This window comes from Mytilus galloprovincialis, chromosome 3 (genome assembly GCF_965363235.1).
Source record: "Mytilus galloprovincialis chromosome 3, xbMytGall1.hap1.1, whole genome shotgun sequence".
NCBI classification, from domain to species: Eukaryota; Metazoa; Mollusca; class Bivalvia; order Mytilida; family Mytilidae; genus Mytilus; species Mytilus galloprovincialis.
This window is the reverse complement of record NC_134840.1, coordinates 35253697-35734783: the sequence shown is the minus strand read 5'-3', so window position 1 is coordinate 35734783 and position 481087 is coordinate 35253697. Positions and strand designations below refer to the sequence as shown.

Below are 481087 nucleotides of genomic sequence, written 5' to 3'. Positions count from 1 at the left end.
AGACAGACACACAAATATAATTGACCAGATAGAAATTTTGTATGAGGATTACTTTACTTATTTCTGAAGAAATGAGAGTACCTCAACATCACAGTTATTACTGAACAACAGTTGTTGTTGAGACAAGACCAATACCTGGTCTAAAGTTGGTTGCTGCATGTAATAGCATAAAGTAGTGTGTACTACATTCAACTCAAAATTATCAAGCTGTAGACAGTGGGTCTCATTGGGGTCTAAGCGTGTCGGGGGATTGCAGATTTTTGTAAGCGTGACATGTGAAAGTCAAATTATTGTGCCGTGAAAACGGGAAATGAAGTCTAGCGGGACCGCGGAAATTATAAAAAAATGAAAATGCTTACGTAGATAGACTAGTGTAAGCGGGATATGGGAATCTGACAAATCGGTAAGCAGGATCCGGGATCATTACCCCAACTGAGACCCCCTAGACAAAATATGTGTCTTTGGTTTAAATATATTTCAAAGGAGCATAACTCATTTAAAAATAGCTGATTGAACTCTTCTGAGACATAGCTGTTATAAACCTTAGATAGAAGTTCCATAAAATCTGTTAAGAATTTTAGGGAATAGAGGGTATTCATATTTGATGGCTGGATGTCTGTAGCCTAGTATTTCTATGTCCAATGGACCACATTTCAGTACAGGATAATTTTATAATAATTCAGTGGTTTTCTGATATGAACAGAGAGGTGTTGCAAGGTGAGGGTAGAAATTGTGCCATATAAAATCATGCATATTCACATTGAAAGAAAATAATAATCAGGCAGATTGAAATGTTGATCATAATTTATGGTGTCATTTCTATTGTTGTTTGTGCCTGCTACATGTATGTTACGACACAAATGTATTTGGTACACAGTTTTAAGTAATATATATGGATAAATCCCATTTGACAAATGATTCAGTTTTGCAATACATGTACATATGAAAGGAATAAGTTCATAATTGTTAACTATCAATTAGAGCTTTAGAAATTTTCTGCTTTAGTTACATATATGATGATATATTTTAAATTATTGTAGTGTTTACATTTTCTTTCAATGGTACCCTTAAGGCTTTAAATCAAATACAAATCCTGAGTTTGCTTGAGGATGTGAGGTTATGTTGATCACCAAAGACACTCATGCACCAATAGTATTGTACAGAAACTAATGGCTCTGCTTGATTGAACTGATTTACATGTCTGCACTATATGTTTCATTCTTGTCAGTTTATGATAACAATGATAAGATTTTACAAGGGGTACTTTATTTATTCACAAAGCTATTTTAATAAAACATGTAGAGTCATTCTGTTCAAATACAAAATGTCAATGTAAAGTTATTTCATTTCTTTTATCCTGATTTATCATTTATTGGATTCTTCTAAGTAAGCATCAGTGTAGTATGTCACCCAACATATGGGACCACAAACAGCAACTGTTGTAAGGACTCCTGTTATCACTTTCTCCTGAAACAAAATAAAATACACTTTACTGAGCAGTCAAAAACCTGTAATTAATTAGGATATTTTGTTCCTATTCTCTTGCATTTTGTTTAAATTTTGCTGAGAAGAAAATAAACAAGATAAAGTTACAGAACTTTGCTTATTGTTTTGAGTGAATCATTATTATTTATCGTGTATTAATTTTCTTTTCCTCCATTTTGATATCCCTGAATAAGACTTATTATCAGAGGCAGATTTAGGAGGGGGCCACCCTTTTTGGCAAAAAAATTTGATTGCTTATATAGGGAATCATTGAAGTGTGACTGGAGCGGGCCCCATCTTAGGTCAGTCAGTGGGCCCCACTTATGTAAATTTCTGGATCCGCCACTGATTATATCTGATTTGTATTTCTATGAGCAACACAATGTGTACCACATGTGGAGCAGAAACTGTTTACCCTTCTGGAGCATGGTGACCTGGCTGACCCAACATCTCCACAAAGTTTTTCATGGGGTTCTTTGTGCTTTGTCTTTAGTTTTTGATGTAGTGTTTTATAGACTTTTCATTTTCAATTTATTTTTTGTCATGGCGCTGTCAGCTTTTCTTTGACTTGTGAGTTTACAATGCCTATCTACAATTTAATCACTATCTTATGCCTCTCTTTTACAGCTTATTATAGCATTAATTTAACAACTAAATAACAGAACATTTGTATCCACTAGATGTATAAAAGTTAAATGCATTTTGTGTTTCAGAAAGATCAGATGGGTCAATATCCAAAATTAGGAACTCAAAAGTTGTGTGTAATATAAACAATTTTAACAAGTGACTGAGCTTAACCATTTGTGGTGATTTTGAAAGAAGAGGAAAATTGAAAATGATTAAAATGTGTAACAAGAGGCTGTCACAACGACAGCAAACCGGATTTATTAATATTTATTTGTGTCCTGGCAATATCACAAGAACCATTACTGATGAATGGTGAAAGTGAAAATCGTTTTGAAAAGCTTAGATTGAATGGTTCATGAGTAAATGCAACAGCGTGAATGGAAACGCCATTTCACAATCTTTCAAGAACCATAACTCCTGAACGGTAAAAGTAAAAAATCGTCATTATTGAACTTGACCTCTAATTTGCCATCAGTAACAACATATAAAAATTTCAAAAGCTTTGGTTGAATGGTTCATGAGAAAATGCACGGACACGACTGGAAACACCATTTTTCAATCTTTCAAGAACCATAACTCCTGAACGGTAAAAGTCAAAATCCTCATTATTGAACTTGACCTCTATTTTGTCATCAGTAACAACATATTAACATTTTGGAAGCTTTGGTAGAACAGTTCATGCGTAAATGCACAGACACAACTGGAAACTCCATTTTTCAATCTTTCAAGAACCATAACTCCTGAACGGTAAAAGTCAAAATCGCCATTATTGAACTTGACCTTCATTTAGTTGTCAGTAACAACATATTAAAATTTTAAAAGCTTTGGTTGAACGTTTCATGAGTTAATGCACGGACAACATTTGATTGTTCCCGCCCGCCCGCCCGCCCGCCGTACATCCCCAAATCAATAACCGACATTTTTGTCACAAAAATCCGGTTAAAAAGTATATTCAAGAACCATAACTCCTGAACGGTAAAAGTCAAAATCGTCATTATTGAACTTGACCTCTATTTTGTCATCAGTAACAACATATTAACATTTGGGAAGCTTTGGTAGAACAGTTCATGCGTAAATGCACAGACACAACTGGAAACTCCATTTTTCAATCTTTCAAGAACCATAACTCCTGAACGGTAAAAGTCAAAATCGCCATTATTGAACTTGACCTTCATTTAGTTGTCAGTAACAACATATTAAAATTTTAAAAGCTTTGGTTGAACGTTTCATGAGTTAATGCACGGACAACATTTGATTGCCGCCCGCCCGCCCGCCCGACCGACCGCCCGCCGTACATCCCCAAATCAATAACCGACATTTTTGTCACAAAAATCCGGTTAATAAAACTGTTATCACAGAGATATGTCTCGCTTTTTTGTAATTTCGGTAATGAAAATGTTGAAATTAAAATAGCAACACTATATCATATAAGTTTTGCAAATATACAAAGTCAATGAACCATGACTGAAGGTAAAAAATGTAGATGACTAAACAATCTCCATGGAAATGAGATGTGTCAATGCTAATATAACTGCATACCAAATACATGTACCATTGACTTATCATAAGTAGTTCCCTTTAAACAAACATAAACACAAACTAATTCATGTAAAAAATTTCAAAGGCATTAAACCATAACTGAGGGTCAGGGTAAAATAAACTCCATGAATGAGATGTGCCAATGCTAATACATTTGTACAACTGCATACCAAATATCATTGACCTTCCACTAGTGGTTCCCCAATCAATCTTACCACAAACATGACAAACTGATACAAATATACATGAAAACTTAAGCAAAAGTTTCAAAGTCTATTGACCATGACTAGTGACCCATAAACTGACCTAATCACAAACTAATACATTTTAGCCACCGCCGCTGACAGAAACAGCATACCTATGTCTTGCGTTTTGAGTTCGACAAGGGAGACAAAAACTATGGAGTTCAAAGTACTAAGCAAGTTTCAAAGTCAATAAACCATAACTGAGGGTCTGGGTAAAATAATCTCCATGGAAATGAGATATGGCTGATATGCCAATGATTATACAACTGCATAGTGCATACCAAATATCACCAGTGGTTACCCATAAACTGACCTTATCACAAACTATTACATGAAAACTAAGCAAAGTTTCAAAGTCAATAGACCATAACTGAGGGGTGTGGGCAGAATTATCTCCATGGTAATGAGATGTGCCAATACTTATACAACTGCATACCAAATATCTTTGACTTTAATACCACTAGTGGTGCACCATAAACTAGACCTAATCACAAACTAATACATTTGAGACACCGCCGCTGACAGAAACAGCAGACTTATGTCTTGTGTTTTGAGTTCGACAAGGGAGACAAAAACTATGGAGCTATTAAAAATGTGTTCAAAGTATCCCCCCCTTTTTTAATGAGTAGACCTATTAACACTTGAATGCAAATTTGTCTGCCATAATGTAAAATAACACAGGTTCACGTAAACTTGACATCACAATTCAAAACATTTGAAATCAAAATTTTTAAGTGATTGTTGCTTGAAGTCAGAGCCAGAGGCTTATTGAGAAAAGATCTATGGTTATTTAGAGGCAAAATTCAGCGAAATGGCAAAATTGAAAATACGTAAAAACCCCATAACGGCATAGAAACGTTAAATCAAAAATTTTATAAAAAATGAAAGTGAGCACACGTCAACAGATATAAACAATCCACCCAAGTTTCATGCAAATTAGTTAAAGCGTTTTTGAGTAAATGTTCGACATGTTGACGACGGACAAGATTGATGGACAGACGGACAACGGTAAAAAGGAGGTATATCAGATAAAAGTCCCGTAAAAGCTTGTTTTGTCCTTTCGACCTTGTGCAGTTGTGGATAACTTATTTACTATTCAAAAACCCTGCTTACAGCGAAAGAAATTCTATATCTGGGAGGTGCTTCCAACATAGTTCTTTTCTGCAACATCAGCTGTTTTTGAATTGCTGAACTTCTTAATAAACTGCGACCAACGTTGCCTAACATTTTGAATTTTTCCTAAAGGCAAACGGAAGTCAAGAACTGAACCTGTCAGGTTCGCAGCAAATGAAACAAATGTTCTAATAGAAAGTACTGCTTTGCTGTTCACTCGTGACAACATCGGAATTGTAATTTTTCTTCGTAAGAATTATCTCCCCATAACACAATTTGAATATTTCAATCGTTATGGTAAAAGCCATTGTAGGGATGATACATTTATCTTTCTATAAAATTTATTTGTATGAGCTTTAGAAACAGGACGAAAAGCGAGGCTCTGTCAAGCTTTTCTCCTGTTTCGTAGCGAAACTGAACAGAAAATGAACAGTTCAGTTTCTTGTATGTTCCTCCATTAATATTGTGGAGCACTACCCAAAGGGTATAGTTTTGGCAACTATATACACCTTAAAAAATAAGAAAATATTTAATAATATACAGATGACTTAATTTGGTTATAATAATCACTACATAATAAATATCATAATTAATTCATAGGATTGTCATCATAAAGTTTTAAGAAATATATAATAATTCATGTGAGCTGCCGGGGGTGTAAGAAAACGTTAAGTAACAAAAGTAACAACTGTATATATTTACAAATAAGAATTAAAATGGTCTCAAATTAAACTTACTTATAATTGTTAGTTAAGAGTGCTATACATACATCGGGATCTATAATGAAAAGGTTATTTCATAAGGCTTATGTAAAAGGGTTGGGGTTTTGGGAAAAAAATAAGCTATATATATATACATAAATTTTCTTCACAGTTTAATTTACTATATGGAGATCTTGTCATTATTCTTTAAATTACAACTGATATCTTAAAACAAAACTGGTTAGGAAACAGAAATATGCATATAAGCGCTTGCTCAACGTGGAAGTAGGGCACAAGTACAAATAAAGCAAAAAATTATTTGTATACCTGTTATTTGTACAATAGTTGGCTAATTGCAGGATATTTTTTTTTTACCAACAGTTCTTGACGACAGACTTTCCAATTGCATCTTTGAATGATGCATGACTTCAAAATAAATACATTTTTTGTGTGTTATCTAGGGTTAGGTATCCGGTCGTTCCGGCCCCAAACCGATCCGACCCCAATGATAACTTTAACTTTGAATGTCATGGCGATTTTATTTTTTGTTAGTTCATACACAGAATATCTAAATAAATATTTACAGTCCACTGAAACCTATAAAATTTAACTCATCTTAATGACTTGATTAATCAAATCATTAGTCTATAATTGGATTGTTTATTCAACAATTATCAGATGATTGTGAACTAAGGTGATGCCACTTGTAATCACTTAATTAAATCAAATCCTGATTAATTAAAGTTACGTAATCAACAAGGTCTTTATAGATTGATCTTCTGGTTCAGGTTGGTGTATATAATAATAATTAATCAGGCGCGTAGCAACCCGTACGCAAAAACGCAGTTGCGTACACATCGAAAATTTCACAAAAATAAAAATATGGTAAATCTAGTAAGAATAAAACTTAAGTAATGAAGTTAATAAAAAAAATTATACAAATACTTCATTGATCACTTTGTAGCTATATTCCGTTCCGAAAACTAGTCTTCCCTTTACATTTTGAAACCAGCATCGTGATTCTGTTGCTGATGCAAACAATTTAAAATGGCTGAGTTCTCCGGGTGTCAAAACACAATTGTCACATCTTCTATGCCTCCTTACCCTGACATCTTTTCTGAAGATTCCAAAATAACTGATGAAATAAAATTTATACCCGGGAATCTTTCAGATATTTAATGTACTTGCATGTATGCCTGTCTCGACGGCAACGACAGAGCGGTCTTTTAGTACCATGAGAAGAGTGACGACCTACGTGAGAAATACAATGAAAACGAATCGTTTATCTGAACTCGGTCTTTTGAACATATACCGGGATTTTTTTTTTTAAAGCAGACACGGTTTGGGACATCTTTAGTAGTAAAAAAGAAAGGAAATTGGCATTCATTTTTCAGAATTAACTTTGAGAGAGAAAAAAAGCTGAAAACACTGCTTGTTCACTCATGAAATAAAACATAAAGATATGTGATTCGAATTTTTATTTATGTATTTTCTCAATAAAAAAAATACCATTTAAGTTGCACAGTGTTGGCTTAGAAATTAGTTTGTTTTCTAATGTAAAGTGGGTTCAGCATGATTAGGTAACAAATATAATGTACCTAATCAAGCTATTTTAACCCACTACACATAAGAAAAAAAAATGTTAAGCCAACAGTACAGGTTTCTTTGATTATTTATTTCCAAAGTTGACTTGTTTCTCCTGAAAGTGAGATTTCTGTGAGGTCATTTTAAGTCCTCGGAAATTGCGAGAATGCAGGATTTTGCACCGTTTACCCCAGAGCTTCTGGGGGCCTTGAGCGGCCTCCAGACCCCCTCCGGCATTGCGTACACATCAAAATTGCCTAGCTACGCCCCTGTTAATTGTATTTTTTTTTCAGGTTACATCACAGGCTTCTATGCAAAAGAACTGTCCAAAGCAGCGAGCCGTGCTTTGGGTGCTTTAATTACAAAAACTCAATCCATGGGAGGGATGACTTTTAAAGTGTACAATAAACTATATACGTCCGTTGTTGAACCAATTTTACTTTATGGTAGTGGTATCTGGGGCACAAAATCGTTCAGTGCCATATCAGCAGTACAAAACCGAGCATGTAAATTTTTCTTATCGGTGGGAAAGCGCACATCGAACGTAGCTTCACGCGGTGATATGGGATGGACTTCACCAATAACAAAACAACGAATAAATTATTGTAGACTTTTGTGCAAATTGATCCGTACTGACCAACAAAGAATTTCCTACAAAACTTTTAAATGGACGTCTAGAAGAAGAAAGGGTTGGTCATTTGAAGTGCATAAGATTGTTGATCGGATCAGACTAAAGGATCCGACGTATGACTTAACATTATCGACTAACTCAGTTATGCATATGATAAGTGAAAAACTATGTGAGCTGGACAACACAGAATGGTATGAAGAACTTGTTGATGACCGTCGTAATATAAAAAACGGAAACAAATTGCGCACTTACAGATGTTATAAACAATGTGTGAAAACAGAACCTTATGTGCTTTTAAACATTTCTAAACAGGAAAGGCGTGTTATGGCTCTGTTTCGCTCCGGGGCTCTACCGCTAGCGCACGAAACTGGCAGATACTCCAGGCCGCCTACACCCGTAGAAGATAGACTTTGTTTGTTTTGTGAAAGTTGCAGTGTAGAGACTGAAAAACATTTTCTGATGGAATACGCACTTTATGACGATATTCGGTACAACCTTTTTCATGAATGTTCAAAATTAATTCAAAATTTTCACAGCCTTGATATAGATAATAAATTTATTGAAATTATGAACTGTTATGATATACAATATTTCCTATGCAAATTTTTATATAAATTTTTCTGGCGAAGAAGGTTTTTTGTTGTTGTTGTTGTTGTTGTAATATCAACAAGGTCTTTATAGTTTGATATTTTGTTTGGTGTATATAATAATACCTCTTACATTATAATAAAAATCATAAACATTTATGAATTACATTAATATATATCTTTATTTTCATTCCTTATAAAAATATTTTTTATTGCGGCCGGATCGACTTAACATATGGGCCGGATCGACGTGGGACGGATCGATTTGGGCCGGATCGACGTGGGGCCGGATCGACCCGAAAGCTAGCGTTATTAGGCTAGACAATACTTTTAAGTTGACTGAATGCAGTACATTTTATAATATCTGATGCTCAATAGCTAGTAGATACATTCAAAGTATATATGTCTCTGATACATTTGTCTTATTTTTAACTAGACTTTTTAATACACTCTCAAGAATACACCTGGCATATACGTGACGATCATATTATGATCGTAATCATGCTATGTGGATGAATTTATCGGTTTCTCAGAGATGAACGATATTCATAATAAAGTTCAGGAAATGTGTCATTATACTTGAAAAATTAAAATTTATTAAATTGTAATCATGCAAAGGATATATTTCTTGGCACCATGAAGCCATTTAAGTGCCAAGCCACTTTGACATTTTGGTTTTTTTAACTATTTATATTTGACCATCATTGATATTTTTTTGATAAATTGTGTTTACAAAGTTTGTTTATATACAATAGTTCAAGAATAATACAAAATGTTTTTGCAAACATAAGCGTTTTCTTCTTCAAAGAAAATGAATTGTCACTTTTCGTCTGTGACTGTTCAAGTTGTTCTGTGACTTTCTGTTCTACATTCGTATTTATCGCTGCTGAATAACTCGGACTAAAACAAAATCGGCCTATAACAAAATCGGACTATAACAAACTCGGACTATAACAAACTCGGCCTACCATTATTTATATGCAGAAATATATTGAACAAACTCGGACTACGATTAGTAGATGTTTTTTTTTTTTTTTTTACTTTAAATGTTCAATAATAAATTATTTAATTAAATAAAAGATTCATTTTAAATTAAGAATTGAAACTTAATTTCCAATAACAACAACAACCAACATTATACTTATATTCTTCTAGTAGTCCGAGTTTGGTATAGTCCGAGTTTGTTATAGTCCGATTTTGTGAGGCCGAGTTTGTTATCGTCCGATTTTGCTATAGGCCGAGATATCATGTCTCTGATTTTACATATTTTCAATTTTTGTTTATAGTTCTGTGAATTTTTAATATTATTAAATCAAACTGTAGCCTAAATATATCATCTTCAATTGCCTACCCCACTTTTCTGGGGAAAAAAATTCTGGTTGCTTATATAGGGAATTACTGAAGCGTGACTGGAGCGGACACCCCCCCTTAGGCAGTCAGTGGGCCTGCACTTATGAAAATTTCTAGATCCGCCAGTGCTGATAGCCATGATAAACCAGATAATTTTACTCACCTAAATTACTGCATTTTGCTAAACCTGCTATTGTAAAACCCCTTACAGATATTGTTAATTTGTCATTATCATCATCGACCTTCCCTGACCGTCTTAAGGAAGCTCAAGTTGCACCTATTCACAAAAAGAATAGTGTTTTAGAAAAGGGAAATTATAGACCGGTAAGTGTATTACCGGCTATTTCTAAAATTTTTGAAAATGCCATAGAAGTACAATTAGTGCAGTACTTTGATAAAATCTTCAGTCCTTTTTTGGCAGCTTTTAGATCTGGTTTTGGATGTCAGTCAACTTTATTAAGAGTAATTGAAAATTGGAAATTAGCCTTAGATCAAAATAAATACCTTGCAGCTATCCTTATGGACTTGTCAAAAGCATTTGACTGTCTCCCCCATGACTTACTGCTACTGAAACTAAAAGCTTATGGTTATCCAAATTCTCACTTGATATGTTATATAGTTATTTAACAAAAAGAAAACAGTGTGTGAAAGTAAACCAAAATTTAAGTGGTATGCTTGACATATTTAAAGGGGTACCACAAGGTTCTATCCTTGGACCCATCCTATTTAATATTTTTATTAATGATTTGTTCTTTTTTGTAAAAAATTGTTCTTTATATAATTATGCTGATGACAATACTTTGTCAAAGTCTGGAAATTCCTTACAAGATGTAATTTCTGCTCTTGAGGAAGACAGCAATTTTTTAATACAGTGGTTTTCTTCCAATAAAATGCAGGCCAACCCAGAGAAATTTCAAGCTATCTCTCTTGGCAAAAAAACACATGATAAAAAGATTGTGTTTGATTTGAATGGTATTTCTATATCATGTGAGGATGAGGTTAAACTACTTGGAGTTACGATTGATTTTAAATTAAACTTTAATTTACACATTTCAAATATTTGTAAAAAGGCTGCAAGGCAATTAAATGTTTTGAAAAAAATTGGGAAACATCTAAACAAACTGAGTAAGCTTACAATTTACTACTCTTTTATTATGTCTAACTTTAGTTATTGCCCTTTGACTTGGCATTTCTGTGGGGAACAAAATACCAGGAAAATAGAAAAAATACAAGAAAGAGCGCTTCGATTTATTTATGAAGACCATCAGAGCTCATACGAAACACTCCTGCAGATTTCGAACCTTCCATCATTAAAAACTCGTAGAATGCGCTCAATTGCCTTGGAGACCTTTAAAATAATTAATAAAAAATGTCCTTTATTTATTCAAGATTTAGTTGTAATAAAAAACAGTTCATATAATTTCAGGTATGTAAACACTGCTGAGGTACCTAGACCTAGAACCTCCAGTTATGGTAAAAGATCCTTTAGATTTGAGGCAGCACAAGTATGGAACTCACTTCCTAATGAGGCTAGACTCATGACTTCTTTTGACCAGTTTAGGAATTATATAAATTCCTGGTGTGGGGGTAAAAAATGTTACTGCAGTTCATGTCGTTTCCACCCAGTGCTGTCTCAAAGCTGAAATTTCTTTCTTTCTTTTTATAATGGCCTTTTGTTCTGCTTTTTATGCATTTTTTTAAAATATATCTGCCATTAAATGCTAGTGCTTATATTTATTTATTTATTGTTTTTATGCTTTTAGTCTGTTATATTTTATGATCCCAAGTGATTTGTTGATTCCCCCGTTTCAATACACATAGAGGCACTTGCCACATGAACTTTGACTCTGGAGGCTCACAAATCAAATAGAGTTGCTTTCATTATATTGCATGTTTTTTCAGTTTTATTTGGTAGTATTTGCATGATGCTGCATGTTTTTTATGTGATAGTCGGTTAAAGAACTCACCAGAGCTCATGTTTTCTCTGTTATTATGTATATATATGCCGACTCTAAATAAAACTTTTACTAACTTACTTACTAAGATAACACTGCGATAAACGAATCGTAATCATAGACAATAGACAATATTTTATTGGCACAAACGCATTTACAATAAATGGTAATGACCGAATGGATAAACAATTTGCTATACATGGAAGTAAAATACAAACAATTATAAGTATAAGATCTATTTTATTTTTATCGCACAATGTGGATATACTTTTTCTTGTAATTTTGAACATTTTTAATATAAAAGTCTCTCTAATACTGGAGTAACCTATGCAGTGTAGCAGCATGTGCTGTTTATTTTCAATTTCGCCACTTTTACAGATTTCACAAATTCTTTGATCTCTGGGCACTTTTAAATATCTTCCTCTTTCAATGGCAAGGTTATGAGCACTAACTCTTAATTTACATAATGATGATCGATCTGATCTATTTTTTACATGTAAAGCATCAACATAACCTGCCCGTTCACTCATTTTGTAAACACTTTGGAAAAATGTTAATTTTGGAGATGCTGAAATATTTGCATGTTGTTTCTGAAAACCCTGGTCAATTAGTCTTTGTTTTATAAAACCAAACAGGGGTTTAATAGTAAGGTTATCATTTGACAAATAAGATAAACCTAAGTTTTGAATAATAATATTTAACCTTTTAACCCATGGGTTGCTTTTTTTTGTAGCATTATATATTTGGTGAACTAAACATAAAATGAACACTTTCATGTCATAAATAATAAAATATGTGGATTGAGAATTGTGGAGTTATCAAAACTTATTGACACAAATAATGTAAGTTTTATTTGATTTATTCCTTCTTATTATTTTTAAATGCATGTGAAAAAAGGCAATAAACAAAAATATATTTACTGCCGATTACTTACAGGTTCCAGGGTGAGGCAGTGTCAAGGTAAAATAAGTTTTGGTAGCCAACTGCTGTGATCATTACCAAGGTTATTTATTCATGAATATCTTGATAAATACGTTCTGTGTTAAGGATATTTGGATTATACCGACGACTGATAAACTGAAAGAGACGATTCTCAACATTTCAGATCAATACATGACAAAATAAAAAGGTAAACATTGTTGAAGGCGTCATCATGATATTAACTACAGGTATCATTTTCAAGATCTTTACATTGAAATACTTTGAGGCAGGTGTTGTATGAAACTTGCGTTCCTATTTAAACGGGTTTTTTTTTTTTTGTATTTGATTATTTTATTTGAATAAAAATTACAACTGGGCATAGTTCTGTAAAGACTAACGGTTTCTTGGCATCAGTTTAAACTTGAAGATAGCCTCTAAAATCCAGGTACACAAATGTACTAAGTAAGGGAACATGTGTAAATATAGTATAATACTAAATCTAATATGTTCGTCCTCGGGGTTGGTCTGTTCCCATAAAAATATATTAATGTTGATAGTATTCAGGTTTTCTACATACATGTACCTATGCCAAGATTTATTTACAAACATACATAGAGTGGAGTAGCACGGGGTCGGTGATATCGCCCATTACCTGATTTCATCACATCCGCAATGGAATACAAAAAGAATCGTTCTTGTAATTGTCCGAAAGGACAGAAAAAATGACAAGAGTTAATTAATACCAGCTGTTATAAGAGGGCAGTAATGCCCTTTACCGTCAGGAGTCAAACGGCCATTTTAGGCTTCCGTTAGTGTCAAATTGATTAAAATTTTACTGTGATTCGTCAAAATATCATTGTGATTCCTCAGAAGTCTCAAATAATTATCGTTACCGTTATTTTTTGAAAAAAAAATAATGTGATTCGTCAAAATCATTTGATTTTTTTATCGTCTAAAAGAAAGTGCATATTTTACCGTCATGCACCAAAAATTACCGTTAATGCCATTTTGCAAGAATTTTTACCGTTATTCGTCATGAACGTACCCCCATTACCACCCTCTTTTAACTGCAATCCAATGATTAACCATAATTTTGCCAATTTCCATTTAAAAAATCACATCATGAGAAGAAATTTGTCTCATTTAAATCAAATTTATAGTAGATTGAAATAAATTTTGCTCTGCATGCTTGACAGTGTGTCATGCACGAAATCAACAGACATTTGAAGAACTCTCAAAACTGGCCAGAGATTTGCCTAACTTTGGACACACATTACACAAAACCTTAACGATAAAACCATACATCATGTACAGAAGATATCATGAAATAAAAGTATGTTACAAATTTTTTCACACAACGAATATTGTCCAATTATTGGTTTTTACTTTTTGATAAAATGAAGTCATAAGTCTTAGCTACATGTAGGTTTGCAGTTACACTAAACTGCATTGCACCTGACATATATATCTAAAAAAAGATCAGAGATAATTTTGAATGCCAAATGTATGTTTTGTTATGTGTTTTGTCTACAAAAGACTCACCAGGGATGATCAATTTAAAAAGTAATCGAAAGACCAAATAATGTATGAAGTTGAAGAGATTACATTGAGCATTCATTAGATTAGATGTTTAAAATGATTGGTTTTGTTGTAACATTTGTATTTGTTTAGAATTAATTTTAAGTGCATATAATTACATTAGATGTATGTTTCAATATAAAACGTTATTCTGATTGGCTAACTGCACATCACATGTTATTCCGTAAGCATTTGCATTAGACAATAACATTTATCATTCATGATGACACGAGGTCCCACAATAAAGTGCACAGGTGAATTAAATAAAACTTGATAAAAATCGTGTTTTCAGGATCCTAGCTAAAAAATGTGATTATAAGTATTGAATGCTTCTTTTTGTAACTTTATAGGGTTGTAAAAGCGTTGACCGTGCGTACATTTTTAGAATGAAGCGCTTCCGCGCTTCATACAAAATGTACTTCGGTCAACGCTTTTACACCCCAATAAATTTACAAAAAGAAGCATTCAATTCTTAAATGACTATTGATTGTTATTCTTATTAGGTACAATTATGATTTTTATACGATTGCAAAAATTGAAAATGTTTTGGTCGTATATTGGTATGACGTTGGCGTTAGTCGTCATTACATTACATAGTCGTCATTCTAAGACATTTGGTTTTCGCACTATAATTTTAGTATAAGTAAATAGAAATCTATGAAATTTAAACACAAGGTTTATGACCATAAAAGGAAGGTTGGGATTGATTTAAGGAGTTTTGGTCCCAACCGTTTAGGAATTAGGGGCCAAAAAGGGCCCAAATAAGCATTTTTCTTGGTTTTCGCACAATAACTTTAGTATAAGTAAACAGAAACCTATGAAATTTTAACATAAGGTTAATGACCACAAAAGAAAGGTTGGGATTGATTATGGGAGTTTTGGTCCCAACAGTTTAGGAATTATGGGCCAAAAAAAATGGTCCCAAATAAGCATTTTTTTTGGTTTTTATACATCTACAAAAATGGAAAATTTTATGGTCGTATATTAGTGTGACGTTGTTGTCGTCGTCGTCATTTGAAGACATTTGGTTTTCACACTCTAACTTTAGTATAAGTAAATAGAAATCTATGTAATTTAAACAGAAGGTTTATGACCATAAAAGAAAGGTTGGGATTGATTTTGGGAGTTTAGGAATTAGGGGCCAAAAAAAGGTCCCAAATAAGCATTTTCTTGTTTTTTGCACAATAACTTTAGTATAAGTAAATAGAAATTAAATCTTTGAAACTTTAACACAAAGTTTATGACCACAAAATGAAGGTTGGGAGTTTTGGTCCCAACAGTTTAGGAATTAGGGGCCAAAAGGGTCTAAAATTAAACTTTGTTTGATTTCATCAAAAAATGAATTATTGGGGTTCATTGATATGCCAAATCTAACCGTGTATTTAGTAATTTTTCGTCCTGTTTTCAAATTGGTCTACATTAAAGGGGCACTAGCTGTCAAATTCATGATCACCGATTTGACTCAAATTCTCATATTTGATTTATAACAATGTAAAACATTACTCCAAACTATCAAAAGTCTAAAATAAACAGTTTACAGAGCATGGGGTAGATAATATATAGGTTTGTTTCGTGTGTATTTTAGTCCAGACACCATCTAATTAACTATCGATTTGACCTCAGATGACCATATAAGCGATGTCAACATAAATAAAGATATGAATACATGTAGATTAAACCAACACGTCACTTGCAATTGGAGTTAATAGGTCTGTTTGATTTTATTTTATAGATTAAAAATAGATGTTTCTCATTGTTTTTAACTGTATAAGAATGATTTTATGTGCATCGAATTAGTAATCAAATGATTTACCGTAGTTTCACTTTCATTGTTGTCATTCTTTTTCTTTAAATAACCAGTACACGTACAATGTATGCTGTCTATCTCTAGCTAGGGGTTAAATTGAAGTTCACATGAATACGGATTTAAAGAGGTTGACTCATTCACTTGCAAGTGAATAACTAATTATCAATGTTTCTTAGCGCAATTTGACAAAATTGAAGCTTTTTGGTTGCAAAAAGCGAATTGTTAATTCACTTTTTCACTTTCATTTATATTGATTGAACAAAAAAAAATCAAATATTAGCTTTTTTATATATTTCATAGGTAGTGCCCCTTTAAGGTCCAAGGGTCCAAAATTGAACTTAGTTTGATTTTAACAAAAATTGAATTCTTGGGGTTCTTTGATATGCTGAATATAAACATGTACTTAGATTTTTGATTATGGTCCCAGTTTTCAAGTTGGTCCAAATCGGGATCCAAAATTAAACTTTGTTTGATTTCAACAAAAATTGAATATATGGGGTTCTTCAATATGCTGAATCTAATATAAAAAAGAAGATGTGGTATGATTGCCAATGAGACAACTATCCACAAAAGACCAAAATGACACAGACATTAACAACTATAGGTCACCGTAGCCTTCAACAATGAGCAAAGCCCATACTGCATAGTCAGCTATAAAAGGCCCCGATAAGACAAAGCAAAACAATTCAAACGAGAAAAGAAACGGCCTTATTTATGTAAAAATAAATGAAAGAAGAAACCATGTATTTAGATTTTTAATATTTGGGCCTGGTTATCAAATTGGTCCACATTGAGGTCTAAAGGGTATAAAATTGAACATTATTTGATTTCATCAAAAATTGAATTCTTGGGGTTCTATGCTGATTCTAACCATGTATTTAGATTTTGGATATTGGACCATAATAGGTAAATGTCCAATTTAAATTTTTTAAGTTTTTAAGTTTAAGTTCTTAGATCCCATTCAATGGCCCCACTCCAGTATTGAAATTTAATACTTTAACTGGTTTAAAAAATATCATTTATGACCACAAGAATTAATGGTAAAACAGGAAACAGGTGTCCAATGAGTTGACTAGCTACAAAAAGTCGACAACCAACTACTGTGACACTTTTTGTTGGTACTAGATTTAAACATTGTGACAATTGCAACGACTCAAACATGAAATAGGTGGTTAGCCAGAACTGAACAACTAAAATTACTATGACGGTTTTTGCAATGTATGTTTCCCATTGCAACATAGATAGTATTATTCTTGTACATGTGCATGTGGATTGATTAAGTCTTCAGAAAAAACCCGGAAAAAGTCAAAATTGATAATTAGTGAAAACTTAAACAAAAATTGAGGGATGTATTTTGAGAGTCATTGCTCAACCCTATTTACTGAATTCTTATATATCTTTACACAGAATGGCAATGTGTGAAATTTAAGTCACATTTCTTTCAGGAACTACAAAGTAGGTCTTTTCTTAAATTTATGGTCCAGCTTGATGTGAGCACACTAGCCTATACTCTGTGATGCAATTTCATATCTATTGCTTATCAACTTTCTGTTAACCAACTCCTTAAAAAGGGGGGTTTAATTTGAAAGTGATAACTCAAGAGTTCAACTTGTTTTTTTTACATGTGCCAGAGGGAATACATTTAATTATATACTAATATTTATTAGTACTGTTGGCCTACACAAGTATTGTTTAAAGAAGTGAAAGATAACAATTTGTTTTATTGTAAACCTTGTGACAACATGCGTATGGATCATGTGTACACAATGTAGCAATAAAGCCATATACCTAAGATACATTTTTGACATGTATTACATTTGTACCAATCTGTGAACATCTCAGTTTCATGCATACACAACCAATCACTTTTGAATCTTGTTTAGATAAAATTTGAATGAAGTTTGATTACCATATGGTTTTAGTTATAAATATCATCAAAAATTAGCATAAGTATCATCCAGATTATGGCAGATCGCTACTGATGATTTGTCCAATTACCAACATTCAGCATTGATTGTACATGATTTAATTTTAGAGGATTTGCTTTTAATTTCAGACTGCTAGAGAGAGATGTTATAAAGACATTAAAAGGTTGGTATTATAATGTATAATATTTTGATAATCAGTTAACTTTTATTAAAAGTATTATTATTGAAGATTTATATTATATAGATCAATTTTAATTGTCTAGAATTCTAGAAATATACTAAGCTAGCCTACATGTAGTCAGCGGATTATTTTATTAGCTCAGTCAGGGGATAAAATTCATACGTCTTGTAGTATACAATGGTTTATATACAATCATGTACAAGTAATTCATATACAAAAAAAATATGTTAAATACTGTAGCTAGATGAATTGGTGAAGTAGCTTGGTCTTTCCTTTAGAGTCTGATAATCTCTTTGAACAGATTAATAATACTAAAGGAAATTCCGTCAAACAGTATGCATGCCAGAAGGTAAAACCGGACAAAAAGTCAATGACAACATTTAAAGAAATTTGCACATAAGTGAAAACTTCCATGCAGTAAATGATTTCTTTATAAATATTTAAGAATGTTTATCAAAGTTATCTGCTATCAAACATGGCCATTATAAAAAATTGAAATTTGAACAAAGAGTTTAATAAAAATTGCCCTGAACTTTTGATATATCTATATTGAGTTGATATTTGGTTTAAAATAAATTGAATAATGAGTATTTATAAATTACATTTTAATATGGTATTATTCCAGTTGAATCAATTTTGACCTGATTAATATGATTGAATTTAAAAGTTTCATGAAAATTAAATTTGTTTTGACATAGGCACATCTCACATTTAAGGATATCATTTGGTTCTATTTTGTAGTAAAAAAAAAATCAGGTTGTTCAGATTTACCTTTTTATATGACTGCAAAAATTTGTGTGGTCGTATATTGGTGTCACATCATTGTCGTCGTCCAAAGACAGATGGTTTCTGGATAATAACTTTAGTATAAGTAAATAGAAATCAATAAAATTTCAAGACAATGTTTATAACCACAAAAGAGACCTTGGGATTGATTTTGGGGGTTATGGTCCCTAAGGTTTAGGAATAAGGGGCCCAAAGGGGCCCAAAACAAGTATTTATCTAGTGTCAGGACAATAAGTTGTGTATAAGTATTTCAATTGTTCTCAAATTGTACCACAATGTTTAATACCATAAGTAGAAGTTTAGGATATATTTTAATGGTTATGGGGCAAACAGTCTAGGAATAAAGGGCCAAAAAGGGGTCAAAAACAAGCATTTATGTAGTTTCAAGACAATAAATTGGAGTTATCTTTCTTTGTCCACAATGGTTGTTGAATCATCCCAAAACCAATTCTTTATGAAATCTTCTTTGATAATTGGAGTTATCTTTCTTTGTCCAGAAAAGTAGTTGAATCAACTTAAATCAATGCTACGTTGTATATACAATATACAATGCAATATTCACTTTATTGATAGATTAAGCAATCTTTACCATTTAGTGATTACAAGCACTTTGATTACCATTCTAGGGTTATGCCCCTTTACAAGTGGAAAACTTGAATTTTTTAGTTTCTGTTCTCTTAACTTGAGTTTGTCTCAACTAAATTTAATGAAATGTGTATATAATGCTTATTACCTCTAAACTCCGTTTAAATTCAATTTTTGGCAGTTCACTTTTACAGTTCTTGAGTTATGTCCTTTTATAATGTTATACGCTAGCGGGGGCGTCATCTGCGGTCGTATAAAGCTGTGCCCTGCAGACCATCTGGTTACAAATGTAGGACTCTAAAGTGCGATGGGGACGCTAAAGTACGATGGTCACGCTAAAGTGCGATGGTCTACGCTAAAGTCCGATGGTCTGCGAAAGTATAGACTTATGAAACGTAGATGGATTATGATGTTAACAGTCGTTTATACAAACTAAAAATGAACACGCCGGAAGACATTGCGTAAATTATTAAATGTCGGCTGAAACGTTAGTTGTACATTGCAGGAAAATATGACATAGATGTATAGTCGCTACCAAACAAGGAGAAAATTAAGCTCGGCAAACATCGCTTTTCTTTCTCATTTAAATTAAACAAATAAATGTTACATATTCCGACATTATCGAATATTGTGTCTGTAATGTAAAAAGGACGATTGTAAGGGGTTGTGTTCATATTATTGATAGACTATATATATATATAGCTACAACGTGTGAACGTTAAGCTACACAAATTATCACAATATTTAATACGGCGGATTGTCAAAAATTCTTTTTCAAGACAATATAGTATTCTGTGACACCAAAATTACTTTTTATACGGCCGCAAAAATTGAAAATTTTTTGGTTGTATATTGGTATCACGTTGGCGTCAGCATCGTCGTCGTCGTCCGAATACTTTTGGTTTTCGCACTATAACTTTAGTTTAAGTAAATAGAAATCTATGAAATTTAAACACAAGGTTTATGACCACACAAAGGAAGGTCGGGATTGATTTTGAAAGTTTTGGTCCCAACAGTTTAGGAATTAGGGGCCAAAAAGGGCCCAAATATGCATTTTCTAGGTTTTTGCACTATAACTTCAGTTTAAGTAAATAGAAATCTATTAAACTTTGTTTGATTTCATCAAAAATTGAATAATTGGGGTTCTTTGATATGCCGAATCTAACTGTGTATGTAGATTCTTAATTTTTGGTCCCATTTTCAAATTGGTCTACATTAAGGTTCAAAGGGTCCAAAATTAAACTTAATTTAATTTTAACAAAAATTGTATCCTTGGGGTTTTTTGATATGCTGAATCTAAAAATGTACTTAGATTTTTTATTATTGGCCCAGTTTTCAAGTTGGTCCAAATCTGGGTCCAAAATTAAACTTTGCTTGATTTCATCAAAAATTGAATAATTGGGGTTCTTTGATATGTCAAATCTAACTGTATGTAGATTCTTAATTTTTCGTCCCATTTTCAAATTGGTCTACATTAAAGTCCAAAGGGTCCAAAATTAAACTAAGTTTGATTTTAACAAAAATTGAATTCTTGGGCTTCTTTGATATGCTGAATCTAAACATGTACTTAAGATTTTTGATTATGGGCCCAGTTTTCAAGTTATTCCAAATCGGGATCCAAAATTATTGAATTTTTCTCATTTCAGATTTCATAAATAAAAAGAAAATTTCTCCAAACATTTATTTGAGAGGATTAATATTCAACAGCATAGTTAATTGCTGAAAGACAAAAAACAAATTTTAAGTTTATTAGACCACATTCATTCTATGTCAAAAACCTATGCTGTGTCAACTATTTAATCACAATCCAAATTTAGAGCTGAATTCAGCTTAAATGTTGTGTCCATACTTGCCCCAACCGTTCAGGGTTTAACCTCTGCGGTTGTATAAAGCTGCGCCCTGCGGAGCATCTGGTTAGCTATTATTACGTGGTCGGTCTTTTAGAATCATTCACTTAAGACTACGGTTAAATTATAATGCCTTTCACATATGGTATACCTTATAATACTAAATTATACTGTTACAAAAGGACTATTTTTACATTAAGTGTTCTTTAACGCGTTTTATAAAGCCCTCGAACGTATTGGTCCATTGCACATTAGCATGATATGCCATCGTACTTTAGCAAACAAACAACCATCGCACTTTAGCATGAGACACCATCGTACATTAGGGTACACCATTGCATTTTAGCGTGACCATCACTCTTTACAGTACCATCGCACATAGAGCCCTACACATGCTTTTTAGACTAGAGGCCATCTATTATATATCTGCAAGACAAGATCTATTAATATATCAACATGGCCAAAACTGACAGATGACTCTCTATTGGAGTTATTGCCCTCAAATGATAGATGTTGAAAGAAACACTGAAATATAATTATTTCATTAGTGATTACAACAACAAATGGAAGTTTTTAACGACCTTGACTGGCTATACAGCCCTTGCATGGTCGGTAGTGATTACATCAATCATGGTTCTGTTTTGATCAGATTGATTTACCAATAGTAATAATCAGTATGCCAAGTAGTGCTACATTTGCATAGGTGCATTGTACTACTGTAAATTTATATGCAAATATTTCACAAGAAACACATAAATCAAGTGTTTATTTAATGTGTTCGTTCAGTGACTAAATGATTGTTAAAAACAATCTGAAGCATAGTACATGTAGTTGTAATCCCATGATGAGTTAATTCTTCAAGGAATGTCAGCCAACATGAACTGAGTCAGTATATTTTTAGGACAAAAAATGAATGTTTTTAAAATCAGTACATTGTCTCTTTCAAAAACATATGGAGTTGGATAAAATTGATATATTTTTTACCAAAATGTTTTTGATACATGACACAACTAAAGTATTCACATACTTTGGTATAGAAATAAGATGTGTTTTTATATGAAAAAGATATATGTATAGATAAAATTATACACTGGATTACAAATCTTGAAACAGTATAATTTTGGTTCATTCAAAAGTAAAAAGATGTTCTTCTGAAGTTTTAAATGTAATAGTATTATATTTCTAGTTTAATTGTATGATTTGTTCACAAGTCAGTATGAACTTGAGATGTGAAAGATAAATGCGAGGGTGTTCCATTACAACTGTAAAAAGTAAGATCCTGTTTCCTTTGATTAAAGTGTTTGACTTGTAAAGGGAGATAATCAGTGTATAAAGATAATAGATGGAGTATCTAGGCTGGAGATACCAGACAATTATACATGATATCTTTATTACCTCATGTCTTTATTAGCTTTCAACTACATAATTGTAGAAAACTAGGAATTTATTTTTTCAAAGTATTTAAGATTTTCCAACATTTGTCGAAATGAATACCAAGATAACCGCATTTATCATCTAAAAATATTTGTGTCAATGCATGCTAGCTAGTGTAAAACTAAAATGATGCATCCTTAAACTTTAAAGAAAATTATAAAGAATGTAAAGTTAATGCCAATAACAACTAATAAAAAAAATCATATATAAGACTTAAATATCAATCAGATAGATCTTCAAGTTATAACATTCAGGTCATTCAAATACATATTTCATGATTATCATGACTATCATGACTATTGCAAGAAACTGCAGACATTATTGTTCTAAATAAATAAAATTCCAATAAATTTGATATATATAGTACTAGAAAAAATTTCAGTAGAATTTTTTTATCAAAATTTTTTTTTTTCATATATATATATATATATGAAATAATAGGTGAATTTGTGATAGGTGAAACATTTATGACTTAAGACTGTAGTTGGAGGTCATGTATGTCTCTTTTACTGTCAGAAAAATGTCTGTCTAGTATGAAATATCACCTATATAAATCTACTTGACTTTTTAAAGATAAGTAAATAATATACTGAGTCTACTGCATGTTGAGTGATAATTGAGTAAGCTTAATTATTTATTTTAATTAACGTATATGGATTAATAAAAGGATATTGATTTTTCATTTAAACATGATTTTAATGTACACCCATTTCAGATAGACTGAATTATCTAATTGAATTACAGAATATATATATGTGTTTTTTTTTCTGTTTAATGATATCAGTGGGTGTTGTCAGATTTATTTTATTACATCATATACATTAGTGTATATTACATGCTTAATGGACATTCAATTAATGTAAAACCTTTTACAGTAATTAAGTTATCAACACTCATACTTGCCATGTACATGTATGAAGTTGTTATTAGTGACAAGATTTTCTCTCTAACTAATTTTCTCATTGCTTCACAAGTAGTCATCCGAGTAGGTTAGAGGTCATATAAGGTGTAAATGAGAAATGTATATCATAAAAATATGACATAAAACTACAGGAAGTAGCATAAAAAGGTTGGAGATTCATTGCTAAAAAAGTAGGTAAAGTAATTGAAGATGGGGGTACAGTTATTTTTAGAGTTCCTGAATTCTTTGAAACCTGCTTATTGGTTCTTTAATGTCTTTTTTTTTTCAGATTGAACAATGATGAATGATTATGAAATTTATTAACTTAAACTGCCTACAGATCATCAAATTGGTCATTATTGATTCTAAATCTAAATTATTTTGTCATAAAATCTGTCATGTGGTCAAATCTGATAAAAAGAATGCATTGTATGTTGTCTGATACCAAGTAATTAAGTCAATGTGAAACCATTGGTTTGTAACACTGTTGACTGGTAAATTGACCCATAGTTTTAAAAGAAAAAAACTTAATAAACATTCAAAAATAGAATTTTTATTAAAGTTAAATGTAATTTATTCTGAAAACCTTATAAAGAATTAGTTTTAAATAATTATAAATAAAATTTCCAGTGTGTTAAGCTTTATTTTTATGTATAACATTTTCCATGAATTTTAACATGAAGGAATTGGATAAGCTTAACTATATGGTCTGTCATTTTATTGTGAAAAGTAATAAAGTACATTGTATTGACTAAATAATTTCAAATGTGACATGTCTATCAGAAATCCAATCACATATGTTGTCAAACATTGTTTTTGTTGATTTGTTAAAGTGTCGATAAACAAGTATTATAGATATTGACTGTCAGTTGTTATATTTTAAACTTTTAGTAGCCTATAGAATAACAGTATGAAGAATAAGAATATTAAAATTTGACTTGTTCAAACTTCGATTGTGTATTAAATTTAAAAGAATATTTCCAATTATTTTTAACATGTTTAACATACTAGCTGTCTTGTGATCAATTATACTTCTTTCAACTAAACACTAATTCAGATCAAGTGTACTTCTTGTATTTCAATCGTAGATCTTTTCATTAGCTTGTTTTAAGAAGATAATGATATAAAGCTGATACTGTGAATTAAATGAAACATAGATGGCGACAAGAAGTTTGTCTCGCTCTCATGCAGTTAAGAATTAACAAAGGATGGATCTTTTTTTAGTGAAATTAACACTAATTAATCCTGTCTTCAAGTATGAGAGAAACAGACATCGTTTTCTGTGGTCGTTTTGGAATCAGATCTTCTCTATAACCAGGAGCAGCTTATCAAGATTAAATTTTTTGGCACAAATTTATCTTTTGAAATATGTTAACTTTCTTTCATCATAAATACACAATTTTTTTTCTCCCTCTGTATATCAGATCTCATTTATTTCATGGCCAACTAACTTCTGTTTGGTAAACATTATTTATTTTTCACATAATAAATTAATTGGAATTGAGCTAAGATCTCTTGTTTCTCTGGTCTGCTGTTTGGCAAGACTTCTTGTGGATATAAGTTTGTTTGGTAAACATCATATATTAGTTTTGGCACTGGAAAATTAATTGTCCTACATAATGATTGGTAAAACTTATTCTGTTTGTGTGGCTCTTTGATGAGGGTGGGAAACAAAAGGTTCTGTATTCTCGACTATATCAATAATATTGCTACCAATATTTAATTAGTATTGCTTGTAATTGAAATCTCTTGTACTTTTAACTTGTAACAATTTATGATTCTGATTTAAGTAGAATTGTTTTTATGTTAAAGAAAAATATAATTCTCATTTAGAATGGGAAGAGGTAGGGTCAGTTCCTACTGAATTAATTTCTCATATTAAAGTGCTTTAATCATGTGTTTACAGTGGCGAATCCAGAACTTTGCCTAAGGGGGGCCCGCTGACTGACCTAAGGGGGGGCCCGCTCCAGTCATGCTTCAGTGATTCCCAATATAATCAACCAAATTTTTCCAACGAAAGGGCCCCCCCCCCCCCTGGATCCGCCTATGGTTTACCACGTGAATAACTGGAGGTGCGTGGAATATATGTTTACATTTTTGTAACTTATTGTCTGCAAAAAACAATGTAAAGTGATTGATAACATAAGGATTTTATTGATATGTATATATTGACATTTATGTTGTGGAGAGACACACATTATTAAGACTTTTTAATATTCAAATACCAATAGTTTATATTGTTGTAGATGTTAGAAAAACACTTTCAGGGTGGGTTGGTCATTTCTATTTGTTATTGTTGGTTAAAAGTTTTGGGGAATACATGTAAATAAAGAAGACATTGTACTTCCTTATCCTTTCACCTCAGAGATTAGTCTTATGACAAATGATAATTGTCACTGAATGTATGATATTTTTGTCTCAATTTGACGTTTATTACACTAGTAAATAATACCACAGATATTTGCTGAGGTCATTGTCTAGGAAAGTAACCTCAATATGAATGATATTTCATATTAGGAAATATAATGTTTTCTGGATGTGGTTAAGAGGTTTTCACATAGCTATAGTGGTAACTTGAACGTGACTTTTATCAGGAAACTTATTATTGTGCTTTAGTACAAAAGGATTTGAAAGTAAGACAATTGTCATACTCTTTCTTCATTCATGATGTAAACTATTTAAATTACATTCCCAGAAAATAGGATTTTGAAATTGACAATTAGACACAAAAATTATCAATTACTGTAGATAGATATATTTTCATGGGTACCAATTTTTGTGGATAGAGGAAATCTTACATTTTCATGGATATTTGATTTTTTACTACAAATGTATTGCAAAAGTATGCTTCAAGATGATAGAACAAAAGTATGCTTCAAGTCGATAGAACAAAAGTATGCTTCAAGTCGATAGAAACAAAAGTATGCTTCAAGTCGATAGAACAAAAGTATGCTTCAAGTCGATAGAACAAAAATATGCTTCAAGTCAATAGAACAAAAGTATGCTTCAAGTCGATAGAAACAAAAGTATGCTTCAAGTCGATAGAACAAAAGTATGCTTCAAGTCGATAGAAACAAAAATATGCTTCAAGCCGATAGAACAAAAGTATGCTTCAAGTCGATAGAAACAAAAGTATGCTTCAAGCCGATAGAACAAAAGTATGCTTCAAGTTATAGAAACAAAAGTATGCTTCAAGCCGATAGAACAAAAGTATGCTTCAAGCCGATAGAACAAAAGTATGCTTCAAGTCGATAGAAACAAAAGTATGCTTCAAGTCGATAGAACAAAAGTATGCTTCAAGTCGATAGAAACAAAAGTATGCTTCAAGTCGATAGAAACAAAAGTATGCTTCAAGCCGATAGAACAAAAGTATGCTTCAAGTCGATAGAAACAAAAGTATGCTTCAAGCCGATAGAACAAAAGTATGCTTCAAGCTGATAGAACAAAAGTATGCTTCAAGTCGATAGAAACAAAAGTATGCTTCAAGCCGATAGAACAAAAGTATGCTTCAAGCTGATAGAACAAAAGTATGCTTCAAGTCGATAGAAACAAAAGTATGCTTCAAGCCGATAGAAACTTTGTATTTCATTGAACATTTGAAAGTACACAGAATCCATGAAAATTAGTATCCTTTCAATAACAATGAATTCACAGTATACAAACAGATAAACAATTTAGCAGGCTAAGCTAATTGATAAACCATTCCATAAAAAGGACACTCAAGATTTTGATGTTCCTTAAACAATTCTTTTGGGAGTAATTAATTTTTACAGGTTTTAACTTCAATCCTAGTCTGGCAATAGCCATACATACATTTTATATTATTGATGATTGCATCTATTAGCAGTTAAGTTTTTATTAATGGAAGATACATGTAGGATTTGATGCACTTTGATAATTTATGAATTCTGAATATTTAGGACTTTGTTCCTTGTAATGATGAAAATCAACAAATCAAGTGATATATGGCCATAACAATATGGGTGATTACTCTGAAATAAAATTCTTGAGATGGGGTATGATTCATATTGCCAATGAAACAATAATCTGTCATAATCCTTAAGCACAACAGGACAAAAATGTTGGCAATTTAAAAGAGTTTGCTTTCATGAAACCTTTAATAAGTATTGGGAGATTTTGAACTACTGAGAATTCATTTATGTTTGTGGGTACCAACATTTGTAGATTAAGGAGGAGTTGTACTTTCATGGATACTTGATTTTGTGGTTTTTTTTTGGAAGTCTGCATACAACAAGTCAATATAAGTCGGCATACAACAAGCCAATATAAGTCGGCATACAACAAGTCAATATAAGTCGGCATACAACAAGCCAATATAAGTCGGCATACAACAAGCCAATATAAGTCGGCGTACAACAAGCCAATATAAGTCGGCGTACAACAAGTCAATATAAGTCGGCGTACAACAAGTCAATATAAGTCGGCGTACAACAAGCCAATATAAGTCGGCATACAACAAGTCAATATAAGTCAACATACAACAAGCCAATATAAGTCGGCATACAACAAGCCAATATAAGTCGGCATACAACAAGCCAATATAAGTCGGCATACAACAAGCCAATATAAGTCGGCATACAACAAGCCAATATAAGTCGGCATACAACAAGCCAATATAAGTCGGCATACAACAAGCCAATATAAGTCGGCATACAACAAGTCAATATAAGTCAACATACAACAAGCCAATATAAGTCGGCATACAACAAGCCAATATAAGTCGGCATACAACAAGCCAATATAAGTCGGCATACAACAAGCCAATATAAGTCGGCATACAACAAGTCAATATAAGTCAACATACAACAAGCCAATATAAGTCGGCATACAACAAGCCAATATAAGTCGGCATACAACAAGTCAATATAAGTCGGCATACAACAAGCCAATATAAGTCGGCATACAACAAGCCAATATAAGTCGGCATACAACAATCTAATATAAGTCGGCATACAACAAGCCAATATAAGTCGGCATACAACAAGTCAATATAAGTCGGCATACAACAAGTCAATATAAGTCGGCATACAACAAGCCAATATAAGTCGGCATACAACAAGCCAATATAAATAAATTATACTTTGTTTAACATTTGAATTTGTGGCTAACCTATAGCGATGAAATCCATAAAACTTGGTATCCAAAGAATAATAATGTTTGCTTGACTGTGGTTCTTCTACAATAGTTATGGTTACAATTTCCTATCATTTAAACAGTATGATATAATGAAACAAATTGCAGTTTGGTCAGAACTTTGAATGAACTGCATTAAAAGTACAGCAACACTTACTACCAAGTAACAGTAATTAGAATTATTACGCCTACAGTTGTAATTATATTTGATATATAAAGTGATGTTCAATGAACCAAGGATTAATACAATATTACTACCTACATGACCTATATATGACCTTGTTTAAACTAAAGTTTAGGAATAGGAGATTTTACATTTGCGTATGATATTGTTATAAGTGTAAAATATTCAATTTAAGATTGGATATCTTTATAAAAAACTGCAATGTTGAAGATTTTAAAAGAGTAGTTGCAAATATAGTTGATATTATAATACTTGCTATTTGGGTTTTAATTATGATTACACATACAATATAATGTTAAAGGTGTCACATAAATTGTCAATGTACAAATATGTAATCATAGAAGAAGAAAACTCCACCCTAGTAAATGTGTAAAAATATCTGGTCCGAGACCACAATTGTCGTCCCTTGATTTTCGTTGTTCACGAATATAGTCCCTAGTGTTAACAGTGGGTTACTTGCCAATAATTTTTATACCCCTTCCAAATTTATTTCTCCATGTTCAATGCCTCAAATTGCAAGTAGGGGGATGAAATTACACTGTAAAAAAAATTGGGTCCAGAATTTTAAAGGAAAGTAGTGATTCGGTCCAGCTGAAAAAGGTTAAAAATTAGCACTTCGGAAGCTGTCAAAAGATTTCAAGACACCCTAAACACAAAATTGTCCATATTTTGAGTTTGAGGCGATGAAGTTTTCTATAATTTTGATATAATTTGTCCCAAAAGTAGTACAACACACTGTAAGAATTTCATTGAGAAAGCGCAGGTGGGATTTTTTTAATTTTCATTAATGTTCTAAAAGAAATGCACTACGAATTAATTGTGTTCTCGGACCTAAGAGGTGAAGTCTGTAAAAATAGAATCTGTAATTTGGCAACTTCCCTAAATGATTTGGTGGTGTCAATTTGTCAAATAGCATGAAACTAAAGGATTTAAACTTTTATTTTATAGAATTTCTGCAAAAATGACTAATTTTGGCATTTTATGGTCAAAATAGGCATTTTAAGGCTTTTTCAATATTGATGCATACATGGCATCCTGACTTTCTATCTGACATGTTTTCATGTGTCAATACTTGTGTTTCTAGGCCTTTATCTAGTTCTTTTACTTGTTTATGAACTCAGAATCTACAGAAAAGAAGATTATCTCAGAGAATATGTACAAAATGTGTTGTATAAATGACCCTTGTCTAACGCCCTGTTTGGATGAAGTCAAAAGTGGGGTTCTTGGTACATAAAATTTGAAGTCCACAATTAAGACCTCACTAAATTTGTATCCAAAGCTCTTTACAATATCTATTGTACCTGTTCCATCTCACATAATATCTTTTTTTTCTTCTGTAGGATAGCAAGGGGTTTAAATATAAGCCTGTTGAGACTAAAATTGCATTCAAGTATTTCATTAAAAAGGCAAAAATCTTTGTATCAGACCATACTCTCTGTAAGAAAAGTTAATTGCAAGAGCCTTTTTGTGCTCAGATTTGTTGTATCATGTCTCATGAGTATAGAAATGATAAAAAAGACACAATTTTTTATTTCTTATAGCCTCAATATGCATTTTTAAATGTAAATATGTGGCACGGCCTAAATTGACCCTTATTTTTTCCCAGTCTTACTTGGCTTAAGACCCTTTTAAACTAATATGATATGTTATTTTTGACTTTTCTTTCCATTTAAAGTACATTCAATACATATGCAAGGATTATTTATAACAAAAAAGCTTCACAAATTTAAAATTGCTGGAAAATATTACATCTTCATGTAAGGCCCCCTTTCATTGAAAAACCTCAATTTTTAGGTCCAGGCTGATATAAATTTCACTTTTGAATAATTATGCTAAGTCTGATAAATCAAATGAGTACTCTATTGCTTTAAGTACATAATAAATGATATATTAGGGCATTTAAAAAGTATTTTTTTGCAACATTTTAATTTTCAAAGCCCATAATGTTGATAGTTGAAATTATTCAATTTTAACGTCAAAATTTAACACGCAAAGATGAGTATTGAATTTAACATATTGTCTATAATATATATCCCATTGTTATGAAACTTTGCAAGCAGTGTTATAATTAATTAAGCTTTGGTCATACCAAGTTTTTTTAAGATTTGTCAACTCTTTCTATCCTATTAGGTCCGAGACCACAATTGTCGTCCCTTGATTTTCGTTGTTCACGAATATAGTCCCTAGTGTTAACAGTGGGTTACTTGCCAATAATTTTTATACCCCTTCCAAATTTATTTCTCCATGTTCAATGCCTCAAATTGCAAGTAGGGGGATGAAATTACACTGTAAAAAAAATTGGGTCCAGAATTTTAAAGGAAAGTAGTGATTCGGTCCAGCTGAAAAAGGTTAAAAATTAGCACTTCGGAAGCTGTCAAAAGATTTCAAGACACCCTAAACACAAAATTGTCCATATTTTGAGTTTGAGGCGATGAAGTTTTCTATAATTTTGATATAATTTGTCCCAAAAGTAGTACAACACACTGTAAGAATTTCATTGAGAAAGCGCAGGTGGGATTTTTTTAATTTTCATTAATGTTCTAAAAGAAATGCACTACGAATTAATTGTGTTCTCGGACCTCTTTATTAGGTCCGAGACCACAATTGTCGTCCCTTGATTTTCGTTGTTCACGAATATAGTCCCTAGTGTTAACAGTGGGTTACTTGCCAATAATTTTTATACCCCTTCCAAATTTATTTCTCCATGTTCAATGCCTCAAATTGCAAGTAGGGGGATGAAATTACACTGTAAAAAAAATTGGGTCCAGAATTTTAAAGGAAAGTAGTGATTCGGTCCAGCTGAAAAAGGTTAAAAATTAGCACTTCGGAAGCTGTCAAAAGATTTCAAGACACCCTAAACACAAAATTGTCCATATTTTGAGTTTGAGGCGATGAAGTTTTCTATAATTTTGATATAATTTGTCCCAAAAGTAGTACAACACACTGTAAGAATTTCATTGAGAAAGCGCAGGTGGGATTTTTTTAATTTTCATTAATGTTCTAAAAGAAATGCACTACGAATTAATTGTGTTCTCGGACCTAAGAGGTGAAGTCTGTAAAAATAGAATCTGTAATTTGGCAACTTCCCTAAATGATTTGGTGGTGTCAATTTGTCAAATAGCATGAAACTAAAGGATTTAAACTTTTATTTTATAGAATTTCTGCAAAAATGACTAATTTTGGCATTTTATGGTCAAAATAGGCATTTTAAGGCTTTTTCAATATTGATGCATACATGGCATCCTGACTTTCTATCTGACATGTTTTCATGTGTCAATACTTGTGTTTCTAGGCCTTTATCTAGTTCTTTTACTTGTTTATGAACTCAGAATCTACAGAAAAGAAGATTATCTCAGAGAATATGTACAAAATGTGTTGTATAAATGACCCTTGTCTAACGCCCTGTTTGGATGAAGTCAAAAGTGGGGTTCTTGGTACATAAAATTTGAAGTCCACAATTAAGACCTCACTAAATTTGTATCCAAAGCTCTTTACAATATCTATTGTACCTGTTCCATCTCACATAATATCTTTTTTTTCTTCTGTAGGATAGCAAGGGGTTTAAATATAAGCCTGTTGAGACTAAAATTGCATTCAAGTATTTCATTAAAAAGGCAAAAATCTTTGTATCAGACCATACTCTCTGTAAGAAAAGTTAATTGCAAGAGCCTTTTTGTGCTCAGATTTGTTGTATCATGTCTCATGAGTATAGAAATGATAAAAAAGACACAATTTTTTATTTCTTATAGCCTCAATATGCATTTTTAAATGTAAATATGTGGCACGGCCTAAATTGACCCTTATTTTTTCCCAGTCTTACTTGGCTTAAGACCCTTTTAAACTAATATGATATGTTATTTTTGACTTTTCTTTCCATTTAAAGTACATTCAATACATATGCAAGGATTATTTATAACAAAAAAGCTTCACAAATTTAAAATTGCTGGAAAATATTACATCTTCATGTAAGGCCCCCTTTCATTGAAAAACCTCAATTTTTAGGTCCAGGCTGATATAAATTTCACTTTTGAATAATTATGCTAAGTCTGATAAATCAAATGAGTACTCTATTGCTTTAAGTACATAATAAATGATATATTAGGGCATTTAAAAAGTATTTTTTTGCAACATTTTAATTTTCAAAGCCCATAATGTTGATAGTTGAAATTATTCAATTTTAACGTCAAAATTTAACACGCAAAGATGAGTATTGAATTTAACATATTGTCTATAATATATATCCCATTGTTATGAAACTTTGCAAGCAGTGTTATAATTAATTAAGCTTTGGTCATACCAAGTTTTTTTAAGATTTGTCAACTCTTTCTATCCTATTAGGTCCGAGACCACAATTGTCGTCCCTTGATTTTCGTTGTTCACGAATATAGTCCCTAGTGTTAACAGTGGGTTACTTGCCAATAATTTTTATACCCCTTCCAAATTTATTTCTCCATGTTCAATGCCTCAAATTGCAAGTAGGGGGATGAAATTACACTGTAAAAAAAATTGGGTCCAGAATTTTAAAGGAAAGTAGTGATTCGGTCCAGCTGAAAAAGGTTAAAAATTAGCACTTCGGAAGCTGTCAAAAGATTTCAAGACACCCTAAACACAAAATTGTCCATATTTTGAGTTTGAGGCGATGAAGTTTTCTATAATTTTGATATAATTTGTCCCAAAAGTAGTACAACACACTGTAAGAATTTCATTGAGAAAGCGCAGGTGGGATTTTTTTAATTTTCATTAATGTTCTAAAAGAAATGCACTACGAATTAATTGTGTTCTCGGACCTAAGAGGTGAAGTCTGTAAAAATAGAATCTGTAATTTGGCAACTTCCCTAAATGATTTGGTGGTGTCAATTTGTCAAATAGCATGAAACTAAAGGATTTAAACTTTTATTTTATAGAATTTCTGCAAAAATGACTAATTTTGGCATTTTATGGTCAAAATAGGCATTTTAAGGCTTTTTCAATATTGATGCATACATGGCATCCTGACTTTCTATCTGACATGTTTTCATATGTCAATACTTGTGTTTCTAGGCCTTTATCTAGTTCTTTTACTTGTTTATGAACTCAGAATCTACAGAAAAGAAGATTATCTCAGAGAATATGTACAAAATGTGTTGTATAAATGACCCTTGTCTAACGCCCTGTTTGGATGAAGTCAAAAGTGGGGTTCTTGGTACATAAAATTTGAAGTCCACAATTAAGACCTCACTAAATTTGTATCCAAAGCTCTTTACAATATCTATTGTACCTGTTCCATCTCACATAATATCTTTTTTTTCTTCTGTAGGATAGCAAGGGGTTTAAATATAAGCCTGTTGAGACTAAAATTGCATTCAAGTATTTCATTAAAAAGGCAAAAATCTTTGTATCAGACCATACTCTCTGTAAGAAAAGTTAATTGCAAGAGCCTTTTTGTGCTCAGATTTGTTGTATCATGTCTCATGAGTATAGAAATGATAAAAAAGACACATTTTTTTATTTCTTATAGCCTCAATATGCATTTTTAAATGTAAATATGTGGCACGGCCTAAATTGACCCTTATTTTTTCCCAGTCTTACTTGGCTTAAGACCCTTTTAAACTAATATGATATGTTATTTTTGACTTTTCTTTCCATTTAAAGTACATTCAATACATATGCAAGGATTATTTATAACAAAAAAGCTTCACAAATTTAAAATTGCTGGAAAATATTACATCTTCATGTAAGGCCCCCTTTCATTGAAAAACCTCAATTTTTAGGTCCAGGCTGATATAAATTTCACTTTTGAATAATTATGCTAAGTCTGATAAATCAAATGAGTACTCTATTGCTTTAAGTACATAATAAATGATATATTAGGGCATTTAAAAAGTATTTTTTTGCAACATTTTAATTTTCAAAGCCCATAATGTTGATAGTTGAAATTATTCAATTTTAACGTCAAAATTTAACACGCAAAGATGAGTATTGAATTTAACATATTGTCTATAATATATATCCCATTGTTATGAAACTTTGCAAGCAGTGTTATAATTAATTAAGCTTTGGTCATACCAAGTTTTTTTAAGATTTGTCAACTCTTTCTATCCTATTAGGTCCGAGACCACAATTGTCGTCCCTTGATTTTCGTTGTTCACGAATATAGTCCCTAGTGTTAACAGTGGGTTACTTGCCAATAATTTTTATACCCCTTCCAAATTTATTTCTCCATGTTCAATGCCTCAAATTGCAAGTAGGGGGATGAAATTACACTGTAAAAAAAATTGGGTCCAGAATTTTAAAGGAAAGTAGTGATTCGGTCCAGCTGAAAAAGGTTAAAAATTAGCACTTCGGAAGCTGTCAAAAGATTTCAAGACACCCTAAACACAAAATTGTCCATATTTTGAGTTTGAGGCGATGAAGTTTTCTATAATTTTGATATAATTTGTCCCAAAAGTAGTACAACACACTGTAAGAATTTCATTGAGAAAGCGCAGGTGGGATTTTTTTAATTTTCATTAATGTTCTAAAAGAAATGCACTACGAATTAATTGTGTTCTCGGACCTCTTTATTAGGTCCGAGACCACAATTGTCGTCCCTTGATTTTCGTTGTTCACGAATATAGTCCCTAGTGTTAACAGTGGGTTACTTGCCAATAATTTTTATACCCCTTCCAAATTTATTTCTCCATGTTCAATGCCTCAAATTGCAAGTAGGGGGATGAAATTACACTGTAAAAAAAATTGGGTCCAGAATTTTAAAGGAAAGTAGTGATTCGGTCCAGCTGAAAAAGGTTAAAAATTAGCACTTCGGAAGCTGTCAAAAGATTTCAAGACACCCTAAACACAAAATTGTCCATATTTTGAGTTTGAGGCGATGAAGTTTTCTATAATTTTGATATAATTTGTCCCAAAAGTAGTACAACACACTGTAAGAATTTCATTGAGAAAGCGCAGGTGGGATTTTTTTAATTTTCATTAATGTTCTAAAAGAAATGCACTACGAATTAATTGTGTTCTCGGACCTAAGAGGTGAAGTCTGTAAAAATAGAATCTGTAATTTGGCAACTTCCCTAAATGATTTGGTGGTGTCAATTTGTCAAATAGCATGAAACTAAAGGATTTAAACTTTTATTTTATAGAATTTCTGCAAAAATGACTAATTTTGGCATTTTATGGTCAAAATAGGCATTTTAAGGCTTTTTCAATATTGATGCATACATGGCATCCTGACTTTCTATCTGACATGTTTTCATGTGTCAATACTTGTGTTTCTAGGCCTTTATCTAGTTCTTTTACTTGTTTATGAACTCAGAATCTACAGAAAAGAAGATTATCTCAGAGAATATGTACAAAATGTGTTGTATAAATGACCCTTGTCTAACGCCCTGTTTGGATGAAGTCAAAAGTGGGGTTCTTGGTACATAAAATTTGAAGTCCACAATTAAGACCTCACTAAATTTGTATCCAAAGCTCTTTACAATATCTATTGTACCTGTTCCATCTCACATAATATCTTTTTTTTCTTCTGTAGGATAGCAAGGGGTTTAAATATAAGCCTGTTGAGACTAAAATTGCATTCAAGTATTTCATTAAAAAGGCAAAAATCTTTGTATCAGACCATACTCTCTGTAAGAAAAGTTAATTGCAAGAGCCTTTTTGTGCTCAGATTTGTTGTATCATGTCTCATGAGTATAGAAATGATAAAAAAGACACAATTTTTTATTTCTTATAGCCTCAATATGCATTTTTAAATGTAAATATGTGGCACGGCCTAAATTGACCCTTATTTTTTCCCAGTCTTACTTGGCTTAAGACCCTTTTAAACTAATATGATATGTTATTTTTGACTTTTCTTTCCATTTAAAGTACATTCAATACATATGCAAGGATTATTTATAACAAAAAAGCTTCACAAATTTAAAATTGCTGGAAAATATTACATCTTCATGTAAGGCCCCCTTTCATTGAAAAACCTCAATTTTTAGGTCCAGGCTGATATAAATTTCACTTTTGAATAATTATGCTAAGTCTGATAAATCAAATGAGTACTCTATTGCTTTAAGTACATAATAAATGATATATTAGGGCATTTAAAAAGTATTTTTTTGCAACATTTTAATTTTCAAAGCCCATAATGTTGATAGTTGAAATTATTCAATTTTAACGTCAAAATTTAACACGCAAAGATGAGTATTGAATTTAACATATTGTCTATAATATATATCCCATTGTTATGAAACTTTGCAAGCAGTGTTATAATTAATTAAGCTTTGGTCATACCAAGTTTTTTTAAGATTTGTCAACTCTTTCTATCCTATTAGGTCCGAGACCACAATTGTCGTCCCTTGATTTTCGTTGTTCACGAATATAGTCCCTAGTGTTAACAGTGGGTTACTTGCCAATAATTTTTATACCCCTTCCAAATTTATTTCTCCATGTTCAATGCCTCAAATTGCAAGTAGGGGGATGAAATTACACTGTAAAAAAAATTGGGTCCAGAATTTTAAAGGAAAGTAGTGATTCGGTCCAGCTGAAAAAGGTTAAAAATTAGCACTTCGGAAGCTGTCAAAAGATTTCAAGACACCCTAAACACAAAATTGTCCATATTTTGAGTTTGAGGCGATGAAGTTTTCTATAATTTTGATATAATTTGTCCCAAAAGTAGTACAACACACTGTAAGAATTTCATTGAGAAAGCGCAGGTGGGATTTTTTTAATTTTCATTAATGTTCTAAAAGAAATGCACTACGAATTAATTGTGTTCTCGGACCTAAGAGGTGAAGTCTGTAAAAATAGAATCTGTAATTTGGCAACTTCCCTAAATGATTTGGTGGTGTCAATTTGTCAAATAGCATGAAACTAAAGGATTTAAACTTTTATTTTATAGAATTTCTGCAAAAATGACTAATTTTGGCATTTTATGGTCAAAATAGGCATTTTAAGGCTTTTTCAATATTGATGCATACATGGCATCCTGACTTTCTATCTGACATGTTTTCATGTGTCAATACTTGTGTTTCTAGGCCTTTATCTAGTTCTTTTACTTGTTTATGAACTCAGAATCTACAGAAAAGAAGATTATCTCAGAGAATATGTACAAAATGTGTTGTATAAATGACCCTTGTCTAACGCCCTGTTTGGATGAAGTCAAAAGTGGGGTTCTTGGTACATAAAATTTGAAGTCCACAATTAAGACCTCACTAAATTTGTATCCAAAGCTCTTTACAATATCTATTGTACCTGTTCCATCTCACATAATATCTTTTTTTTCTTCTGTAGGATAGCAAGGGGTTTAAATATAAGCCTGTTGAGACTAAAATTGCATTCAAGTATTTCATTAAAAAGGCAAAAATCTTTGTATCAGACCATACTCTCTGTAAGAAAAGTTAATTGCAAGAGCCTTTTTGTGCTCAGATTTGTTGTATCATGTCTCATGAGTATAGAAATGATAAAAAAGACACAATTTTTTATTTCTTATAGCCTCAATATGCATTTTTAAATGTAAATATGTGGCACGGCCTAAATTGACCCTTATTTTTTCCCAGTCTTACTTGGCTTAAGACCCTTTTAAACTAATATGATATGTTATTTTTGACTTTTCTTTCCATTTAAAGTACATTCAATACATATGCAAGGATTATTTATAACAAAAAAGCTTCACAAATTTAAAATTGCTGGAAAATATTACATCTTCATGTAAGGCCCCCTTTCATTGAAAAACCTCAATTTTTAGGTCCAGGCTGATATAAATTTCACTTTTGAATAATTATGCTAAGTCTGATAAATCAAATGAGTACTCTATTGCTTTAAGTACATAATAAATGATATATTAGGGCATTTAAAAAGTATTTTTTTGCAACATTTTAATTTTCAAAGCCCATAATGTTGATAGTTGAAATTATTCAATTTTAACGTCAAAATTTAACACGCAAAGATGAGTATTGAATTTAACATATTGTCTATAATATATATCCCATTGTTATGAAACTTTGCAAGCAGTGTTATAATTAATTAAGCTTTGGTCATACCAAGTTTTTTTAAGATTTGTCAACTCTTTCTATCCTATTAGGTCCGAGACCACAATTGTCGTCCCTTGATTTTCGTTGTTCACGAATATAGTCCCTAGTGTTAACAGTGGGTTACTTGCCAATAATTTTTATACCCCTTCCAAATTTATTTCTCCATGTTCAATGCCTCAAATTGCAAGTAGGGGGATGAAATTACACTGTAAAAAAAATTGGGTCCAGAATTTTAAAGGAAAGTAGTGATTCGGTCCAGCTGAAAAAGGTTAAAAATTAGCACTTCGGAAGCTGTCAAAAGATTTCAAGACACCCTAAACACAAAATTGTCCATATTTTGAGTTTGAGGCGATGAAGTTTTCTATAATTTTGATATAATTTGTCCCAAAAGTAGTACAACACACTGTAAGAATTTCATTGAGAAAGCGCAGGTGGGATTTTTTTAATTTTCATTAATGTTCTAAAAGAAATGCACTACGAATTAATTGTGTTCTCGGACCTCTTTATTAGGTCCGAGACCACAATTGTCGTCCCTTGATTTTCGTTGTTCACGAATATAGTCCCTAGTGTTAACAGTGGGTTACTTGCCAATAATTTTTATACCCCTTCCAAATTTATTTCTCCATGTTCAATGCCTCAAATTGCAAGTAGGGGGATGAAATTACACTGTAAAAAAAATTGGGTCCAGAATTTTAAAGGAAAGTAGTGATTCGGTCCAGCTGAAAAAGGTTAAAAATTAGCACTTCGGAAGCTGTCAAAAGATTTCAAGACACCCTAAACACAAAATTGTCCATATTTTGAGTTTGAGGCGATGAAGTTTTCTATAATTTTGATATAATTTGTCCCAAAAGTAGTACAACACACTGTAAGAATTTCATTGAGAAAGCGCAGGTGGGATTTTTTTAATTTTCATTAATGTTCTAAAAGAAATGCACTACGAATTAATTGTGTTCTCGGACCTAAGAGGTGAAGTCTGTAAAAATAGAATCTGTAATTTGGCAACTTCCCTAAATGATTTGGTGGTGTCAATTTGTCAAATAGCATGAAACTAAAGGATTTAAACTTTTATTTTATAGAATTTCTGCAAAAATGACTAATTTTGGCATTTTATGGTCAAAATAGGCATTTTAAGGCTTTTTCAATATTGATGCATACATGGCATCCTGACTTTCTATCTGACATGTTTTCATGTGTCAATACTTGTGTTTCTAGGCCTTTATCTAGTTCTTTTACTTGTTTATGAACTCAGAATCTACAGAAAAGAAGATTATCTCAGAGAATATGTACAAAATGTGTTGTATAAATGACCCTTGTCTAACGCCCTGTTTGGATGAAGTCAAAAGTGGGGTTCTTGGTACATAAAATTTGAAGTCCACAATTAAGACCTCACTAAATTTGTATCCAAAGCTCTTTACAATATCTATTGTACCTGTTCCATCTCACATAATATCTTTTTTTTCTTCTGTAGGATAGCAAGGGGTTTAAATATAAGCCTGTTGAGACTAAAATTGCATTCAAGTATTTCATTAAAAAGGCAAAAATCTTTGTATCAGACCATACTCTCTGTAAGAAAAGTTAATTGCAAGAGCCTTTTTGTGCTCAGATTTGTTGTATCATGTCTCATGAGTATAGAAATGATAAAAAAGACACAATTTTTTATTTCTTATAGCCTCAATATGCATTTTTAAATGTAAATATGTGGCACGGCCTAAATTGACCCTTATTTTTTCCCAGTCTTACTTGGCTTAAGACCCTTTTAAACTAATATGATATGTTATTTTTGACTTTTCTTTCCATTTAAAGTACATTCAATACATATGCAAGGATTATTTATAACAAAAAAGCTTCACAAATTTAAAATTGCTGGAAAATATTACATCTTCATGTAAGGCCCCCTTTCATTGAAAAACCTCAATTTTTAGGTCCAGGCTGATATAAATTTCACTTTTGAATAATTATGCTAAGTCTGATAAATCAAATGAGTACTCTATTGCTTTAAGTACATAATAAATGATATATTAGGGCATTTAAAAAGTATTTTTTTGCAACATTTTAATTTTCAAAGCCCATAATGTTGATAGTTGAAATTATTCAATTTTAACGTCAAAATTTAACACGCAAAGATGAGTATTGAATTTAACATATTGTCTATAATATATATCCCATTGTTATGAAACTTTGCAAGCAGTGTTATAATTAATTAAGCTTTGGTCATACCAAGTTTTTTTAAGATTTGTCAACTCTTTCTATCCTATTAGGTCCGAGACCACAATTGTCGTCCCTTGATTTTCGTTGTTCACGAATATAGTCCCTAGTGTTAACAGTGGGTTACTTGCCAATAATTTTTATACCCCTTCCAAATTTATTTCTCCATGTTCAATGCCTCAAATTGCAAGTAGGGGGATGAAATTACACTGTAAAAAAAATTGGGTCCAGAATTTTAAAGGAAAGTAGTGATTCGGTCCAGCTGAAAAAGGTTAAAAATTAGCACTTCGGAAGCTGTCAAAAGATTTCAAGACACCCTAAACACAAAATTGTCCATATTTTGAGTTTGAGGCGATGAAGTTTTCTATAATTTTGATATAATTTGTCCCAAAAGTAGTACAACACACTGTAAGAATTTCATTGAGAAAGCGCAGGTGGGATTTTTTTAATTTTCATTAATGTTCTAAAAGAAATGCACTACGAATTAATTGTGTTCTCGGACCTAAGAGGTGAAGTCTGTAAAAATAGAATCTGTAATTTGGCAACTTCCCTAAATGATTTGGTGGTGTCAATTTGTCAAATAGCATGAAACTAAAGGATTTAAACTTTTATTTTATAGAATTTCTGCAAAAATGACTAATTTTGGCATTTTATGGTCAAAATAGGCATTTTAAGGCTTTTTCAATATTGATGCATACATGGCATCCTGACTTTCTATCTGACATGTTTTCATGTGTCAATACTTGTGTTTCTAGGCCTTTATCTAGTTCTTTTACTTGTTTATGAACTCAGAATCTACAGAAAAGAAGATTATCTCAGAGAATATGTACAAAATGTGTTGTATAAATGACCCTTGTCTAACGCCCTGTTTGGATGAAGTCAAAAGTGGGGTTCTTGGTACATAAAATTTGAAGTCCACAATTAAGACCTCACTAAATTTGTATCCAAAGCTCTTTACAATATCTATTGTACCTGTTCCATCTCACATAATATCTTTTTTTTCTTCTGTAGGATAGCAAGGGGTTTAAATATAAGCCTGTTGAGACTAAAATTGCATTCAAGTATTTCATTAAAAAGGCAAAAATCTTTGTATCAGACCATACTCTCTGTAAGAAAAGTTAATTGCAAGAGCCTTTTTGTGCTCAGATTTGTTGTATCATGTCTCATGAGTATAGAAATGATAAAAAAGACACAATTTTTTATTTCTTATAGCCTCAATATGCATTTTTAAATGTAAATATGTGGCACGGCCTAAATTGACCCTTATTTTTTCCCAGTCTTACTTGGCTTAAGACCCTTTTAAACTAATATGATATGTTATTTTTGACTTTTCTTTCCATTTAAAGTACATTCAATACATATGCAAGGATTATTTATAACAAAAAAGCTTCACAAATTTAAAATTGCTGGAAAATATTACATCTTCATGTAAGGCCCCCTTTCATTGAAAAACCTCAATTTTTAGGTCCAGGCTGATATAAATTTCACTTTTGAATAATTATGCTAAGTCTGATAAATCAAATGAGTACTCTATTGCTTTAAGTACATAATAAATGATATATTAGGGCATTTAAAAAGTATTTTTTTGCAACATTTTAATTTTCAAAGCCCATAATGTTGATAGTTGAAATTATTCAATTTTAACGTCAAAATTTAACACGCAAAGATGAGTATTGAATTTAACATATTGTCTATAATATATATCCCATTGTTATGAAACTTTGCAAGCAGTGTTATAATTAATTAAGCTTTGGTCATACCAAGTTTTTTTAAGATTTGTCAACTCTTTCTATCCTATTAGGTCCGAGACCACAATTGTCGTCCCTTGATTTTCGTTGTTCACGAATATAGTCCCTAGTGTTAACAGTGGGTTACTTGCCAATAATTTTTATACCCCTTCCAAATTTATTTCTCCATGTTCAATGCCTCAAATTGCAAGTAGGGGGATGAAATTACACTGTAAAAAAAATTGGGTCCAGAATTTTAAAGGAAAGTAGTGATTCGGTCCAGCTGAAAAAGGTTAAAAATTAGCACTTCGGAAGCTGTCAAAAGATTTCAAGACACCCTAAACACAAAATTGTCCATATTTTGAGTTTGAGGCGATGAAGTTTTCTATAATTTTGATATAATTTGTCCCAAAAGTAGTACAACACACTGTAAGAATTTCATTGAGAAAGCGCAGGTGGGATTTTTTTAATTTTCATTAATGTTCTAAAAGAAATGCACTACGAATTAATTGTGTTCTCGGACCTCTTTATTAGGTCCGAGACCACAATTGTCGTCCCTTGATTTTCGTTGTTCACGAATATAGTCCCTAGTGTTAACAGTGGGTTACTTGCCAATAATTTTTATACCCCTTCCAAATTTATTTCTCCATGTTCAATGCCTCAAATTGCAAGTAGGGGGATGAAATTACACTGTAAAAAAAATTGGGTCCAGAATTTTAAAGGAAAGTAGTGATTCGGTCCAGCTGAAAAAGGTTAAAAATTAGCACTTCGGAAGCTGTCAAAAGATTTCAAGACACCCTAAACACAAAATTGTCCATATTTTGAGTTTGAGGCGATGAAGTTTTCTATAATTTTGATATAATTTGTCCCAAAAGTAGTACAACACACTGTAAGAATTTCATTGAGAAAGCGCAGGTGGGATTTTTTTAATTTTCATTAATGTTCTAAAAGAAATGCACTACGAATTAATTGTGTTCTCGGACCTAAGAGGTGAAGTCTGTAAAAATAGAATCTGTAATTTGGCAACTTCCCTAAATGATTTGGTGGTGTCAATTTGTCAAATAGCATGAAACTAAAGGATTTAAACTTTTATTTTATAGAATTTCTGCAAAAATGACTAATTTTGGCATTTTATGGTCAAAATAGGCATTTTAAGGCTTTTTCAATATTGATGCATACATGGCATCCTGACTTTCTATCTGACATGTTTTCATGTGTCAATACTTGTGTTTCTAGGCCTTTATCTAGTTCTTTTACTTGTTTATGAACTCAGAATCTACAGAAAAGAAGATTATCTCAGAGAATATGTACAAAATGTGTTGTATAAATGACCCTTGTCTAACGCCCTGTTTGGATGAAGTCAAAAGTGGGGTTCTTGGTACATAAAATTTGAAGTCCACAATTAAGACCTCACTAAATTTGTATCCAAAGCTCTTTACAATATCTATTGTACCTGTTCCATCTCACATAATATCTTTTTTTTCTTCTGTAGGATAGCAAGGGGTTTAAATATAAGCCTGTTGAGACTAAAATTGCATTCAAGTATTTCATTAAAAAGGCAAAAATCTTTGTATCAGACCATACTCTCTGTAAGAAAAGTTAATTGCAAGAGCCTTTTTGTGCTCAGATTTGTTGTATCATGTCTCATGAGTATAGAAATGATAAAAAAGACACAATTTTTTATTTCTTATAGCCTCAATATGCATTTTTAAATGTAAATATGTGGCACGGCCTAAATTGACCCTTATTTTTTCCCAGTCTTACTTGGCTTAAGACCCTTTTAAACTAATATGATATGTTATTTTTGACTTTTCTTTCCATTTAAAGTACATTCAATACATATGCAAGGATTATTTATAACAAAAAAGCTTCACAAATTTAAAATTGCTGGAAAATATTACATCTTCATGTAAGGCCCCCTTTCATTGAAAAACCTCAATTTTTAGGTCCAGGCTGATATAAATTTCACTTTTGAATAATTATGCTAAGTCTGATAAATCAAATGAGTACTCTATTGCTTTAAGTACATAATAAATGATATATTAGGGCATTTAAAAAGTATTTTTTTGCAACATTTTAATTTTCAAAGCCCATAATGTTGATAGTTGAAATTATTCAATTTTAACGTCAAAATTTAACACGCAAAGATGAGTATTGAATTTAACATATTGTCTATAATATATATCCCATTGTTATGAAACTTTGCAAGCAGTGTTATAATTAATTAAGCTTTGGTCATACCAAGTTTTTTTAAGATTTGTCAACTCTTTCTATCCTATTAGGTCCGAGACCACAATTGTCGTCCCTTGATTTTCGTTGTTCACGAATATAGTCCCTAGTGTTAACAGTGGGTTACTTGCCAATAATTTTTATACCCCTTCCAAATTTATTTCTCCATGTTCAATGCCTCAAATTGCAAGTAGGGGGATGAAATTACACTGTAAAAAAAATTGGGTCCAGAATTTTAAAGGAAAGTAGTGATTCGGTCCAGCTGAAAAAGGTTAAAAATTAGCACTTCGGAAGCTGTCAAAAGATTTCAAGACACCCTAAACACAAAATTGTCCATATTTTGAGTTTGAGGCGATGAAGTTTTCTATAATTTTGATATAATTTGTCCCAAAAGTAGTACAACACACTGTAAGAATTTCATTGAGAAAGCGCAGGTGGGATTTTTTTAATTTTCATTAATGTTCTAAAAGAAATGCACTACGAATTAATTGTGTTCTCGGACCTAAGAGGTGAAGTCTGTAAAAATAGAATCTGTAATTTGGCAACTTCCCTAAATGATTTGGTGGTGTCAATTTGTCAAATAGCATGAAACTAAAGGATTTAAACTTTTATTTTATAGAATTTCTGCAAAAATGACTAATTTTGGCATTTTATGGTCAAAATAGGCATTTTAAGGCTTTTTCAATATTGATGCATACATGGCATCCTGACTTTCTATCTGACATGTTTTCATGTGTCAATACTTGTGTTTCTAGGCCTTTATCTAGTTCTTTTACTTGTTTATGAACTCAGAATCTACAGAAAAGAAGATTATCTCAGAGAATATGTACAAAATGTGTTGTATAAATGACCCTTGTCTAACGCCCTGTTTGGATGAAGTCAAAAGTGGGGTTCTTGGTACATAAAATTTGAAGTCCACAATTAAGACCTCACTAAATTTGTATCCAAAGCTCTTTACAATATCTATTGTACCTGTTCCATCTCACATAATATCTTTTTTTTCTTCTGTAGGATAGCAAGGGGTTTAAATATAAGCCTGTTGAGACTAAAATTGCATTCAAGTATTTCATTAAAAAGGCAAAAATCTTTGTATCAGACCATACTCTCTGTAAGAAAAGTTAATTGCAAGAGCCTTTTTGTGCTCAGATTTGTTGTATCATGTCTCATGAGTATAGAAATGATAAAAAAGACACAATTTTTTATTTCTTATAGCCTCAATATGCATTTTTAAATGTAAATATGTGGCACGGCCTAAATTGACCCTTATTTTTTCCCAGTCTTACTTGGCTTAAGACCCTTTTAAACTAATATGATATGTTATTTTTGACTTTTCTTTCCATTTAAAGTACATTCAATACATATGCAAGGATTATTTATAACAAAAAAGCTTCACAAATTTAAAATTGCTGGAAAATATTACATCTTCATGTAAGGCCCCCTTTCATTGAAAAACCTCAATTTTTAGGTCCAGGCTGATATAAATTTCACTTTTGAATAATTATGCTAAGTCTGATAAATCAAATGAGTACTCTATTGCTTTAAGTACATAATAAATGATATATTAGGGCATTTAAAAAGTATTTTTTTGCAACATTTTAATTTTCAAAGCCCATAATGTTGATAGTTGAAATTATTCAATTTTAACGTCAAAATTTAACACGCAAAGATGAGTATTGAATTTAACATATTGTCTATAATATATATCCCATTGTTATGAAACTTTGCAAGCAGTGTTATAATTAATTAAGCTTTGGTCATACCAAGTTTTTTTAAGATTTGTCAACTCTTTCTATCCTATTAGGTCCGAGACCACAATTGTCGTCCCTTGATTTTCGTTGTTCACGAATATAGTCCCTAGTGTTAACAGTGGGTTACTTGCCAATAATTTTTATACCCCTTCCAAATTTATTTCTCCATGTTCAATGCCTCAAATTGCAAGTAGGGGGATGAAATTACACTGTAAAAAAAATTGGGTCCAGAATTTTAAAGGAAAGTAGTGATTCGGTCCAGCTGAAAAAGGTTAAAAATTAGCACTTCGGAAGCTGTCAAAAGATTTCAAGACACCCTAAACACAAAATTGTCCATATTTTGAGTTTGAGGCGATGAAGTTTTCTATAATTTTGATATAATTTGTCCCAAAAGTAGTACAACACACTGTAAGAATTTCATTGAGAAAGCGCAGGTGGGATTTTTTTAATTTTCATTAATGTTCTAAAAGAAATGCACTACGAATTAATTGTGTTCTCGGACCATCTACTCAATAAGTGGTAACAGGATGACTTCTAATATCAAACACTTAAAGTTTGGCGCTAATATAATTGAATGATAAATAATTTTATAAAATAGATAGATTTAAAAGATATATATATACATGTACTTTGGTCTTAGCTATGATTTAAAAAAAATCTAAAGACGTTACATACAAATGATTTTTTTCTAGTACATGAGATGAGTTCATAATATTAGTCATAAAAAATAAATTTATGATTTAATTATTTTTTTAAAGTCTTTCATAATGTTGTACTGTTAGCGGTTATGCCTTTCATTATCTCCTTAAATCATACAGATATAGGACAGAGTTTATATTATATAAATGTCTTGCAAATCATGTGCATTAAGAATAGAAAATAGCAACTATCTGTACCAGAGAAAAAAATAAACACACAGTTAAGAAAAAAGTACATGTACATGGGTTAATAAAGCAAGAATAAAAAGAAATGAATTTCACAATGAATAAAATGGACAAAGCAAAATGATAAGTTACACTAAACACCTGATTACACAGGAACATGTTACAACAATAAGCAAACAAATCCAACATAACACTTCACCACCTGTACACAGGTATGATTTTACATCTTAAAATCTAGGTGCATCTTTTGTTATCTTTGTATATGTATGTATGCAAATTAAGTTATATGATGCAGTTTGCATTTTTTGTGTTTTTAGAAATAACTTTCAGTTACTGAGACCTATATACATTTGGTGGCTGATTGTTCATTCAACTATGGCATATAATAGTGAGCTCTTGAAATTTGACTAGATACGCTTTATGATATATATTTCTTTATTTTTAGATCAACAAAAAGTCGGAAATGTGACAACGGTATATAGCTAACCTCCAAGAATGGGGGCAAATTCTTCCTACATGGATTCAAGTGGGGCATCAGGGAAATCCCCACAGTTTCCAAGATTAGGCCATCAGTATACTGTTTCTGAAACTGATATAAGCGTGAAAGAGAAAAGGAAAAAAGCATCAAAGTTTGCAACATTAAGAAAGAAATTAATACGTTCTAGACGACATAGTCGTTCCTTGGATTATGGAAGAGCTCTTAGAGATATGATATCATCCTGGTCTTTCAGGGACGTGAACTGTTTAATACAGGAATATGAGGCACTTGCAGCTCTTAAAGAGTTAGCTCTAGCAGCAAATCTAGCTAGACCCCCTGCAAACTCCTTCCGACAAGATCTGTCACATTTGTTTGACAGCAAATTATGTACAGATGTTGATTTAGTTTACCGTGGAGCATGTTTCCCAGCTCATAGAGCACTGTTGTCAGCTCGTAGTCCATACTTTAGGAACTTATTACGCTACCATCCTTTTGGATCACAGGTTCCTGTCAAGTTAAAAACAGTAGGAGTTGATGTATCTTTGTTCGCAATTTTATTAAGATATTTATACACAGATTCAATTAATTTAGAAGAATTACGGAAGGACCATAGAGAAATTTTAAGAAAATTAGCTGAGGAATTTGGTTTACCAAATCAACTTGAATTTGATTTACGGACTTTATTGGAATCTGGAGATTACTGTGATGCTTTATTGGTTTTCTCATGTGACAGTGAGTGCTCAGATTCTTTATCACATGACCTACCACCAGAGGGGGTGTGTAAAGCTAAAAGTTTGGAATTACCTTGTCATAAATGTGTTTTAGCAGCTCGATCTCAATTTTTTCGTAATTTATTATTAAGGCGTGCTAGGTCAGGCGAGGAGTTGACAGAACGAACATTGCAGACAACTTCATTGATTGTTCTAGATGAAAGCGTGATTCCTCGTAAATATGCCCGTGTGTTATTAAATGCTATTTATCAAGACAGTGTAGATTTATCGTTAATATTACGTGGAAGTGCTAGTATGTGTAGTTTAAGTGAAGCTCAGGCAATTGTTGCGGGTAAAGGACAGATGACATTAGTTGATGAAGCAATGGAAGTTTACCAGATAGGGCAGTTTCTTGATTTCCCTATATTGTCCCAAGGTCAGTTTTACCAGGAATATACAACTTGTCTTTCATTTAAATCAAAATAGAAATTTCAATGTAAATAATTAAATATACGTCTTGTTTGTCTTCTATAATTTTAAACTGTAAAAGAAGCTAAGATCTATCAAAGAATTATATAAGAACCTGTATTCTGTAATTACATTGTAGATATAGGAAGATGTGGTATGAGTGCCAATAAGACAACTCTCCATCCAAATAACAATTTATAAAAGTAAACCATTATAGGTCAGGGTACAGGCTTCAATACGGAGCCTTAGCTCACACCGAACAGCAAGCTATAAAGGGCCCCAAAAATTAGTAATGTAAAACTATTCAAACGGGATTTACTTTATAATATTGTTGTAACAATATAACATTTATATTTAAAAAAAAATGTTACAGGTTTAGAAGTATGAAAAAAAGAAATGGTAGTATCTCTCATACATGTCATAGTTAATACAGTCATGATAGTAACTTGAAATAAAAATTGAAAATATCTGATGATGAAGGCATGTACCATGCAATCTATAAAGTCTATGAAGTCTAGCTAAATGTATTATATATTTATCCCCTGTTGATTGACAATGGTTTTGACTAAATAAACACTATGTGACTATGATGTATTATAGATTTCAATATTCATATTCTATAGAGGGATAATTTTTTTGTGCAGTAATGAAGTATAATTTATTTGTTCTTTGTATTTAGGTTGTGAAGATATTATTACAGAGCATATATCTGTAGACAATATACTCAGTATACTTAACTGGAGTTCAGAGCCACATGGGTCTGAATGGGTTCACAGACAGGCTATACAGTTCATGAGAGAAGAATTTTTACAGATAATACAATCACCAACATTTTATGAATTAACCAAAGAACAGTTGATAGATATAGTGTGTTCAGATTTCCTGCAGGTAAAATTTGAGATACATGTATATAAATAGTCTTTTTTATCTTGGCCATACTTTCTTTGTACAATACATGTACTGTTACGTTGTATTATAATCAATGGAAAATAATTTTGATCACCAAGACTGACCTGAGTTATTTAAACTAAATGTTTCCCAACCTTGTTAATATTTTTCTGCCCATCCCTACACTATGGGGGCATTAAGTGTTACCTATGTCTTTTGGTCTGGTCCCAAACATCCCCAAAAATTGGTTCTCTAATTTAACTTTAGTTTGCCTCAACCCAAATGTTATAAAACTTTATACACAATGCATATTACTATTAAACAGAATTAATAAACACAGATCAAGTTCGAAATTAGATGTCTTCACGTTTACTGTTTTTGAGTTATGCCCCTTTAAGAATTGAAAAATTGCTGAATTTGTTGTTTCTGTTCTCTTGACTTTAGTTTACGTCAACCAAATTTTATGAAACTTATACACAATGTTTATAATCAAAAACATTCCTAACTTCATGAATCTTGCATCTCTATGTGGTAGTTCACTCATGCATATCTACAAGTGATTTATTCTGTAAGTTGTATGAAATAAGCATTTACATGTATCAATCATCAGCTGCAGTTCATTGTTAATATTTGTACATATATATTTTCAGGCGGGAGAGCTGGACATTTTATCAGCAGTGTTAAAATGGGGTGAACATCACCTGGTTAAAAAGATTGAAGAGAGAGGTTTGTATTGTGGAATTAATCATGTTAATATAGCAAATCAATAAAAGAGATACAGTAATCATAAATAGGATGAAAAATTAAAAGTGATGAAAGAACCAAATAAAGGAATTTGATATTTTAGGTTCTTGTCTTAGAGTTTACTACTTTTAATGAGATAAAAATGATTTACAGAGGTAACACCAATTTTTGATAAAAAGCTTGTTTGGATCATACTTGGGAGTTATCATCTTTAATATGGGCTGACATATTTAAAAACTCACTTTGAGAGTTTTTATAAGAGTTAATAAAAAAACATGAATTGTGATTGCTAATATACCTTCTTCAAAAATTTTTAATGCTTTCAGATTTGTTGTTCTTGAATTTAGCACTTCAATGTTTGAAATACCCTAGGGATTGTTGTATCATGTCATAGTTATTAAATGACAATCTAATTATAAGGAATTCAATATATTAGGTTCTAAAATTTGCTGTTTAAAATTTGACATACACAGTGTATACATCGTTGACAATATGAATTTTATGCTATGATAGAAAGCTTAAGACATTTTGAATTTCAACATCTTGCAGCTTAAAATTAAAATAACGAAATGAAATTATTTCACAAACACTTGTTATTTCAAATAATTGACAATTATTATTTAATTTGATAACACTTTTAATTTCAGAGCCAAATATACTCAGCCACACAGCTCATAGTATCAGTAAGAAAGGAGTGAAGAAAAGAGATTTAAATGACAATGAATTACGAGACATTTTATGTGATATAATTTCATTGGTCAGAATAGATCATGTGATACCTTATAATAATGAAATTTTAAATAGTGCAATAAAAAGAGGACTTATAAGCTCTCCACCATTACATATGATGGGAGATGAAACTTGTCAAAGTTTACCTGTGTCAACATGGATACGCACTAAATGTCATGGAACGTTTACACGACCCAGACTATTTACTCCATATTTTGAAGAATCAAAGGTACATTATCAATGAAATCTCACCAGCAACAAAAAAAGTTGAAAAAAAATAAAGCCCAGAGTAAAAAGTTGAATTTCTGTCTAGGTTGAACAAAAATAAAAGATTAACACTCTTACTTTTGAAGTATAAAAAAAATCTGGAACAAACTGCAATTGATGTGTAAAATTTGAAATGTCTTTGATTGACTTTAAAAAACAACGAAATAAGTTCCAATAATTTCCAGGAATGTTGAAGAAACCATGAATATATAATATATTCAGAATATCATAATATTATATTCATGAGATAATAAAGGAGATATAATCAAATAGTTAATTATGTCAGATGAAATTTAGTAATAAAAAAATGTGTATGTTTTTTGAGGGAAATTGATTTAACACTATTTATTTTTATGGAGGGGGTGAAAGATAATTGTTAATTTTTTATGATTTTTTTCATTGCTAGGCTGTATTAGAAGAACAGATGTCACAGGATCAGGATCAAGACTCAGGTCGTGTACGGACGATACAAATGTCATCTATACCAGACACACTGTATATGGTGGAGGACAGACAGTCCTATATACCCTTCAGTTCAGGGAGTTCTACTGTTGATATTGTTGCTGGTACTATTCCTGGTAGGTCAACGTGATAACCCTAGAACACACTCTACAAGCTAGGATAAGAGTATTATCAGTTGTTAAATATACACTCTGAGAGAAGGAAATATACTGGTTTACCCATCTCAAACAATCATCCTGTCACTTTTTCTTCTGTATATTTCCTACAACTAAGCATCATCATGTTTTTTTTGGAAGAAATTATTAATATACTATGCATCAATTTGGTAGAATTTCTTTTTTTCCTCTGATGTGTCAGGCTTGGTTTCTTGTATCTTGTAATCTTAACTTCAGTCTAGAATATGAAGCAGATCGCTCAAATTAAATGGAACCTACATTAACATGACACATCAATGTTTCAAATTTCAAGAACAAAATAATTTGATAAAAGAAACACGCTTGAAATTTGAAATGCTACATCAACTATTCAAAATGGTTGAATTTATAATGTGCATCCAAATGCATTTACCTAATTTATAACATTTTAATGAATTTTTTTTAAAAATGAGATTGGCTTGTTTGTTGTCTTCACCTTGATGACTGATCATTGGGTACAAATAATGCATGTCATACACATTTTACCTTGGAAATTAAAGGAACGAAAGAGTATTGATTAAAATGAAAAACCATAAGAATTTAAATTAATCAATTAAAGTTATGGTACAGGATTCAGACTGAACAATACTAGATAACAGCTAAAAGAAATGCCTTATCTCCTAGGAGTTGTTTCATTTGCAAACAATTATATAATTTATTTTGAGTTGTTTATGAAACATTATTGTGCTGTTTTCTCAGCCATACTTTTATTAAATAATTAATTTTTCAATTTACTGGGTGCAGATAGATTGTGTTATCATGCTTTCTACGTTAACACTTTCACCGATAGCTGCCTTGACAGAAGCTTCTCTGAGAAGATGGCTGCCCTGACGATTGTGACAATAGTGGGAGGACCTTATATTAAATATCAATAAAAACTTTTCTGTAGTTATTTATGTCTTTATTTTATTAACACAGACACAGTTTTGTTTATGTTTAAATAAATTTTTGGTCAGAAAAAGAATCTAATTTGGTACATTTTGGCATTGAAATACAAGATTCGTGAAAATTCCTCTTTTAGGGATTTGAACAAGTTTGAACATTTTAACAAGGTTGAACAAATTCCCTTATTTCAAATTCCATATTAAATTAAAAACTGCATTTCAACCAGAACAAATAAAATACATTAAACAATATTTGTCACAATTATGTCTTTCAGTCTCACTATGAAATCAAACAAAAAGAAGTGCTAAATATTTTATCCATTTAAGTTGCAGTTTAAGCCTTAATCTGAATCTTTTGATTTTCTTTCACAGTGCCTGATCAGACAACAATGAAAATGATGATAAAAAGAGAAAAAGAATTCCAAGAGAGTAAATTGACTATAAGAGCATTATCTCTACCTTATTGTGACCGTCGTGTTGTGAATTATCAAATACAGTTACGTATAGTGAGAGAATTTGGACTACCTGATAGTACTATTGAAATATTACAAAATAGTCATTTTTACCATTCAAACAATGTCCGTCATCATCATCATCCTCAGCCACCGACACCTGTAAGAACCAATCCATTGTTACCAATAAAACGTAGACAGAGCCCACCACTCAGCAGGAGGAGTAGACATGGTAGTCCTACAAAACCTATACAGATGGTGTCACCTACAAGGTCCCTTAAACAGGTAATGACATAAAATTTATGTTTGTTTTATGTCATATAGCTTAGACCAAGGATAATTTCCTTTGTGTAGCTTCTGTACACCAATGTCAATATCTTATTTCTTTATTAAATTCTTATACACCATTTATTTTTCTGTGCACAATACTTTAATTTGCAGCTATAGTTTGCACTGTTATTTATTGATAGCAGAATATGCTATAAACTGTTGACAAAAATCAAACATGTGCAATATAGAAAACAGAAATATAATAGCAAAACTAAAGAAAAACAGTGAAGACAGAAAATAATCACTGTATGAAAGATACCTGGTAACCACACAATAAAAAGATGTTGGTGCAGAGATCATCACAAATATGATAATAAAAATGATTTTCTCAGAGAAAAAATAGTAAGATCACCTGACAAAGTAATAATATCAAGAAAGCCCAAATAACTCGAGTTGTAACTAAATGATACTGTATAGCGGGTTATTTTGGTGGGTGTGAAATTTCTCGATTTGTATTGAATAAGTTATACGAAATATTTTGGCGGATTCAAAACTTTTTTCAATACCTTTGCATGTGCACATTTAATTTGGTGAAATTTATTTTGGCGATTTTGTTCTATCCGCGAAAATAACCCGCTATACACTAATTCCTTAACCTTCAGTATAGTCTAAGGTAGGACATCATTGCAATAAATATTAAAAGTAATTATGAATTACTGTAATTGTACTTATTTTCAGGGTGTATTTATTTTCATGAATTTCGCAGATGGGTTATAGCAAAAATAAATACACGCGAATCTAAATCAAACCTTTAAACTAAAAGGCAATAATTATAAAATCGGGAAAATAAATACCCGCGAACGTGTTTGAAATACACAATTTGCGAAAAAAAGTACAACAAGTACAGTAGATTACCATCTGTTTTTTTTTATTTTCAGCCTGATATTAACCCATGTCATGAAAGTGTCTTAAGTGAAACTATGCCTGATATTGCTATGGCAACAGCATCTGTGAGTCAGGTTCACCTTCAGGATGAGTTTGAGTTGGACATTGGTGATGGAACTAGTCATCCAGGAACTATGTACATCTGACCTATATGTGTTCAATATTTCCTTCTTTCACTATACAAAACCAGGTTAAGATATCTATACCTTAGGGATACACATACAATATACAAATTGGATCTTTTTTAAATGAGTTATATTTTACATAATACATACAGTACAGATGTAAAATTTAGATACAGTAGTCCAGATTTTCATAGAAAATTATCAGCACCTATCAAGTGCATTATTAAATTCTCTTCATTAATAAAGTATATCAGGTTTTTATTCACGGGTGTAAAATTTCACAATTTTTATTAAATAAGGTATAGTAAATATTTTGGTGGATTCAAAACTTTTATCAATATCTTTGCATTTACACTTTTAATTTGGCAGATTTTATTTTGGCGATTTTGTTCTATTCACAGAAATAAATGAAAATTTACACCCCACGAAAGTAACTCGCTATAAGGTAATACAATGCCATATTAAGCAGACTATTTGAGGGTCATTATGAGTGGGGACTACTGTTACATAATTTCTAAACTGGTAAAGTAAAACAATTGTTTAAGGAATCTCAGGTTTAGCTGAATGTACTAAAATAGTTTTAAGAATTTCTTAATATAACATATTTATTTACAACTAGTAAATATTTGTATCATTTAACAATACAAAGTGTATTTTATGTTAGAGATATTTTTCTTGTATGATGAGAATTTTATTGTTTGTCTTATATTAAGAGTATATAAGAAATTATTGCAGTGTTCTCTTCAGACTTTAAATAGCATTGTGGTGAAACTTCCTACCTTTTGTTATCACCCTGACATGTTTGTGCTGTGTTGTACACATGAGTTCTGAAATCAAATTTTATAAGATACAGTCTCAAAGCTAGCTCCAAATAGAGGGGTCCCCTCTGTCTGTTCTGTGTTTAGTCATGCCTTATACATTTTTGATATCTAAAGGATGATAAATATTTTTCAATGCAAAGGAATCATTTTAACTGGAAATTCGTTTTATGATTTGACCGGCAAATAGTTTTGAATCCATCAATTTCTTGTTTTTCTATTAACATGATTTAGCAAGACAAAATTAGGAGAGGGACTTGTGAAAAGTCTATGCATCAGCTTTACGAGTAGCTCAATAAGGGTGGACTGAGCCACATTATTCAAAGGAATTATGTAACACTTACCAGTAAAGTCTACTTTCAATTCTGATAGAAGTTAGATGTACAATTTTTACATGGCTTATCATTGATGTTAAAGATTTCCAACTTAAAATTCAATTATTATAAGTAATGTAGGCTAGCCACTTCAGTGTATGCACTGTTGTGTTATACCTGAAGCCAGTGAATTAGGAATTTTATAACTGGGTTGTAGGGAAATATCTTATCTGACTCTCTAATGCTGTAGATGAACAAAAGACCATTGAGGCCATCTTTAAAGTAGAGTAGCACCACATTGCTTAAAGGGTCTGGCGAGAACACTGTAATTTTGGTATAATTGTTGTTAAAGAAAAAATAACCTATATCAGGTTATAAGTCTTCAAGTTAAAGGACAGTTATCACATATTTGATAAATTAAAATGAAATGTTTTTTTCAAAGTTATCAACATATAAGCTAAAATGAACAATCCATTGAAAGGTGTATTGATTATTTTTGAAAATTACCAGTTAAGTAAAGGGAGGTAGTTTTACTGGTACACACTGTATTAGTCAATTTTGAAGATTCACTGAAAAAGTTGTCCATTAACTTACATGTTTTCAATCTCATTTTAACTTACATTACTTGGCATTCTTGTGATAACTTATATGACAATCAGTTTTGAAATACACTTGTTCAGTAATTACTTTGTTCATAGTTAGATATGTTAAGTGATTCTTAATTATCTTTACATATATGTGCAGTTACTCTTAATGAGTTTTATATATGTGTAGTCAATCTTATAGATTGATGTTGGCAATATTAAACATGAAATATAAATGAATTTTCAAATCGGTAACTTTATTTTTACTCTTAGGTTGGGATAAAATTGATACCAGTGTTTTATTCTCTGCAAGTTTGATTTTCCTATCGGTCAATTCATCTCTGTACATTATCTATGTAGGTGTAATATTTATGAGACTAAAGCTACATGATGCATAATGTTTTCTTAATGGTTATTGAGGCTTAGCTTTTACATAAAATTTACTGATACTTTGGGGAAATTGATTATTTCAAAATATCTTTTTCTTCTCATCCTTTTTTCAAAACAGAATTTGAAGTTGTAAAATTGCTAGTGATCAATTCCTCCACAAGCTTATATTAATACATCAATTATATTTTAGTCCTATTATCGATATTTCACCTGAAATAATTCGTTTCATTAACTATTAAAATATTTGAAAAATAAGCTCTCTATTTCTGCTGATCACATAGTTAAAAAGTTTTTATTTGTCTAATAACATTAGACTTTAATTCATAGTAAGTTGTTTTATTTTTACGCATTTGAACAGCAACTCAGTAATTAAACATGTCAGAAAGCATTTTCTTATTTGCTCAATGTGAAATAACTGGAATGACGTATTGGATATATGTTATGATTTGTTGTTTTTCTACTGAACTAATCAAACTTTATTGTTAAATTTTGTATATAATTATTTTAGTTTATATATTACATGTCATATTACTAATAGTGCTGATAGATTTATTTTATGTAGATCTTTTATGTCTTAAATACCAATATGTGGAGAAAATTCTTTTGAAAACATGTTTCTTTTTTTTTTTAAACATTATATATATAATTTGAAGCATTGAAAAATGTACTATTTGGTCTATCAAAACCAAATCAACTTAAAAACAAGAAATGCTTGTGTCACATACTTTTAAATTCATGTATTGATAGAACTTTCCTTTTAAAATCTGTTTGACCAAGTCATTATTTTGGAAAAATTTATGAAAATATTGTTGCACTTTTTCATTGCAAAGAATAACAAAATTCAAAAACTGAATTATTTTCTACATATAAGTATGTTTTTCAGACTTAGCAGCAAGCTGTGATTATTTTTATGGATATAAATTTTATTTTCATTGAATGTAATTAGCTGAAAATGGGTTTTTACAAGGTAGTTTTTTATATTTCTCCTTATATAAGCCCTAGATATAACTGTAAACATTGTCCTTCATATTGACTGTATATCTGTTTTTGCATTGTGAACAGAAACATTTATGAGAGATGTTGCACCAAATTTGTAAAGTGATATTTTCATTTTCTAGCACTGCCTTTCTATCTCTGTGGGTAGAATCAGTCCAGTAATCATTACGTTGGTAATCTTGTGTTATTACAATGTATGCTGAATAATACTTAAACCATAAAATAATTAGCTTTTAGCTTTTCTTTCTATAAAATAAATACTGATTACCTGGTAAAAGATTTTTGTCCCCTAGCTTAAATTATGTTTACCATTGGTTAAACTTGGGTTGTTTTCTGCACTTTGGTTTGATTTCAGTCTCTTAGACATTTTCCCCATTTTTATTCTCAATTCTAAATCTGATCTTACCCCAGGTAATAAAATAAGAGTGTCTGTCATGCTGAATACAGTTGTTTTTTTTTTTGCAATTTGGTGTCGCTGGTCAAATTGTAATATTTATTTTTTGTCTTGCTTGTAGATCATTTTTACCATCAGAATAAATATAAACATACTGTTTGGGGGTAATTTATATATGCCTCGATAACAAAAGTGTTGGGGGGGTTGCTAATTTATATTCTCCTCAATAATTAAAGTGTAAGCATTCAGGTAGTAAGAAGTTGTATACTATTGATGCAAAACAGAAAATCTGTTACTGCTCCTGTTGTACTTTTATATTTCATAAACTCTTGCAAATTTGTTTAATTTAAATGGATTCATTCATGTAATATTTTATAAACAAATGTATTTGGGTGACAATTGTTCATTTTACAAACTTCATCTTGTGTTCTTGTATTGTTGAAATTTTTCATTCCTTGATTCATGACAGATTGTTATGTATTTTCATATTTTTTGTTGCAGTAACTGCTTTAATCTGTTTGAAACATAAAGAATAAATTATCACTGATATGTTTGTGTTAGTTTGATTTCTGGGATTTTGTTTATCTCGCCTCAACCAAATCAATTAGCATGACATAGGTGTGCTGTTTTCCACCTCATCAACAGTGTATTAGTTTGTGATTAGGTTTGTTTATTGGAAAGCACTTATACTAATTCAATAGTAAATAGTATTCCATTTTAATAACAACAGTTTCATTTTGCTATCAAAATTACATGCAGGTGAAACATATGTCTCTGGCAAGATGGTATTCTCTGGGCACTGCAACCTCCTCCACCAATAAATAATGCAATAGTGCTGAAGGTGGCGTTAAGCACCAATCAATCAGATGTATGTCTTGGATGTGGCTAATTGTAGAAGGTTGTAAAGTGAACTATTGTTGTTAACACCCTTGCTCTTTGTTTGATAGATGCTTACTGGCCACTATACAACATCTTTCTTTAAAAAAACGAATTTTCTCCATTCTACAACTTATTTAACAGAATTATTTGTTAGATATGAAGTAAGTTAGTATTCCATTAGATGAACAGAAAAACAATATTTTTTGCAGAGATTGAGAATATATTCATAACATGTCAACATATTTATTACAAATAGAAGGATATATTGGGTGTGTAGACAACAGCTAAATGACTTTCTAAAAAATAAAGAGGTCAATGATCATACATTAACATCAATACTATCAAAGTTTTAGAACCCTCCCTTTTCTAATCGGCACCAGCATTCTGTCAAAGATTAAATGATGCCTTTCTTTACTGTACCGGAAAGTCAACCCTTAGGGGACTTGTGACGATAACAATGGGAGAACAACTGCATCATGTTATCCAAACCTCACTTATGGGTAGGACTATAACTTACACATGCTACATACAAATTTCACAGAGTTTCCCTATCATAAGTCATAAAAACCTAGTACTAAGGGTTAGACGTAACTTTAGTACCTGCCCAGATAAGATCAAAATATTAGTAAGAGCATATTTTATAGTGTTGTACACCAAAACACCAAGATCATCTACAAAATATGAAATTGTGTAGGAAGGAGTTTTTATACGACCGCAAAAATTGAAAATTTTTTGGTCGTATATTGGTATCACGTTGGCAGCGTCATCGTCGTCGTCCGAATACTTTTAGTTTTCGCACTCTAACTTTAGTAAAAGTGAATAGAAATCTATGAAATTTTAACACAAAGTTTATGACCACAAAAGGAAGGTTGGGATTGATTTTGGGAGTTTTGGTCCCAACATTTTAGGAATTGGGGGCCAAAAAGGGCCCAAATAAGCATTTTCTTGGTTTTCGCACTATAACTTTAGTTTAAGTAAATAGAAATCTATGAAATTTTGACACAAGGTTTATGACCACAAAAAGAAGGTTGGGGTTGATTTTGGGAGTTTTGGTTCCAACAGTTTAGGAATTAGGGGCCAAAAAAAAGGGCCCAAATAAGCATTATTCTTGGTTTTTGCACAATAACTTTAGTTTAAGTAAACAGAAATCTATGAAATTTTGACACAAGGTTTATGACCACAAAAGGAAGGTTGGGATTGATTTTGGGAGTTTTGGTTCCAACTGTTTAGGAATTGGGGCCAAAAAGGGGCCCAAATAAGCATTTTTCTTGGTTTTCACACCATAACTTTAGTATAAGTTGTTATGATATTGTAATTATTGTATTTATTTATGTTGGCCTGATTTGTGTTGTGTGGCCTGATAGTTGTTTACAGAATAATCTTAGAACTGTGCAGTTTAGAAATCACTGGAACAATTACAGAATGATTGGAACTTTCCAGAATAATCCTAATAAAAGATGAGTTATATAAACTTCTACATTTTACTAGAAACTTCCGTTGTAACTTTCCAGGATGTTCCATTATAGACTGTTCTAGAATCTTCCATGACAAGTATATATATACAGACACTAAAGTTAAACTCTTACTCTTGGATTTGGACTTAGACATCGATAGACATTAATATTCATAGCATTTGGATTGACATTTTTATTCTACAAACAACATCATACTGGATTGTGACCGTAATATTCAGATTGGATTCCGAAAGATATCCGGATACAGATAAAGATAAAAGATTGGACTCATATTTTGACAGTTAAGTTGACAGTAATATTTGTGTAATACTTCTTGTAAACTTTTGTATAATAAATATTGTTAAATTTTATTATTGATTTGTGTCTTTTCGTTGGCTACAATTTAAAGGCGATTTCTGGCCGTAACAAAGTAAATAGAAATCTATGAAATTTAAACACAAGGTTTATGACCATAAAAGGAAGGTTGGGATTGATTTTGGGAGTTTTGGTCTTAACAGTTTAGGAATAAGGGGCCCAAAGGGTCCAAAATTAAACTTTGTTTGATTTCATCAAAAATTGAATAATTGGTGTTCTTTGTTATGCCAAATCTAACTGTGTATGTAGATTCTTAATTTTTGGTCCCGTTTTCCAATTGGTCAACATTAAGGTCCAAAGGGTCCAAAATTAAACTTAGTTTGATTTTAACAAAAATTGAATCCTAGGGGTTCTTTGATATGCTGAATCTAAAAAAGTACTTAGATTTTTGATTATTGGCCCAGTTTTCAAGTTGGTCAAATCGGGGTCCAAAATTAAACTTTGTTTGATTTCATCAAAAATTGAATAATTGGGGTTCTTTGATATGCCAAATCTAACTGTGTATGTAGCCCCCCCTATGTAGATTCTTAATTTTTGGTCCCATTTTCAAATTGGTCTACATTAAAGTCCAAAGGGTCCAAAATTAAGCTAAGTTTGATTTTAACAAAAATTGAATTCTTGGGCTTCTTTGATATGTTGAATCTAAACATGTACTTACATTTTTGATTATGTGCCCAGTTTTCAAGTTGGTCCAAATCAGGATCCTAAATTATTATATCAAGTATTGTGCAATAGCAAGAAATTTTCAATTGCACAGTATTCAGCAATAGCAAGAAATCTTCAATTGCACAGTATTGTGCAATAGCAAGAAATTTTCAATTGCACAGTATTCAGCAATAGCAAGAAATCTTCAATTGCACAGTATTGTGCAATAGCAAGAAATTTTCAATTGCACAGTATTGTGCAATAGCAAGTATTTTCAATTGCACAGTATTGCGCAATAGCAAGAAATATCTAATTGCACAATATTGCACAATAGCAAGAAATTTTCAATTGGAGTTATCTTTCTTTGTCCAGAATAGTAGTTGAATCAACTTAAATCATTGTTTTATACAATATACAATGTATATTCACTTTTACTACCAACTGATAAACTAAAACAATCTTAACCATTCAGTGATAACAAGCACTTTTTGTTACATTTTAATATTTTATGATGTATTTAAATGAGTAGTTATTGTTGCAAACTCCATTACAAATTTGAATTGAGATCAGTTTTGGAATAAGGGAAAGGGTGATGTGAAAAAAAAATTGGGGGGGGGGGGGGGTTCAATTTTTCTCATTTTATATTTCATAAATAAAAAGAAAATTTCTTCAAACATTTTTTTGAGAGGATTAATATTCAATAGCATAGTGAATTGCTCAAAGGCAAAAAAACAAATTTTAAGTTTATAAGACCACATTCAATCTGTGTCAGAAACCTATGCTGTGTCAACTATTAATCACAATCCAAGTTTAGAGCTGAATCCAGCTTGAATGTTGTGTCCATACTTGCCCCAACCGTTCAGGGTTCAACCTCTGTGGTCGTATAAAGCCGCGCCCTGGGGACCTCAACTTTGTCACTTTAAGCCCTCATGTTGTAAGCAGGAACATTCACAAGGAAACCATAAAAAGAAAACCCAAGCTCTAGAATAGTATCAACAAGGAGATATTCCATATGCAGGGACTGCTGGCATGTTGCTACATAGAAAAATGGAAACCTCACAATGAGAGTCAGTTGATAACAACACTTTTCAACAAAAAAGATGATTGATATCAGCTTTCCCAGTCTATAAGGCAAACTTGACTCTGCTGCATCCTTTATCCAAAGTTCGAGGCGAAATCATCTGTACCTAGTCAATAAACATTAAAGTACCATTTATATATAGTGAAAAGTGAAGGTAAAAGATAATGCTAGCTTCTTTTTCCATAAGAAGCTCGAGTATGAAGTCTGCATAAACTACAATAAGGAATCAAATTGACCAAAAGAGGAGCACAGTGGCTTTCCATGGGAATGTCGATTGATTGTTGAAAAACGCCCAAACGTAACACATGTGTTGTCCAACAATTAATCAAGCTTTGATAATGTCAATTTTCGACAATTCTTTCAGAAGTAGGATTTATCTCTTCTTTAAACAAGAAAGTATGCTGGCCATCTTATTTTAATCGGTTAGTTAGTTTGTAAGGTGAAAAATTAGTTTAAAGGGTAGAAAAGTTCAATGTTTTATTTATACTATTGCAAAAGGAAGAGATGTTCATGGTATGTACTTCAACGGATCTTAGGAATTATTTTTTTACAGAATCGACATCTGATGCCCAAGAGAGTAGGGATTTTACAGAAACTCTGCAGCCCGGTTTGCTATTAAAACTAATGTTAATAGCTTGGAAAGAGATTTCGTTGTAGTTACAACATAATACCGTTATTGAACAGGACAATTGTGAAAGGTGTGGCATCCAATACAGTGAAGAATTACCATAGATTGTTGAAATTCCAAAGTAAAATAAAATAGACCTTTCATTATCCAGGATTTCCTCTTGGATAAATTTCTGTAATGGTACATATTGAGTTTCCAAGTGAATTATCAATACGTGATATTTTTTCAGTTTATTTTGTCATTGTGATGTGATTTACACTAAAACTCTATAATGTTATGGACTTTTTCTAACGGGAAAATAAAATATGTGTCACTATACGTATACTTATACCTGTTGTTAATGGTAATGTGTATTGCAATTACCTCGCAGCCTTCATCCATATTGAAAGAGCATCTAGTATGTCTGTTCTGTAACCACTCATTGAAATGACAGCAGGCCAACGGAAATAGAGTGAAAGATATCATATATATTTTTTGTTATTATTAAGATTTATGACCCCTCTTGTAGCTATGTGTATTACGAAAATAACATTAAAACAGCAAAGATAAAGAATAATAGAAATATGACATTTATTACATATGCCAAAAGGAAACTCTGTTCAAAATTATTTTATGTATTATTTCATTTAGAGGGACACTAGCTACGAGATATTTAAAAAAAAATCAAAATAAGATTTAATGAAAGTGAAATAATATTTCTCTTTTAGCAGTCATAAGGTTCAATTTCGTCAAAATAAGCTTTGAAAAATCGATCACGAATTACATGTATCACTTACAAGGGAATAATTACCTCATTAAATCTGTATTCATGTGACCTTAAATTTTTTGAAACTCCTTAGCTAGAGAACCTAGAAAAATCAAATTGCACGATTTCCCTATCTATATTAATGACCAACGGAGATCTTCGAAGATCAGCTCGATAGTTAATTAGACTGCTTCTAGATTAAAATACACACGAAACGAAACTACATATTCTCGACCCAATGCCCTGTAAATTGTTTATTTTAGACTTTTTTTAATTTGAATAAATGTTTTACATTTTTATGAATAAATATGAGAATTTGAGTCAATTCTGTGAACATGAATTTGACAGCTAGTGCCCCTTTAAACAGACCTAGAAAAATCCGATTGCACAAGTTCGCTATCATTTATATCTATATTTATGTTCATATCGCTTATATGACCATCGGCAGTCTACGGAGGTAAACTTGATAATTAATAAGATGACGTCTTGGCTCAAATGCACACAAAACGATGATTCATATTATCGAGCCCATGCCTTGTAAATTGTTTTTTTAATACTTTTTTTATATTTTTGATATACTTTTTACTACGTTGTAAGTCAAATATGAGACTTTGAGTCAATTTGGTGAACCTGAATTTGACATCCATTGCCCCTATAATAGAAATTCGTTTTTTTTGGCAAATTAACTAAGGATTTTTGCAGAAATTCCACAGATTTTAATACATAGATTTTCGTTAGAAATTGAAAACATCAATTGCTCACTTGTTTGTCCATGATGTTTTAACGTTTCTTATTTTGTTTCTAAAGTCCTTACGACCTTTATCATTCCACAAAACCTGGTGCTGTGTCATAAAGTCAAGCGAACCCTAGAATGTGGTCCATATTTACATTTATATCTTCATTTATAAATATGTTTCAAGGAAATCATTGCTAGCACTGCATGCTATCCTTTCAATATCAAGTATAAAATTTTCAAATATTAGGGTACAAAGGGATAAAATCTCTACATGTTTAGCATTAAAAAATACAAAAGGGCACATAATCCTAAATCTGAAAGTGAAAAAAAAAAAATACACGACTTTTTTTTTCTTTTTCTTTATATCTTTGAGTTGGTTGTTTATGAAATCATGTTCATATGAGTACAAAATCCAGTCGACCATTAAATTGATTGGTTAGCTTTTGAGGCCCCTCTAGGGAGGGGGGGGGGGTCTGGGTAGTCACATAATCGCAAATTTTTGCCAATATAGTCACAAAATCATTAATTATTTTTTAAAACAAGATAATCAAATAATTATATAATAGTTCTTGAAAAACTGGTCATTATCGTTATATGCTGTGTCAGGTGACATGGGCTGGAAACCACCATGTGTTAAACAGTGGATAAATATTTTTAGACACTGGTCCAAATGTACTAAAATGGACAATAATAGAATTAATTATAAAGTTTTTAAATGGTCAGTGATGAAAGGTAGTTGTAAATTAAAAAAATTGGTGCTACAAAGTTATGGAGATGTTGAAATCATTTGATTTTGAAAGATATTGTAAAATAAATGAAAATTTTCTTGATAGTTATAGTATATCTCAGTTAGAAGAGAAAATGTTTGATAAATATAAAAAAGACTGGTGTACAAGAATTTTTTCATATAGTACCGGTTGACTTGTAAATTGAGAACATATAAACTTTTTAAACATACTTATAACACTGAGCAATATTTGCTACAGAAAATGCCACAGCGCCATCGTACTGCTTTTTCAAAGTTTAGATGTGGTGTAGCACCATTCAAAGTTGAAACTGGTCGATATGAAAGAAAAAATCTAGACGAAAGAGTCTGTTTTAACTGTAATCTTTTAGAGGATGAAAAACATGTACTTTTAAATTGTCCCTTGTATGAAGATCTAAGACATGCACTTTTTATTGATATATTGTGTCATAATGATATGTTTTTAAACTTGTCTGATGAAGAAAAATTTATATATATGTTTAAAAATACCAATATTTGTAATATTGTTGCCAAAACCTGCAATAACATTTTAACAAGGAGAAACAGTATTTTATATCATTAACTACTGTATTTGTAGTATTTTATTAAATGAATAAGTATTATTTGTATTTTAATAGTCTCTCATAATTCTTTTAAGAATGGCACATACATGTATTTAATTGTTTTAACTATGTTTACTGTATAATTAATTTTATAATTGTATCTTGTTTTAATCATGTTGTATGTGGTGAGACTTTAATAAACTATTGAATCTGAATCTGAATATATAAGGGCTGCCCACGGGACAGTGGTATTGACTTAGATAGTGCTAATGACTAAGCCGAAGGCGAGGTCGTTATCGCTGTCGCAGTAAATACCACTGTCCTACGGGCAGTCCATGTATCACGATAATGACCAGTTTTTCAAGAACTATTATGTTTATTTATCAACTAAATGGAAAAAAATTAAAACAAGTTCGGCTGTATTAGGGAGCTACCATTTGATTTTTATGGGGGGGGGGGGGGGGGGTCTAGGATGAAATTTGAAAAAAATAGGCAGGACAGGAGTTTTGAATAAAAAAAAGGCAGGATGAGACACTTGCAAAAAAAAAAGTCAGGACGACAATTTAGGTAAAAAAAAGTTAGGATAAACTAAAAAAAAAAGGCAGGACCGAAACAGAGTGAAAAATAAAAAGGCAGGACAGAGATTACAGCCCCCCCCCCCCCATAAAAATCAAATGGTAGCTCCCTTAAGTAAACAGTGTGTAAAAGCTGAGCAAGTTATGACACGTCATTTTGCATAATTCTAAGTTTCCTGTCATGATTTTCATTGAATTAAATAAATAATGTGCACATGTCTTGTTTTATTTCAAAATACATAGAGTCATGAGTCATTCTCTCTCACCAGTGGCTTTAAACAAAAAAGCCAGTATCCTGTCCTTTTTGGTTGCAAAGCAGTCAATAACTTTGTCAATATCAATGGGCGTCTCCTTGTACGTATGTAGTATACATAGCCCCGAAAGTCGATCTGTCGTCATTGTAGAACGCAGATATGTTTTTACACGACGCATTACACTAAAACTGCGTTCAGCGGTGGCAGTGGTCACTGGCATTGTCAAAAGTATGAGCAAACAAGTGTAAATGTTTGGATACAGGTCAACATTGCACAGATTCAAACTTTCCGCAAGTGTACCAGGGATTTGTCCCTCTGCTATAGACCATCTTGCTTTCCACCTTTCCACCTCGATGTTGAAGGTATCACGGTCTGATGGAAGGTCTTCAGTAAATGTATTAAAAAGGCGGTCAACAACTTGTAAAGAGCAATTCTCTAATTTTGACGGAATCAAATACTGTACTACAAACCGGTCTTCATTTTTTATTAACCTATCTCTTAGTTCTTGAAGAAGATGGTCAATGAACGGGATAAATAACTCTCTCTCTTTCTCTCTCTCCTCTCTCTCTCTCTCTCTCTCTCTCTCTCTCTCTCTCTCTTTTCTTTTTTTTTTTTTTTTTTTTTTTTTGGCAAAACGATGTTGAAGCCTTGGCTTCCGAGCTTCCGCCTAGCTACACCACTGTCATTGAGAAACTATGTTTTAAAAAAATTCTCATAAATTCAAAATGCCTAAAGCGAACTCGAGTAGTTAAACAGGAACATGTTTTATAAAAGATACATCTCTCTAGAGAAACCACGCCCCAACGGTCATTATCAGACGGAAACCACGCCCCACCGGTCATTATCATGTAAAAGTTCGTTAACGACCGGTTTTCTGGTCCGTTTTGTTCTGTTAATGACCGATGGAATTTATTACTGAAGAATAATGAATGTCATGTGACTTCTTTTTATCCAATAAGAGAATCTTATTCTCAACCGATATGAATAATCAAAAATACAGTCCGAGATTATCAAATAATCATGAAATATTTGATCTGATAATTAAATTATCACTATAAAAAGGCAAAGAAATCACAAAATAAAAAAAAAACACGAGGAGGCTCGTTTTTTAATACCGCTATAAGCACTAATGTGCTATTTCGTGCTTTATATAAGTTGAGTAAAGAAAGAGTGCCCTGAAACTTTCAAAGAACCATTGATCTTCGATAGGAAAACTGACAATCCGGGCTTTTTCGTCAGTTAGGACTGTGGATTCGGGCGCACCTGCCACGTGCGGGTCGACTAGTAGAAGTGCACAATGACTAGTTGATTGAAATATCAATCCACCGAATTTGTTTATAAAAAGGTTAAGAATTATGATGAGATAATCTAATGTATTTGTTGTTGATATCATTCGTGTAGTTCTTTGCACAGGAAGATTTTTCATTTTCCGAGACCAAGAAAATTGTAAGCCTGCCCTCCATACAAAGTTTCGTAATGAGTTCTTTCCCTTTGATGTAACTCTTTCATGTTACTAAGCATGGATGCTGAAAATGTGGAAGAGAAGGAAAAAGAAGAGGAAATACTAAACAAACAATCACCAGAGGAACTTCAAGCAGAAGCAGAAAAGCTGAAAAATGCGGCAAACGAGTTTTTCAAAAGTAAAACAATATTCACAGTTATCCTTACGTATTCTTTGTCAGTTATGTGTCCGCTGTTGGTGCAAAAGATCAGATCACGAGTCGAAAGAAAAATGAATCCCCAGTACTTTGCATTGGGATCTGTTATATCACGCTAGTCTTAACTATGCTAATGTAAAACTAAATTCCAGTAATGTAGCAGTATTTCTATATTTCGTATTATTGCTCTGGTATTATATAATGATCACCAGGTAGGTCAAGAGTGAAGAGACTAAATTAAGGAAGGTGACAAGTAATTTTGATTGTCTTGTAAGTCTTCATTTAATGATTATTAAAACGATGAATCTATTTATCAGACTTTTCTAATACTACGCACAAACTCTACAAGTCTACACATCTAACTTATGTAGGCTCAATTAGGTTTAAATTATTATCTCCCTTGGCAAATATTTCAGTGATTTTTTTATTTCTTGCTTATACATCATTTAGAAGCACAAGTTGAAACTTTGCAAACTTATCAAGGAAGAGATGCAGATATAACTATGCACCTTTTTTTCAATCTGTAAGTAGTTTGAAAAAAAAAATCCGATCTGATTCCCTGATCATGATTGCATCCAATTTTGGTAAAAAATGGGACCATTAATATTATATTAATGGACTTAAAATATGAGTATGTGCAAATATTTTTGCCCCACAAGAATAAACGTGAATGACTTTTTGTGGGATTTTCTCTGTTTAAACATTGGTCTACTGTATTTCTAACTCTTACATGTCTTAGTATTGCCACATGGTATTAATGAAAACATTGACCTTGAAGAGGAATGATTGCAGTATGAGTGGTAAAGGGGAAATTTACAATATCTTATTTTGATAGTTTCATTATCTAGTATTTCTGGTGTTCATATATTTAGAGAATTTTTATTGTACTTTTCTTTGCAAATTATTCAGTGCTTTTAATTATGTAAGGTGCATTTTACAGTTGTTGTTATAATTACTTTGGCTTTTAATTATGTAAGGTGTATTTTACGATTGTTGTTATAATTACTTTTAAATGGTCATGATGGTTGAAAAGTGGATATCTCATAGTGTAGCATACATGTAAAATTGAGAATGGAAATGGGGTATACTTTGTTTTTAATTTGTCTTATAAAAGCATTGAAAAATATGTGGTTTTTTGTAAATATTTTGGTTTATATTGACCTGTTCATAGAATGGAGGATTTTTCTTCATCTTAAGGACTTAAACACATCTTTTGTGTACCCAAATATACAAAGACATGTAACATACACTGGAACTGTTATATGAAAATTGATTAATTGTTGATTGCTTTACACTGCATCAGCACAATAAGGCTGTTTCACTGCTATAGATGAAACTGAAATAAACATAAATTAAAATGTTTTATTGCATTTTATGAGTTTGGACCAGGTAATAAACAAATTGTGCACATTGTCTCTTGTGATAATTGTGACCCAATTATTGATTAAATACATGTACATATCAATATTGCTCTGTCAGACTAGAATAGACCATCCTTCAAGTCTATTATTTGTACAGATTCTACAATCATCATAATACATCTTTTCTTTAAAAACAAAATCTAGTTCATGCATAGTAATTTATCTTTGAGACAAAATTTTCAGAATAACTGTATATAGTGTAGATCGAAAGTTACAAACAAATAAGTACATGTAGCTCCTGGCCAGTATGGTATAAGGTTTTAACCCATTTGTTGGTCAGTCTGTCATGTCTGTGCATCAGTCCTGTTCTTGTTATTAAAACTCAACTGAAATTTAAACCACAAAACAGAATTTCATGAAACTTAGCAGTTGAAAAGGACATATTATGTAGATGTGCATATGGACAGGAAATTATGATTCTATTTATTTCTCTAGGAGTTGTGCCTCTTTGAACTTAAAATTTTGGCCTTGATATTCTGATGCATCAATTTGTTGACCCTCTGAAACCACACAATAGAATTTCATGAAACTTTGTAGAAAATAAGAACATAATACATGTATGTCACAAGAAATTATTGTCAGTTGACTTAGTAAGAGTTATGAGTCTTTGAACTTGAGAATCTAGTGAGATTTTTTTTGTCACTGTTAATGAGAAGACGTGGGGTATGTGAGTGCTCACAAATATTCTTTTATTCATACATGTGTATGAATAAAAGAACACTAAATCTATTGAGAGGCATACTTAAATTGCGATAAAAGTTTTAAAAAATTTGCTCAGAAGTATCCAACTGTTTCTTTAATATGCCTGAGAAGTTTCAGACTGTTATATTCCACATATTAATGCAGAACTGAAATTTCTTGTGGGCATGTTAAAGTTTTTTTATTAACTCATTCAGTCTAGTACCATGGTTATATCCCTATCAAGCTATACAAGTAATATTATATAAAAACATGTATTGTGTTGATAATAGTTTATTCTATTATAGATGCAGACTATGTAAAGGCAATAGAACTGTACAGCCAAGCTATTGAAAAATGGCCTCGTTTAGCAGCATATTATGGGAACAGAAGCTTTGCTTACATCAAAACAGAAATGTTTGGTCTGGCTCTAACAGATGCTACGATGGCATTACAGTTGGACAGATCTTACATAAAGGTTGGTTGTTTTAATAGTGGATTATAAAAATTTCAATGTTATTTTTATCTTATACATTGGTAAGAACAGCCAATGAATCTTCATTTTCCTAAGTTTACAATGCTAACTTTCAGTGCTTTGATTACTTAAAATGAATATATGTCAAAACGGTGCATTACGTTTGCGCGCATTACCATTACATTTGCGCGCAAAAATCATTACGTTTGCGCGCAGCTTTTTATTACAATTGCGCACATTTTTTTGACAGGTAAACCCAGGTAAAATACAGGTAATAATACTTATTTAATTATAATTTGTTCAATTATTAACAAGTATAAGTTCTCATTCCGTTAGTGTTAGTCCCCAGCTGACCAACGATGAGGTTAAAGTGGGATTTCGAGAAAGATAAGTCCGTTTCATTATGCACAAGCACTTAATCCTAGAAATATATAAAGATAAAAATTCTAAAATGCTAAAACATACCTAATCTTAAAGGTTAATTCATTGACAAATTCATTACTTTACATGTCGGTATACATGCCGAAACTCCATGTTAGTGCCTTGGTGTAACTTTACAAACTAACTTAAATATAAGTTGCAAAACTTGTTTCCCAATCCACTATAAATAAATATGTTTAAATTAATTAACTTAAATTATTTACTTATTTTAAAAACGATCACTATTCGTTGAAACACTCTGAAATATTCGCAATGACGTTAGCTATACGAGTTTATAATGATCACTTTATAATTTGTTTTAGAATTTGTTTTAGAATTTAATATGCAAATATATAATTTGAATGAAGAAATATTTTCAACATTAATAATTGATAGTCATATTTATTATGAAAATAAAAAAAAAAAATGTAGTCAATTATAATTAATTTAATTTTTAACCGGATTTTTGTGACAAAAATGTCGGTTATTGATTTGGGGATGTACGGCGGGCGGGCGGGCGGTCGGGCGGGCGGCCAGCAATCAAATGTTGTCCGTGCATTAACTCATGAACCGTTCAACCAAAGCTTTTAAAATTTTAATATGTTATTACTGACAACTATACGAAGGTCAAGTTCAATAATGGCGATTTTGACTTTTACCGTTCATGAGTTATGGTTCTTGAAAGATTGAAAAATGAAGTTGTCCGTGCATTTACGCATGAACTGTTCTACCAAAGCTTCCCAAATTTTAATATGTTGTTACTAATGACAGAATGGAGGTCAAGTTCAATAATGACGAATTTGACTGTTACCGTTCAGGAGTTATGGTTCTTGAAAGATTGAAAAATGGAGTTTCCAGTCGTGTCCGTGCATTTATGCATGAACTGTTCTACCAAAGCTTCCGAAATTTTAATATGCTGTTACTGATGACAAAATGGAGGTCAAGTTCAATAATGACGATTTTGACTTTTACCGTTCAGGAGTTATGGTTCTTGAAAGATTGAAAAATGGTGTTTCCCGTCGTGTCCGTGCATTTTCTCATGAACCATTCAACCAAAGCTTTTGAAATTTTAATATGTTGTTACTGATGACAAAATAGAGGTCAAGTTCAATAATGACGATTTTGACTTTTACCGTTCAGGAGTTATGGTTCTTGAAAGATCGTAAAATGGTGTTTCCATTCACGTTGTTGCATTTACTCATGAACCATTCAATCTAAGCTTTTCAAATTTTAATATGTTGATACTGATGACAAAATGGAGGTCAAATTTGATATTGACGATTTTCACTTTCACCATTCATCAGTAATGGTTCTTGTGATATTGCCAGGACACAAATAAATGTTAATAAATCCAGTTTGCTGTCGTTGTGACAGCCTCTTGTTATTTATATTTTTACCTGAGTTTACCTGTAAAATGAATGCGCGCAAATGTAATCAAAAACTGCGCGCAAATGTAAAACATTTTAATCCCCAAATGCGCGCAAACGTAGTGGGCCCTGTCAAAACTAAGTATTGACTTGTTAAAAACTTTACATGACTTGTATCAAAAATGTCATAATTATGTATACATTTCTAAATTCTTAATTAGGGATTAAGACATACATACTTGTAAAATTATTTTGATCACCTTTCAAAATGTAAGCTTATAAGCCATTTCCTATTGTAGATAGATAAAGTGTTTTATATTCTTACATAATTGATTTTTTACCATAAAAGTGTTAATTAAAGAAAAGGTATCTAAGGGATCATAGTTTAGTTAGTGGAATTAAAAGATACCACCCCCAGTTATGTATTTTGATTGGTTAGATAAATTATAAAAGTCATAATACAAAAAGGGTGATTGTTTGAAAAGTGTAGTTTTTTGGGGTGTTTGAGAACAGAATGATTGCTCTGAAAAAGTGATATACTAAAAAGTTATATACAATGAACAAAGTTTTCTTAATTGAGGATACATGTAGTATCAAATCATGGTGACTTAGAGATGTTTAATTCAAAGATGACATGCAATGTAAATATGTACAATATATCTATTTGTGAATAATTAATTTATACAAACATTCAATTTTCAAGTTTCACAGGCCATTCATTAGGAGGCGGTACCCGGTACTTTTACCCTCCTATGCTATTGACAAGTACCGCCTAAATGTAGGAATTTTTATAAAAGATATTCATGGAATAAACTGAAAAGTACCACCTAGAAACATGGAAAGTACCAGTCAACATGAAAGATAATGAAACCCCTGGTTTCATTTACCATTAATTATAACAGTATTGCCGAAAAAGCTAACTATGCTCTACCAACATAACCTCTGTGTGAGTTCCCCTGCAAATAAAATGACCAGAGCTGGGCACCAGAATTATATCTTGTATTCTAGTACTCCCATTTATAGACCTGTTATATCTAGTATTCTAGTACCCCCATTTATAGACCTGTTATATCTAATATTCTAGTACCCCCATTTATAGACCTGTTATATCTAGTATTCTAGTACCCCCATTTATAGACCTGTTATATCTAGTATTCTAGTACCCCCATTTATAGACCTGTTATATCTAGTATTCCAGTACCCCCATTTATAGACCTGTTATATCTAGTATTCTAGTACCCCCATTTATAGACCTGTTATATCTTGTATTCTAGTACTCCCATTTATAGACCTGTTATATCTAGTATTCTAGTACCCCCATTTATAGACCTGTTATATCTAGTATTCTAGTACTCCCATTTATAGACCTGTTATATCTAGTATTCTAGTACCCCCATTTATAAACCTGTTATATCTAGTATTCTAGTACCCCAGTTTATAGACCTGTTATATCTTGTATTCTAGTACCCCCATTTATAGACCTGTTATATCTAGTATTCTAGTACTCCCATTTATAGACCTGTTATATCTAGTATTCTAGTACCCCCATTTATAAACCTGTTATATCTAGTATTCTAGTACCCCAGTTTATAGACCTGTTATATCTTGTATTCTAGTACCCCCATTTATAGACCTGTTATATCTAGTATTCTAGTACCCCCATTTATAGACCTGTTATATCTAGTATTCTAGTACCCCCATTTATAGACCTGTTATATCTAGTATTCAAGTACCCTCATTTATAGACCTGTTATATCTAGTATTCTAGTACCCCCATTTATAGACCTGTGGTGTCCAAGCATTATAATGATAAAACTTCTAAGACACATTTTACCAGAAATAACTTACTGGAAAACTGCTTAACATTTGCAGGTCAATAAACAGATTTTAAGCTCTCAAAAAAACATTATCTGTTAGCTTATAGGTCTAGAGTGAGCTATTGCTTTCATTTAGTTTCTGTTTGTAGGCCTCGATTATTTCAAAATTTTCTCCTCTAAAACTTAAGGGTCAGTAGGAAGTTAATCATTCATAGTCTGTTTCTAAATACATGTAATATCTAATAATGAATATAACTTAGGAGAATTGATTTGATGTGACAGTAGGACATGATACATCAATGGTTGAAAAATGATGATATGTTTTCAAATTCATCTATGTATTTTTTTCAGGCTTACTACAGAAGGGCATCAGCTAACATGGCGCTGGGGAAGTTTAAACTTGCATTGAAAGATTTTGAAGCTGTAAGCATTATAATTTAACTTTTAAAAACTTGATCTTCAATTAACATGATTAATATTACTATATCAAGTGAGTAAATGGTGCTTAACATTTGATAATACTATGATGTACTCTAGGAGGTAAACATGGCCTCTACTTTGGAAATATATCAGCATGGCAGCAGAAGGGGACATTCGGTTTATATTCCATGGTCAAATGTTGATTTTGCAAATTGACCTTCTTTTAAGCTAGTCATTACATGGGCCAAGGTACCAATGGTAGAATTAGGCGTTCTTTTTCTTTTAAAGAGTTATGCCTTTGGGAAATATTGAATTTATGGAAAATGGTTTTGGTTAGCGCTCACACAGGTACAATTCTTGCCAGATTTTTATAAAACTTATAGTGTACTATTGGTGAAGCCAATGTGTGTCTGTTTGAAATGTAATTCATTTCTTTAACAAGATAATCAAAGATCTATTTCAGCAGTCTATAAAATAGGTGCAACACAGGGGACAATGACATTCTTTTATTTTCTATACTTTAATGTCCTTTCCTTCTACTACTGTTTATAAATCAAAACACTTTTATGCATATTTTTTTTCAGGTTGTCAAAGTAAAGCCAAGTGATAAAGATGCAAGGGCAAAGTTTAATGAATGTGGCAAAATAGTAAAAAGAATAGCCTTTGAGAAAGCCATTGCAGTAGAGGAAAAGCCAGTGTCAGAAACTATTGACTTGGAATCATTGAGTATGTATAATGAAAGTTGTTTTTGGCATATCATGACCAAAACTTTCTGTGATTGATATTTTTTCTTCTTTGTCTTTCAATTTGTAGATTTTATTTATTTTCATATGTGAAAGACTATCAAAAGAATGCTTTTATTCTTGGATAACATATTTAAACGCATCGAATATTTTTAGAGAACTGTTAGAATGAACAGCATTGTCTTCCAATGTTTTAGGATCTTCTCCAACTTTATATTAACACCTGTATTTTTTTGATCTGTAGCAATTGAAGGAGACTACTCAGGACCAGTGTTAGAGGATGGAAAGGTTACACTTAAATTTGTACAAGATTTACTTGATACATTTAGAGACCAGAAGAAATTACACAGTAGATTTGCATTCCAGGTAAACTATGTATTTATTTAAAAAAAATCTATAAAAGATCCTCAAAGATCCCAATCATACATAGTTTACGATTTGAATTATAATATTCCACTTAACCAAATTATAGTAAATTGAATTACCCCTCTTATTCCATTTAGTTATTTTAGTTGATAATAGAATATTTCTTTAGTCTGTAACTTGATGTCTCTATTTACCTCCAAACTTTAAAAACTAGTAAAAATCCGGTAGAAAAGTGTTTCTTACAATATTTATCTCTGAAAATGCACTCAGGGTATTCCCCAAAACTATCATGTCTAGCAAGTTCAAGTACTGATGAGATTGGATCAAGATTTTTTTATTGTTATCTGTTAAAAAAATTCAAGGTACTGAATAGAATATGCATTTGCTTGATACTTTAGATGAAAATGAGGTTAAGGTAACAAAAATATTATGAAATACATCAAAACAATATAAAGAACTACATTTTAACCTTTACTTGTTGTCAGAGAGCTACTTTACATACAAGTGGTAATGCTTCAGAATTTACCTTTGATATAATTTACTTCAATTTATGAATGGTCTTTTACTATCTTGTTGTTATCAATGGTATATTTAGTTTTTGTTCATCATAAAATTCAGTTTTATTTCTAACATACAAATATCTCTTACCAGTATCGTGTAGTCATCTGTTCTCGATAGTAATCAATTCTCGATAGCAATGCACATAGTTTAAAATAAAAGTAGTTTGCGAAATCGCACATGTTTTCTATTTGTCTGTATTTTAAGGACAGAATAGAAACTTGCTTCAAGCAAGCATTAATTTCAACATTTCAAGTTTTCAGACATTTTACAACAGTAAAAATAATATTTTCCGATTTTAGCCTACTTTTCCTTATTCCCAAAATAACCCCAATTTCATGCCCTTGGTTCATAAAAAACACATTTTCAAATGTAAACAAAACTTAGCTTGAAAAAGAAGGTCAAGTCCACCTACGTTATACACAATTGTAAGATGTGGTGTGATGTTGCTTTGGAAAAAAATCTATGGAACGCAGTTTGGGTCATATCTTATCAACTATAAAAATTAACTCAATTCAATTATCGGAAAAATAATGCCTTTAAGTATTGTTACTGTGACAGAAAATATTAAAAACAGCTGTGACAACATCTTATAACATATAAGAATTGGTTCAATAATTTAAAATCATCTAAAATTAATATTCAATGCATATTTTTGTCCTTGAGTGATAATTCCTAGGATATCCGTTAAATATGCCTGTATTTTTTTGATCTTAATTGATCAATAAGGCTATAATGCATTAAAAAAAATGTTTTCTAGCGACAAATGATAGTTAATTGATGCTTTTCTTCAATTTGCGTAATTTTAAATCTTCTATTAATATCAAACATGCTTACCATACTATACTTTTCACAACTATCGAGAACTGATGACGTATTGCACACAATGTCAAAATTGAGCACAACAACAGATGTTTTGATTTTTCTTGATTTACGCAAGAGAAAATCGTTTGGATAATAGGAAATGAATAAAAGTATCTAATAAATTAACACAATCAGCTTTGACTACATTTATTTGAAGAACTGGCCCTACCGAGCAAACGTTTCTTACACTATCGAGAACCGATAACACAAGGATACACAAACCTTTTGCTGCAACATTTATACTCCCTGCATTAGCTGCATTTACTTTATTTATTTAAAGATAATATTGTCTGATTTACTTTCAGATATTATTGCAAATTAAAGACTTATTTAAAAATCAACCTTCACTGGTAGATATAGATGTGCCAAAGGTAAGGTCAACACAAGGCAATTTTTTACATCGTTAATTTCATCTTGTTGTTCTCAAAATAATTTGATGGTTGCAAACTATGAAAGAAAGTCAATTATTTCTACAATACATTTAAGATAGCCAATAAAAATAGAGAAATACAGAATTGGATTAAACATTGTTTGTATTGTAGTATCTGTGTTTTGACACTAAATTCATGGTCTACAATATTAATTAATAGTCTATATAAAATTCTATATTATAAACGCTCAATGTTGCCATACCACCTACTAAAAGATGCCCACAAAATTGCGGTACAAATTGACAAGTGTAGTAACATAGAGTTTTAAAATATAGCAGCAGTACCTCAACTGAGCATGCATGAAAGCATACAAGACAAGTATAGTTAATGGTTGGATATTTTCTCAAAAATTAGTGTTTTCTGTGGAAAAAAGATTTTTTTTTGTTTCAAAGACAAATTTAAGAAGTATAAAACACTACATTTATAAAATACATTCACAAATATTTCCGACTTTGTATAGTTTCAGAGGGGCTCGATGAAAATCAGTCTCTAGACAAAGACACAACTTAAAATAAACAATCAGCATATATAGATAGTTAACTCATATTCTAAAAACTTAAAAAAGGAAATATTTGAATGCAGTTCTCTAAAGAAGTCCACTTTGGGATCACAAATTAACATAATAGATATAAAGATAAAAAAAAAATCTGTATACCAGCTTTATGTGTGTCCATAATTGGTCTTAATAAAAATGATTTATGAATAAGGAAATGATTTCTATTTTCAGGGACAAAAGTTTACTATATGTGGTGATATACATGGGCAGTATTATGATCTACTTAATATATTTAAGTTAAATGGTTTACCGTCTGTAGATAATCCTTATGTATCCTTTACAACGTCAGCTTACACAAATCTACAATGATAAGTGGTATTATAGAGTTTGAATGAACTATACTAAACGTAAAAAAATCTACAACACTAAGTGGTACTTTAGAGTTTGAATGAAATTATAATAAATGTGAAAAAAGCTGTATGATGCTAAGTGGTATTATAGAGCTTGAACGAAATTATGATAAATGTAAAAAAAATCTGTTTAATCACAGGGACTGATCAAGGTTTTTTGAAAGGGGTTTAATTGAAGATAAAAGAATATATGATTTTTTTTTTACTATTTTATTCTAAAAAAGGATAAATTTTACATTAAAAGGGTCGTTAGAACCTGCACAACCGCTGAATCCATCACTGGATCATATTTAGCTGTTATCTGTTGTTAAGTTACTATCTCACTGCTATTTAAAATTGAGAATGGAAATGGGGAATGTGCCAAAGAGACAACAACCCGACCATAGAAAAAAACAACAGCAGAAGGTCATCAACAGGTCTTCAATGTAGCGAGAAATTCCCGCACCCGGAGGCGTCCTTCAACTGGCCCCTAAACAAATATATACTAGTTCAGTGATAATGAACGCCATACTAATTTCCAAATTGTACACAAGAAACTAAAATTAAAATGATAAAAGACTAACAAAGGCCAGAGGCTCCTGACTTGGGACAGGCGCAAAAATGTGGCGGGGTTAAACATGTTTGTGAGATCTCAACCCTCCCCCTATACCTCTAGCCAATGTAGAAAAGTAAACGCATAACAATACGCACATTAAAATATAGTTCAAGAGAAGTCCGAGTCTGATGTCAGAAGATGTAACCAAAGAAAATAAACAAAATGACAATAATACATAAATAACAACAGACTACTAGCAGTTAACTGACATGCCAGCTCCAGACTTCAATTAAACTGACTAAAAGATTATGATTTCATCATATGAACATCAGGCACAATCCTTCCTGTTAGGGGTTTAGTATCATACCATCATAACATATATGAGAAGAACATAACCTGTGTCATGCCAACAACTGGTTTTTGAATAAATGTGTTTAGTTCCGATGCAAAGACCCTATAAGTGAATCAATATTAACGCCAAAATATGCAATCTTTAATGACCTGACAACAGTATCGTAACTATATCCCTTCTTAATAAGTCTATTCAAAGGTAGTTTGTATCTAGATGTTAAAACATAATTTTAGAACCAACAATGAAGTGTGTAAGAAAATATAGCATTGAGAACTAAATTCATATTCTTGAAAATATATTACCTTTTTAAGGTAAAAGAGTCTTTTTACACATGTTATATGGGCTGTAAATTTAGTTAGTAAAATTTCCTTAACCTTTGACCAGTTATTTAATGGTGATTTTGTAGACCGAGGGTCATTCTCTGTAGAATGTATATTTGTTTTATTTAGTTTTAAGCTTTTGTATCCAGATAGTTTTTATATGGCCAGGGGTAAGTTTTTTGATAAAAATTTATAATTCAAATACATTTTACTTTTAGTTATTGATAGAAGTATTTGGAGAGGGTGAGGGATGTAGGATAGATGTATATGAAACAAGAAATCCTAGGAAATAACTTAATTTATCACAAGAACAATGTCAACTGATCGAAAACACAAAACATCTAATCAAAAAAAATATTGTCCAAAACATACAACACAAAAAAGAAAAATATACATGAGAATGTTGATGATGATTAATAGATGTTTGACATCCAGAGGCTGATATTACATGCATACCAGGACTAAAAAATGTAATTGTGGTGTGTACATGAATCCTACTTTATTCAAGTCTGAAACAATGAGCTGGATTTTTATGGTGCTAGTTCACAAGTTGATAGTTAGCAAGAAGACCAGAACACATTATTCTAATTCCAAGTGTACAGGACTGCTCTTAGTCAACAGTGAACATGCTTTGTTAAGAAGCAGCAATTAAAAAATTTCAAGACCTCGGTTTGACCCTGCATTTGACCTTCTAATCCTTTTTTGACAATTATTTAAAGCTTTTAATTGATGAGCTATTAAATTACCAACTTGGCTAATATTGTCCTTTGTGTTAATTTTTTGACTCTCATATTCACCCTTAAACCTGGCAGGATATTCTTTTCTGGAAATAGAGGCTAGTTTTTATACGATGGCAAATTTTTTAAAAATATTGGTATCACGTCGTCGTCGTCAGCATAGTTCGACGACGGATGGTTTCGGGATAATAACTTTAGTATAAGTAAATAGAAATCAATAAAATTTTAACACAATGTTTATAACCACAAAAGGAAGCTTGGGATTAATTTTGGAGGTTATGGTCCCTAAGGTTTCAAAATTAGGGGCACAAAGGGGCCAAAACAAGCATTTATCTAGTGTCAGGACAATAAATTGTGTATAAGTATTTCAATTGTTCTAAAACTGTACCACAATGTTAAATACCATAATTAGAAGGTTGGGATATATTTTTAAGGGTTATGGGACAAACAGTCTAGAAATAAAGGGCCAAAAAGGGGCAAAAAACAAGCATTTTTGTAGTTTCAAGAAAATAAATTGGAGTTATCTTTCTTTGTCCAGAATGGTTGTTGAATCACCTAAAGCCAATGCTTTATGAAATCTTTTTTGAAAATTGGAGTTATCTTTCTTTGTCCAGAATAGTAGTTGAATCAACTTAAATCAATGCTATATACAATATACAATGCAATATTCACTTTACTACCAACTGATAAATTAAAGCAAAAAGGGGGAGATGAAAAAAAAATTGGGTGTTCAATTTTTGTCATTTCAGATTACAGAAATTAAAAAGAAAATTTCTTCTTTCTTCTTTTAGGATTAATATTCAACAGCATAGTGAATTGCTCAAAAGCAAAAAAAGTATATGAAGTTCATTAGACCACATTCATTCTGTGTCAGAAACCTATGCTGTGTCAACTATTTAATCACAATCAAAATTCTGAGCTGTATCCAGCTTGAATGTTGTGTCCATACTTGCCCCAACCGTTCAGGGTTAGACCTCTGCGGTCGTATAAAGCTGCACCCTGCAGAGCATCTGGTTATTGATGGAAGAAGCTAGGGTACCTTGGGAGAATCATTGACCTTTGGAAATAAACCTGGCAATCCTTTTCAATTAAATTCAGTCTAACATACCTTGCCACTTAGGGGTTTGAAAACTTTATAGTTGAAAAGTTATAATGATCACTATAGATTAACTTCTTAGACCTCATATGCTGTTGACTGTGTCTTTTATTAAAGATATTACTAAGATATGCTCAGTAAATGTTGTTTTTATCTTTTGTACCGTAATATCTCCTGTTTTTTTAAAAAATGTGCAAATAAAGGAAATGTAGATACACTATTGTAATTAAAACTTCTATGGTTTTATTTTTATTTTTAGGGAATCATGAAAGTGCAACAATGAACCAGATGTATGGTTTTGAAGGAGAAGTGAAATCAAAATATCCTTTTCATTATTATACCCCCGCTTTAAAAAAGTGGGGGTATACTGTTTGACCTCTGTCTGTCTATCCATCTGTTAGTCAATCCGTCAGTCCGTCCATCCCATGATTATTTTCTTCACAGTTTTCTTAAGAACTACAATACAAGGATTTCTGAAATTTGGTTTCAGGGTTTATATAAGTCAGCTATACTGTGTGATGCGTTTTCAGGTTCATCACTCAACAACTTTCTGTTTACTGATGACTTGTATCATTTAACACATGATAGCCAAGTTGACAATTTTTGTCGCATTTTTTCTCAGTAACTACATTACATGTTATGTGAAATTTGGTCTCAGGGTTTATATAAGTCCGTTTGGTTTTCTGATTTATCACTCAACAACTCCCTGTTTACCAAAATATTTCGACAGGGATATCATCAGTGAGCAGTAGCTCACAGTTTTACTGGTTTTTAAACAGCTTTACTGTAGACTAAGTTATGTCCTCCCTGAGGTCAGCAGCAGGGCATTTAATATACATATATATGTCAATATACACCATGACTTTTAAGGAAAAATCACTTCACACAATATTATAAGATCAAAAAAGACAGTTGACCATCATTTCCTCATGATAATGACACTTTGCAATACTGGAATATTATTTAACACTATAAAATGAATGTATTTTGTAAAACAAATGATAAAATGTATGAATAAACAATACTATGAATTATATAATGTATATACCGGTAATAATTAATAATGATAAACCTTAACACATACCACATACAGCAGTAAAATGGCTGACCTGTTTACTGAGATATTCAATTTGCTGCCTTTATGTCACTGTATAAATAATAAAATTTTAGTAAGTAATTAAAAAAATTAACAAAAGATTGTTTATAGAAAACTTTACCATAAAAGGTCACCTTTCAAAATTTCCTTCAAAGGTGTCGATATTCTGCTAAACATTTCAAATATGTTAACAGGCAAGATTCATGAGGGAATTGCCATTCATTCTATCTATCATAAATATAAATAGTAGTGTGTGAATCCTATATCAAGGATTTGCTTTTGTCACATATACATGTATATGATTACTAAAATGAATAGGAATAAAAGAGGGTGTTGGGTTAACACCAAAGAGACAAATCTATGACTTAAAACAATCAAAATGGTGCTCTGTTCAATGGTATTACTTTAATCAAGAAGGCTTTCACACATAAGTGAGATTTAGAAATGTTTATGACAGAAGAATACTGAAAGTTAGACAGTTGATTTTGAATTTTGAATGACTCAAAGACTTTTAGAGGTTTGGATGTGGAATTAATTGTAAAGTAGCATTGTTCATTTGTATTTGCAACTCATTTCTTGGGAAATGTCTTTTATTGAAATACAGATTGATATGATCAAAATCATGGAGACATTGACAAAGTAACAATAAATAAATAAAAATGGAAACAAACATATTTTCTAAGGGCTGAGATTACTCATATCAGTCATAGTGGAGACTTCAAATCTTGAATGAGTTTATTATAAAAAGTAGAACCAGTTTAAATGGTTTTTTTATTTTGATGGTATGTGAGTTAACTCATTAAGTTTTCACATTATTGATGAGAACATATAGTAGGGCTAACAACCAATAAACATGAACATAGTAATCTATAATGTTTAATATTACAGTTAATGCATGGAGGATTGTTCAGGGATGAAAATGTAACATTAGATGATTTACGGAAAGTAGATCGTAACAGACAACCTCCAGAAAGTGGTAGGTGTTGCTGTTTTTAATATAGTTTAATGTTTATTATAAAGTTTGATTGAACTGTAACATGATATAAAGGTGTTTGTAATTCAATATGTAATAAATTAGTTTTATTAATTTGCTAAAACTGTAACAGTATGATACATTAGGCTAAAGTAAATATTGGTTAGCTAACTGATATAAGTTTTTAAGATTGTTAGAATGGGCATTGCAGTTATGTTGCCAGTAACTTTGTTAGAATTGAAATAGTTGAGAGCATTAACAGAAACAAAAAATTGAATGATCAGCTCTTTTAATTTGTGATTTTGTGGAAATTACTGAATCTTTTTATTGATTATACAGGACAGATATAATGTAAGATATAAAATGTCATTTTTGATAAATATTTACAGGAGCAATGTGTGAACTGTTATGGTCTGATCCCCAGATGATGTGTGGGACCAGTGACAGTAAACGAGGGGTAGGGACCATGTTTGGACCAGATGTAACAAAGAAATTTCTTCAGAAAAATAAATTGGACTATATTGTACGGAGTCATGAAGTGAAACAAGAAGGATACGAAGTGATACATGATGGCAAATGTATAACAGTGTTCTCAGCTCCTAATTACTGGTATGTCACCATTAATAATGTTTTAAAGCACCTGAAATTCTAAATCACAAGTTGATGTGCACAACATTATTATTCTTCAATGTTTTTGATGTAATATGTTCTTCATAAAAGGATATAACAATTTCTATTTTGACCAGAACAAAAGCCCAAGAGATAACAGTACAATAGCTCCCTGACAAATGACAATAGATTTCATTCTAGATCATTTTCCGTTGTTGTGCATATTAATTGAATTTGATAAAGAAAGCATTATGTATCTATAAATTTGTTGCTGTAATACATTTAAGTAATAAAGTTTAACATAGAAGCATATTACAGTTTCAATTTGCATAGTTGTGTGCACATTCACTTAAAACTTTAAAAATTTCAATTTCAGTGATCAGATGGGAAATAAAGGAGCCTTTATCAATATCACCGGTGATGACCTGACCCCCAAATTCACATCATTTGAAGCAGTGGTAAGTGTGATGGTCTGAAAATTGACCATCAATTAAAAATTCACTAAATATAGTTAGTTTTTGCCAGTTATTTATAAGATAGTCATTTATATTTACGTTAGGATAGTATTGGATTGATAGAGAGGACAGGAATTAATGAATGAACAGCAAACTATATATCAAATTGAACAGGAAAATGAATGGCATACTGTTCTTTAATTTGACCTCCATTTGAAAATCATGATACATAAATGATTCTTTTTAACAATTATTATTGTTTAATCCTATTCCTCTTCAAAAATGGTCATCCTGTCTTAAAAGAATACGAAATTCGATCATAGAAAAATATTTGATATTTTGAGAAATCATGAGCTCCACTTATGGCTTTGAAACTTTGAAGAGATACATTTATTATTCTATTGAGGTTAATAACACCAACCATCCCAAACAAAGACTCTCTTTTAAATTATCAAACACATTCTTAACAATAAAGATTAAATATTCAATAATGAAAATTTCATATTCTTTATGTTTACATGGAGTATTTTAAGTATCTTAAATGCTATATATTTTTATATTTGTATATTTCAGCCACATCCCAATGTGAAGCCAATGGCCTATGCAAACCCATTATTTGGATTATTTTGACAGATGGAAGACTGTAGTGATTCTCAGGAAACATGGACATTATTTTATCATATCTGTATCAAATACAGAGCAAAATATCACTGTCTCTCTGTTATTTTGTCTAAAGGCCCTTAAATAAATAAATATTCAGACTATTCCTGTAAGTCAATCAAAACACAGGTATTTTATACTAATTGCCAGGAGTTTCCAGACTTTTGAAGAAATGTATTTACATTTGTCCAAAAGTAGATGGGTAAGATTAGGTTTTAATTCTGCAAATATATTGATAGGTAGAGATTTACAAAGTGTATGGTTGAATTTCTCAAGAGGGGTGCACAAACTCTCTGAAGTGAGTTTATACAGATACCCCCTTTTAATAACTAGTTAAAGTTAGGGATACTAGTTCAGTCAATCTATTCTTCAGAAATGATAAGTGAATTTTCCAAAAATCTTCCATCGGATTGGATATGTTCCTTACGTTGTAACTACAATCCCCTTCCCTTTTATGAATGTGACCTACTGAATTAGACTATTTACCGGATTTGTTATAACATGAGCAACACAGCGGGTGCCATATGTGTAGCAGGATCTGCTTACCCTTCCAGAGCACCTGAGATCACCCATAGTTTTTGGTGGGGTTTGTGTTGCTTATTCTTTAGTTTTCTATGTTGTGACGTGTGTACTATTGTTTGTCTACTTGTCTTTTTCATTTTTAGCCATGGCATGTCAGTTCAGTTTCGATTTATGAGTTTGACTGTCCCTCTGGTATCTTTTGTCCCTCTTTTTACACACTTAGACTTATATTCAGAATAGTTTGGTAAAGTATGTATAAAATCTAACAAACTGAAATTGACTAAATACATTGCATTTTTCAATTTTGGACTGAATAAAGTCACATAACTTTGCAGTATCAAAAGATAAGGAGCCCAGTTTTCATTTGATTGATACTAATCATGTATACCTATTTGTTACTTTTGTTCAGCCATCCTTGTATCATCAGGTATTTTTGATGATTGACCATTTCACAGTGGTATTTCACCTTTGATGTCTCTTGTAAAGTACAGTAGGAGTCATATGATCCACACTTGATTGACTTTTCTGTGTCTAGATCCATTTTTCATGAATCAGCAGTTATGGTTCTGGTGATATAAAACACCAAAACTTTCAGTTTTTGTCAAGATTGCAACATTTTGATGTGAAACCAGTATGCAGTGTGTTAGTGACTATGTTGTCAACATTAAGATTTAGTCTATACGTTGTTAAGTATTTAGTCAAGCATCCACCAGCTAGAACATTCAGACTAAGATACATGAACCTTTATCAATAAAAAATCACCAATCTGGTTGAATGATGTACATCTGTCTATTTTTAAACACAGTATGTAAACCGTGAGATATATTTTGGTTATTTGTGTCATTTCATTTTTTTTCCTATTGAAAATGTATGTAGGATATATTGGAATGAAGTGGTGAATTATCTTAAAAAAAATAGGCTGATGTACATTATTAAGCCAGATTTTGGTTTAATTTTGGGGATAAGAAAAGATTTAAAATGCTCTTAAATTTCATATTTGATTTTGGTTTTTTTAAGACTGAGTGATTCAGTTGCCACTGTTGAGTCTTATAAAGAAGAAACACATGCCTGATACTAACTTATAAGCCTGGTAACTTTGAAAGGTTTTTACATACGATAAGTCCATCTCTAAATTGTCTAAAGTCTAGAAAAGTTGTGAAATAGAACTGTCAAGGACTGCCATCAAAGCCAAATCCTTAGAAAAAACCAACGAAAAACGTTAAAATATGACATAGAAAGACCATTTATAAGGATCTTGACTGGACAGTAACATTAGTATGTGGGAGGATAATCTATAAGTTTTTTTTAACATCTCACCCCTTGTATGATCTTGTATACTTTTACTCTGAATTACTGTTAAGATATAGTCAACATTATCCTATCTGTAGTTTATCTGGTTGCTCAGTTTTGGTTTTTTGAACTTATTTTTTACATTTACTAGGGAACAAGACATCATCCGCAAACCTAATATTTGAATAAAATACTTAAAAGGTGCAGCTTAAATGTGTTTTAGTTAATCATCTAACCTGGTCATTTATGCAATATAAGCCAAATATTGCCAGAAAGATTAATGATAAATGAGTAATATATGTATGTCGTCCAAGATAAGCAATAACATAAAACCAACCATAGTTAATGATCAGTTACAAATATTTTTATGTGTGTGATAGTATTGAATGGTTATTTATAAATTATAGTAAGACTAGATGTTAAAGTGCCACGTTTTTTGGTCTGTATCAGTCAATACATGAAAGGGGCCTTTATGGCGGATTTGTCTAAGTTGTCAAAATACTGTATCACTAGCCTGTCAACACCTTGGTTTAGTCCGAGACCCGCTCATGGCAGAGATTCCTGACCACATCTATCAATTGAATGAGTAAAGAGAAGCGATGATACCAAAAGGATATTCAAATTCATATGTCTAAAACAACTCGCAAATTCATTGCAAAAGACGAAAACAACGTTACGACACGACAACTGTACAGCATAGAAAACTAAAGAATGAGCAACACCAAACCCATTAAAAAATGATGTCGAAGGCTTCAGAGAAAAGCCTCATGGTAAATGAAAATCCATCCATATAAAATTAATCGTTTAAATTTTATTTGCTTAATGTACTACAATTTCAAGTACATCTTTTAAGATTCAATGAAATACTAGCAGCTTCAAAAAGGATAATGGACAATATCGAACCGATTTTGAAATCCAAGTTTTGCCGAAATGGTATACTACATTTACATATCGATGAGTGGATCAGGCTCTTATGATATCGATAATGCGATGTGGTTAACAAACGCAACAGTAGTATACCGCTGTTTAAAAGTCATACATCCATTGAGAAAAAAACAGCCTGGTTACAAACTAAAACCAAGGTAAACACGTTAACTATAAGAAGAAAACAATGGAACAACAGAAACACTGAAGTGCTTCAAAAACAAACGCTAACATATATAGAAACGAACTATTTGATAACAACTGCCACAGGACATTTAAAGAAAAAAAGAATGATTGGTTGAACCTTGTTTTTTTTTTTTGGAAGCCAAACCTCCCACTCATTATTTCCCGGTTTGTTTATTCCTGTTTTGTCTTGGTTTTTGTTCATATTAGTTTTTGTTTACCTTCAGCTATTGTGTCGCTTTTGACTGGTGATTATAAACATGCATTAAATACTAGTATTCAATTTTATTTTAGTTAAATACTTTTCAAATTGTATTCTGTGACATTTTTAAATGGACTAAAGCTTGTGAAGCACGTTTCAAACAGGACAAGCTCTGGAGGTTTAGCTAGCTATGAAACCAGGTTCAATCAACAATATCTACATAAAAAATGTCTGTACCGAGTCAGGAATGTGACAGTTGTTATCCATTCATTTGATGTGTTTTATCTTTTGATTTTGCCATTTGACTAGCGACTTTCAGTTTTGAATTTTCCTCTGAGTTCAGTTTTTTGGTGTTTTTACTTTTTTTAAAACAGATAACTACTTGGATTCATATATACGAGTCTTGTATTTGCATACTTGTGTGTGAATTAGTATGACAATCCCGGATCTTGCATGATATTATTAATCCCTTTGTAAGGTATAAATGGCTAAATTTCATAACTAAATCTCCGGATGTTTTAAATCTTACCACTCTATATTCAAAATATAGTGTTTGAGTAGTAAACATCTAGGACTATGTCTTTAGATCATGAAAAAAATAGCAATTATTTTGATTGACATTGAGTGAAGTTGGCAATGGAATTTGATAACACGACATCACGTCTGGAAGAACTAAACCATGCGCAAGCGCTACGAAACATTCCGATAGTCGTGTATCTTGGATTAGTTGGAATCGCGGGATGTATTGGAAATTCTTTAGTGTTTTACATCTATGCATCAATTTATACAAAATTGAATTCAAGAATTTTCTTACTTTTTCTTGCTGCAATAGACTGGAGCACTTGTGTCATAGATATTCCGTTGGAAATAATTATTGTACTTAACGAATACAACTTTCAAGATACATTGCTATGTAAATTTTCCAGAACAGGAAACGCATTAACAACCCTTTATGCTGGTGGAGTATTGCTTGCAATTGCAGTTGACAGATATTTGAAAATTTGTCGCCCAGTGGGATTTCAAATTTCAAACAGGACGGCCAAATTACTCTGTATTGCGTTGTTTTTTGTTACACTTCTTCTCATATGGCCTGAATTTGTTATGAATGGTTTGCAAACTGTTGTGATCAAGGGTGAAGGATTAAATGGAACGGACTGTTCTGTCGGGGATGATTATCAAAAAACAGCATATCCGACGGTCTTCAAGTTTTTCATTTTTATTCTATTCACTGCATCGTTGTCAATAATGATTGTCATGTATTGTCTGATCGGGAGAAAAGTGAGATTCTTTGCCTACAAAAATGAAAGGCGTGGAAGCCTGTCTAAGACTAATACGTTGGATAGCACCGAAAACTTAGACGATGTTTCTAATTTAAATGGGTTACATCGAACTGAGAATTCTAACACCGCTGCAATGAACGAGTATGTTCATGTGTCAATGAGTAAAAGTAAAGATAATGTAAACACGACTTATAACAGCAATGACAGTATTGATGACTTAAAATCTATGGATTCACAAACATCTGAGATCGGGACAATTGAGAGAAAGAAACCATTCAAAATCCAACTATCTACTACCCAGCTGGATCAGATAAAACGCAGAAGAACGTTGGCGCGAAACACAACATATCTTATGTTTATTGTAACGTCTTCATTTATCATTGCAGGCATGCCTTACATGATTCTTATAATTCTGAGCAATACCATCGACAACTTTGTGTTGAATTTGAATCCAAGTGGTAGGGTCGTATATGGTTTCTTCTTGCGATCATATTTTCTTGGTGCTGCTGTGAATCCTATAATATATAGTATATTTGATAGGCGATTTAGACACGCATGTAGAGGAGTGGCGAGGAAATTTAAATTAAAGGTCTGCCGAACAGGGTAGCTTGATGTCTAGTAAGCATATTTCATTAAACATTTGACGTTTATGATATGATATGTCTTGTGTTACTTTCTTTGTAATGCAATATTAGTGATACTAGCATAATTAAATTGGTAGGATTAATTAAAACTTTGAGAAAATAACAATATACACATTACATGAATATGACAGTGTTTTATTTTTGACTTAAATTTTAAATACATTGTGGATCTTCTTTACTCCTAATCTATAAAGACAAGATTTTGATAAATATCAACGATGAAACTAAATGAAACTAAATAAATTATATTAAAGTATCAATAAAGACGGAGTTGCACATGGGTATTAACATTTCTTTTTTTTTTGCATTTTAATTTTCCATTAATTTTTCCACGAACATTGCTTAATTTGTTTCTTACACTTTTTATAACATCTGTATGTAAAATCTACAATAACTGATAGATATAGAGTGTACGAAGGTCTGAATTCTCTTTCAAAATATGCAATACTTTGAGCATACCAGCAGTAACTTCGAACTTTCTTTAAAGCGGTTATTTCATACGGAACTTCTGTTACCCAACAGTGTTTTTTTTTCTTTCTTTAATGCCTTTATCTTTCAGCTCTGTATATTCTGTGTATTAACTTTGATATAATTGACGGACGTGCATTTTCTGGTTTTATGTTGTCTTTCAACCGTTTCAACTTTTCTTCCACATATTTTTATTGTATTAAAACATACCTTATTACAGTGAAAACATGGATATTAACGTATTTCTGTTGAATACATGGAGAACTGCGATTACGCATTGCGTGTAACGCATGTATTGCAGGACACGCTTATCCTGTTGACTAACCCGGTCTCAATCCATTTCTTGTTCATGCGATTCCCTCAGTTTTCCCTTGTTACCTTAGTAAGTCTTCTTAATCGATTTATAATTTGTCTTAATTTAACAACTGAACATTGTTAACTTCATTTAGGCGAAGTACATAAGCTTAAGAGTAGACACTTGGAGACATGAATGTAAAATAGAGCTGCTGTCCAGATAAGATGGCTATTTAGAATCAACTGTTTATACCCACAATTTTTTTTCTTAAAATGCCCTGTACCAAGTCAGGAAAATGGCCATTGTTATATTATAGTTTTTTTTCTGTGTGTGTTACATTTTAATGTTGTGTTTCTGTTGTGTCGTAGTTCTCTTATATTTGATATGTTTCCCTAAGTTTTAGTTTGTAACCCGGATTTGTTTTTTCTTTATCGATTTATGAATTTCGAACAGCGGTATACTACTGTTGCCTTTATTTAGTATACAACTTATAAACGTTGATATAAACTAAGAACTTCAATACAGCGGCTATTGTTTTAGTGTACCTTTTGGACAGAGTCACATATTGCTCGTAGCGTTTCTACGTATATATACCACACTTGTGAGTCTTATGTTGACAAAAACGCGTTTGGAGAAACGAATTATTAGCCTTGTATACTTGATGAGTCTCCGGGAAAAAAGGAAATAAGGAATGGGAGTTAGATTTAACAAAATAAGTTATCACTCTTTGTACTGGTTGTCTACTCTCCTTTACGTTTGTTGTTTATCATTAAGAATGTAAAAGAATATGCGATTTATATCTTTTGATATTGTATGAAATAAAGGCAACAGTAGATTACCACTGTTCAATAGTCAGAAATCGAAAAAGCGAGAAAAAAAAACATGGTCACACACCAAATCCGAGGTAAACACATCAACTATAAAAGGAAAACAAGGGAAAAACAGAAACACCGAACTGCCACAATAACAAACGCCATATAAACGGTCTATTTGAAAACAACTGCCATTTTCCTGACTTGGTATTGGACATTTTGAGAAAAAATGGTCGGGTAATTTTATGGTTAGCAAAACTTCACGCTGATATGGAAATGTTAAAACTACTTTTAAATTGACATTACATGACAGGAATACTAACGCAATAACCCTCAGAACAGAAAAATACATAAATACATAATTTAATAGTGCATTACAACAAACCATGGATAACATTGGACCCCACCTCTCATGAATTTACAACAGTACATCAGCATACCTCAATAGAATTATGAACTGTGTGCTACACGAATGTATCAACGCCACAAAAAATGAAGTAAAATAGAATTATACAATTGGAATTGAGGTTTTATTGATGAAATATTTGATTTGTAATGATTTATATGCTTTACATGCTCTAATTGGGTCCACTTTATGGTATGATGCAATTTCTTGCAAATTAATACACTATTCGAGCACTAATGTCAAAAACGATTGAAAGTTAATTTGCAATAATTGCAAAATTTATGCGAATGTAGAGTTTAAATTGAGGTAAGTGTAGTTTACTGATGTTCAATTATCATAAATCGATACAAATGAAGGTAATATTCGAAACCGACGAAATGCATGAGCACTAGTAGAGTCGTTCATCATCCGTCATGCTAATCCACACTCATTCAAAATGTCATCGACCAGGAATTGTTAAAAAAAACGGTAAAAATTACAGATCTTGCAAAAATTCATCATTCCAAGTTGATCAATTTTGAAAATAAAGCCCGAAAAAAGGAGCGTATCAAAATATTTGCTGTCATGATTATGAATTAGCTTGAATGAACGAGTTTGCATCTATACATTATGAAACAAGATTAATTTGAAAATATAAGAGTCACAAATGTGACCTACCGAATTAGACTATTTACCCCTATTTGTGACATTTTTACCTATTGTTTTTGTTGTTTTGTTCACACATGGAATTTGATGCGACTGTCATAGAAGTAAGAGGTTTAGCTAGCTTTAAAAACAGGTTCAATCCACCATTTTCTACATAAGAAAATGCCTGTACCAAGTCAGGAATATGACAGTTGTTATCCATTCGTTTGATGTGTTTGAACTTTTGATTTTGCCATTTGATTGGGGACTTTCCTTTTTGAATTTTCCTTGGAGTTCAGTATTTTTATGATTTTACTTTTTGTTTATAATGGGTAAGTGGTAATTTGGAAATCATTGAAATTAGTTATTGCAACACATTTTTCTGTGTCTGTTAATGCTTGAAATAATTTTTAATGGTTTTCCAAAATCAAAATGAAAAGCTACGGGTTCTTATAGCTTATAGAGAACACTCTTGCGTTGTAGTACTTTCGTGCATCATTTATTTCATGCTGATATTTTTTCGTTTACCATGTTTACTGGAGATATTCTATACCCAACACAAACTGTATTATGAATTATAGAATCGTTTATTTGTTTAGTTGCACCCCCTGATATTATCAAGAATATATTTAAAAGCATTTTAGCCGAGATCATGAATTTTAAAGTCGGGCCAGGATTGGCCGGTCAATTAGGAAAATCGAATTATTTTTTTCTCTTTAACTCTTATATTTTCAACATTGATCCCTGATCCTTCACAGAAAGATTGCACACATTTTGGTGCAGTTTACCTACTGTAAGGGAATTGTTTTAAAGGATTGTTTCTAATTTTCAAACTTTAAGAAATTGATATTTTTTAAGAAAAAATATTAAAGACGGTACCAATTTTATGTAATCAAATTTTCCTACATATTCATTAAAACTTTTACGTCAACTCTCTTGAATTTCTCCTTTTTTCTATACTTCGGAACTTTAATATTATTTCAAGCTAAAAGATAGTTTTAATCAACTTCTCTGGAGTCTTTAAATAACATTATTTAAACTTAATGTATTTGTATAAGTATTTGTACAATAACTGATTTCCAGCACTACCAAGAGCTCAGAATGTTATTTGCTAAAATACATAAATTTTCAAGTCTTATATGAAATGCATTAGACTTCCATATACCCATGTTTTGAATCACAGCTAAGCCTAATTGGACACTGCTGTTGAATTTTGAAACCATGGTTCTTTAACTGTGCAATCCGATCGTTTAATTTGTTTTGTTCTATTGAACATTGGTAATTTTAAGGTTCTTCAGAAACGTGTTTCTGTTGATATATATATATAAAAAAAAATCAACATGAGAATGACTTAACCAATATTTTTTTTAATGAAAAGGGATAACTTTAACTTTGAATAGTTTGGTGTTCAAATAGTGAAAAAGCACATTTCTACAATAACTATGAGAATATACAAGATTGCATTTATCTAATCTAAAAACTGTGACGAGGGCTTCTAAAAAAAACAGCGCGACTACATTGTATTTTTTGTTTGTTATATATTTTTTAAAGGAGATATTAGTTAAGTGTTTTAGGAAATCATTCCCAAGTCTAATTTATTGGTGGAAAAAACTTCCCTATCTCCCTTCACAACTTCCTCTGTGAATAGTCAGCATGACTGAACTAAACATTGGTCATCATTGCTTTCTGTTGCAAAACGAGTCGGACAGATTTACTACTGAATTATTGTTTCTCAAGCAACATGTGCCATCGTGTATCTTCCTTGCGATATGTTTTGTGATTGGTGTAACTGGGAATGCATTTGTACTCTATATATTCTACAAACAATTTAAGCAATCAAATTACAGAGTATATGTGCTATTCCTTTCTGGTATAGACATAGTTTTCTGTTTTACAGTGATACCGTTTTATGTTTTCAATATGATTTACTATTGGAACTTTAATATTGAGGAACTTTGGCGTAAGTCACTGAATATCGTCTGCAAGTTGGGATGCTTTATGACGATATTTTTGTCATTGGCATCGTTAATTATTTTGGTGATCATCGCTGTAGACAGATATATCGTTGTTCGGAAACCTTCGCAGAAAAAGATAGGAGAAGTTCACGCATTGAAAAGCTGCATTGTCGCTTTGCTACTTTCGGGGACATTATCTTGGTACAGCTTCTTAATATATGGAGTAAAGGAACGATGGGACAGCGATATTCAAATTGTAATACAAAATGTATCACAGTGTACATCTGTTCACAAACTATCATATATTAACAACTACATACTTTTAGCGTGCTCATTATTGCAAGCATCGTTTTTCTCTTTGGCATACGGTGGTATATGGTCAAAAATTAAAATCCATGCCCAGAGGTCGTCGATTGGTTTCAGCAAACGTCGAAGGACAATCATGATATATATAGCTATTACAGCAGTCTTCTCCATTTCTACTATAATCTCTTTGAGCCTACGTATCGTTACAGAGACAGTTAATAAATATCTGAATTGTCAAAGTGGATATATAGAAGAGTCTGCTTTTATGTTGTTTTCTCTTTCACACTGTATAAATCATGTCTGTAATCCTATAATATATTACTGGCGTGACATGAGATTCAGGAACGGAGTTAAAAGAACGTTATGTTGTTGGTCCGAAGTTTTAAAAATGTCATCGAGACGGTCGGACACTAATTCTATCAAAAGTATAACATCTAAAACAGTAGGCAATAATTCGATAAGAAGATGTGCTTATAGTGCTGATTCCATGACAAAGGCTAGCATCGGTGAAGAATCTTCGACGAAAAAGGAAACATTTCATGCTGAATTGTCGAATGAAGAAAATTTCACTGAATGATAAACATTGTAAATGCTTAGCTAGGACATTATTATTATCTTTATATATTTGTGACAATTTTTCTTTTTTTTTAATTCAAAAGAAAACTATTTGCTTTCCAGGTATTAACACTTATGTGACTACACCGTGTAAAAAAATTTTGGCATTGCACAAGGGCAACGTTTTATCAGTACATGTTTATTAATTCTTTAATTAAACTTGATGGAGGTGTACTGATTGATATTTGTTTATAGTTTGCAGTAACAAGTTTATTAGTTGAAATTAGGAATTGAAATAGCTTGGAATAACTGCAAACTCGAGTACTCTTAGAACAGTACTTTTTGTCTTTAGTTTTTGTGTTTATTGGAGATCTAATGAACTTACTCTATTTCATCTGACCTGTATAGTTCGTTGTTGTTGAGTGTTTTAGCACCACTGTCCCTTGCTAATCTCTCATAACCATATGAATCCCCGGCACATTCTTTGTTTGTCTTCTCAAAATCAGAAACTCGTCTAGCAGTATTTTCGTTGGTTGCAATATATTTTTGTCATTAGTGTAGTATAAATCAGACCGTTTGTTTCTCTCTTGAAATGTTTTACATTGTGCCATACTGGTGTTGTCATAAAAGTGTCTTTTTCAGAGGCAGAACAAATGACGAGAGAATAATGGAATAGTCAAGTTCATATGAAAAAGTCGACACAATCAATAGTAAATCAAAGCCGATGAGGATTATGATTATTTTTAAACAACACTTGTATACATTACAAAAATGTGTTAAATTGTGTCATTAGAAATATACATGTAAACACACGATTTGTATGTTCATTATCAAACAAGATGATTGCACAAGAAGCTTGTGAAAATGAAATTCAAAAATTTTGACCTTTGCTACAAATTGTTAACAAAGTTTGAAAACTATATACGTACAAAGGCTTAAGAACTTTCACGTCATAATTTGTTGAGAATACCACATAGTCCTAAGCATGTTACAATCTAATCATCTATTTTTCACATCAACGTTTACGAGTACACCATCCAGATCCTCTTGTCAAGTGGACTTTGAATGTAGAAATTTTTTCTTTTCGTGAATAAAACAATTCAAAGTTGTATCTTTTGCACATTTTCTTGTAGCCTTCTTGACATATTTGCATGCAATAGTCATATTACAACAATGTCCGTCTGAATTAGCTGAATAACTTTAAATATCGAAAGTTTTTATTTGCTGTAGATAAATCGAAAGTTTGGGTACTTTGTTCCTGCATGCATACATATACGGACAATTTGCATAGTCTAGAGAGGTATACAGCCAACAGTGAGTTGAAGTTGGTCCTCCAGAAATTTATTTGCAAAGCTTAATTTTAAACCAGTTTCACACACATCACCCATAGCTTACTACGAATCACCATGGCAACAAACCATGATAAAATATTTTGAAACTCTGCATCTTTATTTGCTTCCATGAAATGGTACATATCATGATGTTATTGTATCGTCATAACATCAACAATGTTATGTGATTTATTTATATTTCTCAGTGATGTTATTCATGCTCTTCGACTTTGTACTTGTTTGACTTTATAACTATTTTGATCTGAGCGTCGCTCATGAGTCTTATGTAGACGAAACGCACATCTGGCGTACTAAATTATAATCCTGGTACCCTTGATATCTATTTACACCACTAGGTCGATGTCACTGCTGGTAGACGTTTCGTCCCCCGAGGGTATCAATAGCCAAGCAGTCTGCACTTCAGTGTTGACATTAAAATCAATTTTATGGTCATTTTTATAAATTTCCTGTTTACAAAACTTTGAACTTACCGAAAAACTTAGGATTTTCTTATCCCAGGCATAGATTACCATCGCCGTATTTGGCACAACTTTCGGTATTTGTTTTTGTTCTCTATATATACTCTTCAATTTTGTACTTGTTTGGCTTTATAACTTTTTTGATCTGAGCGTCACTGATGAGTCTTATGTAGACAAAACGCGCGTCTTGCGTACTAAATTATAATCCTGGTACCTTTGATAACTAATTATGCATTTCCAAACATTATGTGCAAATTTGAAAAAGCTCTCAAAAACTTTGTTTTCTTTGATCAAAACTGGGCCTAAATGCCTTAAGTCCTTTAAAGGGGCACTAAAACAATAATTTGACTAAAATTCTCATATCCGATTTATAACCTACTAAAACGTATATTTGAATTGCAATAAGTCAGAAATAAACAGTTAGCACTGCATGTACTCGTTAATATTTATCAGTATTTCGTGTATATTTTAGTTGCTGCTTAGTTATATACAAAAATTTGGGGGGGGGGGAGTCAAATTTTACACTGAAGTAAGGAATGATTGCTTTATTTAGCAGAAAAAGTCAATCCCTTTTGGCATGATATCCTGGTAAAAAAAGTTAAATGTTGAAAACAATACTGATATTCTGGACCAGTCACTATAGCTAAACCCAAACATCCAAATGGATGGCAAGATAATTTTAAAGGTGACATATATTAAAAATTGTATAATTTTTATTAATGATCTTGTGTCAGATAATAATACATTATTCTCATTTTAAAAATAATAAAAAAAAAAGTATAATATCAATACTAATTTTATGGAGTATTATGGTATTTTAAGTGCTATTCCAAAATAGACGGAAGAGTATGATAGAAGGTAGATGTAAACTTGACTTAACTAAATAGATTAGTAGATAAAGTTAAAATAGAATCAAAATCTTGTAAATTTTTCTATGAATTATTTCTGGAGGATAACAAAGTATTATCCTTATCTTCCTGTTATAAATGGAAAATAGATTTAAATATGCAGATTGAAGATTGGAGTGTTATATATTCCATGCCCTTCATTATAACCAGAAAATTGTTTTTACAAAATTTTCAATTTAAGATTGTCCATAAGATTCTACCATGTAATTCTTTTTTATTGAAATGTAAACTAAAAGAAACTGAACTATGTTCATTTTGTTCAGAAATTAGAGAAAATATTTTTTTCATATTTTTTGGGAATGTAATGTAACACAAAACTTCTGGATATCCATTATAGATTGGATTAGAAATTATGACATCATCTTTTCTTTCAGTGCAAAGATGTTAATTTTAGGTGTGTCTAGGGATTTTGTCAGCTGTAAAATAGTTAATGATATCTTGTTGATATCTAAATACTATATATACAAATGTAGATGTAAGTGCATATTGCCCACAAAACATGGTGGGATTGAATATTCAAAATATTGGATTAATATAGAAAAATACTCTGTATGTTTCTTAACCCCTGCACAAACAATACAAATGGATCAGAAGCGGCAATTGATAGAAGCAGCATTTAATTAACAAAATCAATTGTAATATGTATATCTTATTATACCATTAGGGTGTGATCGATCTTACAAGTGTTACTTAACTCTTTACACTTTGTGTCTAATACTGTATTATGTTATTTCACATATTTCATCTTAAAAAATAAAACAATTACAAAAATTTTTTTCGAGATGACCACCGGAGACTGCCGATGGTTTAATATATGACCCGATATTAACATACACATAATGTAAGTACATAGCAACCTCGTTCAGTTGGATTTTTCTAGGTCTGTTTAATTTCATGTTATAGGTTGAATAAAAAGTTAACTATCGTTTATACCTGAATAAGACTGTTTGTTTGTGGATCGAATCAGTCAACGAAATTGTTCCCATTCGTTTCACTTCATTCTTTTCCTATTAATGACTGACCACGATTTATATATGTGTAAATAGTTATCAGAGGTACCAATCTTAAGATATTTGGTTAAACTGAAGGTCACTTGCATACGGATTCAATGAGGTAGATTTCTTTCCTTGCAAATTAATTCTTTGCTGATTTTGACAAAATTGAATCAAGTTGGTTGCTAAAGACGAATTATTTTTTCATCATTTCGTTTATTAGTGATTGAACTTAACGAAATCATATTCTTTTTTCTCTAAAATATTCAAAAACGACGTTTTTTTGTGACACCAATAGAACATTTTGAAAGAAGGTATTCACATGTAAACAACATTGAAGTGATATTGCACAATCGCTGCTTTGACCAGATGTGCTTCTGTTTTTTTAATATAAAAATGATGAAAGTATATACTAGTAGATATTCATGTTATTTCTGCTTTATCGTTTCGTCCCTGAGGGTATTACCAGCCTAGTAGTCAACACTTCGGTGTTGACATGAATATCAATAATATGGTCATTTTCATAAATTTCCTGTTTACAAAACTTTGAATTTAAAAAAAAACTAAGGATGTTCTTATCACAGGCATAGATTACCATCGCCGTATTTGGCACAACCTTTTGGAATTTTGGATCCTCAAATCTCTTCAACTTTGTACTTGTTTGGCTTTATAAAAATTTTGATATGAGCGTCACTGATGAGTCTTATGTAGACGAAACGCGCGTCTGCCGTACTAAATTATAATCCTGGTACCTTTGATAACTATTGAAATTTAATAATGGCATTATTATTTACCACTCAAAACATAATTATTTTTAGAGAACGTTTACACAAATTGAATAAATGTTTTATTATAACTAATGTATGTCAAGTTTATTTTTGGTTTCTTTATTGTTATTTTTTTGTAACATGCGTATCAATTCTGACTTGTAACCTTATTCTAGCTACTTTTCTTAATATATACGTACTGCTTCAAATACGCCCTTCTCATTGTGCAAATAGTTCCTTACTACAGTTCGGTAAAACTTGTTTTGAATAGTCTTAGCACTTGACGAGACACGTTTTATATATACTTGTAAGTATACTGGTTCAGGAATTGGACCCTTTAGACAGTCACTTCACCGGATCTGGTTTCATATATCAATAATCCATTTGTAAGTTATAAGTAGATACATTTCGTAAGTAAATTCCGGATATTACAAATATTAACACGTACATAATATTGTAATATATAATTTGTAAGTAGTCCGGAAGTACTGAGAAATGTCTTCAGGTTAAACGAAAGAAACAATTATCGTGATTTACAGCGCAAAAGGAGCAATGGAATTTGATAACACGTCATCACGTCTCGCCGAACTTAACCATGCCGATACGTTGCGACATATACCGATAGCCGTGTATCTTGGCTTAGTGGGAGTCACGGGATGTATTGGAAATTTAATAGTGTGTTATATCTATGGATCAGTCTATACCCAATCAAATTCCAGAATTTTCCTTCTTTGTCTAGCTGTAATAGACTTGTGCACATGCGTCATAGATATCCCATTGGAAATTATTACTGTACTTAACCAATATAATTTCCAAGAGTCGTTGCTATGCAAATTTTCAAGAACTGGAAATTCATTTACCACTCTTTATGGTAGTGGAGTATTGCTTGCAATTGGAGTCGACAGATATTTGAAAATATGTCGACCGACAGGATTTCAGATTTCGAACAGGACTGCCAAATTACTCTGTATTGTCTTGTTTTTTGGCACAGTTGTTCTAGTTTGGCCTGCATTTGTTATGTACGGTTTGAGAACCACCGTTATCCAGGGTGAAGGACTGAATGGAACGGAGTGTTCGATATCAGATTTCTATCAAAATTCCGTTTATCCAACAGTTTTTCAGTTTTTAATTTTTACTTTGTTCGCTGCGGCGTTATGCATTATGATTGTTATGTATACTCTTATAGGGAGAAAAGTAAGATTCTTTGCTTTTAAACATGAACGACGACGTAGTCAGTCTAATACATTGGATAGCGACGATAACTTAGACGATGTTCCTAATCTTAAGAGATTACAGCGAGTAGAGAATTCTAACGCTGCAGAAAAGAACGAGTATGTTAACATGTCACAAAGTAACGGTAAAGACACCGTGTTCAAAGACAGTTGTAGCAATGTTAACACGGATACTTTGAAATCCGTGGATTCACATACCACTGAAATCGGGACAATTGAGAGAAAGAAACGATTTGTACACCAACCATCTACTACCCAACTGGATCAGATAAAACGCAGAAGAAAGCTAGCGCGAAATACAACATATCTGATGTTCATTGTAACGTTTTCATTTATTATTGCAGGTCTGCCTCATTTAATTCTTATAATTCTGAACAGAATCATTGACAACTTCGTGTTAAATATGAATGCAGGTGGTAAGGTCGTTTATAGGTTTTTCTTGCGATCATATTTCCTCGGTGCAACTGCAAACCCAATTATATATAGTATATTTGATAGGAGATTTAGAAACGCGTGCAGAAGTGTAACTAGGAAATTGAAATCAAAAGTGTGCAGAAGAGAGGAGCATGATGTATAATGAACATATTTAATTTTCGAACTTCTCGTTGTTCATGATTTGCTCTTTATCTATTTGTACATTTAACATGCATTTAATACTAATGAAATAACTGGCCTATACATTGCTAAGATAAAAAAAAAATATCTATACCTTTTATGACGTTTCCTTGTGATATCTTTGTAAGTATGAAAAGATGATTCCAGAAAAAATTCTTTGAAGAGGTGTCAAATTTGATTGTCCTACTTTGTGTCTGTATGTGCATCAATGAAATCAACATTATTTAGAATAATAAACTCATCATTGATACCAGGCTCAAGATTATGTACGCCAGACGCACGTTTCATTAATAACACTCATTAATTACGCTCGAATAAGAAAAAAATCATTGATCATTCCGAAAGGTTTTGCCATATTTAGCTAATTTGAATGAGTTTACTTTTTGCCAATTTCAGAGGCCAAAAAATGGCGCGTATCAAGCCTACTCTTGGTTTGGTTGTATTCAAATAGGTACGACTTTATGAATATAAAAAATATCAGCAAAAATTGAAGTACCGTACTATTTCCAACAACCATTTTCGCAATTAGAATTCAATTCACAAATTTCGTGCTTCCGCACCGCTTTTCTGTATTTTCTTATAACCATATCATATGTACGCCATTGATATAAAAGGACGTCGAAACATAAGGAACTATATGACCGAAATAGACATGAAAAGAATAATAAAATGCATTTAAGGTCAACTTTGTCAAAATAATTTCTGAATATGAAAACGGGACATTTTAGAAATATATGTTTGAATCATGCAATTACGGAATACTGAGTTGATGATTCCCTTGAAAAGAGACTAACGGTCCACCAGCAACGATATCGACAATTTGCTAGTAAATGAAAATAACATTAAATAAACCAATGTGTCTGTCGCGCTTTTCTGGATTTACCTACACCAGGAACATTCAAATCTTAACATTTGAAAGTAAAAAATACGTTGATATGTGAAAAGCTATATGACCAAAAGTGACTTAAGAAAGAATGACCCATTGTTTCTTAAAGCGGCACTAGCTACGAGATATATAAAAAATCTTAAGTATGATTTTTTTTGTTCAATCATTAATGAAAGTGAAATAATATTTCGCTTTTAGCAGCCAGTATGGTTCAATTTTGTCAGAATAAGCTAAGAAGCATTGATGATGAATTATTCACTTGCAAGTGAATAATTCGACCTCATTGAATCCGAATTCATGTGAATTTCTTATTTAACCTCTTAGCTAGAGATGGATTATGCATGATTGGTGTGTGTTAGCTAGGCTATTAAAAGATTGAAAGAATGTCAACTTTGAAAGTAAAACAAAGGTAAATCATTTGATTGACTGGGTCGATCCCCAAAAAATCATTCTTATACAGGTTAACAGATTATTAACATATCTTTTTAATCTTTGAAATATGAAATTAAACAGACCTATAAAAATCCAATCGCACGAGTCTGATATGAATTTATCAACGGTGAATATTTGGTAGAAAATCATTAAAAAATATTTGTTGCACTCTTTTTCATTATACCAACTTAAATAAAGGCAACAGTAGTCATGATACCGCTGTTCAAAAGTCATAAATCTATTGAGGGACAACAAATCAGGGTAACAAACTAAAACCAAGGGAAACACATCAATTATAAGAAGCGAAGCAACAGAAACACTGCAGTGTACCAAAAAACAAACGACAATGCAACATACATAGAAACGATTTATTAGATAACAACTGCCATATTTCTGACTTGGTACAGGACATTTTAAGAAAAAATGGTGTTAAAATTGATTCACAATTTCAGTAAGGTTTAATTGCTTTGAGTTATAATTGGGCAAGTCATAAATTTTAAGTTGACATGGTTCTGGATATTATAGATTATATTTTGAATTTGAGTTCTTCTTTTTAACGATTTTTAATTGCAGTTATTGCTTGCGGACCTGATATGTTTGTTTTACAATTGTGAGAAATTTCTGGTCCTCCTTATCATTATTTTGTCTACATAAATCTCATTTCATAATCAAGTTTTGTTTTTTTATATTTTTGTTATACCTTTACTCTTAAAACAGTGATATTACAAATTGTGTTAAAAATTTTTGTTGCAGTTTATTATTTTTAGTGGTCTCAATTACAAAAATCGCGTTTTCTTCAGTAGTAGGTGCTTTAGTTAATTTGTATTTTGACAAATTGTTATTGTCATTGCTTCACTGATTACGCTTGACACAAATTTTCATATTAACTCTTTTGCAAAAAAATGATTATATTTTTGTTACACGTGTAGTGCTATCTCTCATTACTGAAATCAAGTTTATTGTTTAATGTCATGATATAATCAAATTATGATGAAGATTTTCCCTTATGATGGAAGAAAGACTGTATAACTCCATCTGATGGAATCTACAATCCTGAACAAATCCTTTAATATTCCAGTATGTTGGTTGGTCTTGGATTTATTAAGAGTTCCAACAACATCTTATAACAATATTTCACATAAAAGTTTATCATACTATTTCCCAATATTTTATTTTCAAATTCAAATTCCTAGCAGGTAAATCTGCTAGATAAAACCGATTTGTTAACCACTGCATTGAAAAAAATAAAGCCACATTTCATTCATTGATCTCTGATGAATAATTCTTAAAATTCCCCTTTCTCAAAATCCCATTAAAAGATTTTTGAGCACTTGAAGTTGTATCGTGTGATCTGTAAGACTTTGTCTAGTTCCATCTACTAATATACTAAATGTTATTAGATTTATCTCATGCTGGTTGATCGAGAAGATGGTGACAATGGAGGGGAATGTTCTGATCTGCCAATCTTTCTGGATTAGATTTTGTTCAAACATGGTCATTACATTTATTGGCAACATGTCTTATTTGTTTAATTTAACTTAATCAGATGATCAAGAATTAGATTTCCTGAACCTATCATATCCATAACTTCCTATTTTGACTCTTACTTTTTCACTTTTCTGATTGCACCCCAACTTATTTTATTAAGGTTTCTATACAGAGGCAATCTAGTTGGCAGATTCATTTGCATATTGGTCAATATATAGTTATCAAAGGTACCAGGATTATAATTTAGTACGCCAGACGCGGTTTCGTCTGCATAAGACTCATCAGTGACACTCATATCAAAATATTTATAAAGCCAAACAAGTACAAAGTTGAAGAGCATTGATGATCCAAAATTCCCAAAAATTGTGCCAAATACGGCTAAGGTAATCTATGCCTGGAACTGTTTACTTGAAAGGGTTTCATTGATGTAGATAATGTTTGGTGATTTGAAATGAGCGACTTGTGTGATGATCTCACAATTGTTTTTCTCAAGGAATCAATTCTGCAAGATATGTGTACACAGAAAGCGAAGTTTATAACTGCAAGCTATTGAATTCTAATAAAATGACAAACTGATAACTGTGCTGATCATATCCCCTTTCCTCCAAAACTGTTAACTGTGCTTTCCCTGTGGCATTCTGGCAAGATTCTTTATTCATCATTATAAAAATATGATTCAAAGTGACTTATTTAGGCTTTTATCTCATCTTAAATGAAATGAAATAGTTTTTGTTTTTTAATGAAAATAAGCAGTGTAATCTTTTGCCCAGGTTTTGGGTTTTTCTCTAATACTGCATATCAAAATTTATTTGATAATATAATATATATGCATAATATTTAACCAAACATAGCCCAGCCCAATCGATCTTAAATTCTTACTTAAAATATGTTGATAAATTGTTTTCTTTAGGTATACACCCTACTGCTCTCAACCATAATAAACTAAGTACTACTACTATATGAAAATAAATTTATTGACAAGATTGTTACATCACATTAGTAAAACATTGCACATTGTACACTATAAATGAAAGAGATTCAAAGCTTATAGAGATTACAATACAAAATGTTGACAAAGTATATGTAATACTTATAATTCATCATTTAGCACTTAAAATTGTGTATATGATTAATACTTCATAAAAAAGGTCATGGGGTTTTATTCATTTTACATTAACACTTCATTCAAGTATCATGAGTCTTTTGTGACAACTAAAAAATGTCTATTTAAAGAATTAAATTCTGAAAAAAATTAGTGATGATCTCTTTATAACCCTCAAAGCCTGCAATCGGTACCTAAATAAAGATTGAGAAGTTCATAGATTGCATCATTAACATCACCATAAAATTTATTTATTTTTTTAAGACATATCATATCAAGTCAAATCTATTATTATGCAAGATATAATTTTTGCTTCATTCTCCTTCCTCAAATCTAAATTGAGTATTGAGTCAACAATAGTAATATCATATTCATCATTCCTCTAACTGACAAGAGTCTGACCAAATATACACATATCTATGTTTATATGCTGAAATCCCCAATATTTGAATAAATAATTAATGTTAATATCTATCTGAATTCTTCTGATATGCAGACAAAAAAAAATCATTTAAAATAAAATCCCTAATTCAAAAACAAAGAAATTATTCTACAAAGTTAAAAAAAATTATGCAAGTGTAAAATTTGATAAATATGCATAAAAATTGCATAGGTTGTGTAATAAAATGAACACATTAATAAATAATTACATACATATTGGTAAATAACAATACAAATATAACAAAAACATATCTAACTGAAATTTGTCTAAAACATGAGTCATGAATCCGAAAAAGGCAACCAGAAAATAGAGTTATATTTAGGTTCATTAAATAAAAAAAAGTGAAATGTTTTAAAAAAAATATAACAATAAAGACGGAAACTATAATTTAATTGTTTCAAGGACTTCCTAATTGTTGATTGATCATTCCTCACTTCCTTGAACAATTTTGAACTGAAAAGAGTGAAAACAATTTTTGGTCAAATTAAAAGACAAAGTCCTTCATTGTAAAAAAAAAATCAGATGTTGTTTGAATGACAATGAGACCAATATCCAACAAAGATGTAAACAACTTATGGCCTTCAACAATGAGCAAAACCAATACTGTATAGTAGCTATAAAATACTTAAAAATAGGCTCTTGACTGACAAAATGTGAAACAATTTAAAGAGAAAATCAATGGCCTGATCTATACTTAAATCAGTGAACAAAAACAAACATGACTGACAGCTACCAATGACGACCATTGAATCACACTTCCCTACTTGGGGTCCTCTTTTGATATAAAGAAAAGAAAATCTCTATTATTTGTTTATTCATATCATTTCCAAGATAATTTTATTATTTTTTTAATGGAAAACTTTATATAATATGAAAAATCCCAATAAGCAATGGATTTAGATAATGTATTTTTTTTAAGGAAAAGATAGCTTTTTAACTGATGCCTGCTTAATCCACCAAAGTCCTACTATGCTTGTACAAATTCAATCTGCTGATTGATTTTGAGAGATTAGAGATCAAAATGTGTTTCCTTTACATAAATAAATACACTTAGCATTAGACTGATAGTCTATAACCAGTAAATTAATATATCACCAAATACGGAGGGATAACTAACTTGACAATAGATATAGAATAATTTAGTACAAAATAAATAGTTAACCTGTGTAGACTAGATAGTAAATCAAAATAAATATACAGGTATGAAATATATAGGTTTTTAAACTGTTCTAGTTGTTTTCTCACCTTTAAAGAGATAACAAGTTTTCCAGACATGTTACAAGTTTTCTTTTGCACATGTAGAAATTTGAATATAAAAACTAAACAATTTCTTGGTCATTTTACAAAATCAATTATTCAGTGACCAGTCACATTAAATGATGTCAACATCAAGGAAAGGGAAAAGATTTTGGTTGCAAGTGGAACAGATATGTGGTAATCTGTGACTATGATAATTCCATGACAAGACAGCTTCAATAAAACTTTTAAAGGGGGAGGGACTTAAACTTATCCAATTGGGTTCTTTTGTTAAGTAGCTTTCTTGTGAGCAGCAACCCATCTCAGGATATCATGATCGAAAACTGAAGCCCTGGAATATAGCTGGCAGATTTTATATCAACCCATAGGCACTGCTAAAATTTGGTCGAACAGAAATGGAATATTTACAATGGGAAAATTGAAATCATCTCTTTTGTAAGTTCTTAGTCGATCCCTCATTGTCATATTTAGATGTAAGTGAAGATACCAAGAAGACTTAACTTAATATGTGGATAAGAAATAAAATATTGTACCAAGAGGTGATGATGATTGTAATGAAAAATTGTGCTTTAGTCTTGTTTCATAAAATTATGATGTTTGAAACTTTAGCAATCTGTTGGGAAAAAAGGGAGGTGAAGAATGGAAAATCATCATTTCCTATTACAAAAAAATAAGGAATTCTGCCTATTGTTCAAAAAGAAGTATAAAGTATATAAAAACCTAATAATAATGTATACAAAAAAAGTAATATGACACTTTTTGGAAAAGGGAATATACCTGAATGATATCTACGAAAGCTTTAGTCAATTCTAAGCAAATACCCAGTAATTTATTAAATACTTTATATTATGAATTTTGAAGGCACTAAGAATTCTTTTCTTCAATATGCACAACAACTGAAAAATAAATTATTTCTTTTTGATTAAAATGAAATACCATATGCCTTCTTTTTTAGCAATAAAATCTAGAATGTTCCTTTCTTATTCTCTTATTTCAAATAAAGTATCTATTTAATATAATACCAACATGACAATAAATGACATCAAAATGTAACTTTAATTATTTCAATATATTTCAATCTTAGTTTAAACAGGTTTCACTGTACAAAAAAAAAAACAATAGTCATCACAAAATTTCATTAGAAATGACTTAGAAAGTAAAATATTGCACTTTGTTTATAGTCTAGAGTATTTCTTTTAAAAACAACTAGACAAATAGTTTAACATAATTTATACATTTGATCACTTAACTCACATAAATATCCTGGTATAAAACCATATTACTCCCTAATTATTTCAGTAAGGATCAATTGTTAGACTGATCAATTTATTAATATCAATATTTTTCTGTTATGATTTATTAGCAATTTTTGAAGAAACTATGCCCTTTAAAATCAAAGCTTGGAAGCCAAATTACACTTGATATTTGATTACAAAAGCTGATCTGCCATTTAGATTAAATACTGCTGCTTTTACTAATCTTATATATAAAGGTTGTATATATCTAAATAAAGTATTATACAAGTGTTTGTAAGGTTTCAAATGTATGATCATCAATGTAGACAGAAGACACACGATTACTTTGGTATAGACTTTCTGGTCGAGCCCGTGGTATAACACATCTAGCTTGTAATTCATCTATGTAGTCTTTGATTAGATGAGCTATCTCATAAGCCTAAAATTATATAAAAAAAAGAAGCTGAAATTCATCTATAGATCTCATAAGATAAAATAAATAAATGGGACACAGATGATTCCCCTGCTTGTATATCATATAAAGTTATAAAGGGACATAACTGAAGAACAGTAAAGTGACCAAAATTTGTAACTTATCAGAGTTTTATGGTAATAAGTATTGTGTATTATTTTCATTAAATTTGGTTGATGCAAACTTAGTTTAGAGAACAGAAACGAAAAATTCAACATTTTTTCCATTTGTAAAGGGGCATAACTCTAGAAAATTAAGTGACAACCTATCAATTCAAACTTGATCTGTATTTTGTGGTAATGAGCATTGTGTACATGTTTCATAGCATTTGGTTAAGGCAAAAAAAAGCTAGAAAATGGAAACAAAAAAATCAGCAATTTTTCCATTTGTGAAAGGGCCTAACTGTAGACTGGTTAAAAAGTAAAATCACAGAAATACTGAACTCCGAGGAAAATTCAAAATGGAAAGTCCTTAATCAGATGATAAAACACATCAAAGGAGTGGACAACAACTGTCATATTCCTGAATAGGTATAGGCATTTTTAAATGTAGAAAACGGTGGGGCCAAAAATAAAGTATTGTTTGTTTCCCCTCCCACCACCGACCCGGTAAAATTGCAGCGACTCGAAAATTTTTATTGGCCATGCTATGTTGGTTTTTGGTGATATCTTTCTGATGCTGTAGTAAAAGTGCGTGGGTTTTTTGTCATACCTTTCCGATGATGTAGTCAACAAGCGTTTTAAATCATGGTATTTTTGCATTGAAGCGTCTATATGATACGGAATCAAGGAAAACAAACATCACACGATTTGTGTTGTGTGCAAGGGTGATATTTGAAAATAAAAATCTGAAGAATCTTTCAACCCACTGAGTGCACCTTGATTGGCTTTGTCTTTTACCTCTGTTCCTGTTTAAGGGATAAAATCTTTGAGTAAAAATAGTCTGAATCATGCTTTGAAATCAATCTAATTTGTCTTCACTTCGAACAGGTTGGGCAAAAGTCAGAAAATGTTGGATACGTGAATTCCCTGCTTTCAGGGAACCTCCCTGATTTCTGGTGTAAACAAGACTAGTTTAAATGTGTTTTTATTTTTCAATTTATGGCATAAAATTTACAAAAGGGAACGTTTTACATTATAACTGCATCAGTTGAATTTGTAAATACTCAAAGTATTCTAGGAACAACAAAACATGAATAAGTGAAGCCTTGTTTTTTCTAGAACTCGAAAAAAACATACAGATCTTTTGTTTAGGAATTAATTGACCAAGCTGCATGATCCAGGTGTAACTGAACATAATTGAATTATGTTCACTTCTATTGTAAATTTTTATTCATTGAAATTTAATTCCCAAGTCATTAACATCTTTTTGTCATTTCATAATTGATGATCAAGGTATGAATTGGTAAACACAGGAATTGTTTTGTTGTGAGTTATGCATCAAATTAGACTTGAAATAAGCTTGATTTTTAACTAATTAAACACTTGCTTTCATTAAACATTGTTATCACATGAAGAATGTGTGCTTTTGTAGATTTCATACCATAAAATAAATATGAAAAAAAAGGAGCCCCTGAATACAGTTTTAACACCAGAAAACTGGGATGTACACTGAAATCAGAGAATATCCCACTTTTCTTGACTTATCTTACCTGTTGAATTTTGTAAAAATTCGATATAGAAAAAATTATATCAAGAAATAAAATAAAATAATTTGCCTACCTACCTACCCATACCCTGATAACCTCAGTCAGGGAGGGGAAACAAAGATATTTTTAATGTTGGCCTGGATTAAACCTGGTTTTATAGCGCTAAACCTCTCACTTGTACGACAGTCGCATCACTTTCCATTATATTGACAATGATGCGTGAACAAAATGTCACAAATAGGGGTACAAAAACAACACGGACCCCAAAAGTGACCCTCCAAATAATTCAAACTTGATCTGTATTTTGTGGTAAGGCCACACCAATTTAATTTATTGTTCTACGGATTTTTGGACTCCAAAATTTAGGGCGAGCGAGCGATTTGAAAATTTTAATAAAAAAATATTTAATTTGCAAATTTTTGAGGCGAAGCTTGAAAAGTAAAGGCGAGCGATTATAATTTTTTTTTGTAAACATAAAATAATAGGTTTTGACAATATTAAAACTTGATTTATCACTTGTACTTTGACATTTCTTTAATTTCTGAAGTATTTTTTCCCTGTTCACCAAGAAATAATTAAATCTGGTCTATGTATGTGTGACTGTCATCATCCAAGTCATAATCAGTTTGGGGGCAACCCCTTAATGTTATAAATATCCCTTTTACATGTTTTATGAGGGATCAATATAAGTTATAATATATTTGTTTGTACAAAAGGGCTCATATTTTCTCATAGAACTATATATCTATCTGGTATTAAATGGTCAAAACATGTCCAAGAATTTAGTAATATTCCGGGACTTTAACCATGTTAACACATTTACTTTAACAGTTTAATATTACATTGTATTCAAAATAAGTGGACCCCTCTCTTTAGAAAAATTTGTTTAAAATGTGTTCAAAGGTTTTGTATAGAAGAACTTTACAAATCCTTGGTAATTCTATTTTCTTTTCTACATCAGTAAAATGACCCCTTGTCTGAGGGAGGGTTGTTCTCAACCTGATAATAACAAACACAGGTCAAAGTACGGCATTTTACACAGGGCTTTGATACAGAACAAACAGCAAGCTATAAAGGACCCCAAAATTATTAGCGTACACAATTCGAACAGGAAAACCAACGATCTAATTTATATATCCAAACGGGAAAATACCAATTAACAACATCAACAAACGATAACTGCTGAACGACATGCTCCTGAATCAATCAGGACAGGTGCATAAACATGCAGCGGCTATGGATAGTTTTGTTTCGCCAGCATACAATATAATTGCAGTTGAAGGCAAATCCTTCAGAACTTCTTTGTACTTTATTCTAACAACGAATATTTTTTGATAGGGAATATAAGTAAGGGGGAAAGAAACCAATTTTTTGTTCTTCACGGAAATACCCGCTGCTATAACTTTTTATCGGAGCACTCCAGGTTTCATGCTGAAACAAATATTCTCACAGATATTTACACAGTGTGGTGGGGTGCTTCTATGTTTAAAATCGTTATATACAGGTTAGATAAACTGGACCCCTGCTGTTGTTTCAATCTTATCTACACAGACTGTCGCAAGTATCAATCAGCGGGTGGCCAGTTAACAGGTTAGACTGTGATTTAAAAACAAATGTTGATATCTTTTTATTATATTTACAAAAAAAAAAACGGTGCGGGAAATGGACATGATTACAATTCCGGATGCGGGAAGCGGGAATATAAAAAAAATAAAAAAAATCTGTTTTGAAAAAAAATAGGTGCGGGCGGGTCCGTCGAACAAGGGATCAAATTGGTGTGGCCTAATAAGCATTGTGTATAAGTTTCATCACTTATTGGTTGAGGCAAACTCAAGTTAGAGAACAGAAACTAAAAAATTCAGCAATTTTTTCATTTGTAAAGGGCACAACTCTAGAATAGTTAAAGTAACGCCCCAAACATTCATACTTGATCTTTTATCTGTATCTTTTGGTAAATAGCATTGTGTATAAGTTTAATAGCATTTGGTTGAGGCAAACTAAAGCTGGAGAACGGAAACGAAAAATCTGTAAATTTTTCGTTTGTAAAGTGGCATAACTCTAAAATTTAAAAGGACGCCACCATATTTCAAACTTGATCTGTGTTTTGTGGTAATAATCATTGTGTATAATTTCATAACATTTGGTTGAGGCAAAATTTAATTGTATGGTAATGGTATAAAGTCATTGTTTTCTTTAACGGTGAACATTACAATTACTTTAATTTTTTTTTATCAATGAGTTATTTCAGTACTCATAACTTCCTATTTCTGGACAAAAGCAACTATCTTCATTATTCTCATTTCTTCTTTTTAGGTTAACATGAGCAGCACCATTCATAATATTTTAGCAATTTAAATCATTGCTTTGATTAAACAAAAGCTTGTACACTTGTGTATCACACAGTACATCTTTTTTTTTTAAACTCCAGGTGGGGGGATCTCCTTCTTAGGAAATTTCTAAATTGTGGTTTGTTTTGTATACATATATTGTTTCATCATGTAATTTAACTCTGACAATTTTGGCTACTTTTTTTTATTCTAAAATTGTTGTCTTATAAACAATTGACATATCTTTTGTCTCAAATCCACAACAAATCATTAAATATATGTTTCTGTTTGGGCTTTTCCCCTTATATAAGTGTTTCAAGTAGAATCGCACTTCATTACTGTGTTACATAATTATTTTAACCCTTTTTTAATTTACGGAGAATGAAATGACAAATAAATATGTTTGGGTGTTTTTTTCATTTACATGATTACTTTGTGATTACTAACCTGATTTGAATTAAACATGTACTTTGATCCCGTTGCCATGTGACCTACTACAATCATAATACTTTTTATAGCTGGACTGGAATGGACCACTTCTGTGAAATCATGGGATTCTAAAATATCCTGAAAAGTCCAATTTTTTTTGTTAAACACTGTAGAAAATGTTTGTTTATTAAAGACTTATACTGTGAGAAAAAAACAGATTGTGAGAACTAGGTAATATTTTGATAAAAAGATGCATATTCTCATCACACTGTTTTAGTATTCAAAATTAAATTAAATTAATCATGTTCTTTCACTTGGATCATTTTCAAGTTTAAATCAGTTTTCTTTACAACTTGTTTATTATTTAATATGACTAATTAAAATAAAACATAAAATCATTTCATATAATTTTCCATTCAAACTTACGAATGTTTTCATCTCCAGTAATGAAACACCTTTCTGGTTTATAGCTAGGAACAGTAACTTGGGTAGTGATGTTGTATAAGATTGCTGGAAAAAAAAAGATGATAAATAATTCTAATGCAATTATTTTGTATCAATGGTTCTGATTGGATGACAGTAAGCGTAAAATTCTCTATCTCCTTGTCTGTAACTAAGGAAGCAGACATTTTGAATTGCTGAATGTATTGACATGTAATTTCTACAATAATAAGCCAAAACACTCACATGTTGCACCTAAAAATCTTCTTTTTATCTAATTTTATTACACTTTGAAGCGGCACATAAGCCAGAAAACACACGGTGTTTATGTTTGACACCAGAAGCATACCTATGACGTCACCTAGTGTAGGGACCAAAGGAAATAACATCTTTTCGCGGAATTTTCTTTAATGAAGATCTTACACTGAAATAATGATTGAAATTTAATTACGAACTTGTTTTGCTATGCGTCACCAGGTAAACTAAATTTGCGACAGTAAAACTACTGATGGACGTCCGCAAAGCTTCAAATACAATACAGTTATCTCTTAAACATACTGCAATATATTTATGGGTCCAAAATTTTGGCTGAATTTCATACATTTTATTCATATTTTAAAAGCTGTGTCGAAGGTACATCAATAATTAAAAAAAATCCATTAAAATAATAATGATGTTAAAATGTCTCTCTTAAAGAGTTTTGTGAACATGTGTAATTTGATGTTTCAAACTGCATTTTTGCTGGCAAACATCAAGTGTTTGCGCGTGTTGATACAGGATAATTTACAAATGCATCTTCAAATATGGACCTCACCTGCCTTACAAATATTTATATGGTTATTCCATGAAACTTATGTTTGCCACCACTAATTCTAATTTTATATTACAAGTTATCATAAGAATGACACTATCATGACATGGATGATGGTGATAGTTACTATATATCATACCACAATGTTGCATAAATATGTTCCACGTTTAGGGTATATTTTGAATGTTTCAATATGAACATTTTATGAGTATAAGATTAGAATAGTAATAACTGCACTGTATTTGGAGAGATGGCAGTAAACATACTTATCTAACAGTTGAATTACCAATTGACAGTGACAACTCTTCCACAGTACTGATGTTCTAGTGAAAACTTACAGTAAGGATATGTCAGAGTGATTGAAAAACTAACTAAAATAAACATAAGTTCCCTGTAAGGAAAGCAATCACATATAAGTGTATACTTACCTATATTAGCAGAAGGGAAGAAGATTGCAGACATAAATTATCAAATTAAAATCTAAGCAAGAACTTATTTCTGGACTAAAATACTCACCGAAACTTCGAATAATGTTGATCCAAACAATGGCCATGATTTGAGCATTTCTATAAAGGTGAGGATTGCCTGGTTTGGTGTCATATCTAAAAGATTTTGGTGAGCTGCAACTATATCCTCAACTTTTATATTGGCCCTCATACTACGTGGTAAAATTCTTACTACTGAACTGAAATAGAAATTTAAATTGTCCAGCATGGCAAATTTCACATATGAAAAGTAGGTTCATGGTATCAGAATGGCTACATAACTGTTTTCTTTTTTTTAATATTTCAAAAATTCCATTACACAGCCTCTACTACTACAGTTGATTTAAAAAAAAATCAGATTTTGTTTTGTAAGGTTTTGTAGATCTTTAAAACAACAAAATATATTGTAAAGGTTTCCACAGAACCCTGTGTCTAGCCTGTGCTTGCTGCTGTTAGTGCAGAAGTGTAATGTTATCTCTAAAACCTTATCAGTAAAATAATAGAAACCAGATGCTCCGCAGGGCGTAGCTTTATACGACCGCAGAGGTTGAATCCTGAACGGTTTGGGCAAGTATGGACACAACATTCAAGCTGGATTCAGCTCTAAATTTGGATTGTGATTAAATAGTTGACACAGCATAGGTTTCTGACACAGAATGAATGTGTTCTAATGAACTTAAAATTTTTGTTTTCTCTTAGAGCAATTCACTATGCTGTTGAATATTAATCCTCTCAAAAAAATGTTTGAAGAAATTTTCTTTTTTATTTATGAAATTTTAAATGAGAAAAATTGAACCCAATTTTTTTAATCACATCCCCCTTTCCCTTATTCCAAAACTAATCTCAATTAAAATTTCTAATGGAGTTTGCAACAATAACTACTCATTTAAATACATCATAAAATATTAAGATGTAAACTAGAGGCTCTAAAGAGCCTGTGTCGCTCACCTTGGTCTATGTGCATATTAAACAAAGGACACAAATGGATTCATGACAAAATTGTATTTTGGTGATGGTGATGTGTTTGAAGTTCTTACTTTACTGAACATTCTTGCTTCTTACAATTATATCTATAATGAACTTTGCCCATTAGTAACAGAGAAAAATATTTGGTAAAAATTTACATAAATTTACCAAATTAATGAAAATTGTTAAAAATTGACTATAAAGGGCAATAACTCCTTAAGGGGTCAATTGACCATTTAGGTCATGTGGACTTATTTGTAGATCTTACTTTGATGAACATTATCGCTGTCTACAGTTTATCGCTATCTATAATAGTATTCAAGATAATAACCAAAAACAGCAAAATTTCTTTAAAAATTACCAATTGGAGGGCAGCAACCCAACATCCGGTTGTCCAATTCATTTGAATATTTCAGGGCAGATATATAACTTGATTAACAATTTAACTCCTTGTCAGATTTCCTCTAAATGATTTGGGTTTCAGAGTTATAAGCAAAAAATTACATTTTACCCCTGTTCTATTTTTAGCCGTGGTGGCCATCATGGTTGGATGGCCAGGTCATCGGACACATTTTTTAAACAAGGTACCTTAAAGATGATTGTTGCCAAGTTTGAATTAATTTGGCCCAGTAGTTTCAGAGGAGAAGATTTTTGTAAAAGATAACTAAGATTTACGAAAAATGGTTAAAAATTGACTATAAAGGGCAATAACTCCTAAAGGGGTCAACTGACCATTTCGGTCATGTTGACTTATTTGTAAATCTTACTTTGATGAACATTATTGCTGTTTACAGTTTATCTCTATCTATAATAATATTCAAGATAATAACCAAAAACGGCAAAAATTTCCTCAAAATTACCAATTCAGGGGCAGCAACCCAACAACAGGTTGACCGATTCATCTGAAAATTTCAGGGCAGATAGATCTTGACCTGATAAACATTTTTACTCCATGTCAGATTTCCTCTAAAAGTTTTGGTTTTTGAGTTATAAGCCAAAAACTGCATTTTACCCCTATGTTCTATTTTTAGCCGTGGCGGCCATCTTGGTTGGTTGACTGTGTCACGCCACACATTTTTTAAACTAGATACCCCAAAGATGATTGTGGCCAAGTTTGGATTAATTTGGCCCAGTAGTTTCAGAGGAGAAGATTTTTGTAAAAGATTACTTATATTTATGAAAAATGGTTAAAAATTGACTATAAAGGGCAATAACTCCTAAAGGGGTCAACTGACCATTTCGGTCATGTTGACTTATTTGTAAATCTAACTTTGCCGAACATTATTGCTGTTTACAGTTTATCTCTATCTATAATAATATTCAAGATAATAACCAAAAACAGCAAAATTTCCTCAAAATGACCAATTCAGGGGCAGCAACCCAACAACGGGTTGACCGATTCATCTGAAAATTTCAGGGCAGATAGATCTTGACCTGATAAACATATTTACCCCTTGTCAGATTTCCTCTTAATGCTTTGGTTTTTGAGTTATAAGCCAAAAACTGCATTTTACCCCTATGTTCTATTTTTAGCCGTGGCGGCCATCTTGGTTGGTTGACCGGGTCACGCCACACATTTTGTAAACTAGATACCCGAATGATGATTGTGGCCAAGTTTGGTTCAATTTGGCCCAGAAGTTTCAGAGAAGAAGATTTTTGTAAAAGTTAACGACGACGGACGACGGACGACGGACGACAGACGACGGACGACGACGACGACGGACGCCGGACGCAAAGTGATGGGAAAAGCTCACTTGGCCCTTCGGGCCAGGTGAGCTAAAAAACTGCTTGTTATCACTGAATGGTAAAGATTATTTTAATTAATCAGTTGGTAGTAAAAAGTGAATATACATTGTATATTGTATATAAAAAAGATTTAAGTTGATTCTGGACAAAGAAAGATAACTCCAATTAAAAAAAAATCTTGCTATTGCACAATATTTTGCAATTAGATATTTCTTGCTTACTATTCTGGACAAAGAAAGATAACTCTAATTAAAAAAAAAATTGCTATTTCACAATATTGTGCAATTAGATATTTCTTGCCATTGCGCAATACTGTGCAATTGAAAAGACTTGCTATTGCACAATACTTAATATAATAATTTTAGATCCTGATTTGGACCAACTTGAAAACTGGGCCCATAATAAAAAATCTAAGTACATTTTTGGATTCAGCATATCAAAGAACCCCAAGATTTCAATTTTTGTTAAAATCAGACTAAGTTTAATTTTGGACCCTTTGGACTTTAGTGTAGACCAATTTGAAAACAGGACCAAAAATGAAGAATCTACATACACAGTTAGATTTGGTATATCAAAGAACCCCATTTATTCAATTTTTGATGAAATCAAACAAAGTTTAATTTTGGACCCCGATTTGGACCAACTTGAAAACTGGGCCAATAATCAAGAATCTAAGTACATTTTTAGATTCAGCATATCAAAGAACCTAACTGATTCATTTTTTGTCAAAATCAAACTAAGTTTAATTTTGGACCCTTTGGACCTTAATGTAGACCAATTTGAAAACGGGACCAAAAGTTAAGAATCTACATACACAGTCATGACAGTTAGATTCGGCATATCAAAGAACCCCAATTATTCAATTTTGATGAAATCAAACAAAGTTTAATTTTGGACCCTTTGGGCCCCTTATTATGTTGGGACCAAAACTCCCAAAATCAATACCAACCTTCCTTTTATGGTCATAAACCTTGTGTTTAAATTTCATAGATTTCTATTTACTTATACTAACGTTATGGTGCGAAAACCAAGAAAAATGCTTATTTGGGTCCCTTATTGGCCCCTAATTCCTAAACTGTTAGGACCTAAACTCCCAAAATCAATACCAACCTTCCTTTTGTAGTCATTAACATTGTGTTTAAATTTCATTGATTTCTATTTACTTAAACTAAAGTTATTGTGTGAAAACCAAGAATAATGCTTATTTGGGCCCTTTTTTGGCCCCTAATTCCTAAACTGTTGAAACCAAAACTCCCAAAATTAATCCCAACCGTTCTTTTGTGGTCATAAACCTTGTGTCAAAATTTCATAGATTTCTATTAACTTAAACTAAAGTTATAGTGCGAAAACCAAGAAAATGCTTATTTGGGCCCTTTTTGGCCCCTAATTCCTAAAATGTTGGGACCAAAACTCCCAAAATCCATACCAACCTTCCTTTTGTGGTCATAAACCTTGTGTTAAAATTTCATAGATTTCCATTCACTTTTACTAAAGTTAGAGTGCGAAAACAAAAAGTATTCGGACGACGACGACGACGCAGACGACGACGCCAACGTGATAGCAATATACGACGAAAAATTTTTCAAACTTTGCGGTCGTATAAAAATATAAACTTTTCTTCAGAAGGTATTTCTTGATTTGAAGGAGCTTATTTTTCAAAATTAATCAGATTCTGCAAATATGCAGTATTAAGTCTGCAGTAGTTGTGACAGATTGTTTAACCATTGATGGGATGCTTTCAATTGAACTATCTGGTATGTATATATTAGCTGTAGTCTATATCTGCAGTAAAGTATGACAAATTGTTTAACCATTGATGGGGTGCTTTTATAACTATGGTATACATATAATATATTACCTGTAGTCAATATCTGCCGTCTTCAGTTCATCCATCTCAGATTGAATCTTTAAGGCACAAAGATGAACCTAAATATAAAACAAGCAAAATGTCATGTAAGTATGCTTATAGCAAACAGCAAGAAGTTTGATGGAACTAAAACTTTGTCAAAAAGTATGAAGCTTATTGCAATATATAGATGTTGAGAAAAATGTGACAGAAATATGCTCTGGACAAACATTGGTAAATGAGTTAACTCGCCAGCCTTTCATATATTTGTATATTAATTGAACTGACTGTTATACACTATACAGACATAACTTACAGCATCTACAGTTAGTGGTACTCTCTGTTCAAACAGACAGAAATATGGTATGGACATGAGAACAGAGGTAAACAACTATAGCTCCCGTGCACCACTTTCAGATTTATAATAATAGAAGTTATACACTTTACAGACATAACTTACAGCATCCTCTACAGTTAGAGGTACTCTCTGTTCAAACATATCTTCTATAAGTTGATGGAAGACAAGATCACATTCCACTGGGTCTAGTGGATTAATGTAGGGAGAAATAAACAATCGTTTCTGAAAATATAAAAGTGAAACATTATAAAATATTGTAATATTACACTCTACTCAATATGGTGGCTTGAAAAAACGGGAAATATTCTTTTTTTAAGGAGAAATATGCTAAAACTTTATATTCTAATGGATAAAGTGGATTTTATATTTCAAAATTTCTCCTTGAATACATGACCTTATCTTTATCTCAGACAATACTGAATGTTGAATCTATTAACATTATGCCTAACATCATCACTGGAAATTCTTTACTATTACAATTTAAAAATGAACACTAATCTACAATCTCAGAAAATATCAACAATTTTCCTTTTTGTACCTTACCTTGAAAATTAATCTATTATCCCTAACAGCACCTCTGGAAAGTCTTTCCCATTTACTTAGGGTATCTGATAATTTCTCATCCAAATTCATACAGCGTTCTGAAATCAATTCAGCATTTAGATACAAATATCACATGAATAAAAATAATATCAATTTAAGTTGAATAAATAAAAGTCTGATATTCAAAATAATGTTAATATGGCATTCTTTTTTTTGTTTTTGTTTCCTTTATCAACAGAAACTCGAGATGAAACACTTGATCTTAACAGGCTTAAATCAATCAGTTATTTCCACTGTATCAATTCAGATGTTTGGAATTAAATTATCATTGGGTGCATAATATTATTATTCTTTTTTCATACATTCCTATATATAGAGTAAGATATATAAATATTGCAGACTATCCTGATTATAACTGAAATGCAGAAAGTTTAAAATTTGAACACACATTATATATTATGCATCAATTATTGAAACTGCGCACATGCTGTCCTAGAGTATGAAGAGTGTGGGTTTTATCCATTTACAGGGTAAAACTATAACATGAAAATTGGTATTTGCTGCTTCCCCGTTAAGATTGCACCATTTAGGAGTAAGACAATATCTGGACAGCCCAGAGTCAGAATAATAGTCTGGGCAGGGTCACATCTTACTGGGGACTTTTGAATTAGCATATCTAAAATTCCACCCAGTCTGTGTACCAGTCAGGGTTCATATTAATATCACATTTACATATTTTCATACTGAATATGAATATATCTTTCTACTGGATGTTCATAAGCATCTTTTTCTGAATGTGCTATGGATATTTGCTATACTTTCAACAGTTATATAACTAATCATGGGAAAAGGTTTGAAGTAACTTTCAAATGAATAACTGCCCCAAAGATACTTTTCTGAGCAAGAATAACTAGAGGCTCTAAAGAGCCTGTGTCGCTCACCTTGGTCTATGTGCATATTAAACAAAGGACACAAATGAATTCATGACAAAATTGTATTTTGGTGATGGTGATGTGTTTGAAGTTCTTACTTTACTGAACGATTTTGTTTCTTACAATTACATCTATAATGAACTTTGCCCATTAGTAACAGAGAACTATATTTGGTAAAAATTTACATAAATTTACCAAATTAATGAAAATTGTTAAAAATTGACTATAAAGGGCAATAACTCCTTAAGGGGTCAATTGACCATTTAGGTCATGTTGACTTATTTGTAGATCTTACTTTGCTGAACATTATTGCTGTTTACAGTTTATCGCTATCTATAATAGTATTCAAGATAACCAAAAACGGCAAAATTTCTTTAAAAATTACCAATTGGAGGGCAGCAACCCAACAACCAGTTGTCCAATTCATCTGAAAAATTCAGGGCAGATAGATATTGACTTGATTAACAATTTAACTTCTTGTCAGATTTGCTCTAGATGCTTTGGTTTCATAGTTATAAGCCAAAAACTGCATTTTACTCCTATGTTCTATTTTTAGCCGTGGCGGCCATCTTGGTTGAATAGCCAGGTCATCGGACACATTTTTCAAACTAGATACCCCAAAGATGATTGTGGCCTAGTAGTTTCAGTGGAGATTTTGTAAAAGATTACTTAGATTTATGAAAAATGGTTAAAGATTGACTATAAAGGGCAATAACTCCTAAAGGGGTCAACTGACCATTTTGGTCATGTTGACTTATTTGTAGATCTTACTTTGCTGAACATTATTGCTGTTTACAATTTATCTCTATCTATAATAATATTCAAGATAATAACCAAAAACAGCAAAATTTCCTCAAAATTACCAATTCAGGGGCAGCAACCCAACAACCGATTGACCGATTCATCTGAAAATTTCAGGGCAGATAGATCTTGACCTGATAAACATTTTATCCCATGTCAGATTTCCTCAAAATGCTTTGGTTTTTGAGTTATAAGCCAAAAACTGCATTTTACCCCTATGTTCTATTTTTAGCGGTGGCGGCCACCTTGGTTGGTTGACCAGGTCATGCCACACATTTTTTTAACTAGATACCCCAAAAATGATTGTGGCCAAGTTTGGATTAATTTTGCTCCGTAGTTTCAGAGGAGAAGATTTTTGTAAAAGATTAATTTACGAAAAATGGTTAAAAATTAACTATAAAGGGCAATAACTCCTAAACGGGTCATGTTGACTTATTTGTAGATCTTACTTTGCTGAACATTATTGCTGTTTACAGTTTATCTCTATCTATAATAATATTCAAGATAATAACCAAAAACAGCAAAATTTCCTCAAAATTACCAATTGAGGGGCAGCAACCCAACAACCGATTGACCGATTCATCTGAAAATTTCAGGGCAGATAGATCTTGACCTGATAAACATTTTTATTCCATGTCAGATTTCCTCAAAATGCTTTGGTTTTTGAGTTATAAGCCAAAAACTGCATTTTACCCCTTTGTTCTATTTTTAGCTGTGGCGGCCATCTTGGTTGGTTGACCAGGTCACGCCACACATTTTTTAAACAAGATACCTCAAAGATGATTGTGGCCAAGTTTGGATTAATTTGGCCCAGTAGTTTCAGAGGAGAAGATTTTTGTAAAAGACTACTTTAATTAACGAAAAATGGTTAAAAATTGACTATAAAGGGCAATAACTCCTAAACGGGTCAACTGACCATTTTGGTCATGTTGACTTATTTGTAGATCTTACTATGCTGAACATTATTGCTGTTTACAGTTTATCTCTATCTATAATAATATTCAAGATAATAACCAAAAACAGCAAAATTTCCTCAAAATTACCAATTCAGGGGCAGCAACCCAACAACGGATTGACCGATTCATCTGAAAATTTCAGGGCAGATAGATCTTGACCTGATAAACATTTTTATCCCATGTCAGATTTGCTCTAAATGCTTTGGTTTTTGAGTTATAAGCCAAAAACTGCATTTTACCCCTATGTTCTATTTTTAGCCGTGGCGGCCATCTTGGTTGGTTGACCGGGTCACGCCACACATTTTTTAAACTAGATACCCCAATGATGATTGTGGCCAAGTTTGGTTTGATTTGGCCCAGTAGTTTTAGAGGAGAAGATTTTTGTAAAAGTTAACGACGACGGACGACGACGACGGACCCCGGACGCAAAGTGATGGGAATAGCTCACTTGACCCTTCGGGCCAGGTGAGCTAAAAATAGTCAAGTTGTGTTCCTTATTTATACTATACATGCATATTTAAAACCTTTATTATAAATTAATACAATTTATCGTTGTTTTCTCAAATATTTCATTGATAATTTCAGTATCATTCTATTCAAGTATTTTCTGTTGAGAAGAAAAAGAATGTATGATATAATAAGCCTAGGAAAATAACGATAAAAAGAATATCAATGGTCTTTCAAACTTAAGGATCTTTCTAGTCTACATGACATCTATTGGTTGTCGCTTTTTGAAGAGAAAGTAGCATAGATATACACTCTAGTTTAAGGAGCCAATAATAATCTATAAATATGCATGGATGGGTATCCTCATACCTTTGATATCATACAAGTCTGTAAAACAAAAATGTTTGTGGTTTTATTTTTTCAGGGTTTTCTATAGGAATAGAATTTTGTAGAAACAGCAAATTCACCTGAAGAAATGTGATATAAACAATTCTAAATATCACATGCTTTTACCTGTATAATAATGGAAAAACTAGATATCATTGAGATGGGAGCCATCTCTGTGGGCCCCGCTGTGAATAATGTGCATTAAAAAATTGTATCTTTACCATAGGACATGGGTTTGTCAACTGAAATCAAAGTTTTTGACCTTGACCTTTGACCTAGGAAGTTGCACATAAATTATGACACACCCTTTGGTGTTGGTTTATAAACATGTCAAGTATAAACTTTGAAATGATAATGGTTCTCAAGATATAGAGCGGACACGATCTTTACCATAGGACATGGGGTTGTCAACTGAAACCAAAGTTTTTGACCTTGACCTTTGACCTAGGAAGTTGCACATAAATTATGACACACCCTTTGGTGTTGGTTTATATACATGTCAAGTATAAACTTTGAAATGATAACGGTTCTCAAGATATAGAGCGGACACGATCTTTACCATAGGACATGGGGTTGTCAACTGAAACCAAAGTTTTTGACCTTGACCTTTGACCTAGGAAGTTGTACATAAATTATGACATACCCTCTGATATTGGTTTATATACATTTCAGGTATCAACTTTAAAATGATAACGGTTCTCAAGATATAGAGCGGACACAATCTTTACCATAGGACATGGGGTTGTCAACTGAAACCAAAGTTTTTGACCTTGAACTTTGCCCTAGGCAGTCGTTCATAAATTATGACACACCCTCTGGTGTTGGTTCATATACATGTCAAGTATAAACTTTTAAATCGTAACGGTTCTCAAGATATAGAGCGGACACAATCTTCACCACAGGACACAGGGTTGTCAACTGAAACCAAAGTTTTTTTTATCTTGACCTTTGACCTAGGAAGTTGTACATACATCATGACACGCCCTCTGGTGGTGGTTAATAAACATGTAAAGTATAAAGTATGAAATCATAATGGTTCTCTAGATATGGAGCGGACACAAAGTTAAAGTGTTACGGACGGACAGACTGATCACTATAGGGCGACCCGCCTAAAGGCGTGGCCCTAATAATTGATGTACAATTGGTTTTGGTAAATAATTGCAATTTAATACTTCTTCATCACTTGGAATTTATTGAATAAAACAATTACATGTACTACCTATTGTTTTGATAAATATGTGGTTTAATTGACTTTTAAAAAAGTGATATTCACTTCTGCATTTATCTTACAAATAAACTCACCAGACCCACCAATCTGTTCATAAAGAGCAAAACAATCAGCATCCGACCTCATTCCAATCTTAGCTTTTACTGTTTTTATAACCTACAATTTAAAAAGAACAAAATTACACATTTATGATTCCTCAAGACATTAACATATCAAATGTTTTAGATCATATATTTTATAACAGAAAAATAAGAATAGGTTATTTTATTGCAATGTAAAATTATCCAGAATTATCTAGACCAACAGCATATTAGATTAACTGTGACCATTTTTTAGCTAATTAACCCTGCTCAAGACTTAATGTGACAAACATTTTCCATATGTTCATTTTGAAGATTAAGTTTTTTTGGCAAACAGGAAGAAAAGTATGAAAGGAGAAGAAAATGTGCCTCATATTATGACATCACCAAATGAAACATGGTGCCATACATCAATTAGAAATGACTTGTAGCTGTTGAAAAAATGTGACTGAAATATGTTACTGACAGAGTATGTGTATAATTAAGTTTACAAACTACATTTTTCATCTTTAAATCATAGATGTTAAGGAAGTTTTCCAAAAGCAAACATGAGGAAAGTCAATGTTTTTTTTTCCATTTATTCTATAAACTTATAGCTTTAGAGCACTCTTGTTATAGCATCCTCCTATAATTGATACCATTCAGTTTCAAGACTGTTTTCATTTCCACCTTTAAACACTTAAGACCTTATGACCTAATATAAAAGTAGTATCTTATTGCCCTCCTTTATTGTTTTATATTTTACCTCTTCACAAGTTGCTGCAGAATCGAATTCTATACTCCTGTTCTCACCATTCATAAAATATACTCTGTCATATATCTGTCGCCTGTAAATATAAAATATATATGGTCATTCTTGTCCCTGGTAAACATATAAAACCCTCTATCATATATCTATCTCATGTCTGTAAACCTACACTTAACTTAGTAATATATCCATTGTATAACAAATGTTGCTAATATTTTCCTTATCCATGAAATCTTTAAAATGTTTTAGTTTTGTATAACACATCTTCAATAAATATACAACCTTACTAGAAATTTTGAATGCTCTTTTGGTTTGTGTAATTTTAAAACAATAATTCTTAAAGGGAATCACACAGATGTAATTTCTGCAAAGTCGAATAGCAAGTGGACCCTTTTACAGATTTTCAGATAAGATTTGAAAAAATTATCTCCCCTCCCCCTCCATTTTTTTTTAAACAACTACATTCATGTTGTTAAGATGAATGTAGTTGTTCAGATGATTAAGTTTTTTTTATAACTTTGTCAGTATAAGTATAATATGAATAAAGTTTATGATTAGCAATGAAGGTTAATTTATGACAGGGTTTGCCTTCATTAGCCTTTTTACTATAGAAGAGACAGTCTTTGCAAGTTTATGAGGAACAATGAAAACAAGTGATAACCACATTGCATCTTCCTTATATGGCAGGTGAGCAAAAAACCTGATCTTTTTATGCAGTCATCAAACCATGCAATGAGACTCAGCATGACAGACATAAACTAGTAAAAACTATCTGATTATGAAGCAACAATATACAAATAAAAATAAATTTACAAACCTATCTATAAGACATTTAATTTCCTTCCTGGATGGTGGGAACTTTCTCTTCCTATGTTCCAATGTTCTGTTGAAGCACTGAAAATGTAACAAAATTTTGTATAGTAAGAATATTAAGTATTTAATATATATCCTCTTTCTCCCAAAGAAATAATTCCGAAAAGCATTTTCCCTATTCTTTGATCAAACTTGAGCCATTTAAAGTTTATTTCTGTTCTGACATGACATCTATGGTATATCAAAGAATATAAAAAAAGTTAAAAAACTTGTTATGTAAATGATTCTTGAATGAAGAATTAAGAACTAGCCAAACATTTTCCTGAAATGCAGAGTTCAATAATACACGTAAATTTATTTTGAAAATCCTGAGTTATTGTATGACAGAGATGTTCAAAGTTATTGAGGATTTCTATAACACTAAACCAGATGCTCCGCAGGGCGCAGCTTTATACGACCGCAGAGGTTGAACCCTGAACGGTTGGGGCAAGTATGGACACAACATTCAAGCTGGATACAGCTCTAAATTTGGATTGTGATTAAATAGTTGACACAGCATAGGTTTCGGACACAGAATGAATGTCGTCTAATGAACTTAAATTTTTTTTTTTGCCTTTGAGCAATTCACTATGCTGTTGAATATTAATCCTCTCAAAAAAATGTTTGAAGAAATTTTCTTTTTATCTATGAAATCTGAAATGAGAAAAATTTAACCCCCCCCCCTTTTTTTTTTCACATCACCCTTTCCCTTTTTCCAAAACTGATCTCAATTCAAATTTCTAATGGAGTTTGCAACAATAACTACTCATTTAAAACCATCATAAAATATTAAAATGTAACAAAAGGTGCTTGTTATCACTGAATGGTAAAGATTGTTTTAATTTATCAGTTGGTAGTAAAAGTGAATATACATTGTATATTGTATAAAACAATGATTTAAGTTGACTCAACTACTATTCTGGACAAAGAAAGATAACTCCAATGAATTGAAAATTTCTTGCTATTGCACAATATTGTGCAATTAGATATTTCTGGCTATTGCGCAATACTGTGCAATTGAAAATATTTGCTATTGCACAATACTGTGCAATTGAAGATTTCTTGCTATTGCGCAATACTGAGCAATTGAAAATTTCTTGCTATTGCACAATACTGTGCAATTGAAGATTTCTTGCTATTGCTGAATACTGTGCAATTGAAAATTTCTTGCTATTGCACAATACTTAATATAATAATTTTGGATCCTGATTTGAACCAACTTGAAAACTGGGCCCATAAACAACCAGGTGCTCCACAGGGCGCAGCTTTATACGACCGCAGAGGTCGAACCCTGAACAGTTGGGGCAAGTATAGACAAAACATTCAAGCGTGATACAGCTCTGAATTTGGATTGTGATCAAACTTTTGACATTACATGGTTTTTTTTTACACAAAACAAATGTCAAGATTTTACAAATCAATTAAAGATTTCTTCTTCAAACTTTTTAAATCTAAAATTAAATAGTTGACACAGCATAGGTTTCTGACACAGAATGAATGTGGTCTAATGAACTTAAAAGTTTTTTTTTGCCTTTGAGCAATTCACTATGCTGTTGAATATTAATCCTCTCAAAAAAATGTTTGAAGAAATTTTCTTTTTATTTATGAAATCTGAAATGAGAAAAATTTAACCCCCCCCCCCCTTTTTTTCACATCCCCGTGTCCCTTTTTCCAAAACTGATATCAATTCAAATTTCTAATGGAGTTTGCAACAATAACTACTCTTTTAAATACATCATAAAATATCAAAATGTAAAATAAAGTGCTTGTTATCACTGAATGGTAAAGATTGGTTGGTAGTAACAGTGAATATACATTGTTTATTGTATAAAACAATAAAAAAAACTTCATCAGCAACATTTTATATTGGCAAATTTCCAATGAAGTTATTTACATAAAGTTATTGGCAAATAAAAATAGAAAATGACATCATAGTCATGTCTGGCAAATGTCCAACATACATTATCTAAAAACATTTTAGATAAGATAAGGAAAAAAAGCTTCATCAGCAACATTTTATATTGGCAAATTTCCAATGAAGTTATTTACATAAAGTTATTGGCAAATAAAAATAGAAAATGACATCATATTCATGTCTGGCAAATTTCCAACATATATTATCAACTACTATTCTATACAAAGAAAGATAACTCCAATTGAAAATTAATTGTTATTGCACAATATTGTGCAATTAGATATTTCTTGCTATTGTGCAATTACTGTGCAATTGAAAATTTCTTGCTATTGCACAATACTTGATATGTAATCCTGATTTGGACCAACTTGAAAACTGGGCCCATAATCAAAAATCAAAGTACATATTTAGATAAAGCATATCAAATAAGCCCAAGAATTTAATTTTTGTTAAAATCAAACTTAGTTTAATTTTGGACCCTTTGGACCTTAATGTAGACCAATTTGAAAACTGGACCAAAAATTAAGAATCTACATACACAGTTAAATTTGGCATATCAAAGAACCCATTTATTCAATTTTTGATGAAATCAAACAAAGTTTAATCTTGGACCCCCATTTGGACCAACTTGAAAACTAGGCCAATAATTAAAAATCTAAGTACATTTTTAAATTCAGCATATCAAAGAACCCAAAGGATTCAATTTTTGTTAAAATCAAACTAAGTTTAATTTTGGACCCTTTATACCTTAATGTAGACCAATTTGAAAACGGGACCAAAAATTAAGAATCTACATACATAGTTAAATTCGGCATATCAAAGAACCCCAATTATTCAATTTTTGATGAAATCACACAAAGTTCAATTTTGGACCCTTTGGGCCCCTTATTCCTGAACTGTTAGGACCAAAACTCCCAAAATCAAACCCAACCTTCCTTTTATGGTCATAAACGTTGTGTTAAAATTTCATAGATTTCTATTTACTTATACTAAAGTTATGGTGCAAAAACCAAAAATAATGCTTATTTGGGCCCCTTTTTGGCCCCTAATTCATAAACTGTTGTGACCTCAACTCCAAAAATCAATCCCAACCTTCCTTTTGTGGTCATAAACCTTGTGTTAAAATTTCATAGATTTCTATTCACTTATACTAAAGTTATTGTGCGAAAACCAAGAATAATGCTTATTTGGGCCCTTTTTTGGCCCTTAATTCCTAAACTGTTGGAACCAAAACTCCCAAAATCAATCCCAACCTTCCTTTTGTGGTCATAAACCTTGTGTCAAAATTTCATAGATTTCTATTCACTTAAACTAAAGTTATAGTGCGAAAACCAAGAAAATGCTTATTTGGGCCCTTTTTGGCCCCTAATTCCTAAAATGTTGGGACCAAAACTCCCAAAATCAATCCCAACCTTCCTTTTGTGGTCATAAACCTTGTGTTAAAATTTCATTGATTTCTATTCACTTTTACTAAAGTTAGAGTGCGGAAACTAAAAGTATTTCGGACGACGACGCAGGACGACGACGCCAACGTGATAGCAATATACGACCAAAAAATTAAAATTTTTGCGGTCGTATAAAAATCTAAGTACATGTTTAGATTCAGCATATCAAAAAAGCCCAAGAATTCAATTTTTGTTAAAATCAAATTTAGTTTAATTTTAGACCCTTTGGACTTTAATGTAGACCAATTTGAAAACGGGACCAAAAATTAAGAATCTACATACGCAGTTAGATTTGGCATATCAAAGAACCCCAATTATTCAATTTTTGATGAAATCAAACAAAGTTTAATTTTGGACCCCGATTTGGACCAACTTGAAAACTGGGCCAATAATCAAAAATCTAAGTACATTTTTAGATTCAACATATTAAAGAACCCCAAGGATTTGATTTTTGTTAAAATCAAACTAAGTTTAATTTTGGACCCTTTGGACCTTAATGTAGACCAATTTGAAAACGGGACCAAAAATTAAGAATCTAAATACAGTTAGATTTAGCATATCAAAGAACCCCAATTATTCAATTTTTGATGAAATCAAACAAAGTTCAATTTTGGACCCTTTGGGCCCCTTATTCCTCAACAGTTGGGACCAAAACTCCCAAAATCAAACCCAACCTTCCTTTTATGGTCATAAACCTTGTGTTTAAATTTCATAGATTTCTATTTACTTATACTTAAGTTATGGTGCGAAAACCAAGAATAATGCTTATTTGGGCCCCTTTTCGGCCCCTAATTCCTAAACTGTTGGGACCTCAACTCCCAACCTTCCTTTAGTGGTCATAAACCTTGTAATTAAATTTCACTGATTTCTATTTACTTATACTAAAGTTATTGTGCGAAAACCAAGAATAATGCTTATTTGGCCCCTAATTCCTAAACTGTTGGAACCAAAACTCCCAAAATCAATCCCAACCTTCCTTTTGTGGTCATAAACCTTGTGTCAAAATTTCATAGATTTCTATTTACTTAAACTAAAGTTATAGTGCAAAAACCAAGAAAATGCTTATTTGGGCCCTTTTTGGCCCCTAATTCCTAAAATGTTGGGACCAAAACTCCCAAAATCAATCCCAACCTTGCTTTTGTGGTCATAAACCTTGTGTCAAAATTTCATCGATTTCTATTCACTTTAACTAAAGTTAGAGTGCGAAAACTAAAAGTATTCGGACGACGACGATGCCAACGTGATAGCAATATACGATGAAAAATTAAAATTTTTGCGGTCGTATAAAAATCTTCCAAATCAGAGAGATTCCTTTCCCATTCTAAACAGAGAGTATAAATATAGGAAAAAAATCATAAATGCAATATTCATAGAGTGCATTATATGATAACACCAATTACTCAAGCGCTTCCCCAAAATACCAAACAAAAACAAAAATCACTGTGTATTTTACCTTGTGACAAAACCTGGCATATCGTCCTTCCTCACTAGCAGCATCTAATGAACATTTCCTTAGATGACACTGTATATACTTCTGTACACGTGTATTGGATGGGAAGGTACAACTTGTGGTTACTGCCATTAACTGCCAGTTCCTCTTGTTTACTTGACTGTTAGGATCTGAACAATTAAATCATAGAAAATTTTCAGATTTTACTTTTGAAGCAAACAAATAAATATAGTTTATTGATAGTGAAAATGTGCATCAGCATAGTCCTGAAGTATATCGCAAAAAACATGACTCCATATAGATTCCAATGTACATGTTTGCCTGCATAAGTTATTTATGTTTCGGAAAAAGGTATATCATTGGCAGTTTCTGTTTCTTTGAAAGCCTTTGATTATCAAACTGGTGGTAAATTCATTCACTTATAACACTTCTTTTTAACTTCACAAAAAGAAATGTTCTTATATCAAATGGTACTTAATATTCACATTCATTTAAGAAGATTTAGGATGATGTTGACTTTTTGTATTTGTGCATGTGTTATATGTTGTGTGTGAGTGTGTGTGTGTGTGGTTGGATCACAAGGCACTTTAATTATAATTTGATTGGAGTTTGAGTTTGTTTTTACCAACAACTTTAAGAAGCACTTGAAACTAAATATAAAACCTTTTTCTTTGTGGCTAGGTTTATCAAAAAGTGCCTTCTGAAACACAGACCCCTCTCACCCTACAAACAAATAAACATAAATCACTCCTTATCTGAGATGCTTACCAGGATGATCTGTGGTCTGTTTGGCTAGTTGTAGATAGAATTCATTACACAGCTGATCATTGTCCAGACATGTATTCATCAAACTCTGTACTAAACTCATCAAGTCTGGCTTCTCATCACCTTTACCTAAATAATGTGTCAATAACTTTAACAACAATAATCAAAGATCTAACATAAAACTACCAAAGGACAAAACATTTACATAGTAAATATTACTAAAGTGAGATCCCTAACTTGTCACAAGGCAAATAAATATCAGCTGCATTTTAGACCCATTGGTGGTCATTGGTCGTTATCTGCTCTATGGTTGGGTTGTTGTCTCTTTGACACATTCCCCATTTCCATTTCCAATTTTATCAGTTAAAATATTTTTTTACTTTATTTTTTGCTGAATATTTCAAGTACTGTATAATTACAGAACATAAAATCATAGTAGATTTTTCTAGGGATATCTTTCTTGGCTTCTCTCTTTCATTTCTTAATATATCATCAAATTATTGAACATTTTTATAAATTTCTCCATAGATACCTTACTTGGCTTCATTATAGATCACTTTGATAGATTCCTCTGTATATAGACAACTTACTTGGCTTCAATATGGAGCATTCTAATATATTCCTCTATAGAAAAATTATTTGTCATCTCTTTCTCTCCCTAATATATCCTTACAGATACGAATATAATTTAATCAGTAGATTTTTTTTCAGTTCATAATACTGTAAACTAACTCAATTTTGTTTTGCTCTTTCTAATCCGGTTGATGTGACATTTTTTACGATTTTCAAATTTACCTGATGTAACAAGATAAGGAAAGATTCAAGTGTTAATTTTGTGTGGGCTATTCAATTTTTTCCACTGATGAAATTAGCAAAAATAAATTGCGAGAAAATTATTCAGTTTACAGTATATCATAATTGATTGGAGCATTATTCAAAAATTTTAATTGCATGACCTACCTGCCTCCTCTACCCCACAATACATTAGTATACAATGGAACATTCTGATAGCTTTCTCTTCCATCTGTGGATCAGTCAGAGAAACAGTCAGTGGATGTTTAATACAAGATTTACTGTAAGACCAGTAACTATCATCAAAGTTCCCACTCCCTCCTCCAATCGTTGATTTTCTCATTCTCTCCATCTTAGATTTGGTAAGTCTGAAAAAAAAGATAAATGCACACTTATTATTTAAACACAAACAAGTACTTTCCAAATGCTAATCTTTCGCATACAAGTACAAATACCGGTAGCATTCCACAAAAAAAGTGCACCTCATATAATTTCAGCGAGTACCAAGATACAAAATTACACTTCTACCTGGTTGTTTAAAGAACTATTGCTTCAATGTGTACTTAATGTTTGTCAAATACATTTTCTATCGGGAAATGTATTTTATTTATTGTACCTATAGTGACCGTTGATCTGCTTTGGCCATATTGGTCTCTTTTAGTTGACATTGTATATTTGCTGTCTATTTTTGTAATTTTATCACACATCACATTCACAAGTATTGACATAATGGTAGAAAAACTAGAAAGAGACTAAATGATATCGACTTAAGAAGATAACTGAGGCTGAAACTACCTAAAAAAGATATGTGTTTAAAGTGATTTAAAATTTAGACAAGACTCCCTGAAAACCAAACAAAACTATTTGAAGGGACCATATTGAGGGCAACATGTGTCTTTACTAACTTAGGGAAACCATAGACAATAGAAGAATACATATATCAACATCTAAACTTGGTGGAAAGGAGGGGGCTTAGGTTTGGTGTAAGACATTTGAATACTTCCTATAATTGTTCAAACAAAAATGATTTTGCTTGATATTTAGAAAACATTTCAGTAAGTATTTCTTTTTATTGAGATATATAATTCTTTTTTTCATTTATGTTCAAATTATTTTTTGTGTTTTTGTTTAAAAAGGGGTGATTTATACAAAAACTAAGAGCCTCTCAGTCTTTTAAGTGTTCATCTATAAAGGCATTTTGTTCAACCTATTAATGTGTCCTACATCACATCAAATTTAGATTCAACCACTTCAATTCATAGTTATGGGAAAACATAAAGTAAAATCACACCAAATAACTACCTCCACAGAGAAATAATTCCTTTTACTACAAGCAATCGTCATGTATCAGTTAATTTATAAATCCAATGCTAGCTTTAGATTTGATAAAAAGCAAATATATGTTTAGGTTTACAATTGATTTTTCTCTGTTTCATGGTTATATATAAGCAGATTTAACAAACTTTTATATGTAAGCTCTGTTGAAGTGTTAGTATAAAAACAATGACACACACCACTCATACCTAAATATACCAGCCATACAATTCAACCTGTTCCAAATAAAGTAATATCATGCATGTTAATCAATAGTGATTGGTATCACAGTATAAATGTGATGGGGAGGGACTCAATCATTAGACTAGTATAACTAAGCTGTAAGACATTCACAGTATTAATGTGATGTGGAGGGGCTCAATGAGTAATACAACTAAGCTGCAAGACCTCTTTTGATTCTGTTAAAATTCGCAAAAAAATGCATTTTTCCAAAATATTACTATTTGGAAACTTCTAAATGAGTGAACGGGTCATTCATTAATCTCAATATAATTCATGCACAAAATCAGTCCATTTGGCTCCTATAAATCTTTTTAAATTATTATTTATCCAAAATTCAATATTTTTCTATTGATTATACAAACTTGGACAATTATGTTTGGGAAAATAGCTCCAATAATTGGCCTATTAGGTCTCTATAGTAAAACAGATGTGTCTTCAGAGGGATTAAGTTATCAAACTGATTGAATACAAAAGAAGGATTAAAATCAAATATGTCGTTTTCAGTATACCATTGTAGTTTTTATAAAGATCATAAGTTAATATTAAAATGAAGAAGTATTCTGTGGGTTTTACATGCATTTAAAACAACAGAATTACAATTGTGACTATGCAGTTGGTAATTTCTAAACTATTAATCATTTTTAAAGATCTATAGGAGTCAAACTCTCGTCTTCAAATATATGCAATAATATACAGCTAAATTAAAATTTGTAAACATCTTTGTGTCTTCATTTTCTATACATTCAATATACATGATTGTATGAATCATACAGACAGGTTAGTAGGGACTTCCTGTATAACAAACATGTTAGTATGGTGTAGGGCCCTTTGCTACAGGTCATGCCTTGGTTTTACTACACTTACTTATCTTTAACAATACTGTAAAATATAAGGGTTACAACATTTCACAACATTTAACTGTGTTGAGCTATAAAAATAGGTTCAATTGTCTCTGTAACTGTTTAAGATTAACCGAAAGTAATCAGTAGTCCATCACAGCAGAAGATAGGATATTTAGGCCACTTTTTTTAAAAGCTTTTCTAATTTGAAAATCAAAATATATCAAACAACATTCTGTTCCAAATAAAGTAACAAGACAATAGTCAATCAAAAACATAAATTGTGGCTTATGCATCTGCTTCATGACTTAAAGGCTTTTCATGCAAAGCTGCAAAAAACTGACTAAATAAAGTCATATGTCATATTGAAATTTAGGCATTAATATTTAGATAATGGGTCAAAGTCTTCCTTATATCTATCTTTTTAAATATTGCCATAAAATGTCTTCAACAAAATCATTAGTGTAGGTGAAAAATCTTTTTGGGTAATGCCTCCCCTCTATCTGATTTTGTAAATGATTAAATTTACCCTTTTAAGGTGAACTATGCCAATTTTAAATTGTTGATAGTCTCAAACTGACTTCAAAAGTGAATCATTGTTCTTTAAATTGTCCATTTTTATATTTGCTGATTTGTTTATAAACAGAAGAACATAAGGTTTGAAGAATTTCACTATTTTCTTGCAATTTTCAAGGCCAGAAAATTGTTTTTATCTAAACTCAACCCCTTCCAATTATCAATTTACCAACGTGTAAGGATTAGTTCTACATATAAATACTTACAACCTCATATAATTATGTGTTTCATAGGAGAACTATTGCCCTCTTAGGTAAGGAGTAGTTCTACATATAAATACTTACAACCTCATATAATTATGTGTTTTTGAGGAGAACTATTACCCTCTTAGGTAAGGAGTAGCCATGACTGTAAATTTCTACCACATCGGATAAGGAGTAGTGATGGCAGGGGAATACCTATCACAACTAGTTAGACATGGTGGGTATATTGGCATGCTTATCAAATAGGAAAAGAAATATTACTGTACATAAGGTAAAGAACAGTTTTATAAGGGAACATTAATCACATAACAAAAGGTATGAAATAATTGTAAATAAGATGCTTATACCGCAGACGAAAAGTTTTATTTGATTGGTAAGCCATTTAAGTACAGAATGCTTGGTTTGTAACTATCATAAAGAGAGGAAGAGGATGACAATGTTTAACCCTTCCTATAATGAGTAGATGTGGATGGGATTCACTATGGTAATACTTTTCTTAACCCAAGTTCAGGTAAGAAGTATTGGAGATTGGAGATGTACAATATTCAAAACAATGAACTGTTATACCTGAATACTAAAAGTCTGCATAAAAATCAAATACATTAAAAAACAACTACCTTCTATTTCTTACTGAGATAAGTCACTAATATGCCAAATAGTTTCCCTTGCTAAACATAATATATGTCATTCAATACAAATGACTAACTAAATATAATTCCTAACTCAAAAACCTGTTCAATTTTTTATTAAAAGTTTCATAATTACTGCTTTAAACTTCACTTCATTTTCTATCACTAGCTAATTGAACATTTTATCTTGACAAGTGTGATATGTGGTAGTCAAAGTCAAGTTACTTTTGTTTAAACTAATAGTAAATACCCTCTTCTTGTTTTGTGGTTAAGGAAGCAGTATTCGTTCCACCTAGAGATAATTTGAGTGTTATCAAATTTCAGTACCAAAAATGTTATTTAAGGTAACATACCTGAATTTTTAACTTAATCTAAACTGAATTTTATAGTTTATATAATAATCTTGCCTGCATAGCAACGCTTTACAAATAAAAGTTATTCAGATTTTTACCATCTACTTTAATATTTCAACAGGGTATAGATTCACTCACTTTTTTCATTAGGCAAACAAAACTGGTATAAGATTTTATAAAAAATGTACAAACCTTCTAATAGACTGTCTAAGGAAGCCAGCGTTTCCATGACCAGTTGGTTTCTGTAGTAGGCGACTATCTGATAAAGCTCTTCTACATCGAACTATTTCCTCATATAATTTCAGTTTTTCTTCATCTGTCATCTTAGACTGAATGAACATAAAAAAGAAATATTCAGAATGCATTTTCTAAAAATTAATGAGTCTTATTTCCACTTGAATACTTAATATTATTTTGTATAAAAACAAATCTTTTGGAAAAAGGAAAGTGTGTGTCCCTGTTTTAGTTTACTTGTTTAATAAGTAACCAGATGCTCCGCAGGGCGCAGCTTTATACGACCGCAGAGGTTGAACCCTGAACGGATGGGGCAAGTATGGACACAACATTCAAGCTGGATACAGCTCTAAATTTGGATTGTGATTAAATAGTTGACACAGCATAGGTTTCTGACACAGAATGAATGTGGTCTAATGAACTTAAAAATTTTTTTTTGCCTTTGAGCAATTCACTATGCTGTTGAATATTAATCCTCTCAAAAAAATGTTAGAAGAAATTTTCTTTTTATTTATGAAATCTGAAATGAGAAAAATTTACCCCCCCCCCCCATTTTTTTTCACATCCCCCTTTCCCTTTTTCCAAAACTGATCTCAATTCAAATTTCTAATGGAGTTTGCAACAATAACTACTCATTTAAATACATCATAAAATATCAAAAGGTGCTTGTTATCACTAAATGGTAAAGATTGTTTTAATTTATCAGTTGGTAGTAAAAGTGAATATACATTGTATATTGTATAAAACAATGATTTAAGTTGACTCAACTACTATTCTGGACAAAGAAAGATAACTCCAATCAATTGAAAATTTCTTGCTATTGCACAATATTGTGCAATTAGATATTTCTGGCTATTGCGCAATACTGTGCAATTGAAAATTTTTGCTATTGCACAATACTGTGCAATTGAAGATTTCTTGCTATTGCGCAATACTGAGCAAATGAAAATTTCTTGCTATTGCACAATACTGTGCAATTGAAGATTTCTTGCTATTGCTGAATACTGTGCAATTGAAAATTTCTTGCTATTGCACAATACTTAATATAATAATTTTGGATCCTGATTTGAACCAACTTAAAAACTGGGCCCATAAACAAAAATCTAAGTACATGTTTAGATTCAGCATATCAAAAAAGCCCAAGAATTCAATTTTTGTTAAAATCAAATTTAGTTTAATTTTGGACCCTTTGGACTTTAATGTAGACCAATTTGAAAACGGGACCAAAAATTAAGAATCTACATACACAGTTAGATTTGGCATATCAAAGAACCCCAATTATTCAATTTTTGATGAAATCAAACAAAGTTTAATTTTGGACCCCGATTTGGACCAACTTGAAAACTGGGCCAATAATCAACAAGAATGCACACGCTGAAATGTCTCGCCTTCTATACTAATCATTGATATTATGTTGATAGTCCTTAGTATAAAGCTAAGCTTTATTACAACTGTCACATAATCTTAACATTAGGCAAGATAACTAAACAAAGACCAATGAACCTTGAAAATGAGGTCAAGGTCAGATGAACCATGCCAAGCATACATGTCCAGCTAACAATACTTCTTTACAACATATATAGTTGACCCATTACTTATAGTTTAAGAAAAATAGACCAAAACACAAAAACTTAACACTGTGCAATGAACCGTGAAAATGAGGTCACTGTCAAATAAAACTGCGCTACTGACAAAAAGATCATAAAATATTTCCATACACCAAATATAGTTGACCTATGGCATATAGTATAAGATAAAAAGACCAAAACTCAAAAACTCAACTTTGACTACTGAACCATGAAAATGAGGTCAAAGTCACATGACATCTGCCCGCTAGACATGTACACATTACAATCATTCCATACAACAAATATAGTAGACCTATTGCATTTAGTATGAGAAAAACAGACCAAAACACAAAAATTTAACTATAACCACTGAACCATGAAAATGAGGTCAAGGTCAGATGACACACCTGCCAGTTGAACATGTACACCTTACAGTCCTTCCATACACCGAATATTCTAGCCCTATTGCTTATAGTATCTGAGATATGGACTTGACCACCAAAACTTAACCTTGTTCACTGATCCATGAAATGAGGTCGAGGTCAAGTGAAAACTGTCTGACAGACATGAGGACCTTGCAAGGTACACACATATCAAATATAGTTATCCTATTACTTATAATAAGAGAGAATTCAACATTACAAAAAATTTCAACTTTTTTTTCAAGTAGTCACTGAACCATGAAAATGAGGTCAAGGACATTGGACATGTGACTGACGGAAACTTCGTAACATGAAGCATCTATATACAAAGTATGAAGCATCCAGGTCTTCCACCTTTTAAAATATAAAGCTTTTAAGAAGTGAGCTAACACCGCCGCCGCCGCCGGATCACTATCCCTATGTCGAGCTTTCTGCAACAAAAGTTGCAGGCTCGACAAAAATCTAAGTACATTTTTAGATTCAACATATTAAAGAACCCCAAGGATTCAATTTTTGTTAAAATCAAACTAAGTTTAATTTTGGACCCTTTGGACCTTAATGTAGACCAATTTGAAAACGGGACCAAAAATTAAGAATCTACATACACAGTTAGATTTAGCATATCAAAGAACCCCAATTATTCAATTTTTGATGAAATCAAACAAAGTTCAATTTTGGACCCTTTGGGCCCCTTATTCCTAAACTGTTGGGACCAAAACTCCCAAAATCAAACTCAACCTTCCTTTTATGGTCATAAACCTTGTGTTTAAATTTCATAGATTTCTATTTACTTATACTTAAGTTATGGTGCGAAAACCAAGAATAATGCTTATTTGGGCCCCTTTTTGGCCCCTAATTCCTAAACTGTTGGGACCTCAACTCCCAAAATCAATCCCAACCTTCCTTTTGTGGTCATAAACCTTGTGTTTAAATTTCACTATTTTTTTGTATTTACTAATACATTGTACTAAAGTTATTGTGCGAAAACCAAGAATAATGCTTATTTGGGCCCTTTTTTGGCCCCTAATTCCTAAACTGTTGGAACCAAAACTCCCAAAATCAATCCCAACCTTACTTTTGTGGTCATAAACCTTGTGTCAAAATTTCATAGATTCCTATTCCCTTAAACTGAAGTTATAGTGCGAAAACCAAGAAAATGCTTATTTGGGCCCTTTTTGGCCCCCAATTCCTAAAATGTTGGGACCAAAACTCCCAAAATCAATCCAAACCTTCCTTTTGTGGTCATAAACCTTGTGTCAAAATTTCATAGATTTCTATTCACTTTTGCTAAAGTAAGAGTGCGAAAACTAAAAATATTCGGACGACGACGACGACAACGACGCCAACGTGATAGCAATATACGACGAAAAATTAAAATTTTTGCGGTTGTATAAAAAGGAAACCAACAACAAAATTTATCATTAGATTTATCTCCCTTTAAATCTAGTCTTTTGAGACCAGGTGAGCCAAAAAACTAAAACCTTCATACCATTGTGTTTAGAGATTTCCAAATCTGGAATCACTACTAAAGTCAAACAATATATACAGTCAAACCTGTATTAAGCCTTCACTCATGAGAGCAATCAAAAGTGACCACTCAAGAAAAGTGACCTTTAAAATGAGGTTCTAAAAATCATAGACAAAACATTTTGGGGGTTTGAAAGAGTTTACTGACATGTATAACCCCACCACATTCTCTATGTATGTGCCTGTCCCAAATCAGGAGCCTGAATTCAGTGGTTGCTGTTTGTTTATGTGTTACATATTTGTTTTTCTTCATTTTTTGTACATAAATAAGGCTGTTGGTTTTCTCGTTTGAATTGTTTTACATTGTTATTTCAGGGCCTTTTATAGCGGACTATGCAGTATGGGCTTTGCTCATTGTTGAAGGCGATATGGTGACCTATAGTTGTTAATTTCTGTGTCTTCTCATTGGCAATCATACCACATCTTCTTTTTTATATTTAAGGCAGGTGACAGGTGAAGCGAGGTGACTGTAAAGGCAGGTTTAAGTGAACATACAAATTAAAAGCAAATACATTTTCTGAGAACCTACCTTCTTTTTCAGACTTTCATATTCTGGATTGAGCCATGATGCATGATTTGGAGAATAACTGGCTATGAGAGAACCTATATCTTCCTTACATTCTGTCTCAAACATAAAACATCTCTGTTGACAGTTTACATCAGCCGTGTTCTTCAATTCTAATGTCACATAATTATCATTAGGGTCAATTGTTATGGACTCTATTTCAGTATAATTAAACTGATTTATCACATTTTTGTCTCTAGCTTTGATAAATTTAATTCCATCCATATTGATAGCAATTAAAGCATCTCCTGTATGAGACCACAATCCTTTATGAACAATAGGGAACAAAGTACATCCGTACAATGGAAACTGTCTCACTGCTGTTAAATACCAAACTTGTGCTTCTAGTTCAGTCTTCCCTTTACCATAATGCTGCAAAATAAAATAGTAGGTTAGGTTTTTTCAGGATGTTCTGAATATATCACTTAATTGCATACACACATATTCTAGAAAGTTTGAAGTTCCCAGTATGGAATCTACTGGATTTTTTGCACAAGAAGGCTCTATAAAGAATGTAACCAATATTTGACAATGTTTCATTATCTGAAAAATGTGTGAGTCTTTAAAGATCATGACTAAGGTGAAAAAAAATGTCAGTTGCTTCATTTTTACACAATGTCGTAAATCTTGGTTAGTTGTGTCTAAGGGAGATAACCATGTTTTTTCACAACAACATTTTTACTGATTTTTGAAACTGACATTATGTTAAAACTTACACTATGGGAAGCAGCCACTTCTTCATTCCAGTCACGTCCAGGCATAGCTAATATCCTCTTACTTAAGAACTGCTCTGCTTCTTTGTATCTAAGGTAAAATATAAGTAGGGGATTATTTTCCAACAAGTCTATAAGAATTTTTGATATAATCCTATCTTGATAGAACAATAATCATACATTTGTACTTGGCTGTATACAAGAACCATTGATGTTGCTGTTATGATCTTGAAAATGAATTTATAGCATTCTCTAGTGTGTTAACATTTAGATTTTGCAGACTTTACATCAAATGCAATTATATCAAACATAAAGTCTTTTCTTCAGATACTTACCTAAAATCTTTTCCTTCCTCATACTGTCCAAAGGTAACCCTAGCTTGTAAACCAGCTAACTGTAATGCTACCTTATCTGATACTGGAAACTCATCCTGCAAAAGTCATCAGTTATCATTATAAAGGAAATGTTACAAATTCAATAAGTAGTTTAACAACTCCATTTTAGTTTTTTCAAAATTGAATTTGATATACTAAAACACATAATGCTCTTAATTTATAGAAGATCAGTTATTGAAAAATTCCCCATATTTTTTGTCTTACACAGTGAAAATAAAGTAATCAAAATTTTGAGAACAGCTGATATAAAATACTTTTGAAGCTATCAATGTCTGATAGTTACCCTAACAACTTTGGCCACACATTCAGCATACAGCAGCTGGTATTCAACTGGATCATTTGGAATGTCTTTAATATGTTTATACACACGCTTCCTGAATATAAGTCTGGCATCGGATCCTCCTAGAGCCATCTTTGGTCCCTTCTTAGATACAGTGTCATATTTAGATAATTGAGCAGATTTTCTTTCTTGTCTGAAATACAAGTGTAAAATTATTCTTTAATTTGAAAATACACATTATACATGTACTGAAAAACAAAAACAGGGATGAGTGATGTATTCTATACATATATAGTAAGCAAATACCTTACAATCAGCAAATACTGAAGTCTCATTTTATATGTAATTATGGAGGCCAACAATATTGGCCAGTGCATCATGCAAAACTTGTTTCTTGCTTTATTTAGAACTTAAATCTATGTGTTTTGACTGTTTGTCTAGTTGTGATGCTGTTTCATTCACATATATTCAAAATTTTCTTTTAAAAAGTTACATTATTATCTACAAATTAAGTATCAGACTTACAATTCCCATTGTGTTAAAACATCAGCGATATATTCATAACCTCTGATATATCTCTCATAGTCTGTTGTCATCTCAAACAGTGCCCATCCTTCTACAGATCGTAAACCTATCTTCCTTGCCACACTATCTAGTACCTCAGCTGCTGTATCTATTGGCATCATACTGATAGCCTTCGTCTTACCATCCATAAAGTATACTTTACATATCAATGGGCTTAGCATCTGCATACTCTGTAAATAAAGTGATAAAATGTAATATATAAAGAAATAAACATTGAAATTATAACCAAGTTACCCATAACCAGAGGTGAAAATATCAAACCTATCTTATGATTGTTTTTTGGAGTTGCAGTCTATTTTTATAACTGTCTAAATTCAAGAACAATTATTTTATCATAAAAGGAATCATCAAAATAACTATTTCAAATTTGAGGTGGCACTGAGATTTATTAATGGACTCACCTATACACAGTTATCTAAAGATTGAGTTAAATACTGCTAATCTGCAACTGACTTTAGGTGTCAGACCACCAATTAAATATCCCTATCTGTTCAACCAAATTTTGCAATTTTCACAGCTTTCTAAATATTTTACCTTAAGTTTAACTTCATAGAAACCTGGTATATCCTGAATTGTACATATATGAGCTTTCTGCATGCCAATTTTCAACATACATTTAAAGCCTTCTACGCAAAAAATGTCCTTCAAAAAGAGGTACTAAAAAAATAACCCCCAGTTTTCTGGAAATCTTAAATTAGTATACTGTGGAGAATCTTTAATTTTTAATGCAAACTCATAGACAAGTAAATTTTGGCTCAAAATGGTCTAAATATATTTCTCTTTCACCAAAAGTTTCATTTTTGCAAATCTGTTTGTTAGTTTAAGACAAGAGTGCACACACTGAAATGTCTCGCCTTCTTTACTAATCATTGATATTATGTTGATAGTCCTAAGTATAAAGCGTTATTACAACTGTCACATAAACTTAACATTAAACAAGATAGTTAAACAAAGACCAATGAACCATGAAAATGAGGTCAAGGTCAGATGAACCATGCCAGGCAGACATGTACAGCTAACAATGCTTCCATACAACAAGTGGACCTATTACTTATAGTTTAAGAAAAATAGACCAAAACACAAAAACTTAACACTGTCCAATGAACCGTGCAATCACCAAATATAGTTGACCTTTGGCATATAATATTAGATAAAAAGATCAAAACTTAAAAACTTAACTTTGACCACTGAACCATGAAAATGAGGTCAAGGTCAGATGACATCTGCCCGCTAGACATGTACACCTTACAATCATTCCATACAACAAATATAGTAGACCTATTGCATAAAGTATGAGAAAAACAGACCAAAACACAAAAACTTAACTATAACCACTGAACCATGAAAATGAGGTCAAGGTCAGATGACACCTGCCAGTTGGACATGTACACCTTCCAGTCCTTCCATACACCAAATATACTAGCCCTATTGCTTATAGTATCTGAGATATGGACTTGACCACCAAAACTTAACCTTGTTCACTGATCCATGAAATGAGGTCGAGGTCAAGTGAAAACTGTCTGACGGGCATGAGGACCTTGCAAGGTACGCACATACCAAATATAGCTATCCTATTACTTATAATAAGAGAGAATTCAACGTTACAAAAATTCTGAACTTTTTTTTCAAGTGGTCACTGAACCATGAAAATGAGGTCAAGGACATTGGACATGTGACTGACGCTAACTTCGTAACATGAGGCAACTATATACAAAATATGAAGCATCCAGGTCTTCCACCTTCTAAAATATATAGCTTTTAAGAAGTGAGCTAACACCGCCGCCGCCGCCGCCGCCGTAGCCGCCGCCGGATCACTATCCCTATGTCGAGCTTTCTGCAACAAAAGTTGCAGGCTCGACAAAAACAAGGTCATCAAAAGCACTATTTTGTGTCAGAGTAGGGCTACTTTTACATACGTTCTAAATTGGAGGGAGTAACTGGTGGTCTGCCACCTTTAATTAATGATAAACAGCTGTAACTTATAAAACACTTGGAAAAACTATTTTCTAAGAAGACTAACCATAATTTCAGCTGTAGATGGTGGCAGATTTCTGGCTTTAGCTCTGGGCATTGTTAGATGTTTATGACATTGTAGAGAGTATTTCCCTATCATACTATCACTACAATTCTTCTTCACAAATGACAGCAAATACTGAAAAATAAAAAATAACATGTAGTTTACACACACAAATGCATATACATGTAGATATATGTAATAATTTTAAAAGTACTATGAGATTCTTGTTAATCTTTTTCTTCGTTTGGAAAATAGTCTTAATATAATAATATATGGTTTAATCATTTTGTTCCTTACAATCAAATCCACTACCAACAGGTTCATAGAAAATAACATTTGATAGTTTTCCTATGATTTCTTACCTTGTGCAAATTTTTACTTGGCGAGAATGAGGCTGTAATCAAACACATCAATGACCAAGCTTGGACTTGATAACTTTGTTCAGGACAATCTGTACATTGTCTTATCATCTGACAGTAAATCTCATCTCGTAACTCTACATGCTGTATTCCAGCACCTACATAGTTTTGAACTACTTTCAAAACATCGTCTTTAGACTCATCCTTTATATACTTAGTTATATCCTGCAAAAATTATAACTATAATAAATTTTTAAATTACTTGACTAATGCAAATATCTTCACATATTCACAACATTTTTATTTCTTAGCAATATACTTTATAATAAATGAATGATATTTTTATTTCCAGTAATGAATACAACCAACCTTTTCAGTCCTAAAACAAGTACAAAATAAAAGTTTGATTTCAAATTTTGCAAAAAAATACCTTGTTAAATAATGTCTTCTGCAATCTTTTATTATAGAAAAAAACATGACACAATTTGAACAAGAATGTGTCCATAGTACACGGATCATACTCACACTATCATTTTCTATGTTCAGTTGACCGTGAAATTGGGGTTAAAATTCTAATTTGGCATGAAATTAGAACGATCATATCATAGGAAAGATGTGTACTAAGTTTCATGTTGATTGGACTTCAACTTCATCAAAAACTAGCCTGAAGTGGGACAGACCAACTAACGAACGGACGTACGGATACACAGACCAGTAAAAACATAATGCTCATAAATGGGGCATAAAAATAGTCACTACCTTACTAATCAAGGACTTCTGCAATCTTTTACTAAGGCAAAACATAGTGCAATTTGAAGAATAAAACTTTAGTAAGAAATCTGTTCTTAATTTGTACCTTAAATGAAGTACATGCTAAATGTACACTCTCTAAGTCATGGATATGTACATGTGATGTTGGTATATTTCCATTCTTACAAAACTTCAGCATTTCCTCCTTGGTTAAATAGCCTTTCTGTAATATAAATATATCTAAGTTTTATCCTATACAACAATATGTTTGTCTAAACATGCATGTATGCTTAATGTCAGTTATATTTTGATCAATGCCCAAGATCAAATGGACATTTTTGTTAGTGTTGCTTGCTAGGAAAAACAAGCAATCATTCTAAAAGTAAGTCTACATGTATCTGTTCATTTCTACATGATTTTTTGCTTTATCAAGTTGAACCTGTCTTATCGATAAGGAATGAACTACAGGAGTTCTGAATTTGTTGTATAACTCCACCAATTTGTAAGTAGTTTATTATTGTTGTATGTTCCTTCAATAACACCTATAGCCCTTATCAATGGATATCACTCAAGACTGCAGCAGTCAACAGCTGGTTTTTAGGGGTTGATTTTTTTTTTTTTAGCAAATGTCCTGATGATGAACAGTAATAAAAGCAAAATTCCTGTAAAACATTGCATTACATATGTGTGGTTTTTTTTTTTTTTTTCATTCAGTGTTTTGTCCATGAACATCCATCATATATCCATTGTTTCCTGTGAAACAATAACATTTAAATGTTTATGTGTGTTCATCAAAATATGTTACTGTGAAGAATTAACCTTTATTTTTTATATTTTCAAGTACACAAATGGATTGGTAATCAATAACATGTTTCTTTCTTAACGTTTTAGGTTCTGACGTAAACATTTTTTTATATCAAAGAAGTATTTTACAATACAATTTTTTTTTTATATTTAAGAAAGAATTCAACAATACAAACACCACAAACAATAAATCTATAATAATATGATCAATACCTCTCCAGATCCAGGCCTCTTTCTCAAGCTTTTCATGATGGTCCCACCCACTTCTTTAGGATGATCATTGTAATACTTCTCAGCATACTCCATCATATCATAATACACATGTTCATCTTCTCCCAAATCTTTAACTGGCACTGCATGACCATTCATCTCTGGCTGTGATTCCATGTCAAAGTTCATTAAATTGTGTAAGTTCTTCTCTATGGTTGGTGACAGAGATTCTATGGCTGTCGGTGTTGTTGGTTCTTGGTTGATATGATCTGGAAGGGGAGGAGCTGGGATGGTTGGTGGTGGTGGTAGTACTGGTGGAACAGCCACAGAAGTTGGTCTTGGTGGTAATGGGCGATTAATATTGGCAGCCCCTGGTGGTGGAGGAGGTGGTGGTACTCCCCCAGGACCTGGTGGTGGTGGAGGTGGTGGAGGTATTCCTGACCCTCCTGGTGGTGGCGGTGGTGGAGGTATTCCTGACCCACCAGGAGGGGGTGGTGGTGGGGGAACTCCTGATCCCATCAGTTCACCTGCTGTAGTCTCAAACTGTGACAAGAAATCCTCTATGCCTGCAATTTCTGCCATGTTTTCATCATAGGAGTCAGAGTTTGGAGGATGAGGTGGCTTCAGAGAGGCTGATGGTGGTCTTGGTGGTGAAGACTGGACTCCACTTCCTGGAGGAGGTGGAGGAGGCAATGGTATATTTTCATCCAAACCTTCACCAGATGCATTCATCATTGGAGGTGGAGGTAATGGGTCTTCTCCTTCCTCAATTGATCTGTCAAGGTCATTAAGTACATCTTCAGTTTCCTGAAAAAAGTACACAATAGAAACTCATCAATCAAAACAATATAAACTATAAATTAAAGCTGAAAAAGTCAGTGTTACAGGAAGCCCTGTGTCTGCAATTGCTGCTGCCAGTGTAAAAGTGTAATGTTGACTGTTACAAGTAAAGTGCAACCATCAGTAAAATAAAGTGGAACCAAATAAATTTTATTTTTCTTCAGATTAAATTTTTGGATCATGAAGAAGACTCAATAATTCATTAAAGTTTTACTAAGCTATTTTTGCCAAAAAAATACTTGAACTTCAAACTGCACTATCAAAACATTAAACCTAAGACTATGTAAATGTTAAGTGCACTAATACTAAGTCCATTTATCTGTGAATACAGAAAAATGATTTTTTTCCCTAAATATTGCTTTATTTATTCTATCCTATATGAACTGGGCTAAGAGTCTTGACACATAATTTAGTCTTTGGTAATGAGGAGTGAAGTATATATTGGATCTAAAATGTTTGTGTGGCTGTAATAAGATTTCTAAATAGTTACTGGATATAACTTGACTTTTCAGATATCATAATTGAAATAAGTCAAGACAAAAGCTTTCATATGATAATGAAATCAATTCCATAAAATATAACTAAGATTAAGCTAGCAGTAAATGAAATGTCCTGAACATAATTTTGTACATATATCATGTATATAGAATTCATAAAACTCATGCAAAGCTCTGATTCCTTTCACGGATTTGGCTATACTTTTTGGAACTTTATGATTATAGCTCTTCATCTTTTATATAAGCTTTGGATTTCACATATTTTGGCCACGAGCATCACTGAAGAGACATGTATTGTCGAAATGCGCATCTGGTGCAGAAAAAATGGTACCGTTATTTTAATTACTACCACTGGGTCGATGCCTCTGCTGGTGGACTGTTAGTCCCAGAGGGTATCACCAGCCCAGTAGCCAGTCCTCTGGTACAGGCATGAAAATACAGATTTTTTGTTTCATTAAAATTTGCTGTTACAAAATGTTACAAATTATTATAAATTAAGGAATATATCTCCCTCATGCAAAGCTCTGATTCCTTTCACGGATTTGGCTATACTTTTTGGAACTTTTGGATCATAGCTCTTCATCTTTTGTATAAGCTTTGGATTTCACATATTTTGGCCACGAGCATCACTGAAGAGACATGTATTGTCGAAATGCGCATCTGGTGCAGAAAAAATGGTACCGTTATTTTTATTACTACCACTGGGTCGATGCCTCTGCTGGTGGACTGTTAGTCCCAGAGGGTATCACCAGCCCAGTAGCCAGTCCTCTGGTAATGGCATGAAAATACGGATTTTTTGTTTCATTAAAATTTGCTGTTACAAAATGTTACAAATTATTATAAATTAAGGAATGTATCTCCCTCATGCAAAGCTCTGATTCCTTTCACGGATTTGGCTATACTTTTTGGAACTTTTGGATCAAAGCTCTTCATCTTTTATATAAGCTTTGGATTTCACATATTTTGGCCACGAGCATCACTGAAGAGACATGTATTGTCGAAATGCGCATCTGGTGCAGAAAAAATGGTACCGTTATTTTTATTACTACCACTGGGTCGATGCCTCTGCTGGTGGACTGTTAGTCCCAGAGGGTATCACCAGCCCAGTAGCCAGTCCTCTGGTAATGGCATGAAAATACGGATTTTTTGTTTCATTCAAATTTGCTGTTACAAAATGTTACAAATTATTATAAATTAAGGAATGTATCTCCCTCATGCAAAGCTCTGATTCCTTTCACGGATTTGGCTATACTTTTTGGAACTTTTGGATCAAAGCTCTTCATCTTTTATATAAGCTTTGGATTTCACATATTTTGGCCACGAGCATCACTGAAGAGACATGTATTGTCGAAATGCGCATCTGGTGCAGAAAAAATGGTACCGTTATTTTTATTACTACCACTGGGTCGATGCCTCTGCTGGTGGACTGTTAGTCCCAGAGGGTATCACCAGCCCAGTAGCCAGTCCTCTGGTAATGGCATGAAAATACGGATTTTTTGTTTCATTAAAATTTGCTGTTACAAAATGTTACAAATTATTATAAATTAAGGAATGTATCTCCCTCATGCAAAGCTCTGATTCCTTTCACGGATTTGGCTATACTTTTTGGAACTTTTGGATCAAAGCTCTTCATCTTTTATATAAGCTTTGGATTTCACATATTTTGGCCACGAGCATCACTGAAGAGACATGTATTGTCGAAATGCGCATCTGGTGCAGAAAAAATGGTACCGTTATTTTTATTACTACCACTGGGTCGATGCCTCTGCTGGTGGACTGTTAGTCCCAGAGGGTATCACCAGCCCAGTAGCCAGTCCTCTGGTAATGGCATGAAAATACGGATTTTTTGTTTCATTCAAATTTGCTGTTACAAAATGTTACAAATTATTATAAATTAAGGAATGTATCTCCCTCATGCAAAGCTCTGATTCCTTTCACGGATTTGGCTATACTTTTTGGAACTTTTGGATCAAAGCTCTTCATCTTTTATATAAGCTTTGGATTTCACATATTTTGGCCACGAGCATCACTGAAGAGACATGTATTGTCGAAATGCGCATCTGGTGCAGAAAAAATGGTACCGTTATTTTTATTACTACCACTGGGTCGATGCCTCTGCTGGTGGACTGTTAGTCCCAGAGGGTATCACCAGCCCAGTAGCCAGTCCTCTGGTAATGGCATGAAAATACGGATTTTTTGTTTCATTAAAATTTGCTGTTACAAAATGTTACAAATTATTATAAATTAAGGAATGTATCTCCCTCATGCAAAGCTCTGATTCCTTTCACTGATTTGGCTATACTTTTTGGAACTTTTGGATTATAGCTCTTCATCTTTTATATAAGCTTTGGATTTCACATATTTTGGCCACGAGCATCACTGAAGAGACATGTATTGTCGAAATGTGCATCTGGTGCAGAAAAAATGGTACCGTTATTGTTATTATAACTTTTTTCCAAGCAGACAGTATAAGAAAACAGTCCAAACAGTCTCATTAGTCATACCCTTTAAGATATGACCTAAGCTTACAAAGACTTCTATAAATGATGTTTTATAAGGAAATCTATGCTTCAATCATTTCTACTTGGAATAATTACTTTATCATACCTATGACTAACTGCATTTAACTTGCAAACCACTCCATTGGTTCAAAGTTATTGACAAAAATTAAAATAAAACATTGATTTTTCTATTCTTCAAACTAAATCATTATGATTTATTAAGGTTAAAAATATTAAGATCTATGACTTTTAAAACTTTACAAGGTTAAGGTCTATGACTTTTAAAACTTTACAAGGTTAAGGTCTATGTCTTTTAAAACTTTACAAGGTTAAGGTCTATGTCTTTTAAAACTTTACAAGGTTAAGGAAAATCAATGGTTCGCTATAATGTGTCTTCAGATATTGCAATAGTTTGGATATAAAAACTAGAAGAGTATCACAGATAAACAAAATAGTGACAAAACGAGAGGCAAACCTTGTATTTACGTGGTGTATGTTCCAAGTCACTAATTTTTTTTTCTTCTCATTTTCCCCTCTTTCTATTAATAGGGTCTTCTTAAAAGGAAGTATGTGCAAGGACGAAAAGGAAAATGATCATTTCATGATGAACTAAGAATAGGCTGTTCACACTCTTATTGACCACCAAATCTGCTCTTGTGATGTGCATCAGTAAGTTGCACACACCATGGGATAGTGAACTTTGTCAGAAAATTTCAACACCTGCACATTGTATCTACTTTTTAAAACATGGGAATATTTATTAATTATTACCATATCTTCCTCTAATTTGTCTCCTAAATCTTCAAACTGTTTGTAAATATCGTCTAGTACTTGATTGGATGATTTGGCTGAGTTCAAGTTGTTTTCTTCCTGGACAAGAAAACTAAACATATCATCTAGATCTAGGTTAGTGGGGGAGGCATGTGGCTTGTACTGTGTCCACATAGAACCTATAAGGTTTGTCAAGGAATCTAACTCTGCCTGAGATGATCTGAAAGTAAACAAATAGAATATTCATTATATTTTTGTTTCTACCCTGTCAAATTTGCAAAAAGTTTACAAAAATTATGGAGATGTCTAAAACAAAAAACAAATTAAAACAAATCCTTTGAACACAAATGAACGTTCCATAGCATATCCACTCATTCTAAAGTCTGTTTTATCCTCTTTTCATTTTACTTTCCATAAACCTAATTTGTTTAAACACGTTTGAAGGGTTGGCCACAGAATAGGTTATGGCTAACCAAGTTTTATTTTTTTTTGTCAAGAATGCAAATTCTTTTATTGCTCTATTCTCTGTCAAAAAAAAAATTGACTGATCTTACAGTACAAAAAGAACTCTGAATATAAAGAAAACCAAATTTTATAAAAAAAAAAAAAATCAATACATATATATATATATATATGGAATACAATGCATACATGCTGTGCATTTTTTTGAATTTAAACAAAATTTTCAATAATAAGATACTACAACAGTTACACTGTTTGGTTTTTTGGTTATTAGGTTAAAGTTTATATTGTATTTCTTACTTTATTGGTGTGCAGGAACTTCAGTGTAACAGTTCTTAAGTGACCTCCCCATCCCCCCAATTTTTTTTATAAATATTTTATGTAACAGATTAAAACAATTTAAGCTAAAAAAAAATATCAAATATTCATTTTATCAGTAAATTGTTAAAAATTTCAAAAAGAGTTTGAAATGGGATAACTTGTAAGTGGAAAATACAGGAGATACTGTTTAGTTTTTGAATGATTAGTTTCCAACAAGGAAGTATAAATGTCTGACAAGACAATAGGTACTGTCAAAGGTAATGGAAATAAATGTTAAGGACAGTTAAATCATCGTATACAATAGAAAATCAATGTTATCTTGTCAGGCTAATAGGTTTTGTTAGTTCAAAGGGTTGTCTTATATACATTAGTGAACTGCTCAGGCTCTTACTGTTATAATAATGTCCATCACATCATCAAAACATTAGTAAATTAAGGAACTTTCCTAACTTCGATTGAGCTTAACAGGCTAAGCTGAAAATTCTTTTTAACATTAATCTTTATTTTGGGAACTAAACGGGACACTTTCATATATATATATATATTTTTCCTTTTGGCAAAGCTAGTCCTATTTTTTTACAGAATGATAAAAATAAAAGATTTGTCAAGATAGAGATAAGCTTAGTGTGCTTGATGGTCTCTTTCATACAAATACAAATTTATATGTGCATTTTTTTTCACTCAAATAACTGAAGAGCAAGTATAACAGACAGACAGACCCTTTTACCACATATTATTCACTGTGTGTGTATGATACACTGTGGGTGAAAAACTCTAGGAAGCCTGACTATGAATAATTATGAAGTAAATTTTTGAAAGAAATATAAAAAGTATTACAAGTGATGCTGGAATCCAATTATGGTAAAGCTATATCATTTAATACCAAGCAGCACTCAACTTCAATTTCACCAACTGACAATTTACTATGATTGAATACCCATCTCTGACAAAGTAGTGTAAAGACAATATTCTGTAATTGCAATTTATTTCTCCGTCCTGTAATCTGAAATCAATTGTCATATTTAGAGAGAAAGAGATTTTTGATATACATTAAACCTAAAACCTTGCCGATAGTTGTACATGGCACTTTAATCTTGTTTTTATACAATATAGAACATGACTGGAATATAACTTCTGATAATCATCTGATAACCAATGTAAATTCAAATCATTCTCTCATAGAACACTATAATTAAGTTTTTTTTCTTCGATTCACTCCATAATATTGCTTTAAGCTGCAATTTTAACAAAGGATTTCTCTAAAGCTCACTAAATTCAAAACAAATAATAACAAATAAATATAAAGTATGCCTGAAACAAACAAAAACATAGAAAAACATTGCAAAAATATATCATGACAAAACTGAATACTTAGTAATCAAGTTTAGACAGCTACTATTCTTTTGCTGTATTGATTTTCAGTACAAAATAATTTGACATTAAACAAGTGTCAAATGACTTGAGCACAACTTTACCACTTGGGAATACTCGCTGAAAGGACAAACCATTGTCAACCAAATGGATTTTTTTATTTCATTCTGACGAAAGTGGACATTTTGTCTGTTTAGATTAAATACAATAAACACTCATGAACTATCCATTTTATATTCAAACATATATTGTGTCATATCATTATCCTTTTAAAAAATAATTTTGATTACTTGGTGCTGTCGCAGATTTTTGATGGTTTTTGTTTAATTATTTTATAACTTTTATAAACACAAGACGATTTAGAGATCGACATATTGCATTGATTGATTGACTGTTGTAAGCTTTCATCAAGTGGCATAACATATATTGTATTTCCATCCAGTGGCATAACATATATTGTATTTCCATCCAGTGGCATAACATATATTGTATTTCCATCAAGTGGCATAACATATATTGTATTTCCATCGGACTTTTGCTGAAGACTGTAGATGGCCCCACAGTTATTTTTCAATCATTTTTATGATAGGGTTCCTGTCTCATTAACTTACATGTATATCTCATGTCTCCATTTACTTACAAGGAAAGGTTCTGTAATCTAATAATTTTCCCACTTGAAACAAAGCAATTTACCATGCAAATTTTATTCTCAAACTTTGGCTACTTTAATATTGATGCTACAAACTCAGATAACTAAGATGTTATTGGTCTGATGAAATTTCTTGAGTGACAACCTATCAATGCCACTTATCCTGCTAATTCCACTAACATTTTAATTCATTAGAAATTAGATTGATTACACTCTATAATAACAAGAATTAGACAAGAAATCAGGCATCCAGACTCATCAGACTAAAACTCTTCTTAGTTATCTGTCTGAGAGATAACAAGAATTAGACAAGAAATCAGGCATCCAAAGACTCATCAGATTAAAACTCTTCTTAGTTATCTGTCTGAGAGATAACAAGAATTAGACAAGAAATCAGGCATCCAAAGACTCATCAGACTAAAACTCTTCTAAGTTATCTGTCTGAGAGTTAACAAGAATTAGACAAGAAATCAGGCATCCAAAGACTCATCAGACTAAAACTCTTCTAAGTTATCTGTCTGAGAGATAACAAGAATTAGACAAGAAATCAGGCATCCAAAGACTCATCAGATTAAAACTCTTCTTAGTTATCTGTCTGAGAGATAACAAGAATTAGACAAGAAATCAGGCATCCAAAGACTCATCAGACTAAAACTCTTCTAAGTTATCTGTCTGAGAGATAACAAGAATTAGACAAGAAATCAGGCATCCAAAGACTCATCAGATTAAAACTCTTCTTAGTTATCTGTCTGAGAGATAACAAGAATTAGACAAGAAATCAGGCATCCAAAGACTCATCAGATTAAAACTCTTCTTAGTTATCTGTCTGAGAGATAACAAGAATTAGACAAGAAATCAGGCATCCAAAGACTCATCAGACTAAAACTCTGGTTAGTTAACTGTCTCAAGAGTTTTGGTTCTTTCACTTTATTCATTGTTATTTTAAAACTAAAAAAAGTCCCCATATAACGACAATCCCTTTTAAAAATAGTGATAGTGTACTTAATTTACTGGCTTGTAAGTAGATCTTGCCTTGTATTTTTAAGGTTTAAAATGTATCTATTATAATTTTCATCATATAAAACTAAATGCAAAAAATAACCAGATGCTCCGCAGGGTGCAGCTTTATACGACCGCAGAGGTTGAACCCTGAACGGTTGGGGCAAGTATGGACACAACATTCAAGCTGGATTCAGCTCTAAATTTGGATTGTGATTAAATAGTTGACACATCATAGGTTTCTGACACAGAATGAATGTGGTCTAATGAACTTAAAATTTTTGTTTTGCCTTTGAGCAATTCACTATGCTGTTGAATATTAATCCTCTCAAAAAAATGTTTGAATAAATTTTCTTTTTATTTATGAAATCTGAAATGAAAAAAATTGACCCCCCAATTTTTTTTCACATCCCCCTTTCCCTTATTTCAAAACTGATCTCAATTCAAATTTCTAATGAAGTTTGCAACAATAACTACTCATTTAAATACATCATAAAATATTAAAATGTAAAAAAAGTGCTTGTTATTACTGAATGGTAAAGATTGTTTTAATCTATCAGTTGGTAGTAAAAGTGAATATACATTGTATATTGTATAAAACAATGATTTAAGTTGATTCAACTACTATTCTGGACAAAGAAAGATAACTCCAATTGAAATCCAATTGGAATTTCTTGCTATTGCACAATATTGTGCAATTAAGATATTTCTTGCTATTGTGCAATACTGTGCAATTGAAAATATTTGCTATTGCACAATACTGTGCAATTGAAGATTTCTTGCTATTGCTGAATACTGTGCAATTGAAAATTTCTTGCTATTGCACAATACTTAATATAATAATTTTGGATCCTGATATGGACCAACTTGAAAACTGGGCCCATAATCAAAAATCTAAGTACATGTTTAGATTCAGCATATCAAAGAGGCCCAAGAATTTAATTTTTGTTAAAATCAAACTTAGTTTAATTTTGGACCCTTTGGACTTTAATGTAGACCAATTTTAAAACGTGACCAAAAATTAAGAATCTACATACACAGTTAGATTTGGCATATCAAAGAACCCCAATTATTCAATTTTTGATGAAATCAAACAAAGTTTAATTTTGGACCCAGATTTGGACCAACTTGAAAACTGGGCCAATAATAAAAAATCTAAGTACATTTTTAGATTCAGCATATCAAAGAACCCCAAGGATTCAATTTTTGTTAAAATCAAACTAAGTTTAATTTTGGACCCTTTGGACCTTAATGTAGACCAATTTGAAAACGGGAGCAAAAATTAAGAATCTACATACACAGTTAGATTCAGCATATCAAAGAACCCCAATTATTCAATTTTTGATGAAATCAAACAAAGTTTAATTTTGGACCCTTTGGGCCCTTTATTCCTAAACTGTTGGGACCAAAACTCCCAAAATCAATACCAACCTTCCTTTTATGGTCATAAACCTTGTGTTTAAATTTTATAGATTTCTATTCACTTATACTAAAGTAATGGTGCGAAAACCAAGAAAAATGCTTATTTGGGTCCCTTTTTGGCCCCTAATTTCTTAACTGTTGGGACCTAAACTCCCAAAATCAATACCAACCTTCCTTTTGTGGTCATAAACATTGTGTTTAAATTTCATTGATTTCTATTCACTTAAACTAAAGTTATTGTGCGAAAACCAAGAATAATGCTTATTTGGGCCCTTTTTTGGCCCCTAATTCCTAAACTGTTGGAACCAAAACTCCCAAAATCAATCCCAACCTTTCTTTTGTGGTGATAAACCTTGTGTCAAAATTTCATAGATTTCTATTCACTTAAACTAAAGTTATAGTGCGAAAACCAAGAAAATGCTTATTTGGGCCCTTTTTGGCCCCTAATTCCTAAAATGTTGGGACCAAAACTCCCAAAATCAATCCCAACCTTTCTTTTGTGGTCATAAACCTTGTGTTAAAATTTCATAGATTTCTATTCACTTTTACTAAAGTTAGAGTGTGAAAACTAAAAGTATTCCGACGACGACGACGCCAACGTGATAGCAATATACGACGAAAAATTTTTCAAATTTTGCAGTCGTATAAAAATGGTAAAAATGTCATTAAAAGACAGTAACTTCAATAATGGAGCTGTCGAACAATTTCCACCGTAAATCTTAATTGTAGATCTTGTTTTGCTGATTATTTTAACTTATTTAGGTTTCCATCTATCTATTATTTTTTGAAGATACAAGATATAAAAGTGGTAAAAAACATCATCAAAGGGCAATGAATCTAATAAGGAGTCGATGCAACCTGGCAGACGTAGCTGTATAACATGCCTTGCTGATTAATTTTGTATTCAAGTTTCTTTTTATCTATTATTGTTTTCAAGATAATAGGCAAAAATGAAAAGAAAAAGGTAAAATTTGTCAATTAAGGACAATAACTCCCAAGAAGAAGTCGTCAGACAGTTTTGACCTATATGAACATTTTTTTGCTCATGTAAATATTTCTTTATTTATAAAATTTATGAAAGTAAAAAACATAAAACTTGCATTTTACCCCTATGACAAATTTTTCAATCTAGATATCCCAATGACGATTGTGGTCAAGTTTGGATAAATTTTGTCCTGTAGTTTCAAGGAAAAGATTTTTGTAAAAGTTAACAGATGACAACAACAGAAAGGAGCCAGGTAAACTAAAGAGTCTAGAACACTACAATTTTCAAGACATATTCTATGTAAAAGGGCTGTGTATTCTGTAAAAGAAAATCAGTTAACCAGAACCAAAAACAAACTTGATTTGATGGCCAGCATTATATAAGAGCTATAATTCTGCAAAGTAGACCAAACAGAAAAACTAGAGGCTCTAAAGAGCCTGTGTCGCTCACCTTGGTATATGTGAATATTAAACAAAGGAAGCAGATGGATTCATGACAAAATTGTGTTTAGGTGATGGTGATGTGTTTGTACATCTTACTTTACTGAACATTCTTGCTCCTTACAATTATCTCTATCTATAATGATCTTGGCCCAGTAGTTTCAGTGGAAAATGTTAGTAAAAATTTACAAATTTTATGAAAATTGTTAAAAATTGACTATAAAGGACAATAACTCCTTAGGGGGTCAACTGACCATTTTTGTCATGTTTGACTTATCTTTAGGTCTTACTTTGCTGTACATTATTGCTGTTTACAGTTTATCTCTATCTATAATAATATTCAAGATAATAACAAAAAACGTCAAAATTTTCTTAAAATTACCAATTATGGGGCAGCAACCCAACAACCGGTTGTCGGATCCATCTGAAAATTTCAGGGCAGATAGATCTTGACATGATAAACAATTTCACTCCGTCAGATTTGCTCTAAATGCTTTGATTTTTGAGTTATAAGCCAAAAACTGCATTTTACCCCTATGTTCTATATTTAGCCATGGCAGCCATCTTGGTTGGATGGCCGGGTCACCGGACACATTTTTTAAACTACATACCTCAAAGATGATTGTGGCCAAGTTTGGATTAATTTAGCCCAGTAGTTTCAGAGGAGAAGATTTTTGTAAAAGATCACTAAGATTTACGAAAAATGGTTAAAAATTGACTATAAAGGGCAATAACTCCTTAAGGGGTCAACTGACCATTTCGGTCATGTTGACTTATTTGTAAATCTAACTTTGCTGAACATTATTGCTGTTTACAGTTTATCTCTATCTATAATAATATTCAAGATAATAACCAAAAACAGCAAAATTTCCATAAAATTACCAATTCAGGGGCAGCAACCCATCAACGGGTTGTCCGATTCATCTGAAAATTTCTGGGCAGATAGATCTTGACCTGATAAACAAATTTACCCCATGTCAGATTTGCTCTAAATGCTTTGATTTTTGAGTTATAAGCCAAAAACTGCATTTTACCCCTATGTCCTATATTTAGCCGTGGCAGCCATCTTGGTTGGATGGCCGGGTCACCGGACACATTTTTTGAACTACATACCCCAAAGATGATTGTGGCCAAGTTTGGATTAATTTAGCCCAGTAGTTTCAGAGGAGAAGATTTTTGTAAAAGATTACTAAGATTTACGAAAAATGGTTAAAAATTGACTATAAAGGGCAATAACTCCTTAAGGGGTCAACTGACCATTTCGGTCATGTTGACTTATTTGTAAATCTTACTTTGCTGAACATTATTGCTGTTTACAGTTTATCTCTATCTATAATAATATTCAAGATAATAACCAAAAACAGCAAAATTTCCATAAAATTACCAATTCAGGGGCAGCAACCCATCAACGGGTTGTCCGATTCATCTGAAAATTTCTGGGCAGATAGATCTTGACCTGATAAACAATTTTACCCCTGTCAGATTTGCTCTAAATGCTTTGGTTTTTGAGTTATAAGCCAAAAACTGCATTTTACCCCTATGTTCTATTTTTAGCCATGGCGGCCATCTTGGTTGGTTGGGGGGGTCACCGGACACATTTTTTAAACTAGATACCCCAATGATGATTGTGGCCAAGTTTGATTAAATTTGGCTTAGTAGTTTCAGAGGAGAAGATTTTTGTAAAAGTTAACGACGACGGACGCCGGACGCAAAGTGATGGGAAAAGCTCACTTGGCCCTTCGGGCCAGGTGAGCTAAAAATGTAAACTTAATCTGTACCACAAGTATCATTACACACCAACGTACCAAAAATACTATCAATACCAGCACTTGCCTGCAGGCATAACAGAAAGTATGATTTCAAAATGACTAAAGATAGAAATGATTAAAAATTCAATATCAACATGAGTTCATAAAAAATCTGAGTTATTAAAAGTTATTCCATACTTACCATTTTACATTAGATTTCCTACCAATTTATAAAATTAATTTTCCTTGCAATCTTTAGAATTAAAACCAAGTTTTATTCACATCTAATATCCATAATAGAGTGTGATTCCTTAAAAGCCTGAAACCTCGTAAAATAGAATATGAACCTCACTGAATACTTTCTTTCAGAAGTATATATCCTAAATATGTCTGCAATGCCACTATCTTACTACTAATTGAAATCCCTGTGGAAAATCACGACTTATTTAATTTTACTGAAAAAATCTCCTTTATGACATTGAGCTCATTTTCTCTCTATCATTTAGATCATTCTATTAATTGTACCATCCTCTCAAAACATTTTTCTCATCAGCACTGTGAAAATGGAAACATTTTATCAATAAATTTAATTTGTTTTTCCAGAAGGGATCATGTATCTACTTTTTCAAATGATGCTTGAAAAAATATCCTTCTCAAAGATTTCAGCAAAACCTAATGAAGAATAGATTTAATAAATCCTACTTAAAGGTTCCAATAACAAATACGATACAAACAATTTCTACATGGGAAAAACTAATGGTCATATATACAACTTCTCAAACGGAATTTTTTATTCAATAATTATTTTGTTCAATAATTATAAGTAAATAAAGAAAATTTCAAACAGCTTTTTAACAATTATAAAATACGATTTTGGACCTATTTTCAGAATTATTGACAATTTTCAATATAAAAGAGAAAAACCTCTCAGAATATGGATTGAGAATTTTATCTATTATTTTAACCTATTGATTTTTCTAGGTTTGATATAAGTCTTTGAAGAATGCATCTTCCATTGTTTTCAAATCCGCTTTACGCTTTCCTTACTACGGCTTTGTAATACTACTGTATTCAATGTACTGTAACATGATACTTGAATAGAAACTAAGCATCAGTTTCACAACTATTTATGTAGGGTATTGTAGCATTTAAATTGCAGAACGAGAGACTCATTTCATACTATCATTAGGTTCATTAATAATAAATGATCACCATTTTAATGATTAGAAACAATCAACTGATAATCCTCATCTGGTAGAATAAGTACTATGAGGGTCAGATCACTGAGGACACCCTGTACCTGTTTTAGAGTAGAAGGAAATAAATATACCAAACAAGACAGTGTGTACATTAGTACATTTTTTTTTTGAAAGATAATTTAAAGTTGATGTGATCACAAATTTGTAATTACCTATCTAAAACTAAAACTTTAACATAATACAGCAGAGATGCACTGATCCTAGGGCATAATGACCATCTACAGTCATGAGGTAAAACTAAAGGCTCTAAAGAGCCTGTGTCACTCACCTTGGTCTATGTTCATATTAAACAAAGGACACAGATGGATTAATGACAAAATTGTGTTTTGGTGATAGTGATGTGTTTGTAGATCTAATTTTTACTGAACATTCTTGTTACTTACAATTTTTTCTATCTATATAGACTTGGCCCTTAAGATACAGAGGAAAATAATTTGTAAAAATTTACAAAATTTACCAAATTAATGAAAATTGTTTAAAATTGACTATAAAGGGCAATAACTCCTTAAGGGGTCAACTGACCATTGTGGTCATGTTGACTTATTATTAGATCTTACTTTGCTGAGGCCAAATAAAATAGTACATGTGGTTCCAGTTACATCTGAAAAAAAGTTAGGGTAGGTAGGTAGGGATTTTTTTTTATTTTAAATTTTGTTTTTACATTGAGTCTTTGGGAGCAACATTCTGACTTTAACAGTGCTTAATGAAAAATGACAATAAAATCTTTAGAGTAGGCTATTTTAAAGACGAAAAAGTAGGGAAGGTAGGGTTACTGGAACCACACATATATTTTAATTTGGCCTGAACATTATTGTTGTTTACAGTTTGTCTCTATCTATAATAGTATTCAATATAATAACCAAAAACTGAAAACTTCTTTAATTAAAGAACCTTAGTGAGCACGCTCACATACCCCACGTCCCCACATTGTCATTGGAGAAATTAAATAAGTATAAGAAAAAAAAATTGTATAAGAAAAAATATTGAATAATAATTTCCTGTCAATATACATAGTATGTCCTTATTATCTACAAAATTTCATGAAATTCTGTTGTGTGTTTTCAGAGGAGTTGAGATGACAAACTGTTGCAGAAGTACATTGAAGCAAATAAGTTCAAAAGGGCTTAACTCCTAGAAAAAAAATTGAACCGTAATTTCCTCTTGATATGCACATCTACATAGTATGTCCTTATTATCTACAAAGTTTCGTGAAATTCTGTTGTGTGGTTTGAGAGGAGTTGTGATGACAAACTGTTGCAGTAGTACATTAAAGTAAATAAGTTCAAAGGGGCGTAACTCCTAGAAAAAAAATTGAATCGCAATTTCCCGTCGATATGCACAACTACATAGTATGTCCTTATTATCTGAAAAGGTTTCGTGAAATTCTGTTGTGTGGTTTGAGAGGAGTTGCGATGACAAACTGTTGCAGTAGTACATTAAAGTAAATAAGTTCAAAGGGGCGTAACTCCTAGAAAAAAAATTGAATCACAATTTCCCGTCGATATGCACAACTACATAGTATGTCCTTATTATCTGAAAAGGTTTCGTGAAATTCTGTTGTGTGGTTTGAGAGGAGTTGCGATGACAAACTGTTGCAGTAGTACATTAAAGTAAATAAGTTCAAAGGGGCGTAACTCCTAGAAAAAAAATTGAATCGCAATTTCCCGTCGATATGCACAACTACATAGTATGTCCTTATTATCTGAAAAGGTTTCGTGAAATTCTGTTGTGTGGTTGGAGAGGAGTTGCGATGACAAGAAACAGGACTGACGGACGGACTGACGGACGGAGGGTCAAAAACATTATACCCTCCGCAACTTCGTTGCGTGGGGTATAAAAATTACCAATTGGAGGGCAGCAACCCAACAACCAGTTGTCCAATTCCAATTCTAATTTCAAAGCAGATAGATAATGACTTGATAAACAAATTAACCCAATCAGATTTGCTCTAAATGATTTGGTTTCAGAGTTATAAGCCAAAATCTACATTACACTACCCCTATGTTCTATTTTTAGCCATGGTTGCTATCTTGATTGGTTGGCTGGGTCATCACACACTTTTTTTAAACTAGATACTCTAGTAATGATTGTGGTAGTTTCAGAGGAGAAGATTTTGGTAAAAAATTACAAAAATTTATGAATTGGTAAAAAATGACTATTAAGGGCAATAACTTCTTAAGGGGTCAACTGACCATTTTGGTCATGTTGACTTACTTGTAGATCTTATTTTGCTGAACATTATTGCTGTTTACAGTTTATCTCTTTCTATAATAATATTCAAAATAATAACTAAAAACGGCAAAATTTCCTTAAAATTACAAATTTAGGGGCAGCAACCCAACAACCTGTTGTCCGATTCATCTGATAGATCTTAACCTAATAAACAATTTTACCCCATGTCAGATTTGATCTAAATGCTTTGGTTTCAGAGTTATAAGCCAAAATCTACATTTTACCCCTATGTTCTATTTTCAACCATAATGGCCATCTTGGTTGGGTGGCCGGGTCTCCGGACACATTTTTTAAACTAGATACCCCAATGATTATTGTGGCCAAGTCTGGTTAAATTTGGCACAGTAGTTTCAGAGGAGAAGATTTTTGCAAAAGTTAACAACGACGGACGACGGAGTGATGAGAAAAGCTCACTTGGCCCTTTGGGCCAGGTGAGCTAAAAAAAAGAATAGAGGTTTTAATTCAAATATGATAATGATTGGTTTTTTAAAACTAATTTCTCAATTTACAGTATTATTTCATTATTAGATGATTCACAAAACTCAAACTGTGATGGAAAATGAAAAGAAATATTCTTAATTTACAAAAAAAATTGTTGTTTAAAAAAAGATTTCTTATAAAATATTGAAGGACTGTACTATATTATACAGTATGATTAAATTTCCATGGCCCTTACTATTTTCTTGATGGATTGTGATTGTAATTGTTAGGATTTTGACCTAGCTGCGGAACAGTAGCTCTCAGGTCTTTTTTTTGTTAATCTGCAGATGTCTGCGTATCATAACAAAAATCAAAAGGACTTAAAACTATGGGTCTGCAGCTTATTTGGACCTAAACATAAAACTTTGCTTGAATAAACAAAAAAAACAAAAAAAAAACAAATCAAATATTAGCAACAACCTCATGGGATAGGGACAACAAATATCACAACAAAAAATTAGTTTTTTCTGTTACACAAGTCAATACTGCCAAGCTTAGGGTAACCAAATAAGATAAGATATGAGAGCTGTGATTCCAAAAACTTGTTAACATATAGTGCATAGATTTTATCCTTCTCACTGTAGCAAGTTAAATTGATATGATGGAATGAAATGTAATTATAGGGTACTTGATAGACAATCTATTTCCATTATCTGATCCAGGATAATCATTCTGTTGGAGGGACAGATCCATTACTTAATCAATGCCACAAATTACAGCGCAAAATTGGTTTAAAAAATAACACTCATCAGTCTATCAGTGGAATGTAGGAAAGCATTCAAATTTCATGAAGCGAAAATTCTACAATTCCCAAACTGATCAGCTTGGCACTTTATGAAAAAGGATCTTTAAGTTTGCTTCAAATTATTTATAATTTCATGCTTAGTGATCAGTTTACAGGGCTATTGACCTGAAATGTACGTTATTTAAACAAGGCAACAAAATCAAAGTTCTTCATAAATATCTAATGTCTAAATAATATGTCGTAACAACAAACCCTTTCCCTTTTTACGAATGTCAACTACCAAATTAGACTTATTACTAGGTATGTACTAACATGAGCAACATGACAGGTGCCATGTGGAGCAAGATCTGTTTACCCTTCTAGAGCACCTGAGATCACCTCCAGTTTATCGTGGAGTTCCTGTTGCATGTTGCGTTTTGTGTACTATTGTTTGTCTTTTTCTTTTTTAGCCATAACGATGTCAGTTTATTTTAGATTTATGAGTTGGAATGTCCTTCTAGTACTGTAAACTCAGAAATAATTGTGATGTTTTTATTATTGCGAAAATTGCGACAGGGTTAAAACGCAATATTTAAACTCGCATTTTGAAATTAAGTATATAACTTTAATATGATTTTTCTCAATATCACAAAAAATTTATATTGCATATTAGTCTATAATGAAAAATCGCAATAATAAATGCACACAATAATTTCTGAATTTACAGTATCTTCCGTACACCTTTTATCTGAATGCAGCCAAATTAAAAATGAGTGTAAAAGTAGATTTTTTAATAATCTACCGACTACCCTTTATTCTAGATGTTTAACCCTGTTAAAATTTAATCAAGTTGACCAACAATTAGAATAATTGATTCTTTAATATTACCTTAGGTTTCGAAATTTGGTGCAGAGAACATGACTAAATATGTGCCCTGTCCTTTCTAAATAATTAAAATTTCGATTCAATGACTTTTCCTTTTTTACATTTTCCATCCTTTCTTTCAATCATTCTAGAATTTTAAAATTAATAAGTAATTGCTCACCATGCCTTGTGAGAAAATACAACCCTTCAAATAAATAAAATGACCTGAGCCACAAAAGCAAATAAATATGTATAATTTAGATTTTCCCATAAATACAAGCCTTATCTTTCAATATTAAAATGTTAGCCTTAATGTCAAGGGGAAACTTACAATTTATACCTCATAAAGTGATTGTAGCATGCAAATTAACCTGTAAAACTTCTAGCAACAGCAATATCGAAATGTATTTTGGAATGAACAATATAACTAATCAATCAACTGGTTATGTTTAGCACACCCAAGACTATGTGCTTTTGATATATTTACCAGTAGAAACAGAAAAAAAAGTGAGCTGATTTTATAAATCTTCTACATTTTAAAAATCTTTTGTAATATACATAAACATTTTCAAAGAAGATATTTATTTAAATAGATGTTTCAGAAAGACAAAAGCAAAAAATCATTGAATTCCAACTTAACTAAGCGACAGACTCATAAAACATAGGAGAGACAGCAAAAGACAAAATATAAAAGTGCTAACTTAACACCACACAGAAATACAGATAATTATGCAACACAAAACCCATAAACACTTGGGTTGAATTGAAGTGTTCTCAAAAGGAAAGAAGTTCCCGTATCCTCTACTAGTGACACCTGGTGATCAGACATTTGTACAAATCATTCTCCAGTTACAGTATCAAGAGTACAAAAGCACTTTAGAGATTCAGTGTCAAGAGAACAAGTGAACTCTAGCCACAGTATCAAGAGTATAAAAGCACTTTAGAGATTCAGTGTCAAGAGAACAAGTGAACCTTAGCCACAGTATCAAGAGTATAAAAGAACTCTGCAGTCTTGAGTACATGTATCAAGAGTAAATTTGTTAAAGTGAATGAACAATTGAGGGTAAAATGTATAGCATAGGGAAGGTGCTTTTTTATGTTGAACCAAGAAATATCACATTTATAGTATGTTATATCAGGGTAAACTGATCAATGGAAAATTTTCCAATACATCATAAATGTTTTATCCACATAAATTTGTTCCTTGTGATGGCATTTATTAACAATTATGGATCTTTATCAAAATATGTCATCAAATAATTTATATATTAATTTGTATATAATCAATAAGACTAATTGTAAATACTCAGTAGAATTTTGTGAGTAAACAAATATTTCATTATATTAAATGTGACCATTATCCAGAATCAAACATTAAATCCCAATGTAATCATTGATGTAGAATGTTTGTAATGGAATATTATTAAATACATCATTCTAATATGGCATAAACTCCTTTTTTCAATATTCCTAGGAAATAAATAACTTGTAATTTTTTAACCAATCAAAATTGCCATTTAAAGAAATAAATGGGAAATGCCATGTAAGAATAATTTGATATCTGCCTGAAATATATCATGGCAATTAAAATACTCAGATGCATGAGTTAGTATGTACTGATGTACAGGAACACTAGTATTCAGAAAGTAACCAAAAATTTTGGACAACTGACCATTTTGAATCAATCAGTTTAAAGATACGAGTATAATGTCATCCATTTTCTTAGGTGAATGTATTGTGTGATTGATGGATTGATTGTTGGTGTTTTAAAGCCACTTTTAAGTGCCACTTTTGGGCTATTTAGTGGCAGTCAGTTTTTATGGATGGAGGAAATCTGAGAGCCTGGAGAAAACCACAACCTTTGATAGGAAAACTGACAATCCTAAGTCAATTAATTCATAGTGTGAAGACAGAAGGGTTATGTACATCTGACAGGCCTCATTTTCAAGAATTTTAGGTATCTAAATAATTTAATTACTGCAGCAGGTAAAACATGAAGTATGTTAGCTCTAAGTCTACAATCATGATATTGAAATTGAAAATCCACAGGTTTTATTAAAAATATCTGTTCATTCATTGCCTTATTTGAATCAGACAATATGACAGATATATACACCAGTGTGTAAAAGAAGTTTGACTGTAAGAGTACAGATTCAGTTTTACTTCAATTTCTCCATTGATTGAAAAATAAACTTTAATATTCAGAGAAAGTTTGATTCCAGAAACAATAGTTTGTATTTTGTTAATATCAGTGGTCCACAGCACTTCATCAAAATTTTCAATGTTAATTTCAAAAAGGTGTTCAACCTGTTTTCCAGAAACTACAAAATTGATATTTTCAACGATCAAGTGCAGTATTTCTGGAATGGTCGATGTGATTTATATAAAAACCGCATAAAATACAGCTTATCACAACGAAAAAAAAGTAAAACTGGAAATTTTCAAACAATCCAAACCACAACTCTCAGAAGGAAATTAAATTGAATCTGTGTTAAAAAAAATGTCCAGAAAAAATATCAATCATTTTCTCAAAAATGGTTCTCCATATTTTATCTAGACACCACAAAATTAGAAATTTACATAAAAATAACAATTCACATGTTGTAACACAAAGTTTACAAGCACTATAATATAAATATAAATCTGCCTTTTTTGTCCCTTCATTTTTTGCAGTAATTTCATTAATGAGAATTTTCCAATATAGTGTTTCTGAACTGAATTATTGATACATAATTTTGATGAACATTTGTTTAAGTCTAAAGAATGATTATTGATAAAACCAGTATTGACAGGAGGATGCAAAAGTCAAGTTATTAAAAAACTGCTCAGTGGAGAATAAAAAAAACGTGGGTATTATCTAAGTTTACAAAGTAATATTTTTGTTGTATACAATATATTCCTGTATGAACACATAATGAGGCTTGCAGTTCTATGTGTTCAAATATCAATCGAGAAGCTCCTGAAAAATCTGTAATCACTTATGAAATCATCAGCATAAAATCATTGTGTAAGTTTTTCCCCTGCTTTTTATCTAACTTATAATTATCTTCTTTATTAGAGAAAACAGCTTAAAACCAATGTATATCAACATTGGAATTGAGAAAATAATATTCAAATGATCAGTGATTACACCAAAATTTGGAATAGGTTCATTATTGAAATGTCATCTCTAAATTCTGCTCAAAGTAATATAAAATTTATTGATTCTTCAGTGTTTTTAATATATAATTTTTTTAAAATCAAATATACACTAAATGATTGCAATAAAAAATGTCTGATTGGTTGAAATCAATTCAATTGTAACTTGTGATTGTGTAAAACTATTATATATAAAGTACATAGATTATGAATCTAAATCATATTGTAAACTGTAGTCAGATTCTATATAAGTAAGATGTGTAAGCCCGTTTTAGCTTTGAACTCTGGCTTTCGCATATGCCATTTGAAAATCAGCCTAATAACCTCAGAAAAGACAGATATATTTAAAAACAAGAGTGCACACGCTGAAATGTCTCGCCTTCTATACTAATCATTGATATTATGTTGATAGTCCTAAGTATAAAGCTTAGTTTGATTGCAACTGTCTCATAAACTTAACATTAACCAAGATAACTAAACAAAGACCAATGAACATTGAAAATAAGGTCAAGGTCAGATGATCCATGCCAGGCAGACATGTACAGCTAACAATGCTTCTATACAACATATATAGTTGACCCATTACTTATAGTTAAAGAAAAATAGACCAAAACACAAAAACTTAACACTGTGCAATGAACCGTGAAAATGAGGTCACCGTCAAATAAAACCTGCGCGACTGACATAAAGATCATAAAATATTTCCATACACCAAATATAGTTGACCTATGGCATACAGTATTAGATAAAAAGACCAAAACTCAAAAACTTAACTTTGACCACTGAACCATGAAAATGAGGTCAAGGTCAGATGACATCTGCCCGCTAGACATGAACACCTTAATACCATCATTCCATACAACAAATATAGTAGACCTATTGCATATAGTATGAGAAAAACAGACCAAAACACAAAAATTTAACTATAACCACTGAACCATGAAAATGAGGTCAAGGTCAGATGACACCTGCCAGTTGGACATGTACACCTTACAGTCCTCCCATACACCGAATATACTAGCCCTATTGCTTATAGTATCTGAGATATGGACTTGACCACCAAAACTTAACCTTGATCACTGATCCATGAAATGAGGTCGAGGTCAAGTGAAAACTGTCTGACAGACATGAGGACCTTGCAAGGTACGCACATACCAAATATAGTTATCCTATTACTTAAAATAAGAGAGAATTCAACATTACAAAAAATTTGAACTTTTTTTTCAAGTGGTCACTGAACCATGAAAATGAGGTCAAGGACATTGGACATGTGACTGTCGGAAACTTCATAACATGAAGCATCTATATACAAAGTATGAAGCATCCAGGTCTTCCACCTTCTGAAATATAAAGCTTTTAAGAAGTGAGCTAACACGCCGCCGCCGTAGCCGCCGTAGCTGCCATAGCCGCCGCCGGATCACTATCCCTATGTCGAGCTTTCTGCAACAAAAGTTGCAGGCTCGACAAAAATATTACTACCTTCCATAGCCGTCTTTGGCCACAAACAATTTCATATAGTAGTGGCATTATTCTAATATATGTGCAATCGTTCATAAACTTAAGTGATCTGGGTTGTAAACTGAAGAAGTTAATTATACAAAATAGGGACACATCCAACAAAAAAGAATATCCACAGTAATGGCTGTCAATTATCAGGAACCTCATCAGTTTTGTCTAAATCATATCAGCGCTTTTGTACTTTCCAGAATCTAGTGTTAATGACTGATCTTGTGAAGTCTTGTGGAGGAGTGTTTGGAGGGGTGATTTAAGCTTGACATTTAAAAAAGACATTATTAATGGAGACTGAGGGTCATATAAGATGGTTTTAAGTTGTTGATTTGCTATCTTATTGATGTTATACCCACACATTTATTCATTTTCCTCTCAAATAATGGATTTTACCTTTCACCCTTAGATACAATATACGATAAATAAAATGCATAATCACTTTGATACTACTTTTAAATATGAAATTACATGTACATGAAAAGTTTACATAATCATTTATTCATATGAACATTTTCTTAATCATGATTATGATTATGTTAAAAGTGATATGATAGTGAAAGTGAGAGAAAGTGATAAGGAATAATGAAATTTGTAATGACTGTAAAATCTGTCACAGATATGAAATTTTAGAATAAAAAATAATCGTGCAAAGAATATCTATAAAATAAATGCATTTTTAAAATATCTGAACAAACCAAAATACCTGGGGTTCCTGAAAACAGATTCACATTGATTAATTATAATTTTTGGTACGATTCAGAATTGACCATGATTCTCATCTTGTTGAAGGGTCTACTGATAAGTATATAGAATTTGAAGATTACTTATGCAAAATAAGCCATCCACCTCAAATAAGCTTAACATACAGTAACCTAAAAATATACACAATCTTTTCCTAAAACAGGTTCCAATACATATGACAGGAAAATAAATGATGTTTCTTAATTATCAATTCTATTAATGTGAATGGATATGAAAGATGTAAATTATTCTCCATTTCTAAATGTATTTTGTCCTGTTTTAGTATTAATGTGTAAAGGGAGATAATCATAGTTTAAATTCATATTACTAAAACACAAAACATTACAACATAATAAAAAAGGAACTAAATACAATTATACATTTTACCCTACCACACAAACACCTCTTCAAGTGTTGGTTCACTTGATAGAATTACATGTATCAAAAAGGTCAAATTCTAAATTCAGCAATTTATTGTTTGTGTTGGGTAAAACCTGACTTCAGTACCAACAGAACATTTTTGTTCATTATGGAAAGGAAGCTTAATTTGAAAAGTTGTTGATAAATTAATGTCTTTAAAGCTTTACAACTTCAGGAATCTTCTGCCATTGAATGTAACAAAACTTTAGGGTCAGATTTTTTTACCAGGTATTTTACATGATGAGCAGGAATGAAAACAATTAGAAAAACAAAACAAAAAGAAAAAACACTTTAGTTAGACACACAACATCACACAAAAGCACAACACATTTTTAACATACTTTAGTTGTCTGATTAGTTCTGATCTGGTCATATTACTGAAACTACATAATGATTTACATCAAAATAAATTCTTTTAATTTTGTTGATATATATGTAACAATTTTGAAATCTATAAAATATAATAAGTTTCAGAAAAAAAAAATGGCTTCTATATCATTTGGATCAACACCTGACTACTGATTATAGAATGTAGTTGAATTTAAATTTAAATGAATACTTTAAATGTGAAAGGAATAAGCTGATAAAAGCATGTAATGATCTCAATGACAAATGAAATAAAAGATGATGCAATACTAACTTGATCATATTTTCAATAGCTTCATTATCTGCAGCTTCTTTCTCCCTGTCTCGTTTTTCTCTTTCCATTTCTTCTTTTCTTTTTCTTTCTTCTTCTTTTCTCTTTTGTTCTTTCAAACGAGTAGCCAACTTTCTTGCAAGGAATCCTCTAACATGACGCTGATGAAAAGAAATATGATATATGTATTCATTCATCTGCAAAAGGACTAAAAAGAATAATTGGAAAATCCCTTGATACGCTTAATAACCTGATCTAAGAAATCAAACATTCACATTCCCTCTAGAACTTACTATAAAACTCTTTAGAAACTAAAATCTTTCGAGATTTTGCCTTAAGGACATACCTGAATAACAACAGCAGATCTTCTCTGTCTCTTGAACAGTAACCTAGATCTGCAGGCTCTGAAGTAGGCTTGTAATATCATTACTGCTTCTCTCATCCTTAGGTATTCTGTAATTATTATCAGTCAAGAAAGTTAGTAATCAAATTGCATAAGACTTGGAGTAAATTAAATAAAATTAATTCAAAAATTAAACTTAGAAAGATAATCCTATATAAATCCATTTTGATTAAAAAGTTTGCTTTTAAACTAAAATTCACCTCTTGATGAACCAAATTTTTATGACTTACTATGTCTACATGCGAATCCCTTCCATGTCCTCTGAATAAGGATAGCTTTCTTTGTTATGAAAATGATTCTTCTCTCTTCCAGTGGTTCAAATACTGAATTCCTCATGAAAATCTGAAAATCATCATTTATGTAAGGATAGCACAAGCAGGTTTAATCATAAATAACGTTGTTTCTTGCAAACATCAGATTCCATTAAAAAATTGTCTCAATGGATGACAGAAAAATCAAAGTTTCCTTCTGATATTTTCATATTACAACTGACTGTCAGTATGTGATATAAAAAAATAAAACATTGGCTACTTAGACTTTGGCTTTATGTATTATGGTTTGATGTGTGCTAATAATAGATTTTCTGCATATCAAAGTCGCTTTGCTTTTAAGGTTTATTTTATTTTAGAATATTTAGCACTTCTGAATATTCTGTAGCATGGCTTTGTGACAAAGTTCTGCCCCTACCTTATCATGACATTTATTCTTTGTTTAATATTCTTTCAGAAACATCTTTTTGGAAGAAATATTGGGTCCTCTTTTTTGTCCATAGTTTTAAAATTCAATTTTGGCATGTTTTTTTTTTTGCAATTGAAACTTGATGATGGTTAATTTGCATTTTATTTCTGGGAGAATTAGAAGCCATGTATATCACAACTATTCACAATTAACAATGTCTGATACAAGAACAAAGACAAAACAAAAAATAAATTTGTATATCTTACTTTGTATATCTTAAAATTTTTTGGAGTTTTTTTTTGTAGCTTTGTGTTCCAATTAATTATTTGCAAACACTACATTTCTTGATCAGCAACTATCTTTAGATTTTTTACTTTTAAAACACATTCCTACTAGTTAAAGTGTATTTTTTATCTGTTTATGTCTAAAATAATACTTGTTTAGAAGGATGACACAACTATATAGATTTTGTATGTACAGTATTCTCACCTGATTTTTTCCAACTTGCCATTCTGTTTTTGGAAGATCTAATAAGTTTAATATTTTTGTTGAGAGAGTTTTTGGTTCATCTCCTGGACTTAAGTTTGGTGTTAAACACTTGTATTTCTCCAGGAAGTTTTCATGAGGCACATGGATAGGATATCCCTAAAATGAAAATGTACAATCCATACAAAATCAAAGTTAGGTAAGAGTCTGGTGAGATCACCTCTGACTTTTGGCTGGGTTAATGTTACTCAATCTTCAGTGTTCTGTTGTGTTAAGTAGACTGTTGTTGTTCTTTTTTACAATGGTAATGTTAATCGTTTTTGACTTTTGATTTGTATATCCCTTGGGTATCTTCCACCTCTCTTAAACAATGTACAAACATACAAGACTATTATTGTAATTTCAGGAAAAGCAGCAAAAATAATGCAATTTAAAATACAAGGTTTTTCTTGGCGACACCTATCTAGTTGGAATTTTAGCAATAATAAAATCACCACAAAAATTTCTGGATTTACAGTATTGAAGTGTATTTTGATCATGTTATATAACAAATATAATAATCTCTATATTGAATTGCAATACCGTTGAGTGGTGACAGATAATAGATGTTAAGCTCACAACAGATTTGTATTTGAAATAAAGTGAATATTAAAGTAGGTTTTTTTTGTACATAAATCAGGCCATAAGTTTTCTCGTTTGAATTGTTTCACATTTGTCATTTCAGAGCCTTTTATAGCTGACTATGCGGTATGGGCTTTGCTCATTGTTGAAGGCTGTATGGTGACCTATAGTTGTTAATTTCTATGTCATTTGGTTTCTTTTGGAGAATTGTCTCATTGGCAATCATACCACATCTCCTTTTTTTTTTAATTATATATATTTGTTGACTCTAATCAACTGGAAGTGTTTCAGTTATAGTATAAGTTACCTCTCTTTTGATTCTTATAATATCTAACATTCCAGAATAGCTGAGCTGAGTAAGCACCTCTTTGTCATTATATACATTGGCTTTTTTGTCTGTGTTAGATTTAAGGCACCTTACATACCTAATAAAACAAGATATATTGCTTTCATTTAAAATACTTAATTAATTTACAATTTCAATCTCAAATGAACAAATGTTGCATTTATAATAAAAATAACTGAAGTCAGTTTTGCTTAGTTTTCAGATTTTCTCAACTTTCATTTTCACAGTAAGAAGTTTAGAAAATGGATCACTGTCTTGTGGGTTGTATGCTTATTTGCATGATGTGTATGCTGTAAAATTTTTCTATTTAATCTACTTTTGCCTTCTCTGGATTTTACAATACTTGCATTATTGTTTCAATCAAAGATTGGCAGACAAAATATATAAAATTGAGAAAGGAAATGGGGAATGTGTCAAAGCTACAACAACTCGACCATAGAGCAGACAACAGCTGAAGGCCACCAATGGGTCTTCAATGTAGTAAGAAACTCCCACACCCGTAATTGTCCTTCAGCTGGCCCCTTAAAAAATATGTATACTAGTACAGTGATAATGGAAGTCATGCTAAACTCTGAATTATACACAAGAAACTAAAATCATACAAGATGAACAAAGGCCAGAGGCTGTTTTCAAAGTTGGTCTGTATGTTTTGAGCTGTTATTGGTTAAAAAACAGTTACTTAACCTAGGAAGGTACACTACAAATAAAGATAATTTTTCAGAAAGACAACTTGTACCTTTAACAATCCTACAGTCAAATTATTTATAAATTGGTCAAATGAAACCTCCAAGACGGACAAGTACACCTAAACAAAATATTCCATACACAAAACATAGTGGCTCAATTATTCTCAGTATCCGAGAAATAGACCAAACTACAAAAACTAAACATTATCCCATGAACCATAACCATGAAATTGAAGTCGAGGTCAGATGACACCTGCCTTTTGAACATGTACATCTTGCAATCATTACATACATCAAATACAGATCTATTGCTTATAGGATCTTAAATACAGATTTGACCCTGAAAAGTTAACCTTTATCACTGATCTGTCAACTGGGGTTGAGGTCAGGTAAACCCTGTGTGACAGACATGTAGACCTTACATGGAATCCATACACCAAACATAGATAATGTATTAATAACTCATAATCAAGCAGTCATTTAACCACAAAAAGGAGGTCAAAGACAATGAACATATGACAGATAAAACTTTGTAACATGAGGTATATGCATACAAGGAATGAAGCATCCAGGTCTTCTACCGCCCAATTGCAATCCCTGTCACGCATTTTGCTATTTTCTTCGCAGGTGAGATAAAAAATAAATAATTATGCAATTCAAAAGTCCAAAATTCGTAATTTTCATGTGTAATATCAATGTCCAAGTTTATACAGTCAATTGCATGCATGAAACTATAAGACCAAATACAAACCAAGGATTTGTAGTGGTCAGAATATCAACAAGAGCATTCAGCTGATGTTTAAATGTATCACCAACAGTTGGTTTTTTACTGGTTGTCCTAGAAATAGTTTGTCTTCCTCCCATATCTTCTAATTTTACTCCAAGTAAATCCTACAACAGAAGAACAAAAACACTCAACTCTCTGCATATCCATTTTGACAATCTTTAACTTTGATTTTAACTTATTTCAAATGTTCTATATTAGTAGTATATGCTTTGGTATGCTTAGGAAACTTGTGCAAGATGTAAATAGTAACTGTCTATATTTCAAAACAGACAAACAAAGACTTTTATGTCTTCTATATTATAATTTAAAAAAGCATAAACATAAAAATATTTCATTATTTCATGCCAAAAATTACTCGTAGGTCCCATTCTATTGTATTGTAGTGAACTTTTGTTTCTGTAAGATAAGAATAAATTGTACAAAGTTTGAAGTACAAAAAAATGTACTGGTTAGTCAGGTAAATAGATAACTTTGTTTCAGTTTGGTAATTATATTGCTTCACGGACAAATAATTGTATACAGGCGTTTTCATTTGGAGGTGACTTTACTTTAATCTTTCCATAGAGAATTTGCATGACAACACTATTTATAACTTAATTTAAAATGTATATAAAAAAAATCTCATACCTGAAATCTGGTTAAATCTTGAACAAAAACATTAACAGAATTATGCATCATTTCAAACAGCATGTCTTGTTGTGTGTCTTTGTTTTTATCTAGGAAGCCCTTGACTTTATATGTAACAGCACCAGCATAATGTTGTATACCAAACTCTATTTCCCACATCCGTCGGTCTCCTTTGATATAGCTAGGATGACTCTCAAAAGCTTCATGTTGCTTTGTTATATAAGATTTGTCAGTACCCTAAAAAGAAAATAAATTACAATATCTTTCATCTTTTTCCAAGAACATACTTAATTGCGCCTATCTAATGAGACAAGCCCTTTAAAACTGATTTTAGTTTACTCTTAAGTTGTGCAGTTGTATTGGATTAGGGAGGGATTCAGTGCCCACAAACATGTTTCATCCAGTTACATTCTTTAGTGCCTGTCCAAATAAAAAGCCATCAATCCAGTGGTTGTTGTTGGTCACCATCTACAATAGCTGCTTACTGAAAGGTATTGGTTTAACTGATTATTAAAGGTCTGCTGTACATGTAGTGCACTTCTTTGGGGTTTTTGGTATTGGAGGATAGCTGTCTCACTAGCAATCTTAAAATATATCTTTTGTTTGATATTGTACAATTTGCTATATAATTAATTTCAATAGTTTATTCTAACTTATTTTTAGAATGTTGAGCCTTTTGAAATATGTTAGTAAATCCAGTTTTCCACACAGCAACTGAAATAAATAACAAAACCTCGAAAATGATAAATACAAAAATGTATACCTTATTTTCAAAGTGAATAAAATCCAAAAACATTTTAGCTTACATTCTGGTGGGGTTATTGTTTCTTTGACACATTCCCTTTAATTTTATTTACAGAGCATTTAAGCAGCTCTTCCATTCAAGGAAAGGTAAGATCAGAAAAATAGTTCAATATATTAAATGACAAAAAAGTCATTTTCTTATGCAAATACCTCATGTATGCTCATTCAACCTCTTTGCGCAAATCATGGGGTTTCTGTGGTGTCCCATTTGCTCTCATTTAATGATTATGGCCAGTTACGTTTTAGACATTCAATGTTTGTTTCTTTCCCTAGATATTTTGATTAAAAATTCTATTTGTCTACATCTTATGATCTTACCTGAGGAAATCTACATTCTTCGTCTACACTTTTTAAGATACATCTTGGGGACTGAAAAATAAAAATAAAACCTTCTAATTTATTATATATCATGCATACATAAAATTTACACAATTCAGTGTAATCTTCATCCTTAAAACTAGTATTGTATTGTCCCACAGTGGTAGTAGTACTGGGAGGTTGATAATATTTTCACTGTTATTTGCCTGCAGCAGTATAGCTTTCAGGTTGAAAACACTTATCTGTTTTGATGTCATATTATATCCAGGTTTTTCAACAGGAATGTTATATCACCTTATCATACCAAGCATTATAGAAGATTGGCTGTAAAACTGAAAAAATCATTCAGATGCTATATCTTACATGAGATAGTTTCATATTAAGAAACCTTTCAAACCTATAAATTACGTACAGCGTATGTTTAGAAGTAATTCCAGGCTTATTTTTGGCTTTTAACTAGTCAGTAACTGCAAGTACTTTCAAATTGTACTTTCTTGTTAATTTGACCTGTTCATACAATTTTTTATGCTTTTTTGTTATTTAATGTTATTTTTCGATTTTTATTTTTAATACGTTTAATATATACCAACTTTGATAAGTGTTTGATACGACTACAAATTTTCACTTCTGTTCTCCTACTATGAACATAATATTTCCGTTCTCAATTTATACTGTATACCTTACAACAAAATTTTTCATTTAACCTGTGCACATTTTTCAATATGGAGGCATTTTGTTTAAGATTATGGTTGTTTTTTTTATTGGAAATTGATTAACATCTAATCCCTTATTTTATTGATTTTGTATTTACATTGTGTCACAGATCAAATTTATTCGTTCAGTGTATGTTCACCTGTGTTAATATGTCTTTTGATTGAGTTAAGGGAATACGATACAGTAGCAGGGGCAGATAATAACGTTTTCAAAACTGTTCATGTTGTTTTCGCGACGTTGGTAACCAGAACGTTGTAATTTCGCGATGTTTCTAATCAGAACGTTAACATTTCGCGACTTTGCTTGAAAAGAAGTCATATTTCGCGGAATATTCACTGACGTCATAAATTTCGATTGCGCGAATTTCAAAAAAGTACCTGCTAAAAAAGTTGTCATGTTGAAATCCGCCGAAAAGCAGTGAGATTAAAGGAAATACAATAAATCAAATACAATTTTGCATGACGAAATTGGAGAAATGGTGATAGACACAGAAGAGAGTACTGACAGTATAACATGGAAAGACGGATGAAGAATTGTGGAGCTTTTTAGTCTGGCACTGAATAACTGCCAAAACAGCACGGCCCAGCGGAATCTGCTTTACGTAGAGAAAGAAAAATTTCAAGGAATTGGGGTCTATCTTATTATTCGTTGCTTAAACTGTAACATGCTGAAAAACATTTTACCAATAACACTATTCGGAACAAAACGACCTGCAATATTTAATAATGAGTATTGGTAGCTGCTTAACATCCAGCGGCAAATATATAATTGCATATTTATGACATTCAAATGTTATTTTAATGAAACTTAAAGAATGAGAAAACTTAACGTATGAACCCGTGATTAATGAGAAAAATTTAACAAAATGTATGGCGCGTAGGGTGACCGAATCGGGTTTGTTGTTGAAATCCATACACAAAAGGCATAACTACGGCGTGTTGTACAGCTGTGCAATATTTTTCATGACGAGAACAGTTATTTTCAATTATTGATAATGAATTCGAAGTAAATAATACTATCTTGAATTGAAAAACATCAGAATCAATATAGTTAAGTTTGTGTCTTTTTTTTTTCTTTTCTTGTTTAGCATTTGGCAGCCTCCAAATTTTACGGAGAATTGTCATTGTAAGGCCAAATTTAACAGACTATCAATGAAATAACAAAACCGACTGCGTGTACTAGACCCTCATTGGTGGACAAGGTCGCATAATACCCCTATTCGTAAATAAAATAATAAATAAAGAGAGTGTCTCATCCTGTTCTAGACTTGAAATTGGTACATAAAGAAAAAACTGAATAGCCGATTTTAATTCGGATATTTTAAAAACATATAATATTGTATGTGTATGTAGAAAAACTGTCAATAAAAGTCCGTTAAAAAGATTTAAAAAAAATATATTTGTGTCGTTTTTGGTTTGAATTTAAGCAAAATATTACCAATAGATGCAGAATTGTCACACGTTAGTTTGTTTGTAATTAGTTGTATTCTTTTTGTATATGACACTGGATGTAAAAGACCAAAACAAGAAAACGCCCGTTCACATGCTGTTAAAAGGGCTTGTAATTAAATGGTGTCTTTTGGTATCATGTTCATCATATTTGTATTTTGTTCATTGTTTTGTACTTAAATCAGGTCGTAAGTTTCCCGTTTGAGTTGTTTTGCATGTCATGTAGGGGCCTTTCATAGCTTACTATGCAGTATGGGTTTTACTCATTGTTGAAGGCGGTCCGATGTACTATAGTCGTTTAGCCATTTGGTTTCTGATTGAGATTTGCCTCATTAGTAATCATACCACGTCTACTTATTTGTATAAGCATGTCCCTATTGTACTTCAATGTATTGAGAGATAAAAATTGAAGTATCGGCAAATGTATACTAATTGCAGACAGACAGATAAGAAAGTGTACACACGTTAAAACTCGTCGTATAGTTAGACGATCGGACAGACGAACAAAGTGTTTTCAATATAGCTCTACTTCTAGACAAACAAATACGCCAATATTCATACGTATACGCAGTAAAAAAGGTTATGTAACTTATCTATTGATAAAGACATCGTTCAATATTATTCTCTTATACCGGCTACTGTACTTCCTATGAAATAGTATATTACAACTTCATTTTCGGTCGATTGAAGCAATAATGGCATGATTTAAATTACACAAAACAGCTCTTATTATAAAACAAGAAGTACTGCTTATAATTCAAATTTGAAAGATGACTATCTTTGAATGTAAAAAAAAGAAAATCAAAGTACGTCGGAACCTTTTAAAGTTGACGATACGGTATCGGTTTTGTCATTGTTGAAGGTTGTACTGTTGTCAATTTATGGTATCGCCTCACTTAATGTATAGTTGGTTGACATTTTGTCATGTCAATAATGTTATCTATCCCCTTACAGTACATGAAGCAATTTAGAACTAATGTCGGACGGAGATGCACCTTTATACTTCTATCAGATTTTCTTTTTTGCCGTATATCTGATAAAGCAATTTGCTAGAATCATTTTTATAGTCTTTTTTTTATATTATGAAAAGGTTCCTGTCCAAATTTCGTTTCGTAAATGTTTAGCAAAAATATTTTTCAATTTTATGATTAACCATCTTATAAATGTTTGTATGAACGCTTTGAAAAACACCTGCATTGACAGCGAACTCGTGTACGGCGGGAATGATTACACGACGTTGTTGCAATTAAAACTTAATTTAACGTAATTTAGCGCCATATTGACAGACATTGTAAAAAATTAAGGTATATGGCTTTTATTGAAAAAACAAGCACATGGACCCCAATTTTTTTCTTTTGCAATCAATCAAGTACTGTTTCAAGAACACTCCGCCAAAATTTCAGGAAAAAATCAACGATCAAATTTTTTCTGCACTTCCGAAAAGACACAAAAATATGGTCAATTTCTTTATTTCGGATATAGCAATCAAAATCCGGAACATGATGATTTGATTTAACCTTATACTTGTTTCAGCATGTTGATGCCATAAATCAAGGGAATATTTTACAAAAAACCCGGTTAAGTTATGACTTTTCGTTCAAAAGTATTGTTACTTTCTTTAAAAGTCATTATTAATTAAATTTCAGGGATTTTCTTCCAAATATGCAAATTTCGAACCAAATTATCTCAAAAAGTAAGTCATGAAGGTACTTTTTTCTTTGCATATTTGAAAAGTACACATTGAAATTGACCTTCTATCAAAATTTTAAGAAAAAATCAACGAGGAATCTCTACTGTATCATATGCCCTTAAGCCATTTCAATTGATATTTTATTGGATTTTTTTTTAGTTGTGATGTTAAGGTGGTACACTACCAATAATTTACCCACACTTTTTTGGTACATTTCTACCCTCGTGCATATCAGTACTGTTAGGAAAGACTGAAAACTTATAATGTTATACTTTCAATGAAATCAGTACTGATTTTGTCAGTACTGTTTCTGTACTGATTTTGTCAGTACTGTTTCAGTACTGATTTTGTCAGTACTGTTTCAGTACTGATTTTGTCAGTACTATTTCAGTACTGATTTTGTCAGTACTGTTTCAGTACTGATTTTGTCAGTACTATTTCAGTACTGATTTTGTCAGTACTATTTCGGTATTGTTATTTTCAGTACTGTTTCAGTAGATTTGGTGTTAATCTTTTTTTTAACTTGAATGTGTATTGTTTCAAAAAATATTTGGAACTGAAAACTTTTAAACTAGGTAAGTATAGGATGCTATATAATAATTGTGGCATATTTTGTATCTTTTGTAGAGATCTCTGATTAAGTGTTTATCATTAGAGAAGTTTTTACAATGTGCATCTCAGTACAATTGGTATCCAAATATAGGTTTGATAATTCTGTGACAATATTATTATTATCCTTTTTTAGCTGGTTACGTTTTTCTCTTTGACTATATCACCCTGCTGCACAGATTTTTTTTTAGCGACGTGAACATGACCAAGGAAAATTATCAAGCTTACTCTCGTCTATCGAAAAACTATTGAAGCGAAGGAGAAAACAACAGAAATGAAGCAAGATAAGCAGTTTATCGGATTTTACCCATTAGGAGCACCTGAATTCACTCCCGGTTTTTAATGGAGTTCGTGTTGTTTTTTTATGTATTTTTCAAAGTGTTGTTGTAAATGCCCTTTTGTTTTGTGATTCTTTGCTTACTTCTTTATTTTGATTGTGACTGTCTTTCAGTGTTTATAAAAATAATACGCTCTAGGAACACCTGAATTCACTCCCTGTTTTTACTGGAGTTTGTGTTGTTTTTATATATGTATTTTTCAATGTGTTGTTGTAAATGCCCTTTCGTTTTGTGATTATTTGCTTACTTCTTGATTTTGATTGTGACTGTCTTTCAGTGTTTATAAAAATAATACGCACTCGACATCAGGGAGATTCACACTGTGGTTCGAGGCTGATATTTTACAGTATCAATGTGTATAATAGCGCATAATTTATATATATATCAAACAAGATTAGAATCTTCAATACTGTTCATTTTTTGGTATTTTGCTATTGCTTAAAATAAGTTGTAATTAATGCAGTCATATGTTACTATGTTAGGCAATGCATTATAATCAACACAAAACAATGTCTCGATTACCTTATTTTTAATCATAACTGGAATTTCTTTTATTTATCATAACCATTTTTTAATATATGATAAAACATTCAATGTCATACCAACATGTGAAGTTTGTGGCAAAAATCTCTGTCATTTTCATGCCCCTTGGTTATTTTATGACCCTTTAAAGCTCATAAATAAAACAATCAAAGAAAAAATTAATTTTGCATGTATCATGTTTCATTGCTCTCCCCCTATGCCATCTTTTCTTTGGAATGCTTTGTTAAATGTCAGTTTCCTGGCTCTTTTCCTCAATTCAGTCCCGGATATGATGTGTCTTTTTACATGTACAGTGGTAATTCAAGAGGACACTTTAGTTCTAATGTGAGCTCATTATAAGCATCCATCTTTAATGTTTTGGTACTTGTACGAAACTCAGGATTCAATGGTTCATGATTAAATGTTGGGTTTTTTTTTCTGATGAGTGCCATATTGTCTAGATACATCATTTTGTTTAATATAGGTCTTCAATTTTCACATCGAACATTCCCATGTCTGCTCCTGTCTCCATTGCTGTTAATCATTCTGAGGAAAGAAAATGTAATGAATTTATAAAGGCTACTGTAAATTTTCTTATGTTAAAACTTTCCTCATTTCTGTGTTATGTAAAAATAAAAAGAATGCACAATTATGGAAGGAAATGGTCTGACATCAAAATTTACTTATTACAGTTTATATACTACCAGAAGTCCAGTAATGGACTGAACTTCTGATACTACATGTATATATTATAATCAATCAAAGTTGAAATTTGTTTCTAAATAAAAAAAAAAGGAAAATATGATAATTTAATTCATCATCATCAAAGTATTGGTGTTTGCCAGTGGCAAGTATTTCATACACGTGTAGCTTTAACCATCGGTCTATTTATGTGCTCTTTATAATAAGATCCGTGAAACAACGACAAAAGACATTTAAATATATACTAACTACTTCATACAAAAGTACATTAATGTTTAATAGATTGAAGTGGAAATTCAATTTAATTGAAAATTTATCGTACATAGTCATATATGTAGCACCAGAGATGTTATACACACAGTAGCACACAGAAACGTGTCCGATTCCTCCAAAACGCGTCAATGTGACGTCAATGATTTGATAATGATGTCAAATTGCACTGGCGAAACCACTTCTGCGGGAAGCCGGTCGAGCAGTACCCTCATAGACATACATTTTGTAAAAAGACATTTAGGCATCACCGGATAATATTAAGACAATAGAATTTACTTACTATTAAACGATGATTTAAACTTTACAAAACTTATTAAATGCAATGTTAATGGTTTTTTTTTTAAATACGCATGACATATTTGCCACTGGACATTAAGTAGTCAATAGTTAATTATGTGTTGTAAACTTAGCCTGCAGTTATGCTTGTTATGAATTACCTATGCTGAACAAACTAATGCTTATCAATGACATACAGTAAACATGGTCAAGCACCGGGAAAAAAATACAATATAAAATGTACATGATGTATTAGTTTTCTAAATTGTGAAGAACCTCTGTCTGAACTTTATTATAATAATAATCATATTGATAAAGAAAATCATAAATTAAAGCGCTTCAAATAAAAATAACTTTTTATTGTGCAATTTTTTTTAAAACCAGACCTATAGTCTGTGTCTGCAAGCAGAAGAAAGCGTGCACAGTGTAGCATACCTTGAACATTTGTCTGTACGGATTACTAAACCTTTCCTCCAGATTTTTTTTTTTGGCACCTGCTTCGACTTTTTTTTCTAATCATTTATAATCCAACCGAACAATACGGGTTCTATCGTATCCCACACCATTAATATTGAATTGCGTTTTTACTTTACAGAGTATCATTGGGGGTGTATGAGTTTTGAAATATTCTGGCGTTTTTAACCGGACACATTCTTAAATTATCGGACACGTTTTTGAGATTGTAACAATACAAAAAAGGTTATTGTCCTAAGTCAGGAGTTTGGTATTCAGTAGTTGGTTTTCCCGTTTGAATGGTTTTACACTAGTAAATTTTATTGAGAGCCTTCAATGGTTGTCGTCTGTTTATGTGGTTTATAAGTGTTTCTCGTTTCTCGTTTTTGTATAGATTAGACCGTTGGTTTTGCCGTTTGAATAGTTTACCGTGGCACTAATAATTTTTGGAGCCCTTTACAGCTTGCTGTTAGGTGTGAGCCAAGGCTCCGTGTTGAATTGCCGTACCTTGACCATAACTGTTTACTTTTATATGGGTTAGGGTTGTCACTTGGATGGAGAGTTGTCTCATTGGCACTCATACCACATTTTCCTATATCTATAGACCATTGGTTTTCAAGTTTGAATGGTTTTACACTAGTCACTTTTGGGGCCCTTTATAGCTTGCTGTTCGGTGAGAGCCCATGAAGGCCCGTACTTTGACCTATAATGTTTTACTTCTACAAATTACGACTTATATGAACAGGAGACTTTTCTTACTGGCAGTTATACCACATCTTCTTATATATTAATACAACACTGAGCCACCCAACCCATCCACCCCAATTACTCGTTTGTGAGGGCTGCCTAGAGTCAGAGGTGGATTTAGGGGGGGCAGGGGACCCGCCCCCCACCTTTTTGGGAAAAAATTTGGTTGCTTATATAGGGGAATCATTGAAGCGTGACTGGAGCCGGCCCCCTCTTAGGTCAGTCAGTGGGCCCCACTTATGTAAATTTCTGGATCCGCCACTGAGAGTGGTTACACCGGGCCAAAAATGCATCGGACTGAAACAACATACTGGCTGTGTGTACACTGACAATCAAATTAAAATTAAAAAAATGTATAAAATATTGTAAAAAATAATTTTTCATTTGTCAATGAGTGCATTTACGTAACAATAACACAATGTAACCGTAGACATAAATATCATTGTTACACTCGTAAGTATTCATGCAGTTCCTTAGTCAACCCTAGGCCTGCATTCCGGCGATATAGCCTAAACTTCATTGTAACAATAACTTTTTTATAACTGTTACATTTCAATGTAACCATAGCCAGTACCAAAATAAAATAGAAACTTTTTATGATATGTGTGATCAATAGTTAATTTAACCCTAAAAAAGGACGAAAGTCCAATATGCGGATTTTCGGGTGTTTTTAGGTAAGAAAAACAGAATCCCCCCAGAAGAACATTTCAAACCAAAAAAAAGTTATGCTTTTTAAGACTCTTGTTATTTATGCTACTTTTTCCCTTAAAAATGAAATTGGTTTAGTGTGTCCTTATGACATAAAAAACAACTTTTTGAAGAAAAAAAATGTAACATCGATAAATTGTACCGATATAGCTTCTTAATAACTAACTTATATATAAGTATTGCCGTAGCTCCATCCGTAAAGCACAGACCTAATAATAACTGATGGTTTTGATAAAAGGGTTCGAATCTCGCTCAGATAAAATGCATTTTTTGTGTTTTTATATTAAATTTTAATGTCTCTATCATATTTTTTTGGATGTTTGCTTAATTCATAGAGTCATTCTGGTTCATTTGGCCTATATAGGTTACTAGTTTATCATTTTACATGTATCAAAGAAAAAATAATGTATCGCTTATTGCGTGCATTCTTATGACTGTCCATACTCTTGACGCACTTTCTACTCAAGACATATGTTTACATTTATTACATATATATTCAAGGAACAACTGCCGTTGAACTGAACATAACCAATAACACGAGAATTAATTATATAGCAATGAATTCTACATGTTGCGGGTGTAATATACACATAACTTCAAATAAGGCCATTGTATACGAGTTTCAAAACAACACGAACATTTTTCGAAACCTTTTAAGAAGATGGTATTATATATAACAAATGCAGTCAACAACAATTCACAATCTGTATAGATACTAGTACTGAAATTTTTACCACCGTCCCTACACCGGTACCCAAGGCATCAGAAAATAAAACAACAGAACAGAACAAATCAGTTACACTATAAATCGTGATTGTAGGAAAAAAACATCAAGAAGCTGTTGCATTTGTATCACAACGAAGGGCCGATTTGTTAAAATGACAGAAACGACAATGTAACATTGATCTATGACCAACTGATGTAAGATGTTCTCCGGTCAAAATATATACATGTATTATCCCATCTTATCTTATAGACGATAAAACATTAAAAGACCAGGACAAATACAGATATACATAAATGTATATTCAGAATGAGAAAATCACGATTTGAATTTGTTTGATATTATTTGGCTCCTTGACAAGTTACGTAGTATGCCACCTTGCTTTAAGGATGTTTATAATAAAATAAAATCAATATTAAAAAAACAATAGTCTTGGCCTTGTTTTTGTAGGAATACCTGTTCAAGATATGAAAATAAATAATGTGACGTATTTTCTTGTACTATAATTAGCATCTATCGGGCTATTTAAAACATGATTTACCTATCTTATTGAATGAAACAAATCTCCGGCAAATTGGCCCTCCCTCTTTAAATATTTCACAGACATCTTTCTTTACAATATAAAAATAGGAAGACTGTTGGATGATTTTTACCACATCAAATGCCCAATGAGCAAACCCATATATCGCATTGCCCAGATCGCATAGTATGCTAAAAAAATATTTAAAAAAAACCCGAAGTAACACAAATGTTGTTGTACAACCATTTCAAACGAGATCACTTATATATAAATATATATATATATATACTAGAACACACCCGTGACATCGCGGATTCGTGACTGAATTAAAGTAGATAACTATGCGCAAGCCTTATTTTAGTATTAGTATTGTCATCTGATAAAGTCATGCCGATTATAAGATACACAGTTTTCTCTGCTTTCAAATCTTTCTGTTTGAACCCGTCGAACTGGAACTTATCAATTATTGGTAATATTAATTATTTGGAAAACAAAAGGTCCTGGTATGGAGTATTTTTAAATCAACAGCATTGTCCTACATTAGTTATAAATAAAATTGAATTCTTTGATTCTACAATAGGTAACAATTTGACAATTTAGTAGTGTCAACCCTGTGATTATGACCCGTTTATATATACATGTAGCATATTAATCCTGAATACACAGTTTGGTGGTACGCCTGTCAGATGCGGAACGTACAGATAAGGTAATAGGTAACATGTGATTATATTATTGGTATCGGTATCGGACTCGACCCGGAACTTCTTAATTATTGGCAATATTAATTACGTGGAAAACAAAAGGGCCTGGAGTGGTGTAATTTTTAATCTACACCTTTGTACTATATTAGTTGTATATAAAGTTGAATCCTTTGATTCGTCGTTTTTACGTGATGACGGCTGACAAATTGGACTTCGTAATTTTAGTATTATAGATGTGCAGCAACAACTGAACAGCAACAAACACAGCAGTCAATGTGGCGAGATGAAATAATTTTGTAGGCACCTAGGACTTATATATTAAAATGTTTCCCAAATTAAATGAAGCATTGGTATAAAATAAAATCCTGTCAAAATAGGAAACACATTTTTAAAAGGGGGTTCCAAATCTGGAGATAGGGTTTCCAAATATATTTCCCTTTTCAAATTTATGCATTTATCGTTAAAAAGGGGTCCAACCTTCGGACCCTTCCCCCTTCTTACGCCGAGGGGTGTACCGCACCTCCCTTTATCCATTCATATGTTTAGAAAGTCAGGCTGATCATTTCTCAAATATCAATTTGACAAATATTAATACTATAATCTATTTAATAAGGTTTGGTAAAGAAGTAATAATATGTATATCCCAAACAACCCGCGATTTTATACCTATTTTGACATTTACAGAAAGTTCTGTAACCAGAGGCGGATCCACCCATTGTTTTAAAAGAGGGTTCCAAACACTCGGGATAAAAGGAAAAAGGGGGTTCCAACTATATGTCCCAACACAGTCGCTTAAATATTTCATAATTATAGCGAAAAAATGGGGGAAATAAAATATTTTAAGTAGTATTATATAGAATAATGCATTGAACGTCCAAAATAATTTGGTGTTCAACTTCAAACCCCCGGAACCCCAGGGGTCCGCCACTGTCAGTGTGTAACGCGTAGATCTATTCTCCTTCTTTAACTAACGTAATATGTTTTGAATTATAGCTATGCTACACTTTTCTCAGTTTTAAAATATTCAATGTACTACTATACCTTGATCTACCTTCAATCCCATTGTGGTATTCAATCCAGAAGAAGTTTGTACTGTTGAACTGTTGAAATGTCAGTGCGAGTGCAAAAATAACGTTTGTAAACAATGAATGACGTCATGTGTAAATCCAATCACATAAACGTTTTACAATAGGCAATTGTATGTTCCATATTGACGCGCTTTTGTGATTACGATAATAACATCAACGGCAAAATTTGAGACAACAGCAGATCAGCCGGGAAGGATAGGATACAGAAATACAGCAGAGAAAATATCGGTTTACCAGCCACTTGCAGAAAGTCTTAAAGTTGCAGAAAGAGACGATTGTTACGACAAGTCAGAGATGGCGGATCCTTTTCGAATCATCTACGGATTGCTATTGTTCATGTATGTTTTGCAAATGTATGTCTTCTTCCATCACAAGTTTTATTCCGTGAGCATCCTGTCAGATCATATATTTTGCCGGAATCAACATTCTGTATACTGTGTCAACAGAATACAGAATGTTGATTCTGTATTCTGTTGACACAACATTCTGTATTCTGTTGACATTTATACAAAAACAATGTCTTTCCCTTCAAGAATTTAGTTCAAATGTGGTTCATTAGGGAAAACAAAACATTCGATTTACATATATATATATATATATTTGTCTATAAAAAAAAGATGCCGTATTATTGCTAACGACACAACAACAACAGCAACAACATATATTTTATTTGTCAATCATGGCACCAAAAATGAGCGGAATAATCACAACTCTCCACAACAGATCAGATGACCAGAAATTAACAAATATAGGTCACCATATCGCATAGTCAGCTAACAAAGGCACCAAAATGACAAATGTCAACGAATTCAAACAAGAAAACTAACGTTCCTATTTATGTACAAAAATGAACAAACAATGAATATGTAACACACCAACAAACAACAACCACTGAGTTACAGGCTCCTGACTTCGGACAGGGACATATATACAGAATGTGGTGAGGTTAAACATGCTAGGGTCTTCCCCCCTAAACCTGGAACAGAGTTGTAACAGTACTACATAACAACAAACTATAAAATTCAGTTGAAAAAGGCTTATTTAACTTTAAATAACAGATGAATGCAAATAGAAATACATCTAAGTAACAAAAACATAATGGACGTTACCGTTACCCAACAAAAAAAGTCACTAAATACAGATCTGAGAGTACTTGCAGTTACTGACAGCTAGTTCAAAGCCACTAACAACTAATAACAAAAATCATGCATCTAACTTCAAAGACTTAGTTCATAGTTTTTTATACTTCTGTTGATTATATTTAATCTTAGTTTTTTTCCTTCTGTTAAAAAGAGATTAAATAACAGACGCAATGTTCAACATATTTGTTTTAAGATGGCAAATTTGTGTTAAATTCGTTTAATTTATAATAATACACACAAACTAAAGAGACAGAAAAACAAAAGTTTGCCTCCAACGACAAGCAAGAATAAACCAAGAAACAGAAAACAGACAATTATCCAATGTCCTATTTGGCTGGCTTTCATATTATTCCCATTGTTGTTATAAAATAGACAGAAGCAATAAAGAATCGATAATAGTGTGGTGCTTGAATATGAAGAAAAGAGAATAACAGGCAAAATTAATAATAAAAAGTGAAAAATGGTATAGAATATTACAGAATACAGAAATGAAGAAACCACTTCCAGACCAGACCCTTTTATAAGTTGCACATTTTTTTATTTTTTTTTTGCCTTTTAAATCTTTCTGTTCGGACACTATATTGGTCCAACACCCCAATAGCCTGACGCCCTATTAGTCCGACGACCCATCGGACCGACACACGAATACTAGTAATCCGACACATAATTATTGAGCAATACTTTGTATGAATAATATTTATATTTCAAGAGGATAATCCCAATAGTTTAAAATGATCCTACTGAGACCCCTCAAAATAATAACATATTAGAGTACATGTATTAAACATTTGCTTAATGTCCAGTGGCAAATATAACATGCATGTTCAAAACAATTGTTAAATAAGTACAATAGGTAAGTCCTGTAAAAGATGTCATCTGGGGTGAAAGGTCAATGAAACTTGGACTGCCACTGGACAACGAAAGCATATTGAAGGTGGACAGGAATTTGCCCTGCTGCATATTCAGACAAAAGGCCACCGACGGCCTCTCAAAGAGTTGTTGCAATAGTTATTAACCTGCAGAGATCATGGCACTCTCTTTCTATACATGCTATATGAGACATCCGATTAAAGGTGACCAATCTTACATTTGTTGAAAATTAAACATCCCGCTCAATTTTACTACCAATGTTTTTACTGTATCACATAAACATTATCCGTTGTGATGACAGACTTGCACTTCTGGTGGCATTTTCTTAGTGAGAATGTGTTAACATATGGAACAAATCTTGTCCTTATGTCCCACGTAAGTGTCATCAATTACTCCTGAACCACTTTACAGAATTTTGTAAATCATCGATACAATCTTTATCTCATGATGTATTTTTTCAAAGGACAATTTACAAAGTGTTACGTCCATAATTATTACCACAACAATGCATGTTGGGAAAAACAACTTTCTATAAATGCATGCAAAGTACTTGATGCAGTATGATCTATTGTTATAGGTATCTAAAAATGGATCCCACCAGAACACAAAGACTAAGTCTATGAGGAAAATGAAGTTTTAGATCAACGACTAAAAATTGTCATGAACAGATAAAATATGAGATAGAGATAGAACTGGTATGAAAGGTTACAGTAGAACATTGAAATAATTTGAAAGGTAGGTATATATATATATATATATATATATATATATACATATAGTTTTACACTCAATTATGATTTTTAGGCAGTTAAGCTGCCTTATAAATGCGAGCACCCTAGATTTGTGTTCTATCCAATAAATGCTGAAATATGTGCCATTGTTATTATCTAGCTGGATGTTATGTTATTTATAACTAATTGGACAGTTTTTTCATACTTTTAATTTTTGATTACAAAAAATATGATCAGAAAAACCTTAAATGATCGTCGATTTATCCAAAAGTTTTGAAGTTGCACATAGGAAGTAGGGCACATTATGAATCTTTACGTAGTGTTTTATCCCCCGAGATTTTGGCTAAGCTGTCAAAGAACAAATGTTTGAAATGTTTAATCGCCGAAAATCTCTAAAGACAAGTAGTTTAGATTTCCCAAATGGCAAAAGTCGTAGGAATATTGTTTGTCGTCAATACGTAGTCAACTACGTCAGTAGTCTTAAAATAAATTCCACTGTTCATGCTGTTGGCGGCAATTTTAAATTATAAGACGATATTTTTGTATCTTTTCAATTTGGAGGCATGGTTTCAAATTAGCGGTTGTCCGAGGTCTGCGACCTTCCACTTTTGCAGTAGGACTTTCGAATTGGTTACTAGCTACGCTCGACATGCCCGACTTAAGAGGAAATAAAAAAATTACTTTGCAAACCTTTTTACCAAAGTCTCCTAATAAACGATCTCAATACTTGTTTTTAGCATTATTATTCATGACAGCGATGATCATTTTGTTCAACCGCTAGCTTTATACAGAAAATCGCCGACAAATAATGTATAAATTCGAGTAAAAACAACATTGAAAACAAAATGACTGACATGAGAAGAAAATTACAATATCGGATCCGATTCCGGAAGCGGATATGGGTAATTCCGGGTTTTGACGATGTTTGAACTATTTAAAAAATCAGACAGATGCAAAATACATCTTTGCAGGGTAAATGAATATAAACATTAGAATCGAAAACCAAAAGATATATGTAAAAGAATGAAAAAAACAGAAAATATTTTGTACTGAAACTCAAAAGTACTCCAATACAATGTGAGTCTTTGTGACAGCTGGGAACAGTTTATCTAACAATATATATGGTCCTGGTGACAGTTTAAATTTTCTTTATCAGTAATAAATGTTGGTAAAGCAAGTTAGATGCTTTTAAAGTGTAAACATATTACTGCAATTTTGGGTATTTTTTTTCTCAATTTTGATGGGTCAGTTAAAATAGCTGGAAGTTTCTTATTTTACACATATAGTGCAACTAGATCAATGATACCTGAATGTAAGCAAATCATATGATACATGCATGTATGTGAAGTCCTTTGGAGCACTCTACCTGTTACTTTTAAACGGATGAGCTCCCCATCTCTCAACCATAAACATCCATGTATGGGACTATATAAATAATCAAATGAAATATAGGTGAAGTCCCTAGGGTCACCCACCACTCTTTAGAACTTGGTACAGTCGATATCCCCACCCCTCAACCATATTTATTCATGTATGGGACAATATAACCAGTCAAATGAAATACAGGGGTAATCCCTGGGGTCACCCCATCCCTCCTGTTTGGGAACTTTGAGACAGTCGAGATCCCCACCCCTAAACCATATATATTCATGTATGGGACAATATATCAAATCATATGAAATATAAGTGGAGTTCATAGGGCCACTCTACCCCTTCATGTTTGATAATTTGAAAACAGTTGAGATCCCCACCCATAAACCATATATATTCATGTATTGGACAATATAACAAATCAAATAAATTATAGGGGGAGTCACTGCGCCCTCCTGTTTGAGAACTTGGAAACAGTCGAGATCCTCACCCCCTTAACCATGTATACTCATGTATGGGACTAAATAACAAATCAAATAAAATATAGGGGGAGTCCCTGTGGTCACCCCACCCCTCCTGTTGTTTGAGAACTTGGAAACAGTCGAGATCCCCACCTTCAGATTAAACCATATATTTTCATGTATGGGACACAGGAACTAATCAAATAAAATATAAGGAGAGTCCTAAGGGACACCCATCTCAATCCTGTTTGAAAACTTGATAACGGTCGAGATCCCCACCCCTAAACCATATATATTCATGTATGGGACAATATAAAAAATCAAATGAAAAATAGGTTGTAGTCCCTAGGGTCACCCCACACCCGCTTGTGTGTGTTTTGAGAACTTGTAAAAGATTGAGATACCAACTCCTAAACCATATTCATTCCTATTTGTCATTTCAAAAAGATTGAATGACCTACAAGGTCAATCTCATAGGCGTCACATATGCATATCACTTTGCTAGACCTAAAACCTGTCATTTCATTCCAAATTTAGACATCATGGACTTGGGGTGAAGGTGGGAGTCATTTACATTTACTATAGACAGGTCAGTCAGACCTCACCATTGATCCCTGTTGTAGTAAACATTTGTCTGATTGTGTCTCATAAATTTTGTACTGTAGAACACAAAGTCAGTTTTCTTTCCTGAGAAGCAAGTCCATTCATACTTTTACAAGCTCGTACTAAAGTCAACTTGAACTACTAACAGTCAACTAATACGAACAATTACGATCAACTAGAAGAACTGCAATCATTGCGAATTTGTACCAATGCTGACTCAAGACTCCTGACCATGAAAAAATACATACTTGATATATACGTTGCTATTGAAAACCTTGATAAAATATGAATTATTTGCCTTAATGATTAATTCATTAAATGAACATAAATGTACAATTATATATGAATGTTTAATGTTTGTTCTTTTAAATCTTTAAAAAATAAATAATTGAAGCAACATCGCCACAGTTTTCATAATTATGTTTGCCTTGGTTTTTGGTTAACTGCCTACAGTGCTTACAGCGCTTTGATTTTAAAGTAAGAATTTGCAGTTATTCCTATAATTTTATTTCAATATCATGAAATGTTGTAGTGTGTTCATATGACAACAAACCAACAGTGAACAACGAGCAAGTTCAAAAGAATAAAGAGTAGAAATACAATTCTTCAACAATTGAAAGATATCATTAAAGTTAACAAAGAAGTCTACGGGAAGTACATATTCGTACACACAACTTCTCATTTAACTGTTTCACAGATTGCATTGATATTGTGCTAGAATAATCAGATTATATTAATACATATGTGTTTTGGTGCCGATCCAAAGATGTCAGAGTGTTACAGCAAGACATAGTTGAACTTAGGAACCTAAAGGAAATATAAACAAAGATCTCCTTCTCTGTAACCGAATAACAGATTTAAAAGATAGTAATATATTATAATGAGAATTTCCACTGGTACTACTAATGAAAAAATTCACAAAAAGAATACTTTTATTAATTTTTAAACTATTGCATAGTGTATAAAACAATAAAAAGTTGTAGGATTGTCACTGAGACAACTATCCACCAAATTTGAGACGATGTGAATGTGAACAATAATATACAACTGTGCAGACTTCAACAATGAGAAAACCCATACCGTATTGTCGGCTACAAAAGACAATGACATAAACAATATATGAAACAATTTAATTTAGAAAAATTAACGACCTAATTTATAACAAAACAAATTAAAAGTGTTAAAAGTGCAGCCCGTATTGAAAACATGGAAATTTGCCATGAAACCAGACTTGGAACGCTAAAATTCTTCTCCAAATCGTATAGGATCAGGCCCTGAAGTCATAAAAAAATTTCTCAGTGCCCGGAGAAAAAAATCGTGGTCGAAAATTGAAATCCAGCATTTTGATTGGTTGATTTGTTGATTTTGGAGTTTGAGTAAATAACTGACTCGAAAGTTTAATGACTTCAAGGCCAGTTTTCAAGTAGGTAAATCAAACATTGTTCCATTTTTTTCTTTCATTTTTCTCCCTGTATAATATAAACCTTGTATAATTAAACGTTATACCACCTTTAGCAATGCATGTACACTGATTCAGAATATGTCATGGTTGACCTATGTTTAATCTTATTATTGGACTTTAACAAAATGATAAATGTTATAATCCACTTTTTCCTTTCCAGAATCAAGTTGGCAAAGATATATATCACATGCATAGGAAGAGCAGTGGAAAATAACATTGAAGCAGACTTATGAAACAGTTATTTAAAAAAAAACATTAAATTGAGAGAGAGAAAAACACATTTTTTTACTTTTTAATGCTGTTCATTCTTAAGATTACTGTTTATTGTATTTGCAATGGAAGTTATTGCAGTTGATAAGAAGATAGAACTAAAAATTTGAGTTCTTCAGCTTGTTTTATTCAGTCAATAAAAATCCATTTTGAAAAGCAAACCATATATGTTCAAAAATCAAAAAGGTTAATTATGTACCAAATGACCTCCGTCAGACATTAAATCTTTCTTTAAATTTTTATGCTTATTTTACAAAATGTACCTCTGTTTGTATGTCTGTAAGATTCAAATCCATCAGAGATTTCTGAGGAACTACAAACCAAGAGTTTCTGAAAGTCATCAGTCCTCATGTGAACATGCTATACTGAGTAATGTAGTTCTCACCCTTTCAACTCCCCGTTAACGGGATGCCTAAATATTGTAACACCAAATTTCATATATTCTTTTCGTAAAATACGCTCTGCAGTTTTATAGGAAAGAGTACAAGAGTTATGCATACATGTATTTAAGTTACTTTTAACAATACACTCATTACAAGTGAATGAAATTGCAGCATGATTAATGTATACAAAAACTAGAGGCTCTAAAGAGCCTGTGTCGCTCACCTTGGTCCATGTGAATATTAAACAATGGACACAGATGGATTCATGACAAAATTGTGTTTTGGTGATGGTGATGTGTTTGTAGATCTTACTTTACTAAACATTCTTGCTGCTTACAATTATCTCTATCTATAACAGTACTTTCTGTGGAAAATGTTATTGAAAATCTTCAAATTTTAAGAAAATTGTTAAAAATTGACTATGAAGGGCAATAACTCCTTAGGGGGTCAATTGACTATTTTGGTCAGACTGACTTATTTTTAGTTCTTACTTTGCTGTACATTATTGCTGTTTACAGTTTATCTCTATCTATAATAATATTCAAGATAATAACAAAAAAAACAGCAAAATTTCCTCAAAATTACCAATTCAGGGGCAGCAACCTAACAACCGATTATCCGATTCATCTGAAAATTTCAGGGCAGATAGATCGTGACCTGATCAACAATTTTACTTCCTCTCAGATTTGCTCTTAATGCTTTGGTTTTTGAGTTATAAGCCAAAAACTGCATTTTACCCCCATGTTCTATTTTTAGCCAAGGTGGCCATTTTGGTTTGTTGGCCGAGTTACCGGACACATTTTTTTAACTAGATACCCAATGATGATTATGGCTAAGTTTGGTTAAATTTGGCACAGTAGTTTCAGAGGAGAAGATTTTTCTAAAAGATTACTAAGATTTACGAAAAATGGTTAAAAATTGACTATATAGGGGAATAACTCCTAAAGTGGTCAACTGACCATTTTGGTCATGTTTGTCGTATTTGTAGATCTTACTTTGCTGAACATTATTGCTGTTTACAGTTTATCTCTATCTATAATAATATTCAAGATAATAACCAAAAACAGCAAAATTTCCTTAAAATTACCATTTCAGGGGCAGCAACCCAACAACGGAATGTCCGATTCATCTGAAAATTTCAGGGCAGACAGATCTTAACCTAATGAACAATTTTATTCATGTCAGATTTGCTGTAAATGCTTTGGTTTTTGAGTTATAAGCCAAAAACTGCATTTTACCCCATTGTTCTATTTTTAGCCATGGCGGCCATCTTGGTTGGTTGGCCGGGTCACCGGACACATTTTTAAATCTAGATACCACAAGGATGATTATGGCCAAGTTTGGTTAAATTTGGCCCAGTAGTTTCAGAGGAGAAGATTTTTCTAAAAGATTACTAAGATTTACGAAAAATGGTTAAAAAATTGACTATAAAGGGCAATAACTCCTAAAGTGGTCAACTGACCATTTTGGTCATGTTGACTTATTTGTAGATCTTACTTTGCTGAACATTATTGCTGTGTACAGTTTATCTCTATCTATAATAATATTCAAGATATTAACCAAAAACATCAAAATTTCCTTAAAATTACCATTTCAGGGGCAGCAACCCAACAACGGAATGTCCGATTCATCTGAAAATTTCAGGGCAGATAGATCTTGACCTGATGAACAATTTTACTGTGTGTCAGATTTGCTCTAAATGCTTTGGTTTTTGAGTTATAAGCCAAAAACTGCATTTTACCCCTATGTTCTATTTTTAGCCATGGCGGCCATCTTGGTTGGTTGGGCGGGGCACCGGACACATTTTTTAAACTAGATACCCCAATGATGATTATGGCCAAGTTTGGTTAAATTTGACCCAGTAGTTTCAGAGGAGAAGATTTTTCTAAAAGATTACTAAGATTTACGAAAAATGGTTAAAAAATTGACTATAAAGGGCAATAACTCCTAAAGTGGTCAACTGACCATTTTGGTCATGTTGACTTATTTGTAGATCTTACTTTGCTGAACATTATTGCTGCGTACAGTTTATCTCTATCTATAATAATATTCAAGATATTAACCAAAAACAGCAAAATTTCCTTAAAATTACCATTTCAGGGGCAGCAACCCAACAACGGAATGTCCGATTCATCTGAAAATTTCAGGGCAGATAGATCTTGACCTGATGAACAATTTTATTGGTGTCAGATTTGCTCTAAATGCTTTGGTTTTTGAGTTATAAGCCAAAAACTGCATTTTACCCCTATGTTCTATTTTTAGCCATAGCGGCCATCTTGGTTGGTTGGGCGGGACACCGGACACATTTTTTAAACTAGATACCCCAATGATGATTATGGCCAAGTTTGGTTAAATTTGACCCAGTAGTTTCAGAGGAGAAGATTTTTCTAAAAGATTACTAAGATTTACGAAAAATGGTTAAAAAATTGACTATAAAGGGCAATAACTCCTAAAGTGGTCAACTGACCATTTTGGTCATGTTGACTTATTTGTAGATCTTACTTTGCTGAACATTATTGCTGTGTACAGTTTATCTCTATCTACAATAATATTCAAGATATTAACCAAAAACAGCAAAATTTCCTTAAAATTACCATTTCAGGGGCAGCAACCCAACAACGGAATGTCCGATTCATCTGAAAATTTCAGGGCAGATAGATCTTGACCTGATGAACAATTTTACTGTGTGTCAGATTTGCTCTAAATGCTTTGGTTTTTGAGTTATAAGCCAAAAACTGCATTTTACCCCTATGTTCTATTTTTAGCCATGGCGGCCATCTTGGTTGGTTGGGCGGGGCACTGGACACATTTTTTAAACTAGATACCCCAATGATGATTATGGCCAAGTTTGGTTAAATTTGACCCAGTAGTTTCAGAGGAGAAGATTTTTCTAAAAGATTACTAAGATTTACGAAAAATGGTTGAAAATTGACTATAAAGGGCAATAACTCCTAAAGTGGTCAACTGACCATTTTGATCATGTTGACTTATTTGTAGATCTTACTTTGCTGAACATTATTGCTGTTTACAGTTTATCTCTATCTATAATAATATTCAAGATAATAACCAAAAACAGCAAAATTTCCTTAAAATTACCATTTCAGGGGCAGCAACCCAACAACGAAACGTCCGATTCATCTGAAAATTTCAGGGCAGATAGATCTTGACCTTTTGAACAATATTACCCCATGTCAGATTTGCTCTAAATGCTTTGGTTTTTGAGTTATAAGCCAAAAACTGCATTTTACCCCTATGTTCTATTTTTAGCCATGGCGGCCATCTTGGTTGGTTGGCCGGGTCACCGGACACATTTTTTAAACTAGATACCCCAATGATGATTGTGGCCAAGTTTGGTTAAATTTGGCCCAGTAGTTTCAGAGGAGAAGATTTTTGTAAAAGTTAACGCAGGACGACGACGGACGACGACGACGACGACGACGGACGACGACGGACGCCGGACGCCAAGTGATGAGAAAAGCTCACTTGGCCCTTTGGGCCAGGTGAGCTAAAAAAGAAATCTGTCAATAAATGTATTTAATCATTAAAAATCTTACAATGAGCATATGATTGGAAATTTATTTATGAGAAGTTAGACTAAAAAAGTGGTCGTATTCTGAATATTCGCTCAGCTCACAGTAAAAGGAGAAAAACATACACTGTTCAGTCTGAAGGTACCTGTTCATGTAGGGGGACATGTCTTATAGCAGATTCTCTCCTTGTGGTGAACTAGCATGTTAAAAAGGAGCTCAGTGCATCATTGGTCTAGTTCTGTACAAAATATGTTAATTACATTGTATTTATATCTGAGTATCATGTTCTCTTCCTGCACTTAACTTGCCACTGGATCACATAACATCAATCCATCCACCCATCTTCTCAAAAGTAATATACCGAGTTCCAATGTTCAATATGTTCTGATTTGACTCAAGCAAGATATAAATACATGTAATATGGTATTGTCAAATAGAAGTATTAATATGTATTAAAAACATAAACCTTATAGACCAAACAAGATGCAATTCTGACAATAAATATGACATAAAGCCAGAATATTTAAAAAAAAAAGTGCTAAAGTAACTGTCGAAGAGCTGGATCTAAAGCAAAACCACTTCAGGACAACAAAAATCAGAGAAATAAAAAAAAAACATAACGAAAACATTAACATGTCACGATATAGAAAATGAATGGAAATGGGGTAAGTGTCAAAGAGAACAATTGACCCACCCCAAATATACAAAACAACTAGGCATCTCTATACAGATACAGTCTGATTTAAAAAGTGTTATAATGAAACAGTACTGAAGAAATTTGTAACGAAACACTACTTACGAAATCAGTACTGTCAACATCAGTACTGAAACAGTACTGTCAAAATCAGTACTAAAACAGTACTGTCAAAATCAGTACTGAAACAGTTCTGAAACAGTACTGTCAAAATCAGTACTAAAACAGTACTGTCAAAATCAGTACTGAAACAGTACTGTCAAAATCAGTACTGAAACAGTACTGTCAAAATCAGTACTAAAACAGTACTGTCAAAATCAGTACTAAAACAGTACTGACAAAATCAGTACAGAAACAGTACTGACAAAATCAGTACTGATTTCATTGAAAGTATAACATTATAAGTTTTCAGTCTTTCCTAACAGTACTGATATGCACGAGGGTAGAAATGTACCAAAAAAGTGTGGGTAAATTATTGGTAGTGTACCTAACACTACAGGGAGATAACTCTGTAAAATGAACTAAACATTTTAATTACGTTGCATTGTGAATGCAATATTAAGCTTCTCAATGATCAAAATTAGTGTTTGTCAAACTGCTATCTAACCAGTGTAATTTTTCTTATAAAACAGTTGGTTTAAATTTTTTGAAACTTTTATATTTTTGTCAAAGGGTCAAAATGAATACTTCGTCAAATTTTTTTAAAAATTAAACACGCCAAATTGATTTTAGTGAAGGTGTTGGGTACCACCTTAAATTCTATTCAATAAAAACCTACCTTTTCAATGAGCTCTAAACATGGTGAATTATCAGTGAATGTGATGTGTGCAAATTCTATTTCTTCTTCTTTATACTGAAAAGGAAATAGTAAACATGGTAAACATTGAAGAAAATAAAAAGGATGCTTAAATAAATGCTTTCAAAGAGCCTGTGTAACTCAACTGGATCTATGTGCATCTTAAGCAATAGTCATACTCTAATGTTGTAGACTAGAATGTAATTCATGAACTGTTGATTTTGTACATTTTTAAATAAAAATACACAAAAATTGGGTAAAAAACATAGATCAAGAGCAATATCTCATATTTCAGTTATTTGACTTATATGATCATCTGATTTTGCTGATCATTGTTACAGTTTCTGCATAAAATACAAAAATAAATGATAACAAGAATCTGTCCATAGTACATGGGTGCCCCAATCATTTTCTATGTTTAGTTGCCTGTGAAATTGGGGTAAAAGCTCTAATTTGGCAATAATATTGGAAAGATCATATCATAAGGAACATATTCCCTAAGTTACAAATTGATAGGTCTTCAACTTCATAAAAAACTACTGTGACCAAACACTTCTGAAGCAGGACAGACGGACGAATGAATGAACAAAAGGACTCTCAGAACAGAAAACATAATGCCGATAAATGGGACATAAAAATCAGAACTCCAATAAGCTATTTCTAGTTTTGACAGCCATGTAGGTTGGCATATACTAGGATCATCAGACTGATTTACAAGACACACCAACGATGATTGTGGCCAAGTTTGGTTTAATCATGCCAGGTTTCAGTACTCTATAATATAGATACTACAAGGGGTTTGAAAATTATAAATCTGAAACTATTTGTTAGGGATGGAAGCAGTTATGAGTATTCTGTTTTTTGTAAACATTTACTAATTTAGCTGCTTTGACTCAGATGACCTTGTATAAAAGAGAACAATTTTTTTTATCTATTTACTTTAGGATTTTTTTTTTACATCAACCAAGAAAATATTCTAAAATTTAAACATTTGAGAACATAATTAAAGAATCTGATTACTGAAAAGCTTCTTAAATCCAACAGTTATACAAAGGAGAAGGTAACATTTTAAGGCTTATTTGGTAACAAATTCTGCACTTTAACAAGATTGAGAAAAGTTATTGTTTTGTTTAAAGAAAATGAAAGTACATGTCATAAGGAAGAAATGACAGTTTTAGCAGAAAATTCACAATTTAATTATTTCCATCTCATTCCAAGACTATAAAGTTCATTTAAAAGGAAACTATTTTAAACAATCTTTCACTGTTTTATTAAGTACATTAGATTCAGTTTCATTCTGCAAATTAAAAAAAAAAATTTAAATAGGCCAATTTTCCACCCAATAAGCTGAGAGGTTGTATTCAAATAAAACAGAAGAATGAGGTGAGAGGTTGAATAAGAAAGAATTTGCTGTCATTATGAACCTCAGTAATGAACAAAGACAGTGACTTAGAAACAACGTGTATAATTCAAAGAGGAATAACTCTACTGTACCTAAGTTTTTGAACTTTTGACCTTTTCAATTAAACATCTTTAGGAATTTTTTGTCAAGAATATTTCATGCATTTATTTTCTTAATTATTCATAGTTTGTTACAAATATTTGAAAATAAAAAAAAAAAACAAACAATTTAGAGCTTAAATATTTCATAAGGAAACACCTTTTTGAATACAGGTGTGCCAAATAATATTGTTATTGATAATAAATTTTGTCTACTTTGACTTAAAGTATATTTGGTTATATTTATTTACATCATAAAACCACAGCCCTGTACAACCTGTGGTTTTTATTTGACAGTACATATTTTACATTTATCAGGAGATCAAAGTAACACCTTATCTCTTCACTTACTATTTCCTGTTCTATAGCAAACACATAATGATTGAAGAATCTGTGCAACTTTTCGTTGGTATAGTTGATGCAGAGCTGTTCAAAACTGTTTATCTGAAATGAGATAAAAGGTACACCTGCTTAATCACTGCTATATAAATATAAATATGCTAAAGTATTAGCCAGAACTTCACTCATGTTGGTAATTACCATATCAATAACCTATAAATTAAATTAATATTCAATATACAACTAATATTTATGAAAAATGTTTATTAAAAAAACAAACACAATGTGTTACTGTTTAACTGTATCTGAAATGGAGGTGATAATAAGTTCTTGGTAAAAAAGGTATAGCTTTGGACAGATTTTTTTTAATAAAATTTCAATAATCTTTAATGAAAATAATATATGACAATATACATGCAATTTATACATTAAAAACATCCTATGATAATTTAAAATTTGTAAAGTGATATATAGTACTATAATGTATAAGAAAACTTGACATATTTGGAATTTTTTGTCAAACAGTACATTTGACATGTGTATATACCATTTTGAGGGCCATATGAAAACAACGATGATCTTTGTCTTTAGAAGATTAATTTTGCCATAAAATATTCATTATAAATACTGTCATGACTGTAAATGGTTGAAATCAGCTGAAAAAATCTGTCCTGTGACTAAACTAAACTGCAAGTAAAATTTCAGATAGAACTGGAATGATTTTCTATGGCTTCATTCACTTAACCACAAATTATGTTATAGTTCTGTACATTTCATACCTAATACATGTATATTAACCATCTGCACAATGCTGTAAGAGAAGCCCATGAATTAAATAAGCCCCAGCTGTATAATGAGCATGGTATTCAATCATAGTAGGTAGACTGTATAGTTTGGCTCTAAATATATTTAACTCCACAAATAAAAACTGATTGTCAAGAAATAGCACAATACATGTAGTGGTGAAAGTGGCATTAAAAACCAATGAATCATTCAACTTTACGACATCAGTTACTTTATAATACCTGGTTTTACAAATTCTCAACCATTTGTCAACAAAAACAGCTTTTAAATCCTGAATCTGAACTTTTGACAGCAGTTGGTGCCTTTAAAAAGCAATCTTTAGTAGAGATGTGAAAATGAGGTCCATGTCCATCATAAGTTACTTTAATATTACTTTGTTTTTGGTTTATGTTTAAACTTGCAATTCTTGACTAATAATATATTTTATTATACTTCACGTTAAAATGCCATATTTTGATTGGCTAAGACGAGGGTGTCAATTTACTCTATCACATGGCTGAGCGGGTGACAATTTTTTTTTAATGTTACCCTCTCGTCTAGACCAATCAGAAATCGATAATTCAAAGAACAATGAATTAAATTTACATCAAGGAATTAAATACAATGCTTAAGTTCTACGTTTTGGCTCAGATTTTATTATCGACTGTTAAAATAAATAAAATAAATCATCTTGCTTGACTTTTGTTGTTTTTTTCTAATGCCCGTAACGTTGTTATGAACGTGACGTCATAGAAAATACCTTTAAAATAAAAGTAATCTGTAAAAGCCAATAATGATAGGACATTCAGTATAATAAATTAAATAACACATAGCTGAGAGGGTGATATAGCAGATTGGAACCCCTCGAAAAAGCATTGTCAACCTTGGCTTCGCCGCGGTTGACAATGTTTTCTCGGGGTACCAATCTGCTCTATTACCCTCTCAGCTATGTGTTATTTACATAGTGTTATATTTTGGTGTTTTAAGCATGACCCATATAGCTGTAACAACTACTATTGAAAGTCATGTAAAAATCTCAAGTTAATTATTCTTTTATATGTTTACCAGACCACAGATGGAATACAGACATTATTTATATGCTGATGTCTAATTACCTTTGTTTCTTAAAAAAAAAAATACAGAAAATTTAAGAAAAAAAGAAAATAACAAAAATGTCCATGTCTCCATTCATCCCCTCTAGATATGATTTACATCAACATTGGTAAACTTACAACTTACTAAAACTTAAACATTGTTTTAACTAATTTTTATTTTTATATTTCACATGTAATCTGTCAGTTACTTAATTATACAGGTAAGTTATATGATACCTGTAAACTGAAGTCAACTAATTAAATACAGAAACATACATGCTTTAGGGATAAAGTATGAGCTAAATATCTGATAGTAAAACCCTGGTGCAAATACTTTTCATTTTCAAGATTACTTCTGATGAGTGATAACTAAAACACATTTTCCAAAGAAGATCTGCTTACATAATTTTTGCAATTAGTAATTATTTAAATAAATAACGTATTAAAATAATTAAAAGTAAACAATTTCACAGTGATACCCCACAAACCACTTCCCAATTTCTTGTTGTGAATAAATATTTTGTTCAGATACCTATCGTGGATAAAAATGTTTCCTTGCAGGTTTATCAATCATCTGATAAAACTGATATAAATTTTAACTTATCAGACTAGAACATTCTATTGGTATCATGCTGTGATTCTTGTGCTGAGTTAAGTACATGAGAGTTCTGAATGAATCTCTATCTGTTCTTTCCTGTTACTACATCCTCTGATAATATTAAAACAATATCCAAAGGAAAGTGAAAGGCGGAAACCTGTGTTACAAAGTTAAGAAACGTTGGCATATTTAAAACAATAATCCATGTCCAAAGACTGAGATAGAGTGACTTGACAAGAGGCTTTAAGGGGTCTTCACTGCATTCTAGCCTTTTTGCACTGATCAAGTGTAAAGAAAGCATACATCAACCAATAAACCAAGGAGTTTAAACAGCTCACTTCACAACACTCAAATCATGTTTACATATAAATTTCATAGCAAAGATAGATGCCCAAATATTGTTGGTCAAAAAGAAGAAAGACCCCCCTCCTAAATTATCATGATTATGGCAAACTATCATTCTCCATTGCCAATAATATCTTGGTGTAAATAAGTTACAGTAACACCCCTTCAGCTTTATTCCCTCAATGTGTATATTATACTGTGAAAGTACTGTGACGTTTTTGACATATAGCACTGCCTAAATTTTTATTGATATTGTCTATATTTTGTTGAACTACTATTTAGTTAACCTTGTGAAAACTTTATGAATTATTGAGATTACATGTTTTAATTTAATTAGGTTGACATTGTTTGTCTATGTCTCTACCACGACTGTACTTTGTATTATTATATATAGCAAGGAGTGTGTGTATTTTATGTCATGATTACCTATGTATTGTATAAATGTTTTTATATCGTAAGTTCCAGAGTAACAGAAAGCATGGTTCTATGACCGGCAGCTTGTAATAATATGTACTGTTACTTTCACTTTTGCTTTAACCGGAAGTCACGTATTGTGGTAAATATAGTGACAATCTTGAGAAATCGTATGAATTGTATACTGTCTTAGATATGTTTTAGTTATATTTTTGTATGTTTTTCAATATAGAGATATATGTTAGAGCATTTTATGTAAGATTTATGTAGAATAGAGTTTTATTCTAAATATTGTAATAGCTTCTTACGAACTATTTTTGCACTGACGTTGCGCACCTTTTCACTGTAATCGGGCTGTTATGACGTCGTTTTCTAAGACGTTGAGTGCAAAGTTATTTACCTAATAAGGAAGATTCCTTATTTGGTCATGTCTTTTACCCATATTTGGAATTTCTCTCACGCGAAATAACAACACTAGCGTAAGATTGATAGTATTTTACGTCAGTTCCAGCTTGTCCCTAGTTCCGGATAGCAGTAAAATAAACTTGTCTCATAACTTTCAAGGTACAGTTTTTCTAAAGCAGCAGTTTAGTTCCTGTATATTGCACTTTATATGCAATATAACTATTTATGCAGTTCATATATAATCGTTCCAGTTTCCAGTTTTAAACGGAGGCAGAATTTTAATAGCGTTCTTGTTTTCTAAAGATTCTAAGTTTTGAGAATAAAGTTTAATAATGAATTTTAACTTTAAATAGGAAAGGTGCGTCAACTCGGCAAAAGTTGCCGTTTGTTTCGAATAGTAGGGTGGCTGTTTATATATCTTTTTATAGTATAAAAAGAGAGTTACGAAAATAGGGGTTTATTTATTTGTGTACTGTAGTATTTTACATGTATTTATATGGAGAGTTGCTGATATAATCTGTGTTTCCTGAATGTTGATTTTATGGTATTATCTTATGTTCGTTTAATCTATACGGACTATTGTTAATTGTTGATTGTTGTTTTAAGAGATTTATTGCTGTTAATCCATGTTCCAGTTGTTTTTAATATTATTGTCTGGTGAATAAAAGTTATATTACACTTGAAACTATTTTGTGTTTCCATTCAGAACATCAAACTAAAGTCTGAGCTGATACTTGATTACATTACATATAAAAATCTATCCGACTTACACACACACATAAAAAGGAGACTGGGCGTCGACCTAGAAACTATATTTTGGTGATATGCCGTTGTGGTAGCAGTACTATAGTAATTAATTTATCTTGAGCGTTTATATTTCCTGTGAAATTCTTTTGGTTCGTTGTTGGTGTCTGTCTGGTCTGGTGGTTAGTTTTGTCGGTTAGCTTGATAGGTTCTCACCGGTTTGCGAACACGTTACATTTGGCGTCGTCGACAGGATTCTATAGTTTCAAAGTAGAATTAAAAGATCCAGTATAAAAATATTGTTTTATTTTTATTTTTGTGGTTCAAACTGGTGAGAAAGATAAGTAATAGAGATGGCAGACAGAACGCCTCGGCGGGTCCAAAGTTATACCGGGGGTAGGGACGACCTGGAACTCACCCCCTTTAAAATTGTAGCCGGTACTCCCAGTGGAGAAGTTCAAATGAGGGTTCCGGTATCTGATTTGGGGGCTGGCCCTAAATCTCCTGAGATTAGAGGGAAAGCAGATAAGGGAAAAGGGGATATTCAATTAAGGGAGAAATATGCAGAATTATTGGAGCAGTTTGAGAAATTGAGCGAGGAGTTTAGGGTGACGCTAGATGGTTCGGACTCTGTGGATATTCTATATCCGCCTTCACATCCTAGGCAGGTGCAGGGGCGGAATAATCGCGAACTGGCGGCATCGGGCAACAAGGGGCTACACCAGATTAGTAGTACTGATCTTAAGAGCCCTACCATAGATCAGGGTTGTGCTAATGCTGCTGAGGGGTCCACAGAGGGGTTCCAATCAACCGGGAGTGTACCTGGGCCTGTGCATTCAAGGGATGAGACTTCGACCGCGCTTCTGCAGGAGCCGGCGGGGCTACGGGGCAGGTACCAGATTTCGTTAGCTGGTGGCAGTGAAAATCACATGCCGAATTGTGAACCTCCTCCTCAATTCAATGAAAATGTAACTACTATACCAAATACAAATAATTATGTTGTAAATCGCAGAATTAACGTACCTACTACAAACAAAAGTTCATATAAAAAGCCCCCCACTTATGATGGGACATCAAGCTGGCAGGACTACCTGGTTCAGTTTGAACTTTTGGGTAAAGGCAACCAATGGACACAAGAAGAAAAAGCTATGGAGTTAGCTACTAGTTTAAGGGGAGCTGCGGTAGCAATACTCAGCGATTTAGGGGTGCAGGATAGGGAAGATTATGATTGTTTAGTTTCCGCTCTAGCAGCAAGATTTGAACCCACAAATCAGTCAGAGATTTTTAGATCTCAAGTAAAAAGTAGGGTAAGGGAAAAGGGGGAATCTTTACCAGAGTTGGCTCAGGATGTGAAGCGGCTGGTTAGGTTTGCCTATCCAACAGCAGGGGTAGAGCTTAGGGACCAATTGGCCCTTGATTGCTTTATTGATTCATTAGGTGATGCAGAGTTGCAGTGGTCCGTCCATCAGAATGGACCAAAGTCGGTTGATCATGCCGTTTCGGCAGCTCTTAAATATGAAGCATTTCATGCTTCCCGCAAAAAGCAGGGTATGCCTAGACCAGTCCGTACTCAGAGTGAGGTTGCAGCTGAGCAGAATGAGATGGCAGATGCTGTGAGGAAGGTGGAGCAAACTCTGGAGAAACTAACCCAATTAGTAGGGGCGTCTAATAAAAATAAGGGGCAGGGTAACTATGACAGGTGTTATTGTTATTATTGTGGAATTGCTGGTCATTTAAGGAAAAATTGTAATAAGCGCAAGAAGGATTTAGAGGATACTGTACAACAGTGTCAGATAAATCAGGAAACAAACAGGAATGCAGAAAGTTATCACCTTTCGGGAAACGGGCCACGGCTGGGGTAAAGGGCCCTACTCCAGCGTCGCCTGATTTTGATGATGGGTCTAACAATTTGAAAATGAAATGTAGAAAATTTAATAATGCCTTGTATGTAAATGCTCGGGTGGACAGTATTCCTACTGCTTGTTTGATCGACACAGGATCTACCATAACTGTTTTAGACGCTAGGAAATTTCATCAGATTCCTGAGGCGGATAGACCTGTGTTGAGAGAAACAAGTCGGTTGAAAATGGCCGATGGTAGTATTGTACGCCCCCTGGGAAAAGCTGAATTTATTTTTGATATTGGTTCTAAAACTATAAAACATGAGATGACTGTGGCTGATATTGAGTCGCAAGTAATATTAGGTTTTGATTTTTTGTCCAAGCATAAATGCAGTCTAGACTTGGAAAAGGAAATTTTACGGGTGGGAAATAAGTCAATTAAATGTAATAGCGAAAATGCAGAACAATCAGTTTGCAGAATTCGAGTTGCAGACAAGGTTTTTGTTCCAGCGGAATCTGAAATTGTAATTAAATCTTTTGTAGAGGGTGATTCATTCAATGATTGTCTTGTTCTTATAGAACCGGTTAGTACCAGTATGAGTGAACAGGGTATCCTGGTGGCTCGAACTATAGCTAAATCAAAAAATGGTTTTGTTCCCCTGAGACTAATTAATATAAGTAAACAACCCCAAATTTTACAGAAAAACATGCAGGCAGCTGTGTGCGAACTTGTGGATTCAGTTTACTCTTCGGAAGCTGAATATGCAGAAATAAATAAAATTTGTGTTGAGAAAGTTCAAAATGTTGAACTACCAGAATATATGGAGCCTATTGTAAGGTCTTGTGACGGCTTGTCCGATGAACAAATGATAAGAGTTAAGCAACTTCTAGCTAAACATTTACAAGTATTTGCTAAATCCAAAACTGATCTCGGCAGAACAGACCTGATTACACATAAAATTAATACCGGTGATGCGAGACCGGTCAAACAAGCGCCGAGACGGATCCCATTAGCCAAGCGAGACGCAGCCGAGAAGGAGTTACAGCGCATGATCGAGTGTAAGGTCATTGAACCTTCGAAGAGTCCCTGGTCAGCAAATTGTGTTCTAGTAGAGAAGCGAGACAAGAGCCTTCGGTACGCGGTGGACTATCGTCTTTTGAACCAACTGTCAAAAAAAGATTCGTACCCAGTTCCGCGCATTGACGACGCGCTCGACGCGCTGGCTAGCGCAAAGATGCTGAGTACCGTCGATTTATTGAGTGGGTACTGGCAAGTCGCTATGGACCCAAAAGATAAGGAGAAAACGGCCTTCTCTACTTCGCACGGCCTATATCAATTTCGCGTCATGCCGTTTGGTGTATGTAATGGAGTGGCTACTTTTGAGCGCTTAATGGAGTTCGTTTTGGCAGGTTTAAATTGGCAGATTTGCCTAGTGTACCTAGACGACATAATCATCTTTTCGAAGGATTTTGACAGTCATTTATCGCGTCTGGATCAAGTACTCGATCGAATTGGCAAAGCTGGTTTAAAGATAGCACCGAAAAAGTGTCAGTTCTTTCAAGAAAAAGTAACCTTTTTAGGCCATGTTGTTTCAAAAGACGGTATTTCTACCGACCCAAGTAAAATTGATGCTGTTAAAGAATGGCCAGTCCCGCGTAATGTACATGATGTTAGGAGTTTTCTGGGAACTTGTTCCTACTATCGCAAGTTTATTCGTGGATTTGCAGACATCGCGAGACCGCTTCATCGACTCACGGAAAAACAGGCCCGATTCGAATGGACGCAAGAATGCCAAATCGCGTTTAACACATTAAGGGATCGTATGACAACTGCGCCTATCCTAAGTTACCCACAACAAGACTGTCATTTTATTTTAGACACGGATGCTAGTGGCTTCGGTATGGGAGCGGTGTTGTCGCAGTTACAAGATGGCGAAGAACGGGTATTGGTGTATTTTAGCAAGTCACTAAGTAAAGCAGAGAGAAATTATTGCGTGACCCGTAGGGAGTTGTTAGCAGTCGTTATGTCTATCAAGCAGTTCCATCATTACTTGTATGGTGTAAATTTCACCGTAAGGACAGACCATGGTGCCTTGACCTGGTTAATGAGATTTAAAAACCCTGAGGGACAAATAGCCAGATGGCTAGAGGTATTGTCTACCTATGATTTTGAAATTAAACATAGAGCGGGGAAACAACACGGAAATGCAGATGGTCTCTCTAGGAGACCTTGTTCGGAGTGTAACTATTGTTCCAGACAAGAGTCTAAGGACTCGCCCCTTTTAGGTTCCGAGCAAAGTGTATCTGCCTTACGGGCTGTTTCGAATGTTCCTGATAATGACGCTGAGCTTTTAACCTGGTTCCAGAGCAAATCCTTGTCGGAGATATCTGAGTCCCAAAACAAGGATTATGTACTTTCTGATATAATAAATTTAAAAGAAACTTTCCCCTCTAGGCCAAAATGGGAAAATATTTCAAATAAGTGTCCTGAAATAAAAGCATACTGGTCTCTTTGGGAAATGCTGGTTTTGAAAAATAAAATACTTTACTATAAATTTATTGAAACTGATAATAGCGTGAAATTGACGTTAGTACTTCCTCAAAATCTTAAGCCTGAAATTTTGACAATGTTACATAACGATTCCTGTTCTGGTCATTTAGGAATAAACCGCACTTTGGCTAGAATTAGATCGAAGTTTTTCTGGCCAAATTTAAAACAGGATGTGACTAGGTGGTGTGAAACATGTTCGGCCTGTCAAAGGAGAAAGGGACCCTATCGTAAAGCAAAAGCGGGAATGAAGCAGTACCTAGTTGGGGCGCCCTTAGAAAGGGTAGCGATTGACATTATGGGCCCTTTGCCTTTGACATGGCGCAAGAATAAGTACATCATGGTGGTTACTGATTATTTCACGAGGTGGGCTGAGAGTTACCCCATGCCCAATATAGAAGCGGAAACTGTTTGCCGTTTGCTTATAGAAAATTTTATAAGTAGATATGGGCTTCCTAAACAGATTCATACTGACCAGGGCAGACAATTTGAATCTGAGTTATTTCAAAACATGTGTAGAATCTTTAAAATAGACAAAACTCGCACCACCAGTTTCCATCCTCAAGGTGGAGGTTTGGTAGAGAGGTTCAACAGGATTTTGGAAGACATGTTGTCCAAAGTTATCTCCCGAGATCAAAAAGACTGGGACGAATGTCTTCCCCTGACTATGTTAGCCTATAGATCCTCTGTCCATGAAAGTACTAAACATACTCCAAATCTTATGATGCATGGACGAGAGGCGCAGCTCCCGATTGACTTACTATACGGTCCATCACCGGATGAAGCAGAACGAGTTGAGCCTCATGGTTACGTAGACAGAGTACAGCAAAGCCTTTGGAAGATTCACCAAAAGGCTAGAGACAAAATGGCTGTAGCTAGCACGAGGCAGAAAACGCAATATGATCTTCATATCTTTAAAAATAAATATACGGTGGGCACCCCAGTTTGGCTAAATGTCAAAATTAGAAAGAAAGGACTAAGTCCTAAGTTGCAAGACCGATGGGAGGGTCCTTATTTAATAATAGGGGTATTATCAGGTTTACTGTATACTGTACAGAAGGGGGCCGGAGCCAAAAATAAAGTTGTACATCACGACCGGTTAAAACCGTTCCAGGGTGAATTCACCAGCTGATTGTAGATACTTGTAGCCGTTAGTTGAAATTCATATGACTTTGGTCCCCGAGTCCTATGAAGGCTTATTATATAGGCCATAGCTTACTATTTGTTGTATGTATATATATAAACGGATAAGCTTAAGGGTTTCAATTTTTGTGTTGTTAAAATAGTTGGAATTGGTTTTGTAGTGTGTCTTGTCTTATTGTGTATGGCTGTGTTGGTGCTAGGCAGTAGCAGGAACTTCTAATAAATAAGAAAAAGGTGCAGCTCTCCATTATTTTTAGCTGTCCAATTCTTAATAGAATGTACTTTTTATTTATTGCAGATGAATATGCTTCGCACTAAGGTGCCTTTCACTGTCTACCAGTGCCCAAAGTGCCCGGTGGGTTTTCCAACCGCTGCCAGGTTACTAATGCATGAGGAGCAGGTCCATGGACCACAGGATGTATGCCCGTTTGCTGGATGTGGTGTGTCGTTCCCCAGACACAAGCCAGATCGTATGCACCGCCACATCCAGCGTGTACATCCTGTGTTGAGGAGAGGGTCACCAGCGGGGCAGTCGTCCGTCAATGGTAGAAGGAGGCGACCCCGTCCCACAGAATATCCTCCGGTGAGGGAATCCGAGGTGGTGGAGGAATTACCCAACATTAATTACTGGGCAGTACCTGGGCCAGAGGAGACCCTAACTGAGCAGGAGGAATCCTTGTTCAGTCCTCCCTCAAGGAAGGTGCTGATTACAGATGGGTTGCCGGAGAATGTGTCGGACTGGGAGGAGCCAGATGTGGAGCTGATGGAGATGCAGGGATCGCCCGGCAGGTCCTTGTTAGATGTTGTTCCTGTCACGTCTTCCGTTCCGTCTAGTTCCTCTTCCGTTCCTGTAGTGTCTGCCGTTCCGTCCTGTTCCGTTCCTGTCACGTCTTCCGTTCCGTCTAGTTCCTGTTCCGTTCCTGTAGTGTCCGTGGTTCCGTCCTGTTCCGTTCCTGTCATGTCCTTCGTATCGTCCAGTTCCTGTTCCGTTCCTGTCACGTCTTCCGTTCCGTCTAGTTCCTGTTCCGTTCCTGTAGTGTCTGCCGTTCCGTCCTGTTCCGTTCCTGTCACGTCTTCCGTTCCGTCTAGTGCATGTTCTGTTCCTGTAGTGTCTGCCGTTCCGTCATGTTCCGTTCCTGTCACGTCTTCCGTTCCGTCTAGTTCCTGTTCTGTTCCTGTAGTGTCCGTGGTTCCGTCCTGTTCCGTTCCTGTCATGTCCTTCGTATCGTCCAGTTCCTGTTCCGTTCCTGTCATGTCTACCGTACCGTCAAGTTCCTGTTCTGTTCCTGTAGTGTCTACTGTACCGTCCCTCATGTCTTCCTCTTCAGATTTCCTTGCCGCCCGGATTCCGGACTTTCCCAGGAGCCCCACAAGGGAGACAGAGGAGGACTTTGTTCCCGTTCAGATTATCCCGGCTGCAAGACCTGTCGAACATACTACATATGATTTCGAGATGCAGGACCCGAGGCTTTTCTTTGCGGGGGCACCGTCCTCTTACGTCAACTCCTGTCCTGCTCTCAGAGATATTAGGAACATGGCCAGAATTTCTTCAAACCGTACTCGTCGTTTTGTTCCGGTAGGGTTCGCATGTATGCAGAAGTTAGAGAGAGCCACCCTACCGGACGGAACTGTATACGAATTGACTTCGACATATGTTACTGATCCCAATTATAAGGAGATCCTTACCACTGATACCCAAACACCAACTACCCAAACCTGTAGTATTGGTGTTGGTTGTAGGCCCAGTCTATCGTTCGATTAAACATGCATGGGTAAGATATCTGAAATTTATATGCTATTATAAATTGTATTTTTAAGATTTAACAGTTTAAAATTTAAAATACTTAACTTGCAGTCAAATGTTGTTCTGTTAAGTATAGTTCCTTTCATGGAAATGTCATGGTTTTAGAATTAACTGTATAAAAATTTTAAAATGTGTAATAACAATATAAGTGCTTGTACTATTTGAATTGTATAATACTATTACGTTAGTAACAAGAACTTTACCACCAAGATTTCAACTACTATCCGGATGAAGAAGATACTTAGTGGACACTCTAGTAGTGATATGCTAATCACGAAATCACTAAGGATTTATTGTACAACATTTATATCTATTGTTCAAATTGCATAAATTAAGTTAAAACAAAGGGGGGATTCATAAAGAAAACTGTAGTTTAAATGTATATGGGTTATTGTATTATAGCAGTAAATGGGTGGATATAATTTATAGTGAAAACCATTACAACCTTAAAGTTCAAATAGTGTTTGTTTATTATTGATAGTCATAATGTTAGTTACTATGTGTATGTATGATATCTATGTGAAATCAGGTAGCGGTAGTTGTTACCAGTTACCGTATTTGGTTGTGTATAACCCGCGGTCGGGTCGACCACTTTTTGTAAGGAGGGGGTAATGTGACGTTTTTGACATATAGCACTGCCTAAATTTTTATTGATATTGTCTATATTTTGTTGAACTACTATTTAGTTAACCTTGTGAAAACTTTATGAATTATTGAGATTACATGTTTTAATTTAATTAGGTTGACATTGTTTGTCTATGTCTCTACCACGACTGTACTTTGTATTATTATATATAGCAAGGAGTGTGTGTATTTTATGTCATGATTACCTATGTATTGTATAAATGTTTTTATATCGTAAGTTCCAGAGTAACAGAAAGCATGGTTCTATGACCGGCAGCTTGTAATAATATGTACTGTTACTTTCACTTTTGCTTTAACCGGAAGTCACGTATTGTGGTAAATATAGTGACAATCTTGAGAAATCGTATGAATTGTATACTGTCTTAGATATGTTTTAGTTATATTTTTGTATGTTTTTCAATATAGAGATATATGTTAGAGCATTTTATGTAAGATTTATGTAGAATAGAGTTTTATTCTAAATATTGTAATAGCTTCTTACGAACTATTTTTGCACTGACGTTGCGCACCTTTTCACTGTAATCGGGCTGTTATGACGTCGTTTTCTAAGACGTTGAGTGCAAAGTTATTTACCTAATAAGGAAGATTCCTTATTTGGTCATGTCTTTTACCCATATTTGGAATTTCTCTCACGCGAAATAACAACACTAGCGTAAGATTGATAGTATTTTACGTCAGTTCCAGCTTGTCCCTAGTTCCGGATAGCAGTAAAATAAACTTGTCTCATAACTTTCAAGGTACAGTTTTTCTAAAGCAGCAGTTTAGTTCCTGTATATTGCACTTTATATGCAATATAACTATTTATGCAGTTCATATATAATCGTTCCAGTTTCCAGTTTTAAACGGAGGCAGAATTTTAATAGCGTTCTTGTTTTCTAAAGATTCTAAGTTTTGAGAATAAAGTTTAATAATGAATTTTAACTTTAAATAGGAAAGGTGCGTCAACTCGGCAAAAGTTGCCGTTTGTTTCGAATAGTAGGGTGGCTGTTTATATATCTTTTTATAGTATAAAAAGAGAGTTACGAAAATAGGGGTTTATTTATTTGTGTACTGTAGTATTTTACATGTATTTATATGGAGAGTTGCTGATATAATCTGTGTTTCCTGAATGTTGATTTTATGGTATTATCTTATGTTCGTTTAATCTATACGGACTATTGTTAATTGTTGATTGTTGTTTTAAGAGATTTATTGCTGTTAATCCATGTTCCAGTTGTTTTTAATATTATTGTCTGGTGAATAAAAGTTATATTACACTTGAAACTATTTTGTGTTTCCATTCAGAACATCAAACTAAAGTCTGAGCTGATACTTGATTACATTACATATAAAAATCTATCCGACTTACACACACACATAAAAAGGAGACTGGGCGTCGACCTAGAAACTATATTTTGGTGATATGCCGTTGTGGTAGCAGTACTATAGTAATTAATTTATCTTGAGCGTTTATATTTCCTGTGAAATTCTTTTGGTTCGTTGTTGGTGTCTGTCTGGTCTGGTGGTTAGTTTTGTCGGTTAGCTTGATAGGTTCTCACCGGTTTGCGAACACGTTACAGTACTTTAACTTATGGGGTACTCATTTTCTTTGTCAATGGTTTTACAAAAATAAACAAATGTTGTCCAATTTCAGACATGGAAAGATTCCACTGTAGGTTTGATTACATGGATAAGGTCATATATAAACCAACAAACTATGAACTAAATACATATTTTTTAGTCCAACTTCTGACCGGATTTTACACATTTAATCTTAAAAAAAATCTAAATTGTATGACCGTTAACCTTGTTAGGCAGCAACCATTTGATTTTCTGGGGGGGGCTATGGTTCTTTTTGGAAAAAAAAGTTTGTTTCCAGTTTTTGGAGAAAAAAATAATTTGTTTTTTGATTCTGAGAAAAAAAAATTGTTTGTTTCACCCTCAGCTGCCACTATATCTAATGCTAAAATTGAAAGAAAAAAATTGTTTTCGACATGTCGCGAAAAAAATAGATTGTTTTTCGCCGCAGGCGAAAAAAAAAGTTTGTACACAAAAAAAAACCATAGCCCCCCCCCAGAAAATCAAATGGTTGCTGCCTTATTCTCATCAAAATAAGTTTTGTTCCATGAAGGTCTGATTATGTGGTGATGATATGGGATATTAAATGAAGTGTCATTTTTTTCATAATTCTCATACGGAAAAAAAACCCATTATTATTTCAAATTGGGATATATGAAATAATTTAGCATAGCTGAATCAGGTTTCCAAAAAAATTTTATTTCATTAAAAATATTGTAATTTTTTTTTAGTAATAAATTATAATGACAAACAAATGAGTGAATGAACACCTTCTTTCACAATGAAGCACAAAAAAATATAAAACAATATATGTTTAATAATATATCACAAATATTTGTTTCAGAAGTCTTCAAATAGGTCCTTTTATTTTTTCATTCAGAAAACTAAAACCCTTTTGCTAAAACCATGAAAATTCCCTCAGATAAAAGTTCTTTCACAGTAAATGCAATTGAATCTAATTTCAAAAATGATAATGGCCAAGTTTGGTCCAATTTACCATTTGGTTTTTAAGTAATTTATTTTTTATTAAAATAAAGTGAGGCCAGAAGCTCACAACTGCAAATCACGCCATGTAAGCATATTATCATCAAGTATTTTTAAGGACACTTTCCTATTATGCTACACAACATACTTGAAATGTGTAACCTTAAAATAAAGATGTCATACTTGACAATTTATGACCTAATTAATAACCTCTGATTGATGTGTTCACAACAAATTATGCGTAACTTTACTACAATTATAATGTACCAGTTGCTACTCATTCTGTACTTAAAAAGTAGTAAGACTACTCCCAGTGTAATGCCTTATGATCAGTATCTTGTCATGCTAGGGTCTAAGGGAACAATACCCATACTTTTTGAAAATGAGTAATTTAACATGGTTATTTAACCCCTTTTGTGAGAAGTAGAACTTGACACAGATTTTGGATACTGAATAGCAAGGAAAATTTACTTTCAAACATAACAAAAGAAAAGATTAAATAATAACCTATAGTGTTCATGATTTTTATTCCCAGCCCTTTATAGCTTACTGTTCAGTGTGAGCCAAGGCTCCATATAGAAGACCGTACTTTGACCTATAAAGGTTTTTCTTTTACAAATTGTGACTTGGATGGAGAGTTGTCTCATTGGCACTCATATCACATTTTCTTATTCTAAGAAATGTTTATATCTATTACTAATTTCTATAAACTGTGAAAAAAGTTACAATAAATAAATATACCTCAAAGTTCTCAAATCCAAATATATCTAAAACTCCTAAAAATCTTGATTCATGTTGCCCTGGGTTCGTACATTTATTGATAGCATCTACAAGCCAGGCAAACGATCTCGAGTATAAGGCTTTGGCCATTGCATGACGATTTTCACTCGCCTAAAACAAAAATAGGACATTATTTAACAATGAATAACAAGTTTTTTTCCAGCATGGGATTCAATATCCATATGATTACATTGTTCCTGTGAGAAACGTAGAAACATATCACTTCATTTATATGTTTAAGTTTAGTGTGACGTCCATTTTCACTGAACTAGTGCACAATTATATTTAGGGGCCAACTGAGGACCACCTCTGGGTGCATGTTTCTCGCTGCCTTGAACACCCATTGGTGGCTTTCCGCTGTTGTCTGCTTTTTGGTAGGGTTGTTGTCTCTTTGACATATTCCCCATTTCTATTCTCAATTCTTATTAATTTAGCTTTTATGAAGTGATTCATTTACAAGAATCAGATTCATAAGTCTGAAGGCTCTGTTAAGGGAGAAAATAAAAAGGAATGCTAGATAACAGCCTGAATCCTCCTTTAAAAGGTAAATTAAAAAAAATAAGATTATAATAACTATTCTACTTTAATTTTTAGATAAAATAAATTAAAATAATCAAAATTCCACAAGAGTACACACACAGTTAAAATGAAATTATTTCAGGTTAACATGTGTGTCTACAGTTATCACTCAAAGGCTAAGCTCATTATCAATGATCACAAAGCTCATAATCACTGATCTCTGAAAATGAGGTCAAGGTTAGATGAAGTCTGCTAGATAAACATATATACACCTTACATTCTTTCTTTTTCAGATGTGGGGTTAGAATCACAACCTCAGTGCAGATGAACTACTTAGTTCACATGCTTTCTGAGAACACCTATTGAAATGAGGTCAAGGTTAGAAGAACTCTGTCAGACTGACATGTACACCTTACCATCATTTTATACACCATATATATATTTGATGTTTTACCTGGAATATCTGAGAAACTAATTACTTAATCATGAAATCATAATATTGACAAGTGAATCTTCAACCGTGAAAAGGATGTAAATGTCAGAAGAATCCTGTCATTAGGACATGTACACCTTAAAATCATTCTGTACACTTACATGTATCAAGTTGGAATAACAGAAAAGAAAAGATGATGTGTATTAATTATTGATACAAAATCACTAGACACACATGAATAAACAATAAAAAAACAAAGGAATAGTGCTGTTATTAATGCTGTTCTTCATCAAAGTCAGTGAAGCCTTCCTCTCAGAGCAAAACCTCTCACATCATATCAAGTTCAAGAATACTGTAGCACTGGTCTTGACCTATTTCCATACTTTATACATATATATCATAGAAATTGACCTTAACAAGGAAACTTAGCCATGACTAGTGAATCAAATTGAACAATGTACAGACATGTGATGTACACCTTAAATAGTTGAATTATTACCAACAATTTCTGAGAAACTGACCAAATCTCAAAGTATAGACACCAACTAAAGTATCATCAATTTCAGGTCAAGTTGATGGAAACCCTGTAGGACAGACATCACATTTTTAATATATAGATTAGGCTGTTGGTTATCTGTTTGAATGGTTCCGCACTAGTCATTTTTTGGGCCCTTTATAGCTTGCTGTTTGGTGTGAGCCAAGGCTCCCAGTTGAAGACAATACTTTGACCTATTATGGTTGACTTTTACAAATTGTGACTTGGATGGAAAGTTGTCTCATTGGCACTCCAACCACATCTTCTTATATGTATGTTCATTAGTCCAGTATTTTGAACACCAAATAAGTTAGTTTTAAGTGATATCAAGTAGTTTTATATATACCTCTTGCACTTTAAACGGAATGCTTGTGACTGTTCCCCGAACCTGAATTTGTCTATATAAAAGAGAATCTGTTAATGGTTCTGCTTCAAATCCTAATAACATACAAATCATGTCTAATATCTCCTTATCCTTAGATGTCAAATCACTTTTTTCTCCTTCTACATCTTCAAACGTTAAATTACCTAAATGCAATATTGCGGAAATCACAGAAAATATTCCATCCACCATCTGATCTGGAATTTTTAACACATTCATAGCTAAACGTAATCTATCAAACATTTTTGTATCATTAACGCCATTTAAGGTTGTACATCCACTCTGGCTTAAATAATAATAAGTATTTATTGGCTGAACAAAAAACTGTTCCCTGAATTCAGCACTTGCATCAGCACCAGCAATAAACTGATAAAAGACATGGTAGTTACGTTCATTTTTGGATTGGAATGTAATCCTGGACTGTTCCAGTAAGTAGTCTTGTACAATACATCCTTTAATTTGTTGAGAATCATCAAAACACACTTGCATAAATTTTCCAAAACGACTAGAGTTGTCATTTCTTACTGTTTTGGCATTACCTGCAAATGTAAAAAAAAAACCACATAACAAATAACTCTTAATTTTTAAATGTGACCCAGACAATGAAATAATTTGTTGCTGCTAATAGCCTCAAAACATGATCCTTGCAGCTGTTGTTCATTCAATTGCTTACTCTAGTATAGTAGTAAACCAAACATCAGAAAAGAAGATGTCAAAATAAAAACAGGAGTTAACCTTCAGTATCTGATCAACATTAATTGGAATTTTGAAATGTATAAAAAAAACAAGAATGTGTCCAAAGTCCATGGAGCCCCACTCGAACTATCATTTTCCATGTTCAGTGGACTGTGAAATTGAGGTCAAAAATATAATTCTGCATTAAAATTAGAAAGATCATATCATAGGGAACATGTGCTCTAAGTTTCAAGTTGATTTGACTTCAGCTTCATAAAAAACTACCTTGACCAAAAACTTTAACCTGAAGCGGGACATAAAAAGGTGCTAGATGTACATCAATGAGACAGTAAACCAACAACATAAATATCTTAAAGCCATATAGAGGTCAGCATACACTGTAACAGCAGAAAAGTGTAATTGCAATTCTTAGGTTATTTTGTAAGGTTGTAATGGAAGAGTTTTTGGTTTTAGATGTGTGTCCATCAATGAACATCATTTAAACTCCCTGTCTGTTTTCAGGAAGTGATATATCTACCTAGGACTTCTTTCAGCTTTTACCTAGGAGTAGAACATCTGATTGGATGTATAGGATTTATTACCCAAGGATAAATCTAGTGAGGACATCTGATTGGGTGTATAGAGTATAGACTATAGGATTCATTAACCCGAAGAAATATATACCGTATAGCGGGTTATAAATTTTCTCGGATAGAACAAATACGCCAAAATAAATTCTGCCAATTTAAAAGGGCATATGCAAAGGTATTGATAAAAGTTTTGAATCCGCCAAAATAAAAACCGCCAAAATTTTTCATATAACTTATTCAATGAAAATCGGAAATTTTACATCCGCAAAAATAACCCGCTGAACATAACCAAGGACTTGTATATGGCTTGATAACAAGTATTTATTGATCTAAGTACAAATTTACCAAATTATTTTGCTTTGGTTTATACAAGACATTTGTTTATCCTAAAAATTATAAAGGTAACTTGGGTGTATACACATGATACATATACATTATTTGTGTTTGTAACTATGTGTTGTTTATTATATTTGTAAAAGAATATTGTTTTGTAAATAATGACGACTTCAGTATGTATACTAAAGAAATTTATCCTGTAGAACTTACTTTAAATAAAGCTAATGATAACAATGACCACTGCCCTTTCCTCGATCTTGATATCTATATCATAAACGGGAAGCTTAATACAAAAATTTATGATAAAAGAGATGATTTTTCATTTCCTATTGTTAATTATCCTTTTTTAGATGGTGACGTTCCCTTGTCACCATCTTATGGTGTTTATATATCTCAACTTGTACGATTCGCTCGTGTATGTAACAATGTATTAGATTTTAGCGAGAGAAATTTATGTATTACTGAAAAATTATTACACCAGGGTTTTCGATATCACAAACTGGTCAAAACATTTACTAAATTTTATCACCGGTATAAGGAAATAATTCGTAAATATAACTCAACATGCAGACATCTTATACGTTCAGGTATTTCACATCCAAAATTTTATGGAAATATTCTTTATAAAGCACAAAAATGTCAGTATTCTCCTCAGAAACTAACAAAACCTTTAAATAGACTTATTAAAAGGGGATATAGTTACGATACTGTTGTCAGGTCATTAAAGATTGCATATTTTGGCTTTAACATTGATTCACTGATAGGGTCTTTGCATCGGAACTAACACATTTACTTCTAAAAAAACAGTTGTTGGCATGACACGGGTTATGTTCTTCTCATATATTTTATGATAGTATGATACTAAACCCCTAACGGGAGGGATTGTACCTGATATTCATATGATGAAGACATAATCTTTCAATCAGTTTAATTGAGGTCTGGAGCTGGCATGTCAGTTAACTGCTAGTAGTCTGTTGTTATTTATGTATTATTGTCATTTTATTTATTTTCTTTTGTTACATCTTTTGACATCAGACTCGGACTTCTCTTGAACTGAATTTTAATGTGCGTATTGTTATTCTTTTACTTTTCTACATTGGCTAGAGGTATAGGGGGAGGGTTGAGATCTCATAAACATGTTTAACCCCGCCGCAATTTTGCGCCTGTCCCAAGTCAGGAGCCTCTGGCCTTTGTTAGTCTTGTATGATTTTAAATTTTAGTTTCTTGTGTATAATTCGGAGTTTAGTATGACGTCCATTATCACTGTACTATTATGCATATTTTAGGGGCCAGCTGAAGGACACCTACGGGTGCGGGAATTCTCGCTACATTGAAGACCCATTGGTTGCCTTCGGCTGTTGTTTGCTCTATGGTCGGGTGGTTGTCGCTTTGACATATTCACCATTTCCTTTCTCAATTTTATATATTACAATGATATTATATTATGCTTCTTGTGAGCCCATTTTATGGAAATAAAGCATCTTCTTCTTCTTCTATACACAGATTTTTCCACCATATTCTTTAATCTTATTTACAAAGGTTTTTCAATTAGATATAATCAAGTTTTTCCTTACCAAATATTAAATCTTCCAATGGCCCTGAATTGGGTGATTACCAACATTTATCAAACCAAGGATATGCATCACCAATAATTTGTTTAGGAATTGAACAAGGAATTATCAATCAAAAGATATGTTTATCAAGGTAATTTAGTGAGTTATATTGAGACAAACAAAGTTCTTAACTAAAGTATAACTGTATTTTATACTGTCAGTGTGAGTCTTATATCAAATCTTTTCAAAATCAGTTCATACTTTATTGATTACCAATCTATCAATTTGTATTGTTAAACAGAATCTTTGTATGCTTGACCACTTGGGGAATGAGGCTGACTTAATTCTAAACCAATAAGGACATTTTAGAAGAGGAAATAAGGACATTTTAGGAGAGGAACTTGTATAAGTGACTTGTTTTCCAATTCATGTATTGTATTGATGTTTGTATTTATTTACTTGTTTCTAAATAAAACATTGTTTACACTTATAAGGACATTTCATTATATATAATACATAATCATCTCTCAAATAGCATGTAAGGGATGACATCAAAAGATCAATGTAAGATAAAAATCTTAATTCAAATAGTTTGGGGGTGGGGGGTTGAACGGCTGCAAGATTTGGTTATCCGACATTGATTTTTACATATATCCATATGGGTCAATCAATTTTTCCCAAATTAAGTTAAGAGGGGGGTGGGGGGGTCAGTGAAAAAACTATGTGAATTAAGTTTTTTATCCTTCATTGAACTTTTGATGTCGTCCCTAAACGGATGTAAAGCTGAACTCTCACAACACTTCAGAAAGACTTAAAGGATCTTTTTGACTAGAAATATCTCTTTTATATCAATATAAACTCAATATCCTTATAGATGGCAAGTTTTTGACTCTTGTTAAACCAAGTTCCTAGTTAATGAACTTGATCTAATTAATAATATCCTGATGCATATAAATATACAGGATGCTCTATTTTCAATAAATATCACATAATTCTTTCCTGTATGACAATGATATCATAGGAAAAGGAAATCATCTGATTTTTTATACTTCATGGAATCATAAATTCTTCTTAATCATAAATATTGGTGTTGAGTGTTAATCTATTTTCAGTAAAAGTGTGGTGCACTTTAGAAGTTAGCCTTTTTTGGTTTTTTCTTGACACACTAGTCTAAAGATAGCAAATTTCAACCCTTTTTTTACAAGAAAGAACAAATTTGCATATTTTCATACACATTTTGAAAATATTTAATGTATACATGTAAGTACCACCCAGATATTTACCTAAAAGTTGTAGTAAATAAAGACAAACAATGTGGTAACTTAATTAGTTTGTACTCTCATGCCTTCTTAGTATTTGTAGGTCCAAAACTATGCAAAAAAAATAGATCAAAGACACATGACAATATTGCACAGAATGTTTAAAAAAACAAACAATGGTGAATGCTCTATACTGACATTTAAATTTACGAAATATGAAATGTAAAAATTCCTCAAACATTTTCACAATAGCAGGTGCACAACTTCCAACTTTTTTGCAATCTTTCTATTTAAAGTGAAGTTTCAGGGATCTGTAATGAAACCAAAAGGAGTAGTTGATTACACCTATTAAAGTACCCACTTTTCCGTGCACACCCAAAACCCACCCATTTGCATGACATCCCCTTTGGGACTTGACAAATTCAAATTTCAGAAAAAATGATTGCACCCTGTTCTTCAAACAAGATTTCAAATGGTAATAAAACATGATCAATTGCTAACAATGAAAATCTGTTCTGCAGTTAATGAGTAAATGTGTTAAAGTGTGGACTTGTTAGTATTTCCGGGGAGAGAAACTTCCTTCTTCATGCCTACAAGTGTAACATCCGGTCAGACAATATACACATCAATTTTTAATAATGTCAACATTACTGGTGTTCACACCCAAACAACATGGGTCTACACTATGATCAGTTATTATTCCTCAATTAGCCTTTCAAAAAATAACCAAAATCAAAAGAATAGAAAATAAAGACAAATGTTGAGTATTAAATATATTTGTTTCAATTTCTATCTGTATTAAATTATAGTAAAGGATGAAGTACTCCCCAAACTTTTCACCTTGCCTATATTAGAGTACCTTTTAAAAGATGGGAACCTTCTCAGTTGTTGCCATTAAATCTCTTGTGTGTTTTTTTAATCATTTATTTTCAGAATTTGATTTTGATGTCTTGTATGGTTATCTCATTTGAAATCAGAGACAGCTTATCTGGACTTGGGGCTCATTTAGAAACGACATACATTGTAAGTATGAATTTTGTCAATCATTGAGGACCATTTGTTTGCCTCTAGATGACTGATGTCCTTTTTTCCCTACTAAACTGTGATGCATGATTTTTCTTTCCTATTTTCAATTCACCAATTTGGAATCATTTAATTTCACAAAACAAACATTTATTTTCATGGTCTCGACAAGGATTGTGGTTTAAAGGGTAATAAACCTTATGATCTTTTTGTTTGAAACTGTATGATTACTTCTCTTTATTCGCACAGACTTCAAGAAAATCAGTAAGATGTTCACAAGACATAAGTCAGAGTTCCAGTATATTTTTTTTAATTTTCCCCAGCAGTTTACTTTTTAGTTTCATACTTCTCTTGTTTAATCATAATGCCAGATTGCAAAAACTACCAAAATAGATTAATTTAGATACAGTATACATATATTTTGATACAAGATGTCTTTTTTTCAATTTTCGAAAGAAACTATTTTGAGGTCTAATATATATGTAAATTTCCACATATATATATATATATATATATATATATATATATATATATATATATATATATATATATATATATATATATATATATATATATATATGACAGCAAAGTGACAATAAAACTGACACAATTGTTCACTTAAGTGTCAAATTTTTGTTTTTTTCATCTATGAAAAGAATTTACATAAATCTAAAGGAATGAAATAATTAACTGTGTTTGCAATTAAAAGGGACCATATACCACAACCTTGTATTTTGGTTAACATTGAACTTTATCCTTCAGCAATGAAAACAACGAAAATCAGAACCCAATAAACAAAACTGATCTACAGTAAATTACTTGCAAGAAAGGAAGAAAAATATAGAAATTTATAGATAAGTAAAAGTAGACTTAAAAGAGGTTAAACAGTCTGAGGATGTTGTGGCGGAAATTGTTATTATGTAAACTTAAGTAGAATATTGTGTTATAACTAACTGATATCTACTTTAAAGACAACTTACTATGAAACAGTGTGTAACATGTAAACTTGTATTTAATTTCAAACAAAATGATAAGGCATAAAACGTTCAATCAATCTTTTAATATACTGCCTTATTCTGTTGATCAGTTGCTGTCTCACTGATTATACCCACAACCTCAAAAGCCCACAACCACCCCCTTTATTTATTTTGTCTTCTTGGAAGTGCTTAGTGGATAATCTCCCCCTATTCTTCCAACTTCTTTTTTTACAAGAAAACCCTTTTGGGTAGTTTTATATAAATTTACTTTTCAACATCATATAAACACAGCAAACATACATAAAATATATATAAATTTAGTAAAATTCAAAAAGCTTTAATTGCATTTAACAAAATGTAATTTTTTTTAGATGACTGATGTATTCAGTGTCAAATTTAGTACTTTATATATAAATGCACTTGTGAAATAAGTGCAAGTATAAGTAGCTTTTTTCACTTCCTTTCTGAACTCTTAGCTGAAAAACAATGTGTTTTTATTATTTGTATTGGACCAAACAGTGGCATGTTTTAACTAGGTCTAACTTCTTTTGTGACATCTATTAATGTGTATATGTCAATACACAAATCTGTCTATTTGCAACATCATAAAACCTTACAATTTACATGAATAGCCAGGCCCATTATCATTGCTAGTCATTATTAAAGAGTGTCACACTTCAGGGGTAAGGATCTTTATAGGAATATGGTATCCAAGTGTATTCCGGAGGTCCTATCCTGTAATGGACAACTAAGAACTGTTAAAAATAGTGTTATCTAAGTCAGTACCAAAGTGCAATTCCACCAAAACTTGAAAAACTCCATAAAGTTATAAATGATTGATCCATTTCAGATCATTTGCCCATTATTATTATTTTTAGTGTTTAAGGGTGGTTATTTTCTCTCTTTCTTTAAAATCAAGGTCAGAGATTGAATGTCAACCCCAGCTGATAGCATTACGACCAAAACTTATAGGCACCTGACCAGAGTAGGTCTCTTGCATTGAATTCTCATCAAAATAGTTTAAATGATTTCCAATGAGAATAAGTTGAATTCTATTCAATACAAAGTTGAAAGGTCAAAATCACTTAATAGCACTATAAAAAAATCTTAAAAAGTACTACATAATGTCTAGTCTTAAGTTTGAGCAAACTTTTTTTGTAAACAGAATAAACACATTTTTTTATAATAAGGTCATAGATCTATGTCATCTGATGTCAATGTTAAAAGAAATCATCCAAATTGTGTAGGACTAGGTGCCTGAGTGGTGTTAGTAGTCCATCTACAGCGATGACTAGCATGTCAACACAAGGTTGTGAGATAAAAACCTGCTCATGGAAGCAAATGCCATGCTTCATTTTTAATTGACTAGGATTCCAAGTTTTCGGCCTAAGGTGGGTGGTTCTCCCAGGGTAATTCAGCTTCAACCTCTACTAAAAGCTGACCATCATGATTTAACCTGGAGTGCAGAAAGTAGCGTAAAATACCAACAATCAATCAATCAATGTGAATATAGATTAAAATTTGACCATGATATAATTAGTGATGGGTGCAATCTAAATTTTGTGTTAACACTTATTTTCAAATATGGTTTAGTTTCATTGATTTTGATATTAACTTTCCATATTTTCTTACTTCTCAAATGTTACTTACAAACTGATGAATTAAACAAAAGAACATTCAGAACACAATTCAGATAAAAGTCAAAGCCATATAGAATCCTATCAATATGCAGAAGTCATTAGGACTCTAGACTGCTCTTCTCCATAGGGATTTATTAATACACAGGAATTCAACAATTTTATTGTGTTGCTAATCTAGTTGCATTCATCAACTATTGGAACCAAAAAAGCAATGGAGACATAAATTCTGAGAGTAAAAAATTTAATATAATAAAGCCCTAATTAGGACGGGTGATGAGTGACATTAAAAAGTTTACTGCTTAGTACTCATAGTAATAAAAATAATATTCTCATTTAAATTTATCTCCATTCACAATAATCATGGTCTTTGTTTACATCAACTTATACAATTCTGATTTTATAAACAGGATGTTTTAAGGATCACACTTACACTTGAGTTTGAATTTAATGTGTTTTTATGACCATGAACACAGAAAAGGTTGATTTCATATAAAAAACCAGGTGCTCCGCAGGGCGCAGCTTTATACGACCGCAGAGGTCGAACCCTGAACAGTTGGGGCAAGTATGGACAAAACATTCAAGCGTGATACAGCTCTGAATTTGGATTGTGATAAAATTTTTGACATTACATGGGTTTTTTTTAAACAAAACAAATGTCAAGATTTTACAAATCAATTAAAGATTTCTTCTTCAAACTTTTTAAATCTAAAATTAAATAGTTGACACAGCATAGGTTTCTGACACAGAATGAATGTGGTCTAATGAACTTAAAAGTTTTTTTTTGCCTTTGAGCAATTCACTATGCTGTTGAATATTAATCCTCTCAAAAAAATGTTTGAAGAAATTTTCTTTTTATTTATGAAATCTGAAATGAGAAAAATTTAAACCCCCCCCCCCCTTTTTTTTCACATCCCCGTTTCCCTTTCTCCAAAACTGATATCAATTCAAATTTCTAATGGAGTTTGCAACAATAACTACTCTTTTAAATACATCATAAAATATTAAAATGTAAAATAAAGTGCTTGTTATCACTGAATGGTAAAGATTGGTTGGTAGTAAAAGTGAATATACATTGTTTATTGTATAAAACAGCAACATTTTATATTGGCAAATTTCCAATGAAGTTATTTACATAAAGTTATTGGCAAATAAAAATAGAAAATGACATCATAGTCATGTCTGGCAAATGTCCAACATACATTATCTAAAAACATTTTAGATAAGATAAGGAAAAAAAGCTTCATCAGCAACATTTTATATTGGCAAATTTCCAATGAAGTTATTTACATAAAGTTATTGGCAAATAAAAATAGAAAATGACATCATAGTCATGTCTGGCAAATTTCCAACATATATTATCAACTACTATTCTATACAAAGAAAGATAACTCCAATTGAAAATTAATTGCTATTGCACAATATTGTGCAATTAGATATTTCTTGCTATTGTGCAATACTGTGCAATTGAAAATTTCTTGCTATTGCACAATACTTGATATGGAATCCTGATTTGGACCAACTTGAAAACTGGGCCCATAATCAAAAATCAAAGTACATATTTAGATAAAGCATATCAAATAAGCCCAAGAATTTAATTTTTGTTAAAATCAAACTTAGTTTAATTTTGGACCCTTTGGACCTTAATGTAGACCAATTTGAAAACTGGACCAAAAATTAAGAATCTACATACACAGTTAGATTTGGCATATCAAAGAACCCATTTATTCAATTTTTGATGAAATCAAACAAAGTTTAATTTTGGACCCCCATTTGGACCAACTTGAAAACTAGGCCAATAATTAAAAATCTAAGTACATTTTTAAATTCAGCATATCAAAGAACCCCAAGGATTCAATTTTTGTTAAAATCAAACTAAGTTTAATTTTGGACCCTTTGGACCTTAATGTAGACCAATTTGAAAACGGGATCAAAAATTAAGAAACTACATACATAGTTAAATTCGGCATATCAAAGAACCCCAATTATTCAATTTTTGATGAAATCACACAAAGTTCAATTTTGGACCCTTTGGGCCCCTTATTCCTAAACTGTTAGGACCAAAACTCCCAAAATCAAACCCAACCTTCCTTTTATGGTCATAAACCTTGTATTTAAATTTCATAGATTTCTATTTACTTATACTAAAGTTATGGTGCAAAAACCAAAAATAATGCTTATTTGGGCCCCTTTTTGGCCCCTAATTCATAAACTGTTGTGACCTCAACTCCAAAAATCAATCCCAACCTTCCTTTTGTGGTCATAAACCTTGTGTTAAAATTTCATTGATTTCTATTTACTTATACCAAAGTTATTGTGCGAAAACCAAGAATAATGCTTATTTGGGCCCTTTTTTGGCCCTTAATTCCTAAACTGTTGGAACCAAAACTCCCAAAATCAATCCCAACCTTCCTTTTGTGGTCATAAACCTTGTGTCAAAATTTCATAGATTTCTATTCACTTAAACTAAAGTTATAGTGCGAAAACCAAGAAAATGCATATTTGGGCCCTTTTTGGCCCCTAATTCCTAAAATGTTGGGACCAAAACTCCCAAAATCAATCCCAACCTTCCTTTTGTGGTCATAAACCTTGTGTTAAAATTTCATTGATTTCTATTCACTTTTACTAAAGTTAGAGTGCGAAAACTAAAAGTATTCGGACGACGACGACGACGCCGACGCCGACGTGATAGCAATATACGACGAAAAATTTTTCAAATTTTGCGGTCGTATAAAAACTAGACAAGTGTAAGCTCTCTTTCCAAATCTTTCAAAAATTCAACTTTCAACTAAATATTACCAAAAGCTTCAAGAACTGTATTGGCTTCCAGAATTTGCTGCTCCACCCAGAACGATGTATGGTTTGTCACAGAACATAGATACTGTAGTATAAACTTTGTGGTCTCTGTCTGCAAATAAATTAAAACTGTTAAAAAAAAACCAAATATTATTGCTAAGTATGTTGGCAGACAGCATATGCTAAAATACACATGTGTTCATAAACATCTAATAAATTATCCATAGCATGGCTCACTTTTTAAGAGTAATTTATCATAATCTTATTAAGTACATACTTAAGTTTAATAATTAGTTTCAAGTTCATGTTGTAAAAAAATTCATAAACATAGCATGACAGAGTTGTTTTGGGAATTTTCTTAATCTAAAAAACTGACACTAAACATTAATATTTTAACACTTTTTGCAAAAACATAAATTTAATTTACATGTCTAACATATGCATGACTTTCATACAACTTAAGTTTTTTTTTCAATTTTTAACTTTCCATCTTTTGCCTAATCTTAATATCTTGGCATAAAAACAACAAGAACTTCAACAAATCTTTAATGACTGATAAAATCACAGACTGAGAGGAATTTTATAGTTGCATAAGGAATTATAGAATATGATAATGATAAAAACAAATGGTCATGCATATTTGATAAGATAATGGTTCCCTGAAGGATGAATAACTCTGGACAAATTACTCCACAAGTATTGATCCTCTATATATAACCATCTGTCTAACTATTTTAATACATTACATTATTCTGGATATAAATATTGTTACACTTACTGCACAGGCTGGATAAATATTTGTATCGAATTCAATATTACCATATTGAAGTTGATAAATAATTCTTTAATAAATATTTCCTTATTGGAGATGTCACTTTTGTTTAGTTTAATGACTCTTTAGTGAACATACTTTTCCTTGTCTTTGATGATAATTTTCATTCATCCTTGTTTAGTCACAAAATTATGAATATCGTGTCCCGTATCAAATGATATCATACTACAAAAGGCAGAAAACCACTAAAGTTTTAAAAAAAAATCTAACATGCTTTGAAAATATCATGTTAAGGATAGAGCATGACATAATCATATTTGTAAAAATAAATTGAAAATGAAACATATGATTTAATTGATTTAAGCCTTTAGTCATTACTGATAAATTATTTAGAGGAATGACAACCTTCTAAATTGGGGCTATTTCATATTATATATATTTAACTGTTATAAAGTGTGATGCATATTTCACACCAAGACTGCAATCGTATACAGGATGTACTGTTTAAATTCAGATTTCCTTTAATTCTCACCAAGTTTATACTACCTTGGATTGAAATATATAATTACTTTCAAAGGAAATAATTAAGATATAATCAATTAAAAAAAATGCACATTAACAGAGATATGACTTCCTTAGCAAATTGTTGCAACCCATTTGAAGTGTAAAGTTTTATTTAGCACAGAAGTTTAATTTGAATTTATAGGTTAAGGTTGATGGCAAACTTCAATATAAACATTATGCAAACAATTAAAATATCAATTAACTTTTTAAATTCAGCTGTACATGTCTAATATGCACATGAAACTCACCAAATTTGTATAGTAAACTTATACATTTCCTTCAAATTGTATATCTAATATAGATCCTGTTTTCATCATTGTTGAATACAAATTCTTTATGTATCTTAGTCAGGATTTGTTGGTCAGATTTGACTGATACTGGGTTCACTTTTTGCATCCCATAACATTTTCAACAAACAATAAAGAGTTGTTGCTTGAATGTTGGTGAATATACACAAGCTCATGCATTATATATTCTACAAGAGATATTTGTGCAATAGAATTTTTATTGTAAAGCAAAGTTTGGCAGTCTTTTTGAAACTGTCTTTGTCACTGACAACATAACAGTATTAGTTTGAAGCTAGGCTTATATGATATATTGTTGCATATATAATAACAATTTCTGTTACGGTCTGCATAACTTTAAATAAGAGCAGCTTACTTTTCCAGCTCCACTTTCACCACTTATGATACATGACTGGTTCACACCCGAGTTCTTTAAGTTCTGGAAAGCTTCCTCACTAACAGCGAACACATGGGGTTCCACTTGGCTTATTTTCTTTCCACTATATTCTTCTATGTCTTTCTATAAAATGTTCATAAGATAAGATCGCATATTATGGATGGATGTAGTCTATTTTTTTTTTTTTTAATAAAGACCAGAGTAAAACTTATAGCATGAATATTGGTAAATATCATCCAGAATAGATTTCTATATTGCACAAGCTTGCAAATTCAATCTAAATTCTACCAGGGATGATATTCACTAATACTCATGCCATTACCCTTTTATTGTACAGTAAAGCTTCAAAAACTGTAACAAATATATATTTTTGTCACTGAAGATATCAATAATATGAAGTTTTTATTTGCACTACAATATTGCACACAAACTTTCAGTTACGTATATGGGAAATTTTACATTGAGAAATAAACTAACTCATTTTCACATTTAGCCTTTTTCAGTCGATATCATGAAGTTTTACTCTATTTGGTTAAGGCAAACTTAGGTGAGAGAACGGAAACCAAATTTTGGGATATTCGGGACTAACAGAGACAGGACTGACATAGGCAATACTTCATACAGCAGGGGCATAATGATAATTTACATTAATCTACTTTAACACATTATCGATATAGCCCACGTCCCCCAGTCCTATACAGTGAGGTATAAAAAATGCAACTTTGCAAAATACTCCTTACTTTGTATAAGCATAAAAAGAAAGGGATGTTAATGTTCTGTCCATGATATCATAGATGTACAAAGGTGCGATCAAAATAGTGGAAAATATGAAACTGGATATGTCATTCCATACAAATATCGTGTCAAGTACAGAATTTTATAATACTGAGGAATTCAGAATCCCTTTATTGTATTTTATGAACGTACTGACATTATGAATGAAATGTTATCTTTCTCCAATTTACTCTATAGTGCATTTCTCTATTACTGCGTTTGCAAATCAATTTCCCTACAGACAATCTACATCAATACCATAACAGCTAAATGTTTGCATACTTAATACTTAAAGATTCTGATAACAATTACATGTATTGAGCGATGTAATAGATGTGAAGCATAGAGTTTTCATTTCAAAAATTATCTGTGACACTTGTAAGAGAACATCAAATAGTACTGGACCCCTGGGGGTTATAAATTACCCTTGTCTTTTGCAGTGTCACAAGTAGATATAAGAAGATGTGGTGTAAGCCCCAAATTATGAGACAACTCTCTATCCAAGTAAAAATTTGTAAAAGAAAAACCATTACAGGTCAAAGTACAGCCTTCAACACGGAGCCTTGGCTCACATCGAACAGCAAGCTATTATTAAAGGGCCAAAAAAAATGACTAGTGTAAACCATTCAAACAGGAAACCCAATCAAGGTTCTTTTCATTAAGTAAAATTTGTCAGGAGTATTCAGTACACCATTAATTTTAATCATAAGATTTCTTACAAATAGAGTAGCTGTAGAGTTTGTACTTTATTGAGAATGCATGTTTTAGTATCAATTATTCATATATCCCACTCCATTCAGTATAATAAGAGAAATCTATCCATGCAAGAAATAGATAACAGGCCTCAACCATTAGGGAATAAATCGTAGTGAATTGTCTGAAAATCTGTACCTCAAAATACTTGCATGGGACATGCAGTTGATCGAGTACAATATATTAAGATACGAGAAAATGCACTATAGGAATATTCCCTATTTATACTTCAACATCTTACATTTGTCTTATGGTTTGTTTAAATGGTGATTGTTCCTTTAAAGGGTTTAAATAAAGCCCTTACTTGATTCCAAATTGTACAAAATAACACATCCTATAGCTATTCCAATAATGTTTACTATTGAATTGATCATTATTGCCTAAAACATACAATTTAAAATGGTATTCTGCAGATGAAAGACATCTGTCATTTATAATTCCTCTACTGATTTATAACATTAGCCTTGTCATATTTCATGTTAATCATTTGATCCTTAGTTTGATGACTGTTATCCTAGCTATAAAATCCTATGAAATCCTTTTATTTCTTGTCAGTTTCAGATGTCTTTTTCAGATTAGCTTGACAGAAACAAATGTCAAATTTTACATTCTATTCCATCAACCTGGATTAATTGGAACTGCATTATTTGCCTTATATGTAAATTACTTGGAACATAAGACTAGAAACAATGACTAACTTGCTTTCTAGCTCTGATATATTGCAAATTATATTATTCTTGCTTTGCAAGATGTAGCTACCATTGTACCAAATACATGTTTCAGTGGTGGTTGTCTGAGGTGGTTGTAAATCTATGTCTTTTGTAAATTGTTTAGCCAATACTTTTCTCAATAATATTGTTTCACATTTTTTATGTTGATGCCTTTTCCAGCAGATTATACTTTATGGGTATTCTCCAGTGGCAGATCCAGAACTTTTTGTAAAAGGGGGGGGGGGGTTCTCATTGTTGAAGGCTGTATGGTAGCCTGTAATTGCTAACATCCTCTTCATTTGAACTTTGATGGATAGTAGGATGTCTCATTGGCATATATACCACATCTTGTTTTCATATCTTATATTAATTGTGATCTTGCTGTTTGAACCAGCAAAAAACATTTCAGCAGAAACTATTCCTAGGTTAAAATTAGTAGGGGGTATTAGATCCCTTGACCTCTAAAGCATATTGTTGCCTCCAGGAGACTTTTGGGCTGATATTCTATTATAACTTTAAAGTCATATGAAACGAGTTACTAGTGAAAAATAATGTTTATCCAATTTTTAAACCAATGCATATATATATCATAAACTTAGTCTTTAGTGCACGATTTTATTATATTTTAAGCAAACATGTCTTTTAATCATCATTTTTTGTCTCTCTGTCTGTTATGATGTGAAAATATGGCAACTCATTACTTGTCGTGTTTTGAAGTTCACCGATTGTCACCTTATAGTAAACAATAAAGAAAGAAGCATGGATACTGAGCACGTGTTTAACATATACAATCAGATCATAGTTTATTTCAGTGACAGATCCATGTGTATTACGATCACAAGAGGGTCATGCTATGGTCACTTTGCATATGGACAATATGTCGCCAAAATACTTCCTGGAAGCAAGCAATTAAAAAAGAAAAAAAATTAAAGAATTTTCGTCAAAAAAAAGTATATATACATAAATTCAATAAAGAAAAATATCCATTTTGTTATAGAAAACATTTGCATCAATATATCTTTTTTTTTTTTTAGGTTTCATATGACTTTAAAGAAAATTTAATACTGTCAGGACCACATAAAATTAGTCTGACTGCTACATTGTAAATAAACACATATATCCTGGTACTTTTGATAACTATAATACATTGGTTTATATATCAGTTCCACTTTCTGTTTTTTTTTCAATAAATTTTGAATCGCATGCTATTAATTATAATATCAACAACTGTTGATAACATAATTATTAATTGCATCATCAATACTGGTACCCTGAAGTAATCAATGTGATACCAGACTAAGATAAGAAATCAATGTGAGGCATACCAGTGGAGACATGAAAACTCTTGTCCACACAGATGGAGACATGTGACAAATAAATAATACATCATTAATGTCATTAGTTCTAATTATATAACCAATAATTCAATACAAGAGAAATACAAATTAACAAAATCTATAATTGATTTGCAATCATTTTTCGAAAGTGTGTGCTTATTAATATTTTCATCTGAAAGACCATTCAGTTCATTATGATTAATATAATTTCCTTTTTAGTATTTTGATGCTAAAAGGACACCTTAATTTATTTCCTGTTTACACAATTTAATTTTGTAAGCTTACACTTGATAACAAATTATACAATTACAATTTCTATTAAAGTCCATAAGCACTTGTAGTATTTAGCGGAACAAAGCAAAACAAACCATTCAATCAGAGTATTTTTAATTTTGAAACTGGAGTAAAATCTGAATGAGAATAACACAAGTCTATATTTTATGTATACAGACAGGATATGTATATATTGTTACAAGTACCCTACTAACTTTTGTATACATGACCTATGTTTTAGATAAATGCACTTGATTTTATGTACCAGTATATTATTTTTTAACTAGACACTCCTGAAAGAACAATTTTTTAGTGAAACTTTATGTATGTACTTTCTAATATGTTGGACATTACAGCTACCCATGTTTGCACTCCTACAATATTTCTGCATCATAAAATCATCTGTGCAAAATATAGATGTAAAAAGCTACTGAGAAGGCTTAACTGTATTTCCTGTAAACTTTTTTTACTTATACCCTACCAGATCTTGATCTTGCAGCAAAATAGATCAATATTTGTATTCCAACCCTAAATAGTACACGTACAGTATAATCATGAATAGAAAAGGCTACTATTTCATTTGAGTTTAAAAAAAGACATAATAAAAATGATTATAACTTCTGATATGATAAAGGCCAAGTGTCTTGAAGTGAGGTAAACAAATATTTTCTATGGTACATTGCCATTACATGTTAAGATTTCATGATTCTAACCCCAAATCACTCAAAAAGTTTACAAAATACACTTTGAGGTGAATTAGACCAATTTAGGTTCTAAAGATTTGGGATGAGATGGCAGATGGCCATATACATTTGTATGGAATTGTTAAAACCCTGTCCATTTAATGGTTTATTACTAAATAAATGAGGTTCATACACCGTCTACTTCATTTGTATAAAGGACACAAAATACACAAGTTCTTGGTTCTCATATAAAATAACAAGACTTCTCAAATTGACATAAATATGACATATGTATGAAAATAATTCTTTATATGTCTCCTCACCTGTTCATATATTAACAACTGTTTATATGGGTTAACTGCTACCAATATAGACCCTGTAAAAGTCTTGTATTAGGTTAAGGAATATCTCAAAAGTACAAATAAACAAGTTTACAGTATAACAGTCTGTAATTGACAATAAAAAAATGCTAATTCATTGTTGATCATAATGTGTCAACATTTAATGTTCACTCACACAAAAACAACAATATGAATACTGATAAACATTTGGAGGAAATAGTAGGCAGATATGTCACCTTTTTTTTTTAAATTTAAATTTATATATTCAAGTTTAACAAATTAATCATTTTTTAATTCATCAATATAAATTTTTATTTTATCTCAATAAGACTTTCAGATTTCTAATAGATCGATCATTGATTTAAAGTGGCTACTGACTATAAGTATTAAAAAGTTACATTTTGTTCAAGAGCACAATTATTTATAATGCATTTTCCATAGGGTACCAGTGCACATGGTGTTCCTTGTTTTATTTCTTTAAGACTACACCAACTGGAAATGAATGGGTAGCAGTTTCTGTTACTAGAAATGTCAACGTTGAATAAGAGTAAAAAAAAGTATAAACGGTCATAGGGCGAAAGTTGACCCAAAAATGCATTTAAAAACAATGTATATTTTTTATCACTTAGTGAAAAGGGCAATTTTGCTACTACATACAGGAATTGAATATATTTTCTATACTTTGTAAATTATGAATTTGTTTCTCTGGGATCTTATTAACCAAAATGAACAAGCTTTCGACTAAAGTTTTCCACTTCTTATAATATCATTCAGAAGCTGGTCAAGATTATATCCTTAGTGTACCATCTTATGTAAAATGTAAACAAATAATTGGATGCACAAGAAGATTTCAATTATTTAGACCTTGAACTTCAGAAAACTGTGACAAAAACAGTACATGTAACATGCAGCATTGATGCAAATTACAATGCACCTTTTTGCATAATTTCAAATAGACTTAATACACTGAAAGGTCTTATATAATTTTGCATATTTAAATAGACTGCCAAATGGAATAATCCACTTACACAAATAAAGCTGCAAAATTTATCTGCCATCTGGTAACATGAAAAGACTGCTGAGTTGATTTACAAATAAAAGGACAGCATGAAAATAGCTATCAGCTTTATGACATTGATTTACCTGGTCAGGTAACAACACATGAGTCATAATGCCAATTTCCTGATAACCTAATTATTGATATTTTTGCAAAAGATTTGGTTTCTACCCTATAGAAAAAAGTTAAGTGACAAATAATTAAACTTCCACTTTGCAAGCGCTGTGATCAATTGTGTTCCAGATTTATGTCAAGGCTATAAACCATATTTATATGTTTTCTTTAAGCCTTGTAATAAAATGACTGACAGCAATAATTACCAAAAGGAAATACATGGACAAGAAAAGGCTGAACCTCAAGAGCAACAAACATCAGGAAATGAGCATTTCTATGACAAAACAAAATTATTCCATTTATATTCTTAGTCAATGGGCTCTAATGAAGCAAATGAAAATATTTAAGGAACAGTGTTACAATATAAATTCTAATGTCAATTTAAACATATTTATTTAATCCTTATGATAAACATAACCTTTGGGTCTAAAATGGTGATATCTAACTTTACTACACAGTCATATCAAAACATTATGTAGAAAGGAAAGCATCCTCTGTCATGTCTATTGTCATGAATAAATTCTGAATTTTATTTCAAATCATATTAAGAAGCACCTGAGCACTTATCAATCTTTATAAACAATTTGATATTGCATGTCCCTAAGTACTTGTGTTCATTGGCATAGCATTGACCATTACTATCTGTCCTGAATTTTAGCTCACCTAGGCTTTTCTAAATAAAACCCAAATAAGGGGTCCTAACAATGGTGTTTGCACAAAATGTTTTTGTAAATTGAAGCATTTGTCTAAATGATGTTTAAACATTATGCTTTTTTAAGAGAATAATTCTTGAGATTTTTTTTATAAACATCTCAACCTGTAGTACATACTTCAACTTCAACAATACACAGGGTGTTCCTATGATCAGATTTATCAATTTTATGTTGCACTTACAGTATTTGAGCTTGATAAATTTTATCAAAAATAGAAAGAAAGAAAAAAGGTGAATGTAAAATTGTGCATCTTTTCTAATTAACATTATATAGCCTTATATGTATTGCTTTATGCTGATTTATTTATTTAGATGCACCTGTTATTACATAGTAATTACTGTAATGTCATAATGTGACTCCTCCTTTACTTGTACTTGTGCTTTAATAATAAATACCAACAAGAAAAGAACAAAATTGTATGTATTAAGTATGAATGATGTTGAAATGGAGCTATTTGTTAGATTTATATCATTAATGTGTGCATATTTAAACATGTTGTCTCTCTGACAATTTTACCATATCTTTTAATCTTTATTGCAAATTATGTAATGGAACATTTATTTCAGAAGTCTTAAAGTAAACACTCTGCAGTAAGAGTAAGCTCAAAAATGGCACTATCTAAGTTGTAACAGGGGCCTTAGTTTCTAACTGGGTTAACTAATTTAAAGAAAAGATAGCATACTCCACCATAAGGAAAAAGTTCAGGTTTACAATTTACACATTATTTTACATCCTGATATTAATAAAAGTTTTACTGTAAAAGGATAATAAAAAAATGTTTATATCCTTAAACAGGTCATGAGATTAGAACTTTAGATTACCACAAATTTTAAAGCTTTATTCCTATACACTGTATATGTATATGTTTAACTTTTAAATAACATCAACAGTAGTTTTTCTTGACATATATTTTTTGATTTGAGAAAAAGAAAGACAGAGGGTATCATTAGAATCAAACATAACTTCCGAAATCCAGTCATTTATCTATATACAACATAGAAATGAAAGTTCAGCTAAATACAATGTAAATATATTGTGAAAAAAATAAACACTGTAAAAAACAGATGCATGTAGGTGTGATCAAGTTCATATATGTACAAAAAAAATAAGGCTAAGATTACTGTATAATAATGGACAAACCAAAATGTTTAGGACCCAAATTAAGTCATTGCAGCAAATAGTTCAAAACATTTTTTTTCAAAATAGAAACTTGTATCAAACTTGAATAGAATTTTGACTAGGAGTCTAGCCATAACAAAAGATTTGCTCCTGTTTCTGGTGATCTCTGACAACATAGTTTCACTGTCTGTACTACAGGAGTTATGAAATCTTGACAAATTTTAGTTCAGGATAAACAAAATAACTTTGATTTCAGGATTTTATTATTTTTATACACTTCATCTGTATCGCATGTAAAATCTGTATTAGGCATTGAAAAGATATAATCAGATTATCTATTTAAACAGTGATGTACATCATAGATTATGTAGAATTAAGTACAAAACATTGTGTTAAGTTACACTGGTTGACTTGTTACTAATTATATAAAGTCATACACTGGCAGTGTTAAAAAAGAGGGGAGTCTTGAAAAAAAAAAATTTCGAATTCACTAGTTTGAATTTGTGTACACTGAATGTATAGCTTCCTTCTTTTAAAAAAACCTAATTTTTAGTTGTACATTTGTAGCAATTCATTTCTACAAATATGTTATGAATTTTGGTGTTTCTGTTCTTTAAAAGTTAAGAAGGGACTTATAAGTAATAGAATTACTTTAGAATTATACTGTATTCCTTATAATAGTACATTTGTGTAACTTTAATTTCTTTATGTGTCTGTGTCATCCACAATAAATACTTTTAAAGAACAGAAACACACTGTAATTAACTAATTACTCATTTGAACACATCAGTCTGACATACAGACCTATATATGCTACATGTACATACTTATTAAGGTCAACAAATTCAACTTAACATATTTAAGGGTCTTATAACAATTTATTAACTCTCAATTACAAATTCTTACAACTAATTACAATGTGACTGTCAAATAATAACACAGGTATTTATTGTGGATGACACAGACACATTAAGAAATTAAAGTTACACAAATGTACTATTATAAGGAATACAGTATATTTCTAAAGTAATTCTATTACTTATAAGTCCCTTCTTAACTTTTAAATGGACAATTTATTGTGTATGAAATATATGTATATAAACAAGCCTAAATTGAAAACAACGTTCAAACCTATATATATATCTGTACACTACAGGATTTTTTTATGAATCAAGCAGGTGCTTTCCTGCTGACTTTATCAATCTTCATCAAGGAGGCCAACAGATGTTAAATTCTTTATGTTAGTGAACTTTACCATTGTAAACAACCTAGTAACATTTATATATACAAATGTTCATCTCCATTTATTCAATCAGGAATGTTATAAACAAATTAATACTTTGCAGATATAAAACCTTTACACAATTATTTTTAGAGAGGATCAGAATAATCTGATCACTATTAAAATAATTTAACCCAAGTTACATGTATGATTCCCCCCCCCCCCCCAAAATTCCGCCCCACTATTTGATAGGGTTTACAAGTAAGGAGATGGATATGGGTTACAAGTAGAGGAGAAAGCATCATCTGGAATGATGTAGGAAAATACCCTAAGATTTTTTTAAATGCATTAACAAAAATCAAGATATCTGATTCTTTAAAACTTTTCTACTTTACAAAGCCATCCATGAATTTTTTTAGACTTTACATAAAAAAGTAGGATGTGAGGTAAAATTAAAGAGACATGAACTTAAGTAGAGGTGGCCTTCTTTGTTGAAAAACTTAAGACCTAATTAGTTGTACAGACCTTGTTAGGTGTCAGTATATTTGATACATACATGTACATTGTGAACTCAAATTTAGACTAAGAATCTTAGTAAGATGTAACTTATTTTTATATCAAGATAATTATATAATTATGTTGAAGTGTGAAAGTCAGTCTGTTAATCCTATTGGACATGTTGGATGCAGATACATTAGACTTTCATCTTATGATATGCAATAATATATCAAACATCCAATATGAAACTACAAAAAGCTTAATTCATTAATCATACATGTATCTACATGGTTGTTGTTGCTCATGGCTAGAAAGGGTATCATACAAAAGTTCCTGTTTAATTTGCTGACATGTTTGAGATGAAACATTAAGATTTGAAAAGGATACATATATTTTATCTTCTTTGTATCTTGTCTTTAAATTGATATTAATCCCATTTTCATCAATATCACTAATAATAATCATATCACGCACACCATCCTCAGGCCTGGCCCCTGTAAGTAAAACAAGAAGTAACATGATGCATGGTTAAATCATAGATGTACACTGTAATTACATCTACATGTATGGTTAAATGATGGAAAACTTTGTGTAGTAAAAAAATATTTTGAGATCTTTAACCCACACTATGTTTGTTGCTTACTTTCAGAGTTTGTTTTGTTTAAAAAAATAGTCAAAAAGGGTAATGGTTCTAACACATCTAGATATACTTATAGAAAGCTATTTCATGTTATCTTTTCTTCTTAATTCTCTTTGTGCATACTTGACAAATTCTTGCATACAAATATACAATGTATGTACTTAGTTCTAACACGTAAATGTCCCTCAATCATTAAAGAAATAGCCTAAAAAACAATCAAATCAAGAAAAAATTCATTACATGAACCAAGAGATTAAATGATACAAAATGTACCAGTAAATCTGCCTTTAAAATATCTGCTGGTTTACATACATTACAAACATACTACCCACTTTAATAAATAAACCCCCAAATGAAGGTTAAATGGTATGGGCCACGATCATTGTTGAAGGCGGTATGGTGACCTATAGCTGTTAATTTCTGTGTCATTTGCTCTCTTGTGGAGATTTGTCTTATTGGCAATCATACAATATCTTCTTTTTAATATATACATGCAAGTCTCCCATTGGTTGCACCAGAGGTACTATAAAATAATAGTTTCAACAACCTGGCAACAATAAACCTCATATCACATCATCATAATGACATGATCTGGAGTGAGAGAGTAAGAAACTTTTTTTGTTTTTTCAGGATTTTTTTCTGACACTTGTAACTTAGCATAGGATTTCCTGTCAACTTGCATCTGGGAAGCATGATACAATTTCCTGCAAATTTATGTAACTCGTTACTGAAAAATATGATGATATTACATTTATTATAATTAGTATGAACATGCACCAACAACCTTCATAGGGTCATCAGGTAACACCTGTCTTTTATTACAATGTAGGTATGTCAAGCTCTATCTTTTATTGTTGGAAAATACAATTTGCTATTTACAGATATGTTGAGTGGGCAGGTGGGTACAATTGACTTTCAAGGGCAATAACACTTAGAAAGAGTAGACTCATAATTTTGGTAAATTTGACTTATCATGCTTATTTATGTGTATATATCTTATTTTGGTGATCGTTAATTAATGTATCTTTCTATCTCTAAAATTTCCACCAAAAAATTGTGAAAAAATCATCCTTCAATGACAGCAACCCCTAAAAGAGGTTGTCTGATGAAATTGGTAACTGGTCAAGTAAATTTTCTCAATTTGCTGATAACTTTTCACAGTTTCTCTTTCACTCTCTCTATCTTCAATAGTTTCCGCCAAAAAAAAAAGAGTCATCATTAGGGTATTCATACTGAGGAGTCGACTAATAATTTCTGGTGAATTTTTACTACTAAGTGACAGTCTTTCTTACCTGAGACTACTAGTAGTCTCAGTTCTTACCAAGACATATCTACTAATAAGGGATGAAACATTTGATTTATTTATGTCATTTTAAAATTAAATATGTCTTATTTTGGTCAACCCATATTATATTGTCATTATTGTAATATTGAAAAGAAAAAAAGACATGATAAAATCTATTCATAGAAAGCAAAAATCAAATTTTAATTGGAATGATAATATGTATGTATATAAGAACAACCAGAGACATATAATATATGTCTCTAACCAGAGACATATAATATGTCTCTGGAACAACCCAAACTCGGCAACACATGACATCTGCAGCAGTCTTTAAAAAAAATGGTTGTAATTCTTAATTAAATATTTTTAATTATTTTAAATTATAAATGGAATAAAAACGTCAACAATAATTGGCAATTCTTACCACGATGGGACATTCCAGGGCCACCCAAAGCCGAGGACATTGCTTGAATTTAATTAACAACGAGTGTATCTACTATCACTATTAACATCCTTTATTGAACAGCATCAATACACAACACTGACTCAGACAATGAGTCTACTGCTTTTAACTTCACCGCCACTCCCAGAAGGCCACATTTCTCTCGACCATTTGATGGTTGTTGTCAATCAAAAGATAGTTTTTATCATTGTTGATTACCTACTCATACCACAATGAAATGAAAAATAATGTAACCTGAAGATTCAATATAAATATTGCGAGAATATTCATTAAAATATATAATAACAATGAAATTTTACGACATTGCAGTTTACGATAAGCGCATGCGCTCTACAAAATTATAACGAAGTGCGAGTTACTTTCCATTTCAATCAAATTATTTTGTTGTAAAATGGTATTTATGGGGAAAGGTAGAGGTCGAGGAGGGAGTCAATTTAGCAGCAAAGGTGGAGGCATATCTGCTACAACTCGCAAAGAGAAAAGACAACCAGATGATTACGATCGAGATCGTTCCCGCTCCCCTGTAACGAAGAGGCCTGTTTTGGAACGTCTTGGACCCCAGGTTCATAATTATATAAACATGATATATGCCCATTTCAAAAGCCAATTTTCCATTCCACAGCTGAGTATTTAAGTTGACAACAAATTTGAGTTTTCCCTGAATCAGTTATACTATACTCGTTGAACAGCTTTCCTGGTTTGGGATGTTGGTTACACTACTATAGTTGCCGTCAGTTGAAATTCGTAGCGGTTATCGGTAAAAAGAATCTAAACTATCAATCGCGTTCACTCAAGGTATTGTTTTTCACATTCCATTCATAAATTGCAAAAAGAAAAACCACTACTGACCTACCTTTTAAGTGATCATACTGTAATAATCCTGACCTTCACATTTTCCAGAATGTTTTCCATTGTAATTCCGCCATCTTCGTTTCTATGAGGATCATTTGTTTACATATGACATTCGTCACTTACGCAGTTTCCTAAAATGTTCTTTTCATTGATGTGATAAGGTTTCCCGCGCTCTATGCAAATTTTATGAAATTGAACTCCACGGAAACACTTCCGGTAAAAACAAAGGTGGATTCCACCATTCATGATTGTCTTGGAAAATGTGAAGGTCAGGATTATCACAGTGCAATCACTTAAAAGGTAGGTTAGTAGTGGTTTTTCTTTTTGCGATTTATGAATGGAATGTGAAAAACTGTCATGAGTGAACGTGGTTGATAGTTTAGATTATTTTTACTGATAACTGCTACGAATTTCAGCTGACGGCGACTATAAGGCTTAGTATAAGGTATCGGGCCCGTTCACCCTAGGTCCGTTCACCCTGGGTTGTTCCCACTACTTTAAAAAAAAAATATCAATATAAAGGGCATTATATTTAATATCTTATTCAGATAATTCTATTGTACATGTATATATTCTTGGAATTTCTTAAAACACATTGAAAGCTTGTCAGACATAGTACTTCTCACTGATTGTTGAAATACTTGTCTTTGCAGGGCAGTAGCGTAATAGAGGCAAATGCCTCACTTTTGAAACGACGACCAAACTTAAGAAGTGTCATATTTTTTTTTCAATTATGTATTTTACATTATCAATATATGAGTTTCGAGTTTCAAATTATCTACCGGCACACTACATACAGCATTGGCGGATCCAGAGGGGGGGTTCCAGGGGTTGGAACCCCCTTTTGTTTGGCCGATCAATGCATTTGAATGGGGACATATAGTTGGAACCCCCCCCTTTGTCCTGGGTTGGGAACCCCCCTTTTTAAAATGGGTGGATCCGCCCCTGTACAGTGTGTCCAATCTGCAGCAGCGATTGCAGCCTTAACCATAGCGGCGACGGTAAAAAAATAAGTGTTCCAAAAAATCAAAATTAAAAAATTAAAACAAATCTTAATGTCTTTACAAAACTGGTCAAAGACAGGTTCTTTAAAGATAAAAAAAGATAAAAAAGGTAATTCATGAGTATAAACACCCCCTATAAATATGTTGGCTTATTACTTTCCTTGGTTTATTTTTGAATTGATAACGCTATAGTTACCAATGTTTACACTCAACTCACTGAACAACAAATGCTAATCGATAAAATAATTGATTGACCAAAAATATAATAATTATTTATAATTAATTTAAACAAAATCATGAAGCTCCTTTTCTATGGAATTTTTTAAGTTCTTTTTCTGATTATATATGATCAGCATTGTCTGTATGCTAGCATGTTCCATTGATTCTAGTGCGGTAGGTCGTGGGTTCGAACCTCAGTAGGTCAAACCAAAGACTTGAAAATTGGTAGAATAATGTGTCCAGGTAGGTTGACTTGTCTTCCAGCGGAATGTATACATGTAACTTGTGACATTAGCATGTCAAAAATCCAGTTAAGTAACAATGTTGGTCTAGTCTTCTCTGTACCTATTCATTTGAAAACCTGAGAATGGGCTACAATGGGTGGTGACAGGCTTTGTGGGTTTGCCATGCTCCATGTGCATAGGAATGATATAGTTGACAAAAAACGTGTGTTGAAGCTTCTTTTCGATAGTACAGGTCACAGAAGAATCGGAAAGTTTTGGTTGACCATCAGAGATAAGCTTTATACATAAAATAATATGTTCTTTTTTCTATATAGATCAAACTTCAAAAATTTAAACCATTCACAACGGAGATTTTCTGCGTTTCCAGTTTTCGACGTTTTTTCACTAAAAATCACTCATTTCACCTCAAAATTACTTCAATATGAATATTAATATTCTATTGAGATATAAGGTTTCCTGTCTTCCACAAGCTTTAGGTCTAAAAATGCAACAATAAATAATATTTTTTCTTCTTTTCCAGTTTTCAGCATTTTTCTCTAAAAACCACATATTTCACCATTTGTTCACCCAAAATTATTTTTTCCGCAAATTATATCAATGTATAGTTTTAGTATGTTGTTAGTACAAGTCTATATTATAATTTGCAGTAAAAAAAGCTTCTGGTCCGAGTACACAGTTATTTCGAAGTGCATTTCTTTTAGACAATAAATGGAAATAAAAAAAATCCCACCTGCGCTTTCTCCATAATATTCTTACACTTTTGGGACAAATTATATCTAAATTATAGAGAACTTCAAAATATGGAAAATTTTATTTGAAGGGGGTCTTGAAATCTTTTGACAGCTTCCGAAATGCTATTTTTTACCTATTTCAACTGGACCAAATCACTACTTTACATTATAATTCATGAATCAAATTTTTTTACAGTGTAGTTTTATCCCCCTTCTTGCTACTTGAGGCATAAAACATAAATTAATAAATATGGAAGGGGTATAAAAAAAAATGACAAGTAACACACTGTCCACACTAGGGACTATATTCGTGAACAACGAAAATCAAGGGACGATAACTGTGTACTCGGACCTTCTGTTGCAATTAGTTGGAGTTTGAGTGATTTTAGAGCTAAATTGACTAGACTATTAATATTGAAACTTGTTTTGTTACTTACTAGGCTAGCTTATAAAAAAATAAGGCTTTTCTGTTATATTTAAAAAAAATTTTTTTTTATTTTAAATACATTGACCTCTCCCATAGTAATGCTGAAATAAGCTTCTCCTGTTTCACAATGTTTCAGGCACCCGAACCCCCCCCCCCCTAAAAAAAAATCGGCTCGCTTTGTTCGGCAATGCGCTACAGCCTTGCTTTGATGGATTAATGATAAAAACAACATTTTGTATTGATAAACTAGTCAAATTGACATTCATAAAAACAAAGATGTACGGTCGGAATTGTAAATCATGAAAAGGATTTACAAGTTCATTTATTATTTTATTCTGAAACTACTTTAACACATGTGATTTAGCAGTCTCCCAATTAATGCTTAACTCGACTGAATAGACTGGTTTGGTAACAAATACCTTGAACAATTATACTATTAGTATAATAGTCCCAGCAAATAACCAATATCAAGATAAATTACACATTGTATTCCAGTATTTTACTATGTAAATCAAAAGGGAAACTTATAATTTTAACACATTCCTTTCAAATGGTAAACATTATGCAACTATACAATAATAAGAAAAAAATAAGAATCAGGGAGAATGGACCCTGGGCGAACATGGATCAGGACCAATGGACCCGGATTCCACTACTAACAGTAACACTAACAATGATGAATATCTTTCATGCCGTCTCTCAAATAAGCATCAAGAAGAAATAATTAGCGACAAGAAAGCAAATTTAGCATCTCTACATATAATCTAGTCATTCATACAATTGCATTTTTTTATACGACTTTTTTGCAGTCTTATATTGGTATGATGTTGGCTTCGTTGTCGTCCAAGACACATTGGTTTTTGCACTATAACTTAAGTTTAAGTTTATATAAAAATCTATGAAATTTAAACACAAGGTTTATGACCACCAAAGGAAGGTTGGGATTGATTTTGGGAGTTTTGGTCCCAATAGTTTAGGAATAAGGGGCCAAAAAAGGGCCAAGCATTTTGCTTGGTTTTCGCACAATAACTTTAGTACAAGTTAATAGAAATCTATGAAATTTAAACACAAGGTTTATGAACACAAAAGGAAGGTTGGGATTGATTTTGGGAGTTTTGGTCCCAACAGTTTAGGAATCAGGGGCCAAATAAGCATTTTTCTATGTTTTCGCACCATAACTTTAGTATAAGTAAATAAAGATCTATGAAATATTAACACAAGGTTTATGACCATAAAGAAAGGTTGGGATTGATTTTGGGAGTTTTGGTCCCAACGAATTAGGGGCCAAAAGGGTCCAAAATTAAACTTTGTTTGATTTCATCAAAAAATGAATTATTGGTGTTCTTTGATATGCCAAATCTAACTGTGTATTTAGATTCTTAATTTTTGGTCCCATTTTCAAATTGGTCTACATTAAGGTCCAAAGGGTCCAAAATTAAACTTCGTTTGATTTTAACTAAAATTGAATTCTTGGGGTTCTTTGATATGCTGAATCTAAACATGTACTTAGATTTTTGATTATGGGCCCAGTTTTCAATTTGGTCCAAATCGGGGTCCAAAATTATTATATTAATTAAGTATTGTGCAATAGCATGAAATTTGCAATTGCACAGTATTGTGCAATAGCAAGAAATTTTCAATTGCACGGTATTGCGCAATAGCAAGAAATCTTTAATTGCACAGTATTGTGAAATAGCAAGAAATTTTCAATTGCACAGTTTTAATGAAATATTCTTTGAAAATTGGAGTTATCTTTCTTTGTCCAGAATAGTAGTTGAATCAACTTAAATCATTGTTTTATACAAAATACAATGTATATTCACTTTTACTACCAACTAATAAATTAAAACAATCTTTACCATTCACTGATTAAAAGCACTTTTTTTACATTTTAATATTTTATGATGTATTTAAATGAGTAGTTATTGTTGCAAACTCCATTAGAAATTTGAATAGAGATCAGTTTTGGAATAAGGGAAAGGGGGATGTGAAAAAAAAATTGGGGGGGGGGGGGGGTCAATTTTTCTCATTTCAGATTTCGTAAATAAAAAGAAAATTTCTTCAAACATTTTTTTGAAAGGATTAATATTCAACAGCATAGTGAATTGCTTAAAGGCAAAGTTCATTAGACCACATTCATTCTGTGTCAGAAACCTATGCTGTGTCAACTATTTAATCACAATCCAAATTTAGAGCTGAATCCAGCTTGAATGTTGTGTCCATACTTGCCCCCAACCGTTCAGGGTTCAACCTCTGCAGTCGTATAAAGCTGCACCCTGCAGAGCATCTGGTTAAGTTTAAAAGCAAAAAACAATAGTACATTATGACTTGAGCATGATTATGAAATTTTTGTTTTGTTTTCAGCGAGATGAGATGTCACCTTCACATGAGTCTCTAAGGATCACAGTTGGTAATGAAATATACAAAGAAGGGAAATCCAAAAGTCCACTCTCAAGTAGGCTTGGACCACCACCCAAAAAACATGAAACATATGATGACATGAAGCAGCATTCAGATGAAAGATATGATGAGTTGTATGGTGGTGGATCTGGTGATGATCGTGACAAAAGACAAACTAGGAGAGATAGGTATGAAAGTCCCCGCTCACCTCATAGAGGTTCTCATGATCATGGTCAATCTGATTCTTTTGACCGTGATTGGAAGCCCAGTTCTTATGATCGTGACCGAGATAGGCGATCATCATCACGTGACCGAGATAGAAAAGATCGTGAACGTGGAAGACATGACTCACATGATCGCCACAGTGATAGACGAGAATATAGTAGCGAGAGAAGAGAATATAGTAGTGAAAGAGATCGGCGAGATCATGGAAGTAGAGATAAGGTGGATAGATATGAGGACCATTCACGAAGAAGTGATTCATATGATCATCAAAGACGTCATGAACATGAAAGAGACAAACCATCCTTTGTCAGAGAAGAATTTTCACAGGACCCACATTCTCAAAGTGAATCTATAAATAGATACAGAATTCCAGATTCTCATTCATCACATGCCTATTCAGGAGCTTACTCATCCCCAAATCCATACAGTACTTTGCAGTCGCAACAGACCGCACCAGGATCTGGTGATACTAAACCATTAAAATCTATTTTGAAGAAGAGTGCTCCTGATCAACCAGCATTCACGTCAGACAAAAATGCACCATTCCCATCAACTCCATATGGAGCACCTAAGCAAATACATTCAATAGGGCAAACAGCTAGTGGTAAAAAAGGATACCAAAAAACATCACCAAAATCGTTATCTAGTCTACCAGGAATGTCCTCATATATGGATATTGAAGATGAGGAGAGATTTCTCTATGGTGATGATGGTGAGGACAAAGCTAAAAAAGAAGCTAAACTTAAAAACTACTATGACAGAAGAGAACCTAATGAACATACTCATTATCCTAAGGATGAAAGACCCTCTGAACCAGGGTTTAGGTCAGATGATAGATACCCTCCACGATTTGATCAACACAAATCTGATTATCCCCCAGAAAGAGATTACAGGGGGCATGGTACGCAACAGCAGTTGCCTCCAAAAGAATCTGATCTCCTGAGTATGTTTACAAGTCAAAGAGGACAGACAAATCCCACAACTAGTGCATCTTTTTCAGGTCATCAGTCACAAAGCACATCCCCAGCAGAAAAGAAAGCCAAATATGATCCTACTATAGAAAACATACTGAAGTCTATTGGTTTTGATTTTGAAATGTCAAAGAGAATGCAGGAAAAGGCACATCCAACTCCAATGAAACCAAAAGAAGAAATTCATCAGTATGGTATTGATCAAGCATCAACATTTCTTGGAGGAGAACTGACTGATGATATTAAGAAAGAATTTTTCCCCATGAAAAATAAATTTGAAAAAGAATCAATGGTTGATGTTTTATTAAGAGAGGCAAAAATGACATCACCTACAAGTGACAAACTTAAATTAAGGATAGATACTGTGTCTTCTAGGGAAAGAAGGGACTCTGTACCTTCAGGTGACAGGGGTTATACAAGGGAGTCTTACAGTGATGATAGAAGTAGACATGCACCTGTAAGAGAGACGTATAGTGATGATAGAAGCAGACCTGCAGTTGTACCAGCCTCTCAGCAACCATCACCACCTTATGCAGTCCCAGCTAGCTCATATCCACCAGCGTCTACATATGCTGTGTCTACAGTGGCCAGTTCGTATCCAGCAACAAGTACTCCAGTCTCAACAACACCATATGCTGTATCTGGGTTTTCCTCTTTTGCTCCCCAACCTGCAGCTTACACAGGGCCACCACCATATGGGATGCCTCCCACTGGTCATCCTGGCATGTGGGGACCCCCACCTGGTCAACCAAACTATGGAACTAGATTTATTCCTCCTTATAGTGGACCACCTCCAGGTTATCCTCCAGGATACCCACCTGGATATTCCCCATACAGACCTCCCCCACCTACTTCAACATCATATAAGGATTCCTTCAAATCAGTAGAAACATCCAAAGGGAAAGACACTTTTACATCAACAACAAAATCACTACCCAAGAAACAGTCTAATTTGAAGACTGTAGAACTGAAGAATATGGATGACCCTCCTAGAAGAAGTGAAACAAAGACTGTAACAGTCATAAGGAAAGTTAAAAAAGGAGAAAAGGGAAAATCAAAAGAGAATATAGTCAGTTCTACAACCACAAGTTCAAATAGAACTGTACTGCCACCTAAAACAAAAACTCTAGTGAAAAAGACTATAACTGAGAAATCAAGTCCAAAGGCTAGTAGTGAAAAACAGAAAATAACTATCACTAAAGTAATCCTTACATCAAAAGAGAAAGACAAATTAATCAAAGACAAGGAACATGTTCAACAGAGATTGAAAATATTAGAACAGGAATTAGCTTCCTTACGTAAACAACAGAATGAACTAATGAGGAAGAGAAGAAGACAAAAGGATGGACATAAAGATCCAATCCTAATGCAAAACAGCATTCTACAGGATGAAATCGCTAAACAAATTACCAAACTGAAACAGGAAGTAGAAGAGAAAACAAAGCTTTTGAGTGAGGCTTCAGTTGAAGACACACCTTCAACCCCTAAAAGGTCTCGTGAATCATCAGCTTCTAGGCAATCACCATTGGCAACTGAATCATCTGCTAAAAAACCAAGAACAGACAAAAGATATAATGATCGCAGCAGAGAAAAACAGAAATTAGATACACCAAAAAGAAAAGATGACATTGGTTCAAGAGAAAAACTTAGACAAGATGATCGTCGATCTTCATCTGTAACTAAATCATCAACAGAAAAAAAAGAGAAACCAAAGGTAGAGGAACAAAAACCTAAGGCTGTAGCATCTGAATCAACACCAGAAAAGGTAAGTAGTAGTTTTATGAATATTCTTTATGAGTAGTACCAATTGTAAATTACAATGAATACATTTAAATTACTTAAATTATGATAATAAAAGGAGAGGTTGTATTGAAAGACAAGTATTTACACCATTAATATGATTTTAAAAAGCTGATCTTTTATTTAATTTCTAGAGTAAAGATTTTTTTAGTTGAGACCTGTGTTTTAAGAATAACTTGTACAAGATCATTGGTATAGAATTAATACATTGTTGCAATGATACTCATTTTCAAGTAGATTATTGAGCATAGAATTTACAGCTGACTGCATTGAGTGTGTAGGTAAAGGTTAAATAATTGTTTGCTTGCTTGCTAGCTGAACCGTAAAGTCATTATTAGGTTAGGTAAACTACCCTCCTTAACGACAGTGTGTGTAGATAAGTCTGACATATAACCAATCTATCTGTCTGTAGGACTAGACTACTAGGAAGGCGGCTAGTATACCTGTTAATAACTTCAGGATTCAGCTAGTTAGCAAGTTAAACAAAGATATTACCTTTACCTACCATGCCTACTGGCTACACACTCAAAGCAATCGGCTGTAAATATCTTCAGATGTTAGGTTTTCTGAATAAATAGTACTAGTAAATCTTTTCATAAACCAAATAAGTTATTTCAGTAGACCATTGTAGTGGATATTTTAGTATGATACATGATACTGCTCTGATATTTATAGGTGTTAGTATATTGGGGCTTACATTAAAGTAAAGGATATCAATATGTTAGTATATTGGAGCTTACATTAAAAGTAAAGGATATCAATCCACATATATACATTTTTGGAAGCTCGTGTGATATGCCTAAGATTTTGCTATATCATTTATTGTCGAGCCTTTTGACTTTAGTCGAAAAAGCGAGACTAAGCGATCCTACATTCCGTCGTCGTCGGCGTCGTCCACAAATATTCACTCTGTGGTTAAAGTTTTTGAAATTTTAATAACTTTCTTAAACCATACTGGATTTCTACCAAACTTGGACAGAAGCTTGTTTATGATCATAAGATAGTATCCAGAAGTAAATTTTGTGAAAATAAAATTCCATTTTTTCCGTATTTTACTTATAAATGGACTTAGTTTTTCTGTGGGAAAACATTACATACACTCTGTGGTTAAAGTTTTTAAAATTTAAATAACTTTCTTAAAATATCCTGGATTTCTACCAAACTTGGACAGAAGCTTATTTATGATCATAAGATAGTATCCAGAAGTAAATTTTGTGAAAATAAAATTCCATTTTTTCCGTATTTTACTTATAAATGCACTTAGTTTTTCTTCGGGAAAACATTACATCACTCTGTGGTTGTAGTTTTTAAAATTTTAATAACTTTCTTAAACTATCCTTGGTTTGTACCAAACTTGGACAGAAGCTTGTTTATGATCATAAGATAGTATCCAGAAGTAAATTTTGTAAAATGACACATCCATTTTTTTCCATATTTTAATACTTTAAATGGACTTTTTTCTGTCAGGAAACAACACATTCACTCTGTGGTTAAATTTTAAAAAATTTTGATAACTTTCTTATACTTTTTTTTATTTGTACCAAACTAAGACAGAAGCTTGTTTATGATCAAAAGCTAGTATCTAGAAGGAAATTTTGTTAATATTTTGTACCTGTGTATCTGTATTTTACTTATAAATGGACTTAGTTTTCCTTCCAGTTAACATTACATCCAGTCTGCAGTTAAAGTTTTTAAAACATTTATTAGATTCATAAATTATCCAGGATTTTTTACCAAACTTGGACAGAAGCTTCCTACAATCCAAACATGGTATCAAGCGAAATATTTTTATTGATTTTTTCCCTCATTTTTGTTGATCCAGCAATTTACAGCAAAAGTAGGCGAGACACTGGGTTCCGCGGAACCCTTACAAATTTTTACTTAACACAGTTATGCAGTTATGGTAAGGCCTCAATTAATATATTGTTTGTTTCCCCAATCCCTACCCTGCCAAGCCAGGTGTGGGTCGAAAGGTAGGGAAATCATTTTATTTTTTCCAAAAAGCTTGAAAAACATTGGACAATCCTGCAAGCCTGAAAATCAGAAATGAATAAAATAATATTTGACTTAAATTTGACAATAAAATTTTATGAATAGCACTGTTTTTGCAGGGTCGGTCGGGATTGGGGAAACAAACAATATTTTATTTTAGGCCTAAAATATTAACATTTTTCATCTTGTATCAATTTGTAACATGATCAGATTTGGAATATTAGATACAGAAGGATTAAATCCATATACATAAATGTATGATTTTTGTTAAAAGTCTTAACCAATATCATTTTAGGATACATACAAACCTATAAAACCAGTAAAGAAGATAAAGTATGAGTTCTTTGATCCAGGAAATCATTGGTGTCGTACCTGTAATGTGGTTTGCTCTAGTTTGACATCTTTAATGCAACATCTTCATGGAAAAAAACATCAAAATGTAAGTTACTCTTTTTTTCACAATATTATTTTTTATCCATTAAAAGTCGAAGATTTATGTAGATTTGTAATAGCATGTTAACATTTTGATAAAAAGAAAGCAGATATAATTTAAATGAATATGCAATTGTATTTTTCTTTTGCTATTATAAATAAATAATTATTTTTAATTTAAAATGATTGCTGATTTGTATTATTTTTTCCAGTTGGTAAACAAGTATGACAGGCCATGGCTGCCAGAAGAATTGAAGACCCAAAAACCAAACAATGAGAAAACAGACAACAAGGAAGATATCAAAGTAGAAGTTACTCCAATAAAAGGTCTCACAGAATCTCCATTGTACAACCTCTGTACTGTCACCTACATAGTCAATGGTTGTGTGGGTGTCAGTATAACTGGGTTACATAATTGTGTAAACATTTGTCCTTATCTTGTGAACAGCAAAGAGGGCACAGACAGACTGACACCATAGACTTCTCACATTTGACATGACACCAGAGACATTCTTACAACTAAATACTAATAAAATATACTGAATAATAGTAAATGCAATTATTAATTGTTTATGAAGAAGTAAGAAGATCGTAAGAAAGACATCAGACCTTAAATTTTAATCATATTTGACATTCAGTTAGACAGACTTAAAAACTGCACATGAAGGTGGTACAAAATGTACATGTTTATATGTGAAGTAAAGATATTGAGCTCTCCTTATGATTATTTGTGTTCTTCTCTTTTCTTCAAATATATTTATTTCATTAGCACATACCAGGGTCAGTTTGATCAAACATTGTTTTAGTGATAAACTAAAATTGGAGAAAATTCAAATGTTTAATTTTCAAGGAATTGGAAATTAATGCATAATTTGATTTTGACACATATTGACATACGTTGACCATATCACGATTTAAATGGACTGTGCAGGTTTGTGCCTTGACAAAATTGGTATCAGAATATTGTACATGTGAATTCAGAAATTATTGTGTGTATTAATCAATGCGATTTTTTGAAGATAAAAAAAAATGTGAGATTAATTATTGCAATTTCTGGGAATACTGCATACAGATATACGTTTTAAATATCAGATTGCTGGGAATACTGCATACAGATATATGTTTTAAATATCAGATTGCTGGGAATACTGCATACAGATATACGTTTTAAATATCAGATTGCGGGATCTTATTATTGCACTACTCACCCAGTTGCGTTATTCTTGTTAATAAAAAAACCTTGCAATAATTTCTGAATTTACAGTATATTTTTTTTAATGTTGAAACTTTGCTATTTGATAAAAAAAAGTACATGTTTATATAGTTGATCAATGTTTTATATTGGTAAATGAAAAACAGATTATTGCTTAAGGCTTCTTATTTTATTTTTGGATGAGTTTAAGTAGATTAAATCTCTTTAATTGGTTGCCAGATGGAAACACTCTCACTCAGATTTATACAACTTAAAAGAGAATTTAAATTAATTTATTGTAAATATATTTTTTTTTAAATGTTCAGAAAAAAAGGTCAATGAAATTTTCCCTCAAGATATTATTCATCAGTGCTTTATTTTTGTTTTCAATTATTGAAGGTTTTCATTTTGAACACTAACATTTAAATTAGTTAAAACTGCTATTCTGAGCTATTGTCAAATTTCCGATCACAAACAATGAGATGTGACTGTGTCAACAGGATGTTAACAGCTGGTTACATATTCATCAATATTTACATTTAATACTTCCCTTTAGTTGGTCTGAATGTTTTGTTAATCTAACGATGTCCAGTTTGCAGGGGGGGGATGTGTGAAGGCAAATGTGTTTGTCTGTAGGTCAAGTGTTATGGCATTATATGAATTTTCTACACTTTATTCCAACATTGGTGCTTAATATTTAGAGACAATTACTATTTGTGTTTGAAAAAGGAATAAGATGAGTTAAAAGGGAACCAAATTTATTTTAACCAAATATTTTTTTTTTGGAAAACTTCTACTAGAAACCGGTTCATATAGTAAGAACTAATGAAATAAATGTTTAATAGTTGTAATACATGAACATATATATGAATACAAATTCTTCAGATTATAGTCCATAAAGATATTCTTACTCAATTGATCTTAATGTAATACTTAAGAGTTACCCTAAGTATCACTTAGACCTATTTATCACCATTATTTACCTTTGAAAAAAATTATCATATAATGTTGCCAGTATCTGAATTGATATTATACAGCTGTCTTGATTTTTTATGTAACATTGATTTGATCTTAGTACATGTAGTTTTAGTATATAATAATGGCCTACTGATAAAGTTTGCATTTGTCCCATTGGATCCAAAATATGGCAGAATAATAGTCATTGAAAATTTTACTCATCCAGATTTTTTGGTAATTCCAGAAGATAAAATTTGAGGTTTATATGTGAAACATTAGTGTATAATGATGACTTGGGTGTCAAGTTTACACTTTGTTTTTGAGGTTTATATGTGAAACATTAGTGTATAATGATGACTTGGGTGTCAAGTTTACACTTTGTTTTTTGGCAGTAAAATTCCTAATCGATCTCAGTGATATTGTTTGCCTTAAATTACAGGAGTAGCACAATAAAGGCTTTTTTCCCCTGGAGAAGAATCCCAATTTGAAAAAAAAAACGGCTTCATATTATTCTCCAAAATTATTTTTTTTCCCAAACAGTGCAGTCTTAGTAGTAATTGTGCATGAATACAAACTGAAAAACACTCATTTAAACATTGTTCATGCCTACAATGACTATATGTGCAGATTGAAGGTCTATGTATGTATCATCACTGACAATAAGGTGTCTTATTTCAAATGAGGGTTTACCTCTTGAAAGGTGGTCTGCAAATTGAAGTTCCAGTCAAATTCATGGTTTATTTAAATTTTCCCAATTTGATAAAAATGACGCTTATTTCCCCAATAAAAAAGGGTAGAGGTAGTTTTGAAAAAAGCCAACAATATCACTGCAAGTATCAAAAGTTTAATCAGAGAGTTTAATATAAAGTATTTCATTTATTTGCCCAACTAGGACAGTCTAATTATGTTTTCTTCTCTGTGCATTTGTATGTTCATCCCCCCATCCAGTTGTTTCAGTAAAGTTTTTGTTCATGGGTGTTTACTATGGAACTTTCTTGTATGGTGTGAGCTTTTGAAATATATATTCCAAATAAGGGGGTTATACCCAGGTTGTTTTTTGAAGACAAACTGAAAAATGATATAGTTTGGTGTCATAGTGTGCCAGTTTCGTATATTAATTATATTTGAACTTGCAATGGTCAAAACACAGACTGTACATTTTGTTCTTGTTGAGTGTGTTATTCTAGTTTTAAACGGTTTCTTACATGTCAAAGGATTTTATTTGTGGATAGCTTAGACTCATCAGAGAAATTCTACAAGTTACATACTCATGTTGCATATTTACTTTGTTATCAATTCCCATGGTCTAAATGAATGTTTTGGATCTCAACAATAAATATAAATAATTATTGTATCATTATGTTAATTGAATAAGTATATAAAGACAGAATCTATCCAAATGGTCTTGCAGCTTCCTGAATCAATCAGAAGTCATTCAAAGGGTCTTATAGAGTAGCCTGATTAACCATGTCAATCATTCAAATAGTCCCTTATAAATATGAAGACCTGATTCAATCATTACAGTCATTCAAATGGTCCTTTAGAATACCTGACTCTAATCATAAGTCATCTAAATGGTCTCACAAAGTACAGACAGCAATTATGAATTTTATATTTCTGATTTCTATCTATTTTACATCATAGCATCCTATTTTCTTCATGGATATATATTGTATTAAAATTTAAATGAATGTGTTTTTAACTTCAGGACAAGAGTTCTTCATGGCTACCAAAGGTTATTATTGTACTTTGTGTAAAGAACATGCTGGAGATGATATCAGTGCTGAACATCACATCAAAACTGAAAACCATTATCTTAAGTATCAGGTAAGGCTGAACATACTTTAACTTCAGTTGCTTGATAACATGCTTATTACCCTGTAACTTTCATTATTAATTGCAATTGATGTTGCTAAACTCCAACGTTTGTGCTTAATATTTAGCTACAATAACCCCGATTGACTTTGATGTTACCTATGATGTTTGAGCAACTGAAGTTAAGTGTATGTACAGTTATCTATCAAAGGTAAGTTTAACATTTCAATCTCTATAATAATTCTACTAGTTATAATTTAAGAAGATAAGAAAACACATTTATGTCTTCTTTGAAGGCACAGGTATGATGAAAATATTTTACATCTGTCTTTCTAAAAAAAGTTAATCAGTGAGCGACATTTTTATACGACCGCAAAGTTTTTTTATCAACTGATCCACAGGTAAATGAAGCCATATAATATTAGTTACACAGTGTGCGATTGTCCTAATACGAGAATTTATCGGGTCAATGAAATTCATATGGGGTGAGTCGAAGCCAAACCCGATATGAATTTTATTGACACAATAAAATTCTGTATTAGGACAATTGAACACTGTGTAACAAATTTATCCTGATTTTGTTCTACTACATATTATAATATTAAAATTCAATAAAAGGACAAGATTAACAAAATAAGGTTTAGATAATTAAACAAAAACTTGTGACAAAAATGTCGGTTATTGATTTGGGGATGTACGGCGGGCGGCCGGGCGGCAATCAAATGTTGTCCGTGCATTAACTCATGAACCGTTCGACCAAAGCTTTTAGAATTTTAATATGTTGTTACTGACAACTAAATGAAGGTCAAGTTCAATAATGGCGATTTTGACTTTTACCTTTCAGGAGTTATGGTTCTTGAAAGATTGAAAAATGAAGTTTCCAGTCGTGTTTGTGCATTTACGCATGAACTGTTTTACCAAAACTTCCCAAATTTTAATATGTTGTTACTGATGACAAAATGGAGGTCAAGTTTAATAATGACGATTTTGACTTTTACCATTCAGGAGTTATGGTTCTTGAAAGATTGAAAAATGGAGTTTCCAGTCGTGTCCGTGCATTTACGCATGAACTGTTCTACCAAAGCTTCCCAAATTTTGATATGTTGTTACTGATGACAAAATGGAGGTCAAGTTTAATAATGACGATTTTGACTTTTACTGTTCAGGAGTTATGGTTCTTGAAAGATTGAAAAATGGAGTTTCCAGTCGTGTCCGTGCATTTACGCATGAACTGTTCTACCAAAGCTTCCCAAATTTTAATATGTTGTTACTGATGACAAAATAGAGGTCAAGTTCAATAATGACGATTTTGACTTTTACCGTTCAGGAGGTATGGTTCTTGAAAGATTGTAAAATGGCGTTTCCATTCACGTTGTTGCATTTACTCATGAACCATTCAATCTAAGCTTTTCAAATTTTAATATGTTGATACTGATGACAAAATGGAGGTCAAATTTGATATTGACGATTTTCACTTTCATCATTCATCAGTAATGGTTCTTGTGATATTGCCAGGACACAAATAAATATTAATAAATCCGGTTTGCTGTCGTTGTGACAGCCTCTTGTTTTTTATTAGGTCAGAGGTATAAGGGAGATAATTCCAATTGACAAACTAAATAAGGGAGATAATTCCAATTGACGTCATAATAAATTGTACTGAATTTATTAGGACAATATCAGCCAATCAAATTGTGAGAAATAACTCTAAATTAGGATAACTTTAAATATCTATATTCTATATGTAAGGTTAATGGTCAAATTCATAGATTTTGTTGGGAATATATAAGGTTGTCCATAGTCAGAAATGTCTGTGATTGTTCTGTTGTCTACTTGTGCAACTATACGATTTTAAGTAACAAAATGACGCAAGATTTTCTTCTATGTCACAATCTTTTTTATCAGTTAAGAATAAGAAGTGAGAACAAGAATCTTGGTCATCATGTTGCTTGTTTGCCTTTTTATTCCAACATTTTCATATATTATATTTAATTCAATATTTTGCACATTGTAAGAAATGAAAACTTGACAAAGAAGAAAACCAAAACTAATAAAATAATTATATCATCGATTAAATTTTTATCTGTGTTTCTATCTTTAGGATTACCTGAAAGAAAATCCATTTTATGAACAAAGATTTAATCTTGATAAGGCTGCTGGAATGTCACTAATGAAAGAAGAGGAGAAAAAAATACAAAAAAATTTACCAAAGAAAGAGGAAGTGAAAAAACAGGATGTACCTAAAAAAGTTGAAGAACCCAAGGAAAAGGATCCTGCTGCAGAAGCAAGAAAAGTAGAGCAAAAGAAAAAAATGCAAGCCATATGGGACAAACATATTAATAGTAAACAACAAGAGAAAACTACACAAAACGAAAAAGGAAAAAATGAAGAAGAAAAGGAGAGAGAGAAAGAGAAAGGAAAAATACAAATTAATATTCTTAATAAAACTGGATTCAAACCTAAACAAGCCACCCCTCCTCCAAAGAAAAATCCTGTTTTACCACCATGGAACCCTGTTTCAAAAGAACAAAAAAAGCAAGCAGCAAAAGTTGAACCCGTTAGAAAAGCTTCAGTAGAAATAATTGATGAACCGCCTTCCCTTGATGACTTTATTACTGTTGGTGAAAACCAAAAAATACCAGTTGTTTCAGAGAAAAGGAAAATGATTCTTGCACAAAGTTTGATTGATAAAGTGCAAGCGAAGAAACAAGAAACACTAGATCAGGTTGAAAAAGAGGCTGTGGAGAAAATAGAAAATGAGGCAGAGGAAAATAAAATTGTTGAAATAGATAAAAAGAAAGAAATAGAAAAAAAAGAAAAGAAAAACATTATAAGTGAGGAAAAGAAAGATTTAGACATGTTGGCTATTACAAGTGATGATTCCGCACCTATTGAAGAGATCAAACCTCCACCACCTCCTTCTCAAAATCTATCTTTACCTACGGAAAAGAATGAGAAAATGGCTACAATCACTTCAGAGGAAATGTGTACATTGTTTTTCTCAGATGATAAACAAATTATTGTAGCAACTGATGAAAAGCAGATTGTGAAAACTAAAGCTGATGACTTGGTTGAAATTGATGCACAAGCTAATGTCACATATATGTCTGATGAAGAAGATAGTAATAATAAGAGTATCATAAAGATAGAGGAGAAACAACCAGTTCCACTTGAACTGGCAAAGGATTCTGATGTTGTTGTCATTTCAATTGACTCACAGTCTGATGAGAGTTGTGATGAGGACACTACCAAGACAAGTGAAACGATAGAAAGTAAAACAGATGAAAACACAGAAATGTCTGAAACAAAGGTAGAAAAAGTTACTGGAGAGGGAGCTGATGAAGAGACTGAAATTAAAACTGATCCTATAGCTTTGAAAGAAAATGATGAATCAGCAGAAATACAACATTTATCTGTGGTAATAGATGGAAAATCAACAAATGATAAATTGGACTCAACTGGTGTTGATGCAGTTCAAGCATCTAAAATTGAAGTCTTATCTGTTAGTCAAAATGTTTCAAATAAAGGTCGCAGGAGACCTCAAAAAGCTGATGCAAAAAATATGACTGAAGTAACAATAATTGATGAAAACGAAGGAAACACAATTGAAGTAGTGTTAGGTGCAAAAGACACTACTGAGAAAAAACCTGAAAATGTAATAGAAGTAGTTCAGACACATAGAACATCTCAGATACCAGCACCAAAAGCAGCACCAAGAACAAGGGAGTTAAGTAATTTACATGATGTTAATCCAGAACAAATTGAGGAAATAAAAGATACATCCAAAATTGAGACTAAAAGTATCAAGAAAAAAGTAAAACCAGAAAAACGTACACTTAAAAAAACTAGATCAGTTAGAAAGAAGTCCATGGATAAAAAAAAGGCTGAAAGAACTAAGTATGTCCCTAAAAGACACTTACAAGTTGATATAGTCTCTATATCAGACGATGAAGAACGAAATGCAAAATATGAAAATGTAGACAGTGCATCAGATTTTTCTGATCCAGAATTAGAAAATATTTCAAGTTCTTCGGAGAAATTTGTATCAGACATTAATGAACATTTAGAAAATGTTTCAAGTGACTCTGAAATAGATAACAATGATGATGATTTAGAAAATATATCCAGTGATGAAATGGAAAGTAATTTAATGATGGTCGATGAAGTTGGTGAAGTTGATGATTTCGCTGATTTTGACTTTAATGATGATGCAAATGTTGTTGACCAAGTTGGTGATTCTGATGAGGAAATGGAAGTTAAAGTTAACCATGGGAATAGCACAATGCAGAAAATGGAACTAGAAATTATTTCTGATACTGAAGATGGGGATTTCAACAAAGATGATGATGATAAAAAAGATGAACAAGATATCACTGAAAAAACTAAGGAATGGGAAAAAAGCATTGACATACCAAAAGAAGATCAAGTTGATTTAAAACCTAGCTCAGAGAATGTTGAAAATGTGCCTACAGATAGTAAGTTGACAGGAGAGGAAGAACAAAGTAAGGAGATTGAAATCGAAGCAAAAATACATGAAACTGGTAATGAAACCAAGTCGACAGTTGAAGCAACTAAGGCTGGTGATAATTTGTCTGATAAAAATGATGAAGTTGTAGAAGAAATTCAGAAAGATTCTGAAACTCAATTAAAAGAAAATAAAGATACAACATCACAACATGAAATCCTATCTGAATCTGAAAACATTACAATTGATACATCACAAAAGGTTGAGATTGATGACACATCAGAAGAAATTTCTAAAACTGACATTTCATCATTGGATGATTCATTGCAAGAGGAGGACATTCCAGCTAAAACAACTAGAGGGCGTAAAAGGGGGAGAGGGCGTGGACGAGGTGGATCAAGGAGAGGTGCAAGGAGAGGAAGATCAGGTGCTAAAAAACAAAATGAAGTAGAGGAGAATATTAATACAGAGCAAATAGAACCTGAAGAAAGCCAGGAAGCTATGGATGTTTCAAGTAACATTCAAAATATGGAAGAATTAATTGACAATAAAGATCAGAATGAAACTGATGAAAAGACAGATGAAACAGATCCAGATACTTCAAAGAGAACACCAAGGAGAGGAAGGTCAGCTGCTAAAACACATACTGAAAGTAAAGAAGATGAGAAAAAAACAGAGTTATCTATTCCTACAAATGCTCCAGAAATTATGATAGATAATACTGTCATTTCACAAACTGAAAACCAAGAAAAACATTTAGAGGTGATGATTGATCTGAGTGAGGAATCAGGTCCTGAAAAACAAGCTGATAACATTGAGGAAGAAGAAGTAAGTAAAGTAGAGGAAGTGCTAAATGTGGAACAAATTAGAGAAGAAACAACTACTTCTACAATTCTGACAGAAAATGACACAAAATCACCAAACATGGATAAATCAAGTGTAATATTACAAACAGAAACATTGGCTAGTGAAAAAGTAAATGTTAAAACTATGGAAACAGAAATGAATTTGTCTGCAGAAAATACGAGTGGAATTGAGAGTGCTCAAAAAGAAATTGACATGTGTGATAAGAAAACAATTGAGCCTGAAATCATTGATTTAGATAGTGATAATGAGACTGAAAATGAAAATAATATCCTCATCGAGTCCTTGCATACAGATGAAATTGACAGCATTTCAGGTACAACGGGTAAGGCACAGGGTATAGAAGCTCCTGAACAAGAAAATAAACCTGAATTACTATTACTTGAAAGTCAGAAAACATCAGAAATTGTTGATACTGTGCATGTGGCTAATGCAAAAAAGGACCAGCTAATCTCAGGATTTGAAGTGTTACAAGAAGATGAAAATGACCAGAATACAATTATTGTCTCCGCAAACGAAGAGCAAACATCATCTGAAATAGCAATGGAAACTAGCACAGAATCTAATATTGATGATAGTGACATTATATCTTTAGAAATGGAGGAGCTAGTTCCTCTAGAAAGTTTAAGTGAATCAATAGAAGAAAATTCTAATGAAGTAGACAACAGCAAATCTTTGGACTTAGACAATGAAGAAGTGCAAGAAAATGTTAATATACAACTTGAAGTGAAGAAAATAGAAATAGAGAAAACCTCTGACATTAACCAACCTGATAAGAACATTGCTGATGGGCAGATGGTTTTATTATCTGATAACTCCGACGTGACAAGTGAAAACAATCAGTCAAAGACACCAGTTTGTCTTGAATTAAACATTGACAATTTAGAAACATTCAATTTAAATAAGAAATCTGAATTATCTGTATCAATTGACTCATTTGAAAGCAATAAAAATAGCAGTGTTTCTGATTTAGTTCATTTAGAATTAGGCAATATTGATCATTTACCAATCTTGCAAGAAGATCACACTAGAGACTCAGACAATGGAAGTTCTACTAGTGAAATCAAAATAGATGTTGTGCTTGAGGCAATTGACAGTTTGTGTAGATTTGAATCTCCTGAAAAAACTGTTGATTCCATGCAAAAAAAATGTGACGAAACTAAAACTAAACAGGATGATACAGAAATCTTCACTGAAGAAAAAGATGACATTGGTTCAAGCAGCCATGTAAATGTTGAAAGAGATGACCAATCAAACAGCCAGGAGATTGTTGAAAAAGGTGACATTGGAAAGGAGGTTGAAAAAGATGACCTTGGAAAGGATGTTGATATGAAGGATAGCAGTGAAAGTATTGAAATCAGTTTAACTGTACACACTAGTGAAAGTAGCTTAAATCAAGATTTAGCTGCAATGTCAACATTAGATGGAAATGAGACTGATAATGAAGAAATACATGATTTAGAACATGAGGGTGAGTATATTTATGTGAATGTATTTATTATTTAATTAATCTGACATTTGAAAAATGGTAGAATCCATCAATTACATGTGTTTGTGAAAATTCAAAATGGAAAAAAAGTAAATATATGTAGGTTTAATATATTTCTATTAAGAGAGACCTGTTCATTTAAATTATACCAAATTCATATTTCTCCATTGTTTTCATTTGAGTTGCTCAGTTTAAGGCCCTCACGTAACAAGGTTAATATTTTCATTAAGAGCTTTTCCTTTCATAAAGGTTTCATTTACAGTGTGAAAAACAAATGTTATTTGTAACTATGCTAAAAAAGAAATATGTTTGGTTCATAGAGCAGTATTTATTATGTTTTCAGAGGTTTTGTGCATTATTTTATAAATTGACAGACACTGTCATGTGCATACACAAAACTTTAGTTTATTGAAAAATGAAACTATTTTTACTCATTTTGTGAAAGTTTTGAAAGTGTCTTTTACATATTCAGAGATAAAAAGCAAGTACAATAAAGATGATATATGAAATAATTTGTTGCCTGTGATGGCCTGTTTAGATTCAAATGATTTTACTCATTTTCAAAAAATATTTCAGATGCTGCCAGTGTAGGAAGTGGTATAAGCATGGATATGGGAAGTGATTTTGAAGTGTTGGATGAATGTGAGTCAGATTGAAAATTCTGGAAATTAAGTGATTCATATAGAAAAGTGAATTTAGATTACATCCAAGTGGATTATAACTTCACAGCAACTAAAAAATGTTTAGTGTAAATAATTTTTGAAAAACTTCAGTTTTAAAATACAGTGCTATGTTCATTCTGATTAGGATAATAGACCTTACAGACTTATCTGGAAATTTTCTGCATGTTCCTGATTCTCTGTGCAAACCTATAGATCAATTATAGATAAGGACGGAAATAAGTTGACTATATATAGTATTTACTGTACATTAAAGTTTAAAGAATATCTTTAACAGGATACTAGAGAAAATTTTACTCTGTTGTACATATTGACTTGTAACCTTTGTTGAGATAAAATGCATGTTACAGTACTCATTGCTTTAAAAAAAAAAAAAAAAAAAAAACATTAATAGAGTTCCCATACCACTCTCAAAATACATTTTTTCTCACTATAATCAGCAAGTATTATACTTGATTATTTTTTTCAAGTGTGAATATTTACATCATTTTAGTTATATATTCTGGATATTTGATCATATTCACATAAGTTACAATGCAAAAGAATTTTTATTTTTCATACAATTGTAAATATTTCTTTCCTGAGAATTTCTGTTTTTGTGATGTGTTACGAGCAGATAAGTAAGTGAGAAATGTAATGTGCAGAAACATGGGCTAACAAATATAATTCTATTACTTATGTTAAGAATAATTCTTTAAAGCAATGGGTATATACAAGTTTACTTGAAATATGTTGTTAGTTGTTAAAGATGCTTGTTATTGTATGGAATTCCATGTAAAATGTAAACAAATTTGATCTACATTGTGTTCACATTAAAGTTTACAAGGTTTTTAAAAATATTGTTTGCCAAGTAAATTCATTCTTATTGTATACTTAATTGTGTTCTATGTGTTTATTTAAATCATTAACCCCTTGTTTAATATCTATTGCACATTTAAAAAGACTGAAATCCCCCCCCCCCCCCAAAAAAAAAATCATCTTTTTTTGGTTATTTCATGGATTTATATTATCCAATATAAAACCTCCACAAAATATTTTCTTTAAGAAACTTTTTTTACCTTTTGATTCGAAAAGTAATTTATATCCTGAAACCATATTAAGACACAAAACTATGATATTTTAACTCTACCAAAATAAAATTTCTTACAACAATACAACAGATATAGTGCATAGATATTCATGACATGAAAATCCCTACACCAATGGGAATAAGGCAAAGGAACATACCTTTTATTCATGGTATTCCTCAAGAAGTTCTGCGAGACATTGGATACATGACAAAAAAAGTTGAAACTCATAATGGCCTATTGCATGATAGGTTCTAGCACAAGTTCAAGCAAACATTCTTTGCTATAAATTTAGGGTGTTATATTTTTATCTTTTCAATGCCAGAAGCCCAATTTTATTAAACCAAACCATGAGATTAAATTTAAAGATATGCAGTTATCTGCCCCTATTGTAAAAGTGTATGCAATTTGCAGAAAATACACATTCAGGTTTGTTTAGTAGCTAGAAGAAGCTAGAAGTCAATTTTTCCTGGGTACTGAAAATATTTTGCTGCATACAGGGCTTTTTCTCACATTTACTTATGCATCTGTTATATTAAATGCAGCAACAAGTATGGTAAATCCTGCACATTATGTGTCAATGAATACTATATAAAATTAGTTTAGGATTTAACAAGGGTTGTTGGAAGTATAAGATGCATAGTAGAGTTAAAGGTAGTTCTTCATTATGAATGAATAGTCTACTTGAAAAAAAAACTTGTTTTTAGCTTCAGTGCAATTTATTGCAACATTAAGAGATAAATTCATGTCCTAGCTTTTCATTCATTTCATCCATCTTCCATCATCCGAAAGAATGTTAGTGTGAGTGACCTTTTACTCTCACTTGACTTCTGTAAGCAATTGTCTTAAGATTCTTTTCTTAAAACACAAGGTTTGGGGAAAAACTCTCGATGTTTTCTAGAAAAAAATCAACATGAGTTTTATGTGTGCAATTTAAGGTCCATTCAGTAATAAGCACAATGCCTTTGGTGAAATTTTAAATTTACATTAGTCAATATTATGCATTAAAAGTATGTGAATGTTAAAGGCTCTTTGATGACTCTAGAATAAAATAATTTTATGCCAGTAGAAAACATCCAATTCGAAATTCCTGCCTCAAAATCTTAAAAATTGAATGTTTTGTGTAGACAATTATCGTTCACCTCAAGACATTCAGTGCACGTATCATTGTTATACATGTTTACTTCTATTAAAAAATCATTCTGCACACTGAATTGTGGATTATTACACTCATACCATGATTGTTCATATCAAGAAATTTCATTAAAGTCTTATGGCAACAGGTGTTAACCTTAAGAAATAATACGGTGATGAATAATAACGATCGTGCACATTCTTGTGCATAAGTCAATGTTAAATATATCCATATATGTCACATTTATATAACTTCAATATTCTCGAGGGCTTCTATCAGAAATGATTAAAAACATATTATAAAAATGCCTTAAATCATATGCATGGAAAATCTCATTTAATCTTCACCCATGAAACTTCATACTGCGATTCAAGTGATGCATTTGAATGTTACGGAGTAATAGATGTTTAAAATATACCATACAGCTTACCTAGAGCAAGGCTAAGTATTGGCATTGCCTGTAATACAATTTATTTGGTTTATCAATAAAATGTTTTAAAATGAGAGTTTTGTTTTCTTATGTGGATAATTATCATGCATGTTTTAACATTCCTTTATAGCTACCTTTCGGTATTGGTGTATTTAAAGAATATGGTAGAGACATAGATTCTTGTATAGGTCCTTTTTTATGAAAGAAAGCGTCAAACATCTATCCATAAAAACAAGTTCACAACCCACTATTTTTGTCTAAAAATGTCCTGTAATAAGTTGGGAATATCGCAGTTGGTATCCAATAGTTCGGGCATTTGTTTTGTTGCAATTCAGTGTTCTTTTGTTTTCCTCTTTTAGTTGACGTGTTTCCCTCTTTTAGTTGATGTGTTTCCCTCTTTTAGTTGATGTGTTTCCCTCGCTTTCAGTTTGTTGCAGGAATTTGTTTTCTCTCGATAGATTTATGACTTTGAACAGCGGTATACTACTGTTGCCTTTATTCCCAGTGGCGTAGCCTGCATGTATGCTCAGAGGCTCAAGCATCCAGACCATTTTGACAAAAAAAAAGAAAAAAGAAAACGAAAATAAATAAATATAATTGCATGTGTTTGTAGCAGATACACGGAGGTATCCCGAATGTAACAATGGTGAGGATATGAGAATAGCGTCTAATCATTTCCGAAGTAGTATACGTGGTCTTTCCTTAAAGACCAGTCAGTTTATGTAGCCAAGATGGACAAATCTCAGAAAAGTTTCTAGACACTATCGTAAAAGTCAAGGTCCTAGCGCGTCTTCGGCTACGGAAAGCGAAGCCAGAGGATCATGATTATACGCAGACCTGCGGACATGTTTGGTCTGAAATTTAGCTAAGCGGAGCGATGACCTATTTATCCCCGGCTTAGTATATATCTAGGATTTTGATTGGTTAACGCACGTCGTTACAAAACCCATAGCCCCTGGGTGTTGCTAACCCATATCCCCGGACGTTGCTAACCATTATCCCGGGGAACTTCACGCAAGTTTTCCTTATTTCCATGTTTGCTCCTTGTGAAATATTGAATTCTGTAGATTATCCATGATGTTTGTAATTAAATATTTAATTCATTAACGATTTTGTCCTATTATGCCGATCATTTACACTCATTTCATTAAATGCATCACTTGACTGCCACATTTTCAAGGAATGGGACTACTGACCTAGCTATGCAAATTACCCACGTTAACGTCACACCATCTATGGCGTTACGCTCACAACATTGAGCGCCAAATTCGACTCAATCCAGTTTCTCTGTCTCCGTATTAAAAACGTCTTATATTTGACTACCTGTAGGGTTCTACCAAAGGTAGTACCCTACACCCCGTAAAAAATATGTAAAATTTCCAAATTTCAATAAAACTTTTTTAGATAATGAAAAAAACGTTGTTTTCGCGTTACACTTTGTATCCGAATTTCCATAAAACTCGCCCGATTCGGACTAAGACCGGGGATAAATTCGTTATCTACGTTCATATCCGTAGATATGGATATTTTAACACCCTTCAGTACCCTGTACACCCTTCGGCTACGCCTCATGGTGTACTGGGGTACTTCAGGGTGTTAAAATATCCATATCTACGGATACGAACGTAGATAACTTATAATAGCAACGTAAATTACTAGTTCAAAACTAAACTATCGTGTCCTGTATCGTTTTTCTGTAACATGAAAGACGACGTGATAAAAACTATACTAGTATTTATAATGGAGAGTGATTATTCCTGGGCTAAAGTTATAAATACGCTTTTCCATCTAGGTACAAATATTAACCTTATATTAAACAAAAGAATAGAGTTCCAATGGCGCCGCATTGTTCATATTTTATCTATTCAAGATATAGTGGCAATAACTAAAACAAAATAAAAGATAAAAGCTTGAGACCAAATGCAATGGGATTTCCATTATATTTTTTTTATTCAAGGGGCATAGTTGGTTAAATATATGTGATCAGACCTTTTTTTCGCAAGTGGATCAAAAGTCATTGCTGATGATATAAGTTTCACAAAAATCTGACAAGAATTTACACGTGGCAGCGCTAACAAGATCAGACGGACAGACACCCAGTAATTTCAAGTCCCCTGCAACGCGTGAAGACAAGTGATAAAAAAAACATAAAGAGGCTCAAATTCCAGGAAAGGGGGTCACTTCTGTTTATACATTCCGAAGTTCCATATACATAAGTGCAGCGCTGTAATGTGTCAATTTTTGAGATTTCAAATATAAGATTGGATATGAAATTTTGACATCAAATATTTCCTATTGAATGATGGTAGTTTCGACAAAAACTATAAAAATTCTGTTAGAAATATATATATTGGTGGGTATTTTGAAATTAAACAAAAATCTAGCCAGTGTCGGAATGTAGAGGAGACATATATTTCTGCATAAAATGGTCCCAAAATTTTTTCGCCTCGCTCTGCTCCGCGACGGTTACGCATCCACATCATTTGAATCCCCTTATTAGGATTACCTCGTGGTCATGTAATTTGCATTTACATGCCTTACGAATACATGCATTGCTAGTAGATATAAATAACCACAAGGATAGTCTTCTTCTAGAGAGGGGCCTCGGTGACCAAGTAGTTCTACTTTAATCACTATCCAGTCAACACTGATGTTAGTTTTAGCCCCGCACGTTGGGGTGTACTCGACTCCAATCTTAATTGACTAGGATTGCCAGTTTTCCTAGATCGAAAACCACCGTGCACTCCGGCTTCCAATACCAATAAAAACTGTTGTGGGTTCGAATCCGGCAAATAGATACTTAAGGACTTTTGGTTTTCCTACCGAAGGTCGGTGCATGGTTCTCTCTTGGCACTCCAGCCTGAAGTCTTCATCCACTTTTAAACAAGAGTGCACACACTGAAATGTCTCGCCTTCTTTACTTATCATTGATATTATATTGATAGTCCTAAATGTAAAGCTTTCTACAACTATTACATAAACTTAACGTGATCCAAGGAAATGAGGTCGTATAAACCAAAGAGAAATACATGTATACCTTTCAATCATTCAATACACTAAATGTAGTTGACCTATTGCTTATAGCTTCTGAGAAACGGACTTAACCAAGAAAACAAAACATTACAATGAACCATGAAAATGATGTCAATGTCAGAAGAACCATACATGGCAGACATGTACAGCTTACAACAAATACAGTAAGTATATACCATGAAAACTAGTTCATGGTCAAACAATATCTACGAGACAGACATGTGTATCCTAAAATATATCCGTAGCAGACCTATTGCATACCGTACAAGAAAACAAACAAAACACAAGAACTTTACTATAACCACTGAACCCTGAAAAATGAGGTCAAGGTCAGATGGCACCTGCCAGTTGGCCATGTACACTGCAATCCTTGACCTTCTATACACCAAATATACTAGACCTATTGCTTATAGTATCTGAGATATAACCTGACCACCAAAACTTAACCTTGTTCACTGATCCATGAAACGAGGTCGAGGTCATGTGAAAACTATGACGGGCATGAGGATCTTGCAAGGTACGCACGCATACACCAAATATAGTTGTCCTATTACTCTCATAATAAGAGAGAACTTATCATTACTTTTTAGTCGCTGAACTATGAAATGAGATCAATGACCATGGACATATGACAAGCCAGAAATTTCGTAACATATACGAAGTATGAATCATCCAGCTCTTCCACCTTCTAAAATATAAAGCTGACGCCGCGGGATCACTATTCCTATGACGAGCTTTTTCAGGCTTAACAAAACTGACCGCCAACAATTTGGCACAAAAGTGTTGAAAGTGGCATTAAACACCCACAATCAATCTTCTACCATTTAGTGACCGCCTTCAACAAATTGAAGATTGTGTCGCAGGATAACTTGCAAGACATGGATAATATAATATATATACAAAATTAAAAATAGAGGGAAAATGAAAATTATAGATGTGTTCTGGTCGATTATTGTTTTCAAAGGGAGAAAAAGATTCTTTTCAGTACTGTTTTGCGGGATGGAAATTGGAAACTTTGGATTTGAATGCCTTATTTGTCTTTTTTTGTTTTTAGAAATCATTTATTAATCATAGGCATTGCAAACTTTTCGCATTCTTTGTATAGAATTACTAATAGTGAATCTTTTGTTGTGCTTTTTTAAAAATTCTGCTGTTTGTTTATCCATTTGTAGTATAGTTGTTTAACTGTTGTGCAATGTGAGTAAGTAAACCTGTGCATACATTACTCACCTTTTTACCTGTTTTGCTATGCTTTGGCCTTTTTTTGGAAACTCTACCCTATATTGGAATTGCATAGAAAATTCATGGAAGTTATCGTATTGTTTTCTTGATCATGTTTTTCTATCCTAGCAGTAATTTTGTTGATTTCATCTTCGCTAGCCAAGGGTTACGATCCTCTCCCGCTGGATAGAGCGGTGTGGATCGTAACCCTTGGCTATCGAAGTTGTGTTGATTTTGTCAGGACGGTTTATTTGAAATCGTTCATGGACTGTCATGGAGAAACGCAACGCAAGCTTTGTAATTGTGTTTTGTTATTTCCCAAGAGTTTCATGGACCCTTATTTCTCGACTCGATCATCTTTTCCAGATTTTAACATGTGCTGCTGAAATGCAGTGAAACGTATCCCCATATATAGCATTGTCTTTTCGTAGTTATCAAAATTCCAAAAATCAAAAATTTGAAGTGTTTAAAAGTTTAAGCCGGGACTTGTGCGGACCTTTTTGCATTTTACACTTCCAAAACTAACTCCTATAATTTTCAAAATAACTGTTAAATATTTACCGATATTTCAGGGGCAATAACTGACATATTAAAAAAAAGAGTTACTAGGTTCTTCTATAATATTAAGAGTGGTTACGTCTTGTAATACTGATGATTCTTTTGGCAATTTACTATTTTTAGCAGAGGCAGATTTAGGGGGGGGGGGGGCCTTTTTGGGAAAAAATTTGGTTGCTTATATAGGGAATCATTGAAGCGTGACTGGAGCGGGTCCCCTCTTAGATCAGTCTGTGGGCCCCCACTTATGAAAATTTCTGGATCCGCCACTGATTTAGTTAGCTAATCTAGTTTTTTGAAACAATGGGAAGTCTTGCCCATCTTTTCCTCGTCTGTTTAAAATTTTCTATATATGCTTTAGTTAAATTTTAGCCAAAACTGTGGTTTGACCCCTAGGTTATATGTTGGACTCGGTGTCCATGTTTTGTCATCCTTTAATTGAAGGCATAAAAGGATCACTGTTAATTTCTAAACGGTCAGGTTTTTTCTCAAACTTCTAGCGATTCATAACAAACACAGTAGCACATAGCGTTTTCTATGACTATGAGCTTAGTCAAACAAGAAACATTGATTTCAGTTGGATTTATTGCCGCCTTTTTTAGTGATATTGCATATGAATAACGTGGAATGAATCAAAGAAGACGAGTCACTTACCAAAAGTAAAACTAAGGGGAGATTGAGAGACTTTCCAAAAGCGAGAAAGAATTTGCCACTTTATAATAATTGAACTACGAATCTTTTTTAATGTCAGTTTCTATGAGAAGAACGTATAATGCGGTTTCCAGACCTGAAAGTTATTCGATGTTTATTTTCCACCACTGAATGAAAAGTGAACATTTTATCACCTTTATTTGATTATCATATAACACGTACAGCATTAAAAGATATGTTCATTTTAAAAAATCAAAAGGTTATAAACTGCAAAAAAGCTTAACAAGTAAATATATCAGTAACAATAATATTTGCAGACATCTAAAAATTGGTACATGCTAGTATGCTAAAGCCACATTTGTAACAACAGCTATTTATGATTTAAAAAAAAAACATTGAACTATATTAGAAAAACATGCAATATGAAGTTGGACAGGTGCCCCTGTTCTTAAAAATTTTCTTCTGAGAAAAATCTGTTAAACTTTAACCTTCAATATATTTTTTAATTCACAACACTGAAATATTAAATACATCTCTGAAATATGAAAGAAATCAGTGTACTGTCCCCACAGCTCCATCATCTTTTTATTCATAACACATAATAGTTTGATTTCTCCAATTAACGACGACCGGCTTAAATGTTGAATTGCGATAGTTCGGATATAAAAATAAGAAATTTGCTATATGATCGATACGGGACTAGTCCATCATTCATTATGATCGATACGTGACTAGTCTATTATTCATTATGATCGATACGGGACTAGTCTATTATTCCTTGGTCCCATGCAGTTATGCAAGTGTATAATACATTGATACTACAAATGTAAGAAACTTGAGTTCTTTTTTAGAACATTGTGCATAACTCTTTATAAAACGGCATTTTTATCTAGCTCCACCCAAAGTAACCGATGTGAGCGCTTCTCATTATTTGCCATAATTGCCAACTCTCAAATTGGCAACAACTATCCCTACGTATAGTTTATATCAAATTTAAAACATTGTATTCAATGATGTCGCCAACTAACCATAATATAAATCACAGTATCTAGATTAACACAAAAATACTGATACAATGGTAGTAGTCGCCAAAGCTGTCTGAAAAAAACCGATAATTGGTCAATGGTGTATATAATAGTATAATTGTGTTCATTTTATCCTTAATGACATACTTTTGACCTACTAGCTGCCACTGGAATAAAAAGAGAATTAAATACTTTCATATTATAACCAATTCTGATCCCAAGCACACAGGTTCGTTTTTTTGGTCGTTTAATAGGTACTTATTTATTGTAAGATATACCAGACTTTGATATACAATATAAAACTGCTATCTTTTTGACGATTGAGCTTTTTGTAATTTGAGCAGTTTAAGGCTAATTACAGGCTTATGAAGTTGTTCATCCGATCTAGGGGAGCTTTTTATTTGCAAGTGTGTATAAGGTCTGACTATATATTCTTTTAAATGTTTGCTTATTTCTGTATAATACAATTGGAAGAACGCAAACCAAGTTCGTCCAGCTTATCACAGGAATGCTTTTATCCCTCCAATCTCAGAGGTTCAAACAAAGCTTTCACTTGTAGTTGGAAGTGCCATATACGGTAATACCAGATGAGCGGTACAATACAGCATCTTGGAACATAGAGTTAATGTATTCGAGTAACTTACTAGGATACACTTTGAGCAGTATGCGATAGACCGCTTCATGTCGAACATGTATTTCCCGAGTTGGGTTTTGTTTAGAAAAATCAATGCACGAGGGTCAGTCATCAAATTACATGTAACAACGAATTATTGCGATAACAACTATGCTAAGAAAGACCTTGAAAATGCACATTGTACAGTTGGATAAGCAAGCTGAAAACTTTTGAAAATCAAGTAAAGTAAAGTTTCTTTTTAAGTATAAAAAGTTGCATGTTTCATAAGTTTAAACATGCATACATACATACATGTATACTAACGCGTCTAAGAGAAGTGTTGACTAGTCAAGCTACTCGGTATCCAGTTCCCCAAATAGAATGAAAGTTTTGATTGATGTCGGTAGATTGAGCTTGTCTACTATTTTTGGAAGATTGGTCTGCCTTCCCATACAGCTTCGTATACGATTTCGGCAGTACTCTGTCAAAGGACGCGGAACTGCAGCAAGGTTTCTGGTATAGTCGACCATGTCCGGTTCTAACGCGGTCATTTTCTCTATGACAGGCAGATGATTTTTCAAAATATTTAAAGTTTCTTCACAGTAAGCAGCGACTAAATAACGAAGAACCTGCCTTTTCTTTTTGTGGACGGCATGTTCTATAGGATTACATGGTCCACAGTAGCTACTTAATGTTGAGTGTACATTGTACCTACAGTTTGCATTCAACAACAATTTAACAGATTCAATACTAAAGCCGTCAACAGCAAACCAAAGCGGCAATGTTCCGGCATCATCTTCAATGTCTGGATCAGCACCACGTTCAAGAAGCAAGGCAACAAGCTGTGGACAGTTGTAAAAAACAGCTTCATTGAGTGCCGTCATTCCATGTAAGCCTTTAAAGTTCGTATCTGAACCAGCATCAAGCAAAAATCGTGCCGCCTTTATCTGCTTGCCGTTCACGGCTGATATCAATGGCGTTATGCCATCTCGATTTTGAGCATTAACATCAAATCCAGAATCAATTAGTTCTTGGCAGCATTCCATGCTACCTCCTGAAGCTGCGAAATGAAGAAGAGAATTTCCGTTTTTCGGTCGGACAACCAAATCAGCACCATTTGATATGAAGAAGCGGACAATACTGGCCTGGCCTTTAATGGCGGCATTATAGATCGGTGTGCAGCCTAGTGAGTCTTGGGCATCTATGTTTGCCCCGGCCTTCAGTAATACTTTACAACACTGAAGGTTACCTCTTTCTGCTGCTAGATGGAGGGCTGTTCTTTTGTTGTAGGCAGCCATATTTACATTACATTTTCTATTAACCAAGAGATTTATTATTTCATCATGACCATTCAGGGATGCCATCATCAATGGTGTAAATTTACGTATATCTTGAGCATCTATTTCTGCTCCTCCATCTAGTAAAAGACTACAGACCTCAACGTCACCATGTTGTGCTGCAAAATGTAGGGCAGTGGCAGCACTATGACTCATTCGATTAACATCGCAATTGTGACGAAGAAGCAGTCTTAAAACTTCCACAAACCCCTTTTCAGCTGCACATATTAAAGGTGTGTTACCGAATGTATCTTCTTCCTCGAGATCAGCATTTGCATTTATAAGAAGACGGCAAACTTCTAAGTGACCATTTTCAGTTGCACAATGAAGTGCAGTTCTTTCATGATAACCTCTACGCCTAACAGACGCGTTTTTCTCGAGTAAGTACTCAACTATTCCCAAATGACCATTTGTTGAGCCTAAAATTAGCGGTGTATCTGCACGTGAGTTACACATGTTTATGTCACATTTTGAATCTATTAGAAGACGGCATATTTCCAAATAACCATCATTTGAAGCATAATGCAACGGACTATTTCCTATGGAACCACCTGCAAGATTGACATCAGCATTCCATCTAATTAGGAGATCGACAGTTGCACTGTGTCCTCCTCTGGATGCGAGAGTTAAAGGTGTATATTCCTCGTTGTTGTGGACATTTGGTGATATCCCAGTCTCTAAAATAGCAACAGCGCAGTCGATGTTACCACTACCACAAGCGAAAAATAAACCATCTTTTAAATCTGCTTGACTGTATTGATGTTCTAGAAGAATTGCTCTCAGTAACTGGACATTGTTTCCGGTAATGGCATCAAGGAGGCTAAAAAAGAAAACATCAAAATTAATCAAACATTCAAATGTAAAATTTCAACAAGTTATTTCTAAAAATCAATGAAGGATTGTTAATTGGGTGTTATGAATAAATATAAATAGGAAGTTTTGTTTTAAATTAACATACTTCTTTCACGCTAACTTGAACCCCTAATGAATCTAGTTATACGATCTCAATGTCACATGTATACCTCATTCTTGATTAAGCTATATTTAATCATTCGGGGAAGGGCATATAACCTCTTCTCTACCCAATTCTTTATTTCATAAGTTTTATATATGAAACAAATTCGTAAGGGTTCCGCGTAACCCAGTGTCTCGCCTACTTTTGCTGTTCATTACAGGCTCAACAAAAACTATACTATTAAACGAGAAGACCTCATTTTGTGTGTCGCTTCTCTTCCTTCCACAATAAATCAATCATCATGCCTCTGTGTCCTATAGGTAACATGCATAGTCGCATTTGTCATCCATTCTTATGATTATTCAGATTGAGTTATTTTTGGAGAAAAACGACATAAAAGGAGTCCGGATATGATTCGTCATCACACTGACTTTGAGTCATAGATAAGACTTCCGGTTTGAAACATGCACAAATACAACCAATCGTATGATAGATAACAAAAAATGAAAAATAAATAAGCCAATCAGAGCGTTCTCCATATCATGGTGTTTAGATAGCAAGAATCACAACTATTATACCTTCTTAGAGAGGACAATTATTTTTCGCGTTTCATATCATGGTGTTTAGATCGCAAGAACCACAACTATTAAACCTTCTTTGAGAGGACAATTATTTTTCGCGTTTATCTACATGTAAACTACGATTAAAATACTGTGATATATAGAGACTCTCTGTATTCTGTAAGGGACTTTCTATGTGAGAATAGAAAGTTCCTGATTCTGTATACTGTTTTCTTTGAAATGCTTACTATTTAAGGGGTCATACCAGTTGCATATATATATTAAAATAAGTAAAATATGGGACACATTTACAATCAATCGTATGATAAATAACAACAAGAATGTGTCCTAAGTACACGGATGCCCCATCTGCACTATCATTTTCTATGTTCAGTGGACCATGAAAAGGGGATAAAATATCGAATTTGGCATTAGAATTAGAAAGATCACATCATAGGGAACATGTTTACTAAGTTTCAAATTGATTGGACTTCAACTTCATCAAAAACTACCTCGACCAAAAATGTTAACCTGACCTCGACCAAAAACTTTAACCTGAAGCGGACAAACGGACGAACGAACGCACGGATGCACAGACTAGAAAACATATTGCTCATAAATGGGGCATAAAAATTTATTGTTAAAAGGGAAAATAGTGATTTGGCAAAAATAAAAGTAAGGTATGGATTAGAAGGAGACAGGACCTTTTTCGGGGCGTCGGGAATGGGTGTTTTTAAGCTCGGGATTTGGGGATTGGTCCTTACGGGATCCTTGAATATATTTTTCGATTTCAGGATTTCGGGATATTATATACTTAATTTCTTTAAATTCTGCACCTCGGGATTTCGGGATCAGGACTCATCCGACCACCCATCAAATTAGACATGCTTAGTCATTTATACAAGATGCATATCCTACCATTGGTGACCATTGGTATGTTAATACTCTCAAAAGAAAAGGCACTGATAGGATTGTCCTTAACGCCTATTTTATTAGACTTATAATGATCTATATACATATATAAGCAGTTACATTTATTTGATGTTTGAAACGGAGCAAATTTTTAATTTGATTTGCCTTTTTTGATTCGAGTGTCACTGATGAGTCTTTTGTAGACGAAACGCGCGTCTGGCGTAAGTGTAAAATTTTATTCCTGGTATATATGATGAGTTTATTTACCAAAACAAGCATAGAAGTAAAGGAGAAGAATAATTGTGGTCTGAGGCCAGAAACACGAAAATAATTGAATTTAACAGAAAGGAATCAAATATCGGATTTGGAAAAAGGGAGAGGGCTTTTGATAGCTTTTATGAAAATCTCCATACACAACATCTTTTACAAAAAATCATCCTACAACAGTTCACAAGCTGTATATGCCTGCGATTTCGCGGGTGTGTTCTAGTGAGGAATAAAATTAATTAAAATATTCCTCTCGATACTATCTTTTTATTGTAAGAAGCTTTCGTCCAAGTTTGGTAAAAATCCAGGATAATTTATGAATCTAATTAATGTGTAAAAAACTTTAAATGCATACTGTATGTAATGTTAACTGGAAGAAAAGTCCATTTATAAGTAAAATACGGCAAAAACAGGTAAAAAAAGTTTATAAAAATTCCTTCTAGATACTAGCTTTTGATCATAAACAAGCTTCTGTACAGGTTTGGTTCAAATCCAGGATAGTTTAAGAAAGTTATTAAAATTTAACTTACTGAAAAACTTAAACCACGAAGTGGATGTAATGTTTCTGGCAGTAAAACTAAGACCATTTATATTTATAAGTAAAAAAAAACAGAAAAAAAAATGTTTTTTTTTTTCTAAAGATACTTCTGGATACTCTTTTATGGTCATAAACAAGCTTCTTTCCAAGTTTGGTACAAATTCGGGATAGTTTAAGAAAGTTTTTATTATTTAAAAAACTTTAACCACAGACATGCAGAGTGAATGTAATGTTTTCTGGCAGAAAAACTAAGTCCATTTATAAGTAAAATACGGAAAAACAGGAATTTTTATTTTACAAAATTTACTTCTGAATACTATCTAATGATTATAAACAAGCTTCTGTCCAAGTTTGGTAGAAATCCAGGATAATTTAAGAAAGTTATTTGAATTTCAAAAACTTTAACTACAGAGTGAATTTTTGTGGACGCCGCCACCGACGATGGAATGTAGGATCGCTATGTCTCGCTTTTTCGACAAAAGTCGAAGGCTCGACAAAAAGTAATTGTGTCCAATCTTATTTTACATAATAGTGTATTACACGTATAGGCATGACAAAGATAAAATACATTCTTAATGTAATATATGTTGTGTGTAACTAGTGTTACATATCATTTGCTTTTTCAAATGCAACTCAAACCCGAATATTAATTCCACCAGAGACAAATATGTCTTTGATTCAATGTAGAACGTCGAATCGATGTTCAAAAAAAAGTGAAGTATAAGAATGAAATCTTTAAAATGTGTCAAAATTTCGTATCATGTCGAAGATTAAATTTGTACATGCATGTATGTCTGCAAGCAAATAATTCACTTTCCCGCAGACTTGTAATTTCGTCTTTTAAGTTAATCAGTATGAGAAATACGATATGGCAAGTGCAATGAGACAGCAAGCAAACATTACAATACAAGTAGAAAAGACACCTTTAACATGAAGATCGTATTCACTGCACAACCTACTAGAATTTATAAATAAATCATTAGAAAATGAAACGTGTCTTTTCTATGTGTTCACATGCATGTGATGTATTTGATCATTTTGGTAGGATGCCAAGTCTATTTTCAACAATATAGTATGTCTTACTCTATTTCCATGTTGTAACACATGTAATATAAACTTAAAACTACAATCTTAAGTATGATCAATTGTATATGTATTTATAATACAAACATGTCGAAAGTCGATAACCATCACATAACCATTATACTTGAGAGCAAGCAGAAGTTCCATCATTTAAAAACAGACAGGAACAAAGTTATTTTTTCGATAAAAAATGCTGACTAAGAGAATTTATAAGATTACAGAAACATTACATATATATACGTGTTTGCATTTTACTTTCACTTTCAATTTACTCCAGTTTTAACCAAAACAAATGAATCTTAGAAATATGACACCATAATAAACGTTGTATCGTGTTTACGATTAACAGAGTCAAATTATTAAAGGGGGCGGGGATGATCCGCCCCTTTTTTGTGGGAAAAATTTGGTGGATTATATACGGAATCACTGGTCTGACTGGAGCGAACCCCCTCTAAGCAAGGCCGTAACTACCCTTGAGGCAAGTGAGGCAATTGCCTCACTAAAATTTCGACACTGATTATTTTTTTTTCATACATATATATATAAATATAATAGTCATTTGTTGTTCTGTCTCAACCTTAATTTCTATAACTTGTCATCATTCTTTTTAAACTATTCTTCCTGGATATAACTCAGCATCTCAGCGGGTGATGTTTCGCGATTACACTAACCTAGTAACGATAATCATCATGGATATTTAGTTAAAAACAGGCTCTTGAAGAAAAAGGAAAAGCGACACTGAAGGTAAAGAAGGAATCATTCTAGTAAACTAGTTTTTTTGTGAACAGAGTCTGAGTATTGCATATAACTTCATTAGAACAATCAAAAAACGATAAGTAGACTGACAAATAAAGTACTGGTCTTCGGAAGGGGGCAGTCCTGTCTGCGTATTCATTTCTCCGTTTCACCAACTTTTGACAAATCAAGTACTGGGCATCGCAAGGGGGCAGTCCTGTCTGCGTATTCATTTCACGAACTTTAAACTTTCTCTTTACAGATAAATGAAATATAAATAATATGAAACATGAATGCATGGATTAGTTTTTATCCATGTTTCTTTAACCTTAAAAATTAAAAGAATATACCATATGTCAATTTGATATTATTGAGGAATGGTAGAACCTTAAATACAGGATTTTGTCTTTACTTAGAATCATATTCAAAACAGTGTAGCTGTGGCCATTGATTGACGACCTTAAGTTATCCCATTGACTGGGGCAGATTAGATGAACGTTTGTCTGTAACGACCGCTGCTCACTATGTACTTGTTAAAGACACTTAAACTGTGGGGTCACAAAAGGTTCTCAACACCTAAATAAAGTAATTAGAAAAACTAATCAGGAATAACACGATGTTTTGATTTGTATCAATAATATAAATCAAAACATAAAGTTATTCCTGAATAATTTTTCGAATTATTTTAATATTAAAGGCGTTAAGAACCTTTGGTGACCCACAGCTTAAATTCTATAATAAGTAAGTAGTGAGCAGTGGTCGATACAGACAAACGTTCACATAATCTTCCCCAGTCAATGGGATAATTTAAGGTTGTCAATCAATGGCCACAGCTACACTGTTTTGAATATGATTCTATTAGGGACTACGGAATTTCGTTTCTTTATAGTCGGGGTTTCGGAATCGGACACCCCCAAACCCCTAAATTTATAGATTCTGGAACTAAAATACCACCAACTATTTCCAGAAATAATTTGAAATTACGGAACTACATGTACAAACGTCAAAAACTCCATTCTAATTCCCCTGTACCCATATATACTTAAGTTACTCTATAGATAGAATCATATACATGTATCTTATCCCTAGTTTGTCTACTCTTTATCAGCATAAAAGCGAGTTTAATATTTTGTAACTGCGACTGTATGATGGTGCTTACAAGAAAGCTTAATTCCCTTTTGCAAACAAAACTGTTACTACCAATGCTGCTACCGAATTGCTGATGGAGAAGGAATTGGAAAAAGACATTGATCATTGTGTTGGTTAGAAACACAGACTGCCCTGAAACAACTGAAAACTTGAAAAAGAGCATGCATGAGTGGAGAGAGATTGTGCGGTCTTGCCATGCTCCGTGTTCACCGCGATAAGGATATCAGCAGACCAAATTATGATTCTGAAACGATTTGACTGAACCGGCCATAGAAAAATTTGGAAAACTCTACTGAATCGATGTTTGTTCTATGTTCTGGCAGCAGACTCAAACCAGTGATATTTGGATGATTATCTTACATATAAATTTAAATAAAGTTGTTAAAATTTTGATGTTAGTAAAAGTTTTAAAAAATGAAAAATTTATGTAAAAAGTGTCCAAATTCAAAACATTATCAAACTCTCTAAAAATGCCTAGAATGCAGGATTTTGCACCATTCATTTCATACCCTCCAAAAAAAAATTTCGCCTCGCTACGCTCGGCTCAATTATTTTGCCTCACTAAATTAAGATGCCTAGTTACGGCCTTGCTAAGGCAGTCAGTTGGTCCCCTCTAATACAAATTTCTGGATCCGCCACTGGCACTGGTTAATATTTAATACACTCGTGTTGTCATGGTTGTTTGGAAAATAAAAATAGTTCTGCTACTTAATCATCACTTGTAGTCAAAGGAATGTACAAAAGAGGATTTATGCCATATTTTTTCTAGGCCTTAAACAGTTTATAGATTAATAACTGCGATTATTAATACATACTCCTCTGACGGTAATGTTTATCGAGGTTCCTGATATTATAATGAGCTATGCTATTACCGTATTACAGAAGGAAACAATTTAGCGTATTCCTATTAACTTAAAATAAGCAAAATGCTTACCCGGACATTATCAGTCTGTGAACTGAAGCAAATACTCATTCTACAACACTGTCAAAGCATAAATCGTTGTTTATCTGTCACAAATTCAACCTGTTTACAACAGAACATATTTACTTCCGGTTGATAAGGGAAGTAACTGCTTTTCGCGCCAGAATGTATAAATTTTTCGTATCAATGATTGCAATACTGATACTGTATCACATCTACTATTGCCGCCTGCCGTGGGACTAAAGAAGTTGAGGAAACTTAATCGGCTGGAAAGCGGGGGCACTTTTATTAGATTTATATAAACTAATATAGCTAAACATATTGATTGTTCAAGGTATACTTGAATCACGTGTACACACCAACCAAGTAAACCGGAATTGTCACGGCCAGTCGCCACGGTACATTTTAAAGGATGAGCAAATTTATTGAATTCCATACTGTTTACAACAGGAAGTACACCACTAATTCATGGTCCCATTGCTTTCTATGTTAAATTCCTCCATTTCAAGCAGGTACACCTCTATGAGAGGCCGATCATGTCAAAAACCCGATAAAGTAACGCGTTAAAATTTAACGCGATAAAATCACATTTAACGCGATAAATATAGTTTTAACGCGTTAAAACAAGATTTTAACGCGAAAAGAAATCAATATATTTAACGCGTTAAACTTTGCAATTATCAAGTTTGGGATTTATCCCGTAGATGAAAATAGACGTTTATCGCGATAAAATATCCGTCGCACTGGCCACATGTGTCATAATAAATCACATTAACGCGTTAAATTCAACACAATAACGTTGCTACGATACATTATTTTAACGCGTTAAAACATCATTTAACGCGTTAAAATATCATTTAACATGTTAAAATATCATTTAACGCGTTAAAACTTAATTTAACGCGTTAAAACTTAATTTAACGCGTTAAAACATCGTTTAACGCGATACGATTAAACCATTCTCCTTAACAAACCAGATTTCAAAATAGGAAACACGGTTTGTTACCTGAAAACCATACATGTTCTAATGTCCTATTTGTAACAGGTATCTTGAACAACATACTATCAAAAACAAGTGCTGCAAACAAATGAAAACATACCACCACAAACACAAGAAGATGACACCAATGAAGACGATAACAATTTAGCACACTCAGTAATGAATTACAGCCTTCTCTGTATAGTCTTGGCTCACACTGAACAGCAAGGTACAAAGGGCCTTTAAAAGACTAGTGTAAAATCATTCAAACAGGAAAGCCAGCGGTCTAATCTATAAAAACAAATGGAAACACTTATGAAGCACATCAAAAAACGACAACTACGGTACCAGGTACCTGACTTAGGACAGGTGCAAACAAATGCAGTGAGTTTAAACGTTTAAATAGGCACTAACACCTATCCAACTTGAAACAATAGTGTAATATCACAACGTAGAAAGACACACTTTAAAATATCAACTGAAATGGTTTTACTCAATCAAATGACATATTAAAAAAACTAATGAAGATACACTGAACGAATAAATGTGATCTATGACTCAATGTAAATACAAAATAAAACAATGGGGTTAGAGTCAAACAATATCAGAAAGAAAATTATAACCTTGAACAAAATTCAGGACTGATAACGGACGGACAGAGGGACAGTGTCTTTCAGCTTTACAGGTAGGGCATTGATAATAGCGCCCATTTTAGGAGGGGGGGATAAATAATCTGTTCTCCGTACATGCCATATTACAAAACAACGCAGTATTTAGAGGTAAACATGTCGAAAATGAATGATTGCACGGCGAAATAGTTATCAAAAGTACCAGGAGAAAAAAAACCCGACTTAGTAAGTAGTAAAAATAAAGAATAACATCATTTGAACATCCTCCTTCCTCAGTGGATATCAAATGGTCATCCTTTTACTTTTGGCACAGATTCATTACATTATTGGGCATGTTTTACTAGATGCTCGATGCACGCTCTTAAGGGCCTCTTGTTTTAAATATGTTCACACACGATTGCTAGCTGATAAATTCATAATAGATACCAGGATTGAAATTTTGTATTTGAGCTAAACGAACGTTTCGTCTACATAAGACTCATCAATGACGCTCGAATGAAAAAATAAATAAAAAAGCCTCGGTTATCTGACTGATAACCGTGTAACAATATCCGATTGTAATGTATAACTGAGGCATGGTCGATAGATATAGTAAAGATATGTCATGTATTCACCATCTGCAGAAAAAAAAAACTTCACCTGTACAGACTTATGTAAGTATACGTCAAACTACCTATGGTAAACAATAATGTTAGATACAGACATTACATAATGCAAAAAGACGAAGTAAAGTATCTGAAAAACCTGGCATATAAACAAAATTTATTCAAGCGTAAAGACAGGTTGACAAATGTAAATCTAGATAGCCTTTTAATTAGCATGATCAGTCAATATATATATACATATGAAAAGTAAGCTTTAATTAAATCAAACGTTGCTTAAAACACGTAACAGTAGCTTTTAACGCTGTAAAATTGCAGTTTACGCGTTTAAGATGCATTTAACGCGTTAAAGTAGTGTTTAACGCACTAAAGTTGTGTTTAACGTGTTAAAATAACATTTAACGCGTTAAAATTGCATTTAACGCGTTAAAATTGCATTTAACGCGTTAAAATTGCATTTAACGCGTTAAAGTTGCATTTAACGCGTTAAAATTGCATTTAACGCGTTAAGATTGCATTTAACGCGTTAAAGTTGCATTTAACGCGTTACAGTTGCATTTAACGCGTTAAAGTTGCATTTAACGCGTTAAAATAACATTTAACGCGTTAAAATAACATTTAACGCGTTAAAGTTGCATTTAACGCGTTAAAGTTGCATTTAACGCGTTAAAATTGCATTTAACGCGTTAAAATAACATTTAACGCGTTAAAGTTGCATTTAACGCGTTAAAGTTGCATTTAACGCGTTAAGGTTGCATTTAACGCGTTAAAGTTGCATTTTACGCGTTAAAGTTGCATTTAACGCGTTACAGTTACATTTAACGCGTTAAAGTTGCATTTAACGCGTTAAAATAACATTTAACGCGTTAAAGTTGCATTTAACGCGTTAAAGTTGCATTTAACGCGTTAAAATAGCATTTAACGCGTTAAAGTTGCATTTAACGCGTTACAGTTATTATTATTATTATTATTATTATTATTATTATTATTATTATTATTATTATTATAGAAGCTTCATTAACGCGTTAAATGCAACTTTAACGCGTTAAAAGCAACTTTAAATGCAGCTCTAACGCGTTAAATGCAACTCTAACGCGTTAAATGCAACTTTAACGCGTTAAATGCAACTTTAACGCGTTAAATGCAACTTTAACGCGTTAAATGCAACTTTAACGCGTTAAATGCAATTTTAACGCGTTAAATGTTATTTAATGTTAATGTATAAATCAAAACACCAACTGGCACCAAAATATTTATCCAATCTTATTGTACCTACAATAAGTAAACAATCGTACAATACTCGACTTTCATCATCGGATAATTTTATTGTCCCTAAATCAAATACAGAATTATACAAATCAAGTTTTTCTTTTAGTGGTCCAAAAGTGTGGAATTCACTGTCCAGTGAAATTAAAAAATCAAAAAGTATATCTGCATTCAAAAACTCTTACAAGTCATTTTATTTTTAACAGTGTTGAATTTATAAGTTAAGCCACAATGTATACCATAGTTGTTTTTGTTGTTGTTCTTTATTACTTTATATACGCCTATTGTTTACATGTGTGTAATAGTAGATTAATTATTTTTTATTCATATTGTTAACATTGTATGCATGTAGAGAGCCTTATTGAAAATTGGTTTAATCCAAATGAGTTACTCTCTTTAAATATTATTATTATTATTATTATTATTATTATTATTATTATTATTATTATTACAGTTACATTTAAGGCGTTAAAGTTGCATTTAACGCGTTAAAATTGCATTTACGCGTTAAAGTTGCATTTAACGCGTTAAAGTTGCATTTAACGCGTTAAAATAACATTTAACGCGTTAAAATTGCATTTAACGCGTTAAAGTTGCATTTAACGCGCTAAAGTTGCATTTTACGTGTTAAAAGTGCATTTTACGCGTTAAAGTTGCATTTTACGCGTTAAAGTTGCAGTTAACGCGTTAAAGTTGCATTTAACGCGTTAAAGTTGCATTTAACGCGTTAGAGTTGCATTTAACGCGGTAAAGTTGCATTTTACGGTTTAAAAGTGCATTTAACGCGTTAAAAGTGCATTTAACGCGTTAAAGTTGCTTTTAACGCGTTAAAGTTGCTTTTAACGCGTTAAAGTTGCATTTAACGCGTTAATGAAGCTTCTACGTAATGTGCTGCTAATCTCAACATTATCGCGTTAATTGACGAAGATTTGACACATCCGGCCATTTCATTTATTAGGTTTCGAGTAAAATCTGACGTCTTAAAACTTAGTTAAGGCGAAAGTAGAAAGTTTTTCTGTCATTTTTTGTAGTGAATTGCTTAACGCGTTAAATTATCAATTAACGCGTTAAAACAATTTTTAACGCGTTTAAACTACATTTATCGCGTTAAATGTCATTTTATCGCGTTAAATGATAACGCGTTACTTTATCGGGTTTTTGACATGAACGGCCTTTCATACACCTCTTTCATTTAAAGTTCAAATAAAGTGGCAAGCATTGCATGTCCATGCGCGTAGCTACGTTTACGTCAAAACGCCCGGGCGTACACTTGAATTTTGAAAATAAAACAAATTATCCCCAGCTTAGTATATATCTAGGATTTTGATTGGTTAACGCACGTCGTTACAAAACCCATAGCCCCTGGGTGTTGCTAACCCATATCCCCGGACGTTGCTAACCATTATCCCGGGGAACTTCACGCAAGTTTTCCTTAGTTCCATAATTGCTCCTTGTGAAATATTGAATTCTGTAGATTATCACTGATGTTTGGGACTAAATATTTAATTCATTAACGATTTTGTCCTATTATGCCGATAATTTACACTCATTTCATTAAATACATCACTTGACTGCCACATTTTAAAGGAATGGGACTGCTGACCTTGCTATGCAAATGACACACGTTGACCATCTATGACGTAACTCTCACAACATTGAGCGCCAAATTTGACCCAATCCATTTTCTCTGTATCCGTATTAAAAACGTCTTATATTTGACTACCTGTAGAGTTCAGAGGCGGATTTAGAGGGGGCCCAGGGGGCCCGGGCCCCCCCCCCTTTTTAGGAAAAAAATTGGTTGCTTATATAGGGAATCACTGAAGCGTGACTCGAGCGGGCCCCCTCTTAGGTTAGTCAATGGGCCCCCACTTATGAAAAGTCCCTTCAGTACCCTTTGCACCCTTCGGCTACGCCTCATGGTGTACTGGGGTACTTCAGGGTGTTAAAATATCCATATCTACGGATATGAACGTAGATAACTGATATAATCGACATAGAATAAGAAAAACTGGTCAAAAGCACATCATCCTTGTGCTTCTTTTTTCAATGGATTGTAATTTTGATTAAAAAGGGACTAAATTTACTCAAATAGATCATTTAATATATTTGTTCGAATCTTTTGTAAAAGTCTGAATCTACTATGAATTCTACGTACTTTTCTTATATTTAAAGCAATTCACTATCTGCTCAGATTCGATATGCTGTTTGTATTTTTGACGAGCCTGTGATTTATGTCCTAAAAGCGAGACAAAGCGGCGTCAATATTTAGGTTCCGAATGTGGATAAAGTCTTTTGAATGGCTCTCCGTGAAATTTTACGAAAGTTGGACAGAAACTGTTTATGATCAAAAGAGTATTCAGAGCAATATAATAATGCAATTATATCTTTAATTTTCCCGCATTTTAAGGACAAAATGTATTTCTTTCTGCAATTAATAAGTGGTCGCAGTTTCGGCTTACATTTTGTTATTTCTCAATTACATTAACTACTTGTCGAACCTTCATCGAATTTTATGAAAATGCCGAAGAAGCTTTTTCTATGACTAATGTCTAAAGCTAAAATTTCGAAAGCATTTGTTTTCGTTCATTTTTCTGTTCTTTTCTGATAGACAGATAGCCGGGCTCTTCTTTACGCAATTAATTGTTTTACATGCTCAATTTATAAACCTTCATAGATTGTCGTGAAATATTCATGCAGATCAAGAAAAAAATATCAAAAGAAAATTTTAGATTTTAAAAAAATCCCTTTAAAGGAATGATAAATTGATTCACTTTTTGTTGGAAGAAATCCTAGGTGTTCCAGATTTTTTTTTATATTGCACCTCTTCGAAATATTTTTTTTTCGTGTTCATTAAAAGGTGCTTTTGTCGATTGTATGCTCACTGACGGCACCCTTTAAACTTATTTTAAAGTAATATTGGTTTGGACGTTTTCTCTAAAACCAATGACCAAGCTTCCAGTTTAACACGATGTATAAGTTAACATATTACACAATTTAACCAAAACAAACAAACCATTTAGATTCAAAAGTATGTTGCTATCAATGATTTTTTACTGACAGAAATCATTACGGTATCTCATTCTCGATAGCTTTCGGGGGCTTCGTCCCTTTCGAACCCACTACCAGCAGGTGCTTTAACATTGAGCGGTTGGCACCCCTCATATCCCCTCGCCAAGGTTCGGGCGTACACGTAAAAATGACCCAGCTACGTCACTGAGCTGCTATCAATATCTATGTAACTAACAACTGGTCAATAGCTACACGTTCAATAGTCAAAATCTACGTAGCACTACGTAGCCGCTACGATATTGAACGCAGCCCTGGTAATATAAGAAAATTAATTCATTCACAGTTTTCTGGTGCGTTTTATAAGAGAATCCCAGCTATTTCAGTTTTGTAATCAGGGTTATATGTGCGTTATTTATACATTAGAAGTCTGCAGGATCCAAAACTGTTATCCCACTTTCTTCAGAGAGAAAACGAACTTCATTTCAATGTGTTAAAGTTTGTCCTAATTCACTGCTTAAATGGACATTTTTATGTCAGCTTGTGATTTTCTAAATAAAAAAGAGCTTAAACATTGACCTAAAAAAACATTCATTGGTTTTTTAAATGAATTAAGTGGGGTGCTGGGTATATTTTCTTTTAAATATATACAATATTCTAAATCTATGAGAGCATTTGAATTTAGTGTTGTATTAGAACAGGATTAAAAGGATTACTCTGGATAAATATAATGAGATTAATTTGTCAAATACTACTACGTACCATACTTAATCGTGTTACAAATTCTTAATCAGATTTACAAAATGGCTGCAGTGTCAGATCACTGGACACAGTTTTAATAAACCAATACAAGATGGGAAATATTTAGTGGAACAATAAATGGTATTCAGCCTACAAGCATTAATATGAGGTATCTATAGCAGCAAAATATATAGGGTAGTTGACAAAACGTTAAAAAAAAATATTATTCAAATTATTTTAGTCTTTTTACTGTTTTTACTGTTTGTGCAACTTCACATTTTGTACAAATCTCTGAAAGAGTTGGCTGACAAACAGTTCATGTCAATTTTTCAAATGCTTACACTACAGACTATAAGCTAGTAAAAACATATATTCTGTGTTGTATTGTGAGTATATTGATTTGTCTATCATAATATTAACAAAGAGAGAGGCAAAAGATACAAGAGGGACATTCAAACTCATTAGTCGAAAAATAAACTGACAACGCCATGGCTAAAAGAAAAAGACACACAAAAATACACAATATAGAAAACGAAAGACTGAGCAACACGAATCCCATCAAAAACTGGTGGTGATCTCAGGTGACCGGAAGGGTACGCAAATCCTATCCGCATGCGGCACCCGTCGTGTTGTTCATGTTAGTACAAATCCTGTCAAAAGTCTAATTCGGTAGGTCACATTCGGGAAAAGGGGACAAGATTGTAGTAACGACATTTAGAACATATCCGCTATCATCTGTGAAGCAGATTATCCATAACGTGAAAGCAATCTCCATGCAAGTAGATGTACAGTTTTTAGTTTACGCTAGCTTGTGTGTGGTGTGTTACGCTAGCTTGTGAGTGGTGTGTTGGACCTACTAGGTTTATTTTGCATTTGAGAATAAAATCTTCAAACATTGATTTCCTTTGAAATATTCAACATTTAAACAAATAAATAACAGAAATAACCTAAAATAAATTAGACTTTAATGAAAACTAATGTGTATTCCTTTTATAGGTATTAGGTATAGACCTCATTTTCTTCTTTCTTTTATTTTTGTTTAGTTGACTAATTAGTATTTTCACTTATTTTGAGTGTTTTGTTCTTTTTCAAGTGATAGTACACTAACAGTTAGTTAACCTCGTTCTCCTCTTTTCATATAAGTTGAAAAATATTTACCAACAAAAATTGATACAAATAAAAATTAAAATTTGAAAAAAAGGATCTACTCCTTTAACGCTAGATGGCTAACAAAAATTTGAAAAATCATCTCTTTTATCATTATTTTTTCAATTACTATATTGTAGAGTTGTCTGTTGAAGATGAAGTATTAAAAAGTGCAAATAATGGGGGACACTCAAAATTTACCGACTCTTCAAGACAAGAGACTTACATATATGTCCAAGATCACTCGCAGAACAAGAAAACTTACTCAGATTGAAAATGATATGTTGTCCCGAAAGAACGATGTTTATTCCAAATGTCTTGGTAAGGAAAAACAAAATTTGAACTATAGGACTTGGCAACGAGCCAAACCATTTCGAGAATCACTTCTTCAGGCTCGTAGTATACAGAAATGTATGAAAAAACACAAAATATGTGACTGCTTCATAAATTCACCAGAATATAATTATGGGATGTATGGCGGACTCCGTCTGCGGTCTCTGAGACATGAAATAGAACAAACAATTAAAGAAGCACACCCAAAAATTCGGCGTCAGCGTAACGTGCAAAAATTACTTGCTGACGGAAAGGAAGACGGAAGACTGGTAGATTATGATAAAGTTCAGAAGACACTTGACAACATTATAAATAGACAATATCAAACAAATCTGTTTGGTTTGACGTGGAGCCCAACTGGATATGATTTTAAGGGAAACAACACCGGTCTTCGTTTACCACCATTGAAAATGTCAAGAGAAAAATCCAGAGAATTTCGTAGACCGAAGTCTGGAGGAGATCAAAATCGACATAAAACATTTATGATAGAACCATCAACTACAAGGTTTTAGTTACCTGTGATGGTGCAGGATAATTTTAGACATATAGCACCATAAACCATATTGTTTAAGTTATCTCTGTAGGAGCATCATACATTAAGAAACTAAAGATTCATAGTTGGAATACTTCTTACATCAAAATTCTTTATTTGTGAAGTGCAATTTATTAAACTTTTTTTATGAATTATGTAAAAAAATATTTACAGTCATTCCGACAATAACATGTAATAATTTACTGGTCTTTGTGTTATATAATGCATTCGTTGACGATTTTGACACTTATATTAGCTGAAGTAGTTAAGACATGTGTCCAAATTCAACTGATGTACATATATAAAGACAACACCAAATTTATTTTAAACATGACCATTGGCCATGAAGGACACAGGTTATGTTCATTAAAAGGGAGTAATGTTTTACGTGGACAAACATTTTGCGGATCCATTATTTTTGAGATGATATTTACAATATACGTATTTAAGGGACACTAGCGGTCAAATTCATGGTCACCGATTTGACTCAAATTCTCATATTAGATTTATAACAATGTAAAACATTTACTGGCATGGGCTCGATAATATATAGCTTCGTTTTGTTTGTATTTTAGTCAAGACGTTATCTAATTAACTATCGAGATAACACCTAAAACAACAGAGGGTCACATGACACGATATAAACATGCATATACATAGATATATGAATGGTTTTACACTAGTAATTTTTGGGGCCCTTTATAGCTTGCTGTTCAATGTGAGCAAAAGCTCCGTGTTGAATGCCGTACCTTGATCTGTAATGGTTTACTTTTATAAATTGTTACTTGGATGCGGAGTTTTCTCATTGGCACTCATACCACATCTTCCTATATCTATATATTGACCTTGTGCAAATGGATTTTTCTATGTCTGTTTGATTTCAATTCTAAGGTTAAACAATAAGTTAATTTTTGATTTTACCTACATAAGAACGATTTTTGTCGAGCCTTCGACTTATGTCGAAAAAGCGAGACTAAGCGATCCTACATTCTGTCGTCGTCGGCGGCGGCGGCGTCCACAAATATTCACTCTGTGGTTAAAGTTTTTGAAATTTTAATAATTTTCTTAAACTATACTGGATTTCTACCAAACTTGGACAGAAGCTTGTTTATGATCATAAGATAGTATCCAGAAGTAAAGTTCGAAAAAATAAAATTCTGTTTTTCTGTATTTTACTTATAAATGGACTTAGTTTTTGTGCGGGGAAACATTACATCCACTCTGTTGTTAAAGTTTTTAAAAATTTAATAAATTTCTCAAACTATCCTGGGTTTGCACCAAACTTGGACAGAAGCTTGTTTATGATCACCAGAAGTTAATTTTGTAATAAAATAAATCCATTTTTCCGTATTTTACTTTTAAATGGACTTAGATTTTCTGCCAGGAAACAACACATTCACTCTGCGGTTAAATTAAAAAAAAATAATAGCTTTCTTATACTATTTAAATTTGTACCAAACTTTGATAGAAGCTTGTTTAAGATCAAAAGCTAGTATCTAGAAGGAAATTTTGTTAATATTTTGTACCTGTGTATCTGTATTTTACTTCTAAATGGACTTAGTTTTTCTTTCGGTTAACATTACATACAGTCTGCAGTTAAAAGTTTTTAAAACATTTATTAGATTCATAAACTAATCTGGATTTTTACCAAACTTGGACATTCTTTTCATTTAACAGCCTAACATACATCAACCATGCATAATCCATCCCTAGCTAAGGGATTAAATTGAAGAACACATGAATACAGATTCAATGAGGTCGAATTATTAACTTGCAAATGAATAATTCATCCTCGATTTTTTTTTTCTTAGCTTATTTTGACAAAATTGAACCATAATGGCTGCTAATAGCGAATTATTATTTCACTATTTCAATTTCATTAATGATTTAACAAAAAAGAATCATAATTTAATTTTCTTATGTATTTTGTAGCTAGTGCCCCTTTTAAGGTAAGCTAAGGGACGCTTTTTGGTGTGTATCATTTTTGTATTTTCGTTTATTGTTTTGTACATAAATTAGTTCGTAAATTTTCTCGTTTGAATTGTTTTACATTTGTCAATACAAACACCTTTTAAAAAGCTTTCTATGCGGTATGGGTTTTGCTCAGGTATAGTTTAAGTTCGAACGATGACTTAGTTGCTAACTTCTTAGTCATTACTAATTTAGTACATTTGGCCTCTCTAGTTACCTGCATGATATGTGTCATTGGCAATCTTACCACATCTTCTGTTTTTTTTAAATCTGTATATACATATAATTAGAAAGAGGAAAAAGATTATGGTTTATACAGATTTGGTTTATGAAGATTTCAATTACAAAATATACCCAGGCTAGGCCTATCAGACATGTAAGTGAAGAGTAAGAGTTGCGAGTATTTTTTTAATTTGATTATTGAATTACTCGGCACACCAAAGATTTTCAATCAAATATTAAAACATTGTGAGTGGTCGACAGTGCTTCCATATTTCACGACATGCTATTTGGTTGGTTGCTTTGTTGGTTGAGAGATCATTGGTTGCGAAAACATCAGACGTCACATTCTTCATATGGCAATTGTCAATATTGTTAACATGTATCACACATATCTAATGTATACAAATAAATGAATGTGGAATGTATCGGTCAATTTAAATTTATATATGGGTTATAATTTTAATATCAGATTGTTATTATTGACACTAGTTAATCACAGGTACACAATACAACTAGATTCTCGACACATACAGTAAAGTATTTGTTACGGTAAGTGAGCCTCATCTAGGGTTTTTTTGATTATGTGATTACATGCCCGTTTTTTAGTGATTATTTGACTAGGCCAAATATTTCATGATGATTTAGTTATTTGATAATTTGATTATTTGATTTTATTAACCAAGTAAGTACATTATTGCCAAAAATGACTGGTTATTAAAAACAACATATTTTCTGTAATGGCCCTGTTTTTCTATACTGGCCCTGTTTTTTTCTGTAATGGCCCTGTTTTTCTGTAATGGCCCTGTTTTTTTTCTGTAATGGCCCTGTTTTTCTGTAATGGCCCTTTATCTTGTTTAAAAAAAATAATGATTGTGATTTGTCGGCAAAAAATTGTGATTATGTGATTACTTGGACACCCCATTAGAGGAATCGTACAACCTAGTCCGAGATTACTCTGACGTCCAACGGCTGTTTTGCCAGACAAGCTGGGGCCGTGGGACGTCAGAGCTCGTCCCATATCAAAAAGTGGATATTTGCCCACCCAAAATAGATGCGGTGCTTCGTTGCTTCTGGTGCCGACTGGCGACCTTGGAATTACATAAATCGGGCATCAATTGAAAAATACGAAAATTGTTAGCTCCCTTTGTTATGGAAGGATAGTTTTCTAGAGCTCTGAGAATAATGTGAATATATATTATAACAATTTGTGACAATTTCATAACTTCTAAGATACTTTTTGGGTCAACTCGTGCCGTGAGTTTATTTAATTCTTATATTATAAACAGAACAAAACTTTATACATATCAATACACGTGAAAAGTACTCACAACACTAAGAGTGAAATTACTCGACAGAACAACATCTGTTCATCAAGGTTGGACTTTGGACTCTACAGCATAGGCGGATTTAGGGGGGGCCAAGGGAAAAAAATTGGTTGCTTATATAGGGAATCACTGAAGCGTGACTGGAGCGGGCCCCCTCTTAGGTCAGTCAGTGGGCCCCCACTTATGAAAATTTCTGGATCCGCCACTGTACAGTACGGTCTAGGTGTAACGTAACGAAACTCGCGCTTCCTATATATTATATAAACAATCTACCGTATCATTCAAATACTACTAACACGCAAATTGAAACTGACGAAACATGTATTATCAATTATATAAATGATACTATTGTCTCGCTGCCTAGAGATACTTTTGTGTTGAATTTAGTAGACAAATGGAGGGAGCGTAATATTTATATTGAAACAATTCGATATGAGTTACTATATATTGCCAAGCGTCAACAATGTTTTCCATACAGGAAAACTAGTCGTAAAAAGCGACTTGTTTCAAGAAACCCATCTAGTGAACCCATTGAGAGTAAGTTCAGAAACGATTGCTATCTGTTACACTTGGCTTCGAGGGGTGAATTTAACAATGAAGTTAGTTTTGAATGTGAAACTCTCAGAATGTGTATTCAAGAAAACAATGTGTCGTGGAAGGTGAATCGCATTCAGATTGTTTTATTACTTCTCTTCAGGACTTAAAGACTTTGATATTCTAGAACGAGATGTCAACTCCTTAAAAAGAGATCATATCCAAGAACTTAAATACCTTAATAATACAGTATTCAAGCTGACAAAGGAAAACAAACAGTTACTTGATATTACTTCTAATGATCAGGAACGTTTCAAGAACTTTCAAAATCAAATTACCGCATTGTGGAACACGTGCAAAAACTATGATCATCAGCTTAGCAAGTTTAAGATTCAATTTACGGAACGGAATTTTCAATGTGCCTCGCATAATGAAGTTATCTCCAAATAAGAAAGGGCTTTGTCTAATCTTGACAAAAAGCTAAGTACTTTGCGAAGGATTGGGATCAGCTGAAATATGAATCTGGAAAACTCAAGAACGACATAGCGATCTATCAAAAAAAGTTAAGGACCTTCAAAACGATGTCAAAATTGAACCATCAAGAATCAACCCGGCAGATCAGTGATACATGTTTTCTCGGTTTTCAGAGTCTAAAAGCCAAAACTGACCTGCTTGATGACAAAATTAAGGAAATTAATGATTTATTAGCATCACCACAAGAAAAGAGTGCATCTTTTTCTCAGTCCATGACCGACATCCGCAAACGATTGAACAAAGCAGAAATAGAAGTAAACTGCCTCGACAAAACTAGCAAAAGTTATGCCAATATCCTGACAACAAAAGAGGACCACATGGAGAGTCTATCTACAGTGGATACATACTGCTCTAAGGAATTAGCACCGCCGGATTTGCATAGAATTATCAATAATACTAAAAATACATAATCTGAAGCTATACATTCTACTTGTTCAGAAAATCAAGAAACGAGACACAATGAGATCAACGTTAACGTCTCAAATGACAGTAACGACGTGATAATTAAAATGCCTGCCAAATGCAATATTAAAAAAACAAAGTCTTAAAAATAACTGTTCTTCGTCATATGTTGAATTCAAAATGTTGCAAGATGAAAGCGATCAAATGATTCTAGTACACTTCCAATGGTCTACATGCCGTCCAATTCAATCGGCAATTTTCAGTGGTTTTGTCAAAAACTCTTTTCGCAAAGTTAAAGGGTTTTATATTGGAGGGATCAATAGATCGTCTTCTGAAACCGGAATGAGGACGTATTTATTAGAAAATGGCATTTGAGTAACTCATCTATGTTATTAATTTTGATAAGCAAATGAGAAGGACTACTACAGCGGAAGTGAATATTGACGCCCAAGATGAATTTAAGATTCGTGATCCGTCTTTTTTATTGCAATAGCTGAACATTGGCTGCGGAAATCACAATTTCATTTTTTAAACACAGTTGATTCGAATTATCGAGCTTACGGGAAAAGTGTAGATGAGTATCATCCTGAATTGTACAACTGTAACTTTCGTGGTGGAGTTGCATTTTAGTGTCCATATTTGTGTCCGTTCATAGTAGAACTTGATAAATGCAAGTAATCGAATATATGGTATTGAAATACAGTTTCCAGGTCAACCTAGTGTTTTTTCTAATTACCGTATACGTATCTGCTACAACACAGCCGTTTTATTTGTTTGTGGATGAATTGGAATATCTAATGGATATCTAACGTGCCTATACAAACCTTGGAACTGTTTTTTTATAAGGCGATTTCAATTAAAAGGTAGAAGGACCGCGATATAACTTTGTGAATGACAGAACGAGTAACAGACTTAATACACACGACTTACGGGCGACTAGCAGTGTCTCACTTTACACACAAACTTTTGCCAGTGAGCCTATGCATACCTTTCAGTCTTACGATGGTGGTCCAAAAACTGGTATAGATCCCATGATAACTCAAAGAGAGAACGTTTGCTATACATCCGAAGCTTTTATTCCTGATGAAGATATATCCAACGTGTCGGACCATAAACTTATTATATGCACGATGGGAATTAAGGTCAGACAGGACGAATCAGAATCCACTTTTAACACAGTTAAGTGAAAAAGTTTCTTGGACGAAGGCGATTGAACATAATTTAATCACGGACTATTCTTTTGACGTATCTCAAAATCTTTGGACTGTCTGTGCACCATCCTCACCTGCAACCACAGGAACTATTGAGTTTTACTACAAGACTATTGTCGATGCAATAATGACCGTCGATCATGATACATTACCACATAAAAACTTTGTCAAACATCTCGAACACTGTAAAAAATAATCATGCGTATATGAGAAAGCGTCGTGCTAATTGGACCACAAACGGCAAAATACACAATAGAAACAACCCATTTCAGAGCATACATGGATGCTAAAAGAGATTTCCGCAAGGAATTAGAAATCGCATATAATAGTTATTTGAAGAACTGCACAAAAAAATCGAAGCATATATAGACTCAGACCAGGGTTGCGTTCAGTATCGTAGCGGCTACGTAGTGCTACGTAGATTTATGACTATTGAACGAGTAGCTAGCCTAGCTGCTATCAATATCTATGTAGCATCTAGGCTAGCTACACGTTCAATAGTCATAAATCTACGTAGCCATAAGAAGCCGCTTCGGCATTGAACGCAACCCTGAGATACGTATGGTCAGTTTTCAAAAGTCGAAGAAAACAAAAGGTTTTTTGTCGTGAACTTCGTGTGAATGGCCGTACATAGTATAGAACATAATGATGAATAATATATGTGAGGCTTGTGCCGACCACTTTGAATCAATATTCGAAACCGACAGAAACTTTGCTCAATCCTGAAAGAGAAGAGGTTATTATCAGACGTTCTTTACTTAACTTTATCACCGACTTGCTTATTGAATTGAACAAAACGAGATACGGTACAATTCTCTATGACTTAAAAGTCGCATGTTCTGTACAAGCGGAAGATAGCTCTGATGTGTCCTACAACCCAAGGAATGCAAACCCTTATAAACAGTTGCCAGTCGTTTAGTGAGCGTTGGGCTTTCAAGTTTTCACCCAAAAAGAGTCATGTATTACTATATGGAAAGTGCCAAAGCAACACTATTGATAGATTTTTTCTATGTGGTTCAGAAATACCAATCGTCAAATCAACTAAACATTTCGGTATTCTCTTAGAGAGTAGCTTTAATTATATGGAACAAACGATGAATGCGTGTCATATATTACGTGCAACTACTATTTCCATTATGAACTCTACTGTTCATCCTGCTATCTTGAATACATCTACATGTTCGAAAATTGTAAACCAATTAGCTTATACGAGAGCATTTTATGGTTGCGAACTGTGGAACAATCTTATCAAATTTTAAATTTTTATTGATGGAACGAGCCCACAGATTCGTATGTAAGGCAGTACAAGGACTACCTAAAGGTCCAGATCAGACAAGTGTACCAGCCTTCTTCGGTGGCTCTGCATTGAGAGTTATATTGAAAAATACAAACGTATATTTTTTGGCCGATTATGTAGACTAAAATCCGCTCAACTACCAAAGCAGATAATGATGGCCAGACTGCTAGACTGCTAGTGATTACAAAGATAGTGTTATCTTTATAGAACAGTGAAAAAGCCAAAAAGACAACTTCGAATTCCATTATCTGCTAAATTAATGGTTTAACAAACAAAATCAAACTATAAAATATTAATTTTAATATTCAGGTTCCTTGCCTTTATCAGAAGTCGGGTGCCTGAAACGGGTGAAGCTTATTTCAGCATTATTATGAGAGAGGTCAATTTATTTATAATAAAAAAACAAAACAAAAAATATAACAGAAATAGTTTTTTTATTAGCTAGCATAGTAAGTAACAAAACAAGTTTCAATATTAAAGTTAATCTCTGTTGGTCAACCAAAATTTTCGGAATCTCCTGTGACCTGTACTATCGAAAAGCTTCAACACACGTTCTTTGTCAACTGTATCATTCCTATGCACATGGAGACATGTCAACCTACCTGGACACATTATTCTACCAATTTTCAAGTCATTGGTTTGATCTACCGGGGTTCGAACCCACGACCTACCAGAATCAATGGAACACGCTAGAATACAACCAATGCTGATCATAATCAGAAAAAAAAAACGAAAAAATATTTTCAAACAATACCAAAAATATATTTCATACTTTTATTAAAGATAGATAAAAATCATGAATTGTTTTCTACATTAAAGACTTCCATGCTAGAAAGACGCTTCATGATTTTGTTTAAATTAATTATGAATAATTATTATATTTTTGGTCAATGAATTATTTTATCGATTAGCATTTGTTGTTCAGTGAGTTGATAGTGTAGACAATTGTTAACTATAGCGTTATCGATTTAAAAAATAAACCAAGGAATAAGCCAGCATACTTATAGGGGTGTTTATAATCACGAGTTACCTTTTTCATCTTTTTTTCTCTTTAATAAAGAACCTGTCTTCAACCAGTTTTGTAACAACGACATTAAGATTTGTTTCTTTTTTTTTTTTTTAATTTTGATTTGTATTCGGAACACTTTTTTAACCGTCACCACTATGGTAAAAGCAGCACTTGCTGCAGATTGGACACACTGTATGTAGTGTGACGGTAGATAATTTGAAACTCGAAACTCGCATATTGATAAAGTAAAATACATAATTAAAAAAAATGACACTTCTAAAGTTTGGTTGTCGTTTCAAAAGTGAGGCATTTGCCTTAGTTGCCTCCATTACGCTACAGCCCTGGAAGTCTAGTAATGGACTGGAATTCTGCTTATATATAAATGGTTCGTTGGTAATATAAATATGATTTTGTCGGTACTGAACCAGCTACAGAGTCTGAAAAAACTAAATGACGATAATCATTTTGAGTGGAACCAGATGGATAAATAATCATTTCTGTTTTAGAGTAGTCAATCACAGTTATGACAGAACACGTTTTACACGATTACATAGCTGGAGCAATAGGAGGTATGTACAAATATTGTCGTAAAGTTCCCTGGCCTTTGTTTGCTCACAGAATAAAAATACAAAACTACATGGTCTTTAATGACGATATTACCATTTTTCTGCGTTTTCCTTATATGATAAAAATTATAATAGATAAATAGATACCTCCATCAACATTGAAAGATCTGCAGTACTAACAACTCATATTTATCCGATATAGTTAGCGGATTATCTCTCTTTATAGGAGTTATTGCCCTTAAATGAGGAATTATTTTTAAACCTCTTTCACGGTGTTTTTAGCAACAACAAAAAAAAAAAAAAAAAAAAGAAAATAGAAAAAAGCTTACCAAAGTAAATGATCAGCAAAACAGATTTTTTTTGTCATTTATTCTATTCTAGTTTACAATTTTGGAGAGCGTCCTCTATTAAATATGCACATAGATCACGGTGATCGACACATTCTCTTTAGAACCTCTAGTTCAAAATTCCTGTTATTGCTTGCCTTAATCTTTGCAGTGATGACTATTTCCCGTTACCCGAGTTTTGCCACACAGTGTTATCAGAATCACTTATGACAAGTGTCGGGTATAATGTAAACTTATTTTCCAGGAGCTTCTGGACTTGTACTTGGACATCCATTTGACACAACAAAGGTATATTTAACTATACATTACTTATTGAAGTATCAATATACTTCAAATGCAACCATCTGTACTTCGGACCTACTTTTACTCATTATGATACATGTATAAAAAAAGGAGTTGGTCCGGTAAGGACCGATTTTGGCCACAAATTTCAGATTCATCTGACAAAAGATTTTGACAACTTATTAAACACTAAAGTGTCTATTTCATTTGATTCAATTAATTTATGTGAAAGATTTTAACTAATTTAGGCATTAAAAACGTTCCGATTCAAGCTTAAATATGACAAATCTACCAAATATGCCGAAAAATGTCACTTTTCAGATGGTTTTTGTCAAAAATGAAAGTGGCCGCATCCGTGTTCATCCCAAACCTTTATATATGTTTTGTATTATCATCAAATATAACTTACATTTCAATATTTAGGATGAACACGAATGCGGCCACTTTCGTTTTACACGGAAACCGTCTAAAATTGAACTAAAATGCTAGAATTATGAAGATTTCAGTAATTTAACATGACTTATTGGTACTAGTACCCGATATATGTGCATTGTATTGTCAAAAACAGCCCATATTTATGTAGCAGAAGAATTCTACTGTCCATTAAATAACTAAAAGTTTACATTTTAACAATTTTGTAAAACTGCTATATTTGGGGGCCAAAAGGAGTCTTACTGGACCTACTCCTTTGAATAAAGTAACATTTCTTTTCATTTAAAACAGTTTAAAAGCATGATTAAGTACCTGTCTTTGTAAGAATCATGCAGGTTCCTGTTGATGGAAGATTCATGACCCCTCTTCAACTGTCTTTATATTTTGTTTATGGAGAAGGTATGGTATGAAAATAAATTTCATATATTTATTTTTTTCTTTTGAACCTTGGTTGTCATGGAAACCATCCTTACAAAATATTGCCTAAATTCGTACAAAAGGAGCCTTTGCAAATTGAAAAATAAGGGATTTTAAGCTACCATTGAAATAAAGTTAATCAATACAAGCAATAAGTATTTTTACAGTGTTGACAAATAAATCCCCAAAATATTAATAAAACATTAATATTTTGAATTAACAAAATAATTTGTTTCCATAGCAACCGTTTAAAAATGTGTTAAAATTCGAAAATGAAAAATTTCAAAGATTTCTCAATTTTAAATCTGTTTATCTCCCAAGACCAACATTACCATGACATGTCATTGACAAATTTTGAAAGACAACATTCTATATATTCATAAAATAAAAAGAAATTTGTGTGTTTTTTTCTGTAAATAAATAATTTTAGTAAAAAATTGTCTATTTTTCACAAAAATCCAGATTGTCATACAGATGATCTTGAACAAAAATGTATCTGTGCAATTCTGACACAAATTTGATCATTTTTAACGAGAATATATGATTAATGAAGATATACACAATATCTGGGTTTGGTGCATCCCCCTTTTCTTTTTGTTATTTCTTGTAAACTAAGCATTTTAAGAATTTAATCACAATATTACATCTATAGATGAGGGCAGTATATGTATCCCACCCATTTGCATTAACCTTATATGAAAGATTTCTCAGCAGTTTGAAAAAAATCCCTAATTTTCAATTTTCAAAAGCGTCTTTTTCACCTATATTTAGGCAAAAATGTTGTTTTGACGGTTACCATGGCAATGCACATTATACAGGGAAAATAAAGACAGAATTTAACTTATATACCAAAGTTCTTATGATATAGGGCAAACAAAAATACTTCTATGACATGACTCTTCATGATTTTTACAAAGACAGGTACTTAATTTGCTAAATCACATCACTGTATTAGGTAACAGTTATTCAGCCTATTTTGAAATTGCTTTTTATTACACTGTTTTTTTTCTTAAAAGTTTACCTATGATTAACGATTTACTTTAGGTACAAATACAGACGCAACATCATGGCAGTAGATACAAAGGACTAGTGGATGCTGTAAAAAACTTAAGTCATCAAAGTTTGGTAGGTCTTAATCCGTATACATTGATTGCATTGGAAAAAAATATTTTTTACAATTTTTATGAAAATGAATTTTGTTCTGTCAAACTGAAGTTTATCTTTTTCTACATTGTTTCCATTTTATTTGAATCTTCTATTGAATATGTGTTAAAGTCATCTCTTCTTTTATGTGAAATACGATACCAAAAATCAGTTTGCATGGAGTCAAATGTATTAAAAAAATTACAACTTAGTTAAATGAACGCACGCATTTCAAGCCCCATAAGGTCAAATATACCATACAAATAGATAAAAAAAAACATGTTTCAGCGCATTCACCAGCTAACTTGACGAACAAGATTGAAGTTTAGGAAAATGATCAACCGAAGAGGTGCATAACAGCACTTTCCATTTAATCTCGTTGTTGATTATGGCTTAATTCATTTTAGGTGCGGTTTTGGGTGGAGTACATCCTGCTAACGTTCGGCAACATTCTACATAGATCTGCTAGATTAAATATAATTGTCATGTAAAGAGTATAAATTCCTGTTGTCACACAAATCTTAATGATAGTTTTAAAATGCATTTGGCGTGATGGAAACTGAGCAGATAAATCAAGATAATACGTGAATCAAATAATCTACTAATATATCTTTTGTATTATCATTTTAATAGCCTTTTAGAATGGTGCAGGAAAATTGGAACCGTTAATTTAATTAGATTGCGATATTGGCTGTCATTTAGCTTTAATTGTTTTACTTGTTTCTCTTTAGTATTAACTTTTAAGTGATAGTACTTTCAACCATTTGATATTGTTGTTAATATACTAGTACCTTTTTTTCAGAATAAAGGATTTTTTCGAGGAATGTCTTATCCCTTATTTTCTTATGGTGTTGTGAATTCCATATTTTTTGGTGTTTATGGTAATTCGTTAAAGTGGTTAGACAGACATGAATCTAACAAGAAATCGTCTTACCTCAACATATACCTGGCTGGTTGTATAGGTGGTGCAGCACAACTTGTAGCTCTTGTTCCTGTAGATTTAGTTAAAGTTGTACTGCAATCCCAGATTCCTCACGACACAACAGGTATGTAGAAAGGTGATATAATTATTACGAACATGTAGATAAGTCAGAGTATAAACAATAGTATATCATAATACTGTCCTCATTACTCATAGAAACAGGGACCACACAAAGTCCTCGCCCCTTCATTCTGGTCAACCTCTTTCTGTACTTCTTTCATATAAAATATTATGTTCTCTAGTTAAGAATTATATGATGAAGTGAAAAGGAAATAGTTAATAGCTCTAGAACATGAAGATCAAATATATTACACATATTTCTTGCTTGTTTATCCTTTTTTTTCGCCTTGTTAATCGAATTATAAGTAAAAGAAAATATCTAACTAAGCATTTACTTACAAATTTAAAATATCTTCAAAAGCTGATGTAAACGAGGGATAAGAAAAAAGATTGCTTCTCATACAATGGCAGCAATCAATTATTCAATGGATATAGTCCGTCAATTCTTGGTAGTTATTTTAGGTACTCCGACTTCTTTTACCAATTCCAACTGACCGCCGCCATATAGCCAAGAGGGATGTTCCAAAACATCAACAAGCAACTAATCAATAATTTCTTGGTTTTCAATATTCGACTTTTCTACTCATTTTTAAAATCAGCGTACTTTAAATCAATCAGATTTTTATGTTTTTTTCCAGGACTAACAGTAGACAACGCAAGATATTTTAAAGGACCAACGGAATGTGCAATACACATTTATAAAACCTCTGGTATCTTAGGCTTTTATAAAGGGTTTATACCTAATGCATGGAGAGATATACCAAGTTATGGAATATATTCTCTTACTTATGAGTCTTTACGTCAGACCATGATACAGTATGGATGGACAGATTCTAAGGGAATAATAGCGGAGTTAATTGCTGGTGGGTGTGCTGGAACATTGACATGGTTTTCTATCATGCCTTTTGATGTTATTAAAAGCAGATACCAGGCTGACTTAAAAAGAGAATACAAAGGGATATTGGACTGCGTCTACAAGAGTTACAGACAGGAGGGAATAACAGTATTTTATAGAGGATGTTTAGTCACATGTCTAAGGGCTTTTCCTGTAAATGCTGTAATTTTTCTTGTCTATTCTAAAACTTTAAGTTATTTGGAAACACATTTTTAGAATTAAATTGATTAGTATATTAATATACAGTATCTGAGAAATGAACATTATCACTAAATAAATCATGAAAATGAGGTCAATTAGGATTAACACTGCAAGACAGACATGTACACATAACAAGAACTCCATTCATCAAATATAGTTACTGTTAATGTTTAATCTGGTTTTGAGTGCTATTCATTTGGCATGGCTATGTACTTTTACATCTCGTCATTGTGTTATTGTTCTATGGTATTAATTTTTTTTTGTCTTTTATTTTTGATAATTGGCTTTGTCTACATGACTTGTCGGTGTCCTTTGTTATATATGACGTGGCTCTGTACTTATACATCATGTCATTATGTTATTTAGCTATGGTGATTTTTTGTATCCTTGTCTTTCATTTTTTTCTTATGTGCTTTGTATAAATGCCATTTTGTGTTTCTTTGTAACAGAATTGTTTGTTTTCATAGTGATTAATATTACAACACAATGTTTACATCTATACCCCTATTTAGGACATTTTTACCGTTATGTTTGTTTGTTTTGTTCACACATCGTAGTCAATACAATGGATATGTATGCGCCTGTCATACTAGTGAGAGGTTTAGTTATAGCCATAAAACAAGGTTTAATCATCCATTTTTTCTAAATAAGAAAATACCTGTACCAAGTCAGGAGTATGGCAGCTCTCCATGTTTGATGTGTTTGAGCTTTTGGTTTTGACTTTTGATTACAGACTTTCCATTTTGAATTTTCCTCGGCGTTTGGTATTTTTGTTATTTTACTTTTTTCGACACATCATGTCATACTCATTTTCGAGGTCATGCAATCTCCTCAAATGTTGTTTGTTTCCTTGATTTGTGTCGTATTAATTCATTTTTGAGATTTTGACACCGGAAAAGTACTGTTGCCTTATCGTCTACCGTCTAAACATTTTGTTGTATAAAAGTTGTATAAACTATATCATAAGCGACATAACAGACGCATGTTCAATATCATAGAACACAAACTGAAATGCTATATACTCAAAATTTAAAAGACAATAATGTAGGAAGCTAAGAAATGTTACATGCCCAGAGAATAACAGACAAAACATACTTCCAGATGAATGGATATACACATTTTGCTTTTTGATAGCAATACCAAAACTAACAGATATTTTTCAGATCTCATCATAACCAACCAATTCAGACTGTATTACAAGTATACTTATTATTCGTACACACAACTAGTTTGTGAGAAATTATTGAACACATACATGACGTCTTGGTCAAACATCACAACATAACACTTCTAAGAATTCAAAAATACTAGTGCTGCCACCTACACGCATGTGTGTCGGTTAGAAAACATTGCCCCCTTTCAATTAACATATTCATGAATCTTTTCTTTCAAAAAGTCAAATAATATGTCTAAATCTACTAGAGATTTTTTAGAACTTGTAAAAAATTAATATCTTGGCAGAATTAAAGAATTTGACAGAAGCTTATAAAACTAAATGCAAGAAGTGCTACATATTTAAACCTATTATCTAGATTACCTTAAAGCCATACAGGTAAAAGTAAACTTAGTGTCAATACCTTATGTTAAAAGGGTTATTAACTGTCAAGTTCATGTTCACCGAATTAACCCAAATATATTTGATTTCAGAGTATATCCATATTACAAAACGTCAAAAGGAAACATTATCAATGCATGTGCTCCCTATTAAGAATTAGCATTTAGTGCATAATGTAAACTGGAAAAAAAATCTAATGATCCACCGATATTACAACGGAAGACGGACGACGGTCATACAACTGGGATAAACATAATTGTTAATATGAAAAGACCGATAAGTACGTGCAATCTCACAATAATGGCTTTACTAGGCCTGTTATATTTCATGTTACAGTTAAACATATACTTGTAAACCACTGTTTTACCTTTTTAGAATGATTTTCTTTTGTGGGCGGATCAGTCAACAAAATTGTAATTCTTTGTCACTTTCCCCGTTTACTTTTCTTGTTGACATTCTTTTCTTTTTACTGAATAAACTGCTTCAACATACTGACCCTCATGCTGTCAGAACACACGCTCGACCAATGAGTTGATTTTTTTACTTAATTAATTGAGTTAATGATAATACAGCAGCGATGTGTTTTCTGATCTTATTTTGACGAAATTAAACAAAACTGACTTCTAGTAGTGAAATGATATTTTTTATTCCGCTTTTACTAATGGTATAGACAAGAAACTCCTATTCTATTTTTGTCTAATTCATAGTTAATTCCAATTTAAAGGCTCAACTGCATTTGTACAAAAGGGATACGTTAGTTCGTCAAAAGTGTTACATGATACAACTTTGATCCCATGCATCCTTTTATTTTGTGACAATCTAGATTTGTAAACAATTATTATGTCGTCTTTGATTTGAAAGTTTGCATCATTCTTCACATTACACTGAAATGATGTAATTTCAGAAATTATTGACTCTAGATCATAGTGACCGAAATGCTACGCTACACCCGATAAACATATCTGCATCAGTTAAAATAGTTATTGGTACGATTTAAAGAAGGCCAATAAAGCATGAACACGTAGCCACAGTCATATACTTTTACCCTGATTCTAATCTACTCCCAAGAATTTATCTCCGTTCAGGTTTAGATGATTCTCTTATTTCAAGTTGATAAGAGATTAACATAGACATATAACTCAAATTAAGTCAACGAAGCATGAAATGTAGGTCACAAGAAAAGATGCCATTACTTAATTTTGAAATAAAACTTAAAAATCACCTAGGGGGTAAAATTATTCACTGAACAAAGAAAAAATTGCAAAATAAAAGAGAATCAGATGTACCTACAAACAAGTCATAACATTTTTGGATCAATTGTTACTGAAACCTGGCTATTGACAAACATAGAAACTCAGAAGTGCACACACACACACACATGGTTTCACGTTTGAATCAATGGTTTTTCTTCAATAAAGATGTCCATTCAGGGTGTTTAATACTATGGACTTTCATAACTTTTATTCATTATCAAAAATTGCATAGTTATGTTAAACAATGTTATATTGTATACATTTACAATACATTGTTTACTTAATAGGATGATGTTTGTCTTTAAATATAATGTCAATGCAATGCACATTTTTGTTTATAGGCAATTCTTGACAGGACAGTGTGTTTTATTAGATTTGAATGAAATATACATTTAGTACAAAGTAACTTTTGTTATCTATATATCAAACTGCTTAAAACAGTAGAACTGTTGATTAAAATAAGTGTCATTCATGTATATAACATGACAGAAATATAAACATAACTATTACATCAACTGAGATACTTTACTTCTTTTTAACAGTTAAAAATCCATGAAAATAGTAACCCAAGAATGAAAGTATTTCCACATTATAATAACAAAATAACATACACATCCAATGTTTCCTATAGCTGTCAAAAAGGGCATTTTGTTTTACTGATATGGGACTGATTGACAGACAAACATTTTGAGCACAATAAAGTAGACGAAAAGTGGACGAAAGATACCAGAGAAACTGAAAAAAATGAATAATTGTACGATATCTAGAGTAATACTTATTATCTTTTGCACCTCTACAGTACTATCTTTTTTAAAATGTTTAAACTTTACGTATAAATCAGGCAAAAAATGTTTTTTGGAAATTTTCAAAATAAACGGAAGCAATAATTTCTCAACAAAGGTGTTTGTTGTTATGACAAGAAATTATTATTTCAAATGGACCACCTATAGTTTTCATTACAACCAGTAGTAATATATACATACTGACAGAAGGTTCTTCGTCTTCTTCTGGAAACATAATTTGAAAAATATAAATAATTTTTTTTTTTGTATTTTGAAAATGTAATAAGATTTGTAAGATTTTTCATGAAAGGTTGAGTTTGTTTTATTAAAAAAAAAATTGTGGATTTTTTTAACGACTACAATAAATTACATTAAAGTATACCAAAAGAATCATCATCGGACATTGATAAAAAAAAATGCTTGATCAGTTATAAAATGAAAATACAAAGTATCACGAAAAAAATCTGAATTGTACTTAAACGATACACTCATCAAGATAAGAGGTCAAAACTCAAATATCAAATAATTCAGATTATCGCTATTTTGTGAATTTTCCTTTGATCTTTTTTTTTGTGATAATTTTTCTTATTACATTGGTTGCAATGAATTACATTGATTTCCCAGTCAAATAAAAACCGATAATTTCACATGTGAAATAAACGTGGTTATTTCACTCTCTGACGTCATACAACAATAGGCGTTGTCAAGACGTCGATAACGTCAGATCAAAACATGCGTAGGAAAAACATATAGTTCCTAACATTTTCGATATTAATTTCAAAAAAAAGAGCCATTTGCCAATGTAATAAAAAGAATAACTAATCAAAGAATTCAAATATCGAAAAATATTCAACTCGTGACCGAACAACACTGATAATTAACTCATGCGCTACGCGCATTCGTGAATTAATGTGTTGTTCGGTCACTCGTTGAATATTTTTCTCTATTTGAATTCTTCGATTAGTTATTCTATAAATATCATTCTACTAGCCTGAGATAGAAAATTATCGTTAGAAACTAAGCAGTCACGTGGCGTTGCTAACGAAATTGACATGAAATCATACGTCGTCATAGGTAAAATAGCGATAAACAGATTATCATTGGTCATCTCAACTCGATTGCCTTTCTCGCTTTCGCCGTCCCGGCTCAAGCGAGAAAATCAATCTCGTTGAGATGATCAACGATAATCTATAAGTACAGACGGAGAGTAGTATATAATACATAGCATATAAGGAGAGATTAAATAATAAATATGCAAATATAATGGAAGTACTTTGAAATGGAAACTATGCATAACATTGACAATCAACGAACCATAACGAATTGTACACGGCTAACTAGATGGTCGTCGTAGTAGAAATGAGTTATGCCAATATAATAAAACTACTGCCACATAACATTCACTTGTTATAAATTTACCCGTTTAAAATGACATTAACACAAAAAGGTTAACTATGCAAAGGTTGCAAAGTCAATGAACCATGATAGAGGGGTATGCCATATTTTATAAAAGCCGATGTAGAGGAAAACAATTTAAATAATCTTAACAAACCTGCAATTGTTGACCACAAGTTTGCTAGAACTCTTAAAAAAGAACGTTATCCACATCCACTGTCTCTAATTGTTAGTTTGTTGGTATTCAGTTCTACATTAAACTTCAAATCTGAAAGAAACTACCAGGGATTTTTTTTACTTTGCAAGTTAAATATAAAAGATATTTTTAGCTTTATTCTCTAAAGCCATATGCAATTATCCTTTTTACCTGCTTTCATTGTATGTTCTTTTGTTTACTTTTGTTTACTTTTTATTAGTTATTCATTTCATTTCATCAAAATTATAAAAATGGAAATGAGAAAGATACCAGAGTACATTCAAAAGCATAAATCGAAAATAAACTGACAACAAAAGGGCCAAGAAAACCCATCAGACAAATAATAGTGCACAAACATAGCATAGAAAACTAAAGACTGAGCAACACGAACCCCACCAAAAACTGGGAGTGTTCTCATGTGCTTCAGGAGGGTAGGCATACCCTGCTCCACATGCTACACCCGTCATGTTGCTCATGTTAGTATATGGTATCGGACATGTTCCTTGCGTAGTAACTACAATCCCTTTCCCTTTCATGAATGTGACCTACTGAATTAGACTATTTACCGGATTTGTTATAACATAAGCAACACGACGGGTGCCACATGCGGAGCACCTGAGATCACCCCTAGTTTTTGGTGGGATTCGTGTTGCTTACTCTTTAGTTTTCTATGTTGTGTCATGTGTTCTATTGTTTATCTGTTTGTCTTCTTTCATTTTTAGCCAAGCGTTGTCAGTTTATTTTCGATTTATGAGTTTGACTGTCCCTCTTTTAGTACAAACACGATAATAAGTCTATTTCGGTAGATCACATCCTTGAAATGGAGTTTTGTTTAACCCCATTACACGTGCATGTGATAGAAACCTCGTCAGTTCTTATGTTGCATCAGGTGTTTTTTTCTGCTTAACAAACACAACTTGGAAAATGCAAGGAAGTCTTTTTGATGTACTGAAAATTACCGTAAACACTATCATTTAAATGAATATCACACTACATAGATACCATAAAAATATATAAACTAGGTCATATGAGTCTTTAAATCTACTTTTGTTTTTTTTTCTTAGGGGAAATAGATTCTGTTTATGGGTTTCCTTAATTATAAAGATCAGTTGGATCATTGACAAGAATAAGATGGTGATCATCTTGCCAATCGTCTATGGTTTCTCCTCTTTTAGTTGTTGTGTTGTATCCCCAACTATGTGATTGGCTGTTAAAATCTCCTACCATGCGAAAGGTACTGTCTGATATCTATATGGTATCTAGGTAGAGTTTCTTATCACTTGGACAGTAGAAGTTGGCAATGCTATAAGAGCTTTGCTAGATGGTGGCTTTAATTTCAAGATATTCTGCTTTCTCCATGTATGTTTTAATCTCCCTTGCATTTATGTTGTTTCTTACTATAGGGTAATAACAACTCCTTTCTTTCTTTCTTTTCTGTCACTTCTGAAAACTTGGTATCCTCTCACTTTGTAAAAGATTTTCCTTCATGCAAGTGTGTTTCCAGAATACAGTAGATGTTAACATCGTGTTCATGTAGAAAATGCTGCAGTTCATCTCTTTTGTTAGATACTCCTTCTGCATTCCAGTGTTGCTTAATCTTTAATTTTCTATGTTGTGTCTTTTGTATTATTATTTGTTTGTTTGTCTTTTTCTTTTTTAGTTATGGCGTTGTCAGTTTATTTTCGATCTATGAGTTTGACTGTCCCTTTTGTATCTTTTGCCCCTCCTTCAATCTTCTGACACAGTCTGATGTCAAGCAAGACAAAAACTAAAGGTGTCTAAAATACATTACAAATTGCATAACAAAATCATGTCTAAGATAATATAGGAGGCACACCAAACTATAAAATGTTTTATGCTTAGAAAAAAACAAACAAACAATGCTTATTGATGAAAGGATATAAAAATTCTTATTATTGATAGCCATACAGAAACACAGACAGGTTTTCAAAATTTTATTATTATTGACCAATTCACACTGTATCCCATTATAAATATTATTCATAGACAGTAAATCTATTTAAGCATTTATTGTAAACAGGTAGACATCTTGGTCAAACAAAAACTGACATCACAGCATGTACACTTTTGTTAATTAAGCAATAAATGCTGCCTTTTAAAAACATGTAAGTGTTTATAAATGAAGAAAACTATGCTTTTTTCAACAATATGCTTATTTACCTGTTTTTTTTCAAATACTAAAAGAATGTGTTCAAATCTATATGGCAATTTCCCGGTTTTTTTTAAATGAATATCTTAAAGAAAATCGATTGAAGCTTTTAAACCTAAGCAAGTATGTTTATATATTCAATCCTACTAAAAGTGTTACTAAGTAGGTGAAAATCTCAACTTGTGAACAATCATTTAGCATAAGTTATATTTGATTTCATAGTTTACCTCATTCTACATAATACTTTTTAATGATATTATGTCAGAAAGCATTGAGTATAGTTATAGTGACCTCAATGCTGGGATTTTACATAAGATAAAACTTTTCATCAGTTAAGATTATAATCTTACTTAAAGGTACTAAGATATGTCTTTACCAAGGTCAATAAATCATGACATTGAGGCTACAGTTATTGTGCCAAGAAACATTTGTCACATTATTCTTGCAGCATAAAAAAGCATCAGATGTACCTACAAAGAAATTCATAGGATTATAAGCCTACTTGTTACTTGGACTAGGTTGATTGCTGATGCAGAGACAAACTCAGAAATACAGTTATTCACACAAATGCATAGATACAAGCATACTTTAACAGTTTTTCCTCAACTTTGTTGAGGTCAAAGATATACAAATTAAAAAATAAATACATAATTAATAACCCTATAAAATCAATATCAAAATGCCCATCAAGAGTATTTAATACTATGTATGGACTTTCTTAAATTTTATCACCAATTACAATTAGCAAATTGTCATATTTTCTATATTTTCATACATTGTTTACTTTCAAAATCTGTTTCTCTTTGAATGACAGTACAGTGTTATATTTAGAAAAATTCAGTATTCCAATAATAAATGAAAATGTTGTATCTCCTTACCTTTTGCAAGAACTCTGAAAAAATGAGATCTCTTTTGGTAACTGTATCACAAATCATAAAGACAATAGGCACATCATTTACAACAATAACATACAATGCAAGGGTATAGAAACCTGAGGAATGTTCTTAATGCCATACAATCATTCATTCATATTATAAGCCAATTAACTAAAATTCGTATTGTTCATGTATATATAACAAAAGAAATATGACTTTTATCATTACCTTGAGAAGAAACCCATAACACTTGTAAATTTGTTACAATGGAAAAATAAGAATTAAAAAAAATCATAGTATAATCCAAGGACACAGTTATTTTCCTGATTTTAGTATAAATAGAGTCCTTGGATGGAGAGTTGTCATATTGGCACTCATATGGCCCGAGAACACAGTTATTTCGTAGTGCATTTCTTTTAGACAATAAATTCAAATTAAAAAAATCGCACCTGCTCTTTCTCAAAAAGATTTTTACAGTGTAGTGTACTGCCAGTGAGACAAATTATATCAAAATTATAGAAACTTCTACAAGCTCTAACTAAAAAAATTGACAATTCTGTGTTAAGGGGGTGTAAAATTCAGTTTGACAGCTTAAATTTGACATTTTTGAACTGGACCAAATCACTACTTAACATAAAGATTCAGCACTCAAATTTTTTTTTAACATGTAAATACATCCCCCTACTTAATATTTCATGCATTTGATATCAAGAAATAAATTGGGAAAGTGTATCAAATAAAACATGCAAGTTATACACTGTTTACACTAGGGACTATATTCGTAGACAACTGTGTCCTTGGACCATATCACATCTTCCTATATCTACTTGTTGAGGACAGTGTCTAACATGCATATTATTGTTTTGTCATACACTTTCCAATTTTAATTCTTTTTATTTTATGCATGAAATATTTAGTGGGGGTATAACGTTATATGTTTATTAAATTTGGGTGATGAATTTTTTATGATAAGTCATGATTTGGTCCATTTAAACAAAAGGTCAAACATAAGAATGTTTGAAGCTGTCAAACTGAATTATAGAATTGTCCATATTTGAGTTCCAACTGGTAGACTTTCCTATGATTTTATCATTATACATGTATGTCCCAAAAGTAGTAACTACACGGAACAAATCTTTTTTAATATAGAGCAGGTGCAATTTTTTTTAATTTGAGTTTATTGTCTAAAAGAAATGTACCATGAAATAACTGTTCTCAGGTCGTAAAGTAACAAAAGTTACATCAACATCTCTTAGTGTTTCCTGCAGAGGGGACTCAGATTAAATGCTGACACTTTTAAGACACCTTTATCATGGTGGACTACTATTTTGGAGCACAGTTAATTAAAAAAGATAAAAAAACAACTGTATAAATAAGGATTTCAACAGATAATTATTCATATATAAGGTTTGAATAAAATATAGATGTCAGTTTACTTATTTTATTTCAATTTGTACTAAAATAACATAGCTCATAGAATCCAGATAGTGTGACTGCATCATCTTGTTTATTGACTACTGATTTTAAGCCAGGATGTACATGAGGATTTGGGTGAACAAGGGTTGAAATCAAAACTATTTCTCAGCACTTCTATATTCTTTAATAAAATGAAAAAAATCAGAAAGAAAGCCATCGATAGATCCAACAAATCCCTTCACAGCCTTAATAGTTTGGTTTTACTTAATGAAATATTAACAATTTGCTGAATGTAATATATGGAATGAATGCCTGGTTCCCCTTTAAATATTATACATTTTAAAATCAGGAAAGGAAAAAGGCACTTGGTCTTACTTGAAACTGATGCACAGCACTGATCATAAACTATGACAAGGAATATAAAACACAACAGAAGATGGTTGGGCACCAAATTATCTACAAAAAAGGGAAGGGAAGTCTTTAAAAAAATAGGAAAAGGCCTTATGCCCTCTCATTTTCTCCATCTGGAAACTCTGATCGGTAGACTACCCAATCTTATTTTTTAATGTTTCTCTTACAAAGATGTAATTATAATAAAAAACAAATCAGTATATGCAGAGTATAAAGAATTATAAACTTTAAATGAAAAAGAACTTCAAGCGAGATTGCACTTCAAGAAACAGTATAATATGATCATTGATAGTTTCAATGACTGATTTTCCTTTAGGTAAATCCAGAAAAAGTATTTGAGAGATAAGAGATACATAAAATTAAAACAAATTGACTAAAATGATTGTCATTCAGAAACAAAAAACAAACACAGAACATCTGTAATAAACTGAAATATAACATAACATAGTATAAATTATCCCTAAATGTCATGATTTTACACATCACTTTGTGTATATATATTATCTGTAATCGGTTGTAATGTCCAGGCACCTTTGCCATCTAAGTGTAGTTCTATATGATGGAATTGTCGTAGACTTTCTCTGTGGCCCACACTAACAAGAGTTATTCCTAATTCTTTACATTTTAGATACATCTTCTGTTCGGCTTCTAGGCCTATTTGACTAGTGGCTTCATCTAAAGCTGAAAAATTCCATAAAATTATCAGGTTAGATATCCCTGAACAGCCTTAGTTTGTAGATACATCAGGCTTTCTTTAAGTGAAGAAAACTTTGTTGTGGTACTATACAATACAAATACCAAAATCATAACATTGTTATCCAAATATTTTGATTGATTAAAACATGCTTATTAACCTGTAAATTCTTGTCTCTATAAGAATGTCACCAATTTATGATAATAATATCATTAATTCACAAGGTCTGTTTTCAAATATTCATTGAAATAATAGTCAAAACCTACGATTTTTTTTTCATAGTTAAAAAGTACGACATCTCAGTCTTCCTACATAACCCCAATCAAACTAACATTTTATCTAGCTCTGCATTCTATATTGACAAAAAGGCTATAATAAGCACTTTCTCCCTTTTAATCCTGTATATCAAGTTCTAGGTTTAAAAATAATAAAAATTATCTAATATTTGTTATTAATATATTTGCAAAACTACATCTGAAAGAAAAAGATTATACATGTATAACCCAAATTTCAAATTCATTTGTGTTTTTATTTTTTTTACTTTTTGGAAGACAAGATCATGAGAAATGGTAAAACAACCCATATCTAATGAAAATGTTAATGTTAGGTTTAATGTTGTATATTTAACAAATTACCTGCTACTTTTGGTTGGTGATAGAATAATCTAACAAAAGATAACCTCTGCATTTCTCCTGGTGATAGTTCGTCATACCTGCACAAAAAAAGATATGGGGAATAGTTTGATAACACTTTTATTTTCATATTATTAACAAGAGGCTCTCAAGAGCCTGAATCGCTCACCTTAATTCTTTTGGTTAAATCTCTCATCAATGATTATTTTGGCTTTTCAATTTATTTAAATGTTTTTTGGATCGTCCTATTTTCTTCAAAAGCCAAAAAAAATAATCATTTTCTCCTATGTTCTATTTTAGCCATAGGAGCTATGTTTCTTGACATACAAGGAAATAAAATATAAAATTTATACTAGATACTCTGAAACTCATTTAGCCTAAGTTTGGCTGAAATTGATACAGCAGTTTCAAAGGAGAAGATTTTTTAAAGTAAGTCAACATGATGAACAAATTGTGAAAAAAGTCTTTAAAAGGCAATAACTCCTTAAGTGGTCAATTGACAATTTTGGTCAATTTGACTTAATTGAAGATCTTACTTTGCTGAACATTATTGCTGTTTACAGTTTATTTCTATCTATAATTATATTCAAGATAATAAACAAAAACAGCAAAATTTCCTTAAAATTATCAATTCAGGGGCAGCAACCCAACAACAGGTTGTCTGATTCATCTGAAAATTTCAGGGCAGATAGATCTTGACCTGATAAACAATATTACCCACGTCAGATTTGCTCTAAATGCTTTGGTTTTTGAGTTATAAGCCAAAAACTGCATTTGACCCCTATGTTCTATTTTTAGCAATGGCGACCATGTTTGTTGATAGATCATAACTTCGGATACAATTTACAAACTAGATACCCTAAGGAACATTCAGTTAAAGTTTGGAAGTATTTGGCCCAGTAGTTTCAGAGGAGAAGATTTTTGTAAAAGATTACTAAAATTTACGAAAAATGGTTAAAAATTGACTATAAAGGGCAACCAGATGCTCCGCAGGGCGTAGCTTTATACGACCGCAGAGGTTGAACCCTGAACGGTTGGGGCAAGTATGGACACAACATTCAAGCTGGATTCAGCTCTAAATTTGGATTGTGATTAAATAGTTGACACAGCATAGGTTTCTGACACAGAATGAATGTGTTCTAATGAACTTAAAAATTTTGTTTTCTCTTAGAGCAATTCACTATGCTGTTGAATATTAATCCTCTCAAAAAAATGTTTGAAGAAATTTTCTTTTTTATTTATGAAATTTCAAATGAGAAAAATTGAACCCAATTTTTTTAATCACATCCCCCTTTCCCTTATTCCAAAACTAATTTTAATTAAAATTTCTAATGGAGTTTGCAACAATAACTACTCATTTAAATACATCATAAAATATTAAGATGTAAAAAAACTGCTTGTTATCACTGAATGGTAAAGATTATTTTAATTTATCAGTTGGTAGTAAAAAGTGAATATACATTGTATATTATATATAACAAAGATTTAAGTTGATTCTGGACAAAGAAAGATAACTCCAATTAAAAAAAAATCTTGCTATTGCACAATATTTTGCAATTAGATATTTCTTGCTTACTATTCTGGACAAAGAAAGATAACTCTAATTAAAAAAAAATTTGCTATTTCACAATATTGTGCAATTAGATATTTCTTGCCATTGCGCAATACTGTGCAATTGAAAAGACTTGCTATTGCACAATACTTAATATAATAATTTTAGATCCTGATTTGTACCAACTTGAAAACTGGGCCCATAATAAAAAATCTAAGTACATTTTTGGATTCAGCATATCAAAGAACCCCAAGATTTCAATTTTTGTTAAAATCAGACTAAGTTTAATTTTGGACCCTTTGGACTTTAGTGTAGACCAATTTGAAAACAGGACCAAAAATGAAGAATCTACATACACAGTTATGTATTTGGTAACATTCAGTTAAAGTTTGAAAGTATTTGGCCCAGTAGTTTCAGAGGAGAAGATTCTTGAAATAGTTTACGACGACAGACGACGGACGACGACGGACGCCAAGTGATGGCATAAGCTCACTTGTCCCTTCGGGACAGGTGAGCTAAAAATCATATCTTTCAAGAGAATGTTAAAACTTCAGGACTGTCTTCTTTAAGCAAAAAAATAATTAAAACAGTTGTAAGACCGCAGTCTCCCTAGGCCACGATCGCACTACGATCTGTGAAAAAAATGCAAATTTTGATTATCATAGTACGATCGTGTAGATCGCAGTAAGGTCGTATCACGGTCGTGATGAGCGTGGCCAACTTTGAACATGTTTAAAACACCCTTGGTGCAGTCGTTGCGAAATCAGGTCGAAGTAGAAGCGTAGTGAGAGCGCACTAAGGTCATAGTAAGATCGCAAAGGTCGCTGTACCATCGTAGCGAGAGCATATCGAAAGCGTGATTCTATTCGGAGAGACTGCAGTAGGATCTCACAGCAACGTTATTAAGATCTCACAACAACCATCACGTTCTCACCGCGACCAAACTATGCTTCCACTACAACTATACCACGTTTACATCACACTGTTCAAGACCATAGTACGATTCTAGCACGCCCTTGCCGTCTTCATCACGCTCTTCTTACGACCTGACTAAGTTCATACTACGACCATCATTCTCATTGTCCTTTTCACAAAAAAATATATTATATATCGCCAGGTTTTGTTTGTCTGTATGTAGTTCTTGTCCATTTTCTCTAACGGCTCAACCATGCTTCTTGTTTATATAGACTAGACCGTGGTTTTCCCGTTTCTTTGGTAATTTTGGGGGCCCTTTATAGCTTGCTGTTCGGTATGAGCCAAGGCTCTGTGTTGAAGGCCATATCTTGGCCTATAATAATTTACTTTTATAAATTGTTACTTTGATGGAGAGTTGTCTCATTGGCACTCATACCACATCTTCCTATATCTATTGACACATCTGTGTCATCTCTACTATCATCCACTAAAATATTGTCATTTGAGTTTTATGAACCAGCAAAAGGTTGAAACTGTATTGTTTCCCAGAAATCGATGTTGACGTTATTACTGATAACGTAGTAAGATCGCAGAATGAACATACTATAATCGCAGTAAAAGCATGGTAAGATCGTTTTGCAATCGTATAACTCGTGGTATGGTCGTAGTGAGAACATTATGAGCATAGAAAGACTTTGATAAGCATAGTGAGGTCTCAGAATAAGCGCGGTGAGATCGTGGTTTAATCGTGGCGGGATCGTTGTAGAAGCGTAATGAGGACTTAGTAGCATTCTCATTTTCATGCCTCTCATACCCGACCTCACCACGATCTGAATCTATTTTAGATCGCGGTGAGCGTAGTGCAATCGTGGTCTAGTGGAACTGGGGCTTAAGGTATGTGTCTTTAAGTAACCAAATGAAATAAAAGAAATTTGCTAGGATAAAAGTTGAACTGCTGATAATGCATTCTGGTTAAACTTCTTATATTTTGCCATTTCTTCCTTACCAATTCCAGTCTGTTTCTGTATCCATGCCAACCCTATCTAAAATGTTGGTTAGTCCTACAAACTCAAGGTATTGTTGAATCCTATCTTCATCAATAGACACTGAAAAGAAATAAAAAATACTTAGAAATCTTAATACTAATCTTATATAATTTAATTTTTGATGTAACACGTCTTCTGATTGGCTGACGTTATTTTGATATGAGCCCATAGACATGATCTAGACTTGTGACTGTGACGTCATCAACGTTTTTTCATGGTTTTCTAAGGTTTAAAATAGAATTTAGAATTAAATTATAAGAAATGACTGTAATATTTTTTCTGTTTTTCGAAATAACATAAAAAATGTGGTGCACACTGTTAAATAACCCGCTACGCACGTTATTCAGTGTGCACCAAATTTTTTATGTTATTTCTTCATAGACAGAAAAAATATTACAGTCATTCCTTAAATAAACTTTTAAACCAGACTGTATTGATTGGGCAAATAATTGTTTGTAAATTTATAAAGAGTTGTAAATTATCAAATTATCTCGATGAAATTTTTAGTCATCATAATACGAAGTTCATATAAAACATGTAATCTTACCAACTGGAGGTTCTACATCTTCTATTGGAAATATTATCTAAAAAAAAAGACACAAACTTTTTATGCATTTATTTGTTGTAAGATTATATATGTTTTTTCTTCATCAGGGATTATTTTTTTAAACAACCAGATGCTCTACAGGGCGTAGCTTTATACGACCGCAGAGGTCGAACCCTGTACGGTTGGGGCTAGTATGGACACAACATTCAAGCTGGATACAGCTCTGAATTTGGATTGTGATTAAATAGCTGACACAGCATAGGTTTCTGACACAGAATGAATGTGGTCTTATAAACTTAAATTTTTTTTTGCTTTTGAGCAATTCACTATGCTGTTGAATATTAATCCTCTCAAAAAAAAAATATTTGAAGAAATTTTCTTTTTATTTTCTGAAATCTGAAATGAGAAAAATTTACCCCCCCCCCCCCCCCCCCCCAACCAATTTTTTTTTTTTACCTCCCCTTTTCCCTTTTTCCAAAAATAATCTCAATTCAAATTTCTAATGGAGTTTGCAACAATAACTGCTCATTTAAATCCATCATAAAATATCAAAATAAAAAATGTCATACAGTCATGGTTAAAATTAATATTAATTAATAGTGACTTCTAAAAAAATAAATGGGGAATGTGTCCAAAGGGACACAGATGATGCCCCCGCTAGCATATACTGTTATAAAGGGACATAACTCAAGAACTGTAAAAGTAAAGCTGCCAAAAATTGAACTTCAACTGAGTGTAGAGGTAATAAGCATTATATACACATTTCATTAAATTTAGTTGAGACAAACTTAAGTTAAGAGAACAGAAACTAAAAAATTCTTTAATTTTTCTCTTTGTTAAGGGGCATAATCCTAGAATGGCTTGTAATCATTGAATGGTAAAGACTGCTTAAATTTATCAGTTGGTAGTAAAGTGAATACTGCATTGTATATTGTATATAGCATTGATTTAATTTGATTCAACTACTATTCTGGACAAAGAAAGATAACTCCAATTTTCAAAGAAGATTTCATAAAGCATTGATTCAATAACCATTCTGGACAAAGAAAGATAACTCCAATTTATTGTCTTGAAACTACAAAAATGCTTGTTTTTGGCCCCTTTTTGGCCCTTTATTCTTAAGACTGTTTGCCCCATAACCCACAAAATATATCCCAACCTTCTACTTATGGTATTAAACATTGTGGTACAATTTCAGAACAATTGAAATACTTATCCACAACTTGTTGTACTGACACTAGATAAATGCTTGTTTTGGGCCCCTTGGGGCCCCTAATTCCTAAACCTTAGGGACCGTTTCCCCAAAAATGGATCCCGAGCTTCCTTTTGTGGTTATAAACATTGTGTTTAAATTTATTGATTTCTATTGACTTATACTAAAGTTATTATCAGGAAACCATCTGTCTTCGGACGACAACGTGAACCAATATACGACCTTTGTTGTATAAAAAGTGCATGTAAGTTTTCCCCTCCCCATCCCCAAAATAAATCCATCCATTCTCAGTGGTATAATGATAATACAAAGTGCAAATGCTTATAGCAATATGATAATGCAACTGCCTGGCAAATATCATTGACTTCCAATTAGTTGTACCCTTTAAACTGACAAAATCCAAACTTTAACAAGCCACAGGAGATAGCAGGACTAAGAATTGTCTTCTCAAATTGATGAAAGTGAATGTAATTCATACATTTTAATACAGATATAAATGAGGTTGACATCTTGTTAGAAATGCACTGAAATGTAAAAGTATAAATTGGCTAAGAATTAGATAAAGTAAGACACTGTATTGCTAATTTTTCCCTAACTATTGAAAAATATATCTTAATATTTCCAATGCAAAAACTACCTGTTGTCTAAGTGATCCATTAGTAAAATAAGGTTTTTGAGGCAAGAACAGCATATGATGTGGTCTCTCTGGTATATGGTACTTCACTTTACCTGCAATCATAATAGAAAATCTAATTCAATCTTTGGTCTGATTAAAATACAGACATAGTGTCCACAATTTATTTGCAAAGACATGACAACACTTGTTCTACTTTCTATTCTGATAAACATAACATTAGCCAATGGAAGGTCAGCCTTCAAACATAAATCATGGAAATCAGATCATTTTTTTAATCAGATTAATTAAAACATGAACATAACCTAAAATATTCGTATCTTATGTCCAAACTATTCACAGAGAAAAAGAACACATTTTTTGTTTGTCCAAATTATTTTGGCAAAATCTTTTCATCATAAATCTATATAGCTATTTTCTAAGCAATGAAAAGACTTGGCTAAAACTGACATCAATTTTTTTTGTTTTGGGCATCAGCTATTTTTTACTTCTTTCCATCACTTATTTATATAACTATAAGAAAAAGGATGCTGATATCAAATCTTAAAATTACTTAGATTACTTGTGTCTTAGGTGAAAAAAAAAAAAAAAACTAATGAACATCCCAAAGTACAAATTGACTTCAAGTCAGATTTATTCCACCATTTTCTACACAAGGTAATGCCTGTACCAAGTCAGGATCATGACAGTTGTTTTCCATTTGTTTGAGATTTTGATTTTGCTAATTGTTAAGGGACTTTCCATTTAGACACCTTATAAACCATAATTTAACTGCATTCTTTACAATCTTAGCAAAAATTCTAAATTGGAAAACAACTTTCATGAATACCTTTGTTGTTTGAAAGTTTCATAAAATTGTAATAAAAATTGGCAAAAATGCTGATTTTCTTTTTTTTTCAAATTTGGAGAAGATTAGTAGATCTAACATTGATTATCTATCACCTTACTTATAAACTATAGGATAGAAAAGAAAAAAATATGGTCAACTTATTCATGAAACAAGATTCCTTCATAATAACACTTAAATATTAAAAACAAAGGAACAGTGGTTATATTGCTGTTTTTATAAGCAAACCTATCACTAAGGGTCCCAGGTAATCATTTAAGCTGGCTTGATGGTAATATTTAGTTTGAGTCCAATATGCTAATGTTACACATGATATTGAGTCATGATGACTTTAATTTCCTATTTTTCTCTTTCACTTATTTCATTCTTTTACTTTAAGTTTAAATGTTAAAAAAGGTTTTTCTAACAAAAAGTTCAAATACTCTTGTTCCACATAAATGCTCTATAATATATTCCAAATCATACAATGTAAACATTAAAAACCTTTTGATAACTTCAACAAACCTGTAACTGATGGCCATAAATTAGCTAAAACTCTTAAAAGAGAGCTTTTACCACAACCACTATCTCCTGTTATGAGTATATTGGTATTCAGTTCTACATTAAACTTCAAATCTAGAAAAATAAATTCCAGGATTATATTTTAGGTTTTAATATAAAGATAACAGAAATTTGTAGCTTCATTGTTGTAAAGTCACAATAGGATTAAACTGCTTTTCAAGACTGTTTTGAATTGTATGTTCTTCTATTGACCTTTTGTAATTCAATAAATAAAAATAACAACGGAAAGATTTGGTGCTTAAACTAGAGGCTCTAAAGAGCCTGTGTCGCTCACCTTGGTCTATGTGAATATTAAACAAAGGAAGCAGATGGATTCATGACAAAATTGTGTTTTGGTGATGGTGATGTGTTTGTACATCTTACTTTACTAAACAGTCTTGCTGCTTACAATTATCTCTATCTATAATGAACTTGGCCCAGTAGTTTCAGCGGAAAATGTTAATAAAAATTTACAAATTTTATGAAAATTGTTAAAAATTGACTATAAACATGATAAAGGACAATAACTCCTTAGGGGGTCAATTGACCATTTCGGTCATGTTGACTTATTTGTAAATCTTACTTTGCTGAACATTATTGCTGTTGACTGTTTAGTAAAGTAAGATGTACAAACACATCACCATCACCAAAACACAATTTTGTCATGAATCCATCTGCTTCCTTTGTTTAATTAAAGCTGAAACTACTGGGCCAAGTTCATTATAGATAGAGATAATTGTAAGCAGCAAGACTGTTTAGTAAAGTAAGATGTACAAACACATCACCATCACCAAAACACATAAGATGTACAAACACATCACCATCACCAAAACACATAAGATGTACAAAGACATCACCATCACCAAAACACAATTTTGTCATGAATCCATCTGCTTCCTTTGTTTAATATTCACATAGACCAAGGTAAATATGATCACTTACAAAATTTGTAAGTTGACCATATTTACAAATTTTATGAAAATTGTTAAAAATTGACTATAAACATGATAAAGGGCAATAACTCCTAAAGGGGTCAACTGACCATTTCAGTCACGTTGACTTATTTGTAAATCTTACTTTGTTGAACATTATTGCTGTTTACAGTTTATCTCTATCTATAATAATATTCAAGATAATAACCAAAAACAGCAAATTTCCTTAAAATTACCGATTCAGGGGCAGCAACCCAACAACGTGTTGTCCAATTCATCTGAGAATTTCAGGGCACATAGATCTTGACCTGATAAACAATTTTAACCTTGTCAGATTTGCTCTAAATGCTTTGGTTTTTGAGTTATAAGCCAAAAACTGCATTTTAACCCTATGTTCTATTTTTAGCCGTGGCGGCCATCTTAATTTGATGGCCGGGTCACCAGACACATTTTTTTAGCTAGATACCCAAAAGATGATTGTGGCCAAGTTTGGATTAATTTGGCCCAGTAGTTTCAGAGGAGAAGATTTTTGTAAATGATAACCAAGATTTACGAAAAATGGTTAAAAATTGACTATAAAGGGCAATAACTCCTAAAGGGGTCAACTGACCATTTCGGTCACATTGACTTATTTGTAAATCTTACTTTGTTGAACATTATTGCTGTTTACAGTTTATCTCTATCTATAATAATATTCAAGATAATAACCAAAAACAGCAAAATTTCCTTAAAATTACCAATTCAGGGGTAGCAACCCAACAACGGGTTGTCCGATTCATCTGAAAATTTCAGGGCAGATAGATCTTGACCTGATAAACAATTTTACCCCCATGTCAGATTTGGTCTAAATGCTTTGGTTTTTGAGTTATAAGCCAAAAACTGCATTTTACCCCTATGTTCTATTTTTAGCCATGGCGGCCATCTTAATTTGATGGCCGGGTCACGCCACACATTTTTAAACTAAATACCCAAAAGATGATTGTGGCCAAGTTTGGATTAATTTAGCCCAGTAGTTTCAGAGGAGAAGATTTTTGTAAATGATAACCAAGATTTACGAACTAGAGGCTCTCAAGAGCCTGTGTCGCTCACCTTGGTCTATGTGCATATTTAACAATGGACACAGATAAATTCATGACATAATTGTGTTTTGGCGATGGTGATGTGTTTGTAGATCTTACTTTACTGAACATTCTTGTTGCTACAATTATCTCTATCTATAATGAACTTGGCCCAGTAATTACAGTGGAAAATATTTTCTAAAAATTTACAAAAATTTATGAAAAATGCTAAAAATTAACTATAAAGGGCAATAACTCCTTAAGGGGTCAATTGACAATTTTGGTCATTTGACTTATTTGTAGATCTTACTTTGCTGAACATTATTGCTGTTTACAGTTTATCTCTATCTATTATAATATTCAAGATAATAACCAAAAACTGCAAAATTTCCTTAAAATTACTAATTCTGGGGCAGCAACCCAACAACAGGGTGTCTGTTTTGTCTGAAAATATCAGGGCAGATAGATCTTGACCTGATAGACAATTTAACCCTGTCAGATTTTCTCTAAATGCTTCGGTTTTTGAGTTATAAGCCAAAAACTGCATTTTACCCCTATGTTCTATTTTTAGCTGTGGCAGCCATTTTGGTTGGATGGCTGGGTCACCGGACACATTTTTTTCAATTAGATACCCCAAAGATGATTGTGGCCAAGTTTGGATTAATTTGGCCCTGTAGTTTCATAGGAGAAGATTTTTGTAAAAGATTTCTAAGATTTACGAAAAATGGTTAAAAATTGACTATAAAGGTCAATAACTCCTAAAGGGGTCAACTGATCATTTTGGTCATGTTGACTTATTTGTAAATCTAACTTTGCTGAACATTATTGCTGTTTCCAGTTATTTCTATCTATAATAATATTCAAGATAATAACCAAAAACAGCAAAAATTCCCTAAATAACCAATTCAGGGGCAGCAACCCAACAACGGGTTGTCGGATTCATCTGAAAATTCAAGGGCAGAAAGATCTTCACCTGATAAACAATTTAATCCCATGTCAAATTTGCTCTAAATGCTTTGGTTTTTGAGTTATAAGCCAAAAACTGCATTTTACCCCTATGTTCTATTTTTAGCCATGGTGGCCATCTTGGTTGGTTGGCCGGGTCACGCCACACATTTTTTAAACTAGATACCCCAATGATGATTGTGGCCAAGTTTGGTTTAATTTGGCCCAGTAGTTTCAGAGGAGAAGATTTTTGTAAAAGATTACTAAGATTTACGAAAAAATGGTTAAAATTTGACTATAAAGGGCAAAAACTCCTAAAGGGGTCAACTGACCATTTCGTTTGTGTTGACGTATTTGTAAATCTTACTTTGCTGAACATTATTGCTGTTTACAGTTTATCTCTATCTATAATAATATTCAAGAAAATAACCAAAAACAGCAAAATTTCCTTAAAAATACCAATTCAGGGGCAGCAACCCAACAACAGTTTGTCCGATTCATCTGGAAATTTCAGGACAGATAGATCTTGACCTGATAAACACTTTAAACCATGTCAGATTTGCTCTAAATGCTTTGGTTTTTGAGTTATAAGCCAAAAACTGCATTTTACCCCTATGTTCTATTTTTAGCCATGGCGGCCATCTTGGTTGGTTGGCCGGGTCACGCCACACATATTTTAAACTAGATACCCCAATGATGATTGTGGCCAAGTTTGGATTAATTTGGCCCAGTAGTTTCAGAGGAGAAGATTTTTGTAAAAGATTACTAAGATTTACGAAAAAATGGTTAAAATTTGACTATAAAGGGCAATAACTCCTAAAGGGGTCAACTTACCATTTCGTTGGTGTTGACCTATTTGTAAATCTTACTTTGCTGAACATTATTGCTGTTTACAGTTTATCTCTATCTATAATAATATTCAAGATAATAACCAAAAACAGCAAAATTTCCTTAAAAATACCAATTCAGGGGCAGCAACCCAACAACAGTTTGACATTTCATCTGGAAATTTCAGGACAGATAGATCTTGACCTGATGAACACTTTTAACCATGTCAGATTTGCTCTAAATGCTTTGGTTTTTGAGTTATAAGCCAAAAACTGCATTTTACCCCTATGTTCTATTTTTAGCCAAGGCGGCCATCTTGGTTGGTTGGCCGGGTCACGCCGCACATTTTTTAAACTATATACCCAAAAGATGATTGTGGCCAAGTTTGGATTAATTTGGCCCAGTAGTTTCAGAGGAGAAGATTTTTGTAAAAGATTTCTAAGATTTACGAAAAATGGTTAAAAATTGACTATAAAGGTCAATGACTCCTAAAGGGGTCAACTGACCATTTTGGTCATGTTGACTTATTTGTAAATCTAACTTTGCTGAACATTATTGCTGTTTACAGTTTATCTCTATCTATAATAATATTCAAGATAATAACCAAAAACAGCAAAAAATCCCTAAATTTACCAATTCAGGGGCAGCAACCCAACAACGGGTTGACGATTCATCTGAAAATTTGTAGGCAGAAAGATCTTGACCTGATAATCAAATTTACCCCCATGTCAGATTTGCTCTAAATGCTTTGGTTTTTGAGTTGTAAGCCAAAAACTGCATTTCACCCCTATTTTCTATTTTTAGCCGTGTCGGCCATCTTGATTTGATGGCCGGGTCACCGGACACATTTTTAAAACTATATACCCAAAAGATGATTGTGGCCAAGTTTGGATAAATTTGGCCCAGTAGTTTCAGAGGAGAAGATTTTTGTAAATGATAACCAAGATTTACGAAAAATGGTTAAAAATTGAATATAAAGGGCAAATACTCCTAAAGGGGTCAACTGACCATTTCGTTGGTGTTGACTTATTTGTAAATCTTACTTTGCTGAACATTATTGCTGTTTACAGTTTATCTCTATCTATAATAATATTCAAGATAATAACCAAAAACAGCAAAATTTCCTTAAAAATACCAATTCAGGGGCAGCAACCCAACAACGGGTTGTCCGATTCATCTGAAAATTTCAGGGCAGATAGATCTTGACCTCATAAACAATGCTTTGGTTTTTGAGTTATAAGCCAAAAACTGCATTTTAACCCTATGTTCTATTTTTAGCCATTGCGGCCATCTTGGTTGGTTGGCCGGGTCACCGGACACATTTTTTAAACTAGATACCCCAATGATAATTGAGGCTAAGTTTGGTTTAATTTGGCCCAGTAGTTTCAGAGGAGAAGATTTTTGTAAAAGTTAACGACGCAGGACGACGACGGACGCAGGACGCCGGACGCCAAGTGATGGGAAAAGCTCACTTGGCCCTTTGGGCCAGGTGAGCTAAAAAACTATAACACTGCAATTTTTTTCATGTAAACATTGTTATAATCTATATACCCTTTCAAATTACAAACCATAAGTACTGCAACTGGTCAATTTAAGAGTTAAACCTTGTATTCAAGTTAGGAAAATGCAAGCGGAAAATTAGATTTTGCAAATGGCTTATCATGAGGTTGACAGATACTTACTCCTACATAGAATATCTCTACATTGTGGCGGTCCATAAGTTAGGTTATCTACGGTAACTGCTTTCTGTCTTCTTGTCTCATTGACAGCAATTTGACGATCACTGTCATTGTCCTCACTATTAACAAGAAGTGTGTTCAGATGAAATGCATTGTCCCTGTGTGGGTGAAAAGTAGACTATACTAGGCAGTGAAAAACATGCACTGACACCTGATCAACTCCTTTTCATTTTGGCATGCATAATAAAAAAGAAGGAAGACTCAGAAAAGCTCTAGCATAGTTTGGGATATAAAAACAACCTAGTAAACATGGATAAAAGCCAGTTACTTAAATCTATGCAAAATGGTCACCTTATCTTATTTTAACATCAAGATTTTTTTTATGAAACAGTTACAGAAAAGTGCTTCCCCAAAGTAGGAATCTCTATGCAAAAAATTTCATAACATCTCAACATCTCTTTTGAGTTTATCAACTAAATGATGCAAATCATCAGTTTATCACAGTATTAACAGCACATTTGGATACTATATTGTGCAGGAAGAGGAAAATTCTGCTTCTTAAAGAAACTTAACATATCCAGATTCGGGCCAAAAATGGTGATGACATCATGTTTCTCTGAACCTGAATTTATCAGAATGTATGCCACTTAGAGTCAACAAAACGAACTGTGCTTAAAAGGAGCATAAAGTTTAATTTTGAAATTATCATCTTAATTCATATGTTTTCTAAAGAAATTAATATTCTTTATATCATTACTTAATTAAATTCTATCTAAAGAAGTTTATATTCTTAAGCCAGTTAGATACATTTATTTATAATGTGAAGCAAGATTATCTTTTAATGATTTTAAAGTGTTGATGGTACATCTGTGGTAATTTCTATAAAATTCCTGCACTACTAGTCTTGGCTTTGGACAACTTAGAGTTTGAAATATATTATAGAGATCTGATTATGGGCTTGTTTGATATGTTTTTCTTTTATAATTCATAATTCATACGGGTCACTTTTCAGTAGCAGATTCAAGATAGGACACAATTTCTTTAAAATCTCACATTTCTCAAGATTACACTTAATATTATGCAAAAGATTTTCCAATTGTTTTTAATCTTATTGGTATATCTTCACTTTTCTGGAATTACATCAATTAAAACAAGAATGTGTCCATACTCCATAGTACACAAATGCCCCACTTGCACCATCATTTTTTTATGTTTAGTGGACCGTGAAATTGAGGTCAAAATCTAATTTGGCATTAAAATTGGAACGATAATATCATAGGAAACATGTGTAATAAGATCCAAGTTGTTTGGACTTCTCCTTCATCAAAAACCACCTTGACAAAAGAGTAACTAGTCTGATCAATGTATGTATAAACAAATCCATACATTGTGTGCTGGGAAGGAAATGTTAAGGTTAGTATTGTAGGGAACTGTGAACAAAATTATGACAACAAATAGCAAATATCCTAAAAAGCATCATTAATACATTTTTTAGATTATGAAAATAAAATAACATTGGACAATGAAAAAGATATCAACTACAAGCTATTTAAATATATATCCTAAAATATATTGGTGACAGAATAAATAACATCAAAATATTTTCTCTAGCAAGACATGTAGTATTACCTAAAACTTATAAAATGTCCAAAGAAACAAACATTAAGCTGAAGATAAGCATGAACAATTGTACCCATTGAGTTCAAAACATAATTCAGTATATAGAATTAGTTTGTCTGCACTTCTCATGATTAAAGCAGCAATATATTAAAATTAGTCATGTAAATACTTATTTCATTAGAACTTACTCTCTCGTTATAGATTCATTCTCTATGAAATGATAGGTTGTTTCTTTTTCTGCTTTGATTTTCCCTAGCTCTTCCATAATTTCACCAATTCTTAAATCAGATTAATAATTATACATTCAGTGGTAAACATATCTATGAGAGTTAGTTGAAAATCTTCTAAGTTTATAGGAAACTAGTCAAAACATAGCACACTGTCTCAATACTTAAGCAACAGCTTTAAGTTTAAAATAATGTAAAAAAAAAACCTGATAAAAGTTTATAAATGTTCTACTTGTTTAAAGGGAAACTTCGCAAAAAAATCAAAAATTGATATTATGTTCATTCTGTATAAAAATGCTCAAATTCATAGATATTAAAGTTTTATTCCGCTAGATAAGCGATCACCATCGATTTTAAATTTAGAGTATCAATTCTCTGCGATCCGCCATTTTGTCTTCTTTCCCGATTAATAAAAACGATATGTCTATAAACCACAAAGAAACAAAACTACAGTAACCGATGTAGTCGTAATTGCGTGTCGATATCTTGTCAATCGTACGGTTGTTTTATCCGACTAACTAACTTGATACGAAAAATATTCTTACTTTTTTTAAATTACCATGGTCTGTTGTTTTTAAACTGTTGATATTGGAATTAGGTGAAAAGTCAAAGTTGAAATCATAAATAAGTGTTCCGTGAAAATTGTTTTCGAAAATCTAATTTGTTCATAATTCTTTAAAGTAATAAACAAATATATTTTGATCTTCCCTCATCTGATCACCAGCATGGCTAAAGGTATTACTTCCAAAGGTATTGTGAGGGGTGTGAGGTGACACGTCCAGGTATTCAAGCGATTTCCTGTCGGGCTTGCAAGTTCATGCGTCGTTTCACTTCTGCAGGTATTGATCAGTGTACACGGCTGATAACTTATAACTTATAACTTTCCATTTTGAACTATCAGATGAATAATATACAACTCTGTCTTACTTGTCATTACTAAACTCATACACTTGTTTATAAATAACATTTCTGGTGTAAAGAATATTAAATTCAGAAAAAAGAATAAATTACTTGTTCGCTAAATAGGGGTATTCTTGTCAGATAAAAGACTTTTAGTTATATTTAAAAAATAGGGAAATATGACATTAAATTGGTTCTGTCTTTTTTTTTTAAACATCGTTAAAAGGATGTGTGTCTAAGGTGAACGCCACAAGAACCCTGTAATACTAGTACGAGAGTATAGCATGTATAAACATTCCTTCTCAATAATATGGTTGTATTGGAAATCTTTTCATACAGATTGACAACTCATTGTCCGATATGCATGTAATATTTGCCACATGACGCCCATAGTTCTTTCTACCATCATCATCTTATTCTGTGATATTGCTGTAAACATCGATGGTTCACACCCAAACAAAATGGGAGTAATGGACCTTCAGAGCTTCTCCGTGTTATACACTTGTGAAATATATAGACGAAATTTCTGTATTGAAATGAATCTACATCTCACAAACAGGATTTTCAAATAACGATTGTGAGTAATCACCTTACAAACCAATATAAACGTATGGCAATATATAACTGTTCCAGACCGTATGAGTATTTGGACCGTACGCGTACGGTCTGGACCGTATGCGTACTTTTTCAAAATACGTATACGGTCGGACCGTACGCGTACGGTCTGACTAATATTAAGAAGTTGGTCAAGTTTATTAGATACAAATGTATATAACAGATCAACATAACTTATATCTCAAATTAATATAAAAACTTCAATAATAATTGAAATAAAAACTTAATATTTTAACTATTTAAAAAAAACACGCTTATTTAATCTGTATTTAGCATGTCAGTAATTCATTAATTGCAGCCCAGTATGCTCATTGAAATTGAAGTTATCGGAAGTAAACATATTAAATGTGGGAGGATAATTGTCATAGAATATTTAGGAACTTTACAAAAACATGCATATGCAAAGGAACATGCATGAACAAAACATGTTAATGTAAAAAAAAAATGACGTTCCTTGTGGTAGCAAGACTAGTGTCACCTTGGGCCAGAGTAACAAAATAGGATTCAGATATACAATTAAACAAATATTTAATGTCAATTGTTCGCTTATTCACTTCATCCATCTATTTGTAATAATAACAATTTGTATAACTAAAAATAAAGATTTTGATAAATATTTGTTTTTAACCCATATGATCTCAAAACATGTCTGGTTAGCTGGACCGTACGCGTATACTCATACGGTCCGACCGTACGCGTATGGTCGGACCGTACGAGTATACGTATACGGTCCGGACCGTACGCGTACGGTCCAAATACTCATATGGTCTGGAACATAACCATGAAGGAATTGAGTTTTTGTCAGACGCAAGAACTCATCACTATATATATCATAAACGTATACGTATATATATGCATACAGTTTCAAATATTAAGAACAAGCGGTCGATGTCGATAGTCTGTTTTCTAACTGTTCAGAGTTAGACATGTCACTTGTTCATTCTTGGAAGCCTTCATATTCCCCGTCTAACGATGGGAACTCTTTCTGATTGTGTTGACTATAAATGCTTGTATGGTAATTCTGTCGTTTATCTGTACAAGCGGTTGCATTTCCTCTCCTTTCCCAACAAACACAAGAACGAAACGCCACTAGTCTGATTTCTCTGGAGCTCATCCTCAATGGCTCTTATACGTCATGAAACTTACATGTATACTAATAATGATTGTTTCAAGAACAACGATGTATGGACGAACTATTATAAATTCGTCAATATCAGTTATGCATGATTAAAATATAACTTTTATTACAACTACTGTATTACTTATTTGGATTAATGACGGCTATCATGTTCAACATTGCACAAATATTATCATAGAATTTAAAAAAAAATCCTCAAAAATCCTCAAAAGAAATAATGCCTTAGCTTAGATAATTGATATTCTTTTCACAAAAAGTTCGTGTAAATGATTGTCAAATGAATTTAATTATGTAAGAATAAAATGTTAAAAAGAAACTAAAAAAAAAATCATGCATGTTGTATGTTGTATTTTTTTGTCAATTAAAAACTTTAAAATTGCAATAGTTTTATTAGCATTTAAACACAGCCAGATTTGAATACAAGTTAAGAAATTCCGGTAAAGTCAATGATATAAAACAGATGTACAATGGTATATCAAATTGGGTAATATTGCATTTAGTTTTTATAAAAGATTAAAACTACTATTTTTTGCTTCATATTTGAATCTTTACGCCAATTGCCGCTAAGAAAGTAATCAAAAATTGTTTCCTTTTATTTTTATACACTTTCGGAATTACGAATCTGAATTTTATTTTCAATTAATTTACACAATTTAATTATTGTATCTTTATTCTCATCGTGTATTAAATCTTAGTGTATTAACATCGTGACAGCAGACTCTTTCTAATCCTTTCTGTTTACCCTTTCCAAATAACAAAATTTATACCTGTGTACGCTTGAACTCACACCTGCGGCTAAATAGCTACAAGGTAAACGAATTGACCTCAAGCCGAGAAATATACAGTGACCTTTACAAAATAATATACACACTCTGCTCACACATTAGTTGCATTGAAATGATTATCAAAACAATAACGGTAAATAGAACTGAAATATTTTCAGTTCAATATCAGTAAAAATTTTCAATAAATATTTTATGAAAAAAATCTCAACAATAATTAATTAAATTTATTCAAAAACATTTACTAGAGATAATTTTATAGGAGTTTAATTCAATCAATACAAAACGGTATATGCATATTCATTTTCGTTCATTCTTATATTGTGGTTAATAACTTCGACCATTCGTCAGCTGTGCGCTTTTAATTACGTATATTGTCGATAAGCTATAAGAGTTAAACAGATTTTATTTTTTCCCAGAATTCAATAAATCGGGCTAATACGTCACGACCCACTCGAGAATTCAACCAAAAAAGTTACAAATACTTGATTTTCTCCGTTATTAGAAGGAATATAAATTTAAAACTTTGCAAATGTGTTTTTTATGTTAAGATGAACATAATTAGATGATAAGTAAAAAATCGCGGAATTTCCCTTTAACTTTTTATAAGATTTAATTTGGTAGTTTTAATGCAACTGAAACAAGAATGATCGAACAATGGTTTGTCTGAATTCTATTTTCTTATTTGAATACAGTTTTTTCTCCAGTTGGGTTTTCTCCCTCCTGATGTAAATATATAATTATTTATGATTTTTTAGTCGAAATAAATTATTAGCAAATATCCATAAAATAATTAGACTTGAATCGTTAAAACTCATAAAAAAATTAAAACATTGCATGATATTTCTTTAAAGTTTCATGTTTTTGTCTCGCCTTCGACTTTAGTCAACAAGCAAGACATAGCGATTCTATATTCTGTCACTGTCGGTGTCGTTGGCGGCTTCCACAAATATTCACTTTGTGTTTCAGTTTTTGAAATTTTAATAATTTTCTTATAAACTATACTTGATTTCTACTAAACTTTGACAGAAGCTTTTTTATCATCATAAAAAAGTATCCAGAAGTTAATTTTGTAAAAATAAAATTCCATTTCAGCATGTTTTACTTATAAATGGACTTAGTTTTTCTGCCGGGAAACATAACATTCACTCTGTGGTTAAAGTTTTTAAAATTTTATTAACTTTCTTATACTATTTTGGATCATACCAAACTTGGACAGAATCTTATTTATAATTAAAAGCTAGTATCTAGAAGGAAATTTTGTAAAAAAATAAATCCATTTTTTCCGTATTTTACTTTTAAATGGACTTAGATTTTCTGCCAGGAAACAACACATTCACTCTGTGGTTAAACTTTTTAAAATTTGAATAACTTTCTTATACTATTTTAGATTTGTACCAAACTTGGACAGAAGCTTGTTAATGATTAAATACTAGTATCTAGAAGGAAATTTTGTTTTCTTCCAGTTAACTTTACATTCAGTCTGCAGTTAGAGTTTTTAAACATTTATTAGATTCATAAACTATCTTGGATTTTTACCATACTTGGACAGAAGCTACTTACAATCAAAAGATACTATCAAGAGGGATATTTTAATTGATTCATTTTCTCATTTTTGTTGAGCCTGCGATTAACAGAAAATGTAGGCGAGACACTGGGTTCCGTGGAACCCTTACAAATTTTATTTTATATACTGGATGCATGTTCTGACAAACAATTAACTTAAGACAACCAGATAAATCTATTAGCCTATTCCTTCAAATAGGTCAGTAATTAGATTTATTCAGCTTCAGAATCAATGATTTCTTAATTGAAGCTAAAGATTCAGTTACTGGATTATTAAAACTGGTAATAATATGATCAAGGCCTACAGTATAGATGAATTATCGCAGCTACAAACATAACAACTGGTAACATGAAAATTCTCAACAATACATTATTTCAATTTAATAATGGATATTCTTTATTTACCGGTGTGCATTTCCAGCCATTCTTGCTACATCTGCAGCTAAATCTATCAATTTGGTAAAATTGTTGATTAAGTACATTATCACAAATGATGTCTGAAAATAAACATGAATAAATTAATAGAAAAATAATAGTACTGTTTTTAAACTAATACCAAGGCTGTGTATTAACTTTTTCCCATATTACAAGTTTACAATACCTATGAAATGGTATTAAAGTTATAAGCTTGACTTACCATTTGATTTAACACTAATAATAGATACAGAAAAAGTAAAAGCTCAATTAAGTATTTAACAAAGCTTACAATTAAAATCATACAGCATGATGGCTACTTTTGTTTTGTCCAATGATAATATTGTTTTTATTACAAGAAATTGGAAATACTTTGATGCCAAATAATAAGTCATGTAAGTACCAAAAAGCATAAAGTTGTTTTCGTCAGTCAAACATTTATATATTTATCACAACATTCCAACTACAAAATAATAAGTTTTGCAGAACTTTCTACTCACACTACTGATCTTGGCTGACAACTCAACTGAAGACATGCTATCAAATGATCCACCAAATATTGGAATGGCCAAGAGGAGATAACTCAGTATACTTCCAAAGTAATTAGACAAGTTGATAAAAACTAGAAAAAAGATGATTTTGTTCAAGGTTGGAACAGAGACACTCTGTAGCAAGTCATATGCAATAAAATGTATAAATCAAACACTATGTTTGTCAACATAATAAAATGCAATGTAGTAATATTTCATTGAATTTTATTTTCTATAGAATTTGTTTGCCAAAAGCTGTATCTTTTGTTTCACAAGGTAACTAATTTTTGGAGTGGCAAATGATCATATCACAAGAGATATGATTGTGAAATCTGTTTCTTTTATTAATTTTGAAGGCAAACTTCTATATTTTTTTTTAATGATCTTCAAAAATCTTTTTGTGTGAAGTCATCAGATATATGGCGCTCTTTCAAAGCACAATTATTGTGATATGATCATTTGCCACTCTAAAAATTAGTTACCTTGTGAAACAAAAGATACAGCTTTTGGCAAACAAATTCTATAGAAAATTCTATATGTAAAATTTTGGTATTATACCAAAAATTTACCTATCATAATCTAATTCTGACCAATGTAGGACTGAAAACAAGCACATCATACTTAGATTATGAAAACAAGTATTTTACCTGTGTAGGTAAGTTACAATTGGCTAAGAATTATAATTTTTTAAAAAGTTCAATGGTAATTATTTTGTTAAATATATATCAACTTGAACCAAATTATGAACAATTTTTTAACTACTTATTCCACAACAATTATTCATAAACTATCAGCTCAATATCAGCAGTTAAGTATTTTTCAATAAATTTTTAATTGTCTGTAATCAAATCAAAAGTTAATCAACATGCAGATAATTTTGATAAAGTCCGATGAACCATTTTGGTCTGGTGAGCTAAAAATAAATTTACAGATAAAAGGATGTTTAATTGTCTCATCATTAGATATACACGACTTTCCTGTAAAATTCTATTTTCATTGTTTTCCAGACACTACTATCAGTACTAACAATTAAGAGGATATTCTCTGAGAACAAGTTTCTGTGACATCTTGAGTAGACTGAGTAGTTGATTATTAGTTTTATTCTTTTCTATATGTCCTGATTTATAAAATGCTGCTGATTCTGAATACATCCTGATTTGCATATGTTTAAACCTGAAATGAAATATCAAGTTTTTTATGATTGAAATATATTAGAAAGTAAGACTATAACCATCAATTCCATGAATAATCAGAAAAAGGGACCCCCCTCCCCTGAAAAAAGGCAAATTCATCTAAAGTCAACTTTCCAATTCAAATGATATTGAAAATAAGTTTCTTAATATTTTCTAAATCTATCTATCTTTTTTAGAAACATGTCATAAATCATATTAGTATTGAAGCACTGACTAATGAGATGATGACCAAAGCAAAAACCTTTGATTTTTACGGAAAAATTATATTTTTTCTTAGATCTTTATTCATTCTTACTTAATCAAAAAATTCATGTATACATGGACAGACCCCTAGTATTTCCTTGTCCCCAGTAATGTGTTACGCAGGGGACAAAAATATGAATCATCTGAAGTCATTGACAGCTGTAAAAACAATTTCAGAATCTGTATAAACAAATTTTAACTTTTGGGTCATCTCTGGGTTCCAGTGATCAGTCTTCTTTTTCTATATGATATATAAAAGAAACAAGTTTATTTTCAATTCAGAGATTCCTCAAAAGGATAAAAATTAAAACACAAATGGGTATGGCCTTTAAATATTATAGTTCTGCAACTCTTTTTGCAAAACATGTTAAGATTAAAGATACTTGCAAGTCATACAAATTTCAGTACAGTTTATGATCAATTTTACTTGTAAGATTTTTGTGAAAAGAGTTGCTGACTGTTTTAAGCATTGCAGAAATATGGATTGTTTATCTGATAAGTTAGAACAACTGTACCTGAAATTTCCTTCCTTTTCTTTCTTCTTGAAGACAAGGTTTACAACTGGAGACATGAGTATTTTATTAATTATAGTGGCTACTATGAAGAAAGAGATTACTCCTACTGGTCCTAAATAAGTTGTACTGAAAAAGGAAACTTAATAATAATGCTAATTATGACATTTTTTTTTTAATTGTTTTATGCTAGCCATTTCATGGCCTTTTATAGCTGACTATGCAGTATTAACTTTGCTCATTGTTGAAGGCCGTACGTTGATCTATAGTTTTTAATTTCTGTGTCATTTGTTTTATTGTGGGGAGTTGTCACACCACATATGTTCTTTTTATATATACCATGCAATTGGATATACAAATAAAATGTAAAAATCAAAATACAGATTGCTGATTCTTACCTTTAAAATTGTTTGACATTTCAATATCATCCTAGAGATTTTTCTAGCTTACTATTATGATATGGGTTTTGATCATTTTTGAAAGCTATACATGGTGAACTGAAGTTGGTTATGCTTGTTCTTTGGTTTTTGATGAATAGTTGTCCAATAGGCAATCATACCTCTTCTCTTTTAAAGGACGCCCATGTTCATGTTCCTTAATTATGAGGTAACTAAAACATTGTTAATTACACAAGATGCATGTGAACGACTTAATGTACATCATACAATAAACCCTATTTAGAAATAACTTGCATTATGGAAACATTGCTGTTGTGGACGCTCTGATTGGTCTAAATGCCATTTGAGAGGATACTGAGACTGTTCAATGTAATATACAAGGATTAAATTTGCTAAATTGGTACATTAAGTTGATTATGCAAGTTCAACCATCAAGTTTGTTGAAAATTCTTATTTTCTGAAATCATGTTTCTAAAATTCATATTGGTATTTGAGTGCATTACAATTTTCTACATCACACTACATGTACATACATGATATATACTATTGTTTGTCTTTTTATCAATGATGAAGTATGTACTGATTCTCAATAATTATACATTTGATTAAACTATTGCCTTTTAAGGTAGGAAATAAATTTAGTGTTCTTTATCAGCCACTTTGATGAATATAATATTTCAATCAAATGTCAAAAAAACCTACATATTTATGTGATTGATAAAACCAGTAAAATTATGCATACAATTACCTTTGAACAGTTTTATATAGATAATATCCTATAGTAAATGGAGCTATGATCAATGGAGCAAATACTGTACTTAAGTAATAACAAAATCTATCTACATCTTGTGTGATTCGTTGATCTCTGTAAAAATAATAAATATAGATTTTTCAATTTCATCTTGCATGTCTTGACACTAAATGTAACAAAATATTTCCTTAATCATAAAAAAAGTCTGTTTATTTACACTTATCTATCAATATTAAAAAAAATATTTTCAAAAGAAGCAATATTTTTCATTAACCTGTGTTTAACATCACTTTTAAGTGTAATTATGAAATTACTATTGTTTCACAATACAATTACTAGTCTGTATAATTATCTCCTGGGCAGAACCAGTAAAATTTCTCTAGTATTTTAATGCAGTCATAAGCAAATCAATTAATGCTGTTTATTTCATTTCTAAATTCATTCATATCATTTGTGAACCCAATGATACTTTTCCACAGATTGTCCTGATAGTTATCTGTCCATTTAAACTTTTGGTAGTTCTTTTGTCCCATTGAACAAATACAATAGCTATTGTTCTCTGTGTAGTTTTTTCACTGGGACCTTTTAATTTCTTCTAAGAGAAATCTATCACTCATTGATTAATTATCTGAGTAAATAGTGCCAAAAGTTTAAATGGACAGGTAACTATCAGGTGAAACTGTGGAAAATTATAATTGGGTTCGCAATAATATGCTTTAAAATTTCCAACTCTATACTCACGGATTGTCTACTTTTCCAAAACAGTTGATATTATAATATACAGCATCTTTAAAATACAACCTATGCAGAGAATATGTTATATTGGCTCTCCATATAATTTCTAATAATGATGTAATATATGATACAGTACTTTTTATCTGAAATAAGATAAAAGTCAAATATTTTTTTGGATAAATTATCATACAAGGCTGCTGATCTAATGTTTAAAACAAAATGAAATAAATGATAAATTGCTAACCTTTGTTTATCTGAGGAAAAAAATAATTACAATAAATTCATTTATAATTGCTCTACATTGACTGCTAAATGCTGCATGTGTCACAGCAGCAAATACCTATTGTTACACCTGAATTTTGTCTTGGATTGGTTTAGAATTTATATCATTTTGACCATTAGCACGCATCCCTCCACATAAACACTGCACCTGCTAACTTTTCCAATTCTCCTCATCATCAGGGATTTTTAGAGCGATGACCAAATGATCCTTTTATATTATGATAAATGTTTTTAAACTACTTCTATAATGTTTGAATGAGTATGTAAGTGCTTAAATACCCTTTTAACTCAATGCCTGTTTTTAGTAGTTTAGTTTATATTAAAGGAATTTAAAAAAATCAGGTCAACACCTCTCATGAGTGTAATCCTATAAACATATTTGAATAAATATTGTTTTAAATAATAAATGTGCATTGTATAAAACGAAATTAAATTGTGATGCAGCTTATATATATCAAAATATTCTTAGAAATTACTTACAAATGATATAGACAAAATGAGTATAGCTGCCAAAATTGTCACTTCTTTAAAATCATTACTATCTTTTGTTCCAAATACTTTGTAATACTTGGACGAAATATATCCTATATTGAATACCACAACTTCTTCTAAAAAAAAGCCATAAAAATCAGTACACAGTTTTATATGTACCTGTGATTCAAAATGATGTCATGAATTGTAACAAAAGACTAAACAGTAGGCATATGTAGAACATACATGATGTTAGAAACAGAAAAAAGAAACAAAAAACAAAGCTATGTATTTGATGTAACAAGCCTAAATTTTTTTATTTTTTTTAGAAATATGTCCTCACACCAAACTGAAAAAGAATCTTCTTACACAAAGAAATGTAGAATTAAAGGCATTAGTGATGCATATTGCATGTGAAAACCACCTATGAATAACCATTTTTCTAATCAAAGTCCTTGTAAGCGCAGAAGGGTAAAGATTGCATTAATTTATCAGTTGGAAGTAAAATTAAATATTACAGAAGTATGAAGTTGTATATTTTCAGCTAAAGTTAAAGTTGTCTAACTTAAGAGTCCAAGACCAAAGTTAAAGTTGTCTTACTTAAGAGTCCAAGACAAAGTAGCAAAATACAAAGTAGAACATTTCCACTGGTCCATTTGGGAAACACAACTGTTGCTAACTTCAAAAATCTTTTGAAGAACACCAAGTCAAATTCTAACCTACAATATACAAACAAGATGTTAATGAGGAATTTATTCACGGCTGATTATAACTAAGGTTTATAGATGTTCATTTGTGACAGTGTATAAAATGTCACTCAAGTTACAAGTAAATTAATATGAATTCTCTAGAAACTTGTGCCATGTTAAGTAATCAGCATCATCTTTATTTAGTATGTGTTTGCCATATTTATTATTTTAATGAAAGTCATCTTTAAATATGTTGCTAAGGTATTAAATCAAGGTTATATTAAACATTTATAAATTGTATTAATTCAGATTTTGATGGAACATTCAGATTAATATCTTACATTTGTCTTATGACATATTTGCCTGTAAAGCATAGGACTTTTAATATGCCCTGGAAAAATAACAATTTATTCTGAAATATACCATATATCACTTATATTTTCAAGGTGCATTACTCCATAAAATTAGTCAACTCGCCCTATCAAATTCTGATACGCATGACGTTATTGTTAAGGACATTATTTTCATTAATTCCAATAAGAAATGTAAGAAGGTTAGTGTAGTATTTACATTGTTGATATTTATCAGTTCAATATAAAAAAGAAGATGTGGTATGATTGCCAATGAGACAACTGTCCACAAAAGACCAAAATGACACAGAAATTAACAACTATAGGTCAACATACGGCCTTCAACAATGAGTAAAGCCCATACCGCATAGTCAGCTATATAAGGCCCTGAAATGACAATGTAAAACAATTCAAATGAGAAAACTAACCGCCTTATTTATATAAAAAAATTAACGTAAAACAAATATGTAACACATAAACAAGCGACAACCACTGAATTACAGGCTCCTGACTTGGGACAGGCACATATGTACCGGTAAATGCTCTTTTATTCTGACATTGGAAAGTTCCGGGCAGAAAGAACTAATTAGCTGAAAAGTTCTGTAGGAACTTATTAACTAGTTACTTTGTTATTCCTCTGGTTTAAAAGTTCCAGCAGAACAAAGTGACTAGTTGAAAAGTTCCAAAGGAACATATCAACTAGTAAGAAAGTTCCTTTTTGCCAAATTAGTCAACACCGGAACTAAAAAACTAGCCCAAAAGTTCCAACAAAACTTATCAACCAGTCACAAAATTCCATTTGGAGAATTGATACAAAGTAAAATAACGGAATAAGTTATAATTCATTGTTATACATTAATCTGAAATTGATATTGTCAAAAGTACCTACATGAGGAGGGGGTATTCTTCCCTCTCTTGAGGGTTCTATGAATACTAAATTTGCATGATAATGCAACTTATTCCGTTTTATGTGAGGTATAAAATACAACTTAAATTTTGCTAACTAGTTGTTCTGTTCAACCAGAACTATTCAACTAGCTACATCATGTACATTGTTCCTGGACTTTCCAACTAGCTACTTTTTTCCAGATTTTTTTGACTGCACTCGCAATAAAACAACTAGTTGGAAAGTTCCATCAGAAGGAAATAACTAGTTGAAAAGTTCGTCGGAACAAAGTAACTGACGGAACATAGTGGCTGTTACACATACACACATAATGTGGCAGGATTCCCCCTCCCCTAACCCAGGACAGTATTATAACAGTACAACATAAGAATGAACTATAAAAATCAGTTGAAAAAGGCTTAACTCATCAGATGGACAAAAATATGAGTGGACATGGCCGGGTAGTTCAAGTTTGTTAACATTATAAAAAAAAAGATGTGGTATGATTGCCAATGAGACAACTGTTCACAAGATACCAAAATGACACAGACTTTAACAACTATAGGTCACCGTACGGCCTTCAACAATGAGCAAAGCCCATACCGCATAGTCAGTTATAAAAGGCCCAGATATAACAATGTAAAACAATTCAAACGAGATAACTAACGGCCTTATTTATTTACAAAACATGAACGAAAAACAAATGTGTAACACATAAACAAACGACAACTACTGAATTACAGGCCCCTGACTTGGGACAGGCACATAAATAATGTGACAGGGTTAAACATGTAAGCGGGATCCAAACCCTTCCCCTAACCTGGGACAGTGGTATATCAGCACAACATAAGAATGAACTATAAAAATCAGTTGAAAAAGGCTTAACTCATCAGTTGGACAAAAATACAATTGGACGTGGCCGGGTACTTGTACATCCCGACAACAAAAAGACACTAGGAACAGATCTGAGAGTACTCACAGTTATCTGACAGCTAGTTCAAAGCCACTAACAACTAATAAAAAAAATCATGCATCTAAGACTAAACTATCAATCCGTACACATCCAACATCCAATGGATTTAGTGTATAGACGTCATAAACAGTCAGAGAAAAACATGACCTTGTGCAATGCCAAGTTACAGGTATGGACAGATTGTAGATCCATGAATGTGTATATGTATATAACATACCAGTAATCGTGGTAATATTTTGTTTGCTTTAAATTTACTGATAACAAAATCAATATTTTAATATACCAATAAAAACAATATTCAATGATCTTATTACAGTGTTGAATTGGTAACCTTTTAAAATAAGTTTATTAAAAGGAGAGATAAGTTTACAAGGATCATCTCTAAATTTCCGGGCACAGTTAACAACATTTCCGTAAAAATGAGGATGTGCTATCCTGTTTGAAATAAGTTTTCTACAGGTACAACCAAACTTCAAAACCAAATCTTTATATTTATGGAAAAATTTAGTAAAGGTTTTAAGTAATTTACCAGTAATACATACATGACATAGATTGCGTCACAACAGACACGGGCATAGTGAACGAGCTGTGAAATATAAACACTGTAAAGTGGTGCCAAAGGCACATCACCATCTAAAAATGAAAAATTAACAATATGGAACGAAAAATCTTCCCTTTTGTCGTAAATTTTAGTGTGGAATTTTTCGTTCAAAACTGAAATATCTAAATCAAGGAAAGGACAGTTATTATGGTTTAAATTTGATTATTTAAAGTAAGTTCCTTAATAAGTGTCGGTACATGTACTAAAAACTGTATGCATCATTGGATGCAGTAACATGAAATATGACTTTATCTAAGATTCTCACAATCTGTATTTCTACTAAAAGATCTTCAATGCTATTAATGTTATAAAATTGTGTGTATTGCTGTTGATTCTAGTTAATTTATATTAAACAATGTAACCATAAAGTTGTATGTTTATTCCTAGGTGCCTTGAGCGTGTACACTAGTTAGGGACGGGCTTATAGTAATGATTTTCCATATACTTTGTATTTCCTATGGTATTAATTTCAGAAGATAAAACAATCGACAAATAGGCATTCCTACCCTCATAATAGAGGTGAGCCGAGGCTTCCACAAGACCACCAAGGGAGTCCATTAGCACTGGGGTCTGACAACTTCTAGTATGGTATTCCTTAGAAAAGATTATTAATATTATCATTTGTCAGCTAGACTCTACATCTCTTACTTTAAACTTAGATAATAAAAAAGGGGGGTGTAGAAAGTTGGATCAAACTTATCTATGCTTGGGCTGACATAGAGTTTAAGAAATTATAGCTTGCACTATTTGAGGTTAGTTTAAGCTCTAATTTAATTCATTAAGTACACATTTTTCGAAGCAACAGTTTAGTTTTAGCGTTCGTTCTCGTCAATTTACATGTGAATATAGAATGTTGGTAAATAGATATATCACAAACACCGGATAAAAATAAACACTTTTTGTATTGATCAGAAGACTGTACGAATGAATGTAAGTTTTCGAAGCTTTTACTTTGTTTTGTTCTTATGTCTAAATGCACTCCTTTCTTGTGACATGTCTTATAACAAATGTTTGACTCTTTCACAAGATCATGCCCGTTTGTCCTGCAACACCGGAAAAGGATAAATAAATGAGAATTATCTCCCCTTGGATAAAAAGTAATCGGCTTTGTTTCCACATAGATAGTTTCCTGAACTACTAATTACAAGTGAATATCTTCCACAAATAAGATTAAGAGACGTACTTCCTTAATTTAAACATCTAGATAATATGCAACACCAAATCCTTATTTTGAGTTTGATATACAATGATATTCAAAAATTATAATACTACTGCAGTATATGACTATGTAGTCAAATAGTATAGACATCCAACAAGAGGTGAAAAATATTAGATAATTTATATTAAAAAATTCAGCACACATAAAAAATTAAAGGTGTCGCCAATTATGACACTGTGTATCATGTATATTTATATGTTGAAATGAATAAAAAAAAATAACATATAAAAAAAGCTAAACTCGGTATTAAACTGGGCAAACACACAAAACACGAAAAAGACATCCAACTACTAGCTAGCAAAATCAAAACAATTTATAACGAAGTATCACAAAGGAACTATGGCTGATAATATACTACAATAACAAACTGACCACATTTTATGAAATTTTAGGTTCGCCTATTTCTGTTGACCAGTCATACTTGTTTGCAAAATACCCATAGTTTTTCTGTTAACCAGGCATACAGGTTTAATTATTACAACTAATAATGCCTGTGTGATGTTTAGATAATTATAGACATTCCCTTAACATGACATATAACTCCAGGTTAATAACATATGAATTCTTTGCCTGGTTTCCATGTGATTTGCAGACATCGAATTATGTACAGGAGCCTAGTGACCATGGTGACCTGACAACTTCTGAAAAAGCAAAAGAAACCTTTAAAAATGATTTCAATTTGCATTGGGTATTGCAAGTGCTTTCAAATTTGCTTTAAGGTGACCTGAGGTTATTTCTTAATGTGATAAATTGTGACCTATGGGGGTACTCTAATGGAGCCCAATGTCTGTTTATAGTGTTTTTTCATATGTTTGTGTCTGTTTCTAAGTTGTTGATTTTTCTTTGATTAAAACTTTGATAAAGGAACACTCGAAATTGCTAATTACTGTTTGTAGTGTTTATTTAGAAGATGGAAGGTAAAAATATAAACCAGTCACATAAAAAAATGATCTCTCAAATCAGATGTCATTTTCCTCCCACAAAAGGGTAAAATATACCAAAAGTAGGTATTGTCATGTAAAGATATTTGTATTGCAACGATCTTTTCATACTTGATTGTAATAATATCGAGTCTGAACCCAATTTGATGAGAAACAACAAAGATACACTTGTTTTTCATTCACACGTCAAATTAATTCAGGCCAGGCAAACTGCGCGTGGAAATTTGATCAGGTCACAAAACATCGCGTAAAAAAAGAAATCAGTAAGGAAAGTGTTAATGCAGAATTGTTATGTTTTGTTAATTTGCAAAAACAATTTGTGATAAAATTTCATATGTTCTATATGTATGTACTTCAAATATTTTCCTTTTCTTGATTTACAAGTTTATTCAAAATAATTTTAGGATTTAGTGTTATAAAACATATTTTAATTGTGTTTTTTTTTTGGCAGAATGAGCAATGTAAGACAAAGAAGACCTATACATACCCCTCAAGATGATCAAGTGGAAGATGAGGACGAAAGGAGGAGCCGTGACTCTGGATTGTATGTCACTCATATTAATTTTGTATGCTCCACTACTAAGTGAATTTTTGTGAGAGATTTATTTATGCTTCTTTTATAGAAGGGAGAAAAATTCATGAATGTTCATTATAAAATAAATAGGTCTTACTTCAGTCTTCTTTGATATGAATACATCAACAAAGATGGGGCAGGACCTTTGTTCGGGACGTGGGGATCGTTTATTTTTAAGGTCAGGATTTTGGGATTGATCTTTTCCGGATCTGGGATTTCTTTTCTTGAGTTTCAGGATGTCAGGATTGAATTTTTTTTAAATTCAGGATCCTCTGGATTTCATGTTTTTAAGCCCAGGATTTTGGGATCAGGACCCCTCCAACCCCCCTTCATCAAAGGAAAACAATCTTCTAAAGAAATGGTCAGGAATTTAGCTTATAATGGTTAAATACAGAAACAAGTAAAATAAGTTTGTTTACAACAGTTTTACCGGAATTGTCAGTTTGAAATGCTTCTGAAATTGATTAGATCTTTCTAAAACTGTAATCAAACTGATGTGAAGCTGTTATTTGTCATTGTATGTCTGTTTACACCACAGTATCTGGAGGATAAATCTTTTTCTAGTTGGATCATCATCATGTTTTAATATAATGATCTTTATTACTTATAAAAGGTTTAAATTACAAATACAAATAAATATTATGAGCAAGCCTGTATCAATATCTTTTCCCCCTGAATTTCTTATTATTCAATTATTATATATTAATGGCTATTGTTAGTTTGGACAATTGATATAAGTGCTAAAAAAACTTCAAATTCTAATTTGTTATTGACTCAATACTGCATGGTGAACTTTTTAAGCAGAAATGATATTGTCAAATAAAGATCTTGTCTATACATATACCACCAAGCATTGTGTAACTATAGTAAAGTGTATGTAACTTATGCTTTACGTTTTGCTTATAGCTGGACACATGCAGCCTTTGTTGGATTGTTAACAGCCCTGATTCTCACTCCATTAATATTGATTATCATACCATCACCAATTGACCCTGTGGGTTACAGGTACGTCACATGTAGTTATCTGCATACTAGTTTTATTTCCTAAACTATGTTGTATTATTCTGACATAATGGCTTTATTTCTTTAAGAAGAGAATAAATCTATGTATCTATTGTTACATTTGGTAAAATTATTCAGTTTTAACCTAATAGATTCATCTTAGAAAACTTTTCATCATCTTCACTGGAATTGAGAATTGATAGATTATGTAATTTTTATACCCCCTTCAAAATTAAGACGGGACGTATTATGGTATACAAATGCCCAGTGTCCGTCCATCTGTCCGTCCGTCTCTGTCCGGCGTAAACATGTCGCACCGTAACTTGAGAACGACTCATCCAAATTTCATGAAACTTAATATAGTTGTTTCTTATGATGGTCAAATGATCTGTATACATTTTGGTGAAAATAAGATTAAAAGTTTTTGAGTTAAGGCCCTATTGTAACTAAAACAGAGGTGTGTTTTTTTTCACATGTCGCACCGTATCTCAAAAACGATTCTTGATTATTGCTTCAAACTTTACACACTTCTTAGTTATATTAATCTTAATATCTGTTTACTTTTTGGTGATGATTCAAAATTTCATTTTTAAGTTATTGAGTATTTTGTTAAAAAGGAGGAGGTTTTTTTTCATGTTGCGCTGTATCTCAAAAACGATTTATAATTATTGCTTTAAACTTTACACACTTCTTTGTTATATTAATCTAAAGATCTGTATACTTTTCAGTTTTGATTCAAAATTTATTTTTTTGTAAAATAAAAAAGGGGGTGGGGGGAGGGGATCACATGTCCCACCATATCTCAAAAACAATATATGGTTATTGCTTAAAACTTTCTCAGAAACTATTTATGATTATTGCATAAAACTTCCACAGAGGACGTCGGGCGGATCATGCGCTCATGGCGCAGTTTATTAGTGTCTGGCGGAAAAGGAATCATTTCTCCATTTCTAGGCAATTGTTGTCAATTCATTATTTTTAAGAACCTAATACTTCTTTACAATAGCCCAATCTAGAACCTCATGCATGTAAAGAAGTGGATTGTAATATTCTAATAATAGGTTGATTCTGAGACAAGTGACTGTGTTTAAAGACTAATAGTGCTTTCTTTTAAATGATAGTAAATGTGAATGATATAGTAGCTTTGTTCAGTGCTGGTTTCTATAATATTATATCTTGTGCATAGTCATGTTTTATTTATTCTGAAAAGATATTAAAGTATACAAACTGTTTATTGTTTTACTTCATTTTTCACCAATATTTTTTCACTATAACACAGTACCACAGCAATCAAAACAAAGGACAAAAAGGTAATGACACAAAAACTAACAAGAAAAAAAAAAAAGCATTGCTACGCGACACAACATATTGTACAATTCATTTCGACACTTGAAACCTGGTGCTATCCAAAAATCCTGGGGAAAACACTGTTTACATATCACACAAGGGCTACTTTAGGAAAGATAACTCTGTATTATGATGTTCTGTCACTATGTAACTAGTTTTATATATTTATAATACACAGACCAGTTTTTGACTCATATTTATTGTTTTTAAATATTGTTTGCCTAGTTTTAAGCCAAGACCAGAACTAGTAGGGCCACTTGAACCTAACAACCACTTACAGAAAGCAGAACAAATCTATGATGGTCAAGTATTAGGACCAGAATCCATAGTTGTTGAAGGAGGTAATTCTAGATTCATTTCATGCATATCAAATGTTTATGTCAACTGATTAATGCGGTGAACATGCTTGTTTTCACATATATTTTCTATCAGCTAGTATAATTATAACATGATAATTTTACATCTATATATATTTCTGTCATATGCAAGGATAATGTGGGGCCAAGTTTCCAACACTTGAAATAATTACTTTGTTGATCTGGTTAGTTTTAGATGTAGGTCATGTAATCATAGTAATACAAGAAAATGATATGGTGGAATAATCAATAAAACATAAATTTTAGAACAAAAGCAAAGAAAAGGTATTTTTATTGGTGAATTTGGTGTTATATACTGTGAATTCTTTTATATTCCTTGGATACCAATTTTCATGGATTTAGTGGGTACAGGGGAACCACAAATTTAATGGTTCAACGAATTACAGATTTTCTAAAGGAATAGATGCAGACTTTGCCATAACAATGAAAATTTAAATATCTTTCTCAATCCACAAAAATTGGTACCCACGAAAATAAATGAATTCACAGTTATTACATTAATATTGCATTTAAGCAAAGTTACTGTTGTCCATTTTGTTGTGAAGAAGAGTTAGAATAAATCTAATTTAAGATTTTGAAGTTGTTACAGTTAATATAACCACTATGAACATGAATGAAAGAACATGTGGTGTAAACGACTAAATGAAACAAACACAAAAAATGTTCAATAATAGGCCACAGTTTATACAATATGCTAAGCACTTTTAAATTACAATAATTATGAGACAATTGAGTAGTGAACAGATTTACCAGGAACTATTTATCTACTGGTCTGTTATAACACCAAAGTCACTAAGTACCATAATGTAATAATAAAACTAGACACAACTAAGCCTGTAATAGCAGTGTGACATCATTGTATTCTATTTTCCAGAGCATATTTATACTGGCACTATGGATGGTAAAATTCTTCATATCTACAAAGGACAAGTTCAGGTTCTAGCAAATTTTGGAAAAGAACCATGTGGTAAATAGACTTCTTGCTATGTTATTGAAGCCTATAACATTTTTATTTAAGAATATCAACTGAAAAAAAAATTATGGAAGGGAATATATGTAAGATATATGATGTTTTTATGTGCAGGCATGAATGGAAGTAGATTTCAGTAACACAAGTTTGTAAATATTAAGAAAAAGTTTTGTCTGCTTTCATCAAAATTATTACAAAAGTCACTAAAGTGAAACCACAATTTAGTTTTACAGTCAAGTCACTCAAGTGTCAAATGTATCTCTAAAAGTGTCTAGATCAAATGCTTTCTTTGAAATGCAGGCCAAACAGCATAGTTAATTTGGAAAAGATGATTACCGGTAAACGTTTGATGCAAAAGTTGATATTTCAAATGCCAAAATTTATTGTAAATTTGTTCTCATCCTGAACATGCATGAACTATTTGCCACTGGACAATGAGCAATCAATAACCAATAAATCAAATGCCAAACAGATGTCACACTTTATTTGAAAACTTTGTCATCAATGTTCTAGACGATTGGTCATCTTGGTATACTTGATCATTATAAGGGCATTATAACATCAATTTATAATGTTGTGCTGTCAAGAGAAAATAAGTGCTGCATGATGCTATGTATATGTTACAGTAAATAGGTGAAATTAGGAATTACATGTAATTACTAAAATTTAGGAATTACAGGTAATTCCCGATGCACTTAGTTAATACAAGTAATTCCTTAAACGGCCCAGTTATTACCAGTAATTACTAAATTTAAAATGAATTTTTACACCTATTTACTGACTGCTAAAACAACCATAACTTTTGATCACCTGACCATAATACAACATTGTTTTAGCTGTGTAATACTAACTAGAAGGTCAGTTAGTACTCTTAAAATTTTGAATGGTTGATATGTATAAAAAATATCTTGAATAAATATGGACTTTCAAATATTTGGTTAAATCAGAGTAACTTTAGTTTTAATCCAAAATGGTTTAAGTTGAGCATTATACAGATAATTTTTGACCAACTTCAGCAGACATGGAAATCAGAAATGGAAAATTCTCCCAAAACATTATGTCTGAACTTTTTAAAGAACTCTTTGAATTTGAAGAATATTTAGACTTATTACCTTATAAAGATAAGATAACGTTATGTAGGTTAAGAACTGGAATGAACTGTTATGTGCATTAGCTTCGAGACATATAAAAAAAATATCTTTTTTTTTGTTGTTAAATCATTTATAAAAATGATATAGTAAAATTATAATTCACTGTTAGCAGCCATTCTGGTTTTATTTTGTTAAATTAGCTGAGAAACAAGGTTGATGAGTTGGGCACTTGCAAGTGCATATTTGGACCTCATTGAATACGTATCCATGTGACCTTCAAATCAACCCCTAGCTGAAGATGGGTTATCGATGTATTAAGCTATTAAAATTGTAAGGGTTTTTGTAGAACAAATAGTCTCGGCTACTTTTGCTGTTAATCGCAGGCTCAACAAAAATGAGGAAAAAATAAAATAAAATTTTCCTCTAGATACTATCTTTTGACTAGTACTGTAAGAAGCTTCAGTCAAAATTGGGTAAAAATCCAGGATGGTTTATAAAATCTAATGTTTTAAAAACTTTAACTACAGAGTGTATGTAATGTTAACTGGGAAAAAACTAGTCCATTTATCAGTAATACAATTAACGGTACCAATTTTCTTGCACCAGATGCGCATTTCGACAATACATGTCTATACGAAAAAAGGATTTTTTTTTCAAACTTTACTTTTGGATATTATTTTATGATCATAAACATTTAGCTTCTGTCCAAGTTTGGTAGAAATCTAGGATATTTGGAGAAAGTTTTTTTTAAGTTTTGAACCACAGATGGAGATTTTAGTTTGATTTTGTATAGATATCATTGTCTTGCATACATATATTTACGGAGTTTCAAAACCTATAAAACAACCATTTTCCAGTTTCAATTCACAAACACTAAAGAGTATGCACTTTTGATGTGCATTATATTCCTACATCAATAAGTTAGCGCCCTTAAAAGCAATACCACTTTACTTTCTTATTTGGTATCTTGAATTATGTTTAAATTTTAATTTTAAAACAAAAACATCAAGTTAGTAAATAGCTGTAAAAATGACAAAAAAAAAACAACTAGTAAATACATGTAATAACTAAATTGGCTAGTAATTACAGGTATTTACTGAAGTGTTTAGTAATTACGTGTAATTCCTAATTTCACCTATTTACTGTAACATATATAGCAAGTCAGTCTGTTTATGCTTGGTGCTTTTACTAACCACAATCTTGTCAACAATACACAGACTAAATACCTTAGTCACTCTTGATCAAGCTTAGTAAACATTATAAGAAGGAAGAAAGTATGTACATTTGGGAACACATGTCATATTATGAAAGATTTATGGAGAATATTTCTCTGCATCTTTATATTTTTTTTCAGGAGGTTTTGATAATGAGCCAACTTGTGGTAGACCACTAGGAATGAGATTAGATAAGAATGGCTACCTCTATGTTATAGACACATATCTGGGATTGTATCAGGTCAATGTTGCTACTGGTTTGTATCTTATTACGTAGAAAATTGTCAGCTGTGATTAAGAGGCTGTCCAAGGAAAACTCAGGCAATGGTTGGCACATCATGGGACTCAGATTTCAATGAAACTTTACATGAAGTCTATTAAAGACATGAAATGAAAAAAAAAAATGTCGGGGGAAAAAATTGTGCACGGTTGCCATGGCAACACGAGCATCATCATTTTGGCCTTTGAAACAGCCAAGAAAAACTGATTTTTACTACATTTTCAATTCAACATTTCTTCTTAATCACAATTTGAAGAGCTTAACTATATTGATACAAGATAATATCCACCTTAGTGTCTTTATTCCATAAATTACTTGTTATAATCAATATATTGACAAAGGAAAAAAAAACACCTAATAAGGACATCCAAAACGCCAATTGTTCATTTTGCCAAAATCAGCCATTTTTGAAGTCTTCTGGAATTCCATCCATGGTAAATATTGGAAATGTACCATATAGAGCTAACAGATTATCATATTCTTTAATAAAAAGAACAAAAAATTTGGTGGGATCACATTCCTGTAAGGCTAAAAAAAACCGGAACAGCATACGCCTCTCAACTTAAAAAAACAGCTTCAAACTGTATTATTGCCAGATCAAACTTTTACACATGCATGCATATTTTTCTTTTAATAAAGTCAAATCTCATTATTCTTAATGAAAGGGGTATCAGTAACTTAAAAATTAATAACTGCTTTTCATGTTTAATATATTTTAACATGGGTGCAGCCTCAATTTCTACATGGATAAGATCACGATACAAGATGATCATGTATTTAAATTACACACAAACTCACAAATAAGCAAATAGTGATGGCAAAGATTTATTTTTATTCCATAGATCAATCTTATATTTAAACAAGGTTCAAGATAAGTTGAAAAAAACACAATATTGCAAAAATTACAGAATAAAATAGGCAAGGAAAGTATCGGTGAACTTCACATGCATACCCATTTCTAAGACCAATCGCAACAAATTCTATTTTCTTTAGCAATGATTATTGTATGTACATGCACTACAAATCTATAAACTAAGAATTTAACAATGACCTCCTTAAACTTGCAGTCAGGTGCAAGTATTTATTCCATGTTTCTTGTCTCTCAATTTACAGCAATAAAAGTCTAAATGGTACCATAGTGCACAAGCAAACTTCCATTCAAAAACTAATTTCTGAAATATTTTTATCATGTTTAGTAATTGAAACCTTGACCTTTAACAAGCAAAGTAAGTGTAAATTATAACAATTCTTACATACTAGACATTTTAACCATATCATCAAGTTTCTTTTGATAAAATGTAAAGTTTTTGAGATTTATAGTCTGAAACCCACGTGTAATTTCATTTTTTGTGCCTGTGACCTTTTGACGAAATTTACCCTAACTAGCATTGCTTGCTTACTTCATAAGAAACAGAATTTCTTAGGGTTTGACAGGGATATAAACTTTTTGAGTTATTTTCTTGAAAACAATTTTTAACACCTTTAACCCTATCCGCCATCCCCAATAGTCTGGTAGCACCTCAGCTAAAACCCTGATGCATTGCTATGATTCATGCAAATACATAAATATATATATATTAGAATTTTGTGTCATGAATATTTACACTTCATCCCTACTTTTTAATCTTGTACTATGATGGCTAGATAAAAATTATGAAGCAGATACAAAATATAAATCTAAAGGAATATCACAATAGGTTGGTCAAAACATTGCAATACATATTTTAGTTCCAGCATAAAAGAAAAATCATTGACAAATGGAATGAATTAGTTCAAGTTCATTTTCCTGACGAGTAATTTCTATAATAGCATCATTTAATTCATCATCAGATTCCTCTTTAGGAATTTTTCCAGATTGATTGACAAATCTGGAAAATAAACCCTGTACTTGTTGTGAGCTCAGCCATTCTTCTGGTGAAAAAAGCCTATTCCCATTTTCATCCCTGACTGCTCTTATTTTTTTGGAAGCCTCTGTTGGAGTATATTTTCGGCCAGTTTGTTCACCTTCCATAAATAAATTAAGTAAATAGTCTTTTACAGCTATGCTAAATCTCTTATTCATTCTTCTTCCTTTCAATGACCATCCTGAATGTAGTGAACATTGTGTTTTAGTCTGTGGTGTCTGATCATCAGTTGCTTTTGAAAAAACACTTGTCATTGACTCTTTTATATTAGTGCATTTACTACTCCAAAAAGTTTTTACTCGATCAGCGTGCCTGATATTATGATTTCCAATGTCCTGGTGAATGTTATATTCATGTAGACTAACAAATGTTAGACCACATTCACCACAAGTATAGTCATCAGTCTGCAAAAGAAAAATTACAGTTATATAAAAGAAGTGAAAAACAGCAGAATTGAATCACTATATCATGCATACATGTATACTGTGAACGAATTTGTGGGTATTAAAACTTAAGTAATTTCAATCATCTCCCTTGAAAAAAATCAGACCAGAAATATCCTCCTTCGTGCATATCTACAGGTTGTGTACAACAACTGGGTAAAGTTTCATCAGTATTAACCTTTTTAGGAGTAGTTGCGCTAACAAGACTTGTTGCCATTTATTGCTAGATGTATATTTAACTAAGTACATGTAAATTCAATTATCTCCCTTGAAATAGTTCCATCCAGAAATATTTTCCTTTTTCCACATCCTTTGGTTGTGTACTACAACTGTTTGAAGTTTCATCAATATTAAGGAAGAGTTGCACTTATGAGACATGATGGACAGACGGATGGAGGGACGACAGGGTGATTCCTATATATATCCCTAAAAACTTGGTTTTTTTGGGGTATAAAGACACTAACAACACAGGACATTAACAAAACCTAAACAAACATTAGACCTTTGGTTTTCCCGTTTGAATGGTTTTACACTAGTAATTTTGGGGCCCTTTATAACTTGTTGTTCGATGTGAGCCAAGGCTTCATGTTGAAGGCCGTACATTGACCTATAATGGTTTACTTTTTAAATTGTTATTTGGATGGAGAGTTGTCTTATTGGCACTCACATCACATCTTCTTATATCTATGAACAATATTGTCAAAGTCTAGAAAGATTGGTCCATCCTTAATTTCTTTTGCAAGATGAAAGGATAGTGATTTTAACAATAAAAGAATATACATTGTATGTATCTGTTACCTCATTCATCTGGTCATGACTAGCAGCATTTTCCTCTGTGTTCTGCTCATTTATTTCCTCTATATTGTCTTCAGCATCTTCTGTTTCATTTCTTTCCTGTAAAAATATACTAATCATAAACACATATTTCCAATGTTGTTATCTAAAATTAATATAGGTGATAACAGATAAGAAAGTCAATTTTACATAACTCAGTTTTAAACATGTAAAATTTAACTTAGTAAGTTTAAGGATCTTTGAGCAAGCTTTGGACTTTTAAAGCTTATATATTATTACTTAGTTCAACATTCATGTAAAATGTACATTTGAGGAGTCCAAAAGGGAGATGAACTTAAAACATACAAATTTGCTGCATTTTATATAAACCTTTTCTAATTCAGTCTGTTGTTTTCGTGTGTTGGTGTAGTTTTCATTTATATTTTGTATACGTTATAATAAGGTTGTTGTTTTTCTGGCTTGAAAAGTTTTTTACTGGCCATTTTGGGGCCCTTTACAGCTGATTTGGTAAAACTCCTAGCTTACTTCACCTACATTGTGTATTAAATGGAGAGTTGTCTCATTGGCATTCATACCACATCTTCTTATTCATTTATTCATATTGTACATCATAAAATTAAGAAAAAAAATGAAAACCTTTTCATTATTCGTTTCACTGTGCTTCCTCTTAAGGCTCTTTCTTGGTCTTATTTTACTCTTTCCTTTTCTAGTAACTTTTGGCATTTCCAGTATCTACAATATAGTCAAGTAAAAAAATATTAATAATACAAACTTAAGTTGTAGTAATTTTAAAGTTATAACATTGTACACTTCTTATCCAATATGAATTCATTAGTGTGTTCTTCGACAAAAAGAAAAAGTTTCTGTGCTTCCTTTTACATCCATTCAAAAATTAGGGTCAGGTTTTTTTTTCTTTAAAATTTTTTTTTTTTGTGAATTTATTTCAAGGGTAAAAAATAACAGGCATGACAGTGTAATACCATGTTAAACTTGAGAATGTTTCTAGAAAAGGAGAAGACAGTGCACCTAGGGCAAAAAATTTGCCTCAAAGTTGTCATAACTATATTTTGTTTTTATACAATTTTTTACTTGGGCCTTTCAATTTACCATCAGCCTTGCCAATTGTATATTTGATATTTTAAAAAAAAACAGTTATTTACATTTGTACTTGGTTTTTATACGACCGCAAAAATTAAAAATTTTTTGGTGGTATATTGGTATCACGTTGGTGTCGTCGTCTGCGTCGTCGTCCGAATACTTTTAGTTTTCGCACTCTAACTTTGGTAAAAGTGAATAGAAAACACAAGGTTTATGACTACAAAAGGAAGGTTGGGATTGATTTTGGGAGTTTTGGTCCCAATATTTTAGGAATTAGGGGCCAAAAAAGGGCCCAAATAAGCATTATTCTTGGTTTTCGCACAATAACTTTAGTATAAGTAAATAGAAATCAATGAAATCTAAACACAAGGTTTATGACCACAAAAGGAAGATTGGGATTTTTTTTTTTGGAGCTGAGGTCCCAACAGTTTAGGAATTAGGGGCCAAAAAGGGGCCCAAATAAGCATTATTCTTGGTTTTTGCACCATAACTTTAGTATAAGTAAATAGAAATCTATGAAATTTAAACACAAGGTTTATGACCATAAAAGGAAGGTTGGGTTTGATTTTGGGAGTTTTGGTCCCAACAGTTTAGGAATAAGGGGCTCAAAGGGTCCAAAATTGAACTTTGTTTGATTTCATAAAAAATTGAATAATTGGGGTTCTTTGATATGCCGAATCTAACTGTGTATGTAGATTCTTAAGTTTTGGTCCCATTTTCAAATTCACTCATGTCATGTTTTGTTTCAATCGATAAAGTGGTTTTCTAAAAGAAGACATTTGTATGTATTTCCTATAGGGTCCTAAGTTAAATTAGTCCCCTGCTGGCAGCCATCTTGGATGATGAATCAAGTTACAAAGTAACAACACTTGGTCATCATCTCATAAGGATCAATCATACCATGTTTGGTTTCATTCCATTTAGTGGTTTTCTAAAAGAAGAAATTTGCATGTATTTCCTTTAGGGTCCTATATGTTAAACTAAGTCCCCTGCTGGAAGCCATATTGGATGATGGATCGGATAAAAATAAACAATACTTAGTCAGCACCCCATAAGGAACATTCATGCCATGTTTTGTTTCAATCCATTCAGTGGTTCTCTAAAAGGAGACATTTGTATGTAATTCCTATAGGGTCCTAAGTTAAAATAAGCAGCCATCTTGGATGATGAACTAAGCTACAAAGTTTAAAAATTTGTTTTTAAACATCATTCTTCTGTTATTTTCAAGCATACATGTATAATATTGACAAAAACTGCAGGAACAGTTAACATTGTCAGGTCAGGGGCCATAAATCTAAATAGGGTTGCTATATTAATCTTTTGCATTTTAAATTAATTAATGCCCATTGAAATTGGTAAAAAGATTTGTACCGTTTTATTTTCAATTGAAGATTTCTTGCTGTTGTGCAATACTGTGCTGATGCGAATACTGAGTTTTGTTTTCAGACAATTTTTGACACCTTATTTATACACAGTTGGGACAATAACCCACAAAATCAATCTCAAGCCTAATTTTGTGGTACTGAACCTCTTGGTAAAATTTCATAGAGATTCATTTATAAATACTAAAGTTATTGTCTAGAAACCAAATGTCTACTGACAATGACACTAACATGATAGACTGATAGCAATATAAAATTACAAATACATTTTTGTGCAGTCATGTAAAACCAGATGCTCCGCAGGGCGCAGCTTTATACGACTGCAGAGGGAGAACCCTGAACAGTTGGGGCAAGTATGGACACAACATTTAAGCTTGATACAGCTCTGAATTTGGATTGCGATTAAATAGTTGACCCTTTTGACTCCTAATTCATTGGGACCAAAACTCCCAAAATCAATCCAAACCTTCCTTTTGTGGTCATAAACCTTGTGTTAAAATTTCATAGATTTCTATATACTTACACTAAATTTATTGTGCAAAAAACAAGAAAAATGCTTCTTTGGGAAATGTTTTTGGCCCCTAATTCCTAAACTGTTGGGACTAAAACTCCCAAAATCAATCCCAACCTTCCTTTTGTAGTCATAGACCTTGTATTAAAATTCTATAGATTTCTGTTTACTTATACTAAAGTTATTGTGCGAAAACAAAGAAAACTGCTTATTTGGGCCCTTTTTGGCCCCTAATTTCTAAACTGTTGGGACCAAAACACCCAAAATCAATCCCAACCTTTCTTTTCATAGATTTTTATTTTCTTTTACTAAAGTTAGAATGCGAAAACCAAATGTCTTCAGAAGACAACGACTATGACGACGTGATACCAATGTACGACCAAAAAATTTTCAAAAAATAACATTACCTCAATAGTGGAAAAGAGCCATCAGAAACAAGTTTGATGACAGCATTGACTTTCTCTAAGCAAGACATTTCAGGTTCCCATTCTTCATGGCTGCTCAACGTGGCAGTACTTTGAGTTGGAAAAAAATAAGCTGAAAAATAAATACATGTATATGAATATTTTATTTTGTTGGGTATTTTACCAGTTATTTCTGCAATAAATATTAATCAGGGGCGGATCCAGTCATTTTAAAAAGGGGGGTTCCCAACCAAGGACAAAGGGGGGGGGGGCAACTATATGTCCCCATTTAAATGCATTGATCGCCCCCAAATAAGGGGGGGGTTCCAACCCCCAGAACCCTCCCCCTGGATCCACCAATATTAATAGAGGCTCTATAATGCCTGAATTGCGTACCTGGAAAAATTAGAAATCTCATTAACATTTTTTTACCCAAGAGTGAAACAAAAAGTTTTTAATTATCTATTATGATTTACACTGCAAATTATATAATTAGCTAAACATCTAGAGAAAATGTCATTTTTTACTTTTTTAAGGACAATACATGTAGCTCTTATATATAGATTAATACATGGTCTTTTCTATATCGGCCATGGTATCATCCAGTGACCCCCATATCACCCTGAGACTTTAGTTGAGTGCCAATATGGGTCAAGGGATGATACCCAGGCTGATATGGAAAAGGTCATGTATTAATCTCTTTATCATATACTTCCGACAAATTGTTTCAATAGTGCTTTTGTTAGTAATTCAGTGAAGAGAGGTAACAATTTAAAATCAGAGAGATATTTAAAAAAAAAAATGCCGACTCAAAATAACAATATCAGTCTTTTTTTTTTTAAACAATTTGGTAGCCCTTGAAAGGACTGTTTGGTCTCTTGGAATTTTCATCTCCGGTAAATGTATCATACTGTGCTATTTGGACCATAATCATTTATTCATAGTGTCCCCAAACTTTCTCATAAACAAACTTTTTGGTTTTCTGTATTACTTAATTTACTTACATGCACAATCAGAAGTCTGACTGGCACTTGTGAAATTTTCCTCTTTTTCTGCGGCATATTCATAATCTTTAGTACTTGTATGGTTATTGCATGAATCATCCTTACCATCTTTATGATAAATATCTGTTAAAAAAAAATATATACATTTAGTTTAAATTTAAAATTAAAAATCAAGAAAAAGACTGGCATTAAAATTATTCATGAAGAAAGTGAATTATAAAAAAGTTTCTTAAAAAACACCAAAACAATTCATAAAATAAAAGTATCATGCTGCAGAAATAAAAAAAAATAAGTGAAAGCTGCATTAGCAAAGCGTGGCCAAAATTTAATCTAAATGTTTATTGTAGAGTTAATACATATAGCTTCTAGTCCGAACTTTAAATTTTGATTAACAAGTGAAACTGCGAGCTACTGCTCACTGATGATACCCCCGCCGCAAGTGGATAATATTAATAGTGTAAAAATATGCAAGTGTTCGGTAAACAGGAAGTTGTCGAGTGATGAATCTGAAAACGCATCACACGGTATAGCTGACTTATATAAATCCTAAAACCAAATTTCAGAAATCCTTGTATTGTAGTTCCTGAGAAAAATGTGACGAAAATTTTCAACTTGGCTATCATGTGTAAAATCAGACAAGTGTTCGGTAAACAGGAAGTTGTCAAGTGATGAATCTGAAAACGCATCACACGGTATGGCTGACATATATAAATGTTGATACCAAAGTACAGAAAGGGTGGATATGTAGTTCCTGAGAAAAATGTGACGAAAGTTTCATGGTACGGACTGACGGAAGGACGGACAGACAGAGGTAAAACAGTATACCCCCCTTTTTTAAAGCGGGGGTATAAAAATCTTATCATTAGCTATACATGCTATAGGGACGTGTGTACTAGCATGACTAGGTTTCAAGTTAGTGTGACTTTTACTTCATAATAAACTTCCTTGACTAAATAATTCAAACTGATCCGGTACAGACGGACAAACTGACAGACGGATGCAAGAACCAGAAAAGATAGATGATAACGCAGCTTTGCTCTTTGTACTTTTAGATTTGAACTTCGAGTTGACTTCAATTTCGAATGTAAGATTTACGTAGGATTGCATAAATTTACAGATACACTGGATAACAGAAATTATGACGTAGACCATAAGCTTTTCTTAAAGCTTTTCATAAATTTACAGATTCACTATGTTCACTGGATAACAGAAATTATATAGAGTAGACAACAACTTATATATATCATACCTAAATTTGCAAGTTCTATTGATTCTGTATCATCCCCACATGAAGTTGTCCGGTACATTTGACTCCTTGTAGAAATCACATGAGGGTGAGAAGTTCGGCTTACATATTCCTGAAAAATGTTTTTAAAAAAGATAAACAAATTTTACAAGGCCAATATAAACAAAGGAAAAATTTCTATCGGAAGTAAATACAATAAAAAAAAAACGCCCTGGTAAAATCCAGATTAAAATATTCGGAATTTTACTTAAGGGAAAGAAAACAGGTCTGACAGATGGGAAATTTCAAGTCAGTCAAGATATTCATGTAATCAGAATATGGAATAATCATAAACAGACAAAAAGATCGAGTTCATTTATCTACAACTTGTTCATTTTTTCTTTGATAAACAAATTTGACCTCCTATGGCTATTAAGTATTTTTTTTATTTCTTCAAAATATTGACCTAGTCATCGTTTTTGTTTTTTTTGTGTCATTTTAAAACTGCTATGATTTTTTACATATAATAAACTCATCATAGATAATAATATGCAGGGGCGGATCCAGCCCTTTTAAAAAGGGGGGGTTCCTAACCCAGGACAAAGTGGGGGGGGGGGTCCAACTATATGTCCCCATTCAAATGCATTGATTGTCCAAAAAAAAAGGGGGGGTTCCGACCCCCAGAACCCCCATCTGGATCCGCGCCTGATATATTATGTGTCAATGTGCTAAGTGCCTTCTATCATTTTTGTTTCGTTTTATATGTATTGGTCTTTTGTTGGGAAATATATGACTGTAATTGACAAATACAATGTATGTGTAAGGCCAAATAAAAAATATGTGTGTTTTCTACTTCCCTATATTTAAGCTTAAAAATAGCCTACATGTACCTTAAAGTTTGTTTTGCCATTTTTCAATAAGCACTGTTTTTAAAAGTAAGGATTTCCCTACTAGAATTACTACCTACATGTACCTACCCTATTTCTTTCAAAGATGTAATAGGAAACACACACATTATTTTATTTGGCATCAGCAAACCTGCTCGTAATTAAAAGTTTTGAAATTCATTGAGTGCTTCCAACATTTGTAGCTTCAAAGCTTGTTTTTGGGGTAATTTCTTTTAAAATCACTGCATTTTTTCTTGTATCCCTGGTGCATTTGACTTGAAAAATGCAGTACACACATATCATCCTAGTAGGCACGCCACAGTGGGGAGAGAGCAAGAACCTGAACATGGTTATGTTTATCAATAGTACTGTTTCAGCGGACCCTAGTGGCCATCTTGTAGGGTACAATGATTCTTTCAATGTTGAAGACCGTGGGGTGAATATCAAGATGGAGAACAGGAATAAAGGCCCTATTGATTGAAAACTTGTATATTTTATATGTATTGTGTGGGATTTTGTCCTTTGCACATTTGCTACAAAAACATTTATAGGTACATGTAGGATAGGAATTCTGGGTAAAAACAGACAGGACAGGAGTTTTGAGTAAAAAAAGGCAAGATGAGCAACTGGGTGGCAAAAAAATTAAGATAAACTTGTAAAAATGCAGGACTAATGCAAATATAGTGAAAAATAAAAAGGCAGGACTGAGATTACAACTAAACAAAAATGCAGGACAAAATTTTTCATCCTAAACCCCCCCCTAAAAACCAAATGGTAGCTCCCTTACTGCATATAATATATAGGCTATAACTAGTGTCTTTAAAAATCAGCTGTATTTGTACGATGCTAGGAAACTAGGTGTATGCGAGCTTTTAGCAGTTATTGTCTTTATCCTGCAATTATTTCTGTATTTTATTTATATTTCGAAAGACACAAAAAAGCCATAAATAAAGTCATTGGCTGCAAAATGTCATGCAGCAGTTCCTCGAAAATGGACGTCGATTTGAGGAGCCAAAAATCAGACGTTCATTTGGATGCTTGTTTTATATTATGACATATAAAATTAAAGGTATCCGGTCGTTCCGGCCCCAAACCGATCCGGCCCCAAGTCAATCCGGCCCTAAGTCGATCCGGCCCAAGTCGATCCGGCCCACGTCGATCCGTCCCCAAGTCGATCCGGCCCCATAATAAAATATGAATTAACTAGATTTTGGAGGAATTTGTCACAAACTTTAACAGTATAAATGGAATTTGAAAAAAGTCTCCGATTGATGATGGGTGACAACAGGTCAGTGAAGTATTGGAGTACCAGTTAACGAACTATTTTAAATCCATACGGAAATTAGTGTTATTGTGTCTGTTTGTATCGCAGTTTTATTCATTTTTAAATTATGAAGTTATTTTCCATGATAACTTTTACTTTGAATTTCATGGCGATTTTTATTTTATTCAGTTCACACACAGAATAGCTAAATAAATATTTACAGTCCAGTGGACCTATAAAATTTAACGCATAATAATGACTTATTTAATCAAATCATTAGTCTATAATTGGTTTGTTTATTCAACAGTTGTCTGATGATTGTGAACTAAGGTAATGCGACTCGTAATGATAAATCACTTAATTCAATCCAATGCTGATTAATTAAAGTTACGTAATCCGTTTTTCAACAAGGTCTTTATAGTTTGATCTTCTGGTTGGTGTATATTAAAATAATTATTTGTATTTTTTTTTCCAGGTTACATCATAGGCTTCTATACCATATAAAAATATTTTTTTGTAACATCGGATATAGTCAATATATTTTTCTTATTTTGACAATATTTTGAATAGTGTGTAGATAAAAAAAAAAAGAAGTCATATGAGTATCCATTATTCTTTATTGCAAGAAAACAACAAAACAATGACATTGAATGCACGTTTTCACTCTCTAAAATATAATATCAGCACCCTTTTATCATGTTTATAGAAAGGATTCGGCAAATCAAACAACATTTCTCAATTTTAGAAATGTTAAGAACCTAAAAAGAAAAAAAAAAGTTAATATTTATCAGCTTGGGGATCGGCTTGTACCGTTCATGTATGTAACTATTTGTTATTATATGTTACACAAGATGAAAGACTTGTTAGGATCACAGTCAATTGAAAGAAAATGCTAATTACATTACTGCTGATTATTGTTGATGTCTGAATTTTTTTATATACGTTTTAATATAATTATACCCAATAATCTTAAAAACTTGTAATAAAGACATAATCAACCTAGTTGTTTTATACTCATCTAAAGAAAATATTTTTCAAAGGCCTTTTTTACTTTTTTTTACCGTACACCTTTAACATTATAATAAAAATAATAAACATTTATGAATTACAATTAATATATATTTATTTTTATTCCTTAGAAATATTTTTTTTTATTGGGGCCGGATCGACTTTACATTTGGGCCGGATCGACGTGGGGCCGGATCGACGTGGGACGGATCGACTTGGGCCGGATCGACGTGGGGCCGGATCGACCCGAAAGCAAATTAAATTGGGCTTCGATTTGAGTCTACCATATATACTACATGTGTACATGTACCTGTTCTGTAGGCTTGGCAGCCTACCGGTAATGGACACATATTAGGGAAAGGGAACAACCTGAATTAAATGTACATGTACAAAATGTAACTACTAACTTACCATGGCCACTTCCAACAGGTATCAAGGATTGATAAAGGAAAAATAGTTCTTTCGATGTTTTAAAATCAATAGCCCTATCTCCTTTACACTTTGTTGTATGGACTGGATAGGCACACTTCAAACTGTTTGTTTTCCAATAAGTCCCAAGTGAATCTCTATGGGCTTTGCAAATAAGTAGTAATTGCCTGCAGGCTGCATCAACATCAAATAATCCGGCGCGATACAGTATTAGATCCTGCTCATTTACGTTTGCACCTATAGTGCACACTTTGAGATATCTAAGGTGGGCAACAACATCTTTTTGGCAGTCACGAAAATGGATGATATGGCCAGAACAGTCTCCTAACCTGCTGAAACTGCAGAAGTCATTTGTTCCCTCCATTTTTCTTGTATACAAATGCAGTAAATGAATCCGCAGCAAATATATTTTTTTTAATTCATTTTTTCAATAAAAAGAGTTTTATCACAATCTTTGTGTGTTTTCCCCAATATTGTAATTTATTATCATTGATAGAATATTCATTGTAATATTTTATTGACAAAATAACGTATTCATTGAAAATATTCCCACTGGTATTCAAAGGGAGGTAATCCAGATACTAGTTTTATGATATGGTTCAAACAAAGAAATAAGCACTAATAATGTAGATCCCAATATTTTTTTAGCTTAAGAGTATTAATTACACATCTAAGTAAATATTTAAACGATTTTTACATTTCAAATAAATGTGGAACAAAAAAAAAACAATTTTAAAAATTGCACTTTTACAATGGACATAAAGGGGAAAACAAGGTACTAAAACCTCCCAAATTTTTAGACTATATCAAACTTTCATCCAAAAAACAAATACACACTATTTGTTGCATCTAATAACAAGGGCATTTAATGCAAGAAAACTAATTTTAAGAAAATTTAATGTGCCAACATTTATGCATCCCTTGCCTGGTTTTCAAATGGACAGCCTCTTAAAAAGTGAAGGCACATTCATGATACTGTTAAATTTGGGTTGAATAGTTTAAAGGTTTAAAAATTTTTGTACAATGTAGTAAAATTAGATAGATTTTATAATTTTGTTTTAATAGATAAATTTTAAACTTTTTTTTAACAAAAAAATTACTTTAAACTTTTTTTTTAACAAAAAAATTACTTTAAACTTTTTTTTTAACAAAAAAATTACTTTAAACTTTTTTGTTTTAAAATTCCATTAGGGAGCTACCATTTGATTTTTATGGGGGGGCTAGGATGAAATTTGAAAAAAATAGGCAGGACAGGAATTTTGAGTAAAAAAAAAGGCAGGATGAGACACTTGCAAAAAAAAAAAGTCAGGATGACAATTTAGGTAAAAAAAAGTCAGGATAAACTTTAAAAAAAAAAGGCAGGACCGAATAGAGTGAAAAATAAAAAGGCAGGACAGAGATTACAACTAAAAAAAAATGCAGGACAAAATTTTTCATCCTAGCCCCCCCATAAGAATCAAATGGTAGCTCCCTTAGGGAACATATATTACATTATTGTAGTAAATAAACAATTTTGTAAGAAGTTTTTGTCAAAAAGGACTAACGAAATTGTTGATTTACTGAAATAAATATTTAATAAAATTTTATCAATATTGACCATATTATAAATGTCAATTGGGGATTGTGAAGTTTGAGCCAGAAAGTAAGGAAGAAAACAATAATCTATTTTTTTTTACAGGAGACTTTGTTTTGTTATGGCCTACCACTGCTGAGATAAATGGTAAGGTACCAAAGTTCCTGAATGATTTAACAATAGCTAGTGATGGCATGATATATATGACAGATTCAAGTACTAAATGGGACAGACGTCACAACAGATACTGCATCTTTGAAGGAGAAGCCTCAGGAAGGTCATAAATTAGAACTTTAGTCTTGACATGGTACAATATGAATCTTAAATATAAATTAAATGAGGTGTGACACATACTAACACAAGATCACCAGAAATAATATCTAGATGTTTGTAGGAGGTCTTTAAGGTAACACGATACTGAATGACGTTACGCCATGAGTTATCGTTCCTGACGTTATCGAATAACGTTCATATATATATATATAAGCCAATGCAGCGAGTTTTGTGTGACAATTTTTAACGTTAACTTTCCCTAGATGCAGATTGCCGAGAGTTTTGATGCAATACGTAGCGGTTATTTGACATAGATTGTTTTATCGTTTTCCGGCAATCATTCTGCTCATTGTTAATCTTTAAAAAGTATTACTTTACTTTTTAAATATTCTGTTTCTTTGATATTTAGGCATCTGCACGCTTTATCTATATATGTTCTTATGCATAACAGACACAGTTTTATCACTTCATTTTTATTCTTGGTATAGATATAGGAACATGTGGTGTGAGTGCCAATGAGACAACTCTCCATCCAAATAACAATTTATAAAAGTAAACTTTGGTTTATTTTTGCAATTAGTACTTTTTCATGATTCACGCCGTATCCCCATGAAATTTTGTTTTGAAAGTAGAAATCTAATTTATAGAAGCTTAAGATGATGTGTGAAAAAAATGGGGAATTTTACAATTATTAATTCGTTTTAAAATGGTCATCAAAATACCGCTCGGACAAAATAGAAATTTATTTGGATGAGAATACGGATAAATTAGGGGGAAAAGCACAATACAAGAAGACGTTGAAAATCATACAGAAAATAGTTTGTTTGTATGGAATGTAAAAAAAGTGGTTATTTAGCCGAATAACTTTTCCTGTGTTCCATGTGTAAACAGTCTTTGAAATCCATTGGTCTGTACAGAGTAAATTCGATATTATAGTTTTGAAAATATTTTAAAATACAGTGCCAGCTTTGTAATCGTATAAACCAGGTCTACTCAGGACGGACAGCAACATCGGAATGAAGCATTAGAAAGTTAACGAAGGCTGAGCAATACATGGGCACTTGATTCGGCAGAAATAAAATAACAAAATTCAGGTTCCGTTACAGTCTGAATAAAGCCAGCCCCGAGTATCCACTTGCGTCTACAAACGCAAGTTGATAGTTGGGGCTGGCTGTAGTCAGACCGGTTCCGTGTTCCCTGATTCCGTTATAATTTTTTTCTCTAAATTTACATACAAACGACTGACTTTTTATTATTCAAACGGCAAGAGACTGTAAAAAAGCAAGATCTTGAAATCATTTAGATTTTATATTCGTGTTAATTTACGCTTGCATGGGTATTCGGTGTTTTTTTAGTTTTGAGTTGGAAATAATGTACATGTACAAGTTGGGAGACAAAAGTGACCTTTTAGGCTCTGAGGGCCATATTGCTCGCATACAAGGCGTCGGAAAAGGCCCGGAAAGTTTCTTCTTAAAATTAGTTTTTAGAACAAGTATATATATACATGTATAGCGTCAGTTAAAATTTTCCCGACCATCATCGTGGATGCCCTGCCTCTATTGCAAAACCTACTTATTGTATTTATTGTTATTGTTCTCGTCGTGAACATGCATGAAATATTTCCCCCTGGACGTTATCCAACCAATAATCAAATCAATTAATCCTACAATTTACACCCGTCACTTGGAACTTTAGTTGTTAAAATTTAAATCATTGCCTCTAATTTTTTCAAAAAAATCGACAAAGTTTAAACGCAGACCGCGAGGAAGACCAAAATTGAACAGTCACGCAAAACTAAATATCTACGTTACCGCTTGCTCATTATGGAAGTGGGGTAACAAGAGACTTTATTTGTAAAAGTACAAGTACAAATAAAAAAAAATTGTGTACATGTAAATGTTATTTGTACAAAAGTTGGCTGATAGAATGACAAATGGAGATATGTGATGTGCAATTTATAAAATAGCAACAGCTGGACATTAATGAAACGACATCAACACCTTGAAGACAAAAAAAATCGTGACTAATGCTAATTGGAATAGACTTCTCATTTGTAGTTTTAGTAAACGTTGGAAAACTTTGAGTATGTGTAGTATAATTGTCACAGTAACATTTCAGTCTCTTGGTAAATATTAGTTTAAGTCTTAAAACTTTTGCTCTTCTCTAGAAAATTCAAACCATAATGAAATATAAGTAGATGCGGTAAATTTCCAATTAATCAACTTTCCACCAAAGACGAAATGACGGAAATTCTAGCCTTCTTACATTGCTACTACATTTCAGATCTCCAAATTACCATTCCATTATATGAACTGCATATACAAAAATATGCATTGTCACCAAATTACTTATAGAGCACGTATCATCATATTGTTTAACATTTGTCCGTTCGGCCGTTATTCCCGCACTTAGTATATATAGGGTTAATTCGGCTAATTATTTAGGACTACAGTCATTTTGCTTCAGCTTTAAAACTATGTACCTGGTGTTACTACTCATATTATAGGTGCACATATCGTCTGGATTTTCTTTTGTATTTCATGACAGGTTGCTGGATTAGGCATTTTGATAAAATACAAAGGCACACAGAGTACAGACTCCTGCTTACATCTGATACAGGTTTAATTTCAAGCTGGAACTTTTAAATTTCGCAGTTGCTTTACTTATATAAAGAATGCATATATCATCTCAAGATTTGTTATGTAAATATTTTTTTACAAATGAAATGGAATATAACGACTGAATTATTCGGGTTAACAGTTTACAAGGTTTGTCCGACTTGCTGAGCAACCAAGTAACACATTTACACCACGCAGAGTATACTATACTACATGTATTGTATGTACCAAGTCAAGAATATGACAGCTGTTTATCATTCTTTTGATGTTTTTCAGCTTTTGATTTCGTCATTTGATAAGGGATTTTTTCGTTTTGAATTTTTCTTGGAGTTGTGTTATTTTATTTTTTGGAATGTGTATTTTATCAGGATCATTATTTTTCTTCATGATTTTCACAAATAACAGAACGTTTAATCTTTTTTGACTGGTGCATCAAATGTGTCTTTTATAAAAAAAAAAAAAAAAAAAAACTGTCTTCAAAATTGTATTGTGTCGTCCCGGACATGCATGAACTATTTGCCACTGAACGTTTAACAACCATCAAACTGAGCAATTACAAAACTGTTAAATGAATCAATTTTTTTAAAATACTATATTTCTGCATCACGGGATGCAGTGATGATACCATCATTGTCTAATATGATGGAGTTAAAAATCAGTAATTCAGATGAATCTCACGTGAAATGTTTCATTTAATTTTCACGTAAACTTAACAAAAATCTGATGGTATTTTATATGGTTTTAATCAAATTTTAGAACAAAGATATTATTTAAATAATTTTATTTCAAATATTTACGTGAATTTAATGTGTACAAAATTCCGGTGATTTATGCATGAACTATTATCATAAGATTCACATGGAACCTGTTTACGCAAGTTTCAAGTATATGCTCGTTTGATGTGAAAATCAGACGATTTTAATATTAATTCATATGAGTGAAATTCCATGTGCAGGACGAAATAAAATTATATCTGATTCAGTAGAATTTTATATTGCATTACTAGGAACTTAACGACAGTCGACGGGGGAAATGAAAATAAAATATACTCATTCAGATCCCGACACATATTTTTTTCAACATTTCTCTGAGAAGGAATAACGTTATATTCCGTACACCATAACGTCACATGTTTTTGGTCAAATTCTAGGCCTATTGATCAACTTTGAAGCCATTTATTTCAAAAACAAGGATGGTGACATATGAGTTTCTATACGTGTATGGATTCACTATGCAATCCTGGATATTATGTTAGTTTTTTGTTTTTCTCCGTATATAAGAAAATAGCCATCCATTAGAAAATCTAAAAAAGTAAGCCGAAAAAAAGGCATTTCCCCTATATACCCAAGTAAATTTGTCGCCAAAATTGACGTTTTCCTATGAAAATTACAAAAAAACAAAAATGGTGACCCCCATTTTTTATTACATATTCCGATGTAACTCGATTCAAAGTACACGTATTCCAAAAATTTGGGAAATCGGGAGATATGCCATTCGGTATCGTGTTACCTTAATGATGGAAATTCAGATAACACCTCACGATAGGCTTAACATGAATGGGTGCTCTTCAATTACATGATTTTGTGTTGGGTTACAGCTTTTACATTAATGCTAGCAAGACAAATCTTTGTTTGGCTTGCTTGCTTTGTTTGTATCAGTGTTTGCTCAAGCATGGTAATTAAGATAGGCGGGGCTTCAGCTTGTATACATCATACTTAGATTGTATTGGACGTTATGTCTGAGGTTAAGGACACTTAATTTTAAAACATCACATGACAAATATTCTCACATGTTTTCTCACCTGTAAAAATACAATAATTTGTCAATGAAAGAAAAATATAAACTTTGTTCTTGTATGAGGCTGAGAAACTGGCCTTCAACATTAATTGACCTAATGTTTTTATAACATATCAATCTATTAGTTCAGTCAGTTATTTCCATGTCTTTCCTTCGATTATGCAACTCAAGAAAATATTCCAAAAAATGGGAAACAATTGTATCGAAAAGAGAAAATCGAGTGCACCTTTTTTTTATGTTAGGGTGTGTTTGAGATGAATATTTTGTCTTGAAAATGTACAAAACAAGAGTATTTAATACATCATCTCGCTTCAGACTCTATCGTTTTATATAGCAAAGCTACAGGTTGACTTCATAACATAAAAAAATCACAGTACTAAAAGATGAAATATAGGGGTCAAGTGAAATACCTATCCAGTGGATCATAAAATCGGAGTAGGTGTGTTCGAATAGCTGTTTTACTAAAAGTGCTTGACGACAGTCTTTAAGTAGGATCTCTGAAAAAAAAAATGTCTTCCGTTTCTACGATTGTGAAAATGACCTGGCGTAATAGGAAGATAATTTCGACGAAGTAGAATCCTGTCTGTATTGTATATTTACAGGTAAGGAAACATGTGAGAATATGTATCATGTGATGTTTTAAAATTTAGTGTCCTTAACCTCCAACATAACGTCCAATAAAATTTAAGTATGATGTATACAAGCTGAAGCCCCGCCTATCTTAATTACCATGCTTGAGCAAACATTGATACAAACAAAGCAAGCAAGCCAAACAAAGATTTGTCTTGCTAGCATTAATGTAAAAGCTGTAAAAAAAATTTAGCACTTAACTTTCGATTGATTACATCTGTCATTGGATGAACACATGATAATTCTTTAAAGTATGAAATAAGGGATGGTATTTTAATTATCACCTCTGTACTTTTCAAAAGATAGTCATGTCATGAGTAGCATGTGACTGATACTAGTACTACTTTAATAGTGCAATGCTGATAGTAAACTCATGATACTTGTGCAGAATTTAAAATTGTAGGAAAGATAAAGATTACAGCTTATTTATGTTTTAAAATTTTATCAGCAAAGTTAATATTTTATCTCATCAAATAAAAGATACAAAATATTTATCTCAACAAGAAAAAATCAAACAATAGATTATAGTATCATGCAGTTATACAGGTCTATCACGATCTATTTAACTAGATTTATTACGTTAATATTTGTATAAAATACCAGATTAGTTGTTGTTCTCTTCTGACTGACATTGAAATTTTTATTTACAGACTAATTTCATACAATCCAAATACTAATACCACCAAAGAGCTTGCATCAGGATTAGCTTTTGCAAATGGTGTACAGATTTCTAGAAATGAAGAATATTTACTGATTTGTGAAACAACATGGGCAAGAATATTTAAGTGAGATGATAATTAGTTCACTCTTTTTTTTAATTCAAACCAAAGGCTACTATAAATAGCTCAAATATATGAGATTGATATAGGATTAAACACATTTTTTCTAGAGGTTATTGATGTGTAAACCGGGGCGATTAACTCACAAACTGAATAAAAGTCCGAATAGTCACAACTGTTATGTAATTGTTTTAAATCTCAATTTGCTAAAAATCCTGGGATCACTGCAAGCTTGTGTATCGCGCATGAATAGATTACAAAAGTAGTTTCGGAAACATAGTTTATCGAAGTGTAAACTTTGCGAAAAATTCTAATTGACCAATCCAATTCAAGTATTTATAGATATGCAAATCATATAAGAATTATATGATGATATTCTTAACTTTCCATGATGATGGTTTCTTACAAAATAATAGGAATTTCTCATTTGAATTAAATATTACTTTGTTGAAAAGCAATAACATATTACTTTCATCTTCCTTGAATCCAAAAGCAGCATAGGGAAATCCTCAAGTCACTTAGATAACCACATAGATTGGTACCCACCAATATACATGAATCCACAGTAGGCTCCTTGAAGCATCTCGTTTTACGTTATACCTTTTAGAATATTTAAACGACCATCATCATCAAAGGCAAAAAGTGCACAAAAGATAGGTTATTGATGATTTTTCCCAAACTGATGCTGTGAAAATTTTAAACAGGATTGATTTAAACATTGCAGACAAAGTTGACATATTGTACAAAAAAAATAAAATCAGAATATTTTGAAATATTAATTTTCTTACATCTTATCTATATTTTGATATTGCTTAGCCATATTAACAGTATGATTCTGATTTATTAAAGGTACCATCTGAAGGGGCCTAAGAAAGGGACAATGGAAGTATTTATGGACAATCTTCCAGGACTCCCAGACAATATCAGACTCAGTAGTGGTGGTGGCTATTGGATTGGAATAGCTACATTGAGGAGTAAAGGATATGAATTCATGGCCAATAAACCTTGGTTAAGAAAACTGATAGCAAAGGTATTTATTTGGTTTACTGAATCACTGTTACTGTGCCTTATTTTTAAGTTCCCCTTATTGTCCCTAAAACACAGATTTATTGATGAATGAGCATATTCTTAATACTTCTTTGGTTTCATATTCATATCAACTTGTACTTTTAATTTAAATATTTTTTTAAATATTCTTTTTGTTAGATTTGTAGGATCATTGTAAAATCTAAAAAAGGTCATATTTGCATGTTGGCCAACATTAAAATAAAATGTTTATGATTGTGTTACATAGGTAAGTTGAAGCATCATATACTTAAACATAGTCTTTTTTCTCTTGTATAAAAAAGTTGGTCACTAGTAGGTTGCTTTTGAAGCAATAACCTATGGATAAACCAGAAGCAGTTAATTACTATATTCTATTATTATACTTTTATTATCAAAATTTCTTACATTATCCATTCATTTCATTGGACACAAAGCATTTATTTTTTATACCCCTGCTTTAAAAAAAGTTTGGGTATACTGTTTTGTTATACCCTGCTTTTAAAAAAATTGGGGGTATACTGTTGTACCTGTGTCTGTCTGTCAGTCCATCCATCTGACCCATGAATTTTTTTTTGTCAAATCTTTTTTCAAGAACAACATTACAAGGATTTCTGAAATTTTGTTTCAGGGTTTATATGAGTCAGCTATACTGTGTGATGCATTTTCAGATTCATCACTCAACTGAATTTCCTGTTTACCAAACACTTACTTCAATTAACATATGACATCCAAGTTGAAAATTTTCCTCACATTTTTCTCAGGAATTTTATTACAAGGATTTCTGAAATTTGGTTTCAGGGTTTATCTAAGTCAGCTTTACTGTATGATAAATTTTCAGACTCATCACTAAAGAACTGTAGATTTATCGTATTCAATTATTATGATTTCATTTTCAATATGCTTTTCAGATTATATCACAAGAAACCATTATAAAGTTTGTACCAAAATATGGATTAATATTAGAAATCAATTCAGAAGGGGAGATAACTAGAAGCTTACATGACCCTACAGCAACAAAAGTACCTAGTGTGAGTGAGGTGGAAGATAAAGATGGTGTTTTGTATTTGGGGAGTTATTTCTTACCGCATATGTCAAGGTTATATCTAGGGAGGCTGAAAACTTGAACTCAACAAGATAATGATTAGGATAACTAGATGGACTTCAACAATTGAAGGATAACACGTTATTGTTGCTAAAAATTTGCATTCCTTGATTCTGCACTTTGAATTCGTGAAAGGAGGCTATAAGGGACAAAATTGGCCTCAACTTCGAGAATTTTTTCAAATTCTACTTATTCGTATGTGTATGGCTTTCTTTTTCCGTTAGACATATTCATTTTATGAAAAAAATGTTTTTTTGTAGTTATGACGTCATAATGCCGTGTTTTGACAACACTTCACGTGCATATTTGTTGGTTTTTCACATTTTTTACTCATTTTCACTAACTTTTTTTACGAAAAAAGTACCAGCGCAATCTTGCCCCAACAAAATATTTTGTCAGAGCAATAATACCAACATAAAGCATCTTATGTTGAAATATTTCAGTGGGGCAAAGCTGCGCTCATACTGAATTTTAATTAAAAAATTGCTCAAAACCGGCATCAAAGTTCCAAAATTTTTTGTCCGTTTTTCATATATACCGTTATCGGACTAAGGTTGACCAGGAACAGTTGTATTTTTTTAACATATTATTTGTCAATGGTTGATAATAATACAGTTTCATTATAGAAAGTAAACTATAAAGTGTTTTTCTTCATATTAAATTATAACATAGCCTCTCAAGTACAGCCTAGCCCTTGTCGTCTATATTTATTGTAAGTGATTACGGAACTGACACACGGAATTTTACTGGTTTCTGTTGTAACGAAGCTTTTTATAGCGGAATAGAAATCAGTGTATCATTCGTTAAATACTTGATATTAACAGACAGAATTAAAAAAAACTTTCAATATATAACTTAACACGTAAAAAATTCCACAGCACAGCAGGGGAGTGTATTTTTGTTCTTTGGTTGTGAGCCAGAAGAGGTCCCGATTTCTGTTGTTTTTTTTTTGCATTGGGAAGATCTTCTGGCTCTCTTCCACCTCTTCCCTTTAAGTAGGTGGTTTAGTCGACAGAGGCACAAAACAAAAATTGCGTTGTTTAGTCGAAATGACAATAATGAATAGAGAGCTCCCCGTGCTTAAGGTTTATGCTCTTATATTATACTAGATTATGAGCCTTCGGCTGCTGTCTGCTATATGGTCGGGTTGTTGTCGCTTTGACACATTCCCCATCTCCTTTCTCAATGTTATTATGAATGTAGATATATTAGAATGTGAGCTGTGTTATACATGTTTTTATGGTACGACAGCCTTAGTAGGACATCTCTGTAGGATGATAAGCTAGATGAATATAAGAACTACACGGACAATAACAGTTAAGGGCCAACTATTTGATATTCTAGGGAAGGAATTTTGATTTATTGGTGTTAAACTCTACTTTCAACACTCATGATTTGGCTAGTGGTCAGTTTAAATCATTAGATGAGGATTGAAGAAGGAAAGAGGGTATTATTGATCATTTTAATATGTCGCTAAACATGCCTATTTTTTGACTCTTAGCAGGCAACCATATTCATATACGAAATACTCCTGAACCCACCCCAACCGAAGTTATTAAATATCAGATGGTTTTCTCTTATTTCACACAACTTTGAATTGATGCTAATTTTTAACGCACAGTGACACATATTTCATGCATATTCAGGAAAAACGAGATTAAACGTCAGAATATATATAATATAAAAACGAAGAGATGTGTTATTATTGATTATATGGCAACTATCCACCTGAGTTCAAATATGAAGTGGATGTTAGCAATTACAGGCAACCGTAAGGCCTTCAATAATGACAAAATCCGATACTGTTAAGCCGTTTATAAAAGTCATGCATGTCTATGGGACGTATCAGAATTTTCTCAAAAAAAAAAAAAAGGTCATCGAAAACTTGATTTATGTCATCCAACATAACAAAAATCTGCTATATTCGACGTCAAAGTTAATTTTTATTTTACTCTTCACCAGAAGAGATTCTGGAGATGTGCAGAAGAGACCAATAAAACACGCCCCAGACGAAAACCTCAGTTTCCATTTTGCACTATTTATCACGTCTGTTTGGTAAAACAAAAATGATTTAGACCACGACATAATCAACAATGATGAAATGGCCATATCATTGATATAAACAATTTAGTTGGATAAGAAGTAAAGAAATGAAAGAAAAAAATTGTTCCTACCGTTTATGAATCAAAATGATCAATATGAGTTATTAACTTCAAATAGTTGTGTCAATGTGGTCAAATCGCCTACACGCTGCGCATTGGGCATGATGGTGTACGTTCGAGTCCCATCAAATCCAATTGTTTTTTCATCGTTTCGTAATTTTTAACATTTGTCTTTTTAAATCACATTATCATGATATTGTAAGGACACCTTAAAACAACAAAAAATAAAAAATGTGCTAACAATATTTCAGTTTTATTAAGGTTGAGCCGGTATATTGTTGAAATGTATAGTTTATGAAATTGTGATCTTTATTCATATATTATATGTATACTAGTGCGTAATATGTCCCACCTTCTTGTGTTTTTATCAGCCAGGTACATAAAAGTACACACAAACTCATTTTTGGTTATTCAAGTTAAAAGAAAAATAAATAAGGCCGTTAGTTTTCTCTATGGAATTGTTTTACATTGTCATATCGGGGCCTTTTATAGCTGACTATGCGGTATGGGCTTTGCTCATTGTTGAAGGCCGTTTGGTGACCTATAGTTGTTAATGTCTGTGTTATTTTGGTCTCTTGTGGACAGTTGTCTCAATGTCAATCATATCACATTTTCTTTTTTATACAAACAATAACTAGATTTTCTCTGGTGAAAAATTTCTATAATTTGGTCATACATGTACATAGAACGAATGTTAACTTGTTGTTACCATAGCAACTATTTTAGTGATATTAAATAGTTAAACTTTATATCAATTTTGTTCTTCATTGTATTAATACAATGGTTCACTAGTAGTAATGTATTCACGTTGATTATTTAAGGTGTAATCTATTGTAAAATGTACACAATACATAAAAAAGGATAAAATACGTAAAAATCTGGGGCCTGGTTTTCGAAAGTATCTTATGACTAAGACATGTCTTATGATGGTCTTATGACATGTCATAGTTGTAAGATATGTTTTCGAAAGTGTCCCAAGTTACGATTTGTCATAACTTTTGTCGTAAACTTAAGACCCCTCGCGACATGACTTATGATGGTCTTATGATTGTCAACTAAAATTTTAATTACTTTTCATGATTTTTTTGGCATAATTTCATATTAATTGTAATAAAAATAATTTTTGTGTGTCTCGGTTAGCTAAATAGTAAAGATTTTATTACTACATGAATTAAAATTTGAATCTCCTGCGACATACAATTTGGAATTCTTTTCTAACTTATGGTTTTGTACAATAGATATACATATTATTTCGTTCCTAGTTTATTTAATAGTACTATATTTACGTATGTGCACGGGCATTTCGTCAAGCGGGTACTCGATGTACCGAATCTAAAAAAGTATTCACAGTTAAATAACAATGCATGTATGATGATACACGAAAGCGAAGTTTAAGATTAAACATGTATTACAAACTAAATTTAAACAAATTATCAACTCATATTTCAATTCCTTTTTGTATAAAATTTCAGGTTCATTATAATGAATAAAAAATAACATTCGTAAATATTAAGAATAGTAATAACTAATATGTTCATGCTTTTCATTTTCATTCTTATATTTTATACTTTTTAAACATTATTTAAAATAATAGAAAATAATGCTCACTTATGACAGTCATAAGAGCATCATAGCTATGACTTTCTTAAGACAGCTTTGATTTACATCCTATGACATATCATATGATAGTCATAAGATGATCATAAAATATGTCCTAAGATATATCTTATGACATATCTTATGATACTTTCGAAAACCAGGCCCCTGATATTTAAGCTTAGTCCGCCTACCATTTTTACGACGTCATAACAAGAAAACCGCAAGAGATAACTATAAAATTTTTGATGTTTTATAAGCTCCATATCATAGAGATCAATTGAAAGAAATATCAATAGATTCTGAAGTGGGGCCAATTTTGCCCCTTATAGCCCCTACTCCTTTGTATGATCAGAGAAATAAGAATGGTTAATTTGCTGTGCTGAGAAAAGAGACATATCAAATGTTAATGTGTATCAATATAAAAAACAAAATATTCATTTTTATATTTATGTATTTGTTGTTGAAACCATAAATTACAATTCCACTTTTGTCAAATGAATATAAATGTATATAGTAGTTGCTTAATTTATCTATTTATTCATGTTTTTATAATCACATCCAAGGAAAAAGAAGATACATATATGTTTATTTCAAATTTGCATTTGTTCCAATTCTTTATTTCCAAGCTCTTATCAATTTAAAAAAAAATCTTGGAGAAAGGTATATAACCACTAATTCAGGTCCAGTCGGAAAGAACATACAAGAAAGTTGTACATATTTTAAACAAAATAGTTCCTACACATAGCTGTATCTTTATCAATAGGGGAATATTGGGGTAGTTTTGGTATCAAATGAAAGCTTGAATCTTGTGATCACTAGAAACCTTTTTAAAAGATTTATTTGAATAATAAAGAAGTTTATGAAGTTTTGATAGAAGGGCACATTTGACCTGTTGTTTAGATCAGATATTTCTGTTTTTGTACTATCAAACTTTGGAACCAGTACACTCTTATATGCAATTAAAGGTTTGTTGATTTTTTCAGCACAAGTCAGTTTAAGGTACAGTTTTGACATGAAATAACTACTACATATTTGAACTTAAGACAATGTAGCCATTAATGCTTGAAATTGCAGAATTTAACATAGAAAGCAATGGGGCTATGAATTAGTGGTTTTATACCTAAACACAATAATTTTGTTAATGCTTAAATTATGTCCACATGCCATCATTTTTCTAGTTGAAACTTATAGTTCAAATAGATATTACCCATTTTGTAGCCTTATTTTTTTATTCATCTCTTTAAAAAAAGCTTGTATATTACAAATATCAACATTATGAAAACCTATGTATTCAGACACAACGTTTATTATTCAATTTCTTTAGTGCTGTAGATTGATTTGTGGAAGAAATGAAATGTTTTGTTTTGGCATCAAGTATAACGTTTTAGTGATGTAGAAATTTGTAAACATTATTAGCTGATTTATACTTTTGATAAGAAAAAGCTGGGTTTTATATTCAAGATGTGGTGGTTTAATTTTTTCTCTCAGATCTTTATTGATCTAATTTCAGTTTGACATTGAATTTTTTGTGTCATTTAAATGGCAAGAAAAAGGTGACCATGCAAAGATATCAACAAAAACTTTCATCATTTTAAAAAAAAGTCCTTAGTGAAAGAGAAGCACCTCATGAAATGTAATGTTCCTCCTCCCTTACAAGACACTTGAATATGAAGATTCACTAGATGCAATGATAAAATCTATATTATTTGCATGTTTGATTTTAATGTGAGTATGGGTAATTTACTTTATGTACTCTGTAAAGCATTTAGTAACAAATTGGGCATTACATTTTGATTGATGTTTTTTTTTTATTTTATGTGTTCACTGGATATAAATGTTCAGATTGTCTATTCACTGTTGTATGATGAACTCACTGTCAATAATAACTTCAAATTTCCTCTAGAACCGTGCAGGAAGCAAGAAGAAAATTAGGTATATATAGTAAGTAGATTTATCAAGTTATACTCCTGTACACCTAAACATAAAAACTTGCACAGCCCATTTTATTGTGGTCAAAGAACATAATAATTAACTTAGTATTGTGTAATAATTCATAAAAGTAATTGTAAATTAGAAGTGCACAAAAAACAAACTTTTTCTTTGCTGTACTGAAGACCCATTGGTGACCTTTGGCTGTTTTCTGCTGTTGTCATGTTGTTGTCTATTGGACACATTCCCCATTTCCATTCTCAAATTTATATAATAGATACAGCGCACTGCTCTGGGAAGAAAATATGAGTGAAAACGGCTAACTATATGGTCAAAGCTATCTGCTGAAATTTTCATTCATTGTGACAGATTCGGGTAGTCTTGAATATTCAATGAGAGTATTCCATTATCTTTGACTGGAAGTTGCTTGTGTATTACAGAAATTAGCAAATTTTGAGGGATATAAGTAATTTATGTGTGGTACTTTTTAGTTTTAAATGGAGAAATTCATTTGATTTTACTGTATGGAATTACTATCGTGTCTTAGTATAGAAGTTTACCCCAAAAATAGACTCTTTTTTACTTTATAAAGGGAGATAACTCAAAAACATTCTGTTATACAATATAATGTACTGTATTTATATGTTTTCTTAGCTAGCAGGAAAAGAGTATAATGTCCCCATATTTATTTTTTTGTTATCTGAAGGCTTGTTTTAGAGCTATCTTTAAATATTTAATTACCATGTTTAGTATACTAGTATAAGAACAGTTCTTTTTCCATGTATAGTCCTTATATCATATAAAACTTTTGCAGTCTGTGACTTAAAAATAAGCATGGTGATCTAAATATGTTTGTCATATTTTTTTTTAAATGAACACTACATAAACTTTGGTGAGGCAAAGCATATAAAATTTCTTATTTTTTGGGTTTATTTTACTTTAAAAGTATCTCAATGTTTTTCCCTAGGAATATAGACGCCTCTGGGTGCGGGAATTTCTCGCTACATTGAAGACCTGTCGGTATCCTTCTGCTGTTGTTTTTTCTATGGTTGGGTTGTTGTCTCTTTGACACATTCCCCATTTCCATTCTCAATTTTATTACTTCAAAATCAAAAAAATTTAAAGTGTTTTTTGACCCAATTAATAATTATTTCATTCAAAATATGTGGTGAAATAAATTTTGAAGGAATAAGGAAATACACAGTAAACACAGACTAAGTTGTAGACCTGAAAAAAATTAAAAGGCCAATAATTGTATCTTTTCACTTATTTTGTGGTACACATATGTTCATTGATAGAAAGACATTGATTATATATAGTTTCAATGTTCAATGTTTGTATCTTTTTGCTTCATGTATAATTTTTTTTATTTGTTTTATATGATTTAATAAATGAAATATGCTTAATTAAAAAAATTGTCACTTGTCTTTTAAAAAATATCACAAGTTATAATGGTCAGATCTCCTCTATAAAAAATCCACAAAGCTTACATATATGCTGATAGACATTCTACGGGAAGTCTGAAATATTAACCAGTTGATTTGAATATTACAAATACACCATATGACTTTTAACAATAAAAAGGTCTTATGCCTCATGAAAATTCAGGCAAGGAAGCTCTAAATTGTGAAATTCTTGACAAGCCGTGAATATTTTTAAAAAGAAAGGCCAACATTCTTACATCAATAACAAATGTTAAATAGACTGAAAAATTAAGACAGCGACATTCATTGTCAAATTTGTTTTTACTTGCAACAGGCACCTACATATGTGACAGGTTTAAATTGCTTCATTGTCATGTCAACACTACCCGTTTTATCTTGATCATTGGACGAAGTATGTTATGTCACAAAACTTATACTGACCAATGAAATACAAATAAATTCAGCAAAATTTTTATGCATATGGTCAAGGTTTATACACGCCACATGGTGTTACTGAATGACAATCAATTTCTAACCATCTGCGATTGAACAGATTTGGATGCAAAGCCAAGGTTATTCAAATTGTCATGGCAAACTAGAGTATATGGCCTTTAACATGAAAATAGAGAAAATACCTTCATATAACAAATGGAATGCAAACAAAGTAAGGATTGTGTATCAGTAGCATTTACACAGCATTATAAATGAATAAGCCTACCTGAACCAAGATTGGTGTAAAGAGTTAATGCATGAAAGTAGAGAAACACTTATTTTCAACAGAAGTTCCACAAATCTAAATGACAGAAGAAAACATCTCAAAATAAATTGACATCTTACACTATACATTGCATGGTATTAGTTACTTGATATTTGGTGAAATGACAAGACAAGAAGAAAAATGTCTAAAATTAACAAGATAATCAGGAATAAATTGTTTTTTTTACATATAAAATGTCTTGTCTCATTGTTGACATCGTTGTCCTTTGGTTTATAAATAGTTGCTCATTGGTAATTATACTGTATATTGGGATATTTTTCTGTTATTAACAAAAATTGAAAAGTTTTTAGGGTGTCAAATTGTGTTTTACTTATAGACAGTAGATTTGTGACATGTCAAACTTGTTTAACATCAATACATTTTGTGTCTGTACTAAGTTAGGCTAGACTATCTGGACAATATCTAGTTTAATTACTTTGTTACTTGTAATGCTTTCCAAGAGTCCATTTTGAATGTGGTCTCAATTAACTAAACTGTCCAATATTTTTGATAAATCTGTTATTTTTGGGATCGTTTAATGGTATGATGTCGTCGTCTGTGTCGTCTGTGTCGTCCAAAGACACATTTGGTTTCCGTACCATTACATTAGTTTACGTGAATGGATCTTTTTGAAAAAAATATGTAGGGAATTCAATGACAAATGTTTTATTGTATTTCACTTTAATATATATACCACAAAGTTCCATATCACAAAAGGAAGGTTGGGATTGAGTTGGGGGTTATTGCCCCATTCGTACAGGAATAAGGGGCCAAAAAAGGTAAAAAAAACAAGCATTTTTCTAGTTTCCAGACAATAACTTGTGTCTGGATCTCTCAGGAATTGTACTACAAAGTTCCATACTACAAAGGAAAGGCTGGGATCGAGTGTGGAGGTAATTGCTCCAATGGAGGATTCAAAAAGTTTGATGGGGTTCAAATTTTTTTACGAGGTTCATTTTTTTTTTCCAAAATTTTTCAAATTTCAAATTTTTGAAAAGTTTCAAGAGGAAATTTTTAATTGCACAGTATAGGGCAATATATTTGTAAGATCTTGACATTTGTTTTCTGTCAGAAACCTATTTCATGTAATTTTTTTTATCACAATCCAAATTCAGACAGTATCAAGCTTGAATATTGTGTCCAAATTTGCCCCAACTGTTCAGGCTTCAACCTCTGCGGTCATATCAGGCTGCCCTCTGAGAAGCATTTTATTACGTATTATGTTAACTTTACAATCATTCTTTGTTCATTTAGAGTTGAACAGTTCTTCCAGCCAAAAAAACAAACATAAAATGAATCCACAGTATATATATTCAAATTTATTGTCGTTTATTATCAATAATAGACCTCAATACAATCTTCACAATGGCACTCATTCCTCAACAATATTGAAAATATTCAATATCACTCAATAAGAACATTTTTTCAAAATTCTTGGTATATTTCCATTCTAGTTTAATCAGAATGAATAATGTGGAGTATTAAAAAATGACTATTTTACATCATAAACGCAATAGAAGAAGAGAAGTATTTTAAGATCAAATAAAAACTAACAATGACAGTCTATACTCTTGCTTAAATTTTTTTAAAGAATTGATAAAGTTATTAAGAAGGAGATACAATTTATAGAATAAATAAGGGTTTGTTACCATGTTACCCGTATCAACCAATTCAAACTTTTAAAACGCTTACTTCTGGAAATAACTTTCAAACAAAGTATTTGAAATTCTGATTGTCATTTTTATTCTCATCAAGTCAAATGAGATTCCATAAGTTAAAACTGAAAATGCATACTTAAATCTATTGTTTTATAAACACTGTTGCAAACATCAGTTAAAACATGGGGTATACTTTTTTTTAAATACAATATATTTCAAAAACATAGTCTCTTTGCTTACAATAGTACACATTCATGGAAACCTGCAATTTTTTTAAAACAGCTGAAAATGAGATTCTTAAAGATTTTGAAACTGAACATCAAGTCATTGGTACATGATCATCAAAGGGATAATGTTCTTTATATTGTGTACAATGTGATTTCATAGATTCCATTTGTTTTTGAATTCGAGGTGGCATCTCATCATACACATCAGTAAATAACATTTCTGGATTGGGCTTCTTTCTCTTCTCTGCGCGAGCAAAGGCTTCCATTACCTGTTATAAAATAAAATGTGTATAATGTAATGCTTTGATTCATATGATTCCTTATTACCAGTGTCCTTCCAAATAAAATACAATTAGGGAATGTTGATAATCATAGTATCAAGATGATACTAAATGTTAATTATAAATCTTAGAAAAAAATGATGATTATTATGGTAAAAAATTATTGCATCAATATACCTTGAGGCTTAGGTCCTTTGGAGGACACTGGTTTTTTTTTACTATCAGTTGGAGGTTTTGATATTTTCTGGTATATGATTCAGAGATTGATAAAGGTTCAACACCGAATAATAATTTGTCTGACTGCAAAAAGAAACCCCAACAATGAACAACTATAAATCATTTTCAAAATACTTTTCTTGTGATTGTGTTGTTGGGTTACTATACTGCACAAACAATAATATAAATTAATATAAAATAAATAAACACAATATGATTCTGTCAATGAGACAGCTATCTGACCAAGTCTATATGATATATATGCAACTAAAGGTCACTGTAGAATGAGAAAAATCCATGCCATATATTCAGCTGTTAAAAAAATGTAAAAATATTTCAAATGAGAAAACTTGTATATGGTTAAAATAAGTTGTTTAAATATATATTAAGGTTATGAATACCCCACATACTTTTTTCTTTGACTTTTCTTTCCAGGCAGATTCTTGTTCATCATCCCACCAGCCCTGGATTTCCATATAGTTCCTTAACCTATGGATGGGAGATTGATCATCCCATGACAATATCTCCCCCTTTTTTCTGTAAACAGAGCTGTCATCTGATGTACTGTGATGTCCAATTCTAAAACAATAAAATATCAGTATGAAAATGTCCCATCGCACATTTTGTTGAAAGTCTCAAAGATAAAAAAGTTTTACTACAAGTTTCACATAAGAATAAAAAAAACAAAAAACTTTATCAATGATCCATGACAATATCGTCAATGTAAGATGATACATTCCATACAGACATGTACACCTAACAATTATTCCATACAGTGTTCTCCTTAGGACCTTTTTGCATCATGATAATGTGATGCTATCTGAATTGATTTTCTTGTAGATTTTGTTATGAATGTGATGCTATAATTTTTAGAAACATGATGGTATTTCAAATTTCCTTTTTTACCAGAATGCTATATGAAATATCTGGGCAGAACACTGATTCCATAGATTGACGTTTTGCCTATTGAATCAAAGACATACCAAATCAGGAAAACTTAACATTGACCAATGAACCATGAAAATGAGATTGAGGTGAGGTGATTTCAAGTCAAACATGTACAATTTAAAATCATTTCATGCACAAAATATAGTTGACCTTTTTCTTATGGTATCTAAAAACACTCAATTTGGGGCCTTTTATAGCAGACTATGCGGTATGGATTTAACTCATTATTGAAGCCTGTACAGTGATTCATTGTTGTTAATTTTTGTGTCATTTGGTCTCTCGTGGAGAGTTGTCTCATGGGCAATCATACCACATTTTAATATTAACCAGGACACCAGAACATGACCAATGAATCATGGACATGAGGTTAAGGATAGATGAACCCTGCCATTCAGACCTTACAATCATTCCATACACCACATATAGTTGACTAACTGCATATAGTATCAGAAAGATGAAATAATTATGTAACTTAAATCTTTTTTACTGATCCACGAAAAGAAGTCAAGGTCAGATGAACCATGTCTAATGGACATGAAGATGTTGCATAGACAACAAACACTAATAATAGTTATCCATAATACATAATAAGTGAGAAATTCACATGCCAACAAAGTATCCATCTTTTTCAGCAGACCCTGAACCATGAAAAAAGGTTTAAGGACAATGGACATACGAGACAGAAACTTAGTAACATCAGGCCTTGCGGTCATAAACTTTGCTCAGTGCTTGGAGCACAAAAATCATGCTCAAAACATGAAATCCAGCATTTTGATTGGTTGATTTTGGAGTATGAGTACAAAAAAATGACTCAAAAGTTTTATGAATTCAAGGCCAGGCATCTGTATACAAAGTTTGAGTATTCAGGTCTGCTTAACTCTAAAAACATAAAGCTATATACAAATAGTTTCAGCTGACACCAGACTGTAATACCTTTGTCTTGCATTGTGCAACTAATGTCCCAGGTGAGACAACAATCCTAATCTTAGTAACAACTAATGTCCCAGGTGAGACAAAAATCATAATCTCAGTAACAACTAATGTCCCAGGTGAGACAACAATCCTAATCTCAGTAACAACTAATGTCCCAGGTGAGACAACAATCCTAATCTCAGTAACAACTAATGTCCCAGGTGAGACAACATCATAATCTCAGTAACAACTACCTGTAAGTCATAGCCTCAATAAGAACGGGTCTGTTTTCTTTGACACACATTTCTCGTGCTGCCTTTGTTGCATTATATACTCCAAATACATCATTACCATCTACTCTTATTGTATCCATACCATATCCTGCTCCACGAGAGGCTGAAAAATTAAATGATCTACTGGTACTGTGGATTCATTTATTTTCCAGGGAATCAATTTTCAAGGATTGAGGAAAACTTGCATTTTTGTTGGTATTTGATTTCGTTGTTTTGCCAATCTCTAAATTAAAAGCCTATAGAAAATGTGTAATTCGTTGAACATTTGAATTTTTGGTTCACTTGTTCCCACGAAAACCACAAAAATTGGTATCCAACAAATAATAATGAATTCACAATATACAATATGTCTTACATTCACTACCATTTGTCAATTCAAAGACAAAAGTTTTGTCAAAATTTGGAAAATTTCATTTAATATTGTACTTTTCAGCTCTGGTTTCTAAGATATGGCACATACCTTACATGTAATTTCTGGCTACACTAATTTGAGACATAAATTCTAAATAAACCAACAATTAATGTGTGTAAGATTAAATTCTTAAATAGTATAAGGACAGGACAGACTATAAAACAGGTACATATTACTTTCTTTTCAATGTCTGAAACTTTTGTTATTTCCTAGTTTTCCCCTAATTGTTGCCACGGAAATGTGGTCATTAGGGTCTGTTGTGTAAATTTTATCATATATTATTTTATACACATTGAGATGAGTAAGTGCCTGCAACAATTCACTTTATCCATATTACTGTAAATGACTAATTTATCATTAATAGATTTTTTGGTGTTTAAACCCAGCATCACAAACAGACTACATGTATGGGAAATGAATGCTATTACCGGTAACTGAACAAGAAATTAAAAACTGGTTGGCTGGGACATACCAGTATGCTTCATATGTGAGGACAAAAACAACATGTCCATAAAAATTTCACAGACTTTAAAAATCTTAGTCACAGATTAACTAGTTAACAAGTATTTACCTATACCATCTCCTCTATACTGGTCACTTGTAGGTGTTGATATGGCATAACCATTGTTTCTACTGGAAATTAAAATATACAAAATTAAATGAATTGTTTGGACTTGACTGAGTGCCACTAGAGATCATATAAGTTAATCTTACAAAAAAATATCCCATCTAATAATCTTAATCTATAAAGTATTCATCTTGACCTTGAAGACATTCATTCTAACCTTATTCATAGCACTGCCTTTGGTGGTGGGTACAGATCATATGTGTATCAAGCCTCAATGACATCCTTAAAGGCAGTAAAAAATTCTGAGACAGAAGTAACTTCCTATATTCTAATATAGCAAGTTTTCAAGTGTTAATAAGATAGACACCACATCCACCGACAGAGTGATTCCTATATCCCTTCCCACAAAATGCATTCACAGTTGGTAAATTAAAATATTTAATATAAGATTAAGTGAGTAAAGTGCAGCTCAATTCTTTAAAACTAAGTATTTAATTTTGAAATCTTCAACGAACTTCAATAGTTTTTGCCCAACACCTAAACTCATAGACTACTTAGTTTATTTAGATTTACTTACCAAAAAAATATAATAGGACATTCTAGTGTTGCAGCAAAATTAAATGCAGCATGTGCATCACCTTCTGATGCTGCACCTTCTCCAAAGTAGCATATCACACATAACTTCTTATCTCCCCTTTTTAAGGCATAGGCAGAGCCAGCAGCTGAAATAAAGTAAACTTATTCAATAACTACACAATGCCAATCTCAAAACAATTATACATTTTATATCAAAATAAAACTCTGAAATGGCAGAATCAAAACCATAGAAATTAAAAAGCTTGTCTTGTGGAACCTATCATAGCATCACATTTGTTATATAAAAAACTGCATTACTGTGGATTCATTCATTTTTCGTGAATTTCAATTTTTGTTGATTTTGGAAAAAATGTAGATTTGTGGATATTTTATTGATTATTTTGCCAAATTCTGCATACAACCATTTGTTATTTTGTATATTGTTGAACATTTATATTTGTGGTTTCCTTATACAGACGAAATCCACAAAAAATAGTACCCCACACATAATAAGGAATACACAGTATCATTCGACAGGTTAAAAGTCAAGCTCTCAAGAAACACATTTAAATAAAAGTTCAAAGGAAAAAAGTTATAATAAATGTGAACATGTGGACACAACAAGTGTTTATAAAATAAGATTCATTAGTTACTCTTCTGATCAAAAGTTTTAGAAGCCATCTATATCAAACATTTAAGAACAACTACACTAACATAGGGCTTAAACAAAACCAAGTTAAAGAAGTGTAACCATTTTTAAAATGATTGTGTAATGGTACTTAATATTTTCATTGTAAAAAAACAATCAAATGTTTGTCATACATTAGTTTATTAATGCTTTAGCCATATGATGATAATACCTGATGAGGGGCTGTTGGATTACAACCATTAAATACCACTGAAATTAGTCATCTTCAAAATTCAAATTTTAATTCAAATTTTTATTCAAATTTTAATTCAAATTTTAATTCAAATTTTAATTCTAAATTTAAATAAGTTAAGTCATGTAATAAAAAGAAAGAAAAAAAAGCATCATGAACTTGTTACCTTGAGGCATTTGTGTTGCTAGTGTTGATGATATTGTCACAAAATTTAAATCTTTAGAACCGTAATGAACTGGCATCTGTCTACCTTTACCCAGGTCTTCACAGTTACCATAACACTGATTCATAAACTGGTCTAAAGTAAAACCTCGCCACATCATAACTCCTGCAAAACAAAGTAAATTGATTCATAAACTGGTCTAAAGTAAAACCTCGCCACATCATAACTCCTGCAAAACAAAGTAAATTGATTCATAAACTGGTCTAAAGTAAAACCTCGCCACATCAAAACTCCTGCAAAACAAAGTAAATTGATTCATAAACTGGTCTAAAGTAAAACCTCGCCACATCATAACTCCTACAAAACAAAGTAAATTGATTCATAAACTGGTCTAAAGTAAAACCTCGCCACATCATAACTCCTACAAAACAAAGTAAATTGATTCATAAACTGGTCTAAATTAAAACCTCGCCACATCATAACTCCTACAAAACAAAGTAAATTGATTCATAAACTGGTCTGAAGTAAAACCTCGCCACATCATAACTCCTGCAAAACAAAGTAAATTGATTCTTCACTGGTTAAAGCTAATTCCCACACCAATTCATTACTCCTACAACAATTGTAACCTTGACTCATAAACTAGTTTAGTGTAAAACCTGTCACATCATCACTTTTGCTTATGATTTGTTCTATTACTTCTAAGGACTCAAATTATAATTTAACAAAGTAATTATACAACTACATCAGATAGACTCTTAAATTCTGTTGAGATACATACACAGACACACTAAGGTCATGTTAAAAGCAAAGGTCATTATAATAATACACTGACAATAATTTAATTGACAGTTTATATTAGTTCTATTATTATCCTTAACATTATTAATCTACTGGTGATTAGAGAATTATGTCATAAAATTGAGGTCTCTTAAAAACTATTCAATGGAGTTCTGAAAGCTTTTCATTTCAAATTCAAATTTTTTCAATTAAAGACTGATAATCTGAATCAAAGACTGATTTTTTCAAATAAAGACTGATAATCTTTTTGTGTTAGTAACCTGCTTCCCTGTACTGTCCAAACACTACATCCTGAGGATCACAAGCAGCGGCTGATCCTATATGTGTACCCTCCTCCCCATAATTTGTCATGTAAAATGATATTCTTCCTTGACGCTGTGATTCATACAGAATACGATCCATGGTGTTCAGAAGAGTCATACTTTGATACATCTTCCGCACGGTTGCTTCGTCTAACTATAAAAACATAAACCAACAACATTTCAATTTCATATAACTGTGGATTCATTTATTTTCTTGGGTACCAATTTTCATGGATTTAAATTTCATGGTTTTGGCAAAGTTTGCATACATTCCTTCAGAAAATTTGTTATTTGTTGAACATTTAAATTTGTGGTTCCCTGTCCCAATGAAATCAAAGAAAATTAGTATCCAATGAATATTAATGAATCCGTAGACTTATACCAACACCAAAACTAAAACTAAAGATTCCATGTAATTTCCTGCTATTCTTTGGTTTGTATCAAGTGGTAGTTTTTTTTTCAAATGTTAAAGTGAACAACAAAGAAAATATGCATAATGTATATGTAGTTCTGTTATGCAAAAAAAATTCAAACTGTACAGACTATATTACTAAGGATTTATATTCAAATTTATGCATTGAATGTACACCAATTTTTATGCATTTGGTTATTTCTATTTAGATTTTATAATGAGCAGTTTAAAAAAAAACTACCCATGGAACTATTTTAAAGTTAAATTTTATATTTTTTTATAAATCCAAATCCCTTTTCACTGGATTCTTAAAATAATTAATTGTGGAAAAAAACCAAGCTGTGTACATGGTGTAGGGAACAATTCCATCGTCCCATCGTCCTAAAAATAACTTTGTTTAAAACCAACCTTTGGATCTAAACCTCCTGGTATAATTTCTCCTTTAGCATTCATTACTCTGTATACTGGTATTCCTTTGAAGTCATCAGGTTTAATAAATTCTAACTTAGTAGAATACTCTGATCGGGATCCTGGAAACTGTGGTCGATCCTTAAAAAAACAAAAGTGAAAAAATTATTAAAATCCTTTTCAGGTATAGACCTGCAAATTATGCCAAAATAGGCAAAAAAACTTCTATCTATGTTAGACTCTGATCGACGTCCTTCTCTAATCGACTTCTGTTCCTCAAATCGACGTCCATATCTAACGTCACATTCTCAAATTGAAGTCCAATTGTTTGATCCTCTAATCGACGTCCAATGTGCCGTCATGTATTTTCAAAACGACGTCCAACTGAATGTAGTCTTTTCAAATCAATGTGCAATTTCAATTAATAAAAAAAATAATAAATTGCTGTACATTTTTGTACTTACACTGTACGTATGTACTTGCATATTGATAAATGGCATGTGAGTACTATTATACGTAAATCAGAACCCAAATGAAAAAGAAAACAAAACGACATAAATATAGGGCAACACTTAATCTTCAACATGGACAAAATAAAGAAATAATGCCAACTGTTTTTAGAGTACCGGGGAATTATAATTTGGACTCTAAGATATTAAGATTGTTACAAATTCATTAGTTTTACACCTAGAGTGAAACATATACAAAATAAATTGGCATTATGTTTTTCACCATTGTTCCGGGTTAGGAGATGGGTAAGTGCTCACATCAGCCAAATATTTTATGTGCCTGTAGTCTAGTGGTTATCGTTGGTTTATGTCTGGCATATTTGTTTTTCAAAATTCTTTTGTTATGTTAGTTTTTAGTTCCAATTGTTTTATATGTTTAATGCCTTGGTCTTTAATTGCTGCCTTTATCATTGTTGAAGGACGTACGGTTGCCTACAGATAAAAGAAGATGTGGTATAAGTGCCAAGAAGACAACTCTCCATCCAAGTCACAGTTAATAAAAGAAAACCATTATCGGTCAAAATACGGTCTTAAACATAGAGCCTTGTCTCACACCAAACAGCAAGCTATAAAGATAAAGGGCTATATAATTGCTTACATCCACTTCATTTGAACTCTGGTGAATAGTTGTTCGATTGAAAAACACAACACATCTCATTGTTTTTTTATAAGCTCTTAAATTACATAAAAATTTATATCACAACCTGTAAATATCGGTAATACATTTTGTACATTTAAAAAAAATAATATATTTTATTTGTCACATATACTATGTTTAGGTTGTAAAAATAATGACTTCAAACTGTTTTTATTACTCTCTCAGACAATCCAAGTTTCAGTCCTGTTATAATATTTTTTTTGTCCCCATTTCATCAGTTTTGTTCATTTTTTTAAATGTATTTTAGTATAATACGCACGACCCAAAATGTCTTTTAGGTTTGGATCTTTCCATAGGTCCATTAAAACGGACGTCAATTAAAGAAGCCTAAATTTGGACGTCAATCAGAGGAGCCAAACATTGGACGTCGATTAGTGGGGGATACAATAGGCCTGTCTATTTGGAGTCTTATTTTATTGTGACGTCAGCTTTGGACATCGATAAGAGAATGGACGTCAATCTGAGTCTTACATATATGTCAGTTAATTTCATCAAAAAGTTATTCATGATCATAAAAAGGTACTCAGACAGGTGTCATGATCAGATGTGGTAAGATTGCACTAATTAAACAACCATCCATCAATATATGTATTTTCTTGAGCATAAAGTAATAATATGCATCTATTAGGTCATCAAACTATAACTTTTTTAAGCATAAACATGATAAAGAATTAATACATATTACATAAATATAACCATGGTCCAAAAAAGCTAGATATCTGGTCAGTTCACTCTAAATACGCATTCACAACCCTACATATTCGCCACTGATCACACTATATTTTTATTCAAATACCAGTTGAATATGTATATATTCTTTTTAGATGTCGATATCATCTTTAATCTCTACCGGGACTCAGACCAAGGACCGCTGTGTTACACAGCAGCAGTATACACACTGCCTTGTAACACAGAGGTCCAGGGATCGAGTTCTTCAACTCAGTCTGTATAACCGCTGCCTTGTTATACAGAGGTCCAGGGACTCAGTCTGTATAACCGCTGCCTTGTTATACAGAGGTACCTGGTTCGAGTCTTGGTGGAGAAACAGATGATTTTGTATGTAAGTAGAATCATGATCTCTGGTTACACATGAATAAAAATTTATGAATTTTTTAAATGAAATTATTTTTTTTGTTATTAGATGATTTATAATTATTATAAATTGTGATTTATTTAAGATTATTGTTCATTGGTATTTTCAAAGCTAATTGGTATTATTGTTAAGTGTTTAGTTTCAAGTGAAATACAAGTAGATTAATAGCTTGGTACGTAGGAGTAAAAACAAATATGAACTGAAGATTTTATTAAAATGAAAAAAAAAATGAAAGATGAATATTTTCTACAGCTGAGTGTTTTGTGAGTTTGATAGTCAATTGGAATCTTCTGCATTTCGTTTACAAGTCTTTGAGACGAACTCATACCTACCAACTTTTCAAAAATCCCATGAGGGTTTAACGTGCAAGATTTCTCTCATAGTTTTTCAAAACCTTTAAGGGGGCCTTCAAATATATTTAAATGCTGTTTATTGGTTGTTTATACTTTTACAAACTTATAGCCATACACCTTATCTGATTTGTCCGCCATTAGAAGATATCACACAGGTTCCTGTAAAATTTTGACGTCATAAAACAAAATATCTGACGTCACAATGGAAAAGTGATTACATGTATATTGTATGCCTGAAAAGGTCAAGCGACCGGGATTTTAAATTTTTAAACTTTTAAATTTTAAAACTTATCCGGAATGGAATAAATAGCGATTAGGTGTATTGTTCATTTTATTGTTTTGTTTAAAATTGTAGGTATGGCAAACCAATGGGAGATAACTCCAAATTACCCTAAATAATTGTTCCCAGATGTGTGTAAAAATAAAATCTTTGGGTGACCTCCGATTACAGCCTTCTATTAACTTGTTAAGTCTCAGAAGGTTCTGATTGCTTTTGATAGATATTATATGAATATACATGATTTAGTATATTATAATTTTCGGGAATACATGAAATATTTGAGGTACAAACAAGGGTTTGAAAGTTACATTCGTTTCAAAAAAATACAAGGGAACTTTATACAGCCATAAAATGTATTTTTTTATTAAGTTTAATATATCAATTAAATAATTGGGTCCAATAAATATATCTAGATAGCTGTGTTCATATCAAAATTATTTTTTATAAATAAGCCTCCTTTTTGTGTATACAGAGTTATTTCCCTTGCATGGACAACTTTTGGTTTAGTTTTGATTGGAAATCAGCGGTGATAGGTTGTTTTTTTTTTGCATTATACAGCCAGTTTATTGCAATTTAAAGATAGTTCAACCACTTGTCATTGCACATGAGATAGTAAGGATACCGAATAATGTGGTTTAAAACAATCAATATATGTATTTTCAACATGTTCAACTAAAAACATACATAGGAATCCATGCAGTAGTGGCAGTTCACTTCGAATGCTATTCACATTCAATGCATTTTGAACTTCAGTCCTGAATGAGATTGGTTTACAGATTTCACTGTATTAATATTGTAACTGATATACAGATATGAATTTACTTTACTTTTATACATACATGTACAAGTATTTACAGTGATCTGACATAATTATTTTGTTTGAAATTTCTCGAATAAAAAATAATGTTATATTATTTTCATTGTTTTTCAGTGCAACAGGTATTTTAGTCCTGTAGAATAATTGTTAAAAGCTTGTTGTTTATTTTTATTCATAAGCATTTACTAAACATGCTATATATAAGAATAAGAATATTTCATTGAATTGAATGTTAATGAAAAGGGAACATTCTAAAACTATCATGACTATACAAAGACAGATGACAATCATGACATATTTCAAAACAATTCTTGTCTCTCATGGTACAACTGATTTTTATAGTTCGTTCTTATGTTGTACTGTGACAGGTCAGGGGAAGGATTGGGCATGCGCTAACATGTTGAACCCCACCACATTCTGTATGTATGTGCCTGTCCAAAGTCAGGAGCCTGTAATTCAGTGGTTGTCGTTTGTTGATGTGTTAAATATTTGTTTTTCGTTCATTTTTTGGACATTAATTAAGCCGTTAGTTTTCTCGTTTGAATTGTTTTACATTTGTCATTTCAGAGCCTTTTATAGCTGACTTTGCAGTATGGGCTTTGCTCATTGTTGAAGGCCGTACGGTGACCTATAGTTATTAATTTCTGTGTCATTTGGTCTCTTGTGGAGAGTTGTCTCATTGGCAATCATACCACATCTTCTTTTTTATACACACACACAATTAAACATATACATTTGTATATATAAAGAGTAATATTCATATTTATATTTTGTTTCTTTACAGTCAAATGTTTATAAGTTTTACTTTACATTTTCAATATACCAACTGATGCTCTGAAAAAAGGAATATATAAAGTTATCGTCATGTTATGTGACTTTGAACGATAGAATTTCATGAGAGTGGTTGACATTTTCATGCTTTATGCTTTTATTTTAACCAAAAAACTTAAAATGGAGGATTAAAATTGACTAACAAGATGTAAAAGAAGCAATATAAACAAAACTATAACCCAAATGATTAAAAAAAAATATATTTTATTATTTTTTAAAGAGAGGAAACAGTTTTTCCAGAATAGTAAAAAATTTCCATTTTGAAAATTTGCTATTTCTTCGTTGTTATTACATGTATGTGTATTGATAAAAGTGTTTTGAAAATGTCTTCACAATGCCTTTAAAATGAGGTTAAGTTTTCTTAGATCAGTTGATTTAAAAAAAATCACTTTCCGTACCTAAAAATTGTGGACAAAATTGCTCTTTCAAAATTTCCATTTTGGAGCCTCCATGGGGGAAATTTAATACCCCACAAATAATGTCAGTTGGCAGGTATGCGAACTATCAACATGACACTATTAATTATTCACACTTTCACAGGGTGCGATCGTAAAAGTGAATTTGGGCGAACGGACCCGGATTCCTGTGTAAATGCACTGCATGACGACTAATGTACAGAATAGAATAGAATAGAATAGAATATTTTTATTTACCAAATTAGGGCCCCAGGAGGGCATATGATACAGACAATATTATTATAAACAATAACATATGCAATACACACACAGTAAAGATATGTAACAAGTGTTATAAAAATAATAAAATAAAATAATATAACACAGAAAATACACTCAACAAAATAGTAGCAATGTATTATTATTCAATGAATACTATGTTGAAAATGACTCAAGTGCACCCGGTAAGTGTATCTTCACTTTGAGAAGACAAACATGAGGCATTAGTAGAGTTCTTAGTAGTTTGTGCGGAGAAATGTCAATATATAAAAAAAAAAATACAAAAAAAAAAATACAAAAATACAAAATTATACAAAAAGAACCCAATAAAAAACAAAGTAACACGAACCACATTTTGGCATTTGGAAGACGTTGACAGTTGCTTAGCTTGAAAGCCTATTATCTGTGTTATTCTGGGAGACAGAAGACGTCTAAGCAAAGCCATTTCGTTTTCTTCTATAAAATATTTTGTCCTTCAAAGCAACTACATAGTAAACAAATGTTTAATGGAAAACTCTAGAGAACGTCGAAAAGGGATTACTAGTTTCAGACAAACGGCGTAATCTGTTATTTTAAAAATCTTAATCATTGAAATATGATCTGTGTTGAATATATAGAATGGACGTCACTCCGACCTTATGCAAATCAGAGACATATAATACAATTAATCAATCTCAATAGATATTTTAAATTTGAATTTGAATTTTATTTCGTACCTTATCTTATCTTATCGTATTTGAATGTTCCAAAATCAATATAAAAGTTTTATACATATTATGAAACTAATGTAGATCACTGTAAGGCACTTAATATTCAAAGCTTTATTTATAGTCGGCATGTTACATAACAAATAAACATAAGCTCTCTGAGCTTTTATAACCGACAAATGCATACATTTACATAACAAACATACACAATACAAATATTAAAACATAAAAGACATAGAACATACATTTCATGCACATTTAGGCTACACTATTTAAATACTATATTCTATACATGCATAAGAATAAGCACTAAAAGCAAACATAAAAAATAAAGCACAGCATTCAAAATTATAAAAAGCTAAGCAAACATTCACAAAAAGCAGCACTATTATTTTCAAGCTGTAACATAAAATAAATAAAACTAAGCACATGCATTGCAATGGCATGAGTTGCCATTCCATGAGTTTATTAGACTCTTGAATTGGGTAAAAGATGCTTCAGTTCTAAAGTGGTTTGGCAACTCATTCCATAGTTTGGCAGCAGAATATCTGAAAGATTTCAAGCCATACCTTGTTGTTCTTACGTCAGGTATTTCAGCTAAATTTTGGTATCTGAAAGAATATTTTGTTTTTTTAATATTTATAAGATCATGGAGGTACATTGGGTTTTCATGATTGACTGTTCTAAAGACCTCTATTGCCATGGTTCTTAGGCGTCTTACTTTAAGTAATGGCATTTTTGATTTTAAAAGTAAGTCTTCATATGTGCTATTGTGATCCTGGTAAATGAAGCGAAGTGCTCTTTCTTGTACTTTTTCAATTTTTGTAGTGTTGGCCTCGTTGCAGAAATGCCAGGACAATGAGCAGAAATTAAAGTTTGACATAATAAAGGAGTGATATATTGTTAGTTTTCCAAGTTTGTTTAAGTATTTGCCAAGTCTTTTTAAAACATTTAGTTGTCTGGATGCTTTTTTGCAGATGTTTGATATATGCGTGTTGAAATTTAGTTCAAAGTCAATGGTGATGCCTAATAGTTTGACCTCTTTTTCACATTTTATTTTGTTACCTGCTAGATCAAATGTAATGTTTTTGCCCATTGTTGTTTTGCCAATTGCCAAAGCTTGAAATTTTTCAGGGTTTGCCTTCATTTGATTGGAAGAAAACCATTCTATCAGAGCCAAACTGTCTTTTTCAAGTATGGAGATAACGGTGTTTATATCTCTATTTGCATAAGATAATGTGTTGTCATCAGCATAATTGTAAAGTGAACTGTTTGTGGTGAAGTGAAATATGTCATTAATGAAGATGTTAAACAGTATAGGACCTAGAATAGAACCTTGTGGTACTCCTTTATATATGTTTTGCCAATTGCTCAGACTAGAGCCAACTCGAACACATTGTTTCCTGTTAGATAAGTAATTTTTAATGAGTTTTAATGAGGAAGTCGAAAGACCATATGCCTCAAGCTTAAGCAGTAGAAGATCGTGAGGGAGACAATCGAAAGCCTTAGATAGATCCATTAGAATTGAGCCAATAAACTTATTTTGATCAAGTGCCGTTTTCCAGTCTTCGATGATTCTGAGTAGAGTAGCTATATTCGCTGATTATGTATGCTTCTCGTTTGTATTCAGTCTCTAAAATCATCTCATCATAGGATTCTGACTCGGCATATTTTAAAGTCAAAGCCAGAGTCTTACAAGACAATATATCTAATATGAAGTAACCTGCAAGGATTTGCTTCAAAAAAATAATTTATTGTCAAATTTAATTATTCACATGTCTTGGAAAACGGCAAATTACTTTTTCCATAAAAAGCATGATCATAGAAAAATGGTCTTTGAAATGATGACAAATAGTTAAATCATCGAAAATACGTTTTAAACGAACTTATCAAAAATTGAAACGGTAAAGAATGAAACTTCAAAAATATATTTTATGGAATATACCCGTACAATCTCCTTCCTTTTTCACGAATGTGACTAACCGAATTAGACTATTTACCGGATTTGTAATAACATGTGCAACGCGACAGGTGTCACATTTGGACTGCATGATCTGCTTGTATCTGCCTACCCTTCCGTAGTACCTGAGATCACTACCAGGTTTTTGGTGGGGTTCATGTTGCTTAGGCTTTATTTTTCTATGTTGTGTCTTGTCTGTTTGTCTTTTTCTTTTTTATTCATGCCGTTGTCAGTTTGTTTTCGATCTATGAGTTTGACTGTCCCTTTGGTATTTTTCGACCATCCTTTTAAACAGTCCCTGGTCATAATAAGGAAGCTCAAGTTGTACCTATTCACAAAAAAATACGGTAGAAAAAGGTTTTTATAGACCGGTAAAACTTATGTGTTACCGGCCATTTCTACTTTTTTTTTTTATGTCACTGAAGTACAATAAGTACGACAGTACTTTGATAATATTTTCAATCTATTTTTTGCAGCTTTTATATCAAGCACTTGATGTCGGTCAATTTTATTAAGAGTGATTGAAGATTGGAAATTAGCCCTATACCAAAATAAATACCTTGCAGCTATCCTGGTGGATTGTGAAAAGCTTTTGACTGCCTCCCTTATGACTGACTACAAATGAAACTAAAATAGTATGGTCTTTAAAAAAAACCTCACTTGATATGTTATATGGTAATTTCACAACAACAAAAAATCAGTGGGTGAAAGAAAATCAAAATTTTAAGTGGTATGCATGACATATTTAAGGTGGTATGGAATAATGAATTAAAGATGATAGAATGTGTTCATACTTTGCCAAGGCGAAGTATATATTGTGATTCAAAAATATAATCCAAATGATAGGTCACCGAGTTTTTTCTCAAGCTACAGATTGTGAATAAATGACAACATGATTGTGTGCGGATTATACAGGAACAACCATCAGTTTGTGACTAGAAGATAAACTAAATGAAAGAATTGCAGAATATAATACGAGAAGATAGATTTTAGAAAATTATTTCAGAATTTCAAAACAAAGATGGTGTCACCGTACATTTTTTTCCTAAAGTTAATATTAAATAGTAAATTTTTATTAAGAATTGTTCTTTATATGATTATTCTGAGGCCAATACTTTGTCAAAGTCAGTCGGGAAATTCCGTACAAGATGTCATTTATGTTCTTGAGGAAGACAGCAATAATTTAATATTGTGGTTTTCTTCAAACAAAATGCAGGCTACCCAGAGAAATCTCAAGCTATCTCTCTTGTAAAAAACATGGTTTATAAATTGTTACTTGGATGGAGAGTTGTCTCATTGGCACTCATACCACATCTTCCTATACCTATCTACATAATAAAAAAATGTGTTTGGTTTGAACAGTATTTCTATATCGTGTGAGGATGAGGTAAAACTACTTGGACTTACATTTTTTCCCAATTGTTCATGATGTCAAATTTTGACTATGCATTTTTGTGTGGAACAAAATACAAGAACCGGCATAGACGAAAATACTAGAACGAGCTCTTCGTTATATTTATCAAGACCACGGGAACTCGTACGAAACACTCTAACTTGCAGATTTCAAACCTCAGTTACATCACTAAAAGCTCGTAGCCTAAATGCGCTCATTTGAATTCGGGATAACTTTGATATTACAATTAAAAACTGTTCTTTATCCATTCAAGAACTAGTTGTTATAAAACACAACATATATAATATCAAGTATGGGAACACTGCTGGGGTACCTAGACCAAGAACATCAAGTTATGGTATAAGATCTTTTAGTTTTTTAGCAACACAAGTGAAAAAATTCCCTTCCAAATGAGGCTAGAACTATGATATCTTTTGACAACTTTAGGACTTATAAAATTCCTGGTGTGTGGATCTAGAATGCATCTGCAGTGTGTCTCGTTTCCATCCACTGCTGTCTCATAGCCAAATTTTTTTTTTCTGGCCGTTTGCTCTGCTTTTTATAATGCATTATTATACAGAGATGCTATTAAATGCCAGTGATAATTAAATAAATTTGTCTTATACTTTTTAGTTCGTTAGTATTTTATGATATTTTAGTGATTTGCTGGTTCACTCATTCAATGCACATAGAGGTGTTTGCCGCATGAGAATTGACCGCGGAGGTTCCGAAATCAAAATTAATTACATGCTTTTTTATTCTATTTATTAGTATTTGCATGAAGTTGCATGATTTTTATATGATACTCTGTTTATCTCAGTTATTAAGTATATGATCTTACTTACATAAATTTGAAGCTAATACCCCTTTTAAAATTTGTCGTTTAGTTTCTTTTTATTAAACAAAATTGGATTTTCCATGCATAATTTATACAATATCCAACTTGAATATAACATTATATGTACCGACTCGGAGTGTGGTCATAGAAATTCGTCACGAGATTTTTCACTAGTATACATATTTCATATCAATATAAGCAGATTTGTCACATGCTTATGTTGTTGCATTTTTGTTGTCAGTGATCATTTCCATTTTCTCACGAGATAAAACACAAATATTATTTTCTGTTTAGAAATTTGCAATATATTTCAACCAAATTAAATTGTAAAATTTCCGGCATTACCAATGTTCATGATATGAAGAGAAAGAAATTTTTTAAAAATAAATGAAGACAAACCTATGACTCAATAAACAAACATGTTTTATACATTTTTTCGTCTTCAAGTTTAACGCCTTGTTTTATATAAAAATCCAACCAAATGCATTAAAAATATTCAGTCTTTGAAAACAAATATTTTATATGAAATATAATATATATAGCAAAAAATGTAGGTGGTGAATAATTTTTGCCATGTATTGAGCTTGAAAACAAGCCCGTTACCAATGATTTTTTATCATATCTTTGAAAATAAATGTATAATAAAATAATGCTTACATCAAAATACATTTGATCAATTATGCAAATTATTAAAATTTGGAATATTTTATCAAGTGTAAAGCAAGTTGCCCCAAATTAGAATTCCGAAGGACAATGAATTGAAAAAGAAGAAACATTGACGGAAAATTGAGAAAAAAATCTATTGCTTTCATGCTGGGAATACGAACAAATGCTCCCCGCAACGACAAAAAGAAAACATTAGCCATCAGAACTGTAGAAATTTAAACATAATGTTCACATAGTAATGTTCGGAAAATTGTTTGTGTTTCTTAAAAAAATCAACCCGTATCCGCTAACGACAGCTGTCATACATTTTGTTCCTCTTGTGACTCTTTAAATTAATATTTATTGAGAGCAGACGTGCCTTTCCGTTTCTTGAATTGTTTCTGTATATGTTTACATCTGAATACACTGTCAATGATATTATTTTTTGACAAAAGAAACCATTGATGAGTCATCGATCATGAAGACAATAACACTTGTTATGACAGTCGTGTTAATTAGATTGTTATGAAGTCCTGATCAACAATTTTACCTGTTTGATATCTCCACGAATTACTGCAATGGCTCAGGAAGCTGTTCTTGTTAATGTTTATGACATGGTATGATTATTCAGAACTTCTTACTATTTTTTTTTAAGCACTCAAAACTCATTTTCAATTATTTTTGTAAATATATAAATAGGCCATGCAGCGCAAAACAGTATACAAGCTTCAGACAATGAAGGACTACTGAAAACCTAAAGAAGAAGAAGAAGAACAGATCAATGTCTATATAAATGAACATAAAACAATGAGATTTTATGAAGGAAATATTTATTCTTTCATATATAAAGAATAGGTCACAGATGCAGTCAGGAGTCTACTTCGTCAAAATTATCTCCCCATTACGCCAGTTCATTTTCACAATCGAAGAAATGGAAGCCATTGTAGGGATGACGCCCTACCAATATTGCTCTTGGAAACCGATAAATTTATCCACATTGCACCATTACGATCCTTATATGTCAGTTGTATTTTAAAAGACAAATGTATCAACTAGCTAATGAGCATCAGTTAATAATCTTGTCTGCATTGATTCAACTTAAAACTATTGTCTGATCGGTTGTCAGGTGGAATTTTCGAAAATTCATAAACATTTAAAAAAATTCTACTTAAATATTTCGTGGAAGGGCAGACTAGTTTTTTTTAGTGTATGAAGACTATAAACCCTAGTAATCACACACAAAAAATTAGAATTTTTCGAAGATATGCATTTTCATCATCCAACTTGAAAGACTGTCGTCAAGTACTTTCAGTAAAAAAATAGCTATTCGAACACACCTTCTCTGTTTTTGTGACTCATTAGATAGGTATTTCACATGACCCATATATTTCATCTTTTAGTACTGTGATTTTTTTGTGTTATAAAGTCAACCTGTAGCTTTAATATATAAAAATGATAGAATCTGAAGCGAGACGATGTATGAAATATTTTTATTTTGTACGATATCAAGACAAAATACTCAACTCAAACACGCCCTAACACAAAAAGGTGCACTCAATTTTCTCTTTTCGATACAATTGTTATCCATTTTTTGGAATTTTTTCTTCAGTCACATAATGGAAGGGCAGACACGAAAATTACTGAACTAATAGATTGATATGTTTTCCGTCCGTGGTAATTTTTTCATAAAAATCGGAGGTTATGCATTTTCTTCATCCAACTTGAAAGATACCCATGTCGTCGACTTGATATCTACTTGTTCTGCTTAACTATGTACTACATAAATTGAAAACTTATGCAAATGGTGTTTTTAAAATAAAACACCTCGTAATTGAGAAGAAATTGCAATTTTGTTTGTTTCTATTAACTTTTTAAAATTTTGTCACTATAGTAAACAATACAGTAAACATTTATCGCCTTCTCTAACAAAGAGCTTCGATTCTTTTGTTCTATTTCAACCTGGTTTCTGACTGAGATGCAAATACATATTATTATACTGATTAATATTATTTAAAATATCTTATACAGAAACAAATTATCATGTTGTGTTTGTTTACAAAATATGTAAACAAACTTTAAAAAACAATTGCCGTTGATGGTCTTGAATTGTGCTTACAAATGTACCTCAAGTTCTTTAGGGTGTGGTTTTAATATCTGATGGTTCAAACCAAATGAATACTTTGACCTTTATGTTCACAGTCTAAGAAAATATGTGGAATGATTGAACATGTTGAATATTGAAAATTTGGTTCAGGTTCAAAGGAATGCCCTTCAGAATCATTTAGGGAAGTTTTGTTGAAATCAGTCAACACTGCATCTTAAACTTATTTACAAGCTGAATTTAATTAAAAAACCGAACATGACAAGTGGTTAAAACTGTTTTTACATTAAGAAAATTCATGAATCTACTCTTAGATTGTCATCTTTACATTATAGAGATGAGGGGATTATACATTTATTTAGATTAATTAATTTACAACCTGAATTTGAATTAAAAAAAACGAACTGAACAAGTGGTAAAAAGTATTCATACAATTGTACATCAAGAAAATACATGACCATGATGACTCTTCTCTGACATGTAGATTATTATCTTTGCACAGAGATGACGGGATTACAGAAAGATGCTCTGTCCGTATTTATCCATAGTTTCCTGTTTGACACCTTGTACACATTAATTCAAACATGTATTTTCTAATAGAGTGTTGAAAAAAGTATAACCTCTTAAAGTTAAACAATTGGTTTATCATTGGAAGTTAGCAAATATTTTTAAAAAAGTTTTGAATCTTATGTATAATTGTAATGTTCTTTTATTTTAGTACTGGATAAATGAATACACTTCTTCCATAGGAATTGGTGTCTTTCATTCAGGGGTTGAAATCTATGGCATTGGTATGTATAATAACAAACAGTAAGAAGATACATTATTTATTAACAGGAAAGTCTATGTTATTGGTGTGACTTAATCAATAACATTAATACAATATCTTATCATTGACCAACAAGTCTATGGAATTGCAAGTAATTGTTATGTATTAATTGCAAACTGCACTATTGTCATAATTGTAATAGTTACACATACTCGCATACTCACAAAGTCTTAGGGCAAATAGTGTTCTATCCTCTTGTACACAGTGAAATGTTGATGGTCAATAGAGAACCTAGTATTATCATTCCAGATTCCTTTTAAACTACTACATTATTACCAAGTAAACTTGACTTTGATCATGTGGATAGTCAAAATTGAATAAAATATTAAAAGCTGTGAATGTTAGAAACTTTGACTAGTGTCATCTTCCAATTTATAGTGATAGTTGACTTTACTCAATATCTGTACTATTTGAATCTATGTATTTGCTACACAGCAATATGGTTCATGTCATTACAAATATTTAACCAGGAAAACAATTATCTCCTTGTCAAAACAGTCCAGATTTGACCAAATTGTTGCATACTTTTATTTGTTTACATGTTTATTCTAATCTTCATTGTGTTTTCATACTTGTGCATTTATGTGTCAATGTTCAGATATATGTGAAAAAATGTAGAAAAATAATATTTTGTAAATGCACACATATTGCATATTACAGACGATCCATGTAAATACATACATTACACATGCATACAAAAGTCAAGTAAATACCTTATGATCGAGATAAAGAATTTTGTCAGTGACCCATATTTTTGTTTTTACACAGTATCAATATGATTCCAAATGAGACATCTATAAGCCAGAGTTAAAATTGAGTTGCTGTAAGCATTAATAGGCAACCATTATGGCCTTCAACAATTGATGGCTGTATTACTAAATATGCTAATGATACAGAATATGTAACTTATTCAATATTTATGGTTTTCATTTCAGAATATGCCTATGGTGGTCATCCATTTCCTTTTACTGGTGTATTTGATATTATACCAAAAGACTCTGAATCTCTTGGTGAACAATTTAAATTTAAGTAAGTACTAAACTATGCTAAAGTGAGATATAAAATGTTTATAAGATTTATTGAGTTTCACTGTGGTTCAGAAGACTCATGACATCAAAGTGAATAGTGTTATCTCCCTTCAATCATACATCTAAGTTCTAAATTAAAGGTTTAAAATGACATTTATGTATATGGAATAGTAAGGATTTATAGGCTGCATTTCTGTAAATATCAACAATACAATTTCCCATAGCAACTCCTTTTACGGCTAAAACTGTACCACTTTTACTATGAAGTTTTGAAAAAAATTATATCCTAGGATGAAAAGTTCATATGCACTACTAATTTTTTCAAAGGGAAACATATAGGGCTGTGCGGCATATTTTCAACATTTATATGCCCTGAACTTATAAGAGTTTAAATTAACAATCAATTTATTAACTACCCCTATCTTGACTGTAGGATTACCACATATTTCAATATAAACAATATGCATATGTATATTTACTAGTTACATTCCCAAGTTATGTCTCTATGAGATGAAACATAGAGTTCATAACTGGGAACCAGTATGTAAACAAAATTAATTATCAATGAGTATTCTATATCTCCCGAAAAGAGGCGCACCACATTCTTTATGTGCCTCTCAGATGCATGTTGTTCGGTGCTTGTTTCATGTGTTGGTTCATGTGTTTCATATTTAACAGGCTATTATTTGAACTTGGAATTAATTTTAATAATGGAATTTGCATAATTTCTTGTGTTTAAAATTTTTAATAAATTTCATGTTTATTTGGTTTTATGATCTTTTGAGCGGTTAATAACACTTTCCATACAATATATTTTGGTTAGATAGTGTTGTGCGCGGCACAGTACATTCTATTTAAAAAAATATACTATTTTCTTTGTAATAGAAAGTGTTGTGCGCAGCACAGAACATTTCAGTACAGAATAAACATGGAATTTATTAAAAATTTCAATAACAAGAAATCAAGCAAATTCCATAATTAAAAATAATTCCAAGTTCAAATAATGGCCTGTTATTTGTTGTTTGTAAATTATATTGCTATAAATTAGGCTAGTAGTTTTCTCAGTTGAATTGTTTCCTTATTTTCATGTCAGGACTTTTATAGTGGACTATAAAGTATCGGTTTTTCTCATTGTTGAAAGCCATACAGTTCTCTATAATCGTTTAAATCCATTTCGTTGAACTTTGGAAGATAGTTGTCTCATTGATAATCATACCACATCTCCTTATATTTGTAATTTTTATAAAATTGTATTCTTGTAGACAAACAATAAAACTGGGTAGCACAGATTTTACTCCAGACGATGTAAAGAAGATTGTAGATCAACTGGGAAAAGATTTCCGAGGGGACCAATATCATTTACTAAATAAAAACTGTAATCACTTCACTACAGAAATCACAAAAGTAAGTCATACAGTAAATTATAGTTAGATGTAAATATATTACAATTGAAAAAAAACCCATCTTTATTTGATGCCCCTTTGATCATGCTGACAAATATTGTCTTTCTCACATATGATCCCTAAAGGTTCTTAAGATTTACTGCTGAGTTAATATGTGTTATTCATACATTCTTATATTGATTTTACAACTAAAGGCATATAAAGGGATATTGAGTATTTTCACATAGATGTGTGAGAAATATACCTTTAATAAAAATGAACAACATTTTCATAAACAGAACAACACTTAACAAAAGCTGCATGTCTTTTGAAATGACTTGAATAGTTCAAACTATTCCTCCTGCAACAAGGTTAAAGAAAGGATATATATGTATAGTGTCCTGTTTGTGCATATGTATCCACAACACCTGATTCAATAACTAAGTAATCACATTTTGATTTTCACCATGCATGGTACAATGTTCCCATATGCATGCATTAAGGATAAACCTTATAAGTAATCTCAAGGTCAGATTTAAAATTAAGGTCAAATGATATAAGGTGTTGCAAAAGAAAAACACACACATTCAGTTTAAAACAAATTTCCAATCAAGTTTCTATTTTAACATTTTTAAGCTGTATGTTTCATTATGTGAAATTATTACTGGTATTTCAGGTTTTATGTGGGAAGGAACTTCCAAGCTGGGTGAACAGACTTGCTCATATAAGTACATGTATACCATTCCTAGAAAGAGCCTTACCGAAAGAATGGTTAACACCTATGGCACTTCAGGAAGCTATTCATCAAGAAGAGTTTGACTTAAGTGGGGCGCAGCATCTACATGGTGGCAGAATGACAGATAGCCAAACAGATCAAGCTCATTCCTCTCAAAATCTACATAACAGAAGATTATAGATTGTAAAACATGTGTAGGCCTGGTTGCATATGTACAAATGTTGGCCTATTGTTATACAAATGTTGATATTGAAAGATTATTGAATATTTAACATAATACTGTAGCTGGAATAAGTTGTGGGTCTACATTGATTCTCATCTGCATCTACCTGTATTTCTATCAACAAGACTTCAAAGTTTTCCAAATTATATTTTAAATACAGACTACTGCATGACCAACTCTTTTGGAAAAATACAAACAATCCTGATAATGTCATTACACATAAGATAAAGGTTATTTGCAATTTGTGTGACATTTATCGTAGAATAATTATGCTCCCATGTTGTATGATGAATTTTGCAGTATTGATTATGATTAAAGAACTTACGAAGAAATATTAAACTTTTTATGCTATGTCATAGTTAAGTCCAGTCTTGTTTGAATTGACATATTTAATTTTAGATATGTAAAAAATAAATCTGCACCTAATTTTAATACATTTGCAAACGCTAAAGTATTACTGGATTGTGTCTCATTGATATTTGTTCATAATGATATTAAAAGAAATTTATGATCTCTTATGAATTAAGATTGAAAAATTCATCGATGGTATATGGGAGAAAGAAATACATTAGAAAAAATCTAAGTCATCGTTAGGAGGTCAATCTGTGTTGCATGATAATTGATAAATAAAATTTGGGATTCTATGAACAGCAAAGAACCTAATTTCATACAAATATGTACATCACAATCTATCAACTACTTAACATTATAATCAATTTATGAGATAATTACATAATGAATTTATTGCAAACATTGGAATGATTTATTTTTCTTCTTTCTCTTGGGTTCTCATTTAAAAAAATGGAGCTGTATGCAAGTAATTACACCAGTTTTCAAGTTGTCTGATAGGAGGTGGAAAAATCTATGTTTTGTGCTACCTTAAATGTTCTATTTGAATATCATGTTGTTTAATTGATAATCAGATCTTGTCATTTCTAACTAGTCACTTTAAATAACATAAAATGTTAATGCAGTACATACATGTTAAAGGTGAATATTTAGTTTTGTAGATTCTCTATCTCTAAGAAATCATTGGTAATCATTAAATACATAAGTATTTACATAAGATGAATATTTTAAGTTTGTAGATTCTCTGTCTCTATGAAATCAATCATTATTAAAAGAACAAGCACAATATAATATGAAGTCATATACTTGGTTGAAGGCTATATTGTTATAACATCATAATATTTTCCTATTTACCTATCATGTAAGTTAGTGGGAAATTAAAGCTGTTTTTAACATAATACCTGTCTCATCTGTTTGAAATATTTGTCGGTGAGTTTGGAACTGTGGTTGGTTCAATGATCTAGTGATTGTCTGCTTACATTTGTTTGGTTGTTTCAAAATTGAACTTGTGTGATCCTCTTACTGGCGGTTTGTGTTAGTTTCACTGATAACATCATGTTTCTTTCTTTAAAAAAGTTATAAGCAGACAGTTATAGACAGTTCAGTAAGAAATAACACCTTTTTACCCTCAGCTTCTGGATTAAGCTCCCATTTTTTGCCATGGGTCAAATAACAGCTGTTGACCTTAAACCCACATCTATACAATGACATTATGCTGTTTGATTTTTGCATCTCAAAGCTTAATAAAATATTTTTAATGTCAAAATTTATATTCTTTGCCAACATATAAAAATAGTACTGCTATTATAAATAGGAGTACTGGGTGATGCAATAAAATATCTGATCTAGAGGAACAAAAATATAAATGTGATAAATATTAATGACCAGTCAAATTCTACAGGGATATTGTAGATATATCAATATATCTTGTAAATGTTTCAAATTGAATACGGGCAATGAACTTTTTTCCTCCACACAGAAGAATAAGATATATTTTTATGAATAAAAGGAATAAGGCCAATGAAAAAGAAATATGTGTATATTATTTTTGTGTGCAATGAGGCCTTTTTATAGTATAATATATGTAGATTTTGGCAAAATCAGGGATTTGTTAAAAATTGCTGCACTCCTTATGTATTCATTACAGAAATATGTACAGATATTTATGAAATTCAGGTGTACAGAAATTGTTTTGTTTACCTGTTTTGTTCATTTTAATTGTGAGAAAACATGTACATGTAATATAAACAAAGTTGTTAATTTTTAAAAATGAACATGTATATATGCTTATTTTAAATCTTCATTTGTATGTTTATATCCTCTACATAACTATGTCTGCAAGTATTTTCAGACAAAAATCATACACAAGTATAGAAAATTCAGCTTTCTGTTCTATATTTTCATCACTGATATTTATCTTCTTATCGAGGGTAAATAATATGATATAAGTATCTTTTTTTTTAAATACACTTATTATTGAATAAAATTTTCAAATTTCTTTTTTCATGCCAAAGTTAATGATTTTCTTAATAACTTGATGGTGTTATAAATTAACTCTTAATATTTCATTGTCAGAAATGTATTTAAAACTAATGTTGCCCTGCTAAGGAGTATACGAAGGGTATTGCTATAGATCACTACAGAAAGATGCATGCTATCCAAGCCAATGTTAATCAGCTAATTTTTTCAAGAATAATATATGTGACTGATTAAAAGATTTATTTGTAGATGATAAATCTGTCATGTGTTACTAAATCAAAAATGTAGAATGGAATGTGGAAAAATATTGTAATTAAAACAATCTGCAGAGACACATTGAAGGATGTAGACCCTTTGTCAATCACTTCTGTAGTTCCCCCCAAAAAACTGAACAACATGGCAGAACAAGTCTGATTGAAATTCTTACGTATTCTGTGAAATATTTGGAAATATTTTGGTAACTGACCAGAATTTCATTTTTTTTGGATAATTTGTTCATAAATTCACTGGTCTGATTTTATCACTCATTTCAAATTACAGCAATTTTTGTTAAAGCATTATTACTCCATTATCAATAGATTTGCAATTTACTTTTTACATTCCATTCATAAATTCTCAGAGTAAGTTATTTATTGCTTTTCTATTTTAAGAACTGAGTTGAAAGCAGGCTTAAACCTATTATACATTACGAGTTGAAAGCAGACTTAAACCTATTATACATTACGAGTTGAAAGCAGGCTTAAACCTATTATACATTACGAGTTGAAAGCAGGATTAAACCTATTATACATTACGAGTTGAAAGCAGGATTAAACCTATTATAATTTCATCTGATCATGTAGATAATTAAGTTGATTTCTTGCCATCACACTATTTTAATAAAGGTTTGTACCATGTCCATGTTATGATAGTTTTATGTTTGGAAGAACAACAATATAAAATTATTGATTAATGTTTGATCCACAAGTTTTGTTTGTTAGATTTTCAATGTGCAGGTGAATTTTTAGGCATCTTTGAGAAAAGGAGACACTTCCTATGTGAAGCAACTATTTAAAATCAAAATTTTGCAAAGTGATTCAATTTTGAATAATAGGCTTACCATCAATTCCATCATATTTTAAGTTACAGGTTATAAGAAGGACAACTGCTAATTGGATAGATATTTAGCTCTTAACTATGATTGACCATCCTACAAATTATATATGGAAAATGAACATCTGCCCTTAGTTATAACTATTTTACAGTTATAAATTTCAGTAAGCTATATGTTCGTCATAGTTATTATTGTGTATCAGTATCCGTTTGTGTACTAAGGAAATCATTCTCATGTTATTATATTGATAATTATTTTTGTTGATATTTTTGTATTTACATGTAATTTATTTTTGACCTATTGAAACTTGCTTCTATGAGAACAAGAAAATAAAACACAATCAGCATAAATTATTGCATTAAAGTTACGTTCTGGTTGTTTTGGTTTTCATGCACAACAAACAGGATCATGTGCAGATTTTCATTTCCAGCTTATTATTTAATAAGTTGCTAGTAAACCAAAGACCACATTTTTTTTTATTTGGCCTTACTCTGAACTTGAATTAGAATATTACAGTTTTAGAATCTTGATGGTTTGAAAAGTCTGTATCAAATTAATTATTTAAAGACATTTTTAGGATTGAATATTATGATATACTTTAAAATATTGTGGAAGAAAATCTTCTCTTAAACCTTATCACTAGTTGCAATAAAATTTGACAGTCTGTAGGTGAAATAGAAGACAATTTTGCCAGTTAAAAATGGCAGATAAAGATAAAGTTTTAGTGTTGGTAGATAACAGGTAGATATATACAAATTTTAGCTTGGTAGAAGAAATTTGCCTTATAAGGGTGGGTAGAAGAAATTTGCCTTTTAAGGGTGGGTAGAAGAAATTTGCCTAATTAGGGTGGGTAGAAGAAATTTGCCTTATAAGGGTGGGTAGAAGAAATTTGCCTAATTAGGGTGGGTAGAAGAAATTTGCCTTTTAAGGGTGGGTAGAAGAAATTTGCCTAATTAGGGTGGGTAGAAGAAATTTGCCTTATAAGGGTGGGTAGAAGAAATTTGCCTAATTAGGGTGGGTAGAAGAAATTTGCCTTTTAAGGGTGGGTAGAAGAAATTTGCCTAATTAGGGTGGGTAGAAGAAATTTGCCTAATTAGGGTGGGTAAAAGAAATTTGTCCTTTTAGGGTGGGTAGAAGAAATTTGCCTAATTAGGGTGGGTAGAAGAAATTTTCCTAATTAGGGTGGGTAGAAGAAATTTGCAGATTTGAGTTTTATAGATAATTGCAAATTTGAGATGGATATGAGTGTTTGATAAAGTCTTTCTTTATAAGGGAGACTTGGTAACTTTTCCTCCTAACATTTTCACAATTACCTGATATTGTTGAGGTGAATATGAGTGTTTTAAAGAGTCTTTCTCTATAAGGGACACTTGGTTACTTTTCCTCCTAATATTTACACAAATACCGGATATTTTATACATTTGCTTTATTATGAGATTGGAGTTATGTGAGGCTGCTTTTTTTTGGGAGAATGAACCACTAAAAAATCCTTTGAACTTAAAGGAAAAAGACAAATGATAAAGAAACAACATTTTAACATTCAGATAAAGGAATAGACAAACAAATTAGAAATGCTGGACTTGAATTATAAAATTAATGTTTTCTATATATCAAAATTGGTTTAATATCCAAAATTAAAAACAAAAATACTGCAATTTAACTTTTATAGATCAAGTAAAATAAAAAGAAATATTGAGTTCACAAGAAACTTAAATATGTTATGCATGTAACATATGATGTATTTAAAACTTCTGCCTTGTTTAAAAATAAATACTTTGTTGCATAATATTGTTTGTTCATGATGCTATTACTTTTTTATAAATACATGTACATGTTGTGTTGATAGTTTGAGGAGGACATGTGTAATAATTTTACACTGCCAAAATGTTTAGTTGTTTGTTCACTGTAATTTGTTATTATTTATTAGCTTAAAAATATTCTTGAACTCCAGAACAATTCATGCCAGTATTAAATGCTTCAAGGACATATGCAAGTATTAAATGCTTCAAGGACATCACCAACTATAAATTTCCAACGTTAATGAAAATAATTTTACACTTCAAAATCATACAATTTATGCATGGAACTTAATAAAAAAACCATAAAATTCTCCTATGATTTATAAACTTCAAATATTATTGTAACGATTTTTATTTTATGAAAACAGAAAATAAAGCAAAATAAAAATAAGCGCTAAGTTGCCTAAAAATTGTATGATTAAGTATAGGAAAAGATAATAAAAATATTGATCTCGAGGTAGAAATGAACCATTTGTGTTCAAAGCACCTTTTCAAAGTTCAGAATTTGACAGTTCTCAACATTTATCTCAGCAATTGATTTTTTATGTGTACTTCTTTTTAGCAAGGTTTTTTTCACTACTATCAGTACATTTGTTATTTCTGTTTCAGTAGCATGACTATCATTTAATGTATAACATTTTTGAAATGTGTTCTTAAACTGTGCACTGGATGATTTAAATAAATGATTTATTGAAATATTGCTACAGTTATATTTGTAACTGATTAGTTATAAACTATAAATGATCACAGGAAGCCATTGCCTCACTTGGTTAATTTTTTCCCTCCCATTTTAACAAATACCTGATATTGAGTCATTTGAGGCTGCTTTATTTTGGGAAATGAACCACAAAAAATCATTTGGAACTAAAAGCAATAAAACGAATGACAAAAAAACCCAATAGAAATCACATTTTAACACTTTGCATACAAATTGAACATACTGGATTTAATTACTGAAAATTGACAGAGCAGTATCATTCTTTGGCATCCAGCACAGTAATTTATCAGAAATCATCTTAGTATACAAACAAGCCAAACAGATGATACTGATATCTGTATATAAGACAAATTTTTGTCATTTGTCATTTTTGAACAATAAAATATGTTTAAACTAAATATTTGATTAATCTTGAATGAAGTATGTGCAAGGCAAAAACTTATAAAAACCAACATACAAACCAAAGCATAAACCAATAGGGCATACAAAAAACAACCAAACCTATCTGATGTCTATCTACTCTGTCTGATGAAATTGCAACCTTAGTTTAATATTCACTACATACTTGGTATTAATTCACTGTTTTGTTAAATTCATGCAAAATTATTTCCACTGAGCGTATTGAACATTGTTGCAAATACTTGTAGAAATAGAATATTTGATGCAAAATTGAGCAAAATTCATTTGAAGAGCTTATTACTATGGACATTTGATAATATATGTTTTTTGCCCAGCCAAGCTGTGTCAATGTAATCAATCTGATTTTAAGATGATACAGAATTATTAATTCATGGCATATCATGAAACCAATGATATATAATTGACATTTAGAATATAAAACGTTTTAATTGTGTAATACAAACTTTCGACTTGCAATTTGTCCATAAATTAAAAAAGAAAAAATGAAAGAGAAGTTAACGGCTTCTAAATTTAAAGTAAATAAAGGCAACAGTAGGGTACCGCTGTTCAAAATTAATAAATCAATTGAGAAAAAAACCCAAATCCGTGTTACAAACTGAAACTGAGGGAAACACATCAAATATAAGAGGAAAACTACGACACAACAGAAACACAACACTAAAATATAACGCACGCAGAAACGAACTATAAAATAATAGTGGCCTTTTTCCTGACTTGGTACAGAACATTTTAAGAAAAAATTGGTGGGTTGAACCTGGTTTTGAGGCTAGCCGAATCTCCCACTTGTATGGCAATGTTAAATATAACATTGAAGTGACACCATCACATGACAGGAATACAGTACAAATAAATACAAGAACATTCAGGACAGAGAATTACGCAAATAAACAATACAATATAGTACAACTCGACAACGAAACAACAGAAACACTGAAGTGAACAAAAAACAAACGACAATGCAACACAGACAGAAACAAACTATACGATAACAATTGCCATTTTTCTGACTTGGTACATAAACCTAAAACTTGTTGATTGGCAGAAATGATACCAGCAGGCATAGTTGAGTTCTTTTCCTTCTTCTATACAATATAATGTGACTTCAAAGACCTGTCATCCCTGATTTATGAGTTCATGTCAGGAATTATTTTTCTAAAAATGATTTTATTTTTTTCGGCCAACTGTCCTACACTTATTGCTTACAATAATATTTTTTTTCTTCGATATTAATCGATTTATTCAGCAATGATTACAGAGGCCTCAAAGACAATTTTACATAATGAAATCGGTTTGTTAAAAAATGTGTTTGATGTATTGTAAACCTTGGAAAAATATGATGATTCATTTAGTTGTAGACATCATTTGGTTGTTATGACATTCCCTTTATATACGAGCATTGGAATCCCGTAGACATATCATTAGTAAATGCTTACCACTTAGCTTGAACCAGTTGAAAGAGAGTTTTGTACCTACCAAACTATACATGTCCCTCTTTTATTTTACATTTTTCTGCAATAAGCTGCAATACCGATGAGTTATTGATGTGTAATTGATTAATTAACGCCCAGTGACAAATGCCCGCAGGACCAGATTTTTGTGCATTGGTGTTATTCAGAACGAAATTTTTGTAAACTATAATCTTTAGCTTCACAATCTATGAGATCTTATAAGTTTCAGATTGCTAGAATGTGCAACTATTGTTGTTTTCTTTTTTATATTAAAATTTAAAAGTCGGGGATGACGCATCTCTTCAAATGAAATCTGGAGCCGTGTTTGCGTATTATTATTATTATTCACGATAGACTCATCCGTAAAAAAAAAGAATCACAACTTTATTTCTCCTTAGTTCATTTAGGTAGATATCAGTTTTTCAAACTTCAGTTTTTCCTTATAGATCTAATTTTCTCTTTTTCCTTTTCTATATCTACGTTGTTTTCTCTCGCTTCATGCTATATTTGAATCCAATCCGAGTTACTTGCTCCTTGCTTTTATCAGTAGTTCTTTTTGTGATGAGCAAATGACTGTAAGTTTTAAACGATACTGGCATGTTTTTTTTCTTCAAATTTGACGTTTACGAAATTATCTATAACCTCCTCAAGATAAGTTATCAACCTCTGATGCAAGGTTGTCTTAGACGGATATTGGTGTTCTGTAGATGCTTCCAAACTTTTTGGTTAACGTGTACCTAATTTTAATACATGACTTTTCAGACCCACGTGTCGTTCACTCTGAAATCGGTATCATATTTTTTACATTCTGTACTTTTGCTATCAAGGCCGCATAAGTTCTCTGTTATATACAACGTTTTTAGTCTTTAAATTAAATAATATTATCGGAAGTTTCCTTTTGATAACTTCTAACTTAATTAAGGATAAGCTGCTTTTAGATCACTTTTGTTAATCTATTCTTTTGTTGTCTTATGTATTGATCCTTCAGTATTGCGTTGAGACGATTATGGTAAAAAGAATCTAATCTCTTGTATTTTAAAATGAGAGTGGTTGTGGCTTGTATCATTGGTAAAAGTTATATTAATTTTACTGCACCAGACGCTAATTTCGACTATTAATGCCTCCTTAAAGATGCTCGAGGCAATACTATACGAATGGCATATCACTTTTATGAATGAGGCAAAATCTGTTCTTTAAAAGATTTAAAACGCATTGCGGACTAATTGCCTTTTCTAAATATATTATTTTAATCTATATTATAGTAGAAATTTGGTCAGTTTCAGCTAACAATTTGCAACTTTTGACGTTTTGAAAAAAGTTTTCAGCGAGCAGGTATTTATACATCCCTAAAATAATTAAGACAACAAGTACAGATCTGAGGTACTGACAGCGAGTTCAAAGCCAATAAAACGCAATATAAAAATATCATGAATCTCAGACGAAAATATCAAACAGTACTTCTGATTAATGTATCTTCAAATTATCTTGTAATTGTTGTAAATACACACATTTCATGGCACAAGTTTGTTGAGATATTTTAATTTCAAAAGATATTTTTATTTCAAATCATTTTTCCATATCACCTACTCAGATAGTAACTTCTTGAGTAACTTTTAAGAAACGCAATGTTATTTCGAAAAACATTTAAATGTAAATGTAATTACATTATATATATATATCACAAAAGTAAGAATAACTTTAAGAATTTAAGATTTTTTATTTACATGAGAAGGATTTTTTTTTATATCACAATTTATCCCTAGGGTTATTTAAAACAGGCATGTATTACAGTATGAATTAAAGACCAAATTGAACTTGTTCATAGTCAGTTTTGGATCTCAAATGTTAAAGACCAAATTGAACGTGTCCATAGTCGGTTCTGGATCTCAAATGTTAAAGACCAAATTGAACTTGTCCATGTTCAGTTCTAGATTTCAGATGCTACATTCCGTGTAGTTGATTACTAAAGCTAACACCAGTCCTGCTCCAAGTCCAGGCACCACAATAACCTTTTGTATAGGCCCATTCAAACATGGATTCAATCGACATGCCAGCACCGTGTTCTTGATTGAATTCACCAATTACCATAGGCTTATCAAGTCGAAAGTTGGAAAGTGATTGCTGGAAGGAGAAGTTGACATATCCGATTACCATTACACCGTAAGAGCAGGCGAACACTTTCTGTTTAGAATAGACATTTCTGTTTAAAGGGAGTCTGCATTTAAGTGTTTTTAGTAAATGATTTATCTGAGGAATTTGATTAATTTTTTTTTTAAAGAGCATTCCTTGGAAAAGAAAAAAATAACAAATGCAACAACTACCCAGTGAATTGATGCGTTGTATTCTTTACTTAACCTGTCGAGTTGGATAACATGTACGTCTTTCAAAAGGATGTTCAATACTTACTTTGAAGGGAGATTCGTTTCCAAAATGCTGATGCCAGTCATAGCTGTGCACTTGATAAAATGACAGTGTACCCTTGTGAGTAAAAATAGTAACATTATAGAATTATCAACATATTTATTTGTCGAAGGCAATTATTATTTACAATGTTATAAAATCGTATGTTAAATTATACGGAAAAAAAACCAACTACCATTTTCTTTTATAAAAGCATGACCTCTATAATCAGAAATGAAAAAAAGTTAAGTATCGATGTAGAACCTTCAGATAGCAGAACAAGTTCGGCTATATAAGTTATAAACAGGCAAAAATTAAAATATTTTAAGTTTGACTGTCCCTCTGGTATCTTTCGTCCCTCTTTTAAGAACTCGGTACAATAAGATATATTTTACGCTTTGCTTTCCTCCTGCTTTGACAAGACAGTGATCACTATACAAGTTATGAAATCCCATGGCATCAGTGTCAGCTTTCATGTTCAGGGATCCAACTGTTACCATTGCTCCTGAGTCAACTTCCTTAATAGCTGCTGCTTGCCAGTTCACAAATCTAAATTTTAAGCAAGTCTCATTATACTTAATTTGTGATAATTTTTATGATTCAAACATTTATCCATTCACATAAATATGTCCAATATTTTTTTCAAAGCATTCTCTCAGAATTGTTATTTTTTAATAAAAATAAGATGACTGCTGTCTATAAAAGGCATGTTATTGAAAAAAAATAAAATAAATAAAAGGCATGTTATCCGACATAGCATACTCATCAAGTCGTTTATATTTTTTCGTCCTCCGGCTACAAGCATATTTCAGACGAATTGTGCACATCCTGCTACAAGCATGAAATTTGGCATAGACCTTCCTCAACTATTACTCTTTTATTTCAGATAGGGAGGCATTTGAAAAAAATGTATCACTTCCGGTAAAATTCAAAATGGCGGACATAATACTTTCATCGGCCCAATATCGAAGGCTAGTATGTGAAAAGGTATTATTATCATGCTGCTATAATAATATTTGGTACAAACCTTCGTTATGCACTACTTTTGGATATGTTATATAGATTATATGTCTTTAAAACCCTACTTCCGGAAAAATCAATCATGGCGGACATGGTACTAAAATAAGCTTATTTTTTTAGGGATAGTGATTGAAATGTGTTTTGACGTATTGCTACTATCATTAAATTGTACAGGAATCTTTCTTTGATGCTTCTAAGGGATAAAATGTATAAGACATATGTCTTAAAACCCTTACTTCCGGTAATATTCAAAATGGCGGATATAGAAATATCATTTTTTTATTTTGATATTCAATTTCTTTTCAAAATGTGAAGAAAGTGGGTTTTTTTTGTGGTGGTCATTAAATTTTTGGCCTTAAGTTATCCTCTAAACCACTTATTATGTTCTGTAGTTGATATTTAAATACTAAGTTAACACTTTTGGTAAAAAAAGCAATATGGCGTAAATGTCAAAAGATGAGATGTAGAGTTTTTGTTAGACTGATTAAAACAAAATAAAATTACTAAAGTACTAAAATTTCTTTTAAATTACCACTATTTGGCCAAAAAAAACCGTGTAAATTCCCAGTCACCACCACATGCACACGACGCAGGGCACGGGAGACTTGATTTTCCACATTAACAACAACCGCGGCAACTTTTCTTACAACCACAATGTGCAAGCTTCTGAAAACATGATGAGGCCTCAGAAAGAGTTTTTAAAAGTGAGCCTCTTTGTCCCTTCGACATCCATTAGCGCCTGGACTGGTTAGCATACGAGCCAATGTCAAGCTCGTCCCTAAACACGTGTCTTAGTATATATTACGTTTTGCATACTTGAAAAGACTAGACTTAGTTGAGGGAATAGCCTCAATTAGCCTTCCCTTTTGCGTAAATAGTTATTTCTTACTTTGTTAACCATGCTAACCCCATATAATAAGTTTGTGCGATCTAACAGTAAACACCGGTGATTTAGGCGGATCAATTATCATTCCTTATGTTAAAGTCACATCTTTAAATGCCATCAATGTCTCCCACGCAGTCTCCCCCCTTTCAAGCAAAGAGAAAACCGTATCACAACCGGTAAATACATGGATACATGTGTGATCATGACTCATCGCTAGTGCATTTAAAAGGTCATTGATAGATATTTATACAAAGCTTTTCACCCTCCTGAACACAATCCATAGTTCGTCTACCTCTATGTCACGGAATAGCGAAACAGTAATAACAGCATTATCAGTAACGACTGTTCGAATAATGAATCGTTTAAGTTCGTGTTTCACTGCATCAGACACATGCACCATGCTTCTAGTGTTTGCCTTCTAATGTGAATATGGTGCTTAACTTGGAATACATCACGTAGTGGTTAAGATAGAATATCCTGAACATGTGTTGCTACAACTACCATATGCACCAAAGACTTCATCCACTCTTGTAACAGTTTCATGTTTTTTTCAAGGTAAGGGCATAATACCCTATCAGCATACTCCACCTTGGAACTGTCACAACAGTGGATGTAGGGGAAAGGGAATACATAGAAGAATTTAGGGTCAAAACAAATTGCAAAATTGACAAAGTTTTTTGAGGGATGACGACATTAAGAAAGTACTTTTTAGTTTTTATTCACAGGAGCTTGCTCAATAGATTTTGAGGAAAAGGTTGTTGTAGCAACAAATGCTCAGGATGTTCTGTGTTATACACCACATGATGGTGTTTCAAGTTTATCCCCATGTTAACACGAAGAGGCTTATGCTAGAATCAAGATACATGTGTCTGATGCAGTGATACACAGACTTAACTGAGTCATGACTCGAACAGTCGATACTGATGTTGCTTTCATTGCTGTTTCAATATTCCGTGACATAAGGGCAGACTAACTTTGGCTTGCATTTGGAAGTGGGAAAAGCTTTAGATATATATCTATTCATGACCTTTCAAATGCACGTTTACTTGAAAATGAACTTCGTTGTTGACATGGATGGCGTTTGAAGATGTGACTTTATGATTTAGAATGATGATTGATTAGCCAACATCACCAGATATGGATTTGATAATGTCATTAATAAAACGATACGTGGTTTTGTAGTAAGATCGAACAAACTTATCAGATGGGGTTTACGAAGCAAGGAAAACATGTTTTTGGAAGAGGAAAGACCTATTGATACTGTTTGAACGACTCGGTCTAGTGTTTGTCAGCATGTACAACGTGCAATATACCATGGCGGGTGTGGATGAGTAAAAAGCTTGAAATTGTTTCCTATGCTAACTAGTCCAGACCCTTATGAGGCTATTTTAACGACTCGGTCTAGTTTTTTCAGCATGTAAAACGTGCATATACCATTTCGGGTGTGGATGAGTAACATGCTTGGAATTGGTTCTTATGCTTACTAGTCAAGACGCTTATGAATAGCGAAGAGAAAAATATGATCCATTGGAACCCTTTTGCATGTTTTGGACAACTCTTTGTGAGCCTCTTCACCTTATCAGGAGCTTGTACATTATTGATGTAAGAAACAATAACACGGTCTTCGTAAATGAGGAAAATCAGCTCTCCGATTGTAAATAGATATGTATTTGCGGCCATAAATCAGTAATTTTAAAGATGTTTAGTACTTAAGTGATTTTATTTTATTTTAATCAATCTATCCAAAACTCTACATCGAAGATATGGACTGAGGACTCATCTTTGAAATTTACGCCATATAGGGTTTATTTACCGGAAGTGTTAACTTTGTATTTAAACATTAATTGTATAATAGAATAAGTGATTTAGAGGATAACTTAAAGCCAAAAGTTTAATGACCAGCACAAAAAAAACCCATTTTCTTTACATTTTGAAAAACAGTTGAATATCAAAATAAGATAATGATATTTCCATGTCCGCCATTTTAAATATTACCGGAAGTTAGAGTTTTAAAGACATATGTCTTATACATTGTATCCATTAGCAGCATCAAAGAAAGGTTCCTGCACAATTTAATGATAGTAGCAATACGTCAAAACACATTTCAATCACCCTCCTTAAACATGTTAAAAAATAAGCTTATTTTAGTACAATGTCCGCCATGTTGGATTTTACCGGAAGTAGGGTTTTTAAAGACATCTAATCTATATAATATATCCAAGAGTAGTACATAACAAAGGTTTGTATTAAATATTATTATAGCAGCATGATAAAAACACCTATTTACACACTAGCCTCTGATACTGGGCTGATTGAAGTATGATGTCCGCCATTTTAGATTTTACCGGAAGAGAGACATTTTTTTTAAATGCCTCCCTATCTGAAATAAAAGAGTAATAGTTGAGGAAGGTCTATGCCAAATTTCATGCTTGTAGCAGGATGTGCACAATTTTTCCCAAAGCTGCCGTACTTTACTAATAATGTGCCCTATTCATTTTACACCCACTTTTAACTTAATATAAAAAAAATAATATATTAATTTCTTCACCTGCCGATCTCCTGAGCACTATACAGACGCCCAGCCCATCCTGCTCCAGACCCTGATAAATGTCTTGTGTCAAAACAAGGTTCGGAGCTGCTCTCTCCTGGTTTAAGTTCACCCTCGGGTTCATTCATTATATCCCATCCACCAAGGGCTTTTCATTTTTCAAAGCATTGGCCATCGGTTTGAGAGCATGGTCATTGTATGACTGAAGTTTTGTTGTATCCACTATGAGTCCATTCAGACGGTAATGTGATTTTGAGGCTACTGCAGCATTTCAAAGAGTAAAGAAAATCAGAATGTTATTTTTTTGGGCAGCCTGAAGATAAGTCCTCATGTCACTGATCAATGTATTGTCTATACCAGTTACGTAGCCCTTTTTGTCAAATTGGGATGTAGATGATCCTTCAATATGCAGCCATACTCTTTTTTATTTTAAAATATATTAATAAGAATGAACTTTTAAGCTGTGTTTAGATATCATTATTGGTAACATGCATTATAAAGGTTAAGAAAATCAACTTGTTACATAGTTTAAAAGAGCACTAAATTGTTTTTTTTAGTAACCTAGTTATCACCACCACCAACAGCACTACCTTTTTTACTTACTGACGGAATTTCCACCATGAATCTGAATGCCACTAACATCAAGTCTAGCCTGACATCCTAATAAAATAAAAGTAAAGTTAATTATTATACATAGACGGACAACAAGGTCGAACATCACTAGTGAATAGGTATTTAATGTAAAACAACATGCAGCACCATAAGTTATGAAAATGTTCCTAGAGGATGCACAGATGTTTACCAAAATTGTTTGAAAAAGCTCACAGTACGAGAGCAATTGGACCTTCATGGGCCTTATTCAATGGGGCTAGTATGAAGAGTATTTTAGAGTCAGCTGACTGGTCTACAGATACAACTTTCATCAAGTTTTATTTGAGAAATGTAGATGTTAAGGTTTTATCCTGATGTGTATATAACAGATTGTTTTTAAAATCATAAAAAAACTGATATATTTTTACTGTAATGTGCAGTTCGAAAAAAAAAAAAAAAAGATAAAAAGACTAAAGAAAAGAAGAAAAAATAAAGACATTGTAAATATTGTATAGTGTACAGAAGAATGTTTTTAAAATGAACAAGTGGTATGAAGTAGAGATTATACCCAGGATGAAGAGACGCAGAGCCATAGAAAATTACCCTACCACCAGAGAGGTAAGGCTTTGTAATCTATCCGTATGTATATTTCTCAGGTTGTGAGTAGAAAATGAATGAAATGAAATTCTAAATTTGTTTTCAAATTCAGATTTTATGAATGAAGTTTTCTACTTACCACCTGATAATTACCCACCCAACCTCCCCACGTAATTTTCTATAGTAGTAATAATGTTACTGAAAAATAGAAAAAAACAAAACTGGGGTACAGGTAAAGTAAAGCATGTAGCTGACGTAGTTCCGGTTGGAAGTATCTCCGTCATCTAGATGTTTTATTTTAATTGCGAAGTCTGGACTGGTAAGGAAAGTAAAAATGATTGTTTCGATTGCATTCTTGGCTAAAGTTTTGGGAATAAGATTGGAAACTGAAGTTTTCTTCCTCAGTCAAAATAACCTCCCATCCTTACCGAACTGAACAAAGAAATAACACGACGGGTGCCGTATACGGTGCAGGAAATGTTTACCCTTCCGGAGCACCTGATTTCACTACCGGTTTTTAGAGGATTTCGTTTTGTTTCTTATTCATTATTTATAACTGTTGATGTTAATGTCTTTTGGGTTTAAGAGTCTTTGTTTACTCCTTAGTTTTGATGGTTATTGTCTTTTTACTAACTGTAGATGTCGAGGAAATTCGTTTTTGTTTAATAGTAATTATCATTCACATTAGTGAAAAAAGATTTGATATTGTTAAAATAGATCAAGGTTGTGGAGATGTTTTTTATTGACAATCCTGACTTCTGAGAAGAATGTATGAACCAGAATGCTTAGTTTCTGCATATCAAATTAAATGAATACATTTTAGTTTGGACAGCTTGCTTTTTGCAACTGAAAGTAAATATGAATCTTGTATAAAATGTTTGCTTTTTTTTTGTCTAATTGAGGCCTATTAATGTTACCACATACATCACTAATGCATTTGCCCTATAATACTGGTTGAATATATAGAAGCAGAAAGGATTTGCACTGTTAAAAAATAAAAATAACATGAATTTAAGTGGAATGAAACCAAAACAAAATTTATGGCGTCTTGGAGGAGATAAAACAAAATTAATAGCGTTTTGGAGGAGAGTCATTTGTAGAAAGGAGCTAATGTGGGATCCTTTACATTTCGCCTTCAGGGGCCTGGTTTTCGAAAGTATCTTATGACTAAGACATGTCTTATGATGGTCTTATGACATGTCATAGTCGTAAGATATGTTTTCGAAAGTATCCCAAGTTACAATTTGTCATAACTTTTGTCGTAAAATTAAGACCCCTCGCGACATGACTTATGATGGTCTTATGATTGTCAACTAAAATTTTAATCACTTTTCATGTATAATTTCATGTTAATTGCAATACAAATATTTGTTGTGTTTCTCAGTATGCTAAATAGTAAAGATTTTATTTTTTCAACTACTTGAATTAAAATTTTAATCTCCTGTGACATAAAATTTGGAATTCTTTTTTTACTCCTGGTTTTGTATAATGAATATACATATTATTTCGTTCCTAGTATATTTGACAGTTACTGTACTTTATTAACGGTGCACGGGCATTACGTTAAGCGGGTACTCGATGTACCGAATCTAAAAAGTATTCACAGTTAAATAACAATGCATGTATGATAATACACGAAAGCGAAGTTCAAGATTTATTATATATTACAAACTAAATTTAAACAAATTATCAACTCATATTTCAATTCCTTTTTGCATAAAATTTCATGTTCATTATAATGAAAAAAAAATAATTCGTAAATATTTAGAATTATAATAATTAATATGCTTATACTTTTCATTTTCATTTTTATATTCATCACTTTTTAATCATTATTTAAAATAATAGAAAATAATGTTCCCTTATGACAGTCATAAGAGCATCATAGCTATGACTCTCTTAAGACAGATTTGATTTACATCCTATGACATATCACATGATAGTCATAAGATCATCATAAAATATGTCCTAAGATACTTTCGAAAACCTGGCCCCAGGATTATATGAAAATAAACTCTTGTAAAATGAAGAATCTGAACAGATGAATGAGTAATCAACAAATTGCCTTCAAAGTTAAAGTCAATGGACGGAGGTGGATTTCATCAATGGAAATTTTTCAATTAACCAATTCAATTAATATCCATGAGTCATGCTCACACATACTGATGTATCGCGCTTTGTTAAAGAAAAAATAGGTAAACAATTGCTGTAAGAGACTACCTGATGATGTAAGTAGTACAAGTACAACAACCAACAGCATCCTGCCAGTCTACAAAAACAGAATATGAAAAAAGATAGAAATATCACATAAATTACAAAAATTGTTAAAAAGCATTTCGATCAACTATAACAATGCTTATTTTTGCAACCTTCAATTAAGAAAGGAAAAAATGGCTACCACTGAATATATGTTATGCATTGAATGGTAGGAATAGCCATCTTGTCATCTTATTAATTATTCCTGTTTTCTTACTTCATTATTGTAGATAACTTTTTGGCATACATTTGGCGTAAAACATTACATAGTAAATTTTAGCCAATTGGTATAATAGATCAGTTACATCGCTGGGTTTAAAAAAAACTTTTTTAATGGCTAGAAAGAACGAGGGGTTAAAACAATTTAACGTCGGATTAGCAAGACATAAAGACCGGGGTTCCTCAAGATTGGCGAGACATTAAATAAGAAGTGTCCCTTTCAGTTATAAATTGTTTTTAAAGCAACCTTCTTTGCGCCACGGTCTAACTTTTGATGTATATAATCACACAACATTACTTAGTGATCTGTGTTTAGTTTCTTGTATTTATTCATGGGTATTGTTTCATACACATTCGTTTGGCTATCAGACTGTCAATATAGTTTTGTTCTCCTATTTTACTTATATGAAAATAAACTTATATAAGAAAAATATTCTTGTTTCTTATCCCATTTTTCTATTTCTTGTTTTCTTCACATTACTTTATTCTTGTAGTTATACATATCGAATTCGTTAATAAAATTAGTTAATACAAAGATTGACTCTACTTGCAATTGTCTCCCTGTATATATGCTTATCGTTTCCAGCAAAACTTCATAAAGATGTAATGAGATTAACATTTCTTAACTAAATACGAACACTCTTAACTGAAATAAATTAAAACGGATATGATTGATTTAGGTAACAGTAGTCTACCGATGTTCAAACCACATAAACTATTTAGGAGAAACAAATTAAAGAAAATTGAGGGAATCACAGAACTCTCAAACGAACAAACCAGGATGCGTTAAGAGGGTGACCCTCTCCTTCTATGCATATGTCATCCGCCATGCGCATCTATAATTGTTCAAAATGTACCAATCGAAAATTCGACACAGTCGGTTAAACTATAGATAAGACGTCCATTTTTGTATCTCAAAATATAAGACTGCAAAACCATGTCGATAATAGGTTAAGACAGACATATTGTAGTGGTGTTCCAATTTAAGATGTTGACAATTAAAGTTAGGAAAGGTTGATTTCAGATATGTTTTACAATAACTCTGTTGGGTCAGTATTTGTATGAGGAAAACACCCTAGCTATTGATGTCACTATAGTGTGTAAATGCATGAGTATAACGTATCACTTGAATGAGAATATATAAAGTTGAATACATTTTCTTATTTGCTAAAATCCGTCAATACATCAGTTTGACTAAAGACATTTATGATTGAGTCAAACACTATGATATGAGCAATAGTATTGTTTAAACCTCAAATTACATACACGAAGTCGTGATATTTTTGAATTTAGTAAATATTGGAAGACTTTTTGCAAACGCTTAATTTAATATACCATACCTTCAGCTAGAACACGACGTTTCCGGTCTGAACTTATCAGATTATATCTATACAGATGACCGGTATACAACACGTAGATTTCATTATATCTTATCTATAATATTTATTATATATATACAACTCTTCTAAACATCAACTCAACAATGTTAGATCTGTAAATTTGCTAAAACTATTTTTTTGTTCTTCCCTCGCCGGGATTCGAACCAATGCTACTGAGATGTCGTGACACCAAATCGCCTGCATTGTAGCCGTCCCGCTAGACCACACGACCACCTGGGCTTCATAAAAATGAAGCTTTCGGTGGCCGGGTGTTACCTTTCCACGTCAGTTTCAATCTAGCGTCGTACTACAGTACATGATATATAAGGCATGAAGATGTTATTTCTACAGATCAGCGAAATTATCTATAGTAAAGGATCCTACAAATTAATGTAAGATACAGTCACAGAAAATAATAATATTTATAAGTACGTCTGAACCAGTGACAACTCTGCAACATATTTATCTATTGGATCACCAGCAGTGATTGTGATACATGGCTGTGTACATTCTGTATATACAACTCGTCTAAACATCAACCAGCAATGTTAGATCTGTAAATTTGCTTTCGCAAATTTTTTGTTCTCGTCACCGGGATTCGAACCCATGTTACTGAGATATCGTGACACCAAATCACCTGCACTGTAACCGGCGCGCTAGACCACACGACCACTTTACATATCTTGAGTTCAAATACCAGAGAGGGAAGAAAAATTTGCATTCGCAATTTTGCAGATTTAAAATTGTAGGATTCAGTTCTAAAAACTTGTTTGACCCCGTCAAATGTTCATGTGCCTGATCCAAGCCAGCAACAGTTAACATTGGTTGTTTTTAAGATAAGATATATCTTAATGTTTTATTTGTGAGAGGGAATTTGTGCCGATAACAGTTCTTTTAAAGTATCTGTATATTATTCATGTTACACATTCTTATGCTAAAAATATAATATATTTGTTCCCCCTTAAAAAAAGAAGGGTAGGTAGATAAATACTACGGTGACCGTAATAATTTTGATAAATTACATAAGGTAATGTCTGTATCAAGTCAGGAATACAACAGTTGTTATCCATTCGAATTCGCTAGATGTGTTTGAGCTCTGGATTTTGTCATTTCATTACAATTTCAGCTTTGAATTTTCCTCGGAGTTTTATATTTTTTATATTTTACTTTTTATGATCCTTCAGCATATTAAAGTGTTGTATGCATAACAGTTTTCAAAGGGATGTTCCTTTAATTTCACAATGAAACACAATGTTTTCCAGGTTGACGTTTCATTTTAACATATTGATTTATAGTGGATTGGGAAACAAGTTATTACAACTGATATTAATCCCTTTCCACTTTGCGGGTGCGAGTGTTGCCTTGTAGCGATATTAGCCTGCTATTTTTGAAATCTACAAGGGTGTCTTTTACGTGCAAGAGCTATTGCTCTCCACTAAGCCGGGTCAGCCATTCATCGTTGCAGTTTTAACATGTGTAAAATAGTTAAGCTGATTTCTGGTAAAACGTTGCTAGTATGAAACAAGTGCAGTGCTATTTTTTTTTTATATACATGCATTTAAACCGGTTCTGGTAAGTTTGGTTGAACTTGAAAAAAAAACCCACACACTTGGATTACATTTGTGTTCTATTGTTTCAAGTCATATCAAATCAAAACATTGCACTCGGCACTTCCAATTCAATCATATGTCTACTGAGACTTAACGTCATAAATTGGGAAATTTAAATGCACAACTGGTTTGTCTTAGTTGACAGCATAGTATAAAGGTATAACAAAACTAACGAACTCCAAAACAGTGGAGGATCCAAAAAGGGAGTGGTATCCTGTTATTGAAAGTCTATTAAACGGACAGAATCAAACGAGTGTAAAACAACTGTTATAGTCCTATTTTGGTACAGGCTTTTTTCGAAGAATGATGCATTAAACCTCCAATTATAGCTAGCAAAACCTCCCACTTGCATGGAAGTTATGTATAGTTCCGTTTTATTGACAACATTGGATGAGCAACTCTAACAGACATAATAGGTTAATACGATAATTATTGGGATCCATCCACCAAAACTGTGTAATCATATAACTGACACAGACATACATCACAATTGACTAAAACATTTAAATAAACATACAAATAAATTTAGCAAAAACGCCAACCTATTCTTTATTCTTCTCTTAACTGTCCGGCATCTCTCTTCTTTTGTAGTCTAATTCAGGTAAGCAACTTAATTTAAACAACTATGAGCATGTGTAGAAAACAATTTACAGTGAAAATTTCAATGCATCACCTGTTCATTCTGGCATTTTTGCAGTATTTAAAGATATGAATTATGACCCAAAAAAAATCATCTAGTTTTATTTACCGAGCGTTACACAATCTGCCTAAAAATTCGCGGAAAATTCAAAACGGGAAGTTCCTCTTCAAATAGCAATATCAAAAATCTCAAACACACTAAACGAATGGATAACAAAGATCTGTCATCTTCCTGGCTTTAACCTGATCATATAGATAGCTAAACTTCTTACCTGTAAGACAGTTGCATACAATTCTATTATATTGACAACAATGTGTGAATAAAACAAATAAGTAAAAATGTTAAAAATAGGGGTACAACAGTCAACATAGTGTTATAATTTTAATAACCCCGTTAAAAGCCCTTAGACAACACATTTCGTTTAGAATTTACATAAATAAAGTCACAAGTTCTGTAACGTAGGGCAAGGACAAAGCAGCTTAAATATTGAGATTAGTCATAATAAGTGTGGTGTAAATACACTAATTATGAAATAACGGGTAGTGTTAACAGGTTGATCTATTAAAAAGGGGCACATTCAAATTTTTTTGATAAATGATACATTCTACTGCCTTAAATTATGATATCAACCATTTGCAGCCATGGCAAAATTGAGAAAATGTCATTTCATCGTTCATATCTTTCAATGTTTGTAGGTTTGAAAAGGCAACACAACTAATAACTGATATTTAATGTATATACAGACCCATAGTTGACCTGCATATGCATTGTGACCTTTTTGCAACACCCAGTACCGCTCTGTTTAGAGTTCCCTCTGATTTTAATATTTACCTTCTTAAATGAGGATACAATATTTGAACTCAATAAAGTATTGATGTCTTTAATACATATTCGTTTCTGAATGTATAAAAACTGTCTAACTGCATTTTGAAGGCTTACATGGTTGTAAAAACACAAATTACATGATACATATATTAAAATAAGGAGATGTGGTATGATTACCATAATTTTTCAAATGAAGTATATGTTTGTTTTCAAGCGACATTCATTACAAAAGCTTACCACAAGGAATTCATTATCCGATTTTTTTTATGAGATTTTATTATTCATTCCTTTTTATATACGCAGTCAATGAGTAACCAGTTCAGCACTTCATAAAAATCGGACATTTTATATAGAGTTTTAATTAAAGACCAAAATTAACTTGTCCGTGGTCAGTTCTAGATTTCAGATGCTGTATTCCGCGTAGTTGATTATTCCAGCTGACATCAGTCCTGCTCCAAGTCCAGGCCCCAGAATAACCTTTGGTATATGCCCATTCAAACATGGATTCACTCGACATGCCAGCCCCGTGTTCTTGATTGAATTCACCTATTACCATAGGCTTTTTAAGTCGGAAGTTGGAAAAGGAATGCTGGAAAAGAAAATTATTTGGCCTTTTTAAATTTGTGGTTGATTCGAGCGTCACTGATGAGTTTTTTGTAGACGAAACGCGCGTCTGGCGTATATACAAAATTTAGTCCTGGTATCTATAATGACTTTATTAACATATTGAATATCCTTGCTCCCAAATACTAAGAACAGCCTTTTCTGTTCGTTCTGAAAATTTCTATTGAAAGCAGTGACAGTGTCATTGTTCCTCATTATTAAATTTTATCTAATGGTTTACAAAAAATGGTCCATGTTACAAGATATCTCTATTGGAAAAAAGAAATCAAATAGTGCAGGCGACATATTATTGTATTCTTTTATAAACTGAATGAGTTTGATTCAAGACAAAAACATACTTTTGCAAACAACATAGTGAATTATGAATACTAGTACTTACTTTGAAAGGAGATTCATTCCCAAAATGATTTTGCCAGTCGTAGGTATGTACTTGATAAAATGATAGAGTACCCTGTTGAGTAATAATGGTTAAATCTTAAAATTATTTAAATGAATTATGTTTGTTGAAGGCAAGTTTGTGCTTACAAAAAGAAGATGTGGTATGATTTCCGATGATACAACTCTCCACAAGAGACCAAATGACACAGAAATTAACAATTATATGTCACCGTTCAGCCTTCAACAGTGAACAAAGCCCATATCACATAGTCAACTATAAAAGTCCCTGAAATGACCAATGTAAAACAATTCAAACGATAAAACTATCGGTCTGATGAATACAAATAGAAATACATCTAACAAAAACACAGAGAGAATGTGGCCGGGTACTGTTATATCCCAACAACAAAAACACACTAATTACTGAGAGTACTCGCAGTTACTGGCAGCTATTTCGTAGCCAATAACAACTAATAATAATATTAAAAAAATCATGCTTCTAGGACTAAATGTTTAAATGTTATAAATGATAAGTGTCGCATGTCGAATAATACGAAATATTACATGTTACATTTTTATAAAATCATATTAACAGAAATGTAAAGTAGCTATTTATAATCTACAGACATATTCAAAATTGGAAAACAAGATCAGACAGTAAAAGTTTGAACCCGGAAAAGTTAACAATTTGTTTAGAAATTGGTATAATCAGGTATTTACGCTTTGTTTCCCTCCTGCCTTGACAAGACAGTGATCACTATACAAGTTATGAAACCCCATGGCATCAGTGTCAGCTTTCATGTTCCAGGATCCAACTGTAACCATTGCTCCTGGGTCAACTTCCTTGATAGCTGCTGCTTGCCAGTTCACAAATCTAAATTTTAAGCAAGTATCATTACAAATAGTTTTTAATATTTTTTTTACAATTTTACACAATAATCAAGGTAATAATATATCATAAAAAATGGTACCGTTAATGTCATAAGTGTCTAAGAGCTAAAACATGTTCACTTAAGTGATGATTAAACAGGTATAATCCGGTCCCTATCACAGGCATAGCTTTTTTCAACCAGTAGATTACTGTTGTGTCATCTTCTATAACACGAGCAACACGAGGGGTGCCACATTTGGAGCAGTACTACCCTCAATTTCTGGTGGGTTTCGTTTTGCTTAGTCTTTAGTTATCTATGTTGTGTCTTGTGTACTATTGATTTTCTGTTTTATCTGTTTTAGAAATGGCGTTATCAGTTTTATATATTTTATCTATGAGTCCCTCTTGTATCGTTCGTCACTCTTCCATACTTTGCCCTATTTTTCTTATTCAACATTGATGTTCCCTTTAAAAAGAAAAGAAGTATCAATCAGAATTATATGTTTTATTAACCTGCCAATCTCCTGAGCACTATACAGATGTCCAGCCCATCCTGCTCCAGATCCTGATAAATGTCTTGTGTCAAAGCAAGGTTCGGAGCTGCTTTCTCCTGGTTTAATTTCACCCTCGGGTTCATTCATTATATCCCATCCACCTAAGGCCTTTTCATTTTTCAAAGCGTTAGCCATTGGTTTGAGAGCATGGTCTATGTATGACTGAAGTTTTCGTGTATCAACCATGAGTCCATTTAGACGATAATGTGTACTCTGTTTTACGGCACCGTTCCAGAGAGTAAAGAAGATTAAAATATTATGTCTCTGGGCAGCATGAAGATAAGCCCTCATGTCACTGATCAATGCATTGTCTATACCAGTAACGTAGCCATTGTTGTCAAACTCGGGTGTTGATTCCCCTTCAATATGCAGCCACACTCCTATTCATTTTAGATTTTCAAAATTAGTATATCGTGAACCAAAGTTATATTAAACATTCTTCATATGTAAAGTAAAAAAAATTAAAAAAAACATTGGCAATTTATATCATACCCCTCTTTCACATATTATAAAAGAGCACTTCAAAAGTAAATACCAACTTAACATATTAAAAAAAGAAGATGTGTTATGATTGCCAATGAGACAACTGTCCACAAGAGACCAAAATGACATAGACATTAACAACTACAGGTCACTGTACGGCCTTCAAAAATGAGCAAAGCCCATACCGCATAGTCAGCGATAAAAGGATTCGATATGACAATGTTAAACAATTCAAACAAGAAAACTAATGGCCTTATTTATATATAAAAAATGGAACGCAAAACAAATATGTAACACATAAACAAACGACAACCACTGAATTACAGGCTCCTGACTTGGGACAGGTACATACATCAATAATGCGGCAGGGTTAAACATAGTTCCTTTCAAATAATTACAATTTACAAAAATATCAGGTAGCACAATATAAAGATTTTATACCTCCAATTCCCCAGTTTCAAAATGCTGTGTCTTTCTTTGTAATGCATGAAAATTTATAAAAGTGGTATTTATGGATAGCTAACAGATTACTCTTTCAAATTAATGCAATGTTAGTACTATACAACAATAATGTAATCAATTATAATGTAAACTGTGTCTACAAAATTTTACAAGAAATTTCCACTTTCAATTGAAATTAGCTGCTCCATGGATATCCTGAGAGGGTTGATTTTATTATATGTTGTTCCAAGAGCCATTATCTACAAAAGGGTGTCTCAGATTTTGTATAGAATGTATTGATAACATTTTACACCTAATCAAATATTATCTACTTTTATGTGGTAAGGATGTTTACACTAATTAGAGATTTATGAGAGAATGGAATACGATAGCGATAATTTAAGACACCATTTTGTAGCTCCTGCTGTGTTGATTAATATTTCGTTGAAATTTCCTATATAGTTATAAAGATGATAGAGCTAAATTCATTCTAGTGAACTGACAAAATTTTGCAATTAATTGCATAATAATTGAATTTGTAATGAATGCATAACAAAATATTGCATTCATTTAGAGGATTAATCTTCTATCTATCTATATATACCTCTTTTGTTAATTTAAATGCAGTCTTAAGAAAGTAACAGCATTTTAAAGGTTGGAGATAGGAAGTTAAAAAATCTTTGTATTGTGCTACCTTAAGATTACAGCAATTGCATTGTTAAGTAAAATTAAAACAATATATATATTTAAACAAAACAGTTGGATGACATAGTTATTACCACCAACGATAATAACAGCACCCCCTATTCCACTTACTGACAGAATTTCCACCATGGCTCTGTATGTCACTCAGTGTCGATTCAAACGTTGATTTTCCTTTGCTGTACTGGTTATGGCCAAAGTCGCGTGCATAGTTGACCCACGCTTGATTGGCACCAGATAGAAATATGTGATGTCCGTTGTAATTAAGATTGGTCCCACTAACACTCAGTCTGGCTTGACATCCTTAAAAAATAGTAGCAAATAAAAGTTAGAAAAAGCTAGACAAAAAAATAAATAAATAGAAAAACTTTAAAAGTCGTGATGTAGATAGAGGAATTAGTTCTTCAATAATTATATATAAAACTGAAATCGTCTGATAAACACTTTTCTGTTTGTCCTTCTATGCCTTTTAAGGTAGCACAATACAAAGATTTTGTCACTCCCAATCATATAACTTTAAACTGATGTAATTCATTTCATCCTTCTTTATATTTTATAAATGAGGTACCAAAAGAAAGATTAATCTTTCAAATTGTGATAATTTCATTATGACATAATTATTACATTATTAATTATTATGTAATTATATGCTACTAGTATATTGTGATGTCCACACTTGAATGAATTTAGCTTCTTTGTTCTTCATAACATTCCAAAATATTTTATACATTCTTGTACAACACAGCTTGACCTCCAAAACTGTGTCTCAGATTTCCAAAAACATCAAAAGAACAAATTTTATACCCAATTGAATTTAGTGGTCTCTTATGAATTGATGTTGCAAACTTCATTGAAGATTTATGAGAGAATGAAATACAATAGGAAAAATCTGAGACACAGTTTTGGAGGTCAAACTGTGTTGTGCAAGAATCTATAAAATATTTTGGGATGCTATGAATAACAAAGAAGCTAAATTCATTCAAGTATAGACATCAAAATATGGCAACTTATTACATAACAATTAATGATGTAATAATTATGTCATAATGAAATTATCACAATTTGAAAGATTAATCCTTCTTCTTTCTTTTGGTACCTCATTTATAAAATTTAAGAAAGATGAGTGGAATTACATCAGTTTTAAGATGTCTGATTGGGGATGAAAAATCTTTGTATTGTGCTACCTTAAGTCTGTGCTTTTCGTTTGAATCTTATTTTGTAGAATAATTAATTAAATGAAGATAAGATTATTTGAAATCATTAAAAAAATTATCTTATATAAGTTTGACTAGATGGCTTAACGAATAATAATTGTAACTCAAGTCGTTCGTTTTGAAAAACAAAGCTGTAGAAGATATTAATTTCTATTGATATGTTATAACCAAAGGTAGTCATTTTGGGGCCTTTAAAGCTTATTTTATACAGTGTAATGGTTGTTAGTTAATACAGATAGTGTTCATGAGATTTGATAACCTGCTGAAACTATGTTGTAAAAAAAACCAGTTTGTTTCAACAATCTAAATCAGTTCACAGAACACACACCTTTCTTATAAATCTTGTATGAACTTTGCTTTAGTCGTTATCTATATATTGAAATGCTCAGCATTATAAACTAGATTTATTTTTGTGACCTTTAAAGGATATGCCTCTTCCAATATGATTTATATTGCAACTAGTTGTGTTAATTTCCTAACTAAAGTAACACAGCTATACTCTGTGCAATGTCAATTGTATCATGGAAATTGTTTTCTACAATAAGGGGAATAAGTTTCAGCAGGTTATTAAATACCATGAAAACTATCTGTATTAGGTAACAACCATTAAACGGAAGGAAATAATCTTTAAAGTACCCCAAAATGACAACCTTAAAGGATGAAAATAAGTGTGAAATTAGATTTACAATTTCAATAGCTATCAATGTATTAATTTATGTTGCAGTATGAAAACAATATTAGGGTAGTGTGAGAAAAATATAAACTTTTTTGTATTCGGCGTGAAACTGGGAAGAGCTCAGTAGAACCTCGCCCTTCCCCAGTTTCTCAGCCTCATTCATTTTTTATTTATATTTATTCAGACATTGACCTAATAATGTATATTCATTGGCACATAAAACACTGATTCAATTGTCATATTGTTTGCATAGAAAAAGAAAGCATTCGAATGTTTTAATATGTATAAACAACACATATTAAAGCGAGAAATAAATGGCGGCTTGGATATATTTCTAGAAGGGAAATGTTTCCCCAAATTAGAGATTAAGACTTAAGGTTCGGATAAAAAAAGGAAAAATTTGCAGAGATAAATTAATCATTAATGATGCTTTACAAGTAAAAGTCGGTTGGGGTCGCATCTATTAAAATGTTATATCATGTAATGGACAACCTGTTGATGCAAATAGTACAGCTAAAGCAGTCAACAACATTCTGCTAATCTACAATATAAAAATACAGGCAGGTATTACGCAAAATACAAAAAATTGTTAAAAAAGTATTTCGATGAAATGTTACAATTATCCATTCTTCATCCCTTACATGAAAAAAAGCAAGATATAAACATAAGAATGTATGTTATATATGAGAGCAAAATAAACCGTCTATGCATGCTTCCTAGTAAGGTTCCCTGTTTCTAACTACAATATTGTAGAGTGCTTTTTGTCTAAATTGTTAAACAAGAAAAGACACTGATAAATACTTTATTAATCCTTATTAAGAGTTTGATTCCTTATCCGGATTTAAGCTGGATTTTCGAGTGCAGTCAGATAAATACCGTTAATACTATTTTAAAAACAAGGATATTAATCCAAAACATAACAAAATATCCACTCGTCCACTGTAGCCTAAATAAACTCAAACACTTCATAGTTTACACCATAAGAAAGAATTGAATCAGGATGTTATGTATACGTAATGGAATGACAGTTCGCATCACAGATCTAGAAAATGGTTAGTATCCAGTAACAATAATTTTCTATTATAGTAAAGTACTTCATACTTATCTAGTTGGTGACTACAAGTTTCAATATTCCCTAATTCAGTATACAATTTCTCTTTTCAAAATCCTAGATCGCATTAGTTGTTATAGTGCTTGAAATAACATGAACGTTTAGTCAAATTTGAACGAGGAAGTAAAACATATGTGGTAACATGCTTATTTTGGATAAAGAGAACCAACAAGTCAACTAATGAAGAGAAGGGTTAGTTTGACTGTGCAGGATGTATAGTTATAAATAATTAAAAAAAAAACAACCCCAAAAAACACACACATCGCTTCAACTTTAAATCCAAAAATAAATTTTACCGTATTTTATAATGACACTCGTATGTTCCGTTCATACAACACTATCACATAATCCTCATTTGATACAGAGAAATTAATTTAGTTTGAAACCAGTTTTGCATTGTCAGTGAATGAGTTTGAATGTCCCTCTGGTATCTTTCGCCCGTCTTTAAGATATTACTGTATCCCCTCTATATAGAAATATATGACTTATGCTTTAACTGAACACACAAAGAAACAAGTAAAACCATTTAAATTTTAAAACTAAAGACTAGCATAATGAATTCAATAATCAGACACTAGTCAACCGATGTTCAAATCAAATAAATAAGAAAAAAAAATTAGGTTTCAAGAGCGTATGGTTAGCCTTGCTATGCATGTATCAATAGCCATGTGAATACACACTCAATGTAAATGTATAGATCCAAATGTGACACAATCGGTAAGATTTCAGATAAGACGACTATTCTGGTATTTAAAGATTTGATACTTCGAAGATATGTCGTTCTTGAATTGAGACACAGTCATATCGTATCGGTCAACCAGTTCGTGATGGTGATACATAACCCTTTCTGTTTCCCATACCAACTCTGTCAGAGAAGGTTTTATTGATACAACACACCCATTATAATAATGTGCGTTTAGTGTGAACATGCACGAACGAGAAAGAGAATATACAACCTCAGTTCTAAGCTCTAATGCAATAATTAAAGGTTTGTGTTTATGTCCTTTTAATACAACGTTTTGCCAAACATTCTTTAATGATATCAGTTTTGACGAACACAATTTAGTCATATGTTAAGATATCAGACACCTCAAAAACAACACATAAATACTGTAAAATTTAGTAAATGTGATACTATTTGGATTAAGATTTGACAAGTGATACAAATTCCTGTACTTTTTCTTGGCATTAATACAATTGCACATTGTATGCATCACTAACAAATTAACGACTCATCATAAACAACAGGCTTAAAATAAGTTGCTTCAGAGGTGCTTTTCGTCTACAAAAAGACTCATCAATATCGCAAAAATAGTTTAAAAAAAATAATTAAAAGAGTAAATAATGTACGATGTTCAAGAGCATTTTAGGACCCCAAATTCCGAAAGGTTAGGCTTATTAATGCTAAAGTAATATTTTCCGTGAGTAGAAAATCATTCAGAAGAAAAACATTTAAAAAAACAATGTTGGTCAATACTTGAAAATTTGACATGTCTTACCTACTGCTAGAACATGAGCCTACAAAGTTTCTGGTCTAAGGTAATCAGATTATATATTTATAAATGACCGGTTTACCACACACACGAAATTCCATTAGAACTTATCTATAAACCATGTATGTTTAGATTTAATAAAAGGGGAACTTAAACAAAGATACAGGCTTTAAATTCAAAACATTAGCTTTTTGCATTAGACGCACGTTGCGTCTAGGCAATATTCATTAGGAATAATATATGCATTATAAGTAAAAACACCACATTACAGACGTATGCCAAAAATTTTAATGATGCAAGAGCAGAACGTAAACATGTTCTATTTGAAACATATCAAAATCATGGGTTTTAGGGAGGTTTTCTTTCAGGTTTTTCCTATTCTTTAGATGCATAATTTCATTCCAAATTTGAATCTAGATTTGCCTGCTCATTTTTCAAATGCTAATTTCATTCTAGGCCATATTTCATTGGAACATATTTCGTTTAACATACCTGGATATTTATTTAGTTATCAAGTTTCGTTATAAATTTATATAGCTATATTGGTAGTAAATGTTTCAATTTTCTCCTCTTTGGAGACGAAAAAAACAAACTAATCGGAGTTTTAGACATAAGATAAAAAAAAAAAAAATAAACATATCAAATAATTTTACCAGTCTCTGCGAGTAAGCTCAATGTATGTGATGCGCAATTACACAATTCATACTATGTAGTAATATGGTATTTACTGTGGAATCAAGATGTAGATTTCAAACACGTATTTGATAAAAAGTCATGAAAATTATAAACGCTATTGTCTGTTGCTATAACTTTCTACAGATAAAGAACTTTTTTTGATTACAAATTTAGAAAAAAAACCCAATTCAATTTACCGTATTTAGTTTTTTCCAGATTGCGAGCTTTTTGACTTTCTTTAATCTATACTTCAGACTTTCGATACATTTAGCGTAGATTCTCTTTAAAGACAGTGACCTGTTATTATTTATAATATAAAGACAGATTACCATTCTTTTTGTTGTATATTTGAAAATTTAATTGATTTAGGATTTAATCAATGTTTGGTTCTATAAGAGGAACTATAATGATGCTGTTATAATAACGATGTTTGATGCCATTTTTGGCCATAAAAGTAAGATAAAAAAAGTGAATTAAATTTAGTCTTTTATTACCGTGTGTGTTTATTCCCTATCAAAATAATTCCAACTGTTAATGTTGAATGTAATACGATATAAAGAACTATGAAGAACTTCTTAGGGCTAAACGTTGTTAAGTGATATATGATAGTCATATTCCTAACGGTGATTTTTTTTATATTTCTGTTCTCTAATTTGAAGTGAAAACGAATATGAGCATTTTGTTAAAGAAAATAGTTAAATTAAACCAAAAATACAAACTTAATCGTCAAATGGCTGTGTGATTTCTCATGTTATCATGGTTTTATAGCTAGCCAAACCTCTCACTTGTATGAAAGTCGCATACAGTTCCATTATATTGACAACAGTATGTAAGCAAAATAAGCAGACATAACAGGTAAAAACGTCAAAATGTTGATAATGCAGTTAACATTGTAATATAATCAATCATCATGCATAAACTGTTTCAACAAAGAAACACAAAATGGCATAAAGACAAAGAACATTAGCAAAAAAAAAAAAAAGACAAGAACTAAAAATTGACAATAGCACAACAATGGATGCATAAGTATCATTCAAAGTAATAAGTATATTATCAGAAATGGATAAACAGTAAAGATTAAAAATATGAAAGGACCAAAAAAAGGCGAACTTAAACAAGTTATTCAGGATATAAACAATGTCGATACCCATATCTGTACTTCAAGACCATAATGTAATTTTTGTGAAGATGATACGGAATACTTTTCAACAAGGTCTTGGTATCTTTAAATGTTTTTTTTTAATCAAGACCAGACGTTCTTTGACAAAACATTGGCTCATCATCTTTCTGCTCAGACACTGTCGACGTTTAATAATCTGATTAGCAGCTGCAAGTTTCCTGAATATTGAATGAGTTTGGAAATGCATATCTCATATGCAGGTATAGTTGGTATGCTGATGCTAAGGTGTAGAAAATTTATGATTTAAAAATTAAAATCTTCTCGCTTGTCGTAGATGCTGGTATTGAAATGACCACTTGTGTCAAATTCGAAGTACATGTCTAAAAATAAAGCTGAGGAAGCCGTGCCTGTTGTTTGCTTCCTTTCTAGTTTTTTTGGGGGATATGTTAATGGAAACCAATCAGAAAAGTTATTAATGGAAAGAAATTCATCAATATTTCTGAATGTGACATAAAATGATCGGGCTTCTTTGATTTTTTGTTTTTGACAAGTGTCTGAAGTGTCTTCAAACCACATCCCTTTGTTCTCATTATCTTCCGTTTGTAAGCCAAGGATATTTGTACAGTTTCTATACACAACAAACACATATATCTTAAATGATTTATGTAATTCAGATTACATGTACATATATATCTTTTTTGTCCTTAAAATCCTTTTAGGATTTATATAATTCTGCATTTTAGTCTGGCTGCATGTATTTCAGAAAAATACATTTGTTCTTTCATTTATTTCAAAGTCAAAACAATCCAAAACAAATGGACCAGACATGTTTCATTGCCCTATAACACGATGCTATAAAGTTATTTTGATATTCATTTGATTTATACAATACCTAAGTAACAGAACCTTTGAAAATAGGGATATTTTTTCAACGAATTTGTCAACTTTTAATAAAAATACGCTCTATACTCTATTATTTCCCAAATTACAATAGCATGGTTTGTTTCCAATTTACAAATTGTAGTCTTTTGGTAGAAATCACAATTTTTATAGAAAAAAAAGAAAACTAAACATTTATTTTGAAACGAAAACGAAAAATAGATTTTTAGTAAAGATAGTTAGCAAAGTAAACAAAAAGGGTCAATGAACTAATTTTTTTGTTATGAAAGAAAAAAAAATGGATTAACAGTTCATTATTTATGAATTAAATTTCCAAAATTCTTTCTCCTAATGAATCATTTCTTTTAAAATTTCACAATTAACCAAATATTCTATGGGGTCAAAGAGTAAAAATAATAATAATTATCTCTTCATTTTAGTGAAATTTCCAGTTTTGGAATATCCATCCCCTATAATTGTGATCATTATAATTATAGTAATATGATATTTACATGGACGTTGTTTAAGCTTTAAATGGATAATCTTACGTCCTCAGGAAAATTGATGATATTGAACCCAAATTAGTGTTGAATTTTGAAATCATGCCTCAAAGCAGTTACAAGAGTTACCACTGTTTTCTTCATGTCAATATCCTATAGAATGTATAATAAGAAATATTTACTAATTCATGTTCCTTTTCATGTTAATAACACAGGGATCATATGTTCCTTTCGCCCTCAATCCCATTTTAGAAGTCCATGACATGTCACTTTTTTTAAATGTTTATTCGCACGAATTTGGAGGTAGAGTAAATTTCCCCCTGAATTCCAAACTAAGGTTACTAGTAATTTCTTTTATAAATTAATTAGATTTTTACTTATATCTATACAATACTACAGCTTCCTATGTGTTCTTCGAAGTAAGGTTTTACAGCACAATCTCATTGGCCACTTTCCATATCGTGTTTTCCATGTGGCTGAACTATTCATTGGAATTAAATCTTAGACCTTTCGTCTTTTTAGTTGTCTGACTTTTGGTGAGATACTTTTGTTTTAAAAAGCTTCATATTCTATTGATTTCTCAAGGAACCTTTACGTCAGTTAACTGTATAGATTTATATTGCATGCAGAATTAACCATATTCAATTAAAAAATCATTGGTATAACAGCATCGCCTACTGTTCAGTGCAATATTTTACTTAAGAAATATTTCATGGAAGCCATAGATTTGTTGGAAATTTACACACGGCCTGTACCGTGATATTAAAATTTTATTCTGAGCGTTAATAGGACAAATACGGTCATTAAAAAACTTAAGCGAAGGTGTGAATGACTTGTGTGTGGCTGCTATTTTTTACACCCTGTTAGATAAAGCTTAAACATTCATTTTAATAAATCTGTAGCTTGCATGAATTATTTCGTAAATAACCGCTAGAAAAAATGTGCTTTATCTTTAATTCTCAAACCCAGCATTTCCCATTTTGAGTTTACATGTTTTTCACGTAAGCTTCCGTCAAATTCAAAGTTGACATTTCGTTACTAAGGTGCCGCCATGTTGCTGAAATCAGTAAATATGCGAAAAATGCAATACACTAGAAAATAATCAAAATCCAGTTTAATGTAATATTATGCGAGTTTTGATGGTTCACGTAACGGAAAAACCTTCAGCTTTAGCGTTTCATTGTTATGACGTAATGTTTTGAAATGACTTAAATGCGCAAGGAGCATCAGTGGAATTTCGCGGAATTTTAATTTATTTTCATTTTGTAGATTTCTCCGAGTTCTTGAGCGATAATTTGTTATGCATCAGATTACGAATAAGGGTTCTGTAGTCTTTTTTGCAATTTTTTAACAATAAAATCGGCATAGCGTTTGAAAATTGGTTCCGATTCATATGGATTTACGTAGGAGGTATATTGTAATATCTATTATTATGAATATTTCTGAGTCTGCGCTAAATAAAGATAGATCGAGAATTATATCACGATGTTGTTTACAAATTGAAAGAACCCGTCATATTAGAATATACCGTTGTATACCATCAAACATGGTATATTTGTAATATGTTAATATATGAATACACATTTTGCATTTCTGAAATTTGAAAAATGTATTATCCAGAGGAAAGTTGAAAAATCGAAAGTTCTGACGCAATTAAGATAACAAATATATTTTTCCTGCAATTTTTGCACAGCAATTTGTTCTAGTTTCGTTTATTAAATTTTCAATATGCTATCATACGATCGTTTAACATGTTAATCCCCAATTATGATCTCGTTGCGTCAGATCTTACGGTATATTCCCAGATTGATCAATAGCATACATAATTAGAGGTGACTATCAGTCCAAGATCGTACAATCCGACTGGAATTACTTCGCATAATTTAAATGCTAAATTTCTGGCTCTTATAATTTTATAATGTGTTGCAAAATATATGTTTGTTTTTATTGCGCACACTCTAATGTCAATTTGAATTATAAACAACTGTCAAGTGGAAGTTTAACCCACGTGTTTCTTCAGAAAATGACTGTCCCATTTAAGGAATATGACATTTGTTTCATGTCGGTTCCGATGGTAGATATTGTTGGGAATTTGGTTTTGTCTTGTATTATGAACTTCCCCTGGTTCTTTTATTTATTTTTACCTTGGAGTTCTGTATTTTAAGAAAACCTTTCTATATTGAAAACCAATATATATAGTCAATAACTGCATGTAAACAAAAATATAATCAACAACGCAAGACCTTAAAAACTTTTTGTTCTACAACTAATATTGTAGCTCCCCATTCAAATATGACCAGATACTATCTTGTCTGTTCTAGTTAGCCCTTAATGTTTTCTAAATTATAATCATACTTGTCATTATCATATCCTTTCAATTCTTTAAGGTTTCGAAATGGAATAATTTGGTGAAAGATGTAAAAAAACGGGGAAAGTTCATAATTCCACATACAAAAACAGATCATTTAACAAAAATGAGATTTTGGCGAATCATAAGTCCTTCATAGCTTCAATGAACATTAACTTGAACAACAAATCGGAGGGCTTACTTTGTTTGTATTGGATACGAAAGATTCATAAAATTCCGTACAAACAACGATACATTGCCGGCTCATTTAGATATTCGACTAAGTAGTTTTATTAACAATATCTTTGCTGGGCTTCCAAAATTTTGTAAATTACTAATTTGAAGAAAAAATCTCACAAACAGGCATTGAAAATTTTATTGAAATGCAAGCTCCCAAAATGTTGTATGTCAACTTAATTTTTTTTTAGTAAAAGGCAGTTAAAAAAAAACTTTGACTTTTCTGGATTAATCAAAAACTTAATTTTTGTCAGCCAAATTTTTCTTTCAAACTGATGACGTGAGAAGGAAATACTCCGAGGATTCGAGTTCATTTGCAAAATATCTAACACACGGTTTGAGATAAAGGTCATTTATTCAGAAACCATAAAAACATAATACAACTGAATGTTATGAACAATTATGTAATAAACCAAAACTGAATAAATGACAATAATTTGCAGAGGTGGGGAATAAATACCGCCACCCTCAATAACTAAATTACAAAATGTATAAACAAACAAATATTGTACAATAAAAGATTGAAATCATCAGCATATGAAATTCAAAATTTTTAATTTAAAAAATAATACCTATAAATATAAATCTGTTAAAAAATCTAGGGAGTAGCTGGGTGGGAAATTAAAAATCTTCACTTTTCTTGAGAAAACTAAAATGGCGTCCGCTAGCATTCAGTGCAATTGCGAGAATGCTGGCTTATCTAAACACATGTGAAGAGATAACATGCGCCTAATCCTCATTGGTCAATTAAATATCATTAAACAATCATATTAGTAATTAATCTTGACCCTGATCGTGAGATGGCCCCACTAATCTTTGCCTGTAATCAAAAACTTACAGACAACCCCATGTAAATTTACAGTTTCATATTACTCACATCATCAGTTTGAAATAATAATTTCCTGACAAAAATGTTTTTATGTACCATAAAATGATTTTTTGTCAGCCAAATTTTTCTTTCAAACTGATGCCGTGAGAAGGAAATACTCCAAGGATTCGAGTTCATTTGCAAAATATCTAACACAAGGTTTGCGATAAAGGTCATTTATTCAGAAACCATAAAAACATAATACAACTGAATGTTATGAACAATTATGTAATAAACCAAAACTGAATAAATGACAATAATGTGCAAAGGTGGGGAATAAATACCGCCACAATCCCCAAATCACAGAGTTGGGGAGCCGCCACCCGAGAAATCTTGGAGATAAATTTTATAAGAGTTTAATTGATTAATATAAATGTTTTCTTTCTTTACATCCAATTGCAATCATTTCGTTAAAATTAAGGACTACATTAAAATGAAAAGAGAAAGAAAAAATATATGTATAATATAAAGCAATGCTCCATGTCTGGATATTAAGGTTATAAGATTATAAAAAAAGCAGAGCAAGTCATGTTGACCTCTACCTTTTATGTTTGACAAGTATACATGCCAATGTAAGGCAAACTCTTTTGATTCCTCCCTACATTTCCATAGCATAATGAATAAAAATTACAACAACTTCTTATTGTATTCAACCTATAAAAGTTTATTAAATATATTGAGATAAAAAAAAATTGATAAAAAATAAAACAAATACCTTGATGTCATGTATTTGTGTACGGAATGCAGAATGTAAAACAAAAACATAAATTGAAGAAAAAATACATATGCATACATGTTTATACATGCAGATATAAGATAAGCAAAACAGATTTAAAGAACAAAACAAATGAAAAAAATCTCACAAACAGGCATTGAAAATTTTATTGAAATGCAAGCTCCCAAAATGTCGTATGTCAACTTAATTTTTGTTTAGTAAATGGCAGTTAAATAAAATTTTGACTTTTCTGGATTAATCAAAAACTTAATTTATTTCACAGAAATAAAGATGTATACATTTTTTTTTATTCCTAAAGCCATTATACAACAATTTTCAAGTTTGCATACGACATTTTGGAAGCTAATTTTACAAACAACTGAAATTTTCCTAACATGTCTTATTTCAAATGATATGATTGGTCTTACTGTAGGCAATTTTGTAATATCAAAGATTTCCGTCCGCAAAGACCATTTGTGTCAAAAAGTAGCTGTGGTAAAAAAAAAGTCATACACTACATTTTGGAAGCCAAGCGACGTTTTTTCGATTCTTAAAAACTCTAAAAAGAACATCTGAATAATTTTAAATCTCGATCCTTTTCTGAAATAAGTTCTATCAAAACTTTAGATTTTTCAACCCTGTATACCACCATTGCCCAAGTGAAATTGCAATATCGTCTACAAGAAATAATCTACAATGCTTTCCAACATAAAAATGGTACCATACGGCATGTTTTAGTAATATTAAACAAAAAGGAAAACACAGAGGAACAAGTGATCAGTTTTGTGGGGTTTCTTATTGACAACATATTTGTTGGATTTGGAGGTAGACCTTTTCAACAAATTGTCGACATTCCTATGGGAACGAACTGTGCGTCTGTCCTTATTTTCTTATTAATCAAAGTTTCTTCAGACACTTGTCAAAAACAAGAAGATCAAAGAAGCCAGGTTATTTATTTTCACATTCAGATATATTGATGATGTTCTTTCCATTTCCAAATCGAAAATTTTCTGATTAGGTTCCATAAATATATCAACAACAACAAGATATTTAAAAAAGAAACAATAGACACGGCTTCCTCCGCCTTATTTTAGACATATACCTCGAATTTGGCAAAGAAGATCATCTCATACTAGAATATATGACAAACGAACCGATTTAAACTTTAAAATAATCAATTTCCCCCACCTTCGTAGCAATATACCAACTTTACAGGCATATTGGATATACATTTCTCAACTTATTCGGTATTCAAGAGCGCTTGCAGCTCTCCCTCAAGATTTTGTAAAACGTCACCAGTGTCTGAGCAAAATGTAGATAAACCAAAAGTTTGTCAAAGAACAGCTCGTCCTTTTTTGTTGTTGATAAATATTGCGTATCAACTGTTTTAAGAGATATCCATTTGACGTGGCTCTGTACTTATTGTACATCATGTCATTGTGTTAGTGTTTTATTGTAAATTTTTTTATATTCTTGTCTTTCATTTTTGCTTTTGTGCATTGTCTATATGCTTTTTTGTGTTTTTTTGTTACACATTGGTTTGTTTTTTATATTTATATTTTTATATATAACCTAATGTTGACTGATGTACCCATATTTTTTGATATTTTTACCTTTTATGTCTGTTTGTTTTGTTTACACATCCTTAGCAATATATTGCAATTGTATGCGACTATCATACAAGTTAGAGATTTAGCTAGATATAAAACCAGGTTTAATCAACCATTTTCTACTATAGATAATGCATGTTTTAAGGTTTTTCTTGTCGAACACACCGAGGGGTGTCAGGATTGATCAAATGATAGACCGAAAGGGAGGTCTTGGGCTGGTGATACCCTCGGGGACGAAACGTCCACCAGCAGTGCCATCGACCCAGTGGTGTAAATAGTTATCAAATGTACCAGGATTATAATTTAGTATGCCAGACGCGCGTTTCGTCTACATAAGACTCATTAGTGACGCTCATATCAAAAAATTTAAAAAGCCAAACAAGTACAAAGTTGAAGAGCATTGAGGATCCAAAATTCCAAAAAGTTGTGCCAAATACGGCTAAGGTAATCTATGCCTGGGATAAGAAAATCCTTAGTTTTTCGAAAAACTCAAACTTTTGTAAACGGGAAATTTATAAAAATGACCACATTATTGATATTCATTTAAACACCGAAGTGTTGACTACTGGGCTGGTGATACCCTCGAGGACGAAACGTCCACCAGCAGTGGCATCGACCCAGTGGTGTAAATAGTTATCAAAGGTACCAGGATTATAATTTAGTACGCCAGACGCGCGTTTCGTCTACATAAGACTCATCAGTGACGCTCATATCAAAATATTTATAAAGCCAAACAAGTACAAAGTTGAAGAGCATTGAGGATCCAAAATTCCAAAAAGTTGTGCCAAATACGGCTAAGGTAATCTATGTCTGGGATAAGAAAATCCTTAGTTTTTCGAAAAATTCAAACTTTTGTAAACGGGAAATTTATAAAAATGACCACATTATTGATATTCATGTCAACACCGAAGTGTTGACTACTGGGCTGGTGATACCCTCGGGGACGAAACGTCCACCAGCAGTGGCATCGACCCAGTGGTGTAAATAGTTATCAAAGGTACCAGGATTATAATTTAGTACGCCAGACGCGCGTTTCGTCTACATAAGACTCATCAGTGACGCTCATATCAAAATATTTATAAAGCCAAACAAGTACAAGTTGAAGAGCATTGAGGATCCAAAATTCCAAAAAGTTGTGCCAAATACGGCTAAGGTAATCTATGCCTGGGATAAGAAAATCCTTAGTTTTTCGAAAAATTCAAACTTTTGTAAACGGGAAATTTATAAAAATGACCACATTATTGATATTCATGTCAACACCGAAGTGTTGACTACTGGGCTGGTGATACCCTCGTGGACGAAACGTCCACCAGCAGTGGCATCGACCCAGTGGTGTAAATAGTTATCAAAGGTACCAGTATTATAATTTAGTACGCTAGACGCGCGTTTCGTCTACATAAGACTCATCAGTGACGCTCATATCAAAATATTTATAATGCCAAAGAAGTACAAAGTTGAAGAGCATTGAGGATCCAAAATTCCAAAAAGTTGTGCCAAATACGGCTAAGGTAATCTATCTATGCCTGGGATAAGAAAATCCTTAGTTTTTCGAAAAACTCAAACTTTTGTAAACGGGAAATTTATAAAAATGACCACATTATTGATATTCATGTCAACACCGAAGTGTTGACTACTGGGCTGGTGAAACCCTCGGGGACGAAACGTCCACCAGCAGTGGCATCGACCCAGTGGTGTAAATAGTTATCAAAGGTACCAGGATTATAATTTAGTACGCCAGACGCGCGTTTCGTCTACATAAGACTCATCAGTGACGCTCATATCAAAATATTTATAAAGCCAAACAAGTACAAAGTTGAAGAGCATTGAGGATCCAAAATTCCAAAAAGTTGTGCAAAATACGGCTAAGGTAATCTATGCCTGGGATAAGAAAATCCTTAGTTTTTCGAAAAACTCAAACTTTTGTAAACGGGAAATTTATAAAAATGACCACATTATTGATATTCATGTCAACACCGAAGTGTTGACTACTGGGCTGGTGATACCCTCGGGGACGAAACGTCCACCAGCAGTGGCATCGACCCAGTGGTGTAAATAGTTATCAAAGGTACCAGGACTATAATTTAGTACGCCAGACGCGCGTTTCGTCTACATAAGACTCATCAGTGACGCTCATATCAAAATATTTATAAAGCCAAACAAGTACAAAGTTGAAGAGCATTGAGGATTCAAAATTCCAAAAATTTGTGCCAAATACGGCTAAGCTAATCTATGCCTGGGATAAAAAAAATCCTTAGTTTTTCGAAAAATTCAAACTTTTGTAAACGGGAAATTTATAAAAATGACCACTTTATTGATATTCATGTCAACACCGAAGTGTTGACTACTGGGCTGGTGATACCCTCGGGGAAGAAAAACCTGAAATATGCAATATCTGACTTATGCCTAGGTCACACATTCACGGATTTGAGCCCGGATTAGCTACGGATACTATCCGGCATCATTCGTGGCAATTTGTGTTTGTCCGTAGATATCCGTATAGTTGTCGTTGTCATACGTAGTAGATCGTAGTAGAACTTGTTTATCTTGACAATTTTTGAACATGCGCAAAATTTGACCACGGATCAAAAGACCGTAGTAACTCCTTACGAATAATTATAAAGTATAATGTCTATAACGACGACAGACTGGCATACGGCTAGCTTCTGTATAAATACTTCATATCTATAGGACCCTATAGTTACTTATTCTGTGTCTTGCCGTTGAGGTTTACAAAATGATTATCCAACATGAATAATCAACAATTGCTGCTTGCAAATCATTGGCTGGAGTTAGATATTGATATGGCACAAAATGATAGGGCAGGATCGAGATACTTGATGACAGACGTAGAGGTGACAGGAGGCAGAGTAGATGGTGATCTAGGGACTGACTTCCCTATTCATGGCCAGTTTGAGCCCCTCATGAATGTGTGACCTAGGCATTATATACCGTCAAAATATATTTTTTTTATAAAGATTTGCAAAATTTTGCATCCTTTTTTTACCGACCGTCTTTTCTATTGCGTTCAGGCATTGATACGACCTACGGCTCATTTATAATGTGAAATAAAACTCAATAATTAATTTATATATAAATCTTAGAAATTATTATCATTACACAATCGAAAATATTACTGTATCTGCATGAAGTAAGACACAAATGCATTGTTGCCATCCGATAACGGTGTATACAAAATACAAGACACTTTGTAAGTAATTTATTGTACTAACTTAGTTGATGGAAAGGGGGAAGGGGAGAATGTTGCTGTGTTGTGTTTGTTTTTTCTATTTGTAATGACATATCTATCTCGGAACAATTTTAATTGAATCGAATAAAATATTCAGAAACAAATTCCTTTGAATAGCAATACAATTGTTTAACAGATAATCAGTATATAAAGTTAACAACTGACACGAAGGGAGCACGAAATCGCGATACATGTTCATGTAACCCGAAAACGTAGGTCACATTATGGGTTCTCTTCAGTGTGAATCAATAAGATTTTCAAAATCTTACACACGAATATGTTATATCTGTTTTTTTTTTTTAAACTGTTATGAAAGTTGTACAACTTCAGCTCATATATATCATACTGTCTCTGTATTGTAGCGTTAGATTAACAAAACTTTACATTATTTTTTTTCTAAAATTGAAATACGGGCACTGACGATTTTTTACTCCTATCAAAGATTGAACTATGAAAAGTAAATATCCAAATCGGCAACAAAAAACTATCAGACGAATATCATTTTGAAGTAAATTATAGTTTGCATTTTTATCGAGGAAACGTCATTATTTTATACCTTGGAGCATATTTCATTGAAACATAGTATCGTCCAAGTTGATTCTTCGAAAGAATTACCTATCGCTCTGAAAGAAAATAACTCCATATAGGTATATAAACATAAGAAAATGTCTGTACCAAGTCAGGAACAGGATAATGTTATTTTACTCTTTGAAAGTTGTTTGCAATATCTGTGTCACAAAAGACTATACAGATTTCAGATTTTTACTTGCAAACAGTAACACATAAGAGCCATTTATATAACAAGAAGTGCTTACACTTTCAGGGCACCTATGTTAACAACAAGTTTTGAAGAGGATCATGTTTGAGGTTTAATTTTGATTTTGCCATTTGATTAGGTAATTTCCGTTTTAAATTTAAAATCAAATTCAGAATTGTAAACGGTTGTTTTTTCTGCTTTTCTATATTTGGTACATGTAACATTATTGCAATCCAACTGTAGTGGGAATTAAAATACACTCCAAGGAAACAAATTATGAAATTATATTCTGACCTATAATACATAATTTAGTTAGCTGTTAACTGGTTAACCATCTCTCGGAAACAGTTTATTACAGAGATTATAACTTCTATTCTAAATGGAAACAGATAAATGAACTTCATTTCCATAATTCATATAAACATAATTACATCTGTACCAAATTCACTGTTCATTCAATTATTTATTGTTGTCTCATTGATCTGAAATGTCCTTCATTTAAGATACAGTTACTTAGAATGACACCAAAATAATTGACACTCTTCAACATTCCTAACACATTTATACAATAAACATTATTACAGGATATTTTGCAGAAAACAGCGACAATGTGCGACCAATTCCATTAAACGTGCAACACCTAACAGTTATTCATCAAAGAAAAAACTTCGTGACGACTCACAAAAAATATATTTAGCACTTTGAAAGTGAATTTAATTTTCCCAAAAAACGTGTCTCAGGCGGTACAATATTTACCTAATTTAATGTACCCAAAATTGGCCACAAACATTTGATATGGACAAGGGATTGAAATATACTAAGTACTACTTCAGTTCGTTAATATATAACAATGTCACGGCAAGGCAACACGAAATCGTGCTTTGCTATGAATCAAATTGCTGAGTTGTATTCGAAGTGCAATGTTATACAAGATAACAACTATTTTATATTTGGTCATAAGTAACGTTTCACAAGCTAAGTCATCAATAAAGCAACAAGGCTATTGCGCATATGTCCGTTTATAATGCGACTTATCAACAAATTAAATGATCGCATAACACACATAGAACTTAACGGTTCTGATTCATAAACAAAACATTTATTTATGCCAGATTCTTGAAATTAATGATGGCCCTTATATTAATTTCTAAATAGTCGAAATTTTATCTCTTACACACGCTATAGAACCAGGTTTAATCCACCATTTTCTACATTTGAAAATACCTGTACCAAGTCAGGAATATGACAGCTCTTGTCCATTCGTTTTTGATACGTTTTGTTATTTGATTTTGCCATGTGATTATGGACTTTCCGAATTGATTTTCCTCTAAGTTCAGTATTTTTGTGATTTTACTTTTTGCTTGTTTATCCTAAATGTCTTCATTAACAATAAAATTATTATTCAATTCCAAACAGAATGTTTATGAAATAATATGAGGTATTGACCCTATTACGTATGAAATAGGTAAGATGTATTTGAAAATATGCAATAGTATTAAATCAGTGAAATGTTCAAATAATATTATTGATGGAAAGGTAAATACACATTATAGACTTGAACATCATGACATTAATTTCATTTTATTGTGAATCACACAAATAATAACTCCCATTACAGTAAACACAAATTTGTTATGTCAAACTTTTAATTGAAATTTAAAAAAAAGAAAAAAAAAAGACCTTTTTGCTTGGTACTCTACTCCTTTAACTAAAGGCTGAAGCCAATGTGTCAGTAAACAATGCAATGTTGATTTCTTCAACTTATATTTTTCATATTTACATATCATTGTCACCTGATTCAGTTCATTTTAAAGTCATACTTCTAAACATGTCAAAAAAAATTAACTGGCCTAAACAGTCTAGAAATTAGCTCCATTTATCTGATTGTCTTATTTGGACATTGTATATATTATGTCGAATTCAAACTTTTGTAATATATCATAAAATTTACAATACAAGTTATAATCATAATTTGTGCCATTATAAACTTTTCATTTCTTTGAAGAAGCATTCCAGGAGGACAGGTATATAAAGCATATATATCCCAGCGTATCAGATATTTCAGGGCAAGCATTTTTTACATGAATATCAGGATAGTGGATTGCTACTTTCAAGGAGAACATGAAACCAAGGGTTCAAAAGATAAAAATGAAGTAATTTCTTTTTTATTTTTTTATGGAATATCTGTGCCACAAATAACTATTGAAATGTTTTACTTGTCGAAGACAAAATCTTACCCATTTCACCGAGTCTACTTGCAAGCATTAACACAACACGAGTCACTGGTACAACAAGAAGTATAGCTAACGCTTACACTACATTAGTTTAGTTTATTGTACTTCGTGCTACAATGTATTCAATGTGTGTTATTTTTGTTTTATGGTAGAAGTCTTTTCCAGCCTTTGTCCTGGAAGACCTGTTATAAGTTGATTTTTTTACGTCTTAAAAAAGAGACATTCACCAATCCGCTATTACAGATGCTTACACATTGATAAGATTTATCAACGCATTTTTACAACTTAAATAAAATTGAGAATGGAAATGGGGAATACGTGAAAGGGACAACAACCCGATCAAAGAGTAGAAAACAGACCAATCTATCACACTACGGGTATCACTAATGGAGCATATATGACTGCCATTTCTGGAGCATTTGAGTTCACTTCGGGATTTGGAAAGATTCGTAACGCTAAACCCTTAGTTTTCTGTTTTGTGCTTTATGGGCTGTTGTTTGTCCGTTCGTTGTTATTTTGTTTTGGGTTGTAGCGTTCTCTGTTTAAAGAAACTTTTTGTTTTTTTGCCAGTTTCGTATCATCTTTTGGTTTTGGTACACTACACTGCGTGTTTGATATCATGTATGAATTGGCACGTATTATATTCTGTGTAAATTTTATACTGATAATATGATAGCATGAACATGCGTGGTGTATATCGTTTTTGTTATAATATCCGGAGAGAAATTCGATATACATTCCAATAGTGAACTTTCCATTTCTAAGTAGCAACATTCTAGCAGCACCTGAATACGGGATATATATCTCTCAATTGATACGATATTCCCGTGCTTGCATTCTCTATTATGATTTTCTTGATAGAGGGCTGCTGCTCACAAAGAAGCTATTAAACCCAGAGTTCCAAATGGTGAAGTTGAAATCACTCCCTCGTAAATTTTACGGACGCCATCACGAGTTGGTTGACCGTTATGGAATAACCGTTTCACAAATGATATCGCATATGTTCCTTACGTCGTAACTACAATCCCCTTCCCTTTTATGACTATGACCTACCGAATTAGACTATTTACCGGATTTGTTATAACATAAGGAACACGACGGGTGCCACATGTGGAGCAGGGTCTACTTACCCTTCCGGAACACCCGAGATCACCCCTAGTGTTTGGTGGGGTTCGTGTTGCTTATTTTTTAGTCTTCTATGTTGTGTCATGTGTTCTATTGTTTGTCTGTATGTCTTCTTTCCTTTTAAGCCAGGCGTAGACGGTTTATTTTCGATTTATGAGTTTGACTGTCCCTCTGGTATCTTTCGTCCCTCTTTTACACCACATTGGTTATTTCAAAGAATGTCTCGTCCTTTTTCTGTAAGTTCATCGGAAGATACAAAGACCTATTTGATTAATTTTCCGTATCAACTTCACAGATAATATACGATGGTCTTAAGGTATATATTCTGGGTACGGACGCGTCTTTTATTATATTGATAACGTAATGAAGTATTGTTTTATTTGTCTTTTTGAATAATATTTTTTTCCGTGTAGTCTGTTTTTGGTTATACCAATATGACTTGGTTCGCTACTTAAACTCCTGTCCCTATAATATTGTGCTACGGTAGTTTTTGTATTCTGGTGTTTCATTTTTGTATGCGTGCTTTGTGTATATGCCTTTTTGTGTTTCTTTGTTTCATATTTGTTTCCTTTTTTTTGTGAGTAAGATCATAACACAAAACATTTTTACCTATTTAGTCTGTATGTTTTGTTCACACATATTTGTGAATATAATGGCACCATATGCGAATGATATAAAAGGGAGAGATTTAGTTAGCTATAATCATCTGTATAATAAATATTCCGTAACGGTGAACCAACTCGTGATGGTGTCCGTAAAATGTACGAAATGATGATTTCAGCTTCCCAATTCTACACTATTGGGAAGCCGAAAATCTCCTCTTTTGTCGTAAAGTTTTGTTTTCAACTGACCCTCTTAGTCAATTTCTAGATATCAAACCTAATCAAGTGGCAAAATTAAGTGCTCAAACACATCAAACGAAGGGATAACAACTGTCATATTCCTGACTTGGTTTTCTATGTAGTAAATGGTGAATTTAACCTTGTTTTATAGTGCTAAACCTCTCACTTTAATGACAGTGGAATCAAATTCCGTTATATTTACAACGATACATGAACAAAACAGACATATAAATCAAATGGTCAAAATATGGGTACAGCAGTCATCACTGTGTTACAATCTTAATTTTTTTTTTTTAAAAAACAACATAAAAAGCATCTATCGAATTAAAAACACATTCATTGCTTCGCGTGTCTGACGTCAGAAAATTTATACATCACATAGGATTTTTTTTTATCGTTCAATGTTTACACATAACAATTTTATAATTTCACATGGTGAATAGTGGCATAACGGGTTAAAAAATCAAAAGTATGTTAGAATTAATTTTAGAAATAGACCGAGATTAAAAATTGTCCAGAAGTTCTGTAGAATTTCTAAGAATCCACAAACGAACCAACTTGTTTTACTCTCATCTCGTCTGCTTATATATTTGAACCTACGGACTCCCTTCAACGCAGTTGATGTAATTTGGAATGTTTACTTTCTTATTCCATTATTAATATCTTGATTTGTATTGTTTTTTTTACACCAGTATTATATTTTTTTATCGCACCGCTTGTAAATTATCACGATGTGATTGGTTAAACGCCGTCACGTGATGACCCCTTTCGGAACAGTAGGGGGTTAGTAAATGTCATAAGGGGTTCATGACGTCACGTCTACTGTTAATGGTGTCGTCATCTATTGATGTTGTTATATTTCGTTGTTTATTTTTCTACAAAACGCAGCTTGAAAAGTCCTACGGGGACTCGGCATATGGTCGCACCCCTATGGATTTTATTAACCCTCTATGGATCCGGGGGGGGGGGGGGAGGTGGTAAGTAGCAAACCATATAACTTATAGTGTTCGCAAATTATCGTCAGCAGTGAGTCTAACAAGAAAAATTAAAGATCCGACAGTTTCAAATTTCCAAAAGCAATAAACTCAAAAATGAACAAAAGGATATCTCAAAACGGCTTTATAATTGTTTATTTAAAGTTTTAAGTAAATAACTCAATGCACATTGTGAAAATATTTAACAGAAAAAGTTCAAATATTCTTTTTAGAATCCCTGGTTGCCGGAATAAGTAAAATGCACAGACAATGGGATTACATAAAAATATTGCCAAATGAAAGTACATATCTTTAAATTACGAAAATCATTAAGATTTGTTTTTAGATAACTATCGAGAAGTTTCCTCGACTTGGCATATACACATTCTACATGAGTCTATTAACTGAAGTTAATAATATACCTAAAGTTTTGGCAACGAAGATACTAAACATATCAATAAAACAACACTTTCATAACTATGCTTTATTTACAGAATGTGTGTAAAATACATATAGTTAATGCTTCATTCCGTTGTTGATGTATTTTTCCATATGTTCATCCTTTATTGGACACAGCTGTTTGATAACGTAGAGGGAATATTCAGTGACCATTTGTTCACTAAGGCACACTCTGTTAGCACATTTCATCATAAGGTTCATCTAAAAACATAAAAACATAAAAATGAAGAAAAAAAAAATATTCACAGTTACAATATGTGAATAGGACAGAATTACTAGAGATAAGTTTTATCTCTTCTTAAATGTTTTAACTCCGATTTCTTAGTCGACTTTTGGTGGACTTGCTTACGAGGGAGAACTTAATCTTATGATAAAAAAATAAATTGGCAAAACACCAAAAAGTATGACTTTCATTACCAACTTAATTATCTCTTTTTATCAATTGAAAGACAATACGTAGCTTTTCATAGGAATAATGTTTTGATTTAGAACGTATTATATTTTAATTTTAAAAGTAGATACTTTAATTTGATTGTTCGAAGAAAAAAGCATACGATGAATGTTATTATTGTATACATCTTAAATTTGATTCAGAAATGTGTCCTTGAAGTACGCAGACAGATTGAAATTTCTAAAATGCCCATGCTGTTGATATAAGTTCATGTGAAAATTGGCACTGTACCTCCTTTCAGAAAAAATTAGTCATGAGAACTATATATAAAAATGATCAATGTTGAGCACATCGAGATTTTTGATTACTATTCATTCGCTTTCTTTGAAATACGTTAACAAAATATAGTTTCAATCGGCATTGAACAGTTGGGGTTCTCTTTATGTTACTTAAGACAGGCCAGCTTACACTACATAAGTATGTCTTTTGAAAGACAAATCTGATTTTGATATTTCCGGTCATTGACGGAAATCGCATCTTACTGAGTTTTGATTATAAGAAGTATTCAATCAATTTTGTCACGATTGTTGATAATGTTGGCATTGTTAATTAGTACGAACGTCTTATAGAGAAAGTCAGCTAATTGTTAAACATTAGAGTATATACAGTATTGTTTTGGCTGTAAACCAGTCTGTATTGTAAATTAGATATATATTGGATTTGGGTTTCTCATGATATTAACCTTTCTTTGTTTAAGCCTCACGTCGATCGACAATGTAAGCATTAATTCAAAATTACAGATAATTGTTGTTTATTCAACCATCTTAAGATCGTTTTTATTTGATGCTCCAAAAATCGTCATGTTATTTAGATTCCCAAATTTTCGAGCAATTCTTATGAAAATATATATAGATGACGTTCTTTCACTAAACAATTCAAAATTTGGTGACTATGTGGAACGCATCTATCCCATCGAATTGGAGATAAAGGATACTACAGATACAGTTAAGTCGGCTTCATATCTTGACTTACATCTAGAAATTGACAATGAGGGTCGGTTGAAAACAAAACTTTACGATAAAAGAGATGATTTCAGCTTTCCAATTGTGAACTTTCCATTTCTAAGTACCAACATTCCAGCAGCACCTGCATACGGGGTTTATATCTCCAAATTGATACGATATTCCCGTGCTTGCATTTCCTATCATGATTTTCTTGGTAGAGGGTTACTGCTCACAAGGAAGCTATTAAACCAAGAGTTCAAAATGGTGAAGTTGAAATCATCCCTTCGTAAATTTTACGGACGCCATCACGAGTTGGTTGACCGTTATAGAATAACCGTTTCACAAATGATATCGGATATGTTCCTTACGTCGTAACTACAATCCCCTTCCCTTTCATGAATGTGACCTACCGAATTAGACTATTTACCGGATTTGTAATCACATAAGCAACACGACGGGTGCCACATGTGGAGCAGGATCTGTTTACCCTTCCGGAGCACCTGAGATCACCCCTAGTTTTTGGTGGGGTTCGTGTTGTTTATTCTTTAGTTTTCTATGTTGTGTCATGTGTACTATTGTTTTTCTGTTTGTCTTTTTCATTTTTAGCCATGGCGTTGTCAGTTTGTTTTAGATTTATGAGTTTGACTGTCCCTTTGGTATCTTTCGTCCCTCTTTTATGATGTTTAATTCAAAAACAAAAATGTCTTGCGTACTGAAATTGGTATGAAATTATCTTTACTTTAAACAAGACGTACACAATTTCGTGTCCATATTGTGAATAAGAAGCTAACTATCTGTTGATTTAATGATACCATCGTATATAGAATCATTTGGGCATTAGAGTATAAAGTAATTGACTTCACTTTAAGAGCCATAATAGCAGGGGGAAAATGTAAGTACTAATAAGTGCAATTAACACAAACGAAGATTATAGGAATTAAAGCCGGATCAAGTCATTTGAAAGGAGTAGAAAGGACTTTTGGTATGTTGAAATCCTAGTTTTTAGCTCCAGAATCTAGCATGCATCAAAATGTTCAGTTTGGTTAACAACGCATATAACAAGGGATATCAATATCAGATCAATCGGTAAACGTTATTTTTTAAATTAATGTACGAACATTGAAATTATCATAGATGCTTCAGAATGTGAAACAGTGGATTTATGGTGACCAAAACATAAGTTGACTAGTATATGAGTTACAAGATATAACCAAAAATGAGTTAGTTGTATAAGTTAACGTTTGAGGATTTTCACAAACTACAAATTTATGAGGTATATGGTTTTGCTGAGACTTTGTTGAAAGTTATTGAATACTTGTACTTTTGTCATTGGTGGATAGTTTTCTCAAGGGCAATCCTACCACACATCACTAATGAGTTCTATACAAAGTGCTTAATCAAAGTATACAAGAACTTACATCTTCGTTGAAGCAAATATTACACAGAAATAAGCAGGAGTCAATAGGATCAATTTCACCAAGATCTCTTTCTGGTAAAACAGGTGTCGCCATGGCAAAAGCCAAACCACAAAAGACAGCTAATAAAACCTCCTTCATCATATTTTCCTGAAAAATATTTTTTTTCTTAATCAGAGACATAAGCACAATAAAAACAGACACGTTTAAATAAATAAAAAATATATATCTACAAATAATGACAAAATTATCAGAAACTTAATTAAAAAACATCAATATCAGCAACGACACTATCACTATAACAAAAAAACATAAAAAAGGAAACTAAAGGGAATAGCATTTAATGAAACTGTCAAATTAATAAATAACAGTATTATATCGGAAGAACCTGAAATTGAATTCAATTGCACATAGATATATAATCATTTTGAATTGTAGTTAACAACACCAGTTAAATATTTTAGCATAGAATCTATAAACTTGTAATGCTCAGTTCTATTCTACTTACACTTTCCTAAACATCAGCTGCAAATGACATAGGTTAATTTTAAGAAAACTACGCCAAAGAAATCAACATAATGAAAGTTGACAAAGACTTTGTTTCATGTTTTTTTTCAGTGATAGGAAATATATTCGATGCAATATATATATAAATTGTATGATAGGAAGGTACCATTAGCCTTAAAGTTATGTTTTAAATTCACTAACGCATTAAACATTGGTTTCATCAGATTAGGCAACAATCACAGTACATTAACCTCGTTTTATGAAAGCATTTACAGGAGATATTGTACCTATTATAGATTCTATCATGAATTCTTTCTAGTCATAAAATAAAATATTAGTTACATAGTGTGCTAGTGATCTAATACGGTATATATGGGGTCAGTAAATTCCATATGGGGTGAGAGCGAAGCTAGAATCCCCATTTGGAATTTACTGACCCCATATATACCGTATTACGTCACTAGCACACTAGGTAACGAATTTATCTTACCGACTATCTTAACGTGTGAAATTTAGACTAGTGACCTATCAAAATGAGCAAGTCTTCAATACAGTTAGCATTAACATGATTAAGAAACTACTTCCTTTGATCCTACAAAAAACAGATGCCAACAATGACAACTTGTTAGATTTAAATGTGTTTTATGAATTTATTTCACTTTATCTTCACATTCTTCGTCTGTTGAAACCTTAAAAAAAATTTCTCAGTACTGTTTTATTTTTCTAAAAGGACGTAACACCACTACTTACCGTGTATGAAATAAGCTCCGCCTCCTTATTACCTTATATGGAATATAAAGGGACGTAGCTCCACTACTAACCGTGTATGCAATAAGCCCCGCCTCCCAACTAACCTAATATTAAATATACACGGTTTCCACGAGGACGCTTTTAACCAATCATATTCCTAGAAATGTATAGGAGGTAAGATAATGTCTTTTACATGTATAACTCTTACAAAATATGAGGAGAATGTTTCACAGCCTGTATGTAGCATGTTGACCTGTATTTTTTGTTATATTTTTTTGAAAATAGTATCAATTAATACTTGATAAAATATTGAAATATTAATCATTCTTTTTTGGAGTTTCTGCAATTATACTTTAAAAAATTTAAATATACCTTTTTCTGTATTACCACAAGGACAGATTAACTTTATATATTCAGTATTATACAAATATTATGTTTTTCTTTTAATGTTATCATATTAAAGGTATACCTTATTTTCTTTTATCACAAGCTGATGAATGCTTCACAGAAAAAATATGTCTGCCTTGAATACGTTTGTGGACTATCAAAAAGCGACTTATACCATTTTATTGATTTTTGGAATGATATTACATTTTGTCTTATTGTATTAGTTCATATGTAAGTTACGACTTTTATTTGATAAAGGTTTCAAAAGTCTTCTTTGTGTTTGAAACTTTTTTTTTTTTTAAATATGTGTCATTTTGGTCTCTGAAGGATGGTTGTCTCATTTGCACATTTTGTTTTATCTTAATATCAAATTATAATTGGATACCGGTTTAACTTTCTTTACTTGAAGCAGATGTTGATCGAAAAACGTATTTCAAAAGTACAATGATTAAATATTCCCTAGATATATAAAAAGTTAAAAACACAGACTTATATTCTTTTTTTTGGAAACCATTATTTTGGAGGGTTGCTTCATTAGACGATATTTATATTAAGTTCAGGACAGAAAAGTTATAGATCTTGAAATAAATGCAACACGTTGAACTAATTCTAATGATGAATTTAATACTAATCTGGAATGTAATACCTGAAAGAAAGTCTCATCCTTGAAAAGACTATTTGATCAATTATAGAAGAACGTTTCGTTATAATGAGTCAATGGTACCAATTAATATAGAAAAATCATACTAATTATTCTACTAATCCATCCGTTAAGGAAGAAAATAAAACTATTTCTTGCTTCCTGACTCTTTTGAAAAAAGATATGATTGGTATCCCTTCCTTCCCGACTTCACGAACTACACGTATCTTATAGATAATTATTGGGTCGAATCTGACCCAGTATAGAAACCAGAAACATGAGCGACAATACAAAACCGATATCAATAAAAACGGGCAAGGATAAAGATGTATAATAAACAACAATATTGGTGATAAACAGATACATTCATTCTAATAATTAGCAACTTAACAATTAGTAACATGAACTGCGGTAAGCCTTGTTGTTTAGTACATAGAAGATGTAAAATGTTGAACATGTAAATTAAAATGTGATACATCCACTTAAATCTGAAGATTCAAATCAAAATCCATCACAAACATCTTCTTTATTGTAAAGTGTTATTGTTTGCTAAAAATTACAAGGTCTTTGTACAATAGAGTGGACATTGTCAAGGAAGACAGCAATTGTCGCAAAATCTAACAATGAAAGGAGAACAAAAAACTATGGAACACTTTTCCCAACTGAATAAGTCGTATAAAATAAACATAGTTGACTGTATTTCGAAAAATCATTCAAATTTATTAAAACAGTTGATCTCTTTAAAACACCAATCTTTCTTTCTTCAGGCTTTTTTGTTTGTTTGTTTGTTTTTTTTTGGTTTGGTTTTGGTCTCATTTAGCATGACCTAAATCGCTTTATATTCCATGAAACACTAAATGGACATACCCATATTTTTCTATGAATTATTAATCCTATACTGAATATTATTTCAAAATAGAATAGATAAGCAGATTCTGAAAGATGAATTCATTCCTCTGTGGAAATAATATCAATGTACAATAAATGACTTTGAAAAGGGGAAAAGTGTAACCATAAAGGAAGTTATCGTTTAATTGGTCAATGATAAAAGCTTTGATGAAATATTTATTTTGTTAAATTCTTTTTGTGCTAAATCTGGTAAAGTGATTCTCGTGAATAGATTAGAAAGACATAACACTTTGATTCATATATCAATTCGTGTTAATAAATGTTTTACAGCTTCAAATACGACCTATTGGAATCAAATATTTATTTGCTGTAGATAGTTTCATACGTAAATTGCATAAATTGTCGTAGTAAAAAGTAATCACAAATAATAAACCTAACAAAAAATTTTAGCTTTTTACAAGTGACATGTGGAAAATTCTAAACCAACGACGATTAATTAAAAAAAAAGAAGATTAAATGAGGCTTCTGAAAAGCAGCAAGGCGATGTTTTAATAAATTAAACTGAACGTTGTCATAAAGAACGAATTATTTACATATTAGGGAGTGACTGTGATCTTTACATACTAGGGAGTGACAATGATCCTTATATACCCCAAAAAGAATCAATCAAAACATCTCACTGACCACTTTGAGATACATTGCAGCTGTTCATAATCATAGTTAATAATTTCTACGACATTTGGTTTCTGGTGGAAACTTGTCTTATTGAAAATGATACTAACATATTTTTATATACTATTTAAATTTTAATGTTACATTAAATTATAAGTACTTATGTTATAAAACGTGTCTTCGTGTAGAAAATATTAAAACAAAAATACCGAACTTTAAGGAAAATCAGAAATGAATAGTCAAGTAACACATGGCAAAATCAAAAGCTAAAACATACCAAACAAATGAAAAAGAAGCGAAGGTAATATAGGAAATTCTATGATTTATGTTTGTGTTTTCTATCAAACTTATTTTTTATTATAGAAGTTATTGCATCAAAAGTTCTCAACAGTAAATTTGAAGACTCATTTTTACGAATGTTTTGAATTGATTGATTGTTATGAAATATCTGTGTCTTATGATGATCACAGATATGTTTGACTTGGCGTAACCACAATCCTGTCTTCTCCCCTGGTTTCTGGTAATCTGAGCGTTACAATTCTATCCTTCTTTAACACCGGATTCTTCCTCATTCTTTTTAGGGGAGATTTGTGTTGCTCAATCTTTATTTTTTATTTAATTTTTTGTGAAGTGTACGTTTGTGTGTTCTTCACTTTTCTATAGTTCATGATCGATTTTGTTATTTATCTTTCTTTAACGTATAGTTTTGTATTATCACCTCGGCACATTCACCTCACGTTTACCTGTTTATCTTTCACTCTTTCGTCACAATTCAAAGTATTATAATAGATGTGTTAATCACTTTGTTAGTTATTGTGTTATTAATTAACACTTTTTTCTTTAATAAACAGTTAAAGTTGTCATAAATTACACTTATACTAAGGAATTCTCTCATACTAAGGTCATATGTCAATTAAACTGTTGATGATGACGTTCATGTAACATGTATTCTTAAACACCTTCAAATATCATTGCATTTACAAATCATATCCTTTTGCTTATTGTTCCTCCTGTCTCTAAAACAAATAATTAAATCATATCCGTACAGGTTGTCCTAGTGATCACAAGTAAAGCAGTGGAAAACCATTTTAAATTTTAGAATTAAGAACAAATTAGAATTAAGAACTGAACTATTTTCATTTTATTGTAATACAATTCACACCACACTTACAGCCTACAAGCTGGTGAACATATACTTGGCAATACATGTTTGTCGACTATCAGACAAATATTATTTTTATACCAAGCTTAAAACATTAGTTGTGTATGTGATAAGTGTCTGAATTGTCGTTTTTGAGAATCATTCAAACTATTTCGCTTCATTTTCATGAATGTTTCAATAGAGCAAAATGTCCCCTAAGTTTCGACGAATGGCCTTTTGGTATTTGAATCATATGACTTTAAAAGGGGAAAAAATGTTTTGTTTACACCAGTACTACATGCATGTACAATAGGTCAAATCTTCTTCAACCAATCACATTTTTACACAATAAAAAGGTTAATTAAAAGACTTCCTATTGACTTTGGCGTGTTATTTTAAGAAAAAACAAATTTATATATCAACCAGTTATTTTCAAATATACAATTAGAAATGTCATTCACAATTTATGAATTACTTTTCTGTTCAAACTGAATGATTTTAAAAACAGTCAACAGTTTTTACTATTGCAGTGCTGTTCTCTGATAAAATTAAGAAACACATCTCATTTTTTTTGAATTTTGAAATGATATAGTATGTTTGGTTCAATACAAGGAATTACCACCAAAAACATAGTTGACTTTAATCTACAACACAGGAAAATATATTAACGTCTTGACAGTTATACAGTAATTATAGTTCATAGGTAGAAGCAATTCACAAATGAGAAGATACAATGAGAGCAATGGGCAAAAACGTCATGTCCAAAAAGAAAAATAATGAAAAGACAAAATGGCATTCATAAGTAATGAACAGAAAGATAAAGATGGAGAAATCCGAACCATTCTACAACCGATGTTAAAGTCAGATAGATTGCAAAGTAAGTAGTTCCCACTCTATTTACAATGCAAGTCGTGATGCTAATGACTAGTGTCACTCAGGTGATAATTTGAGTGAAAAATTGAGGATAAGTCAGAAACTAAGAGAGAAGAATGGCATTCTGGCTAAGACTAATGATACATATTAGTGGTTGTACGTGACACAAATATTCCATAACGGTCAACCTAGTCATAATACTGCCTGTTAAAGTTTTGTCAGTAACTTCCTTGCATAAAGTCTTTGTATATATCAATTCTCTGTTAAGGAAATAATGTTAAGAACAAGGTATCAATGGTAATTATAAAATCTAATGATGTTGCTACATTAAATGAAAGGTTCAGAATCGGTAAATTAAAATCGTATCTTATTGTACAGTTTTGTTTTCTACGACCAATTACTAAGCAATTAAAAATAATAATTGCCATATAATTTTAGGCTATTCCCCACTAAGGTGTAGACCAAACACATATAAATAAATTACCTATGCACCATTTAAGTATGGTTTAAATTGGTATTATCTGCCATGAAGAATAATTGACAGAAGTAATTTATTTGATTTAGCCGTACAATAAATGGGTAAGTAATGATCAGAAAAATAGCTCCCCCTGGATTTATCTTAAATCACTTATAGATTCTATGTGGAATAATTTACCATGAAGGTATTATTTTAAATATAAGTTGGATTTGTCTCTCATTCATGATAGATCATGAGACAATAAAATTGGTCTTTGGCTAACATTTATTACCGGGATACCATTTGTTAAGTCTTTTACAGAACGTCGTTAGTGAGCAAGCAAGTTCTATAACATCAAAATAAAAATAAAATTCTTCACAACAATATGATCTGTATTCATTATTGTATATACTCGTCCATGATAGGAAATGTACATTGAACTTAAGGCTCATCATGACCTTTCGGACAACATCCAGCAATTACAATATTGCATATACTAACCCTATTATTAAGAAAAGAATTACACTTCCGTGACGTTATTGTGTAACTATACCAATTGTACAGCCTGAAAAAATATACATGGGATAAAAAGTAAGAACATTAAAAAAAATGTTCAAAAGGATAGCGTCCATGCCAAGAATAATTTCATAAAATTGAATAGTTTTTTCAACTAGGGTTAAATTTCATATTTATAAGACTGTAGTCTATTGGATATATAAGAAGGAAAAGTACAATTAAACCATCTAGTAAAATATGAGATAGGATTGATACAGCTATATATCATTAGGTGGTTAAAAGTTTGAAATGATAGCTTTTATTCTTATTGTATACGTTCCTTTAAAATCAAAACAAAAACAAACATCACATGTAGGGTTAATAGATTTATGTACATGTTGTAACCCGAGAACAGTTATAACTAAAATATTATCTTACGTGAAAGTATCTTAAATAGTGCGCATAATATTAATTATTGCATTTATAAATTAAAAAAAATATATTCCAGTTTATATGGAGCAGTCATCTTATGGATGTGTTTCGACATAAAAACAAGCTTCACCCCCTTAATTTAAAATTGTCCAAGTTTTTCAGTTTTATAATGCATCTTTAGTGTTAATTAAAAGTTTTAAAGTCCCCTCCTTGGTGCCAATTTTTTAAATCATATCTTATACATCAAGATATTGTTTTTGCAATTTGATAACTTTATACAGATCTACATTTTAAACAAAACAACATAGGTGTGAAAGGGAATAAAGCATGTGAGATATTATTTCAAGATTTCCCCCTCTCATTAATAGGTATTGTATTTGATATTATTCATTTTATGTTGTATCATGTTAACCCAAATAATCAGTTTTAATCCGCTGTTCTACGTAGATATAGAGAAAAAAGCATTATTTCATCTACCAGCCATAAGGTCGGTTTTGTGTACACAACTCAGTTGAAGGAAGTAAACTACTTTGAGGCGCTGTGATTAGTAAAAGCACCAATGATATGTTTTTATAAAATCTAAAAATTGAAGTATGTCTTCTATACAATTTTTGAAACATTTGAAAATATTTCTTGGAAAATTATTCGAATGTCCATATATTTTACGTATGACAAATGACATTTGCAATGGTTACTATATTATATTTAAGCAAATTTAGAAAAGGATAGTTAAAACCACTATCGAGAATAAATAACTACTATACCGATGTTCCGTCATTAACTTTGATTGAATTTGTTGGGGTAGTATCGTATGAAATAATTTTTTTTAAAGATAATGCCATTGATAGGAAATTTTGCTATTTTAGCTTATTTTAGTTTATAAAGATTAGGCAACACATTACTCATAGTGATCTTTTATAATGCATTTAATTTTGTTGTTTTAAAGTGTAGTGAATCTGATTTAATCAGACAGCTATTATAACACTTCCATAGTCAAACCAATCAATGAACGGCGTTATGTAAGTTACACTTATTTTAATAGCGTGGTTAACTATGACCAGACACCAATTCCGATAGTGAGCTATAATTGTTATAATGAATGATGCGGAGTCAAATCAGTAAATGAGGCCACTAAAGTTTAAAATATATATACATGTGTGTTGAATTACGAACACTACTGTGCTAATAATGAAAGACGGTTGCAACTTGATTTTAATGGCATACATTTGAAATATAAACATGTGTAAATATAATAAAGAAGATGTGGTATGATTGCCAATGAGACAACTGTCCACAAGAGACCTTAATGACACAGACATTAACAACTATAGGTCACCGTATGGCCTTCAACAATGAGCACAACCAATACCGCATAGTCAGCTATAAAAGACTCCGATATGACAATGTAAAACAATTCAAACGAGAAAACTAACGGCCTTATTTATATAAAAAAATGAACGAAAAACAAATATGTAACACATAAACAAACGACAACCACTGAATTACAGGCTCCTGACTTGGGACAGGCACGTACATAAATAATGTGTCGGGGTAAACATGTTAGCTAGTTAAGTATATTTTAATAATAAACATACATAGGAATTTATACCTAAAATGCCATTACCTCTTTTATTTATTAACTTACTAGATTTCAGTAACATTCAATTTGAAAATTTAAAAATGTCTTTCGAATGATGACACGAATCGGCTTTTTTTGTGTGCATTAACACATTCTTTTCTCTTTTGAATAATGTGTATCTAAACAGAGAATGAAAATAAACTCATCATAGATACCAGGATTAAAATTTTATATTTACGCCAGACGCGCGTTTCGTCTACATAAGACTCATCAGAGATGCTCGAATCAAAAAATATTTAAAAGGCCAAATAAAGTACGAAGTTGAAGAGCATTGAGGACCAAAAATTCCTCAAAATTTTACCAAATACAGCTAAGGTAATCTATTCCCTAGGTAGAAAAGCCTTAGTTTTTCAAAAATAAGCGCGAGACACTAATTAATATTTTAAATCTACTTTTTTTTTGTTTTCATGAAAATATAATTCTGTACATGTCAATTTACTTTTTTCTACCAATACATGTATACAAGTTCAATAAAATCTTACCTTTTCCTTTAACGAAGTGTAAAAAATCAGTGAGAATGATAATGAGATACAAGAGGTATAAATAAGATTTCTTTCCACGCCTACATTGATTTCTGTGACAAACTGTTAATGATTTCAATATCGTCGTCATAGAATATACCAAAGATCGCATAATCCAATCATCGAATTTCGTTGTTATGGTATGATAACAGTTTATTTTCTGGAATGATCAAAACAGTATCGGTATATAATAGAATTTCATTTGTATCTCATCTCCTATTTTAAACAAGTATCTATCATGCAATATTTTTTAAATTTCACTGTGACTGTATGAACTAACTAAAACAAATTTACGTCATTTTTGAAAATTACAATACAAAATAAAAGGGGTGATACTTTTATTTCCAATATCGGCGTCATAGAATATACAAATGATCGCATAATCAAATCATTGAATTTTGTTGTTTTGATAAGAAGTCAGTTTATTTCCTAGAATGATTAAAACAGTATCGGTATAAAGTAGAATTATTTGTATCTCATCTTATTTTTTTAAACAATAAAATTGAGAATGGAAATGGGGAATGTGTCAAAGAGACAACAACCCGACCAAATAAAAAACAACAGCAGAGGGTCACCAACAGGTCTTCAATGTAGCGAGAAATTCCCGCACCCGGCGGCGTCCTTCAGCTGGCCCCTAAACAAATATATACTAGTCCAGTGATAATGAACGCCATACTAATTTCCAAATTGTACACAAGAAACTAAAATTAAAATAATACAAGACTAACAAAGGCCAGAGGCTCCTGACTTGGGACAGGCGCAAAAATGCGGCGGGGTTAAACATGTTTGTGAGATCTCAACCTCCCCCTATACCTCTAACCAATGTAGTAAAGTAAACGCATAACAATACGCACATTAAAATTCAGTTCAAGAGAAATCCGAGTCTGATGTCAGAAGATGTAACCAAAGAAAATAAACAAAATGACAATAATACATAAATAACAACAGACTACTAGCAGTTAACTGACATGCCAGCTCCAGACTTCAATTAAACTGACTGAAAGATTATGATTTCATCATATGAACATCAGGCACAATCCGTCCCGTTAGGGGTTTAGTATCATACCATCATAACATATATGAGAAGAACATAACCCGTGTCATGCCAACAACTGTTTTTAGAATAAATGTGTTTAGTTCCGATGCAAAGACCTTATCAGTGACTCAATATTAACGCCAAAATATGCAATCTTTAATGACTTGACAACAGTATCGTAATTATATCCCTTCTTAATAAGTCTATTCAAAG

At 32.0% G+C, this 481087-nt stretch overlaps 14 protein-coding genes, 2 long non-coding RNA genes and 1 pseudogene across 30 annotated transcripts; 9 read left to right on the top strand and 8 right to left on the bottom strand.

Annotated features, from left to right (window-relative positions):
• Positions 1 to 12758: 12758 nt before the first annotated feature.
• On the top strand, positions 12759 to 55765 carry LOC143067807 (BTB/POZ domain-containing protein 7-like). 3 transcript variants are annotated; one of them, XM_076241358.1, is made up of 9 exons: positions 12759 to 12777; positions 18180 to 18214; positions 48354 to 49532; positions 50244 to 50452; positions 51103 to 51178; positions 51844 to 52154; positions 52599 to 52770; positions 54105 to 54469; positions 55393 to 55765. In XM_076241358.1, the coding sequence occupies exons 3-9, from the start codon at positions 48404 to 48406 to the stop codon at positions 55543 to 55545; spliced, it is 2415 nt and encodes an 804-aa protein (XP_076097473.1). In that variant the 5' UTR covers positions 12759 to 12777; positions 18180 to 18214; positions 48354 to 48403; the 3' UTR covers positions 55546 to 55765. The 3 variants fall into 3 exon arrangements, with proteins under 3 accessions (XP_076097473.1, XP_076097472.1, XP_076097474.1); XM_076241357.1 differs by having other exon boundaries at positions 12759 to 12946; XM_076241359.1 differs by lacking the exons at positions 12759 to 12777; positions 18180 to 18214 and adding an exon at positions 23914 to 23976.
• Positions 55766 to 69181: 13416 nt separating this feature from the next.
• LOC143067808 (serine/threonine-protein phosphatase 5-like) lies at positions 69182 to 86761 on the top strand. 2 transcript variants are annotated; one of them, XM_076241361.1, is made up of 14 exons: positions 69182 to 69340; positions 71766 to 71935; positions 75888 to 75959; positions 76541 to 76682; positions 76944 to 77065; positions 78793 to 78858; positions 79646 to 79744; positions 81096 to 81201; positions 83124 to 83184; positions 83952 to 84033; positions 84849 to 84936; positions 85323 to 85542; positions 85919 to 86000; positions 86571 to 86761. In XM_076241361.1, the coding sequence occupies exons 1-14, from the start codon at positions 69208 to 69210 to the stop codon at positions 86625 to 86627; spliced, it is 1500 nt and encodes a 499-aa protein (XP_076097476.1). In that variant the 5' UTR covers positions 69182 to 69207; the 3' UTR covers positions 86628 to 86761. The 2 variants fall into 2 exon arrangements, with proteins under 2 accessions (XP_076097476.1, XP_076097475.1); XM_076241360.1 differs by having other exon boundaries at positions 83124 to 83187; positions 83955 to 84033.
• A 3550-nt stretch (positions 86762 to 90311) lies between these two features.
• Positions 90312 to 91990, top strand: LOC143066400 (uncharacterized). The gene has a single exon (XM_076239337.1). It carries the CDS (start codon positions 90415 to 90417, stop codon positions 91663 to 91665), a length of 1251 nt encoding a protein of 416 aa, XP_076095452.1. The 5' UTR covers positions 90312 to 90414; the 3' UTR covers positions 91666 to 91990.
• A 10070-nt stretch (positions 91991 to 102060) lies between these two features.
• LOC143067804 (uncharacterized) lies at positions 102061 to 103697 on the top strand. Its single transcript, XM_076241352.1, has one exon. The coding sequence runs from the start codon at positions 102153 to 102155 to the stop codon at positions 103407 to 103409; it is 1257 nt and encodes a 418-aa protein (XP_076097467.1). The 5' UTR covers positions 102061 to 102152; the 3' UTR covers positions 103410 to 103697.
• Positions 103698 to 107209: 3512 nt separating this feature from the next.
• Positions 107210 to 248722, bottom strand: LOC143067803 (myosin-VIIa-like). Of its 7 annotated transcripts, none has more exons than XM_076241345.1 (44): positions 248537 to 248722; positions 246575 to 246681; positions 241447 to 241509; positions 236573 to 236716; positions 234580 to 234688; positions 223695 to 224269; positions 221823 to 221972; positions 206189 to 206281; positions 204320 to 204394; positions 180512 to 180562; positions 179390 to 179626; positions 178727 to 178866; positions 177251 to 177368; positions 176326 to 176481; positions 175389 to 175500; positions 175102 to 175208; positions 174759 to 174916; positions 174460 to 174501; positions 154355 to 154574; positions 149749 to 150552; positions 148838 to 148954; positions 147985 to 148206; positions 147626 to 147757; positions 145546 to 145775; positions 145024 to 145213; positions 144681 to 144775; positions 144349 to 144436; positions 143597 to 144004; positions 139509 to 139645; positions 137581 to 137595; positions 135328 to 135527; positions 134371 to 134496; positions 133606 to 133772; positions 128758 to 128834; positions 127938 to 128019; positions 127187 to 127268; positions 125867 to 125884; positions 122362 to 122459; positions 121921 to 122040; positions 121473 to 121540; positions 116934 to 117102; positions 115592 to 115675; positions 115184 to 115303; positions 107210 to 110728 (listed from the first exon to the last, which is right to left on the bottom strand). In XM_076241345.1, the coding sequence occupies exons 1-44, from the start codon at positions 248574 to 248576 to the stop codon at positions 110570 to 110572; spliced, it is 6705 nt and encodes a 2234-aa protein (XP_076097460.1). In that variant the 5' UTR covers positions 248577 to 248722; the 3' UTR covers positions 107210 to 110569. The 7 variants fall into 7 exon arrangements, with proteins under 7 accessions (XP_076097460.1, XP_076097459.1, XP_076097461.1 ...); XM_076241344.1 differs by lacking the exon at positions 137581 to 137595 and adding an exon at positions 136683 to 136709; XM_076241346.1 differs by lacking the exons at positions 125867 to 125884; positions 137581 to 137595 and adding an exon at positions 136683 to 136709 and having other exon boundaries at positions 248537 to 248721.
• LOC143067802 (uncharacterized) lies at positions 185823 to 192050 on the bottom strand. The gene is made up of 2 exons (XR_012976041.1): positions 191978 to 192050; positions 185823 to 186378 (listed from the first exon to the last, which is right to left on the bottom strand). It is a non-coding gene; the product is annotated as an uncharacterized LOC143067802 (long non-coding RNA).
• On the top strand, positions 192047 to 199456 carry LOC143067801 (uncharacterized). The gene is made up of 3 exons (XR_012976040.1): positions 192047 to 192362; positions 194614 to 194771; positions 198825 to 199456. It is a non-coding gene; the product is annotated as an uncharacterized LOC143067801 (long non-coding RNA).
• A 182-nt stretch (positions 248723 to 248904) lies between the features above and the next one.
• On the top strand, positions 248905 to 272172 carry LOC143067806 (uncharacterized). Its single transcript, XM_076241355.1, has 7 exons — positions 248905 to 249137; positions 254418 to 257414; positions 259737 to 259880; positions 260086 to 260200; positions 263731 to 263849; positions 265939 to 270637; positions 271232 to 272172. The coding sequence occupies exons 1-7, from the start codon at positions 248967 to 248969 to the stop codon at positions 271309 to 271311; spliced, it is 8325 nt and encodes a 2774-aa protein (XP_076097470.1). The 5' UTR covers positions 248905 to 248966; the 3' UTR covers positions 271312 to 272172.
• A 7438-nt stretch (positions 272173 to 279610) lies between these two features.
• LOC143067805 (uncharacterized) lies at positions 279611 to 289684 on the bottom strand. Of its 2 annotated transcripts, XM_076241354.1 has the most exons (3): positions 289536 to 289684; positions 281378 to 283222; positions 279611 to 280525 (listed from the first exon to the last, which is right to left on the bottom strand). In XM_076241354.1, exons 1-2 carry the CDS (start codon positions 289541 to 289543, stop codon positions 281419 to 281421), a joined length of 1812 nt encoding a protein of 603 aa, XP_076097469.1. In that variant the 5' UTR covers positions 289544 to 289684; the 3' UTR covers positions 279611 to 280525; positions 281378 to 281418. The 2 variants fall into 2 exon arrangements, with proteins under 2 accessions (XP_076097469.1, XP_076097468.1); XM_076241353.1 differs by having other exon boundaries at positions 279611 to 283222.
• An 11703-nt stretch (positions 289685 to 301387) lies between these two features.
• On the top strand, positions 301388 to 312761 carry LOC143067800 (solute carrier family 25 member 45-like). Of its 2 annotated transcripts, none has more exons than XM_076241342.1 (6): positions 301388 to 301499; positions 307769 to 307831; positions 308420 to 308463; positions 310351 to 310431; positions 311252 to 311495; positions 312130 to 312761. In XM_076241342.1, exons 2-6 carry the CDS (start codon positions 307786 to 307788, stop codon positions 312600 to 312602), a joined length of 888 nt encoding a protein of 295 aa, XP_076097457.1. In that variant the 5' UTR covers positions 301388 to 301499; positions 307769 to 307785; the 3' UTR covers positions 312603 to 312761. The 2 variants fall into 2 exon arrangements, with proteins under 2 accessions (XP_076097457.1, XP_076097458.1); XM_076241343.1 differs by lacking the exon at positions 301388 to 301499 and adding an exon at positions 306209 to 306632.
• Positions 312762 to 319708: 6947 nt separating this feature from the next.
• On the bottom strand, positions 319709 to 353648 carry LOC143067797 (lysosomal cobalamin transporter ABCD4-like). Of its 2 annotated transcripts, none has more exons than XM_076241336.1 (17): positions 353530 to 353648; positions 349680 to 349798; positions 349089 to 349216; positions 348333 to 348469; positions 347589 to 347705; positions 346446 to 346571; positions 345522 to 345667; positions 344465 to 344586; positions 343956 to 344047; positions 338511 to 338600; positions 336706 to 336821; positions 331225 to 331335; positions 329877 to 329968; positions 328027 to 328063; positions 327440 to 327539; positions 323970 to 324046; positions 319709 to 323321 (listed from the first exon to the last, which is right to left on the bottom strand). In XM_076241336.1, exons 1-17 carry the CDS (start codon positions 353571 to 353573, stop codon positions 323116 to 323118), a joined length of 1860 nt encoding a protein of 619 aa, XP_076097451.1. In that variant the 5' UTR covers positions 353574 to 353648; the 3' UTR covers positions 319709 to 323115. The 2 variants fall into 2 exon arrangements, with proteins under 2 accessions (XP_076097451.1, XP_076097450.1); XM_076241335.1 differs by having other exon boundaries at positions 336706 to 336860; positions 353530 to 353647.
• On the top strand, positions 353445 to 383894 carry LOC143067798 (adipocyte plasma membrane-associated protein-like). Of its 2 annotated transcripts, none has more exons than XM_076241338.1 (10): positions 353445 to 353508; positions 355190 to 355282; positions 356219 to 356317; positions 357887 to 358002; positions 358913 to 359005; positions 361454 to 361570; positions 375626 to 375797; positions 381489 to 381623; positions 382467 to 382647; positions 383573 to 383894. In XM_076241338.1, exons 2-10 carry the CDS (start codon positions 355191 to 355193, stop codon positions 383786 to 383788), a joined length of 1221 nt encoding a protein of 406 aa, XP_076097453.1. In that variant the 5' UTR covers positions 353445 to 353508; position 355190; the 3' UTR covers positions 383789 to 383894. The 2 variants fall into 2 exon arrangements, with proteins under 2 accessions (XP_076097453.1, XP_076097452.1); XM_076241337.1 differs by lacking the exon at positions 353445 to 353508 and adding an exon at positions 353628 to 353725.
• On the bottom strand, positions 362403 to 369248 carry LOC143067799 (uncharacterized). Of its 2 annotated transcripts, XM_076241341.1 has the most exons (5): positions 369135 to 369248; positions 368134 to 368263; positions 365372 to 365467; positions 364739 to 364834; positions 362403 to 363901 (listed from the first exon to the last, which is right to left on the bottom strand). In XM_076241341.1, exons 3-5 carry the CDS (start codon positions 365456 to 365458, stop codon positions 363341 to 363343), a joined length of 744 nt encoding a protein of 247 aa, XP_076097456.1. In that variant the 5' UTR covers positions 365459 to 365467; positions 368134 to 368263; positions 369135 to 369248; the 3' UTR covers positions 362403 to 363340. The 2 variants fall into 2 exon arrangements, with proteins under 2 accessions (XP_076097456.1, XP_076097455.1); XM_076241340.1 differs by lacking the exon at positions 368134 to 368263 and having other exon boundaries at positions 369135 to 369229.
• A 9042-nt stretch (positions 383895 to 392936) lies between the features above and the next one.
• Positions 392937 to 406429, bottom strand: LOC143067796 (2-oxoisovalerate dehydrogenase subunit alpha, mitochondrial-like). The gene is made up of 9 exons (XM_076241334.1): positions 406260 to 406429; positions 400696 to 400836; positions 399834 to 400029; positions 398776 to 398937; positions 397730 to 397874; positions 397156 to 397217; positions 396134 to 396275; positions 394430 to 394598; positions 392937 to 393791 (listed from the first exon to the last, which is right to left on the bottom strand). Exons 1-9 carry the CDS (start codon positions 406353 to 406355, stop codon positions 393615 to 393617), a joined length of 1290 nt encoding a protein of 429 aa, XP_076097449.1. The 5' UTR covers positions 406356 to 406429; the 3' UTR covers positions 392937 to 393614.
• A 5115-nt stretch (positions 406430 to 411544) lies between these two features.
• LOC143067795 (deubiquitinase DESI2-like) lies at positions 411545 to 417859 on the top strand. Its single transcript, XM_076241333.1, has 5 exons — positions 411545 to 412070; positions 414273 to 414345; positions 415319 to 415412; positions 416674 to 416815; positions 417470 to 417859. The coding sequence occupies exons 1-5, from the start codon at positions 412032 to 412034 to the stop codon at positions 417707 to 417709; spliced, it is 588 nt and encodes a 195-aa protein (XP_076097448.1). The 5' UTR covers positions 411545 to 412031; the 3' UTR covers positions 417710 to 417859.
• A 9451-nt stretch (positions 417860 to 427310) lies between these two features.
• On the bottom strand, positions 427311 to 433033 carry LOC143066248 (mannan endo-1,4-beta-mannosidase-like; annotated as a pseudogene).
• Positions 433034 to 440877: 7844 nt separating this feature from the next.
• Positions 440878 to 449190, bottom strand: LOC143067794 (mannan endo-1,4-beta-mannosidase). Its single transcript, XM_076241332.1, has 7 exons — positions 449083 to 449190; positions 446965 to 447013; positions 444697 to 444885; positions 442916 to 443336; positions 442252 to 442405; positions 441533 to 441604; positions 440878 to 441118 (listed from the first exon to the last, which is right to left on the bottom strand). The coding sequence occupies exons 2-7, from the start codon at positions 447002 to 447004 to the stop codon at positions 440891 to 440893; spliced, it is 1104 nt and encodes a 367-aa protein (XP_076097447.1). The 5' UTR covers positions 447005 to 447013; positions 449083 to 449190; the 3' UTR covers positions 440878 to 440890.
• Positions 449191 to 481087: the final 31897 nt, after the last annotated feature.

What these genes read in the sequence shown, in the direction of transcription:
- LOC143067807 (XM_076241358.1), top strand. Translation starts at nt 48,404, where the DNA reads ATGGGGGCAAATTCTTCCTACATGGATTCAAGTGGGGCATCAGGGAAA. An exon ending in TTTCCCTATATTGTCCCAAG is followed by an intron (nt 49,533 to 50,243) that starts GTCAGTTTTACC and finishes CTTTGTATTTAG; the next exon opens with GTTGTGAAGATATTATTACA. An exon ending in TGTGTTCAGATTTCCTGCAG is followed by an intron (nt 50,453 to 51,102) that starts GTAAAATTTGAG and finishes ATATATTTTCAG; the next exon opens with GCGGGAGAGCTGGACATTTT.
- LOC143067808 (XM_076241361.1), top strand. Translation starts at nt 69,208, where the DNA reads ATGTTACTAAGCATGGATGCTGAAAATGTGGAAGAGAAGGAAAAAGAA. An exon ending in CATTGAAAGATTTTGAAGCT is followed by an intron (nt 75,960 to 76,540) that starts GTAAGCATTATA and finishes ATTTTTTTTCAG; the next exon opens with GTTGTCAAAGTAAAGCCAAG. An exon ending in TAGATATAGATGTGCCAAAG is followed by an intron (nt 78,859 to 79,645) that starts GTAAGGTCAACA and finishes TTCTATTTTCAG; the next exon opens with GGACAAAAGTTTACTATATG.
- LOC143066400 (XM_076239337.1), top strand. Translation starts at nt 90,415, where the DNA reads ATGGAATTTGATAACACGACATCACGTCTGGAAGAACTAAACCATGCG.
- LOC143067804 (XM_076241352.1), top strand. Translation starts at nt 102,153, where the DNA reads ATGGAATTTGATAACACGTCATCACGTCTCGCCGAACTTAACCATGCC.
- LOC143067803 (XM_076241344.1), bottom strand. Translation starts at nt 248,576, where the DNA reads ATGTCCTCGGCTTTGGGTGGCCCTGGAATGTCCCATCGTG. An exon ending in AGAGGCCTGGATCTGGAGAG is followed by an intron (nt 148,955 to 149,748) that starts GTATTGATCATA and finishes TTTATATTACAG; the next exon opens with AAAGGCTATTTAACCAAGGA. An exon ending in ATGAAAGTCTGAAAAAGAAG is followed by an intron (nt 139,646 to 143,596) that starts GTAGGTTCTCAG and finishes ATGTTCATTCAG; the next exon opens with TCTAAGATGACAGATGAAGA.
- LOC143067806 (XM_076241355.1), top strand. Translation starts at nt 248,967, where the DNA reads ATGGTATTTATGGGGAAAGGTAGAGGTCGAGGAGGGAGTCAATTTAGC. An exon ending in TGGAACGTCTTGGACCCCAG is followed by an intron (nt 249,138 to 254,417) that starts GTTCATAATTAT and finishes TTTTGTTTTCAG; the next exon opens with CGAGATGAGATGTCACCTTC. An exon ending in ACCATTATCTTAAGTATCAG is followed by an intron (nt 263,850 to 265,938) that starts GTAAGGCTGAAC and finishes TTCTATCTTTAG; the next exon opens with GATTACCTGAAAGAAAATCC.
- LOC143067800 (XM_076241342.1), top strand. Translation starts at nt 307,786, where the DNA reads ATGACAGAACACGTTTTACACGATTACATAGCTGGAGCAATAGGAG. An exon ending in ATCCATTTGACACAACAAAG is followed by an intron (nt 308,464 to 310,350) that starts GTATATTTAACT and finishes GATTTACTTTAG; the next exon opens with GTACAAATACAGACGCAACA. An exon ending in ACTTAAGTCATCAAAGTTTG is followed by an intron (nt 310,432 to 311,251) that starts GTAGGTCTTAAT and finishes CCTTTTTTTCAG; the next exon opens with AATAAAGGATTTTTTCGAGG.
- LOC143067797 (XM_076241335.1), bottom strand. Translation starts at nt 353,573, where the DNA reads ATGTCACAAGAAAGGAGTGCATTTAGACATAAGAACAAAACAAA. An exon ending in TCATTTTGTCTATATCATTT is followed by an intron (nt 348,470 to 349,088) that starts GTAAGTAATTTC and finishes ATCTTATTTCAG; the next exon opens with ATAAAAAGTACTGTATCATA. An exon ending in TAGAGATATTCTATGTAGGA is followed by an intron (nt 331,336 to 336,705) that starts GTAAGTATCTGT and finishes TTATTTTTCTAG; the next exon opens with ATTTGAAGTTTAATGTAGAA.
- LOC143067798 (XM_076241338.1), top strand. Translation starts at nt 355,191, where the DNA reads ATGAGCAATGTAAGACAAAGAAGACCTATACATACCCCTCAAGATGAT. An exon ending in ATCCATAGTTGTTGAAGGAG is followed by an intron (nt 358,003 to 358,912) that starts GTAATTCTAGAT and finishes TCTATTTTCCAG; the next exon opens with AGCATATTTATACTGGCACT. An exon ending in TAAGAAAACTGATAGCAAAG is followed by an intron (nt 382,648 to 383,572) that starts GTATTTATTTGG and finishes TATGCTTTTCAG; the next exon opens with ATTATATCACAAGAAACCAT.
- LOC143067799 (XM_076241340.1), bottom strand. Translation starts at nt 369,197, where the DNA reads ATGAATATGCCGCAGAAAAAGAGGAAAATTTCACAAGTGCCAGTCAGA. An exon ending in GTGAAACGAATAATGAAAAG is followed by an intron (nt 364,835 to 365,371) that starts GTTTTCATTTTT and finishes ATATTTTTACAG; the next exon opens with GAAAGAAATGAAACAGAAGA. An exon ending in GTCATGACCAGATGAATGAG is followed by an intron (nt 363,902 to 364,738) that starts GTAACAGATACA and finishes TTTCTTTTGCAG; the next exon opens with ACTGATGACTATACTTGTGG.
- LOC143067796 (XM_076241334.1), bottom strand. Translation starts at nt 406,355, where the DNA reads ATGGCTTTGCTTAGACGTCTTCTGTCTCCCAGAATAACACAGATAATA. An exon ending in TGTCCTATTATATTTTTTTG is followed by an intron (nt 397,218 to 397,729) that starts GTAAGTAAATCT and finishes TTTAATTTCCAG; the next exon opens with TAGAAACAATGGTTATGCCA. An exon ending in AAGAAAAGTCAAAGAAAAAA is followed by an intron (nt 393,792 to 394,429) that starts GTATGTGGGGTA and finishes ATTTTATAACAG; the next exon opens with GTAATGGAAGCCTTTGCTCG.
- LOC143067795 (XM_076241333.1), top strand. Translation starts at nt 412,032, where the DNA reads ATGGCTCAGGAAGCTGTTCTTGTTAATGTTTATGACATG. An exon ending in TTGTTAATGTTTATGACATG is followed by an intron (nt 412,071 to 414,272) that starts GTATGATTATTC and finishes CTTTTATTTTAG; the next exon opens with TACTGGATAAATGAATACAC. An exon ending in GGTTGAAATCTATGGCATTG is followed by an intron (nt 414,346 to 415,318) that starts GTATGTATAATA and finishes TTTTCATTTCAG; the next exon opens with AATATGCCTATGGTGGTCAT.
- LOC143067794 (XM_076241332.1), bottom strand. Translation starts at nt 447,004, where the DNA reads ATGTTGTTGACTGCTTTAGCTGTACTATTTGCATCAACAG. An exon ending in TGTACTATTTGCATCAACAG is followed by an intron (nt 444,886 to 446,964) that starts GTTGTCCATTAC and finishes CTATTTTTTAAG; the next exon opens with GATGTCAAGCCAGACTGAGT. An exon ending in AGTGCTCAGGAGATTGGCAG is followed by an intron (nt 442,406 to 442,915) that starts GTTAATAAAACA and finishes CTTAAAATTTAG; the next exon opens with ATTTGTGAACTGGCAAGCAG.